A 560,532-nucleotide genomic window follows, 5' to 3' on the forward strand; every position below is an offset into this window, starting at 1 on the left:
AGCCAGGGGAGGCAGTGCTGTTCCAATAATTGCATTTTGAGTGAAGCTGGTGGCTGGGAATCTTTAACTTTCTATTAAAAACGCAGATGAAACAATTTCTGCACAACTCCCACTCTCTATTCTGCTCCACCTCAGCGCTGGCTCCTGGTTTGAGAGCTGAGCCTTTGGACTGGGGTGTGGGAGGGACAGAAAGTGCCCTGTGCCAGGGAAGATGACTGCTGGGGATGCAGGGATGCTCTGCTGGCAGGGAGGAAGGGCTGACTCCTTTTTTCCCCATTATTAGAGTGTGGGATGCCCCGTGCTGACCTTGCTGATCCTCCCTCTGTCTGTGATTCCCACGGCAGGACAGACATTCCCAGGGTGTTCCTGATTCCCCCTCAGCCCATGGCCAGCAAATGTGGAGCCTCAAGGTGATGCCTTGGGAAGGCTGAGCTGTAGCAGAGACTGCACAGAGCTGGAGAATAAAGTAGAGATTTATTGAAAGGCCTTTAGGATCCACCTTGGGCAGGACAAGAGCCTGGCCAGGGTCACACCCAAGGTGGACCCACAATGGTCACAAAATGGACAGACGGTCACCAGGTCTCACACTTTGATAAGTTTTGGTCCATTTGCATCTTGGGGTTTGATTGTCCAATTCCAGCTGCAGGCTGTGAGGTCCCATCCTGCTTGTCCCTCCCTCCAGCCCACCCTTGTTTGTGCTGTTGGGCTGAGAGTTGTCCTTGGTGTGCAGCAGGAGAAGGATTTGTTTTGTGTCCCTGCTGTGTGCAGAGGTGAGTGACACTGACTGTGAGCTCAGAGCTGCAGCCCTGGGCAGCACAGAACCTGAAATACAGGAAAGATAAACCTGAAGGCGTCAAGAGGAGATGAGATGTGGTTTCCATGTAGGAAAGCATTCCGTGAAAGGCCGGGCTGGGAACAGCTGCTGGAGCTGAGGTGGGATCAGGGCAGGGCTTTGCTGGGCATGAGCTCCTGGAGCCTCTCTCCTGCTCTGGCACTTGAAGGAGAATTTGGGTACCCAGGAGTCTGGGGACCCAAGGATGTGGGTGACAACAAAGTCTGATGTGATAACAAAGTGACCAGGATGGCTGGGACTCTCATTCCTACCTGCAAAACTTCTAAGAGATTTTCATGAGGGTTTTTTCCCCCCTAAACTTAACAATTCACAGTCTACTTGCCCCGCTCAGGTGTGGCGTTGCACCAAAATAACCCAGGAATCCGAGGAAAAAAAAATAATATTTCAACCTGCTCTTCAAAGTTCTCTGAAACTTCTGACTTCCCTTGGATTGGATAATTCTGATTTGCACACAAGACGAATTTGGCCCTCGCCAGTTTTTTCTAGGGAAAAACCTCTTCCACAGAGGGGTTTTAGTTTTGGAATGAAACACAGAGGGTTGTGACAACTGTAAAAGGTCCGTGCAGAGAGACAGATGCTTTCAATTCAGCTGCTCTGAATTTTTTATATTCTCCTTGCACTGCTTCAGGTGCCTGGATGGAAGGCACTTTTCCCCCTGGAGTTTTGGTGCCAATGTGATAAGAACACGAGGACTGATCATGTACACTTCCCTCATCATTTATTTATAACCACTTAATTAAGTCATTATGGACTCCTCTTTTTTTCTTACTGGCAGCGAGGATGAAATTAATTTTCTTAGTTTTTCCTTTGTAGCCAGGATCTCTGACTTACCATTTCTCTGCTAAAACTCCTCTTTTTGCAAAGGGCATTGTATTGTCCACAAGAAATTCTGGGGTGACCAATTCAATACCCACCCCAGGTGAAGCTGCCCCAAAGCTGTAACAAAGCTTCTTTTTTTTTAAATTTATATTGACTTCCTCTGGCAATATTCATTTTATATTTCCTTGCTGTTTCTTTTTTATGCATTGCAGGACAAAAGGAAAAAAATAAAAACACAACACATTTTTTGTTTTTTACCTTTTTTTCTTCTTGTGTGTCTCTTACCTGTTCTAAGTCCCCTTTAAGACTTTCTCCCAAGACCTTTTTCCTTTAATTATTCCACTTATGGGTCAAAAAAGCTCAGGGCAAAGACTCTGACAGAAGGTTGGCAACAAAAACTGTCTTGGGAATGACAGAAACCCTTGGATTTGCTTCTCTGGACTCCCCTACCCACCTGGAAAACGTCATCCAGCTGCTAAAGATGATTTTTTTTAAAAAGAGAAACATCTGAGTTCTTAAGAAAAGAAACAGGAGAGTCGACACTCACTACCTACTTTAACGGCTCATTTATTCTCAATATTTATCCCCAGTCGTTGCCAAGAAAGACTCACAGGTTTTAGGGCCGATATTTACAGGTTTTTCTCCTTCCTTTGCACAGTTTTTGTCTGCAAGCAAAGGTTCCCTCTGGGTTTTCCAGATTTCTCCGTCCATTTGCTCTCTGTTACATCATTCCCACCCACCCCGGTGTGGTTCTGTTTTCCTGCCTTGCCCCAGCTGGGCTCAGATTAATCCATCCATCAGTTCATGTTGTGTTTGGCAAAACCACCGAGCCTCTTAAAATATTTTTTCAATACCAGGGCGAGAGGAGGTTCATAATCCTCTGACCTGCCTTGTGAAATATTAATAAGAGAAATCACTTTGTGAGGGGTGAAAGCTTTTTTTATTATTATTATTTTATTTTATTTTTTTTCACTCAGCGAGGTCTCCCAAGAACAGCAGAAAATAGAAAGAAATTTCGTGGCTCCCAACCTGACAAAACCCAGGCACCAGCAGGGGCCTTTTCTCCTGCAAAACATTCAGCATTCATCCACCTACGAGCAAATAAATTAATAACAAGTGTCTTGCAAACAGAGTGTTTAAGCCTTTCAAGTACAGAGGGCACAAAGCCAGCTCCTATTTCCTCATCTGGAAATTCTACCTTGGCTGGAAAGCCACGATAAAAAAAACCCCAGATTATCAAAATACCAGGCACTCCTGTTATTTAGTTCCCTGTAATCTCTGCCTGTGTGCGCTTATTTTTATTTTATTTTATTTTATTTTATTTTATTTTATTTTATTTTTTCCCACAATCTCTTTTTTATTTTCTCCTCAATCTCAGGTTCAGAAATAGATTTTTAGCTCTGCAGGTCTTGTGGATGTTAAATCCCTCAAGGTGATGCCACCCTAACTTTATTTGATTTTAAAAGCAGGATTTTGCTTAAAACTAATCTTGATCACTGTTTTCATTGCAAAGATACAAATATTAATGAAAAACACACTTGATGCAATTACTTAACCCTGTAAAATACTGGGAATGAGATGTTGATTAGACAGCGAATGTCTAAATATTTATTTTTTTTAAAATTCAAATATGTTTGCTGAGTTTCTACAGAATACATTTGTTGTTAATAATTTTCTGAGCACTTCTGGAGTTTTCAAGAAAGCAGTTTAGAATTAGGAATGGTGAGTTTTCGACAACCCTTTTTGGATAAGCTACTTTTGCTTCAGGCTCTCACCCCGGAATTGTGGTGCTTGCCCAAGGGCTGCATAACGTTTGGCATCAGAGAATTATTTGGGTTGGAGAAGAGCTCCAAGGTCACGTTCAGCCAATTGTCCTTGATCTGGAGTGGCACCGGCTTTGGTCTGGGGTGTCCCTGACCCCAAAGCCACCAGCAGGACCCTGGTGCAGGTGAATGTTTGAAGGTTCTTCTCTGGTGTCAACTTCACATCTATCCACAGAGAGAAATCCCATCCAGAGGAGGCACCGAGGCTGGTGAGGGGCTGGGAACACAAACCCTGCGAGGAACGGCTGAGGGAGCTGGGGATGTTTATCCTGGAGAAAAGGAGACTCAGGGGTGACCTGATCACTCTCCACAACTCCCTGAAAGGTGGCCGTGCTCAGGTGGGGCTTGGTCTCTTTCTCCAGGCAGCAACTGCGAGAACGAGAGGACACAGCCTCAAGCTGCACTGAGGGAAATACAGGTTGGGTATCAGGGAAAAGTTTTTTACAGAAAGAGTGATGAAGTACTGGAATGGTCTGCCCGGGGAGGTGGTGGAGTCACCATCCCTGGATGTGTATAAACAAAGACTGGACGTGGCACTCAGTGTCATGGTTTAGTTGAGGTTTGGACTGGGTTGGTCGTGATGATCTTCGAGGTCTCTTCCAACCTGGTGATTCTGATTCTGATTTTCATCCCACATTTCCGTGCTCTGCTTGCCTCCCAGAGCATCCAACCCCTCCTTTTCACATCCTGCCAGCTCTCCAGAACCTGGCAGCATCCTGCTGCTTCCCCTGGGGGCTGCTGGACCATCATTTGGGGAATTACACCCACAAAAAACCCCGAGAATTCCCAGCAGAGAATGAACAAATGGAAAGGTTTCCTCACAGCTCTCTGTGTGCTTTGCAGGCTGATTGCCTTAATGGCACTCTCCTTCAAAAGTTCTTGCTGGGAAATGCTGTTTTCCTCCTCTTTTGGAATTCTCTGCATTAATAATAAGGAAGTCATTCATAGGAAGTGTTGCTCTGGTGTCACCCCATGCCAGACAAGACACAAAGTATGTGCAGAGAAGAGATTTTTTGTTTCTCCTTTACAGAGAGGGAAAACGCAGAGAATTCCCTCCTCCTGCCAGAATTCCAGCACTGAAATGAGTGACACTGGCTGTGCCTGAGGGCAGGGAGGGAAATCTCCTCCCAAGGCTTTCAGGGTTTGCCTGAAGCATGGGGAAAGCTCTCTGAGCTCTCCCCACCCTGCAAAAATCTTTATATTCCAGCACTGTCAGTCTGACCTCTTTCTTTAGGTGCATATGAACATAGAAATTTTAAAAAAATGAGGTTTAGCTCATTAATCTGGTGCCAGGAAAAGCCCATGGAAAGCAAAGAGCAGCGAAATCCCTGAGGAGGGAAGGAAGGAGTGCTGGGAGCAGCCTGGATGGGGCTGCCAGGCAGCGGAGAGGGGAAAGTTTAATTTTAAATAGAGGGAGCACAACGGGGAATCACTTGGGGGAAAAAAGGGAACTGCCAAAGAAAGGGCAAAACGTGGCATCACTTGGGAAAAGAGGGAACTGCCAAAGAATTAAAGCCTGGAGAAACAGCTGCATCAGGCAGGGCTGGTGGTGAGGAGGAGGTTCAAGGTTCAGCTCTCACTGCATCCTCCCTGCTGGGGTCAGCTGAGAACAGGCTCCTTTATACCCTTTAAAAGGCCATCATTTATCCCTGGGAAAGCCAGGCATCAATCCTAAATCCTGATTTCCAGACAGAGCCTAATACATGTGTGTGTATATATATATATATATATAATTGGATAAGGCTTGGGATCATAAACTCATAAACGTAACAAAAAGGCCCCAGTGAAGCTGAGACCCTCCAAATCTTGGTTCCATTTTCCATCCCTCTGCAAGCCTGTCCTGATTATTCCTCTTTCTTTTTCCCCCAGGACACAAATGCTTTTAATTCCATCCTGAAAGAGGCTGAGATGCTTCCAGGGGGAGCAACCTCTGTGCCTCCTCCTAGACACAGTCACACAGAACAAAGAGAAGGAAGAGCTCGATAATAATAAGTAATTATAATTATAATTAGCAGATATTTAGTGCTTTTCATTTCCAAGGCACTGTACAAATATTAGCTAATGAATATTTGGTAAGCAAACATTTTTGAGCTTCTGGAAGGATTATTATGAACCATGAAGAAAACACTTTCCAATAGTTGGCTGCCTTTTTCTCCCCGCTACATTTGCAAGGTTATTATTTGCTACACCTGTAACTTAATCACGGCAAGGCATTTTGTATTTGTTATTTTTATATAGCGTTTAAATATTGGTGCCTTTGATTAGACTTTAAAGATTTGGAGGGTGTAGAAATAAGCCCTTTAGAGCATTTTTACAAGAAAATAGTTTGAGCGGTGTGGACAAACATTGGTTTTGTGGGGGCAAATATTTTGCCCACACTTTTCCCACTTGTTTTAGTGGGAATATGACCAGCTTTGGGCCTGGAGTGTTCCTCCCACGCCGTGCTTGTGCTCCCGTGTGCAATGATCCAATATCACCAATATCCCGATGTTTTGCCTCAGGCCGATGCAAAGCTCTCCAATCAATCCCAAATTTGGCGATTTTGGGGGTGCTGAGCAGCCATTCAGGGCGGCTGCTTTGCTTACAGGACCCGTCCCACGGCTGGATTTCTGGGGTTCCCCCTGGGAGGCTGCAAAAGGAGGAATGGGAACGTTCAAAGCAGATATTTGTAGAGAGACCCCAAATCTTTTTGGGGCAGATACTTCTCTTTTATCACGGGTGGAATTGTTTGTGCTTCGCGGTGTTGGTGATGAGGAGACTCAGTGACTGTACCCAAAGCTCTCAGAAGACCCAATAACTCTCTGAAATTCAACCACCAAGTGTTCTCTAAACCAAAGAAACCCTCTAAGCCAAACCCCTCAAATTTAAATACTCTGCTCTTCTAACGAGCTTTTCTTGATGGCTGTAATTGGTCTTTGCTCGTCTTTCTCCTGGACTTTGAAGTTTGGAGTCATTACCTCGTGCAAATTCTCTTTTCTACCACAATCCCACTCCAGTGATTCCCTCCTCGTTTGTGCCTTTTTGAAGCTCCCACACTCTTATCTCTTGGTAATCCGTTCCCTGCTTCCCCAAAATCCGCACTTTTGGCACCCGCCAGCTTCCCCTCACACTAAGGGATTCCAGTATTCAGCTCTCTTCCCTCCCTCACCTTGTCTGCTCCACTTTGTGGCCACTGGATGTATCCTGCTCCTTAAATTCCGCAGGTCTCCTGTGATCTCGATATTAGTTTCTCTTCCAATCGCTTCGGCCTCGCTCTCCTCGCACAATCTGCACTCAGCAGCTGCTTCTGCCACCGCCTCTGAAGGCAGGAGTGATTTCTCCTGCCAATTTTCCTCTCCTCTCAAGGCTTGTTCTCGTTGTGTGCTTTAGAGTCGGTAATAATACAGCGCGTGTGACATGTTACTGAGCTGGGGATGAAACCAGGGAGGCGGAGAGAGCGGTCCAAATATTGAATATCAAACTGTAACGCGCACCTTGGCAGGCCCAGGGAAATCCACACTGCTGGAAACAACACCCAGCTCTGCCAAGGGGGCAATCCAGGCCCCAGGCAGAAAGGGATTGCATGTAGAACCAAACACAAAACCAGAGCTGGATCTGGTTTTGTGACTTTTCCTTCTCACAATTACTTCTGTCTGGCCAGAAGTTCAGTTATTGGCACTTACCGCTGCACAGAAAAGTCATTTTCCACAATATTTTTAATAGGAAACCTGTTCCAAGTTGCAGGGATGTTTGATATCTTAGAAAATTCAACGTCTTGGATTTCTGCTTCCCATCTCACAGGGGTTTGACACATTTGGAGTGTACAGTCTAAATATTTTAACTCCTGTTTAGAGTGTAAAGCTTTCAGGCCGGGACAGCTTCTACTCCTCATGGGGGAAATCAAGAATTTATGTTATTTGGTAGCAATATGTACATTTAGAGTAGATTTTGAAGAAATTGTTCCCTGTGAGGGTGGGAAGAGCAGCTGTGGCTGCCCCTGGATCCCTGGAAGTGTCCAAGGGCAGGTTGGAGCACCCTGGGATAGTGGCAGGGGTGGAATGGGATGAGTTTTAAGGTCCCTTCCAACCCAAACCATCCCGGAATTTTATTTTGTGTAAAGACAGTAGGATGGAAACTGATTTTCTGTCTGACTTGACTCTACGTAGAAGGTTTACCTCATAGAAAAATTAGTTTATTCAGTGCCTGGCATAGCGAATCGCCAGTTTGATGTAAAAGCTTTCAGGCTCTACATTTTATACAAATAATCTGTCACAAACAACCGAACACTTTATTTTCTGTAGGGATAGAAGGGAATGCAAACAAAAGAAACGTAGCTAACCAAAAAATCAAAGTGAAAAAATCAAACCCTAGTGGCGTCTGTGGCTTTTGTGGCTGTTTTAACACGTAGATTGATATTTCCCAATATTGTCATTTCTCTGGACGTCACCAATGTGCACGGGATGCGAAAAGGTCGACCGGAATTAAGGCAGGGATCATCCTTGCAGGGTCCCCAGTTCATGGGGAATATGAAGCACTGGGAGTGCTTAATCAAAAGCGATTTTTCTGAGTGACTTTTGGAGGTCTTGACGAGCTCTGCTCCTGAAAACTCCTTGTCTGCATCTTCGCTCCCCGCCCACCAGCAGCAGCTCGGGGTGATGACAGTTTGCTGCAGGATCCCGAGGCAAGGCACAGGGAGGATTCGTGCCCCGAGGTTTGGGAGTGGAAATGCAGGCAGAGTCACACACGACAAACAGATTTCATCCCTTCTGCCGGGAGCCCGGGGTCAGGTTCAGCCCGCAGCCTTTCAAAACCTGACCAAAAAAAAAAAAAAAAAAGGCAAACTCGGTTCTTGAACCTGCTGAAAAAGTCCTAAACTGTTTAGATGGTGGGGATCATCAGGCTGCTGCTCAGCAGGGAGCTCTGATTCATCAGCATCAGGGTTTCCCCTCAGCTTTCTGCCTACATCTTCTACTTAGCTTGGCAGGGACATTGTCAGAGAATAAAAGGCTTCTTCCCCGTGTCAAAGGGCTGGCATTCATCAAAATGATAATACTTTTTACCTAGAGCACCTTTTAGATGAGGTTCATGAAGCCTGTAAAGATGATGATAAAGAGAAAAATGTTGCAGGATTTTTTATTGTATTTTTGGCACTAAAACTGCTGCTACATGAAATGGGAGATTTTTCTTTTATAAGTTTCCTTTGGCTTTAACTTTATAAATATTTCTTGGTTAAGTCAGTGGACTGCTTTTCACACAAAGCCTAATCCAAAGCTTGCTAAGGTCAACAGAAAGCTGCTTATTAATTTCAGCAGACTTTTGAATCAAGCTCCAAGTGCAAAACTTGCTCCCTGAATCAAACAAAAACTTTTTGGAACACAAAAGGAAAATCCACACCTTCTAGGATCAGGCACTTCATTATGAGGAGAGTTTAAATTCCGGTAGATCTTCTGGGAATTTTCCTGTTGATTTTGGAAAGGTGGTGTGTCCAGTCTGAAATATTGAGGGTGTTCTCTGACCAGTGCTGGGCACTTCCACCTTCAGGGAAAAATGGGAAACGTGTGATGCCCTAAAAAGGGGAATTCCCAACCCTCCGTGCTGGGGTGATTAATGGTAGGAAGAACAGAGAGTGAAGTGTAAACTCAGTTTAGGCTCAGTTCAGGCAGAGCCGGACTTGCTCCACTGTCTGGAAGCAGCCACCGGAGTGGGCAGAAGAAATTTTGGATGGTGCTGGTGGCAGCAAGACCCAGCAGTGCTTAAACCAAGCTGTTGGCCTGTTCTGGAGTGATCCTGAATTTCCTGACAGGGAGCAGGGAGGGGTTGGTGGGAAGTTGCCCTGGAAGGTGCCAAGGCCAGGAGATGTAGGGTGGGAGGGGCTGGAGCTGCACCCCAGCTCAGGATTTGGGGTCACTTGCATGATTTCCATGCAATGTCCTGGCCAGGTGCATTCCAGGCTGATTTAGGGAAAAATGGAGAGCTTCAGGTTGAGCTCAGTTATTCATTTTTTTTTTCCAGTGGCAAGCATGCAAAGGTTGCTCCGGAAAAGCCCAGTCTAAAAAAACCCATAGATTTGTAGGAAAGTTTTGAGAGAGGAGGGAAGAAAAGATGAATTGTTCCAATATTTCTCACTGGTGGAGGTGCTCATTTCTCAGGGACAAAGCTCACGGAATATCTCTGCCTCTTGGTCAGCACCAAACTGGACAGGGCTGGCTGACTCCTCTCCACTGGCCAAGAGCAGCAGCAGAAAGAGAAATTTGGGGCTTTCAGGGATGCCTTCCCCACCCGTGCTCCCAGATCAGCTGTTCCTGCTGCAATCCAACACATCCCACGCTTCCATCCGCCCTTCCCCCTTGCATGGCCAAGATAATGAGAGCTTGGACCTTCCAAACGAGCCGAGATTTCAGTGAGGGTTTAGAGGGCAGCAAAACCTTTCACGGGCAAATGCCTCATTTGCATTTTCTAAATTCACCTCGGGATATCTGCTCTCCACAGGCCAAAGCCACAAAGGAAAGCAGGGGGGGTGTCACTGGATGCCAAAATGCACAGAACTGTCAATTTTCCACCTGTGACTCACAAGTTTGGTGTCCCCACAAGCCCCTGAATCACTCTGCCTGGATTTACTGTGAAGACAATTCCCCATAAAGCTGGTGGTGAAGTTTGCAAGTCCCAGGGAGGTTGGAATGAGGTGATCTTTAAGGCCTCTTCCAACCCAAACCATCCTCTGATCCTACAATCCCCTCTGTAACTGGGATTTAATCCTGGCCCACTCCATTCTAAATGGTGCCACGTTGCAGGGACAATATTTAGGAAACCTGATTTAAACACCCATTAGCTTAAATTCCCTTAAATATAGAGCTGTTTGCTTTTAATTAGCTCTCTGCATGCCTGCCCACATTTGCAAAGACACGGAGGGCAGTGTGTGCTGAGGTTTTGAAAAATGGCATGAAAATAAAGACTAAAAGACACAATTAGTCCCACTAAAGATGGATCTCTACCCCCAGCTCCTGCCTGTGAGTTCCCCGAGCTCTCCCAGACTGTGGGGAAGGAATGTGCCCTGAAAGTGAGGATTTCCAGGGAATATCTCCTTACCAGCAGAAGGAACAAGTCCATCCTTCCCAAAGACAGGAGTTGCTTCACAGTAGATGATGGGGGATGCTAAAGGAGCACTAAGAAATAACAATTTGAGTGTGCAGAGTTCTCCTCCTTGAGAAACATCTGGGGAACCCAGGAGCTGGTGAGCACAAAGCTGGGCTGAAGTTTATCCTGTAGTTTATCCCCCAAACCTTGTCCTCCGGAGGGAAAAACCTGGGATAGAATTACCTGGATGAGCTCCTTGGTCTTTCTTGGCTTCCTTCAGCACAGCCTGGCAAACCTTGGCTCAGATTGCCAAGGGAACAGCATAAGAGAGGGCTCAGCTCCTCAAAGGGCGTGGATATCTGCGTTTCCCTCACTCCTAAATCACTCAGGCGATCCAAATTATCTGCTCTGTCACAGATCCCCCAGTCTCCACGAGGAGGTATTCACGCAAGAAAATTTTAATATATAATTTTTCAGTCACTTCCTTTAATACGGTTTAGAACTACAAGTATTTATTGCTTCGCTCACTCCACTCAGCGTCTGACATTTCTCCTGCAGTTTTGTTTTTGTGACTTTCCTGCCTCTCCCAGCCCAGCCTGTGAAAATCACGGGATAAAGTGAAATAAAGTGAAATAAAGTGAAATAAAGTGAAATGCAGTGCTGTGCTGCTTGGGGAAGGGAGCCTAAAAGCTTTCCGGACCCAGCAGCAGATGAACGCTGACATTTGGCACTTCGTAATGGGTTAGGAGCCTCGAAATTTATTGTAAACTTAATGCAGCTTTACAGCCCATCTTCAAAACATTTACACAGACAGTAAAAGATGACGGATATTTTCAGAGCGTTCCTCTCCCCCCGCAGCTCCTGTTGCCGTAACCCTGCACGGGCAGCAGCGAGTCGAAATATATTATTGATGTATCTTTGAAGATTTGTTATCTGATCCCTCCTGTTTATTGCTGTTACGCAACCTGCTCCTGAGTGTCCTCTCGTGTGAGGCACGGGTGAGGAGATAGCATCGGGGCGATTGTTATTTGTGTTCTTGGTGCTGTGCTGGAAGAGGCGGCAGCCCCAGCAGGGCTCCATTGATTTAGATCCCAGACAAAGGCTCGGGATAACAGAGGAGCTGCTCTTTGCATTTCACTTTTTAAATAAAGCAGGGGGAGGAAACAAGAGCAGAAAGAAAGCGATACAGGAGATAAACAAGCGGCGGAGAATGAGGTGGGGGAGAGATGGATGCGCGTCTGCACCTGGGCAGACAATGGGAGCCGCGCTTTGCATTTAAGGGCAGCCTCTCAATTGACTCCTCCGTGATGGAGGGTTGGAGAGGTGAATGAAGAGGGACATGATTAGATAGCAGGGCAGAAACCCAGCTTGGGAAGGTGGGCAGAGTTATGGGAAGGTTTTTTTAGTTGTAGGGCAGAGTTATGGGAAGGTCGACTCTTTTATGACTATTGGATCCTGGATGTTTTGGTGCTCCACACCTTCGATCTGATTTCACCCAAATTGTGTTTTATGGATTACGTGGCTCCCTTTGCATGCTCTGGCCTTATTTATTCCCTCTAAAGCCAAGAGCTGGATCAAGCTTCCAGTGCAAAGGTGGATTTGCTGCTGAATGGACCCATTCCCCCTTGTCCCGTCACTCCAGTTCTTGATGAAGACTCTCCTCCAGCTTCCCTGTAGCTCCCTTTCAAACCCTGCAATGCTGCCATTCCTCCTTTGATTACATTTAGTCATCCCTTCTTTTACACATTCACGTCTTTAGAACCAATACCAAACATCCGCAGCCTCTGGGCGTTTTTATTCCATTTACTCTCAATAGATGACATTTGAATTTTGGTTTTAGTTGTGGCTGATTCTCCTCTCAGAGCTGCACAGGACACCATGCTTCAACCGCCAGCACCCCAGAGTTGTCAGGACACACTTGGATTTTCCAGAAAATCACTTTCCAGGCAGAGCAATCACATCCACAAGCTTTGGGATACCTGGAAATTAATTTAGGAAGGGCCACAACCTCGTGCCTAATAAAAATATTTATGCTGGAGCTTACTACCACAAGGGGATACATTAAAATAATCATCCCACAAGAAATGAAAATTCTGTCTGGTTCTATACATTTGCAGGGTGGAATCTACAAGCTTGTCTGCAGATCTGTTTGTGCATAAATTCTGTCCCAAATTAGATCTGGTTTTCAGCTTGTCTTTACCATTCCTGTGCTATTTTTAGCTCTCTGGGTGTTGTAGTAATAGGCATGCATTTAAAATATGTTAAAAACTGAAATTACGCCTTAGCCACCGTCTAAGTTCATAATTTTTTTTTTCTAATTGCTTTGGATTTTAGAAAAAATATTTAATGTTCAGTGGTGGAGCAGATGGAGCTGTGAACACTTTGCTTCACAATAATACACTTTGGTTCTGGCTGATGCTGGTGCTTTGCTTCTCTGTGATCTCATTAAATAAACCTCAGGCTGGAAAACGAAGAACTTTACTATTTCCCAAGAATTTCAGGCTCTGAGGCAGACTAAGCACTATTCAGGGACAGGTGCAGAGAAATTATTGACAATCTGGGATTATTCTGCAGTGCTGTTTTAAGGAATAACACCTGACATGAGCAATGGGCTTGAAATTCAAAGTCACCTAAAAATTAGATTTTCCATTTGGTTCTATTTTTCTTGTCAGTGAGTACAGAGAGTTTTGCTAATTTTGTATTAAATCTGGAAAATTTTACCAACAAAAGACAGTTAAGTTCACCTAACTTGGTTTTTATTTCAAATAACAATGGCTGTGGTGACTTTGATGTGATGACCTGGGCAATTTTTAGCCTCTTTTTCAAGTCTGGTAATTCCTATGGTGTCTACTGGGCCTCTACATGTTCAAATACACGAAATAAAAATTTAAAAATTATTCATAGGATGCCAGGAAGTACACCAGAACACTTCTTGTCATAAGCCAGTGATCTATGGCAGAGAATTGGTGTGTTTATTTAAAATTCCTCAAGAGTTTTGAACTTCTGCCACAAATTCCTGCCAGGAATTCTGTGGAGACATGAGGTAGATGAGTTTCTTCATCCCATCACATGGATTTCAGAAATAAGGGAATCATTTCCAAGTGTGAGGTTCAGTTTTTTAGGGACAAAAGCATTGATTACCCACCAGATGGGCGCTGGTTTGGTTTTATACCGAGAAGGAAAACCTGTGGATAAATTTGCTTTTGCTTCTCCCAGTAGAAACTTTGGGCTGTTTAATTAAAGGCCTCATTGCCCCATCATTAAATTCAAAGAAGCAGATCTAATGCAAGCACTTAAATGTAATGTCACTTATTAGTCTTTAATGACGAGAAACATCCTTTCTCCAAAGAACAGCTGTAGGAATAGTGCCCATGTCACCCACAAAATTATAGATTATGGAGAGCATTAATGTGCATTTAATGGCTGTGAAAATATTCCTTTCTGGAAGGGGCTGTGCTCTTCCTTGTTCAGCTTCACTCGTGAGGGAGGTTAATTAAAGCCAGAACATCACAAATTCTGTAGCACTTCAGGTCATTCATCTGTACCAAAGTGGAACAGAATCCTGCAAAACATCCCTGACAGGGATGACATAAAACTGTCTGCTCCAGTGCCTGGGAGAGATCCCTGGGCTGGGAACTCTGCTCAGGCTGGCAGGATCCAACAGCCACCAAATCTCCCATTAGACACTGAGATTTATCAAACCTTTCACAGATTATTCTTTGTAAATATATCTATATATGTAGATGATACAGATATATAGATATAGATTAGATAGAGATAGAGATAGAGATTATATATATTAGAGAGACATAGATATAGATATAGATGATATAGATATAGATTAGATATAGATATAAAAAGTGTTTCTGTAGGTGCTAGGAGGAAAAAAAAGAACCATGAGATGGCCAAATAACCATAATTTGGAGATTTTGGGGACCCTCCAGGCAGGTGGCAGAACACCCCAAAGGTCAGGGCCCCATGGGAAGAGAGCCAAGGAAAAGCTGGGCTGGCCAAGGGATGGTGGAAGGCAAGGGAAATGCAGCAACTTCCATTTCTGGGTTATTTTTTGAATCAAATATGGCCGCAGATTCAAAGCAATTTTGTCATTCGCGGCGCCTTGTGAAGAGCTTCGAGGTTTATGAATGGAAAATATTAAATAAAGCTAAATAATACATATTTTAATATGGATATATACTTAGACAATATGGAAATGAGGTGGGAGAGTAGAAAATGTGACAGCTGAGTAGATAAACAGGGACTTGTGTTTTCATTTACAAAGACCTCTGGTATAAAAATGCTAATTTTTTGCCTGCATTAAAAGGCTGTGAATTCCAAAGAGAGATTTCAGCAGCCTGATGGATTATCCAAGTGTCTGTTGCTGAAGCCAGCCCTTAACGGGGCTGTGTCAAGTGTTTCCAAAGACAGCTGCACATCCCACAGCTGCCCAGTTCACCTGAGATGCCAAATGGCATCCATCAGGGAATTCCCAGGAATTTTTTTTTAGTAAAGGTACAGCAAATCTGTTTCCTCTACGACATCTCCATCAAAATCCAGGGTTGAAACTATTCTTGTTTTATTTACCTCCATAAAATCTCGCCTGGAGTGGACTTGCAGCCACGCTTTAAAGGCTGAAGTGTTTCCTAAATCAGGTATATCCCACTAAAGGAGCGCATCGGGGTGTTTCCAGCTTCCTGTAGCTCAGTCCTGTTTGCTCTTTTCGTACCTGCAGCTTTTCTTTAAATCACTGCTGGGCCAGAAAGGCCTTGAGAGAAAAGTTTTAGGGAGGGAGGGAGGGAGGGAGGGAGGGAGGGATGGATGGATGGATGGATGGATGGATGGATGGATGGATGGATGGATGGAGAGAGGGAAGGATGGATGGATGGATGGATGGATGGATGGAGGGATGGATGGATGGATGGATGATGGATGGATGGATGATGGATGGAGGTATGGAGGGAGTGATGGATGGATCCATGGATGGAGGGATAAAAGGATGAATGGATGGATAATGGCTGGATGGATGGATCCATGGAGGGATCCGTGGATGGAGGGATGGATCCAGGGATGGAAGGATTGATGGATCCATGGATGGATGGAGAAGGACTGTAAGATTTCCTCTTCTCCCCTGGATTCTGCTGGGATCCTGCTCTCCTCATCCTCACCCTGCTCAGGCACAACCTCTCTCACACAGGGACAGAGTGCAGGGCACTCAGAGGGGACATTTACTCGTCCCATAAGATGTGACAGAAGCATTGCAGTTCTTTGGCAGTGCAAGATCCTCTTTTCCCTTTTCTCCCATTCCTAAATTTCCCCCCTCTCTTTTATTTAAATTCCACTTTATTTACATCTTTGTGTGTCTCGTATCTTAAGCGAACAATGAAAGCACAGAGTTGTCAGGCAGAACAGGAGATACTGAAATAAATGGTTTTCTTAGGGGAAAAAACCCACTGTGCAAAGCCAATCTCCCTGGAATTCCTCCTTCCTTAGGGTGATGGATGAAGAGGAATGGATGCAGATCATTGTTGACCTGTTAAATGCTTCACTAAAGTCAAGGAGGACGAGCAGGAGTTTGCTCCTGAATGAAGGAAATCCCCACTTCTCTGAGTGTTTTATTCCAGTTTGTGCAGCTGCCCCAGCCCGGCAGAACTGATGTGGGAAATGGATTTGTAGAGGACTCTCAAAGCCTGACAGAAGGCTCACACAGTCTTGTACATCTGTGTGTAAACTTTGAGACAAGGTGTGCCGGCTTAGAAATGCCGTGGAGCAGGACAGACACTGCTGAGAGAGAAATGGAGCTGGAAACAAATTTCAAACCGTGGCCTTGCAAACAGACCAGACATTTTGGAGAATTAGAGCTGTGAAAGATGCATTGCACCAAACCCATGTGGGGTAATTTTAGATGATTGGTGTTAGAAGCATTAGCAGCATTGTGTGGCTAAAGCTGATAGGCCAAAAACACTTACAATGGATTGTAATTAGGAAATAGTTAACTTCTGATTGTGATGGCGTGAATTGTGACGTCTGTCCTGTACAGCCCTTCTCATGAGACTGAAAATGGAATAAAAGTCTTTAAAACACCGCTCAGGAGCCCCGTCTCTGGGTCAGAAAAAGCGTTTTCCAACAAACTGGTGCTTGGCTCTTCCCAGGGATCCGTGCCTGGAAATCCCAGGAAATGATGACATCATTGACTGGAACGAATCCAGTTGTTCCAAATGGATTTGGCTGTTCCAAAACCCCTCCCAGTGACCTGTTCAGACCCAAAACCCTCCCTGTGCCCTGCAGGCTCAGCCCTCGGGCTCTGGGAAGAACCTCAGTGGCTGCAATAATGCCACTGATCACCTTTCCCTTTTCAGGGCTTTCAGTTTCCTGCTGTAAAATTAAAAGGAGCTTTTCAAGGTCTGCACATAAAAAGCCCACTGGGTCTGTTCTGGCTTCTGAAGGAGTGTGACTGGGGTTTATTTTTTCCACTCTGTTATATCTCTGCCTCTCTAAAACCTCTTCCCCCCAATTTCTCATTTTTGTCTCATCCTTACTCTGCTTTGCTCATCTTTAAAATTCATTTTGTATAAGCCTTTCTGTCAGTCCCCACTCTGGACTTTTTTTTTTTTTTGCCTTCTGCCTGATCCCTCAATAACTTCTTGGGTTATGAGGGTTTTCTTTGCTCATCTGTTGACTTTTAATTGTGGATTCAGAGGGAGTAATAATGAGGTGCTGCCTCTGAACTACCCAGTGGTGAGTTCATCAGCTGCTTTCCTGATGTCCTGGAGGGTGTTTGCATTCAGCATTTTCCACGTTGTAAAACTCAGCCCTGGTTAATAGGGAAATTGTGTCTTGAGTTGTAGAGCTGCTAATGGAAATGGCACGGCTTGCCACGAGATATTCTAATTTATGACTCTCTTTAAAGAACATACTTGCCAATTAGTGTCTTTATTAGAATACTTACTTTTATCATTTGAAAATACAGCTCTTAATTGGGACCAGCTTTGCCTAAGGGAGGAACAATTGTTAATAAATAAATGAATAAACCCAGCCTCTCCATCAGTACCCAGCTCATCCCATATAGGTGCCCTTATAGATCATATTACTGATTATTCTTAAACTCCTTCAATTACGGAGAAAGACAATTTCATCTAACTTTCTATTGTCTTCCTGGGAAAAATATAGGCAGGATATTGGAATCTGCTTGTTTATTAAAGCAAGTAGCTCATTAGGCATAATTAAGACCGAAGAAACAAGAGCATTAAATTTTTATACCACCCCATCAGCCCAATAGCTCTAGGAAAGGCAAAAGCACCAGAGCTGCTCCGTCAGTAAATTGATCAGGTCAGTGTAATTAAGGTGCCAATTTTATTAGAATCTGAACGGGAGATGAGGACTCTTTAGTTGTTTTCCACTTCAAAAATGTAATAAAGGAACTGTTGGAGGGATAGAATTGAATAGGACTGAAAACTCCCCTGTGAAGGGACAGATCCGCACCAGGACGTGGCTCAGGGTGGGAACGTGGAGACACCACAGTGTCCTGTGCTTGTCACTTCTTGTGATTCCTTCCCCAAGGGATGGTGACAGCCCAGAGCAGGGCAGTTACAGCAGAATAAAGATAATAAAGTGAGCGATTGTTTTGATTTGTGCTGGGACGGCCTCACCTCGAGCCCTGGGAGCAGCTCTGGGCATCACAACAAAAGATCTAAAGCTGAGGGAGAGTGTCCAGAGGAGGGACACGGTGTTTGATCATCAATACCTGTCTGCCTGACACCCAAAGTGTGTCTACCTTGAAATAAATGGATAAATAAAATAAAATCAAATCAGGTTAGCAGTCAAAGCCCTCATATCAGCAGCACTGTGCCTCACAAATTATCTCCCAGTCCCACCTGCTCTCAGATCTTTACAGCCTGGCCATCCTCCCTACCCTGATTGCTCCACAGAAAAGAAACAGATGGGGCTGAGAAGAATCCAAACGAATAAATGGGGTAGAAAGTGCCTCCAGCCTTTCTGAGCAGCATCAGGGCAGCGTTTCTCTTTTCAAGGGTTTTCCTTTTCCCCCCTCGTTGGAGAAATAAACCTGCTGGAAACACGGGATGTGAGCGGGTTTCATTCCCAGCTCCACGAAAACACAGGAACGCACACACACACACAAATATATATATTTTAGATGCTTTTTTTTGGGCAGAGGCTCAGCTCCCTTCCACGGGGCTTTGCTGCTGCTTTTAATCTGCTAATTGCCCGATCAATATTGCTATTTGAAACTCCTATGAAAATGTGGGGAACTTTCTACACGTAGGGAATGTATGGATCCTTTCTGCAGTGCTGCAGGACTCCAGCAGCAGTAATTTCAGTAATTAGGCTGCTTTTCAAATAAAGGCCAGTTCCATGGATACAGGACTAAGATAAATTATGCCCAGGATAAGCTTATGTTTTGCTGCATGCACTTGCCCTTTCTGTGCTCATGGAAGGAAAGCCTGAATAAACATCTTTTCTCCTCCTCCTCCCACCCTATGACACATCTGTGTCCTCTCTAAAGCTCTTCCCTCTCCTTAGCACTCCATACCGTCCATCAGGGCTGACCCTTACTCCTGCCCTTTTAGAAATTATTCTTTTCTTCTCAATGCTTTTTTTTTTTTTTTTTCATTTGTGGATTAGTTCATGGAATGAAATTAGGGGGGAAAAAAAAGGGAAAAAACCATGATTTTCCGGTGAATGTAATCCCCCAAAAGGCAAGATAGGAATAAAAGCAAGCAATATCAAGAAAAGAATGCCCTTGAATTTATTTTAATTTTTTTTAGCCTTTTCAGTTATTTTAGATCATCTTATTAGAGCTTATTCTAATAATTTCTTGCCAATGTCAAGAAAGAGAATGTAGAAAAATGAAGGGTTTATTTATGATATAATTACGTGGCTATCTCAAAAAAGCACCGTCACTGCCAGAGATATGCAGCTCATCAGCAGGAATTTGAGCAGAGAAATTGAATGTTTTTATATTTTTATGTTTTTTCCTGGACTTGGGTGCCAGCAGAGCCCACATCATTGACTTTGGGCTTGCCAGTGCCATGGCTGAACTTGGGCAACAAAATCTGGGTCACTCCAAGCATGGAAGTTTTCCCATTAATTTCAAAATACGCCAAATATTTCCTTTTATTGGAGATCTTTATATCTGAATTTATATAATTTTTTTGTTTTCTATTTTAACCCCGTGACTTTATGGAATGAGTTTGTTCGAAATAGACTCCAGGAAAATGAGTAAAAGCTAAAAGTGACAAATGATGTTGATCCCTTTCAACTTTAAAGCCTTTGAATCAGAAGCTGCCACACAGCTCTGTTCAAGGTCCAGCTGTATTTTTGATAGGAAATGTGTTTTGATTCGGGAATTATTTGCAGGCTTCATTAAAATGCAAATTGCTCCACGAAGAAATCTAGAGGAGATTGAGTCCAAAGATATGTAAATATCCAAATGTAATTGGGGTTCAAGCCCTACATCTCTATTTCTGCCTGAATGGCTCAAACAGAGGAGAAGGTTTTCCATCCTTCTCCTTAAAATCCAACAAAACTTCTCACAGAATCCTTGAATGGTTTGGGTCGGAAGGGACCTTAAAGATCACCCAGTTCCAGCCCTGCTGGGTTTGCCTCCAAAAGCAGTTCTGAGGCATGAAATTCAATAAATACTCATAAATTAGCAGGCTTGGAGGGCTGGAAGGGGAGGGAGAGGAGGAATAGGTTCAGAGAAATTGAGATGTAAATGAAGCTGTACTTTGGACAGCCCCATTCCCCAACTAAAGGAACTTCGGTAAAGTTCATTCTCTTTCTCTGTGCCACCTCCACAGAGCCAGGACTGTCACCTGGGCTGGCCCCAGCACTCCCCTTTCCATCCCTGCAGCTCAGATCCCAGCACAGCAGCAGGGAATGGAGGTTTGGGAAGCAGGATCCCTCCCTGCCTCCCTCCCCATCTGCCAGCTGAACCCTTGCAATATTTCAAATACTTGTATTCAATTTTCAATTCCCCATCTGGAAACTGGGCCGAAATACTCCTTGCAGGGATGGATAAAAAAAAGAGTCTATCCATGGCTGGGGTGTATTTGGACAACTCCATGGCAGCAGAAATGGTTTGGAAGAAGATGAATCTCCTTCTAAATTCCTTCTCTGACTTCAGGGTGTGAAATCCCCTCAACCCCCACCTGCAGGTGCTCACAGGGCCAGCCCAGCATGGATGGACACAACAAAACCCACTGCCATCCCTGGAAATCTGCCCCAGATTCCTGTAACAAAGTGACACATCCTTTGTTTAGTGGTTTCTGAATTTTTTTCGGCTGTTTCCAGTCCTGTGTATCAGTAATTTCCTGTTATTAGCATAGGATGAATCCAGAGCTGTGAGGTGAAATCCACGCAATCCAAACGTGAGCTGCTTCATCCTGCACAGTGCTGTCACTTTTATAACATAGGAAATATCTGAGTAATTATAAAACATACATTAATATAATAAAACAAGTCTTGTTTATAGCCAGGGCACTGTTGAGGAACAGACTTGCAATAATCACTTTTTTAACACAGTGCTTTCCCCAGAAATATTTTATGAGCTTAATCAGGGGCAGGCAGTGAAAAGATCACCTTCAGTTCATTTCAGAAATATGAAAGATCAATAGAGGAGGTTGTTGTTTGAACTCCCCCATCACCTGAGCCTTTCACACCAGCACCACCTCCCCCCGAGGTGCAGGAATGGTCAAATCAACACTTTGGATCTGGAGTTTGGATTTGGATCAACACTTTGGATTTGATTTTGGAGGCTGAGAGAAAGCAGAGACAACAACCTGCCCTCTAAGAGCAGGGAGCTGCTGTTAAAATAATAATAAAAAAGGCAGGGTTGTGGCACTTCTCGCAGTGCCTGGAGGTTGTGCAGGTGACGTGGTGACAGGCGGCTGTCGGGGCCAGGGCTGCGGCTCTGATGGAGCCAGTGCAGGGTCTGTGTGATGCTCCCACCCCCCCAGCCAGCCAAGGTCGCTCAGCCCTTTGGTTATTTGCTGAGGAAGTGCTGGTCAAGCACAAAGAAAAGGAGTTTGGAGCAGATTCACCAGATGCACCCCATTTATCTTGGAGCTGGGCACCTTCCCTCCCTGAGCGCCGCGGTTCTGGGGACACCTTCCAGCAGGAAGAATTCCCAGAGAGGCAGGTGCACTGCAGGGCTGCTTGAGGAGGGGGAGGAAGGACCCTGGGAGAGGAAACAATGAGAGAAAACTGTGTTTGGATAGCTAAAAAAAGGCTGGACACACGCAGGTGGGAGAGGTGGGGCTGCTGTCCCTGAACACCCCAGGGCGGGGAGGGAATTATCTGGGTCTGGATTTGTCAGCAAGGAATTCAGGTTGGGGATTAGAAGGCATCCAAGCATTGTAGGAATGAGGTTCTGGAGCAATCAGGGATGAGATCCAAGTGGTTTCCAGGTGGGGTTGGGCTCACTGAGGAAAAGCACAGCGTGAGGGGGTTCCTGAGGGCGTCAGAGCTGAGGAAGCTGCAGCAGGGACAGTCCCAAGGCTCCCTTCTTCCCCAGAGGAACCACAAGAGGCAGAGCCACACGGGGAAGTCAATGGGAAGCCAAGGCAGTGGCTTTCCCAACAGGTCTGAAATAGAATTTGAGTGTTTGGGGACAGATGGAAAACAGGATTTGGATGGTCCTGCTGGAGAGGAAAAGCAAAGGCTGATGTGGAAAATGGCAACAGGGAAAATTCAAGAGTCCATTTTCCTTCCTGGTACCTGGAGCTGTTGCACAGGGTGCAAAGAGTCCCCGTAAGGTGGAAAAAAGGCAAAATCCCCTCTCAAAGTGCCTTCCCAGAGGCTTGGACCATCCAGGCCGTTTTAAACTCGTCTCTCCGTTTTCCAGAAAGCTCTCCCTGATTCCATTACCAGGTATCCACAGGGGCATTAAAAACAGATATCCCTCCATGGGAAGGAGATTCTTCTTCAAGTGAGGTCTCTGTGTCCCCAAAATCCAGCCTGGAGCGGGTCATTCTTCATCCGAACACCCGCACCACGCCCGGCTTGCCCAGGACAGTGTCAGGCAACAATTCCTGCCCTGGGGGCTGCACGAGGAGAAAATTCAAACGAACAAAAAAGGGTGAAAGTCTGAAACAAAGCGCCGGCAGTTCCTTGTTAATGGCAGCTAATTTTACGGGCATTGTTTGGATGATGATCCGAGGCTGTAACTCTGCTGTTAACTGATGTGTCAGCCCTCCAGAGCTGCACCTTGCCATTATCTTATTAATCACCACCGATAAACCAAACTTCTTGTGGGATTTAATTACCGGAGCCGTTTGTTTTCTTCACTCGTGTTTAGGGGGGCAAGGCTTGCGAGGAGGATGAGAGTTGTTCGTTACTCACAGCATATGTTTTTCTTTAAAAAATCTGAATTGGGCAAATTTCATTAGAGTATTGTTGCAGCATTCGCGTCAATCAAGTTTCCATTTAGACCGAATTAAACTGTCTTTGTGTGGGTCTTTGGGCTTTATAAAGAAATTCACTAATTTGATGGAATTTTTTAAGGAGACAGTGGGGACGGGAGCAAGAAATTCCGCGTCAAATGCAAGGGAGAATCAAAACAAAAGCTCAGCTATGTGTCTTTGATATGTTGACAATTCCCATAGCTCAAGGTAACCTTTCTCTGCAACACTCCAGGGTTTCCCTTTATTACTGCCTTTTTTAATACAAGACCAGTTTTATGCTTCGAGTGCCTTTTCTGGTGAGCAAAAACACAAAGAGCAAAAGAGACGAAGGAATATAATGAGCTGGGGAAAAGACAAGCAGCAAAAAGCAGATTCCCCCATCACGATGGAGACGCAAGAAAGGTGACAGTGGCACTGAAGTCCTGCCTGGGGTCATTCAGGGTGGGATTCCCAGGTGGGTGATGGATAGGAGGGGATCTGCTCTTTCCCAGCGGTTGTGTTCTCTGGCTGTGTCAAGGTTTCTGTGGTGACACTTAGGCTGCCATCTTGATATTTTAGTCTCAGGATTCCCGCTGCCTGGCCTGAAAATCAAATCTAGGTAAAGAGGAAAATCTGGAAAATCAACCCAGGCAAAGAGCATTTTGGAAGTGTTGTTCCCAGAGTGTCTGGGTGTGCCGGCACCCTGTGCCACAGACACAGAGAATCCAAAACTCAACAGTCTCACCTGCACTAATGGCAGAGTTTGCTGTGCTCACTGACCCTCAGCATTTCTTGTTTTACATCCAAAAATGCCCGTGCTAATCCGTTCTTGATGCACCAAACAAATCGGTTGGAAAGCCTAGAGGATTTCATTTGATGGCTGCTCACATCTCAATATAAATACTGTTCAGGTTTGGTTAGGAAGTGTCCAAGGAGAGGCTGGATGGGGCTTGGAGCAGCCTGGGACAGTGGAAGGTGATGGGATTTAAGGTCCCTCCCAACCCAAACCACTCCATGATTCTACAAAGAACAAACAGAACCACCAAGGGGAAGTTCAAAGCCTTGGAGCAATGCCATGAGCCCTCTGTTTTCCAGCTTTCTGGGCTCCTTGCACTCCATGGAGTGCTTGATCCGCCTGATTTTTAGCTGGTTTGTTTTTACAGCCCCAACTTTGCACGTATTTTTAGGAGGCATTTTGCAGCCAGATCCAGGAACCTGTGCGTGCTCTAAGCACAATAAACTGCTCCAGGTCCTCTCAGCACAATCGACTCCTGACAAAGACAGATTGGTTTCTTGGATTTTAGGAGGCAGGGGGATTTTCGTTCCAGTGCAGAGCAAAACCAGGTCTTGAAAGGTTTGCCAGGCAGGAGGGTTGGCAGCTGAACACCAAAAAGAGGTTTTGTTTCAGCTGTGAGGCTTGGCCATACAAACACAGCCACAGGTGATGGGCAGGTGAGCACGGAAACGATGCCTGCCTGACCTTTTTGGTTTTGTGCTGTCTCTGGGTTGTTGCTTTTAAAACAAAAACAACAACAACAACAACAACAACAACAAAAAACAAAACCAAAAACCAACAAAAAAACCCCCCCACACCCCAATAGATGTTACCAATAAAAGCAGCAGCAGCTGACAGGAGAAATATCCTCGCACAAGTTTTGAACTCTGACTTTTTCACAATTCCTGTGCCTGTGCCAACCCAGGCAAAGAGCATTTTGGAAGTGTTGTTCCCAGAGTGTCTGGGTGTGCTGGCACCCCGTGCCACAGACACAGAGAATCCAAAACTCGACAGTCTCACCTGCAGTAATGGCAGAATTTGCTGTGCTCACTGACCCACAGCATTTCTTGTTTGTGGCTGATGGTGTGACAGTGGGAAGTGTGTGTTCAGTGAGCTGAAGTAGAGAAGCTGGGAAGGTACTAATTCAGGACCCTAAAAGGCGTCCTAGAAAATGTAAAATAAACAGAAAATAATTCCCAAAGGAATGCAACCCTCCTGTTTTGCTTATATCTCTTCCCTTTGCTGCTGTATGCTCTGCTCAAAGCATAAAGCAGAGCAAACATCTGTTGAGAGATGCTGCCTATTTATAAAGTAAACACTGACAACAAGCAGAAAACAAAAGATAAATGAAGAGCATGTTGTGCACGCTAATCAAGTTGTCCTAGTGGAGAAATAGGTGGAGTGGAGTGAATAGATGACAGCACAAAGGTTTTAAAGGTCCAGCTGAGGTGTTGAAAGGGGATTCGGCCCCTCTCAGGTGAGACCCCACCTGCAGAGCTGCCCCAGCCCTGGGCCCAGCACAGGGAGCACCTGGAGCTGCTGGAGAGAGCCCAGAGGAGGCGCCAGGATGAGCAGAGGGGTGGAGCAGCTCTGCTGGGAGGAAAGGCTGGCACAGCTGGGATTGCTCACCTGGAGAGGAGAAGCTTTGGGGTCACCTCATTGTGACCTTCCAGGGCCTAAAGGGGATACAGGGAACATGGAGAGAGACAATTGGCAAGGGATGGACTGACAGGACACAGGGAATGGCTTCAGACTGCCAGAGGACAGGGATAGATTGGGAAGAAATTCCTCCATGTGAGGGGGGTGAGGGGCTGGAATGGAGTTCCCAGAGCAGCTGTGGCTGCCCCTGGATCCCTGGCAGTGCCCAAGGCCAGGCTGGACATTGGGGTTTGGAGCGGCCTGGGACAGCGGAAGGTCCCAGCCATGGCAGGGGTGGCACTGGATGGGATTTAACATTCCTTCCAACCCAAACCTCTCTGTGACTCTGTGATTCAATTGTTCCCCACATTTCAAATATCTCTGTGTAATTGTTCCAGACACATCTTGGGAGGGGGCCTGGCACAGTTTTTAGCGTTGGTACCTGAACTGAAAAACGAGACATCACTAGAGGAAAGAAAAGGCATTACCACATTCCCAAAAAAAACTCGTTTAAGCTTGAAATAAGTCTTTAATAAAACCAAGTGAGCAGTGTCCATGCATATTGCTGGGGACACTTTAAGCCAGCCTAGAGATTCAGAGCAGCTTGAGCAAAACACTCATTCGTGGAGGTCACCCCGGGCTCAGCTGACGTGTCAGGGAGGTTAGAGATGAAAAGTTTTCTTCATCTGCTTTCTCCACTCCAATTACAAATATCAGCAGTGCTGGAATTCACCTTTGGCTGCACACCTCCTGCTGCCTCGCCGGCGTGGCAGGAGGGTTCACAGGCAGTGTCACCGCCGTGGATGTGTGCCATCAGAAATGAAAGCCCCTGAAACACAGCCCTGGCTGAGGTGCTTATTTCAGCAAGATATCCCTCTTCAAACACGGCTCTCAATAAAAATATTACAGATAGGAGTTTAAATTCCACTGCTATTTGGAGTGTGTGCCGGGCAAAAATGACAGAAGAGATCCAAGCTGTTCTGATCTGATTGTGAATATCAGGCTGTAAAAGTCGGCAGATATGAGAGAGTGACATCGTTTCCTTATTTTATTTTGCCTTGGATGAGACAGCTTCACTTTCGCTTGTGGGAGGTTATTGTTGAGGCACAGCAGCGGATTCCCACGGGGGGGAAATCAGCCTTTTCCGAGGATTCCTCTTCCTTATGGATTCCCAGGGGATCCATGGGGGGAGTGCGAGTGGAGGTGACCCAGGCCAGCCCTGCTGAGCTCGCAGTGAGCAGAGTTTGGCTCTGGAGCTCTGTGAGAAGCCAGCCCAGCCACCTCTGTGTCACTGCAGGTGGCGCTGGAACAGCTGTGGGGACACAGTCCCCTGGCACACCCCTGTCCCCTCGGCTGGGACAAGCTGGTTCCTGGAGGATGCTGTCACTGCCATGCGGGATACACCTCCCTCTCTGCCGATTGGACCCAAAAAGCCGCTCCGTGCGTTCCTGTCCTGCCTGCAGGGCGTGGATTGTGCCCATCCTGCTGCAGGGCACGGATTGTGCCCCGCTGGGCGCGGGGAGGTGACATCCCACATGGCACAGCCCGGGCCAGCCCTCCCTGCCCCACTTGGGGGAAAAGGATGATCTCCCAGGGCTGTGCAATCTCGGCAGGCTCGAGATGAGGGGGTGGAAGTGAAGATGTACAATATGTTGTCAGCGAGTGGCGTTATTTTTTTTCCTCCCAGCCCCTCCTGTCCTGCTCTGTTTTATAAATCCACGATGCTTAAAAATACCAGAGTGGGTGCCTGTGTGTGCACACACACAGCTGTCCTGCGTTAAGTGGAGCTGAGCTGAGCTGGGACTGCACTGACTACAATTCCATTTAAGAAATAGCTGGTTTGGGTCATTTCAATTCATTTAATTTCATTTTCTTTTTCTACTATTTTCCACCCATAAGTGCTCAGTTGTTTGTAAGTGTTGTATCTCTACAGAATCATAAATGACAAAATAGTTTGGGTTGGGAGGGACCTTAAATCCCAACCAATCCCACTCTTTGCCGTGGCAGGGACACCTTCCACTGTCCCAGATTTCTCCAAGCCCCAATGTCCAGCCTGGCCTTGGACACTTCCAGGGATCCAGGGGCAGCCACAGCTTCTCTGGGAATTTGTGCCAGGGCCTCACCACCCTCCCAGGGTGGAATTTCATCCCAATATCCCACCTAACCCTGCCCTCTGGCACTTTAAAGCCAGCTCAGAGACATTTCACTGATTCAGCTTCACAGCTCAAAGTAGGGCAAAAATAGGACGTGGTCCTTCGTTGGCTTCTGGGCTGGGAATAAATTATTTCCATGGGATGTAATGCATGTTTTTTACTCATTTATGGTCCCTGCCTCTCTCCCTGTGAAACAAAGCCTCTGCGATGTGCTTACAGCAAAGGTACATTATTAAAGTGCCCGTGTAAGTGGTAGTTGGGGAAGAGTGTAAACAGGTTTTGACACTGATTTCCAACAGATTAACATGCAGGAATAAAAAGGGAAAGGGAGAGAGGGAGGAAGGAAAGCCAGGCCGATGTGACAGCCGTAACTGAGCCATAATTGCCTGTAAAATCAGAGGGGAGTTGAGTTTCAAGACGGATGTCATGAATATTACCAAAGCATTAAAAAAATATCCAGCTGCTCGCCTTGTCCGCAGCCTGGCCATGCCCAGGTGTCCACGGGATCCATGGGATGGGGGTCAGGGTAGATGTTCCATGGGGAACAACTTGGGACACATGTGGAAAGCTCAGGAGGATGGGATTGTTCAACATGAGAAAAATGATCCCTGTGTCAAACAGCACTGGACTCTGATTCATGTATAATTTTTATCCCTACGTGATTCTTTTACTGGATGGCTGTCCCCTGGATCCCTGGAAGTGTCCAAGGACGGGGCTTGGAGCAGCCTGGGACAGTGGAAGGTGTCCCTGCCCATGGCAGGGGGTGACACTGGATGAGCTTTAAGGTCCCTTCCAACCCAGGCCATTCTGGGATTCTGTGGCATTAATTATAAATTAATTATTCCTGAATTTATCCCCATCGATATCACAGAGCAGCAAATAATTGTTGAAGAGATCCATAACTGCACTTGGGGCAGGCCCCCAAGAGAGTCACGTTTTTGTGACTCAAGGACTCACATTTTTGTGTGTGAAAACAAAAAATGAAAACCAAAATGAAAGACAAAAATGAAGCCTGGTCAGGCTACCCAAACAAACAACTGCGTCCCAGATCCATGCTGGGTTTGTGGCACAAGCCAGGCCCTGCTGCAGCCACAGCAAGGCAGAAAGAAAACCCGCAAATGCCTGGTAAAGAACAACCCCAGCCAGACACAGCTAATTGATCCCTCAGATCTGAAAACCATCCCGGGAGGAAGATGCCAGGGAGACAAACCTGGCTGAGCTGCACAGAACGCGCGGCAAAGGAACCTGCAGCAGGCATCAAACATTCCTCCACGGCTGAGTCAGCTGGGTGGCCCTGCAGGAGAGGAAACACTGGGATCCTTTGTTCTTGCAGCCTTCTTCTTTCCCCTCTCCTTTCTCTTTATTTATCATATGTAATTTTAGATCAGGACGAGGAGCAGGTACGCCCCGAGGAGTAAAGGACACACGTTGTTCACCCTTGTTGCCTCCTGGACGCAGCACAGGGATCAGCTCCCGCTGTCACATCGAGGCACACGTCAAGGCAGCGATGGTTCAGAAGGGAAAGCTCCTTTCTGAGGAGGGTGGCTGGCATCAGCTCTTTTGTGCCATCTTTTGTCTCCCCGCAGGGGTTCTGCTGAGGCTGGAGAGAACAGCAAACCCTGCTTTGTTCGGGCAGGATTCAAAGGGTGCAAAACCCAGCCAGGACCTTTCTCCTGGGACTGTTTGAGCCCTGAGTCTCACAAGCACCGAATTTCAGAATCAGCAAGCTCCTGATCAGCCCCTTGACGATGTCCTTTGTGCTCCCTGGGCTGAGCTAACCCTGGGTGGCACAGCCGGAGCCCTGGCACACTCCCAGCCACTCCAGGGGGATCCCTCACAGAACGCTGGTGATGTCCCCTGTGCCCTTCCCAAGGAATTGGGCTCTAAAGGCTTTTGAAAGCCTCTCCCTTTGAGCTGCTGCCTCCTTCTCAGTGGGCTCGATGCTCCATAAATCACATTGCTGCAGCACTCTGAGGACAGCTGTGGCAGATGATGGCTCAGAGGGAAAAGCCCTCGGGGTGGCACTCAGGGACGCCGTCTCCTTGGGAAAGAAGAACAAGTGTTCGCGGGGGATGGATGTGCAAATCAGCGCACATTTCACAATTAAACAGCCAGCCTTGGAGGAGAGGTTTCCCCTGGATTATCACATCCTTGCACAGCTCCTCTCTGAGAGGATCAGCCATGCCAGCCCCTGGTAGGGAAAGGGATGGGAGAGGAGTTTCCTTGAGCACCTCAACACAGCGGTTTGGTGATCCCACACTTCCCTCTCTTGGGATGTCTGAGCTGTTTGCCCCCACTGATCACCAGATCCAGGCTTCTTCCCGCACATCAGCAGGAATTGGGATGGCAGATTTCCTGTTTGCTTCAGAAAAACCGGGATTGTGCACAGTGATCGTCGATGGAACCATCCCCACGTTGAGTCTCCACCCCTGTGTCAAACCCAGCAGAACGCTGCCACATCTCTGATATCAGACACAGAATGAGACAATGGTTTGGGTTGGGAAGGGGCCTTAAAGCTCATCTTCTTCCAATCCCATGGCATCCACATTTCCACTGTCCCGGGTTGCTCCGAGCCCCTTCCAAGATGGCCTTGCACTCTTCCAGGGATGGGGCAGCCCCAGCTGCTCTGAGCAGTCTGTGTCAGCTTCTCCCTGCCCTGCAGAGCAGGTCAACGCCTGCTCTTCCCTGCCAGGAGCTTCCTCAAAGCCCCAGCACAGTTGAAGCAGCAGTGCAGGTATTTAAAGGGGCACCTCTGCAGCTCCTCATCCTCACACGGAGCATCCCCTGGTCACTGACTCCCTGCCCTGGGCTGTCACTGGGATTTCTCTGCCTTCTGCTGAGCAGATTCTCTAAATCTGCCGATAAGCAGCACAAAGGGGGCTCACTAATGGTGCAGCTCCTCTGTCTGTCCTGGGCAGCGCTATCCATCCCCCCTCACTCCCGTGCATTAGCTGGCAATCATTGCCACGGGCTGCAGTCCCAACTGGGGCTCTAAAACCTCTCCCTTGAGCTGCTGCCTCCTGCTCAGTGGGCTCAATGCCCCATAAATCACTTTTTTTTTTGGCTGCAGTGGGCTGGGGGCTCGCTCTCCTTGTTCAGCACCGAGCTGTGAGGTGCTTTCCTGTTTTCCACATATTGGTGCGCTTGAATTATTCACTCGGTTTCTCAGAAGCAGGCATTAAGAATGTAATCTTCTGTTCATAAATCCATTGGAAGACTCTTAATAATGTAAGCCTTAGTGGGACCTCCCAGCCCTGCAAAGGGAGGAGAGAGCTTTTCCTCAGGGTTTCCAATGGTTCCCTCTCCTCTCCTGTGGCACAGCGAAATCCCTAGAGAGGAAACAACTCTGAGGCTTTTGAAAGATTACAAATATTTTCTTCTCCTTCTTCTTCTTCCTTGTAAGGAATGATCAGCTGCTCCGTCACTGCAGGAAGGTCCATAAAACTTGCAGAATGCCCAAAAGCCAAATTCAGGACCATTTATGTTCCTCAGTTAACACTAATGCACGGCCTGGTCCCCGTGCAGAGAGGTTTTGCTTCACCAGAGATATTCCAGAACTCTCTGGGCAGCACAGGGGTTAATTTTGGGGAGATGTGTGATTAGAGAGCTACTTATTTTTGCAACAAAAAACATTTATAAAATACTAGAAGTCCAGCAAGTTATTAGTTAAATAATTAACGTTTCAGGCGGTGTCTCTCTGCCATCAGGCAGCAGAAGACATCAATACTCTGCTCTAATTTGGGCTGATACAGCAGCTCCATAACTCCTCCTTTCGTTGTAGTCCCACAAGTGATGATGATTTCCCACAAGTGAAGGAATTGCAGTGTTATTTGCAGGTTTGGAGATGTAGATCAGTAAAATAAACCTTAAATGGACCCATGGAATGTCTCATGGACTCGGTGGTCCAGCACTTTGAACCCTCTACGAGATGTTTACCCTGATGTGAATTTTTCTGGCCTCATCACATATTTAAAACCTCTCCTGTGTTTATATAAATATCATTATTCATAAATCATAAATACCATAAATGTATCATAAATACATTTGGGCCCGAGCTGTTTGGGTTTGTTTTCTCCCCCAGGACGGATCCAATTCAGGATCTTATTCTCAGATAATGACTTAAACGGGAATATTCGTGTTCCTCCACCGCTAACACGACTTCCATAATAACACGATCCCTTTTAGGAAATTATGTATGCACAATCTGTGCCTCGGTGACTGCTGTGTAAAGCTAAAACTCCAAAAGTGACAGTTAATAACTTATCTGTCGACTCTACCCAACTGTCCTCAGGACAAAAAATAATTGTTTCAATTAAAAAAAAAAAAAAAAAAAAAAAAAAAAAAAAAAAAAAAAAAAAAAAAGGAAAAAAAAAGAGTAGTCAGCTTTGTTTTATTCTCCTAACAGCCACGAAAGTATTTGTCTTTATCTTCATTATTGGCAGGCTACTATTCTTCAAATACAAACGTACCCTATCATTACTGGAATAAACTTTATCTGTTATTCATAAGCTGCAGAGAGATGTTTTCCCTCACCCTCTTTTCTTTCGCCCCCCTCTCCTGTTTTTAATGGATTTCTATAGAAATCTTTCAAATAAAAATTTGTATGACTTTCTCCTTCCTCGGCACAAATATATTTCCCCCTGCATTTTCTGTGCTGAAATTAATACAGTTCTATTTTTGGCCTTCCCTTATCTGTACATTAACAATAGGCTGTGTCTTGCTCAGAATTGTCTCCGTGGCTCCCATTCGAGTGGAAATCTTAAAGCCTTTCCTGTTCTCATTACTGGGAAGAGCAGTTCCTATTTTGAAGGGGTTTTTTATGAGCTCCCAGTGGCTTTGATCCCATCCCAACCCCACGGGTGGTGTGTGCAGGGATCACACCCAGGCTCAGCTCTGGAAGGGGCAGCTCTGCTCGTGTGCTTGTGGCAGATGAAAGTACAAAAGTGCCACTGCACTTCCTCAGTTTGGGAGTAGGAATGTAACAGACAGTGCAAAAAGTTTCCTCTGGGCAGTTATTCCCAAAAGTTCTCTCGTTCCTCAGTGTCACCGCGGTGCTTTTAGCAATTGGGTTCATGGGCTGACACAAAAATACCAGATCTCCCACTTCTGGATTTCCACCTTCCCCGTGTCCCACAGGAAGGAGACATTTCTCACTCCTTTCCCTGCAATAAGTCCTGACAACCCTGATTTCAGGCAAGATGTTGGACAAGACAGAGCAGGGTTTGATTTGATAATTCTTGTCTCGAGACATTAACTCCTGAGTGCCTCAAGTTGATTTTCTCTGGATACTCGGAATTTTATCTGGCTTGGAGAGCCTGTCTCCGCAGGCTGCCCTGAGAGGGAGAGCTGTCGCTTTTTCCCAGATCACATCTCATGGAGGATCATGCAGAGGTTTCTTGGAATCTCTGGGGCTGATTGAAGCTAGAGGGGCTTCATTATAAAATCATGGAATCCTGGAGTGGTTTGGGTGGGACAAGACCCTAAAAATTGTCTCATTCCCATCCCCTGCCATGGGCAGGGACATCTTCCACTGTCCCAGGCTGCTCCAACCCTCAATGTCCAGCCTGGCCTTGGACACTTCCAGGGATCCAGGGGCAGCCACAGCTTCTCTGAGCACCCTGTTCCAGGGCCTGCCCTCCCTCACAGGGAACAACTCCTTCCCAATATCCCACACAAACCTACTCCCACTCTTGAAGCTTAAAGTGCAGATTCCTCCCCCAAACCCCAAAGCTTCCAGTGGAATATTTACAACAGAAAATGCCTGGGAGTGCCTGAGAATCCTGGATACCTCCGGAAGAAGAATGAGCCTCAAGGTTGACGAGGCTGAGGTTGAGGCTCCTTCATCCACCCAAAATCCATCGTGGTCTTTAGGAAGATCCTGCCTGAACTCAACCAAAATCATTGTTATAAAGTCCTACCTAAGGGATTTGAGGGAATGTTGGAGTTACCAGCACCAAGTGCCACCTTTTGAAGGACTCCAAAAGGCGACAGGGAGGGCATTTTATTCCATGTTTATCAGCTGATGGATGATTAATAGGTCTGCGCACACAATGAATGTGTATCTCCCTTCACATGCTAATCACATGGCATTTATAAATGTCACCACCTTATCGTGGAGGCACACTCGGAATTCTGGGGGCCTTCAAAGTATTTATTCTTACTGTTTTTAATGTGGGCATTATTAAGGCTGTGTCATTGGAAACGTCCCTTTGGCCGTGCTCGAGGAATATGGGGAGATTTTATTTGGATTTCGGAGGTAATTGAATTATTACATTTTAAATCTACTCTCAAAAAAAAAAAAAAATTCACTGCAGATAATGAAGCTTATCTTGTGTTTCTTTAACTGCTAAAATGTAGCAAGTGCCTGTCACCTTGGAATTTTAATAACCAAAAAAAAATAATTTATAATTATTAGACCGAGAAGCTTCAGGGTTTTCCCATTCTGCTTTTTCTTTGCTTTGCAACCTAAGGCCTTAATTTAGTTATGAATTACGGTTTTACCATTGGAGAATTGCATAATTTTCATTTAAAAAATTCCGAATTCCGCAATTTGGTCGTAAAAAATGTGCATTATTATCGACTGTTATTAGGAAGTTTGAGCCTCAAGGAAATCTTATAAAGGCTCAGGGAGAGTTTGGGTACAGAAAGTCCAACGAAAAACATGGGAAGGTTCTGGGCTCAGTCACTGCTTAAGCTGAGCTTTTTGATCTGTGAAAGACTTTCCCAGCTATAACGTTTAGGTCCTTTGCTGTGCTCCTTGATTCAGACAGAACTGCTGTACTCTTCCAGAGACTTTATAGACCAGAAGAATTTGGAATTAAACTAAAGAAATTAGGACTCCTTTAGGAATCTTTGCCTCGAGAGCTTTTTTTTTTTTTATGCTTGGACAGTGAAATTGTTGAAGGTGCACCTGAAGGCATAAAGTTTGTAGGTTTAGATCTTTGGTTCTCAGCTATTTGTCAGTGCTAAATATCTGTATTTCCAAAATATCCCACTGAAATTGGAAATAGCTGGCATGTTTGGCCAAAGATTGAGGAGCAAACATGGAATGTGGATCTCTGAAACAATCCCTGAGTTATGCTGGCACAACACCGAGGGTTTGCTGCAATTTCTTCCCTGCTCCCAAACAGGACAGCGGCCTCCAGGGCCATTTATCCACCACCTTTCCACTTCAACCTTGTGGAAAGGATTTATTTCCCTACAAATCCCCACCTGTGGTGTCAACAGAGCCGGGGACTCAAGGATATTTACAGATCCCATCCACGAATAATTCTCAACCGGTTGCTGATTACACTTTTCTTACTGCACCACATTAAAAATCATCAATTTGATGCATTGTCCTAAAATGAAACTCACACAATGCAAGGCTGGTGATGATAAAAGAGGGTGGATTTCTCCAGAATTCCTTGTGAGCTGCACTGCTCCCTGTGATCTCACCGAGAAACAAGCAGGACTTGGACAAAACCCTCAGAGGACTTTACAAATAGCCATCACCATGTAAAGGGAGCCCTTGGTATTTTAATTAAAGGTCAGACAAAACTCCAGTGTAAACCTCGGGGATGTTTTGCAGCAGTCATTTAAAAGCAGAATCGCTTAACAAACTCTGCCTGTGTCAGTAAAACCGCGCCCAAACCTCTCCTGAGATTTACACAAACTGCAGCCTAAACACAGGGGCCTCTGCCAAGTGCAGGCTGCGAGTTCAGCACCCATAACTCACAGCCCATGTCTGCTCCATCTCTACTCCTGGTTGTAGCAGCACGGCAGGGCTGTGTTTGCTCCTCCGTGCAGGCACACACCGGGGTCAGCCTGGGTGGTGCCTCTTCAGGATTACCTAAAAACAGACAGAAATAAGGGAATAAAAAGCTGTCCTATTAATTGAAGGGCCTTCAGGTACATTTCGGGCAGATGAAGCGCCCCAGGGGTTACATCCAAAATGGTCTCGGGTTTTCACATTTTTATCAGTTCGGTCCATTTGCATTTTGGGGGTTCATCTTCCAATTACAGCTTCAGGTGATGAAGTCATTCACCCCAAGTTTTCTGCCCCCAACTCACTTTTGTTCCCATCTCTGAGGCCTGAGGCAGTGAGGTGTCCGTGATCCCCAGGCCTGGAGAGGAATTGTTGTGTCTGAGCGAAACGGGGAAGCAGCAGCTCACACTGTGTGTGGAGTTGAGAGTTCTACACTAAAGAACTGCAGGGTTGCAAATATATGGAAAATACAAAAGCTGAAATCCTGAAGCACCATGGGGACCCCTCTGTGACGCTGTCCCAGGGCAGGGCTCGGGGCCAGTTTTGCCTCTGTGTACACACACACACATGTGGCAGCCTCCGCAGCAATTCCGAGTGGTTTGTTTGTAGCTCATTAACACGAGCGTGTTAAATGCTGTGGCAGGGATCTCCCGCTGTCAGTCACGGGCAGGGCAGCGCAGGAGTTTGTGAAGGTCGAGCTCTAAGGCTTGATTCAAAGTGTCAGCTCCACCGTTAAACCCGGCTTAAAAACCCGCCAGGCACTTTTCCTTGCCAGGTTTATGAAGCATTTGAGACTATCTGTTCAAGAGAATATGTCTGAATTTTCAACGGGAGGCGTTGATTGCTGACTCTTCCACCTTTTGGCCTTATTTGTGGATTTGTTGGGGAATAAAAAAAAATTTTAAAAAAAATCAAAAAGCAGGTGACCTGGTTTGCTTGTTCATTCAGGGGTGAGCTAAAGGTGTGCAGGGAAGGTGGCACAAGCAAAAGGCTTTCCAGGGAAGCCATCTGTCTGCTCCCAGCGCCGCCCTGCCTTCACCTTTCAGCTCTCATTTGCTGCTGCTTGCCACCCAGGCGAGGGTGGGAGAGGTTTCTCCCCGCTGCCTGCGAGGATGCTGCACGCTCAGCTGGGTGATGCGGATGATGATGATGATGATGATGATGATGATGATGATGATGATGCATTCAAGGCGTGTTCCCTTTTGAAAAATTGGGAAGCCTTTCCAGCGCTGATTTCCCTCCAGAGCCGTTCCACCCCACGCAGATTGGCAGCCGTGCCACCGTGCCAGGATTTATGGGGTGACCTTGGAGACACAAATTGAAAACACTCGGCGCTCAACTTTATTTTGGATTGCTGAGCAGGCTCCCCTCCTGTATAAATCAGGAGGAGATTACACAAATAATACACAACATTTACACAAGGTTTCATGACACAGGGGGATTCTGCCATGCTCCAGTGCAGCACTCCTGCCTCATCCAAGCTCTGATTCAATCTCGGGCCCAGGCTTAAGCTCTCAGTGGGACTTAGCAAAGGCAGCAGTGCCCCTCCTGCTGTCTCCAGGAGCAGTGACCTGTGTGTAGGGCCATCCTCCATCAACACCTGATGATCTTGGAGGTCCTTCCCAGCCATGATGAAGGAGTTGAGCATTCTCAGGACTCCAGAGGTACTTTAGGACTGCTCAGGATTGGGCCAACCGCAGTTAGTCCATCAGCCTGGAGATGCTCCAGGTGCTGTCGCCGCTCCATGAAGAGCTCACAACCCCCTGGACCCGCAGAGCTGAGGCCTGCATGGGGTCCAGCCACCCTCCTGAGCTGCCCAGGGTGTTTCCCAGCCTTTTGGGTGGATCCTTTGGGAGCAGGGAGCTGTGTCAGTGCATGATGAACCACCCCGAGTGCAGGCACGAGGAGGAGGGACCTGTGAGCAGCAGTAAACGCCAGCCCAACCCGCACTAACGTTAATTGTCATTCACTTTCTATCGACGTGTAGTTTATTAAACCATAAAGCAAGGCAGCAAGCACAGAGAGCAACTCCAGAGATAATTAAACATAATAAGGGTTTCACTTAATCCCTCAAAACCCAGGGGAGGCACAGTTAAGACTGAATATCCTCTTTGCACTCCAAGGCTTTTTTTTGTTTTTGCACAAGCATTTAAGAGCACTTCCCAGGACAGGATTTTGGGACAGGGGGAAAGGTAGGTCCCACATTCACTTCTGAATTTATTTTTCTTTGTGCCTTTACATCACGCTGCTTATTAAGCCTGAACTCATGACTTTCAAAGCAGTTTGTGGCTCCAGATTTGCATTGCAGCAGCAAGCAGAGCCCCTGGTGAGGGATCCTGAGGAAGGTTTGGGAGCATCCCTGGGCACAGAGCCTGGGAGCAGCCGGGCTGGTACCCAGGTGCGCTGTGCTCTCGGGGTCCTCATCTCCCTGCACGACACACGCATTCCTCGGACGAGGAGGAACGGGAAGGGGATGAAAGGAGACGGCGGATGCAGAGGGCTGAGCGAGAGGCTGCCAGAGCGGGCGGGTGAGGAGAGGCTCCCTTTAGAGAGCGAGATAATTACGGCAAATCTGGGATTAAAACCGGAGGGCAACGCGCCGGTGGGGAAAATGAAAAAAAAAAATAAGCCGCGAGCGGTAATTTGGGATTGTGCGGTCTCCCATAGCGGGACCGGGGCTGGTCGGGAATGGGGGAAGAGCGACGGGAACGGGCTCGGAGGTGCCCGGGGCGCGGAAAAAGCCGCACCTGGGCTGCAGCCAAGCCGGCCGGGGGCAGGGCAGGGGATGCTGCCGGCGGGGCCGGGCACCGGGCGCTGCCGCACGGCCGCGGGCGGGCACCGGGCGGGCACCGGCGGGGCAGGAAGGGTTAAAGCGGCCGCCGCCGCTCCGCCGCCCGCCCCCCGCGCACGGCGGGGCCGGGGGTGGGGTCTGCGCGGAGCCCGCCCGGCTCCCGCCGCTGCCGCTCAATGCTGCGGCCGCGGGGCTGCGGGAGCCGCGCTCGCCGCGCACCTCGGGGCTGCGGGAGCCGCGCAGGAGCCGCGCAGGAACCGCGCAGGAACCGCGCCGCGCCGGGCATGTACCCCCATCCCCGCCCAGGTAAGCGCGGCTCGGCACGGCGCGGCGAGGAGGGAGGTAAATATAAAACGGAGGGAAGGGGGGGAAAAAAAATAAGGAAAGAGAATAAAAAGGGAATTGTGAAGCAAAGCTGCGGCGCGGGGGAAGGAGAGCGCGGGCGGCTGCGGGGCCGGCGGAGGGGATGCGGAGCCGGCGGAGGGGATGCGGAGCCGGCGGAGGGGATGCGGAGCCGGCGGAGGGGATGCGCGGCCGGCGGAGGGGATGCGCGGCCGGCGGAGGGGATGCGGAGCCGGCGGAGGGGATGCGCGGCCGGCGGAGGGGATGCGCGGCCGGCGGAGGGGCGCGGTGGGGTCCCCTCGGTGCCGCCCCAGCGCGGAGCTGCCGCGGGGGCGGACCGGGCGGGGGTGGCTGCGGTGCCCGGGGCACGGAGCGGGAGCATCCCTGGGTGAGTGCGGGAGCATCTCTGAGTCAGTGCGAGCTCACCCCGGAGCGGGTGCGGGCTCACCCCGGAGCTGAGTGCGGGAGCATCCTTCAGGAAGTGCGGGCTCATCCCTGAAGGAGCGCGGGCTCACCCTGGAGTGAGTGCGGGCTCACCGCGGAGTGCGGCATCCCGGGATGCTCCCGCCAGGCTGCTCCAGGCGCACGCAGAACTTTTTACCGGCTCCAGCCGCGTTCCCGAGCGTGGAACTCTCTCTCTCTCTCTCGGAGCTCCTTTTTGCTTCCCGGCGGCTGCCGCTGCTCCCGTGTCGTGAGCAACATACCGCAGCGTGTTGTTTTATTTATCCCAGACAGGAACGGCTTGCTCTCCAAACTACAAATTAAAGGATGCTGCTTGCATAACAAGTGGCAGTAGTTTGTATCTTACATACCAATTACCCGTCACCTTTTAGGCTAAGCCAAAGAGGGTTTTATTTTATTTTATTTTTCCCGAGGAGGGCTCGTTCGATAGAGCAGCCTGATGTCTCGGAGCCACGTATTCCTCTCCCCTGGCTGGATTAATGTGGGCAGAAAATTAAGAGGCAGCACGTTGACGAGGCACCCTGAGGTGCGGGGAGGCAGGGGACGTTTGGCTGCGGCGAGAAGTCATTTTTTGTGGTTGTGCTCGCCCATCCATCCTCCGCTTTCCATTGCTCGGCTCAGGACCCGCATCCCAGCGGGGAAATCACCGAGGTGGGAGCACGGACTGGCGGCCGCTCCTCCTGTGATGGTCGCGATACTCCGGAGCTCCTTCCCATCATCCGGCACCCCCTGCCCCGCGGCGGGTGGGTGTGTGGCTGTGCCCCCGTGCTGGCAGGGAGCCCAGGGCTGCCGTGACCATCCCCGGTGACATCGGAGCTTCTTCCCTGATGCCTCCGGCTCCTGCAGCAGCTCCAGCCCAGGTGTGCAGGTGATGCTGCAGCCGGGCTCCACAGCCGGCACCGGGCGTGGGGAGCGGCATGATGGGGGCCTGCACTTAAGGGGGTCCCCCAGAAGCTTTTTTTCTGCTGTTTTCGTGGCCAGGAAACTGATTTTTTTCTTCTTTTCTGGACCTGAGGAGTTGCATTTTTACCCCGCGTTTGTAAGTCCCTGAAAACTGCTTAAATGGCTCTTGAATAATCCTTCAAAGTCGCCTCCCCTCTTTAATCTAATACCAAAAAGGACTTAGTTTACACGGCTAATCCCTCTTTCCTTGCCGTGCAGCCTCATTTAGAGGTGTGCACGCCGCTAATTTCCCCTCGGCAGCCTGCTGGAGACAATGGCTTCCCCTGGCCAGCAGCAACCTCTCCCTCCCGGGCTGAACTCCGGGCACAGCTGAACCCACCTGAAGAGATTTTGGGGCATCTCAGGAAGCGTTCCCTTTTAGCAGGAAGCCACCCCAAACTCTGGGTGTGTTTCCAAACACCTTTTGGGAGGCTCTGAGAGTTTCCTGCCCCAAACACCCACAGCTCCTGGGTGGTGACAGTGGAGGGAAGCAGGGTGTGCCTGCAGGTAGTTGGGATTTGAATGATCCTGGAAAAAACTCTGGAATTGGAAGGGTTTTTCCCATCCTTTACCTTCTGCAGTAGAGCTGAGCTCTCTCCCAGCCCGTCTGGCGCTCCCAGAATTTTAAGCTTGCTCTGCTCTCCACGGTGACAAAAACGTGTGTTGCGAATGTGAATGACAGCAAGAGGAGCTGCTCACCTGTGCAGGGAGCCTGCTGGAAAACGAGCTGAGAGATGCTGCAGCCTCCAAAGCCCGGCTCCGCAGGGGTTAACAGGGATGTGTGGGGCTGTGCAGCCTCCAAAGCCCGGCTCCGCAGGGGTTAACAGGGATGTGTGGGGCTGTGCAGCCTCCAAAGCCCGGCTCCGCAGGGGTTAACAGGGATGTGTGGGGCTGCCGGCCCCTCACCTGAGCTCCCCAGGGAGGGCTGAGGAGGGCAGGTGTGCCCTCAGTGTGGTGGGAAGGGGGGCCCTGTCCCCTCCCCTGGGCTGCAGGGACACCCAGGGTTTTATTCTGCCCGTGGGGTGGGTGTCTCTGAGACCTCCCAGCCTTCCCCAGCGTGTCCTGCGTTGATTTCCCAGCGTTGATCCCCCCAGTGCTTGGTTCTTGAGTGCTGGTTTCCAGCCCTTGGCTGAGGAGCTTGTATTCCAGAGGGAAGGGCAGCAGCTGCTGGGAGCCCACCTTGCTCCCCAAGCTTGGACCTCTCCATGCATCAAAGTCTTTCTTGGTGCCTCTCCAGGTCTTTTATGTACTGCAATGAACATTGCCTTGCTTTCAAACTCCCTCCTGTGTCACCCCATCAGGACCAACTGGGAACCAGGGCTGAGCTCACATAGAATTTCTCCCGGAGATGCAAAACTTCGGAGTAATTTTGTAAATATCCTGGTGCCCACGTGATTTATTTACCTTGGCTTCAGGAGCTGGCTTTGTCTGACGGTGCTGTGGAGTTAACTCGATTTAAAAAAAAAAAGAATATTTAAAACTCGGAGGTAAAGGCGAGGCAGAGAAGGAAAGACCCACGAGATGGACTGATCAGTGCCTTTTGATTTGCTCTCGTGGTCTTGTTTAATTCTGTTTGCTGAGCATTCGGGAGGGGCTGGTTCCCATCAGGGCCGGCTGGACACAGCCCTGGCGCCGAGCAGGCAGCACCGGGATGCAGACAGAGCAGGAGAAACTGCTGCTTAGAAATACTCTGCTGCCTTTGAAAGTTCATAAATCATCACAGGTCTATTTTTAGGCCTGTTAGAATAGAGCAAAGTCTGGGGTTGCTTCCCACACCTCCCCTGTGTGGCCTGGGGTGACCTGGTGAAGTCTCTGCAGAGGCAGAAACTCTCTCCTTTGATGTGGGGCTGACCTGGTGCTCAGCCCCGCTGGCACACAGAGGGCTCAGCTCCCTTTGAAGAGCCTCTTGGTGCAACAGTTGGGAATTTTTCTTCCCCGCTGGGAATTCTGTGCTGCTCGGTCGGGTGAGTGACGTGCAGGTAATCGCAGACACAGCAAAACGCCCTGAATCACCCCAAAAATCCACAGATGTCAGCTGGGAGCTCTGGGCAGGCATGCTGCCAAGGCTGAGGCTTGCACACATCTTGCCCCTTATCTGCCACCGTGCTTGCTCGAGTACAGATATCATGACAGGAGTGATTCATTCTTTCTTTTATTATTATTATTAGCAAAGCAAACATGTAATGATGACACCCGGCTGATTTACTGCTTCACACCAGTGCACAGCTCTTCCCTGCCTCCTCCTCCTCCTCCCAGCAGCCACCAAATCTGGGGACACTCAAAGGAAATGTGTCAAATCTGTGTCAAAGCCTGAACACGAATGAGCTTCACGTTCCTTATGAACCAGGAGAGCGGAGTTTTGTGCGCTAAACAGGGTTCTGAGTGTGGGGATGTTGGGAAGTCACTCCATCCCCAGCTATTCCCTGGGTGTGCGGTCGTTTTATCCCAATCTGCAGGGTAAACACCCATCCCAACCCAGAAAAAGAATGGGGTGGTTTTAATTGCTGGGTTCAATCAAAGTCAAGCCCTCAGAACCATCGGGGTCAAGGCATTTTGAGGACAAACTGGTGGCTGTCAGGGGCAGAAGGTGGAGCAGAAGTCAAGGAAGTTTTGCCTCTGCAGCATAAATTGAGATTTCTGCTTAGGGTCATAATCACAGCACAGATGTACCAGCATGTGGCCTCCAATGAGGTAAGTGATGCACTTAGTGCACTTCAGAAGGACTCAAAAAAAAAATAATCTGCAACCATTTCACTCTCCAAATGGCAGGGATTTATTTTAAAAATTGCGTTAAAGGTTTCAAAGATGAGGTTCTGCCACGTTTGTTGCTGCTATGAATTCTTCCTCAAGCTCCCAGGTGTTCAGCTGTTGATGTTTTAGACCTTGAGGACTTGCTGGAGAGGTCTCAGGTCTGGCCAGACTTCCTTATTCACGTGATGATCTAGGCAGTACCAGGCTCTCCGGAGATAAGTCACAATAAAGATAAAAGAAAAGCACCAGGATGGTTCTTCCCCACCTTTTCTCCTCTTTGGTTTTGGGATTCAGTGAGACTCAACCCTCTCATCACGTGGACTTTCCCCAGTTCTTGTTTGAGAGCAAGATGTGCTCGAAAGACCCGACAGTGAATCTTGGTTTTGTCCGGATTTCCAGGAGACCCTGAGCTGAGCTGCTCCTGACTCCAGACTGATCTGCTCTTCCAGAAGTTCTGTCAGTGTCGTATCTTTGTTGGCCTCGGGCGAAATCGGTGTTTATCATTTATTTATAGAAATGTTCAGCCGGGGAAGAGATGTGGTGTTTAAGGCCAATTTACATAAGGCTTGGCAAGTCATCGCGTTTAATCAGAGCCTAAGAGGGGGAACAAAGGGACGTCCCGGGTGGTTGCGGTGGAAAAACTCTCTCGTGGAGGGCGATTTCACGTGAACGGTGAGCACAGCAACGACCCACCTGTGTGATTTTAACCCGTCTCTAAGTGCATTGTTTATTCATTGTTTATTCAACCCCATTTATTCAGATCACAGGGCGTTATTCGGGAACATTTCCAGACAACAAAACTCATCTGCATCTCTGTGCTGCCCGTGATGGGAGTGCGGAGATCCAAAAAAGCCACCGGGGAGAGCCCCCAGGCTGCTGGGGCTGCTCAGAGCACAGCTTTCCCTGCTCCCTGGCTCCTTTTCACACCTTTCCAGCTCCGGCTGGAAAACCTGGAGCAGAGGGATCTTTGTGTAGTTTGATCCATGGCCGTGGTTTGGGGGATCTCACGGGGGGTTCTTCACCCTCACACAAACAGCAGAGAGGAACTTTCAGCGAATAAGATGGTTTTCATTCGCTGCTGCCTTGCTCAGTGGTCAAAACTCTCTCCTCTTGTCATGAATGAATGGATGAAACTTTTTGGGCTTTCTCTCCCAGTCTTTAAAAAAAAAAAAAAACAAAAACCAAACAAATAAACCCCCTCTGAACAGCACTCAACTCGCAGCTTTTTGAAAGAGTTACTTAGAGCAGAACATTTGCCTAAGAGGGTTTCAGCCCAAGAACGACTTTTCATATTTAATTGATCTGTATTGTTCAATTAGGGAGATGTCTCATGGCCTCTGTTGTGCATGTATAGCTGGAAGCAGAAATGAATGAAATATGAAGCACAGCAGAAGAGTGATTTCAGCCCGGGTCTGCTGTTAGTGATGCACAGAGCAGGATTTCCACCCAGGCCTGGATCTGTGTGAGTAAACAGGGGTTGTGTAAATTCATCAGTTACCTTTGCCTCACAAATGAGCCTGAATTATAACAGCTGTTCTTGTTCTGCTCGGAACTCGGTAACCTCTTTGTTCTAAATCCTGTTTATAAACATCCCCAGCTCCTGGATTCGCTGTCAGGATTATCCCAGTGCATTGTGCTTGTCTGGGAACTGCTGGATCGGGCTTCCCAAGCTCAGGTGTGTGCTGAGCATCAGTGCCAGGCACAGACAGGAGTGACTCGGGTCCCACAGGGTGGCAGCACTCAGCCCACGGCTCTGATCCCACGGAGCATCCCGGAGCACTGGGAACTGCTCCAGGGCCTGGGATCAGGCGGGGAACACCCTGGGATCAGACAGGAGCCAGGAACACTCTGCTCCATCACCTGGGATCAGGCAGGAGCCAGAGCATACCCTGCTCCATGGTCTGGGATCAGGCAGGAGCCAGGGATCACCCTGGAACACCCTGTTCCATCACCTGGGATGAGGCAGGAGCCAGGAACACCCTGCTCCATCTCCTGGGATCAGGCAGGACAAGGCTTTACCTGGGTAGGGCATTTAACCACTCTAACCCCAATTGTTACACTCTGATTTTCTCAGCATCCCTAATTCTGAGGAATTGACACAAAAATGCATCAGATTTCTCCTTGGAGTATCCTGTCACTGTCAGGATTCTGTGCTCGGTGTCCCCTTTGCTTTTCCAGCCACTGTCTTCCCTCTTTCCTTGCCCAGCCGGGTGCGGCAGCTCCTCCCAGGTTTTGGCTGACAGCTCCAGGGTTTGTGGCTGGCTCAGCATCACCCTCTGCCTGCTCCTCCCCAGCTCCTCACAAAGAGATCCAGAGGATTCCTGTGCTGCACCCAGCACATTCCAAGGCCCTGACAGAAGGTGCTGATTATCCCTGAGGGAATGATTTGAAGCCTTGCAGGGATGTGTGATGTGAGCAGTGTGTGCTCAGCCTGGCCAGGGGAAGCTGTCCCGCGAGTTCTTGGCACAAGGGGTCACTTCCCTGTGAATTCTTTGTCCCTCTCCTGCTTGGGGACTTGCAAAAGGCTTCCCAGGGATGTAGAGGTGTCTGCACAAGGAGAGCTTGGTGTTAATCCAGTTCCTAAATCCACTGAATTTTCCTGGGATCAGGCAGGTTTGCTGCGGTGGGCAGGGAGGGTGGAAGGAACTGAGCATCATCCTTCCCTCTCTGCCCCGGGGTGCTCAGCTCAGAAAAGCCAAGGAGCTGCTGGAGCAAATCCAGAGGGGGTCATGGAGCTGCTCCAAGGGCTGGGGACCCTCTGGAGCCAGGCTGGGAGAGCTGGGGGTGCTCCCCTGGAGAGGAGAAGCTCCAGGGAGAGCTCCGAGCCCCTGGCAGGGCCTGAAGGGGCTCCAGGAGAGCTGGAGAGAGACTGGGGACAAGGGATGGAGGGACAGGACACAGGGAATGGCTTCCACTGCCAGAGGGCAGGGCAGGATGGGAGATTGGGAAGGAATTGTTCCCTGGGAGGGTGGGGATGTGCTGGGATGGAATTCCCAGAGCAGCTGTGGCTGCTGGAAGTGTCCAAGGCCAGGTTTGGAGCAGCCTGGGACAGTGGGAATTGTCCCTGCCCATGGCAGGGAGTGGGAATGGGATGAGTTTTAATGGCCCTTCCAACCCCAGAGAATTCCATGATTCTCTGGTGATCTCTGCTGCCAACAACAACATTTTCCTGTTGCTTCCCCACTCTTCCCATGGAATATGAAATTATCACATCACACGTTGTTCCCCCACAGGAAAAGGAACCTCAGGAGTGAGGCTGGGGGCCTCTCCCAGGGAGCACCAGGAACGTGCTGGGCTTCAGCCAGAGAATTCCTCAGGTGAATTCAGTGTTTAATGGGTTTCTCCTAATTGCAGATTTAGGGCAGAAACGCTGGTCAAACACATCTGAGGAGGGAGAGTGCAGAACATGGCTTGACTCAATATTTTCTCTAGTCAAGTGGAAAAAAAGGAAGCCTCGTATGAAAAAGCTGGAAAGGTCAAACTAATTTGTACTTGTGTGATAATGGGTAATACCTCTATTGTTTATGGAGCCCGCAGAACCCTTCCTGCGCTAAGCACTGTCATCTAGCTGATGGTGATTTGGAGAAATTAAAAACGAGGCAGCAATTGTTCCACCCTCGGCGTGCCTTAAGCTGCTTTGGGTGACGATTCCTTTGAAGCTCTCTTATAAATGACTTGACGTGGAATCTGCTCCCTTCTCTTGGCTGCTGTGGCTGAAGGAAGGAGATGGTTTAAAAAAGAAAGAAAAAAAAAGATGAATACTGAGGTTGAGGAGAGCCAGACTGGACCCCTGCCTGTGTCTTGCTGCTTAAGCATTCTACCTGTGTTCCCCTGGTTCTTTATTTTGCTGCAGCCTTTTCTGCTTATTTACTAGGGTAAGTGGGAATTTCATACGCATGTCCAGCTCCTGCTATTAAAACTGGGGCTGGTGAGCTCCTGATGCCCCCACGGCGCTGCCTCACTTAGCCAGGTGGATTTGCAGCCCCTTTTAGCAGCCACTGGAAGTTGTGTGAATTTTCCTGGGATTCCGGGTCCTTTCCAGGCTGCCTCGTTTTCCAGGGAGCAATAGGGAACTGTGCGGGGAGTCCCTCCTGCCTGCTGTTCAGCACCAAGTGTGAGCTCCAGAGGAATTCATTTGCCAGGCTTATCGCTGAGACATTTAATATCTGGAATGATTTAGGGGATGAAATTCGGGAGTTCTGGGCTGGCTGTAGCTGCATCTGTCATTGTTGCAGAACCTTGACAGTGAACAAAAGGTGCTGCAGGGAACCATAACTCACCCAGCAAATTAATGGGTTCCCAGCCTTGCTTGCTCAGCTAAACGGAGCCCGGGAGTTGTGTGGTCTCACTGGCCAAGGGTTTTCCACAGAAATTGTCTGGGTTTGGAGTGGGATGGATCCTCAGAGGGATGGAGAGAGCACAGCCCTCCTGCTGCTGCTCCCCATTCCTGCATATTTTTTTTTAAATAATTTTTTCTTAATTTTTAAAATTTTTTTTTGTTTGGTTTGGTTTTTGTTTGTTTGTTTTGTATTGTTTTAGTGGGGCTCCACAGTGAATAAAAGGGTTTATTGAGAAAGTTTCAGCAGATTTGATGATGTCACAGTGTGAGCACAGGATGGCCAGGGACACTCACAGGTCACCAACCACCACTGGTCACTCTGGCCTCTGGGAAGAAAGGTGCCCTGGCAGGAGGTGCTTGATCACCTTCCAATTAGCAGGAAGTGCTGGAACATCCCTGGAGGGATTTAAAAGCTGTGTGGATGTGGCACTTGGGGACAAGTGAGTGGTGGCCTTGGCAGGGCTGGGGAACAGTTGGATCGGATGATTTTAGAGGGTTTTCCGTGGCAGGTTCTCTCCCCGGCCATGATTTTGCCCTTACTCTTTTTTTCCTGATTCTGCCTCTCCTGCTGATGGACGATCCCAGTCCCTGAGAAGGCTCCAGTCCTCTCTGAGCTGCCAAATTCCTCGGCATGGTGGTGGGCAGGACCCAGCTGAGAAATTCAGGATGAGGAAATTCAGGGAAACTTTCTCAGTCAGTGATGATTGAGCCACTGATGATCTGAGCTCACACTTGGGGTGTGATCTGAGGCAGGGTCCTCGTTGGCAGCCACCAGCAGCTCCTGGAACCCGGATTTTGGGAATTGCCAAGCCCTTCGTGGTGTAGAGCTGCCTGTGCATTTGGTAATTGGCTTAATCACCCTGCAGGGCTTGGGAGTTAATCAGGGAGCAGAGCTGGGGGTGCCCAGGGGGTTGGAACTGTGGGAGTGGCCCCAGAAGGGCCCCAAAAAATGGTGCAGAACCGGGAGAGTGCTCAGCACCAGCCCTGCAGGGTTCTCAGCAGCTCTGTGAGCTCTGAACTCGCATTTCTGGAGTTCGAAATGACTCTGCAGCACTTGGCACATCCAGGCCCCGAGGAGTCAGAGATTTCTGGTGTAAATCCGCAGTTCTGTGGCCCAGCCAGTGCTCCCAGTCATTCCCAGTTTAACCCCAGGCAGCAGGGCCGCTCCCACAGCCAGCACTCACTGCATCTCAGAGCCATTTGATTATTAGGATTATTATTGTGTTTTCAAACCGGTACCTAAAATATGGAACCACTGCCCCTAGAAAAGTGGATTATCCTTTCCTCGATAACTAATTTTATTTCACTCAGGAAAATTTGATTCAGATTTCTGAGGCAGTGCCACTAAGCAGCTTTCTGAGCGGAGTTGCAGTGCGCGACCAAATCAAATCCGTGTAGGGAGAAGGGAAATGTTGTTGCTGCAAGTGTCCAAAGGGGTTGGGAATGAAAATAATCTGATAGATCAAGCTGAAATTGAGTTCAGATATTATGGAGGGAGCTCAGCTCCGTACCTGGAAAATCCCATCTGCCAAAAAATAAATGTTGGGGTCGCATTTTAAGGTGGCATTTCTAGTCCTGGACATCTCTGGGATGTCAGCCCTGTGTGTGGCACAGAGCTTACTAAGGACTTGGAGCTGTGTGAACCTGCTCAGTAAAACAAAAAACAAAACAGAAATTTAAAAAAAGGTGAGGGAAGGCTAGTTGAGGATCTATAAAACCCTTCCCAAGCCGGAGGTGGCAGATCCTGTCTCTGAGTGACTTTTGAGGAAGTTTGGCCTAAATTTTTGTTCAAACCCAGCTTCTCCAGGAGAAATACATTGTGAGTTCTGCAGTCTGAGGCAGCAAACTGGTTTGACTCTTCTTACTGTAGGCTCTGAATGGATTTCAAATTCCAGGGCTTTAATAATCCTTGTGGAATTCTCCTGAGCTGCTTCTGTGCTGTTTTACTGGAGATGAGCAGCTGAGATGCACAAGAGATATTTAAGAACTGGAATTTCTAGAAAGTTCTACCCACATTCTTTTGAATTTTAAGGTACTGAGCAATGGGAAGAAATAAGTTTTATGGCAGAGGAGGAATTTCAGCACTGGCTTCTCCCCTTCTCCCCTGTGGATTGCATCATAACTCTGTCTGATGCTTTAAAGATTTAATTATTTTTGCACCTGTGGTTTTGCTTTAGATCTGTCTTTCACTCAACTCATGGGATTCAGGGTCTCAGTGAATTCTTGCTTGCAAATAACAAATATTTGGGGCTGAAAATATTGGTTTTGTTTTTGGTTTTTTTTTAATGCAATCAGATATGATTTAGCTGGCTAAAACATTATGAATAGAGCCAAGCATTCACACAGAAATACTTGACAATATCCACACGAAGGTAACGTCATCCATTAGCATTGTGTGAAATACAAAATATCACCCAAGATTTAAATCCAACTGCAGTGAATCCTCTGTAACTTTACTGACAGAATCTAAATTTAGGAGCTAATTAAATTCCATGGAACAGAAGAATGCATTTCTCCCCTTCCTGTAAGGACAGAGATTTGGAGTGTTAGCTGTACTTCTATTTTTATATCGTTGAGTAGACTTTTATAGAGATATAACTATATACCTGGGTGGGTTTTTTTTTTAAATTTCTGCATCTGTATTTCAGGATATTTCCTGAGAAATCTCCCAAGTCCAGCTCAGACCCCTCTGTGAGGGGGCTGCTGGTGGAGGTGGTTGAGCTCAGGGAGTGGAGTGGACAATTCCCTGCCCAGCCAGGTCTGGATCCACCCCCACCATCTGCTCAGAGCATCCAAAACAACTCATTTCACCCCAAAAGTCAATTCAGGCATTTTCTTTCCCAGCCATTTCCCCATCCCAGCCTCTGGCTGTGGAACATTCCAGCTTTAAGGACGTGGTGGAATTAAGTGTGGAGCCAGGATCAGGGCCAAACACTTTAAATAATTGATGGACAGCTTGATTTCTTCAGCCTTGCTAAAATAAACCGAGTTTCAGATGAACAGGAGCTGATTTAGGTGTTCAGTTGGGGGGAAAAAAGCCCTTTGAATTCCACTGATTTCCCACGGGATTAACTCAGCTCGAGGAAAAATAACTTGAGAGGATCAGAGAATGGTTTGGGTGGGAAGGGACCTTAAAGATGATCTGATTTTAGGGACAGGGCCATGGGCAGGGACACCTGCCACTGTCCCAGGCTGCTCCAGCCTGGCCTTGGGCACTGCCAGGTATCCAGGGGCAGCCACAGCTGCTCTGGGAATTCCATCCCAGCCCCTCCCCACCCTCCCAGGGAAGGATTTCATCCCAAAATCCCATCTCCTGCTGCCCTCTGGCAGTGGGAAGCCCATTCCCCTTGTCCTGCCAATCCAAGCCCTTTTTATTCTGTTCAGGCTCTTTGGATTCTTTTGCAGGCAAAACGAAAAAGAAGAATCCTTCTTAAATGAAATACTTCATCTGAAAAGGAGAAAGCAGGAAAGTTGTCACTGCTGTTTGTGAGCTGAAGTTGGCCAAGTTATCCCAAGGCTGTTTTGACTTTTGTGTCATTTTGGTAAATTTTTTGGTAAACTTCAATAAATAAATTACAAAAATAGAAAACTTTGGTCAATTTTTATAAATAAGTAACACAGCTGGAACAGCTGCATTTCCCATAACACCTGCCAGGCTGTGCGAGTGTGAGACCATGCAAGGGGCGAAGAATTCAAAGTTCCTGCCCCAAATACTGTGTGAGCCGAGAAGAAAAGGCAAACAGAGAACCAAGCAAGCAGAAACAGCAGGAGGAGAAGCAGCTAATGAGCATCCACGGTTTGATTGCTTAATGGGGCTGTGGTCTTGAGGCTGCTCTGGAGGAAGGATGTCCTCTGGACAGGCAGGATGTGCAGGGAAGTGGAATTAATTCTGCAGAAGGAGCAGGAAATGTTGGAGGGATGCGCTCCTCATGTTCCACCGCTGCAAATGGCTCCATCTATTAGCTGGAAGTGGCAGGCAGGGCAGAGTTAGGCTGGGCTTAGCAGGGAGGAGCCTGAGGAGAGGCAGGGATGTGCTGGAGTTCGGAGGAGCTCTCTGGAGCCTTCCCGGGGAGCAGTTCCTGCTGCTGGGGGGATATCAGTGAAACAGGACACTCCTGAGAATTCCCTGATGGGACTGTTTGTTTTCACTAGTGACACAAGGTACCAAACCCTTAAAAATTCTCAGAGCCGCAGAAGTGGTCAGAGCAGCCAAATGTTTTGATCCCAAATGCCTTTTCCCCCCTTCTACTCTATTTTTTATAATCCTTTTGCTCTTTGGGTCAAATTACAAGTTTAAACACTTCCTTATCCTTTTCTGAATCCGAACTTGTTTAGAAATGATAAAACTGCCTTTGAGGTGGCTTTGGGAGCGATGCTGTGGTGGTGGAGAGCGCGGGCTGGCTCCAGGGGAGCATTCCCAGCTCCCAAACCCGATGTCAGATTGGCACAGCCCCTCGGAATCCTCGCTCGGAGCCGAGTCCATGGTCACCACGCCGCTAACACAAACGCAAAAGCACCGAGAGGGGTTTGTTTTGTTTTGTTTTTTAAAGCCCGATATTCCTGGGAATGAATTCCTGCAGTTGTCACCTCATTCATTATCCTCCGCATGCAGGAAGAGGTGATGCAGCTTTCTGCTGTGAAGGTCCCCGCGTGTGTTCATCACCTCAGCCACTGCCACTCATCCCCTTCATGTCTGAACCTTATCACTCTGTGTTCCAGGTGTTGGATTTGATCCATCCATCATCTGTCAGGGGCTTGTCACAGACCCTGGACACTTCCAGATGCATTTTCCGTGCAGGTCCTGCCGGAGGAGAGGAATATTAAGCAGGGAGGGTTGAGCAAATCACACGCTTGCTCTGTTTTTGCTGTACTTCATCTTAATCTCAGCCTTTTTTCAGCACTTTTTCCCCCCAGAAGAGAAGCTGAGAGTTTGGAGTGGGTAATTTTGGATTTGTGAGGAGTTCGTGGGTTTATTCCTATGGATTGACGAGCGCTCCTGTCTCTCACTTTTGTCAGGGAGAACTCTGCCCCCCATTATCCAGATAAAAGGAGGGTAAAACTTTGCCCATTTTACTTCTTCAGTTGAACTTGATGATCGAGCTCAGAGGGAGGTTTCCGTGGTGCACAGTTTCCTTTTTCCAAGGAAAACTGTTTCCCTTGGTGTGTTTGCTGCTGTTGTGTTTAATGGTCACTGTTCTGCAGGTTTAGCAGTCACTCCCCACACCTTGAAGCTTGTGAATAAATTTGCATAATTTAAGTCAACATTAGCAGGGGAAAATCCATTATTTGCCCGGGGCCGCTTATGATTTTTTAAATTTTTTAATACTGAAGTGCAGGTTGTGCTGCAGGATCTGGTCTATTCCAGCAGCCGGCTGTGTTACTTCATAACTCAGGTATTGATTCCTTACATCACCTGCTCCTTACTCACCTATTATATTTCATTTTTTTTTTTTTTTTTTTTTTGGTAGAAGTACAAAATGAAAACCTGGTAGCACTTTCTGGCTTTATTCATTTTCCTTTTCCCTGGTGGAGCCTCATGGATTACATTCCCTGTCTGTTTACCGAGCGCTTTGCCTTTCTCCTTGCACAGGAAGACTTGGAACCGCTGAACTTTTAGCAGGGATTGTGGTGATAATAAAATAATGGAGGGCTATACTTGGAGCTGAGCTTTGTGCAGAGGATGCTCCATCCCTGCTTGGAGCAGCCTGGATTAGTGGGAGATAGGGGTGGAATGAGACAACCTCTAAGGTCTCATCCAACCCAAGCCATCCCATAATTCCATGATCCTTAACCAGACAGTGTAGAAGAATAACGCGTGGCCGGAGGATGTTGGGACAAACAGCAGCTCTTCAAAATGCTGTTTATTGTATCAAAGATGTGATAGCAGTCCTGGGTGGTGGTGACAGAGCCAAGCCTAAACCTGCCAGCCACACTTAGGCCAGCCTGAAGCCCCTTTAGCTCTGATTGCAATGCATTATATAGTTTTCTTTATTGAGCATCTTAATACATAAAAACCAACCAGCACCATACACAACACCTTTACCATCACCTCCAGCCTATCACAGCTACTGTCATTGCCATATTCTGTTACAGTTTAAGGTTAAAGTTGTTTTTCAGTTTTCTTGCAGTGGAAAATTCTTTAGACTTTTTTTCTACTTGGTAAAATCATGGGTTTTTGTTTGCCTGTGGTATCTTTTCTCTTCTTGAGACCTCTTTCTGCTCGCTAAAAACATCTTTGTTGGTGGTCAACATATCCTTTGCTCCAGCCATAAAACCTCCTTCCAGCTCGACTTAACCTTTGCCTTCCTGGTCATCCCTAACAACTGGCTTCAGCAATCCTTAATTTAGGCATCTTTTATTCTTCTATATCAAAACTTGCTTCCATCTCTATTCTGCTTTCGGGTTCCACATTCAGAGAGCCTTCTGGTAAGCATTCATAGCTGTAAAACTTTCCTGTAAACTTTCATCATTCCCAACAAGCCAGGATGCAGTTGAATTTCCAGAATCACTTTCTACATCTTTTTTTTTTCCCCTTGGCCCCACGAGTGGGACACTCCTGCACAGCCAGGGAGCCCTGGGGCCACATTCCTGGTGGATCCTTCCCTGGCTCTGGGGATGGAGCTTCCAGGACTCATCTCCTCCTCCCAGTTTGGCACCTTCTAATTCTTTCTCAGGAGGGAGAATGTCAGGGTGTCATCCCCAGAGCCTGTTCCTCCTCTGTGACTTCTCCAAGTCATTTTTTGGTTGGTGGTGGGAGGCTGGATCCCAGAGGTCTGCTCCTCCCTGCCCCTTCCCGCTCTCCCATTCCTGCTGCATGGAATGCTGCCAGTTATTGCTTCTTGCATTGTTTCACCTCAGCCCCATGCTGGAATCCTCCTCTTCTCTTCCATCTGAAGTAATTAATTAGTCCAATTTCTATTTTTAAATTTAACTCGAGCTCGGGAAAGAAAAAAAAAAAAAATTGCCAGCCCTGGCGAAGTGCTGACATGTGTTTTTACCAGAGATTGGTTAGGGAAGTCTTTAAAAATAATTCCCAGATAAAAATCAAGTGCAGCGAACAAAATGCTCGAAAAACATCTGAAGTGGCCCTGAATATTTAATATCACAATATCACAATAAAATTGTGTCGATGTATGGTGGAGAATGTGTTCTGGAGGGAAACAGGATGCAAGATGATGATGATGATGATGAGGATTATCATTATTAATAATAATATTTTCCCTTAAACCTCTTGGGTTTGGCCTTGCTGCAGGAGCTGCTTAGCGTCTCCCAAAGCAGCAAGGTCTAGAGGTGAGATTTTGTAGAAAATCATGAAACACCTCAACTCCCGGGTGACCTCACGCCTCTGCTGAGCTGGCACCTCGGGGGATGTCACCTCTGGAGTGGGCACAGGTCACTGACCAGGGATTCAGTGTTAGATCACTGGGTGCTGTGGCTAAACAAGGGAAAAGTGTGAAAAGCCAGGGAGGAAATGATATTCCCAACCTCTGTGCTGAATCTCCAGGTGGTTCCATGCAGAGTTGGCTGCCCCTCGTTAGAGCTGTCCCTTTAAATGACTGTCACCGGCACTTAAACCATTACCTCGTTAAATATTGCCTGCTTAAAACACATCTCGGGGTGGCTTGACAAATGGCTCGCTTCAGTTTAATGTGGAAGAGGAGCTAAATGAGTTAGGAAATGTTAATGTGGCCGTGTTCTTCCCAGATAACCAGTTGCCCTTGGGACAGTATCAATAAGTGGCATTTATCTGATATTATGGATGTGTTAATTATGCGTAGACAAAATAACGAGTAAGCAAAAGGTCAAGGACAAACGCAGTTCCCCCAGAAACACCCATCAAAGAGCTTCTAATATTTCAGTCATTACCATTATTGAATATTCAGTGTCATTTAAATTATGTGCATCTTGTTCATTGCTTATCTTTCGGGCCCCGAACTGAGCAACTTCAAGGGCTGTGCGAATGTTTTCGTGCCAAAAAATCAGCACAGCTCCAGCAGTGGGCTGGGCTGGTTTTCTCCATACCCTGGTGAAGTGCCAGGTGGAATTTGGGGATTGATTTCCTCTCAGAGATGTAACCCTGCGATGCTTTTTTGCTGGAAATTGGAAATGAAGGAAATGAAAGCGTGGCCGGTGCTGGCTGTTGAACTGCTGAACCTGGAAACTCGATGCAAATCAAAACAAAAATGCTCTGGAGGCGCCAAATACCCAACTTTGCCCCAGTTCACTGCTCTGCTCCTTATCAATGTGCTCTGAAAAAGAGCAGGCTGGAGAGTTCAGCCTTTGCCTTTAACTCCCAGCCCTGAGGATAACGCCTTTTTTTTGGCAGGGGATCTTCTGAAATCCAGCGGGTTTTGTGACGTGAGCTTAGCTGATCAATAGGGCCATTAATTAGAATTAAAGGCTCAGCCAAGAGTTTTGCTTCTACATATTGACATCTGGCAAAACAATTAAAAAGCCAATCGGGGTCTGAAAGTTACTCTCAGGTTACTCAGTGAGGAACAGCAGTGAGGCCTCTTCCATCTCCCAGGAGCTCCTCTCTTTTTTCCGGGTGTCCGGGAAAAAAAATCTCCCTCCCAAACAAGCTGCTGCTGTTCACGTATGAAATATTCATGTTCTGACATCAAACCGTGCTGCACATTATTTCGGTGCAGTGGGCCAAAATTAGATCCACATTTTATTTTGCTTATAAATGCCTGTCAGAGTTGCTAAATCAGTTTGTCTGTGCTGTCTTGAAATGGTGTCAGTTTGAATTCCCTTCACGCCGCATATTGTTTTGGGCAAAGGCACGTTCTTCCTTCTCCATCCGAGATGCAGCGCCTTGTGCTCTTGAAACAAAGCTGGAAAAGCCCAATAATTAAGATTCTTTTTAAAAAACCCTCTCTGGGGTGGCAGTTGGGCCTTTTCTAAGGTGATAGGGAAGCTACCAAATGTTGATGCATGCCGATATTTGATTTTGCCCACGTGCAAGTATCACTTGCTGGATTATTTCCTGGTTGTAGGGTATGTAACAAGGTGTCTTGTGCTGATGGAAGTAGAGATGAGCTTCGAGCAGCAGATTCTGAGTTCCTCAGCGCAGCTGAGGAAGAATCAGGTGACTCAGTGGTTGCAACTCCCCTGGGCCAGGGGGGATCTGCATCCCTCAGGCCGGACCAGTGGGGCTGAGGAGGAATTAGGGCAGGAAGGAGGAATTTGGGGTTTGTCTGAGCTCTCTTAAGGCACAAACCCCAAGCTGCAGCCCTCAGCTGGGACCTCATCCTTTAACTTCATTCACTCTTGGCTTTTTTGGTGCTGCGACATCTCCTTCACACATGAATAATTTCATCTTAGTTATCCTAACGCTAAAAAAAAAAAAAAAATTAATAAAAAAGAGTTTCAGTCCCCAGTCTGGGAGATATTTCCATTAGAAATATCCCATCAGAGGAGCTGTGCATGCCTGAAAACATCCTTTTCTTTTCTGCCCTGTCCCCCGGGTTGCTGTCTGCAGCCTGTGCCTGCGGCTCCAGCCCTGCAGGCAGCGCTCCCAGCTGTGCCCCAGCTGCTCCAGCCCCGGGGTGTGCCACGGAGACAGCACACATCTCCTCACCAGCCACTCGGGGGGATGGTTACACGGGTTTTATTATTTAAAACCGGCTTTTGAAACTTTCCCCTTCCTCCTTTTCCGCTCTACCCTAAGTGTCCTGCGGAGGGTTCTCATGCAAAAGCGCCACTCCCTTGTGATTTTTTTTTTTATTATTATTATTTCCCTGGATTTCCCTTGGTCTTTTAGCATAATTCTTTTGAGTTAATAGCAGCAGGTTTTGTGGAGCGGGGGTAAATAGTCTGGGTAAAGTAAAGGCGTGTTGTTTGTGTAAAGCAGGAGGACGTGGTTTGCTGATGTTGCTGCTTTCGTACATTGAATAACATCGCTGTATAATCCACAACAGAGCAGTAAAATTAATTTCATGGCATGTGATCCAAACAAGCGTAGCCACTGGGGTATAAATCCTTGGGACTACCCTCAGCAGAGGCTGGGGGGGTGTCCTGCAGGTCCAGCAAGGAGCAGAGTCTGGATGAGCACAACTCCACAGCGGGAACTGGTGAGGAGCTCCAAGACAGCATCCTCTGTCTCCTCCTTTTGAGATCCCTGGAGTGCCTCCCTGACGTGCCAGTTGTTTTCAAGGATCTGCTTTTAAGGTGAAATCCCCTCTGCCAAGCTCCCCCAGCCCTGGCCAAATCCCCACGTGGCTCTTCCCAGAAAGCGAGGCCCTCGTGATGAGCTCCTGCGTTTTCCATTAGGAGAAACCTTCCAAAAAGACTTCTTTTTCCAAATGATTTCTTGATAGCCGGCAATCTCCTCAGTCATTTCTTATGCAGAAATTGTTCTTGGAGGTGTTTTGCCCTGGTAACAGCAGGTTCGTCACCATTCCTTGTGTTGGATTTCTCGCTCAGGTCACCTCATTTCTTGTGTGGTTCTGTATTTTCCTGCCTGCCTTTGTGGGTTTTTTTGGTCTGTTCCTTTGGGATCTGAGGGTCTTTAAGCTTGAACAATGTGATTGATCTGAGCTGTGTTTTAATCCAATGATAAATACTTAATTTTGGAGGTTTAGGTTGACAGCAGAGCCACCTTGGAGTGTCAGGCTGCGAGACTTTGGTTTCCTGCTCGGAATAGATAAGGAGCAGGTATTTCCTGTAAATCCTCCCCCAGTGCTCCAGTCCTACCATTAGGGCATTAAGTCAGATACACGACACCCAATTTCACAGTAATTCCTGAGGAAAAAAAAAAAAGCACATTATATTTGTTAATGGGCTTCCCAGGCCTTACTTGGTTTCTTCCTGAAGAATATGAATTCCAGCGAGTTTCACCTGAATTCTGACCTTCAGATACACAAATGTCTGGGGGTCCTGAAGCAAGAACACGGTCTTTAAAATTAGTTCTTCTCCACCTGAATGCTGCCTCCTGTTCCCATGAAATCCCCGTGGAGTGCAGGAATAAAACTTCTTTAAGCGCTCCAAAATTCATCAGTGTGTTTTTTCACGAACCACTTACATCTTCTGGAAGCATTCTTTGTGTCAACATGACCCGTGCCAACCTTTCCCTCTCCAAATGGCTTTGTCTGGATCGTGTGCTGCCTGCGGGATCATCGCTTCCCTTCATCTCCTTTTCTTCTGATTGCCAAGGAACGCCAGGCAGATCCCAGAAACTTCTCCTGATGTGCTGTAGCAGGCCCTCTCGAGCAGCCCGGCTGAATAAATACCCACTGAATAACTGGAGAATGCATTCAGATCCTTTTTATTTTGATTTATGTCCTATCCTCCTACCTGTGCATCGCCCAGAGTAATTGCCAGTTTTCGCCTCCTGCGGAGAGATATAATAGAGCCGAAGAATCAGGGAAATGTGCTCTGTTTTCTCCCTCTCTCTGCCTTTTGTAAGGGAGCCTTTGTGTTCTCACACTCACAATTTGCAAACTGAAAATCAGCACCTCGTTCCCAGCTGGCCTGGCTGGAAGGATCTGCTTGGAGCCTTCCTGTGTCCCCCCGTCCTAGTGGCACTGTCTCCTGTGTCCCCTGTCCTTGTGCCACTGCTTCCTATATGTCCCCTCTGTCCTTGTGGCACTGCCTCCTGTGTCCCCTGTCCTTGTGGCACTGCCAGCACGGGGACACCTGCACACGCAGCCTGCTCCCCTGTGTGTGACATCAGGGTGTCCCAAATGATCAGGGAGCTGGGAGCCAGCATGTTCCCTGTCCCTGAGCTGGTGTCCCCTGTCCCAGAACTGGTATCACCTGTCCCTGAGCTGGTGTCCCCTGTCCCTGAGCTCATCCCCTGTCCCAGAGCTCCTGTCCCAGAACTGGTGTCCCATTCCAGAGCTCATCCCCCGTCCCAGAGCTGGTGTCCCCCGAACCGCAGCTGGTGTCCCCTGTCCCGGAGCTCATGTCTCTGTCCCAGAGCTCCTGCTCCCTGTCCCACAGCTGGTGTCCCCTGTCCAAGAGCTGCTGTTGCCCTGCTCTGCCAGCAGCCCCTGTCCCTGCCAGCCCTCAGCTGGCCCCAGTCCCCGTGCTGTGTCCCCGGGAGGGGTGGCAGGGTCCCCTCTGTCACCTGGCAGGGGGTGCAGGGTGGTGACTGCTGTGTGGGACGGACACCTCAGTGTGTGAGATCTGAGAGGCCCCTGCAGGGCCCTTTGCTTCATCCCAGCAATAATAAGGTCAGCAGGGCGCAGCGGGAGCGCTCCATCAATTAGTGCAGTCATGCTTCTAATGAGCCATGGCTAATGACACGTGTTTAACCCCCAGGTGACACAGCCCAGCTAGCTGCGTGACCTGCAGGTCCCAGACACGGCACTGTTGTGTTTTGAAAGCAAAAAAAAAGAAAAAAAAAAAAAAAAAGAAGTGATATTAATAGAGATTTCCAGTTGAGTGGCCCTGTCTTCTGCACGCGGCTTCCTCCCTGGGTTTAACGAACTGCGCTGGAGGTGTGGAATGGTCTGGGTTAAAAAGGACCTTAAAGCCCACCCAGTGCCACCCCTGCCATGGGTAGGGACACCTCCCGCTGTCCCAGGCTGCTCCAAGCCCTGTCCAGCCTTGTCACAGTGAGGGTGGCTGTGACAAACCTTTAGGTCCCCTGACTTCAGGGCAGAGGGTGGTGAGAAAATAATTAGGAGTGGGAACGACGGTTGGCACTAGGAAAAGAACACTTTAATAACGGAAAAAAGGCAATAGGAGCCGTGCCCCAAACCCATGCACAGCACCCAGGAGAATTCCATGGGGGTAACCAACAGAAGACCCAGAAGTGAGGAAAACATGACAATCTTTAGGGCAGCTCTGAGGGTAAGGGTCCAGTCAGAAACTCAAACTGGGAACAAACCCATATTTGTGCGACACAACTGACCAACCATAAACGCATAACCTTATATGGAACAACTTCATTAACATGCAAACTCCCATGAACCTTTACTGCTCACCACAACTAGAAAGGGCGTTCCCATGGGTTGGGGAACTCCCACACAGCCTGGCCCTCGCCTTCCAGCTGATCCCTCGAGGAAATGAAACCTTTTCTTGTGATCCTTGCCTCACGGAGCACAACTCAAGCTGCAGGTAAGCTGATGTGCTGCTCACTGTGGGGCTTTCCCAACTCCCTCCTGAACATGGGCTGGGCACTCTCTCACTCACTGCAGGTGTCTGTGACCCCTCTCCCTCTGCTGGGTTAGGCCAGGCTTAGTTTAGACTTTGAATTTAATCTCCATTCAATTCTCTGCAACACCCAAATCCAGCCTGACCTGTGCACCTTGGATGACCTTTCCAGCTCAGGATATCCTGTGAAGATCCCCCAAGCTTTGGCTGGCAGGAGTGTGGTAGAAAGGTGTGACACAGCTTTAAATAAACATTCACATGCCAGAAAAGATTTTTAAAGCCATTGGAGTTTGGTTTGGATTGATAAATTACTGCCAAAAAAAAAAGTAGAGTAACATGGTTATATGTTTGAAATAACAACTTTTCTCCTACCAAAAATGGCATGTTGTGTGAGCCCACGATAATCCTGCAGCATTGTGGCTCCCAGCAGGAAAAAAAAAATACTCATAAAATTAACATGCTGCTTAGAATTCACTCTCTGAACACCCTGAAACGCCTAAAGAGCTCATGTAGGGATGTGTTCAGTGCTGCTTAAGAGAGAAGATTCCTCCAGATTGTCCAGTCTTTGAACACTTTCCATTGGATCTCAAATCTGTGAAGCATTCATGTGGGGTGTAAAAACCTCAGAAATAATTAAGACCTCCATTTCTAATAACCCTTCTGGCACCATTTTAACCTTATTGAGGATATAATAAAGAATTAGCCATTTAGGCTACCAAATTGGCCGCTTTTTGCACTGTGCAGTTGTAGTTTTAATCAGCACATGCCTTAACAACCCTAGGAGGAATTCATTATTTCTGTAGCCACAGCATGGTGTCCTTTCTCCTTCCACTTGGACTACATTTCTTGCCATTTGCAGGATAAAGTTTGAAAAGTTTTAATTATAAGAATGGAAAAGAAAGGGTCATAAAGCAGATAGAAAGAAAAAAAAATAAATCTCAAGTCTTGCAGATCTGTGTTATAAATGGTTGAGTTTGGCCACGATGTTCTGAGGGATGGTATGAAAGGACAGGTTGGTGTTCTCTTCCTGCGTTATGCTGCCACGTAACTGCCGAATTTGGCATTAATTGTTAAATAATCTGCAGGAATTTTGGCTTTTAGGTCAGGTGCATTTAAGCCGAACATCAGCGGTGGCAGCAGCGCTAAAACCAAGCCTTGAGTCAGGATTAGTGGCCACAAAGCCGAGCCTAGGCACTGCTCTACCTCATCCCAAACCGGCCCCACGCGCGGAACGAGTAACAAAACCCATCCTCAGTGCGAGGAGAAATAAACATCATTACAAGGTCAGCGCTGCTAAATTGCAGCCCTCGCTGTATTATCAGAAAGTAATGAGAAACACCTTCAGCCTCAAAGAGGAGTCGATAGAAAATCAGCAAACAGCCACTGCAGACATCCTTTTCTGGTTGTTGTTGTTTTATTTTTTGTTTTCCCAGCAGCAAGTAGGGATGAGGTCTGGGATAACACAAACACCCCCAGGCACGCACAGCCTTTAAGGAAAAGGACAAACAACATCCCAGCAATCAGCAAAGCCACCCACTGCTGTTATTTTATGAATAGATGGTAGATTTGCCTTCCGCGTGTTGGCGAAATAATGAAAAAAAAAATAAATTAAAAACCGGAATTTGGAAGGCGTAAAATCGCAGACAATTTATGTTCATCGCCGGAGCCGGCCACACAAGTGCCGGGGAATGGAGTGGCGGATGGAGCTAAGAGGAGAGGGAAATCAGAAATGCGAGGGGAGACAAAGGTGTGGAAATTCCTCTCTCCAGAGCTAATCAGAACTCAGTGTCCTATTGCCAGCAGCGGGGGGAGCGCTCCGGGAATGGGAATTACAGGATGATTATGTCGGAAATAACAGCGAAGGGGGCGTGTGCTGACTCGGAATATTGTCACCTCCAGCCTGCCTTTGTCACCCAGTGCCACCTGTAATACATCATTTTACCCATCATTTTACGCCGGAGGGAAAACTCCGGGGTTAACCCTCAGCCCGTGCAGCACTCCAAGTGTAATCACTCTAATTCGCAATTGTAAACCTCCCGTTATCAATTAATTCACATTGTACAAAGAACTATCTGATTATCTTTGCGCGGGGCGCCGTATTTACCCTGCGATTTGATGCTGAGTAATTAGCACGTAATTGCGGAGGGCTATTAATGGCCAAGAAAGGGGTGTATTTATGTGTAGTTAAAATAATTGCAGCCTTTTTGAGAGCGAATCTTTTTTTTTTTTTTTTTTTACTTTTCCCCTCCTTTTGGATGCGTCTAAACAGTTCGTCTGGCCAAAAACATCGCCTGGGCAAAGCTGAGGCTCCTTGGGATGAGTTTGGTTAAAGTTTTACCAAAAAGGAAAGTTCATTTCGCATTTAAAAATGTTTTCTCTGCCTCCCCAGCCTGCCCTGCCCTTGGTGGGAAAGGGGATTTGTGGCAGGGCTGGGCGTGTGGAGGATAAATCCCGGTGACCTCCGTGCCTGGCATGGATGAACGCTCCCCGTGTAGCAGCTCCAGCACAAAAATCTCCTCACCCCATTACAGTAATTCCTGCTCGGGGATGGCTTTATGGACGCCATCAAGGGCAATGGGGGCTTTCATGTCCAGCGCAGGTGATGATGGTTTTATTCCCCTTGCTGCCATCCTCATCCCTCCATCATCGCCCCTCTGGGGCTGCGTTTCGCGGCCTCCACAGCTTGTTTTCTGGGAGTTTTCTGAGCTTTGCCATTGCAGAGGAGCTCGGATTTCCAGCTCAGGGGTTCTGTCCTTGCTGGGAAAGGCTGGAGATGGTGCCTTAGGATTTCGGCTTTTCTATTTTCCATGTATTTGTAATCCTGCAGCTCTTTAGTGTGGAACTCTCAACTCCACACACAGTGGGAGCTGCTGCTTCCCCGTTTTGGGCAGACACAACAATTCCTCTCCAGGCCTGGGGATCAAGGACACCTCACTGCCTCAGGCCTCAGAGATGGGAACAAAAGTGAGTTGGGGGCAGCAAACTGGGGGTGAATGACTTCATTAGCTGAAGCTGAAATTGGAAAATGAACCTCCAAAATGCAAATGGACCAAACTTATCAAAGTGTGAAAACCCGTGACCATTTTGGGTGCAGCCCCTTGGGGCGCTTCATCTGCCCTAAATGTGCCTGAAGGCCCTTCAATAAATATAATAAAGACTGCTTTTTATTCCCCTAATTGTGTCTGGCCTGTGTTTTTAGGTAGCCCCAAAAGGCATCAGACAAGGAGATGCCTCATGGTGCTGCTTGCTCAAGGCCACTTCCATTGGCATTTGGGGTTTCTAATCTGCAGATCTGGGAGAATATTTGGGATTCTGGGGAGCACCAAGGAGCTCTCTGGAACAGTCCCTGTCTCCTGTGGGGCTGGACCTGCCGGGGCCTGGGTTGGGGGAGGCTTTGCTTTGCTTCAGCTGAGTCCCCCGAGTTTAAGAGGATTTTCTCTCTGATCTAACAAGAGCGTCTCTGCGCTGCTCATCGCTGCTTCTGCACTCAGCAGAGCCCCCAGCCACGGCACTGTGGGATTTGTGCAGGAACCAGTGATGTTGTGATGTGGGATCATCTCCTGTGGAGCTGAGGGAGCAGCTCTGGCAGGTGCCACTCCTGTCCCACCGAGCCACCGGTGGTAATCAAAGCCACCTTTCCACTCATTTTCCCCCTCCTGGAGCATCTCCCCATCCCAGCATCCCCAGGCAGGTGCTGTGGCAGGGATGTTGAGTGTTTGAGGTGCAGCTGGGGCAGGGTTGGGTAGGCTGGCACCCACATGGAGCCAGGGGGAGGAGGTGGGGCTGCAGGAGCTCCCTATAAAAGGAAAAGCTGGTGGAAAACCCCAAATTATGCTGGTCTGAGCTCTGGGGCAGAGCAGAAGGGGCTCCCAGGACCTGTCCCAGCTTTGGTGAGTTGGGGGGAAGCTCTCAGGGGGATTTTTGGGTGTTGAGGAAGGTGATGGAGTGAGAATTTTGCTTGAAGGGAGCATCTTTCTTAGGATTAGGGCTGGGTGGTTCTGATCAGGCTCTGTGTTTCTGCGTGCCTCTGGTGAGCTCTGTCTCACAGAACTTTATTTTCCCCACCCTGACACCTCCTGTGCAGGTTCCTGGGTAAAACTGATGTTTTTATGTAGATAACACTTCCGTTTCTTGAAACTGAGGCTCCTGTGGAACATCTCTGTGTGCTGTTGCCCCCCAGACAGGTGTCTCTAATTGGTTTTCTCGTGGTTGGAAATACTGAGGATTATTTTGTATTGAGAACCATCTTGGAGCTGGGTCTGGCTAAGCAGGAACCGCTTTAGGATTTATTTGCATCTTTGGTTGCAAACCAGGAGCAGCCCACAGCGGTCAGCTGAGTTTTAAAGCTGGTCAGAGCCCTGGAGGATATTTTAGTTAACTCCTGACCAAACTGTGCAAAAGCACAATGAGGTCTTTTCCATTGCTGGGCTGTAGAAGCTGTGCATAAAGGAAATTTACCTTATGCCATGCCCCTTCCCAGTGTTTTTAGTGCCGCTTTTGCTTTGTGTGTTGTTCCTGTATCTCCCTTCCGTGGCATTTACTGGGTAATTCCTTCCATTCTATTCCATCTATTAATGTGTTTATATTTATCTTTTTATGTTTCTATTTCCATGCGTTTTATTGAGTCTATGAAAAGAACACTGCAAAGAAAAAAAGGAGCAGTTTATCTTTCTTAAACAGCAACTTTCTTTTAGACACTTGGGCCATTTCCCTGTGCCTTGATCCATTGCTCACAGTTCTGGGGATGATCAGCCATGAGGGTTTGGGTTTTTTTTTCTCCCAAAAAACCTCCCTCTCACTCCTACTTGGAGCTGGCCCAACCTAAATCATGAGCTGCTCTGCCTTTGAGAATTGAGCAACGTGGCACAGAAGTGCTCAAATTCAAGTCATCAGTGCTTTCATCCAGACGTGTCAATGACCTGTGGGGGGAAATCTGGGGTTTGCTCATCAAAACGGGCCCAAAATGTTCAGAAAATCGAGGTGAGCTCCAGGCTGGTGGCTCCCATTCCGAGCAGCCAAGTGTGTGTGGCTGAATCCCCGGGCAGCCTCATCCCGGGGAATGCTGGCTCAGCCTGAGCTTGTGCTGTGTGTTAGGGAGTTTATGACCTGTGTAAAAACCACGTCAAGTCAAACAGCTGCCTGCTAAATAATTCAGCACATTGATGGGATGATGACTTTGGAGATGGGAGATGGTGGGTTTAACTCTTTCAGGAGGGGCAGTGGAGCTGCTGCAGCTGAGTTCTGGCAGGATTCCTGGTGTTCCACGGCGGCTTTGGGCAGGAGGTGCCAGCAGAACTTAAAAATGAGAGATAAAAACAGATTTGGCCCTGATGGGAATTTCAATGAAATGCATTTTTTTAGTAGAACTGGCTAAAAGACCCCAAAATCCTAGGAAAAAATGAGTTTACTTGCTGGATCCTCAAGCTTTTTTAGTTTTGAAAAGGAAACGTGAAAACCAACATATTTTTTTCAGGAAAAGCAAAAAACACTTGTAAAAATCAAAACTTTTATATATCTTCATTCTCCTTAGGTCATTTGTAGAAATATATTGAGCTGCTCTGGTTTTCTTTTCTCTTGAACACTTTCTAACCAGCTTTGTTGCAGTAATAGAGACTTCAGACCTAAAGCCAGTCTGATTTATTTAGATGTAACAAAACTGTTTGATTTTCTGTTTTATCTCTCATCTTCATTTGACCCCAAGCTTATTTAACCTTCACTCCAGGTGAAGTACGTTATTTAAAAGATAAAAGGAACAAAGGGAAAAAAAAAAAAAAACCTTCAATTTTTGAAAGTTTCCAGTGTCTGAGTGTTTGTCTTGATAGAGCTGAATGTCTCAGCTTGTTTCGTGGGGGATATTTATAAAGACACACACGACATATTTATATTTGTGAAATGTAAAAAATAGGTTTATTCCATCTCATTGCTTTATGAAACAACATATTTGCCTAAATGCATTCTTAGATAAGGTTCTAGTTTCTGTAGATCCCTTGAACAGCAAAATTCCTGTTTCTTAGTAAGAAATAAATTGCAACTTTGTGCTAAAGCAGAAGTAGTTTTGCGGTCTGGTTGTTTTAATTTGGATTTTTTTATATCTTTTAATTTGGTTTCCTTTCTTTTGAGATCCCTGAAGTTTTGCCCGTTTTGAGAGCCCTGTAAGGGGATATTTCTGCAGCCAGCTTGGATGCCCTGGACGTCAGTGGGACCAGCCTGGGGCTCAGTGATGTGTCCTGCCCGTGGCAGGGGGTTGGGATGAGCTGAGCCCTGCCAGCCCAGCCCGTTGTGTGTCCCTGTGAGGTTTCTCCTGGAGGGGCTGTTGCCCACACAATGTGCTTGGCTGAGTCTTTTTGTCCTCATTTTTGGCCTCTCAGTTTTGCCAAGCTCCCATTCTGACCTTTGTGAGCAGGATTTTGGCTGCCCTTGAGGGTTGGTTTTTTTTTCTTTTTTTGTGATCCTCAGACAAGTCTGTGTGTGATTCCCAGCCCTCCTCCTTCCCTGTGATCTCAGGGAAGCTTCAGAGAGCATCACCCCAGCGAAACGAGGCTGCTGAGAGCTTTGGAAAAGTCTGGCACCCTTATTGTGTTCTTGCTGCTGAAATTGGTTGAGTTTCAGAATTGGGTACCAAAGGATCAAGGCAGGAGTGCCAGGCACTGGGAACAGAAAAGAGCTGAGCAGCTAAAAATCAAAAACTCCTGGGCTTTTAAAATGGTTTTACATGGCATTGGTACTGAAACAGGGTGAGAACTTGGAATTGTAGAAATCCTGAGGAAGAAGTGATGCCTTGGGAAGGCTGAGCTGGAGCAGAGACTGCACAGAGCTGGAGAATAAAGTAGAGATTTATTGAAAGGCCTTTAGGATCCACCTTGGGCAGGACAGGAGCCTGGCCAGGGCTGCACCCAAGGTGGACCCAAAATGGTCACAAAATGGACAGACGGTCACCAGGTCTCACACTCTGATACGTTTTGGTCCATTTACATCTTGGGGTTGAATTGCCCCATTCCAGCTCCAGGCTGTGAGGTCCCATCCTTGTTCCTCCCTCCAGCCCACCCTTGTTTGTGCTTTTGGGCTGAGAGTTGTCCTTGGTGTGCAGCAGGAGAAGGATTTGTTTTGTGTCCCTGCTGTGTGCAGAGCCCAGTGACACTGACTGTGAGCTCAGAGCTGCACCCCTGGGCACCACAGAACCTGAAATCCAGGATAGATAAACCTGAAGGCATCAGAAAGGACCATAAGGATCATCATGTCCAACTCCTGATCCTGAACATCCCCAGGGATGTCCCAGCTTGATCCACCTGCGGCAGCTTTGGCCCCGTGGAAGGGGCTGATGTGGCCCCTGAGGGTGCAAACACACCTGGGCTCCCTCAGAACCCGAATTGTCTCTGTCCCTTTGGCCAAGCCCAAGGGGAAATTGTTGATCTGATCCCCCTGCAGCTGTGGAACACAATGAAGGGAAAGAAGAGTAATTTATACATATATTAGGAAAAAAAAAAAGAAGGGATTTTGGCAAATCCTATGCTTATTATATTTCCCCCCTTTCTTTTTCTCTAATTTTCCCTGGAAAATAATCCTGCTTATTCATGATGCTGCTGCAATAATTGAACTCCTGGAGGGAGAAAAAGCTCCCCATATAAATTACTACTTGAGACCTGTTGTGTTTTGACAGATGTCAGGGCTGGGGAGCTGAGCTGGGTCTGGAGAGGGCTCAGTATCGCTGGGCTGCAGACTGATGGCTTGCTGTGCCTCTGAATGTGGACAGATTACATTACAACCCACTTTTTTCTGGATTTTTTTTTTTTTTCCCCCTTCTCCTAGTCACAACCTACTGGCTCTGAGGGAATAAATAGAGAAAATCACTCCTGGTACTTTTGCAGGTTGTTGCTTCAGGGGTGGGAATTGAAGGGAGGTGGCTTCCTGGAGGACAAAAAAATACTTGTGGTGTTTCAATGTTAGTGTGGAAATTCAGGAAGACAGAATTAGTTGAATTAGGAGAAATCTGAAAGGAGCAATTTGCTGCTGTCCATGAAGCTCCTCTGATTTTACAGTTAATATTTAGAGTATGCTGGTTGTGGGTGATAAAGACACGTGGCCCTCACTAAAATATCTTGGGTTTAGTGAGTGTTTTGAAAGTATTTCAGACTCATCATTCAGGATTTGTCTATTTTTTGTAAAAATATGTGATTCTTGCATTAAATAGATGGTGCTAAACTAAATAAGTTGATTTTTCATCTGGATGTGCTGCTTGCACTTGTCACACATGAGGGGACAGTCCCATCTTCCACCTTTATGGCTTATTTCAGATGGACTGGTGGAAATAACAGAGAAAAAAAAATCCCTTTCTGGGTTTGTCCCTCCTCATGGGTTTTGGTCTTGAACTCACCTTTAGTTGCTGTCTGTTGCTCCTAAATAACGAGATTTTTGGATGAATCAGTGACTTCATTTAGAAGCCATAACTCAGAAGGAGTGTACTTCAGAAAAGGTGGTATTTTATTCCCAGGTTTTCAATATTTTGGGGTGGTTTATGAATCCTCTGGAAGAAGTGTTTGACTGAGATACAATTTCCTAACACGGATTGCTGATTAGTGATGGAATTGCTGTGCCCAAGAAATCCTGGATGCTTTTTGCAGGGAAGAGATGTTTATTGTACCTCAGTCACTGCTGACATTCTCCTGCTTTCAGGAAGGTTTTTGGGAGGCTTTTGCTGATGCCATGTCAATTCTATTACACTTGCTTGCTTTCCTTTGTGCTCACAGCTTAGAGCAGCTGAATAAGGTAAAATATTGATATTTTTGGTAGCTCATGTATGATTTTCCTGCTCTCCAAATCTTGAATTTTGTCACCTTTTCCAGCTGACTCTTAATGTCATGGTGGCTTTTTTCCAGGTTTCCTTAGTGGCATCCAGGACTTGCTAAATAATTGTCTTAAAAATCAATAATGCAACAGTCCTGTTTAGTTACACTGCAGAGTTTTTCAAAATAAGAGTTTGTTTGTTTGTTTGTTTTTCTCAAGTTGGAGTAGAGGTTTTTTGGATATCCAGTGGGATATTTTTTGGGTTTTTTTCCAGCGGGACATTTCCTCACCTGGCTTTATCCAGGGCTCTTGTTGAGACCCCAAGAGCAGGAGCAGAGTTCATGTGGCTCTGCTGGTTTTCAGAGCATTAACAAATAGGGATACAACGGTGAAACTTCAGCTCCACCCCTTTGCTCCCCAAGATGAGGGGTTAAAAAAATGATAAAATTTAAAAAGAAAAATGCTGCTTGTGCTGGGGCACTGCACCCCAAACACCCCCCAGGTTGTGTTGAGAACCTGTCAATCTTTGGGACTTTCCCTCCAGCGTTTCAAGCTTCGATTTTCTTTTTTTGGGGGGTTTTCATTGTCACATCTCTGCTCATCCAACTTTGACCCATGCTGGTGCAACAGAGCAACAACGAGTTGCATCTCTTGCTCATCCTGTTGCTTTTTCCACCTGAAAGAACGAGGGGTGAGCACCTGGAACTGGCTTTTTTTTTTTGTGGCCACACGAAACTTCCAACCCCTCTGCACTGCCTGACCTACTTGTGCAACTTCTCAGCAATTCTTCAAAAGAAACTAGCTTGGAAGGCAAGAGTAGACCTTGTTTTTTTGGTTGTTTTTTTTTTTTTTGGAGAACATGGTGCCGAGGGAGGATGTAGGCGATCCGAAATGTCTTCGGGTTTGCAAGGACAAGGAACAAATTAAGAAGGAGCAAAACAAACAATTTAATGGTGATGGAGCTGTAGCTCCAGCGAGGAGAGGCTGTGGGCGTGCATCCATTTTATCTCGCTGCGCAAGATGATTCCTCACCACAGAAGGTCATAAAAAAAAAAAATAAAATCTCTCGCTGCTGAGTGCTGGGAGATAATTTTGCTAAAAAGTTGGAAATGTTTTATTAGCAGTAAATATTTAAGGCCTTCGTTTACAGCGCTCAGGGGGCTGTGAGTGCATGCCTTAGCTTGGCAAATAAGCCCTGAATTGTCACCTCAGAGAAAAACCCAATGGCAAAACCTGGGAAATGAACTGTCAGGGCTGCTAATTATTGTATGTTGTTGTGTAGACATTAATTACTCAGAGCCTGATTTGGTTGTTGCTTTTTTTAATTTTTTTTTTATCAGTGACCTTTCCTGTTTGATGCTTTGTAATTGGTCGCAGGTGATCAGAGAGATTTCTGAGCACTCTGCAATTTCTGCTTCTGGCACTGCAATCCCAGCAAGAAAACATTTAATACAATGGAGTGATGGGGACAAGGAATGAAGGGGAGCTGGTGGTGCCCTGGCAGGTGTAGCTGGTTGAGTTCTGCTGGAGCTCTCATGCCAAGATGGGACATGGGACCCTTCTGCTCCCTGCCATCAGCTCAGACAGGCTTTGGGCCCTTGGAAAGTGCAGAAATCCAGAAGTTTTAGAAGATCCCATCAGTTTTTGTGGAGCTGTGGTGGGATTGTCTCCGAGCAGGGGCTTGGGGAGCTCACACAGCCTCAGCTCCCTGGGGACAGGGAGCGAAGTTGGGTCTTGTGCAGCTTTAGAGCTGCTACACTGACACCTCGTTAAAACGAAGGTTATAGACCTGCAGCTTATGGTGATGGTGACTAAAACGTGGTTGTTTCCTTAAGGGGAGCTGGTTCAGCCCATCCCCTGCTGCTGCTTGGAGAGGGAAATGAAGATGTTTTACGTTGGGGGGGAAAAGCCACAAGCCCCAAATGTGACTGTGGCTGTCAGGATTGTCCCTTTGTGTCACCAAAACCTGACAAGTTCAGCTGCAGTGACCTCTGGGAAGTTGATGGGCTCTGTGCAAATGAGAAGAGGATCTCTTGATCAGCAGTTTGGAGAGGCAGAGGCATCGCTCAGACAATGAAACCCAATTTAATTTGTGTCATTACTTTGCATTTCAAGTAGGAAGGTGATGAACACATCATCCTCTCCAGCGCAGCTCCTGGAGTTATCCTGGGCTTTTTTCCTGGTACCTGAATCTCTGTGGGGAAACAGCTTTGGGAGAACATCTTTCAAACTTCTTCTCGGTGCAGTCAGTGAAAGTTTTTTTACAGTCAGCAAAAGTTTTATTTTTGATGGAGCAGGAAAACCCATTTTAAGTAGTAGAGGCAATTTTTAGGGTTATGCACCTTGCAAGTTCACTTTAGGAATCAGCTGGTGAATCCCTTCGACCTGCATGGCTGCATGTTAATAAGAAATAGAGACACCACAATGGTTTGGAGATGTTGTCAGGGAAATCTCAGTGTTCCTTTCATTTGTGAAGCAAATGACAACGAACAAATGGAATTGTAAAGCCTGAAAATCCAATATAAATTTGTAACGCTCATCCCCACTTGATGAGACCAAATAAGAGTTTGAAATATTTATTTTTACACTTTTTTTTGGTTAGAATAAATTACATGAGGTGTCTGTTCTTACAGCATTTTGCTTGGAAGTGAAAGCCCTCAATCCCTGGGAGAGCAGTGCTGGGGATTAGGCTGCTGGAGTTTTTCCTTCAGGAGATAGATGACACTCACAGAATGATTTTGGCTGACTCACCAAACAGTGTTTTAAATGCACAGGAGATGCTTCCGCACATGGGATTGATATCGCAGCTCCAGAAAACTCTGGCTGCTCCTTTGAGCTCCCATGATCAATCCACTGCTGAAACTGGTGAGCAGGAGGAAGGGCCAGGGCCGCTGGGCTGCACCTGGGGGTGATGCTGATCCGGGTGGTGAAAACTCACAGTTCACATCCTCTGCCTTTGCTTTGGAAAGCAGCAGAGCCAGGATTAGGGCAGAGCTGTGGGGTTTGTCCCAGGAATGTCCTCTTGGAGCAGGAATAGGGATGGCAACAGAGCAGCTTTCCTCCTGAGGGCTGCTGGAAATGAAGAGGAGCAAGGTTCAGATGCACTTCATTATTTATTAATGAGCTCTTGGTCCTCATGTTCCTTTAGCATAATTGAAGAGTATTGTATGGAAGGTTTGGAAGTTTATATTAAAAAACAGGAGCAGGAAAAGATCTTTACAGTGTACAGGGGGGTAAAGACAAATCTGCAGTCTGAGGGCTCCTGGAGTGTCTAATTTGAGACTGGGGTGAAGCAGAGATACAACATCTCATAATTTAATCTTGGTTAAAAACTGAATTTGGAAGATAGGACGAGTCTGTGGTTTGGCAGGAGACGGAAAACAGTGCCAGAGGAGGCTGATTCCATAAAGCTTAACTCACAACAGAGCCAGGGACAGTAAAAGGTAAAAAAAAAAATAATCAGCAAATGAGTTGTTGTGTGCTTGAAGTGACCAAGGGAGAATTTTGGGTTGAGGAATCCCAGCCTGATGCTCAGTAATGTCCCTGTCCTGGGCCAGGCTTGGTTTCCATCCCCAGGGAAACATTTCAGCCGCGTCTCCAGATGCTCTGAGGAAAGGTGCTTTAGGAATGGCAGGATCTGCAAATGATGCTAAATTCACTTCCAGCTGGGGAGATGCCCCTCGGATTTCTCTGGGAATGCCGCTTTCAGCTGCACTGGTTTGTGTCAATATAAACTGGGAGTGTAATGTATGGATTTCTGCTGGCAGCAAGTGAGAGATCAGCACTTCTCCAGGCTCTCATCGGTGCTCCCTCCTGCCAGCTCCCAAAGAACTGCCTCCACAAAAAAAAAAAAAAAAAAAAAAAAAAAAAAAAAAAAAAAAAAAAAAAAAAAAAAGTGGAATTTTTCTGTGCAAATACACAGTATTACTGTGAAACGAATCCTCTCTATTTTTATTTTCTCTCCTTAAGCCGTTTTTTTTTTTTTTTCCCTCTCTTGAAGGATGTGCTGTTCCTTTACATGAAATGAGGCTTGCACAAAACTTGAATTTCTTGGGTTTTTTTGGAAGTTACAGCTTCAAGAACGACTGCAGTGGTGACTGGGGAGCTGCACTAAAAGAGTGTTGTTGCCTTTTCCTTTGGAGACAACTCCCTCTCCATGTTCTGAAGGGGGTTTTTTGGTTTTTTTTTGTTTTTTTCCAAAGCCTTCTGTTGACAAGAGATGCAGAAAATACCGAACCTGCTAAATTCAGATTTTAGCGTGCTGTCTTCTGTAGTGTCACCTGGGGGAGGGAGCAGAGTCTGTGCCCCTCAGTACCTGTTCCGGGTTGTTTTTCACTTGAGATGAAGGTGTAGGTTTGAATTCCTGGGAAGCTGTGGCCAAACCCTCCAGGCTAAGGGAGGTTTCTTTATTATTTAGCAAAATTGCTTGGGCGCTGCTGATGTTTTGGGGGGGAATACTATTGAAAAGCTTCGGGTTTTCTAGCAAGGAAGTTCATGTTAAGTGCTGCTGGTGAGGATGATGCACAATTAATTCATTCACCATCTCCAACACAGAATTTTAAAGGTGGGAAAAGCCCTCTGAGAGGGAGCCCAAACATGAACCCAGCACTGCCACGTCACCACCTGAGCACCAAAATCCGCAGGTTTTATCAAGAGTGTCTTGTAGTTCCTGTGGGATGAAATCCTGCGCTGAAAACAGAATCTTCTGAATTTGAGAATATTCTGGTTTGAGTCAGCATCTCTCTGCCAAGGCAAGACATTCTTCTGGAATTTGAAAAATTCGAAAATTTCTTGTTTCAAGAAATGCTCCATAGAAGCGTTCCTGTTGTTGGAACCTGCAATTCCTGAAGGATTTGAGTGGATACGTGCTGCTGACTTGGTCTGTTAAGCGGACAGAACCAGAATTTAGAGGTTTTTCAACCTGTCACCTGTTCCTTCCACCCCAAAACGATGCAGTATCCCGAGTTCTGGCTGGGCATGCGGGGGATGAGGTTTGTGCTGGAGTGAGAGCCCACCCAGCGTGAGCAGCTCCAGCAGGAGAAGGCGGCCACGAGCTTGGTAGTAACTGCGTTTGCTGGGGGTGTGGGGGAGGAGAAAAACCAAGATTTCATCCAGAGTCTCCCACGTGAAGGGCCAAAAAAAGCCACCCTGGCTGGGTTCTGCACACAGGCGTGACAGGCATGGGAAGACAAAAGCCCAGAGCGTGGTGGGTGAGGTGCAGCTCCGGAGGTTGTGTGTGGCAGGTGTTCTGTGAGACACCTCCTGTGCCTTGGGTGCCCGCGGGAGTTCAGGCCTGCTTGGGAGCTGGGTGGGCTCGAAATCTCTCTGTACTCAGGAGATCAGGCTTGGCTAAGTCAGAACTGCATTTTTTGGGTTTTTTTTTCCTTTTTCATTTCAGCAGCCACAGCTTCGTAGGTGTCTAAAAATATGCGGCGACGTTGGTGTTGGAGCGTTGCTTGACTCGTGCGAGTTGTTCTCCCAAACTTTCCCTGAGTGAAGTGATAAGTTGAACAGTTACAGTAAACAGAGTAATATTTTGATTGGTACAAAACCTTTCGTTTCTTCTCGACGTCTAATTAGCGTAGCTGGGAATGTCAAATATTTACCCGCTCTCCCCGGCGCTGTGCTCACTTCGGTGGGCTCCATCTGGCTCTGCCTGCCTCGAGCCTGTTCCTCGTGGAAAAGCTTTCCCAGACCCAGGGCTGGTGCTGGATCCCACCTGTTCCCCTCCAGGTCTCCTGAGCTGGGAGGGGAGCTCTTCCCTCCAGCAAATCCAGGTGGGATATAGAGCTGTGCAAGCCACGGGGAGCTGGATTCCCTCTCCAGGCCTGGGGATCAAGGACACCTCACTGCCTCAGGCCTGAGAGATGGAGACAAAAGTGAGTTGGGAGCAGCAAACTTGGGGTAAATGATTTCGTTAGCTGAAGCTGTAATTGGAAGATGAACCCCCAAAAATGAAAATGGACCAAAGTGTGAAAACCCGTGACCTGTTGTGGTTTTGGGTTCAGCCCCTGGGGGGCTTTTTCTACCCTAAACATACCTGAAGGCCCTTCAATAAATAGAACAGCTTGTTATTCCCTTAATTCTGTCTGGCCTCTGTTTTTAGGTGGCCCCAAAAGGCATCCCTGGCACTGGGAGTGAAGGGGTATTTGAAATGAAAGCTGATGTGGGGAAGCAGTTGGTGAATGTGAGCCATTAAAAGGTGCCCTGGGGGGCGTTGAGGTCTGGAAGTGGCACCACGAGGCAGAATTGGGTTTGTGTGGGGAGTGGGGACAGCAATGTCCCCATGGTCCGCGGGTGGAGCTCTCAGTTTGGGCGATGGGGGTGGTACATCCACGATAAATGAAGGCAAAATATCCCTTTAGACTGCCAGGAGTGCAATTCCTCAGTGCAGAATGTGGTGTGGCGGCTTTTTATATCCGTGCAATCCCAGAAAGGTTTGGGTTGGAGGGGATTTTAAATCCCATCCGGTGCCACCCCTGCCACTTTCCACTATCCAGGCTTCTCCAATCCCTGTCCAAACTAGCCTTGGGCACTTCCCAAATTCCCAGTTCTCTGGGAATTCCATCCCAGCCCCTCACCACCCTCAGAGGGAGGAATTTCTTCTCAATATCTCATTTTCAGGCTCTCAGGAGCAAGCCCATTACAGGAGCAGGGGTGTCCTCTGGTTGTGACTTCCCCATAATAAATTGGAATTCAAGCTACAACCCAGGACATGGGCGCTTATCTTCAGGCAAAATGTCAGAATTCTTTTTTCTGCCTCTCCTATCTGGGATGTGTTGATAGTGCAAAAAGAAAAAAAGCAAGCTTATATTTCCTTCTATCATTTTTTTTTTTTTTTGCTGCATTTCTGGTGCCCGCTGAATTCTAGTTCCATAAACATCATCTCCATTTGCCATATGTTCTCTGTGTGACCCATACCCAGCTACCAAGCATGTGAAGCTTTAGGTTTAAAGCATGTATTGAATGAATTTCCTGGGTTGTTTTTTTTTTTCCTATTTTTTACAAATTTTATTAGCATGTGGTTTGGATGATCTAATGGGGAATGGCTCCGCTTCAGCCTTTTTTGTGGGATTTAGGTTGGTTTGTTGTCAGCTGAGAGCTGTGCTGAGTTATCAGTGGAAGAGTTGCAGCCTTTAGTGAAGTCAGAGGTGGAAAAAATCAAGGTTTGAGTCATCCCAGGGGGAAAGGTTGAAGCCCAGGGTGGAGTCTGGGGGATGGAGCAAGGCTGGGGCTTTTGGGTTCCCCTCATGGATTGGGAGGAACTGAATCAAGCAGTGGAAAAGGATCTGAGCAGGTTACTGCTGTTGTCTCGTGGCACCTGGAAAATAGCAAATAAAAGCAACCCAAGGCAGCCTCTTCCTCTGCAAAACAAATTAACAGCAACAGGAATTAATTTAGTGCCTTAAAATATCAGTATCACCAACGTTCCATTTGAATTTTTTTCTTTCAGGTGTTGGAAATTTGACTGAAGGCTACGTATCATGCACTGGAGAAGGTAACAACTCTTTAATCCTAATTCTGATGGGTTGGTGTTAATTTCCCTTTATTTTTGACATCATCGCATTGAATGTCAGAATCTCCTTTGCGTTGTTTGTGCTTTAAAGAATTTGCCCTGGAGTTTCTCTGTGCCCTGACTGGGGGTTTTGATTTCCCTTTTTAAAAGAATATGTCAATATCTGGGTTTAAGTTCTTAGGGGTGTGTATGTTGCATTTATGCAATTCTGCATTGGAAGGTTTATGGAAAATGTGGAACATAATAATGCCTTCAGCTCTCACTGTAAACAGAAAATTGTAAATGATGTATATTTAACAGGATGTATGGAAGTTACAGAATTAATATTTCTCAAAAGGATATTGATATCTTGGTATCAATAATGTTTCAGGGTTTTGTGGGGTTTTTTTTTCTGGTTAGGCTCTTATTGTTCTTGTCAAGAGATTTTCAGAATTGGTGTTTAATTAATCATTGAATGATTGACTCTGCAATTGAATTTGTCTAAAAAAAACCTGTGGCGTTTCTGAAACTCAAATTTTCTTAATGGGCTCTCAGTTTGAATGTCAAAGGGAATCAATCTTGTTAGTGGAGAGGTGGGTTTTGTTCTATAGAACCTGAAATTATCTTGAGGGGTTTTTTGGGTTGTTTTTTTTTTTTTGCAACATGCTTTTAAGTCTGAATTATGTTGTTTCCAAAGGAGAACAAGATGATGTTTTCAGGGCTTGCAATTATTTGAAAAATAAATGTTGTCTTAGTTTTAGATGTTATTACTGTATCTGTTCAGAGAGACTACAGATGGTTTCTGACAAAAATATTTAATTTCTTAATTCCTGGGAGTTTTTCCTTAGTCCTGGGCAGTGTTCACAATGAAAACTGAAGATGGAGATCGAGTAAATATTCTCATTCAGCCTGGCTCTTCAGGAACGTGCTATCTTGGTGTGAGGTTTTTCAAAGACAGCATGATAAATCCTGTGATAGATCACTTTCTAGTCCTTCTAGTGGTCTGAATGGAACGGCTTATTTCTTAATATAAAAGATAACTTTGAATAATGGACTCCTCATCCCTTTGGACAGTACTCCTAAATTAGCCTCAGAGCTCCTTCTCAGGTGAAATCTCATTTTCAGGTTCCCCACAGGAAAAAGGAGATGCTGATCCCCATTTCATGTGGGAAGTGTTTTCAATCTGCTGATGAAAAGTACTTCTGAAGAGTTAGGCAACCTTGATTAATTGAGCCTGAATAAGAAGTGCAGGATCAAATCTCAGGATATTATTTTTAGGCTGCAGCCTTGTGTTCTGCATTCCAAATCCTTAAATGCCAGTTTGATAGGGAGTGTGGAGGACTGGAGCAGACAGTTCTGGGCACGCTGGTAATGGTTTGCAAATGCTGACACCACCCCAGACAGGAGGATGGAAATTGCTTTCTGTTTACAGAGCCTTTAACTCTTGGGTAAACACAACTTATTGGTGAGGATGTGACTGGAATTTGCGTTAAAAGCCTCCATTCTGGTGATGCCTGAGGATTTTAGTTTTTATCTTTTTCGTACATTTGTAACCCTGCAGTTCTTCAGTGTAGAACTCTCAACTCCACACACAGTGTGAGCTGCTGCTTCCCCATTTTGGGCAGACACAACAATTCCTCTCCAGGCCTGGGGATCAAGGACACCTCACTGCCCCAGGCCTCAGAGATGGAAACAAAAGTGAGTTGGGGGCAGCAAACTTGGGGTGAATGACTTCATCACCTGAAGCTGTAATTGGGAGATGAACCCCCAAAATGCAAATGGACCGAACTGATAAAAGTGTGAAAACCCGTGACCCGGGGTCCATTTTTGGGTTTTGTCTGCCCTAAATGTACCTTAAGGCCCTTCAAGAAACAGAACAGCTTTTCATTCCCTTAATTCTGTCTGGCCTGTGTTCTCAGGTAGCCCCAAAAGACATCCCTGGCACTGGGAGTGAAGGGGTGTTTGAAATAAAAGCTGTTGTGGGGGAGCAGCTGGTGAATGTGAGCCGTTAAAAGGTGCCCTGCGCGGTGTTTAGGTCTGGAAAAGCGGCAGAATTGGGTTTGTGTGGGGAGTGGGGACAGCAATGTCACCCAAGCTGCTGAGATGTCCTGAGCAGTGAATTTGTGTGCCCAAAGTCTGCCCTGCCCCGGTGGCAGCGAGCCCTGGGTTCCAGCGTCGTGCTCTCAAAGAGCAAGCACAGCGTGTTTTGGAGGGAAAAGTCACACACTCTGCTGTACTTGCCAAAATGACACATTTGGGGACTGCAGATTCAGCTTTTATACAGCTCTCATCTCTGGGGGAGGGCAGGAGTTTGTATCCCACTCTTCTCAGCAGCACGTGGGCCTTGCTGAGCCAAAGCCAGGCCCTGAGGAAGCCGAGTTTGGGCTTTTGCTTCTGGTCCCGTGGCTCAGAACTGGCTGTGGCTGACCAAAAGTGACTCCAGAAGCAAGGATTTGAAAAGAAACATTTGTGCTTCGTAGTGGTATAATTACAAAATTCTACTTGATTACCTGTCAAGCTAATTAAAACAGTGACAGGCCAGCAGTCCTCTTAGAGCTTGTAGCATCTGTGCTTTGTATCCCACAACCAGGCTTAGAGTGTAATTCTAATTAAAGAATTATTACCAGCAGACAATGCATGGCTGTGCTGGAGGAATGTCCTAAAACTGAATGTGCTGGCTAAGAGCTCTGGAAAAGGAGATTTTGATGAGCATAGTCTGAAAAGCAGCTGGTTTCAGGGCATGGTTTGACGAGATTGGGACTGGGTTTGTCCACTGGCAGCGTCCCCTTTGCCTGGTGTGTGACTGTGTCTGGCAGCTCTTGGCTCTGCTGCTCATTCCAGGTGGGAACAGGCTCAGCTGGAAGTGCTGGGGGTCAGTGTGTAAGAGGATTACTTGGATGGGCAGTGAACTGCCTCCAACGTGCAGTTTTTAGATCCCTCCTTCAAAGGCAAGGGTTGTTTGTGATCTCCGGGCATCCCTCTGCTCCCCAGGATCCTCAAGTGCCCTCCTTCCCTGGCTCCTCATTGTCACATGTGTCTGACACATCTGCCACTATGTCCTCCTACTCTTTTCCCAATCCTCTGAAAATCTATGTCCTTTCTTTCCCTCTTCCAGCCTGATTACCTTCTCCTGCTCTTCACTTTCTGTGTCTCTCTGCCATCCCTTTCCTCGGCTGCTTCCTTCCCCCCCTAATCCTTGTGCCACCCAGAACCCCTCCAAAATTAAAACAGAGTCAGTTGTTCTAAAGTGATTTGTTCAACTGAATCACCAAAACTGCCACTTTATGGTGGATTAAGTTGTGTTCTTTAGAGGAAGAGCTGGGAGAGAACATCCTGGCTTTGCAGCAGAGTGAAATGGCAACTTTTTGATAGAAGCCTGATTGTAATTGATCATTGCAGAGTCTGAATTTTGCTTGAGATTCGGAGTATTTGGGTTTGTTTGTTTTCTTAAACTTGAGTAATATTCAGGATGGAGTCCTCACGACTTCACTTTTCACCCTAAGATCGTGATAAATACTTGAATGAAACTTGGGACAAAGCTGCGTTCAGTCACAGGTGCCTGGCCAGATCTTCTCCTTGCAAAGAGATTTTGGAAGATCAGGTAATTACCAGGTGATAGCTCAAGGGATGTGCCTCATTCCGGCTTTTCAGAGTGTTTTCTTTCAGAATACGTGTGAGATGTGCTGTCTGTGTTCCCTGAGTGGGAATATGGGGCTGAAATGACACCGAGGAACGTCTGGGAAGGCAGCAAGGCTGTTAATTCTGCAATCTGACACGAGGAATGCTTCGGCACAAAGCGAGTCTGCCCTTCTGCACTTGTTTGATATTGTAAAAGAGATTATTGTGGCCTTACAAGAAGGTTAAGATGTCGTGAAGTTTAATATACTCTGGAAATAGTCCTGTTAAAGCCACTGCTGCTGGTGATTGATGAGGCAGGTTATGATGGGAGCTCTCAATCTTGTGTTTGTGTGTGCAAATTGCCATTTCCCAGCCTTTTCAAGGTTGCTAACTTTATCTCGTGGTGCAGCCCATATTTAAGGATTTCATGTTGAATTAGCCTTTGATTAAGGGCAAAGGAGCTTTGATGATAAAATGCCACCACCAGTGGTTCTGTGGACTGGCTTGGAATAACTTATCAATCACCCTCCATGACTGAGAGCACGTTGTGGACGTGAGGGTCACCCTTTGAGGATTAATTTTTCTGAGATAAACAGCTCATGGCTGTTGGATGATTATGGTCAGAAGCAATTATGGCGTTTTTAAACTGTTCATTACTACAAGAAAGAGTCACTAGACTGAGTTTTAAGCCTCTGCCTAAATAGCTGGGTCAAGATGTGTCAAGCCTGGATTCCAAGGTGGTGTTGGATGATAGGAGTTGCTGGGAGTTCTGCCACAGGTGGGTCCTGGCAGTTTGTTTTCCCTATTTTTTTTTTTCCTCTTCCTTTTAAATGAATTTCTGCACCTCTTAGGTGAGTAACCCAAACAGCCAGCTGGCAGCTCTGCGGAGTCCCCCCATCTATTTTCCAGATATTCTGAAGAGCATTTCACAGCTGGTTTAGGTTCCAGGCGTCACTGCCTGTTTCTGATCCTCTGGGCTCCAGGTTTCCATTTTTCTGTCCCCTTTTTTAATTCCTGCAACGCTGTCATCAGCTGAGCTGGGAGAACGGACCAGCAGAGTGTGATGCTTCTCATGGATGGAAAAGTGGTGGAGCCTGAAAGCCAAAGCGTGTCTGAGATAAATTCCTATTTAATAATAATAAAAAAAGGCCCCAAACACCAGTGATACGGGCAGCTGCTGTCACAAGCACTGCTTGAAAGGGTGTGAGAGAAACTGTCTTATGGAGGGATTAGTGTAGTGAGGGATAAACTGCTGAATCACTGGGAGCAAAGGGAGCAAATACAGAGTGGAGAGGCTCTGGGAAAAAAAAAAAAAAATTAAATGGCTGCTGGGATTCAATTAAAATCACAGTGGGATTTGCAGTTGGAGACGGAACATCCGTCATCCCGGATCTCGTGGTGGCTGCTGCCTCGAGGGGTGCTTAAGTGAGTGTAGAGCTCCTGAAAAATGCTGGAGTGGCAGTGCTGCAGCCAGGAGAGTCCCCGTTTCCTCCCAGACAGATGTGTTTTCCCCAGCACACCTCGGCGTTTGGATTGCTGCTCACTCTTCAGGCACTGACACTTTTTCATGGATTATCTGAGGTGAGACTTGTAGTTTATCCTGCAAGGCTGGAAGAGCAGCACCCTGTGGGAATGCTGCTCGGGCTGTGGGGCTGCAAATCAATTGAGGGAGTTTTTTTGATAGTTTTTTTTCTTTCAATTATTTGGATTGTTTAGTCATTTTAGTTATTTAAGGACGTGCTCGTGAGGGGCTGAGTGGCTTGAACAGCCTCCACTTGTGTCATCAGTGGTGTCCACGGTGCAAATCCAAGAAAAAAAAAGCCCGAAACACCCCTAAAAGCAGCTCTGTCCTCTAGTGAAGGACACAAAATCAGGTTGGAGATGGTTGGATTTTAGTCAGGTTAAATTCCCCCATTTCACTTGGCTTTCAGCGAGCGTTTCTTGCTGCAGGTGGGACAGGAGGAATGGCTGTGGCTGTGACCATTTCTGAAATGGCTTCTTTGCCATCAAATCTGGCGTTAATCATTTGAAACGCCTTCAATGCGCCCTCGGCGATTTGAAATGGCATCAATTAACATTTAGGAAATTAATTTCCGACTCCTGGAATATTAAACATTTACTTTACAGATGGAAATGAGGTGTCCTGACTGTGCAGCTCTCGTGCCCCTTTTAACCCACATCCTCATAAAGAAAAAAAAAAAAAAACAACGTTAAGTTGGCAAACACAAAGGTTTGGTTTGGAGCTGGAATTGTGGCAGGTGGAATTATTGCTGCCAGGTTTGCTGCTGCACCAGTGGCAACAAATTCTTTGCTCAGGTTCAAGGCCAGGTTGGGCAGGGCATGGAACAGCCTGGGAAAGGTGTCAGGGCTGGAACTGGATGAGCTTTAAGGTCCCAAACCAGTCTGGGGTTCTGTGACGCTGAGAAATGTGGCTAAAAATTAGGAAACCCCAAACTAAAGGAATGTCTGGGTGAAACTCCTGATGCTGCCAACCCCCCTCATGGTTCACTGTGGCACACTTGGATTTTACTGCTCCTTTTTAAAATATTTGATACCTCAAAATGAACAACTCAAACAGAACCAAAGGTTCTTCAGGAAATCTAGGATTCAGATTAATCTTTGCTTTGTGGATTAAAATATTTAGTCTAATCTTTGCTAGGACTCATTTTGTCACCCTTTTAATTCTCAATAAAATATTATGGATGTGATTCTGCATAAAGGTGTTGGGGTGAGTCACTCAAGAAATGTTTCCCTGCTTTGTCTGTATTTACGTTGGTCGTGGGTGCAAATTTGCATCCCTTGTCCCCCCTGGAAGTGTTTGACAAATGGATTCATTGCTTCAAGGGATCCATCTGCCAACTGAAGGGAAGAGAAATATTCCTTAGGGTCAGTTTTGAAGTTTTTTTTCTTTGAATTTTGAGTCTCAGTTATTCAGGATCACAGTTGTCCTTATTGAGAAGGAAAATAAGATGGTTTGGGTTTGTTTAATTCATTCCAACTGATCATTGTTCCTGTTTATACCATTTTAAGAACAACATTTTTATGTCCTCACTTGGAAATAGGTATTTTGTTTGGTTTCTCTAAATGTTCTTTTTAAATGATTATTCTCCATGTTGGAAATTCCGGTGGATTTTGTTGCATTTGGAAGGGATCTGTGGAGGTGATGCAGTGCAACTGCCCCGCTCAAAGTTTTCTAGTAAAACGTTATTTTAGGATTTATTGAGTGGCAGCTGTCCTCGATACACCATGTGGCACAGAGAAGGAATTGGAACATGACTCACTTTTTGTCTCCAGTCTGTAACTCCTTCTGCTCTTTTCCCAACACTTTGGCTCCCTCGCCACTTCTAAACCTTTTAGGAGTTATCACTTCAGTCTCACAGCCACTATTTTCATTCCTCTTCACACCAAACAACTCCTGGCCATCAGTTCCTCCCTGTGTCCCTGCTCCTATTAGATCTGTGTTTTCCCCTGTGCTGCTGACTCACTGCCAGCTCTGAGCACGTAGAGTTGTGGTGCGTGTCCCTGCCTGTAATCCGTGTATTTCCAGAGTTTAACTGCCCATTATTGGGATTTCCAGAACATGGAGCCATGCAGGCAGTAAACTGCATTTCATGGGCTGCTGAAGTTAATGGGAATTTGGATCAGCTTTTTTTGGTGCCCTACTTCAAAGCAGTTCAGAGATCTCTTATTTCCTCATTTTCCTCTTAATCTTCGTTCCTCTCATTCCACGAGAATTATCACAATTCTACTGTATCACCTGCTTTGATACAGGAGATCTTATCTCCAGCACAGTCCTTGAAGTCTTTTTTCTTCTACAGGAAGCAGACGGGAGGAAAAAAAAAAAAAAACAAAACGTTTTCATACTGAACAGATGTGTCCTGATTTTCATTGTTTTTATTTAGGTTTTGCCACAGTCTGTTATCCTAGAATTAAAACACCTCGTCAGAGGATGATGATTAGAGCTACCTCTGTGTTTTTTCTCCCCCTTTAAAACGTCACTAGAGCACCTCTTTCACCTTTTCTTGGTGACTTCTCTGGCAGCACTGAAGCTGCCGTGGGTTGTGCTTTGTTGCGCCCCTGGAACTCGAGCCCCCACTACTGAGCATCCCATATTGGTAATTCTTTTTGCTACAGCTACAGGAATGTATTGCTCATAATTTCTTTTGATGCATCAAGATCTTAAACTGTCTGACCTTCAGCTTTCCAGCATTCCAAATGCCTTGGGTGTGCTTGGGGCTGCCTTGCTCTGATGTCAGGAGGTGGAAGATTGGTCAGTTAGGGAGAAATTCTTCTCTGTGAGGATGGTGAGGCCCTGGCATGGAGGAAGGGTGGCTGCTCCTGGCTCCCTGGAAGTGCCCAAGGCCGGGTTGGATGGGGTTTGGAGCAGCCTGGGACAGTGGGAGGTGTCCCTGCCCATGGCAGGAGTGGCACTGGGTGGGATTTAAGGTCCCTCCCAACCCAAACCTTTCTGCAGGTGTTGCACAGATGCTGTTACCTGAGTACATTTCACCTGCTGGTGTTCAATTAATTTAATCTGAACTCTATTTTCAAACCAAGGTGTAAGTGGTTTATTTCAGAGGGTCTCTGCCCATATTTCTGTTCTGAGATGTGAACCTGGGTTCTCCCCAGCAGCCTGGGGCTGTGAGGCAGCATCACCACCAACCTCAGGCAGGAGCTGATCTTTTCTCTCTCACAGAGAGCTCTCAGCTCTGGAAGTTGCTGTGGTTTTGAGCTGGGCTCAGCCTGGCTCCCTGTGCTGGGCTCTGTGTGCAGTCCCAGCTCTTTGTGGCGCTCAGACCCAGCATGGGGCTCGCTGGCTTTGGGCTTTGCACAGGAATCTCCCCACGAGCTCCTCTCCTCTCTGCTGCATTTCCATCTCTGTCTTCACTGCTTCCTTCAGTGCAACTTGCTGCAAATCACAAATTGTCCTTGCTGGTTATCTTGGCCCTGGCCAGGGAGCTGCACTTTGGGTTTGCTTTTGAAACCTTTCCCCCCTCCTCACGCCCTCTGTTTACCATCTGCACTTTAGAGATGGTAACACATTTCATGTATTTTTATAACCCTTTATGCCGTATTTTCAACTCGGTTAATTGCACTAAAGTTGGCTTTCTGCAGTAACACAAAGTGCTTGCAGTCTTTTTTGTTCTGTTCCAGCCTGTAGCAGGGAAAAAATCACCACTTTCCAGATGACTTTCATTTTCCTTCCTAAGCCATTTTCGTGTCATTCCGCATTCCGCTGCGCTCTCGGCACTAAAGCTCTTTATGCTGTGGTGTATTTTTAACTAATGATGTGTCACTGTACCAGCTTGGATTTTCTTGTATCTATTCTGTAAACAACTAAAGTTCCTTTTGAGGGGGAGGAGGAGGAGCAGAAACGGTGCCAGAGAGTTACAAGTCGTGCTCGTCTGCATGCGAGCAAAAAGAGATCAGACTGGCCTAGGACCAAATTAATTAAACGTTCCATTTAGTGGAAGATGTCAGCGAGGAATAGATAATTCTTCCCATCTGAAGGGCTTGGCTGGAGGAGAGGAACATCTCTGTGTGAGCAAGAGGCCTCTGAATGTTACACAAATGTCAGAGAAGGAGGAGAAAAAGTTCTAAAGCTGAGCCTCTGCTGGGGAATTTTATCTCCTGGCTGGGTTTTCAGCTCCCGCTTTGCCATTAAGAGGGACAGCAGCAGCAGCAGCAGCAGGACTGGGGGATTGCAGGAGCCAGAAGGACCAGAGCATCAAAGGATACTCAGAGGAGTTATTCCTGTTAGAGGATGGCAGTGCCAGGTCCAGGAGGGATGGGAGGACACGTGGATTTAAAGGATGAATGGCCAGAGTAGCTGGAATATTTATATTTCATGAATTGCTAATTTGAGGAGAGCAGAGTAAACTCTCTGGGATTAAAGGGATCGGGTCAAAGTGAAACAATGCATTGACAAGAAGATTTTCTTTATTCTTAGCAAAGTGTAGGAGGAAGCTGCAGTGCTCCCCTGTCTATAATTTTCTGTCATAATTGAATATGGCTGCACTTTCTGAAACTTTATATATCCATAAAATCAGTTACCTGGAATATGTCTGGTAAATTGCAGTGCTGTAATCTCACATGCTGCAGAGCAGGTAACTTTAATAACCATTTCCTGATGTAATACTGCCCTCTGCTTAAAGAATGCCAAACTTCATTGCAGAGTTGTGCACTTAGACCAGAACTTACCTGAGCCAAAATATGTGTGGTTTTTATCCAGGATTTTGCATCGTTTAGGGCTGGAAGGGGATTTGTGGGATGCAAAATCTGAGCACTCACTGGAGCAACTCTGTTGCAGGTGGATCGTTTTACATCATTTCTGGTGGTATGGGATTCTCATTAGAGCTATAAAAATAATGTGATTTTTTTTTTTTTTGCTATTTTGCTCTAAAATGTTTATATGAATTTAACTTCTTATCAGAGTCTTGATTAGAGGTTGTTCAGTAAAAGAGTTAAACTAATTTGGGTATCCAGGAAAATCAAAATGGCTCATTTTGGTTCATCTGCTTGAAATAAATGCCTGAAAGGTGAAAAATGATTTGCTTGTCATCTGAAGTGACTTAGTGCACTTTCTCCTGCCACTGCACATCAGAGCTGGCTTTGCCCCCAGCCCCTGTAAGCATCTTCCCTTATGGGAACACACATTTCCCGTGGGACTGCAGGATCTTAAATTATTCCACTCACAGAGCATGCAGGGAAGCAGTTCCCCACTTCACTCGATTTCTTTACCAGTTTCTGATCCACTTCACAGACAAAAGCTGGTTCACGCTGATCTTGGTTATCTACACAGCTCTGCTTCGTGTCAATATTTTGGTGGAGATTTAAACGTGAGCACAGTTAAACCTTCCCAGGGTTTGACCAGCTCGGTGTGGTCCCTGGTGCCCTACGTGATGCTCTTGGCACCTGGGGCAGCCAAAACTTGACAGAATAAATACATGGGAAATGCCTCAAGTAGGTTACAAATGCAGAGAGAGGGGTTGGAGCAGAATCACAACAGCACAGAAGATGTCTGGGAGGGTTTCTCCTTCCCAAGACGAGTGAGAAATATCCGAGGCACAAACGTCATCAGCACTTTTGGGTTGTTTTTTCCCCCCCGTTCCCTTGGTGGAGCTTCAGGTTGTGGGCACTCAGGCATGGCTCAGCCTCCACCAAGGAAAGAAACCAGCTGGGCTGGGAGAGATTAAAATATTAACAAGAGAATAATCAAGATATTGAGTCCCTGACAGCTGTCTGATACCAGGTTATCACCTCCTGCCCAAAGAGGGGCTGCTCTGGGCAGGAGGGGAGGATGAGATCACACAGCCTCAGCATTGGGAGAGATTTAAATTGGATTTTGGGGTGAAATTCCTCCCTGTGATGGTGGTGAGGGGCTGGGATGGAATTCCCAGAGCAACTGTGGCTGGAATCCTGGAAGTGCCCAAGGCCAGGCTGGACAGGGCTTGGAGCACCCTGGGACAGTGGAAGGTGTCCCTGCTGATTCAGAATTCCTTTCTCAAAGCCCGGAGTGGGTGACACAAAGTGACAGAGTTAAAGCTCGGCGTTCTATGTAAATATTAGATGTGATCTGTGCTGCTTTATTAAGGAAATCTGTTTGGCATTCTGCTACAGGGGAACTAATTGGGTCCGTAGTGAGTGCATAAATTAGGGCTGCCTTATGCAGCACCACTAATTTATGCACACGGAGGTTTGAAAATGTTCTAGACATCTTGAGGAGGGCTGTGTGGTTTTGGTAAGTTAAAAAATGGCAAAATAACCGAAGAATGTACAGTTATAGGAATCTTCTTCCCAGAGGATTCCATGCAATTGTGCTGTGAGTAAAATACTGAGGAATACATGAGGTATTTAAGGTCAAGAGTGTTTCAAGCTCTCATCTATCAGATCTGACCGGATAATTCGCAATTTGTAATTATTGGGCTAATTTAGCGCGATTTCCCTGTAATGGAATGTGTGAGGATTAATATCTTGCATTTTCAGAAGGAATTGGTGAACATTTGTCTCCATAAAGACACAAAAGAAAGCAGCGAGACGTGGAGAGGTGCAGGGGCAAGTGTGATGTCCTGTCCTGTGGAATATGGAAAGGATAACATGGAATTTGAGCGTACCAAGTGTATGAGGATGACTGTTAATGGATACTGGGACCAAAAGGCTGTTCCTTTCTTTTATTTCCATTTAATTGATATCAGCCAAGTAAGATGTAAATCTGCCAGCTTTGCAGTCTCGGTGGGATTTATTTGGGGTGCCCCAACTCCTCACGTTTGAAGCATTTTTTCTGTCTGGAAGCAGAGCTGTAGGTGGATTTGGAGCTTCCACACGGAGTTTCAGTGACTGCCTCCAAGGCATGCTGTTCTCTAGACTGATTTTAACTGGGGAATTAATGCTTCCATCATCTGTGTGCTCTGTTTTTTCCCCACAAAGATAGTTTAGGCTTACGGAGGTGTTCTCAATATATAATAATAGCGTGTCTAGAACACACCCTTTAATTAAAACAAAGGAGCTTGAGAAGAACAAAATAAATCCACCTCTAAAATGAGTAAGTGCTCACAAGGCTTCCATTTAATCAATAGCGGTGTCGGCGGTGATTGTGAAAACTCGGTTTTAATCAGGGATGTTTTCCCTGGCACGGGGGCGGAAAAATACACTGATTAATTAATTTCTATTCCTGGAACGAGCCAGCCTCCCAGCAGAGCTAACCTGAGCAGCTTGGTGACAGGGCTGGACGCACTGAAAATGTGAAAATGCAAGAGGTCCCTGAGCTGATGGCGTCAGAACCCGCGGCCGGAGCTGATTAATGAGTCCGAAAGAACAAGCGGCAAAACTTGAGTGCTGGGAGAACCTGGTGCTGCTTTTGATGTAGAGGGTTTATTGAACTTTTTTTTTCTTTTGCCTGGCTGGGAGCTATTTTATGACTTTTCCAAGGAGTGGTTTTGATGTTGGGGCTGTTTTTAGGCTGAGGAGTTTTGCTGTGTTTGATTTCTGGCTCCTCAGCCTGTCCTTGCTCAGCACAGGATCCTGGTTTGCTGTGCCCACAAGAGATGGGAAAGGTAACCAGCTTCCTTCTAGGAGCTATTGATGCACTAGTTGCATATAATTAGGGATGTTAACAAGGGCATTATTGTGCTAATTATTATGCCTAATTACAGGGAAAAAACTAGAAAATTTCATGGCCACTTTCTGCTAGACAGAATTTAGAAGCTTTCCAGAGACTAAATACATTAATTAATCCACTGTGCTTGTTTAAATAGAAGAATGTACTAAAATATTTTCTGTTTCGTGGGGGGGAAAAAATAGAGAAATAGAAATAGGAGTAAGCGACCTTTCTGGAGAAGCAACCTATTTAAATAAATAAAACTAAATAAATATAATCAGAGAAATGTTGTTTTTAATGATCCACTTGATGAAACAGCCCAGCAAAAGCAGCTGCAGGAGAACAGGATGTAAACTGAATTGTGGGGAAGAAGAATGAAGAGGGGGAGAGGAGACAGAAGGGTTTTGTGTTGGCCTGGATGGCAAAACTGGGTGATTGTGGAGCTCTGGGGTGTAGAAGGGTGAGCTTGGAAGGACTCAGAGTCCAGCCTGTGCCACTTGGAATATCCCATGGAGAAGATCCTCTGGCACTTTGTGTTGAGGGGTGGCCAATTCCAGAGTGCCAGCTCTGAAACCACTCAGCAGGAATTGGGATGAGGGGGATGATTCCTGTGTGGGGTTAAAACCTCTGTTAGGAACCTCTGACCCCAATTTTTCCCACTGCTCCAACTCCGCGGGGGTGGATGGGCTGACACAAAGTCCCACTGCTGAAGTGCACGTGTCTGAAAGCTCCAAAAACCCCCCAAAACCAGTTCAGTGTTTTGTTGGACCCAGTAAAAACTGCGCTGACGTTCGGTGCCGTCGCTTTGCGTGCCGAGGATTTTGGGTGATGCTTGAACATAAATGCTGTTATTGGACAGCTGCGGTTTGCCCGTTATTCATCAAAACCCAGGGCTGGATGTTGAGATCCACTGAGAATGGCAGGAACCGTGAAGAACTTCCATTGCGGGATGTGGTTATTACAAACTGGAACTCAACTTCCCTTTAGTGCCGCTCTGGATGTCGCCGGGTTCGTGACTTTATCACGCCGTGAATCCAGGCGGATTTTAAGGGGACAAGAACTCCTTAATTTCTTTTTTTCTCCGAGTTTATTTGCACAAGAGGGTAAGAATTCCAGCCTCTCTGCGTTACTTGAAGGAGTTAGAACAGTTGGATCATTTATTTGATGGGAGCTTTGAGGCGGGTGTCGTTGAAGTAAGAACAATTTGTACTTTAGAGAGCTACTCCCGCGTAGAACTTCGCCCATTTCCACCCTTTTCAGCCCTGCCACAATTGCTGTTTTCCAAGAGATCGGTGCTGTGTATTGCAGGGAAATCATCGAGTCAAGAAGATCTTGTGCACCAACCACCTCCAAAGCTGAGCACTCCAATCAGTTCGCTCAAATATTCATTAGGAGAGCAAACCCCTGCTGATTGTAATGAGGATTTTGTCTGCAAGAAAGCTTTTGTGACTTGCTCTCGAGTGGTGCTTTAGACTTCTGAAGAGTCTTTCAGAATCTTGGCTTTAAGATAATCTTTCCTAAAAATAATGCAAATTGCCCTAAAAAAACTCCTTCCAAATTGGTGGTGTTTTTCCAGCGGGTCAAATGGACTTTGGACAGGAAACTTTATTTTCTAAGGGGTGGTTTGTTGTTTTGGTTTTTTTTTTTTTTTAGGATAAATACATTTTTGTGTGCTTGCAGCTGTACTGCATAAATAGTCTTTGAATCACGCAGGATTAATTAGGATAGCCGTGTTCTGACTAAATTAATTGGATCGTCTAAAAATTTACCCCTTTTTCTTGAAAGCCATTCCAAAAAAAAAAAAAAAAAGGAGAGTTTGCAGAATATTTAATTCAGTCTGGAGGCAAAACGTTGCACAGAGAAAGGGAGGCTGCAGTGAGCACTTTCTTGTTTGACTGCCTCAGAAAAGCTGTCACTTAAAAGGCCCAGAAGCTGCCAAGAAAAGTTTGTGGCATCTCCATTTTCACTTTTTTTTTGTCTCAAAAAGGGCTTTGAATAAACCTTAACTTTTTCTGACAGCGACATTTTGGGGACTGTGACATTTCCTGGGAGTTTTTCTGGAGTGAGTCTCCCCTTCCCTGCTGCCGTCAGCCCCAAGGGATGGGTGAGCACCCAGGGACAAGAACCAAGGGTAATGATGCAAATCATAATTAAGGCTAATTAGAGAGTGAGACTGCAGATGGAGGAAAGGGAAGCTAAAAATTTAGGGGCTGTGTGTAGCTCAAAATCCCAACAAAGTTCCTGGAAAGGGCAGGAGTGACCCCTGGGGCTCCCACCCTCACATGTCTATGGCACTGTGGGGAAATGTTTCTAAAAATAATAATAATTCAAATAATTGTGCTGGTTGTGATAAAAATGTGGGACTGCTGGTCGTTGCCCATCCCAGCAATTTCCATTTTAGATATTTGGCACTGCCAGGATGTTTCTGTGTCTTGCAAGGTTTTGAAAGGAAGTTTCCAGTCCTGAACAGAAATAATAACATTTCTGGAATAATAGGATTTTTACATATGAGATGTGTTTTACCAGGAATAGGGGTGGGCTCCCCTGGACTGGATTTTTCCCCTGACTGATAATTCGGGGTTGTGGAGCCCTGCTGAAAGAAGCAAATTTTCCAACTGGCCTCATTATAATATTTGGTTTATAAGTTAAAATAGGACACTGTGAGTTTTATTTTGGCTTTGGAAAAGCTCAGTGACTGCTAAAACTCATGGCATTGAGGGCCTGAAATGTTTCTTTGCTACTGTCTTTTAATACTAATGCCTGGAAATGTCTGTAATTCCCTGATAAGTTTTAAGGGAAATGAAGGTATTAAAAAAAAAAAAAAAAAAAAAAGAAGGGAAAGCAGAGTCCTTTACTTGTATAATGCAGGAGTGTCAATTAAAAAATGGCAGCCTCAGGAATGAGAACGACATTGCCAAGAATTTTTATAACTTACTGTATTAGTGAAGGCTCAGAAAGCATTTGTCTAAAAATGATGAGCTGTACATGAAAGCTTTCTGGGAAACGTGAGGCTTTTCCATTCTATTAAATACCTTTTAGGAGGGATGAGTGCCTCGAAATGTTTGTCCTCTCAGTGCTTAAAAGGCTCAGCACGTCCCATAAGTTGCTGTGTTTTATGTTATTTGTGTGTGTGTGCGTCCCTCTCTCTGCTTTTCCTGAAACTGTGTCTATTTGTGTCCATAAATCTCTGCTGCACTTGTGCTCTAATGAACAAAAAACTTCCTGCAGTGCTCCCTGAGTTAGAAAATCCCCTTTTTAGTCAATTATCGTAGCAACTGCTTTATGCGGGTTGGTTTTCTTTTTGTTTGTTTCTTTATTAGTTACAGAAATGGATTTGAAATGGCTTGAAAATAAAATATTAATCCATTTTCTTTTAAACCTGTAGCCCTCTAGTCTGGCACAGCCCAACGCTCATTGCAAATAATTTGGATATAAATGGGATTGTACCAGAATTTCAGCTCAGAGCAGTAATTACAAGTAAAAGCTTTGGTTACACTCGATGTTGGAGCAGTTGTTAAAACCAGCCCGTTGCCAATCACCAGCATTAGCAGGGATATTATTAAAGCACATTAAAGTTTATTTCAAGGAAGTTCTGGCTCGGGGTAAGACCGAGGTCTGGAAACAGCAAGGAAAAGGCTGAACTTGTAATATTCAGAATGAAGAGAAGGGAGAGAAAACCGAATATTTGACACGACTTTTTACAGGAGGGTTTGTCAAAAGTGGGGCAAAAAGGACAAAACTTTCTCGAGATGAGTATGGATTTGTAGTTTTTATTTATTTATTTATTTGTGTGGGTTTGTCGCTTTTTCTCTACACATATATATTTATAGGTGTGTATTTTATATTTTTATATTATTTTTATATTCTTTTTTCTCGATATACTTAGAATTTTGCTTGGATAGCAGGGAGTTTTTGTCATCCAGCACGTTAAGAGGTGAGGAAAGGAATTAATCCAGGTTTTTGTGTGTATGTATGTGCACACAGGCTCAACACTGAACCATCCAAAGGAGTTGCTTGACACAGCTGGAAAAAGCCAATAAATAGTTTAAATTTTGTGCCCATTTAGCAAAAAAAAATCTGAGTCACTGACTGGAAATACTTCATAAAAATGTGGAAATAGAGGCTGTCGCTCCCATCAGTGCTTCCAGGCTTGTTCCAGCATGCTTTCATGTGTATTTTTCTTATTTAAAGTTATTTTCTTGAATTCAAAACAGAGCCTCTTTCCCCTGTTTCTCACCATCCCAGGCCAGGCAAATCTTCATCCTGAATTTGGGTATTTATGATCTTTATTTTGGCGAGCAGCAGGGTTGTATTCCCAAAAGAATCTGCTGCTAAGGATCTTTGGAGGAGCCTTTATTCTTCCTTTTTGGTGCACAAAAGTTCACAGTGGAGATAACACTGAGCCTGAACTCTGACTGCAGGGCTGTGTTTTCACAGGGAGGGAAAATCTGGGTAAATAAGCACTAATTACCCCTGTGACAGGCAGCAAACCCCAAATCTGTATCCATTTAGGACGCCAGGCTTTCTCTAAGCTGGTTTTTTTTTTTTCCGAATAATCCATTTTACGCATTTATTAACCTATAAATACATTTTTATAAATCTCGATGACATTTGGGTATTTTATTAACCACAATAAATGCCAGGGCAAATTGAATTAAGAAAGCTTGTAATGTGCTTTACTACCAGTTTTCAGATTTTTGCTGAGCTGTAAATGGTCCTGCTTTATATCCAGGATAAATCTGCTTGAGGACTACAGGAATAATTCTTTTTCCTTCTTGCCAGAGGCCCTGACCTTTGGGTTGATGGGTGGTTTTTAACAGCTTCACCTCTGTCTCATTCTCTCTGATTCGGGAGTAATTTGATTATCTGCCTGGAGCAGCGTCCCAGCAGAGGTGAAAATCCCTTTAGGAGATGGTACAAAATGTCTCCTGGTGTTTGGGGGCTGTTGGGCAAAGCTGGAAGCAGCAGGATCCCACAAACACCTTGCAAGACGCAAGTTCTTCCTTGTATTTGTCCTGCTCTTTCAATCACAATCCCGAAACGGGTTCTGATTGTCCCCAAAATGTGGGGAGGAGACAACAGCTGATCCCAAAAGTTGAATTTCTTCCAGGTGAGAACCTTCCCTCTCATTTCCAGAATAAACTTGGTAATTCCAACAGTTTTCAGTGGATGTACGAACCCAAATTTGTCTGGGTAAATTTCTTCTGGATTACTCTGCGCTTGCTGCTCCACAAGTTCATCCTTTCCTATTTATCCTCCTCTTTTACATCTCCTGCCCAACTCTGAGCTCGTAATGTTTGTTTACATGCCCCCCATGCTCTTGGCTGCTAGGGATGATGTTCCCTTCCTCAAGTGTAATTTTTTCCCCCAAATATTTGTATATCCGAAAGGCAGAGCTGGATTTACCACAGCGTGGCTGTTCTTGTGAACCCAATTAATTTTCTCTCCGCTAATGAAGTACAATAACCTCATTATTTCAGAAAGCCACTTCATTTTCTGGGTAGCAAAACCAGTGCCTGAGTCGTAGTTAAAATTGGTGGAGCATCCCTCTTGGTGAAGACACTGATTTAACTAATCCTGGATTAACTTTCGGTTCCGTGATCACTCCCTGGCCTTAATTGCAGGGCTGAAACACCTCTTTCCTCTGGGTCAGGCTGCTGGAGTTGAGGAGCTGTGTGAAGCGGAGAGCAGAACTGCAATTGTGTGTTCTAGAGGTGTTCCCCAGTGGCTCAGGGGTGGTTTCCTGGTGCTCCTGCTGCTCCCAGGTGCAGCTGGAGGATGCTCAGGCTCTGGGTGCCACTCAGAGAGCAGATCAGCCTCAAGCATCAGCTCAACGGGAAGGGCAATTCAGGTTGTTCAGGTGAATTTGTGATGTGGGGGGCCCAGAATGAGGAGTGGAAAGTGCTTTAAGAGATTATTAGTGAAAATACACTTTTTTTTTTGGTTCTTTTTCGCCCAGATCAGGGCACAGCAGGAGCCTCTGCAGTGACTGGGGCACCACAAGCAGCAGCTCCAGTAAACCAGAGCAACCCCATTGATCTACAAGGATTCATAAATACAAACTGCAGGCAATTAAGGAGGCAGGAGGATGGGAGAGGCAAGGGCTCGGAATAAAGATATTCTGTTTTCATTTATTTATGTATTTCTCTTTGTCTCTGAAGCACAGAAAGGCCACACCATTTGTTTGTGTTGACTTAAAGGTCTCATCTGAGGAGGCACTGGGCACCTCATTCATTTATAAATCCTTCCTGATCTGTTCTTTCCCATGGATGGGAGAGAAATAATGCATTGAACAGCAAGATCAGTGGCACTGAACATCCTGGGAGAGAGAGGGAAGTGTTCAAGGCTCCACTGGATTGTTTTGTTGGTTAGGAATGGTGCAAATGTACTTTATTTGCATTAAATCATCTGTTATTCTGCTGTTTTCTGAGGTGGAAGGTGGGCCAAGGGTTGGGAATTACTTCTTGCTTTTTATTACAGCAGAATTTAACTCTTGCAGGGTTGGCAAGAAATATGAGCTGGTGAGGCCAGGCATGATTTGACCCATAAAATGATCTCGTGTGACATTTTTGATGTGTCTGCAGAGGGGCTGGGTTTGGAGGTTGGCTTGGAAGAAAGACCCTCCTTAGAATGCCCAGAGCTCTCAATCCTGGTGCCTTTCTCCGGGGAATCTTCCCCACTTATTTAGAGTGTTTGCTTGAAAAAAAACACAAAATGCAAAGTCATTTCCTCTCGGCAGCTCCAGGGATAGTTTTAGGGCTCTATTGCTTTTTGAAGAACCTGGGTTCTCTCCTTAAAGATGTGAACAATGAGGGATGACAGCAGCCAGCCCGGGTGTGTTTGCTGTGTGTTTTATTCCTGGCTGAGGGGGAGGCTGGCTGGAGACAGACACATCTGTCATCTCGGTTCTGGTGAGCACACATGAACTTCTTCGCCTAAAACGTGGTTTATCTTGTCTTATTTTATGAGTCTTCTCAGAAGTGTTGTAGGTGTGAGGAGCTTATTTTGGTTTAAGCACTTATGCTGCTCCTCAGAGCAGTTCAGCAAAGAAATCACCTTCGTTCCTGGCAGAACGTGGCACGTCCATCATTCAGCATTGCTGTGAGTAATGTCCTCGATGATTTAAAATGCTTTTATGGGCACATTTATCTCCAGGAAAGAGCAGCCATTGACCACTTGCATACTGCATTGCCCCAGAAACCAAACAACAGCTGAATGTTCTTGTCAGACTCTGCTTTATGGGTTTGGAGTTTTTTTTGGGGGGTTTTTTTGAGAAATGACTGGCAGGCCCTCCCTAACATTTCCCATTCCTTTTTGTCTTTCTCCTGCCTCTGGTGTTGGGAACACTCGCCAGGCTCAATTCTGCTGAGCAGCAGCATCTCTTCAGAGCGTTTTCATATTCCAGGATTCATTCAGAGGGAGAACAGAGCAGAGGCAGTGTGAGTGAAGTTTGCTTTATGGATGCACGTGCTGGTCTTGAAATGAGATTGCTCTGGGGGTTTTCAAAGAGTCCTTTTGGCTCTGAACCAGACACCCCTTGTGGGAGGAATCCCACCACAGCCTTGGACAGAGCCATGCAGGAGGGAAATCCTCTAAATGCTGCTGCAGGCCAGTCTTCAGCACCATGGTATTTTCAACAGAGGATTTAAAGGGCTTAAGGAAAAAGAAAAAAAAAATCTGCTCCAATTGAAGGTCAGAACAACTGAAATGGAAGTACTTTGAGTGTGATAATCTCCGCTGGTATTTTATGAACTGTAGCTTTGTATCCCCGGGTCACTGTTTTCTAACATTGATCACTGTAATCCGAAATCATTTCCCTTCTGGAAAATGTGCTGCCTGTCTGCAGTGCCGATCCTGGGAGAGAGAGCAGAGGGAGAGAGGGATGCAGAGCATCCCTGATGGCAGAGATCCCTCCCTACCTGTGCCCAGGTGTCCCCCCTGCCCTGTCCCACCAGCTGAGCTCACGGAATACTTCAGCTCCCGTCAGACACTCGTAAGACTTCAAAACAAAAATGCTTCTGGGCTAATCCAGCGCACTTTGGTTGGAAATAATTGCTTTCCTGGTAGTTTTTTGTAACGTTCATCATGCTCTTATTCTATCTTCCTTACTCCCCCGGCCTATAATTATGTTTTGAAACAGAAAATTTGTACCAAGACGAGTACAAGTGTACAGCTGTTCCTTTAGTCCTTAAATCTATGGAACACCATTTGTTGAGCTGCACCCTCATTAGCAGAGCTGTTGGCGTGAGTGCTGGGCCCAGTGCAGACTGGTTCAGCTCCATTTCTTTGGTTTGTTTGGAGCACTGAAAGCAGCAGGAAATGGTGACAGATTCCAGCAGCCACTTAAAAGGTTTGCAGAACTCATTGACTGAAGCACGGGAGATCTGTGAATGTTTGCAGCTGACTTTGCTGGATTTCATATCCCTCTTTGAAAGTCACTTGGTGGGTGATGATTTGCCCAGAGAAGTTGTGGCTGGTCTGGAAGTGTCCCAGGCCAGGCTGGACAGGACTTGGAGCAACCTGGGATAGGGGAAGGTATCCCTGCCCATGGCAGGGGTGCAATGAGATGAGCTTTAAGGTCTTTTCCAACCGAATCCATCCTGGGATTCTGTGGTATCCCATTCTGGATTCTTGATGGTGGGGTATGACCAGGTATTTTTTTTTTCCGTAAACAAATCATAAAACCTCTTTATCTCTCCATAAACAAATCATAAAACCCCGTTACCTCTCCATCTCCTGCCTCCCCACCAGAGCCCGCGTGGCCGCTGGAGCAGCCGGCGGGGCACGTTCTGCTGAGCCTGGAAGAATTCCGTGACGAGTTTAAAATGTTTGAGACATCAATTTGTCCTTTTAATGAAGGCGGAGCAAGATAAATAAGGCATGTATGCAGATGTCAGTGGCACTTAGGCATGTGCATGTCAGCGTTGATAAAGCACTGAACTTCCAGAGCTGGGGCTGGATCAGGGCCCGTCTCGGCAGCCGAGTGAGGGGGCTCATTTAGCACTGCATCATCAATTTTTGTTAGGGCCAGATATGTTTTTTTGTGTTTTTTTTTTTTCTTTTTTTTTTTTCTTTTTTTTTGCCTTCTTGAAGCTGGTTGGGTTTGAAAATTCATCAAAATAGAAGTGCCCACGGCCCAGAGAAATTCAAGGCGTTGTGTTTGTTCTGTGTGTGGCACTTGTGCTTTGGGTGAGGAGACAGGAGGGAATCGTGAGCTGCAGGAATGCTGAGGGAAAAAAAAAAATTGCTTTTTTTTTTCCTTTTTTTTTAAAAGTGCATTATAATGAAATGGACTCTTGTAGCATTTGATCACAAAAGCGCTTCTTAACATGATACTCAGGAACATCATTTTCTTCTCTTGGGCAGCCATAGTTCACAGTTGCTTTGGCAGCTACATTCTATTTAATCTGTCAATTTTTCTCACATGGTGTAGCTGCTGTGGGAGAAATTGGAGCTGTTAGAGCCTGTGCTTTGATACAGTCTGGGAAACACAAGGTGGGAGACAGCAAACCAAACACAGCACGCCAGTAATTCCCTGAAAATCGCTGCTGTTCCAGCACGGCGATTTCCCATCCTGGGGAGCTGTCACCATTCCTCCTGCAAGGAGATGCCATTGTTTGGATCCTCCTTTATCATTTGTTTTGGTGCTGCCTGTTAAATACACTCTGCAGAGCCTGGAGCTTTTCCCTGGGTTTTTTTGTTTGTTTGTTTGTTTTAATGATTCTCTGCTGTCTGGTTTTTAATGATTCTTTATGACCTCCACGTTCTGATTTTGAGCATCCCGGTGCGTGGAAGGTGCTCCCTGTCAGGAACTGGATGGGCTTTAAGGTCTTCACCAACCCAAACCATTCTGATTTGGATGAAATCGCAAATCAAACTCTTCTCTGTGTGTACAGCCTCAAATCCAGCTGCCTTCATTGATCTTGGAAATGTTCCTGATGTCTGGATCGAGGCCTTAAAATATTTCTGAGTAACAGCAAATTCTCTGTGGCAAGGAGCTGCCTCGTGCCATGATGCTGAAGGGATTTCATCCTTCAGGAGATGAGAATCTCTCTTTAACAGAATATTTATTTCTTGGTCTCTTTCTCCAAAAAACAACTCAGTGAACCGAAAATGATTCCTCTATGGAAGTGTGAAATGACTTCAGCAGGGAAGTGTGATGGCCACTCTTGGCCATGTGATTTCCAAGAGAAATGGGATTTTCAGATGGTGTTTTGAGGGACTTGCTTATATTTTTAAGAAAATTCAGTGATGGAATAGTAGAGGAATAGGCGTATATAATATAGATAGTGGCTTATATTTTAGGAAACACTTGGTTGCTTTTTAGAAGAATTAACAAACCAGCTTTACCTTAAAAACTATTCAGTATTGTAATTTTTCTTGTGCTTCCAATCCCAAATAAAAGTGACTTTTGCAACAGCTCAGTAAAAACGCAGCAAAACCAAGGCAGCAGCAAGCAGTAAATCCCCGTGCATTTATTCAGTGTACATTTCACAGAACTGGTGCCAGATTCAGCATCTCTGGTGGAGCCTGATGCAATTTCCCTGAAGTTAATGGAATTACCCAGGTCAGGATCTCACTTCTGCTCTCTCTCTCTGTGACCCCTTGCTTGTCTTTGCTCCAGAACTTCCCCACTGCTGTTTTCAGATGGCTTCACGTGTCTGAAACTGCTGTGGATCCAGGGATTTTTTGGGTCTTGCTGCTGACCTTCCCAGTGCACTTCTAGTGATGTCCCAAAGTTTAGTGGTAGGTTAATTTGATGCAAATTCTATTTTTATTCTGCAGTATTATTATCTGCTAGTATCATACTCCTGCAGCACCTACTGGCATAAATCACACCGAAGCAATTACCAGCAGGAACTCAGCTCTGCTCACACCACAGTGTTTTCAAATTGTCAGTGCAGAAATTGGCACTCAATTTGCCCTTTTTGCAGGATATTCTGGGTGTGTTTTTTGTTAAAAAGGCACTAAACATCCCCACTGACTTGATAAGAACGTGATCTACCGACTTGTCCTGAATGACCGGGAGGTTTTTCCCCCGTTAAAATATTACATGGACACAAAGAAAGGTCAGAATAACTTTGAAAGCTTTACAAATCCAGATAAATCAGAGATTTTTTTTTTTCCTGTTTAGGTTGAAGTATATTTTGCCAGCTAATGCAGTCTTTAATTAGGTATTTTCCATGGACTTGTCACTTCGGATATTCCTCCAGTGCAAGCTCTGGTTGTGTCTGTGTTCTTGCAAGGATCAGTCCAGCTGGGCTTGGAGTTTGAGACCTTGCCTTGCTTCATTCTGCTGCTGTCACGTTCCGAGATGTTCGATTTGTACCTGGTTTGGAGCGGGGAGAGCAGAGAGAGGGAAGAAATGCACTGAGGTCAGGAATCAGATCCCAGTGCACCTCACCTCCCATCCCCTCTGTGGCCCAGGCACTGAGCTGCTCCTGCTGGGCAGCTCTTCTGGAAGCTCCCGTGGCTGTCAGGAGAAGCAGCCACGTGCAGGGAAATCAGACTTTCCCTTCTGATCTCACATCAAGCTGTGATTATTCCAGCTGAGGCTCTGGTGAGAGCAGCCCCAGGAGTGTTGGCTGGGCCCCAGGTCCGGGGGGGAAGGGGCACAGTGAGCACAGAAGCAAATTCGGAGTGTCTGAATGAGGCTGCAGTGACGCCTCGGTACCCTGAGGACTTGCTCAGCCTGGCTGAGGAGATGCGAAGGGCTCTGCTGCTGTCCACTGCTCCTTTCAGCATTCCCTCCCAGTCCACGCGGGTTTTTCCATGGGTGGTTGGAGGAGGAGGAGGGCACGAGGCTGCCCCCAGGGACCACTGGATCTGCTGGGACCAAGCAGCTCCAGGTTTCCAAGGACCTCTCTTCCAAGTGGAGCTCTGCTCCTTTGCACAGCGTGGATTAAAGGGATTAAAAGGAACGTTGGGATATGAGCTGCAGCTGTTGAAAGGGAAGTTTAAAGGTCCCCATATGGAAATTTCGTGGTCCCAGTGTGACATGTAATCCTTCTACTCTCACACGAATTAAATTGTCGTCGGGCACGGATTGCTCCCGGCTGCTGGGGGTTTAATCTTGGCATTTACATGGAGTTCTTTATGCTGTTTATGCCATAACGTCCCCAGATCCTCCCAGATTCCTCCATGGAATGCTGCTCATCATCATCTCCTGCCATCGTGGGAGCTTTTTGTGCGTTCTCACTTCTAACATGATATTAAGGTCCATATATTCAGGAAATATTGTCTATTCTTCTTCTCTTAAGCCCTTCTTTCTAATGGAGAGAGGTGATAGGACAGGGCTGCAGGATAAAGGAACTGGTCCTGCTGAAATGAATTTTAATTTGTAGCTCCCTGATAATGATCTTGTGAAGAGCCCCTGATACACTTCTGGTATAATATCTCTGATAAAAGCTCCAAGAAAGAACTCATTTGCTGCACATCCAGGCAGGCCTGTTACAATGCTCCAAGTCCCAGGATGTCCCAGACAAATAAATAAATAAACTCCAAGATGAATCTATTAACTGAAATGAATTCGGCACAGAAGGAGCTGCTGCACATCCTGGGCCTGCTCACTCCGTTACAGCTGTGACATGGCTTCCCAGATGGCACAATTATCTTCCTAAAATATTGTGGAAAACTTCCATTTGTCATTTGGATTAGTGCGGCGAGCTTTTCCCTAAACACAGGCAGAGAGCTGTGCCTCTCTGTGTTCTTCATGGCAGTAATTAGCAATAATTCACTTGGAATCAGAAAAACACTTTGCAGGAACAGGGAACAAGCCAACTTCTTCCATTTCCATTTCTGAAATCGCTGTCCTGCGTGGCTGTGTATCAAATCTTTGACATCAAACCAGACCTTTACATGGTTTTCTTTTTCCTGTGGAGTATTTTACGTTCTCCTAATTGGACTGTCAAGGATTTCAGATGGTGGGCATGTTTTCAACACGAGCTAGGCTGCAATATTTGCGCTAATCTGGGATGATAAAAATGAGGCTGTTTATTCTTTTATCAATCAGGAAGCTGTAGTAGATGATGTACCTTCAGTGCAGCCAGCATCAGGCGCCTTTTGGATCTTATTTATGAAATTATAGAAATGTCTAGTCAAGCCTGAAGTATAAATGATGATCCAGTCCTAAAACGTAAAGCTGTTCACATTTTTTGAAGGGGGAGAAAGAAGTGCTTTAAGTAAAAAGATTCCTTTTAGGAAGAGATTTAAAAATCCATTTATTTGTTGCTTTACCCAATCTCTTTTTTTCTTTTTCTTTTTTTTTTTTTTTTTATTTTTAGGACTTAATCTTTGGAAGCCTGAATTTGAGGAAATAAAAGGAATTTATAAAAACAGTGCACTGAATGATAATCTGCCCAATGGTCCTTAGGAGAAATTTGGGGTTTATTTATATGTGCTTGTTACCTGTTGAAAAAAAATCAAGCTGTCTTTTTGTTACACGATTATTGTTGCTTGATTATCACGTTCCCAATTGAAATATCTCCGTAACTGTGGGAAGTGATGCCTTAACCAGCAGCAGCGTGACACGAGAGTGTGGGAGAAAATAGGAGATGAATTTAAGGACTCTTATTTAGAGAGATTCTGCTGGTGAATGGAATCTGGTTTTGCTTTTCTTCTGTATTTTTTTTTTTTTTAGGGGAAAAAAAAATAAAAATTGTTTCCCTGCAGCTCCAGAAGGGGATGTCTGGATGATGGGTTTACTATTGCAGGAAGTAAATACAAATAAAATAAAGCACTTGTAACTAAAAGCAAAGGCACTTTAGTGCCAATAATGGAGTAAAGGGAGCTCTAGGAAGGGAATGACCTCCTCCAGGAGAGGAGGAGAGAGGGCAGGGCTCCGCAGGGAATTCCTGCCTCGGGAGCACCGAGAGGCAGGAGCCCAAGTGCTTTCAAGTGCTCAGGAGAGGAGATTATGAAGCAGAAGCCTCTTGTCCAGATAGACGCACTTGACATTTTGCTGAGTGAAATAGAGCTGCTAGGACAAAATAGCACCGACTGTGTCGGAGTTATCCAGTCCTTAAATTTGATTTTGAGTCTGGCAAGGAGCTGAAGGCACTGAATTAGGTCGTTTTCTGCCTGTGGTGAGCCTGGAATCACGACGGGGGAGAAAAGGCCTGACTGAACACCTCAAGTTATGCTTGAATGTCTGGGATTGGGAGTTGTTTGGAAGTGGTGTTCATTTAGAAAAATAAATCAATCAAAATGAAATTACTTCCTCCTCTCCCTCACCACACATTTTGGTTTTCATTGGGAAAATATCTTTGAAGGGTATTGAAGAATGGCTGGAGCTGGAGAAGACCCCCAGAGACTTTCCAGTCCACCCCAATCAGAGCTGGGGCAGCAGGGCAGGTTGGCCAGGGTTGTGTCCAGCTGGGATTTGAGCATCTCCAAGGATGGAGAACCACAATCTCTCCGGGCAGCCTGTTCTAGTGTTGTGCCAGCCCTGGGCACGCTCTTTGCTGGGCTTGATCCACTGTTTCCACCCTCCATGCAGAGTTTTTGGGTTAATCAAGAGCAAAAACCGCATGAATGTGGTTTGAAGCGTGTGAGGGAATGGCCATTGTGGAACAGATGACCTTCATTCACAGGCAGGAAGTTTCCTGGAGGACAAGGTTGTCCCAAAGCAGACTGGGTTTATTTTTGGAGCCTGGGGTGTGTTGGCAGGAGTTGGGTTCCCTCTGGAACTGAGGCATTGACAGGACATGAAAACCATTCCACATCCAGACTTATTTATATCCTTATTGTAGGAGGGTTGGGAAGTTACACCCCTGCAAAGACCTCTGGGTCAAATACGGTGATAGAACTTGTGAGGACTTTTGTTTTCCTTATCCACCTATATTCCATCCTATATTCCTATCATTCTTTTTTTACTGAATTTTTTTTTTTTTTTGGATGATCTGATTGCACTTCATTCTCCCTGGAAGTGGTTCCATCTCAATCAACCAGTGGAGCTCATGGGAGGAGGAGGTTAAATGCTGTGCCAGCTCATTTCTCTGTGTCCTGGGCAGTTTTACCTTGAGGAGGGGGGTCACTTCAGTGTCCAGGTGGTCACCTCAAGAACTCGTGTCATGAACTGACCCCTGCGGCTGCCACCCGCCGTTCTCAGCTGCCAGTTCCACATTCAGGAGCAATAAACACAGGTTTCCATCTCCGTAATGAGTTCCCTGCCAGCAGAGTGCAAACTCCGGGGGTTTCTTGTTATCAGCAGATAATCATATTCCGGCAGCGGTTCTTATCTCGCACGATAAATGTCCCGAGGATGTGATTATCTCCTGATACCCCTCCAGCCTGCTCGGCTTTGTTGTTTCCTCACAGAGCACAGCTTGCAGTCCCCGAGGTTGATTTTTATCGTGGCAGCGAAGGGATAAAAGTGACCGTTTCCTTGTTGGTATCAGGCACAGCTGCATTAAAGCCCCCAAACACCTTGAACCAGGTATTGAAGAAAATAAATGTATTTAAAAGCCTTCTCCTTCAGCTTGTATTTCAATAGCTCCCAGGGTGCAGGTGGAATGAGGTAAAGCTGGCAGGAATTCTGGAACCAAACAGGCTTTTTTTTTTTTTTTTTCTTTTTTTTTTCTTTTTTTTTTGTATCTAAATAATCTTTCCTTCCCATTGAAAACTTAGATTGGTTCTTTCAAACCTTTCTGGCACCGCTGGATTTCCTGAAGGTGCCCGGAATTGAAGGTGACAATATAGAGTTTTAACAACGTGAAAAGTTGTGTGCTTGAGTAAGTAATTGCATTTCCAGATTATCTTTGAGAAAATTTGGATCTCACTAAGCAGGCTGTGACTAATGACAGTGTGTTAATTACTCTATGATGAACTTTTTTTTTTTTAAGACTAAAGAATTAAGCTCAGTTTAAGGGTGGATGCACAGTGCTCGGCAAAGCACAAAAATGCTGCGGTCAGCAGCGTGGAAATTTGGGGATGTGCTGGAGTAAGTCAAAGTTATTTCTGAGAGAAAAAGATAGGAAAAAAAGCTGTGAGATTTGTGCAGCAGTTGGTGGTGACAGTAAATGAAATGCAATGTATATTCAAGCATAGAAATGTGTATGGAAACAGAGTAGCACTGATGTGTTGATGCAACAAATTACCAATATTTTGAATAGCCATAGATATGCTAGTGCTGCAGAGGAGTGCATGGGGGGTTAATATGTTCATTTTTAGTGGGGTCAGGGAGGTTTTAGTGCAGGAAGTTTAGGTTTGGGACACTCAAATCTCTGTTTTGTGCACTGTATCAATATAAGGTGGGTAGAGGCCGTGAGGAGTTTAACCTACAGCATGTATGAGATGTATTTGAACCACACAAGAGCTGAAGGGATGAAATTTCAATCACTTTAAGGACTTTCTTTGAAGGAGAAAAGTGCAGCAGATATTTCATTTTCCTCGTCACACTAAACAGAATTTTTATTCATTCCATAAGAAGCGTTCTGTGCCTGATTTCCCTCAAAAAATATCACCTTTAAATTGCTTCGGTTTTTGTTATTTTGTTGGTTTTGGGGTTTTTTTTTCTCAACATGAGGTTTGATGTCCAGATCTGGGGACGTAAGGGCGTAGCAACAGTTTTGGAAAACAGGTTAATATTTCTCTCCAACGTTTTGGGGTTTTTTGTTTTTTTTTTTTTTTTGGCTTCTCAGACCTTTTCGCTGAGGTTCACTGCTGAGTTGAGATCTCTGATAAACGCCTGGCCCTCGGGGCTTCCTTGAAGGTCAGCCCACAGGAGGGATTTGCTGTGCATGGAACCTGCTTAGTTATGGACTAGGAAAAGTCACCTGCTCCCTCCAGGACCTTTCCCAGGCATGGGAATGTTGCTTGGAGCCTAAATAATGTTACTGTGCTGCAGGAGGGGGAAAAGCAGATTTATGGGATGTAGCAGGCAAACCCATGGGTGTGTTGTTTGGAAAGGAGCTCCTCTGCTGGTGTTAGGAGGGGTGGAAGTAAAGCACAACCAGGAAAAGTGAATTTTAGCTTGAAGATCCTGGAAGCCTCAATGCCAAAAATAGCGACTGGTTGTGTGATTGGGGCCAGAAAGATCAAAGTCACCAGGCTTTGTGATCCCTAAAAGAAGTGTCATCACTCTGCATTCCTTAATGAGCCAGGGTGATCAGGGATGGATTTTGGAGATAACGCGGCCCCAGGACCAGCTCAACCCCCTTTCCCTTTTTGAGTTTTGAGAGTGAGATCAGATTCTGTGCACATACCAAACGGGGGGAGAGAGAGCACTATTAAATCTACCCAGGTATTCGGTGTGTAAAAAAAAAAAAAAGAAAATAATGAAAAAGAAATCAATAGTTGGAGTTGTCTCTCCTTTGGCAGACAGGGGTTCTTATTACCAGAGATGCCGTGGATCAGACGTCAGCCGGGGCGGGGAGGGGGATGAAGAAGTTGCTCTGCTGTCACAGAAGACCTTGTGCTTTTAAGCTTCAATTCTATTATTGATTACAACATCTCTGTAATAAATCAGGTACAAGTTTGCATTTAATTTTCAAAGCCCGCGGATTCCGTTTGTTCTACAACTTCTGAGTGACAGAAATCTTTTAATGAATGTTGAAAGAATTGTTTCTTGGGTAGTAACCACTCATTCATAATTGTCCAAGGAATTCACTCGTGTTTAGAACATATCATGTGTTGAATTAATGGAAATTTCTCAGTTGTCAACACTTTTTTCCCCCTGGATTTCTTTTATCCTTTTTTTTTTTTTTTTTTTTTTTAAATAACCAAGGTGTAGAAAAAGTGATTCAAAGTTTTATGAAGTCCTTATTTGTCATAATGGGACAGCTTATCCCAGGGTTGTTTTATAGACCGGGGGGATTTACAGAACAGTCAACCTGGATTTCCAAACTGCCTGGTTGAGGAGACTACTTGCATTTGATAGAAGAAAAAAACGCCTGAATTTCTTCCCCTGTGCATTTTGATGGTTAGGATTGTATCCATCTGTGCATTTTGATTGGAGATACCAAATGATCAGAAGCAATGTGTCCCCCCTGTCCTCTTCCCATAAAAATCTGGGGAGAAATAAATCTTCCGAGGTAGTAAACTCTTGCAGGATACACCCAGCCCATGGATCCTGTGGGATGGGTGACCTGGTATTCGGATCCAGGGAGCTCAGCTGGGATGTGCAGTGACTGTTCCAGTAGTAGAAGACACAATTCCAGTTGTGTGGGTTGGGAAAGGAGCTCCCAGCCACCCTCACCTCTGCTCAGAGCTGTTTGGTGAAGTGGGAACACGTTGGGAACAAAGATCAGTGTTTAAAATGAGATGTGCCCAAACATCTCAAGGGAGCTCTAATTGCTCTTCCAATTATTCCTTACTCTGAGGAGGACTTGTTACCTTTCAGAACTGAAAAAAAGAGACATTTTAATTTTTCACTGCTGCTTTTCTTCTTCATCGGTTTTATCCTCTCTGTGCTAGAGCAGGAACGTATCACAAGGGTCTTCCAAAATACCCCATGACGGATAAACGGTGGAGCTGGAGCTTTAGATTCCCTTTTCCTGTGGAGCTGCTTGGCTCCTGTGAAGTGAAATGTCCATCCTCTTTAATTAATGCCATCTTTCCCCCCCAGTGATTGCTCCAACTGCACCTTGTTTGTCAGGGAGAGAGCCTCGGGCTTGGGAAGTGCCTGATGATGTGATAGCAGAGCCTTTTTAATGAACGCCACTTAACGGGGTGAAGCAGTTTGGGCTAGGCATGATTAAGTTTGTGATCAAGAGCTTGACGAAGAATTTGATAGTTGATGTTGATTAAGAATATTGGATGGTAATTAATGCATAACTCCTGTCTTTTACGTGTCTGGAGAATCAAAGCAGCTGGAGCAGCGCTGGGGATCAGGGCACTGCCAGCTCACAGGGAGCTTTTTTAGCAATTTATCCCACTCCTAAATTGCCTGCGGACAGCAGCAGGAGAGGGGTCCGTTGGTTAAGTCCATCTCTGTTAATTATCACGGGGACCAGAAATCCCAGGAGGGTGAGGCGGCTCAAACGTCTCCAGGATTCAATTTATTTCTTAAATAAATATTATAATGCAACACTTCAACCACCTCTTCGCTCTGTAATTTCTAGTACTGGCAGAGCGAAAGTTTGGGATCACAAATGTGTCTCCTGTCACTTCCAGTCGGCACTTGAGGTCTGCAGTGTAATTAAACTCGAGTTCCTTCAGGGTCTTCATTTAATTTTAGAGAGAGAGGACCTTGCTCCATATGCCTGGGTATGGGTGAAAACAGCCCCTGGAGTTCAGAGGGTTTGGATAAGGCGTCTTTTGGAGTTTATTTTTGTCTAATCTTTTTTTAATTTAAAACATATCCCACTCTTATTTCCACCACAGAAGAAAAGGAGTAACAGGATGAGACCTACAGCAATACTGAACGGGTTTCAAGGGGCTGTTTGCCCAAAGAGTGTAGGTTTAAAATAGTATAAATTAGGTATTATTTGAAAAAGAGGCACATTTCCATTGCAAGAGAAATTCTGGCAGTCCAAATTCTTGTTTTTCAGCTACATGAAAGCGAATCTGAAATTGCTCTTAACAGAGTTCTCCACATGGCTGCAGAACCTTCATATTTTTTCCTCCAGATAAATTAAAAATACAAAGCCTTATTATGTGTTTGCGCTAAAGAGGAATGAAAACAATATTTTATGCAAATGTAAAGCTGACATAATTGAAGTGAAATAACTCCAGACATTAATTTGGCTCTGTTTTAATTTCACAGAAATCCCACTTATCAAAACCATACATTTTGAAACAATGAACCTCTTCTATCAAATTAAAAATGAACAGCTTTTACATAGCACTAAGTCGCTTGATTTGGTTCCAATGAAAGAGCTCATAGCAGAAGAGAGGAGAAAACAACATATTTTTAAAATCAGAAGCTTGCAGGGGTTTTTATGGAGAGGGGAATGAATCCATAGTTGGGGTTTTATGGAGAGGGGAATGAATCCATAGTTGGGGTTTTATGGAGAGGGGAATGAATCCATAGTTGGGGTTTTATGGAGAGGGGGATGAATCTGTAGAGATGTGTTAGAGCACCCTGTGAGCACAGAGCCTGCTGGCTTAGTGCACGCCCAAGTGACAGTTTGGTGAGGTGAGCTGGGGGGCAAATGATCCCAAATCTCCTCTAAAACAACACTGGAATGATGTAATCACTGAACCATGGAACGGTTTGGGTTGGAAGGGACCTAAAGACCATCTTGTTCCACCCCCTGCCACCTTCCACTGTCCCAGGCTGCTCCAAGCCTTGTCCAGCCTGGCCTTGGACACTTCCAGGGATCCAGGAGAAGCCACAGGTTCTCTGGGCACCCTGTGCCGGGGCCTGCCCACCCTCCCAGGGAAAATCCCCTGTTCCTTCCCATTTTGGGTGCAGACACCTTCCACTGGAGCGGGCAACAGGATCATCCGTGGTGTTAGTTCCACACCAAGGAGGATGGTGCTGGTGTGCCAGGCGTGAGGGCAGCTCCATTCCCTGTGCCACACCCGCTCGTTCCCAGCTGGATATCGGGAGGATTGGGAGCTCAGAGAGCTCAGCCTCCCTCTGGGGAGCCCAAATCTGTCACCTCTGCATCCGGCAGGGAAATGATGGGGAGGACAGCGAGGAGCAGTGAAAGGTGAAACTGAAGCCGTGGCCTGGCTGCTCCCAGGAGTCATTCCCAGTTTTTCTGCTTTTCCGAGGCACAGCCCGGCTCTCCTGGCACGCAGCCCCCCACTGCCCTGCCCTGGGTCTGTGCTGCTGCCTTCTCCCTGCTGCTGTTTGCGGGGATCTTACAGCAGAGTGAGAATTGATGTGGCATCTTGAATGTATAAAGAGTTCTTGAGACATCCAAAGATGATTTTCCTGAGCTGCTCTGGGGCTGGCTTTGGCTGTTGGCAGAGCAGACGTCCCTGGCATGACTCGTGTCGTGCTGAGCTCAGTGTGACTCATGTGGAAAGGCAGGGAGGGATGTTTGACAAGGGCCTGCAGTGACAGGACACAGGGAACGGCTTCCCACTGACAGAGGCCAGGGTTACATGGGATTTTGGAAGGAATTGTTCCCTGGGAAGAGTGATGAGGGGTTGGGATTCCCAGAGAAGCTGTGGCTGGATCCCTGGATGTGTCCAAGGCCAGGTTGGACAGGGCTTGGAGCATTCTGGGATAGTGGAAGGTGTCCCTGCCCACAGCGGAGGGTGACACTGGATGGGCTTTAAGGTCCTCCCAACCCAAACCAGTCTGTGAGGAATCTTTTTTTCATTTCAGACACGGTAAAAATCAAAATGAGCTCTCCACTGGTGAGGTTAAGTCCCTCAGGACCCTTGATATAGCAGAGGAAATTTCTCTTAAATCCCTGAGTCTCTAATTCTGTATTTTTTCCCCCCTCTGGGTGGTAAAGATTGTAAAGCCACCCCATAGAGTACATAAAATGTCAGAGGAGTACTAACACCTCACAAGGGCAGCCTTGATGCTGATGGACCGTATGATCCTTGCCCTGATTTTTCTCATATTTGTCCACAACCAGTTCACATACGGAGCCTTTGAAAGAAGATGAGGACCAAAAACATTGTGCAAGTTGATTGAGTTGAAGTTTGGCTTTCTGAGCCTTTCATGTATCCCTGACTACTCTGAAACATCAAGTGTTGGAAGTACAAGATTGGAGCTTTTGTGGCCTAATCAACAGCTGTGTATTCCCCCTCCCCTTATTTTCCTCTCTCCCTTTAGACTTATGAATTAGTTTTCCCCTTCAGCAGATTGTTTTTTCTTTATCTTTCCTACTTAGATACTGTAAAAAGTAATTAAGATAATCTTATCAAAGGAACATGAAACAGAAATTTAACTGATTAAATTTCAGACCAATTAGTCATACAGACGCCTTTGTGTAGACCTTCTGTGGATTTTGCATCGCTTGTACTTTCCATTTCCTATTTTACAACTGCATGAAGTTAGGAAATTGCATTCCATGGAGATGGTAATTAACTTTGGTAATTAAAATACCACCTTCCTAGCAGATAACCAGTCAGCTTCGGGTCAATGACAATTTTTTGATGCGACACATTTCATCTTACGGAAGATTGAGATGTAAGGAATCACAGGAGCAATTTTTTGGGGAGAGGAAGAGGGGGTTGTTGGGCCAGGGGAGGCTCAGTTTGGACTTCAGCAGGAATTTCCCCATGGAAAGGGAGGTCAGGCCTTGGAAGTGCCCAGAGAGGTTTGGATCCCCATCCCTGGAGGTGTCCGAGGAATTCCTGGGGGTGGCACTCAGTGCTCTGGGCTGGGGACAAGGTGAGGAATCAAGCACAGCGTGGACTCGATGGTCCTGGAGATCCTTCTGAACCTAAGAAGTTCTTGTTCCAATACCACAAGTATCACAGGGTGAAAGAAATACTTGTCCCAGTATGGGGAAGTGGTAAAAAAAAATTCTGAGTGAAATAAAATGGCAAAAAAATCTGAAAATCCACGATATAGAGGCTTTTTTGGTCAGTAAGCACAGAGAAATGGTGAGGAGGGCTGAAGGGTCTGCTGAACATTAATATCAGCAGAGATCTGTAGTTATTTGGAAGTCAGACTAAAACTTTTCCTATAAAGAATTGCAATTAAATATTTTCACAGATGTCATTATTTTCTACAGATGTCTTCTCGCTCTCTAACTTTAGAGCCTCCTTTGAAATAAAAGAGAGATTAGTAATGAGATGAAAGTTGGCTTTAACTAAAAAGAAATTAGGCCCTTAAAAGGAGATTATTAATTACAGCTGTCTTCAAATAAGACAGAAACAAGCCTTGAGGAAGCAGATTATCAGTGTTTGTAATAACTGAGCCCAAGGTATGTGCACAAAGTGTTCAAAGCCCTGAAAGCCAAGTGTTGGAAGAGCAGGTGGGGGGATGCAGCTGGGCAATAATCCTCTTAACCTCATCAATACTCACCCAGGGCACAAAGGAGGGCTGGAGAGGGGAGAAAAGCCAGTGTTGGCATTGGAGCAAAAGGAGATCAAAGCCCCTGGCGTTGGAAACTGGCCGTGCCCAGTGCGGGCAGCTCCGCTCCCCAAATTTACTGAGAGATTCACTGGAATCTCTTGATCAGGGCAGAATAAGAAATGAGCGGATTATTAAATATTTTAAGGAACAAAATATTTAGGCTGTGGTTCAAAGCTTTTTTTTTTTTTTTTTTAATCAGTGCTAAATCAGCAGAGACTGGAAGTTTAGAGCGTAATTTGTCATCCAGGGAGTGGCTGAGTGGAATTCTGCCCCTGTTCAGTGCCTGGGATAGACACCCAGGAAAAACGTGGCTTGGGAAGAAACTGGGTTCAGCATTGTGTCATCATCATCAGGACCCTTTGGGGCAGTGTGGGAAGAGCAGCTGGATGATGGACAGCATCCCAGGGATCTGGGCTCTCATCCCAGGCCGGGTCCTGGCTGGATGCACCCCTGGGTCTCTGCAGGCAGCAAATCCTCTCCCCACCCTGGATCTGGCACTGCAGGGCCAGGCCAGCCAAACAAATCCATTTTTAGGCTGATGTCCCTAAATATAGAATGCTGCTGGGCTTGTGCCAGTTTCTTCCCTCCAAGCCCAAATAATTTTTTTTTTCCTAATCTTTACTAACAAATTACTTCACCTCAAGAAAGAAATACCATTTTCCGACTCCACTGGAGGAGAGCTGTCAATGACACTCATTCCCATCCGCTTTTCATCTCCCTTCAAAAGCTTACGGCCTGTTTAAGTGGGACATTTGAATGGGAGAAACTCTTGACTGGATTTTTTTGAACCTTGGGTTCCTGCTGTGAGGAGCCCTCTCTGGAAAAGGGGGGTTACCTGCCCCCAGGTGTTTGGGGAAAGAAGCTGCAGTTTGAAGCTCTGCCCGGTCTGGCAGAAGGAGTCAGACTTCAAAGGCAGCTGCTGCTTGATTTATGTTCAGAGCTGAGCTTTCCCCCTTGCTGATGCCCCAGAGGAGTTCCTGCCCAACCCTAGAAGGAGGAGGGTAAAACCCCAGACTGGGAAAACCTGGAATGTCACGCTCCTAGCTCACCTATCCTACTTTTAAAGAATTTTTTCTTTGGACAGAAGGCGTGGGATTGCATGGACAATGCTTTCATACCGCTTCGCTCCCGAGTTTCTGCTCTGCACTAAAGTTATCTGCCATGAAAAATAGGGAAAGAAATTGCAATTAGTGACAAGATGAATGAGGGATTTGACTCCTGCTTATTACCCAGACAAGGTTCAAGGTAAATGACGTAGCCCAAGACAAGGAGAAAAGTTAGGCTGAATACAAGTCATTGTGACAAAATCAAGAGGTTTTAGAAAATTATTAAACCTTTCTGCAAGTGGAACTTCGGGGCTGTCACGGTGAATATTAATGTCTCCCATAAAAGAGGTTTTTGTTCGTCAAGTCCAAGATCATACAATCAGCAGAAATTCAAAATTAATCTTTACAGTATGATAAAGGACCAAGGGAAGATAAAAGAAAAGATGTGTCTGAAGGGAAAAGTCAGCCAGGGAACTAATGCCATCATATAAAAACACTCGAGTATCTATGGCCCCTCCTGCAATCTGCTCCCGGTGTAAAGTAATGTTTTACTTCCCAGGATTGTGAGGGGGTTTGTGATTTTTATTTGATGAATGGGAGGTGCATGGAATCCTTAATGATGGTTTCCCCTTTTTTTTTCCTTGCACGTGGCCTTCCCCCACAGTAGAGAGTTTGCAAACCTCCAAAGTCACGCAGTGTGATCTGGGGGTGTCATAGAGACAAATGGGGTTAAATAATGAAGGCATTGGGGATGATTTCAGAGTGAACCTGGAAGGTGCAGAGCCCAAATAAAACCCTGAGTAACATCAGGGACCTCACAGTGATGCTGCCCCGGCTTGGTGCTCTCTCAGCTATCACCAAGCCACCCTGGCAGTTTTCTGGGTGCTTTTGTAGTCCTTTGTGGGGGGGTCTCTTCCCTTCCTTTCTAGGTCCGAACCCCTCAGCTGACTTCTAATCTTTCTGGCTTTGTGCCTAGAAATGTCCATCCCGGTGCCATTCTGTGCCATCACAGCTTCCTGCTCCGATGGTCCCTGTTTTGGTGTGGAAATTCCCATATCCCAGAGGAGTTACAGCATCCTCAGCAGACAGCAGCAATGCCTTAATGTCAGAGTTTTGTTTTTCCAAACCTATCCAAGCTCCTGTCCTGATGGGAAGATGCCCGGAACAATTGGCACCAATAAATACCAGCATAGCAGGGTGAGGTAGATCCTGACGAGCAGCAAATATATTTGTTCTTAATTCCGTATTTGAGCTCTCAAGCTGAGTAACACCACAACAGATTAATTATGTGCAGTGCTGGGTGATCATTCCCTTCCAGGCTGGCCTGACAAGGAGGGGAGGGAGTTGGAGCAGTGGAATGGAGCTCCCAGAAACAATCCGTTCTGTACCATTTAATTTGGTAATAACCAGTAATTTACAGCTGGGCTCAATTGCCTTAATAGGAATCCTAATGAAATGGAAGCTCTTCTGGCTAAATTTAGGAAGGTCAGCGATGAGAGTTTTGCTATCAAGTGCCCACTGTGTGTTTTTGGCGGGGATGAGACGATGCCAATAAACTTAGGATGGACTTTTTATTAGTCTGGTCTGAAGTTCAAACTAATGGTGGTTGTACTTCATATATTGCTTACCAAGCTTCTGGACAGACCCTCCTGTAGAGATGTGAAATGTTTTGAATCATGCTGTGATGAAATGAGCCTGGATGAATCCTGGCTGCAGGATTCATGACAATGAAGAACTGAATCTGGCCTTGTGGGTTGTTTTTTTTTTTTTTTCCTACTTGTTTGCACTGGCTGAAAATTCAGCCTGAATTAATGTTTTGATGTAACTGAAGCAGAGATTTGTAGTAAGAAATCTCCTTTCATGCCATAATGTTTTTATGTTTGAACTTCAGCAATTCTTTTTTTTTCGTACTTGGGCGCCTGATCATTTTTTAAATGTAAACAGTTTCGTTTCCCCGAACACCTGAGCTTAAGGCTCTCCCAAAATCTAATGGGGTGTTTTGAGGTTTTCAGGAAACAAATGGAGACACCTTAGAAATACCTACTCACCCCATCACCTGTAGAGCTGAAAACATTAAAATACTAAAAGGAAGGTATTTTCTTGATTTGTAAAAGTTTTAGCTGGTAAAACATAGAAAATCAGGGAAAAACTCCGATTCTGTGGCGCCATAGTTGCGTTTCCAGCCAAAAGCAACTGGGTAACTTAGACTAAAATGACTTTGCTCTCCTCCACCTTACTGTAAAACACGCGTAAGTCTCTGAGGAGTCCCATCTGACTCTGAGAGCACTCTGCATGTGCTTCCAGAAAATCACTCGCGTGAGCGTTCGGTGGCCGCGGCCTCCGCAGGGGCCGGGAGAAGGCCGGGAGTGACGCGGCTGGATCCTTTCCAGCTGCATCCATTGCGCAGCGGGTCCCTGTGGTTGTGCCGAGGGAAGCCTTGGGGAGAGGCTGTTTGGAGGAAGAGGAGCAGTGCAATTATCTCTGCCCGCGGGAGGTGGGGAGAGCGAAGAGCTCAGAGCCGCGCGCGAGGCGCCGAGGAGGATGAGGCCGCGCTTTGTTCTTCTCAGACAATTCCCCGTGTCCAGGTTTTTTGAAGGGAGCAGTAGGTGCAGGAAGGATTATTTACTGGAGCAGTAATAATCCAGCAGGATGTGTGTTCAATGAAGGGCGTTTCTCCCTGTGAAGCTGAGGGCTCGTGTGGCAAAGACCGCGTGTGGTGCTGGAATGAGCCTCACGGTCCCTCGGGATGGGATGTTCAGCCAGGCTTTGCTCTCTCCCTGGAAAAGTCTCTGGAGCAGACACATAATTGAGCTGTGCACACACACACACAGCAGCAAAACCACTTCTAACGCAGCTCTGTCTTCCTGGAGATGAAAATCCCAGTGCCTTCACACAAATTTCCATGCATAGATGAGACCCAAGCCTGCTGCATGGCATTCCTTCTTTGGAGTTTTGTTCAGATCTCTTAAGTCTAACGTTATCCCCTCAACCTTCTTTTGTTAAATACTTGGTGAAAACCTGAGGTGCTGGTGTGTCCAAGCGCCAGAGCTGATGTGGTAATGTGGTTGTTGGTCCTTCCTGAAACAATCCCCATGTGAACATGAGCACTGAAGGGTCAATGAATCAATATGAGAACGATCACGTGGATTTCTTTGCATTTTTTTTTTAGGACCGGGAGATCTCATGCCTCTTGTGTTCTGGCCAGACTTACAGAAAAATGGTGTGCTGTGGGTGTAAGGAGGGAAGAAAAAAAAAGAATGAGTTTGTAGTGAAAATGCCAGGAAGATCTGGGATGTAAGAACTAAGTGCCCACCATGGCAGGACTGTCATGTAGGGCAGAACAGGTCAAGGGTTAGGATGTAACAAATCCAGCGTCGATTTCATGCTGTTTTCCGCAGGAAAAACAACCCAGCTCTTTCTGTTTAGGTTTTGCACCAATTTCAGCCATAAACTTGGCTGAAATCCTTCTAAAAATTAAACACAGCAATAGTCAGTGTGCTGGGAGTGAATGCCTCGTGTAATTGATGTTTATTAGTATGAAACCAGTGCAGTAATGGTGCTTTACAAGCCACACACCTGAGTTAGCTGCAGGGAGGCGTTGGATAATGTGATGTGGGAGAGACTCGTGCATCATCTGGAATGATATGTGTAACTTTTTATTTGGATTTTTATGAATTCCTGAGTGTCTTCTTCACTGATGAGTGCTGAGGGCTGTTGTCACCTCTCAGGTCTGAGTCCTGCGTAGCCATGAGTGAGCTCTTTTCGAGCAGATTAGTGGAAATCTTGCAGCCCTGAATATCACGGGTCAGGGGCACAGCAGATGCTGTGACGTTCAGATATGTTCCAATATAGTCACTTTTAATGACATTTGAAAGAGATAAGTGGTCTGAGGACACGATGGGGTGACATATGGCACAGCAGATATGGGTTTACCTCCCACAGCTTGTCTTCATCTTTGACCTGAGCAGAGGAGAAGGGAACCTGCCTGGGAGGAATATTTGAATCTGGCTTTTTGCATTTTTATTTCATCTGGGGATAGCGCTTTCTTAGAGTGCTGATCCCTGCTGAAAATTAATCATTTCTTTAATGTCATTAGAGCAACAGTGTGGGGAATAAACCTTGGGGTGTGAAAAACTCAGTGTGTGAGTGGCTCAGCACCAGTCCTTATCTGAAGGTTTGAATCCAAACTCTGGCCAGAACATGAGTGGATTTGAAGGCAAGAAACACTGCCAGCGTTTCTGTTGATATTTACCCCTTATACAATAAAAAATTGGAAATTTTATCCAGTATCTTTATTCATATATAGAAGCATAGAATCCCAGAATGGTTTCAGTTGGAAGAATGAGAGAATCCCAGAATGGTTTGGGTTGGAAGGGACCTTAAATCTCATCCAGTTCCAACCCCTGCCATGGGCAGGGACACCTTCCACTATCCCAGGCTGCTCCAATCCCAGTCCAGTTGTGCCTTGGACGCTTCCAGGGATGGAACCTTTAAAGTTCACATAGCCCAACTTCCAATATGAATACCATTGTCTAATTATGAACTCATTTTAATGAAGTAATGGAAATTGGAAACTGGAGGTGGTACCTTAGAGATCCTAATTACACTTGAGTCTCTGTTGAGGAGCGTGTGTTGCTCTGTGTGTAAAAGGGGGGACCACGAGGACTCTGGCTCCTGGCAAAAGAACGGAATCCCAGAGAAAACATAAATTCTGGAGGCTTTTAGTTTCTCAGTGATAACCTGTAAACACGTATGAAAACTGTGCCTGTGTATACATTTCCAAAATTGGCCTTTCCCCCCCTCCCACATCTTTTTCCATTACAAAAAGCTGTAAAGAGCTGATGGAAAAGCCGGATGACAGCAAATAACCAATTCTCAATATCACTTTATGTTGCTGTAACACCCAGACGCCAGAGGAGCTGTATAAACACCTCGGAAAGCACAATCTGTCTTGAACCGCTTACAAGTTTAAGGGGATTTTTTTTTTTCTTTCAAAGACATAAAAGGTAAATTGGTGTTCTGCTCTTGCTGAAAATCACTGAGCTCCTCGATTGTCGAAAATCCCACCCAAAGCCCCTCTCGGTTGGCGTGAAACAACTGAGATGTGCAGTAAAAGATCTGACAGCTCCTTTTTCCCAGCTGTTTTCTTTATAAGTCACTAATCTGCCTTCTTAAAGATTATATGTGATGCTGAGAACATATTAGTGGGTGGGTCACAGACCAGAGGGCTCGTCAAAAAGAAGGGGAAGGGGAAAAGGCCGGCTGGTTTCCATCTCCCTGGCTGAATGAAGAAAGATGTTTTTTTCCCCACTGCTCCTCTATCTCCCTCCTTTCCATTTTCTGCATTATGTTTCCTCCTCCAGACTGTGGCAGTGGAGCTGAATGCTGATGAGACCATCGGCAGCCTGTCCCCAGACAGAACTTTTTAAGGTCATTTCTCCTGGTTCTCAGTTCCTTGACCTGCTCATTTCTCTTCCCCAAGCATGGGAGGCTGCCCAATTACACACTGTTATTTTTATGATACTTGCTTGTCCTTCCCAGCCTTAATCTTCCTTTATTGCCAGGAACACTCACAGTCTCTGTAGTCCAGTTAGAGCTGAAGTTGGTAAGAGAGAGGTTTTAAATTGACAGTTTCAAATGAACAGTGAGGAGCTGGAGGAGGTTTTTTCTGTGGTGAGAGTGAGTGAGGAGCTGCTCCCTGTGCAGGTGAGCACAGCTGGCACAGAGGATTCCTTGGGATCAGAGTGACCTTTGGAAGGGAAGGTAGCACGTACCTGCACGTAGCTGTCAGCCTGGGCAGGGTTGTGTTGGGTTTATAATGCTGGAGCCGTGTGTGTACAAGGAATATTTTTAAGGCTCAGCCTCTTGTTTTCTTGTTCTTCATTGCAGAAAAAAGTCTGGTGTTCGTTACTGTGTGTTGTTCATTTTATTCCAAATTCTGCAGCTCTCATGGGCACAGTCACTTGCTGAGGATCATCAATTATTTATTGTCTGGCTGGTCACAGGGATTGTGCAGTGGTCACTTGGAAGAAGTGGTGGAGGCAGAGATGGCAGCTCTGAGCATTGAAACATGAGCTCTGTTATCCTCTGACGTGGGAGGTCCACACTCTGTGAAACAGCATCATAAACTGCTGAAATAAATTCCCTTAGATCAAATTCACTTCCTTGTTCCAGCAAGGACAAGCTCAGCATCAATAAAAGGAAATTGCTCTGAGAGACAATCTGCAAGTTATCCGTGTGGATGTGTCAGTGTTCTGCAGAGTGAGATTGGATGTGAGGATGAAATTCTTCCCTGTGAGGGTGGGGAGGGGCTGGGATGGAGTTCCCAGAGAAGCTGTGGCTGCCCCTGGAGGTGTCCAAAGCCAGGCTGGATGGGGCTTGGAGCAGCCTGGGACAGTGGGAGGTGTCCCTGCCTTGGCAGGGGTGGCACTGGATGAGCTTTAAGGTCCCTTCCATCCCAAACTATTTTGTCATTCCGTGAATTTCCCCTCTGCCGGTGCAGCGATGCCACTTCAGCCCCATTAGCCATTTGTTCATCTCCTAATTAGCTCTCGCTGCAGCTCCTGCTGGATTTCACAGCCCTCCCAAAGTGCAGCCAAGCTCCAAATCCCCCCCAGGCCTCCGAGGAGGCAGAAGGGATGAAATCCCTCCAAGGCCTGGCTGGCCTGGTCCCAGCAGAGCTGCAGGACCGGTGGAATTGGCCCCAGCTCTGCCTTTCGAAGCTTTCAGCAAACAGGAATGTGAATGAATCAGACTTTAGGTATTTACAATTCTCAAATGCCTGAGAAGCTTTTTAAAGGTCAATCTAATTAAGACAAAGTTTGTTTGTACCAACATAAAGTAGATACTATTATTGGAAATTCATGCCGAGGCAATATATGGCATTTTACTTACAGTTTAATTTTTAGTTTTCTATTCTTAATTTGGAAAGAGCAGAAATGATCTTTTGGTTCCACAATGTCTTACTTAAAATGGCATTTTAATCTATAATGATTTTCTTTTTTTTTTTTTTTGCTACAATTAAAAAGAGATTCTTTCTTCCTGATGCAAAACAATTAATCAAAGTTTTTGCATAAGAAGGATTCTTTTGTATTGGAAATAAAATTGCCCAGACTCATAGCAGCCACATTATTTAGTGGGTCTGGTTTTGATTGCCATCTTATGGGAACAAAAGCCTTTTTTCTGTAATTTAGGGATGCATTTAAATTCAGTTTGAAAGACTGAACTTCATGATGTGTTGCCCTTAAAGGCTATAAAAATTGAGATCTATTTGTGTGTCTCCATAAGAATATCAAAGTGAGAAGTAAATCAGTTTTTTCTTTCTCTCTTCATATTTGAGCAGTTCTGCCCTTGTGTCTCCTTCAGACAATCCTGCTGCCCCAAACTTTGTCCAAGTGAAGGAAACTCGGACCTTACAGTCCTTAGCAGGCTGAACTTCATCATTTTTAGAAGGTATGAAATTAGGGAAGGGGCCAGGGAGGAGATAACCAGTATTATTTCGTGGACTGTTTCCTTTCTCGTGGTTGTCTTGTAATCCAAAAGCTCAGAGCCAAGTGTTCAGAACACGAGTGGGGTTTGTGCTCTGGTTTAGCGGGCAAGGGGGAAATCGGGGCAAAGTATTTACAGTTAAATAAAACAAACCCCAGCCCTCTCCAGTGGAGTGTTGCTGCCAGGATTGTCACATTTCCAGCCTGGGGAAACGCCTCACTCTGCTGTTGTCCTACACAGGAGGAGCTGCTGCCTCTTCATAAATCATAAAAAAAAAATCCTGGAATGGCCCAGGCTTGGATCAAAAGTCCTCCAGTTCCAACCCCCAGCTGCCCATTTTTGTTACGTGCTCGACTCTAAGTACTTTGACGTGTGGGCTGTATAACTTTATTGCTATTTGCGAGCCCGTATTCAGTGATTCCACAGTTTTAGAAACAACAACAATAATAATAACAAAATCTCTTTTAAAATACCCTAAGACTAGGAGGAGACGTCAGTTATTTTCCCGTCAGTGTTTCATCCCTGTGAGCTGCGGGCAGAGCTGAAGTGACTCAAATCGCCCAAGTAGCGGCAGAACTCTCAAATTCCCGATCCGCTCTGCCCCACGGCGTTACAGAGCAGATAAAGATTACACGGAGCAGATAAAGATCCCCCTGATAGCTGCGTTATCTGATAGGCACCAAATGGAGCCGTGCTCCCCTTATCAGAGCATCGGGGACACCAACACCCTTGTGAGGAGCACAAAGGACACTGATGGGATGCTGAGCGTCTGTTCAGAGCCTGCCTGCTGTGTTGGCAGAGGTCCGGGGTGAGGGTTTTGCCCAAAATTCCACTCCAGGATAGCTCGGAGAAGTGGGAATTAAACCCACAGCGCTTCGCTGAATGAACGCGCAGCGTAAGGAGCCCCACGTAAATCTGGCTCCTGTGAATGGTGCATAATCAGGTGCCTAAAACAGGTCATAAATAATCACCGGGGAACTCGGCACGTATTGCCTTTGTTGGTTTCTGCAGCCTCTGAAAGAACATAAGTGCTGTGTGGATCGTAGTGCAAGAGTCAAAGGGGTGTTGAAAGGCTCTTTGTTGTTGGTGACTCGTTTGTTGTTCATTTACTTCATTTCACACAGCCAGACGCGAGGGAGGTTTGTGCAAGGAAATCCAATTTCTGTGTCTGCTGTCCTAGGGGGCTCCTGGGGAGGGACGGGAGTGGGAATAGCCCCACTGTTGGCATTTGCAGCGGCAGTTTTTGGCCACCTGCTGTTACCGAGCTTCCTCCTATTTCAGACTGACCATGGCTCATACCTTGAGATCTCTGTTCGGACATCCCAAATTCCATCTCTTGCAGCGCAGGGAAGTTTGGGGAGCAACAGTGCTCTCTGCAATGGTTCTGGGGAGCAGGAAGGGGCTTGAGAAGACTCTGGGGAGACCTTCAGAGTATTTTCCAGTGCCCAAAGGAGCTCCAGGAGAGCTGGAGAGGGACTGGGGACAAGGGATGGAGGGACAGGACACAGGGAATGGCTCCCCACTGTCCCAGGGCAGGGTTGGATGGGAGATTGGGAAGGAATTGTTCCCTGGGAGGGTGGGAAGGGGCTGGGATGGAATTCCCAGAGCAGCTGTGGCTGCCCCTGGATCCCTGGCAGTGCCCAAGGCCAGGTTGGACATTGGGGCTTGGAGCAGCCCGGGACAGTGAGAGGTGTCCCTGCCTATGGCAGAGGTAAAATGAGGTGAATTTTTAAGGTCCCTCCCAGTCATTCTGTGATTCTGGTTCTGATAAACCTGTCCTGTCTGAAGCATTTCCAGATAACGATGTTAATTACCCAAACAAATTGCACAAGAACATGAGCTGAATACCCTTAATGTTTAAAAGAAGCGTCAGAAGATCTGTACTAATTTCCGTCAGTATCCTGATTTTCTGATCAAGTGCACAGAAAGGAAGGAATTGTTTTCCTGTAGCAGGGCCCTGGTTTCCAAAACATTCTGCATCAGGGACGATGACAGGAATTGCTTTTGAGTTGTTCTGGTAATAATGACTGGAGATCAAATTATAATAAGGTCAATCTCTCAACCGTTTCGCTTTAAAAAAAAAATCAAAATGAAATCCACTTTTCTCTTTGGACATACGTTTCAGCTCCGTGGCGTGGCATTTATGTGGAAAATGATACAAGGTAAGACGTGGAGTGCTGTTTAGAGGAAACATTGGGAGATTATAAATAGATTAAAGATTCATCTGACAGAGGAAATTTTCAGTGTGCATTTCAAACTGGATGTGGCTTTTTGCCAGGCTGCCTAATGCTCTTCTCTGAGCAATAGCAGGGTCAACTGACGGACAGCTCTACCTGGATTTTGAGAGTTTGTACTCAAGATCTTACAGGAGGCTTCTTGGACTCGGAGCAAAGAAAAAACTGGAAGTCAGCAGCGACTTTTAACGGTTGTTACACATGAAAAATATCTGGGCTTAGGAAGAAAAGATACAACAGTGCAGCTGCACCTCTGCCAGACTCTGTAGCTGGCAAAGATGTTCCTCATGCCACGTCCTTGCTCTAAAAGAGATAAATTTTATTAAAACTGCAGATTTGAGGGAGTTTTGAGCACCCTGGCCTCATGGAAGGTGTGTGGAGAAGTTAATGGGCCTTATGGGTTTCCTCCTGTCTTCTTCAGTTCTCTGCACAACGCTGTTTTCTTAGGGAAAAGACAAAAACCACATTTAAATGGTTTGGGGGAGTGTCAGCTGTATTTTAAAATTTACATCTGTGCTTGTTTTTTTTTTTCATTCCATCTTCTGACTTTGATTTCACCTTCTTACTGAAAATGAATATTATTTCCCTGGTTTGCTGTGCTGATTTATTTAGCCAATACCAAAGCAAATACTCAATTGCGTTGGAGCAGGATTTTTATTAAGCTTAAATAATGATTCATTTGATAACGATCAGAAAATTGTCACAACAGTTGCAGAAAGTACAAAACTCCTATTTCCAGAAGTTTCTGATGGTATTTTAAACTGCAGTTGTAATGGTGTGATTGATGGCAACGCCTTTGAGCTACTGAACTTGTTTTAGGGGACTGGTATTTACATACATTGTTATTTAGGATGTGCTTTTTCATGCTGAGAGCCTCGCTCGTTTTTAGTGCTGGCTTTTAGGACTTCGGGATAAATTAAAATAACTGGATGACACCAGAAATGTTCAGAGGTGCTTCAGCACAGCGGAGGATGCTGTCAAGTGATTTCTGGGTTTGCTCAGGTGCTTCTTGGGAGCTCACTGAGGGCCTAACAGCTTTGGGAAGAGTGATTTTGCTATTGAAACATTTGTTTTGAACACCCAGACAAGTGTGTCTGGCCTAGGGAAGCTCAGCTTGACGAGAGGGCTCTTTTATGTGACTGGTGGGTTAAGAAATCCTGCGCAGTGCAAGGCGCAGGGTGTTGGTGCAGGCTGATCAAATCGAGGGCTTGTCAGAGGCTCTTAAACCACACACCTGCATCTTTCCAGGGATCTTTCCTGCATCTTTCATCCCAGGGAGTGGGGATAAGTGCAGTTGCAAAGCTTCTAATCAGGGCTGTGTGCGCAGGGAGCGCCGGGAAACCTGCAGGAAAAACCAGGGCATAAACAAAACTGCCAGCGAAAAAAACCAAGCAGCCTTTGATACAGTTCTGCATGGAAATTCACCTCAGGTCAGAGTGCTGGAGGCTCAGGTGGCTGGAGCTCAGTGAAGGAGCGGTTTCTGTGATGTCTCCGTGTTAAGGAGTGTGGCTGTTCCCCCCGTGCCGTTTGCTCTCTCCCCAGTTAAACTGAGCTTTGAGCCTTTCCAGGAGACACCAAGGAGGTCTCAGATTCCTCAGGAATGAGCTGGTTTTCAAACTGCTTTGTGGCAAATCAGCCCTCACGCAGCAGCTCTCTGGAGTGAGCAGAGCGGTCCCTTACTGGCCAAACGCGATGTGGGGATTCAATTCAACAGCTTGATTTCAGTTCACTGAAGTGCCCCTGGGTGCTCAGTTTTCCCACGTGTTGGATGTTGTTGACTCCTCTTAGTGTCGACAAACAATTTCCGTTTGAAATCTACCTTTTACTGACAAATCAAATGATTTGCTATCAAAATAACAGCTCCAAGAGATAACTCCAGTTCTCTGAATGAAGTGCTCACAGGAAGTCCCACTGGTTTGTTTTTAACCCAGAACACTGTCTGGGTCCATCCACTTCTTGTTCTGCTCATTCCCACTTCCAGACTCTAACATTTGGAGTTTTCACGTCTGTTTTGCTGTTGAAGTCATAAAATAATGTTGCTGGAGGGAATCTGGAGGTCATCTGCTCCATCTTCCTGTTCCAAGCAGGGTAGGTTGCTCAGACATTTTTCCATTTTGAGTTTTGAGCATCTTCAAGGACTCCACGACCTCTGTGGGCAACCCACTGCAGGATTTTACCGTCCACTGTGGAAGACTGATAAATATTTTCACTTTTGGGCTTTTTCAGTCTAGCACAGTAATGAGTCAACCTTGGAGAGGGTTCAGAGGTTGGGATTGTTCAGCCTGGAGAAGAGAAGCTTTGGAGTCAGTTAGTGCAGCTTTCCCAGGACTTTAAGGGAGGTGACAAGAAACATGGAGAGAGACTTTACAAGGGCAGGACAAGGGGTCATGGCAGGTTTAGATGGGATATTGGGAAGAAATTCTTCCTGTGAGGGTTGTGAGGCGCAGGGATGGAATTCCCTGGATCCCTGAAGTGTCCAAGGCCAAGTTGGAGAGGACTTGGAGCACGCTGGAACAGGGGAAGGTGTCCCTGCACATGGCAGGGGTGGCACTGGATGGGATTTAAAGATCCCAACTCATTCCATGACACTCCCAACATCGTTCTCATGCTCTCATCCTCGGTGTAAAGTGGAGTAAATGAACATCAGGGTTAGCACATGGAGATCATTGTGGATCTACCTCTGCCTCTGGTAGATCCTTAGAGTTGTTTTCCAAAAGATCATTTTTGGGGTATTTTGGATCATTTTGTTTTGCAGCAGAACAATCTGCTGCGATACCTTTTAGCTGCTGTTTGCACTGAGGGAAACTTGTGGGTGTAAATATTTCTGTGTAACGTGGCCAACCACGGGCAGCTCCAAAATCCTGCATTATCTGCTTAAATAACTTCCTCTCATGAGATGTTGGAGCTCAAGTAAGATATAATTAGATAGTGGTAATGAAAAAACTGCTAGATTATCATGCGTGATATGGAATGAACAATTTTCAAAGTAACTTAGGCTTTTAGGAAGCTCAACTTCAATTTAAGACCTAATTATTTCCACAGTTATGAAAATTTTGCCCTTACACATTTTCCTGAAAACCAAAGCAATGAGTTCCTTTCTTCTTGGCAGCATTTTTTTTCTCTAATTTGTTGTATCCTTAAAAAAGATTAAACGGTCTAGCTGCATTATTTAAGGTTTTCTGAGGTTTTTATTTGGGTTATGCAATAGCCAGGAATTCCACAGCCCCTCTGAGTATGAGCATCTCCTCAGTTGGTGTCTCAGGATGAAGTGTTCTAAATAAAAAGTCAATTAAAGGCCACATTGGACTAAAACCTTCTGAAAGCCCCTGGATATTCCTGTATCTGTAGATTACTCCTCTATTTGGGTTTTTTTGGGGCTGTGTCCCTATCCTGTAGAACATTTTAAGGCTCTTTTGAAAACGTCAGCTTAGGGTGTGCTTGGTAAATTGAGAAAGAAATCGTTTTCTGAATGTTTTTTTTTTTTTTCCCCTGGAAGAAATAAAATAACAAAATTGGATTCCTTTACTGATCCTTGTCTTTAGGTGGATCTTGTTGTGTGCTTGGATCAATAAAAATGTCTTTAACAATGAGAGGATAAAGCTACAAGGGGCAGAAAAATGAGTCCATTCATCAAGGACAACATGGAAGGAGGGCTGTTGTAAAGATGTTACAAATATTAATGTGTTGTGCTTCACTCCCAGGGCACTCAAGTCCCATTAGTGATAAATATCTCCACTTTTAAATATCTCCAATTTTAGTAGCTGCAAAAGCTATTTTTATATCATAAAATGAATGTATGTTCAGAAACGTTCTCCATGTGCTCGTCTCCCAAGAAGCGTTTTTATATCCTGCTCCATCCATCCTCTCCCAGTACAGAACAGTTTAATTTGCAACCTGAAGTGTTAAGTTTTAATTTTTTTTCCCTTTTGCTCAGTCTCCTACTTAGTCATACATAAATCAGAGGAATTTGAAAGAACTGGTAAAAATGGCTGGATCCTTCTCGAGCTGTAATTTGGCTCCATGAATTATTGATTGGCAGAGCAGGATAGCACCAGCTCTTTCAGAAGTCACTTTAAGTGTACAAGGCTCACCTTATCAGCCAAGATCTAAGCAGTGGCAGTAATGCAATTCTTCCCATTTAGCACTTTGTGGTACGTTGAGAAGGAATTGGATATTAGATCATTTAAACTCTCTGAAATACAACGCAAAGCGAGGAAGTGGATTGGGGTTTTTTACTCCTTTTTTTCTATTTTCTTTTTTTTTTATTTTGTGCCTCTGCAATAATTTCAAAGCAATGAATACACGTGGATTTCTCAGGGGCTTGGGCTGCTGGAGATGTTGAAGCCGCATCACTGGGAGGGAGAGCAGCAGCTCAGAGAGCTTGATAGGGAAAGGTTTTAACAGCTCGTGGTAGAAGAACAGAAGGAATGTGTGGTGGCTCGAAATCAAACCCAAATGGATGCAAGGTAGCATTGGCCAAATACAAAGGAAGCTGGGCTTGTAAGTAAAACTTATTTCCTAAATAACAGAGCTCTCCAGGTAATTATTGCGTAAATTAAACCAGGTTTTAATTTACTTAACCACCCTCATCTTGTGCCCTAATTTAGCTTCTCTCTCCAAATAAAAAGGGTATTTTTGTCTCTTCTCTTAAATGATTTCATGTTTGACGTAGTCCTAAAGGTTCTTTTCACAACTTTGCCCTGCTCTGATTTAATCTGCCTTTGGCAGTTGCAGAGTCGAGGGTGGCAGCTGATTTAATTGAATCCCATCTTGCAAAATTTAAGGGTATGTAATGGAAAGTTGAAATATTTCAAGACTTTGCTAATTCTGAAATTTCACTAGAACGTTTTTAGTACTTCAGCGGTGCTGTTCTCCTTCTCTGAAGATAAGTTATTAAAATAAGGAGTCTCTCTTGCAATACATCATCATCTATTTTTAAAGATATTTTTAGACTTCTAAACAAATGAGGCGAGGGTGTGAAGGAGGTGATTAGATCTCGCTCTGTGTGGAAGTTTTGAGGAACCATTACCCTGCAAAATTGATGTAAAGCAATATTTCAGGGAGAAATCCTAACGACATTCTAATGTGAGCTGTACCTGAGATTGTTTCCCAGAACCGAGATAATCTCGCTGCTGTCACGGGGCTCTGATTTACAGGAGTCATTTTGCTCCCATCTGTTGATGTGCCAGACAAGGCAGGGTTAGGAACGAGCAGTTCAGCGACTCTGCTCGCAGGAAAGTAATTAGTCTTAAAAAAAAAGTCGGATTAAATGTGGCAATTCCCAGTCTGGTTCTTTTTTTTAGTGCCAAAGGCGAGGGGTTTGGTTGGGAACGCTGCAAAACAAAGTTGGAAACCTTCCCTAAATTTTCTTGTTCCTTTTCGTTGTCGTTTCACCTTAATTTTTGGTGCAATATTCATGCCAATCACTGATTTCCATTGGGAAATTATTAATTATCCTATCTCTGCGTGTTTGCATGAAGCCATAAATGCACTTGTGTATGGACAGATTTAACAACTTGCTTTGGGGAAGCGCTTGTGAGGCCGGGGCTGGTGTGGGGAGCTCAGTGCCAGGTGTAAAACATTGAGGGAACAGGAGGAGAGGCTGCCCAGTTGGTTTCATTTGGAATAGGAAATAGGTTTTTCTTCGTTGTTAACTGCATAATCCTGCTCTGGTGATGCTTAAAATGTGAAAATAATCGTGGCACTTCCTTCATCTCTGCCCTGTGGTGAGAGGGAGCGCATGAATTCCTCAGCCCTTCCCAGGGTCCGCGCTCGCACACAGCACGTTGCCCAAGCTAATGTCACAAAACCCACGAAAAATTATATTTCTGATGGACTTAAGCTCATTTCCTTACTCCTGTTTTGGCTGTGCTGTGCTAAATGGGGTTGAGAGCACAGGGAGGTGGAGAGGGGCTGGTCCTGCACGGGTTTGGAGTGGCGGGGCTTGGCAAGAACTGACCCTGGCAGCATCTGGGACAGCCACCACGGCCTGGGCATCACCAGAGCCTCAAAAACTTGGAAAAACCCTTTCAAAGCAAGGAGGGAAGGGAGGAGATTAAAGATCCAGTTCTTTATTGGGAAGCTGTAAAAAATGGTGCTGCAAAACTGGCCCCAAACGTGCCAAAATGCAACGGGAAAGCTGCTCCAGGGGAATCAGGGGAGCACCTTGTGCCACTGAGCCTCCTGCAGAGCCAGACCTGGCAAGGAATAACACCAAAGTCTGTGGGCTCTTAAAAGGATGAAAGCAATTTTGGGTGGCTTTTTTCCCTCTCTGTGCTTTTAGGGGTTCAATTTTTTTTCTCCTTGGAAAGCTGTGAATTGAAGGGGTGTCACACCCTCCTCGCAGCCAGGCGTTGGAGGAGAGGAGAGGAGAGGAGAGGAGAGGAGAGGAGAGGAGAGGAGAGGAGAGGAGAGGAGAGGAGAGGAGAGGAGAGGAGAGGAGAGGAGAGGAGAGGAGAGGAGAGGAGAGGAGAGGAGAGGAGAGGAGAGGAGAGGAGAGGAGAGGAGAGGAGAGGAGAGGAGAGGAGAGGAGAGGAGAGGAGAGGAGAGGAGAGGAGAGGAGAGGAGAGGAGAGGAGAGGAGAGGAGAGGAGAGGAGAGGAGAGGAGAGGAGAGGAGAGGAGAGGAGAGGAGAGGAGAGGAGGCTGCTGAGGGCTGGGCTTGCAGGTGCTGCTGTTCCAAGGCTTTTTTGGGGTGGGCTGGACAGACTCAGCGAGGGGAAACAGCCTCCGGTTGTGCCAGGGGAGGTTCAGGTTGGATACTGGGAAAAAAATTCATCCCAGAAAGAGTGGTCAGACATTGCAACGGGCTGCCCAGGGAAGCGGTGGCATCACCTTCCGTGGAAAAAAAAAATGGAAATGGCACATTCCCAATGTTTAGTGGGCACGGGGGATTCTAAGGATGGATTTTATCATCTTGGAGGTCTTTTCCAACCTTGTTGAGTCGGGTTCTGCACGTGGAGCTCAGCAGTGATGGAGCAAAGCCTCGCTGGAGCAGCATGGGTTGCGTAAAAAGCTGTTTTTGACTTCTGTATCTGAGCTTTATCATATCCAGTGCTTGGCTGAGGAATAGTTTTGAAGCTTTGCTGTAAAATCTGACACCTGAGGGGGTTTATAACCCAATCTGGGAGCTGGGGATGGAGCAGGGAAGCAAGGAGGGAGGAATTGGTGCTTGGGGGGGTCACCAAGTGCACCCCCAAGTGAAAACATGACAAATAATTGTGCTTAGCTGGATGTTAAATCCCACCAAAATCAAACATTTCGGGCAAGTCTTGCTTTAGTCTCGGGGCTGCACAGTCTTACTTTGCATTTGGAGCAAGAAGTTCATATTTCAGGCGGCACAAAACATGACAAAACACTTATTGCTGGGAGTGGAAGTACAACAGGAAATATATGGCCATTATCCAGCTGCAAGTTTCTCCATTTAAATGCAAACAAAACAGGAAAATGAAAAGCAATTTTTAGTTTAATCAACTTTCATGAGTCTGCTGGGAAGCCCAGAAGGATCTGAAAGGAGCCGCTGGGACCTGTTGGCTTTAAATATGAATTTTGAAGGCTGCTCGGTAATAGGGGGGCTCTGCTGGGCTTGGCTTAAAAATTAAGCTTTGCCAGTGACAGCTGGGCCTAACTGGGGGCAAAGCCAGTCACATTAACTCTCATTTCAATGGGGGATTGAGCCATTTTTTTGCTAAAAACGTGTCTGACGTAAGAGCTCTGTTTGACAAAGAGCGAGTTAAAATAACAAATTTATCCACTGTAATTGCATTCGTTCTCTTTTTTTTAGTACAGGAGAGGTGATAAAAATACACAACTGGCTCCAATATTGGAGAGATTCCCCCAGAGGAGACCTTGCAAAAAGTTCAACGCCATGCAAATGCCTCTAGTTATTCTGCCCCTTAAAAATAATTAAGGAGGGATTGATAATTATTTTGTATCACCATATCAAACACCTGATAGAGCTGTTGCGGCTATCAGAAACTACAAAAAAAAGTGTGTGTTACAATAATTAAAAAAAAAATCAATGTCAGAACTGAGGGGTGCAAAAGGCTGAGTGGAATTTATATATTTTTTTCCAGTCACTGGGGCGTTTCTGCATCGATGTCCTCAGTGTTGGGTTTCTCTGGAGACCAATTACAAAGGTTCACAAGGTTGTTTTTTATTTTCCTTGCTCCTGATGTCTTTTTAATGAGGCCTCCTAGTAAACAGCAAGCATTATGCTTTCCTGTTGGATTCCTGTCTGCCGCCTTGAAACGTTTATTACTAATACATGTGGGAAATGAGGTATAAATTAAATATTAGGAAAATGTACTTTTAAAAAAACAGAAGTACTTGGAGGAGGGGGGAGGGATATCTTATAATTGTCATTGGAGGAGTGGGAGAGGAAGTTGTGCCAATATTTTGCTAATGGAAGCAGAGTGAAGGGGACTGTTAAAGCATCCTTGTGGTTTTGTGTAATAAATAGAGCTGATAGATGCACGGAGCTCTCAGTGCTCGTCTCTGGGCTTGCGGGTTGGTGTGAGAGAAGCTGAAGGATGGAAAAAAAAACCTTAAAAGACTGCTCCGCTCTGTTCTGCTCCAGCCCTGCCACATCCTGGTGCCCACGGCATCCCCTCGGATCATTCCTGCCCTGCACCTCCCTCTGCTGCTTCACCTCCTCAGCCACTGCGTCTTCCAGATTCCAGTGATGCTCACAAAATACTCAATAATCACCAACACCGGCTGATCAAGCTTAATAACCAAATTATTGTGAGTGGCAGAGCCCTGTGTGGAGTCCCCAGCACGCTGTTGGGACACTGCCTGCCGCAATACTGCTGCCTTAGAAACACCCCAGTCAAGTCCAGGTTCCATAATCGCTTCAGGATGTTGTGTCTCTGAATTTGAGTTGCTTGCTGGTTGCTTAGTTCATCTGTTGGCAGAGGCTGCCTGCTTTAAATCCTGGTTTGCTGGGAGGCCAGGCTGTTTCCACCGGGGCTTGGAGAACCTGTCCTGCTCTTCCATGCTCTGGTGCCAGCTTGGCAGTGAGGTTTGTGGTGAGCAAATCTGGGTTTGGTTTGGGGGTTTTTTGGTGTTTGATTGGGTTTCTTGAGGGGTATTGGGGTTTTTTTTTTTTTTTTGGGCGGAACTCCTGGCATTTTCTCTTCTCCAGGTGGGCTGTGGGCGATGTCTGATGATACCCAGGGGCTGCATCTCACCCGTCCTCCTTTCACTGCCCTGCAGGCACATCTTTCACACCTCTGGCAGTTTTTGTGGGGGGAAATAGATGAGTACATTGGTAAAGCTCCTCTGTACTCCTGTGTGGATATGTGCATCAACCCAAAATTCGTTGTAGTAACCGATGCATTTCTGGCAGGTTTGTGTTTGGGGCAGGTCTCTCACCATTTCTCTCCGTTTGCCCCTGTTGGGGTGGAAATCTTGGAGAGGTCCTGGCCCTCTCCTTGCTCTGGTGGGAAGTGAGCACGGGGAGGCAGTTGTTCATTTCAATCCTGTATTTGGATTCCTCTGGGTCTGGAAGCTGGCTGTGGCTGCTCCAAGGACAGGGGTGCAGAAAGTGCTTACTCAGCGCGTTTCTCCATGTCTCTGACACAGACTTTTGCTGCATTTCTTGAATTTGCATCTGTGATTACAACCGCTTTTGTGTGCTGCAAAGCAGCTCCTTCCCCCTGTTCCAGCCTTGGGAGTGTGTCTGCTGAATCCTCGTGTGGGTGTGACCTGGCACATCCCTCGGAGGCACACAGGGAATTCAGCTGTGAATTCGCTGTCTCTCAGCTACATCATCCTCTCCAAAAAGCCTTTCCAGGCTTTTTCCTCCATTGGAGGAGAGGCTCACTCCTCCTTTGCTGCTGCACTGAGAGGTGTCAGGCTGGTGGCACTTCTCCAAAACTGAGAATACGAAACAGAACTTTGATGGCTTTCATCTTGGATCTTTTAAGTAGCTGATTTCATTCCGGCATGAAAGCAGTCGGCTCCGAGAGCTAATCAAGCTGCATAATGATGAAAAGGTCAAAATGAAACGGGGAACTACCATGATTCACAGCAAAGGCTGGGTTCAGAGCACAGCAGACCACTGTCGGAGCACAAACTCATCTTGGTTTTTCTAAAGGAAACTTGGTTTCCTGCTTTTTCCTGTCCTTTTCACTGTGCAGTCATGGTGTTACCCAGGGATGCTGTCCAGAGAAACATAAGAAGAGGGAGTAGCTGGTATCTCTTGTGAGGAAAATTTACCCAGAGAACACAGGGGTCCCTGATTTTGCTGAAGTAAAGCTGCAAGGGGAATGCGCTCCAGAGCAGTTTTCCATTCTCCAGGCAAGGCTGGCAAGAGATTTCATCCTGTGAGGGGAGTGTGGTGTCACGTCCGTCTGAGCTCACCGCATCAGGCAGTGAAAATAGAAAATTAATTCAATTAATCCTTGCTGGATGGTTTATTCTCTTCATAGTGACCCTCTTGAGCCACCTTTGGAAGCTCTTCTGTTGCATCTCCTCTGATCTCTGATGAGGATGATGATGATGATGATGGGTGTGGTGTTTCAAGCAGGGGGTTGGAACTTGATGCTCTTTCAGGTCCCTTCCAACCCAAACATTCTGTGATTGTACAAACTCCCATCCAAGGTGCTGAGCTGGTGCTTGGTGAAGTCAAAGCAAGGACTGGGCTGGTGAAGTGGATGCCCCTATAAAAAGTCCAGTCTGGAATGAGCAGCACCTTGGCTGAGCTGGGATCTTCCCAAACTCTTCCGAGATGTGGGGCTGGCATCCCCTCCACAGCCAGGTGCTCACAGGGACTCGTGGTGGCCTTTATCTTTTCCTTCTGCCGCGTGGGATTTATTTTTTTTAGTGTAACTAATCAAGTGAGTGCAGAATGAACCTTTTCGGGAGCAGAAGTAGCTTGATTTATTAAGTGGAATTGTAATCCAACGTGAAGCATTTGATTACTCCTCGCGTGCACTAATCCTTTTTTTATGAGATCAATTTGCCCCAAATATCTGTACATGGTATTTTTTTGGCAGCCTTCTTCCTTAAGACCTCAGAATGGTATAAATGATGAGCTCCAGCTGTTTCTCATTGTGTGGTTTTATTTTCTGACACACAAGGTACTGGATTTTAAGCTTCTCAGATTTTTTTTCCCCAGTAAGTATTATTTAATAGCTCTTGCTGCATGAACATTGATTTTAATTTTACCAGAATAAGTGCATTAAAATGTTTACAAGTTGTTATTTATTACCAGCTGCTTCACGAACGTTGGAGCTGGTGGTTTTATTTATTTCTGGGCACGGCATAATTAATTTCATGTGCTTATCTGGAGACTTTCTTGTCAGTTATTCATAGCTTGACTACTTCGTCTGCAATCTTCAAACCATTCGCTCTGTGATGTGAAATATTTCAGGGTGTTCTTGCTTTTAGATTTAGAATAATGCCTGGTGGTATTTATAGCCGCTGCTGCACCACCTTTTATCCTCAGCCTAGGGAAGGTTGGCTTTATCCACCTCGGGGAATCAGTTTAACTCACCCCCCTGCCATGGTGGTCTTGTAAATACAACAAAAAGTTGCACATCATGAATTATGTGTCTATTGAAATGAATTAAGAGGGAATTCACCCCTCTTTGTGGGTGTATCTGTGTGTGGGTATCTCCTTGGAGCGAGTGAGAACATGCTCCCTCTCCATGCTGAGCTCGGGTTATGAAAATCCCTTCATATTCAGCTCAAAATTAAATAAAAATCATTAAAAGCTAGCAAAAGACTTTTTTTTTTTTCAGCTTGGTTCTTACATGTGATTACAGTCTATAGCTGAGCATGTGGTAATTACAGAGCTTAATCAGCTTCTGCACAGATATCAACCACTTCAAATATTTTGGAGTTTATCAAAAAACATCGTGCATCCATCTTAAAGTATTTCCAACAAAGCGGAAAAAAATTAAAAAAGGAATACCACAGTTCACAGCTGATCTTTTTTTCTTTTTTTTTAATTGTTGCCAGTATTTGTCATGTATCAACCAAATGAAGAGATGAAATGAAACCCAAGGAAATCAGTTTGACTTATTTCAGATAATCCTGTACGGTGTCTGTCCCTGGCAGGATTCATCCCTCCCTCCCTTGCTGGGAGCGTGCAGCACAAGGATGGACAGACGTTTGTCTGTCTCACACATTCCCAAACATCCCCAAGGAGTTGAATTCCCAAGCTCCAAGCGCAGGAGGGTTTGAGCAGCCTGCCATGAGCCCCAGCAGAGCCCACGGGGTTTGTCCGTCTCCAGCGATCACCGTCTGCAGCTGCTGATCGGGGTAATGAGGTGGGAGACAACCCAGGGCATCCCAGGCTCAGCTGGGAGGGAAGGCAAGGCCTTCAAGCCCTGCCTCAAAGGAAACTGGATTAATAAAATGGACAGTCAGACTTCGGAGAGACTGAAAACAACAAATCAAACCTTCTCCCTTCAGCTGTTGCAGAGAGGAGGAGATATTTCCCCCTCCTGTGTCCCCCATGGCAAAACCCACCTGTTAAATTACAGCTGCTTTCCCTCTGCTTGAGGATTCCTTCCCAAATCCCAAATATTGGTCATTTTCTGCGTGTTTATTTGGGTTTTCTCTCTCTTTTTTTTTTTTTTTTTTTTTTTTTTTGCAATTAGACGATGTTTTGGGATGTCACACAGTTTGAGTTGGTTTTTTTCATGTAGGAGGAGTGAGAGGAAACTTGTTGGTGCATGTTTTGATCTGCTTTGCTTCCTCCCTAAAATGAAACTTGGCAATGTGATATTTGGAGCTGATGGGAAGGAAATTCCTTCTGGTTCTTCTAATCCATTGTGCAAACTGTGAGGGATTTCCTGCCAGGGTTTCCTCACGCTTTTGATGTCATAACAGAGAAAAGTGCTCCCTGAGAAAACTCCTCGGCCCAAAATCTACCTCAGGGGTAAATTTTATAAAAATACAGGAAAACTTTCAAGTGGTTCTCTAGAGGAATTCAGCGGCAGGGATCATTCAGGGAAGGAGGCTGAGGGATAGCCTGAAATGCCTTTGGAGAAGGATTTGTCACTCTGGGACCAATCCTAACGCTTGCATTGATCCTGCTCTCGTGGAGAAGGGCATCACAGGCACGAATCTGTACGAATTCAGGGAATCATGTCCTAGAAAGTAAATTCTGTCCTGAATGCTGGGACTTTCTGGGATTTGATGGGATTTTAACAGGGGGTGAGCAGAACCTGGCTTTTCTCTGCTGTTCTAAAACTGGGGGCTGGATCCAGGTGGGCTTCCCGTGGGATGCTCTCCCACCAAAGCAGTGCCTGTCTCTCCATCTGAAGGAAAGACATAAATGTGATTTTTCTACCATATTTCTGAGGAATCTGTGTGGCTAAGCAGTGCTTCCAGCTCACACAAGCCTTCCCACTTGGAAGAAATTCCTGCCTGGCATTTCTTTCATAACTCTGTTTCAAAGCTGCCTTACTGAGAAGGTTGTTCTGGTAATTTTTTTTTCCTTGTTTTGTTTTGTTTTGTTTTGTGCTGCAAATAAGCTATATTTTGAAAAACAGCTCCTTCCTAAGGGCAGCCGAGTGTCAAAGGCAGAGTTATGGATGGTGTCAGCTGCGTGTGGAAACACACGCTCCATTTATTCATTCCAGCTGTGGGAGCTTGGCTGTGCAAACGCCGAGCGCTGCTCGTGTACCTGTCACTCCAGAGCTTTTAATGAACATTGATCATGTTCAGCCAGACGTTGATTTGAATCAAGTGGATGGAAAGTCATTTTTAAAAGCACAGTGGGAAGTTTTTTGGGGTTTTTTGGTTGTTTTGTAGCGGCGTAGAGTGTTTAGGATGAACCTGGGAAAAAAACAAATCATCCCGGCTTTGCAAAGTTATTGCTGGATGAGAGAGGATCTGCACATTCAGTCTGGTCATCTTGGAAGGCTCATTTATAATTTAAAGTAATTTTTCAGCACTCTGTGTGTATTTATATTTTCTTTTACAGAGAGAATTATTAAGGTTGGAAAAGACTTCCAAGATCAAACCCCAAGACTTTTTAATTAGCTTTAAAAACTCCATAGTTTAAAATTGCCTTTAAATATTCCCTTTGGGAAAACAGCTCTGGTTATTTATGCAGAACTGGGTTACGTAATTTGGGGGAAAACAACCTTTACCTCTTTGCTTGGCTGAACAGCCTGGCCCACCAGCCTCCTTCTGCTGTTGGAGGTGATGGAAAATGTGAAATGTGGGAGTGCTGGGCTGCCAAATTCCTCCTGAGAGGGATGGATGTGGAGAGTTGTGCCCTGGAGCACTGGGAGCAGACAGATGGGACCCATTTAATGCCCAGCACGGTTCAATCCCCCCCAGGAGCTGCTCCCTCCTTTGTAGGGCACAGTTGGATCCCATGGGAAGGACGAAGTGACCCCAGGCTGTGACTCAGCAGAGATTTTGGGGAACCCACAGCCAGCAAATGATTTTTTTGGTAATCCCAGGGAGAAGAAAATCCGTTGTGTGGTGTAAAAGTGCCGGGTTTGTTTTGAGTCTCGTTTCATGAAACGTCCGTTTCTGCGTGGGGTGTTTGGGTGGAAGTCCCGAAAATAGAGGTGGTTACAGCGGTTGCTTAAAAACCTGATTTTATTGCAGCTCTAGGGAAGAAAACCCGTAAATAAAATCTTCGTAACCAAATTCAGTGCAAGCTTCCCAACTGAAAGAAACAGCTTCTTGCAGAAGGAGGAAAACACTGAGTATTTTCATGGCAGTAAAAACTGCGCGAAGTTTAGCTTAAAACGAAGACTCCAGTGAAGTCTGCGAGGGAATAAATTGATCTGCAGGCTCTGCATTTGTGGTGAGCAGAGTAAAAAGAAAGAAATCCATAGGTCACTTCTGCAAGAATAAAGCTAATCTGAGCCAAGGAGTCACTTTAAATGTTGTTTACATAACGATCTTGGAAGGTGCTGAGCTTCACAATTTAATTGTGCATTTGAAGGTAGAAACCTGACAAAATAGGTGGTTTCATTCCTTTAGGGACTAAGAGTACAATGTGAGAGACTCTAAGCTTGGATTTTTTTTTCTTTTTTGCCCCTCTTTATTTTCCTTTTTAAATTATTTTAACAATAACCCTTTGACTCTGGGATGTGTGGAAGACAGGGAATATCAAAGAAGAGCAATCGGGTGCTAATCCCACTTAACCAACCTTTGACTTGCAGCATCTGGTGTATTTTTAGTCTGACAGTAGCAGAATTATCATTCCCAGTAATTTGATAAGTGTTGTCATTTTCCTTTGAAGAACTTATTTTAATTTTTTTTTGTTTTTTTGGTGAGCGCACCTGCTCCCTCGAGAGTAAACCAGCAAATAATTTATGCAGTGAAAATCCTTGCCAGCTTTTAAGTGAGAATAAACAGTTCTGAGATCCTCGTGGCTATAAAACTTGATGGTTTGCCCACAGATATTCTCCTCTTCTTTTTTTTTTTTTTTTTTTTTTTTTTCACTGTTGTGCAGTGGTGTCAGTTTGAGATGTGATAGCCGGATCTTTGGGATTCTTCCAAAGAATCCTTAAAAAAATGTTCTTCAAATTGCAGCTCTTCCTTAGTTTTGAGCTGTTGTTGTGTGGGTTTTTCTCGGGCTCCTGCTGCTGATGGAAAAAGCACAGGACAAAGCTGCCCTGGTGCTGGGAGATCGCTGGAGTGGGGAATCTTCCCAGTGGGGCTGGAGATGCCTTGTCAGGGAACGTTGTGGGAATGTGTGGAAATCGTGTCCTGCTTTAAAGCCTTTGCTTTCCACCCAGATAATCAGCACAGCAAATTTCTTATTTCATAATTCCTTAAAGCCTTCAGCACCCCCTCACACAAAGGTGAGGGGCAAAAAGTCCCCATGAAAGTCTCTTCCAGTCGGGATTATTATCCACGTCTGATCCCTGAGGATGATCAACCAAATCTCCAGCTCCTCAATTCTGACATAAAAACTTTATTTTTGTGCTTGTTGGGTTTGCTGCCATGAGGACGAGCTGCTCTTCTCCTTTGGGGAGGGGGGGGTGGATTTATGAAAAGATCTTTTTGACGATTCTCGTAGAATCGGTATCACAAAGGAGAATTTTGGAATCCCTGGCATGTTCTGTGTCTTTGGAAACACAAAGCTGTGCCCACAACTTCCCTGTATTTCCCTGAATTTCCCATTTTCCTGTATTTATTTCCCTGTACTTCTCTGTATTATTTCCCATCCCATCACGGTTTTTCCAAATTCAAATGATCTTTCAGAGCTGTTATTTACCGTGGAATGTGGCCCTGCTTGAGGCAGAGTGGGCAGCCAGGAGAGGAGCAGATGGATGGGTTTTGTCTCCTGCCTTGGTGGAGCTGATTGAGGTTTTTGTCATCCCCCTAAAAAACCCCCCCGGGGCTGGGATTGACAAGGCTTGGGCTGTTTTGTGTTCTGCTCCTCTGCACTGGTGCGTTCCTCCCCTGGTTGTGTCCAGTGAGAGAGAGAGGGGAATATTAAACATCAATAAACGAGCTGGGCCACGTGTGTGGTGTTCAACACGCGGAGATTGTCAGAGGAAGCTTTGTTGTTGTATAAAATGAAAGTAAATATTCTGGCCAGCTCTCCAGGTTCCCCCAGAAGGTCAGAAGGGAGGCAGAGATCAATCGTTGATAAAGTTGGCCTGTGGCAGTGGGTAGGTGAGACTGTCAAAGCAACTGAGAAGCAATAAAACACACAAAACTGCTGAAACGCTGTCATTCTTAGAGATTTCTGCTTAAAAATCTTTGATTTCTGCACCCTGAGGCTCCCAGTTCTTCAGTAGGCCGGAGGGGTCTCGAACCCTGAGTGTATTCTTTTAATGCCTTGTGTAGTCTTTTACAGGAAACAGGTCGGGAAAAGAGACTGCAAAGAGGGAGAACCTTCCCTTTCTTCTTCCTTGACTTTCTGTGCCTGCTGCCAGAGGGGAAAAGGCTTTTAGGCAGATTCCTTTCCTTTCCTGTAAAGGAAATTATCGGTGAAGTACACAACGAAGCCCACTCAAATGTTTGGTATTTGATCCATGAGGATTGAAATCACGTTTTCCTTCCAAAATTCAGCTGTTGTGGCTGGGGTTTGCAGAGTGCAGGCGTGCTCACCTGGCCTGAGCAGCCCCACAGCCAGGGCTTTAAAAAAAAGAGAAATTCCCAAGTTTTCTTTGCCTTGCTGGGAATTTCAGGAGTCTCAGGGAGAGCTGGGGAGCAAATTGCCCAAATGATGTGTCCAGGTGTCAGATATTCCATGTTTCATTTCTTACCTGGCTGACAGAGGGCTGAGAGAGCCCTGAAAAGTAAAGAAGATTTTGGGTGTCCTCCCAGGCCCCCCGATGTTCACAACACAGGGTTTATTTTCTGTTTGATTTTCCTCCTAAATCCCAAAGGAATTAAAAGTTTAGCTGAATGGGGGGACACAAGTGCAGGTGCCACGTGAAATATGATTTTTATTTAATTTTTTTCCTCCAGTGAGCTGCTGGAGCGATTTATTTGCCTAAGTTGTAAAACAGTGGGAATATAAATGACCAACTACTGCTACAGCGCAGAGAAAATGTTATTTTGGAGTCCTCTCCTCTTCCTAGAGTTGATTTATGGGCTCCTTTCTGGCTGCTGGGGTTGACCCATCCTAAAGACAGGAGGAAATGGCGCAAGAAATGGTTGAATTTGTAACAGAAGCCCGAGGTTCCTGTCGGCCTTAGTGATCCCCTGCTCCCAAACCATCCGTCCTCCTCTCCCCTCCACTGAGTTTGTGAAGCAGGGAGGGAATTTGGAGAGACAAAAATTCACAGCCAAATGATGATTTCACAAACTCCCTGCGTGATGCTTAAGCGCTGCTGCTTGTACTTAAAAATGAAATGGTGCAGCGAGGAGTTGGCTTCAAGAGAGACAATAAATCAAAGTAAATAAAAAAAAAAATCGACTTCCTTATGCCTGGCTGTCAAAAGTTTTGAGTGAATAAACCAGTTTTAACGTTGTTAAATGCAGTTCATGGCATCTTTCCTGTGAAGTGCTGCTTAAAACAAACAGTTTTTCACTGACGGCGTAAAAATTGTTTCCCTAACATGCCCAGAGGTGAAATGACTGCCTGGAGGAAATAAAGCTGGCAGATTTTATTTTTTTTTTTTCTCTCTCTCTCTAAGTGCAGAAAGTCTTGGGGCTGTAAAAGCTGTTGTGTGGTTTAACTAATTTCCTTTAAACTGACAGGAACAGCAAAAGCAGAGGATGTATTTTCCCTGGCGAGCTGATATTTGGGGTTGTTTATGAGCTCCTGCAAATTGTCACTTCAGGAAAGCAAAACAGGAGGAGGGATATGCAGGGCAGCAGAGATCAGCTGGGTGTGCAGGCTGCATTTTGTACAAGGCCCTAAAAATAATTGTAAGCCAGTGTGGGAAGTGGCATTTTTGCTAGGGCTGAATGAACTATCCCAGGAAAAAAAAAAAAAAAAAAAAAAAAAAAAAGCCATCCTTGAGCTCTTTCCTGCACTTTGCTCCATCCCTGGAGCGTTTTCCCTGCTCGAGGTGAGGTTCTCGTGGTGAACAAGTGAGGGAGGGATTTTTATTTCCCCAGGTGCCAGCAGGGATCAGAATTGGAAATCAGTGAACAGTAAGAGACCAGATTCTCACCAAGTTTATCCTGGCTAAATCCATTCTTGCCAGAACCCAGTAAATGCCCAAATATCCCCGGAGCTGCCCTGCTCATCCTTCCTCTGTTAGAATGGAGAGTGTCTGATGTTGAACTTGCATCCAGGAGTGTGAACCTGATTAAAAACTAAATGGGAAGGATGAATTCTTGGCAGCAGCACTTGCCTGGGTATCACCCTGCTCCCTGAGCTGGGTTAGGGGAGGAAAAGCAGAGCATTCCCATCCCTCCCATTCCTTAACCTGCGTTTGAAGTCTCTTTTCTCACTTCAGGCATAAGGTCTGAGTGTTTGGAGGTCATTAAGAGAGGTGACACGACCACAGAAGCCACCTTGATCTTTTTCTTGAGCTGCTGGTGAATGCTCTTGGACAGGGGAAAAAAAAAGAACTGAAGGTCTGATGGTCTTTATAGGGATTTAACATGAGGATTGTGCATTTCCAGGGAATATTGAGGAGGTGAAGGCTGGAGCTTCGTGACCCAAACAGAATTTGGGAGGTTGGGAGGTGCGCTGAAATAATCAGTGAGAAGAATTGGAGCAGTGCTCTGCTGAGAGAATATTCCGAGAGAATGTTTAATTTAATCTCAGTAAATGACCACTGAAGGATTTATTCATCTAATTCACAAATATTTTTGTGGGAAACACTTGAGGTTTTAATCAGGCACCCCATAAACAGTGTGTGTGTCTCAGTGATGAGAAGTTTAATGGAAATTTGGGCATTTTGGAATACTTTATTCACAGTTAGGAATTATTCACAGTTATTTCTACTCTTGGGGCCACCTGCACAGCTGTTGGGAAAGGAAAGTGAGGACTCTCCTTCCTGATCCCTTTTTCTTCATGGAGAGCTTGGATTGGATACTTCACCTCATGCAAAATATTCCTTTTCCCCCTTTTATTTAAATCACTGTTCAGATGCCGTGTACTTGTCCATGGCACAATCTTTACAGGGTGTTTTCATGTTACTTTAATTCTTCAAATGCATTTCCATATTTTAAAGGACTTTTAGAAGCAATGCAGGTGATCCTGCCTGAGACTGTCCACTCGCTGCTTTTCCAGCAGTTTTCAGTCTTCCCAAAGAAATCCAAGTTTCAGTGAAGTAAATCCCCAGTTTTCAAGGAACTACCCCAAAATTCTCTTTATCATTTGTTCTGTCACTCCCACCACACCTTGGCAGGTGTTATATAAATGCACAGTAATCTTTGCCAACGCAGGAAAACCAGATCCGCTTGGTGGAATATGTGGAGAAAAAGAATTGGATAGAAATAAAATACTGTCCCCAAGATAATTTTTTCTGGGTTTTTTTTGTTTTTTTTTTTTTCCCCTTCCCATAGCATCCATATTTTTTTCTTTTTCTGGTCTTCCATGCTTGGATTTGAGATGAGTTGTGCTTGTGTTGTTCCATTCTGGATTTTCATTTAGGTGCCTAATAAAATCCCTGTAGGTTGTTCCAGTTTCTTGCCCTTTTCTATGCTAATAACAGGAGGTCTATTGTGGAGGAGGGGAGAAAATAAACAATTAAGACAAATGAATTAATTCCCGTCTCAATACCGTGTATTAGGAGAACAGTTCAGGGGAACAAATGTACATGGATTTGAAATTTTGAATAAATATTAATAATAGTTACAGCCACAATGAAGGAAAAAGTGGGAGTAAGGGAATTAAAGTGACCTTGAATGCAGGTACATTATTACTGTATAGACACTGTTTGACTTTAATTTTTATTAATGTAGATAATGGCTTACATGGGCCTTATGGCTGCATTACCAGTGCTCTAAAATTTAATTAGATTTTTAGAGCAGCTGTTAATGTCTTCTCTAGGATTATATCATTCAGGGGCAGTGTCAGGAAACTTCAGCCATTTCATTAGACTCAGAAGAAGCTGAAATGAGGTATTTTGTCCACAAAACTACCCTGAATTCCTGAGTCTTTCTCATTGAAAGCCATTGAAATTGCATTTATTTTATCCTTGCACTGCAGGGGATGGATAACACAGTAAGCCACGGAGAGAAAAATGCTGGCTGGGAAATATAAAAAGGTTTTTGGGATTTTGGAGGTTTGTTTCTTGCTTTGGTTAGACCCAAGACTTGGAATCAGTGATAATAATTTGGAAGAATCCCATTTTTATGTGAACACAAGGCAGGAATAAATGTCCCCACCACGGTGGAATGTAAATATCTTAAAAACCTGTGCTGGGGAGAAGTGTGGAGGATAAAAAACTGGGATTATCCGATGAGTAGGAAAGAGGTGCCTCATCCAGGGTGAGCTTCATTTGCAAAGCAAACCCCTCTCTGTAAAAGGAGAATTTTTGGAAGGTTTTGCTGCTCTTGCCTATTAACATGCACCCGCTAATGAGGAGAATGAAGAAAGTGATTTTTTTCTGGCATGGTAAATGTTGAGTTTTAGTATTTAGCTCTCAGGGTGGTGATGAGAGTGAGTGTCAATGGTGCAGGGTGGCGATGTGAATGGATCAAGGGATGAGATGTGTTGGGGAAAGAAATTATAATGATGAATGACACTGACCTAATTTATGAAACAATCCTCTGGTATCAAGCAATTCACTAATTTGTAATTAGAGGATGAACTGGCCAAGAACAAAACCAATCCTGTCAGGATCATCAAAAGCCATCAGGAATTCCTGTCAGAAATCAAATGCCGTCGGGGCTTCCTGCCAGAAAGCAAAGGCCACCAGGAATTGCTGCAGGTTTGCAGCTTCTCACACAGGAATGCAGAGCTGGAAATGAAGATCCAAATCCAGTTCCACCCCTTAATGCCAGAGTTAACTAGCAGAGGGGTGAGGGAAGTGTTTCTGGCATGTCAGGAATTCTCTCTGAACCCTGAAGGGGAAAGTTTCCAGGCATGTTTGCCGAAGGGCTTCCTCATGGAGAGGTGCCTGTGGAGCAGGGATGGGGTTTGGAGGGAGGAAACACCTGAGAGCCCCCGGGGCAGGCACTGGTGCTGCTCCTTGGTCTGCTCTCCGTGCCACAGACTCGTAGAAATGAAGATAAAGAAGGAAAAGTGGCCGTTTAAATCATTAGAAACTTCATTCTTGGTGAAATACGGCTCTTAAGGAGCTCACAAAACCTGTAGGGCGTAATTTTGGGCTAATCTGGTGTTGCTGGAATCCTGTAGAGCAGCTGGAGATGACAGGCAGATGGGTTTTGATGGTTTTTATGGATCCTGGGGAGCGGTGGGAGCATCACCCAGGCGAGCTGTGCTCCGGCAGGGACAGCAGCAAAGCTCCCTGAGGGATGGGCTGGAGCCAAGGGCCAGGGTCCAGCCAGGATCTGCAGCAGAACCTCCCCTGGGTGCTGCTGATGCCTTCAGGTTTAGCTCCCATGTATTTGAGGTTCTGTGGTGCCCAGGGGCTGCAGCTCTGAGCTCACAGTCAGTGTCACTCAGCTCTGCACACAGCAGGGACACAAAACAAATCCTTCTCCTGCGGCACACCAAGGACAACTTTCAGCCCAACAGCACAAACAAGGGTGGGCTGGAGGGAGGGACAGGAAGGATGGGACCTCACAGCCTGGAGCTGGAGTTGGACAATTAAACCTCAAGATGCAAATGGACCAAAACTTATCAAAGTGTGAGACCTGGTGACCGTTTGTCCATTTTGTGACCATTGTGGGTCCACCTTGGGTGTGGCCCTGGCCAGGCTCTTGTCCTGCCCAAGGTGGATCCTAAAGGCCTTTCAATAAATCTCTACTTTATTCTCTCTTAGCTCTGTCCACTCTCTGTTCCAGGTCAGCCTTCCCAAGGCATCACTTCAACCCTCCCAGAGCGGGAACAGGCCCTTCCCTTTCATCCTGCTGAGTTCTGGGGCGGGATGGTGGCTCAGGAAATGACAGGAGGAGCAGGGTGGGAATTCCAGGCACAGAAAATTCTCCAAACCTGGTGCATTCAGGGCCCCAACACAGAAATGAACACAGGGGTTTGACTTGAGGCTTTAGAAAAGACCTCTGGATCTGGAGACCATGAGCAAAAATGTGGGTTTGTAGTTTAGATAGAAACACATTAAGCTACAAAAGCTGTATTAAGCTAAGGTAGAGGAAAGTTTTAAGGTTTTAAAGTGTGGATACAGAAACAGGTACAGAAATGGAAAACAGTTTTAAGGTGTAGCAAGTCAATTTGTCTGTCACTGTATGATTGGTTTAAAAGGATTGTGGCAAGAGGTGTGAGAGAATTTAATCAGGGATTGGTGTGAAAGTAGAAACATTCTTTGTGGCCGTAGTTTATTGGCTAATGAACCTTTAAAACTCCTTGTAACCTGTGGGTTTGTGACCTTTGACCACAGGTTTGGGCTTATGTGGTGAAGATGTTTTCACCCTTCATGAGACTGTAGAAGATAAAATTAATAAATCTGTTTCAAGACATCTCCCAGTGGTCCCCAATAGTTCAATGAGGAATGTTCACTAGCCAGGGAAAATCCAGCCACAGCCTTGATTCATGCAGCATTGCTGGTTGAAATGAAGGCCATGCCGCTTGTAGTTCTCACATCATTCCATGCAAAGGCTGGAAATAAATTCCTCTGCCAAGGAATTTATCCTTTTAAAAAAAAAGTTGAATCAACCACCTGAGATACCCAAGGCACTGGGAGAGGTGGGAAACAGAAACGCTGTGTTTATTCACGTTCATGTATTTATGCAGCAATTTGAGCTGCTGCTCCTCACTTAGGGGTCGACAGATTCGTCAAATGGTTCTTCAAAACTAAATCCCAGTGCTTGGAAAATTGGGGATTTCTTGGGTGCCTCTGTCTTCAGGTACTCATGGATTTTGTTTTCTGTGACCACCGCTAGCTGAGCCTCAGGAGGTTTGGTGTAAATGGATTAAGGGGTTTCTGTTGTTTCAGGGTGAGCCCCGTCCATAAACGGATCCAACACCTCTGGAAAGTGTCCCGAGCCCCTGAGGGCCTTTCCTGCATTTCAAATGTTAATAAAAATCATTTTGAAATCAAAGAAATCTTCTCTGTAGCTCGTAGAATTTCTAAAAACACGGTTAATCCTAAAGAGCTTTTCTATGTGATGCTTAATAGAGCTGAGTTAATAATTCATAATTTAATGTATCTGATTAATTTTGCCTCTTTTTCTCAGAATGTCTTCAAAGCCCATAACAATTATCTCAAATGTACTTATTCAAAATGACTCGGTGACCTCTCTTTCTAGATCACTTCTCCCTGATTCAATTTTTCATAGCAGTGCACAATTTCTATTGGTTTTCGTTCATTATTTCCCTGCTAATTGAGTAATCGCAAATCCAGCTAAAAAAAAAAAATAAATAAATAAGGAAAAACCCTCTGGCAAGAAGAGATACTAAAAAGGGATTAAAGATTCCTTTTGTCCAAGGCCTTGCTGCCGTGGAAAAACCTTCCTCCAGCTGAGGAAGACCCAGTGTTCATTTAGGAAAAACAACCGATGAAATCCAGTTGTCCTGGGAATTTGCAGTGCTTTTTTTTTTCTTTTTATCCAAGTGATGATCTAACTCTATAAATTGTATAAAGATAATTAACCTGTGCCGGCAGATGCAGCACTCTTAATATCAAGAAGAAGATTTGCATAATATATTGCCAAGTGGATGTGTTTATTTCAGTAAAGATCAGGAATTACACTGGAATTACACCAGGGCTGAGCTGCCCAGCACTGCCTGTGTCTCACTATGGGCAGATTTCCCCCTCTTATTTCAGCCTGCTCTTTATTTTTAAAATATTAAAAAAAAACCAAACCCCTTAGTAGTCAAATAGAGGCCTTAATGTGCTGGATTCATTAAAATTAAGGATTTTATTTAGCTGTTATCTTTCTTTCCCTCTCCATGCCAGTCTGGGGTGGTCATTTGAGGTGGCCATGCCAGCCCAGCAAAGCAGTTTGTTAATGAATTTTCCACAAATTAATTTTCTCCATTACCGCGGCCTCGATAAACACGAGCAATTATTTTATGTGGACCAGGAATAAAAGAGATAATTACAACTTACTGGGCTTTAGTTTGTGGAATTGAAAGTACTTTTCTTTTGGCCTTTTTTCATTAGGGGCTCTTCTAAATGATTGGAAATAAAGGAGTGGGGGAAAGCAGGAAGTGCTGGATACAGCAATTTTATATTTAGGCTGTTAATTTACCCTGATTTTATTTCCACATATCACTGAATTTTGTTCTATTGATACCTTTAGGTGGCTTTTTTTTTTTTCTGGCTGTTTGTAGTCACATTTGAATAATTTGATCCTAAAAGAAGCTTTTCTTGTCTCCAAGTGAAGCAACTCAAAGGTATCAGCACCAAATCTGATGAATGGATACCCCACGGGTAAGAAAATTGCACTGGCTTAATACCTCGGGCAAGTGAGGTTCAATCTCAGCAATGGAATCCACAAGGAGCAGGATTATCGTTTAAGGAAAAAAGGGGATTAACACTTTCCTTGTAGCTCTGGGGGGAGGGAATTGTCTCCAGTGCCTTTATGGAGGTTCAAAAGCCCGTGTGAGGTGATTTCTAGTGTGTGTGTTTCAGGAATATTTTTATTTATGGAAATGAATGGAGTCAAGTTTTATTAGTTCATGTAGCTTTAAGGGAAAATTTGGATCACAGAATGGTTTGGGTTGGAAGGGAACTTGAAGGTGAGGGACACCTTCCACTGTCCCAGGGTGATCCAAGCCCCAGTGTCCAACCTGACCTGGGACACTGCCAGGGATCCAGGGGCAGCCACAGCTGCTCTGGGAATTCTATCCCAGTCCCTCACCACCCTTAGAGGAAGAATTTCGTCCCAATATCCCATTCAACCCTGTCCTGGAAGTGATGAAACATTGGGAAGAACAGCCCAGGCTGTACTTGCCTGCCTTGTTCCGGTGGTTTGGGTGTGGGGCCTTGTGTTTGGTGTCAAAAATCCACAACATCCCTCACGCTCTGCTGGGATTGGTGGCAGTGATGCCTTGGGAAGGCTGAGCTGGAACAGAGAGTGGACAGAGCTGGAGAATAAAGTTGAGGTTAATAAAAAAGCCTTTAGGGTACACCTTGTGCAGGACAAGAGCCTGGCCAGGGCTACACCCAAGGTGGACCCAAAATGGTCACAAAATGGACAAACGGTCACCAGGTCTCACACTTTGATAAGTTTTGGTCCATTTGCATCTTGAGGTTTAATTGTCCAATCCCAGCTCCAGGCTGTGAGCTCCCATCCTTCTCGTTCCTCCCTCCAGCCCACCCTTGTTTGTGCTGTTGGGGCTGAGAGTTGTCCTTGGTGTGCAGCAGGAGAAGGATTTGTTTTGTGTCCCTGCTGTGTGCAGAGCTGAGTGACACTGACTGTGAGCTCAGAGCTGCACCCCTGGGCACCACAGAACATGAAATACAGGAAAGATAAAACTTAAGGCATCAGCAGCACGTGGAGTGAGGCTCCCTGTGGACCTTGGCCACTGTCCCCACAGCCACCCCGATTTGGCCACCCCAAATCCAAAAAGGATTTTGGGATGTCTTTGCCCAGAGGAGAGAATGCTGAGCCCCAGCCCCGCTGTCCCACCTCCGCTGAACAAAGAATGCCGGTTTTGAACACAGAATTTGGAATATTAACCCTAAAATCAAGACGTGTGGATGTGGAAATAATCCTCTTCCTTCCTCTGTGTGATTTTGGGGAATATAAGAAACCCCACAAGGGATCAGAAAGCTATTTTTACATAAAGCCCGACTGCAACAACTTCAGGTGTAATTGGATCGTCTGCTGAAGGACTTCTTGCTGTTGTTTCTTATTTATTTTAGGCAGCCTTCTTTTAGGAAATGCTGTTCACAAAAGGCAGTGTCACGTAATGTTAAACAGAAAAAGCATTTTCTGCGTTCACCTTGAGGGATTTTGGAAGTTCCAAATTATGAGAGCTGTAATAGCTTCCATTTAGAAGGCTTTTGACAGGAGGGAAATGAAAAACGAGGAGGGAATGCTGCCACAGAAAGTTATCCCAGCTCGCTTTTATAAACAAAACACCCCGACTGTGTAAACCAGAAATAACAACCTTTTTTTTTTTTTTTTACTGCTTTTTCTGAATGCCTGCCTTGAAATACCCTGTCCTAAAGCTAATGAAGGACTCGTGGGGATGATCTGCTCAAAGAAATTCCAGCAGCCCACACAGCTCCCATCTGCTTGGAACAGAAGCGCAGCCTGCATCAGACACTAATAACAATGTTTAGCTGGGAGGGGGGAGGAGTGAGGATATTTTGGGCCAGTTTAGGCTGAAACTGTGGCTTAATTTGGCACTGAGTGTGAATTTGGTTGTTTGGAAAAGCTAAAAATTCTGGCTGGTTGAGAAGTAAATTTTGCTTTGCATGGGATTTTTTTGTTGTTGTTGTTTTTATTTTGTTCTAGGATATTTTGTTGGTGTTTGGTTTTTTTTGGGGGGGGGAGTTTGTGGGGGGTCTTTTTGGTTTGGTTGTTTCGATTTTGTTTTGCGTTTATTTGTTGTTTGGTTTTTGTTTGTTTGGGGATTTTTTTGGGGGTGCATTTAAAGAAATTGTTTGTGACACTTCCCCTCATTTCCAGTAGAGCCAGAGTGAGCGGGATAGAAGGATTTAAAGCAAAGAACGTGGTTTAAGAGGCTAATTACAATAATCCCACTGTAAACTTCCTAATGCTCTTGGGGAGGGAGGAGCTGTGTGACTTTTTGCTGCGAAGTTTTACCATTTGAGAGTGACTCAGTCCAGCAGCTCCGATATTGTTCCGGGCAAGGTCAGGAGCATCAAGTGTTGCAGGTAGTTTGTAATTGGCTGTCTGCAGAAAACAGCAGGGAATTCAATCTTATTCCCTGCACTTGGATGAACTAAACCAACACTCCACGGAGCCACTGGAGCGTGGAAAGGTTGCTAATCTCACTCCAGTAATTATTGCAGGTGTGCCCTGCTCCTATCAGAGGGGACACTCGGCACTTGATGAACTTAAAGTGTTCCTAATGGCTTTTTTCCCCTATTAATAAACCACATTTTGACACTCAGGGACTTTGCGTGGCGCTAGGGGGGAGGATGGTCAGGAAAATCTTGAGAAGTTGTTCTGATAATCAGTGATGTTCTCGGGAGTTGGGGAATAATTCCACCAAAAGTGCCTGAAATGTGTCAGTTTTTGTTCTTACCGTGTCGGTGGGAGCAGGGAAATAAAGACGTGGACAGCTGGAAATCCAGAGTTTGAAGGTGCTTGGAATTCCTGTGGTTTGAAATAAGGAGTCACTTTCACTCTAGGAACAGAAAATGATTGCTCCTGAGAAAGTTAAATGCCAGAGAATTCAGGTTTTGGTGCATGGGGAAGAGAGGGAAGCCAAGGCACAGCATTGTCTCTTTTAATCATAATTTAATCATAATTTCCTGGGCAAAATCTCTTCCCTCAAACCACTGTTTATATTTTTTCAGGGTACTTTGCATTCGATACTCTGGTAATTCCCCTCTTTCCTTCCTAGAGATGACACTCTCAATTCCATCAAGTTCTACTGAATCGTTCTCTCTGTCCCAGGCATGAATTAATGGCTTTATTTCCTTCATGTAATGGATCGTAAAGAGGAAATCGGCTGTAATCTATTTATGCGATGTAACCTGTTCAGAGGTCTTGGTTTTTTATTCTTATTTTCAGATAAACCAGTGGTAGCTGATGAACTGGAATTGCTGTCCTGAGATTCCGTCACGTTCACCAGCTCTTTCACCTGAAAAATATTCATTAACTGAGACTTTGCATCTTTGAATTCTTCTTTTAGATGCAGAACATCAAATTAAGAAACTTTTAAACACTGCAACGAATAGAGACGAGGAGATGTTTGGTGCTTTGTCCTTTGTGTAAGCACAGGGTTGTGTTTGGGTGGGATTTGTGTTTTTCCAGGTTTAAATGTGGTTTCCCGATGTTCCAAGGGCTGGCAGCTCCCTGGCTTTGTGCTCCCTGCCCAGGGCCGGGCAGGTGACAGAGGTGACACAGTTTGACCTGGAATAATCTGGTTTCTCAGTGTTTGACATTCAGACATGTGATTAAACTACTTTAAATGCTTTGCAGTGTAGCATTAGAACATGTTAAGTGTCCTTCATGTAGAACAGCTCTGGTTGCGTTTGTAACTAATGTGTTTGTAATTAATAGACTTGAGTTTGGGTTGGAGAAACTGTGGACAGGGAAGATCTAAACCAGCTTTCACGAAGCTTTCTCAGCCTCTGGGAGGCGTTAATTCTCCTCGTCCCTTGCAGAAGCACAGAGCATTGCTGGCTCTTAGCCACCCACCAAGGTTTTTACCAGAGCTCCTCTGTTTTCCTTGGAGCCTCTGAGGTGTCGCTTGACAACCTGCAAAGTGGAGGGGGAGCTCTGGAGGAGCTGGGAGCGGGCGGTGGCACGGAGTGAGCGTAGCTGGGGGGAAAAACTGTGAAAATTCACAGCAGGAGCAGCCTGGAGGGGCCAGAAATCCACATTTGAGCCGTGCGGTTGTGCAGCCAAAGCTGCTGATCCTGGGGGGGTCAAATCAAGACTCAAGGAGCTCAAAGCCAGGCAGGTGAAGCTTGACCTGAGCCTGTGACATGAATTACCATCATTTCACCCCTAAAGAATGTTTTTAGGATCTGTTCATAGCCTGGTTTTGTGTTATCAGCTTTAAACCACTGATGCTTCCACGGGGAATCAGCTCCAAGGTGGGAATTTCAGCTTTGCCCCAGACCAGCTGTAGGCAAAGTGACCAAAGCTCAAAATCTTTTCTGAGTCTTTGGCTGCAAACAAAGTGTCCAGGCAGGACAAGTGAGGAATGGGCTGTGTTGTCTGGGATATCAAAAGGCACTTCCAGGGAATGTCTGTGAGTGCTGAAATCCAAGTGGGATTTCATGCTTTATTGTTCCTCAATCTGTTCCGTTTCCAGGGAAAAAATGTACTTTTCATCCTCCTGAGCTTTGCCAGTGCTCTGTGGGCTCTGAGGCTCCAGCCGGGAGCTCTCTGGCGTCTCCATTTCCATCAGCAGTAAAGAATCCACAGGACAAACCCCCCCTGATCTCCCAGGAGTTCAGCCCCTCTGGCCTGCAGAAGGACAGGAGGAGAGGAGCTGCAGGCTGGGGAAGGATCCACTTGGCCTGGGACAAGAGAGGAGGAGAACTGAGCAGAAAGGGCAAAAATCATTTTTAAAACATGACAAAGGAGGATTGGTGTTTCACATCTGCCAATCTGACTTATCTCAGGACCTTTAAATATCTCTAATGACTTCTGGGGATGGGAGATTCGTGGATTTTTATGAGTGCTAGGAGAGAGTTGTCTGAATCAGTGACAAAAGCAGCTCCAGCTGCTGTCAGGACTTGCCTCAGGAGCCAAACTCTGTAATTTTTACTCAAAACTTGTTGCCATGCAGGAAAATTTGCAGGTGTGGATGCTGTGCAGGTTGTTGCTTTTCCACACTGCCCTGACTCCAAGCCATCCTTCTGGGACCTTTCCTTCCCAGAGGAGGTGATCAGGGCTCAGGGACACGTCCCTGCAGGAATTCACACACAGGAGGCAGCTTTGCCAGGGATTTCTCCCCAGCAAAGGGGAGCTGTGGATGCAGGAACAGGTGAGGTCTTTGGAAAATGCTGTCACCTCCTTTCATCCTCCTTTGGTCCCTAAGGAACAACCCCAAAACACAGAGGGGCAACTCGTGACGTGGAATTTTGGAGGTTTCCTTAGCTCAGCAGACCTTCAGTTCCCTCCTGCCCCTCCTCATCCCTGGATTTTGGCAACTCGAAGACCTGAGGCAATTAAATTGTCATTAATTATCCACACCACCACGTCAGGCAGCACATTTAGCAGTCACTGACACCTCAAACACCGCACTCAGCAATGACCCGGGCTGCAGAGGTTGAACAATTCCTTACCCGAGCTCTTGATTGCTTGGAAAAGTGAGCAGAAGTGGCTCCACAGGATGTCCCCGTGGAATAGTTCACAGGCCCTACACAGCCCTGGCGGGTGGGAGCAATGCTGGCTGTGATCCCAGGGCTTGAACAGCAGCTTCACCGTGGAAGTGGCTTTTAGGGAGGATGGGAACATCTGACTGTCACAATACTGCAGGAATGGAACGTGGGCACCACCCCTGGGAACGGACAGTTTGGGATTCTTGGATAAAAAGGCACAATGAATAATAGAGAGGGGACAAATCATTCACCTTCACATTTTGAGATCTGCTGACCCGCAGGAGCTGTTCCTGGGCGTGCAGCTTTGCCTTTGCACAGATCATTCTCTGTTCTGAGACATCTGCAGACTGACAGACTGCTCTGTTTGGCTCGGTGGAGTGATGAGCCACTTCCCTCTCAACACTTCAATGTTTTGTGATCATCTCAGGAATGGTTTTTCGGTTGGGGTTTTAATGGCAGAGAAATACAGGCAGCGTTAAGAGGACGAGCTGCACTGAGCATCCCTGCTCTGCCTTTGATGGCTGTGATCCGTTTGGGAAGTCAACAAAGACGGAAGAGAGAATAAATCTACCCTTCCATGGGCCGTCTTTAGACAGTCTAAAATAACACATAGGGTAATTTTCCTTCTTTTTCTGAAGCTAAGTGCTTTTTTGTGGATCTCCAGCTCGAGTTTTTCGCTCCTGCAGTACATACTTGGAGCTGATAGCGCTCATCTTTTATGGCAGAAATTGCTGAAGCTGAGTAATTAAAGTTATTCTTGACTTCTCTTATTTACTGGAAACGGCTGAGCTGAATCATAAAAGACTGAGGATTGTACTTTGAATGGTTTCCTGGATACTTTGCTCCTAGCAAGTAATTCCTTAATGGCATATCAACAACAACAACACAAATGTTCTGGGGTGGAATCTGACACTTGACTTGAGCTCTTTATTCCCTGCAGTGATCCCTGGTGGATGCACGCCAAGGAAGTGCTGCTTTTCCATGTATTTGGCTTTCTAAATATTATTTAAAATCTATTATTGCCGTAAAAATAGGGTTTGGGCTTCTGTAACCACCTCATTCTCTTTATTTTTTTTTTTTTTGGTGCACTCCACAACTTCACCTTCCCATCTGGAGCAGGTGTAGTGTGAGGGCATCACCTAACAGGGAGCACAGTCATTCCCTGGGGTGGCATATCTGAAATGAAAGGAAATTCACAAATACGGGTGGCTAAGTTGAAAAAAAAAAGAGAATAAAAATTATTGCCCTGCAATGAGGTTCCACCAAACTGCCGCCCTCCTTCTGGTAGAGCTTGTGTCCAAGAAGTAAAGGAGCTTGTTACTGAAAAAAAAAAAAAAAAAAAAAAAAAAAAAAAAAAAAAAAAAAGGTATTTTCTCTTGAAACGTGAACTTTTGTGAAAAAACAGTTTTTTATGAGCTCAGACTGCAGGATGTTAAGCCATTAAAAAAAAGCCCTGAGAGGCAGAACCACAGATTGTGATGCTTGCTGTAGTTTATTAACCACAGAAAAGTTTTGTTTTGTTTTGTTTTGTTTCCTCATCTTGTTCCTCAGGTATTTTTCAGACTATTAGAAAGGTCTAGGTTGGAAGGGACCTTAAAGATCATTGAGTTCCAACTGGATACACACCAAGTTCCAAATTGGTGTCATTTATTAATCCCAGGAACAGCTTTTCCTCACCTGGATCCCTTAATTATTTTTGTTTCCATTTTCTCACTCCGAGAGTCTCCGAGAGCCCAGGCTCCTTCAGGCAAGGACAGAAATGTCACTTGAAAGCTGATTTGCTCCCAACAGGAAAATCCACCCTTGATCAGAGAGACCAAAGCTGAAAAACACGAATTCGGAAAAAAACACGGCACTTTCAGCAAAGTTTGCTGGGTGTAAAGTTGCTTTTCGGGGAGAGTTTTACTTTTAGGGAAGGAATTATTTTGCTTTATCCAGGTGGGGTGTGGGAGGGAGCACACCCAGGGTGATGCTGCCCAGAGAAAGCAGCAGCTCCTGGAGAGTTTTTCCCCAATTTCGTTGTGTTTGTGTTAACAGAAATAATTCCTGTCTCCCACTCAGCCTCCCCAGGCGTTGCCACAGTGCTCCGATATTGGGAACATCCATTCCTTTTCCAGCCTTACAAAATAAGGGCTTTAAAACGTTGTTAGATGAGATTGCTGTGGTTTGTTCAGTGGCTTCAGAGCTTCCTTCTGCATCCCTTAATGCAGGGAGTTTTTTTCCTGTTTTTTTCCCTCATCTCACAGTGTTCTCTATCACGGGATCCATCAGTTCCTGTTTTGATGATGGTTCTTATCCATATGGAATGATTTAATGATGGATTCCTGCTCTCTCTCTGCAGTAACATCTCCCTTATTGCACCTTAAAGGAATCATTGAGACATCACAGGATTTAAAGTCCCAAGTTCTCCTGCCTTTGCTGGGCTGGTTCCAAGGGGATCCATCCCACCAGGGACAGGCAGAGCTGGAAGGAATCCTGCTTGCTAATTACTGCCACCATTTAGAAACAAACCCGAGTCACAGGGCACCGCAGTGAGTCCAACCCGAGGAACAATAAAATCTCAGTCTATGTAATTGCTAAGCAAATGAAGACTGAATAGAACTAGAAGGCAATTAAAGCCTTTATTTCCGTTTTATTATGGAATAAATACTCCAGGATATTTTCATTTGCTTCACTTTTTGTTTGCTCACGGGGTCTGCTTGTTAATGTGACTGGGATGTATGAGAACTCCTTAATTAACCTGTTTTTGTGGGCATCTCGTGGTTTCTATGAAATATGTGTGCTGACAGCTCTGGAACAATAGTCCAAATAGAAATGACAGATTTGTAAGCGTTGGCCAACTAAGAACTGCTCAAGAAATGCAGTTTTTGAATTATTGGAGCAGGCTTCTCTGCAAATTGGAATTCAATTCAGTTAATTGAATTCACTGGATCTATGGCAATTTGCATAAAGTTATAATAAGAGCGTGGTTATCTTTGTAAAAGCTGCAGTTTCGGAATTTTACATTAAAAAATGGAATAACACAATTTTTATTTGGTAATGGCCAAATGCATGGGCACAAATATGAAATATGTGTTTTGCTCTCGATTACAAAGAAGTTCAAATGCAACAATGCCAGGCGAGCCCCTGTGGATGCTGTGTGGATTTTATGGAAGTGGGCTGTTGGTCTCTTTGTCCTTTCCTGTATCTTTGCTTTATTCCAGTCTATGTTGCATAAAGTAAATTTGGTTTTGCTAAAAGGCCTGGAATCAATTCCTTAAAGCAGGGGTGGCTCCCATTTCCTCTGTGCTGACTCTGGGATCTGTGTCCTTGGGCATCCTCTGCACTGGGGATGAGTCCTGCAGGAATTTCCTTCAGCAAATCCCCTTCCAGACCTTCCCTTGCCCATTTCTCCCTGTCTGATGCAGCTCTTTGGGTGTAAATTCTGTCCCCACGCTCCCAGCGCTTTGTGGCACTCCTGGGGCGACACCAGGATTCACAAAGACCCCGGGGAAAGAATCTGTTTGCTTAAAGGGAAAAGTGGCCATTAAATATTTGTCACGTTGACCTTAGGAACTGGCGAACTTGATGCTTAAATAAAATAACGTGTAAAGCCATAAGCCTGCAGGTTGAGGAGGAGGAAACATCTGCACAGCTGCCCTCGCTGCAAGAAAATCCTGAGCAAATGTTTCCTGTTGGGGTCTTTGAAGTGGAGACTTCAGGAAGAGTTTAAACAGAGATGAAGTTTAGGTTTAGAAAGGTTTAGAAAGGTTTAGGTGGAGGGGAGCAAGGTTCAGTTCCATCCCCTGCTTCCAGCAGGGCTGCAGAGCCTCGGCACAGGCAGAATCCTGTTAATTACAGGGGTAATTATCCACTCATCTTTTGTGGGGACAGGCTGAGGGGCCGTGAGCAGAGTTCATCCTGCATTGTGCCTTCTCCCCCGGGTGTGTTGGGAATGACGGTGGCTCCTCGAGGCAGGAGGTGCTGTCCCTCCCTCCCTCCAGCACCTGCTGCTCCCCAGGGATGCAGGGCAGGGAGGAGAAGCCTCCTGCACATCCCAGCTGAGGCCACAGCAGCAGGGACAAGGCAGGGACAGCAGCTCCGGCACCCCCTGTGCAGCCAGACGGGTCCTGCCGTCTCCCAGAGCATCCCTGGACCCCCCCAAATCTCCTCCCCTGGCTGCTCCTGGGCTTCTCTCCTGCTCTTGGCTGCACTGAGCTGGTGAGACACAATCCTCTGCTCAGTGCTCAGCTCTCCTTTCGGAGGCACAGCATTGATTCTTTCAGGAATTTGCCCCTCCTCGGGACCAGGCAGTTTCTGCAGGAGTTCAAGATCTCCTGGTGCAGGATGGCGCTGGGTCACCTCCGAGCCCAGCAGCAATAAAACCCCTCAGGAGACAGCAGGAGCAGCTCAGCCAGGTACAGCAGGGACAAAAAGAGGAAAAATTGTTTGGCTTGAGTAGAATTTTTCTGGCTGTTTCATTCTCTGGTGGAATATAGAAATTGTTTGTGGAGGGAGCAGCTGTCCCTGGAGTGGCTGGGACACGGGTGGGGCAGTGCAGTGCCTGATGCTCCCCAACTTCTTGAGCTTTGCGCCTTTAATATTAATTTCTTTCATTTAAATGCTGAGCAGTGACTTAGGAGAAGGATGTGCTTTTTTGCCCAGGAAGACTTTTCACGTTGGTTCCTTGGAGTGTTACGAAAGCAGAAATCAAGAGTTGTGGGGCAAGTGGTTGAAACCTTTAAGTATTTGCTTTTATTCTTAAAAACACTTAAAAATCGATGGCTGAGGGCTGCACCACTCTGTTCTCCCTTGATCCGTGGGCTGATGCTTCCTGCAGCCTCCTGGATCCTGCCTGGCCAAGAGCAGCAGTCGATAGCTCTAAAACCAGCCTCACATTTTGGATCTTGCCCTGGTGTTTTATTTTATTTTATTTTTTTTGCAAGTCCTGGCAGTTCCTGAGTGTTTGTGCTGACGTTGAGGATTGATAAGAACGGTGGTGCTCCGGGGAATGGATTTTTGGGGATGCTGCGTGGCGTCAGGAAATGCCACTCTGCAGTTTCTTGTGCCTGTCCCACGCTGGGTTTAATGCTCCGTCCCTGGATTTTGGGTTCTCCTGGCTAAAGCTCAAAACCTTGGAGCTGGGATTGCCTTGATTTGAGGACCAGGGGGAGCTGCCCAAGTGGCAGGAAATTCTGCAGGTGATGTTTCTGCAGGCAGTTTTTGTCCTGGGCAGGCAGTGGGTGAAAACAGAGAAAAGCACAGCGTGGGAATGTCCCAGGGTGAGGACAGGGAATGTTCTCCTTGGATTTGACTGAAAGGAACAGCATGGAAATGTCCCAGGGTGAGGACAGGGAATGTTCTCCTTGGATTTGACTGAGAAGAACAGCAGGAAAAAATTCCAGGGTGAGGACAGGGAATGTTCTCCTTGGATTTGGTTGGGGAGAACAGCACGGAAATGTCTCAGGGTGAGGACAGGGAATGTTCTCCTTGGATTTGACTGAAAGGAACAGCAGGAAAAAATTCCAGGGTGAGGACAGGGAATGTTCTCCTCGGATTTGGTTGGGGAGAACAGCATGGAAATGTCTCAGGGTGAGGATGGGGAATGTTCTCCTTGGATTTGGTTGGGGAGAACACATGGAAATGTCTCAGGGTGAGGACAGGGAATGTTCTCCTCGGATTTGGTTGGGGAGAACAGCATGGAAATGTCTCAGGGTGAGGACAGGGAATGTTCTCCTTGGATTTGGTTGGGGAGAACAGCACGGAAATGTCTCAGGGTGAGGACAGGGAATGTTCTCCTTGGATTTGGCTGGGGAGAACATCCCAGGAAAAGAACAGCAGTGACCTTTGTGATGTTCTAGGGAGTCTGAGGGGTGGGATAAGGGAGAGATTGAGCAGAGATGGTGGAACATCCATGGAATGCCACACCTGTGCCTCAGGAATGGGCATCCTGCCCTGCCCAGGCACCTGGGGGTGTTTTGGGAAACTCTCAGAGTTAAGTGTGAGCCAGAAGGGGCAGGTTTCTTGTTTCCAGTGCTTTGTTTGTTTGTTTTCCCTCACGGAAAGCAGAACTTGCCCTCATTTCAGAATAAAAGGCATCCCCAGTGAGCGCCAGTGAGAGGGCTGGTAGGAGGATTATGGAAAGAATTACTTTTCTTAGGAATGTCGTCATTTCGGAGTCTCTGTAACGATCAGGGATCAGGCGTAGCACAAATCATGGTCCCAAACCCCAGGCTTCTCAGGAAAGGCTTCTGCAAATATACACATTTTCCTTTCAAATGATAAATACCTGTATATTTAAATACACGTGTATTTTCCCTGAAAATAACAAATAAACCCACACTGGGCACTTGCTTCTACATTAAGAGGTCCAAAGCTTTCAAATTTATCTTTTTGCTGCAACTTGACGCCATTGCCAAACTTTCCTAGCACAACTAAGCAAAACCTGACCACTATAATGTGAATTTCCTAAACAAATATATACTTTTTTTATGCTTGCCACAACCCAGCCTGACCTTGGACATTTCCAGGGGTCCAGGGGCAGCCACAGCTTCTCTGGGCACCCTGTGCCTCATTAACCCCACAGCGAGGAATTTTTTTCTAATATCTGAAACCCAAATAATACTATTATTAATAATAATCTGAACCCATTCCCCCTCTTCCTCTCACTCCAGGCCCTTGTAAATAGTCTCCATCTCTCCTCTTTTTCAATGGAGAAGGGGAGAGGTGGGGACAGGAGCCCCCAGCAGGTGGAATAAAACGGGAGATTATCAGCTTTACGCTCACAGAGCTGTAAAAATCATTAAATGAAAGGTTTCTTTAGCGATTTCATAAAGAAATCCCTGGTATTCTTAAACCCCTGAGGAACGTAGCAGAAAACAGCATTTTTATCCTTTAAATGCTTTATTGTGCATCATTTGAAGCCCTTTATTGCTGAGAGCAACAGACACCATCTCAGATCCTCCCTGCTTTAGTTTTGGGTAACGTCATTTCTGATTAAACTTGGAGGGTGCCGTATATTGAAGCATGAAATAGTTAATTTTTTTTTTATGAGAGCGATGAAAATCCTGTTGCTTTTGGGTTCCAGAGTATCAACAGCCTGAGCTGAACAAGTCAGGCCTCGTTCCCAGGATCTTTCCCTTTTCTGGGCTGGTTTTTCCACCTTGGGGATGTACAATTATTTTGGAGGAAAGCATCTTTTGCTCCTTTCCAGCCACCCGGGCTCTGGGGCCGTGGTGGGACCTTGGATTTCTCGGAGCTGTTCATTCCTGAGCTGCAGTTTTACCTCCTGGCTTCAGCAGGGCTGTGCATTTGGCTTGGAACCAGGAATAAATCAGGAATTTTGGGCTGTTCAGCTCAGCAGGGCTCAGTTCACAGTGGTGCAGCAGAAGTTCTGTGCTACAGGGGGGAGCCCAGCTCTGCAGCTCAGGTAAGATCTGCCTGAATTTATTGCCCTGAAAAGACTTTGTTAGAGCTCTGGCACCACAATTAAAAGCTCCATGTTCTCCAGGAAGCCATAAAGCAGTTTTTCCTCACATGGCAAAGGGACTGCACCGTTATCAGCCTGGATCTGAGCGTGGAAAAAATGGTGATTTAAACCCAGGGAGAAACATCAGGAGGAGCCCAAAGGAGAAAAGAGTGTCTCATGGCGAGATATAAAATGCAGCAGTGCAGGTTGTTTGTTGTTTGTTTTTTTTTTTAAGGGGAGGGCAGAATTTACAGAAGCTGAGTGTCCCAGGCAGTTGGCAAATGGACTAAAGGAGGCAAATTTAAGGCTTTGCCAGAAGGAAAGCCTGCATCAGGGGATGGGAATTCAAGTGCTCTGCAAAAGGAAATGTAAATGAGGCAATGTGGGTCCAAGAGGGCGAATGGAGTGCACAGGAACAGCTTCGTGCTGAGGATGTGGATGTGTGGGGAAATATCAGTGTGAGGCCACCGGGAGGAATTTGGGAACAGCTGCCACGTGCACTGGTGAGTTCCTGTGGAAAGGATTCTGAAACCTCAGGGGTTTGTAGTGAGAAGAGACGTTTAAGAGGAAATTAATTGCCTGTAGCTGCTTTTTGGTGCTTAAATGTGTTTAAAAACATCTGTGTAAGCTTAAAAGAAAAAGAATAAAAAGCAGATCCTGCAGCCTGGTGATGAGTGGAGCCATTCCAGAGGTGTGGGGGGATTTGCCTGTGGAAAAGGCGGAACTTGGCTTTGGTGGATATCAGTGAGAAAGAAACGATGTGCATGGAGTACGCAGTGAAGGCATGTGAGTGTGAGGGATGTGGAGAGTCCGTCAGGAGATGAGGACTCCGTGGTGTGGGGGTGATGCCCTCACAGACTCGGGTAATTGTCCTTAGTGACGAGACTTTGTGCTTCAGTGGAGCCCAAATCATCTTTCTGTATTTAATGCAAGGTTCCTGGGTGGATCTGGTTTTCCAAATTATGGGGCGGGGTTGCTGGGAGATGTTCCTCAAGCTTTTATTGGGATATCAGCCTCAGTACAGGGTGAGACAATTGAGAGACGCCAACAGCAGCCAGAATTCTCAGTTACAACAGAGAATTCTCTGTGTTCCAAGGCCTTTTAAAAGTTTTCTAACCAACAGCAAATTGTTAAGAGCTGACAGGCATCTGCATAAACCAATCATTAAAACTACACCTGTACCTTATATCTATCACTAGGTGCTTGTTTCATATTTCTTATTACTCAGGAACTTTTTACACTCTCTTATAAACAATTAAACTTTTTTAAACTCATCATTAAACATTTCTATTATCTTGCTTAACATATTTTTTCTACTTGCTGAGGCCTAACTCTACACGGCACAAAAACACCATCTTACTATTCTGTGTCCTTATTCTTGTAATTTTTTTTTTTTTTTTAACTTTAGGCTTGCAACCTCACTGCTTTTTCTCTTTCCCACCGCTTCTCCTAAGCCGGGTGCCTAATTAGCTGTAGTGCTGATGAGCCCATCCCCTGGCAGCTCTGCTGGAGCTGCAGCAGATGTGCTGAGGTGCTGTTTGTGTCAGCCCGGGGTGTGTTGCTGGGACAGGGAGCTGGGGATGCTCGGGGGATGCCGGGCAGGCTCCTGCTGGGCTCTCTTCCCTCAGGGAAACGCTGCCTGTTGTTGTTCCGAGCTTTTTTTTTTTTTTCCCAAAGAAAACACCTGCTGTGCCAAGCCCAGGGAGCACCAAACCCTTCAAAACAAACACAGATTACAGGTGAAATCGTGCCAGCGAGGGGAAGAGCAAAGTGGTATCGAAGTAATGAAAAGCCACGCGAGCCGCATCTCAGCAAACAGCTCTGAGTGCTCGTGTCATGTCGCATTTGTGCTAAGAGACGTTCCAAAATTACTCTGCCTTCTCTGCAGCTTTCATCTTTATGGGTTATTGTGGGAGATTTGTGACTAAGCTCGAGTCCCAGCCTGAGGTTTTCCTCAGGAACGCAGACCCGACTACAGATATTGCTGTCCTGGAACTTGTGACAGAGCAGAGCTGGTGTCCTGCCGGATAAAACCCGCAGCTCCCTGAATCCTCTGCCTGGTAAAACCAACAGCTGCACTTCATAAAAAGCTCTGGGCTGTCCCACAGCTGTCTGGGAGCGTTTGTGACACTGGAGGGGACAGGAGCTGAGCTGGGCAGGGTCAGCAGCACCTCCGGCATTGGAGCTGCACCTCTCTGCCTTGGGCAGAGCCACCAAGGGAATTCAGGCCGTAAACCAGGCTGGCTTAGGCTACCCTGGCAATTCTTCACGTGTTGAAGAGCTGAAGTTGCTGTGAACTGCGGGATTCAGGCAGGGTGGGAATTCAAACGATGTTGTGTCACGTGTCTGTTTAAACGCAATTTCGTTTATCTTCATAACTTGGCAGGTGCAGTGATTTGGGCAGAAAGATTCTATTTTCAGCTGAAAAGTCAGGGGATGGGGCTTAGTGAATTGTTATGAGCCTCGTTATGTGTTCCATGCTAATTGTCGTGGTGCTTTTGGATGCTGAGTTTATGTGCCATAGCCCTTAAACCGGGAAGTTCAACAGTTTGTCCAGTCTTCCTGAAAGTGAAGGAATGGTTCCTGAAAGGATTATTTGATTTTTATTTTTTTTTAATTCAAAGCTGAGCTTTGAATAAATTAATCTCTTAAAGAGCAAAAGGCCGCACACAGTGCTGGCCCTCCCAGGGGTTTAGGCTGGGTTCAGGTTCAGTTCCTGGGCACCAGTTTAAAACACAACTTGTTCAGAACGTCCTTCACCTCTCAGGGGTTTCATAAATAATTCTGGAAGGATCTCTGAAGTTTTGCAAGCGGGGCGTGAGGAGCTAATGAGGTTAGGTGGCTGATGAACTTCCCTGCCCATAAATCATGGATTTGAGGGGATTTGATGAAGCTGTGTATCTGTGTGTGTGCTCACTATCTCCTCCCAGGAGAGCGAGGTGGGAGGTCATTAAACCGTGACGGGGTTTAGTGGGGGGGAAGCGGCAGAGGCAGCTCGGTGACCACATCCCGCAGGGGAGGAACAGGAAACAATTCCAGCCCTCTGCAGAGCTGGGAGGGGTGAACACCACGGGGAGCAGCTCCTCATGCAGGGAGCCCCAGAGGAAAACAGAAATGAGGAATATTGGGGTGACACTGTCAAAGTTATTCCTCATTTAACACCTTCCAGCTTCCTTTGGAGGAGCAAGAAAGGCCAGGGAGAAATCCCCAGCTGGGTTATGGATGTTGGGATTCCAGCCTGGACTGTTTAACATGGAAACGCACTGTGTGGTTGGTTCTTAGGAGGTTAAAACCTCCTGTTTATACTGAATATCTCCTTCCCAGTATCAAATGGAGGCAGCATTTTCACGTTCCAGAGCGATGCAAGGGGGTTAACAAGGCTTTTGCATTTTCCAGACACGCTAACACCGCTGCTGCAGCCTTAAATGTCAATTGATTTAGAATATCTTTTAACCTTATGTCAATACTGGGGTTTGGTGTAATTTTCCCACAAGGAATCTCCAGGGGGATCTCTGTGCTTGCTATTAAGAGTTCACTTGGAGCCCGTTTCTGCCTTAAACGCTGGTTTGTGCGCACGCTGCCTGGGTGTTACACGTGTGGGGCTGTGTAAGCACCGGCGCTGGCGGGTTTCATTACGAGCTGCTGTTGTAGCATCACTCTCAGAGCAGCAGCCAGGACGTCAGGAAACATCTTTGAACCCTTTTTTTTTATTATTTTTTTCCCTCTGGCGCTACGACCAAAAACGTGTCTTTCCTACTCCCTTTTTTTTTGTACCAAATTACTCGGATCTGTCCCCAGGCTGAGGTTGGTGGTTGTAACTGGGGATTGTGACAGACTTTGAGTGGGCTGCTCTGGGCCCGTCCTCTGAAAATCAATATTTTGGGGAGTGTGTGGAGGCAGCTCCTCAGAGTGGTTGTATTCTGCTCCTTTCTGTTTGAAAGGTGGGTTTGGGGTCAGCTCTGGGCTGAGCACTGGAGGCACCTCCAGCTCCGGGGTCCCCAAAATATCAAAGAGAGAGTCCAGGGGAGAGCATGGAGCTGCTCCAAGGGCTGGAGCCAGGCTGGGAGAGCTAGGGATGCTCCCCTGGAGAGGAGAAGCTCCAGGGAGAGCTCAGAGCCCCTGGCAGGGCCTGAAGGGGCTCCAGGAGAGCTGGAGAGGGACTGGGGACAAGGGATGGAGGGACAGGACACAGGGAATGGCTTCCACTGCCAGAGGGCAGGGCTGGATGGGAGATTGGGAAGGAATGAGAGAGGTGATGGACTGGGCTGGAATTCCCAGAGCAGCTGTGGCTGCCCCTGGATCCCTGGCAGTGTCCAAGGCCAGGCTGGAGCAGCCTGGGACGGTGGGAGGTGTCCCTGCCCATGGCTGGGGTGACACTGGATGGGCTTTAAGGTCTTTCCCAACCCAACCATTCCATCATTCCGAGGTGATTTCCCAGCACCAGGAATGTTCCAGTTCCCCCAGTGCTGCCTCTCGTGGGGCTGCAGCCACGAGCAGAGACCACCACAGCAACCCTGGGAGCTCCTGAGGCACAGCATCACCTCAGCCCAGACCCTGAGCCAGCTGCTCCCGGGGAAAAGGAAATCTTCCTGATGGAGGTTTTTTTCTTGCAGTAAGTCTCAAATGTAGGTCAGGATTTGTGGAATTTTTAACTGCGTTCAAATTAACCCCTGTGTGGGTTTTTTAAATAGTTTCTCTGAACTTCCTGGTTAGCTGGGTGAATATTTCTGTGGAGGAAAATGTGGAAACGAGGAATGGCCGCGTCTCCAGCGGAATAAAATGGAATCGTTTCACGTCTGGGTTTAAAGGCAGACTGGACTTCCTAAAAGTGATTGATCTCTGTGTAAAGTTTAATCTCTGTACCAACCTGGAAGTCTGAGGGCTGCTGGGCTTGAGAATTTGTGCAGAAGGGAGCAGACAGAGGGAACAGACAGATAAACTAAGGGACATTTAAAAACCAGCAACTCTGTAGGCTGAAATTAAACATCTTTGCATCTCCCAAGTCAAAACGGTTCCGTTTTCAGTGCCTGCTGTGCATTTACTGGGATTTAGTTGTGTAGCGAACTAAAAAGAAAATTAGGAGGAAAAAATAATTCTCTCGATGGAGATACTTAATTTTCCTTTTTTATCTATAACTTCTTGCTTGCTTTGGGTATTTTATGGAGATCCCATTGATAAAGTGAGAGTCATAAAGTGCAGGGCAATGTAATGATCGTGCTTTAATTAAAATAAAATTAAATAAGGGCTTCTGGTTAAATGTTGGCCAAGGTTTATAATGTGTGTAGCTCTTTTTCAGTGGGTGTCCTAAACCCAGAATTGATTCAACTGATAAATTTGATGATGCAGATACTGATCATTTAATTTTTTTTCCTTCCATCTGGTGATATTTCTATTATTTCCAGTATGGTCTTATCCAAAGCCCCTTGGAACTAATAGGGGCCATAAACTGGGTGATTTCTGCTGGCTGGTTTTAGCTCCCAGTCATTGCTTTAACTGCGTGAGCAGGAGATAAATTAACTCTCTACTGCTGTAACTTCAGTCCAACAATTGGGGTTTTACTGCATGCAGTGAATTCTCATCGAGCCAGCCCAAAATTCCCTTTGATTCCGTGGCAGGGGAGAGCTGTGACAGGATGTGGGGCTGTCCCCCTTGTCCCCAGCTGGAACCTCCATCCACCCTCTGGTGCTTTTGGAGTCTCCTGGCAGCTCTTGGGGTGGCTTTGCCTCCCACCCCAAACTTCAAACCCACTGGGGCTTTTTTTTTACTCATCTTTTTCTCAGTCTTAATGTTCTAATTCCATACTCTGTTTCTTGGCTTGGAACTCTTATTTTAGCTTCAATTCAAGATGTTACAATTTTTATTTTTTTTAAAAAAAAAAAAGAAATTGTCCCAGAATCACCCAGACATCACGAAGAAATTTTGCCAAATGTTGGATGTTTTAAACTTGAGCTGACAGCTCCATCTATGCAGAAGGAAAAGTGGAAAATACCGACCGTGGCTGAAAATAAGTTGGCACCTAAAGTTAAGGTGCAGACAGAGTGAAATGTTGGCAATTAGCATTTTAAGAGGTATTAAAGTGGGGTGGAACGGGCTGGTTTGGCACAGCACTGGGACTTGTGGCTTTTATGGGCTCCAGCTGTGCCCCTCTGCAGCCTGGACGGGGACGAATTCCCCAAATCACAGAATGGTTTGAGTTGGAAGGGGCCTTAAAGCTCAGCTCCTTCCAGCTTCCCTTGACCTGGCTGCTCCAAACCCAACCCTGGCCTTGGACACTTGCAGGGATGGAGCATCCAAAGCTTCTCTGGGCACCCTGTGCCAGGGCCTCCCTGCCCCTGGAGTACAGAATTCCTGCTCACCTTTGGAGAACAGGCTGAGTTTGGTGTGAACTCCCCTCTATCCATCCAGATTCAATCCATGCAAGGTGGGAGAAGAATCCGCTGCTCAGGGAGGGGCTTTAAGCAGGGAAAAGCTTTCAAATCTGCAGGTGTCAGAGTCCTTGTCATAATCTAAACCTGGTAGCTGCCTGCTTCTGCTCAGCCAGAAAGCAGCAGCGTTTTCAGGGAGGTGAAATGGAGCAGCTATCGTATGGTGAGCTGTGAGCCCTTGGTGTGGAGTCAGACCCAGTACCAACCGGTAACCTCCGGTTTCCTGGCACAGAAATGCATTCTCTGCACGGAAAGGAGACAGAGAACTGCAGGTGTCTGTGCACAGTGCTCACAGGGGCAGTGTCCCACGTCCTTGCTCTCCTCCTGGGCCTTTTGAGGAGCTCTTGGCAGCTCCTGCAGGGACCTGGGCAGGGAGAGCCCCTTCCCAGAGGCAGCAGGAGCAGGCTCTGCTCATCCCACCCCACCCCAGGGTCTCCTGGGGGACAGGCAGAGCCCGAAGAGAGGGATAACAGGAACAGACATTTCTGTTCGCACCTTTTGGAGCCGTTACACACCGGTCGATGTTTGCAAACCTCGTTTTCCTTTCATCTGCTGCCTATGACAAGCAAACCAAAGGGCTTAATGTGATCTCTCAATAAATCCTGGTGCAGCCATCCAGCCACTCCTGAAATGCAGCGGAGCTCGGCTCGTTATCCCTTGTTTTGTCTGGCCAGGGGCTTGATTCCTTCAATAATTGATATTCCAGATTGAAAACAAAGCTGTGTGCAGCTCCCCTTCCTCGGCTGCCTCTGCCAGCTGCTCAGCACATCCCAGCTTGAGAGCCTCTGGCAGTGAGGGAGCTCGCAGGAGTCTTATTTATTTATTTTTTTCCTACGTTTTAGTGCAAGGATGTCTTAAAAAAAAAAAAACGCTGGTTCTAGAAAAGATGGCAGAGGCAGGAAAAGGCAGTAATTCCATGTAATCTGCATAGTCAGGGTAGGGAAACGCCAGAGTGTTTGCAGCCCTCTAATAGGGGCCGTAAACACTCAGCTCACGGTGCTCTGCTGGAGAGCAGCTCCCATAAATTACACCCCAGAGCAATTTCTTTGTTTTCGTTCCCAAGTTTTATTCCCTTTTACGCTTGGTAATTAAAATCAGAGCGGGAGGGTTGTGTCGTGGGTGCCAGGCAGCAGCAGGGATCGCGGGGAGGTGTCACCGGAGTCGCTTCGTTCTGCTGCAGCCGCAGGTCGCCTTCCCTGGGACAGCCTCACCTGCCCTGCTCTCACCTCACGGGGTTCAGCCACAGCTTTCAAATCGTTTCTCGCAGAGATTTGTTGTCCCAGCGTCCCCAAGGAGCTCCCGGGCGCAAATCCCGCATGGCCATGGCCATGGGTGGCTCTCGGTGGCCGAAGTCGGTGGCCACACCAGGCAGGCTCTGCTGTGCCCCTGGCACTGCCAGCTGCAGTTCTGAGGGTTTGGAGCTGCTAACAAAGGTCCTGTGTGCTGAGACACCAGTTTGTTCTCTGTTGGAGCCTATTTATGGCCTGAATTCCAACCCAGAATAACCCAAACCGCATCACCCACTGCCTGAGCAGCGGAGCCGCTTGTCTTTCCACAGCAAACCCCCAAAAATCTGCTGCTCTGTCTGAGCTGCACTCGAGGGAACAGATGCCTCCACTGCTCTTCTCTTGGCTGCTTGGCTTCGTTTGGGAGGATTTACTCTCCCGGTGGGAGGGAAAACTTGGTGTTCAGGCCACTGCTGAAGACTTGAGCTGTTCAGTGAAGTGATGTCAGGGCTAAATGAATCTGTTCTGGGGGGCCACGGTCAAGGCTAGACCACCACAGCACTGATTCCCTATCAGTGTCCTTGGGGAAAAGCTCCATTCCTAATCAAAATAACAAACTGAAGTGCAAGCCCAGGCTATTCCATAGCAAAACATCACCGACTGCATCTCGCCTCGGCTGTGCCTTTAGTTTAGATTTGCAAGGAAACAGTGACCTCACCATTTCTGCAGGCGGAAAATTCCCAGAGGATGCTCAAGGGCGGTGCTGTGCCTTCACTTGATATCCTGGGAGCGATCCTGGCCTCTGCCGGAGATAATCCCCAGGCAAGGGGAGGAGAAGCAGGCTGGGAGCTGTGAGTTCTGTGTCTGGCTGTGCTGTGTCTCCCTGTGTGTGTTCTGTAGTTTCACAGCTGGGCTGTTGGGCTGTGCAGCAGGAGCTGCTCCAGCTGCGGGTGGAAGGGGTGAGAGGTGAGCACCCAGGGCAGGCTGTGGGCAGGAGACCTGCTGAGAGCAGCGGGGCTGCAGCCAGGGACCTTCCAACACACACAGAAAAGGGATTTGATTGTAAAGGGGATGGCAGGCAAGTGGGAGGAGTGGCTCTGGAGCGGAGCAGGGAATGCTTTCTGCCACCTCCCATCCAGCTTTTTGGCAGGTTTCCTTTGCAGCTCAGCGCTCAGAGCTCCCTGGGGTGGTTTGGTGTCTCTCACAAATCACCTGGCGGCTCCAGTGTGGCTCCAGTGCTCTCACAGAACTTTTGGAGCTCATTCCCTGGGCTGGGCTTGGGCTGGCAGCATCTCCTGCCCAGCCTGGAACGTGGGGCAGAGCCAGCCCAGCTCCAGCTCGGCCCCTCTGGGAAACACATCCCAGCTCCAAGTGGAGCATTTCTTTATTTTATTTATTATTTTCACATAAAATGTGCAAAGTGTAGAGGTGTTTTTTACTTTCTTCTGCACTCAGGTCTGCTCTCCCTGCCCTGAGCTCTCAGATTTCCCCAGACCTTTCTCCTCCTTGCTCAGCATCCCCAACTCCCTCAGTTCCAGGCAATCTTTAAAATGAGGAGGAAACAAAACACTAAAAATTCACACGACAGGGATATCAAAACAATTGGTGAGGGTTATTTCCCTCCCCCCCCCTTCCCTAGGTGATTTTTGGATTTAACAAAACGGTTAAAAACATTTGAGGTCCACGCATCTCAATTATCTGGGTTCTGGCAGGAACAGGTGATGAGGGAGTTGTTGTTTGGGCAGCCTCTGTTCCCAGGAATACACAGAGAGCTGCCTTCTCAGCAGCTTTTCAAAGTTAGGAAACTTGTTTGTGGTTTTTCTTCTCCAAATTCCATTTTGCAGTCTTAAGAAGTTTCCAGTTTGTACCTTTGAAGGAAGGCAGAGCTTGAGTGTGTGTGTGTGTGTGTGTCCAGTGGACTGGAATCTCCCTGAGGAGCTCCTGTGGAGAAAACTCTCCTTTTGTCTTTGAAATCAAAGGGATTATTCTGTAAGCGCCAGAAGTGAAAAGTAAAATGTCATTAAGATGCTGATTCTGGAGATGATATGGAAATATCTTCGATATCTTCACATAATTTTTTTTTTGTCTCCTGAGCAAGATGATTCTGTCTGATAATGTGGATTTTGGGAACTGGACCTATCCAAGAGGGAATGATGACTTTGAATGTCGCTTATCTAAATTTGTTCAGAGTGTGAAACTGCCTTTGATTCCTTATCTTCAAGCAGTGTTTTAGGGACACCAGGAACTTCCTTGGCAGCAGAGTCCTGGGAGCATTGTGGTGCAGCATTCTAACTGAGACAGCACTAAATTAACCCTTATTTCTGTCAGAAATATATGCTCAGAACTCAGCTGGAGTTTAATATTCCAGCCTGACAAGTGATTTTTGCATCGAGGGGTTTGCCAGTGTGGCTTTGCCCTCTGGTGGGATGAGGCTCCTTGGAGACCAGGAGGTCTTTAATTCACTGAGAGCTTTGCTAACAGAAAAAATAGGAGAGAAAAGCAAAACTGGACATGGAAATGGTCCTTACAGGCCGCTTCTGTTGATGATGGACCCGTGGTGTAGTTAGGAGAGAAGGAGCGGACTTAGGGAATACCAACTCAAACATCTCCTGCTCTTTTATTTTACTCTCCCTAACGCTGGCGTCTTTTGAGGTTTATAATTTATTGTTTGGCTGTGTGGCAAAGGATCCCAGAAATTCCTCGCTTTGATCTCCCAAAACACTGCACTGAAAACGTCACTCGGCGTGAAGGTGGAAATTGCCTTTAAATTGGTGAGTTTTCAGGTAACTGATCCGGACAATCTTTAGTAAAAGTCTCTCTAAAAGAGGACAAATTCTAATTTGTAGCAAATGCCAAGCTGGGGAGTTTCACTGCTTGTAGCTTTTTATTGTGATAATGTTACTCTTTCCTGGAATAAAGCACCTCGGAATTTGTGGGCTGTTGGTGCGTGGGGATGTTCTGTGAGAGCTGCACCTCAGGCGAGCATTTCCCGATTCATCCCTTAACGGGAAGGGCAGAACAACTAACAGTGAGCCCTAATTAACACCCGCAGCCTTAATTCAGACTCATCTCCAGCCACCCCCCTCTCCTCCCCTGGGGATGATTTATCCCTGCGTTATCCAGGTTTTCCAGGGCAATTCTTCGTTTCCTGAGGGTGACAGACACAGAGTGAGGGGTGTGATGGTGCAGTTAGTGGCTGATGATTAAAAATTTTAAAATTTAATTTTTTTTAATTTTTACTTTACTCTTTCATTACTCTTTTAATTTTTTTTTTCCTGTGGAAAACTGTGCTGTGATTCAAGGAACTCGTGCCTCAGCCGGGAATATCCGTGTTTAGGGTGGGCTGTTGCTTCCAAGGAGCTTTCAGCGGTGACCCCAGGTGTGCAGGGAATACTGAATTTCAAAGGTACAATCCAGTCCCTCTAAATCTGGTTTTAAACTGTGGTTTTGCATGAAGATAAACCGGGAATGTTGCTCCTAGACCGAGCCAGGAAGGGATGGTGTTGGTGAGAGTGATTTTCCACCTGTAATTCCAGCAGCAGAGAAGCCTCTCCCTGTCTGTCCCACTGCTGGGCTATTGGGAATTAGGAGCAGAAATTAGGGAACGCTTACACCAAAAAACCTCCCACGGAACAAAGAGTATTTAAACTGCAGAGGTTGTAACTGGTGGCAGCGGGCGTTTCCTGAGTGATCCCATCAGGGATCTTTGCTGTGCCGTTGGAATTGTGTTTGTTGTGGGGATGGGATGGATGTGTGCCAGCTCACCACAGGCCTGACAGATACGAACGGCAGGGCTGAGCTGGGAAATTCCATCTGTGGAGCTGCTGTATCTTCCCTGGCCCGGGGAAAAGAAATCTTTATCCAGTGAATGGGAATGAGAGAGCCCAAAGGGGAAATACACAATGTGAGACCTGACGTTGTTTTCTCAGACAATTAATTTTGGGGACAACCCGGACTGGATTTTGCCTGGAATTTAGAATGGGGGAAGGAAAAAAAAAATAAATAACGAGGGACAGGGTGGGATTGTTGGGGCCCTGGTGATCCTTGTGGGTTCCTCCCAGCTCGGGATATTCCGTCATTCCCGTTTATCACAGGCACGTGCTGCCTGCCTGTCGTTGTTTTATCAGGCACAGTGTGCCAGTGTCTATTCCAGAGTGTGGGAATTGTGTGCAAGAACAGCTCCAGAAGGGATAATTCCAGCGAAGAAGCCCGAGCTAGATCAGGATGTGACAGACTGCGCTGTGAGAGTGAGGAGAGCTCAGTGGGAGATGCCTCCAGCCTTCTTTTCAAAATTCCCCCCCCTTTTTTTTTTTCCTTACACAAAAGGGAAAGTTACTATTTATCTAAGAACTTAAAACAACAGAAGAAAAACCCAACTCCCACAGCAAAAAAAAAAAAAAAAATGAAAAGAAAGAAAAGAGAAAAAAAATCACTTTTTTGTTGTTGTGGTTTGTTTTGTTTTGTTTTGTTTTGTTTGAGTGCTGAAAAAAACATCAATGTGTGCATGTCAAAAAAAAGTCTTGCTGTGAAATTTGCACTTTTGGGGACGCTTCTTTCAGGCACCTTCTATTTTTGGCCGTTCAGCTTTGGGGGTCACTGGCTGCAGCTGCTGCAGAGAGCCTGGGACGCTCCTGACACACAGCCTGGATTCAGCAGAGGGTTCAGAGCAGGATCTGGGTTAGAGGGATGAGGTTTTGCAGAATCTGGGCCGTGGCTGCCTGGGAGCTGCCTGTGCCCCGCTGCTGCTCCTCTGGAACGGCTCTGCTCTGTTCCTCTGCTCTGTTCCTCTGCTCAGTTCCTCTGCTCAGTTCCTTCCACAGATAAAGCAATTTTCTGTCGTTTCGGAAGAAGCCTCGTGGCTTTTGCTCCCCGACCAAAGCAGTTCAGCTTTCTTCAACCATCACTGATAGAAGTTGGGGGTTTTTTTGGGCAGAAGAGTGGCATTTGAGCTTCTCTTTCACCTTAGTGCTCAGGTTTTGCTGGCTCTGATATTTCTAGATACCCATCCCAGTGTAGGTGCTGTTGCCTGTGTTTTCTGTCCGCTCTTTCCCTCAAACGCTCCAAGGAGCGACTGGACGTGGCGCTGAGTGTTCTGCTCTGGGTGACGAGGTGGGGATTGCTCACAGGTTGGACTCAGTGGTCTTGGAGGTCTTTTCCCACCCAAATAATTCCCATTTTGTGCCCTCAGCAGCTGCACAGCCCCACGCCTCACAGAGCAGTGGGGTCACCCAAATCTCTGCTCTCCCTCCTGCAGCCGAGCCTGAGGATTATTTTTTTTCTGATGCCTCCACTCCTGTTTCAAAAGCTGGGGTGCCACTGGGGAGGTTTTGGCAGCAGGAATTAATGTCAGCGTGGAGGGGAAGCAGCGAATTCCCCTCCGGGCGCTGCTCCTGCCCTCGGGTCACACCTGTGGCAGCCCCAGGGTCGCATCACCTCCAGTCTAACAAGTCCCCCATTAGTGCCGAGTGTTTTATGCTCACCCTGGGCTCTCCCTCTGCCGAGGTGATTAAAAGCTGCCTGTTGCTGTCTGTCTGTGCGGCACGCTTCATTAGCGGTGATTTATTTGGGAGCTGAGCGGGGCTGGCGCTCTGCGGCACACCAGAAACGTGAGCTCAGGGCTGAGGCTGCTCCTTGCTGCTGCTGCAGCCCTTCAGGGGTCTTCTTGGGGTTACCTAAAAACAGAGGCCAGACAGAATTAAAGCGATATTTATTATATTTATTGAAGGGTCTTTCAGGTTACATTTAGGGCAGATGAAGCCCCACAGGGGCTGCACCTAAAATGGTCGCAGGTTTTCACACTTTGATAAGTTTGGTCCATTTGCATATTGGGGGTTCATCTCCCAATTACAGCTTCAGCTAATGAAGTCATTTACCCCAAATTTTCTCTCCCCAACTCACTTTTGTTTCCACCTCTGAGGCCTGAGGCAGTGAGGTGTCCTTGATCCCCAGGCCTGGAGAGGAATTGTTGTGTCTGAGCGAAACGGGGAAGCAGCAGCTCACACTGTGTGTGGAGTTCAGAGTTCTACACTGAAGAACTGCAGGGTTACAAATGTATAGAAAATAGAAAAGCTGAAATCCTAAGGCATCAGTCTTAGGCGTGTTCTGCAGGTTCTCCTTCGGGATATTCACAAAACCGAGCGGTCACATAGTGCAGATTTATCTCTAAAAGTATTTTTTTCACGTTCCGAATGCATCCACAGATACATTAGCTTCGGGATTTTAATTTTAATTTTGCTTTCACGGGAGTGCTAATCATGAAACAGCCAAACAAAATCACTCACACAGCCGTGCCCGCAAACGCGGAAAAATCCACCACAAATATTTCTACTCCACACATTTATTTTTCCCCCCCCTCCTACCTGCCTGCAGTCAGAGCTCCCAGAGTCAAGTTTCTTTGGCAGAATCCAATTAGGAGCAAAGGTGCCTTTCAAAAGAATTTGCAATGGCTGCATTGCCAGAAGTGAAGTTAAAAAGACATCTTGCACACGTGTGCTGGCACCGGGGTTTCTAATGGGCTGCACTTCCAGGCTGAGGCTCAGCAATCTCATTTTCATCTTGGGAAAAAAAAAAAAAAATAACTTGTGTAGTGCTGAAACTGCCTCTGCTTCCTTCTGGAAATGAAATATTAAACTTTGCGAGTTTTCAGGCCTTCAGCAGCAGCAGCAGCACAAACTCCCCTGGGATTTCATCGTCAGGAAACATTTAGGAATGGGAAGGATCTTTTCAATTATCCACCTTTTGCTCGTGCACAAATGTTGCTTTTCCTGAAGCTGCTGCCATATAAAAAGTCGATGTGTTTGAGCCGCTCTTGCGGAGCTCTGAACAAAGGCCCTGCCGATGTGAGCGGCAGAAATATTTACAGGGAAACACTGGGAGAATTGGACTCATTCACATGTGAAATAGGGAACGATTACCAGAAATGGAATTGCAGCCGTGCCTTGAGAACCACCATCATTTAACCGCAGGAAAATATTTTTAGTGGTAATCATCTCATTTACTTTTCAGCGCTGTTTCTGCCAAGACAGGCATCGTTTCTCTTTGGGGGAACTTTTCTGTCCTGCATTACGCTGTGCTGGACATCAGGGAGCTGGAATTTCGCTTTGAAGCAAAGTTCAACCCTCTGGTGCCTGTTGGTTCAGTGCAGCAACTGCTGAATAACTGAATGACGGAAAACTTTCAGTTTCTTCAGCTTTTTCATTGGACTTAAAATATATTTATTGCCCAGAGCAGCTGTGGCTGCCCCTGGATCCCAGGCAGTGCCCAAGGCCAGGTTTGCAGCAGCCTGGGACAGTGGAAGGTGTCCCTGCCATGGCAGGGTGGGAATGGATGATTTTTTAGGTCCCTTCCAACCTAAACCCTTCTACAATTCTGTATTTTTACCATAACTTTTGTTTTTGGCTGAAATTGAGATCCAGTGATTGTGGCAAAACTCAATGGGAGGAAGGACAGAGCCTGCTACTTTTAATGTCTTTTTATATAAGATATACTTTAATATACTTTTTACATCTTTTTATTGGGAACTATTTCACACCAGTAACTTTGAAATGCGTTGCATTAGTGTTTAAAATGTTGAGAGAAGCATTATTTCCTGAGTAGAAAAAAAATAATAATAAAATTAATTTTTAAACCCTCACAGTAGCCAAAATTTTCCCCAAATGGGTGCTGGGTCTGAGTTTTTCTCCAAAACTTTTCTTAAAAGGGAAGTATTCTCAGAAATGCCTGTCCAGGCATTGTTTCTCCTTTTCTCTCATGCTGATCACAGCACTATCCCAGCAGTTGTTCAGGCCAGAGTGTTCAGAGCACGGCTGTGCAACTCATGGGAGGGAAAAAATGCAATATAGAGTCAAATATGCAATATAGAGTCAAATGGTTTGCCTCCATCGTGAGGTAAACCCCCCATAATTCGTGGGAAAACGAGAACAGGGAAGAATTTCAGCAGCTGCTGAAATCCAAGATTTATCTCAAATTTCACTTAAATTGCTGTAGAAATCTCTTGTGTAGCTGCTGTTACAATCAAGAGAATTTGGTACCGGGAGGAAAAAAAACTGTATTTTTCCATGGGTCAAGAGTATTTAGGGTATAAAAAAAAAAATACATTTCTGGAGTTCACTACAAACAGTGTAACTGCTTCACCGTGTCAATCAATATAGACATTTTCCTTCCGGAATTAATAATTAATACTCTAATCATCGCCTTAAACAGTTGTTAGTCTTCATTGATTGGTCATCCCTGCTCCCCCCAGCACGCCTCGTCGCTCTGTGTGAGAACAGATGGATTTATGCAATTAATCCCTCCCTGCTTCAAAGCTGCATCTTCAGATCAGAGGGTGAAGGTTCCCGACCTTCCCAGTGCCTTGGACCTGACTTTATAAAAGGGATTTCCCCCGATTTTAGCTCACAAAAGCAGGCGGAGACCTCCCTTGTCATTACTCATGCAGTTTGTCTTGTAAGCACGAAGGCCCCTGAACTTCCAGTCTTCAGCGAGATGAATAAATTATAAGGATGTGTGTCTGGCTTGATTTATTTATTTTTAATATTTAAATGCCTGCTCTGGAGTTGGTTCCTCTCGTAAATAAAGGAGGTTTTTTTTCCCCCTTGGGTTGCTCGGAGGGGGATGGTGGAAGTTTGCAGCGATGAGCTGAGAAAGTCTCCAATTGCTCCCCAATTCTGATTATTTACAGGTTGTAATAGGGGGTGAGGAGGGGAAGATCAGGTTTTTTACCCGGAGATGTTTTAAGGTTGATTTTTAAACAGACTTTTAGAGCAGTGAGGATGGAGGTGGGATGGGAAAAACCTCCCTTTCCTGCAGTGCTGCCTTGCAGAGATGCATTGTGTGCTGGGTGATGTTTGCAGAGAAAAGCTGCAGAGTGGAGAATTGCTCTGATTTTCATTTTAAACTGCAGAGTTCACTAATTGCACCGGCTCACCTCAGAGAGGCAAGGGAGTCAACCTCCTGAGGGCAAAATTAAGAGACAGCAGAAATTTCACCAGCCACAGGTTACAATTCTTCACCCTCACCTGCCTCACCCAGACACCTGAAACGGCCACAAATCACTGCTGAGAATGGCTTGAAAGTCAATATTTGCAAAAGTTTGATGCTCAGGCACAACTTTCCTGCAAAGGAAGAACAAACCGTCAGCAGGTAGGAGCAACAACCCTAAATCTCCTTGCGCTCTGTTTTGTTTCACAGATTAAAGCTTGCCTGAGGTTTCCAAGGAGCCCCGAGCTGCTCTGTAATTCCTGGGCTGGTCTCCTGCGCCCCTGGAGCTGAAGATGAGGTTGCTATGGGAGCTGCTGGTGCTGCACTCGCTCACGGTGTGCCTGGCAGGTGAGGTGTCCTCTTTCAATTCCAGGTGAAAACTCTCCTGTGCTTTTCCCACTAACTCCAGAGTGCCCCGTGGTTGGTGTGCCAGGGGTGAGATGCCCAAATAAATCCGTGTTCGTGGCCCTTGTTGCTGAAGGGATCAAGGTGAGGCTCATTCTCCTGTTGGTCTGTATCACCCATCCCAAGCACAGTTTCATTCCTCCGAGGTCTGCTCTGTCCCTTTCCTCTCCAAAGCTGCTGTTGATGGAAGTTGTTTCTCCCTCATTCCGTGTTAAGCGTTTCCCTGCTCAATTAAACCTGCGTGGAGTGCAGCTCTAAATCCCATTAAAGTGGTGTTGTGTTACAGCTGAGCCCTCGCTCCATTTCACAAATAATTAGAATAACATATTCCAGCCATACAAGCAGCTCCTGCCAGTGCCCTTGTTTAACCTTTTCCAGCCCGAGTTGCAAAGTTCAGAGCATTCCCGGGGAAACTCCCAGCGATTTTTTGAGGGATGTGCCTTTTTCCTGGAGCTGGAAGAGTTCTTTGAGGACGTTTTGGGTTTGCAGAATGAGCAAAGCTGGTTCCCAAGCCCTGCTGGCTGTAGGATCACCTGGCCTGAGTCTTCCTCTCTTTGCCGCATCCTTGATGAATTCCTCCTTTCCGCTGCCATCCTTATTCTCTCCCACGTGTTTTGTTCTGAGGGAGGGTGTCAGGCTTTAATTAATGTTTATGTCACCCTGGTGTTAGCCTGGATCGCTCTAATTTACCTGCTGCTCGCTCAGACTCTTTTACTGCTTTATTTATTAACTTTTGATCTCTCCCCTTTTCTTTGTGCTCGCTGTCAGGTTCCTTTCCCAGCATTTTAGATAATAACAAAGCCCTTAGAGCAGTGTTTATTTTTTTTCTGCTTAGCTCCACTGAACACAAAGCGACTTTTCTTCCGGTACTTAGGGGTATACCTACTTTTGAAATTTGGTTCCAAGTCTTTCCTAAATGTGCTTTGACAGTTTCTGAGCTGGCAGAAAATTGGATGCAGAGAGATTCTGCAATGCAGGGCCCCCACGTGTTTGGGGAATTGCAACCCCAGGGAAGTTGGGCTCCGAGGGTGAGCCTTTATTTCGAGCAAATAAAGAAAAGAGTGGGGGAAACAAAAGCGTGGAAAACATTTTTATTGTAATTACTTGAAATGCCTGTTGCAAACTGCTTAAGGTCAGCAAAATAAAGCTCCAGGGGGACGTGTTTGGGAGGGGCTGCCTTTATCAAAAGATCTGTCTTTAATGAAAATACATCTCTCCAGCACTGGCTTTCCCCCCATTACCCTGCAGCAGCGTTTTCCCTCCTCTCTGCAGTGCACTGAATTTCCTCAGGCCCCAGAATCTGTGTCCTGCTGAGGGAGATTTAACAGATGTTACGGGGAGAGGAGCGTCAGAAGTTTTGTGCGAGTTTTAGAACAGGTGCTGAGTGAGGGACTGGCTTCTTTTTGCTGCAGGACGTGCCCTGGGCCGGGTTCTTCGGGCAGGTTTTAAATGTGGAATTTTCTGTGGCTGCCTGCAGCATTGTCTGAGCTGGCTGGAGGCAGGGACGTGGCTGCGCTCTGGGAATTCTGCTGCTGCCATGAGCAGGGCTCCCTCATTGGGGCTCCTTTTGAGGGATGCACTTTCGAGGGAGCTGTGGGAGTGTTTTGTGTCGTGCTCTGGTGTCACAAACACGTGCACAGGTGGCTGGTAAATATTCTGAAGTTAAGGGGGAAACGTGTGTTTTCACGTGGAGCGAACCATTCTAAACCCTTGGAAAAAATATTAATAACTGAGTTATCAAAAAATTAAAAAAAAACAGTCTGCAGAAAGTTGCCTACCAACCCTCCACAGTGCTTTGTGGACCCTTAAATGACTGGGAAAGTTGAGCTCAATTCCTAAACCTGAAAATGGAATGGTTGGGTTTCGTTCTGGTAATCAGAGTCAGACACAGCCCAGGCGTCATCCTGGTCTCTGCTGCAGAGAGCAGCAGGGCTGGTGAAGAGTGAGGTTTCGGGGTGAAGGATGAATTTTTGGGGTGTTGCCCCAGCAAACGCCCAGTTTCTGGAGTTGAGAGGTGCCACCAACCCCAAGCAACAGCACCCCGAGTGCTTCTTTGAGGCTCCAGCCACTGCCACTCCAGCTCCTTGGGCCTTTTTGGATGTGTGTGATTCCTAAATGCCTTTTTTGATGCGCGTGGTTCCTAAATGCACATCTGCTCCCTGGAAATTGCGCCCAAGCTTCCCAAAGTGTCCCGTCTGAGCCGTGGGACAGCTGCCAGCCCCCAGCACTGCAGGATCCTTCAGGTGCCACTTGCCCAGCAGTGCCAGAGCTGCTCCCAGCGCACAGGGTGTCGGAAATATTAAAGGTGAGAAGGTTTTCAGAAAGCAGGCCTCAGAAAGAGCAGGAGAATTCAGAATTAGCTGCAGCTGCAAGGTTTGAAAGTAGGAGGAGATACAATAGCACAGGCAGCAAGGACATGAAACAATAGTTTTGAGTTTTAGGTTTGGCTAGGACAGATCTTAATGGCGCAGAAAAATGTGATCGTGTTTTTCCATAGTAAAAAGCAAGATAGTAAGGATATTATAGCAAGACAGTAAAAAGTTTTCAGCTTAATAATGGAATATTGTTTATTGTTAATAGAAAGCATCCAAGCAGGAATTGTTTGAAGCAGGTGTATGTGTGTGTGTGCTTTCAGTGAATGGTAGAACAATTGTCTGTGAGCTTTAGGAATATGTTATTGGCTGGAAAACTTCTAAAATGCTCTGTAACAACGAGATCCTTGGTTGGTGCTGGCAGACGTGACCTCTTGCCACCAAAACCCTGTTTCATGCCACAGTAAAGGTTCAAGGAACACCTGGCAGTGGTCCTGTCCTGCTCAAAGCCCCAGCACACAGGGGACGCTGCTCTTGGCTCTGTGCTGCCTGGTGAGATATCACAGCTCTTCACAGAAAACATCACACAGGAACCTCCATCAGTCATTTCTAACGCAGCTGCCTCGAGGTGCAGCCCTGCTCACGATTTCAGGAGCTCTCCCACCTCTCTGAAGGTCTTCCAGAGCCACCACCCAGCCTGGGACCTTTGTCTTTCAGGCTGTTTTTCACCGGTTGGTTTGAGGTTGCACTGCTGAGAGCCCACTGATGCTTTTTGGCCTCGATGGTGTGTATCAGCCCGGGGTTTCCGCTTGTGTTCTCAGGAGTCGTCACAGGTGTCGGGAGCTGCAAGGAAACTCTTTGGTGCCAAAGGGCCCTGGCTTGTTCAGGCTCTCAGGTCCCTCAAACAGCAGCTGTGGTGATGGAGACTTTCCAGTGCTGGAGAGGGGGATGAGAGGCAGAATAAGTGTGAAAAGTAGCACAAAGCTCTCCAAGGCCTTGTTAGAAAAGGCTCTCCCCTGGGCAGCCCCAAAAAAGTATCCCAAAAAATCTCTGGTGCCAGTGAACACTGAATCACTGAGGCAGGGCAGGGTGATGGAGGGAAGGGGCGTTGGCTGGGGTGAGGCAGAGCAGGGCGGGGGAGATGTGACATTGTGCTCAGAGCAGCCTGAAAGGGAATTTTCTGTGTTTCCATGACTTCTGCGCCATCCTCTGCCTCATTAACCTCCCGGAGCAGAGAGTTTCTGTGCCGAAGTCGTATTTGCATGTTAATGAGCTGCAGTGGCACAGACACATTAATGTCTGAGTGTACATATGCATATTTTAGAGTGGGGTTTAACCATTCACCTCCTGGCGGGGCTGGGGGTTAAGCCCCACGCAGCCTCTCCTCACCTCCCTCCACCCCAGTGCAGGAGAATCCGAATTAAAACTTGTAGGTCGAGACAGGAACGATTTAATAATTAAAAGAAAGTGAAATATAATGAGAAATATAATCATGTTGTAAGAAATAATATAGGGAATAATAATATAAAGTAAATGGTAGTATTTTAAAAAAACTATTTATAAAATGAATATATTTATTTTATAAATAATGAATATAAATAATTAATATAAATTGTATTTCTTTTATAATTAATATGAAATGTAAATATTTAATAAATATAAATATATAAATAAATGATAGTGCTTTGTAGTAATAATTGGTAAAAAACCAAGTGATGCACAATCAAATTGTTCAGCACCCACTGACCCATGGCAGATCCTGCCCTGAATCCTGACCAGCCCCTTCCAGCCGCAAGCTCCACATAAATACAGGAGCTTTAAGGAAAGAATTCGTCCTGCAGCTCTTGGTATGGTTTAGTTTGGGGTTCTTTGTTGTTTTGCTTTGGTTTTGTTTGGGTTTCTTGTTTGGTTGTTCGTGGGGTTTTTTTGTTTCATTGGTTTTTGGGGGTTTTTTTTAGTGGTGGTTTGGGGGTTTTCCCCAAAAACTTTTTTTAACATGAAAATATTCTCAGAAATGCGTGTCCAGGCATTGTTTCTCCTTTTCTCTCATGCTGATCACAGCACTACCCCAGCAGTTGTTCAGGCCAGAGCGTTGAGAGCACGGCTGTGCAACTCATGGGATGGAAAAAATGCGATATAAGGGTCAATTTTTTCCACTGTGAGGCAAAACCCCCATAATTTATATCAACCCATTCCAGTGAAATCGGGCACCTGTTAAAAACCAAAGCTCAGAATTCACGGAGAGATGAGGAATTTGAATTCATGCTGCTCTCCAGGCAGCTGCAGGTTTCATAGCAGAGAAATTCAGCTAATTTCGTGTCTGAATATAAATAATTAAAGCTGGGAGCCCTGTTGTACATATTAAATTATGGTCTCCTCTAAACGAGGCCGCAGTTCAATTTGTTCAGTGTCTTTTTTTTTTTTTTTTTTTTTTCCTGGTGCTTTGTAGCTCTCTCTGCACTTTGATGTGAGCAGGAAGCTGGGAAATGATTCATCTGCTGCGGCCCCATAATTAATTAATTTATATTTTGGTCAGTTCTGCCGCACTTTGCATTTCTGGAGCCGGCTGCTTAATTAATGTTTGCACAGCAGAGGAGGCAGGGAGCGACTCCTGGTGCTCCTCAAACACCACCCAGCCCTGGGCACCGCTGGAGAAGGGTTTGCAAATCAGGTCTGCCTTGCCTTAATGCTTTGAGTGGAGGTTTTTTCTGATTATTTACAGTTTTTTCAAGTTCATTTCCAATTCCTGTATTTGGAAATCCCTCAGGAAGAGGTGTGGCCCCCCCAGCAGCATCATCCTCTGGGCAGGTCCTGGATCCACCCCTCCTGGCTGGGATAAAAGAATGATTAAACCTCAGCTGGACAAAAACTCCTTTAAACTGAAGCCAGAAGAGTTTTAGCCGCCCAAGTGGGGTCCTGCAGCATCGCTCAGCTGTGCCTAGGTAGAAAGGAGAGCAAAGAAAATGTAATTTATGCTTATTTAGGGATTATGTGGCGAGTTTTTTTCCTGTGATTGCAGAGGATTTGAGTCAGCCCCTGGAGAAGCCTGTACCCATTTCCGCTCCTGATCTGTCAGCAGCAAAGCCCTTGCTGGATGTGACCTGATTGATTTAGGCCATCCTTTCCCAAATTACCAAATCAGAGGCCACCTCAATGCCGTCTTCCTCATCTTTACACACAGGTGATTAGGTAGGTGATGTTTTCCTCTGGTTAACTCTCGAGCCCGTCTGGGTGAGTTTAGTTGCCTCTTTCTCAGAAGTGAAGAAGGTGAGCTGGTGCGCTTTAAATAAACCAGGGAGCACACAGACATTTTTCTAAGCAGATGTTCCAACTCTCTGGCTGTGTAGTGATCCCCCTGTGTGTTTTATACGATGCCCCTTTTCAATTTAGCTCCTTTGCATTTGAATTAGCGTGTAGGTATTGAAATTAAATCTCATTTAGGGGCTTTTGGAAATACCTACTTTCCCACGCATCTCTCAAATTAGGGAGGATATGGAGCCAAACTGATTATTTATTGCCAGGAAAAATGGGGTTTATGGCAGAATTGGAGGTGATTAGTCAGGTGTTTTATAGGTAAAATACTGTGTGATTCTAGGAAAATCTAAATATTATTGGAAAGGGGCTTAAATTTGTAATGCTGGTGTGGTTGTGGAGAGGAACAAGAAGTGAGGGATGTGGTGCTGGGTTGGGCTTGGAGCTTGTCTTTGGTGCTGGGCAAAGCTTGGCTTAGCTAGTCTAAAACCTGTCTGTGTGGGGATTTCCTCCCTGCCTGGGTACAAAATCTCTGCTCCTTTCCTCCCCACTTTGCTGGGGATTTTCAGCATCCAGAACACAGTGGGGAACCAGCAGCTCCCACGGAGCCTTTTGGGGTGAAACCCCTGGGGTTTGGAGCAGCCCTTCCATTCCCTGGAAATGCTGGATCATTTTCCCTTGCTAAAGTTCCCTCGGTGAAGGGGGATGATCCAAAGGGATCAATGGTCAATCCAATTGTCAATCCCATAAAAGTCAATCCAAAAGTCAAGCCAGTCCTGGGTAATGAAGTGCCATAACTGTGGGCAGTCCCAGAATCTCTGACAGCTCCACTGGCCATACAGAAAATGAGGCTCCTCACCACCCCTGCATGTTTTTGTAGGGTCTCTCCCCAAAACTTACTGTCCCCTCCTTCGGCCAGGCCTGGTTGCCACAAGGGCTCCAGTTCTTCCAGGCTTGGGGCCATTAAATAGGACAGATTCTGACGTATTTTTTGCAACTCATGCTCAAAGCCAGTCCGTGGCAAATCAGTGGCTGCTGCACCCGGTGAGTTCTTCCTTTAAGGAATAGAGCACAGGATGCTGCAGTTCAGCCGGGCATTGTTTGGTGCTGCTTTATTGGGGCATTTGTCAAATGCTGTGACAGGCAGTGCTCTGAAATTAGGAACATGCTGCTGCCAGGCTGCACCGACTCATTACTGCAAGTTTTAGGAAAGCTTTCCTGTGTTTTCATTAGCAATGAAATAGCAAAACTTGCCTGTTATCCCTTCAGTGCTTCGGTCTGCTTCTCCTGAAGTGCTTGGATATTTTTATTTTTTTTATTTTGCAGCAAAATACACATGTTCAGCTTCATAAATCAAGCCAGGACACAACTGTTAAATAGTCTATATCATATTAATTACTCTGTAGAGCAAGGCAAGCATTGCAACCATTTATAATCGACTACTGGAGCAGTTGCTAATCAATGAGACAGGTAACTAATTAGCCAGCCAGCAGCCGGCATCTCCAGCTGAAGCTGGTGGCTTTAAACTTCATTAAACTTTCCAGGTGTCGGGGAAAGTATGAAAAATACAGCTCTCCTAATAGGTGGATGTGTCTTAATTCCAATTTTCTGAGTTGAAATGTCTGAAGACTGCGTCTGTTTTAAGGGGCATTGTCGATTATAAACTTCCCGCGGCTGTCTTGCACAGCTGGAAAGGAAATAAGCGGTTTGGTGTGTGAAAGGTTTGAGTTTGTCCAGTGCGTGTTGGGAACAGCAAGAACTTTGATGTGTCTAAAATTCCTCTTATCCCAACTTTTAATTTGTCCCTTCTGCCTTACCCTTAATACTTTGGGAGAGTAGCGGCAACTCACTGGTAAATCATCCGCCTAGAATGTCCCAGTATTTGTTCATACTGACTTTGCTTTATGAAGTGTAACATGAGTTACATTTATTGACCTCTGCTGCATTCCTGAGCAAACTTGGATGCTCTCTTTTCTTTTCTTTTCTTTTTTTTTTTATTTTTTTTTAATTTGTTGGCGTATTAGAGGGGAATATGGAATTTATCCCCTTACGAAAGGCGAGGGAGAGATGCCATCAGTCAGTGGGAGGAGAGACAACCCAGCGCTTTCCCATGTAAATTATGTGAGCTCTGGAAGGGAGCCAGGCATTCATTTTGTTAAAATGGGGTTTGATAATTGAAACTAATTTAACATCGACCCCATTAAGTTGCGCTTTATTGCTCATTTAATACGCCTGTCTCAGGAGCTCCCAGGGCTGGGGAGCAGCTTTGGAATGTGAGTTGCGGATTCATCAGAGCTGCAGCCACTCCTGCAGGTGTGAGCTGAGCCTGCCCTGTGGGGTCAGCGGGGCTGTGGGGTCAGCGGGGCTGTGTCTATTGTCTATTTTAGCTTGCATTAATAACAGAGGATCGCTCAAGGTGAGAATTCCACGTCTCCAGAGCCGCTGGTGACACAGTTCTCTGGTTTAGCAAAGCTGGTTTTCCTTTAAGCCCAGACTTGCTGCCAATACATTTGTACACTCAGAGTGATGCATTTTTCTTTTTGTTTAAACGCTCTGTGGGCAGCTGCACAGCAACTCACGGATTAACACGAGATCTGAAGCTTTCAGGAACAACCTAAAGAGTTTTTAAACTCCTGCTTGCTCAAAAAAAACCCAAAAAAAACAAACAAAAAAAAAACAACAAACAAACAGGATTGGAAGGGACAAATCCTGCAGGGGACATCAGTAGGGTTTTTTGGTGTCCTCTGCTCGTGAGCAGTGCTGTGGGGTGAGCAGTGGTGGGAGGGTTTCAGCTGGACACTTTGGGCAGGTTTGCTGTGGGAAGATGCTTTAGAAAGCAGCTCGTGGATGGTCCCTCATCACCCCTGTGGCCTGTCAGAGCCTTTTTTATTTTCTCTCCCTGCAGGATCCTGCGTCCCCTGGGCTGCTCAGGACAGTTTTATCACACCCGACAAACCATCCCAGTCCTCCAGCAGTGCAGCTCGAAATCCCAGAATGGGTTGGGTTGGAAGGGACCTTAAAAATCATCCATTGCCACCCTTTGCCATGGCAGGGCCTCCTCCCACTGTCCCAGGCTGCTCCAGCCTGGCCCTGGACACTGCCAGGGATGCAGGGGCAGCCACAGCTGCTCTGGGCACCCTGTTTTAGAGCACATTTATGGACTTTTGTCACAAATCTCCATTTCAATCAGCCCAGGAGCTGGATCCATGATTTTTTTATAATTACACGGGATTCCCATCTTCTTCTCCTGCCCCACTTCTGCTTTCCTGCCTCACTGTCATCTCACGCCATCCCTCTCTCTCACCATCGCTGCTGAGGACTCATTAAATAATCTCATAATTGGTTCTCAGCCCCTGGGTGCTAATTGCAGCCAGGCACTGGGTGATGGCTGCACGCACACACACACACAGGGCTGCATTGATCAAAACTCGGGGGGCAGGAGGAGGTGCGAGGACGGGGGAGCCCAGCCGCGAGGGATGTTTGTTCGCACACACCTTCCCCTGGGATGATGAGTTGGTGGAGCTGTGCCCTGGGGAGGAGCTGTAAGAGCCAGCCGGGCTTGCATCAGGAGCCCTGGGGACAGGGAGCTGCTCCTGGGAATGCTGCAGTCCCCACCCCGGGCGCTGGGAAGGGCAGTGCGGTTCAAAAGTGCAGCTTGAGCCCCTGCAGGGATCGCAGAATCACCAGGCTGGGAAAGACCTTTTAGAGGCCAACCCAGCCCTAACACCCCAACTAATCCGTGGCACACCCAGTCTTCCTTTAAACACTTCCAGGGATGGTTTAAAAAAACCACTCCACCACCTCCCCGGGCAGACCATTCCAGGTCTTTTCCAGGAGTCTTGTACAAACCAGGTGGGAATGTGTAGAATCATTGAAAGGTGAATCCATGGCTGAAAAGCTGTAGGAAAATCCAGCAGGAGCTGGAGTTCGGTGGTCCTTGTGGGTTCCTTCCCGTTCAGGATTGGTTCTGCACCGATTTAGCTGCTGATCCAGGGTCCAGATCGCATTTATGCACATTTTAAAATATACACAGGTGAATACGAAGAGGAAGAACAGAAAACGTGTTGTTTCAAATCCCATCCCTCACCCACCGTGAATCAGCAGCATTCCAGGTATTCCTCAACACAGAACCTGCAAATTAAAAGATAAAATTCAAACACTACAGGATGCAGGAAAGGGGAGCACTTGGATTTTATACCGGGGGAGGATTTACAGCTCCTTTGTACAATCAAAAAGCTTTTGGGGCAGGAGCTGACACAGAGAATTGGCTGAATTTTGGTGCTGGATTGCTGAGTCTTCTCACCACCCAATTCCCATCCGCGGGCAGGGAGAAGTTCCCCATGCCCAGGCTGCTCTCGGGGTGTTCAGCCCTGCTTGGACCCTTTGGGAAATTCAGGTTCCAAAACCTGAACCAAAGGTTTTGCCCAAGCAAGCTGAATAAAAGCCCAGGAGATGGGAATCTGAGCTGGGACTTGAGCAAGAGAAATCTCCACCTTAAGCTCTGGATAATTTGGGTTATTCCTGGAATAAGGATGTTCCTGGAACAACCGTGTCACTGCAGTGATGGTCTGATTGCTGTGTTTCTCCTTTCTCTTTTTTTTTTTTTTTTTTAGTAATATTGAATCCAACTTCAAAAACTTCTAACAATTTCCGTTTGTTCCCACACAGAAACTCGTTGTTTTAAGCTCGGCTGTGCTGGTTTGGAAAGTGCTTTGCTGGGTGGAAAATGTGCTTATGGCGTGGGGTTTTTTTTTTCTGGGGGGGATAGGAGCAAAATGTGCCTGTCAGAGCTTTGCAGGATTGATTTGTGCGAGGCTGTTACCCTGTGAGTTCTTACACCCCGGAGTCAGCGCTGCCGTTCTCGCCTCCTGCAAGGTGTTGTGCTCGAAAAACTCTTCTTTATTGTGACTTTCTTTAATGTGACCTCCAATTACCGCTAAAACTTCTGCGCCCCTTCGGAAGTGGGGGCATTCTCTGGCATTTTACTGCTGTCCTTTCAATAGTATTTAAGGGGGTGCATGAAAATGCAGCAGTTAGCCAGGGGGGTTGGCATTTAAGAGATGTCTTAACAGCTTTTTTTTTTTTTAAAGCCCATTTTTGGGGTGAGGGTTTGACACAAGGATAAATTCCAGCTGGAAAAACCCCTTCCCGTGGACTGGTTTGCACACCTGAGAGCTCCCCTGGCAGAGGAAAAGAGGCAAAATTTTGAGAAATTTAGAGAAAACAAGACAAAATATTCCACCAGTTGCTCAGTGATGCTGGAGGACACAAAAAAAAACCCTAAAAAACTCCCCTGCTGATGTCCCCTGCAGGATTTGTCCCTTCCAATCCTTTTGTTTTTTGGGGGTTTTTTTTGAGCAAGCAGGAGTTTAAAAACTCTTTAGGTTGTTCCTGAAGATTTCAGATCTCGTGTTAATCCGTGAGTTGCTGCGCAGCTGCCCACAGAGCGTTTAAACAAAAAGAAAAATGCATCACTCTGAGTGTACAAATGTATTGGCAGCAAGTCTGGGCTTAAAGGAAAACCAGCTTTGCTAAACCAGAGAACTGTGTCACCAGCGGCTCTGGAGACGTGGAATTCTCACCTTGAGCGATCCTCTGTTATTAATGCAAGCTAAAATAGATAATTAAGGCTGCAAACAAATATTCAGAGTTTAAGTGACAAAAATCCTCTGAGTGTTCAGCAAATTTCTGCATTTCTTTTCAGTGTATATTTTAATGTCCATATAGTGCAAGGGCAATGCACCCCTTTCTTTATTAATATAATCTAAAATAGACAGTAAAAGCTGCAAAACCCATTTATACACAGAGTTTAAGTGACAAAAAAACCTCCTCTGTGCTCACCAAATTTCTGCCTCCGGTGCACATTTAAATTTTTAACAACTCCTCAATGTTTTGCAGGGGTGCTTTTTTTCATGTAGGTCAAATTTAATTTTCTGTAATAACAACATCTTGCTTTCCATATGGTGACCTCAATACTTGCTCGCTGTACAGGTGTAAACATTACATTCCTTTTCTTTGGAACATATTTTCCGTGCTTTTTACTCTGGATTGTTTCAGATGCCCAACGGTGAACCAAGGAACCGGGCTGAGATGACAAAATTCAATGTACAGGCAGAGAAAATGAGTGATTGGGATCCTTTATCAGGGATGGCACATGGACACTAATTATGGTCTCAGCTCTTCTGTATTTTCATCAATCCCAGTGATCTTGTTTGTAATTTTTACTCTCCCTGACAAGGAGCTACTCCAAAAAGTAAATTAGCCATCAGTGTAATTTGCTTCCTGGACACAAAAGGCTCCCAAATTAACAGGATTTTTCCCCCTGGAGAGATCTCCCTCCTCCTCTCTCAGGTTCTGTTGATTGTTCCTTTGTCCCTTTTTTGTTTTCTCCGGGCTGGGGATGTGCAGGCAGCGGCTCCCGGTGCCCAGATCCTCTGCTGCCCTGTGCTCAGGCAGGAACATAAATGTGGACAGCTCAAAAACAAACAAAAAAAAACCCACAAAGTCAGGGTTGGTGACCAGAATCACCTCATATCCCCGAGCTCCAGCCTGTTTTGTCTGTTCCTGGGATGAAAGCAGAGCTGGGAATGTGTTTGAGAAGGGATAATGAAATTTGGGAAATGAGGGAACAGAGCAGGGTGCCCGTGGCAAAGGGATCTTGATAAAGATCTTCCAAAGTCCTCGTTTGATTAGAGCTGAAAGGAGCAAAGGAGCACCTTGCAGATACAGCCCTTCCCCTTCGGTGTGCTACAGGTGGTTTGGAAAACAATTTACAAAGAGGCTTTGGTTGGGTTTTTTTGGTGGTTTTTTTTTTTTTTGTCTTTTTCATGCTGTTAAAGCAAATTGGTATGTAATTAGATTTATATAGTGAATAATCTTATTTGCATATCCAATTAATTCTTCCTGTTTTAATTTGCTAGGGCTGGATTCACATTGGTAGTAAAAAAAAAAAAAAAACCCACACTTAAATTCTTAAATTATCAAGCGGTTCAGTTTTTCTTTTTGCTATTAGTTGTTCAAGGTCTTCCATTAAAATTTGGTCCTGGGCATCGTCTTCCTTTTAAAAGCTGTTAAATAACGTGGGAAAAGGCCATTAAAAAAAAAACCAACCCGCGGGGCTTGTGTTGTAAAAACATTAAGGGTCTCTTTCAGCTGCTCAGGGGGAATGCAGTGAGAATTTAGACTTTTCAAGCATCTTTTTAGCACAGAGGAGTTTAAATAGTTTTAAAGATGATCCAGTTCCCTGGGCAGGGACACCTTCCACTGTCCCAGGGTGTTCCAAGTCCTGTCCAGCCTGGCCTGGGACACTGCCAGGGATCCAGGGGCAGCCACAGCTGCTCTGAGAATTCCAGCCCAGTCAGGAATTCCTTCCAAAATCCCATCCATCCCTGCCCTGGGACAGTGGGAAGCCATTCCCTGTGTCCTGTCCCTTCATCCTTGTCCCCAGTCCCTCTCCAGCTCTCCTGGAGCCCCTTCAGGCCCTGGCAGGAGCTCTGAGCTCTCCCTGGAGCTTCTCCTCTCCAGGTGAACATTCCCAGCCTGTCCCAGAGCAGGGGAGGAGCATCTCCAGCCCTTGGAGCAGCTCCTTGGGCACTTTTCCTGCAGCCCCCGTTTGTCACTTCAGCTGTGGTGGCTCCTCCAGCCGTGCTCAGAGGTGCAGGAGACAAAGAAAGATCTGGGAAAAGGGGTCTTGACTGCAGAATTTTCCATTTAGTGCTCCAAGTTCCACCCACCCCAAGGCGACAGGGATGAAGCAGCTCCTCCATCCTCCAGTCGATGTCCGAGGCTTCATTCCCTGCACACAGAGGTTGTGTTTTGCAGCCACAGTCCAAGGAAAGTGTCGTGTTTTCCCTGAGTCAGGAACGGCCTGGCCACAGCCCCTGTTTGTCAAAGCAGCCTCACTCATCCCTGCCAGCAGAGTATCTCCCATCCATCGGTGCCTCTGCTGCTGCTTCACCTCTCCAGGTTCCACCTGGGAGCTGCCTGGGGAGCTCCGGGCCCGTGGCAGTGCTCAGGAGACATCAGCAGCGCTGGAAAGCCAGCAGGATATTTTTATTTATTTAAATGTGCTGGAGCCCAGGCTGTTCCCAGCATGTGTGAGACAGGCAGGTGCCGGCTCCCTTCACATCGCAGCTCGTTTGGAGTTTGGGAGCAGAGATTTGTTATCCGTGGGGTTAAAAACAAAGGGGTGGATGAGTCACTAGAAAAGGGTGGAGCAGGTGGATGGTAACCTGAATTGAAAGTGAGATTTCAGGATAGGGAAAGTGCAGGTTTGTAAAAGAGCCTGGGATGGCTGTGAAGGGTGAGATCTTCTTAACTAGGAAAACTGGAGTGTCAGAACTGTGCCGTTTATTAATAAAATATAATATAATTTATAAATTATTATTTATTTCTATTATTTTTTCTATTTTTTCTATTTATTTTTTTTTCTATTTCTTTTTCTATTTTATCTTCATTCCAAAACGTCCCTTCTATTTTGAAGATGTTTTTTGATGTGGTCCCAAAGCATGGAAGGTTCTTCCTAGTGACTGCAGGAGGATGTCTGTCCATCTGTCTTAACTCATCAGCTGATGTGCAATTCGCTCCCCGTTTTTAATTTTTTTCCACTCCCTGCCCACCTCCGAGTGCCCTTCACCCTTGTCACAATGAGATTGCTGATCTCCTAAAATTAATTAAAAGGGTTTGATTTCACTTCAATACCCAACTGCTCCGTTACCTCTTTGCCAAATGCATCTCTGCTTCTATTTGAGACCAATACTTCGAGCAGTTTGCTTTGCAAAGTGTTAATTGTTACCAGAAAAACACTGGTTTATCCTCTTTTGTTGAGTAAGAAGGCGGCCTTGGAGTTATGAACTTTTGTTGTTACTATTGGGTGATTAATGGAAGCAAAATTTGATTGCAAGGGGAGGGAGGAAAAAGTGATAATAAGTGGTTGGCACACAAAGCCTAAAAATCCTTATGGTTTCCTTCTCTCTGGCATCGGTGGCTGCACATCCTGCATTCACTGAAATCGGGAGAAAAACCAGCGTGTGGTTCCAGGGGGTGGATTTTACAGGGGCTGAGTGGTTAATTCAGGAGTGTTTAGCCAAAAATGGGGTCAGGGAAAGGGAATTTCCCTGGACTGAAAATTGATGTTCTCAGGTAGGTCCGTGGAGCTGCTTCCAAGTGAGCAGAGGACACCGCGGAGCGAGAGGCTAAGAACTGAAAATTAAAACACCAGCGTCTTTAAAAGGTTTAATAAACGAGGCAAATCGTGTTGCAACGATTTGAAATAGGTCCTAAGGATAAAATTGCTTTGAATCTTAATTAGCAGCTAATGGTTATTAGCTAAATCCGGTGCCGGGGAAGATGTAAATAGGTACAAGTGCTTAGAGATTGTTTCCACCTCCAAACAGCGCAGCTGTTGTCCCAATTTTGGGCTGTTTTTACCTGAAATCTGAGGTGACTGCAGCGTGCAGAGAGCACCTGGGCTGCGCTGCTGCCAGCCAGGGTGAAATACAAACGAGGTGACAATTGGTGACAAAACAATTTTTTTATCTCCTGAGGAACAACTTCTGCTCAGTCAGGAGAATGAGCCGTGCTGGGTGCCGCGCCCCGAGGTGTGAATGGTGTGCAGGGAATGCGTTCCCACTCGTTTTTTTCCTCTCGGATTCATCACCCGCCTGCTTTGTAAAGTGTTCTCACCGGGCTCCAAACTGCTTTTAGCATCCCAGGGCAGGAAAAAGACACCGCACGTCCCAGCGTGTCAGAAAACTCGGTGGGGGGAAATGACCTCCAGCTCTCAGGCACTTATTGCAAACCTATTTTAAATTGAATACACAAGCCAAGATAATGCAGGCCGCTTGATAAGAAACATTAGAGAAATCCATAACGCGGGGCTTTTTATTATGGGTTTATTACATCCATCTCTCCAGTGGGTAATGGAACTTGTAAATATACTCTTATGTAGGAGTCTCCTTGCGGGCTTTTTATTCATGCTGAAGTAAGCACAGCAAACTTATTTGCTGTCAGGCTACATTGAATTTAAGATTAGTATTTATTTTGGTTCTAAAGAGGTTCTGCTTTGGTGAATTGGAGGGGAGGAGGTGGGAGCTGCAGCGGGGGGGGGGTGCTTTGGGGAGGGAAATGAGTTTTCCCAGGCAAACGGCTGGTCCCTGTGTGGGATTGCAGGGAACGTGCACATCATGGGTCGTGTGCTCTGAGCTCCTTCAGGAGGGAGAAAAACTCGCTTTGTTTAAGCAGGAGCTTGCTGTGCGCTCATTGACTGAGCCCAGCAAGATGAGAAATCATCCACGGGATTAGAGGAATATTTAAGGGATGTGTTCCCCGCCTTACTGAGCAGTGCAAACACGGGCACTCTGCACTGCAAACATTTGTTCTTTACTGGGAAAATGCTTTTAATTCTCTCCTAGAGGTAAACAAAGTGTGATGCTGCTGCTGCTGCAGGAGCCCAGCAGGCTTCGGCTTACTTTGGAGAAGCCGAGGGGACGTTTGTGCTGAGTAAAGAGTCCAGGAAAAGTTTACAGAAAAGTTCAAAAAGGAGTTCAGATCGCAGCGATGCTAACAAAAACCATGAGCAGCTCACTCATTTTTAAGTAGGATTGTTGGAGGATGCAGCAGTTAATTGGTTGTCTGAGTATAGGGAAAGCATTCCTTAATTACAGCATGTTAATAGGACAGACAGACCAGACACCTGCTGAGGTGTCAGCAAAGCCGGCCTGAACTCAGGATTTTCACAGGATTTTTAGGGTTTCCCATCCCTGAAGTGCCCAAGGCCAGGCTGGACAGCGGGGCTTGGAGCAGCCCGGGATTGTGGAAGGTGTATCCCAAACACGTGCGTTTGTTTTCATGTCTGTATTTGCTTTCACGTCTTCATATATGTTTGTTTTCATGACTTTCTGTATGTGTGTCTCCGTGTCTTTATGTTTGTTTTCGTGTCTTTCTGTATGTTTGTTTCCAAATCTTTGTTTGTTTTCATGACTTCTCATGACTTATGTACGTTTGTTTGCGTGACTTTAGGTTAGTTTTCATCTTTCTGTATGTTTGTTTCCATGTCTTCATGTTTGTTTTCATACTTTCTCTGTTTGCTTTCATACTCTCTGTATGTTTGTTTTCCTGGTTTTATGTTTGCTTTCCTGGTTTTATGGTTGTTTCCGTACTTTCTCTATGTTTTCATGCCTTTGAGCTGCTTTTGGCCATTTGCTCAGTGCTGTTACAACCTCCCCTGCAGCCCCAGGGTGCTGAAACTCTCCCAGCGGTGATGACCTGAGCAGCAAAAGCGTCAAGAGGAACTTTGTGGCTTTGAATTGTTGCTGCTCTCAGAACAGCGCCCTGCCCAGGCAGCAGAGTGATCCATAAAGAGTTGTTACTATTCCCTGGTTAATTACCCTGCCTGCACGTTTCTCATTATGGACTCTGCTGCTCTGCTTACCTGGAGAAAAGTTAAAGCCCAAGCTCTCTGTCCCAGATAAAAGGCTGCTTACAGAAATTCTTATTTGTCTTTGAGGCTTCTGAAAAAAAAAAAATAGGTTTTTCATAGTGCGTTCTCAATCCAGTATAATCCTTAATTTTCAAAACACAGAAAGCCTTTTAATTTTTTTTGCAATTGTAATGAAAAAAATTGCTGAAGCAATGCACGTTATTTCCATTACCCATTAAGCCTTCTGTGCTCTAGAATGAAATTACATGATTTTCATTAAATTTCTTGCTTTAAACTTCTGACTTGTAATTTACCAAAAGAGAAAAACAAACCACCACGGCTCTGCTCGTCTCTCATTACTCCCAAGACGAGTCATGCAAGTCAGTTTGGCATCTTTCTGATATTTTGGGGTTTTAATACTAAAAACCAGGCAGGAATAACGTTTATTTTGCACCACAGCTCTGATCTGTGACTTCTGTAAGGCTTCAGCATTATATCGGCTTGGCATCAATGGACTTTGCACAGTGAGTGATTTATTTCACTTCATTTCATTTCACGTTGATCACGTCACTGAACCATAATTTCTTATTGAACAATGAAATAAATGTATAACCCAAATTATATATTAAAAATATAAGTATATACATCATTATTATATATTGTTACAATGTATAAGTGTATTTATAATTATTATTATACTGTATATTGTATACAATTCTAAATAATATATAAATTACATCTATAATTTTTATACAAATTATAAATAAATGCAGTTTATTTATATTAACAAATATTAAATTATATATTTAATCACCTATATAACTAAAGTACATAATTATACTTTAATTATAGAATAATAGGCCTTGATCAGATGAAGAAAATAAATGTGATCCCCCTCAGTTTAACTCTTGCCTGGCTCTCCTCATCAATGTTAAATTTGAATTTTGCATAATGTTGCATCTCAGAGCTCTCTAGATGAGGAACCAAAGTCTTCATAAGTAAAGAAAAATTCAATTTTACCCTTGGGAAAGACTCTGTTTCCAGGAGGAGCTTTCCTCTACTATTGAATAATATATATATTATAATAGATATAATTTTTTTTAGTGAAAAAGTCCCTGTAAAAATCCCAAAAAGGAGTTTCTCTTCCCAAAGCTGAGCTGGGCGTGTGGCAGTTTGAAGTGGACCACAGGAGGTGAATTCTGTCCCCGGGGCATCCCCGTGGTGCTGCTCTTTGGAGGTGAGCGAGGAGGGTTTGAAGTGTTCCCCTGCTCGGGTGACACCCGAGGGAAGAGAGGCTCTCCTCACAAATGCCGTCCCTCTGAGCAGGCCTGGGGAGTGCTAAACTGCAGGGTAAGAAGTCAGAAGTCAGGGGTTTGACAGCTGCTACTGATATCTTCTCCCCTCTGTCCTGCTTGAAAGTTCATAACATTTAAAAAAAAAAATTAAAGGGATGCGTGTTCTCCGTAGGCAGATTGTACAAATTGTACTCCGGGCTGCCCCTTTGGTGTTTTGCTGATTGAACTCGGAGAACTTTCTTTAAACCTTCCCTCAGTTTGGCATTTTGGTGGTGTTAGTTTTAAGGCTGGGTTTGGTTAATTTTAAGGCTGGGTTTGGTTAATTTTAAGGCTGGGTTTGGTTAATTTTAAGGCTGGGTTTGGTTAGTTTTAAGGCTGGGTTTGGTTAATTTTAAGGCTGGGTTTGGTTAATTTTAGGGCTGGGTTTGGTTAGTTTTAAGGCTGGGTTTGGTTAATTTTAAGGCTGGGTTTGGTTAGTTTTAAGGCTGGGTTTGGTTAATTTTAGGGCTGGGTTTGGTTAATTTTAAGGCTGGGTTTGGTTAATTTTAGGGCTGGGTTTGGCTAGTTTTAAGGCTGGGTTTGGTTAATTTTAAGGCTGGGTTTGGTTAATTTTAAGGCTGGGTTTGGTTAATTTTAAGGCTGGGTTTGGTTAATTTTAAGGCTGGGTTTGGTTAGTTTTAAGGCTGGGTTTGGTTAATTTTAGGGCTGGGTTTGGTTAGTTTTAAGGCTGGGTTTGGTTAGTTTTAAGGCTGCATTTGGTTAGTTTTAAGGCTGGGTTGGTGTGGGGTCTGGTGTTTGTGTGTCTGTGTTTGCAGGGAGGGTCTGGTCGTTCTGCAGGGATGACCCAGCAGAAAAATGGGGATAAACTGGTGAATTTTAGGCTTGGGGTGGCCAGTGCTGGTGTGCCCCAGCTCCCAGAGCCACTGCAGGAACCCTCTGTGTTCTCTGAGTTCCCACTGGATACTGGGATTTGTCCCTGCTCTGCTGAGGCCCGCAGAAACGTTTTGAAAAAAAAACCAAACAAACAAACAACAACAATGAAAAAGACTTGAAGGGCACCTCCTCGAATGTGCCCTGAATTGGAGCAATTCCAGCCACTCCAACGAAGTTACAGAGAGTTAAGAGCAGCTGAGCTGCCAGCCCCGTGTCCTGAGAGCAGACTTCAAATGCCTTAAATCCATTTATGGAACAGAACCACCTGCAGATTCCAGCCCGGGATCCTGTTTACAGGATTAAACACTTTCTTGCTTTTGCAGCAGTGAAAAGCCAGGGAGGTTTTCCTGCCCAGCATCGGGGTGTGCAGTGCCAGGGAAGGGCTTGGATTCACCTCTCTGTGTCACTCCAAGGCAGAGTCCTGCTCTTCTCCTAAATATCTCGATTCTTTTTTAAACTTCAGGATGCCGGCAGTCTTGCATCAGACCATTGGAGGCTGATGCTGAAAATTTTGCCCCAAAAATATAAATTTATAACACTATAAACATGAGGTTTCCCTTTCTCACCATTCTTTCAGTTATCTTTTAATTTCTTATATCGAAATGTTCTCCTTTCTTCTTAAGGCAAGGGTTGGCCAGTTTAAAAATAGGGAGAAAATCAGAGAGGGTAATATTTGTAATGGGGCAGATGCTGAAAACTTGCCTGTGCCAGAGCTCTGTGATAAAAAGGAATGTGTTTAACAGTTTAATTCTCCTTGGGTTTTTTTGTTTTGGTTTGGGTTTTTTCGGTTGTTATTTTGGGTTTTTTGGGGGGGAGGTTGTTGTTTTTTGGGGGGGATTGGGGATTTTTGGGGGTTTTTTTGTTTGTTTTGTTGTTGTTGATATTGTTTTGTTGTTTTGGGTTGTTTGGGTTTTTTTCCAAATATAGGGAGAAAACAAACCTCCATCAGGTGGAAATGATGAATTTTTGTCACACGTGTCCTGTTGCAGCGTTGTCTCAGGGACGTGGGCATGTCCCAAAATTGCCCAAAAAACCAAAGAGCCGAGGAGAAATGTCTCTGCTGTGGACTAACTCAACAAATAGTTAACAAATGTTTTATTCTCTGCTTTGTGGTTTGAAAGTTCTGTGCCTGTTGGTTGGAATCCCTGACTGGATTCCCCTGTACCCAGCTTGTGGTTCCTTGCTGGAAAATTTAGATACAGGAAGAAAATCGCAGAGGGTAACATTTGTAGGACAAAAATATTTTGTCGTGCAAAAATTCATCGTCTCTACCTGATGGAGGTTTGTTTTCTCCCCATTTTGGAAAAAAAAAAAAAAAAAAAAAAAAAAAAAAAAAAAAAAACAAGTAGAATTAAGCTGTAAACACATTCCTTTCTATCACAGAGCCTGGCACGGGCAAGTTTTCAGCATCTGCCCCATTACAAATATTACCCTCTGCAATTTCCTTCCTATGTCTAAATTGGTCAGCTAATTGCAGACTGTGAGCGGGCAGATTTCCAGTGCCCCTTCCACAGGCTGAACCACCCCATGAGCATTTCCTGCCTGGTCCCACGGTGCAAATCAACTTTTGGGTGTTTTTTGGGACTCTGGGCGCACCAGGCTGATCATTCCTTCCTCTGCCCGGCCCCGGTAATTCCATCTGCTTATTCACAAATATTTGAGAAGGGAATCAGAGTGGCCTAAGCTTCTCTGTAAACAGCTGGATGAAAAGCTGGCAGGGATCAGCTTTCCCTCTGACAGTGGCTAATGTACTTAAACCTGAGGAGAGAAAAGAGGCTTCACCTTGAAGCCAAACACCAGAGAGCTCCTTTTCACCTTGAAGCTTTCTGCAGGGTTTGGCTCCTCAATCAATTGAGAGCCCGGACACATTGCCAGAGTTGTCTTTGTTTTTTCCAGCAATAGATGAGACAGAGATTATAGGTTATTGCCCCCGGGGCTTGTCTTTTCTAAAGCTTCGGGATTTTTAAAGGAAAGAGGTTTTTTCACTTAAAAAAAAAAAAAAAAAAAAAAAAAAAGGGTTCATAACTTTGCCTGTCTGCTGCTGGGGTGGGGAGGATGGCATTTGTTAACCCGGCTCTCACACACCTTCCTGATTACATCAAAGGTTGAAATCAATTGGATTTCAGGGAGGTATTGTGGGAAGGAAATACGTGGCTTTGAAATATGCACATGTAACCGACTACTCCTGCCTTTTCAACATATCCACTTTACAGTCCCTGTCATAGTCAAGACAGCTGAAAGTTTTACAGCAATGATGTGCGTTCTTGGCAGACAGCAATTATATCAGCACCTTCCATTCCGCGAAGAAGTCAATAGATAATTAGCACAGGCCTTGGAAACGTTTCTATTCCCCAACAGCTCTATGCGAGAACACCCAGCACTGGTGGGAGCACCATTAGCGCGGTATTAATCTGGTTTTTACTGGTGTTTTATAGTGACTCCCAGCTCTGTCGTGGGCTGACATTGTCCTCAACAGAGCGCTGTGGGCTCCTCTGTTTGTTTTCCTGCTCTTGGCTGTGGTGACTCAGGAGGAGAGAGGGGAAAGCAGCAGAAAAGGGGACTGCAGTGTTAGGAAAATTAATCCACAAACGCCAGAGGTTTATGTCCAAAAAGGAGAGAGAGGAGTCCTTTGACTTTATTCCAATGAAGGGAGAGGCCGGGGGGCATTTCCCCTGGGCTCTCTCCAATTTTGGAAGACACAGCCTCCTATTTACCCAAATTTCCTGGCCCCATTTCCCTCTCTCTTTCCCCATTGGCTGAGGCACTTGAGAGTTACAAACTTCCAGGAGCGCCTAATACCTAAAATTCCCCTTTAATGTAAAATTCCCCCTTTCAATTTTTAATTCTTATGGAATTTATGGGGTTTTACCCCCGTTGTTTCTTTCATCTTTCAATATCCAATTTCATTTCTCAGCAAACCTACAGTTTGTTCGTAAAGGCAAACGTCCTCTTTTCCATTCATCCATCAGTGGAATCCTTCCCATTGTTTCTTTTATCTCTCCGTGCTGGTTTTATCTACCAGAAGACCCATGGTGTGTCTGTGAAGACAAGTCTGTCATTTCTGTCAGCAGGAGGAGAGAGGGGACAGCAGAAGGCTCACAGTACTTCTGGAGACCTGTAGGTGCCACAAAAGAAGCCCAGTTTTTTATCCAGGGGCTGCCCCCAAAGGTGCAGAGCTACGAGGCCCCTCCCTGAGAAACACCACTTCAAAAACTTTTAAATATCTGGGGTTTATCTTTTTTTTTCTTTTTTTTTTTTTTTTTCCTTTGAACAGGAAGCACCTTCGGTGGGTCTTGTTCATTGAGAAGCCTACGGAATTAGTCATGGCAGGGATGTAAGGTGTGAAATAGTCTTTGTTTTCCAAGCCACGTGCAGCTGATGTTAACAGAAGCGATGGGCAGGAATGAAGGGGTGAGGCAGGCAGTGGAGCCCTTTCCTGCTCGGGAGGATGGAGTGCAGCCGCTCACCTTGAGGAGCAGGCTGCTGTGTTCATCAGCCGTGCCCTTGAGCTGTCCTATCCATTCCACTTCCCACTCTGCTGAAGAGCTGCTCTTCCCAAGGTGCAGCTTTGTCTCGAAGAAATACCTGCTTGTAGCGCTCGTGTGAAAACAGCCCAGCACACAGAGCAGGCAGCAATTCCCTCAGCAGCAAACAAGGAGAGGATTTTTCTCTTTTATCCTGGATGGACTCCAAGAATCCTCCGTTCAGTTTAGTTATTATCTTTCCCCACGGTGTGGAATATTCAATTAAACTTTCTCTCAAATTGGCCGTAACTTTCGATGGAAATTAAAGCAGTTCTATTTAGGTACCAGGATCTGTCACCAGGCTTAATGTTCACAGAGAATAGGAATGGGTTCCACCTGTTTGGTGTGAATTAACCTCGGCTGACATTCCCCATGTTTCGATTCCTCAAAAGCAGGGGAAGATGACAGCATTTAGCATCCAACTGCATGTGCTGGCTCTCAGCTTTGGGGTACTGGAGGGACACAGCAAAATATACTCTTCATTTGGAATGTATTCCAATTAATCTGGCTCTTTTAAAAAAATTTTAATAGGTTTTGTGATTCACTAGGGGGAAAAAAATATATATCGAGCAGAATGTTCTTCTAAATGATCTATCACTTTCCATCCAGCACCATATGGACACACACCTCCTTCTGTGGTGAAAATGCTGCTTTTATTGTGAAGTCGACTGAGATTTCCTAGATCCTGCCTCTCACTGAAAGAAACACACTTCTGTCAGAGGAGGCAGACCCAGAGCAGGAGTACATTTGTTTTATCTGACAGGGAGGGGGAAAAAAATGCTCTTTGGAACCCAAATCTTGTTTGCAGGTTGTCTCAAGCCGAGGGCGGCTCGTGTTCGTTCTGGGTTAACTCATTTTGGGCTCTTCAGAAGAAATGGAACTGAGAAAAATAAAATCTGCCCCTGGGAGTGTCTCAGCAGTTAGTTTGGCTGGGAGGGTTATTTATTTTACTGTCCTGGGACAGTGGGAAATGTGTGAGGAGTGGCAGCAGCTGTTGAACGGTGTAAAGGGGAAAGTGGGCTGAAATAACTGGGCACTTTCAGGTGTGTGCACACAGATATGCACTGCTTCTTGATCTTTTTTTTTGATGAAATGACCAAAAAAAAAAGAGTCTGTGAGACACAATCTGATGAGAAGGGTGAGGAAAAAAGCCTCTAAGCACAGCAAAGCTTCCTCCTGGCCTCGGTGGTTTCTGTGGATTGAGCTGCTCGCAGTGTTCGCCAGTGATAAACCAAAAAATATGTTATCACTCTTGGAGTGCAAGTCCCTGGGCATTACTGTGACAGAATTAAAGTTACCACTTTGAGTTTATTAAAAAAAAAAAAAGTGTGGAATTTGTATTTCAGAGTTATCCAAATAGCAAAAAGTTGCTCCCACAAAAGCAGACACTTCAGTAGAGCAAAAACCTTTGGCTGTGCCGACAACAAACATCAGAGTAACACAACTTAGTCAAAAAAATGGGCTTTTTTTTTTTTTCTTTTCTGGTGCAGGCACTTGTAGTTCCTTGTCTGCAAGAATCTCGATGGCAGCTCGTTCTGTTTATTAGTGACTCTTCAGTGCTCTGTGAACCAAATCCTCCTCCTGTGGCAGGTTCTGTGGCTCAGCCCTTATCACCCCGTGGTGGGATCGGGGCTGCACTGATTTCAATCGCACATTAAGGCCGGAGCAAAGCAGCTCCACGGGCTGGAGATTAAACACCTTGGACTTGCTTATCTTGGTTATACACAGGCAGCAAGAAGAGGGAGAAAAAAGGCACTCAGAATAATTTTATCTGGCCGGTGGTGCGAGGTTTTTGCAGCTCCTCTGTTCCCCTGATGGGCTGCAGCTGCTCTCAGAGCTTCTCCCTGCCTTGCCCAGCTCCCTCTGCTTGAAAATCCCACCAGGATTCTTCCTCTTGCTGTCCAACAGGAGGGGCAGGCGCTTTTTTGCTTTTTTTTTCGCCATATAAAAGCTAAATGTTGAACTGTGTCAGCAGCAGGTGGGATATTTGGAAGTGTTTTCATTTGATCTTACACGAGTTTCTACTTCAGCTCGGGTAAATTGAGTTATTTAATAGATAAACTCGGTGTTTTCGCCTGTTTGTGGCTATTTCTCCATCTCAAGTGCGTGTTTTTTTAGATTGTGAATTAATGACTAATTAATGACACAAACAGGATGCGGTGGCTCTTACACCTGTAACTCCCGCTGCTTGGTGTGTTTCATTAACCAGTTTCATTAACCCTTGAAGCCCAGGATGCTGCAGGTTCACCTCTGCTCCTGCAGCCAGAGGATGTCCTGGACGTGTGGGGACACTTCTGGACCTTTAGATTTGTTCCCTGTTTCCCACCTCAAGTAGATGAACTGTTCGCTTCTAATGCAAGCTGCGTTCTCCAGTGATGGGAGGGGGACCAAGGTCTGACCTTTGGTGTGATGTGATACAAATTGACGCTCTCTAATTGAGGTAACAGCAGCTGACAGCCCAGGGAGGGGGGTGAGGCAGCGACACATCCCTGAGTCAGCAGGTCCCTAACCGCATTATCTGGGATGATCTGGCTCCTGCCGCCATCACACTCTCTGTTTCTGGGATTTGGAACAACTCTTACACAGCACCCGAGCACTTTTGTGTTTTCCAATGAGAAAACTGGATGCATTCAAGTGTATTTTAAATCTCTGGCTTTCAAACCCACTCAGACAGTTCTCAGAGCTATAATATTTTTAATATTTCTATTTCTATGGCCTGGGCCAGGCCCTAATGTTCTTTCTTTAGGCTGAGACTGCTCAGGGAGTGCAGCAGCCCTGGGTCTCAGGGACAAGGCTGGATGCCATAATCCAGTCCCTTCTGCTTTATGGCTGTTATTATCTTTTCCCACCAGCAACACGAGTTGCACACAGGTGGAATTTAAAGCCGGGGACGATGTGAAGTGTGTTTTGAATAATAGATGGGTTTCAGTCAGGTCTCCTTAACGTGTAATTAAAAATGAAGATAAATACAAGGCCTGTGGCTGTGAACTCGGTGCATCCTCTGTTGTGGTGGGCCTGGGGGAGAGGTGGTTCCTTTCTAATCTTCCTGGCTGGGTCTCTGTGAAATCCTTCCGTGGAGATGACACAGTTTGCTCTCCCTGGAGTGAAGGGCTGCTGTTCTGTCCTTAGGAAATCCAGCTGATTTCCCGGAGTCAGGGAATATGAGGGTTATTCCCGTTCATTCTCACCTTCCTTCCATTTGAAAGATCCATCATCTTCTTTATTTTTCCACATTTTTTGTACGTCACATCATCTCTCTATTTTATTATTATTATTATTATTACAATTATTATATTTATTATTATTTATTTATTCATTTTCCCCTGACCTCCTACACCCACAAATTTCCTGTATCCCCATCCAGGTGGGCCTCCAGCAGCCAGCCTGAAGTGAATTCCGTGTTCAAGTCCCTGCACACAGAAAGAACAGGGTCTGCCGTAAAGACAGGGCAGCAAAAGATTGGGAAACGATCTAAAAAATGTTCAATCAAGGTTCCTTCCAGTCAGCTGAAAGACTTTGTGGCTGTGAGCACTTCCACCATGTCGTCACTTGCACGGAACTTGGAGGAGCAGCCAGACATTGACACTGATGAGAGGAAAAGTCTCGGGGAAATCAAGCTAGCAGATCTTTTCAGGGGAGGAAAAGTTGGTTTCTTTTGTGTTCTGAGCAGCCACTGTGCAGATAAAACTGTCTGATACTAAGAGGATGGAGAGCAGTGAATTTAGTCAGAGCTTGCTGTGGGTGTTTTGAGCAGTGTCAGTGAAATCTCCTGAAATTCTGCGCTGGCTGCGAAGCGTCGGGCAGGGAAGAGCTGCACCTCAGGGATGAGCCTGTGAGCAGCTCCCACCCTCAGCTTCAGGTCTGGGAGAGGAGAAATTGATAAGGTGAGAGCAGAAGGTGGTTGAGGAGAGAGGGAAGGAGATGGGAAGGAGTTAACAGCTCAAAAAATCAAAGTGGACTTCCCAAATGAAGAAGGAAAGTCAGCACAAGGGAGGCTCCCATTGGTGATCTCCAAGCTCAGAGCGCTGGATTGCTGGGAAATGACTCCTGAGCTCCTTGGAGGTCGTGTCAGGTTGTTTTGCCAAAACATTTTCCCTCTTCTGCCTGTGTTTAGTGTGCGTTTTCAATGCTCTGAAGGGCACAGGTGCAGGATGTCCTTGTCAGGGACTCTCGTTCCCAGGGAGGTGTGGGGCTGGTGCCAGGGGCTCCTGAGAGCAGGAGAGCAGGACAGGGCAGGGGTGGAAAAGGGTTTCCATCCCCTCAGAGGGGCTGGTGCTCACTTTCACCCCACGAGTGCAAAAAGGTTTCAGTCAGGGGTGGCAGAACCCCTTGCACTGGGGGCCCTGGGGCTCATTTCATTACTGTGTAACCGTGTTTAACAATGTGGGGGCTTCATTTGCAAGGAGAACATCTCCATTTTTTAAAGGAGATGTGATTTTTAAGGACTGTGATTTGAGTTGAGCTTTGCTGTGACAACAGCGCCTGTTCCCACTGTTTGAACTTTGGGTGAGGTTTCATTCCGTGCTCAGCTTACTGCAGGACATTTTCATGATTCCATGTGAGGTTCTGTGGCTTTAAAAAAAAAATAAATCTGCTGTTATAAACAAAATAAAACGTCATCAGATCCTTCTCCAAGGTGAATGACACACGGCCTCTCGCTGCTGGGACTCTATTTTATGTTTTAAGCCTGGAGCATGGGGATTCCGTGAGTGACCTGTCCCATTTTCCATTGCAGATGACAACACCCTGCACGGGCCCGTGTTCCTCCAGGAGCCCGACAGCCTCATCTTCCCCTTGGACTCAGAGGAGAAGAAAGTGAAGCTGAGCTGTGAAGTGAAAGGAAATCCCAGACCAACCATTGGGTTTGTTCAGTGTTTTAACTCCTCTTGGGACCATCACCCATGAGCCTTTCTCCTGTGTGGGTTGGTGATGTCCCTGGAGGGTACCACAGTGCTGATCCCCAAAAAATCCCGAGGGCAGCTCTGATCTTTGCTCCGTGACAGGGACAGAACCCAGGGAGTGGCTGGAGCTGGGCCGGGGGTGGTTTAGGTTGGATTTTAGGGAAAGGTTCTTTTCCCAGGGAATGGGCACAGCCCCGAGGCTGCCAGAGCTCCAGGAGCATTTGGACAGACACCACTCCCAGGGTGGGATTTGGGGTGTCCTGGCCAGGTTTTGGATGGTCCTTGTGGGTCCCTTCCAGCTCAGGATGTTCTGTCATCCTGGAGCCTTAGGAACAGAGGGAATGGACACCAGGAAATCTCCAGGTGCTGCAACTCAATCGCAAAATTCAGACAGCAGTTCTGAAAGGTTGCAAAAGGATTATAAATAGTCCTGGCTCTCAGATTAACCGTCCTTTCCCATAAACATGGACAAATCTCCTGATTCTTTTCAGCTTTAGTAGCTGCTTTGGGATCCTTGGAGGAAGGTGCTGTCCTCCTGCAGAGCTGTTGCTGCTGTAAATCGCTGGTGCTGCTCTTCTCTTTCCTCTGGTGCCTCTCTCTCTCTGCTCAGCACTAAATGCCACTCTGGAACCAATTAGAGTCACCAGGCCTCTGCCTCTGTGCTGGCTCCTCACACCCAGCTGGTTAATGCCACGAAATCCATGGATTCGTGGTGCAAACACATCTCCAGAGTGGTGGGAAGGACTGTGTCCTCCTCCCTGCTCCATCCAGGCCTGCTCTGGCTGGGGCTGGAATTCCTCAGTGCTGCCCCAATTTGTGACAACATCTGCCAGGAGGGAATTTTCCTAAATTTATAAACAACCAGCCAGCAAGTCAGGAGAGAGGGGAAAAAAAAAATAAAATATCCTCAGCGGACTTGAATGGGTTCGAGATCCTGTCTCAGGGACTCCCCCTTGCCAAGTGATTAATTCCAAAGAGCAGCAGCACCAGCAACTCCAGCAGCATTAATCATTTCAGAGACTGAAATATCTGTCAGGGCTATTGCTCTTTCAGTTAAACACCGGAATATTTCAGTACCGCTCAGGAAATTTGCATTTTTGTGCCGTCTTTGTTTGTTTGTTTGTTCTCTAATTTTTAATAAGCAGCCAGAGCCATTCTAAATCTTCCTTTACTTCAAGTGCCCAAGAGCATCAGCAGAGTTTAACTTTGGCATTCCGTGCTGCAGGTGGAAGTTAAATGGGAGCAGCATCGACGTGGGCATGGATTACCGCTACAGGCTGCTGGAAGGGAACCTGCTGATCAATAATCCCAATAAAAGCCAGGATGCTGGAACGTACCAGTGTGTAGCAACAAACCCCTTCGGAACCATCGTCAGCAGAGAGGCACAGCTGCAGTTTGCTTGTGAGTAAAGGAGGCAGCCTCTGTTCCCACAGCGGGCTGGAAAAAGAAAATAAAATAAAATGGGAGCTGGGTGTCTTTTCCCAGCTTTTCCCGGTGTGGTCTCTTGAATTCATGGAGTGGGAAAGAGGGGAGGTGTGAATGAGGAATACAGAGCTTGAATTATCATTGTTTTGCTGAAATGGTATGGATTTTTTCAGGATAAAATGTCTGATTTCTTGAGGAAGAGGTTACCTCAAGGATCTGGCAAATGGGATCTCACTGTTGGGAATTTTTTTTTGCCTTTCCTTGGAGATTTAAATCTTCAAAATGTTCAAAAGGAGCATATAGGGTAAAACATCTTATTTCTTGAGGAAGAGGTTACCTAGGGAAGGATCTGGCAAATGGGATCATCTCACCACTGGATTTTTTACCTTTCCTTGGAGATTTAAACCTTCAAAATGTTCAAAAGGAGCACAGAGGGTAAAAAGTCCTGTTTCCTGAGGAGGAGGTTACCTAGGAAAGGACCTGGCAAATGGGATCTCCCCATCGTTTTTTTTTTTTTTAACCTTTCCTTGGAGATTTAAAGCTTCTAAATGTTCCAAAGGAGCAAAATCTCCACAAGGGATGGATCCACAGAGATAGATTTCACAAGTCCTGGGTTTCAGTGGTACATCAGGCGTGGGCGCTCTGAGGGCAAAAGGGGAAGAATGGGCAGCTCTGTGTTTATTTGGGGTTAAAGCAGAGTTGCAGCTTCTTACCAAAAGCTGAGGGTCAGAAAATGCAGCGTCTTGCTGTTAATTCACATTTAACTCACTCCTTTTAAGAGTTAAATTGTGAATCTTGGGACATCAGTAATGTGTGTTGTTCTTCAAGGGCTGTGTTATTCTTCTGTAGCCTTTTCAGGGAAGATTAAACTGTGATTGAGCCGTTCAGCCTCCTGTGGAGGGCAGACAGGGTCAGCAATTTCATCCTTGAAATATGTATTTGGGTTACAAACTCATTATGATAAAAGTGCTAATATTTCCCCCGAATACTTGGGTTTTTTTTTTTTATATATGTCATTTTCATTTCAGGTTTTTTCTTTTTTCTTCCTCTCTCTTTTTCCCTTTCTCTTCCCTCCTTTTTCCTTTTTTTTTTTCCTTTTTTTCCTTTTTTTTTTCCTTTTTTTCCTTTTTTTTTTTTTTTTTTTGTTCCACGGTAGTTGTCTCTGAAATTGAACATATTTTCACTGAGTGAGGAATCTGCTGTGCCACGGTAACAGAATATGGATTAATGACACCCTGAGCCCTGTTCTTACAGCAACACAGGCTTTCAGAAAATAAAAAAGCTATAAACTCTTGAGTACGGATCTAATAATGGCTTCCCCACAAAGATCTATGAAAACACAGCTGAACTAGATTAAACGAGGCACTTTGGATTTTCAGGGCTGGGGCTTAGCTCGACGGTTTTATTCTCCGTGCTGTGGTTTGTGTTGGGAAATAACCCTGGGATCAGCCAGGAGCTGTGGCTGGGAGGAGGCACTTTGGGGCTGAGCCCACCCCGTCAGACATGGGATTCAAATCGTTTGGATCCTGCTCCTGTTGAGGATGGAGAGAAAGCTCCCATTGATTTTCGGTGGCTCCAGGGTTGGCCCACACCCCTCCCAAAGTGATGAATTTGCAGCTTGTTCTGCCTGCTCAGCTCCCGTCCCTTTGGCAGGGCAGGGAGGATGAGCTCCCAGGGTGTCCTTGCCAAATTATTCCTGCTGACCATGGAATAATGATGCTTTGGGAAGGCTGAGCTGGAACAGAGAGTGGACAGAGCTGGAGAATAAAGTAGAGATTTATTGAAAGGCCTCCAGGATCCACCTTGGGCAGGACAAGAGCCTGGCCAGGGCTGCACCCAAGGTGGACCCAAAATGGACAAACGGTCACCGGGTCTCACACTTTTATGAGTTTTGGTCCATTTGCATCTTGGGGTTTAATTGTCCAATTCCAGCTCCAGGCTGTGAGGTCCCATCCTTCTTGTCCCTCCCTCCAGCCCACCCTTGTTTGTGCTTTTGGGCTGAGTGTTGTCCTTGGTGTGCAGCAGGAGAAGGATTTGTTTTGTGTCCCTGCTGTGTGCAGAGCTGAGTGACACTGACTGTGAGCTCAGAGCTGCACCCCTGGGCACCACAGAACCTGAAATACATGGGAGATAAAACTTCAGGCATCAGTACAAAATGGAACATTTCACAGGTGCTGGAAGTTGTTCAGTCGCTCTCTGAAATTCCCTGGAAGGAGGTGGTGGCAAGGTGAGGGTCGGTCTCTCCTCTGAGGGAACAAGTGACAGGACAAGAGGAAGTGGCCTCAAGTTGTGACAGGGGAGGAGAGCAATAGAAATTTATTTATTAAGGTTTGGTTAAGCACTGGAAAAGGCTGCCCAGGGCAGTGGTGGAGTCACCATCCCTGGAATTGCTCAGACAATGAGCAGATGTGGCACTTTGTGATGTGCTTTAGTGGCCCTGGTGTTTGCTCAGAGGCTGGACTTGGCCTTGGGGTCGAGGACTTGGCCTTGACCTTGACCTTAATGTCTGATTTACACCCAGACCTCCGTAGTCATCAGGTCACCGTGGGAAGTTCTTCCCCAAATCAGCCCTGGAGGAGCTCCAGCTCTGCCCAGCCCTTGCAGACCCTGCTCAGGGCTGTGCATTTGGAGATCTGTGCATTCAGGTTTAGTTCCATTTGGTGACCTCTGGTGGTGCTGATCTTCCAACCTGTCCCAAACGGGCAGCACTGCTGGAAATGTGTTCAGAGGAATTGGGACAGCTCAAGGTTTCCCTCCCGTTCTAATTCTCTGCTGAGGGATGTCCAAGTTGTTTATGATCCCAGTGGGATGAGCGGGGCAGGACAATTCCTGCTGATTTACGAGCTCCTATAGGGGAGCATCTCTAATTAGAGATAACTCTGAATTTATTTTACCTTGCTGAGGCTGCAGTTTGTGTTTTACTGCCAGAAACCAGACAGTTCTGCACATCTCCAGTCCCCCCCCCACCCCAGGGGTCTCCTTGCTCCATCTCCACCTCCACCAGCGGCAGCTGAATCATCCCAAGCACATCCCAACCATCCCAAGCACAGGCCCAAGCCTCTCCCAGCAGATAACCCCTCTCTTTCCCCTTGGAGCCACCCCCAGTGCTCACAGATGAAATATTCTCTCCCTTCTGTCTTAACTTGACTCAATTTGGGCCTAAACTCCTCAGCAGGCTTTTTGGTTTAACCTGAAAATTCATCCTGCCAGCTGCAGGGTGCTGGTTTGGAAATGAACCCTCTGGGAGCGGGTGAGGAGCTGGGCAGGAGCTGTTGGCTTTCTCATCGGCAAACTGATGCTTGTCACATGCTGTCCATGTGGAAATGGGTATCCTCAGAGGAAAATCGAGTCTGAATCAGAGCTGGGTTTCAGTCACATAGTTGTTTCACCCCCTGTTGTTACAACAACTGCCTGAAAGCGATGTCTGCGGAACAGGAGCTGTTAGAGAAATGGGATCTGCTTTTCGGGGGGGTTTATCTGTGGGGCCCCATGAGGGGGGCATGGCTGATGCCCTTCCCTCTGCTCTGTGCTCAGAGGCCTCTCTGAAATCCCCTTCCCAACCCGTGGCCATTTCCCAGGAAGGAGCTTCCCCTGACTCTCTAATTTAGCAGATCCATGCTGACGTCGTGGGTGTTTTCTGCACTTGGCCAAAATGATATTGAGACGTCCAGGGGGCTGAGGGACCGATTTCATAACTGGGGAACGAGCCCATTGATTTGCATTTTCCCCCATGTTCCCACATCCCAGCGTTTCCCTTGGCTGAAATCCTGCCTGAGCCGTGCTCAGGGCAGCCACCAGTGTTAGGGATGAGCTCCCAAGCTCTGCTCCTTCCCCACAGGCTCTGACGGGTGGAAAACTAGGCTAAGCCTCACGTAAGCTCCTCGTTTTTTCCCTTTCTTTTCCTTTTTCTCTTTTTTTTTTTTTTTTTTTTTGATGAATACGACCAAGAGGGAGTTTGCAGCAGAGGATGGATCTATAACCTACTTTACTTTCATCTGGGATAGAAGGACCCTGAAGTCAGAGCAGAAATGGAGGATTTTTTTTTTTTTACCTGCTTTGTTTCCCCCCCAGGGTTATCAATAAGCTGAATACATTATTACTTACAGCAGTGGCACCTGGAAATTATCTTTACACGTCGTCCTAAAGCTGGGAATCTCCTAAGCCTGCAGTGATTTTTGGGGAGTTATTCTGGTTTCTGTCTGGAAGGAGCTCTGGAGAGGGCAGGGAGTGTTGGAGCCAGCTGAGGATCACAGGACACTCACAGCACCACAGTTCCTCTCCTGCTTTTAGGAATTCAGGGAAAAGCAAGGCACAGGCTTGACATTTTTCCTCATCTCTCTTCATATTTATTCCTTTTGCCTTTAATTTGAAAAAAAAATGAAAAAGCAGATATTTCTTATATATATATATATATATATATATAGGGGCTTTATTCTTTAAAACTAAATGGTGATGTAGGTGTTTTGTTTTTTTTAAATGAACCTCCAAACATCTTGTAAAAACCGATTTTAGAGTAGTAAACGTCTGCAGAGCTGTAGGGTGATGTTTTCGTGGCATATTCCAATCACTTTTCATGGTTTGTGTGGCTGGAGAACAGGACAGGGAATCAGGAGGTTTTGTTATTTGCTCTTTTATTAGGAAACTTTCTTGTGCCACGTCCCCTTTTGCCTCCGGACCTCCTGGTCTGTGAATGAAATAATGCTCTTGACCTGGCTGAGGAAATAATTACCATCCTTAGATGATCCTTCCAGGTTCTGTGTCAATGCAAACCAGTATTTTCTCTAAATGTGTGGAAATAGCAGTTGCAGGAGCCAAGCCCAGGCTTGGCAAAGGCCACAGGTGGATTCTGCAGGAAAATTTCTGTTTCTGTTCATGGGATGCAAGGGCAGTGCAGAACAACTTTATCCCAGTGGCCGCTTTGTCTTTATTTTGCTTTTTTCTTTCCCGTTTTCCCTCTAGAAAGCAAAGCCAGGAGTCAGCATTGGCATGTGGAGAATGGAGGAGCTTTAAATGTGTTTGTGGCAAGTTGTCCCGTGTTGGTTTCCCTGTCTGCAGCAAACACGAGTGGCATTTCAGCATCCATCGGGCCCGAGAGAGGAACAGAACGGAAAAACAGCAGCACTCTGAGATGCTGCTGAGCCCCAAAACGTGAATTTCCACAGGGAGGCTGCACCACCAGAGCTGAGGATCTCTGAGGGCTGGGGTTTGGTTGGGTTTTTTATCGAGTAAAGAAAAATTTTCCTTTGAAACTTCCTGCTGAGTGAGCTTGAGTCATATTATCCAGAAAATCTGTGGCTGCCCCTGGATCCCTGGCAGTGCCCAAGGCCAGGTTGGACACTGGGGCTTGGAGCAGCCTGGGACAGTGGGAGGTGTCCCTGCCCTCTGTCATGGACTCGAATGAATTCTGGGACTCAGTGATGGTATTTTACATTATTTGGGGTCAGAATTTGCATTCCTGTCACTGACCAGGGAGTGGGAAGGTGCAGAAGAGCCCGGGGGGGGACACAAGAGGGGTACAACACCTCTTGTGTCCATGGGAATTGTGCTCTCTGCCCACTGCAAAGTCATCTGTGCTGCAAGAAAGTGCAAACAGAGCTTTTTTTTTTTTTTTCTCCTTTTTTTTTAGTCTAGGAAAAGATAAAAAACTTCAGAGAGCGAAATAACCCCATTCGAGTCAACCCAAGGGGAAACGTCTGCCCAGATTTTCTAGATTAAAGTAATAAAATTTTCAGAGTCCTCAGCATTTTTTGTCTCGAGCAGAGGAGCTGCTTCAAAATAAATGTTTGAAATATTTCCTGTCGAAGGAAGGCAAACAGGCAGTTTTTATGAAGTGGAACATGAAGACAAGGAGGAATTTTTTTTTCATAATATCAGAGAAGAGTGGTTTGATTTTGGAAAAGAAAAACGGGTGCCTTGCAGGAATTTCTAAGAGCTCCCGTTTCCCTGGGAGATCAGTGGTGGAAGGAAGGCAGAAAAGCCCTGGGGCTGGTTGGGAGCAAGGATCAAACCCCATTGAGGTGGAATTTGAGCCATGAGGGTCCAGAAATCACTTTGGCTTTAACAGAAAGACTCGGGAAAATCCAAACAAGAGAACCCAGATAGAGATGTCCAAGTCTGAGATGACAGAGAGGTCAGAGGTGTGAGTGCTAAAGTTGCCCAGGCAGGGCCTTGTTAATGTCCACAGCAATAAAGTCCAAGGAAAAATATTTTCCAGCAGGGAGAGGGCTGGGGGAAATGCCAGGATATTTACCTCTAAAACTTCTTTTTCCTTTCTTTTCTCCTCGGCGAAGTAGAAATCCCGGTGAAATTTCTGCTCTAAAGGTCAAATTAGAAAGCTTTCATCCCCAGCCTTGTAAACTATTTCTCAAATCAGTGACTCTCGAAATTATTCATTAGAACACCAGCTCTTAAACTAAAATTCTATTAAACTCTGTATCAAAGGGGTTTTATTCCAACCCACGCAGCTCTCTGGGTAGTCCTGACACACCAGCAAGGACACAGGCTGGAGAACTTCATCTCTCTCTTGGTGGAAGGGATGGCAGGAAATCCAGCTAAACGTCAGGTGCAGTTTTACAGAGACAGTGTTCGGGGCTGGTGGGATTACCAGCAGGCAAATCCTGTCTGTTGTGGGTGCCAGTGAAGAGCTTCCAGCCTTCTTTCCTGGGAGTTCTTCCAACCTGTGCCCCCTCATATCCAAAGTGGGTTGAGGTGCACTGGGATCCCCTCTCTGAGACTGGTTTTATATTTATATATTTATATATTCTTTTTTTTTTTTAATTTATTTTATTTTATATATATATATATTTTAATTCCCACAGTTTGTAGCCAACAACCACTGGAGATGGGTGATCATGCCAGTGCCTCCACCTGGTTGTGAGTTTTGTCCAGGACATGACCCTGGGATCTGTTGTGTGTGGAGAGTTGTGCAAAGGTGATGAGAATAATTTGGGAGAGGGCATCCAAATATCCCTGAGAAGGAGGTTCTTTGCTCAGGCTGAACCAGGAGGGTTTGGCCAATCCTTCTGTCAGGTTTTTTTGGTGCAGATGTCATTGCTGGCCTAATGAGATTCCCTTGGGATGAGTCCTGTGCTCTTTAATAAAAGGAATAATCTCATGGCCTTCAATTCAAGGGCTGGATGTGACCTTAAACATCACCCTAAATTTTAGATTGCTGGGATTATCTTAAAATTATAGAAGGGGTTTGAGAAGGCAGAGCCCATTATGATCTGTAAATCTCTTTAAGTCATGCTTAAAAATTGCCTTTGGGTGTCTTGGCTGTGTCTGGGTACCCAAGGGGATTGGGCATTTCACATATTAAAAAGGAAATTCCACCTTTCCTATACCATCATTTCCTATTGTGTGGGTGCTTTAAAGTTCACCTAATATTAGTAAAGGTGGTTTCGTCCAGTCCAGAATACCCAAAATCACCGGTGAACGTGTGTTGGCTCTCTAATTCATCACATCCTGGATAATCAGGTTCATTTTTAACCATTCTGTTCTCCTGTGCTCAAAGTACAACCCAGTCTCCAGGGTGAAACACCAACCACAACTGCCCATAAAATACAAGCAGGTTAAAAGAGCTCCTGACGTGCTGATCCAAGGGTTTGTTGCTCATCTAAGTGAAGCAGGAGGTTCCTAACCCAACACTTATTTGTAGTACGGTAGGAATGGCACAAAGGCTGTGCTAATTCCCAGCAATTCCCAGCTGGATGCACAGATGTGTGGGGATCACCCACCCTTCTCCCTCCCTGTGCTGCTCCTGGGCACAAACTCCGTGTTCCCTCTGCCCAGGCTCACTGGAAGTCTCATTTTGTCAGGGTAATGATGCCCAGGGATGCAACTCCTGTGCTTTGAGGGTTCCTTGCTGTTAACACCAACTCAGTTGAGTGACATCAACGATGTGTTATCAAATTTGCTTTCCAGAGCTCTCTAGAGAGGCGACTTTTAAGTGAAATCCACTAACATTTTTATTTTTCTAGGCCTGTTAGCCGTGTTTTTCTCTGGCAATTAAAACCCAGTGAAGTGTAAAGCAGTGATTGATGTGGGTACATTTTTTGTTGGAATACAGCGAAAGCAGAAATCCTTTCATAGCAGTTAAACAGGAATAATAGGTGAAAATAGCACTGACACTGCTTTTTCTAATCGTTAGGATTAAAAAAATAAAAAACAAAACCCTGAACTGTAATGACAAAGGGCTCGCTAATGGTGAGTTTTTGACAGAGTGTCATTCAAGGCACTGCACGGCAGAGCTGCCTCCCTCATGATACAGTCACAGAAATTGGCTTTCTAAAGGACATGCAGACACCTGCCACCACCAATTTGCATCATTGACTCCTCATCTCATTTGCTGCAATATTTTTTTGGGGTGGTTTTTAATAGCTCTTGCACGGAGGGGTCTCTTCCTAATTGCAGCAGCGGCGTAATTACGAAGCATTTTGTGTTCTAAAAATAGGCACGTGGGGGGGGAAATAAAAAATAAAAATCAAAGCAAAGCGTGGAAAAACTCCTCAGGCAAACAAAGCCAGCAAAACAGAGCTCAGCTTTCACAAAAAATAGGGATCTCTGTCACGGCCCCAGTGCCCTGAGACTGGCAGGCTCCTGAGGGAAGTCTTGGTGTTCCAGTCGGGTTCCCAGGGCACGCTGAGTTCAGGGAATCTGTTATTTCCATTATTTCTGTTGTTTCCATTATATCTATGGTTGTTGTTGTTGCAGCCACTGATGGGGAACCAAGGGGGGATGTGTAGCTGCTCTGCTGGGGTAGGAGTCTCACCACTGGGACAATCAGTGGAGCTGGAAATGATGAGGGATGTAAATACAGAAATCTGAGGCCAAATTTTACCCTGACCGCCCCAGCAGGAGCTGATGTGACCTTGTTTGTTTGCCCATCCTTCGATGCCATCGGGGAAATATTCCTTTAAAACTTTGCTTGCCTAGGAGTCACTTAGAAAAAGAATTACCACATTTCATAAAGCTCAAACCCAAGCAGGTCCTAAGAAAAGGAGAAAAGGCTGCAGCTCCTTTTCTTTTGCTTATAATTGAATCTTCTTTGCTATAAGGACTGATTTTTTGCAGGCAAAATTTGGGGAAATTTTTCACTACTGTGGACAGCTTGGGTAATTGTTACTGAGCAAAGCCACATGGATTTGATGAAAGTTTCCAAATGCCATTTCCTGAGACAAACTACCCAGTCTGGAGGGGCCGGGGATCATTTCAGATTGCTTAAGCTTTTATTAAACCCCATAACACGTCATTCCATCCAATAATACCCTGCCCAAAGTGAGGAGCTGGTGGGCTGACAGCTGCTGCTGGCACCTCCTGGGCTTTGGAGCATTTTTTGGGGGCGCAGGGATCTGTGTCGGCCTGGCATCACCTCCCGGGACCTGCCCGAGTTGTGGCCCTGAACATCAAGGCGGAGTTTTAATGGAAGCTACGGAAAAACCTCATTATGCCAGCAAAGCCATTCAAGTCCCCATTAAGGGCTGGGTGTTGGTGTGTGCATTGCACTCCAGTGCATTTCAGAAGCAGATGTCAAGGTTCTGTGCAAATATTAGCTAATTAAACCTCTTCTGAGAGACACAGCTGAAGTGCTTGTCCTTAGGGACGGGCAAACTTTGTCACCGAGAGCTGCAGTGACTTTCCCAAAGTCAGGCGGCTGCCTTTAAATACATCCAGCTGAAAAGAAATAATAATACATGCAACTTTCTGCTTCTGCGGGTCTGTTCAGCTTGATTTAGGGTTGATACCATCCAGAAAGCGTTTAAAAGGCACCTTAACTCATTCATTAACTAAAGTGTGAGTAGCTGTTGCTCACAATAACCTCCCTGCATTCCTGTGACACCCCCCTGTTGTATTCTCCTCTTGAAATCATTACTAATTGCTAATTAGCAATCCTTCTCTAGTGCTGGGGTTACTGGAGCTCACACAATATTCTTTCTGTGCTCACTGGAGTCCTTGGTTTGGTATTGTGAGAATTGTTGGCAGCACGCTGATCTCCGGAATTGCAGGTGTTAATATTTTCTTCCTCAGTTTTTCCTTTTAATCTCATGGGTCTGTGGGTTTGTTTGGTGGGTTTGGGTTTTTCTATAAAAATAAAAATCCTTCTCTGCTGCCCAGGGCTTTTAGGTTTGAGGACAAAGGGAAGTGGAACTTGGTGGTGCTGTCACCATGAAGCTGAACCATCCACTCTGCAATTCCAAGATTGCGAGGCAGATCCTAAATCATGCTCCTCACGGTTAAAATCTTCATGATATTATTGTTCATCCCAAGTTAGGTGTCGGAAAACCAAACCTGTGGCCTTCAGAAAGCACGGGCACAATCAGCCTGATGGCTTGGATGAGGCATTAGCCTTTCTTATAATTACCTTAATCTTGTTCTTTTGCTCAGAGCCAGATTTGAAGGAAGCTTTTCAGAGCTGACTCCCAAAGCCTGATGCTTTGCACTGCAAGCACTAGTGATGAATGCTCTGCTTTATTTGCTGATTTTGACCATCCTTGCAGCATTTCCTAGATGTTCATCCAAGCAGAGGCTGCTTTTCCTGGTAGCAATCCTTTTCTTGTCAATATTGATGTAAAAAACAGCCCATTTCTTCCTGCAGGCATTATTTGGGCTTGAGGCTGTTACTCCTCCTGCAGCTGTCTTGAGAGAGGATGGGATCCAGCCTTGTGCCCATGTGCAGTCAAAATATATAAAAATCTGTGCACTGGCAGGTGACCAGGGGAGTGTTACAGTGGTTCCTGTAAAATTTAAAAAAAAAAAAACAAAAAAACAAAAACCAAACTTGTAAATTTTATAGAATTTAAGAATGAAAAATTATATCTAATTGATTTTTTTTTCTGTTTTCCATATGTCCTAAGCCAGAAAAGAAAGACAAAAAGGCCTCATAAAGATTTCTTTCCTAAAAAGGGAGATGAAGCAGTAACAACTCTGGATTTTATTTATTTAAATTTTTTTAAGGATGTGTGCAGAAAATGGGTTTTTTTTAAAAGAGGATAAAAATCAAGGCTCCGTTTTCCATCCTTGTAACCTTATAATGATGATCCCACCAGTTCCTGCTGATAAATATTTATCACCTCTGTGTTTTCTCTGGTTCCCAACTGCACTGACAACAGGCCTGTAATTGCCAAACCAAGGCTCAGCTACGCTGCAAACCAGGGGGGAGAAAAAAAAAACCAAAATTGAAATGCAGGGAATTGTTAAAGATCAGAGGCTGCCAAAGCGACTCCATGTCTTGGTGCTCCCACCGAGCAGCTGCCGGTGACAATCCTGGTGCCGCTGCTCAGCGCAGAGTCACCTCCTCCCTTCACTGCAGGTCTCTGGAGTTCAGCGTGCAAGGAGAGCAGAGGGAGCTGTGGTTTTGGGGCCTTGAGGAGAGGAAGAAGAGAGAGGTGGAAGGAGGAATTGAATCTGTGATGAAAGCACTGTGTGTTTTAACACGCGGCTGGTGCAAGAGGCTTCCTTGTGGGGGAGGGAGGGTCTCCACACGTGGGCTGGGGGGGCATCAGCAGTGAGGGAAACAGGCTGCCTTGGCACGGAATCCCTTCCTTAAGGCACTTAATTCTTCCTAAATCCATACAACAAACCTCCCCCGGCGTTCCAGGTGCTGGGCTTTCCTCCAGCCGTGGGGTAAAAATGATTTGCGCCGTTTTCTGTGGGTAAATCAGCACCTCCTGCCCTCTCCAGCCTGGGAAAGGCATTTCCTGATCCTTTTGTTGATGCTCCTCAGCCTCCTGCCGCCTCACGTTCCACCCAGATCCCACCAGCCCACCCTCCCAGCTGACATTTCCTTCATTTCATCATTTTCCATCCGTGCTCCTCGTGAGGAGAAGCCTTCGATGAGCCTTTAACCGAGTTCTTTCTCTCCTGGCAGACCTGGAGAACTTCAAGACCAGGACGAGGAGCACGGTGTCGGTGCGGCAGGGCCAGGGCATGGTGCTGCTCTGTGGGCCCCCACCCCATTCCGGAGGTAAGGAGCTTTCCTTCTCCTCATTTCGGTGCCTGGCAGCGGACTGTGAGGTTTCCACCCGCAGGGAAGAGGATTCTCTGGGTTTTCAGGACGTTTGAAGCAGTCACCTGCCAGGGGAGGTGGTGGCAGGGCCGCCCTGGCTGAGGGCTGCTGGGTGGGCCTGGAGAAGCTCCAGTGGGGGATAAACGCAGAGAAAGAGCTCGTTATTAATCAGAATATCGTGCGAAACGGGTCTGTAGAGGATTCTCGAAGCCTGACTGAGAGCTCCCACAGTCTTGTACATCTGTGTGTAAACTCTGAGATAAGAAATGCCGGCTTAGAAAGGCCGTGGCATAGGGAAGACATTGTTGAGAGAGAAATGGAACTGGAAACAAGTTTCAAACCGTGGCCTCGCAAACAGACCAGATACTTTGGAGATTTAGAGCTGTGAAAGATGCATTGCACCAAACCCATGTGGGGTATTTTTAGATGATTGGCTTTAAGGCATTTACAGCGTTGTGTGGCAAAAGCTGATAGATCAAGAAAGGCTTATAATGGATTGTAATTAGGAAACAGTTTGGCTCCTGATTGTGATGGTGTGAATTGTAACATCTGCACCGTCTCACCCTTCTCATGAGACTGAGAATGGAATAAAAGTCCTTAAAATGCCCCACAGGAGCCCCATCTCTGGGTCAGAAAAAGGGGTTTTTTCTGACAAATTATAAACTTCAGAGACTGATGGAAACTAAAGCAATGTGTTCCTGTCCTGAAGATGTGACCAAGATCTTAGTGTGCAGCCTTTCTGTTTGGTGGCCTGGGTGTGTCTCCTGCTAAAAATTCGAAGTTTGCTGACAGAGCCACTTTTGTGCATCATCTTTTCATTATTTGCCCTTTTTCAAACCCTACTGGCACTGTTTTTGTGTCCTGGGTACTCAGGATGTGTCCCAGATCTCACAGAGTGCTGTTTGCTTTAAAGAGGGTGGTAGGAATGTTTAGAAAATACCAAACAATTCTTTCAGTTGTGCCAGTTTGTGGCCTCCTGAGCACGTATCTTGCACTGTCCTGTTTAAAAATGTGTTGGAGAGGGGGTGGACGTGTCAGAATTCCTGCTGGATGCCCTCCGTGTGCCCAAGCAGCTCCACGTGTGTGTCCCTCCCCACCAGGGCCCCACACCAGCCACTGCAGCTGCTCGCCCCATCAGACCATCAGAACATCTTCCACAGACCTGCGTCCCTTTTAAAGAAATTTGCAGTCCTGCTTTGAGGTCTGTCCAGCCTCATCAGCTGGACGGGGATTGCCCCGTGGACCATGTGCTGTTAGGCTGAGCTCATTGCTCAGACAGGAGGAGACAGAGGCTTGAGGAGCTGCTGGGCTCGTGTCTGACCAGCTGGCAGAGCTGCCCACGGCCTTTGTCCCACTAGGACCTTTCCCAGCCAGCAGGAATCACCCCACAGCACTGAGAATTGCAGGAATTGTGCACACTTGTCTCCTCAGCAAAGCCCTGCTCTGCAGTGGCTCAGAGCTCCCTGCTCAATCAGAAATCCTTGCAGGGTGAGCAGAGTGTGCGTGGTGGTGCTGCAGCTGCTGTCAGCAGCGAGAAGGGGCTGTTCAGGTGGCTCAGGAGAAGGTTTGGTCTGAAGTTATTTACTGGTGATACAAAAAACTGAATTTCCAGGAGGTGCTGGTGTTATTTCCAGCTTCGGTTCAATAAGAGGGACAGAGCCTGGTGTGCTGATCAGGAGGTGAGAACGTTGCTGGTAATAATTTCCCTGAATCGTTTGGGTGAGAGATGACTTCCCCCATGACCTGCTCTACTGCAGCCACAAAATTATCCTAATTGTAGCCAGAGCCACAATTAGTCTGAAGTGACCCTCTCACAGCTCTGTTACCCAGCTGGGCTGGTCTTACTGAGCTGCCTGTTTCCTGGCTTGCACAGAAAGTGTTTCCAGGAATCTCAGAACAGGTTAATCCAGAGCACTTGTTCTGCAGGAATTAATCTGCCCTGCGGCAACATTTTATTTTACCTTTCCTCCCTCCCAAGGTTAGAAATAAGATGAGTTTTGGAAGCCACAACTGCAAATTAATGCTTTTTGGTGATCATCGTGCCAGCTGTGCTGGAAGCCCTTGGGTCTGTAGCAGCCACTGCACAACCCCAGAGGCTTCTCCTGCTCAGAGGGAGGTTCAGGAGGAATTTCAGGTGTCAGGGGAAGCTGCTGCTCGTGGGCAGCCACATCCCCAGGGTCCTGGGGTTTTGGGAAAGCAGAGCTGTAGGGATCAGCTCCTTCCAGCCCAACAGTGCAAGTGTTTGTGGTGCAACAGGAAAAAAACTCTCCAGTTTAGAGGTGAAAAATAATCCAACTCTCTGGAAGCTCCAGTGGTAACAAGAGGAGAAAACACAATTACTTATTTTAGAATCTGATTAAGGCAGTGAAACCAACTTCATCATCCTGGCAAAAAGTGCTCGATGGCATTAATGGCCAGTGCTGAAATACAGGACTAACTGTGGGATTCTGGTTTTTCACTTCGGTTTCATATGTGCATTGAAAATGAAATCTGAAAAAAATAATTTAAAAAAGCAAAACTCTTCAGTCTGAGAGCTGCTGTTGCTTTGCTGATGAGGGAATTCACTGGAGTAGTAGAAGCCTGAAGAAAACATCCTGGCCAGATGCTGAGATTCGGGAGCAGAAAAATTAGGAGTAAATTAGATTAAATTCTAGTAAATTAGAAGGGATTTTTTTTTTCCTGTCACCCATTGTGTCACTGGTTGTCTTGGGCTCAAAAATAGTGACTTTATGAAAAAGATGCTGATCAGCATCCAGACCATTAACCTTTCAGCTGTGGTTCACTCTAATACTTTGCCACTTGGAAATATCCATTTTTGAGGAGCTGTCAGCTAGAAGTGAAGTTTCGTTGGCCTACATGCATTAGTTGTTGAGGCTTTCTTTTTATTTTTCCTTGTTAATGATGCCCAATAAGGAGCTTCCTGCTGTTTGAACGTTACAAAATTCATCCCAGAAAATGAGTCCAAATGATGAACAAGTCCTTTCAGCGTCAACAAATGGGCTGTGTACAGCTCACACGGAACAATCTGGGCATTGCCCTGCGTTGTCCCAATTTTGGGTTTGAAATGAGCTGGAAATTCAAGCACATGGATCTCAGCTGCCCCCCCAAGACCCCAAATGGAGATGGAATGCGTGCTCCGTGCGGCGGGGAGCCGCTGTTTGTCAGGTCACTGCCTTGTGCTGGTACATTCTGTTAAGCAGCATAATGATGTGATGGCCTCCTCTGATGAAGTGCATGCTGAGTGCTGGAGATTTGGAAAATAAATGTTCATCTGTGGCTCGGGAAGCGGCTGGGCCGGAGAGTGGAATAAATGCAAATCAAACATTTGCTTCTGTCGCATTTTCAGCGCTTGCAGCAGTGGATTCCCAGCCCCCCGAGGCCGGTCCTGCCATATTGATGACCCCTTTGTCTGTCAGAAGTTCCGGTTCTTTTCCTCTCCTTTATTTCTTTTTTTTTTTGCCTTCTCCATTTGTTCCTAACGGGCTGCTAGAAACCTGCCTTTGTTGTCAGGATTTTTCTGAGATAATTACCCTGCGTGTGAAGGGTGTTCCCTCCTTATTCCTTCGGCTTGTTTTATCAGAAGCCCAACAGTGGTCTTGTGTCCACCATTCCACCCTGAAACTCCACAGAAGAAATCACTGAAGAGTAAATATTGCTGTGGGAACGTGGCACTGGGGCCTGGGTGACAGCACGATGAGCTGTTGGTGTTTAAGTGGACAAGAGGAAAGAGTGAAAAACCCTTAAAGTCTGTGTGTAGCTCAAGTTCGGCTTTGGTTTTAGTGCAGAGCACCAGGGGCCTCACCACGGCCACAGCATGAACTGGGCAGTCCCCAGTGATGGGGTCACAGACATGGGTTTGGACACTGGAGGGGCACCAGAGAGTTTCTGTGACCTCTTTGTTGAGACTCATTCAGGCACCTCAGCCTGTCCTAGGATGAGTTCTAGAATCTGGATACCAGGAGACAAAGCTCTCCTGCTTTATCTTTTCAGAGCCCTTTGAATCACAGAATGGTTTGGGTGGGAATGGACTATCCCATGGGCAGGGACACCTTCTACTGTCCCCAGGCCCCAGTGTCCAGCCTGGCCTTGGGCACTGCCAGGGATCCAGGGGCAGCCACGGCTGCTCTGGGCACCCTGTGCCAGGGCCTGCCCACCCTCCCAGGGACAATTCCTGCCCAATCTCCCATCCATTACCTTTGGGCCATCCTCCTGGTGAACTGGCACAAGAGCAGAGCAGAGGAGAAGAATCCCCTTCCTTGACCACCTGGAGCATTTCCAGCCCGAACAGGAAAAATGTCACCAAAGCAGGCTTTGTTTTTTTCATTCGGTTGCATTTTTAAGCCTTTTAGAAACCATAAACCGTTTCAAAGTGTACAATAGTGTTCAAGATAAGCTCTTAGTGGAAATGTTTTCTTTCTGAGGAGCTCTGAGGGGGAAACACCTTTCCTTGTTTGCTTTTTTCGGTGCTGTTAATCAAATTTGGCAAGTTACATTTCTTGTTGAGATAAACTTAATTCAAGCGAACCAACAAAAAGCTCCAAAACCCAAAGCAAACACTCGCTTGTGTTTCTCAGGGCTCTGAATCTAAGTTGTGTTCTAAAGGGGAGATGCCTGGGAAGTATTTGGAGGTCGCTGTCCTTTTAACTTTATCTCCAAATGTTAAGATAAAATCTTCTTTTGCGCCAAATAGCTCTTTTCATTTGGCTTGGTGGGAGCTGAGTCGTTCCGCTGCCGCTTTTATTAGATTTATTTGATAGTCAGGGCAGGGTTAGTTAATATTTTAACAACTACAGTTTTCAAATTCCTTCTAGCATCCCTGGCATTTCGTTGTGAGTCCAGAGGCTAAAAAAATACAGCCCTGGAAAGGAATTTTCTACTTGACAGGCTGGTAGCACACCCTTCCTCAGGCAGAACAAACAGGCCTGGAAATCCGTCCCCTCCCTTCTCTGGGAAGATAAATGAACTTGTCTTTAGGATTTCTCTCGCCCCCCTCCCTGCGAGTTTCTTGTGGTTCATCTTTGGAAAGATCTATAACCATGTTCTCATGACATTTGCCTTGGAGCCCTCGTGGGAAAAGCCTGTGGAGATGGAGCTCTCCGAGTGCTGTGAGAAATGCTGAGTGTACACAGAGGGCTGGAGCAAATGATCTCTCAATTACTCGATAATGTGAATTCCGTGTTCTCGTTGCGTTCCCTGGTGGCGTGTCCGGTTCTGAGACCTCTCTGTGCTTCGCTCGTTCCACCCCTCACCACAGCTGGAGCACATTTATCCTCACTCCCAATCTGCCTCAGTAATCTGGGCAGGAAATAAACCAGCTGGTGGCTTTTCTAGATAACCAAGTGCTCTGCTGGGCAGCTGGGAACCCGCTGGTGATCCTAAAGGATGTGTCTTCTCCTGCCGCTTGCTGAGGGCCTCAAAGTTCCTGCTGACCCTGGAACTGAATCTCCCCAAAAATTTCTCCCTCTGAACCTCAGCTCCTCTGCTCCTTTCTGACCTCCCTGGACATCTGGGAGCTGTGTCCCCTTGAGGCAACAAAGGCAGGATTTCAAGGGAGATCAGCTTTGTGTCTCTGCATTGCCCACGTTCTCAATGCACTTGGAAAATTCCATCTTCCCGAAGGGGAGGAGATTCATTAAAGCTCAGTTGTTCCCATAATTCTTTCCTATCTGATGCCATCAATCCTGATGGAAGCACAGCCATGGATGGAAACACATCTGAGATGTTGACAGAGAATTATTCACAAGTCTTTTCACAGGTTGGATGCATTCAGGTTTTCTCATTCTCTCTTGCCTCTTTTTTCCCTCCTGGCATCCAGGAGAACTTTTACTTCTGTTGCACAGCTTAATCAAGTAGAACTAACTAAATTTTAGCAATTGACAGAGGAGATGGCAATTCTGATTCCATCTCAATCTCAGCCTTTCATGCTGCACGGGCAGTAGTGAAGTGTGGACACCAGAGGAGTTTGCAGAAAGCACTTTACTGACTCCAGTGCTGCTGAAACCACTCCTGAGCACAGAAATCATTAGCGGCTGCTCACTTTTGCTCTCCTTTTATTACTATTTTTTTTTTAAGGGGTGATGGACACTTCATGGGCTGGGACCAGTGAGGATCTTTTGGTTTTCAGAGTGGGTGATGGCCTCTCGTGGGCTGAAAGGTTTGAGGGGTTTGTGTTGTAAATAATCCACCTGACGAACCATGTCTCATGTTCCCTCATGTTTGTAGAGCCCCCACCACGCAGCGCAAGGGGGAAGGGGAGCAAACCTGGGCAAAATCAGAACAGGACAGGAGGAAAAAGGCAACTATCAGGCATTATTATACCATGATCATTGAATGGAGCATTACAGGAATCCTGGAGCATTTAATGTCCTCACTCCACTCACAACCTTAATATTCAACCTTTATTTTCCTGTTTCTTTCATTGTGGGATGCCCAGAGCTTTTGAGAAATGTGAATTTTACAGAAGCTGTATTCCCAGTTCCCCCTTGCCAAGGCAGGTTGTCAAAGGGCTGAGCTTCCTCTGTTACTCCCTATTAAGGGATTGATAGTTTCTCCTCCTTCTCTCCTGTCTTAATGTCTTGGGAAGCCTTTGCTGCTTGGTCAGATTTGGTTCCAATTAGTGAGGAGCTAATTTAGAGGGGAGCCTGGCACACATGGGTGGGCAGCGTGGCTGTAAAAGTTCCATTTCTCCAGGAAACCAAGCAAAAAATCTGCTAGGCTGGTTGGAAGTTGGTTGAGCCATTTGTCAGAACGCTGCAGGGTTACTGAGCAGCCTGTCATGGATCACTCCCAAGGCTGGAGGGAAAATACAAGCAGGTAAACTCTCCCTTGGGGCTGGGAAAAGCAAAGGAAAAAAGGGCAGGGAAATATTTTTCCATTAGAGCCAGTCAGTGATGGATTTGATGGATTTGACTGTGGTGTTGGGGTGGTGTTGGCAGACCTGGAGCACCAGGAGGTGTTGCAAACCTCCCCGGGCTGTGGGGCAGGTGTTAAACCTTGTTTTGCGTGGATATTTCTGCTTGGTGGATGCAGGGAAGGACAGAGGGGAGGCTCAGGGCCCAAACAAAAAGGAAAATGCTCCAGCAGGGTCGTGTTCCCATGAGCTGGGGCTCCACAGCTCAGAGCTGACTTTCCTGGAATGGGAACACGTGAAATTCCAGCAGGAATTCCCAGGAGCTGGACGCAGGTTGAGTGCTGGAGGTGTGTGGGAGATGGAAGGGACCATGAGGGGAGCAAAGGATGCAGCATCAAAAATACCTGAACCTGTTAACAGTTTTCCCTCTTAATAGTGACTGTCACTGTCATGTCCCCAAACAGCAGGAAAATTCCCATGCCCAAAGTGTCAGCACCCCAAAAGTGTTTCCCAGAGTATGAACTGTGTGGCTCAGAAATCCTCTTAGTGATTAGTGATTGATCTCAGGCCAAGATCCAGAAAACAACTTCCCAAAGCTTCCAACTCCTGCAGTTTGTCTCCTGCTCCTGGGAGCTGGATCTGAGCAGCCTTGGCAGCTTTTCTGCCAAAAAAATCCCCTCAAATTTCATCCCAAATTTCCCTCCAGGTGTCTCTTTCCACCACAGGGAGTAGGTGAGTCACACTCTGGGTTTCTGTAATTCGTCCGTGTCTGGCTCCATGTGATGGAGATTATTACAGTTCAGCAAAAAGGGGGTTCATTAAACTTAAAAACCAGGCATATGAAACTCTCATTTAAATAAAAAGTGATTGAGAATGGTGACTTCCATTTAAAGTGCATCTCCCATCATTTATTTTTTATGCTCTGCCACAGTCACCGTTTAAATTATTAAGAGCAAGAAGTAAAAAGCTTCTCAGGAGATAGAAATGGATTAGATTAAAATTAATCTGACATAATCCTTTCTCTCAAACTGCTGATTCAGTTTGTGCACAAGTTTATCAACATATTTGAGGATGAGGGATAAGGATAAATTCTCCTCTAATTTGGGGGAGCTTTGGCTTGATATTTCTGACAGCGCAGGGAACAGGCGGCGCTCTCTTAATTGAGAGATTTATGAAATTACAAATATTTCTAACAGCACAAATGCCAAGCTCATCATAGATTTACACTCATTGAAGCACCTGAGGTGCCTCATTTCAGCTGGGATGGATTTTGAGGTGCTAAAAAACAGGGGCTCGGTCAAGAACAGATATTGACCACGGGAGTTTAGACCCAGATTTTCAGCTGGCACGTGTCACTTGTCACCTGCAGAGTCAGCACCCCCCAACAGTCCATTTTTTTGTGCCCCAGGTGGGTGGCATGGCCACAACAGGAGGTCTGGGGTCTGTAGCTGGGAGGGAAGAGGCTCAGCCCTCCGCCAAAGACCTTGGAAACAGAGAAATAATAAGGGACGTGACATTAATGGAGTTTTTATTTATCAGTGACAGCTCGTGACATCTTTAGAAAGAAATCATCTGCGAGCCAGTGGTGTGGTTTATTCCCTGTTTGGTTGCAGTCAGCACTAAATGAAGATTGAAATGGGATTGAGAGGGGGTAGGGCTGGCGGGCTTTGGCTGAAGATGAGTGAAATCTGTCGTCTGACAGAACCCGGTCAATAGCATTTATGGGGAGTTGTAACGCCTTGTGATGTCTTTATGAACTTAAATTAGAGATCAGAGTGACGCTCCCAGGCTCTGCTAACCCTTTCCCTCCAAATCCAGCTCTGCTGGCCTCTGCAAAGCCCCCAGGAGCAGCCGGGGATGCAGAACGTGTGCAGTGACACTGCTGTATCAAATTTGGGGTTCCACATCCCCGGGTGCACGTTCTGCCTTGTTTAAGTCGGCAGTCCTGGCTGTGGGAACCTCCATGCTATGGGGCTGATGTGTTTTTGTTGAAAAATCAATGGGGGCATTGGTTTGGGCATTTTCTGTTAGCTCATGCATGTAAAGTGCCCAAAAATGCAACCACGATGTGTTTAAGTACAATAAATGTGCCACCACGATGTTTTCAGCTGGTAGATATCAAAGCACTTTATCTAAACACTGATTATCTGTCAGCTAAATGAAGAGAATGGGTTTTTTTCCTGTGTGCTACAGGCAAGTGCCCCACAGGCCATACCCCCCTCAGGCTGTTCGGGCAGATATTTCAGCCTTGGAATTGATCATAATTTTAATTCATTTAATTCAGTTAGAAAATTCCTCTGCAACCAGCTTTTTTTTTTTTTTTTTTTTTTGGAGGTTTGATCTAATCTCTTACAACTACAGATCAAAGGTAGTGAAAGCTGGTATTAAAGGATTAGCTAGGTCACATTGAAATATGTTTTAAAACAAGCCCAGGGACCTTTAGCTTTTCTGAAGCAAGTGCACACACAAAAAAGGATTTTTAGGCTAACTCCCTGTGACTTTAAACAGAAAACAAACCGCTGGATTAAATCTGTGAGTCATTCCTTCAGGTGATGTGTGGAGCACTTTATGTAACACAAGCCTGGAGAACATCAGCAGTGACTGAATCTCTCCCAGCACAAACCCAGAGCAGAATTTAAATTCAGTGCGGGCATCACTTGTGCACTTGCCCAGCTTCCCGTGTTTTTATTCTCTTTTGATGATTGCTTGTAAGTAATTAGCAGCTTCAGCCCAGCCTCCTTTTTGTCTTTTTCTCTGGCTGCTCTCTCCTGTTTCCCTGTGTCACAGGGGTGCTTTACCTCTGCCTGTCAGGTGAAGATGAGTAGTCTTTCTCTGCAAAGATGTTGATGTCACTCTCTGGGCCGTATCAAGCCATTATTCCCATTTTTATCACCAGAATTTGCTCATTAATGAAATGAACTTAGAGAGTGTCACCCAGCTGATCCCAGCTGGGGTGAGCCTGACTCCAAAAACTTCAGTTTAAACGAGAAGGGCTTGAAAGTGGCATCAAACCCAATCCTGGTTCAGCATTTCCAGCGAACACCGAACCTGCTTCAGGAGGTACCAGAATGATAAACGCAGCTTGGGTTGCCGGGTGGGTTTTCTTTCCAGGCAAGGCTGGCTGGAAATGTCTGTAAGACGAGTTTTAAAAGGTTTTCAGATGAAAAACGTCAAGTTTCTCCCCAAAGCAACCAGGCTGTGCTTGATGGGAGGATGTCTGTGCCCAGCAGATGTTGTTGAAATAGTTTTGGTGTTTACCTGGAGTAAATGCCCCAGGGCAGGGCCTCATCTCAGAACGTTTTTCTTTCACAGATAAAGATTTTTTTTCTTTTCACAGATAAAGATCTGTGTTGATTTTGGTCCTTTTGGGTTCAGACTGCCCGATAGCACAGTGCAATCATGGCCAGTGTTCACAGCCATCCACTGGGGCTGGAGCCTGTCTGCGAGAGATAAGCCAAGCCAGCCAGCAAATATTTAACTGGTTTAGAAATCCACAAGCTGGAGATGCAGAAGATACAGGGGTTATTGATTAGGCTTCAGGTAATGAACACCTCTTGCCCTTTTAATTACCCAGACCTGGGCAGTCGAGGGGCTGGGAGGCAAACTCAGCGCTGAAAATTGCTGTGAGAATGAATCTTAACGCAGAAATTGGGTAATTTTGTGCATTTTTCTCCTCCTTATAAACTTCTGACAGCACTTCTCTCTCTTGCCTGGCTGCTGAGTAACTGTGCCCTCAGATCCGGCGTAGCTGAGGGTTCATCCAAACGTGTTTTATTAACTTGAGATTAATCTTGTTCATTATTTATCATTCTCTTTATTAAAAACCTGAATTTGAGGCCCAGAGCTGCGGTGTGATGGAGCTGGGCAGCAGAGCTCAGACTCAAACGGAGAATTACCAGGTGATACTTTTGTCCAGGCTGATTTCCTTAAATTGTTCTGCAATTATTTAAGACTGGGAGATAAAAAATTGATCCAGTGGTGCTGGCAAGGCAATAGGGTCTGTAGGCCCACAAAAAAGGGAGCAGTGCATAATTTATATAGCTTTAACATTAAAATAAAACTGTGAAAGAGAAAAATGGTGAAAACTCCAGGAATTGCAGAGGGCTGGTGTGTGTGGAGAGGAGCCTGGGAGGGTTGGGTAGGGCCATGGCCATGGGGTGTTGTGCCAGGGGTTTGTCTTTCCCAAATAATTCCCTTTTTCCCCTTTCCTCTGCCAGGGTCTTGCGGCACTTGGAGCTTTCTTTCCTGCTCACATTTTGTGATTTATGGGGCTATGAGTGTTGATTGCTCAATCAAATCCCAGTAAATTTGGAATGATGACATTTGAATTATGAACATCCCCCTAACAAGCAGTTGGCAGATTTTAATAAGCAAGTTGAGAATACAGCTCAGGTCCACAAGACCTGCTTGAATCTGCTTTAAAGGGGAAGTGAAAAGTGTGGGAAATTGGGCAAAAATCACATGAAAAGGGCTCCAAATTAGCCAGGAGAGGTTTGTAATAAATTCCTCAAGGAATTAGAGCCCGATGTGTGATTAGAAAACCTCGGCTTGCCTGTTGCTGCTGATTCCTGGTGCTCCAGGTCTCCATGTTGGTGAGTTTGGGAAACGTTTCCATCACCAGGAGCCACCTCGGGCTGTGTTTGAAGTGTCTGTTTGCACAGGAGTTACAAATTGCCTGTGGGATGTGAGCTGCCTGTCACTTCCAGAGCAATTAGAGAGGGAGACCTTATCAAAAGGAGCCCGTCAAGTTGGAGGAGCCATAAATATTGCACCAGGATCTCTCAGGAAAATCAAAGGCGGTTTGGAGGGAGTGTTTATTTACATGTTGCTACACAAGCAGATGCACTTAGAGATGCTCCAGCCTGTGCTGCTCCCTGGGCTGGATATTCCATGAGTCCCATGGGGTTTGAGAGAGGGAGACAGAAAGAATTAGCCGGTTTTAAATGTTACAGAGCAATAATGGAATGCTGTTAATTTCCAGTTCTGTGTCATTTGGGCAGCTGCATCTCTCTGGCATTGACAGCAAGGCAGAGCTGCATCCTCAGATCTTTACTGTGATCCTCAGTTTTATGCAGCCAAATTAACAGAGCTTGAAGGTGGCTTTGGCGGGAGGAGGTTTTGATGTTTTGCCCTCTAGAAATGGGGCAAAATTTATTCCTTCCACCATTTTGGAGGGTTCCAGCTCATCAGTTTGTTTCTGTCTTTGATCAGATCCTCCTGCTCTTGCACAGTCTCCTGTGCCCAGGGCTTCCAGCCTGGCCCTCAGCTCCAATGACAGAATTATCCCAGACTTTTAAACTGAGGCAGAGCCTGGGAAAAGCTCCTACAGCAATTACAGGGTTGGAAAGTCTGGAAAATGCCAGCACGAGGGCTCTCGATGGCTCTCACCAGCAAAGAGATGAGAACTCCTTAAGCAAAGGGGTCATTAGCCCACAAGCACAGGACCATGGACTATAAAGAAAATATTTAACTTAGAAATTAGAGGGGTTTCAGCAATTAAAGTGCTACTGGCTGGCAGAGAAAAGCAGGAGACTATTCTGGGGTGTGATTATACCCACGAGACCTCCTGGGAGAGGATGGCAGGGACAGGGATTGATGCAGAAATTCCCTCCCCACTGTTTTCCTGTGGTCACTTCCCCATTTCCACAGAATTGCAGAGCTCGGGGGGGGGCTCATGGTGGACACCACGTGTGTGAAGAGTCACTCCAATTTCAACACCTCTGTGCATCCCAGGGCAGGGAAGTTTATTTGCCTGGTGCTGGCTGCTTCTGGAGGAGCAAGATAATTGTTCACTGAGAGTAAATTAAAAACAAAAAGCCAAAAACCAAACCAGCAAACTTAACTACTTGCAGAAAATAACAAGCTGGCTGAGAAGTGGTACCTTGTTTTGCTCTGAGTATCCTCTTGACATCAGCATGAGGTTCCTTCTAATGAGATGCACATGTGTAACTATGATGATTAGATATTCCCTCATAAAGAGAATTACCGTATCCTCCTAAAAGTCTAAGCGGGCATTTTCCAGTCCTGTTGTTACCAATGAATAAATAAAGGCCAAAAGGCTGCATTCAGCCTCTCCTGGCTGGGAGCAAGGGGATGCGAGGGCAGAATTTGTTTTCCAAAGTACCTAATGGTAGCTGAAGTCAATTAGAGCCGCAACTCATTAGAGTATTCAAATAAGAATATGATTTTTGGTATAATTAGTGTTCCCTTAGAAAACTGCAGCGGTCTTGTATCCACTTCAGGCTCTTTGAGTGTGTTTGGGCACTTGGCTCAGGCAGATCTAACAGGGTTAGACTGCATTAACCTCACTCACAGCCTCTGCAACATCTCTCCCTCCTTCTTTACAGCTCAAATAACTTCCAGAGACGCCTTATAAAACACAGAGCCCTGTCTAATTAGTCACAGAGAAGATTACAGCTGCTTAATTTAGTGTTGGGTTTTCTGCTGATTCAGAAATTCCCGAGGAATAAAGCATCCAGTGGGTGATAACACGACTCAGCAGATCCTCCTCACAACTGGCTTTAAGGGGCGGGGGTGGAAAAATTAATTAGGGAGGATGAAAGCAAAGCCATGGGCAGGCTGCAATGTTCATGAGAGAAAGGTGAGATTCCTGTGAAATGCATTTTATTCTGGATGGAGCTGAAGGAGTAGCAGGAATATCAGATCCGTGTGCGGGCTCGGAAGCGTCACAGCTGGAAATTTGCATTTGTAGTGACGCCTTTCTTCTCCGGTCCTAAAAACATGAGCCAGACACAGTTAGGGTGATGAAAGGGGCAGCTTTGTGTAAGGATCCTTAGGTGCACAAATCCATCAGGTGGAAAGCGCTGAGGATGCGCCCTGCTCATGATTTATGTACAATTTTTGTAGATTCTGCAGATTAGCATATCTGACAAGAACGCCCCAATTAGGAACCTGCCTGCTGAATTAATCCCCCCAGTTCTGGAACCTTCTAAATTCTCCCCCCTCAGACAAGATCCAGGCCCTGTTAACAAAATTATGTCTCGAAAAAGCAGTTTTCAGCCTTGGTTTCTAAGGAGAACCAAGACAGCATAGGGATGATCCTGGAATTAGTTTTGTCTCTCTGCCTAGGAAAATGTTGAAGCTAAACTATGATAAAAAGCTACAAATATATGTGTAGAGAATACAGAGAAGAATAAAAGGTAAAAACCAAAATGGCATCAGAGACTACAGAGAAAGTAAAAAGGTAAAAACCAAATGGGCATCAGAGAATATAGAGAAGAAAAAAAGGTAAAAACCAAATGGGTATCCAAGAATATAGAGAAGAAAAAAAGGTAAGAACCGAAAGCGCCCCACAGCCATTCCCTGGGCTGTGCTCTCTCCCATTTTCCCTGCTGACAGCGGGTCCCTTGTGCTTGCAGAGCTGACCTACGCCTGGATCTTCAACGAGTACCCCACCTTTGTGCACCAGGACAACCGGCGCTTCGTGTCCCAGGAGACCGGGAACTTGTACATTGCCAAGGTGGAGGCCTCGGACGTGGGCAACTACACCTGTGTGGTGACCAACACCGTGACCAACAGCAAGGTCCTGGGGCCACCAACACCCCTCGTCCTCAGGAACGACGGTAGGACCCTCCCAAGCTGCCCTCGGGGGCTTTGTCGTGCTTTTCGTGGCTGGGTGTCACCCAGAAACTCAAAAGTGGCCTGAAATGTTTGTTTGGAGTTAAGGGTTTTTCCCCCTCTCATGGCTTTTTCCCCTCACAGTGGTGCTGGAGCTGCGGTTCAAACTCATAGACGGCTAAAGTTGCTCTTCCCACCACTGGAGCAACTCTCAGAGTCAGGCAGTAATTGCAAAGAAAATAATTACAAAAGAAAAACCCTCGTGGGAGTTGGCCAAAGACAGGAAACGAAATGGATTTTAGAGTCTGGAGATACCAGGTTTTTTCTCGTTTTATGCAGCCCAAAAGTGAACAAAGGCACTTTGTTGTTTCGGTAACTGTTAGCTCAGCCTGTGTTTCCCAGCAGAATTAGTGCTATTTTTAGTGGTCTGTGGAATAATACAAAAAAAGGGGAGAAGAAAGCAAAATAGGATTTCTAAATTTATACAGACAATTGATCAGTATGGTCGTCGTTTTGGAGCAGATAAGAAAAAAATACATTTGCATGTTAATTTCCAATTAAAATTAATTAAAACGTCTCTGTTTAAAGGCTAACAGTTGGGACGTTTGTTCCAGGAATAGAAATGCAATGTTAGCAACTTCTCCTGGAAGAAGATCCACAAAAATTCCTTGCTTGGAAAATGCAGGCTCCTTGCTGCACCTCCTGCCCATCAGGTTGACACAATCCCTGCGGCTGGAGTGGGCAATGCTGTTGGTGATGAGGAACTGTCACAGCTGGACTGGGAGGTGCTGCTTTTCCAGCTGTGCTCCATATCTGCCCTCCCTCACAGGGAATTCTCTGTTCCTACAAACACTCTGAGTCCACACAGTGAGTCATGGCGTGGATGACAAAGAGCAATGTTTAAATTTGCCTCATGCTAACAACCGCGGGGCTGAAATAATACTATTAAATATTCCGATATTAGGATTTTTTTGTTTGTTTTTTGCAAATCCTACTGGAAGAGCTGGGAGAGGGACTTGGTTCAAGGGTGTGCAGTGACAGAACAAGGGGAAATGCCTTTAAACTGATGAGCAGGGATAAATTAAGAAGGAATTGTTCCCTCTGAGGGTGGGGAGGCCCTGGCACAGCTGTGGCTGCCCCATCCCGCTCCAAAGCCTGCTGGGAGCATCCAGGTGTTGAGAGCTGCTGCTCCTGCAGTACTTCCCTTATTTCTCTTTAAAATGTGGGATTTTCCACATCAGGTTTGGACCAGAAACAGTAGGAAAGGAGCGAAATAGTCCTGGAATAAAATTGCCATCAGCAGCAGCTGGATGGGCCAGTTGAACTGTAACGTTTCACAGGTGTTAGGAAATGCAGATCTGATCCTCAGACAAATTAGCCTCCCCCTGAATTCCTGGGATTTTCATCCCAAAGAACGTTTTTAAGCCTTGAAATTGGAAGAAAGATACAAAAAGCCTCTGAACTGCCAACAGATGGAGCATCTGATGTGCCGTGACACGGGGAGTGTTCTCCAGGCCACAAGCCCAGGGTCTGCTCTTGTCCTTTATTTCCTCCTCCATCCCTGCCACCTGCACAGCTAAGTCAGATGTTAAATCACCCAGGAACAGCAGGAAAAATGAGGATTTTCTGCCTGGAAATGATCTTGGATTCAGGATGGAGATGTCTCAACTGCTCTGCTGCTGCTCCTATAAAGAGGAGACAGCAGGACTCACTCCATACCCTGTATTTATTCATGGAGATAGGCAGGGTGTCATTGCAGCAGGAGCCTTGTGATTTTTCCAGGTACAAATCCTGATTTTTCCAGGTACAAAGCCTGATTCTTCCAGGTACAAAGCCTGATTTTTCCAGGTACAAATCCTGATTTTTCCAGGTACAAAGCCTGATTTTTCAGTGGCTGGAGTTCACAGTGAGGCTTGTGAGAGGCCAGAGCTGCAGGGCTGAGGGAGGTGGTGGCTGTAGCTAATGCCCCACAGCCCCAGGAAAACATTCCCACCCCACTGGAGGGGTTTATCCCATTGGAATTTCACCTCTCCAGGCCCATCCCAAGGCAAAGAAATGGGAATAAATAAAAACTGAGTGAAGAGAAGGGGGAAAAGATCTCCACAAGTTCAATCAGCTGCTGCTTTGGAGACCACAGGGCAGTTCTTGGCTTGATTGAAGCTCACCCAGCAAATATTCAGCACAGATTTTGGAGAAATTGAGGCAAGATTGCAAAGACTTGGCAGGTCCCACTTGGGAAAACAGGATTTTGTGCTTTTGGAGGGTACAGAGGGTTAATGAGTGATGTACCACATAATTCTTGTTTTATGGTTTGTAAATGCTGGAATGTCACCATGGAATCATAGATTTCCTGTTTCATACGTGGGGCAGGACATGAATGTGGGGAGAGCATCCATATTTTTAATAAATATATTGAATTTTGACAACTGAGTCTGTGCAGCAGCTACTTTATTGAATATTTAATTGCAATTAATGTGTTGGAAGAAAGATGACAGAACCTGCTGCTGCCATCAGAACAAGGGGATACTGAGGTCAGCAAGCAGAGGCAGACTTGATGTAAGCCTCACACGGAGCACTTCCAGCCTTATCACTGGGAAATTAGAGGAAAAAAAACAGGATTTTCTTGCATCCAATGTGAAAAGCAAGAGCAGTGAGCAATCACAGGCCAACATCAGCAGCTCTGCTGTGCCCCAGTGTCACTGCTGGCTCATTTCTGTATTTTTGGGATTCTTCAGGGCTGACCCAGCTCCTCTCCTCCCTTGGCCCCCGTCAAGGATGTGCTGCACTGTTGAGATTTGAACTGCAATCATCAATTAGCTGATAATCACTATTGGTGGAATTATATGTGCCGGGGTTTAAGGCAGTGCAGTGGCTGGAAATGGAGCCATTTGTCAGGGCTATAATGGCCTTTTTATGTGCACAAATTTTTAAACACAATTTCATAAAGAGGCTGCCACGCTCCGTGATTTACTGGGGCGGTAAAAAAAAATAAAGGAATTACCCGAGGAGTAGATGATCTCTGTGCACTGAAATCCTGGAAGTTAATAGAAATATCTCTGTTAACTCCAGGGATTTTAAAACTTTTTTCCTAATGGCTGGTTGCTCTGCCTTTCATTTCTAGAAGATGCTGAACCTCCCTGATTATTGCTGCCCTTATCTCACAGGTTACCTGCAAAAAAACCCTGCATATTCAAAAAGCAAAAAGTAACAGAGCCATGAAGAGATTTTAATCTTTGGCAGATGGCGTGGAGAGTTGGTTCAGCTTCTCCTCTGGCAGTAAATGGGAAAAGGGCCCATGCTCCATGGTTGTTAGGAACAGGCCATGTTTAAAATGAATGGATTAATTGGGCAAGTAATGATGTATAGAACCGCTCTGTGCTAGCACGGGAACACTTGTGAATTTACTGCTGAAACCCAACCAAGCCTCAGCATCTCCTTTGTGTTCCCAGGGGTGATGGGAGAGTATGAGCCCAAAATAGAAGTGCAGTTCCCAGAAACGGTCCCATCTGCCAAAGGAACCACGGTGAAACTGGAGTGCTTTGCCTTGGGCAAGTAAGTTTGGATCCGTTATTATTATTATTATTAATAATTATTATCCCTGCAGCTTCTCACGCTCGTGGTGCTGGATTGGTGGAGTTTGCTGCAGTTCCTAATGATGCACTTCCCTCAGCAGGAGCTACTTGTGGACAGTTTTTGTAGCAGCCACAGGGTTTGGGGGGATCTTCCTTCTGGAGTAAACACTGGCAACCCTTCCAAGATGTTGGGACTGGTAGGAAAATCTTCACAAAACGGATGGTTTGGGTTGGAAGGGACCTTCAGTCCCAACCAGTGCCACGCTTGCTGTGGCAGGGACACCTTCCACTATCCCAGGGTGCTCCAAGCCCCATCCAACCTGGCCTTGGACACTTTTAGAGCAGCCACAGCTTCTCAGGGCCTCCCCACCCTAAAATGGACGTGTTTTCAGAGCAGACCCCCAAATTCAGCTGGGTCAAACCAGCATTTTAATAACAAAATATCTCCTGCTCCCACACCCTGATAAACATATTTATATTTACATCTCCCCTAACCCACCCACAATAAAACCCCTCTGCATCCTGTGCCAGGCTCCTCACGCTGACCAGCCCCACGGCTTCCTCTGCTTTATCTCCCTCCTTGGCTTTCTTTTCCTCCCGCAGCCCAGTGCCCACCATCAGCTGGAGGAGGGCGGATGGGAAGCAGATCCCCAGGAAAGCGCGGAGACACCGATCCAGCGGGCTCCTGGAAATCCCCAATTTCCAGCAGGAAGATGCTGGGCTCTACGAGTGCGTGGCTGAAAATGTGAGGGGGAAGAACGTGGCGCGAGGACAGCTGACATTTTATGGTAAGCACAGGCTGCCTTTACTGCAGCCAGTGCAATCTGCAGTAAATGTTTTGTGAGGACGTAATTTCGCCAGGGTGTTTTTGGAATGACTTTCTTTTCACATGTAAGGGTGTAATTCGAAATAAAACCTGGCTGAGTGGTGCATATTAATGGAGAATCGGAGCAGCTGGAACAAAAAACACATCCCCAGGAAGGACACTGGCATGGAAACGTGCTGGAAATGCTTGGACAGGGCTCTTTTGCCTTCTCGTGGCAGGGAAATCTGGGGGAGCATCCTCGTGTTAGAGATGGGGACTTATGATTTCTATGGTATGGGCTACCCCAGCTTTCATGGATAAATGTTAATTGCTGATAAGCAATTAAGAGGTGCTTTCAAGTGGATCAGTGATGAAACAATGGGGACAGTTGGGTTTCACACTGTCAGGGCAGAGCCCTCTCCCCTCAAAGCCTTTCTGCACCTGCTCTTCCCTCTCTGAAATCAGAGTCCTTGCGCCAGGCACTGTGAAATGTCAGATTTCAGCCTCCTAGGCCTGCTCTGTTAAATGGAAGGTGCATTAATCCCTCTGATCCTGGTGCTCATCCCCCTATTTCTGCTGGGAACAGCCCCACAAACTAAAAGTGTGGCTTTAGCTGTGTAGAGGTGAGTGAGAGTTGCAGGGAGGGGATTTTGGGGCACAGGGGGCTGGGTTTGGTACCGAGGTTCTGCTTGAGATGTTCTGGAGAGGAGAAGCTGCAGGTTCCACACCCTCCACAGGTGTGCAGAGACTTCCACGGCATCAAAACAAAAAAAATCCTGGTTTTGTTGCTGCCCTGTTTCCATCCCATATTGTTCTTTTGAGAAAATGTGGACAAAAATTCAGAGTTTTCTCCTCCAAATGCTCCTGTCAGAAGGGAAGACTGGGTTGAACTCCAGACATGAGGAGAATGGGTTTTGATTTATACTAATTTTTCCATGGAGAAAGAGTTTGGGAACCAACCCTTCTGGCAAAACTGAAATGAACTTGGTGGGTAATGTAACTTTTTTAAAAAAAAGTAGGGATGTTTTCAAATTGGAAATCAGAACTTTGGGGGCTTCCATTTCAAATTAATGTTTCTGCTTTTAAAACGGAGGGAAATAGAAAATGAGAAAACATTAAAAAAGGATGGAAAGAGCAAGAACAAAGTGAAGTCTTTCATGTTAAGGAAAGAATCCGGGGTTGATTTGAACAGGGTTTAGTTTTTTAATTAGATGATTTAAAGATTTCCTTTTTCTGTGCTGTTTCTCCTGATTTTTCCCATGTGGGGAGTAAATTAAAAGCCTCATCAGTTGTACAGTTTTGCTCTACCCACGGCCAAAGCTGCTTTCCTTGGAAAGCAGTAAATGGAGCCTTTGGAACAGTCCCACCATAGCATACATTGAGTTATAATCTCATTACTGTAATGAATTTACTGCTCTGGATCCTACACAAAAGCTGCCACTGTGGCTCGTGCTGCTTTTCACACCCCGAGTGGCATTTCAGCAGAGAAGCTCGAGGGTTTTTGGGAGTTGGAGTGGCCTCCTCCCAGTCTGTCATGCTGGGAATTCCTTCCATCTCTTCCCTGGGGGTGGAGGAATTCCCAGTGGAGAGGTGGCAGGTGCCTCCCCTGTCGCAGGTTTTAAAGATAATTCACTAAAATATCCTCCTTGCTGTCTTGAGGAAGGTGATTTTCCAGGGAACTGGTTGGTTTTTTAAGGATAACTTGTGTTTGGCAGCCAGTGCTGAAAATAGATCTCTTAAAAAAAAAACTAAACCCAACTTGCATTCTGTGCTCTGGGCTCCGGAGTTTTGCATGGCAGCAAATTTTTTTAGGGGAAGGTAACTTAGTGTAAACTTTTATACAAAGAGTTGGGAAAAAGAGCATAATTTTCCTTAATAATTGGGTTTTTGTTGTTTTTTGTTTTGTTTTGTTTTTTTTGAAGCTGAGAAGTGTTATTTCATTATTGAAATACAACTGTAACAGTGGCAGGGCTTTCAAGTTACTTTTGGAAGGTCGGGGCTGGTGCCTGGAGAGGGAAACGCTCTGGAGGTGCCGAAAGCTTCTGGTTTGAAAGGATTTGAGGAAGAAATTTTTTCTCATGAGGGAGGTTAGACCCTGGCACAGATTTCCCAGAGGAACTGTGGCTGCCCCTGGATCCCTGGAAGTGTCCAAGGCCGGGTTTGATGGGGCTTGGGGCAGCCTGGGACAGTAGGAGATGTGGCAGCGGATGGGATTGAAGGGAAAGGGGTGGCACTGGATGGGATTTTAGGAGCAGGGGTGGCACTGGATGGGATTTTAGGAGCAGGGGTGGCACTGGATGGGATTTTAGGAGCAGGGGTGGCACTGGATGGGATTTGAGGTCCCTGCAGCCCAGAGCAGGGGGGGTTCAGTGGGATCTGGGTTATCAGAGGTGCTGCCCATGTGCACTGATGTGCTCTGCAGGTCACAGCCGGGCTCCAACAGCACCCCTCCTTTAAACCCAGTGTTTATTGTCATGCTATCAGCCTCTGTGCGTGGCACAAAATAAGAAAAGAGAAGGAAAGTTCAAATTTGCCTGCTCACTGCAGATAACCCAGCGTTGTCAGCTTCTCTCTGTGCTGCTGGAGGTTGTCAGCGAAGGTTGACTTCTGCTGTGTTTCACTCTTGTATCAGTGTTTGTTTTCTCCTCCGTTAGCATATCAGTGGCACTGAAGTTGTTTGACATCCTTGTTGCAGCAGAAAAAGGTTAATTAAACGTGCAAGATCCTTTCTTGCTGCATTTTCAGTGCTCCGAGCCCCTGCACCAGGCTGTGTTTCACTGCTCTCCACAAACATTTGTTCCAGGGCCGAGTCCCCCCTTGATGGATCGACCTTCCCATGGAAACACGTTCCTGTTAATGCAATTACAGCCCCTTGCTCGTGTTTGCTGGACTGATGGAACTCTCAGAGACACATTTCCTTGCTGGGTCTCTTGTTCTGCCTGCTGTCCCTGCCTCAGGTTAATTCCTGGCAAAGGCACCGGGGGGGATTCTTGGGGCTGTCCCGTGCAGGGCCAACAGTTGCATTTGATCCTTGTGGGTTTCTCCCAACTCAGAATATTCCTTGATCCTGAATTATCAAATTAGACTGCACAGCCTCTTCTCTGCCACCTTTTAGCAGCTCTGACTGCTGCTGCTGCCTTCCTGAGCTGGCAGCTTGTCCCCTGTGCCAGCTGAGTCCAGTGTCTGAGGCAGGTGAGGTCCCTAGTGGGACACAGGGTTCTCTCCTCCCAGTTCCTCCCAGTTCCTCCCAGTTCCTCCCAGTTTCTCCCAGTTTCTCCCTGCAGTGAGGGCCCTCCGTACCCTCAGCTGTGTGTTTTGGGATGCACTCCCATTGACCTGATTGTATTTTTAATCTGGCTGCTCATAAATTTTACATTTGCTAACCCTCCGCAGGGCTAAGATTTATATCCTGAGCAAACAGCAATGCCAACAATTATTTTCTTCCTGGCAGAAGTACAGTAAACAGATTACCTTAACCAGCTAATTTAAAAAGAAATTGCCTTTTTGTTCACAAAACCGGCATCAAGGAGATGCTTATTTATTATTGATGTTTAATTCTTGGTAAGTTTAGATGCTGTTTCAACCTAATCTTCTCTTATCGATATTTGTGACCCCAAGGCTGCTCATCCCTGGGTTTGAGCTCCTTGGGCTCTGCTTCCCTGTACTGACTCTGGTGAGTCAATGCAACATCTTGAGATCCCCCTCCCCAACAAAATATTTAGCCTGAATAACAGAAAATACGAAAAAGAGCTGCTGGTTGGGGTGATCCAAATATAAATGTGTTCATTTATACGAGTGTGACAGCACTGGGGAGGGCTGAGGAGCTGCACCAGCACTGAGAACGTTTGTTTGCCAGGATTTTGACCCAAAACAGGGGATTTGTCCCTGGCTTTCCAGGCAGATCCACGCTGGGAAATATCCCAGCTCCAAACCAGCTCAGTTGGAGGCAGTACAGATGCAGGTGCTGACTCGGCATCACCTGTGGTGCTCCAGCATCTCCCATCCTCTCCTGCTCTGGCAAGCCAAGGAGAGGAGGGAAAAATTGCAGCTCAGATGTTTTCCAAAAGTGTCATCACAGCAGCATCTGCATTGACAGACAGACAGACAGACAGACAGACATTCTCTGTCACTAATTACAGTTCTTTGCAGCGCTTTCTGAGATATTCAGCATTGGTTTAATTGGCTGGGCCCCTTTTCAGATTAAATCCTTCCCAAATCCAAGTCCCACGAGGAATTTGTGAGGCTCCCTAATTTTGCAGTGAGAAGAGTCCCCCTTTCATCAGTGGGCCTGTGTTTTATTTGGGCAGAAGCCACTTTATGCCACTCTGCAAAACAGGCGTAAATCAGATTATGCTCTTCATTATGGCCAGAGGTCTAGAAAGGAAATTGGCACAAGTGACATTCGGGCAGCTTTATGCTCAGTTTAGGTCCCAAAACACAAATAATCTGCTGAGAATTTGAATAAAGTGAGTTTCTGGACTGATAAAAATACAAGAAAATTCCTGTAAATAGGGCAAGTGTATTATTGTATTATTGCTATATTGTCATTATTAATTATTATTAATTTAATTAATTATTAAGTGTTTTTATCAGCTGGGTTATCTCCAGATTTTCCTCTGCTTCTTTTCCTCTGAGGTTCAGTATTTTAGTGCCAAGCAGAGCTCCCAGGCTGGGTTGGTAGGGTCAGTCCTGTAGAGTTTCCAAAGACTCAGCCAAAGGGAGATTCCTTAGGTACAACATCCAGCAGATTGGTTTGGTGCAGGATTTTCACACTTTTGAGCTGCACGGATTTCAAACAGTCCTTCACTGGCAGCAGAGGTCAGGAGGAAGGAAGGAAAACTCGAGGTCTGGTTTCCCATCCCTGTGACCTTTGGGAAGGAAACAAATCAGGATCGGAGGGGTTTGCGCACAGGAGCTGTGTCCTCGTTTGGGGCAGGATGAGGTGAGCATTTATCTGCACCAGCCTTACACGTTGGCTGCACTCTTTATTTCCAGTTACTCATCTATTTCTCCCATCTGATTGGGTTTTTGTTTTTTTTTTTATTTCACTGCTTACACTTGGCTTTCTGGTCTTTAGACTGCTCTGATCCTGGGCTCAGTCTCAATCTCCTTAGAATGGAGATGGTAATGGACAAGTCATTCAGCCTTTCATCTGCCATTAATGATGAATTACACAGCCTGCACCAGGTCATCAGCTGCTAGAAATTGGCTTAGGAACACTGAAATCAATACACAGCAGCCGAGAATTGGATTCTGGATATGTATTAGCACCTCATTTGCTTGAGTCTTTTTTGGTTGTTTTGAACTCACAGAGTCCTACAGGTTTATTTCTCATATTTCTCCCTGACTTCTGGGGGTTTGTTACTCATCTCTGGGGTGATGCATCATCATCACCTGCCACAGCACCTCATTTTCAAATATCTTTTAGGACATGATTTCCCGTTCCTACTTTTGGCTTTTAATTTCTTACAGTGAAGGACAGACTGCCTCTGGACTTTTTTTGTCTCCGACAAGTAAGAATATATTTGGGGATATTTTCCTATTCACCTGGTTTTAACTGTCCCACTTTGTGTTGGTGAAGACTGAAAGGTGATCAAAGGTAAACAGGGTTTTTTTCTCACTATTTTCATCACTTTTCTTCTGTCCCCCTGAGTCCAAACTCCAGACAGCTCTAGGAGGGGGAGATTTTTCTTTAAAGCAATCCTTATGTAAGAGTCGTGGTTATATCTCAAAGCTTTTTCTTTCACTTTATAGATTTAGCATATGAATTTTGCTTGCAACTGAGATGAATTCTTAATCAGCTTCCAGATTTTTCCTCCAGGATCTTTCCAAGGCCAGCACTATCTTAGGCACTCCAAGCAGGGCCAAAATATATCCTGTAAAATAATTTCTCACGGCTGACATGATCCAAAGGACTTTTTTGTAGACCAGTCACAAATTAAACCTTGTCATTACCTCCGAGAACATCACTACACCAGAAAGCCTTGTAGAGAGGAGCTGGTTCCATCCCCTTATTTGAATTGTTTTAATTATCACGCCCGAAATCTCGTGTCGTGTTACCTCGGTCTGATCCCCAGTGGGCGCCTGTCAAATTCCATTAGGTCGTGGCCACTCTCCTTTGGTGGCTCACACAGATTTGCAGCGTGAGCCAACCCCTGAGTGTTCCCCAGGATGAAGCCAAGAGCTTCTCTCTGCACTGAACTGTTGAGAGGAGAGCTTGACCTAATTAGAAAAGGCTCCCAAAGAGCAGCAGAGAAGGAACTCCTGGCAAACAAACCACTCAGAGCTTCTCACCGAGATGATTTTTTTGACCTGTTCTGCTCGTTCCAGGAGTTGTCTGCACCGTAAATGGCTTTGGGATTGAAAATTTAACCAGTTCCAATAACTGCGGGGGGATAAGGGTGGGGTGGGGTGGAGGCTGCGGCTGTGACAGCTTCCAGCCCTGCACATTTCAATCTCAGCACTCAGGGCAGCGGTTGGCATGAACAACCCACAAACTACCTCAAAAAATGCCTTTTGGAGAGGATGTCCCTTACCTGGGGAAAGTTTTGATTTCCCTTATTTCTGCATGAAACGAGGATGAATTCTGAATTTTCTCTCCTCTCCACAGGAGTTATCTTTTTTTTTTCCACAGCACACACTTACTACAGAGCACCGCTCACCATTCCTCCCTCTTCTTGATTTGCAGATTAATTCCAGTTGTTTTGTCTGGGTTTGGTTGGGTTTGGTTTTTTTTTTTTTTTTAAGCTTTGTTTTCATATGGGAAATCCATAAAAACAGCACAGCCAAAATAAAAAAGGCAAATGGATGTGTGTGGGTTTTATAGAGCTCCTTTCATGGGATCATAAAATTCCCTTCAAAACGATGAGTTAGATGCTGTTAGAATAGTAAATATGTAAATTCCTGAGTAATTTGCAAATGTCCTTGAGCCACTGAACCCGTTGCAATTGCTCGGCTGGATGGAATTGTTCGAGTTCTTACTCCAGATGACAGAACTGACTTTCATCTTCCTACATTTAAAGGCTTTCCCTTTCCCATCTCTTTAGATACAGACAATAAACAAGCTTAAAGTATTACAGGGGCAGGAGGGGCAGCCAGAGAAATAAACAGCACTCACGTCTCCTTTTACTTCTGCTTTGCCAGCATGCTCAGTTCACCTTTTTTTTTTTTGGTTTTGTTTGGAAGTCCCTTGGAGTTGAGGTGCTGCGGAAAACTCTCCCCTTCATCTCTGCTTTGTAGGCACGTTCAGGGTGCCAAGGGTGGGGTTAAGCCAACCTGAGCTCTCTGAATTTATGTATTCAGCATCCCATCGTCACAGACATACCCCCTATTTTGGGAATAATCATACCAGTTGGCCATTTTGACATGATATTTTAAAATTTATCCTTTTAAGCCCGTCTCTACCCCCCTGTCCTTATCGAAAGGAGATGTGTGAAGTTGTTACCTGGCTTTGAGGAATCTTATTTTTTTTTCTTTAATCTGATTACACAGGCAAAAGTATTAATCAGGCTCTTGGAGACCTCTGCTGGTAATACCATCCTGCTAAGTCAGATGCTCTTATGTCAAAATAGGGCAAATGCCGATTAAAAAAAAAAAAACAACAGAATTCTGTGTTTTAATAGGACTTTCTGAAAAGTATTCTAGATATAATATATTAATATACTGCTAATAGTAAGATCTTAGATTGATAGTATTGTATATTGTAGATATATCTGGACAAAATGTAATTCTTAGGAAAGTCTGAGGTTTTGTATGTTCTATTAATTGAAGGGCTTTCAGGTACATTTTGGGCAGACAAAGCCCCACAGGGGCTGCACCTAAAATGGTCACAGGTTTTCACACTTTGATAAGTTTGGTCCATTTGCATTTTGGAGGTTCATCTTCCAATTACAGCTTCAGCTAATGAAGTCATTCACCCCAAGTTTTCTGCCCCCAACTCACTTTTGTTCCCATCTCTCAGGCCTGAGACAGTGAGGTGTCCTTGATCCCCAGGCCTGGAGAGGAATTGTTGTGTCTGCCCAAAATGGGGAAGCAGCAGCTCACACTGTGTGTGGAGTTGAGAGTTCTACACTGAAGAACTGCAGGGTTACAAATACATGGAAAATATAAAATCTGAAATCCTGACCTTATCAAATCCAACTTTTAAACGTTCTGCTGAGGGAAGCAGGGGCCGTTTGGCAGCACAGAGCTGCAGCTCCCAGGCACGAGGCTTCCCTTCCCTTCCCTCCCTGCTTGCCTTGCAGCCCAGCCCAGCTGGACGCAGCGCATCAGCGACGTGCACGCGGCCATCGAGGAGCGCGTGTCCTGGGAGTGCCGCGCCAGCGGCCGCCCCAAGCCCTCCTACCGCTGGCTCAAGGACGGGGAGCCCCTGCTGCCACAGGTAGGCACTGCTGGGAGCCCCTGGGGCTGGGAGCTCTGGGGGCTGTGAGCACGGAATTCACAGAATCACCCCGTTGGGAGAGACCTCCAAGATCATGGAGTCCAACCCAGCCCTGACACCTCAACTAAACCACGGCACTGAGTGCCACATCCAGGCTTTTCATAAACACATCCATGGATGGTGACTCCACCACCTCCCCGGGCAAACAATTCCAGTACTTTATCACTCTTTCCATAAAAAACTTTTCCCTAATGTCCAACCTATATTTCCCTTGGCACAGCTTGAGGCTGTGTCCTCTCGTTCTCGCAGTTGCTGCCTGGAGAAAGAGACCAAGCCCCACCTGAGCACGGCCACCTTTCAGGGAGTTGTGGAGAGTGATCAGGTCACCCCTGAGTGTCCTTTTCTCCAGGATAAACATCCCCAGCTCCCTCAGCCGTTCCTCGCAGGGTTTGTGTTCCCAGCCCCTCACCAGCCTCGGTGCCTCCTCTGGATGTGCTCAAGGGTCTCAACGTCCTTCCTAAACTGAGGGGCTCTGCCAGCTCCCTGATCTCTGGGTGTTTTGTTTATTTTGGGATGGGGAGGGTGGAGGTGCTCTGGGACCGTGGAATCGCAGAATGGTTCGGGTTGGAAGGGACCTTCAAGGTCATCCTGTTCTACCCCCTGCCACCTTCCACTGTCCCAGGCTGCTCCAAGCCTTGTCCAGCCTGGCCTTGGACACTTTCAGGGATCATGGGGCAGCCACAGCTTCTCTGGGCACCCTGTGCCAGAGCCTCCCACCCTCACAGAAAATCAATCCCCTGTTCCTACCCATACCTGGTGGCACCTCCCTACAGCTCCAGGAGCTGCTGCCAGGGACAAGCAGGACCCACAACAGCTCTACATTCAGAGCTCCTCCCCAAAATCAAGGATCCATGATGCAAACCTGAGGCTGGGAAGAAGAAGAATGAATGGCTGAATGGGGTTTTGGAATCTGTCACCAGAGAATGATCACCCCAAATTAATTATTTTAATTTATGATGTTTAGGTGAACTTCAAGTGATAATGAAACCTCGGGGCTCCTGCTGGTGTTTAATGCTGTTCCCACTCCTGCTGCTGAGCTGTGTCCCTGTGCAGGAGCTGTGGAATTACAGCCCTCCCACCAGCACATCTGCCCAGCCTCTCCTGCAGGGTCATCACCCAGTCCATGATCCCACCTTGTCACCCCAAACTCAGCCAAGTCACCAAAGCTTTGCTTTCACAGGCACCAGCGCTTTTTCCCCTTCACTTACTGTGAAAGAACATGGCAGCCCCGATTTGATCAAACCCGGATCAAAACTGCACAAACATTAAATTTCTGCCCTAAGGCCAAGTACAAAGCCAATAGCTCTTTATTTTAGAATTATTTTTTTAAAATGTCAGACTCCTGGGGAGGGAGGGAACACTTTGCTGTACTTATTAGAATTGATAACTCGAGCTCCATGTCCTCAGGCTGACAAATGAGAGCCTGGTCTTTCACTCCACACACTAATTCTGGTCGCTTCACGCTGGTCACTGGCAGATGGTGTTGTCCTTAAATCACATTAGTGGCTGATATGAAGTAAAGGATCATTAAATTATTAGCATTTACATTGTTGTCAGTAAACTGCAGAAGATTTTGAGTGTTTCTGCCTGTGCTGGCTGAGATGGCAGCCAGCCTTACCAGCCTGCATTGCCATCTACACTCAAAATGGCCTCAAGCTGTGCCAGGGAAGGGTCATGTTGGACATCAGGAGGAATTTCTCCACGGAAAGGGTGAATTTCTCCATTGGAACTGCCCGGGGAGGTTTGGAGGCCCCATCCCTGGAGGTGTCCAAGGAACACCTGTATGTGCTATAGTTCAGTTGCTGTGGTGGTGTCTGGTCAAAGGCTGGTAATCCTGGAGATCTTTTCCAACCCTAATGACTCTGTGATTCCATGGAAATGCCATTGTTTTAAATGTTTCTGAGGATGGGGTTGGCTGTGATGTGCCACTGTGGAACAGAAGTGCATTTCTTGCTCCAGGCTTATCTCCTTGAAAGGGATATTAATCTAAATGCTTTGGGTATTAAATCAATGAGGGGGTCAAGGGAAAGTCTTCCAATTTAAATTGCATTTACCAGCTCCTATATTGGTTTTACCATTTAGTCTCTAGCCTGACATAAATTTGGCTGGCAGACAAATAAATTGGAGCATGCAAATTCTTCCCGTTACCTCTACTTCGTTTCATCCACCTCTCTATAAAACACAGCACCACAACCTGTGGGTGTCTGCTCTGAGGAGGTTTTGGGGTTTTGCTCATTTTGGGGTTTGTTTTGCTGTTCCCCCAGGGCAGAGTGCAGCTGGAGCAGGGCTCCCTCACCATCCCCAACGTGAGCCTGTCGGACGCGGGGATGTACCAGTGCGTGGCGGAGAACAGGCATGGCGTCATCTTCGCCAGCGCAGAGCTCAGTGTCATCGGTGAGTTCACCTGCCCCAGCCCTGCAAACCTCCCAAAACCACGGCCAGCCTCTGCCCACGCTGCTCCTGCCAGGCTGCAGCATCTTCAGCAGAAGGGGATTGTCGCAGTAAAAGCGGACGGGACTCTTCTTTCTTCGTGCAGAAAAGCCAAATCTTTCTTGCACAGCCCATATTTTTATAGGATTATCAGAAGGCACCGTGTTAGGTCTGACTGGTTAACAGCACACCAGCACTCAGTTCATTGGTGGGCAAATGGCATTTTGCATGTCCATCAAATTTCCCTATTATTGACATATTCTCTTCACTGATTCTCATGGGACAGATTTCTTGTTTTTGCAGGTGTGAATGGCTCTGTTACAAGGGTAGATTGTTGTGCTAACTGATTCTCATTTCTTTGATACTTTCACACGGGAGCTTTGCCAAAGTAGCAGGGCCTAAACCATATTTTTGCAAGGCCTTTCTTTTGTAAGGTATTACCTCCATGCAACGAGGGATCTTTGACGATTTGTTTTTAAGGAAGGCGTGAAATGAAAACTTGAGGCAGCGGAGAGCAGAGGACAGATGTTTTTTACCTCATCCCATATTCCTCCAGGAGCTGGCAGGTGCATTCATTCTCCTGCTGGTTAAAGCTCTTTCTGGAGAAACCTGAGCATTGCCACTCAGAACATCCAGGATCATAAAGGTCCAGACTCTGCTCAGGACATGGTGACCAACTTCCAACCAAAATGCTGCTGACAGGTCTCTTCAGACAGAAGAGACCTTTCCCAAAAAAAAAGGTCCCATTTCCATCCCAAAGAAAAGCATCTTCTCCCCCACAGTTCTGTGCTCAGCTGCTCTGCTCTGACCAGATAAAACCAGGAGAAGCTCACCTGAATCCAAGTGGGGAAATACCTGAGGGGAGGGAGCAGAGATTTCAGAGCCTGGATCTTCCCAGAGGTGCCAGTGCCAGGACAGGAGGCAATGGCCACAAACTGAAACCCTGGAAATGAAGCTTAAAAGAAAAATAACCTTTCTTTTGAGGTTGGTTGGACAAATTGCCCAGAGATAGTGTGGCATCCCTGTCCTTGGAGATTCTCAACCTTCTGCAGCTGCTCCTGCTTGAGCAGGGGTGGGGTGGGACCATCCCAGAGGCTCCTGCCAGGCTGCAGCTCAATCCCAAACCATGTTCTTGTATGAGTGGCAGCCCTGATCAGCATAGAGATGGAGTTTCAAAGGGTTAACCACAATTCCTGATCACACAATAAAGGTTTAGTTGCTCTCAAACCAGGTGTTCAGTAGCAGCATTCTTTGATTTGCCCTGAAGAACAAAGCACAGGGTTTTTTCCAGCTATGGGATTTTCAATTATTGGTCATTTTTTATCATCAGTGATAGATGCCTGCATAGGAAAAAAATTCATTTGAAGGATTGTCTGTGTTGCTGTTGGAGAAAGGTAGGATAATGCTCAATAAATCAGACTTCACAATTTATTGGACATGAAAGAAATCGAAATAAACCCACTGATGCTTTTCTTGTCTATTTAAAACCTGATCAGAATGGACCTTTGGGAAGAAGGGAGATGTTTTCAGAGGAGAGAGTTTTAATTCTTGTTGGTGGGGACTCCCAGGGTGTCCCTGTGCCCAGCAACTCCTCCTGTCCACACACACAAAAAAAACCCAAAACGAAACAAACAGATTTTGGAGAGTCTGGTCTGAGGAACCTGTCATTTATTTGGCCAACTTCTCACTTGGGTTCTGCAGCTCTGTTTCTGTCTGTGACAGGAAAAGCACCCAAATGGTGTCCTGCAGACAAATCCCTGCGCATCTGCGATTTAACTTGGCACATTTTGAAAGGAAAGCAGCAGGTTTGCCTTTTCACTGGAGTTTCAAAGCAGGGCAACATTCCGAGCCCTCCCTGGGAAATTTGAGCTTTTAACCGGATCTGAGTGTTCAAATGGTTGTTTTAAAAGGTCCTGAAGTTAAACACTTGCTACTAGTGGTGTTTAATCATCTCGAGTGAGACTTACAGCAAAATTAAGTGAAAGAGAGAAATGGAAAATTACAGACCGAGCTTTTTCTCAGAGTGATTCTCCTCAATTATTTTTGCCAATTATCTTGCCTGGAGTCTTTAAATAAAAGCAGAATCCAGTGGTGCTGGACATTGTAAATTACGTATTTCGAGATGCAGTCTTGTCTTACAGAATTGTCAGGCCAAATGTTTAAAAAAATAAATGTGAAAAAATGAAATGTGGGTCTAGAGGGGGGAAAAAGGTCATTAAAATCCCCGCTAGACAAACAAAAGGTGTCAATAAATTAAATTCATTACTCCTGAAGTGGCAAAGGGAAGTTGTGGCAGTGCTGAGAGATGAGCTCAGAGTGTCTAAATGTCAAATGACGACGTTTTGAACGTCACAGAATAAAACCCACAGCGGGCAACTCCTGTGTCTCACACAGGAGGAGGAAAATGCAGCAAATGACTCACAAAAAACCAGTCTAAACTGTTTATTACAGGGATGGGAGTAACAGGATTATTCAAAAAATCTCTTTTGCTTATAAATTTGGGACAATCATCTGAGAAATTCATTTCAGAAGTGATAATATATTAATAATGATAGATGATATAAATAATAATGCATTTGGTTCTGAGTGCATTGGTGGGAAGCGTCCTCAGGACATCTCCTTTAATTCTGGAGTGTTTTTACAAAGCCAGTGCTTTGGTTTCAGGGGGTTTTTTATAGTATAGTCTTACATAGTCTTCACAGTTACTGGTTTCTTTTAGCTGGACACACATTTTAAAGCAAATCCAGTATTTTTTGCAGGGAAAGAAGCACTCAGGTGTCTTTTTGCCCCATCCAGACATCCCCGTAGTCTCATAAAGTCCAATCATTTAGGAATTGTCAGTGAGAAACAACCCTGGAATTTCATAACGTTCAAATAAATCTGACTTTGTTTTTTCCCGAGGGAATTCTGATCTGGTTTGTGTCGATTTTGCTTTCAGCCATCGGTCCAGACTTTTCCAAAACTCTGCTGAAGAAGTTAACTCTCGTCAAAGTGGGTGGTGAAGTCATCATTGAGTGCAAGCCCAAAGCCTCCCCCAGACCTACTTACTCTTGGAAGAAAGGAAGAGACATCCTAAGAGAAAATGAGAGGTAATGTCTCCAAGTAACCATTCCTTTCATTAACTAACCCAGGGGCTTCCAGCAATCAAAGCTAAATTTGTCATTAATAGCTTGGCAAAATTGACTTGCAAATACACGAGGAAGCAGCCTGTGTTCAATCCCAAGGAGCTGGGGGTGAGATTCCCATTCCCATGGTGCCCATCCCATCTCTGTCTGTTATCAAAACAGCCCTGCCAAGAAGCTGATAAAGATGCACTCCGGAAAAAAAAACAAGTATTTTGCCTCTGCAGTGCTCTAAAAAACCATTTTTTTAAAAAAAAAAAATAGATTCTCAGGAGATAAAAGCCTCCACTGCAAATTGCACAGCTCTGGTGCATTACTCAGTGTCCTGCAAACAGGAATCATTTGGGGGCAATAATTAATTTGACAGTTCTAATGCCTGACTTGAAGTTGGCTTTCTCAGGGTGTAGTGCTTTTTAAAGCTGAAACAACCTGTTCTCCTGGTGAGGGTGATGCCTTGGGAAGGCTGAGCTGGAGCAGAGACTGCACAGAGCTGGAGAATAAAGTAGAGATTTATTGAAAGGCCTTTAGGATCCACCTTGGGCAGGACAAGAGCCTGGCCAGGGCTACACCCAAGGTGGACCCACAATGGTCACAAAATGGACAAACGGTCACCAGGTCTCACACTTTGATAAGTTTTGGTCCATTTGCATCTTGAGGTTTAATTGTCCAACTCCAGCTCCAGGCTGTGAGCTCCCATCCTTCTTGTCCCTCCCTCCAGCCCACCCTTGTTTGTGCTGTTGGGGCTGAAAGTTGTCCTTGGTGTGCAGCAGGAGAAGGATTTGTTTTGTGTCCCTGCTGTGTGCAGAGCTGAGTGACACTGACTGTGAGCTCAGAGCTGCAGCCCTGGGCACCACAGAACCTGAAATCCAGGAAAGATAAAACTTAAGGCATCAAGGGTGGTGCCGAGGGTTGGGAGTGTTTGGCGCTGGAAGCTTTGTAGTGCCAGCCCCAGGAGGTCCCGTCCGTGTCCCTGTGCTCGCTGGCACAGCCCGTGGCTGGATGTGCTGCTGGCTCTGAGGCTGCTCCCCGTGGCACTGCACAGTTCCTGCTCCTCATTTTCATTTGGGAGTGGGGCAGTGGTGGGAGGAGGGTGGCGGGCACACCCTGGGCTCAGGGGCAAACCCAGCCGGGTGCACTGCAGGTTCCTGTGGCTGTGCCACGCTCTCCTCCTGCTCCTGCTGAGCCACAGCCAGGAGCCTCCCACCTGGGCACCCAGCCCTGGATGGCAAACCAGACGTGAAATGTGCCCAAGCAGGTGTGAAATCTTGAGCTCCTCCAGCCCAGGGGTTTTCCAGCCAGCGGGATCATCCAGCAGGGATTACCTGGCAGTGTCAGAACGTGCCTTGGCACGGGGACATGCTCTGCTCTGCTCTGTCACACCCTGGGCTGTGTCTCCGGTAGGGATGAGGGTGCTGAATCCTCACCACTGCCTTCCTTCACCAGCCAGCCCTGCAGTCTGCGCCTGGAGACGGTGTGAAATCCACAGTTAGGGAATGGCATTGTCTGCTCTGTGAAATCCACAGTTAGGGAATGGCATTGTCTGCTCTGTGAAATCCACAGTTAGGGAATGGCATTGTCTGCTCTGTGAAATCCATAATTAGGGAATGGCATTGTCTGCTCTGTGAAATCCACAGTTAGGGAATGGCATTGTCTGCTCTGTGAAATCCACAGTTAGGGAATGGCATTGTCTGCTCTGTGAAATCCACAGTTAGGGAATGGCATTGTCTGCTCTGTGAAATCCACAGTTAGGGAATGGCATTGTCTGCTCTGTGAAATCCACAGTTAGGGAATGGCATGGTCTGCTGTGGCCGTGGCACTGCTCATCAGCTCCGTCTGCCTTCACTAGCGGGAGGGGCCAAGTGCCTGAGCTCTGCTGAATTCTGCTGAATTCTGCTGAATTCTGCTGTGTTTCTGCTTTCTGTGCTGGCTGAAATGTCATCTCCTCCCAGTGCCTGGAGCCCAGCTCCAGTATCTCCCCACACACCCAGTTTGTGGACTTCGAACGAGAACTTTCTTGGCTGCTGGAAATATTAAAAAAAAAAAAAAAAAATCTGTTGAAATCTGGGAAGAAAGATGCCAGGAAAAGCTGCCGCTGCAATCTCTTCATCCAGGACAGGAAACAGAACTTTCAGACAGCCGTGGGAGAAGAAACTTCAATGAAATCTCCACTTGAATTGACATTAAAGGGTCCTGCGAGTACCAGGGAGGCACCTGAACATCTGGATCCTTCTGCAGCCTGCAGGCTGATCACGTGGAGGTTAATCAATATAGATGATCCTTCCAATTCCAGGTGGGGCTGAAAGCAGCGTTCCTGTGTCAGTGCTTGCCTTGAATGCTGATGCTCAGCCTGATGGCTGCCATGGCAATCACTTCAGAGTTTCTCCTGGGGCTTTTGTGGCTTTTCAGCTGGTGCGGGATGTTAAATTCCTTGCTGGAGACATTGTGAGTGGTTTTTGCTGCTGAGACTCCGGCTCTGGAGGCTCCTGCTGTCCAGGAGGCAAAACAAAGTGTGCTGTTCAATGTTTGCCCAGAGAGCAGAGACTACCACGGTGGAAAAAAAAAAAAAAAAAAAAAAAAAAAAAAAAAAAGAGCTTTATCGGTTTAGGTTTCATGTTCTTCTCTGGGGGCTGAGGTAGTGTGTGCTGCACCTCTAATGAATCACATGGCCTGAGGGCATCTCTTACTGGTGGTTGAGAACTGTGCAATTGTGTTATTAGGAATTCTGCCCTGGGGTACAATTATATTATTGCAGTCATTAAAGGCACTTCATCTCCATAATAATGGAAATCCTGCCTCGGAGGCCTAACTGGAGTCAAAATGATGTTGGGGGCCTGACTCCAGAAGGTAAATTTTATATAGGAACAGCTCTAGCACAGATATAGACGTATTGCAAATGCTGTTTGGGAACAAAGACTATTTCTGCGTGGGGAAAGTACAGGGATCGTTTCCCATCCTTGATCTTCCCTTCACATTCCTGTGCAAAGCCAGCGTTACACTCTGTGGGAAAGGTCTTTAATCGTGGTGATGCTGCTCCTCACAGGGCCATGGGACAGCAGGAGCAGGTGAGACAGGATTAAAATCCACCTATTCCCAGGAAAGCCTCGCTCAGGACCACAGGATCCCTTTCTGGTGGGAACAACCCCTGAGTTTTCCACAGCCCACCAATAAATAGGGTCGGTGTCCCAACAATCCCACAGGTGCTGGAACAGGAGGGTTTCACATCAGGGCTGACATGCCCCTGTGGCAACAAACTGGGGCTTTTTGTCCCTCCACTGCACAGACGAAATGGCTTTTAATAACTTGGCCCCAGAGGCTGTTCAGTCAGGGCATCTTAAGGAAATCCCTCATGGAATTGGTCAAGGGATGTGTATTACTTGAATGGAGCAGGCTGGACAGAATCCTGGATCAGGAACTGTAGGGGGACCTGCCTGAGCAGGGAGGTTGGATGTGATGACCTCCAGTGATCCTTTCCACCTGAACCATTCTGGGAGCAGTGCTGGAAGGGGTTGCTCAGCCCTGCAGGATCTGCATGGCTTTCCCTGCAAACCTTCCCTCTTTTCTCAGGTCTTGTTTTGGACGTAGGCAAAAGGGTTTTCATTTTTCACGCCATAATGGCAATAATTCCATTTATTTTTTCCTCACAGAGCGAGACACGGGGACATTTCCCAGGGGTGAAGCTGTAGCATCGCGCAGTTCAAGAGCAGATTCACATTTCTCCTCCTTCTCCACAGCTTCCCACTTTTCCCTTCTCCTTGGCTCCCCAAGAGCAGAAAGAGTGCAGGAAAACCAGGACAACTTTTATTTAAAATATGTACACAACAGTCTTAATTCCTAATCTTCTCCTCGAGCTATTGGAAGTCATATTTACCCTGCCACCAGACACGTACTCAGGCTGGGACAGAAAAATAATTGTACTTTTAAGCCCCTAAACAAATTGCTCTTCTCTCATTCTTCTTCATGTAAAGCCCCTACATCATTAGAGCTGTTTCTTTTTCCACGAATATACAGTGCCTGCATTGTTTATACAGTTTAATTGCTAGGAAAGAAATGCATAAAAAAAAAAAAAACAAACAAACGATGTTCTGTGCTGGTAGCAAAGAATATGAAAGTGTCCAATTAAACAACCATTCCCTGTGACTTGTTAATAGCAACATCTGTTACCTTAATTAAACAAGTTTCTGTCTAAAGGGACCCTCTTGGTGCCCTTTGTTGGAGCAGGATCTGACCCAGCTACTCCAGGCACGCTCCCCATCCTCGTGGAAATTCTCCCAGTTGGTGCCATTATCTCGCAGCCCTGACAAGCTCTGTGATGGGTGAGCTCTGTACACAGAGACACAACACTTACAGCAGGAGCATTGGGGGTTTTTTTTGTAGCTGAAATGCAACAAAAGCACAGGAAAGCAGCGCACGGTGGCATTTTCCAGCCAGGGAAGCGCTTGGAAGTGTGAGGAGTGCCCAGCTCACTCAGTCCTTGTCAAACAGCACTGGGGAGAGAGAACTGCACTGCCAGACAGCTGCTGTGGTTTGTTAGCCCATCTTGGCTGGTCTGCTCCAAGATTTCAGTCATTTGGGTCTGGATTTTCCCAGGTATTTCACTGTTCTCTCCACCACAACTGGAGTCAGGACAGTCTAGGAGGGTAATTTGGTTTGATTTCGTGAAACCCAGAATGGTTTGGGTTGGAAGAGACCTTAAAATTCATCCTGGTGTATATGCCATGGACAGGGACACCTTCCACTATCCCAGGCTGCTCCAAGCCCCATCCCGCCTGGCCTTGGACATTTCCAGGAATCCAGGGGCAGCCACAACTGGTGTCCCGGTAACTTCTGGGAAGAAGGTGAAGGCTTGAGACTGGGAAGGAGCAGTGGCAGTCTGAGGGAACTCAGGGCTGCTCATCCTTCCCTCAACAAAATCCCAACCAGAGCTCCCCGAAATCCCAGCCTCCTGAGGAGGAAGGACACCAGGCAGGAGCTGGAAAGCCTCTTGGATATGTTCATACACAGCTATGCCTCCAGGCTAATTAATTTGGCAGGGCATGGTAATTTGTTGGTAAAGAAGAACATCATCCAACACAGGCACTGCAGCTGCTGCAGAGAGGAGCTGAGGTCCTGCCCTGGGGACACCGAGCTGTCCCCTCCTGTCCTTGGTCCCCTGGCTGGCACCAGGTAAAGCTGAAGCAGCTGAATCCCTTCTCCAGGAGCTGGAGTGATTGTGGCCAAGGAAATGCAGAAAGCTCTCATCTGATTGTTTTTGCTGTCCTCTGCACTTCAAAACTGTCCAGTACGTCTTGTCTCCCTGAAAGAGTTTTGTCATGGTTTTCTCAAGAGTTCACATCCTCAGGACTTCCTCCCTTCCTCCTATGGAACCCCTCATTTAGATATTATTTTACAACAGGAATTTTAACCTATCCATGTTGATGCTACGTCATTTTGAAGAGGAAAAAAATCATAAAATTGAACGAGAAAAGCTTCTCTCCCATTCTTCCAGCATGTCTTGAGTACAGAAAGCTGGATAAATTCCAGTTTTATATTTGTTGCCTCAAACTTTGTAATTAGTGCTTAATTACTTTAAACAGCCAGAAAGAAAATGGCAAGAGGACAGACAGCACATCTTTCCCAGGCTGGTGCCAGGGTACAAACCATGGTGATATTTTTATCCTGATTACTTGAGAGATGAATCGCCAGCAGTGTCTTTTGGACACACAGCCTGGTGACACTTCAGCAGAAAAGAAAACCTCAGAGGACGCTTCCCATCATTGCCTTGCATTAATTGTGTTGACTCTTTGTATTTTTTTATTTATTTTTTTTTTTTACATAAACCACCTGTGCAATTTCTTGAAGGCAGACAGGTAACCAAACCATCAATAAGCTGTCGGGTTTTCATTACATCCTGCCCCGGTGAAATGAAAAATGACACCCTGCAAATGGCTTCCTGAAGTTTGAACCGACAGCGCAGCATTCGTCTTACTTTGCAAAGACCGTGGCACGAGACGGCTCAGCTTCATTGCAACATCAGAAATAACTGACTTGTCCACTTACTTTAACCAATTTTCTGCAGAAGGAGAATAAAACGAACAGGGAAGCCACTGGATTTGGTGGTCAGAAGCCTTGGAAAGCCGTTGTCCTTGATGGCCTCCCGTTCATAGGCTGTTTGCCAGCAGAAGCTGCCTTTAGCTCTGTGTTGGTCTGGAAGACCAAGGCCAGGCTGGGTTGGGATTTGTGGCAGCCTGGTCCATGGAAGGTGTCCCTGCCCACGGCAGGGGTGGCACTGGATGAGCTTTAGGATCCCTCCCAACTCAAACCATCCCATGATTCTATGATCACCTTTTAGCACTGAAAGGGCTGTCCAGCCCAGGGCAGTGGTGGAGTCCCCATCCCTTAAAAGGATTAAGAGGATTAAAAGGATTAAAAAGATGTGACACTTGTGGACAGCGGTCAGTGGTGGCCTTGGCAGTGCTGGGTTAACAGTTGGACTCAGTGTTCTCAGAGGGCTTTACCTAAAAATGATTTGATGATTCCGTAAATGTTTCCAACTAAAGGTTACCTGAGAAGGGTTAGAGATTTATGTAGAATCCGGGTTCAGTGCTGGTCTATTTTGTATGCATCAATAATTAGGCTGATCCCTAAAATTTCCATTTCTTCCATCTGCTGCTGTAGAAGCAGGAGACGATTTCCTGTTTCCAGCCACAAACTGTTGCCGAATGCTCTGACAAGCGCAGCCCCGGCCTCTGCCAAGTTTCAGCTGGTGCTCCTGGAACGAGCCTCTCCCTCATGCCGTGACACAGCCTCCTGTAACATCAGCAATCTGTTCCTGTTTCCCCAGCAGATTATTTTGCGGCGTGGTGCTGTTGTAGTGCTCAGTGGAACACGTGTAGGACATCGCTGCTGCCTGTGCTGCTGCTGGAGCCGGCTCAGAACCGTGCTGTGACCAAACCCAGGGGCTGCTGTGCCCCCAGGGGTCAAGAGGAGTCAAAAGGCTCTTCCCTTGGTGCTTGTGTGCTAATTTTAAAAGCAGAGCTCTGCTTGCAGAGGTGGAGAGGGTGAAGGATCCAGAGGTCTGTTCCATCTGACCTCCAGAGCACAGCGAGATGTGTCCTGTTAAAGGTAGGATGAAGAGATCCCTAAGAGAAATGTGTCACAGGGGGTCAAGAGAAACCATCAGGCTTTCACCTTGGTGCTTGTGTATTAATTTTAAAAGCAGAGCTCTGCTTGCAGAGGTGGAGGGGGTGAATGATCCAGAGCTCTGTCCCTGAGGCATCCAACCTCCAGATCGCAGCCAGACGTGTCCCGTGCTGACATCCTTAAAAGAAATGTGTCACTTGCTGCTGTTCCTGCTTCGGGTCTCTCATGGTTTTATGATTATTAAATTCATCTCTGGGTGCTGAACACGCAGCTACAGATTGTTCCTCCGTCTGTGTAAAGCTGCTCCAGGGAGAAGCCTGTCCCTCCCCACGGTGCCACTGGGGTTTGCTCCGTGGTGAGCACACCCTGCAGCCACTGCTTCCCGAAGAAATGCCTGAATGCAGTTTGGGACTGATGTGTAACTCCTTGCTTTGTCCTCCAGCTGAAGAAAGCAGTGATAATGACTTTAGTATGTCTGTAGTATTTTGAAGGAAAAAAACATCATCAAATGTTGCTTCTCGGGGGTGTTTTTATGGTGAAGAGCAGGCAGGTAATGATTTTACAGTTAGGGCCATACTCTGAGATGCACTTTTAGAATCCAAGGAAATCATTACATGTCTAAAGGGGAAGATGGATTCCTAAGGAACATTTCAGACTCGGTGATATTTTTGATGGCTATTCAAACATCATTTTGAAGTGATGTAAACGTGTCCTTGGATCTCACAAACCTGTTAATGTCCATTACGAGCCGAGTGTGTAATTTCTCTTTGTACTTTGGGCATGTTTTGCTGGAACCAGAGGGAAAGATGTGTTATCTTTGAAAGACTGTGCCTTTGGGCTTGAATTCGGGTGGTATCAGCTGGAACAAATGAGCTGAGAATGCATTTGCTGCCTCTGCTCGGATCTCACAAACGCTCCCAGAAACACTTTGTGTCAGCAGCTGATGCGCTGAAAATCTTGCATGGATTTTTTTTTTCTCATAAGAGAATAATTTTTACAAGCTCCAGTGGAGTTCCCTTTGATTGTTCTGTTCTACAAACCTCCACAGTGTTTGCCACTGTGGGTAGAGGGTGACGGCTTGTCCTTTTCAGGAAGGAGTAATTGATGTAAGTGGCTGGATGCTGCACTCCAAACACAATTCCTTGGATTTCCACTGTCCCTCTCCATGGACTAGAAGTCATTTAATTTCCATGCCTTGGGCTACAGTCAGTGCCCTGGAAGAATGAGCACAGCGAATATTTCACTGAGCGTTAGCTAGAGTGAAAGCAGGAGTGGCTTTGCAGCACCTGCTGCTGCCTAGACAGGATTTTCCTCGCTCGCGAGCGCAGAGGACGCGTGTGGAGAGCTGTGTCTCTGCTGGCTAATTGCGCAGAAAGGGAGGGTTTAGCCTTTCCTGAGGTGCTTTTCTGTGTGCTTTGCCCCTCTACTGCCATCAGCAAGGGCTGGTGCAGGTCCTGAGCCTTTTGTTTGGAGTGTGGGCATGCTGTCCCTCCTGGTGCCATCACAGCGTTCATGATTTATAGTTTAAAGTAAACTGCCAGCTGGAGGGGCTGTGCCACTTCCCATGCGGGCTGGTCTTCATTTCCCACCAAAATCAATGGAAAATTGGCTCTTTGCACCGTCAGACCTTTCTAGACTTGCAGAATCTTCCCGTATCAAATTGTCACTGCCTCACGTCTCAGGAATGAAAGCTGTTGTAAAAACAAAGCTTTCCTTTGCTTCACTCAAATCTGCTTGCTCAAATATTTGTTTTGATGGCATGGGCTTTCTGACTGTATTTATTTGAATTTTGTGTGTAGTGAAAAAAAGAGTGGTTGGGGAGAGAAGGCAAAAAGGTTTCTATTATTTGAATTTCTCCATTGCCCCCTCGCTCCCTTCAGGGTCCCTCGCAGTTCTTGTGTTTGGTTTTCATTTGTTTCCTCCCGTTATCAGCATCCCTTAAGAGAGATATTTGCCAGAGAACGGTTCTTCTTAGATAACCTTGGGATATTTTTGTATTTGAATTATAACTCCAGGCATCTCTGAACAACCTGCATGAAGTCTCTAATAGCTGTAAATGTTCCCTTCCTTTTCTGCCTGCCTCCCTGCTCCATCAGGACGAGGCTCTTGTCACTTCCAGACTTGTCTTAAAAACGCACAGACCAAAGGGAAGATGATGACAAACCACAGCTTTTGTGTTTATAGGTATTAATAATGGCTGGATGCAGCATTATTGCTTTGGACTGCTCCGTCACTGCAGATAAACAATTGGTGGAAGAAGAAAATTGTGGGAAAGCTTTGGATGCCAGATGGATGACTGCTTTAAGCTGATGCTGAATTCAGTGGTGGTGTGCTCTTTGTTCCAAAGGGGCCACTACCGTAAGATCAAAAATAGCTCTCTGAGCAAAATATCTTCTATTTCTTCTTTCTCTTTAGAATATTATTTACAGGTTGTTTTATGATAAGTCAGTACTAAAAGACTTTTTCCATGGGCAGACAAGTCCATGGACAAAGGGGGAACGGCTTTCCCATATTGGGAAGTGGGAGGTGTTCTACTGAACTCGATGCAACAGGATTTTACCTCAGTTCATTTACAGCAAATATAGTTCTTACCTGAAAATTAATTACAGGGGGTGTGCTGTTAAGAGGCCTGTCAGTTGTCATGGATAAGGCAGGACTTATCTGCTGCTGCCTTCACTGAGAGAGAGACGTGCACTAAATTAAATGGGCTCTGACGGAGCCTCTAAATTATCTCAGGCTCTCCTGTGAACCGTGAAAAGACAGGTCCTTACAGACAAATAACCACGGGAGCAGCTCTGGGGGGTTGTGTGAGCCACAGCTACCAGGGCAAGGAGGTGCAGCTGTGCAGGAGGCTGCGTGCACAGCAGCAGAGTTCCCAGCTCAGTTGGGAGTTTGGATGGACCATCAAATGGAAAACTCCAGCTCCAGCACACGGGGGGCATCCTGCCTTTCCTTTGGATTTATCCTGACAGCTGTAGAATGGCCCCAGCTGGTCCTCTCCTTGCTCAGGTTGGTGTTCTGAGCCCTCAGGCTGTGTTGATGTCCCACACTGCTGGTGGTGGTGGGGACACCATCCCTTTCTCCTCCGCTTTTCCTCCAGAAAAAACCTCCAGGTTTTCCTGCAGAAACACTTGGGAGTACCAGGACGAGGATGAAGCCCCAGCCTGGAAAGGGGGATGCTGAGGGTTTGGGCTGGTGTTGATGAAGGGTGGGAAGTCCCAGTGACATGGCAGGGTGCTGGGTGGGGTTTAGGGTCAGGGCTCTCTCCCCCTGTGCACCATCAGGGTTGTGGGGTGGAGCCCCAGGACCTCGGCCTTGACCCTGGGGTGTTTTGATGGAGGTGAACATTACAAAGCAGAAAGCTCTGACCAGGCTGTTGGTTATTTATGCAGCACAAAGGTTGGAGTCACACCTGGGGACAGCAGCCAGGCCCACAGAGGTCCCGCCTGTGGACTATTCCCTGAATCTGCCCATTCTTCAAGTCATGAGCTGTGTCCCTGAGTCTGGGGCCCTGTGCTCTGAGCAGCAAAACCTGTGAGGATTTATAAACTTCACTGTTTACCCGAAATAGCCTAATGGCCGGTACCACATCCATGAGATCATTTTAATAACCCTCACCGCATGGCAAGCATTATTTAAAAGGTAATAAACGGCTACAAAGACGTGCGATAGAAATAGAAATAGTTTGATAAATAATGCAATTGCCCGGAGTTGTGGCACGAGGCAAAGTTGCTGTTAGGCTAAAAATTGCTCTAGATATTCCTGCCTAGGAACTCTGGGAAAAGAGGGAACAAATCCACTGCTGAGACTGCAGTCAGGGCTGCCTGGTGCTTCTGCTTTCTGCTCTGCTTCCAGCCCCCCAGCCCAGGCACGGCAGCGAGGAGGAACAATGGGCCATTCATCATGTCAGCTGAAATACACTGTTTTCCACAGGTACATTTAACCTAAATCCTCTCTCAGAAGACGGATTATCTCTTAGAAGAACTCTGGCACCAGTGTCTCTTTTCAATAGCCACGTCACCACTGCCACAAAGGCTGTACGTGAAGGGATCAATGGTAGTTTTATCTCAAATTGCACTCAGTGTGTGTTTCTTCCAGCTGACATTCATTTAAATGCTTGCTCTAAGACATCTTTTCTCCCTGTAATAGAAAAAGGATCGGACATCCTAAGCATTGTTTCGTGGGGAGGAAAAAAATATTTAAAATATTCACTTGGCTAAGCATGAAATATCTCAGCTGCGTGTGTTTAATCAAGAGTGAAAGCAAGGGTAGTTATGCTTGTATTTCATAAATTAAAATGCTAAAATGATTAGATAAGAAAACAAAATACTTCGTTCCGTTGCAGCAGTGCTAATGAAACCATTTGAGGAGGGGAGGGGAAAAAGTCACTTTGTAATTCTGAGCACTTTTCCTCCAAAGAGGCAGCGAGCTGCAGTCTGCAGTGCCGGAGTTGTGCCGTGTCCCTCGGGAAGAGGCTGCCATGTGCACCGCATTTGTACTCCATTCATATCCCATTCATACCCCACATGTTCCCACCTGCTGAACACGAAAAGAGAGGCCAAGAAGCTGAGGGGGATTTACTGAGGGATACCTGCCGTGCCACCTGGCTGGGCAGCTCCCCGTGGGAATTGGGGAATCATTCCCACTGCTGCCTGGCCCTGCTCCTCACCCTGCACAGGCTGCAAGGTGCAGGTGAGCTCCAGCCACCCCTGGCTCTGCAGTGCTGCTGCTTTGCCTCCTGGAGCCTCGAAGATTTTCTTAACTAAACTCCAGAGCAAGATGGAGAATGAATATCCCGGTGGATACTGCAAATCTGGGATTTTAAGGGAATATTCTGTCAAAGCAGGAGGCCCAAGCTGAGCGGCAGGCAGGTTTTGGTGAGGCAGCCCAGCAGCCAGAGGTCAGATTTCCATGGAGGTGGTTACTGACACTCAGGTTTATGATGTGCTCCAGGACTTGGCCAGATTTCTGCAGTCGTTCGTATTCCAGGTAAGGGCTCGATCTCGTTTTCACAAAGTCGGTGATAAAACTCTTCCTGAGCTCAACAGGACAATTTCTATCTCTAAATGCATATGTTAGTGCCTGAAGGATATTTATCTGCTCCTGGGAATGCTGCCCAGCAGTGGGGAGTGCTGCAGTGGGCTCCATGAATCAGCCCTGATCCCATCCGGGCTGGAGGGAACACAGTTGCCGCTGGGAGATTTACGGATCTGCCAGGTGGATCATGAGCTGGGGATAAGCACCAAGAGATCAGAGCCCGGGGATTCTGCACTGCTCTTCCTCCTGACACTGCTCCAGCTCTGCCTGAGCTCTCCCCATCCATCTCCAGCTGCTCCTGGAGACTGGTGGTGAGTGCTGCTGTGATCCCTCCGGGATGGAGATCCCAGCCATCCCCGCCCTCTGGCACTGGGAGCTGTTCCCCTTGTCCTGTCACCGCCTGTCCTTGTCACAGGAGCTGCTCTGGGAGCTCTGGGCCTGTCTGCTCCTTTAGGGTGCTGCAAAGGGTTCAGCAATTCCTTCCGTTTGCTGCTGCAGTGGCAGAATGGAAGTGGCTGAGCAAGGCTGGGGAGGGATGTTTGCAGCAGTTTTTAAAGGTCCTTTGTCCCCAGAAGAGTTTTGAGCAAAACACTGACAAGGTCAGCTCTTGCTTCGGTAGAACCCAATGCTTCAGTTTAGGAAACAAGCAATGCTTTTATCTCCTAATTTCAGACCTGTCTGTGCTCTCTGTGGACCTGAAATCTCCAGCTGGCAACACAGACCCCCAGATTCTCTCTCACAAATTCTGTGTTTAAAATAGATGACCTTTCTTCCTAACAGGATGCTGAACTATCTTAAGCTGTCTTTTTTTCTTTAATGGATATTTTATTTTCTTTGATTTTTCTCTGATTAGCAGTGTCCATGAGGCAGGTTAGCAGCAGAACAGTCCATTAACCTGTGCAAGAAGGGATTTATGTTTTTATTTATTGTTACCACTGCTGTTAGTAGAGTCAGGGAACCCAGAACATTTAATAGCAAGTCAGTAGCTCCCTTTTGGAGTTTGCAGTGGTTTGAAGAGGTGCACACTCAGCAGCCAACACTTTGTTCTGATGTGTGTGTTTATGGGAAGTGTGGTTTATTTTTATGTCTTCCCAGGCGTCTGGTTAGAAAACATTCCGAGGGTGTATTTCAGAGAGCACACTGAGCAGTGCTTCATTCACTTTGAGCTTTGTGTCTTGGAAGAACTTTCTCACCCAAAGTGCTGAAAGTTGTGGCTGAAGGGTTGTTTGCTTTTAAACCAATTAGCAGTTTGAGAACCTCAGTGGCCTGCAATGAGCCTCTCGTCTCATTTAGTGCAGAAAAGTCTGCAAAGAAAATTTGGGAATTAGCAATATCAGGGAGAGGCCTTCCTGCTTTCTCAACTAACTGTAACGAATTTCCAAGTGTTCAAATAATTATTTGTTAACGTTTAACACGTTGGATTCAGATTGGAGGACGAAACATTCGCTGTAGAAAAGCAGCTTCAGCAAAAAGAGCCACATAACCATAAGGCCTCCTCATCCACGAGTCACAGAGAGGTTTTAATGGTCTGAGTTATCTGGCAAAAATCACTTCACTTGTGCAGTTATCTGTCACTTTGAATGCTGCTCGTTTCCAGGAGTGTGGAGGGAGTTGCTGAGAGACCAGAGGAGAATTAAACTTTGCTGGGGGCTCTCTGGGGAAGGGGGTTTGGAGAGCTCAGGGCAGCTCCCTCCTGAGCTCTTTGCCAGTTCCTGGGGTTATGGGATGTCCTTTAAAGTCTGGGAGCGCACAGTCCCAGCTTAGGAAGGGAAGGAAATAAAGACTGCACAAACTCCCTGACATGCGCCAAAGCTGGATTGTCTATCCTGATCCAAAGGGCAATCCAGCCCACATCAACTCAAAACCAGCCTGACACTGGGAACAAAGACAGCTGAGAAGGAAACCAATAGCAGGAGAAAGACAGAGACAGAAAAAGGCATTAGAATTTGAAATTAAATCTGGCCTCATCAACAGACACAATTAAAATGATCTATGGAAGAGATTAGCCAGTAAATAGCTTTCAGCCATATGGCTGAAAATAAAGCGTAAATAACTAAAAATAAAACCTCAACTGTACAGAAATCATCTAAAACTCCACTTTTTCTGGGTTTCCTGGCATGGCAGAAGTGTGGAGGGAGGGAGGGAAGGAGGGCAGAGCCCGGTGGGGCGGTGCTGGAGCACCCTGGTCCTCCCTGAGCTGGAGCACAACGCTGAGCTTGCCCTGGCTCACATTGACTGGAATTTTAGTGCTTGCCAAGGGCACCTTCAGCTTTCAGAAAGGCCCTGTTGTTCCTGAAGACCTGGAATTGGTAAGAGCAGCAAATCTGGGGAGCTGCTGGTGCTGCCCAGCTCCTGCTGGAGGCCACTGCAGCCCAGGTTTGGGGCAGCAGGAGCACTGATCCGTGCCCAGGGAGTGCTGAGGATGAGGCAAGCAGCTCTCCACCTCTCCTTTCCAATTACTGAGCTGCAGCAACTGCCACAGGAGCAAACCCGTGGCACTGGAGTCCCTCCGAAATAAATGACAGCAGCCAGCGTTACTGACTGCAACGATTCGGAGACCACGAGCCAGCTGAGCAGCTGCTGTTAATATCCCTGCTGCCGATGGGTGAAATATCACCTCTGTCCCTGCCCTCTGCCAGCTGCCCTGTGCCTTTTGGGCAGCTCAGGCAGAGGCGAGCCAGGCCAGAGATGGGTGATTGCTCGCAGAGCATCCTGAGCCATCTTCCTCCTCCTCCTCCCTTGGCACAGTCACCCAAACTGTGCCCTTTGTGGAAGCAGGTCAGGGAATGGGGGCTCTGCAGCTCCTGTGTGCCCACCAAGAGCCTGTGGGGTGGCCAAGGGCTCCCTCAGCAGCTCCCTGGCTGAGCTGAGGGCTCCTGAGCTCACTGGAGACCTTGCCCAGCCCTGTGGCAGGAGCCAGAGAGCCCCGAGGTGACCTTGGTGCTGAGTTTGTGCCTTGCCTCAGGCCGGGCCTTTATTCAGCTGTCTCCAGGTGATTCCCTAAAGCCTCCTCAGGAGGGAAGTGCCCCCTGAGCCCTCCTGCAGCCCTGCCAGTGCTGCTGCCGAGGTTCTTTCCTCTCCATCTCTCAGTCCACTTGTGCAGAGCTTTGTGTTGGCATTAAAGATGCAGGAAAGCTTCTCCATTTCAGTGAAGTTGGGGGATAATTGGCAGGAATTAACACAAGATTTTCCATGCAGGTCTGCAAGCAGGCTGAAGGCAAGAAAGCAGATTGTGCTGCAGGAGGTGATTTCTGAGGAGGCAAAAATGTTGTGAAAAGAGGTGATTTTAGGGTGGTGATTTTAGGGTGGGAGGAAGGGTTTTTTCTGGAGTGTCCTTAGGTGATGCCTCCACAGGGCACAAGTCATTCATGTTCCAACGGGATTTACTGGGCAGAATCAGGTTTTCTGTGTTCACTGACTCAGAGCAGAAAAAAAACCCAACAACAACAACAACAACAAAACCCCCACCATAACAGGAGGCAAAGCTCATTGAGAGAACAGGGGGAGCCTGAAGTGCTCTTGTGCAGAAGGAAGAGGTGGGGATCACCCAGGAGTCAACATTCCATCCTCACCTGCCTGCTGCCCTGGAGAGACTGCAGAAACCCCCGTGCTCAGGTGGGGAGTGTGCTCAGGTGAGCAGAGCACGGCAGTGAAACAGGACATTGAAACCTGCAAGTGCCACTGCAGATAAACCCTGCAGGCGGAGTGACACACCGGCAGAGAGGTGGGGAGCGAGCTGGGCAGCGTGGAAAGCCTTCATCCTGCTGGAAAAGCCTCATCCTGCTGGAAAAGCCCTCATCCTGTGGGAAGAAGCCCTGATCCTGCTGGAAAAGCCCTGATCCTGCTGGAAAAGCCTTCATCCTGCTGGAAAAGCCTTCATCCTGCTGGAAAAGCCCTGATCCTGCTGGAAAAGCCTTCATCCTGCTGGAAAAGCCTTCATCCTGCTGGAAAAGTCCTCATCCTGTGGGAAGAAGCCCTGATCCTGCTGGAAAAGCCCTGATCCTGCTGGAAAAGCCTTCATCCTGCTGGAAAAGCCTTCATCCTGCTGGAAAAGCCCTGATCCTGCTGGAAAAGCCTTCATCCTGCTGGAAAAGCCTTCATCCTGCTGGAAAAGCCTTCATCCTGCTGGAAAAGTCCTCATCCTGTGGGAAGAAGCCCTGATCCTGCTGGAAAAGCCCTGATCCTGCTGGAAAAGCCTTCATCCTGCTGGAAAAGCCCTGATCCTCCTGGAGAAACCTGAGGAATGGAACACCTGCTCCAGCACTTGTGCCCTGCAGCAGCTCCTGCGCTGCCTCGCCAGGGCACCACGTGCTGCAGGGGCTGTCACGGAGAGAGGGCTGAATATCAAAAGCACAAAACCCACACGGGCTGCTGATGTGTAAATGAAAGCCGCCCTGGAGTAGAGGCACGGAAAACTCATGTAAATGACACGTTCAGTATTTACGGAGCGCGTCCGGAGAGACACGGCTGCCTGCTCAGGGCAGGGCTGGCTGCTGCTCACGCCAGCCACAATTAGTGCACACCCAAAAAAGGGTTTTTATGTTGGTTTAAAGGAAAGGGGAATACAGCTCCTGTGTCTGCTGTCTTTGCAGGATCACTGTTCTGGACGACGGGAGCCTGCGGATCGTCAACGTCACCAAATCGGACGCGGGAAGTTACACGTGCGTGGCCACCAACCACTTCGGGACAGCCAGCAGCACGGGCAGCCTGGTGGTGAAAGGTGACTAAATCCGTTGTTCTCGGGGCTCTCTGGGGCACTACCACCCATTTCATATTCATTATTCCTCCTCCAGGGCTGAATTTCGGCCTTGCAGGAATTCCGAGTGTTCGTTCGCGTCCCGTCAAATGTTGTTTCCGAAAGTAAAAGCTGCAATTTGGCCGAGGTATTTAAAGGAATAATTGGACGGTGATATTTAAAGGAATAATTTGATAAACACTGAGAGGCACTGACAAATGGGCTGGATTAATTTTTGCCCTGCTGCTGGGTAGTCTAGTGTCTGATGAATTATTATAGGCCATGAACGTACAGGTTATTACCCTCACACTCACTCTCCATCTCCTTCATATTTGGGGAAAAACCTATATTGGATAGCAAATCAAGGAACATTGATTACAATGGGATAAATTAATCAAAAAGCTCTAATTAATTCTCCCCCACATTGGCAGTGATGGATCATACTCAATTAGAGGCTCTCCTTGTCAGCTGTTTCTGTGGTATCTAGAAAATACTTAAAATGTTCCAATGAGGGTTTTAATCCATGTTTTTTATGGCTGGAACATATCCAGGGGTCCCTTCCAACCCCAACCAGTCTGGGATTTTCTGAACCTTGTAGGGAAGCATGTGGACCCCAAGAATTCTTCAAGTTTGACCCAGGGACAGCAGCAGGGTGGAGTTCCAGCCCCAATCCCCTTTTCCATGGACAGCAGCAGGGTGGGGTTCCAACTGTCCAGCTCCAGCTTGGCACATTTGGGGCTGTCCTGGTTTTCCATGTGCTGAAAGACCCTAAGGGGGAGAATCAGGAGCTGCAGGGACTTCAGGGACTTCAGGAACTGCTTCTCCCACCATAAAAACCCCAATTGTTGGAAGCAGGAATAGTGACTGGGTTCTTTCGTTCCAGAATCATGGTTTTGTAGCTCCTGGCTCATCCCTCCTCCCTCCCAGTGCCCAAGGAACATCCTGTAACTCCCAGGAAAACCTCGGCAGTTGTTGTACCTGCTCTCTGCCTTCCCCTGCTCCACAAATCACTTCTCTGCACGCTGAGGTTATAAAGGATTAGTGAGGGGCTTTTTTTCCCCCTCAGTGCTCTGCTTTGACTCCATTCCATTTGCATTAATGGCAGCGACACATGTGCATGAAGCAGAGAATAAACTCTTAAGCCCGAGATGTGGATATTAACAGCAAACTGAGAAATGCAATTTCCAAGTCTGGCCCATAAAAAGTATAAAAGAGCAGAAACCATTCTGAACTCCAAATGAACTGTGTAAAATATTGTATTATAGAGGGAAATGCTTGAGTTTCTCTGCCCTAAGTAAAACAGGTGTGGGTTTGAACAGAAATACGAGTGAATTCCTTATTTTATCTCAGGTTTGTGGTGTACAAAAAGGCTAATTTAACAGCTGATGTGGTTTTTGACCTTAAGGTATGCTTGCATTCTTTTCTAACTTCTCTTATGTCATTGAGTAAAGAACTGTGAAGGTCAAGACATTTTTCCTAACCTTCCTGTGTTCTTCCATTAATATTGCAGGCTATCTTTATTTCTTTTTTTAATTTCCTTTCTCGGGGAGAGATGCCGACAGTGTCAGAGACAGTGCAGGCAAGGATGGCAGCAGGAGGAGGGGAATATGTTACACCAGAAGCAAAGAGCTTAAAATAACTCTCTGGCAAACAACCAGAGAGGGGATGAATAAATATTCATTTTATGCATGAGCAGACAGTTTAAAAAATATCAAATCCTGACAGGTGCCCATAGGGCTGGGTATTAACATTCTGTTGTCAGGCTGGGTGAACCCCAGCGGTTTTCTCAACCAGTGCAGTTGTGCTTTGGGTTTGTTCTGTTGGCTGCTGCTAAATGAGAACCTCTTGGCCTCCAAGACCTGAAGTCTTAGAAACTTGCTTGTACAGTTTGACCTTTAAATTAAAAAGCAGGATTGAGTTTGTAAGGCTGGAGAAGCAGCTCCTTCTGAAGCAGTGTTCAGAGCTCTGTAAAACACCGTGTGTGTTTCCATGTAGGATATAAATATTAATTTTCCATCTTGTTCCCTCAATTTTTCCTGCACTTGAGGCTAAATGTTCAATTCTTCCAACACACAGAAAGATTAGAGGCTCTCTGAGCACCGGGGGATTAAATGACAAATAGAGTAAACAGGCACAGCCTGTACAATATGAGTTTATTTGTGTTTAATGCAGTGATAGCAACTGGCTGATACAGCAGCAGCCTGAGAGAGGAAACTGATCCCAATGAAATAAAATAAATAAAAGCTGTGGATGTGGGAAGCTCCAGGAGAGGCTCCTGTGCTGAGATCCCAGCTGCAGCAGCAGGGGGACCCACGGGAGGTGGCGTGGAAGCTGGGGAGGGGATGGAGCTGATCTTTGTGTCAGCGCTGCTGCTCTCGTGGGATGAGGGAGTCCTAGGCAGGCAGGACCTGTCCCCAGCAGGGACATTAAACAGCTTTTCTTGAAGCTGTGGTCAGCTTTGCTTTGGAGACACAGGGGGTGAATGGATCATGGTCCCGCCATTGACACCCGCGGCTGCTTCCCAAACATCTCCTTTGGGCTGTGGCCTCAGCTGTAAACCCATCTCTATATCTAAATACATCGATTAAAATACATTTTAATTGAAATTTGTCTCTGAATGCTTTCGCTGGAGCTGGTTCTTGCCTGCTCCCCTTGGGGAGTGCAGCAATTCCAGTCACGTTGGTGCATCCCTGACAAGGGCAACCTCCAATGGCTTTATTTGCCTCTTTAATTATGATGCACCTTTAACATTTTCCTGCTGCTGTGAGCTCTTCTCATTTGGGCTGTCACGGGAGGGCTCAAGGCAGCAAAAGCAGGAGAACTTTTGCTGGCTGGAATCTGTATCACTTCAGCAGGAAAAGAACACAAAGATAATGTCAGGGGGTTATTTTTTTTTTTCCTCATGCTCGAATAGACTGATAGTCTTGATTTTGTCCAGCACAGTGATTCAAATTATTTCCTATAAAACAGCACATTTTTCATTCCCAGCCTATTCCTCTGTGTGAACGTTGAAGTGCTGCATTGCAGTTAAAATTGATTAAATACTGTAAATTCTGGCCCGTTATCGAGTAGCTTTTCAGAGACTTCAGACGTTGCTGCCTTTAAACCTGGAATCCTTGCTGTGTTCGTTCCAGTCCTTGAGGACTTTTGCCTTCTGCAAAAGGTGGCAGTGGGATGTGATGGTCCCCTCTTGCCACCCAGGGTTGTCCCTGTTTCAATTTCACTTGATCAGAATTGAAACATCACTGCTTGGGATTTGTGTTGTGCTTGCCTCGTGTCCGTGGGGTTTGGTTTAGGTTTTGGGGTTTTTTTCAATCAGTGAATTCCAGTAACTGTGAATTTCACCAGCTGTTCTCAGCTCTGTTGAGTTTGAAGTGACTTTGGAGTGACTGGGATATCAATTCCTCGGAGCTGGAGCTTTAACTTTTCCCCCAAGAGGAAGAATAAACCACACATTAGGATGTTGAGGGGTTTTTTTTTAAACATGAAACAAGGGAAAATCACAGCAGCCACTGAAATCTATTGACCTATTTCAGCACTGTCCACATGCCCAGGAGCCCTCCAGACCTCCCTGATTCAACATAATCCTAAATTCATGTTGGTCATGCCTCAACCCTTAAAAAAAGGGACCTGGTCAAGTGACACCTGCTGTGGAAAGCACAAAATATAATTTAAAAAAGAGAGGCAGAGTTTAAAGGAATAATCCCAGGGCAGCACTGGAGGGTCGTCCGCATTTTCTGGGCTTTTTCTAATTTTCCTGGATAGCGCACCAGGTTTGTGTTCAGCTGGTGCCAAAACCAAAATAAAGACTCAACTCTGAAACCATCCAAAGAAGTTTCCTTATTCTTAATTTTTGTTTTAGCACTTGCTGAACACAATTTTTATGTGTAGTCCATGAATGAATACTCCTTGTCAGGTCTAATATGTTTTTATTTTAAATTTCATGGAGGAAAAGTCAAATTAGAGTATGAACTTGTACTCCAGAATCTCTAAATCAGGGATTTGTAGGCAAAAAAAGCTCAGAGAGCACCACGGAGTTATGCAGGCTCTGATTTATTCATGAGAACATGTTATGTATTCTCATGTTTATGAAATAAAACTTATTTCTGAGTTAGGAACAACCTTTCCTGACTTTTGAGTCACAAGCAGCAGCAAAGGCTTGATTTTCACAGTTGACAAGGAAAGCCATAATCTTTGGCCGTGAAATTGCAAAGGAAAACATTCCCCCTCTAATTGGACCATTTCCACTGACACCAATTATTTCTAGGACACAATTAAGGCTCTTTTGCTGGGTTTAAGTAAAATGATGACCCAGAGCACTCTGTGAAAGGCAGGATTATAAATGAGAGAGCTGTGCATCCAGCACATCTGCCCCTCCCTCCCTCAACCCTGGCAGCTCGAGCTGCACCTCCTGAGCCACCCCTGGCTGGGAAATCCTGAAGCAGAAACTGATGATGGGGCTGGAATCCAGCAGCTGCCTCAGGGTCCTTGCAGCCTGCAAGAGCTCTTCTCCAGTTTTCTACTTGGAACGCAAAGTTTAATCAAGGGTTTTAGAGTTTCCAGGCAGCTTCCCTGTTCATTCCAGCTGCCCAGGTTGCTGTGTGATGCTGATCCTCATCGCCTTGTGCAGGTGTGAGGGGCTCAGGTGGAGTTTCAGCACTGGCAGGTGCATCCTCCCCAGGCTGCTGAAGTCTGGTTTCCTTCTCAGCTCTGTTCAGGTGAGGGCCTGAGGTCATCAGAAAAACCAGGTCAGCCCCAGAGCCCCCCAAGGAAGATGAAATCGCTGTGGATCCTGTCAGCATCCCTGGTTTTCTGACAGTTAATTGAGGCAGAAAGGTTGTGATTATTCCGAGGTGACAGGGGTGGCAGAATGAGCAGCAGATGTCTCCTGTGCTGATGAGCTTTCCCCAAAGCCTCCCCTCCCTGGGCTGCTCAGAGGCACCTTTGGCTTCTGGTTTTCTGCACGTGAACTTGTCAAAGACTGCTGAGCCCTGCTCTGGGACAGGGACAGGACAGAGGGAACAGCTGGAGCTGTGCCAGGGCAGGTTCGGGTTGGATTTCAGGGAAAGATCCTTCCCCCAGACGGTGCTGGGCACTGCCCAGGCTCCCCAGGGAATGGGAACATTCCAGAGCTCCAGGAGGGTTTGGGCACCACTCCAGGGGTGCCCAGGGTGGGATTTGGGGTGTCTGTGCAGGGACAGGAGCTGCACTGGGTGATCCTGTGGGTCCCTCCCAGCTCAGGATGTTCCACTGCTCTGTGACTCCATGACTGCTGTGATCTGTGAGCAGGGAAAGGCCGGTGACACCCCGAGGATGAGGATGATGCTGAGGGTCAGAGTGAGCAGCTGTGGCCCCTTTGGGGACTTGTCCTAGCACAGCTTTGTGGCCAAACGCTTGAGCAAAGCTCAAATCCCAGAACAGTGAATGAGCAGCACGGTGAGAGCTCTCAGCTTCTTACTGGGGAAAGAAAAGAACCCAGTCAGCTGCTACGGACAAAACCAGTGAATGGCAGAGAGAGAGAGAGAGAGAGATGTAAATGAAATCAAGTCCCGGTAATAAAATCAAACAGCAGCGCCTTGCTCTTAGGGCTGGCTGAATGAAGTAAGTTCAGAGTTTCTTTTTCTCTTGTAAGCACTTAGTGCTCATAACAAATAAAACTTGTAAACATAACACAAGTGTTAAGCTTCATTAAATTTGCAGCAGACAATTAATTTTTTTTTCCAGGCAATTCAGAGGTTCTTCTGTAGTACTGATTTAGTTTAATTGAACATATTACCACAAGCAGACAATAAGAAATATATTGAAGATATCCATCTGGCTCCCACTGCAAACCTCGCGTGTCGTTTGCTGGGGCTGTCACAGCCCTTACTAATTGCCTCATTTTGGCTCTTGCACAATCAGTGTGATTTGGCCATTAACATGATAAAAGTCATCTTGGTGAAGAGCTTGATATTAAAAAGCATAGATCTCCTGCCTTGCTCTGGTGCCAGTTTTTGGACTAATCCCCAGCACTATTGGAGTGATGGTTTTCAAAGCAGGAATAGGAAGAGCCGGACTCCCGGGGAGCAGCTTCTGCAGGTACCCGTGTGCTTGTGATGGAGGGGGTGAAATGTTGCCTCTGGGTTTGGGAATTGCCACAGATTCTCCCCTCCCACCTTCTCCTTTCTCCTCACTGTCCTTCCAAGCCCCCAACCAACCTTCAGGCACATCAAGGGGCTTAAAAGTGATAATTGCTCGGGTAAATAATGGCATCAACACTACAGCAAGTGCTGACGCTTGTAGATACACCTGATTCAGCACGTAAAGTGGAAAAAAATTATATTTTTAGAAAAGTTCAACCATTGTGTCTCAATAACCTGTAGAGGGGAAAAAAAACCCCAGTATTTTTGTTCTGTATTTTTACCTTAAACCCACCACGTATTGCAGGGTCAGCATTACTGCAACCACAGGATAAAAAACCAACATGTAGAATTAGTGCTTTTAAAAGCTCAGCTTTAAAAGCTTTTAAATTCCTTTTGTTTTAGGAATTTTTCTGAGCTCTCCCAAAACAAGCAGGAGGTTCAGGAGTTCTCCGTCATCAATAAGAGACTGGCTTGTTTAGCTCATCGCTGAAGATCATACATCAGCTGGAAGAGGAGGTGACCTCCAGGTTAAACACAGACTCTTAACGAGACAAAAGCAGGTTAATTAACAGTTTTCATCAACTCGCTCCAATTTATTTTAACACGCTGCATTTCAGAAAGGTGAAAATATTTGTCAGTTTTTTGAATGCAAATGAAAGCCCAGCGCGGTTAAAACAAAGGCACAGGTCACATTTAAACCCAGGTGAATGCAGTGTGTGTGATTGGCCATAAATCATAATTAACAGATTACTTTGCAGTGAGGCCCTGGCACAGGGCGCCCAGAGGAGCTGCTCCATCCCTGGAAGTGTCCCAGGCCAGGTTGGGCAGGGCTTGGAGCAAACTGGGCCAGTGGAAGGTGATCCCTTCCAGCTCAGGATATTCTCTCTCATGCCCAGCCCTGGCATTTGAGAGTTCCTGCTGCTGTTCCAGCCCTGGGCTCGGAGATCCGGGGCCACATCTCAGTTCCTGCAGCTTTGTGTGCCTCTCCAGTAGAGCCTCCGGGGATTCCAGGCAGTGGGAGGTCTGTCTCCTTGAGCTTTTAGTTCTGTGGAGCTCCCCTGGCTGGCAGAAAATGCAACATGACGGTTGCATTGAACATTTTAAGTTGTGCTCAGCATTACGGGGGATGCAGTCCCGCCTCTCCTCCTGGCTGAAGGAGATCCTGGGCTCCGGGCCTGCATTTGTGCACTCAGGGATGAATTGGGTCTTTATCCCAAAGGAGGGTGCACAGAGCTTGTCCTTCTCTCCAAGCATGCAGTGGGATGAACTTCCAGGCAGGAATTCCATGGGAATAATTCCCCAAATCCTGGGTGAATGAGGGTGATACCCAAAGGAAAAGCAGTAAAACAGAAAACCGAGGTGGTTGTAGCCCGTGGTGCTGCAGTGGCACTGGGGGAAGGTGTCCCTAGAGCCACTTCTCCCCAATTCTCCAGGAATTCAGTGTGACTGGGGGTGGGGCAGATGCTGATCTAACCATGAGCTGCGCTGGGGAGTGACTGGAGGTCTCTGCTTCAGGTGAGGATGAAGGAAGCAGTGTGGGAGAATAAAGAAAGTGAACTTTATACCCTTGAAATCAGTGACTCAGAGCAGACTGGCCTGAGGGTGACGTTTTTAACATCAAAGAGACAGAGGAAGTGTTTAGAGAGCACATTTTGTGTCCTAGGAGGGGGAAGTGTGTTGCAGACACGAATCTGGGGCAGTGGCTGGGGAAATCCCAGTGCTGGCGTGCATTTTCTCGGGAGCACTTTTGGAAGCAGCTTAGCAGAGCCCGACACCCGAGGATTTGAGCTGCTGGGAGTTTTCCTCCCTGAGCCTGGATTGCCAGCAGGGTACCCAGAGCTCCTTATCAGATGATAAAAGGCGGGTGGCACCCAGATAAGACCTGGGACTGACAGATCAGGGAGTATCCACAGCCCTGCTGCACAAGGGCAAGGAGGTACATCACTATTAGGGACTCCTGTCCCCTGATTTTCCCCTTTTTTTAGTGCAAGATTATGAGCAATCCCATCAGAGATCCCATGGCGACAGGAGTCTCTTGTCTTTATCCCAAAATACAAATGTTCCTCGCTCAGAAGCAGGTGAACCCTGAAATCCATGGAATTCTGTCACTGAACTGACTTGCCATGCCTTGGGTTGGTTGTGTCTGTCTCTGTCACTCACACCACAGACTTGGAATATGAATTTTGCTTTCATTTGAAGTTTGTAAGTGGGCCATGAAGAACCAATCCAATCTGTAGAGTTGAGCACTGTGTTTTCTTTCCAGGTTCGTTGTGAATATATCTGAATATAGAGTTTATTTAGGAAATGAGCAGTATTTCAGCAGTGAAAATTTCGGTTCCCATCCTAGGGGCACAGTAAAAAAGTCTCTGCAAAAATCCATCGGTGCTGGGAGCTAAACTGAGCAGCTGGCAAGGAAATCATTCCCTGCAGGAGGGAGCCATGAGTGGAAGTGTCTGGGAGAAAACTCCAGAGCGTGAGTGACCCCAGCCCTGAAACCAGGCTGGAAGGAGGGGTGGAGCTGCTGCCTCTCCGCTCCCCTGTGTGTGTTTTTGCAAGCTGGATCTCGATCCTGGCCTTGGAATTATTTACATAAGGAAAAAACTCGTGGCTAATTTGAGGCAAAATGCCATGGAACAGCAGAAATGTCAGGGACACTTTTTAATGATGCTCTGCGGGGAAGATTTATTCAGGCGCCGAGGATTTTGAGCAAGTTCTAATGAGGGACGGTGTTGGGGGTTGTTATTTTCATTTCACCTGTGATCCTGCCTCCACCCTGGCCCTGACATCAGCACCAGGCAGCAAAGCAGGAGCACGGCCCTCGGAACGGGAGGTTTGGTCTTCTCTGTGTGCCACTAATTAGACTGAGTCGCTTCCTTAGGAGGGAGCACAGGGCATGGTGAGCCGATCTCCTCTTCACCAGGAGACAAACGAGACCTTTTCGGGCCGGGGAAATTTGGTTCCAGTGTTTGTTTGGCTGGTTCTGGTCTCCCTGTCACAGGGTTTGTTCAGTAATAGGCGTTTGGGCGTCAGACTTGCTCACGCTGCTCTGGAGGTCTCAGTGGGGATGCAAGAAAAAGTTCATCTGAAATAAAAATGTCTGCTGTGCACGGCGGCACAGGGAGACAAAACAGTTTCTAATGAAGGCCTGATCCATTTTAGAGGCTGGGCAAATCAGGCAGCAGAGACTTTTAATGACTTGCTCAAGGTCAGACAGAAAGTGAGGAGGAGAACTCATTATTATTCCCAATTACTCCAAGTCTGTGCCCACACCGGAGCAACCTTCCTCTTCATTTGGCACTCTTCCTCCTCTTTTGCTTATCTGATTCTCTTTCTGATGGAACTGTTGAGCTCAATTGTTCCCATTTGGCTGTGACTCAAAGTCTCAATGTTCAGGCTGGTGTTGGAGGGGCTGGGTCCCTGCTGTGCTCCCCGTGGGCAGCTGGGACACATTCCCTGTGGGAACAGAGCTAAAATCATCCCCTGCTTTTGCTTTCCATGTCTCCCTGGTGCCTGCCTCGGTTCTTTGGATACCTGGAAAATCCTGAGGTTTGCTGTGCTTTCTTTGACTTAAACTTGCAGGTGCTTTCCTATGATGTGTATTTGCCACAATTTAAAAGGGAATAGTTAAAAAAAAAATAGTAAGAAAATAGTAAAAGCTTGTCCTGTTTTTAGAGATATCCGTGTGGTAGGAGGTATTTTTAGAGGTGTTTTTAGGTGCTCCTCTCCAGCTCCCTTTCCACAATGGCACGTGGGAAGATGAACGTCTTGGGCTTGATCGATGTCCTGGACACCGAGCCTGGCTTATCCCAAGGCAGGGCTGCCACAGCCAAGCCTTGATCTGCGTGACATTAAGGATGGTTAAGCTGTGGATCATTCACCGGGAAGCTGCAAAAGTCCAGCCAGGGATTTTCTGGCTCTTCCCTAAGTTTGACAGCTCAAGAGGCATCTGCTCCTAATGACTCTTAATTTGGGATTTATTCTGGCACAGGCAGCTAATTCCAAACATCTTGGTGCTGATGAGGAGGGGGGGTAACAGGCAGAGAATTCACGTGGGATTTGCCTAAAATACACACCTGTGCCTTAAAAATGCAAAGGCTGTGGCAGTCACTCCACGATCTTGCAGTTTGAGTGCCTGGATGTTGTATTTTTTTGCTGCTCTGCTGCTTCCTGAAATTTTTGACGGATGATCATCGCTATTTAAAACATGTAAAAGCACCATAAACTCCAGAGGGTGAACTGTTCCAAGGGGCAAAACGTCCATGGGCTCCGTGGAATTACACGTGCACAATCCCCCTGGTTTGTGGTACAAGGGGAGCGGTGATTGATCCCTGAGCGACTGGCAATTTATCTCAGATTAGCCATGATTTCTGCTGTATCTGATTAACCTTCTCTGGGAGATGGCCATCATTTCTGCAATGACAGTAGATTATTCCATACTCCAGAAGACGGATATCAGCTCGTGGCAATCAATAGCCCACAGAAGGTGACACCTTGAATTCCCCGGGTTATCCACAAAGATTGTCACCAACGCCTGCATCGTTTGTCACATGCAGAGATCTCACTTGAGGCAGCTCTGGAGTGAAGCGGGGTTTATTTTAGTCTGCGCTGCAGAGCTGGAGGAGGATGTTTGAGGTTCCTGGTGTAATCAGGTGCCGTTGCATCCTGCTGCAAAGAGCAAGAACAAATTTCCCCGAGTGACAGATTTGATTGCCATCTCCAGAGCCCATTACATGTGATTTGCTTTGTGCCAGTGGTACGGAGAGAGCTTGATTTGATCAGATTGCCTTGCACTGGGTAAAACGGAGGGTAAAATGGAGTATTGGGTCCTCTCCTCGCTCCCTGCACTCCCACTGGAGTGGATGTATTTTCAGGCGTTTTGCCTTTGAATTTGCTCTGATGGCACACCCCTGCCCAGCGTCCTCCCGTGCAGTTCCGCTCTTCACGTGTTTTCAGATTTAAATGAACCTTCATTCATTATTCAGCCCCCCAGAGACTGCAGATTGGGGCGTGCAGAATGCAATCCCCTGGCTGACTGCCCGCTCCCTTCTGGGCAGTGGGGAGCATCCATTCCTGGCAGGGAGACTCTGCCATCCCCTTTGGAGAGTTTTTCCAGCTGTGGGGAAGCTCTTTAGTGGAGCTGAGGAGGAGACTGCTGCTCTTGGAAGGGACAGATCATCACAGGGAGCGACAGCCAAAGTCTCCTGGTGGGGATTGAAAAAGCAGAGGACTTTCACAGCGTTGCAATAAGCTTACACAGAGGTTCGAAACAGAGCTGGATTTTGAAATATTTGGAGCATAGAAAGTTTCTGAGCTGCAGAAAATACAGAACAAGCAACTCTTGTGTGCTGTAAGGTGCAGGTGTAGTGTTGAGTGATTGGCTTAAGTAGATGTTTGTAAGCTTTTAGCGTCAGCCTGTTAGTTAAAAAAACTTTTAAAAGGCCTTGTAACAAAGAGAACTTTGGCATCTGTTGCTGTGGCATGAGTTTTACCATCTTTGATGTCTCTGCCTTCACTGAGACTGATAATGAAAGAAAAAACTCGTGGAGCACCTTTCAGTCACCCTGTCTCATGTTATTGGTGATTAGATCCAACAGAATCATCTGTGGTATCACTTCTACTCCCCCCTTCTCCTGGTCTAAAATGCCTTTTAGAGTGTGATGTGTTCTTTTAATAGTTCTTTGACTTGTGGAAGAGTGGGGGATTCTAGAAGCGTGGCTAACACCCTAGTCTACTAAAAATGTGACCATTTTTTGGGCTGTGTATGCAGAGCTATTGTCTGGTTTTACTTCTTGTGGCACCCTTGGTGAAGCGAATGCTTGTAGAAAAGGTTGACAGGCATGATTGGTTGTTTCCTTTGTGTAGACAGAGGCAAAACCTGCACCTGAAGAGGATATTTTTGAATTTCTCAAAAGATGGGGACTTGGTGATATCTGTTTGCCATAATTGTAGACTTTGTGAAGCCCAGCTCTTGTAGGGACAGGAGGTTGCACAAGCTGACCGGCAGGGCAAGTATTAATGATAGCTTTAGCTTGACTTTTGGAAATGTGAAACAGTGGCACGAATGTTTGTGTATTTTGGTGAAAAAAGGCGTGACTTGGTGCTTGTGCAAAAATGTTCGGCAAAGTGTTTGAAACAACTGTTGTTGTTAGTTTATCTGCTCTAACATTTAAGGTCCAACATCTCCTCTTACAACCACCTTGCCCACCCTCACAGAGAATTCCTGACAAAGGGGCTCAGCTAAAAGCAATCCCGTGTCCCCACAGTGCCGTGGGGAGATTTGAGCCAAACAAGTGGCAAGATAAAGATCCTCCTTCAGCCAAGCAATTTTAGCACGTCCTAAAAGCCCAGCTCAGCGCTGTGTGTGTCACTGAATTGAGTGTGTGCTCTCCCAGGAAAGGTCAGATGCTCCATCCCTCCCTTCCCTGATCCCTGCTGAGTACAAGGCCGTGTCTCGCTGCAGAGATCAGCGCTGCCTGATGGCATGGAGAGCTCTAATCACTAATCACAAATATTTCTAAAATCAGAGCTAAGTGACTTTAGTCCCAGGCCTGAAGTCCCTTTTCAAACCTGATAGTGTCTCCTTTTAATAGGATTATATTTTATTAAGCTGAACTGCCACAGTACACACCAGAGGGTGGAAATGCTGCAGAATCTTCTGTTAAGAATGTGTGTAATAGCTGATTGGAGGGGGAAAAAAAGGGATATATTGGCATGAAAGCCAAGTGCCTGTTCCTGAAAGCATCTGTGTCACTCATCACAGCTCACAGGTGGGATATTTTAAAGGCCAAATACTGTAAATACTTAACCTTTCCCCCGTTTCTTTTTCATCTCGATTTTGGCCATGCCCCATGAAGTGCTCAATCTATTCAGCTGTAATTTGCTCTGCTAATTCCTCTATGTGTTCAGTCATTCGCTGGGTTTTAATCTCTTTAATTCAGAGTTGTACTTCCCTCTCTCCTGCACATCTCAGTGTCTGATGACAGAGCATTCAGAGCTCCCAGAAGTTTCACTTTTTGAGGCTTTTGACTTTATGGTCCTGGATAAATATTTCATTCACAAACAGAAAAGAAAAAAATAAATAGAGCACATTTGGGTATTTTTATGTATGGGACTTTGATTCTATGGTTGCTCATAGAAACCAGATCCTCCAGGATTGATTTTTATTATCTCCAGACATGATTTGCCTTGGAATCGATACAATAATGTAAAATGTCATTGCAAATAGAGGACATTGATCTGAGATGCATTTATTAACTCCTGCAGATAAAAGCCAAAATGGAATTGGTAAATGTGCTGGTATTCCAAAAAAAAAAGAAAGAGGAAAAAAAGAGTCCCCAGTGCCCGAGTTAAGAGTTCATCTACAAGAAAAACACATCTTAAAATCTTGTACAGGAAATGGTTTATGCAGATAAGGAAAAATGTATCTGGATCTTTACCAGTGTAACACTAATCTGAGAGAATTAGGTAATTAGCTGGTTAATCAAACTGGAAATTGCTGCTTATCTGCCCAGGTCCTCATAAGGAAAATCAGCAGTCAGGAGAATTTCCAACTGACCTTCCCTACTCAGGCACAAGAGGGAATGGGAGAGGGACATGTACTGCAGACCTCGAAGTAGGCTAAAGTTAGGAATTAATGATCTTGGAGTCTTTTCCAACCTTAATTATTCCACAGTTCTGTAGGATCTTGTACACCATTCCCATTCTCTTCCCAGCAGCATGGAGGTGCAAACTTGAATGAAGGCAAGGCTGGAAGAAGAAAGGAAGGAAGAATAACAATAATTTGGATAATTTCCTTTAGAAGGGGGACAGTCTGAAGGAACTGGTAATTTGGGGGCTGTGGAGGAGAGTTTTGATTTTCTTCAGGGTTTGTGTGCTGGATAAATATATCCAAACCTGAGTATTCCCTTCCACCTCCTCCTGTGTGCTGGGATTGGTGTCTAAATAAGCACTGAGGTATTAGCTGCAGCCAGCCTTGGAAACGCCGACATTATCCCTCCTTCCCTTTTTAATCTGCCTCTGAATGCTCAATTGCACCCATCGGAGGCCAACAACAGGAGCTGCATCTCCCGAGCGTGTTCCAGCTCAGTTTTTTCTTGGAGTCAGACCCTCAGTGCTCCTCCAGCAGCCAGGGCTGGCACCGCAGACCTGCAGACATTTAGACATCCTCACCCCGCCGAATCCATCCCCCGGAGTGGCTCACACATCCCGGGGCTGAGCCAAACTGGGAATTGAGTCCACCCAGCCTGGAAAAGCCCCTCTGGTCAGTGGGAATTCTCCCGCCGGGCACAGCATCCGTGACACCCCCGCGTCATTCCAAGGCTGCTCTGCGCTGACCTAGTTTTTAAAGGAAAAAAAAAAAAAAAAGAAGGCGTTTTCTGCCAGTGTCAGCCTGTGCCGAGGTTTGTGTCACTTGTGTCACATCCCGCCGATGGATGTGACAGGAGCAGCCCCGCCGGTGCGACAAGCGGAGCTGTTTGCCCGGAACAAATCCTCCCTCCCCATGGACACCCCATCCATGGCAGGGCTGCCCCGGCTGCTTCCCTCGCAGATGGGAATTTGGGATGCATTTTGGGATGCATTTCCGATTGCAACCCCCTGGTCCTGTACCCTCGGTCCTGCAGCCTGGGGGGTTGCAATTGGAAACGCGTCCCAAAATGCATCCCAAAAGATGCGCTCTCTGCTGATGATGGGCAACTGATAAAGGAGAGAAGGGAGGTAATCAGCCTTCCCACAGAGGGCAGGTGCTGCTCAGATCCCTCTCTTCCACGGGAGAAAGAAAACTTCGTTAAAATCTCTTGTAGGATAAACCAAATCTATTTACTGAGCCAGAAGGATCCCGAGCTCCGGGCACTGCAGCTGCACCGAGGGAGGTGAGGGAGGAAAATCGGGATTTCAGGCAGGACTGAAGGAGGCGAGAGGAGCCGGGCTGAGCTCAGGGCAGCCCGGCAGGGAGGATGGTGAGGGCTGAGCATCCAGAGCATCCCTCAGGAGCTCTCGGGCTGCTCGGCTCCAGCAGGACTGGAAAAACCATGGGAATCTGGGAAGCGCCGCCTCTGTCACACAAAAAACGTCCTCCTGAGAGTGCTGGAGTGGAAGGAAGGCAGGGAAGGAATTCTGCTGTTCCCCGAGCCTTCAGTGACACCTACAGACATCCCTGCCGGTGTCACATCAGCCCCTGTCACCGCAGGGATGCTCCCAGGCTGGGCAGGGACAGCAGGAGAAATTCCCCATGGAAGGGTTCCTCCAGGCTGGGCAGGGACAGCAGGAGAAATTCCCCATGGAAGGGTTCCTCCAGGCTGGGCAGGGACAGCAGGAGAAATTCCCCATGGAAGGGTTCCTCCAGGCTGGGCAGGGACAGCAGGAGAAATTCCCCATGGAAGGGTTCCTCCAGGCTGGGCAGGGACAGCAGGAGAAATTCCCCATGGAAGGGTTCCTCCAGGCTGGGCAGGGACAGCAGGAGAAATTCCCCATGGAAGGGTTCCTCCAGGCTGGGCAGGGACAGCAGGAGAAATTCCCCTGGGAAAGGTTCCTGCAGCCCTGGCACAGCTGCCCGCAGGGATTTTACAGATGTGTACATGTGGCACTTGGGGACAGGGGACAGTGGCGAGGACTGGGTGGACTCGGTGACCTCAAAGGATATTTTTCCAGCCTAATGATTCCATGGAGCCTGCAGGCATTTTTGGAAGCACCAGGTACTCACAGTTCCTACAGCGCCTGCAGGAGTTGTGCTGAGCTGCTCTGGCCTGCAGCAAACAGCCATTGCTTGATTTATATAAATTTTATATGAATTTTATTTCAATTTTATACGAATTTTATATCAATTTTTATATATTATGAAATGGGTGTTCATATAAAATTTTTATATATTTAATACATATTTTTAAATTATATATATGTGTTTTATATAAATCCTAGAATTCTATTATATTTCATGTTCTCTACTTTTACATAAATCTATAATATCCTAACTATATAAACCTATAATATTCTAACTATGTTCTGGAATATAAATATTCTATACAGAATATTTAATATGCATTATATATCTAATATATTTTACAATGTAATTGTATAGAACTCTAGAATACAAATTACATACCAGAATTCCATGTTCTAGAATCTATCCTAGATTCCAAAATTCTCTACAATTACCTATTCTGTGTATTTATAGTCTGTATATTCTTCATTCTTTTCATGTTTGCAAACACCTGGGAAATATTTAATGTATTCATTAATTTATTAATTGAATAAATTAATAACAGTTGTTTTAAGAGTTCCTCTGTTTGGAACACAAAACACGGACGAATTAAATTTGTCCAGGAGAACACAGCCAAGTCCCTGAGGACTTGATCTGAAATCTCTACGGACAGCAGCACAATCTTCCTCAGCACCTCCTGCAGACTTTTGATAAGGCTGAAAATCCAGGAGCAGCTTTGCATCCCCTGGATTTCCGTGAGTAGCTCTGCCCAGCCCTTATCTGTGTTGCTGTATCTTTATTATTTTAGCAGAGAATCAAGCAGTTGGGCAATAGGCTCAGGAAGGAGAAGTGAAGATTTTGGTGTCATGTACCAGAGATTGAATAATGCTGGTATTATTTTAGCCTGACAGCTCAGCAGAGTAGATTTTTGGAATAAGCAAAAATATCTATCTCCGTATGATTTTTCAGACTTTTGCTCTCGTTGTTAAACAATATTTTTTCTCCTTTTCATTTCCTCTGAGGCCCTGTAGAAAAAAAAAAAAATTGCTGCATTTTTTTGTCAACAGAAATGGAAGAGAAATGTTAACTTTAGAGGCAGAGGGAATTCACAGGCACAGACGAGGAGCTGGAGTCTGCATAATGTGTCGTGGCTCATCTTTCCCTGCCACCACTCTGCTCACACTGAAGTGAAAAATAGACAATTAAACCAGTGGGAAAGGAGCTGTGGGGCTCCAGCTGTGAGAAAGGGATTAGTCCTGAGTGAGGGTGGAGCTGCTGCCTGTGTTGGACACAGAACCTGCCGCGTCACAGATCCAGGTTTGGGGCTTCCCTTTGGATTTGTCCTGGTTAGGAGCCTCCCTTCTGCTTCAGCTCCCTGAAATGCCCACCTGGCATCACACCCAGGGTTTGGGTTCCATGCTCTGGAAGGGTCTGTGGGTATCACCCATCATTTATATTTATTCTTTGTGGGGGCTCTCCTTGCCCAAGGGAAGGGCTTGAGATGTGAAACCATCACAAATCAGAGAGCGTGGCCAGTCCTCCGTGAATATAATAACAATAATCTCAGCCTCATCTTTGCCTTTCCAGGTATGGCCAGATCAGAAACTCCTGGGTTTAACACACCCTTTTTATTCCAGTTTTGGGGATTTTACATTTAATTTAGGAACAAATTATTTTTTAATTTTTTTAGTTTCTAGAGTAGTTTTTTGATAACCACAGTGAGCATTGCACGAGTGTGAAACAACTCTTGGAAGCGAGAAGACTCAAATAAGAGAATCTCTGATAAAAAGTTTTACTTCAGCCTTTCAGATCTGCTGCACTCTTTTCCAGCCTTTTCTTTCCTCCTTCTTCATCAGGATGGTGGCTGGAAGAGGATCCCGGAGGGTTTATTAAGTGTTTTCATCCAACAGCTAGAGAAAGGATAAACCCAAAGATGGAATAATTCACTTGTTGATTTAAGGACCTTCCTAAGTGGGGATCTGTTCCTCAGGAGAACAAGAAAAATCCTTTTTTTTTTTTTTTTTTTTTCCCCTCCTCCTTTCTTTGTTGTTTGTAGATCCAACCCGGGTGATGGTGTCCCCTTTCAGCATGGATGTCACCGTTGGGGAAAGCATCGTCCTGCCCTGTCAGGTGTCCCACGACCACTCCCTGGACATCGTGTTCACCTGGTCATTCAATGGGCACCTGATAGACTTTGAGAAAGATGGGGATCACTTTGAAAGGGTTGGAGGGGTAAGTATTGAATCTGACAAAGTGGGTGATGTGGAAAAGGTTGTGACAAAAGGGATCTCATGGAGGCAGCAAGAAAAAGGAGGGAAGAAATGGAAAATTTTCAGCAGAGGTCAAAAAGTGGGAAGGGTTTTGCGTGGTGCTCTGAGGGAGGTTTTAGAGAGCAGCAGGTCCCAGGCATAGCGACAGTTCATGTTTACATTTGTCGGGAAAGAAAAGGAATGCTGAAAGGAAAAGGACATACAATTTCCAAGCCTTGTTCTTATCCTTTAATAAAAACCATGAAAAGGTGAACTCACAGATTGATGCCCAGGGCTCACAGCAGCAGCTGTGGCTTGTCAGGAGGACTGCTCCTGCTTTGGGCCCACAGAGCTAAAATTACAAACTTTATTAATATCCCTCAGTCCAAAGGCCACAACCACGAGGTTCCCCTGAGGTTTCCAACGTATCAAATGCTTTGTGTCTGGAGAGAAATTGAGAGAGGTTCTCAGCATCCAATACATCCAGAAACCTAATTAGTTCTATTCAACAGTTAATCAGACGTGCACTTGGCATTTGGAAAACAAATTACTGCTGGTGTGTGATGCAAGATCTCCTCAGAGAGTGCTGTTCTCATGTTCTTTAGCACAAAAATGCTGGGCAATCAGGATGCTGGCTGGGACACAAAGCCATGAAACTACTGCTGACAATCTCCAAATTTGGGCTGGGCTTCCCTTGCAGGAGGGATGGAGACACAACCTGGGCCTCTGGATGCCAGAGAGGGTAAAAATCGGATATCCAGAGAGAAAAAGGAGGAATCAGAGTGAACCTGTCCTACACTGTCACGTGGTTTTAATGGAGAAAGTGCTTAACAGCCGCCAACCCTGCTCCTTGGAGGAGCCAGGATTTTAGGGATGCTCCCTCTCTCACCTTCCAAGCACACTCCCATCATTTTAACACTGCTGATGTTTCCATCAGCCAGCGCAAAGTAAATCCATTAGTCACAGTGTCCTTCATGCGATAATGACGTTTAGGGCTCATTAAAACGTCATTGTAACCACTTTTCCCTTACTTTTATCAGCAGGATTCAGCTGGTGATTTGATGATCAGGAGCATCCAGCTGAAGCACGCAGGGAAATACGTCTGCATGGTGCAAACAAGTGTGGACAAGCTCTCAGCTGCTGCAGACCTCATTGTAAGAGGTATTTGAATTTTGCTGCTGTTGTTGGTGTTGTTGTAGAGTTTTATTTTTTTTTCCTCTGCCTTCTGCAATCCCTGGGCTCAGAGACAGCCCAGCATCTTGTAATTAATCTGAGAAAAAAAAGCCCTGAGCACACGCTGGGGTTCACAGCATCAACCAGAGCAGGTGAAGAGTTTCAGGTGCTCCCAGAACAGCCCCAGCCCACACAGCCCTGGTACCTGTCCTGAGTGCCAGCCCTGCCCCCACTGAGCTCATTTGTGCCCTGAACTGTGCAGCAGGAGCAGCGTCCAGCTACAGGCAGCATTTCTGCCAAGAAATGTTATTGTTTGTTGGAATAAACATGATTTAGTGACTTCGCTGATATATATCAGGATCTCTTCATTACCGTGCACAGGTGATGTGTTAAGTTTGACTTTAACAGGGCTGTAATTAATTAGCCTGAGCCTGTGTCCTTATGAGAAATCTGATCTGTATTTTCCTGCTTGTCAATTCTGGGGGAGGCAAACTTGGGTGCTGCTCTGTCCCTGCTACCCTTGGGTCTCATAAACAGGAGGAATATTAAATTCTCCCAGGGAAATGACCCTTGATGATGATGAAAGTACAGATCTTGTCACTCCCTAAAAACACCAGGAGTGGTAAAACACTGGTCAGAGCAGCTGTGGCTGTCCCTGGATCCCTGGCAGTGTCCAAGGCCAGGCTGGGTGGGGTTTGTAGCACCCTGGGACAGTGGGAGGTGTCCCTGCCATGGCAGGGGTGGCACTGGGTGGGATTTAAGGTCCCTTCCATCCTAAACCATGCTGGGACTCTCTGAGATGGGAGCAGACTGGGCACCGCTGGGGCAGCAATGGCCACGGGATGGAGCAGAGGGGTCTCTCCCTGCCTGCTGCTCCCTGCAGAGCTTCACTGGTTAAATCCCCCCGGAGAACATCCTGCTCCCTCCCACCACGGTGCTCCCAGCCCCGGGCAGGCACAGAGAGCTGGAGCTGCCCTGCAGGGACCCCTCACCCCTGTCCCCAGGAGGGGAAGATGAACCCAGAGCTTCTCCCTCGAGTCACTGGGATTGTTCTCCATCCCCCCGCAGGTCCCCCAGGTCCCCCCGAGGCTGTGACCGTCGACGAGGTGACAGACACCACGGCCCAGCTGTCCTGGAGGCCGGGGGCAGACAACCACAGCCCCATCACCATGTACGTGGTGCAGGCACGCACGCCCTTCTCGGTGGGCTGGCAGGCAGTGAGCACAGGTAAGGCCCTGCCCTGGCCCCCAGGGAGCTCCAGGGCTGCCAAACCCCCCCCTCCGCACACACACAGCGCTGCCTGGGCCAGCTCTGAGGTGAAAAGCAATTTCCCTGGCTGCAGAGCGCTGCTCTTATTAACTAGTTTCAGGTTTGGCAAGCCGAAGATTTAAGGGTGCAGTCAGCGCCATTACTCACCCATTTTTCTCATGAATGTTTAAGGGGAAACAGAATGAATCCTTATCTCTTGTTGCTGTGCTGGAGATATACAACAGTAATTGTGGTCTATAAAGACATCCCTCAGGGACAGACCGTGTCATCCGGCCTATCTTTAAGGAGAATTATTTTCCTGATAGAGGGAAAAATCCCATGATGTGATTGCTCATTCCGTCAGAGGTTAATTTGGTTCCAGTAACCGTTAAACAGAGACAACAGTGTGTTTTAAAAAGAGAAAAAAATAAAGACCCTCCAAGCCTCTTGTCTTGACATTTTGTTTCCAAAGTGTGGAGATTTTGGAGAAACTCTTAGAGGGCAGGAATTCCTGGGCTAAAAGCACAGGGGTTTAATGCTGCCTCTTTGGCAAAACGTTAGAAAGATGAGAGAAAGTTTATCAACCCTCCTTGGTATTGATGTTAAGCCCTCACCTTTAAGGAAATGAGATTTCCCTGTGCCTTTTTCCCAGCAGTTTTTAATATCCCAGAGGGTTTCCTTGCACCCCTAGTTCCAGAGCTCATCGATGGCAGGCAGGACATTCACAGCCAAAGTGGTGGGGGGTGAGATTTCTCTGTGCCTTTTTCCCAGCAGTATTTTAACATCCCGGTGGGTTTCCTTGCACCCCCAGTCCCAGAGCTCATCGATGGCAGGACGTTCACAGCCACGGTGGTGGGGCTGAACCCGTGGGTGGAGTACGAGTTCCGAGTGGTGGCCGCCAACCTGATCGGGATCGGGGAGCCCAGCAGGCCCTCGGAGAAGAGGAGAACTGAGGAGGCTCGTAAGTGGTGCTGGGCACAGCGGCTGAGGGTGAAATCCTGGTGCAATAAATGCCAAGAGATATCTCAGCTGTGGGGAAGTATCATCACAATTCAGGACAGCTCATGTAATGACGCGTAGAACTCTGATTTCTTCAGAGGGCTTGTAGCAGAGTTTATTGAGAGACGGATTCTTTTATCCAGTGTTTGGGTACAACGAACAGGATTGGTCCTTTAGGGCACCGCCTTTTTGTTAACATCTCTACCAGTAAACAAAACAGCAGGTGTCAGGAGGAGATCTACAGGGGTTGTTTATAGGGATTGTTTTGGGTTCCTCCTCACCATTTCCCAGGCCAGATTGAGAGTTTTGTCCCTGGCTTTCCCGACAGGCTTCAAGGCACTGCCTGGAGCCTGAGAATCCATGTTCTGCCCACACTCAGTTCCCACAGGGAAGCCCTGGCAGGTGGCTCCTCTGTTCTGTTGGAGCCCGTAGAGGAACCGAATATGAAACAGGAAAATAAGTAAAAGACCTCTTTTAATGGGGGACAAATGTTTAAACTAAACAATTAGAGACTGAATACACGAGTTAATTGACACACTTTTAATGTACTATTATTGACATACTTTCAATGTGCTGTTTGCCATGGCAAATTAAGTCATGTTAACAGTTCCTGGCACCAGCAGGGGAAGCCCAGCAGTGTCCTGTTGCTGCACAGCTCTGTTCCATCTCCATGTGGGTTTCAAAGCTGTCACATCCATCTTCCGCATTTGTTTTTTTCTGCAGTCCCTGAGGTGACACCAGCTAATGTCAGTGGAGGTGGAGGCAGCAAGTCTGAGCTGGTCATTACCTGGGAGGTGAGTCTCGCTCCAGCCTTGTGTGCATTTCAAAGGGTCGGCAGTAAAAAAAGCCCAGATTGCGTGATGAGAGCAGCCCAGCTGAGCAGATGGAGCAAAGGGATGGGCCCACCCCCTCCCCAAGGAAATGGGGAGCAGGGACCATGGGGAGCAGGATTTGCCACCAACTCAGCTCTCCCTGACTCCCAGCACATCCCCATGGCAAAATGCGGATGGCCAGGAGCCACCCGAGGGATAAAACAGGTCTGGAACATCCTGACCTGGTGGAGAATTGCTGGGCTGGCTCCCAGCTTCCTCCCTCCTCCTCCTCCTCCTCCCTGGGATACAAGGCAGCAAACAGTTCAGAGCCAGCACAAGGCAGGCTGGCTTTCATTGCTGCTGATGGCAGCCAGCGAGAGGAGATGCAGAGACAAGAAATGTTTAATATTCCTTGAGGCAGACGGGGTTAGAACTTTAGTCATTTGTCTGCTCATATTTTCGTGTTGTGATGCGATGCAGCTGGCATATTTCTCCTAATAATGAACTCCACTAGACATGCTAACAGTTCCATTTAGCACTACTTCTGACCAAGCTGGCAGGATGAATCGCCAGAGATATTTCTGAGGTTATTAAAAACCTATAAATGGGGTTTTGTCCTCACCACACAGCTCAATGTGCTAAATTTCCTCCTCTGCTGGACTAATTAGTTACGCCGTGTCTCCTAAAGATGCTGCATGATGTTTCAAAAACACACATGGCCAGAACATCAGCCATTGGTTCCAGATGTAATTTGCACAAAATGTAATTCGTACTTTGATAGAAGAGTGACTTTTACTCTTCTTTATGTGATCCTTACAATACAGAGCAGGATGCAGTCAGCAGCAGCAGCAACCCTTGCTGAAGCTCCAAGGACATCTCAGGGAGGGTGGCCCATAATTATGGATTGTTTTAATACTGGAACATTTGGGTTTAGTGCAGCTTTTTAGGGGCTGCAAGCCTCAGAGTAGGAAACGTCAGTGTGTCCAGGGTGTGTTCTCTGGGGCTTCAGGTGTGATCCCAAAGGTGTGAGAGCAGCTGCACGTGTGTTGGGAAAGCAGGAGCTGTGTCCTTGCCTCACCCCAGCAAACCTGAATTCCAGAAATTCCAAAAACCTTCACAAAGTCTAAAATTGCATCAGCAATGGAGGCGCCATCCAGTCAGGGAGGGAAGGGAAATAAGCTTTAGGAGAAATGTCTCCTGGAGGTGCTGATTCCTGTCTCATGGAGCAGAGAGGGTCCGGTGCAGGCAGGAGGGGATGAATTCAGGTTGGACGTGGCACAGGACCCCCTGCACCTCTGTCTGCAGTGCTGTGTTCACAGAATCTCAGAATCGTCACAGAATTACAGAATCTCAGAATCACAGAGTTCCAAAATTACAGAATCACTGAATCACAAAGTCACAGTTTCACAGAATCATCACAGAATCACAGAATCTCAGAATCACAGAATCATAGAACCACATAGTCACAAAATCACAGAATCATCACAGAATCATCACAGAATCATCACAGAATTACAGAATCTCAGAGGATCACAGTATTCCAAAATCACAGAATCACAGAATCTCAGAATCACAGAATCATAGAATCACAAAATCACAGAATCATCACAGAATTACAGAATCTCAGAATCATCACAGAATCACCACAAAATCACAGAATCACTAAATCACAGAATCACGGAATCATCTCAGAACCACAGAATCTCAGAACCACAGAATCTCAGAATCACACAATCTCAGAATCACAGCGTCACAGAATCATCACAGAATCAACCACAGAATCGATCACAGAATCACAGCATCAACTAGGTAGGAAAAGACCTCCGAGATCATCAAGTCCTCTGAGCAAAGAGGACTCCCCGGGGTGCAGCCGGGGCGATCAGCACCCGCTGAAACCTCTGTTTGTCCCTGCCCACAGACGGTGCCCGAGGAGCTGCAGAACGGGGGTGGCTTTGGCTACGTGGTGGCCTTCCGTCCCCTGGGCACGGTGAGCTGGATGCAGACCGTGGTGGCCTCCCCGGACGCCGCCCGCTACGTGTTCCGCAACGAGAGCCTGCCGCCCTTCTCGCCCTACGAGGTCAAAGTGGGCGTCTACAACAACAAGGGCGAGGGCTCCTTCAGCCCCGTCACCGTGGTCTACTCGGCAGAGGAAGGTAGAGATGAGCCCCCCGAGCCTCCTCTGCCCCCCTCCCCTGCTGCAGGGTCTCCAAGGGCTCGGTCTCCCCACCTTGACACGTCCTCTGATAGCTCAGCCCTTCGCTCTGATTTGTAACAAACGGGCGGCCGTGATTAATTCTTCTGGCGGTCGTTAAAATGGCCTCAATCGTAATGAAATCTTTTGATATTAATGGGAAAGTAATGTGTAATGTGGGGAGAAATCCGCCGAGGTTTAGTGGGAATTAATGGCCGCTGATTAGAAAATGTTCCCACTTGTCCTAATTACGGTATGTGGTATCCTGGGCTGAGTTTAGTCGTGACATCTTATTATTTCTGAGGGAGAGGCCCGGCCCAGCCTGACAGGCCATCGGTTTGAAACGTGGACATGTGTTTGCTTCCTGCCTTGTGCAGTGAGGAAAATAAATCCCCTGATATTCAGGACTAATTGAACATAGAACTGAAAAGTCTCACTTCTGGTTTTAACTGCCCAGAGCCGACGAGAGCCCCAACCACTGTTTTGGCCAGAAGCCTTTCTGCCTCAGACGTCGAAGTTTCTTGGGCTCCCCCGTGGGAGAACCAGCACAAAGGAAGGATACAGGGATATGAGGTATGGGAAACAGAGTGCAGGGTCCTTTCAGCAGCAAGCCTCGAGGGGACACAGAGACGTCCTCGTGCTGCTCCTCCTGCCACGGGTGTGTTCCTCAAGTGGATTTGCTCCTCTTTGCCTCTTTAGTGCACAGAGATTTCTCACATGTGGTTAAAAATTCCACCTTTTTCTCACAGGGTTAAAGATTCCACCTTTCTCTCCCAAGGCTAAAAATTCCACCTTTCTGTGTGGGATCTGGCTGGGAATGGAGCCCTCCACGAAGGTGCTGCCATGGCCAGGCTTGGGGAGGGGGCGCTGGAGCTGGGCTGGTCCCCAGCAGGACCGGGGATGGTGGCACGGAGCAGGAGCTGTCCCCAGGGGCAGATCTGGGTCGGTGACAGGAACAAAGGGGTGCTGCCATCCCCTCTGGGGCCGGGCACTGCCGCCAGCCCTGCTCTGCCTCTCCCAGGTGCGCTGCTGGCGGCACGACGAGAAGGAGGAGAACGCCCGAAGGGTGCGGACGGTGGGGAACCAGACCTCCACCAGAGTGACCAACCTGAGGGGCAATGCCCTCTACCACCTGGCAGTCAGGGCCTACAACACGGCGGGCACCGGCCCCTCCAGCGCCGCCGTCAACGTCACCACCAAAAAGCCACGTGAGTGTTGGCAGGGACGCCCTGGCAGGCCCAGCCGCTGCTCCCCTCTCTCGTTTCCCAGCTCTCCTGAGTCTGAAGGAGCTGTCAGACTCCTCCTCGCCAGGTTTTTGTGCAGATTTACCAGGCTCAGCCTTTTTATTTGATTTTTTTTTTTTTCCGTGAGGTTCTTTCCCGGTGTTAAGTAAGCAGAGCATGCAAAACCGAAATCACAGCTGTGCAGGCAAATTAAATATTTATCTCAGTGTTCAAGAGGGCTTTTTCTCCTCTGGTCTCAGGCATGTTGAGCAACTGACTGAATCCTTTTTTCCATTTCAAGCCCCGTGTCGTGTCACACCTCCCGTGACCTTGAGGACACAGATCAGTGAAGCAGCTCGTTAGTTTTCCTGAGGGACAGGGCTCTGGGCAGGCTCAGCTGTGCTGCTGGAAGCCCCCCTGGCACTGGAGGGGATCCAGCTGGGAGTTGATTCTCCTCAGTAACGTGGTGCTGTCTGTTTTTTGGTGTAGCACCGAGTCAGCCCCCCGGGAACATCGTGTGGAATTCATCCGACTCCAAGATCATCCTGAACTGGGACCAGGTGAAAGCCTTGGACAACGAGTCAGAAGTGAGAGGCTACAAAGTGAGTATTTCCATGGTCCGTGCAGGATGTCCCAAGTCTGATCTGGGGCATTCCTCCAAAGCCAGAGCCATGCCTGTGGACGTGAGCATGTTTTTCCTGCAGCTCCCACCTGCAGGACCTCACTCCTGCCTTCCCTGGAAACTTCCCCAAGGCTGTAGTTGGCTCCTTAATTGCAGATAAATAAAACGCTTTTTTAAATAGCTCCCGTTTCCTTCAGAAAGCCAAGCCAAGAGGAAAAGAAAGAGAATCCTCATTAGAAGCAGTTTTAATAGGACATAATTTAACTAGAGAGAAACCTTGGGAAGAGTTCAGCTCCATCACCTTCCACAAGGGTTTCATTTAGCCCAAAAAGACATTGCCCAGGGGTTGGAGCTGTGCAAACATTTTCCACCAGAGCCTGAGCCAGTGAAGGTCCTGGCCTTGCTCCATGGTTTATTCCCAGCCTGGAATGCCAGCAGCTTGGCGAGCCTGTGCCAGCTCCCCTCAATTCCTGCACCAAGTTTTAAGTGTCTTTGGTGCTCTGTATGGGCTCATCAAAAATAAGCGATTCCTCAGGGTTTCTAGTCCAAACCTCGGATGAACCTCAGCAATCTGGACCGGCTTTTCACTACATATTTTAGGTTTGAAATGTAAATTAGGGAGTCAGTGGAAAGAGGGAGAGAGAGCCTCATCACCCTGGAGAAGCATCTAGAGGGTTTCTAAAACATTCTCCTTTAACATACTGTAAGGATAGCACAGCCACATGGACTTATTTCCTGAATCACAGCAAAACATTGCCTGGTTTTCTTCTTTTCGCACAGAAATCTTGTGTTTTATGCACAATTTATGATATAAATCAGTGCAACTCCCACAGCTCAGAAGGTCATTCACAAAAGTCATTTATTCTGGGAAACCATTGGTGGCACTGCATCAAATATCCCAACTCAGAAGAAGCATAATAAGGAGTTTCTGACCTCTGTAAAGAGGTTTTTACTTTTATAAGGGTTTATTTTAGCTTGACCAAGGTAAAGGTTTCTCTGAGGGGCCCCAGCACGTGTTGGGTGCTGGTGATCAGCATCATCCTCCTGCCCGTGTCACTGCCCTGCCCAGGCACTGCCACCTCTGTGCTGGTGTCCCCAGCAAATCCCACGTGTCCCCTGTGTCACCAGACCCCGCCTGAGCATCAGGGGCAGGAAAAGAGCAGCAGCAGCACCTCTGAACACCCTGGGGTGGACAGCCCTGAGGACAAGGGGCAGCTCTGCCCTTTCTGCCTCCTGCTCTCTCTCCCTCGGCCGCAGGTTTTGTACAGGTGGAACCGGCAGAGCAGCACGTCTGTGATAGAGACAAATAAAACCTCCGTGGAGCTGTCCCTGCCCTTTGAGGAGGATTACATCATCGAGATCAAACCCTTCAGCGACGGCGGCGACGGCAGCAGCAGCGAGCAGATCCGAATCCCAAAGATTTCCAGTAAGGATGGGGAGGGATTGGGCTCAGTGCCACCAGCAGATACTCCAGCCCCCAGATCTGATCTCGTCCCAAAAGCAACATTCAGGCACAAGAAACGCCCTCCTAAGTAGTTCTGTTTGTATTCAAGGTCTCCAGACACTTTTCCCTCTCCGTTCCCTGCACTGAATGTATTGTTTCACTGCAATCCACTGTAACAGAATACAGGATCCACAGGCTTCTAAATCCATAAGGTTACTGCACAGCCATCTCCCAGTGTGTGCTGGATGCATAAATATTTATTTAGGGAAATGAGGTGGTGTACAAGAGCAAACACAAAGAGTATTTTATTACACAACATGGCTTTTGCAAAATCTCCATGTCCCATCTTCCGTTAATAATGTCCCAGTTTATAAGCGGCGTTAAATCAGGAGCCTCTGCAATGCAGGAATATGGCATTAAAATTACAGCAATGTAGAAAAAAAAAAAAATCCTGGGTGAGAGCAGAGTTCTCCCCGCCGTGGCTGTGTAAACCATGCAGAGGAATTTAATCAGCAGCACGGGAGAGGGAAGGGGAGCTGGAGCACGCCAGCAGGCACACGGCTCCTCCGGGATGGGAGTCACAAGGAACAGCTGGGATGTGGTGCGATTGTCGAAAAATACCAAATGATGATAAGCAGGCAGCGTGTGAAGTGATAGAACGGTGAGAGGAGGAGCCTCGACACAACGGGGGCAGGAATTGAGAGCAAAAATTCAGTTGGAGAGGTGACCCTGAAGAGGAGGAGGGGTTGTGCCTTACCTGAGGAAAGGGGATTTAACCCTCGGGGGAGGTGGGTTAAGGAAGAGCTCAGGGATTGTTCTCTGCTCACCTCCGGCTCCTTTTCCCCCTCTCCCCTGTCAGATGCCTACGCCAGAGGCTCGGGCTCGTCCACCTCCAGCGCCTGCACCCTGTCAGCCCTCAGCACAATCATGATCTCCCTCACAGCCCGCTCCAGTTTATGACAACAATGACACCGAGGACTTCTTCTTTATAATATAAGCAACATTTAGCTAGTTGTTTCGGAGACACCCAGTACTAAGTAATATTGTGGTTTGAGTACATCTTACTACTGGAAAAAAAAAAAATAAAAAAAAATGTTTATGCTTCTTTAGGAATGGCATTATACAGTACTTCCTCAAAGCAAATATAGCTTTGTCTGAAGTTTCCTTGGAAACTCTGCAATGCACTGAAAACATCTGTAATACGATGTTACCAAAGCAGTTTACATATGTCCTTATATGCATATTTTTTATTATATATTTAGTGTTTTATAGAATTTTTTAAAGTTAACATACGATGTAGATATTAATTTTTTTCCTCTGCTATTAAAAAAAAATGCTACGGACGACATTATCACGGAAATATTGTTTGGGATTTTTTCCTTTTGCGACGGAGAGTTCCAAGTTGTTCTCGGCAAAATTGGCTGGAGCTGACCGTACAGTTTTACAGACCCGGATTGTAACAGGCTGAGTTGCACTGGCAGTTCCGGCCGCTGAACCCCAGTGCTCCTGACACACGTTCTATCCAGAGCTCTGCGCAGGACGAACCCAAAACCCTCGGAAGAGCAGGATTTTGGAAAAACCCACGTGCGTTTTTTGGTTGGTTGTGGACTACAGGACACGTAGCCGATATCCCAGCAGGGTGCAGCGAGGAGGGGGCTGCGAAATTGCTTTGTCTTGATCACAGTGAGCATCAGATTGGGTGGGAAAACGAAGATCCTGCAAAGCTGTGACCTTTGCCTGCGGTGACACAACGGGACGTCACGTTGGGCGCACGGCCAGCTCAACCCTCTGGAGATCTCATTCCAAGGAAACCCCTCACGTTTTGGGGATTCATTCCAAGGAAATCAGAACACTCTGAGACAGAAAGCTGCTCTGGGCTCGTTCTTTGGGACACAACTCCTCATCCTTGGCAACTCCACTCTCCAGAGAACACTTGGGAATCTGAGCGGGAGCGGCGCTGCCCCGGCTCCAGGTTATCCGTGGAAAAGTGGGAATCTCCTGGAGATCCCTGCTGGAAGTTTGCCTTTCCTAAGAAACTCTTCCCTGACGCCTGGAGGCAGAAGAGAGTCACACCAGAAATATCCACACGGGAATAATTCTTCTCAAGAGAAGGACTGTTTGTTACTACGGGGAATTTTGTAAGTTCAGATGGGATAACGCTGGAAAAGGCAACGGAATTTTCTATACAATTTTCAACTTTCAATGCGCTGCAGTGGTATTTCTTTCTTTTTTTTTTTTCTTCTTCTTCTCTCCTGATAGCTTGAATTTGCCTGTAACTTGTCTTTTTTGCTTACAAAATACTACAGTTAACTTTTAGACCTTCTAAATATATTTATTCAGTAACTCATAATCAGGATTCCACTTGTGTAAAAGTCAGGGGTGTTGACCAGAGAAATATTGTCAGTATTTCAAGCTGTGTTCCTTTCTTAGTTTGATATGGTTACTTCTATGTAAAAAAATAATAAAATAAAAAAAGAAAAACCTTCAAAAAAATCCACAAAACCAAGAAAAATGAAATAATAAAAAAAAGCTTCTGTAGTTTTCTCCCCGGTGTAAATGATATTTATCAGTGATCTAGCAGATGTAATCTTTTTTTAAAGGTATTGGTAATAAATATTCTGTCATTTGTAAAGATACCTGTCTTCCAGGAGCCTTTTTCCTCCACTCTTTGCTCTGCCCAGTGAGAAATTTCCCCTGAGAACCTGCTGAGACCGTCACTGATGTGAAGATACAAGAGTTGGTTTAAATCAAAACTTTGTGAAGGTACAAAAAAAAATAAATCTATTTATACACCTCTGGTGTAATTCTGCTCCCAAAACTGACCAAAAAATGTGAGCAGGTGAATTTTGGGGTTGTTTTGTAGAGCTGTGAGCTGCCCAGGCTCATGGAGATGGTGCTGCTGGAGCATCTCTGACCCTGTGGTGGAGCAAAACCCTTCCAGGCGCTGCCTCTGCTCATCCTGGGGAATCCTGAGGATTTTGGGAGCCCTGAAACCTCTAAGCCAAGCCACATTTCTAATCCTTTCAGGGGCAGGAGTTGAACGGCGCTCTCTGCGTTTCAAAGGAGCAGTGCTGCACTTGGCAATCAATGGAGCAGAAAAATAACCCGGGCCAGTGGCACAATTCCATTTTTAAAAAGAGAAGTGAAATTGCCATTTCCAGAGGCAGGTGAGAGGAGCAGCTCCTGGGGCTGCTCTCCTGGAGGCAGCAGGGAAGGGCTGGGCAGGAGGAGTGAGGGGGTTGGGAGCTGGGTTTGAAGGGAAAAAAGAAAAATGAATAATTCTGTGCTGTGGGAGTTAGGGGCTGGAGAGCTGGTGTGGTGATGACACAGCCTGGGCATGGACTGGGATCCTGGGATCCTTTTTCCCTGGTTCTGCCTGGAATGAAGATTTTGCTCCAGGGATCATGACCATGAGGAGGAGCTCGGCCAGGAATTGTCCTCATCCTGCACCCTTGGTTCTCCAGGATGTGAGATCCCAGCACAGCCTTGCCACCAAAGGTGAGTGGCTTGAACCTGCAGCCTGCCTGGGGAAATGCAGCTACTCCTGCTTTACACCGGGTTGGATTTATTTACTAGCATGAGTAGAAGTGTGGCTGCTGGCTCTCCAAAGCCATCCAGCCCTGCCTGTCCCCAAGAGGACCCATCCTGGGATTACCAAGGATATGCAAAATTAAATATTTAAATATATTGCATTCATCTCTGCAATAGCTTGCCATTAATGTGAATGAAGTTATGTGTAGAAACCTTATTTATTTATTTCTTAGGCCACTTGAAGGCATGACATAAAATACATTCCAATGAGTGAATTCTCTTTGGTCACATTTTTAGGATTTTTACCAATGAAATTCTGATTTTAAAGTTGTGCCCCTCAAACCCATTAAAAGCACACGCAGGAGAGACATTGGAGGCACAAATGTTATATTAATGAGCTACATTAATTTTGATGGAGCAATGCCACTTCACCCACATGAGAACTGGCTCATTTATTGTAATTATTTTTAGTCTGTAGGACCTGAGAACTCCATTTCTTTAGGCACCTCCCAAAGAACTTATTGGCTGGATGAAACCTTCATTTTTATTCTTTGTTAACATGTTTAACCCAGCTCCATGGACAGGAGGTTTCTTGGAATGAGAAGGAATTCTGCAAGACCAGGAGGACTTCATGGCCCAAGCCAGGGAGGTGAAAGCCCGAGGTCTGAAGGTTTATTTGGGAACTCCCTCAGTGGATCACAGAACACAGGGAAATAAATCAGAAGCTGAGGCTGTCTCAAACCCAGGTCATTTAAGATGGAACAAAAGAGAGGAAAGAAAACCAGGCTGCCCTACTGGGCTTGGATGTTCAGAATTTCTGGAGCTGCACACCCAGGAGGAGCCCAGCTCGTTGCAGCTCAGATTCCAAAGAGCACCAGGCTGTCCTTGGCACATTTCCTCAATGATTTCACATTTGCAAACTCTCTGTTCCCAGGCTGGTTTGTTTTGTTTTGTTGCTGCAATTGAGGAAGTTTATCTGTTTATGCCACTTTTCTCTCTCTTTTTTTTTCCCTTTCTTCCCCCTCTTAAGCTTTAATCTCTCGCGGCAGGAAGAACAAACACTCGCTTGTCCTCCTGCTGATGCTGCCTGAAAAAGAGCCTTGGATGGGAAAGGAGCCTCCAGTGAGTGCTGAGGTCCTGGGGAGCAGGGGATCCCAGCCATCCCAGCAGATTCCTCCTCTCAGGAGTGTGAGAATCACGGGTGAAGTTCTGTTTTACACTGAAATGTGGTGCCTGAGTGCACAGAAGGAGCAGGCACAGCACAGCTTTGCTCACAGGTTCTAACTGTACATCAGCTGCCCAAGCAAACTAACTTTTGTCTTAAATAACCTGCAAAATCCAGAAGTTTTTGGTGTTTTATAAAGTCCTGAGCCAGATCAGAGAATCACAGAATATTCTGAGTTGGGACAGGACCCACCAGGATCGAGTCCAATGGTCCCTGCAGGGATCAAACCACAACCCTGGTGTGATCAGCACCGTGCTCTGGCCAGCTGAGCTGATCCCAGGTGTTTCCCTCCATCCCAAAATGGTTCAGTGTCGCTTCCAAAGGAAAATGAGGTGCCTTGGAGGAGTGCAGAGGACATTGGCCATGCAGAGCCCCCACACAGGCTGCTCTGGCTGCACAGTCACACCTGCCTTGACCCAGGAACTGCGATCCCATGGATGTTTTTCGGGTGGAAATTCACCTTTTCATTACAAAGTGTAGCAGCAAAGGCCAGGTGAGTGTCCCTGCCCTCGCGGTGGCCTTGCTGTGCAGCACTGGGGGTGACAGCACTGGCTGATTCCCAACTTTTTTCTTCTTTTCCCAGTGTTTGACCCCTCTTGGTCTGCCAGGACCACCTTGCTGCATCCACAGGGCTGTGCCAAAGCCAGTTTGCATCTCCAGTTGTCACAGCAAGGTAAAACAAACATCCAAAAGATTAAGCTGCCAACCAGAACAAAATGAATCCATTTCCCAAGCTTTTCCAAGCTTCCAAAAAGCTTTTCCAAGCTTTTTTTTTTTTTTTCCCCCCTACACAGCCCTTGTGCCACGAACTCAAATCCTGTTTGAGCTGGCGCTTCCTGCTCGGTAACAAGGCACCTGGTGGAGGTAAATTCTGCTCCCCAGTGGGAACAGGGACACAGAGAGGTGACACTGCCTTGGTGGGTGGCACTGGAGCCTCTCAGAACACGGAGTCATCGAGGACGCTGCAGGAGAAGCCGTCAGCCAGGCTGCCCACCTCGGTCTCCGTGGAGCTGGTGCAGGTCCGTGCTCTCTGCAAAGCAAACACCCCTTGGAGCTGGGAGCTTGGGCTGGGGGAGAGCGGAGTGTTCAAATTGGTGTATTTGGAGAGGGATGAACCCCAAGTGGTTCGTGGTTTAGGAGCTCAGAAGCATTGGGTTCAACAGGAGGGCTTTCACCCTCCGGCTGAAGCTCTCACAGAGCTGCTCATCCTCTGTCCCTGGAGACCTGCACCCCCAAATCCCCCATTTGCCACCTTTTACCACAGGACAAAGAGCCCAGGAGGAGCTGGAGGGCACAGAATCATGGAATCATTAAGGCTGGAAAAGACCTCCAAGATCATCAAGAGCAGCCTTCAATGAGATCCCACCACAGCCACTAAATCCCATCACAAAGGGCCACATCCAAAAGCCAGGTGGGTTCTGAACTCTTCCAGGGCTGGTGACTCCAGCACTTCCCTGGGGCGCCTTTCCCAGGGCCTGACCACCCTTCCCGTGAGGGATCATGGTTTGGGGCACGGGAATGTTTCTGAATCCACGGCAGCAAAGCCCACGGATGGGGGCCCATCCTGACAGAGCTGCACAAACCAGTGTGCAGGGCTGCTGAGCTGCAGGAGGGAGCAGAAGCAGTGGCTGAGCTGCTGGGGAGCCCTGCAGGGTGGCAGGTGACAGAGCAGGGCCCAGCAGCTTCCCACGGGCCACCACCGTGCAGGGCTTTCGTCACCTCACCCCTGTTTACACCAAATTTAGGAACTGAGTGACCCCAGCAAACATCTTCCCTCTCCCTGTGACCTCAGCAGGGACCTGGGGGATGTGCTCACCTCTCCCTGCCAGTGCCACCGGCCTCGTGGCTGTGGTGCCAGCAGAAAGCCTCTGGCTGGTGTCACCTGCCGGGGCCAGCTCACTTTGAGCAAAGAGGCTGAAAACCAGGCAGTGCTGCTGCTCAGAATGTGAACCTGCCTTTGCAAGCTCACATTTTCCAGCTGCAGCATTATCATTTGCCTTTTCTCATGTTCTTAGTTGGGATGCCCCAAGTCATGGTGTTTTACACCATTTAATTCAAAACAAACATTACATGATAATCTTTTAAGCTTGTTTCCTTGAGCAGATCATGGAGTAAGAACAGTATGCAAAAAAAAAATCAACCCCCTTGTTCCAAGGGGCCAAAGGAAAATCAAGTTGTTGAGCAGCCCTTCCCCTGAGCAGACAATGAGGGGTTTTATCTTATCTGTAAGGTAAAGGTATTTATCAGAAGGAACAGCAAAGGCAGAAAGGCTTAGGTCCAGCTTAAAAGCAGGAGCAAACCATTTTGAATTGTTAGGCTGAACCAAATCAGCTCTCCAGGAGTCAGCCTGCAGCCCTCTGCCTGGATGGGGAGAAACTGCATTTCCCTACAAGAGGCAGAGCCACAGGTGTGCCTGAAATTCAGTGTACAGAGCACTGGACAATAGCACTTCATCCCTCTGTTCATTTTGAACCCTTCCCAAAACACAACATCTGCTAACACAGCCAGATCCTCAGCTGCGGCAACTGGGACCTGTCCTGGGCAAAGGGAGCAACCACAGAGCGAGGTGAGAACCTGCCCCAGCAGTGAGGGTGGCAAAAACAGCCTCAGGAATTGCAGATTCGCTGGGTTTGGTGGCCATGGGGTTGGACTTCATGGTCTTGGAGATCTTTTCGAGATTTAACGATTCTATGACCCTCTTTGCTCTCAGCATTACAGGGGAAAAGCAGCACACAGACAAAAACATTCATTTTGGTTTAAAAAACAAACAAACAAACCAAAAAAAGTTATTTTACCTCGTAGTCAACTGGGAAAGGGTCTCGGAATTTGTTGCTGGGCGTTGGGATTGGTGGGAACAGTTTACTCCAGACGTGGTTTCTGTAAGAAACAGCAGTGCAGGGATGTGAGAGAGTGTTCCTGGAGGATGAGGGACACGGGGAAATAAATCAAACAGCAGCACGGGCTCAGCCCCAGGAGCACCTCCAGTCAGGGATAATGGTCCCCACTGGGGCCGAGCCAGCTGTGCCACCCTCCCAGGACACCTCTGGGCCCTGGGGACAGGCAGGTGACAAGGAGGAGGTGTGTGAGGCTGTCCCCAGCCTCTCCCATCCAGTGCCAGAGCTTTCAGGGCTGTCTGGGGAGAAATGAATGGCTCTGAGCTGGCTGTTGACGCTGCTGCTCCTCCCGAGGGCTCTGCTGTCATGTACCTCGTTTGGACAGCCCAGACAAGCTGCCTCGTGCTCAGGCTTTGCTCTCTGGACACGAACCGCCAGTGCCTGGCGCCAGGAGAGCAGCCACGAATAACTGTGTGCCGAGGGAGCCGGGAGCAGGCAGGGGAGGGCACCGGGCAGGGCTGAGAGCAAACGGCTCTGCCCAGGGCTGAGATAACTCATCCTGCTGCCACCCTCTGAGAGCCCCTTCCCTGCCTGGCGCTCCCTGGCCTGGCCGGGCTGGCAGCACGGGGGGTTTGTGATGGCAGGTGCTGCAGGGGGAACTCTTCCTTGTCTTTGATATGTGCCAGAGCTCAGATCTCACATTCCAGGTGCTGAAACACCTGGCTGGCTCCACGGGTGGCACCATGTCCGAAAGGGGCAGGTTTTAATGGGAACTTACTGCTCAGGCCAGAGCTGGTATCCAGGGTCTGTTCTGGAGGAGGCAGAGATGTGATCATGCTGTGGGGCTGCTGGGGCCAAGGGCAGATCTGCTCCTCTGGCCCGTTTATTTTGGGACTGTCCCCCTGGCTGATTGTCATAGACAGGTAGAAGAATTACAAAAGAAAGGCCTTATGAAATCAGGCCTGGCTCTGCTAAAATTGCCAAAGCTGGCCTGGCAGTTCTTCTAGGTGCAGCTAAAGAGCAATTTGCAAGTTCCCATGTGAGGCTGTTTTGAGAATGAGAAGTTCATTTAACACAACAATAGATTCTGAGGGTGAGAAAACAAATGCATCTGTGTAAGCAATAAGATTTGTCCCGTGAGAACCCACAAAGGAAAAATGTAAACCTGTCTAGAGAGAGAAGATTTGATAGACAAACACAAGAGCCCTCACTGACCAATGGACTGAGTTTCACTGTATTGGGTTTAACACAGTGCCTGCTGAAATTTCCTACAGACAGGAGCTTTGTGAGTAAAGAATTGCCTTTCTGCAGGAAGAAAATGGAGGATTGGCTGATTTATTCCAACAGCTGATGTCTGCTCAGTTCAGTGCTTATGTTCTTAGGACTATTCTTCTTCCCGAAGCTTTCTGAGTTCTGTCAAGTTTACCTTTATCCTATTACTATTCTCCTGGTGAGGAGGAACACTATTTTCTGTCTATCAGCTTGGAGCTAAAGCTTCGTGGCTGAGCTGCTGCTGCATTGAAGGTGACATTGATGCTTCACTAATTATCAGGTGAAGGGAAGGGCCACACCACACTGCTCACCCCACAGACACGAGCTGTGGGAGCTCTCCCCTCTGCTGCAGGGGATGAGGCTTTGGGAGGGAATTGTCCAGCCACAAATGGGAATATGGGGAGGAAAAACAGGCTGTGAGGTGTTTGGGGGGGAAACATTTGCATTTTTGTTGTTGTTGAAATGCTGGACCACAGCAGAGCCAGTGCTGGGTGCAAAGGAGCAGCCAGGCTAATTCCTACCCACCACTGGGGTGGGACAGGGAAGTGCTGCTGCTGCTGGAGCTCAGGGGTGGGGCAGGATGAGTGCCAATGTTATTACTGCAATAACATCTGGCATCATCTCCATCATCTCCATCCTCTCCACTCCTCCTAAGGGCCAGGCCTTTGTGCCCTTACCCAGGGTAGCTTTGCCCTCTCGTCTTCACCAGCTCTCACAAACTTATCAAAAGGCCACACCGTTTCCCCTGCAGCTCATCTCAGCTCTGGTTTATCCCACTGCTGCGCAAAGGACCCAACAAGAGTTGGTTCCACCTGGAGCTGGCGTGTTCCTCGTCGTGCCGTTTGCCAGCGAAAGATTTTGATGGAGCCGTATCAAAATCATTTATTGAGGCAGCGAGAAGCAAAAATGACACGTCACTTCTGGGAGGGGAACACTTAAGGAAGGGTGCCCAATGAGAAATTTCAGGAGAAATGAGGCAGAAGAGTGTCCATGGGGGCTGCTTTGCAGGGAGGAGTTGCTGGGGTGGTGCCCTCAGAGTGGTTCTGTTCTTTTTTGGAGGTTACTGCAAAGTTGGAGTTATGTCATTAAAAATCTCAAAAAGTCACAAAAAGCATCCCAGGCATCTCTGTGTGCACAGGTGAAGGCACAGCCTTTCCATGATCACTGCTGGGACCTTCAGGCCTTGGACACACCCCACGGGACCCCCGTGCCTTAAATCAGCATTTCAGGGTCCCTGGGTTTTTGTGCTGTGTCTGTCTTTCTGAAATTCCCACTCTTCCCACAGGCTGTGGCATGAGAGCGGCAGAGAGAAACCAAGAGATGCAAGCAGGAGAACAAGCTCTCCTTGCTCTGTGGTGAGACTGAGGAAGGATTTGTTTGTGTCAGAGTGGCTCCCCTGAGATTCCCCCTGGAGTTTTCCCGAAGCTGGCAGGTGAGTGCTGCTCGTGGGGTGCAGAACAAGGGGTCCCTGGGTGACCACACTGATTTTGGGGTGAGGAGGGCACTGAGTGCCCTCGTGCCAGAGCAGGTTACTGACTCCATCCTCCTGTGGGCTCACTTCCAGGAGAAAATGTTATTCCTAGGGAAGCACAGAAGCCGCTCACTGCTAAAGGCAGAGGGCAAACCAGGAAAACATTCAATTGTGAGTTTTATCAGGACTCTAACCCCGTCATGAGTGAAGGGAAAAGCCTGCCCAAACAGTCCCAGAGGGCCCCTTTGCCTTGCAGCACTCCTCCCAAATGGTGGGCTTTATCCCTGCTGCCTGCAAGCGCACAGAAAAATTTATAGACCTCTTGGCTGTAATGAAATTCCTTCTAATGGCTGCAAATCGCACGAAATCTGCAACGATTCCGTGGCCAGAATTGCAGAGTGCACTCCATGAATTTTCAAGAGCAGTAAAAACAGAGAGTACTAATGAAACTGTGATCTAGGAAACCTGCTCGATTTTTCTTTTTTTAATATCTGCAGGTACAAGCCCTGTGTTTCATCTTCTGACGCTTCCCCATCCTCCCAGGGTGGGTTGGGGGTTAGAGGAGGACAAGGAGCAGCAGGGAAGGGTGGAATAAGGTGAGCAGCTCCATGAAATTCGGTGTAGCAGGGAGGTAAAATTTTCATCACGTTAGCAAAGAGAGAAGGTAATGAGCCTTTGGGTGTTGGGGAATTTTATACTGGAGAGAAACTCCTGCAAGCAACCAAGGTAGCAGCAAGCAGCTGAGCCTGGAAAAGCTCCCTGAAATTTGGATTAAAATCATAAAGTGCATTAGTACAGCATCTCCAAGCTGAGTAGAATTGTCCCCTGGATTTATTTCTCACCCTGTATGTGCTCCAGGATCTCCAGAGGGGGTAAATGCGATATTCAAATGCTTGCAGAGCTCCACAGGAGAACGTGGAGCAGTGGGAGTGCTGCTAGTGGTGTTGGTTCTGCTGTCCCAAAGAGAGAGGAGAGGAGAGAACTGGAGAGGAACCTCCAGCAGCTCCAGGTCAATCCATGAAAGAACCATGTAAGTAAGACAAACTTGGGGATTTTCAGCAAGACATCAAGGCTGCAGAGCTGGGGACAGGTGTGTGACACAGGAATAAACTCCCTGCGGAGTTAAACATATTATTTTTATTTATTACATCTGTGTTACTGCCAGAATCCTTCCTGAGCAGAGCTCTGCTAATTCAGGGCACACAGATTCAGAGTTAACACCAGTTATCCCCTCAGAACATCTCTGCACACGCGATATTGGATAAAGGAAGCACAGCACGGAGAGGAAAACAGCCAAGGATGCACCAGGATGGCCAAGAAATGACAAGGCACTAAAGAAATTAATAAGGAATTAGCAATTCCTTTAAAGGGAGCTGTTTATTGTGGAAATAACAATTCCAGTTGCTGCTTGCTGCACGTTTCAGGGAGGAACTTCTAATTTAATCCATCACTTATGATTTGACTGTCACAGACACAAATCCAAAGTGTAGCTGGGCTCTTCCTCACTGCACATTTGGGGAGTTTTGGCCTTTACTCTATAGCATCCAGAGCCTCTGTATAATTAAAAATAAATTCAATGTTTCAAATACTCAAAGCAAACACCAGAGGTCTGGGTATTTTGAAATCTCTGAGCAGTTTTCAGCAGGGATAAATGAAGATTTCGGAGGAAATCACTGACCCAACCAGGTGCTTTTAAAGTGAAGGAATGAGATAAGGACAAACAGATTTTTAACAAATTTTAACAAATTCACCTCACTCAATAGATGGGTTTGTGATATAAGGTTACGTTGGATAACTCTCTGACCACACCAATTCTGCTGAATGTTATTACTGATAATTAATGAGGCTGATTATTTTTGCTTTGGATATTTAGGTAAACTCAGCTTTTTCTCAGAATCAGGCAAAGCTTGTGACATCCCCCCACATTTGTTGAATGCCTGGTCTTTGGTTATATTGTAATTTTTTTAAAAAAAGCTAACTACTTACATTTTGCATATCATAGCAACAAGCAGGAACGTGCAGGACGTGGACACGCAAAGCAGAGTGAGTATCCAGGCTGTGGAATTCTCCAGTTTATTTTGCCCTGAATTTGAAGGAAAAAAAAAAAAAAAGAAAAAAAGAAAAAAGAAATTAAATGTATTATTTTAGTACAGATTATTTGAAATGTGTTTAGAATTTAAATCTTAGGGGCAACAAGCCTCTAAAAACCCCTTTCCATGGGAAAAAAATTGAATTAAGTGGTCCTGTCCTTGGCCATTGCTGAGATTTAAGTAAAATCTTAGGGAAGACCAACTTTGTTTTGCCATCAGAATGAATTTTCCACGTTTGCTGTGTGAGCCAGGTGGGGAGAGCCAGGGGGATGTGTTGGAGAAAGGAGGCAAAACACTGAAAATTTAAATTTGTGATACAAGAGGGGAAATGCAGTAAACAGGAGAGTGTAACAGAGTGTTTTTTAAGAGAAAACAAGGAAGTGAAGAAACTCCAAAGATAAGAGCAGAGGAGGATGTCTAAGAACAAACAGTTGATAACGTGCAGTGATAAAGGAACTGTTATTTCCAGAACAACTTGCTCAGCAAGCAGGAAACACAAAACAGAGTGGGGCAAATGATCAGGCTCCAAAGATGCTAGAATCATGTTCTTTTTTCCTCCAACATTTCAGGAGTGAGATAATATTAGTAAATTAAATTCAAAGCCCTGTTTCCCTGTTTCCTGTTAAAATTCTGTGATGTTGGGCGCGCTCCTGATGAGGCAGCATTTGCTCCCCAGCAATGGGGATGTTAAAAGACGCTAAAAGATGTTAAAATTTTGCTCTTCTTTCCCTCAGCGTTGAAGGGGTGAGAGAATTTCAGTGAATTAATGGTTGACATGGTCTCTCACATTTATTTCCAGCATGAACATCACAATGAGGGCAGGGAACCACCTGAAAAAAACTGAAGTGATGCAAGAAAAGGCCTTGAGTTTAAAGCAATCTCTGGAAATATTCACAAAGCATTGCCTAAAACCAATCCTCTCACAAAGAATTTATTTTTAATGGAACAGATTTAAATCTCTTTGGCATTAACAAGGGTTTTTTTTTCCCTTCAAATCCCTGTTTTCCTGTTTCCTGTTGGAATTCCAGGATGTTGCACATGCTCCTGATAATGGGAATAATGGCAATAATAATGGGAATAAAGAGGCAATAATGGGAAATATTCCATTGCTGCCCAGGAATGGAATAATGGGAATTCTTACCAACATAAATGATTTCACTCCAGTCACTCCAGAGTCCTGGGGCACGGCAGATGTGGTTGTGGTTGGCCCTGATCCTGACAGAATACCTGCTGCTGACATCAACCTGCACCTGGAAACTGTTGGAGGGGATCCTCAGGATCTGTCAGGAAAAGGATTTGTGCTGTTAGAGATTAATTGTGACTCAGAATTAATTAATTAAGACTTATTCAGAAAACAAATTTAAGCTACGTTTATATTTTCATTGTTTTTATTCACTGCGAGCAGCTGGCCTTGCGTTGGAGGCTCCACTTTTAAAGGTGGGACTTCTCCTAACACACCAATATTCCAGGGAAAATTCCTGAAAAAAATGCCTCGTTTTCCCCTTTGTCCTCCAGATTCTCAATGCAGCATTTTCAAGATGGGTGAAAAACTGTTCTAAATCCAGATACACAAACTGAATAAATCAAATTTTGTCCCGCTTCCCCAAGTTCCTTGGGGATGGTTTGTTGCAGATATAAAAGGCATTGAGGAAAAGAGGAAGGCAAATTCCAGCTGGAGAGGACAGGGATGTTGGATAATCTTGGATGCTGGAGGAGCAATTACCTGCTTGTTACCTGACTTCAGGTTGATGAGGTAAAATTCATATTCAAAACATTCCTCGTGGAAAGGAGAAATTGGCTTCTCCCACGTGGCCAGGAGATCATTCTGCTGCAGGGATATGCTGATATTTCTGGGAATATTCACTTTCTCTGCAAAAAGAAAACAGTACTGGTGAGTTATTTACAGAGTTTAAATATTAAAATACAAGTTTAAATAGTAAAAACTGGAGCATTTTATAACCTGATAGTGTTTCCAAGTAGGACCTATAATTATTGAATTTATTTCCCTTTCTGGACTGAAAAGATAAGGATTTAGGAGGAATAACTACATTGCTGGTAATAGTCATAGGAAAACAGTTTGGAAAATCCACTTAAAAGTTTTGGAAAATTAGATTACTGGGGAAAGAGGAATTTATTAAATTAACTTCCACGGAAGTATTAAATTAATGACAGAACAGTTAGAAAAACTTCACTTCCAGGAAAAAGAAAATGCAGATGTAGTCAGGAAAATTATTGAAAAATAGGAAAAAAATTGAAGGAATTCAGCTGCTGTCATGGGGATGATTTCTAAGACGAAAATATGTGATTTTTTTTCTCTTAGTGAAGAAAAAGAGAACTGTTATCTGTTTACCAAAAAAGAAAAAGGCATGGAACTAATGAGGGAAAGTAAATTATTTGTGTTGATGAAGGAAGGTAGACAATCACGGCTGATATTCCCTTTATTCCACACTCTAATGCCTTCCTTTACAGGACAGGGTTAACTTAAACACCACGTGTCTTATTCCTTTTAAAGAAAGGCTGTAAAATGGAAGGTAATAAAAAGTGTGTTTTGAGGTATATTGACTAAATCAACTGAAAAGTAATATTGGGAATAATGCTTTGGCAAACAAACAGAATAACTAATTGCCTTTACTAGCTTTTAGTTATGCCATTCTATAATTGAAAAGAGATGATTAAAATCAAATTGAGCTAAAACAATCCAGTTATTGCTTCCAATTTCCTTAAGATGACTATACAAAATCAACACATCCTTTCACCTGCATCAAGGACCACTCAACCCAAGAGAATTTCCTCACATTTTGACAATCCTGCTAGACATTTTTGATTATTGTTTTTTAAATGTATCCCTACTCACCGATGGCATTCTGGTTAAATAACTGCTGAAAAGGCTTGATTGCAGCACGTGGGCTGGAGCCATTAATGTGAATGACAATGAGCTTGTCAATCTCTCCAGGTTTCATCTGAGTCCCTGAAAATCTGCACTCAGTATTCCTGTTCCACTTGTCTTTGGTGTAAGTGGGACATTCCTCAGTGTGGGTCTCGTACCTAAATGAAAATGCTGGTGAGACAGGGTGCTGCTCTTAAAAGAAATTCACTCTGCTGCCTGGGAAAGGAGCAAAGACCAACCTGTAAAACAGAAAGTATTTGGTGTCTTCTGGTGCCCCTTGGCCAGGGAGCCACGCGCAGCGGAGAGAGACATTGCCAGGGATGGTGACACGAGTGACACAGGACAAGTTGGTGACAGAGGTCCCTGCAGCACCTGGGGAGGCAAGGAATTACAGAGCAGAAAGAAAACCTCACTGCAAAAATCATAACAAGTTCCTGTTGCTAAAACACTTGGATTCCAGTTTGGAATCAATCAATCAATCAAATTTCCAGATACTTCCAGATTTCCAAATTTCCAAATTATTGCTGTGTCTGTTGCATCCAACTCTCCTCCTTATCATGCAGGTCTGTGGGTTGGGAAGGATGCAGATTCCCATGCAGGAATAAAGGAAAGCTGTGGCACACAGCACGGTGTATTTCACATGTAACAGGGCAAAATATCCTCAGGTGCACCACTCTAGGTTAACTCAGCCTCAGCATGGCATTGTCAGAAAATTTTATAGGTGTTATTGACATTTTGCACCTCCAGATTGTTCTCCAGGCTCCACTGCAGCACAGAAAGCTCTGGACTAAATCCTTTTGTAGCAGGCAGAGCGGAAAACGCTGTATATTTTTAATTTGAAAGGACTAAACCTGTCACCTTTTAATGTTCAGTCCACAGAATGGGGCAGAGCACAAAATCCAACCCTTCCCTGGGTTTCCTGACCTGGCAGGGGTGGGAGCTTTGCCTCCACCCAGTCACTGCTGATCTCAAGGTCCTCCTGGAGGAGCAGGGTCCGCACACACGCGGAGAAGCCGTCGTGCAGCGCCGCCGTTCGCACGCTGTGAGTCCTCCTGGTGTCATACTTGGAATAAAAAAACATCAAATAAACACCACAGGGGCTGGCAGGCAAAATAAGGGACCTGCAGAGACCGAGCCAGACATTGGGGTGAGTTCAGTGAGTTGAGCTGAATGGGGGAGCCTGTTAAATCAGGATCCATCCTCCCCTCAAGGTGAAAACTGCAATTCCCAAGGCTCATCCCAGCAGAGCTGTGCCCAGAGGGATGGCTGAGAGGGAATCCCTGCAGCTCCCAAAGCAGTGTTTAGATAAAAGAGAACAGCAGGGATTTAGCCTTCCTAGGACCCTTGGCTGATGTTTTGTCTCTTACCTCCTCTGGCACAGGGCTCAGGATTTTCACGTCGTATCTAATGGTGGAGTTGTTGTGTTCCTGAGCAGGGTTTGGTTCCCAGTGTAACAACACTTGTGCTAAAGCAGAGACTCTGAGGGTGAAGTTAACAGGAGGCAAAACCTGAACTGGAAAGGAGGAAACAGAAATATCCATGGATGTCCAATCCAGTGAATTGTTTAGAGAAATATCTGTTTGCAAGCAGTGAGCAGTAAGAGCAAATCATTTCATGTCAGTATTATATTCTCTCAACAGCTCCTTGTAAAATATTTCTAACCTGTAACAAAAAAAAAACCTTTAAATAACCAAAACCCCATCAAATAAGAGTTTGTTAAAACTTAGCTCCAAAACTGAAATTTTTACAACACTTTCAACTTGAAAATTACTATGGTACACTACATTTGGCCTGTTAATTAGGTTCAGAGCTTTCATCTTGGTCCTCATTGTCACAGAGACACGGGGCTGATGGAGTGATCAACTGCATGAACAATTCTCACCCACATCAGCTGGCAGGAGAGGACAACCTGGGGGGCTTCCAAAGAAAAGGCTGCCAGCCAAAGAAGCTGCATGTGAGAGCAGAACCAAAATGATGAACAGAGGAATTAAGCACAAATGGAAGAAAACATAGAAGGATGGGAACAATAATTTGAAATGACAGGGCAAGAAGGATTCCTGGAGCTCCCATGGAAATGAGGAGGATCTCATGCTGGGGGAAATGTTAGCATATAAATAGCAAGGCAGTGAAATAATCAATCTGCTCCCTTCCAGTTCTTCAGAGCCTGCCCTCCTTTATTTGCCAAATCCAAGGCAGTTGAAGGCCATCAGCACCCCTGGGAGTGTCCAAGGAAGGCTGGATGTGACTCTGAGCACCCTGGTCTGGTGGAAAGTGTCCCTGCCCATGGCAGGGGGTGGAACTGGGTGGGCTTGAAGGTCCCTTCCAACCCAACCCATTCTGGGATTATTCCATCATCAGCCCCCACTTCTCCTCTCCTGTGATTGCAGCCTTTGGTGCCCAGGAGATCAGTTTTCATGCACAGACACAGCAGTAGGAAGACTGCCCCATAAAGGCTCAGAAAACCCCAACACAAGTTGTGTCTCCACAGATTTGAGATTCTTTCCTCCCGGAGCAAACCAGGCACCAACTGGGAACAATCTGGGACAGGGGACAGTCCCAGGAAGCAGGACAGCAATGGCCTGGTCCTGTGCCTATGGCATGCCAGGAACTGCTTTATCCACGTGTAGAACACCAAGAAGGACCCTGGGCACCCACCAAAGCACAGCCCTGGCAGCTGGAAGCTCCTCACCTCCTGCACCTTGAGGTGTGTCTGTTGTCCAAAGGAGGAGCAGGAAAACTCTCACCCCGGTGGCCATCATCTCTGGGTCAGCACACGTGCCTTGTCACCATTTTACAGGAGCTAAAAAGGAACACAAGGCAGGGCTTAAACACCCAAACCACGGGCCATGATCTATCCCGTGACCAAAGGAGTGAAACTGCTGCCTTGCAGGGACAGACTCTTCTTTTCTTGCAGGAAAATGCTTCTTGTGGGAGCTAAATTTAATACAGGTACCACCGAGCGCGTTTCATCTTGCTCCCTCTGCCAGCCCTCTCTGAAAAGCTGCTGGTTCCAAACCTTCGTGTGGGGATGTTCAGAGCATCCATGGAATGAGAGCATTGCTCCACGGAAAGTGAGTCAGGTTGGCGTGGACTGGCTTTGGGAAGAGCCCCATTTCCTCCAAGAACAGAAATAACAGTATTTTTAGCTCCCACTCCATATGAAATAGCTGCTTACTGGGATTTACTTTCTAGTTACTCCTCCAATAAAGCTCTCCAAAGACACAGACACTGCTCACCTCAAGGCTAATTCTCCACCGTTAATTATTGGGTGTAAGAGAAACCGCTTTGTTTGTTTCTAATTTAAATGAACATCAATTTTTAATGCTTAAACCCGGCATTTTCCTATGGATTGTTTTGTGAATTACTGGGAGGGGGAAAAAAAAAATCTCTGCGTAATCATTCATGCATAACCTCACATAAATATGGGTATTCAGAACAGCAGCTTTCCAAAATGTTCTTACTGAAGAGAAATGCACCCTCCCAGCCCAATCTCACCACCTCCCTGGGGCACTACAGCAATTGCTCACACTGAAAACATAATATTTTCCAATGGTAATGAGCAGGAATAACCCAGGGACTGGAAGCACTCCCACTGATCACAGTTGGAATAATTCTGCTGTACAGTAACTATTTCTCAAAATGCAGTCTGAGCGCTGAGTTCATTAAAATGACACATCATCTACAGTAAGAGTGTGTTTTTAATGTCCAACTCCCCTCATTATCTGTATTCACATTTTGTGCCTCTCTGCTTCCCTGACAGCCCAAATGTGCACAAAGGCAGCTGAAACTCGGGAGTTTGTTAATGGATTATTCCTGGGGAGCCAGGGTTTGATTTCGTGTGCATTGGGTTATGGAATGACATCTTGGCCAGGCTTTTTGGTTCTCCAAAAAATATAGCAAATCACAGACAATGGGACAAATATTCTTTACAGCACACATTTATGCCTGCACAAATTGCTGGCATAGACTCTAATATCTTTTCTCTCTGTTTAGAAGTAAAAAATCATTATCCTCACACCCTTGAAAATAAAAAAAGCAACTTTGGGAAAGAAGCTTCATTAGCTTCACTGCCGAGAGCATTCACTCTTTCTTTTTTCCTTAAAAAAACAATGACTTCAGTCCATTATTTTTTAAAAAATCTTTTAAAAGCCTCATGTTTTGCAAGTGCTTAGCATTCACATCCACCTGAATAATGTCAGTGTGTTGGTTTCAGGCATTATCATAACTACAACAGCTGATTCTCCCTTGGGTTTATTTAAAGTGAGTTTGGGTAGCTGAGGATTTTTCTTTTTTATTTGTTCACAAAAAGTTGAGGGCTCTGATTTTTCTTTTCCCTATACTTTCTAAAAGATTGCAAAGTTGTTTTTTGGGGGTTTTTTGGGTTTTTTGCTGCCTAAAAGCTTGCATGTGTTAGATCTTACATTTTCTGTGCAGCACCTCACCGACCTGAAACTGGATGTAAAACGTTACTGTAATTCAGATGAGTCCCAAATTATCATCCTGTTCTTTTCAGTTTATTTCTTCTTGCTTCGTTTTCCAAAATGCCATTTTTCTTTTTCTTGCTGCCAGACTAAGACTGAAAGCCCAGCTTTTGGAAGCTGTATTTCTGCAGCTGTGCAAGACCGCAACCCCTGAGAACAAACTGCAGCCTGTGACACCCCGTTTCATGGGAGAAATTGCTGAAAAGAGAATCAAAACAAGTGTATGCAAGTAAAGAGGGCAGCTAGAAGGCTACAAGAGGATTATGCTTCTCACAAAAATGGACATGGTAAATTTTCAGGATAAAGTTTTGATTATGTTTTGGTTTTATCAGTAATAAGCAGAGAGGAAAGGGGATATTTCCTTTGTGCAAGGAATATATTCCTTTTAGAAGCACAGCAGAAACCCAAAGCACAAAAACCTCCTAAAAGCAATGATTTTCTCCCTTAGAGCTGATGTGTCCCAACACCTCCCAAGCGAGGAAGAAGCAGCAGATTCCAGGTGCTTTCCCCAGTGTCAAGAGACTTTAAAAAGCAGAACGTCTGCAGCCTTCAAAGCAAGGACAAGGCAGAGCCAAGGCACAGCAGACACCCCGGGGGTTACCTGGGGATCCCAGAGTCCTGTGAAGAGCCGGCTCTGTCTGTTCCCCATCCTCTGGGTGCCCTCCCTGTGGCTTTCTCTTACAACTGCTGCCTTTCAAGAACCGCTGGGGTTGGCACCTCAGCAGAGATGGCCGAGGACAAGCGAGATAAGCACGTCTTGAAAAAGGGAACTGTGGATGTAACCACGGGGTGAAAGGCTCCATACAAGCATGTTCCAGGCCAGAAATGGGTTTATTTTATTTAATGAGCGTTAATTATATACAGCGGTCTGAGAGCTCTCTGATGATTTTACAGGAGCAGGAATGCGACGACTGACTGCAAAGAAAGAACCTACAGCCACACTGCTGATATCCCCTTTTATTCCTCCCCTAGAAAACCAAACCCAGGCATTGCTGGAAAACTGTGCATGTTTTGGCCAGGTTTTTTAATGCCATCTTTTCCAAAGCTCTGGATATACAGCTAAGGAGACACCAGTAGCATTTTGGGAAGTACCAGAGCAAAACCAGCTTCCTAGTATTGTGCTGAGAGCTTTGAGCTGTGATCCCTAGGGTTGGATAACTTCTGCACTGCCCAGAGAAGCTGTGGCTGCCCCATCCCTGGAAGTGTTCGGGGTTGGACGGGGCCATGGAAGGTTTTTAAGGATTTTAAGATTTTTAAGGATCTTTAAGATGATCTTTGAGGTTCCTTCCAGCCCAACCCATGCCATGACTCTGTGATGGTAATGCAGGCTCACAAACAGGACAGGGAACAGAATCCAAGCCAAGGGAGGACCGTGCAGAAAGCGGGGCTGTATGTGACGGTGTTTTAGGAAGGATGAGAAGAAGGCTGAAGACTCACCCTCATGAACAACCCGGAATCCAAGTTATTAATGCGCAGGTGACGCCAGCTTGGAGGGGCTCAGAATACAATTAAAGGCCCTGCCAAATTGGTGAAAAATGGGTGTCATTCAATGTGGTTAAGATCTCAGCTGCACTTAGACATTATCAACTGCACATTAATAGCTGTAAGTAATCAATTATCACTCGTAACACTGATAGCATCCCTGGATGCGGTTAAGAAAAGACTGAACGAGGCACTCAGTGCCATGGTTTAGTTGGGGTGTTGGGGCTGGGTTGGACTCGATGATCTTGAAGCTCTTTTCCAACCTAATCGTTCTGCAACCTTTTTTATGAATCACACCGGGCTAAGAGCGGGCGGGGCGGCCCCGCTGAGGGGGAGGGGGCGGGGCGAGGGGCGTGGCGAGGGCTGGGCGGGGCGGAGCGAGGGGCGGAGCGAGGGCGGACCGAGGGTTGGGCGGGGGCGGAGCGAGGGCGGAGCGGGGGCGGAGCGGGGGCGGAGCGAGGGCGGAGCGAGGGCGGAGCGGAAGCGAAGCCGGGCGGAGCGGGGGCGGAGCGGGACCCGGCCCGGCCCAAAGTCGGGGCGGCCTCGTCCCCAAGCCGGGTCTAAAGGCGGTGCCGCCTCCTCCCCGCGGTCGGCTCGGCCCAAAGGCGGAGCCGCCTCCAGAGCCCGGCCCATTCCCTGGGCGGTGCGAGCTGCCGGAACCCGGCGCCGCTCTGAGCTCATCGCCCGGCGCCGCCGATCCGGGATCTGGGCCCCGGTGGGTGGGTGGGTGAGCGCGGGGCGGCGGGGCCGGGGCGGCGGAGCGGCCGTGGCCCGCGGATGTGGGCTGAGCTCTCGGCCGTGGCCCGCGGATGTGGGCTGAGCTCTCGGCCGTGCCCCGCAGGGCCGGGCTGCGGCTGCTGCGGCGGCTGCACGGCGGGAGCGGCGCCATGAGGCTGCAGGCGCCGCAGTTCCAGGCGCTCTTCACGCCGGGGCTGCGCAGCGTGGCCGGTGAGTGCGGGCAGGGCAGGGCCCCAGAATGGCCCCGAGCGGGAGGGTCGGGTTGGGAGGGACCTTAAATCCCATCCAGTGCCACGGCAGGGACACCTTCCACTGTCGCAGGCTGCTCCAGGCTCCAATGTCCAGCCTGGCCTTGGGCACTGCCAGGGATCCAGGGGCAGCCACGGCTGCCCTGGGAATTCCAGCCCACTCCTGAAGCTCCCCTCCCTCCCTTCCTGCCGTTCCCTCTTGCCCTGTCGCTCCATGCCCTGCATTTTTCTGCTCCCAGAACCCAACGCTCTCGGCCAGTCTCCAGGAACATGTCAGAGCTCGTTTCCCCCTTTGCAGGCCGATTTCAGGATGCTCTGTGGCTCCTGGAGAAATCTGGGTTCGTGGCTCACTGTTCTCTGCCGTAAACAATCTAAATTCTTTTCCCTTGTCAGCCCCTGACTGTTCCAAATGCTGCCCAGCCCAGAGTCCCCAGGACCGACTAGAGACCTGCCAATAGTTAGATTTTCAGCAAAATAAATCACAGTGACAGGGAGCATACCTGTGGGCGCTCACCTGTGCCACGAATTAGTGCATTTTGCTTGAAGCTGTCAGTTATTTGCTGCTTCCTGCATATTTGATATTATTCCTCCCCCTATGATCTTAATTTCGTGAGAAGGCAGGTTGTGCCATGGGTTTATTGCTGACCGGTTTCCCTTCCCTTCCCAGAAATGTTTGAGAAGAAGAACTATGAGCTGAGGATAGCAGGAGGGGCCGTGAGGGATTTGCTGAGCGGGGTGACACCGCAGGACATCGATTTTGCCACCACAGCCACACCAGCAGAGATGAAGGAGATGTTCACGGCAGCTGGGGTTCGGCTCATCAACAACAAAGGGGAAAAACACGGAACCATCACTGCCAGGGTTGGTTTGGCATTTGTTTGGGTCTTTTCTGCCTGTCTGTGGATGTCCAGTAGAAGTTTTGCTCCTTATTTGTTAAAGTGTCACAGCAAGAGTTTAAATGAGACCCTGCTTTAAAGCCTGGAGTGGGTTTTTTTAATTATTCATTGTAGAATTCAAGTAATTATCATATTTTTTATAATTATCATGTTTTATTGCGTGTTACCCATTCATGCTGCTGTGTCATCACCAGAAAAGACAATGTTGGGTGCCCACACATGATCTTAATGTTTCCTGCTCCTGATTTCCCCTCAAGTCCTGTTTCCTCTGCCTTGCTCTCAGTCCGTCTCCTGCAGGAAGATTTCTGCAGGCCATGTGGGAAATAAATAATGCCAAGATCATTTTCAGAAGTTCTGTTTCTCAACTCTGTACGAAAGCACTGCACCAGTTGTGCACGTGCCCACCCACTGTACACAGACACAGGGCTGAAAAAATGAGCAGCTTTTGCATTTCATTTCATTTCATTTCGTGGCTGTGTTGAAGTAACAGTTGATGTCTGTGGGATTTGCAGCTCCATGAACAGAATTTTGAAATTACCACTCTCCGCATAGATGTTGTCACCGATGGACGGCACGCGGAGGTGGAGTTCACCACGGACTGGCACAAGGATGCTGAGAGGAGGGATCTCACTGTCAACTCCATGTTTTTAGGTACATTTCAAAAACAGCTCTGGAGGTGAAGCAGTGAATTTGAGTTTGGACCACTGAGTTCTGTCTCTGTGTGAATCCCTGAGATGACCTGACAGACCAGGTCAAATCACACAGCGTCTCATTTCCAGATGAGAGTGTTTCATTGTGCCAGCCACATTTGTAAGTTCACGTTCTGGTTTTTTCATGTTTTCTAGGTTTGGATGGGACACTTTATGATTTCTTTAATGGCTATGAAGACTTGAAAAACAAAAAAATCAGATTTGTGGGGAAGGCTACTGAGAGAATACAGGAAGATTATTTAAGAATCTTGAGATACTTCAGGTAAGAGCTTTTGCCTTTCCTTGATAAATGAACTGTAAAGAGTTTCAAAAACATGCAAAAAGATGGCAGTGATGTAAAAAGAGTTGTAGCTGTCATATTTCCTTTCCAACCTAAATGATTTTATGATGGTAAGTGGAATAGTTTTCTAATCTAACATCCGGGGCTTTTATTTGGCAGATTTTATGGAAGAATTGCAGAGAAATCCGGAGATCATGAATCTAACACACTGCAAGCGATTAAAGAAAATGCCAAAGGCTTGGCTGGAATATCAGGAGAAAGGATTTGGGTGGAACTGAAAAAGATTCTCCTTGGAAACCATGTCAATCATTTGGTTCAACTCATGTATGAGCTGGATATTGCCCAGTACATAGGTAAAGGGAAATGAAGTTTGATTTCCTGCTCCTGTATCTTCTACAGACAGAATTTTGTGGCAAATTGAGATTAAACTTGGGTTTACACAGAAATTAGATTTTATTTTGATCCTCTGCTAACACTTTTCCTATTAACACTTCTTTGCACTTCTTGTGTGTTTTTAGGGCTGCCACTTGATGGGAATTTAGAGGAGTTTGCCAGAGTCACTAAAAACATCCAGAATTTGTCTCCCAAACCCATGACTGTCCTGACATCCTTGTTCAAATTGAAGGATGATGTCACAAACCTGGACCTGAGGCTGAAAATCTCCAAGGAGGAAAAAAACCTTGGCCTTTTCTTGGTGAAGCACAGGCAGGAGTTAACCAAAGCCCAGGGGCCCGAACCACTGAGACCATACCAGGACTTCCTGATGGATGTGAGTGGAGTTCATTTTTAGACGTTTCTAAAAAGCAAACCTCCTGTATTTTAGCAGTTCTGTGGAATTGTGGCAATTTTAGCCATTGCTCTGGAGCAATTTTTGGACTGATTTAAAAGTCAGTCAGGCTGAAAAATGATGTCACATCCAGTTTCTTGTGACCTTTCCTGGGACTGGCAGTTTGCTGTGCGGTCCTGCTGGAATATAAAACAGCAGCTGGACTTCAGGGAGAATCTGGGGGGTTTTTCTGTGAAATTCAGCTGGATGGAAACCCACTGCAATTCCTGGTGTTCTTCCCAAGGCCCACTGCTCCTTAGGCAGCCTGGGATGTTCTTCCACAGCACAGTGAGGTCATTTCCAGGTGAATTCTGCACTCCAGAGCAGCACCTGATGCTGAGGGCAGGATCTCCCCCAGGAAAGGTGATGGATGAGGATTCCAGCGGTTTCCTGGGATTCGGGGTGTCCCTGAGGATCTCCCAGAGCCTGCAAGGCTCAGTTTTACACCCGTGAGGCAGGAGAGCTCCTCACTCCCGTAGTCCCAGCTTGTCCAAGACCTTGCCTACGCAAAGTACTGGGAACAGCACAATGCTGAGCACACTTGGAGCTGGTTCTGCTGTTTCATACTGAACCCTCTCTCTCTCTTTTTTTCCCCCTTTTTTCTCCTAGTCTAGGGAAGCCAACACCAATTCCAAGATCTTGGAGCTGCTCAAGTACCAAGGAGAGGAGGAGCTGCTGAAAGCAATGCAGGAGTGGGCTGTGCCCTCGTTCCCCGTCAGCGGCCACGACCTCCGCAGGATGGGCGTGTCCTCGGGGAAGGAAATCGGGACGGCCCTGCAGCAGCTCAGGGAGGAGTGGAAAAAGAGTGGCTACCACATGGATAAAGAGGAGCTGCTGAGCTGCCTGAAGAAGTTGTGAAGTGGATAAACGCCAGGGCTGTCTGTGCCCTGATCCCAGTGGAACTGAGCTCCCAGGAAACTGAGCCGCTCACATTCAACATTCTCATTACTAATTATTAACTTCTGCCAGGAGAGGTTTCATTCTGTAATAGTGTAAAACATCGGTTGCCAAATTCCACCTTCTCTCTGCTGGTTTTAGTGATAAATATTTACTGGTTTGTTATGACTTAGGGCATGAGAGGTGACGGCAAGATTTTTCTCCTTCTGACTTTCTATATCCAAGAAAAACCCAGAAAGGTTTTTTGCATCCTCTAGATAAAATCATGGAGGGGTTTTTATGTGCCTGGGAGAATGTCTGGAAATAATGGGCTCTACCTTAACTCTTTTTGTCCTTGAAGCTGGAAATACTCACTCCAGCAGTTCCCAGCAGCCTTGCCATGGAAAACCAGGCTGTTCTCTAGGACTGGTTTTATTTTCCAGAATTCCAGAACCAGTTTTGGGTTAAAAGGATGACTTGGCTGAGTAAGTATCGGGAATTTTCAGTAGTTTTTCAGTCACTTATCACTGAGTAACTAAATCCACAGCAAGTTGGTGAAGGTTTTACATTTTATTATCAACTGCAGGTGTGAGACAAACTATTAATGTTAATTAACATTAACAAGGGGAGCTCCAGCTCCTCGTCTTGGGAATTTGGGCATTTGGAGCAGAGCTATTCCTGGACTTTATCAATGTCTTTCTATCCCTGGTGGGTTTTTGGTGTGCTGTTAAAAAGTCTCTGGGAGCAGCTCTTGCGTGTATAAACCTTGTTGCAGGTTGGAATTCTCCTACAGAACCATGGTAACGAAATAAACTCCTTTGGATTTCATTTTCCTTGGATATCCTTTTGCAGCACTAGATGGCAACACTGGAGCAGTGCTGGGGAAAAAAAAAAATCAGCTTTTTTGGGCTTTGATTTTCCTGGTCCTTGAAATAAATTCTCCTGCAGGTGCCTGGGAATTTGTGGGAGCCAACAAGGGAAGAGGGGAAGTGCTGTTTGTTGTTAAGGCAAATCTCACGGGAACAGGACGGTGCTTTATTTAATGAGGTGATTAAACTGCAGCCTTCCCTGTGTCATTTCTGGAGCTACTGAAATCCTGGGAGAAGTGACAGAATTCAGGGTTGTAGAGTCCTTTAAAGATTTCACCCAAGTGCAGCTTCAGGGCAGGGGCTGTGGAGGTGATAAAATATTAACACTTTTACCCAAATTTGCTGTCAGGGTGCAACTCCCCTTGGAGAGAGGATTTTTAAGGACAAAAGCTTGAAATTTATGATCTTGGCATGGACCAGATGGATATTTTGGACAAAGTTTAGCAGGGAGACCTTCCCATGAGTGCTGAGCTTCAATTCCCAAAATTTCCTTGTCCCACCTTGACAATCAGCAAAACCAGGTGAGTTTTGAAACAAAATGAATTTTATTCTTTGTAAATATTTGCAAGCCACAAGCTCTGTCTGGAAAAGGCAGAGAGAAGGAAGAGTTAAAGCAGAGACTGGGCTACCCCTGGAGCAGTTAAAGGTGACAAAGAGAGAAGATATGAACTGCAACACAGTCAAAATGAGGTTCATTGGGGTGAAAGAGAAGTGAATCTGGGTGAAAACCCCGAAAGGAAAAATGTAACTAACCACCTTCTGACCAAAAAATGAAGAAGTAACAAAACTGCGGGCAATAGGTGTTGCACACGAGGTGTGTGAACACGGTATAAAACAATGTGAATAAAGAATCGGCTTTTCCCGCATGAAGAAAAAGGAGTCTCGGCTGAGTTGTTCCAGCACCCGATGAGCCGAGGGGAGCGCGGGAGGCGCCGGCCGAGCCTGGCCCGGGAAAGGCGGGACCCGGAGACGGAACACACACAGCTGGAACGAGCAGCCCGCAGCGAAAGGAAAATAAAGCGGCGAATACACAAATGCTGCGCCCGCAGCCGGCCCCGGGACGGCACAAACCACACAAAATACAGAGACAAGAACCGGGCGCGGAACGGGAGCCGAGCGGAGAGAGCGCGGGGAGACAAACAAACACAGAAATAAACAGAGAACCAAACACAGAAACACGCTCAGCTCCCGGGAAGGCGCCGCCAGGACGGGGAGGGAACACGAAGCGGAAAAACCATCGCGGGCACTGAGCCGGGCCGGAGGGAGAGCGGAAAAGCCGCGCAGCCGTGCGGGATAGGGAAACACGCTCCGCGTAATCTAAACCCCTGAAAACGCGCGCCGCGGAGGATAAAGACACGCGCCGCGGGAAATGAATTTACGTGAGAGGTTTAAAAGCGGTAAAACCCGGGCGATCTGAGCAGGGAATTCCCTTTGCCAAAAAGCCGCTTTGGAGCCCGAGCCCTGAGGGGACTGAGCACAGCGCCCGGAGACGGAAGTGTGCGCCACCGCAAAATGCTTCCGGCGGGAAACAGTGTCCGCGGGCGGCGCGGGGGTTCCGCTGCCGCTCCCCGGGAAGCCGCGGTGGCGGGCGGGGGCCGCGGTGGCGGGCGATAGCCGTGACGGCTCCGTGCGGGTTTTATCCTGCAGAAAACCCCCGCGGCCCGCTCGGTTCGCAGCTCCGTGCGGGAGGCGCGGGCTCCGCAGGCGGCGGGAGGCCGGAGCGCGTTTCGTGCAGCACGGCTGAGGGCGGCAATGGCGGCGCCTCGCTCCCTCAGGGCTTCCCACAGAGCCGCGGGAGCCGCAACCGCCGTGCGCCTCTTTAGGCCTTTAGTTGTCCTCGGGGTTTGCCCCTCTGTTGCTACATGCGGCGTTTAGAGGGCTTTTGTGTCGCTTTTTGCCCGGCCGGGTTTGTCCCGCGGGTGGTTGGGGCACGGCGGAGTTGAGGATCTCACCCGCAGGGGTTTGTTCTGTTCTTCCCTTTCCCGCAGCAGCTGCAGGATGGCAGCGCCCGGAGTTTTCTCTTTTTCTCTTCCCCCTCCTCTCGTTTTTCCTTTTCCCCCCGCTCCAGTGGGTTCTGGCCACCTCTCTTTATTAAAATAAAATTCTACACATTGTGTTTATATGCCTTCAAAACCTGCTGCTACAGGTTTCTTCAAGTCGGTTTTGTTTTCTGACTGAATTCTAATTTTTTACAGTGTTACGGTTGCCGGAGAGATGGGAAGCGGTAAATGACCTTATTACCTGTCAAGGATTTCAACACAGTCTGATTTCCTTTAACAAGAATGTTGACAAATTTGCCAGATGAAATTACACGAAATACAATCACGAGAGGCTGCTGTTCCGCACTCTGCTAAATTACAAGTTATTTTTTTCAGTAACCCTGCACTTTAAATAAATTCTTACTAAATTTTTCTGTGAAATTTGCAGTTGCCATGGGGTTTTTCCTCATTATAAATTACTTACAAGTTTAATATGCATTATAATTAACATAATGCTGTCACCTTCTGTTAAGCTGAGCAAAGCTAAGTTCTGTGAAGTTAATTTTGTAAATTCCATGTCTGCTAAGTTTCAGGAAGTTCAATGTTTTATTCCAGTTTTATATCGTAAGAAGTTTATATATCTGTATAAAAAACCCACCAATAGGTGCTGCACAAGGTCTGTGAAAACTGCAGAAAATAAATTACGTGAATAAAGAATTAGCTTTCCTCACATGAAGAAAATGGAGTCTCGGCTAATTTATTACAAAATGTGCCATAAATCCTGCGATCCCTCAGTCCTGCCTGTTGGATTAATTAATTCCTGCATGAAGCTACTCATGCAGGGGAAACACAGTAAATTTATTTATTACTCCCTAATCAATGGGGTAAATGCAGTAAATACTCATAAAATCTGGTTTCCTTTCATTAGCTCTTCTAAGCAGTTGCTGTCTACATTTTTCCATACTGATGTTCCAAATTTTCCCTAATTCCCACCAACAGTTTTCTCTTCAGAACAGAGAAAATCATGGAAAATCGGGAAATCTGGAAAATGTGAACCAAAGTAAGGAACCATCCCCAACTCCACACCCTGAGGTGCTGGATGCTCTGATTCCTCCCAGTAAGAACAGAATTCACCCCAGGATTCACCCTGGAATTCCATGGACTCCAAAACAACAAACACCACACAGGTGAAGCACATGGAACAGCATCATCACCAATAAAATTTAATTAGCATTAATTTACTCCTGACTTACCTCACTTACATTAGTTTACATTTGACTCTAGACAGGAAACATCAAAAATACGCTTATTCTGGGTTCAAACGTTGCCATTTTTAACTGAGAATCCCAAAGAACTGAACCTGCAGGAGTTCAGTGACAGCTGAGAAAATCCTTTTGGAATTCCCTTTCCCAGCCCCCAGCGAGTGCAGCCACCTGCCAGCCCCACTGAGGGTGCCAGGGACAGACAGGAGGGGGTTTTGAGGGGAAAAGGAACAAAATAACCCAAATGTAGAGCCCAGGTGTGTGTGGAGGGCTGGGGAAAGCCAGGCCTGGTTCCAGTGGATTCACAAACAGAGCATTCAGAGTCTTTTGAATTTTGATCGTTCAAAACTACTAAAAATTGGATATTTTCCAATTGCAGATACTAAAACTATCCAGAGTTTCTAAGGTGAGTAACATCATTTAAACCTTAAGCACATCTACCTCTTTTTTTTTCTTTTCTTTTTTTTTTTGAGACATTTTTAAGTAATATAAATTAATTTTTCCACACAAGCCAAAAAATACTCTGCATATAAAAGAAAATCTCCAAGCTGTAGGAAAAGGATGCAAAACTTCTGGAAAGCCACACAGCTTTTCCAAGCTTCAAATGAATCATTACCAACACCCCAGAATGTTTTCTGGATGAAGATGAGCCGTCATCACCCTCAGTTTGCTCAGAGCCACATCCCCAATATTGCTTTTCACAGCTCACTGCCAAGTCAGGGCACTGCACAGGGAACTGAGCAGGGAATTAAAGGTGTCTAAAGAAGAACAGAAGCAGCACAGAGGTAGAAAGTTTCAAAGAACTAAACCTGAGTTTGCACAATTAATCTCTACGTACCTGGCACGACAAAGAGTCAGCAGCAATCCACGGTTTGGGGTTTGGATGCGTCCCTGCTGCAGCTGCCTGGAGCCTGGCAGAGAACAGCCAACCAGTGCCTCATGTCCTAAATTTAACTAGTTTTACATCACTGTGAAGAAATTAGGGGGGGAATGATAAAAGCTTCACCAGAAAAACCAGTGTTTGTGTGCACAAGTGTTGGAGAAAATCTCCACTGCCACCACCAAAGTGCATTCTGAGAGGGGAAAAAAGCCAATAAATCAGTGGTAAAAGCTGCCCCGGTGAACACAGAGAAAATAAAAACCAAACCAAAGCAAGAATCTACCAAGGAGCCTCCCCACAGAAAAGCACCGCCTTTATTTCTGGTTTATTTGGAGACTTTTTGCTCTTTGTAAGGTGATCATGTGAAATTGGACTTTATGATCTGAAAGGTAAAACAAAATCATTAAGAGATTTTTCCTTCCCTTTGTCGCAACAAGGACTACTAAAAAATCACCTCGGCGAGGTGTTTTAGAGTCCTTCCCAAGCCCCTGGACACCTCCACCGGTGAATTAACCAGGAATAATTTGGGGAAGTCACTGAAGCACACTGAAGAGAACATGACAATGCTGTTTACCCTCTGGGCCTGACCTGGGCACTTCTTACCAACAGTTTTAGGTTCGAGACTTCTAAAGTCAAGTGGACTAAACAGATGAGACAACTTGTAAGGAACAGACACTTCCCCAAGGGCTCCACCCCGGGAGGCAGCTGCAGTTCCAGCTTTTGCACATTCCAGCACTCAGAAACTCTCAGGCTGCTTCTCTCTTCCGCGGTTATCCAGCAAAAAGCCGAGGAGCAGCACAAGCAGCAAACCTGGAGGACTTCGCGGAGTTAGCAACAGGGATTCTCAGCAAACCACGTGTCAGTGTGTTACGGCAAACACTCCACAGCAGGTGACTGCTATCTACCATCCCAGGAATATTGCATCAATCAGCCTCTGCTCGTTGGGGATTTCAGCTGGATTTTAGTTTCCATCCCCCTTCCTTCACCGCAAAGTGGGAATTACACAAGTCCGGCGTGAAACGCGTCCCCGCGGATCGGAGATTTCCTGCCGTCCCACGGGGACCTTCCTCATTCCTGGTGTCTCCTGGCACCCCCTTCTCCAGGACCAGCCCAGGGGGAGCTGGTTCCCCGGGGCTGCAGGGCTGAGGAGGCCGGGGGGCAGAGCCCTGAGCAGGCCCTGGGCTGTCACAGGCACAGCAGGGGCGAGCGGCCGCGCCCCGAGTCCTCGCCGTCGCCCTCGGGGATGCGCGGCAGCAGCGCCGAGCGCGTCAGGCCCCAGAAGCGCGGCGGGGACAGCTCCTTCCTGGCGGCCGTGAACTTCCAGCCCATGTGGCTGCCGCAGACCCGGCACTGCGCGATGGTCCACGCGTACCTGAGGGCACAGCAGAGTCCTGGTCAGGGGAAAGGGGCTGGGGAATGCTGCAGGGCGTGAAAATCCTGAGATGGGCTGGGTGACAATCCCAAAGTGAATTTGAGTAACAATCCCAAACTGGGTTTGGGTGACAACCCCAAACTGGGTTTGGGTGACAATCCCCAAATTGGGTTTGGTGACAACCCCCAAATTGGGTTTGGGTGACAACCCCGAAGTGAGTTTGGTGACAACCCCCAAATTGGGTTTGGGTGACAATCCCAAAGTGAATTTGAGTAACAATCCCAAAGTGGGTTTGGGTGACAACCCCAAAGTGGGTTTGGGTAATAATCTTCCAACTGATTGTACACGCAAACAATCCCTAAACTGGGTTTGGGTGACAATCCCCAAACTAGATTTGGGTAACAACCCCTAAATTGGGTTTGGGTGACAACCCCCAAACTGGGTTTGGTGACAACCCCCAAATTGGACTTTGATAACAATCCCAAACTGCATTTGAGTACCAATCTCCAGCTCGATTTGCAAAGAATTTTGGGGTTTTTTTTTTCAAATTTTTTAGGATTTTTTTTTTTTTTGAGGGATTACAATCAAAAATCATTTTAATGATTTTGCAGGGCTGAGGAGGCTCAGGGAGCAGCCCTGAGCAGTGCCAATCCCCAAACTTGGTTTGGGTAACAATCCCAAACTGGACTTTGATAACAATCTTAAACTGGACTTGGGTAACAATCCCAAACTGCATTTGGGTACCAATCCCCAGCTGGATTTGCACAGAATCCTCAGGAATCCAGTGCCCAGCTCCCATCTAAAACCCTTCAGAGCTCAAAAAAATAAAGACAAAAACCCCCCAAACATCCCGCCCCCAAAGCCATCTCCTGCCTCTTCAGAGAGAGGGAGCAACCAAAGCTTTTTGTTGTCCCAGGTTCCAGCAGTGAGAACTGCTGAGAGCCCCAAAGAGGGCTCACAAAACTTCTCAGAGTAAATTATTTCATGGGAAGGAAAGTGATTTTTGCCCTGCTCCCCAAATAACAGGCACTGCTGCACTTCCCACAGCAGCAGAGCTTTTCTCTAACACTTTTATGAGGCAGAACATGAATATTTCAAAGCCATCATAAAAGAGCTGAGAAAACACAAAAGGATGAGCAATATTAACTCCAGATATTAAAAGTCTCCAATTTCCTTTAGGGAATGTTAAAATGTGTGACAGAAATGCCAGACATCCTCCAAGTCATTGCTCAGTTCTGTGTGATATTCCAGGAAAACAAAAATCCTGGATGCAAGACCTGTTATTATCAGGCAAACTTTTACATTTAAACACTTAAATCTGTTGCTGCCTCAGAGAGGCAGACTTCTTAATTCTTAATTATTAATTATTAAAATCAAAGATAATCAGATCAGTAAAAATATCAGTGATTTTAAATTTCATGTAACATTTATTCCATTTTTCGGATAGAAAAATGTATTTTAGTTGACTAAATGCATTTCTATATTCTGGTTTTCATGTGCACTAAAGCTGTGTGAAAACAATTCTGGGAACAGTTGTACTTTAAACAAAACTACACACAAAGAAATTTCCAGACAATTTGGTTTAAACAGTTCAAATTCTATGTTTTAAAATCTTAGTATTACCCCATTAAAAAATACCAAATTCTGTAGTATTTTATGTGATTTTTCCATTTTATTCAGTATTTTGAATGTCTAAATTTACCTCTTTATTTTTCACATGAGCGAAATGATGACATGTGCCTAAAAACCTCAATATTTAGTATATATACCTCCCAGAAATGGCCAATTTGGGTAATTTTTTTAATTAAAATGTTGCTGTTCTTACCCAGGGAACCAGCTGTGCTCTGTGGAGGGCCTTCCACTGAGACTCAGGTTGGAGGCTTTATATACAGTGAGGGTTTCATGGATGTATCCATGGGGATTCACATAGGCTGCCATGGGCCCACACAGGGATAAGCTACAACACACAAGGAATTTGATTAGACTGCAAGGAAAAATAAAATAAAAATAAAAATAAAATAAAAATTAATAATAACAATAATAAAAACCAGCCCCAAAAGGTGGCAAATGGAAACAGAGGAAAAACTGCCAGCTAAGTGTAAAATATTACAACAGAACAAAAAAAAAACAAACCACTTTTTGTAGGAGAAAAAAAAAGTACCTTGAATTATTGTATTAAAATCTGAAAGAAAATAGATGCTAATTCAAAATATCATTGCTCAAATTTGCTTAAAATTGCAGGAAAGTACACGACAGACTCACCCTGTGTATTCAACAGTAAGTTCCGAGAAAAGCAAGGGAAATGTAACTTTAAAACTAAGCAAAAATATTCATTTACTGCACCAACTTCTCAGCACCTTCTGTTCAAAGTTCATCATATTGACACAGCAGGAATTGTGGTGGCTGCAATCCATTATTTGATTAGAAGATAAGAAATGGCTTTTAATTACCCCATCAGCTCCTTATCACGCCGATAAAGAAAAACTGTGGGGAGTCTTTGTGAACCAAAACCATCTTTTAACCTTCCCATTGTCAGAGGGGATGGGCTGAGGGGAGTTAATCAAGATTGAGAGCAGTGACAAGGCCGACAGCAGCAGCAATTATTTGGGAAATGTAATCGTTGTTAAACACGGGAGATATTGTACAGGGCAAACAGAGAACGGGGCCAGTTATCAGGAAGAACTTTAAATTCTTCAAAGAAAAAAAGGGATCACAGCATTTCAGGGTTTAAATAGGAACCTGGGAGGTTGTTTATATCCCCTCATTAGTGCATTTTAATTTGCTCTTGTGGCCTGTGGACACAGAAATGAGGTGCTGAGAAGTAAAATTTGGGATATCAAAAGCTTTATTCAGAAACGCCAGGATGAAAAAGTGACACATTCACATTTCAAATTGTTCAGAGCAGGCTGCTGGGGGTGTGGCACAACACCAACTTCAGTTCCAACGTACCTGGAAATGCTGAGATTCCCTAACTTTTTATTAAAAAAAAAAAAAAAGCTCAAATATAAACTCTCTATAAATATTTACTTAAATTTTATTGGAGCTGTGGCACAGCCAGCAGTTTTAAGATTTAAACCCAGCTTAATCTGCTCTGCTGCGCCCGTGTTTGTGACCAAGGAGCTGCCCAAGATGAAGAGTAATAAACTCACCTGAATATTTCATTCTTGGTAGTTATTTCTGTGTCTTGGCATTGCTTACAACACAGAGATGTGCACTGGGAAAGAGAAACAAAGGATAATTTCATTCACTTCCAGATGCTTGTCAGCAGTGGGAAATAATAATAATAATACAAGTCTCTCCCTTTCCAACACAACAAACTTGGGACAAATTGTTTTATTCTTCTGAGCAGCAGTCACTGATGTGGAGTATTTTTTATGTGGGATATTTTTTCTATGCATTTTACTTATTTAAACATTCATTATTATCTAAAAGACAGAACAATTTTCCTATCATCCCCTCACAAAAAGCTCCACGCACAGAGAATTGGATCTGACTCCACAAAGATAATAAATGAGCCAACCTTTTAAGGTCTCTAAAGGCTAATTTGGAAAAAAACAACCTTTGCTCTTCTGCAATACAGCACAGAAAAGGCAGATGAGACAAATGCAATCATTAAGTCTTTCTTAAATTTGAGGGTCCTGTAGATCAATGGATTTAATTTCCTCACAAAAATAGGTAAAACATATTGATCTCTCTCCCGGAGATTATAACACATTAATCCATCTTCTGCAATTTCTACAAAGCAGAACTGAACAATTCATCACTGACACTGCCCAGAGAAGCAGCATTTAAATCAGCCCAGCAGAACACTCCCATTCATTTGCAGGATGGGCATTACTTGTACTTCTTTTTCAGGGTAATGCCTGTGAAATTCCCCCTAACATGTGCCACAGGATTTTGGAACAAAATCCTGCACCCGGGGACAGGAACAGCTCTCTTAAAACCTGGAGTGTGTGTTTCTGAGACCCCTTAGCTGTGACTGCTGCACTCTGCTGTGACACCACACACTCAAATCACTCTTTCCTCTGCTCCCTCCAGAGGTTTTGGTTGGATTTCAGCTGCTCCAGCTCCTTTCCTGGAGGTGCCACTGGTCCTGCCCCCCTCTGCTCACTGGAGATGAGGAAGGACAAGAGCTCCAGCACCCAGATCCTCTTTACTCCCTCCTGAAGCTCCCCTGGCCTCTCTCTCCTGCCAGGGACGTTTCTTTTTAAACCCCTCACTCACAGATGGCAGCCCAATGCTCACACAGCACTGAGAGGCCAATTCATCCCCTATTTGATCCCACGGCTCCACTTCCAAACCTCTCTAATGACTCTAATTAGCACTCCCAAATTGAATTCCCAGTGTTACACCTGCGAGTCAGGAACAGTTCTTAAAATCAGCATTGGTAACAACAGGGAGAACTGCTAAAAGTACAATATCACTCACTGGTATCAGAGACAAAGCAAAAAAGATCAGCTCTCAGGATCAATTTTATTGTTGGAAATGACATCCTGAACAAGCCAGGGCATCCTAAAGAACTCTGGCTAAAACAACTGGATTGTGGATTGGACCAAAAGGCTGCTAAATCAACTGTAAAAAGCCCTAATGCACTTAAACACATTCACAGACCAAAATGTCACATGATGATGAGGAAAACACCTTTTGGGTACAGGCTAAAAAGCAACTTTAACTTGAATTTATGAGGGTAATTTTAAGTTTTCTTGTCTCTTTGGGATTTATGAAAAATATATAACTACTGAACATGAACAGTTCTCAGCAGCACTTGAGTATCAGTGTGTTTTCAGAGTTTCAACTCAGAAAAGACAAGTGAAATTTAGTCTGATAACAGCCTCAGGCAAAAACCTGCCCATTCTGTCTCGGAATTTGGAAGAGATGTTTTCTGTCTCCTTTCTTTAAATTTCTGTTGCACGAGCTTTGGGAAGAGGATCACTATTAAAATTTTCCCCAGAAACAGGCAAGGATTTAATGACAGTACTTTTTAGGCAAAGAGGCAAATTCCCACTGCTCCGTATCCATTAGACAAACACAGTACTGTTATTTAGAAAATATAAATTATTACAAAGAACTGTACTACACAAAAATAGAGCATCACAAGGCCATGGCAATGGAAAGAAAGGAAGGGAAACATTTTTTTTTAACATCTTAACAAGGAACTGCCCATGAAATAAATGTGTCTTTCACAAAAAAGTCTGTTTAATCCAATCTTTAGATTTGCGCTCAATACTAGGAAGATTTTGTGCCACAAAATCCACAAGTTTCCACGGCAAAATGATACTTGATCGTGGTATCAGTGTGGGGCTGTGATGGTGGTTGAGAACACTGGACTGCTAGCACCACCTCTTGGCTAAAAAAGTGCCACTCTGACATACTTCTAACAAAACCAAAAATTATACTGTATTATATTATATTACTATATTAGAATATATAATCTTATATTAGAATATATATAATAATAATAATGTATTATTATTATATATTACAATTATATATTATAACATATTTCTTGCTGGCTGCCAAACATAATCCACCACTGAGGCATCATTTTCCTTCTGAGCAAACTTTTGAAGAACTAACGGAACACCCAAATTCATCCTCTGGAAGGATCAGCTGGAAACCCCTTAACTTCTGGAAGGGATTGTGACAGTCACTCGTGTTTTTTTGGCAATTTGATGGCAGATGAAGAAGCACTACTCACTCTGTTCATGATGTCCAACTCACAGCGCAGCCTCTGCACAGCGCTGCCTATTTTGAGCAACTGGATACGTAAAGCATCATCGATGGGCAGGCAGGCAGCAACTCTGTAAGAAAAATCTAGAAATGAGAAAAAAGCAGCAGGCCTGTTAGAATTAACAGAGAAAAGAAATCCAGCTGTTGTTGCTTATCACAGGTAATTATCTAAGCTGTGGTCTCATAAGAAATTTTAAAAAAATAAAATTTTAAAATGTGGGTTCCTAAAAGCTCGTACCTATTGGGTTTGAGGGAAGAGATTCATCTTTGAGGTTTTCATCCCACTCGTGGAGCTGCCTCTTGACTCTTTCCATCAAGGTTTCCTTTTGTTAGAAGAAAAGCCTAATTTAAATACACAGGTATTGCTGTTTTCTTCTTAGGGAAAAAAAACAAAACAAAACAAAACAAAAGGGAAGCAAAATGTAGAGTAAGCTCTTTTCCCTAAGGGGACAGTAGCTTTTAATTAAAGAATAATTAAAGAATCACTTTGTACCTACATAATTGAACTGGCTTTGCTCTGAGACAACACAGAAGGAACCAGAATGTCTGCTATCCCTCCCAGACATTTGCTCTAGGAAGGAGGGAACAACCACAGAGGGGGGAAGCCCTTCCTGATCTTTTCACACTACTCTAAATAGAAAATGCTTTAAAATGGAAATCATGAGCCAACAAAATTAAAGCTTTTCTACTATCTCATACTTAGATATTACAGCTCTAAAGCTCACTGCAGGTTATTTGATTGAAGGGTGAACTTACAGCATCATAAAGAGAGTAGAGCCAGGGGGGCCAAGATGTCAAACTTGCACAGTGGAACTTCCTCTGAAACCAAACCCACAGAAATATTCATTCTTTAACAAAAGCAGATTTTAGGAACAGGGTTTTTAAAAACAAATAAAACAGGAGAGATAGACCTGATTATTTAAAGATACAAGAAATTATCCCCATCAGGACCAGCACTTCACTGTGAACCTTCCAAACCCATTTTCAGATGCACTGAGGGCTAAGCCTTCTGAACAGGACAATAACATGGATTTTGTCACCAAACCTGTCTCTGCATCAGAGGTATTTCTGGTGTTTAGTAATAAAAAATTATGTCTTTCAAAAGGGTATCTATCTGAAATGGAGTCAGTTCAAAATTTAAGTGCTATTAACAGTGCATCTGTTCCTCCGTCCCCACCAGCTGTCCCTGGAACCACCAAATTTGCACCACTGTAATGTCATTTGCTTAATTAACCAATTGTTTCCAGTGATTTTTGAACACAGAAATGCAGAGCTGGAGTTAATAAAAGCCTAAAAAGCAGCACACAACATAACTACATTGCTTTTCAAAAGAGGAGCTCACAGTGCACTGCAAATATGTACAAATTCAATTTTAATCTCCCCCTTGAGGGCAACTCTCCTCATTTACAGATTACACCAGTAGAGAGGTGGAGGTCAACGGGACAATTATCCTGCTTTGGATCTGCAGCCCAGGTTTTTCCTACAGTGGGTTCACTTCATTTCAGCTTCACCTGACAGAATGAGCCTTGGAAAAGGCATTTCCAGCCCACAGCCCAGAGTTTCTGGGCTCATTAACTCACAGGAACTTGGTCAGCAACTCTGAGAATCAAGAGCTCTTTGTTAGCAATGGGGTTTTGGATTTGATTTTGAGGGTACAAGAGTTCAAAACCACTGAAGAAAAAAGCAAATCTGAACATGAGCCGATTTACCAGGATTCTGTGTTAATTTCTGGAGGTACTTTCAAAGATCTCTACAACAGATTTCAAGGTAACTTCTCTGTGTCAATGACCAAAACAATGGAATAAATAATAAAGACAGATAAAAACTGGCACAGGTTTCCCGGAGAGGCTGCGGATTCCCTGAAGTGTCCAATGCCAGGATGGATGAGGCTTGGAGCACCCTGGGATAGTGGAAGGTGTCCCTGCCCATGGGAGGGAGAGGCTTTAAGGACTTTTCCTTGTGTGATTCCATGAAAATACAAAACCAGAATAACCAAACAGAACTAACTAGAGATAGAAATAACTCCTCACCTTTTGGTACTTCTGCCACCACTGCCTGATGGCTCTGTCCTGCCAGGAGGTGGGTTTGGAAGAGGGAAGCACGTGGCACCTGCTGAGGGACTGCAGCTGCACTGCTGCCATGGTGGGAGGCAGCACTCGCTCAGGCAGGATTTGCACTTTAGCCTGCTGGATTCTGAGAAAGGAAACAAAAAGATGAGGTGTGCGAGTATTTTTAAATGTTTTTATTTTTTTCAAATACATGCATTAAAAGATGGATTTTACTGCTTATGGGAAGACAGGCTGGTACAGTGGATTAATCCTCCACAGTACTACAGCATTTAAACAACAACCCATTCCATCAGAATTTCTTTTTATTTTAGAGCACTACAGATCTGTCGGGATTGTGGCGGACAGAATTACAGACAGACTGGCAGTGGCAACACAGCTGAATGTTCCATAGTCTCAGCACTACAGATTTAGATTTTTGTCTCCTCCAGTTACTTTTGGTATAAATAATCATCTCTTCCATCTCAAGGCCTCAGTTTAGCTGAAAGGCACTTTGCTATCGTCCAACCACAAGAGGTCCTGTGCTCAGCTCTAGGTCAGAATCAGCAGAAATAGGATACACACTCTGAGCAGGTTTTAATATCCCAGCATCAAAGGTCACCTCTTCCACAAAGACCTCAGCATATGTTATGTGGCTACTAAGAATCCTGTCCAGCAGGAAAGACTTCATGTTTCATTAGGATTATGCAGCAGAAATCCTGAAATTTTGAGGGGTGTGTCATTGTAAATTCCTCATTTTCTCACAGGGACGGCACTGAACTGGTGACTTACACTAAATTACAAGATTAGGTTGTGCTAAAAGCACTCAGGAATCAGAAATGCCAACAATTATGGAAATGTTCTTCTTGCTAAGGAGCTCTGGCCAGTGAATTCCCAGTGACAAAGCTGCTGCTGCAGGTGTCCAAGCACTGCCACCGTGTGTCCAAGCTGGGCTTGTCCTAAGCTGCAACATTCAGAGTCTGTTGTTTGGAGCCAAGTGTTAGAGAGCAAACAGCACAGGGATTCTTCATTTCTTCAGCTGCAGGTCACAAACCCACAGAAATGCTGCTCTCCCAGGCCTCTTTCTAAAGCAATGCTGAATTGCAGGATACAGGTGAGCAGCTCTAGATTAACAGATTTGGAGTAATACCTCACAAGCCTGGCCGAAAAATATTACAGAAGCTCCAGCAACTGTGCTAAGAATTGTCACATGCTCCCAGATCAATGCTGGAGCCTGGACCTGTGGCCAGTGACACTGCCATGGTGCAGGGCACGTTGCCAAGGAGTTGAAAATGAGGAAGGACTCAGCATATTCTTACTGCATGTTCAGGATCTTGAGCACTTTTAGAAATGGAAAAAGGCATTAAATACATAATATGATGAAACTAGTCAGAAGAGCCTCTAAAGATCCCAGCTATCAGACTGGAATATAGGAAGTAAGAGAATACTCCAACCAAAGTTGACTTGAGTATAGAATTAGCTGCATCATTTTCTTACCCATCCGACTGTGTTCGTATTTCCAGCACCTTGAACCTCTGTCTTCCTATTGCTTTCACCTTGACTGTTTCAACTCCGTATTCCTGCTCTTCTCTGTAGGCATAGATTTCTGCAGTCGTTCCAAAATGTGCTTCCCTCTCATGTGCATTACTGAAAGTAACAGAATTAAAGATTAATTAAATTTAATAACCCCCCCCCTCCAAACAGCACTGCTCATTCAGACTCCACTCTGCCTGCACTGACTGTACACGACTGGTCTGATCAAAAAAGCAATTTTTGGTGAAATACCTTTAACGAAACACAAGAATAATTTTTCCATTATAAAGCAACTTCTATTGTTTTGGTTGGTTGGGTTTTTTTGCCAGGTGACTTGGGTTTTACTTTAGGGTCTCGATGAGACACTCTGGGAGCACAGGGATCACCAGTGTGTCAGCATTTCAAATGCAGACACTGAAAGCACCAACATTCTTCGGATTGACTTTATAAGAGGAACTGTTCCCACCTCCCACACAATTAATCCACAGTAAATTGCAGGGGCAAGAGGGAGGAACATTCCCAACTTATCCTGGCACTGATCAGCTTTTCTCTTTTCCACTTTTCCATCACCTCCTCTCTCTCAACTCTACCGTGAAACATGTGCCAGCGCTTGTTAATTCACACACAAAACAAGCGACAATACAGCTCTCCAAACAAGAATGTGACTTTTACATTGCAGGTCAAGGCTGATTCTTTAACAAGCTGGAACAAACAGTTACTGAAACAGAGAGGATGCTCAGACAAGGACGCAGATCAGCACTTGCTGTTTCCCCCACACAAACACGTGTGAAGACAACTTTTTGTTAAGCAATCTCAGCTTGCTATGGAGCACACAACCATCTGCTTTAGCACCCACAGAAAAAAAAAAACCCACGCTGCATCCACCAGCGCCCCCGCCCGCGGCTTTTTTACCTGTAAGCAAGGACAGCAAAGGTCCTGTCCTTCTGGATTAAATTCCGCACCATGCTGACCTCTTGGGGGCGGAAGAGCTGCAGCGGCAGCGTCTGCCCGGGGATCAGCATCACCATGACCCGCGGCAGCACCGGGATCAGCTGGCAGCTGTCGTCGTCGTGCACCGTCCTGCCGTGGAACTCCTCCATGTCCGAGCCCAGGTACTGCCAAGGGCAGGGAGGGACAGTCAGCCCGCGCTGGGGGTGGCCCTGTTGTTTTCTTTCTCAAGGGGAACTTTTCAACAGTTTTTCCCAAAACAACCTTGTGTAAACAATATTCCTTTCTCACGACAACAGGTGTTGTTTGCTATTTCTGTTGCTGAGCCAATGGGAGAGGTCTCAGCCCTACAGATCAATAATGCGTCTTCTTAGCATGTTATAAAAGGGCTGGATGAATTGTAAATACAACCTTCTGACTTCTACTGCCTCCTGACTGGAGTTAAACATCTTTGTTTCATGTCCTATTGTGACAGGTGGGTGCTCAGGGACACCACAGGGATGGAGCTGCTCTGCTGGGAGGAAAGGCTGGGACAGCTGGGCTTGTTCAGCCTGGAGAAGGCTCCAGGGTGAGCTAATTCCAGTGTCTGAAGGAGCTACAGGAGAGATGGACAGAGATTCTTTCCCAAGGCGTGGAGTGGCAGGACACAGGGAATGGCTTCCCACTGCTAAAGGGCAGGGATGGATGGGACACAGGGAAGGAATTCCTCCCTGGGAGGGTGGGCAGGCCCGGGCACAGATTCCCAGAGCAGCTGTGGCTGCCCCTGCATCCCTGGAGGTATCCCAGGCCAGGCTGGACACTGGGGCTTGGAGCAGCCTGGGATAATGGAACAAGTCGCTGCCATGGCAGGGGTGGGATTGGATGAGTTTTAAAGTCTCTTCCAACCCAAACCATTCTATGATCTCATGATTCTGTGAAAATACAAAAAAAATTAAGTTTGTGGCTTGTAAGAGCATTAGAATAAAACTACACAAGCCCAAATCAAATCCCTTCAGGATGTATTTAAATGGGCAACACATAAAAACATACCACGTGTGATGTGGGCAAACTGGTATCAAAATTAATGATGTTTGGCTTCTCAGCTTCTTTACTGTCCTGGTCTTCCACTTCCATTTCGTTGTCATCCTCCTCCTCGCTCTCTACTGAGAAGCACATACAGAATATTGTGTAGAAATCAACCAGCAAAGACTGTGAGATACTGACAAAAACCTGAGAATCAGGGAAATGCATTCAATATTCCCAGGGTACAGCCTTGCACAGGGAAATAAACCAGAGGAAAAGAATTTTCTTGCTGCTACAGCAAAATCATCATTCTACAGAAAGGGTCAAAAGCTGGTAATTTACTTCTGAAAGGCTAAAGAACAACTTTCCTTGGAAGCAAATAATAAAACAAAGGCTGTCAGTTCAGCTTTTCACCACAGTGGTGCTTCCCCATCTCAGCTTTAAAGGTTTTCTGTCAGCACTCCAGGATGCCAGACAACTTCAATCCTTGTGGGATGTGAGTGAAGTGTCTGAGGCTGCACAAACCCCAACAATCAAACAGCAAAGGGAAACTCCGTGTTCATGCAGAGACTCCTGCTGGTGTTTTAGACAATTTAATTGCTGTGTGTACACCAAACACAAAACCCAGCGAAGGCAACTCCTGAGCAAGCAAATCACAAGGCTCCAAGGGATTTCAGGTATAAAATAGTATTTGAAAACTACTGCTTCCTTCTAAAGTAGTTTTCAGGCAAGAGGACGACTAAATTATCAGTCACTGCACTAATTGACCCTATTTCTTTGAACACAAACATTATTTATACACCATGTTATGTCTAAACTGCATGTTAGCACAAACCAATCTCCAGGATTCTTACACCAAGAGCTGCTGGGTAATGGATAACCCCAGTGAAAAACATCATTTAGACCTTGAAAGGCATTACAAGACGGGAAAAAATATTTTTACAGTAGCCTGTCTAGTTGCCTGCCTTTGCAATTAGTATCTGCCTAAAAATAATCCAGAGTTGAAAATGTAAAAGGTGGAGAGATCCTCTCATCCTGAAGGATTCTGCAGGGAAATCTCAGAAAAGAAAGATGCTGCAGAAGCAAAAAATTTTCCTTCAGAAATAGAAGTACCACTAATTTCACTATTTCTGAGAGTTGGAGGACAAAGAGAACAGTGAAGATATTAAAAGCTGATTTTAGAGAACCTTTTTTCCTCTTCTTGGCCTCCAGACACATTTGTTAAATGCTCCCACAAAATGTTTAGTCACTGGTCTTATTTCTGCTTCACCTCACTTATGTTTTTTTAAATAGTTCATCGTTTACAGAACCTGCCCTTACAGAGATCGATCCTACATTGAATTTATCTCAGCAAGAAATGATCCAGCACGACAGGAAAGGAGGTTACAGACTCTCTTTGGTATTGTACCTAATTACAGCCCTCTCAGCAACGAGACACCATCTGCCTAATGACTGGTAAAAATACTCCACATCTATATCAAATTCCTTATTTTCAGTTAGCAACCCTAACCACGAACAACTACAAAACGCTGAAGGTGTCCAAAACAGCCATTATTTTGCTTAGCTTGATGGAGGAGAAGAGCAGGAAATCTTTATTTGGTTCTGGGGCATCACTGCAGGATGAAGGAGGGGGGGGAAAAAAAAATCTGATTTTTCCCTGCGCTCCCATCCATCATTAGCAGTTTTAACAGGCAGAGGCTGCCCCACTTGGGTTTGTTTTTTTTTCTTTTTTTTCTGAGAGCAGAAGGCATTAGCAGCAGCTGATTGGGAAGAATTGCGTGCCCTGCAAACTTTTGCCGGCTGGTGCCAAGAGCGCGCAGCGGAGGGACGATGACTCATTTCACTGCAGCACCAGCAGCCAGCCCGAAACACAGAAACAACCCCCCTCCTCCCTCCCAGCTGAAGCTTTTACACCCCCGAATACTGGGGCTGATTTCGCCTTAAATTCCAGGATTAGCAGCAGGCGGGGAGGAGGGAAAAGCGAGCGCTGAAGGCTCCTCTGTGTCTTAAAAAAATCCCATTTCCCTCACGTCGGTTCACTGGCACAACCCAATCCACCCTCAGTGCCTTCGTGCAGAAACGAGGAAATATGAACCTCGTCTGAGGAAAGGGGACAAGGTTCTACACAGGTCATAATGAGGTTATATTAAGGCTGTATTTCCTAAAATATTTGGGAAATAGCTTATATTAAGGCTGTATTTCCTCAAATATTGAGGGAAACTCTTATGGTGATATTAAAGCTGTATTTCCTCAAATATTCAGGGAAATTGCTTATATTATGGTGATATTAAGGCTGTATTTCCTATGAAATTCAGGAAATATTTTCTTATTATTTAAGACATCCAGGCCTAAAGAGCTCACAGAATCTCCTGCCATGGGAAATGACATTGGTTCCTGGCAGGATTTCCTGCTCCCTTCTCTCCTGCATGCTTATTCTCAAACAATGCATCTTTCCCGCTATGCACAAGCTGCTTCCCAAACCATCGGATCTCCTGTCAGTGCAGAGGCACCATGAAAACCCCACATTATTCTGCAATAATTACACGCAATTCCCTGGCTGAGGAACCGCACCGGTGTGTGTGACAGATAAGCCGGGCAGCACACGGGATCCAGCACCGCTCTCCATCCAGCCCCCGGCACCTCTGCTTCCCTGCTTATTTCCACCGCAAAACAGAGCAGACACTTCCTAAAACAAGCCAGGCTTTGCTCAGATTTCGGGTTTCACGGAGGTTTCCATGCTCCGAGAAGCGCCTGCTTTGCCCACTGTGGTGGAAACCCCCGGGCGCGTTTCACCCCGCCGGCTGCCCCCAACACCCGGGACCGCGTGTTCCCTCCTGTGTCCCTTCCTGCCCCGCACATCCACGGCCTCGATGGAACATCCACGGCCTCCATGGAACATCCACGGCCTCCATGGATTTGTCGGAAGGCGCCCCGGAGCAGAGGCCGCAGGAGCCCACGGGCCAAGGCTCGCCCTTGCCCGGCCCGGGAGCGCCCGCAGCTCCGCGGCACCGCGGGCCCTCAGCGGCCCCCACACCGCCCGGGGGCTCTCCCCGCCTTCCCTTCGCTTCGCTTTCCCCTTCCTCTTCTCCTCTCCGCCTCCGCTTCCTTCTTTTCCCTTCCTTCCCTTTTCCTTTCCCTCCTTCCCGTCCCCTCCCCTCCCCGGCCCGCCCGCCGAGCCCCGGCCCAGCGCTTCCCCCGCGGGTGCCCCCGGCCCGGCCCGGCCCTCACCGGGCACCAGCTGGAGGTGGTTCCCCATGTTATCTCGGGGCTCTCCGCCTCGGTCCTCGGCGGCCATCGCTGTTTACCCGGAGAGCAGCCTGGGAAGGCGCCGGGGCGGGGGCAGGAGGCGGGCGGAGGAGGAGCCCGAGGCGGCCGGAGCGGCGCCGGGAGCTGAGGGCTCCGTGTCCGCCACCGGGGCTCGCACCCACCCTGTGCCCGGGGCCGGACAGCCCTTGGCGGCCTGGAGGGCTCCGTGTCCGCCACCGGGGCTCGCACCCACCCTGTGCCCGGGGCCGGACAGCCCTTGGCGGCCTGGAGGGCTCCGTGCTCAGCCCCGGGCATCACACCCACCCTGTGCCCGGGGACGGACAGCCCTTGGCGGCCTGGAGGGCTCCGTGCTCAGCCGGGGCATCACACCCACCCTGTGCCCGGGGACGGACAGCCCTTGGCGGCCTGGAGGGCTCCGTGTCCGCCACCGGGGCTCGCACCCACCCTGTGCCCGGGGACGGACAGCCCTTGGCGGCCTGGAGGGCTCCGTGTCCGCCACCGGGGCTCGCACCCACCCTGTGCCCGGGGCCGGACAGCCCTTGGCGGCCTGGAGGGCTCCGTGCTCAGCCCGGGCATCACACCCACCCTGTGCCCGGGGCCGGACAGCCCTTGGCGGCCTGGAGGGCTCCGTGCTCAGCCCGGGCATCACACCCACCCTGTGCCCGGGGACGGACAGCCCTTGGCGGCCTGGAGGGCTCCGTGCTCAGCCGGGGCATCACACCCACCCTGTGCCCGGGGACGGACAGCCCTGGGCGGCCTGGAGGGCTCCGTGCTCAGCCCGGGGCTCGCACCCACCCTGTGCCCGGGGACGGACAGCCCTGGGCGGCCTGGAGGGCTCCGTGCTCATCCCCGGGGCATCACACCCACCCTGTGCCCGGGGACGGACAGCCCTTGGCGGCCTGGAGGGCTCCGTGCTCAGCCCCGGGCATCACACCCACCCTGTGCCCGGGGACGGACAGCCCTTGGCGGCCTGGAGGGCTCCGTGCTCATCCCGGGCATCACACCCACCCTGTGCCCGGGGACGGACAGCCCTTGGCGGCCTGGAGGGCTCCGGGGTGCCGGGGGACGGCGGTTCCTCCTCTGCCGACAGGGCACGGCCGCCCCCGCAGTGGCCCCGAAGCGCTTCGTGCCCGGCTGTGGGCACGGGAGAGGGGCTGGGTGTGAATAAAACCCGCCGTGGGTTAAGCCTGGCAGGGTAAATGGCTTGAAAAGAAACTGAACGCAGTATGAGATAAAAATCTATCAGCAGAAGAGAGGCTCGGCGAGGGTGCAGCGAAAGGCCAGGGAGGTGCCGAGGGCACTGGAGCATCTCTGCCGTGAGAAAAGGCTGAGCTGGGGTTCTTCACCCCCGAGAAGGGATGGCTGGAAGGGGATTTTATCCGTGCACACAAATGTTAGTAACTTAATTATTAAATGTATTCATTACAGTGCCAAGAGGACAGCTAGTCTCCACCTGATGGTGCCCAGCAATGGCACAAGAGGAACGGGCAGAAACCGATGCCCAGAAGTTCCACCTGGACATGAGGAAAAACTCGCCTGTGCAGTGAGTGAGCGCTGGAACGGATGCTCAGGGATGGTGTGGACTGTCCTCCCTGGGGATATTCCACACCTGTCTGCACACAATCCTGTGCCCTGCGCTCTTGAAACTCCTCAGCAGAGTCCTGTCCTGGTGTGAGGTTGGTGGCATCACCAGAAACGGTTCACGGGATGCAAACCCACCTGATACTCCCTAAAAAGTTGGATGCAGCTGCCTCTGCACTGCCCACCACTCACACAAACGCTCTGTCTCATCATTTATTTTCATTTCCTTCCCCTTCAAACATCCTCAAAAAGGCCAAATCATGGCCCTGGATTTGTCTCTATTAAAACGTTATATATATGTATTTTTTTTATTGCATTCTTTGTTAAAGAGCACTAAACCCATACGGTGCTCCTGAACATTTCACAATTCCTCCATCTCAGCCCTGTTTGCTGTTTTCTCACCAAAAAAGCTTTTTTTTTTTTTCCAGGGAAAAATTCTGCACCTTTTGCTTTTCTCTTCAATATCTCCCATTTCAGCTCAGCAATAATATTCTCCCTGCATCAGTGACAGAGAAAACCAACGATTAGCCAGCAAACAAAACACTGATTTTTATATATTTTTTTTTTAAATCAGAGTTAAAGTGGTTTAGAGAACCACATTTAAAAGACAAATAGCACTGTAAATTCCTTATCATCATGGGTGGAAAATTCCCAAACAAACAGTATCTGTCCTGCCCTGAATGGGCCTTTAGAGCAACAATCAATACCACATTTGCCAAACGAGCCCCAACACTCCCGTGATGATACATTAGGCATTTGTAAAATACAATAATCACTTAAATGATTAAGCCACGATTCCATTACTTTTTTTTTTTTTCCTGCATTGTCTCAGTGTAACACACATAAATTGCAGGGTATTGTATCTGATAATTTACCATAATAATAATAAATATTTTTGTTGTCAGGCTGGCCAATTGAAGAATTAAAAAATTATGAGCCTCTTCTCCAAACCCTGGGATTTTATTAAGAAATATTATGTTAAATATTTTTTTGAATCTTTTGATACGCTAAAATATTTTGATTTCTGTTGGTTTTTTTTAAACTTAATTGCTGGGGGTACATTTGAGTCACACTTTTAAGCTTGTTTCTGCACTCTTGAGGGATAGATCTTATTTTTTAGAGGCTCCTGGGATTCTCCAAAAATTCCCGAGATTGCTGGGAGAAGAGGCACTAGATGGTGCTGTAACATCCCCTTTTGCAGTTTTCTCTGGTAGAATTATCCAGCTGGGCTGCTCTGCGAGCTTTGGGGCTTCTGTGTTTAGGGGATTCACTGCAAACAATGGAAAAGTTCGATCTACAACGTGATCCTTTTAAATGAGAGGGTTTGTGTTTCTGCAACTTGCTGGTTTGACCGGGCTGTTTAAAAAGGGGTCTCGATAAGTCTTAATTAAACTGATAAAAGTTCTGTGTACTTGTGCCAATAAATTGCCTCATTATCCACCCAAACCTGCCAATAAATTGATTTTTGCCCTGCCAATAAATTGGCTCATTATCCACCCAAACCTGCTATTCCAGGGAGAACCCAAGCAGTCTCTGCAAGTATTCCCAAATAAAAAGTGACTCCCCCCACCTTCAGACAATTAATTGAACACTGACAGTAGACAGCAGCTATGCGACAAAAAGAAAATCTATACTTCAGGCATGAAAAAAAAGTTAGAAAAAATACATGAAGCCACTTTCTTCCCAATAGCCGAGCAGCCCCAACACTGAAAACAATTATGTCCACATGGTCATGGAAATTGCTGGCTTTTCAAGCGACCAGTTGGACTCCCCTTGTCACCACTTTGTTGCACAAATCAGGGAGGTGTGTTACCTGCCAGCCCCCAGCAAACAGGGAAAAATTCCTTCTTTGTAAGCTCTGCACACACCACGTTCCCAGCTGTGCCATCCCAAAACCACAGCCTCAAAGCTGCCCCGTGCCCATATTAAATGTGCTCTAAGAGGACACAAACCACAGGGAAAGGTGACCCCAAAAGCTTAAAAATCAGCGATGGGCAGAACTGTTCTAGAGTAAGAGAGCCTGGAAAACTGCTGGGAAGTTCAAGAGCAGCAGAGGAGGAGTTTATCCCGGGAAGCTGATTCTTCCTTCAGCGGCATCCCAGTGAGAACAGGGCATATTTACAATTCCTTTTAATATTTGCTGCCTGGGTCAGGCTGGTGACAAAGGAGCAGCTCTGAATATGCAAGAGGCTCGGGACAAAGGGCCCATTAGCCAAACATGCCCATTGCTATGCCGAGAGGCAAATTCTCCTGCCAGAGAACCCTCAGCCAAGCAACAAAACTATTTGGCAAGTCTGCAAAACCCATATTCCACACAAGTGACAGGCAGCATGGCAGGGAAAGCAAATGGGGCTGTAAACACAAATCTGGTTCAATAAAGGGAATGAAAAGTGAGGGGGAAAACTCTGTAACACTTTCTTGAAGGGGACACCAAGGCAAAGGGACCCTTGAGGAATATTTCTGTAAATCCAGAGCTGCCAGCCCCTGCTCCCAGATCACCTGGGATGTGTCTGTAGCTTTGAGGTGCGGGTTAGCACAGACCTCATGTATCCACTGCAAAGAAGATTTGTCAGAGATAAGGGTTTGCTATTTCCTTTAATTTTTCTATCGCAAAATTTTGGGTCGTGTTTCTGTTAACGGGGTCCCAAAATTTTAACCAGCGTAAACACGAGTGATTCCAGTGAGTCTTCCAAGCTATAACACTGATTTTTCCTTCTCCATTTTTCCTCCTGGGTCTGTCAGCAAGTTCAATGTATTTATAGCTCAATGTATATCTAATTCTGGACATTATTTCCCAAGAAGATCCAAGTAGCCCTGTCTGAACAGGAGTTAATGCAGAGCTCACTGCAGTGATCCCTGCTTACAGGGCAAACAGTGTTGCCTTTATCCCTGTGTTTATTACCCAACAAACTGTGCCCATATATTATGTAAAATCACGTAAATGGGCGTATATACATTTAGATAGAGGGAGCTTGCTCATAAATCTCACTTCAGGTTAAAATACAGAGCACTGAGTAGGAGTTAAATGTACTGTTTATCTTTCACTGTGGATTTAGAGCAGGCTCCTTCCATTATCCAGGCAGGAAAACCACTCGGAACTCAGGGAGCTCAAGAGAAGTTAATACAGCCACATTTACAACAATATTGTCCTTAATCTTGGGAATTTATCCTGGTAATCTTGGGAATTTATCCTGCAGTTTGTCGTGGGGAGGAAGTCCAGTAACCTCTGCAGATGGTGGCAGTGAAAACCCATCACTGAGTCAGGGAGGGAAAGAACACAGAAAGGCTCAGAAATCAAGACTTTTTGGGGTTTTTTCACATCGTAACTTACTGAAATTCAGTAGAGACTGAGCACACTGCCTTCACAGTCTGCTTCGTTAGGGTTTCTCCATTTCTTGGGCTGAAAATTATTGTTAACATCATTCCCCAGCTCTTTTTAGTAGTGGCACTGAGTGTTGCATCACTCTGATCCAAAGGTGGGTGCACTGCAAAGATGGGGGAAAAATACATGCTACAATGTAATGGACATAAACTGCATGTAATAATGCCAAAGTCTGCTGGATTCCTGCCTCAGGCAGCAGAGGAATGCACTCTCTAGATGTGCTCTTGAGCTTTCGCAGTTCTCATTTTCATAGAAGCATAAAATGGTTGGGTTGGAAGAAACCTTAAAAATCCTCTCATTCCACCCCCTGCCGTGGGCAGGGACCCCTTCCACCAGCCCAGGTTTCTCCATGTCACACCCATTCCAGCCATGCAGATCCATCACCTTCCCAGCCCTCTCTGTGGCTGAGCCACCATCCCCTTGGAACAGCCCTTGGAATCCCTTTGGGAGCTCAAGAAAGCCTTGGAGGTGTTCGGGTTCCTCAGCTTCCCCACGTTTCAAATCCTCCCAGCTGCCAGTTTTGTCTCTGCTGGAAGGAAAAAAAAAGGATCTTGCTGCGAGGGAACCTCTCTCGGATCGCCTCTCTCAGGTACAAAACCACTCACAGGGTTGTATTTTCTCTTTACCAGCATAACCCAGCACATCAAGAGGATTCCCCTACCTGAGAGAACATCCCAGTGAAACTCTGAACTCACTAACAGCTTGAAAGGGCTTTGGAAAAAGCAACAGTGAGAACCTCCGCCGGGAATGGCAGGGAAAGACACGTTCAGAAACATGGAAATTCTCACTCTGCACAAGATGTTTCGGGTATTTGATTTCCAGTGCCTTCAGAGATACCTGAATATTTAACTGGCATCAAATCAGCTCTCAGCGGAGAGTCTGCCTGTGCCTGTGCATTCTGAGAGGTAAAAAATAACTCAGTAATCAGATTTTAAGCTGTTATCTAATTGCTGAGAAGGTAGCGCTGCAAAAAAAAAAAAAAAAAAAACAGCAACTCCGTCCTTACGAGTTCTCACACCAAATTTTCACTTTGTTTAAGGGCAGATGTGCACGGATTCCAGAAGGAAACAGATGTTTTCATCCCATCTCAGCTCCTTCATGGGGGTAATTGCCTGTAAATAGTGAGGTTATTAAGCTGTTAGTTGAATATCACTGCCCACCAAGCATGACAAGTTCATCAAAGCAGAAGTTCTACTACAGAAGCCCCACTTAAAGTTCATTTCCTCCAATGGCTGAGTGTTTAAGGAGATTTTCAGCAATAGATCATATTTTGTGGGCCATTCACCCAACAGGTGATTTCCTGCAATGTTCTGAATCACTGGAAGCTCTCCATTTTACAACACTAATACTGCCCTAAAATTTGTCACTGATTTCACGCCTCACAAGTTTTAAGATCCTGAAGAAGCCAACAAACTCTTCCACAAGGAGCTGACCTTCATTTAATGACCTGTCATGATCAGTGGGAATAAGAACAGTAACAACCAAACTGAGATACAGATTTTATCCCCTTTTCATTCATTCTATCTCATATAATTCCAATATTGTAGGTTCTTACAGAGTTTAAATATACAGATTGTCTAAATATGTATTATACATCTAGGCATGTTTTCTTCAGAGTGTTTTTTAAACACTGTATTTTGTAATGTTTTTGGCATTTAGTTACACTAGAATGGAGGCCAATTCACTTGGCCTTTGCCTAAATTTCTGAAAATTCAATCAGTCGATTAAGTTTTTATTACTAATGTAGACACACAAACAATTTACTGATGGTTCTAGAAGATCGTGGCTGGCTGGAAAATTGGATGTATTCTCTCATTTTACATCTCCTATTGTTTTGTTACAGAATCTCACCACCCATTCCGTGTTAGGGAAGGCAAATCCGAGGCACAAAAGGCATGAGACTGCTGGGAATTAATTTCCAAAGTCAGGTAAAATGTCATTTCATTGTTCTTTTGTAAATCATCCCCCCAGCACCTGTAGCAGAAGGAAATGAAAAATGGGCCAGACTGTTAAGCTAAATGGCCTTTTGGAAAGCTGGAGTGAAAGCTTTACAAATGATGTATTGTGGGAGGGCAGCTCAATGTTTTCTGTGGTTTCTTTATGGTTTGTTCTTCCCCCGATAAGCTGGGATTGAAATGAAAAGAGGCCTGACCAGACATGATTCCACTGACTCCATCATCAGGGCCTGACACTCCGCTGGAAGTAGACCAGCCATTTTTCTCCAATGCAAAACGCAGTAATTCCCTTTTAATGCCCTAATTTTGGGGAGCTGGAGAAGGCTGCGTTGAGAGAAGGAGCCTGGTGTGCCCTGAGTGACTCCCATTGTGCTCAGCTCCAGCAGGCAGAGGGACCAGGATGGATAACACAGCCCCATCCCAGAGCCCTGCACAGCTCCCCTGGAAAAGGCACTTTGTGCAGACCATGGCATTTTAACCCTGGTATCCAGGATGTTGGGGATAACTCACAGGTTTCCCTGCTGGAAACTCTCTGAGTGTTCTCTGGCTAATTTACTCCATATCCAGTGCTCTGTGCCCTAAGAGCCACTGGGGCAACTGGTTTGAGCAGAAATGGTTCCGTGGTTTCCTACTGCATCCACCCTCTTGCTCTTTCCAGCCATTTTTGGGAACAGCTTTGCAACATCTCTCAGTAAAGCTTCTAAATGCAGTGGATTCAGGGATATTTTTAAAAATGAGTTTCTTGCACTTTCAAACCTGAGAGAACTCCTTCCATCTTCTTAGAATGGGTCAGAAAGGGACAAATTGTATGTGGAACAGCCTTGCTGATCTCTTCAGGCATCTGGGAGCTAATTTCCAAGGGAAATTCCAGCTGGCAACTGCTCTAAGAGTCTGTGTTCAGACATACAAGTGGATTGAAAACAAGATGAAAATGGTAGTTATTTAAATTTAGCCAGAAGAATGCAGTTCTGGGTGCCATAATTAATTCAATGTATCCTCTCTTCACCCCCTGGCCCTTACTGAGCAAACACCACATGGAACAAACTGGCACTTCCCTGGGAGTGGCAAAAATCAGGTTCAGACTGGGAAAAATCAGGGAAAACTGCCCCATCCAGCAGCCCGGCTGGAACTGTGATATCCCTGACAACCCCTGGCTGTCAGGAACACGCAGGGAACACTGCAGAGCTCCCTCCTGACCGAGGTGGAGGCGATGTTTATGGTTTGGTTAATTACAAAAGAGCTAAAGGCTGCTGCCATTCAATGCAGCGTTAATTCAGACCATTGCAGAGCTTTCCCAGAGAGCTGCAGGGAAAATCCTTCCCCTCCCAGTGCAGCCCTGTCCCTGTCCCAGCTCCAGCAGCAGCCTGGAGCAGGCACTGGGGTCAGGGGGGCAGAGGGCATCACACTGGGAGGACTCCTCAGTGTGCTTTTTGTCCAGAGATCATTTTATTTCTTTAATTCGAATGCTAATTGAGTTTTAATCCTTTACTGTGAGGGTGGGGAGGCTCCAGAGAAGCTGTGGTTGCCCCATCCCTGGAAGTGTCCAAGGCCAGGCTGGACAGGGCTTGGAGCAGCCTGGGATCCCAATCCCAGGGAGTTGGACTGGGATAATCTCTAAGCTCCCTTCCAACCCAAACCATTCCATGGTTCTGTGAGATCCCTGCCCAGCCTGAAGGCACAGTGGATTTAACAAACATTCCACATGCAAAGCCCAGTCCTTGGGAAGGAATAATCCCTTTCAGACCTCTGGGGCTGACCAGGGGGAAAAAATCCCTGCCTGAGGATGCCCTGGGCAAAATTTTATCAGTTGGACCAACCGAGTATTCCTGGATCACCTGAATAAAAAGGATTCAGCCTAAGGACTGTCTGGATCTCCTGAAGCAGAATCAAAAGCAAAGAATCTATTCCATTGACAAAATAATTAAACCGTTAATAACTGCACGCATATAACTTTGGGGACTGAATGATATCAATTAAATTCAATTAACATCTCCACAAATGCTTTGAGGACATAAAATGTCATGTAATTCCAAAGAAATTTTAGAATTAATCCTATTTTTTAGGATTTATTAATCCTAAAATAGTTTCCGCTGCACTAGCACACTGCTAAATGTGAAAAATCACTAGGAGCAAAGGCAGGGGCACTCCAAAGATTTAGGGAGGTTGGTAATCCCTTTGTATGGAAAAGTGAGAGGTTTTTTTTTACCTGAAATCAAGTTCCAGTTGAAACTGGCAGTTACGGGTGAATCAATATCGATGCCATTTAAAAATAACCATATTCTTGGTATAACTATTGATTTCAACAGGAGTGGCTGAAGGAAGGATATACATAAATATATCCAAAAAAAAAGAGAAAAGCAGGATGTTAATGTCATCTTTTATCATCCTAGGCACTAACATGGCTGGAAAGTATTGATTACCTTAAAAGCCCCTAATAACTAAAGAACTATTGACTTAATATTTTCTCTAATCCTCCATGAAATTTTACAGTAAGTCCTGATGTATTTTCTGTTGGGAGTTTTAGGGCTCAACTATATCATGTACTTATCTGGAGTGTCAGCTCTGGAGCTTACACTGCAGCTGATGAGAGCTCTGCTAAAGGTGAGGAATAACTCCCAAGATTTAAGTCTGGTTTCAGGGATTTTGGAAATAGATACATCTGCTAACGTCTATTATTCTATAGCTTTTGTCTTTTAAATTATCTTTATCATTAGAGAATCATCTAATATACATTTTTTTTTCAGCTGAAACAAGGGTTCTGCTCATAATTACTCAACCACAGCTGTTCTAAGAAATCCCTCAGCGTTGGGTAAGTGTCTCAACAGCCTTTTTTATTGCTTCCTATTTTCCTAGCACACTCACAGCCTGGCTCACTAAAACTCCAGTGGGTGATGCTTCTCCAAGTTAAATAAGGGAACAATGAATGGAGACTTACCCAAACACCTGAATTCTTTAATGCCTGAATGTGAGTGGATCCTCCACTTCCACCCTGCCATGGCAGGGACATCTTCCACTATCCCAGATGGCTCCAAGCCCTGTCCAGCCTGATCTGGGACACTTCCAGGGATCCAGGGGCAGCCACAGCTGCTCTGGGCACCCTGTGCCAGGGCTGCCCACCCTCACAGGGAAGGATTTCCTCCATATAGCCAAAGAAATTCCACCCTCCCTCAACTCAAAGCCATTCCCCTGGTCCTGCCTGGATCCTGGCCCTGCAGATCCTGCATTGCCCTGGAGCAAACAGAGGTTTTCACTTCGATTCACATTTGGTTTGAGCTCAGACCGAACAGCTGACAGGTTTCCAGCCCCTGTGGATGCTCCTGAAGCCCCTTTGCATCGTGTTCTACTGCCCGGGCTCTAATACCCCATTCCTACCCATCCCAAACTGTCCAGCCCTCCACCCCTACACACCTCACCTGCCCAAGCTGCCAATGCACAGAAAAGCTTTGCTCGCCCTCAGCAATTCTCCTGAGCCAAATTCTGTCCATTTCAAGCCCGTTTACAGAATGCCTTCCCGATCTTGCTACCAAACACCAGAACTCCAGGAATATCTCTGCTTTTTCCAAAAAGATTGAAGACTTTTAGATAAGAACTGGTTGCAGAAACAACAGTTGAAAGAGAAGTGCAGTTCTGGAGCTCCCTGTGCCTGACATGGTCCCCATCCCCTGAGCAGCATCACTGGGTTAACTCCTATTTTCCAAGCCCTCTTTATAGAGTGAAGGCGGGACGTAATGGGATCCAGCAAAGAACAGAATTTTCTCCCTTGCCTCCAGGAAAACCAAGGACTTTTCTCGATCCCACGAGTCACATCTAATTCTTGGTGATTGCTTTTGGCTCAGCCCTGTAATCACTTACTTATCACTCTCTCCATCACAGGAGCAGAGTTTTTCATGTGCTCTCTCAGGGCCAGGGCCCCTCAAAGCCATTTAAGCCAAGTCCTGCTTTAAGCTGGGCTTTCCCCTGGGTCCTCCCAGGGCAGGTTCAGCATCATCCCCATCACAGGGTGAGGAGGGAGCTCAGCCCCTCACTCCCACCCAGGGCAGCTGGCCCTCCAGCTCTGTCCTCAGAGGAGGCAGAGCACAGCACTAATTATTTTAATGACTGGAAATGAACTGCGAGTTCCTTAAGAGCCATTGAAGCAAAACGCTTGGAGTCGATCTCCCCACATTAATAGCAGAGTGCTGGAGATTGCTCCTATCTTGGAGATGATGAAGTACATCTGCTAGATTTCCCCAGCTGATAGCAGGCCAAGTGTTAAAACATCCAACTCTCCCTCACGTCCTTCTGATGAAATAAAGGGAAAGGGCAAGAAAAGGAACCCCACACAGCCCCTGGTGCCTGAGCTGTGCCGAGCTGGAGTGTTTGTGGCCAGCAGAGCATCCCCAGGGACACCTGGCAGGGAATGGGAATGGGCAGGGCCAGCCTGCTCCTCTGGCAGCACCCGAGGGGCACTGAGATTCCCCAGGTGGCTCGGGATGCTCTGAGGGATATGGGATGCCCCAGGGGATGTGGGATGCAGGATGCTGTGTTGGGATACCCTGAGGGATGCTGTGTGGGATGCAGGATGCTCTGTGGGATGATCTGGGGGATGTGGGATGCCCTGAGGGATGCCCTGAGGGATGCAGGGGTGCCCTGTGGGATTTATCACACCCACAGTGTGGGATGTGGGATGCTGTGTTGGGATGCAGGATGCTCTGTGGAATGATCCGGGGGATATGGGATGCAGGAATGCCCTGAGGGATGCAGGAATGCTCCGTGGGATGTGGGATGCCCTGTGGGATGCTCTCTGGGATGCAGGAATGCTCCATGGGATGCTCCGTGGGATGCTCTCAGGGATGCAGAAATGCTCTCTGGGATGCAGGAATGCTCTGCTGCACAGGGCCTGCATGCGTGGCTGGCTCTGCAGCGTGGCATTTCCAGACCAGCAGTTACTGCTCTATCCCTGTTTGCTTATTCCTGCTCTATCGCTGCTCTTCATTGCTGATTTGCTTTTCCTTTGTATATCCAAGGAAATGCAAATACGGGATTTAATCAGGAGGATGAGCCACGACAGCCAGTGTTTGCCAAACAGTTTAGCGAGCGTGAGCACCTCCATTAGAGCCAGAAGTTGCAGCAGCTTGAACAGACAATATTCAGGCAGCCCTGAGCATCCAAGCTGAAAGAAATCACCTAAAATCATGATTCATTTTTTAAAACGCTGCCTGAGCTGGAGTCCCTTAAAAATAAAAACGCCATTACTATTTCAGGGGAGTTTTCATTCAGTCCCAAGTGCTGGCGTGCAAGTGTGGCACACACAGCCACGGAACAGCCTCAGCCCTGGGCTCGGGGTCACAGCTGTCTCCAGAGTGCGCTGGAAGAGCAGCCCCGGACGCGGAGAGCTCATCCAGCCTCTCCTGGAGGGGCAGAGCCATCCAGTGCCATTAACTGCTCCTGCTCTGTGTGGAGGCAGCATAATGTGCATCAGCTTGCAAATGGAGCTGAGATTAAACACAGCTCTTAATGGCTCTGCAAACGCATCTGGGGAAAAAAAAAAAAAAAAACAAAAACAAAAACCAGAGCGTTCACCACTAAATTAACTCCCTATTTTTGCCAATATGGCCCTGTTTGCCTTCCACTGCAGCCTGGCCTCTGCAGATGCCTTCCCCCAGCTCAGGGAAGGCTGGAATTCCTTACTTCAGCAGTAAATGCTCCTTTTTGCTAAAATGGAGCAGAAGGATTTCCACAGTGCCCAGCCCAATGCTCCTGATTGTGGGTGATGCCAACCAGAACCTTCCACCTCAGAGCTCGGGGGGCACACACCACGGCCCAGCTCCAGGCCTGTAATTAGCAAAGAGCTCAAGGGATCCAGTTCTTTTTCCTTCCCTGCTCCAGGAATCCTTTGAGGAGATCATCTTCCTCAAAGTCTCTCATTATTGGAATGGATTTAGCCCATTTATTTTCAAATGATCAGCTGGAAAAGGCCACAGAGGCTGAAATCCCAGACTCAAGAGCCACCAGTTTGAGAACAGGGTTGGAACAGGTGCCCAGAGCAGCTGTGGCTGCCCCTGGATCCCTGGAAGTGTCCAAGGCCAGGCTGGACATTGAGGCTTGGAGCAGCCTGGGACAGTGGGAGCTGTCCCTGGGATGATGGATGAGTTTGAATGTCCCTCTCAATGCAAATCACTCTCTGATTCTGTGATAAGTGACACCACAGTCTTTCTCCTCCCTGATCCCACATCTGCTCAAACTCTCCTGGAGACAATATCCTTAAGGAAAAATGAGGCACAGTGACATTTCCTCACTGTTAATATTCCCTTTCCAGGTCATCCACCAGCACTCAGCCCTGTCCCACAGTGAGCACAAGAGCCCTCTGCAGTGACAGAACAAAATAATTCACTTTTTACAAGGTGTTGCCCCTCTTGTAACCAAGGCCAGTTGTATAAACCTGTCCCTCTCAGCAGGACCCTCAGTGGGGTCACTGTCCTTGTGCTGCAGCCTCTGCTGGGACACCAGGGGCCACATTCTCAGTTTTTGAACACTGAATAATTTAACAGCCGGGTTCTGTGACTGCAGCATTGTTCAGCACACATCACTCTGATGGCTCCTATTCCTTACATTTAGCTGGGCCCTCTGCCCGTGCCCGTGGCTGATCCCAGAACACAGAGTCCTCCAACCCCTGTCCCAGCATCCCAACATCCCCACCTTGTCTCTTCGATGGGAATAATCATATTTCACAGTCACTGCCACATCCCTGCCCCCTCTGCGCTGCTGAGCCTCCACTGACCCCTGCAGTGCCTTGGCTTAGGCAGCCAAAAATCCCCGGGCTTGGAACAGGAGTGCAATGCTTTCTCCATGGAAATACTGCTGGGAAAGCAGCTCATTCCCTGGCCTTGCCCATCACTCCCAGGGCGAGCTGAGAAACCAAACCCAAGATGAATTCTCTCCAGTAATTTTCCTTTTGCCCGTTACCTCGTGCTCATTTGTGCACATTTCTGCGTGGCTCAGAGATAAAGAATTGTTTAGATGTTTATTAAACAACGGAGTTGAATGAAATCAGTCTCATTATGTCGTCTGGAGGATGGGAGTTAATTGGAAGACAACAATGATTTACTCCAGTTGGAAATACCAAGTGGGGTTTGGAGTAAGTTAATGACAACGAGGATCAGAATGAGAGTGCGGAAAATGGAAATTTTATTGTAATTCCTACTGAAGTACTTTTGTAAATGAGTGTGCTCTCGCCTCACTGTGAGAGGCTCCTCCCAGCTTTGCTTTGTTCTTCCACGTTTAAATGTTATCTGAGGGCTGGTTAAACACCATCACTGGACACTGTACAGCAACTCAATTCTCTAAATAAAACACCAGAGACGAGCCAGAGGAGCTGGGGGGAATCTCCTGGACACAGAAGATCCACAAAAACAAGTGCTGGGACACCCCATCCCTCGCTGTGCTCCCACAACGGTTTGGATCCTGTCAATCCAAAATGTCACCACTGTCATTCGTGGCCTTTTCAGAGTGTTTCTACCTCTGCCTGTGCTAATTTCTGATGCTGAGGGGGATTTTTTTTGGTAGGAGAGGCACATCTGCAGCAAATGCCGAGCATTTGTTCCCTTAGAATAAAGACAAATAATAGGAAGGGCTCCAAATGCTCCCAGCAGCAGTGGAATGACTGCACAATAGCCCACAGAGCCCAGGGAAGATCTCACAGAGCTAAAGTGGGATTTATACTGGCAGAGATGGGAATGGGGCCATTAACAGGAGAGCTGCAGTCAGGGAAGGGAAGGGAAATGGGGCTTTTCCCACCGAAATGCTTCGGGGAGGGATTGCCAAGAGCCTGGAATGCTAAAGCCAGGCACCAGCAGAGGCTGTGGGGGCACCTCCAGGGCCTCATTCCTGCAAGGGGAGAGGCTCCCAGAAATTGGAGGCACTGTTGGGAAATGGCAGGGAAAGAGATGCTGTTTGTTTTCAGTGTCCTCAGAGCATTTCCTGCAGTGGGAATGGAGGGCAGTGAAGAGAGGAGGAGAGCAATTCCAGGGAGCTGTGCCTGTGTTGTCCCTCCTGTGGCACTGCCACACCTCACCGGGGCAGATGCAGAGCAGGGATGCTCTGCTCACCTTGTCTTGCCTCCAGGGACCCTGAAGGCCACTCTTGTGTTATTCCCATCCCTCTCTGGGGGCACAGAACTCCCTCAGCTCCCCTGACTTAGTCAGGGCCAGGATTAAATGGAATTTTTTGCAAAGACGTTTTTGTTGCTATCGAGGGGTGGTCAAATTGCCCCATCAGATCACGCCAGGAAACCCAATGGTTTCCTCAGCAACTTTCCATCCTCCTCCTCTCCCGTGGGAGAATCAACCTCCTCCCTCCCTCCTTTTTCTCCTCCTCCTCCTCTTCCATGAAAGACAAGGCGCCAGCTGGCATTAAGAAAAAAAAAAAAAAAACAACCATTTTCTTCTCTCCTCGTCCCCACCAAAACATTCATGAGTTTCAATTTTACTTGTGTTTTCCACCACCAGTTTGGAGCAGCTTCTTGCTTGCCCTGAGCGTGTCACCTGCCCTATGAGCCACTGATCCCCGATGGCACAGAAATTAATCCCGCTGGCACAGGCTGAGCACATCCTCTCAGCGTTTCATTACAACCTTTTTTCACCCCCTTTCATTTCTTTTTACATCCCTCTCCCACTGATCTCTTAATCCCTGCCTTCAGCAGTTGTTTCTTGTTTGTCTAAACATCTCCTGCCATTGTCTGACATTCCCTTCCAACCCTCCTCAAACATTTGTTTCCTTCTGCCCTTCCTTAGCGTCAACCAGCCCACGACCAAATCCCACTGCAGTCCTTTCAGTTTAACATCTGCTTTGGTTACTCCACTTGCTCTTCCATAAAGTATTTCCAAACAATCTTGTAGCTCCAGTATTTTGCTCCACTAACAAACCTGGAGCTCCCACAGAGCTCTTCTGGAGGCATCTGAGTTTAGCACAGGTTTAAAGATCACCTTTCCAGAAGCACCAGCTCTTACACCGCTGGAAATTAAAACTATTAACATGGTTTGGATTATTTTGTCTGCAGGCAAAAGCAGATTGCTGTTGCAGGGGAATTATTCCAGAGATATTGCTCTCTGCTTGTTCCTCCACAAGGACAGAGTTATAAAAAGTTATGCAACGCTATAAGCTTAAAATATGTGGAAAAGGGAAAAATAACAAGTCTGCAACATTTGCAAGTGAAAAAATACCATGCAATTCAAATTCCTCTGGAATTTACAAAACAGGGGAGTTGTCAAGTGTCAGTCCAAGTTTCTCCTTACAGTGCATGTTTGTCACCCTCCCCAAAGCCTCCCCCAAAGTCCCAGCTCACAGAGCAGTGGGAGCTCAGTGAGAATCCCTCTCCAGCAAAGCCAGCTCCCTCCTGGAGTGTCCTTGTGGAGACGGCCACGACACTCAGAGCGCTTTGGTCAAAATTCTGGAGGCTCCAACCATGAGCACCTTGTTATCCAAAAGTCTCTTTTACCTTTTCTCTGTAGCCTCCCATGGGCAGCTCCACACAGCTCTGGCTCTTTTCCTTCTTCTCTCTTCTTTCTGCAGTTCCAGCTCCTTCCTGTCCCTGGCACGGCCACCTCACCCTGTCTGTCCCTTGTGTGACATCTGACCCTGTCTGTCCCTCACACACCCTCCTGTCCCTTCCACCTCACAGCAGGGCCAGCAGACCCCAACTGAACCCCCTCCCAGCAAACTCACTCTTTATCACACCCAGAGCTGTGAGGGTAAGGCTGTTCCCACTCTTTGGTAATTAACATTCTTTGGGAATTAGCTGCAATGTGGGGGCCAGATTGCCTTCTGCACTATCTCTATGCATCTCCCCACACTGGAGTGTCCAAAAGTGGGGAAGTCCTCTCCACCTAAAGCTCCTCCAGTCCCACCCCCTGACACCTTCCACCATCCCAGGTTGTTCCAAGTCTCATCCAGCCAGGCCCTGGACAACCCAGGGATGGGGCAGCCACAGCCTCTGTGGGCACCCTACTTTAGAGTTCCTTTTGTACATCAAATATCTCCTTTTCCCTGTTTTTCCGAACTGTCCAACACCAACCAGCAAAGACGCCCAGCACTAAAACACCTTGGCCATCACCTTTGGAATCCTCTGCCCCTCTGCAGACACCATCTTCTGCTTCAGCAGAGAGGAGCAGGGGGTGGTTGGGGCCGAGCTGGGTGACAGTGGCAGAGGACAGAGAGCTGGAGACACCCGAGGCGCTGAGGGAGATCTTCAGGCAGAGTCTGGTTGGCACTGCAGGGCACAGAGAGCTGGGTGCTCCAGGAGAGCCCCGTGGAAGGGTGGAGATGCTGGGAAATGTCTGGTGGAGGCGTGGGGCTTGAGGGGAAATTGCAGTTCCTTGTTTCCTGCATCAATTCCTGTCAACTCCCGGATTTATCCCTAGGAAAAGATATTTTGTACTGCCTTTTCAGAACGCACGCTGGAGAAAAGGTGCTTTACATGTCAAGCAGGCCCCCTTCCAATTAGAGCCCCGTGAATACAGTTTAGCAGCAGATATATGAAATAAACAGTGAGGCAGCCACAAAGCTCATCCATCCACTCCTGATTAGTTCCACAGTGCCTCCTCATCCGTGCATCACTTCAGGTGGAACGTTCTGCCTTGCCCTGCCTCCTAAATTCTGTCTCTTTGAGGAAATATCGAGTGAGGCAGCAGGATGCAGCAGGATATTTGTCAGCACATCGATCGGGATTTGCATGGCAGGGCTGTTTGTGCTCAGCCTGTTCCTCCCCAGTGTTAACCACGCCGTGAATTCCTGGGAAATTGATGGCCCTGCGCCTTCCAAACCTGCTCTGTTCAGTCCCTCAGCTCCTGACAGGTCTCAATTCCAAACACGGGGGTTGTTCAGCACTAAACAAAAGGGCAGCGCTGCCCTGATCAATACGGACTCGTGGGAAGCTGCCAAGGGATATCCATCTCCCAGCCTGGGAATCACAGCCCAGCTCCTGCCTCTGGAGAGGCTGTGGAATGCCTGAGGGCAGCAGGGCACCCATCCCTGCACCCATCCTGCCTGTGAGGGTTTGAATCCACGAAATCTCCCTCAGAATTCCAGTCCCAGTTCCTGTTATATCAAAGGAGACAGATCCGTGATCCACATCCACCTGAGTCACCCAGAAGAGAGAGGGATATGCAAATATCTTCTTCACGTGCTGCATTTTACAGTCATTTTTTTCTCTCATTACTCCCCTCCTTTTACCTGTCATTAAGAGGCAAAAACCCTTAAGTTTTTGTTTTCCCAGTCCCTGATTTTCTGACAAGGAGAATGAGATTCCCAAGATGGGAGCAGAGCGACTGCCAAGAGCCCCTTGACCAGTTCCCATCATCCTGCTCAGGCATTTTTATGGGAACGGAAGCAGAATTCCAGCTGTAGATGAGGGAATTCCAGCACAGCACAGCACAGGCTGGGTCTTGGATTACCAGGAATGGGCTTGGTACAGGCAGCACTTGAAGCCCCCAAAGCTTCCAGCAGCTGGGGGGCACTGGGAGAAGCAGGTCCCAAAATCCGTGCCACGAGTGCCAGGACCACGTCATTAATAGGAACAGTCATTAATTACAGAGGACTTGACTTTCCAAAGGGTCCTGGAGGTAACAGAGCCCTGGTTTGTGTGAATCCTCATCCTCATCCTCATATGGTGCCATAAAAATCTCGTGGTTTTGACACAGCCATCCTTGGGATGAAGCAAAACCATCTTAGGAACAGATGGAGCAGGGCAGCTCCTGACCGAAAATAGACATTCCTTTAAAAATAGATGAAAGCAACATTTAATTTAGCTGAAAGGTGGAAATGAACCATTAAGAAATCCGGGCTCGTCTAAATACCTGCTTGTCATGTATATTTAATTGTTTTCATTTCCATTTGGATTGTGCTCTGCACTTACACAATGGCCACAGCTTGTCCTCAAGTGTCTGAGCATGAGAGGGATTCGAGAGGATTCTGACAGGGAGAAGGATGAGGAGATTTCTGGGCAAAAAGAGATGCCAAAAACACCCAAAAAGGCTGTTGTGAAGAATTATTAATCAGTCCTTGATAAAGAGATGCAAAAGCAGGGGTAAGTAGCAGGACAAACCCACATTTCAAATACATCAGCCAGAAAAAAACCTGCAGCTTGAAGACGGTCTGGTAGAACAAATCACCATTTTCCTCCTTTTTCTTCAAACCAGGACAAAGCAGTGGGAAGTGTTGCTCCAAACCACTTCATTAATATCAGATCAGCTGCAAAAGACATTTTAGAAGCGGCTAATTACCAAACCTCTGATCAATGTGCAGTGGGCTGAAGGTTGCGGCTTCTGCAGGTTCCAGACCTCAGGTCCAAAGATGTTCTTCAGAGTCCCTGAAAAATTCATTTTCTTCACAACTCCCCTCATTATTTATTAATTCTGGATCACCATCATTTCCTCAAGCAGGAGCATCATTTTTCCTTCTCTTATCAAAACAGAGTCAGGAACTCAAGTGCCTTCCCCCAGGGTTTGAGTGTTCCCCCTTTTCTCCAAGCCAGGAACCCTCACATCCAGACCTTACATGGATCCAGCAGGAATTTACGTGAGATCCTCAAAGTCTTCAATGTTTTCTCTTTAGAAATTCCTGCCAAAGGCATTGGGTTTCAGCTGAGATAATGAAATTCAAAGAGATCACGACCTGGCAGTAGCTGGCCATGTAGAGAAGGTGTTTTGTCAGTACAAGTGGCACTTTAACCACCAGGACATTTCTTTCTGCACGTCCCCAATTCCAGAGGGATTCTGCACCTGTGGTGCCAGGGCTGGTCAAGCATCTCCCTGATCTCCCCAGCAGCTGTGGCCAGAGCTCCTCTGGCAGCTTTGTGTCAATTAGGGCCATGGAAATTCATCCCACTGGGTGCCTTCCTTATGGAAACGAGTCATTACACGGAGTCTTCGACTAATGCGAGCACAAAAAAATGATCTCTTTCCTCAGAGAGAGGACAGATGGTTCTCCCTCCTTGTGAAGGGTTGGTTTTTCAACACAAGCTGCCTCTCCAGTGGAGTGGAGGGTGGGGGGAGAATAATCTCTTAATTACTGCTCCACTGGCTGAAAGCACATTCTGGGAGCAGAAGGTATTAGATGGAGTTTTCTTACACCAAAGTCAGACATAAAAAAGAAACCACAGAACTGTTTGGGTTAACGGGAGGAAAAAATTATATTTAAAAAATCCCCGCTAGAACTGGGTGATCCTTCCCCACTTTACGCAGAACAACCTGAATCAAAGCCAGAGCGTCTTTTCTTAGGAGGTGAAACACAGACACCCAAAGAATTAAGTGACAATTCCTTCGTGTTCCTGAGTTATGGATTAGAAAAATCGTCTCAGCAGCACTGATCAATGGGAACTTCAAAGAGAAACACGGCCCATCCATTACAGTTCCTCCCAATTACATCCTTCTGCTGAGAACTGCATTTTATGTTCCTTCCAGGCTTCCAAAAACGAGGGAGCAGGATTTTAAAAAAACAGCTTCTACGCGATTTTTACCTTTTTATTGAATTCAAACACCACAGGACTGGTTATATTGGGAGTCAATTCCGAACTGCTGGTGCTACCTCTGAAATGGAAGCATCATTTTCAAACAAAAATCAGAAGCATCTCAAAGCTGTTGGTTTTTCTGATCATTTTCTTGCCTTTTTGTTGAGCTTCAACAAATTTTGTCTAAAATCCACGAATCATTTTGAGTGAGCTGAAAATCATTTACCTGACTTGGTTGGGTTTGCTGTGGGTTGCTCTCAGCTCTCTGAGTTTTGGAGAGGAGTCTGGGATTGTTCCCTCCTTTTCCGCTGGAAACCACAGAGAAATGTGACTCCATCCTTCTCCTTCCATCAGCCAAAGGCTTCCTTAACGTGGAGAATCCCACCTGAAGCCAGGAAAACACTGGAAAAAAAGGAAAAACAGCAGCAGCAGCATCTCCTGAGTGTTGGTACTTTTGTTTTGTGGAGTTTTTTTTACCTCCAGCCCACTGAGTGCCCAGCAGCTCCCGTCATTCCCAAATGTCCTGTTGGAGATGAGCCTGTTCTGGATGGTAATTCCCACCAGCTCCAAACCTGCCACACATTCCCTGTTCAGGGAGGAGCTCTCTGAGCCCTTCAGAGAGTTGAGGAGTAAGTTCTCTGTTGGAATTCTGGAAAGTTGGATTTTGGGATTTTAGTATACAGTAATACATGTGAGTCAAGATGGAGGATTTTGGACGTTGTCTGAGTCCTTCTTGTTCACCTCCTTCTTCCTTCTTCTCCATGGGTTTGGGTGGTTTTCTGTAATTGGGTGATAAAAGTCTGGACTGCGGGCCTTGGGTGGTCATTATTGGGTCAGAAACATAAATAATACAGGTGTCACCTCGTTATTGGGTAATTATAACTTAAATAACCTTGGCAAGAGTGAGGGGTGCTCCATTTTACCTCATTTCTCTAACTGGCTAGCTGGAGCTCACAGCTGGTGAGTCTGTAAATAATAAGAAATAATAAACATCCAAGTCCGAACACGAAATCTGCATTTCCTGTGTATTATTCATCCTGACCTTGGCAGAGAGAAAGAAGCCAGAACCTTCACAGTTCTGCACACAGGGCAGTGAATTATCCCCTGCTTTTCCTTCAGCGCTGGCTGATCCTGGCGCACCGAGGTGTGACCAGCAGCATTTCCTTTCTCCCAGCCTTTGGAATTCCCCAGGGCTGCTCAGCACCCCCCTTGGTGACCAGTCTGCTTTAAGTACCAGCAGCTCCCAATTAACTGATGTGTTCTTTAAAGATCATTAACCAGTCCTCACTCTCATTGCAGTGGAGCTATGGAATCACCCCCTGGCCATCCAGAATTAGCCAGGGCTTTGTTTGGTTTGCAGGGCGCAGATAACAATGGATTCTATTCAGGAAATTATGTACCAATTATCTCTGAAATTAGGCTGCACGCAGGGGACTGCTGAGCTGCCCTGGGAAAATTACAAGTTTTTCTCCCCCCTCTCCCACCTCCTTTTCCCAGCCCACCTCGATACTTCCCGCATCATCATTTATTTCTGCTGTAATTTGTTCTTACACAGCCCCAGCACCCAAAGAGCTCAACCCCCCCAGAGAAGGTAATTCTGGAGGTGTTCAGGTGTCTGCTCTGGGGTTTGTCCATCACCTGGGGGCTTGGGGGAAAGGCAGAGGGGTTCAGCTGCAACCACACAGTCACAGAATCCTTCAGGCTGGAAAAGCCCTCCAAGATCACCAAATCCAACCTTCACCCAGCAAACCACATCAAAAACTGCCTCATGACTCTTTTTTTTGAGCACAAAACCCCCAAGTGGACTCAGTTTGTCCTGGGTATCCTCCACTTCATGCCCAATTCCTCAACCTCTTACAAACTTCTAAGCACAAACCTTTGAGCAAAATTTCAGTAAAAACTCTTTGCAGAGGCAAAAAAGAGGAGATTCCTTTAGGCAGCAGCAGAAAGAACAGCTGAATGTTGTTCAGCAGTGGCTGATTAATCCTTTTCATTCAAAAATCATTTAATTTAAAGGAATAAAACTTGTTCTTGAAGCTCCTGCAAGGCAGAATGTTTAGCCCAGTTGAAAAAGCTGCATCTCATCAATGGTGGCTCCGTTTGGCCAGCAATAAAGTCACTTCCTTCCCTTCTATTATAATTATTTCCATGAGAAAAGTCAGAGCAGCAAATGTGAGCATTCCACATAATTAAATGACTATTATAATTATTAATTTTAAAATCATAGATATATTTTAACAGAATAAATTAGGTGCCAACAACAGAGCTGCCTCCTTGTGACCTAGACTGGATTTTCATGAAAACAGAAGTGAAGGTTTGCACTTGCAGCCCCTGACAAGAACCACAGCTCATCCACCCTGGCCCAAACATTCCCAGAAGACAGAGGGGATGCTCTGGGCCCATCTAAGTGACAATAATCTCATTTCTCCACAGCTTCCCAAACCTCCCAATCCCACACACCATCCCGTTAATGAGGGTTCCTCTTGGAAATCCCAGCTGGTTTGGATGGCTGCCCGTGTGGAAAAGCTGCTCTGCATCCCGGGGTTCATGGGCTGCTTTGTGGAAATGAGGAAAAATGCCTTTCCTACTTCATCCTGCAGGGAGGGAGGTTGTTTGAGGGGTTTTCTTAACAGGAAAAGCTGCAGCCTGAGCCCTCCCTGGAGGGTGTGCAGCATCAGCAGCTCCCAGGGGCTGAGCTGGACCAGCACTGGACACAGCGACCTCCCAGGAAAACTTCCAAGTGCTGCTTTCCCTGACTCAGCCACTCCTCAGCCCTGAGCGAAGGGCCATTTCCCTTCAAAAGACCATTTTCTGGGTGAATCAAGCATGGCACTGCGGTGTCAGGGCAGAGCAGGAGGTCCAGGCAGCAGAGGAAGGACAGGACAGAGCCACTCAAAACACAAAACACCCACCAGCAGCTGAGTTATGGGTCTCTCCCAAAGAGACAAAGTTGATTTTGGGCACTTCCTTATTTACATCCCACCAGCCCAAGCCCTTTTGGGGATTTTTATTTGCACAAAGAGTTTTTTTCTGCCCCTTCCAAAACGCTGTTTGTGTGGAAAGAGCTGATGGAGCACCAGAGAGGAGTTTGTGTTCCAGCAGGGCTGGAGCAGCCCTGCGCCCCTCCAGTCCCTGTGTCTGCTGCTCCTGAGCTGCTGCCAGCCCACGGGGAGGGGGGCAGAGCCTGCCAGACCCCTCCTGCCTGCTCTGACGGCACAGGAGCCTCGGGGATGGCTGTGAGTGAAGCTCCAGCTGCAGGTTGCGGCTGCAGCAGAGACCCTCAGCACCCAGTGTCTGCTGAATTAGCTTAATTCGGTTTTCTTAGCTGAATTTAGAATAGGAAAAATCGTAGCTGGGACAATTTTAATCTAGCCTGGCCGAAGCCATCGTGGCTGCATCCGGTGCCCTTTTCCTGCAGCAGTGAACTGCCCAAAGTTGTCTTGGGACCATCCCTAATCTGATCCAGAGGAAGGTGGCAATGAGGCTCAAGCAGGGTATTAACAAAACGAGGCAAAGCTCTGCTCTAACAACTCCTGGGGCAGCCTTTGGTGGGGTGTTCAGGGTGGCAGCAGACAGCCCTGCTCCCCCCGGCACCTGCCGCGCCGCTTCACAGCCTTTCCTCGGGATCTGCCTGGGAAATGAAGATGCTCTTGCCAAACCCCCTCCTGCCCAGCTCCTGCCTGCTCCTCACACCAAAGGAGCCCCGTGCTCAGGTGGATCTTTGCGATGTCTCTCTTCAGCCTGGCAGGTAAACCTGGATCCAAAAAAATAAAAAAAATGTGTTCAAAAATTCACCTTTAGGGGGGTAATTAGTGTGCAAGGATCATCGCTCGGAGTCCTTGGCACTGAGAAACATCTCAGAGAGTTTAATCCCGGCCTTGTTAAGGCTGAGTGTGGCACAGGGCTGGGGGGGACCTGCCCTGCCTGTGCCCTGGGGGCTCCCGGGATGTGCTGAGGTGGCTCTGGGTTCCTTCCCACTGCTCAGGCATTCCAACCACAGATCCTGCACAGAGCCACGCTGAGGTTTTTTCACCTGTCACTTGCCAGAACAGCTCCCAGCTTTGGGCATTTTTCTACCAGCAAACGGGCTTGTCGAAGAAATAAATGTTTATACAGCACGTTGGATTTATCGCTGGAGTAAATCAGGTGATGCTGGGGAAAAATAGGAGTGGAAATCATCTACAGGCATGGCGGTTTGAGAGATCCTTCTTCCCACAGCACCTGAGCCAGGGAACCTCTCAGGAAGCTCAGCACACTCGGCCCAGAGCCCAGGCTGGTTCCATAGCAGTGCCTTGGGTCTTTAATCACTCCACAGACACAACTCCCACTGATACCAGCACAGCTTTTGCATTCTTGCAAAATCAGCATCTTTTTTCGGTTGGTTCTTTTATATATATATATAAATATATACAGCAAAATCACATGCTCAGCTTCAGGGGGAACTGGGTGGCAAAACCCGAGTGAAAATGTCAGGCAAGTCTCCTTTTTGACCTGACTCAAAATTAAAAATGTAATAAATAGCACTTAGCAGAGAGCTGAGGAAACGCTCTGAGAGCAGTGAGTGGGATCCTTGCTTTGGGCACAATGTGTAGGAAAATAGGTGCATATAAATACACTTCTAAAGCATCAAGATTCGTGTATGAACTGAAAACAAAGACTTCCTACATACCCACACTGCAATCCTACACACAGACACCAGGCTTCTGAATTTGGGTTAGAAGCACCGAAGAGGAAATGTTTACATTCCTGCATCTTCTGTGAAACTGAAATGAAAATTGGTTTGAAATGAAACAAGAAGGATGGAGAGGATCTTTTTACAAGGGATGGAGTGACAGGACAACGGGAATGGCTTTAAACTCTCAGAGGGCAGGGCTGGGTGGGATACTGGGCAGGAATTGTTCCCTGTGAGCGTGAAGAGGGGCTGGGATGGAGTTCCCAGAGCAGCTGTGGCTGCCCCTGGATCCCTGGCAGTGCCCAAGGCCAGGCTGGACACTGGGGCTGGAGCAGCCTGGGACACTGAAGGTCTCCCTGCCATGGCAGGGGTGGCTCTGGATGGGATTTAAGGTGCCTCCCAACCCAAACCACTCTGGGATTCTGGGATTTAAATGCCTGTGTAAACTCTGGAGGTCAAAGCAGTTCATGGTCCAGTGGGGCAGGATCTGTGTGTGGCCCTGGATAAACCCAGGTTATCTGAGGCAGCAGCACTCCCCTGCCCTCCCCGGCTCCGCACACACACAAGGAGCAGCTCGTTAATTAAGGTGATCATTAAATTAAAGTTCCCTTGCACGGCTCCCAGTGCAGAGGAGACGAGGCTCTCCCAGCTCCGCTGATTTATGGGACCCTCAGGGCACTTGGCTCATGTGTCCACAGCCCAAATTCTCCTGGATTTCAGCAATCCCAAAGCGTGGCCTGTGCTGGCCTCAGCCTTGTCCTGGCACTGCCCTGTGGCTGCAGCTCCTGTCAGACAGAGCCAGGAGGGGATGCTCCGCTGCACTGCTGTCCTCTGGAAGCCGCAGGGATATTGCTCTGCTGCACTGCTGCCCTCTGGAAGCCGCAGGGATATTGCCCCGCTGCACTGCTGCCCTCTGGAAGCCCCAGGGATATTGCCCCGCTGCACTGCTGCCCTCTGGAAGCCGCAGGGATATTGCCCCGCTGCACTGCTGCCCTCTGGAAGCCGCAGGGATATTGCCCCGCTGCACTGCTGCCCTCTGGAAGCCGCGGGGATATTGCTCCGCTGCACTGCTGCCCTCTGGAAGCCGCAGGGATATTGCCCCGCTGCACTGCTGCCCTCTGGAAGCCGCAGGGATATTGCCCCGCTGCACTGCTGCCCTCTGGAAGCCGCAGGGATATTGCCCCGCTGCACTGCTGCCCTCTGGAAGCCGCAGGGATATTGCCCCGCTGCACTGCTGCCCTCTGGAAGCCGCAGGGATATTGCCCCGCTGCACTGCTGCCCTCTGGAAGCCAAAGGGATATTGCCCCGCTGCACTGCTGCCCTCTGGAAGCCGCAGGGATATTGCTCTGCTGCACTGCTGCCCTCTGGAAGCCGCAGGGATATTGCTCTGCTGCACTGCTGCCCTCTGGAAGCCGCAGGGATATTGCTCTGCTGCACTGCTGCCCTCTGGAAGCCGCAGGGATATTGCTCTGCTGCACTGCTGCCCTCTGGAAGCCGCAGGGATATTGCTCCGCTGCACTGCTGCCCTCTGGAAGCCAAAGGGATGTTGCCCTGCTGCACTGCTGCCCTCTGGAAGCCGCAGGGATATTGCTCCGCTGCACTGCTGCCCTCTGGAAGCCAAAGGGATATTGCCCCGCTGCACTGCTGCCCTCTGGAAGCCAAAGGGATGTTGCCATCCCCTTCCAGTGCCACCCTTGGGTCCTCTGGAATGCCAGGTCACAGAGCTGCCAGCTTCCCAGGACAGCAGAGAATCATTTTCCCCTTCTATATTTTTGTACTTACTCAGATATAAACTTATTCTTGGGGAAAAAAAAAAAAATCTCTTGGTCCATGAGTTACACCTCTGGGTAGAAACAAAACCCTTTTTTTCCTAAAAATAAACCAGCCTGACAGAAACCCGGGAGTTTATCAAATTTTTGAGGGACTGAAAAACTCTTAAACTTCACTTAGGATCCAGTTTTCCTGCAGCAGTTTCTCAGGCCTGGTAGAAGCTGGAGATACTGGAGTGCGGAACAGAGATATTCCCAGATTTATTGTCAGCCTGACAATGATTATGTAGCCCATTGAGATGGAGTGGGGTGATTTAGTGGTTTTGGAGGCATTTGTCAGGGTTGATGAATGCATCTGGTGATGCAGGCAGTGAAAATGTGAGATTTCCAGCCCGTGGCAGATAAAGGATGCTGCTTGATACGCGGGGTTGTGGCAGGGGTTAGAGAAGGGCATAAAATTTTTATTTGTTTCTCATTTAGAGTTTTAGAGGCAGATGGGAAGGAAGATAACACTTCCTTCAGCTGAAGAGGCTGTGGGGAGGGTGTTTCCAAACTGATATTTGGCTTTCTTGTGCCCCTGGTTTCTCACCTGTCACCTGCGCTGGGCATCCAGGTGGGTGCACTCAGGGACACCTCGAGGGATCTCCAGGCTCCCCCAGCGTCCCCAGCTCTGCAGAAAGACGAGCAAATACTGATTTTCTCATTTGCCTGCTACAGAGCACGCTAAGGTTTGATACAAAGCCAGCTGGAAATGAGAAATTGCCTTCAGACAGGTCCAAAATATGGGCATTTTCTTAGACAAAATGAGTTAAACAAGCTTTTGAAATTCCAGCCATATCCAGACAATCTACAGCTCATTTTGGTTTCAAGTTCACGGATAGAAACAGGTTCTTAGGAAAGCAAGGTGTTTTGAGGTGTGCTTTATACTGAATTTGTACACAAATGCCAGAATGGTTTGGGTTGGAAGACACTTTAAAACTCATCCAATAACACCCCTGCCATGGCAGGGACACCTCCCACTGTCCCAGGCTGCTCCAAGCCCCAATGTCCAACCTGGCCTTGGACAATTCCAGGGATTCAAGGGCAGCCACAGCTGCAGGGCCTCAGGGAAAAAAAAAAAAAATATTTCCCATAATTGAATGAAACACCAGGGAAAGAAAACCCAGGTCAGAGGCTGTTTAAGGCAAAAAAAGAAAGGAAATTGAGGATCCTGTTGCTTCGAGAGCAGTGAAGAACAAGCCTTGCTGCACTAATGGATATTTCTGAGTCAATTACGTGCCAGCGCTGGTCCATTTTCCTGGAATGTTCTATTCTTTAGCTTTCAGATGGAAATACTCTATTTTAACTAAGAGATATATAACTATTATCTATTTTACCTTATATTATTCAGGGTTTCCAGGGCAAATACATTCCATTCATACCGAGCAGAAGCAAACCCATGCTCTGCTTCAGCTCAATCCCAAGCTCAGCTCTCACTTAACAAAACCAGCCCGAGCTGTGCTGGAGCATCAATCCATAGAGAAGTACTTAGGAGGAATAAATTGATTTTCTCATTGCTCTATGTTGGCTAAAAATTATTCGATTATGTATTTAGCTGCTAATGGAAACTCATTAGTAGATTTTCATTTCATGCTTGTTTGCACCTGCAATCCATTTCTCCCTGTCCAAAGCAGTGTTTCACTTCGGTTCCGTGCTATAAATTTCCTTGCATGTGAACTGATAAGCGTCAGCCAAAATTCAGTGTACGTGGTGTGGAATAGCTCGGGGGCACGGCTTTGACAGCAGCAGATCCCCGGTGATTCAGGGGTGCTGTTACTGTGTGTATTGATGGCCTAACTCGCCTCCTTGTTCCCTCATTTACTTCGTTATCCTCGTTAGTGTCGGCTCCTTGGCAGTGTCCTGTTGGCTCCGTGCTGGCTCCTGGGCATCTTTGTAACCCACAGATGGGACATTCCCACCTTCGGGAGGGCTCCCTCCTTCCCACTCCCTGTTTTTTTCTGTGGGATGTGAATCCAGTGGTGTTCAATCAAAGCTCAGCTCGGCGGCCTCTGGCTCTGGTTGGGGGGAGATGATGATGTCTGTGGGAACAGCGCCCAAATCCAGCCACAGGAGAAACCAGGCTGAATTTCTCCTCCCCATCCTTCGCCAGCTCCCTGACGGGTTTGTGCCTTGGGATGTGCAGCGGAAGGAATCAGGCCCTGCTTCCCTGGGATCTGCTTCCACCTCCCAGTCACAAGCCCTGCCCAGTTTGGGCTTAGCTCTGCCTCCCCTTCTGCCCTCTCCTCCCCCAGCAGAACCCAGGCAGACCCCACACGGGTGGAAAGCAGAGCTGTCACCCCGAGTCACCCACCCAAAATCCCTTCAAGCATTCCCCGCTCAGTCCTGGACCACCCTGAGCCGCAGAAATGGATGTGGTTGGAAAGGCTCCTGCTGGGAGCAACTGGGAACGAGGAGAGCGGAGATCAGAGGTGCAGCAGTGGTAGATGACCAGAACCTGCTCAGCTCATAAAATGTTGTTTTGGAGTGACCCACACCCAGGTTAGTGAAGCAGAACCTGATCATAATAATTATGTCATTTTTTGTTTCCACAGGAGGAAATGAATAAGTTGTTCAGCTTCAGCAGAATTGCTCTGAATTGATCCAAATATGAGAACTGACTCTCGGTGTTGCGTACTGGGGCGGCTCCCACAGAGAAAAAGGCATTTGCTGTAAAAATATCTATTTTATCAGGTAGCTCAAGCCTCTGGGGTCTGCCTGCATTCCCCACCCGGGTAACTGAGAGCAGGAACAGCTCTGAATGTGCTTGTTAAGTGGGCCTGATCAATACAAATCTATTTCTCAATTAAGTAGAAGATCCTGGTGTATGTGTATTGCCTGCAGGCCAGAAGAGTTCAGAGGAAAAACTGGATTCCAGAATACAAAGTTGTGTTGGTTTTGCTCTGTGTTTTAAATGAGCTTTACCAGCATGCAACTGCAATCCTTGTGAACTCTGCAGATTAAATTTCCTTGCAGTAATGACCACTAGGAATTAGTGAAATGTTAATCTTCCCACCTGCTGTGTATGATTATACACGAGTCTAATCAACCTGATTACAAAAGAAAGTAATTTCTGCTTTTACGGGGTGGGTTTTTTTTGTTGTTTTTGTTGTCTGCTTTAGTTCTTCCCGAGGAACTGTGAAATTCCTTACCCCTTACCCCGTATTTTAAAGCAAAAAAATAATGATTAAATTAAAATGTGTAAAGGGGAGCAACGGAGGCTGATAGTAATTGCTTTACAAGAGATAGAGTAATTGATGCTCTGAGGATTTATTGCAAAGCGTGGAAGTGAATTAGGAACCTGCTTTATCTGGATTTGCGTCGCTCTGATGAAGTCACTGCGTCTCTGTGTCTTGGTTTCCAGCTAAACTCTCCTTAACGAGAATGCTAATAATCACAGTGGCACTCAAATTGTTTTAGGGGCACAGGAGGATGAGGGGCACATTCTGCTGTCATTTAAAGCCCCAGTCACCTTTCTGCTGCCAGCCCTGAGACGATGGGAGAAGGAGGAAATGCGCCTGAATCCATCAGAGATTGGATCCATCCAACTCCTTGAAAATTCCAGCCGTGTCCAGACAAGTGGGTGATTGTAAAGACAAGCTAAAAACCTACATCTGATTGTATTTCTTGGCTTAAAGCCTTGTTAAAGCCGGGCCCACATACCTTGGGAGCAGGTACTGCAGTGCAGAGAGGCTTTTCCGAGTCAGAAATGCAGGAAAAGGAGGGTACAGAGACCTGAAAACACAAGGAATGTAGGGTAAGCCACAGCACACGTTGTCCTGCTTCATCCAGCAGTCAAACCGAGTTTCCTGAGCAGCCACAAACCCCAGAACATCTGAACTCCACCCCCTGCTTGCCCACTGCACATGGAAACACCTGGGATAATCCCTGGATTCAGAATCATCACATCCAGCCGTGTGATCAATGGATGGCTGCCAGTTATCCAGAACCACTCCAGGCCTGAGGGGCATCACTGCACAGGCAGGGTCAGCATTCCCAGGGCAAGGAGAGGCCAAATGTGCCCCCAGTGCTCCCAGCAGGAAGAGCTGCTGGGGGATCTCCATGGTGACAGCGTGTGGCACATCCCTGAGTGATCATTTCCGTCCTTTCATCTCATCCTCACTTTTCATCTTTGCCTCGCTCCTAATGGAGAGGAATGGACAAACATCCTCATGTTCCTTAGGGGAAAAGCAATTTTTTTTTTCCCCATCTACACTCCTGCAAACTTAATTCAAGTAATTCAGCTTTGGCAGGAAGAGCTGCTCATGGAAGTCAGGAATTTGCCTTTGATACACACAGAGAGCCAGCCGTGAATTGGGCTGGAGAATGGCGAAAAACACCTTGCAAAATACATCCCCAAAAACCTCTCAAAAAGCCCCTTCCTCCAAACCTGTTCCTGGGGAAGTCCCAGCTCTCCCAAAACCCCAAATTCTTCCCAGCCCTGCTTCTCCCAGTGCAGAAATCCCACAGGGAACTCCTCTGCTCTTCCTCATTTCTGGTTATGGCACAGAAAATGAACGTGGCTGAATCCAGGCCTTTCAGGAGTTGCCATCTGGAGAAAAAAAGTCCTTCTGAGCTTCTGTCACCCTGTGGCAGGAGCTGTGCCTGTTGATTTTGGGGGGTGCCACAGCCACAGCAAAGCCACAATTCCCTGGACTGGGCCGTGCTTCCTCCCTCTCCCTCCTCCTCCTCGTGCTCTCTAACTCTGCTTCTTAGGAAAGCTGAACATTTTCCAGCCTGGCTCGTTAAAATCCTCCATACCTGAAACAATCTGGGTTTTCTCACACTTTGGGTGGTGCAGGAATATCCCTGGGAGATGAAGCTCAAGGCTGTGAAGGGAATCTTGGAGGTGGGAGACCAATAACCCAGCCGGGGCATGCAGCAAATGTGAGACACTGGGGTGTGAGACAGAGAAAGAGACAATTAAAATGGGGTTTTCAGCTATAAAACTGCCCCTGAGACTCTCTCCAAGCCTGTCCCGAGGGGAGAGGGAGGCCAGCCTCGGTGAGTGTGACATTAGGGGGAGCAGGGACTGATTGCTGTGCACCCACCACCCCCGATGCCTGCATTTTGGGGTTTAATCTGCTTCTAATTGGAGAAATAAATCCAATAGATGGTTCAAGTGCTGTTCCCAGCACTCTGCAGTCCCCTGCTCCCCCCCCCCCCCCCCGGCGCAGTCCCTGTTATCTAACGCCTGGTGGGGGATTTAAAAGGAAACTCTTCATCTCATTTCATACATTAGTGCTAAGTTTAGCTTCTGCAGGTAACAGTTTCTGTTTGAACTAATAAAGGGGTGCGTTGGGAATCTCAGGGGCACACTCTCGGCTCGTTTGAAACAAATGAGGATTATATAAGGAGGAACAGGAGCTACAAATAGGATTCATAAAATTAATTGGCTGGAAGCTGCAGCGGAGTGGAGCCATTAGAGGTGACGAGTGGCCACGGCGTGTCCTTCCCCTGCAGAGCCCCGGGGACACAGGGCTGGGCTCCTGCAGAGCCCTGGCACCTCTGCCACGCTCCCCGGGGCTCCCCAAGAGCTCCACCTTGGCCCCGTTTGTGCGGCCCCACAGGAGCTCTGTCCCCCCAAAAACGGGCAGGGATGCTGCAGCCGAAGCCTGGAGAAAACAAGAAGGATGAGACCTCACAACCTGCAGCTGGAATTGGACAATTCAACCCCAAGATGCAAATGGACCAAAACTTATCAAAGTGTGAGACCTGGTGACCGTTTGTCCATTTTGTGACCATTGTGGGTCCACCTTGGGTGTAGCCCTGGCCAGGCTCTTGTCCTGCCCAAGGTGGATCCTAAAGGCCTTTCAATAAATCTCTACTTTATTCTCCAGCTCTGCCCAGTCCCTGTTCCAGCTCAGCCTTCCCAAGGCATCAAGGGGACTGGGCTCTTTGGGATCCTGTCACCAACAGGGGACAGGAGGAGAGGAAACGGCCTCATGTGGTGCCAGGGGAGGTTTGGATTGGGTTTTAGGGGAAATTTCTTCCTGGCAAGGCTTGTCAGGCCCTGGGACAGGGCAGTGGTGGAGCCACCATCCTTGGGAATGTGTTTAAAAACCTGAATATGGAAGCAGGGAGCACACTGTGGTCTGAGTTGTTCAAATCCATTGCTACCTCAGCCAGCAATTCAAATACCTGGAAGTAAAGCTTCTCTTGCACCTAATTAACACCAGTAATTACTACCGGTAATTAATCCCAGTAGTATCGGGAACTCCTGGTGTTTCTGAGGGCTGTCCCTGCGTCCCCACACCCTGCGCGGTGCTTCACGCTGCTTGAGGAGAGCCACCCACTCTGCCTGGGCTCTCTGGGGTTGCTCACACCCACATTTAGGAGCAGGAGTGATCACTCCATGCATTTTTCGAAAGAACTGGGCCGTGCATGTGATTTTAAGATTAGCACGAGCTAAGATTAAAATCCCCCTCTAGATTTCACGGTGTCTGGGAGTCTTGCAGCTCTCCAGACACGGCTTCTATTTAAAGCAAACCCTCTCCCTGTGGATTATGTTCTGTTCTCAGGTGTCACCTGCTCCTCAGAGCCACCCCCACACGGACTGAGTGGGGAGGGATCACGACACCAGGGGAAGGGGAGCCGGAGTGTCCCAACCCAAAAGTGTCACTTCTCTAAGTGCGGCACCCACTGCTGCTGCTGGGAGTCACTGGCACTCCCACCTCGTGCAGCTTGGGCCGGGGTTGTCAAAACTGCCATTTGTTCACATCCCTGCTGTCATAAAATCAGCCAAAATCACTTCTTCCCTTGCAGTAAAAATATTTTCGTATCGAAGTTTTTTGGGTTTTTTTCCCCCCCGTTTTTTCAAGGTTATTTTTGGCAGACGTTACAAAAGAAGGGAATGATGTTGGGATACTTTATACAGTGCCGTATCTGGGGGGAAAAAATCCCCTGCCTGAATGTGTGTCAGAGAAAACACACAGCATTTAACACCGAATTTACAAAAATCTTGCAAAACACCCAGTCTTTTCCTCGAGAGGTCGGAATCTTGTCACACATCTCACCAACGACCAACACACGGAGTATTAGATCACTTGATGGGCCTGAGGCTTCAAGGAAAATAAATTTAGAAGCAAATTTTTGGGAAGAAAACAGTGGGAGAGCATTAGATCACTTGATGGGCCTGAGGCTTCAAGGAAAATAAATTTAGAAGCAAATTTTTTGGGGAAGAAAACAGTGGGAGAGTCTTCAAGACGTCACTGGACTGTGGCCATCCTTGAGGGACGTTAACAGGAATCACAGTCCATCAAGCCTGAGCCTAAGTGACATGGGTGACTCACTCCCATGACAACTTTTGAGGTGCTCTACAGATGGAAAGGGAAAAAACAGGGATATTTTGCATTCGTGGTGGAAAGACAAGGAAATATCCAAGGAAAAACCCATTGCAGTTGGGGAAGGTGGGTCCTACTGGAAACAACCAAAGATCTCAACGTTTCTCACCTCAGGAGATGCAGCCTGTGTTTGCCAGCTGGCCAAAGCAAGAGCAGGGGCAGCACATTCCTTAGGGCTGCGAGGAGCCTTGGAGGCAGCTCTGTGTCCCACCTCCCTGTGTGGGGTTGGGTCCCAGGGACACCTCTGGTGTCACCACAGAGTCACCCAGGCTGGAAAAGACCCCTGAGCTCATCAGGTCAGCCCAGCAGCACCACGCTCACCACCAAACAACTTCCTCAAGTCCCACACTGAGGTTTTTTAAAACACTCCCAAGGATGGTGGCTCCACTACTGCCCTGTCCCAGCGCCTGACAAGCCTTGCCAGGAAGAAATTTCCCCTAAAACCCAATCCAAACCTCCCCTGGCACCACATGAGGCCGTTTCCTCTCCTCCTGTCCCCTGTTGGTGACAGGATCCCAAAGAGCCCAGTCCCCTTGATGCCTTGGGAAGGCTGAGCTGGAACAGGGACTGGGCAGAGCTGGGGAATAAAGTAGAGATTTATTGAAAGGCCTTTAGGATCCACCTTGGGCAGGACAGGAGCCTGGCCAGGGCTGCACCCAAGGTGGACCCAAAATGGGCACAAAATGGACAAACGGTCACCAGGTCTCACACTTTGATAAGTTTTGGTCCATTTGCATCTTGGGGTTTCATTGTCCAATTCCAGCTCCAGGCTGTGAGCTCCCATCCTTCTTGTTCCTCCCTCCAGCCCACCCTTGTTTGTGCTTTTGGCCCTGAAGACTTCTAACAGCTGTCCTTGGTCTTTATCTGGGAAAGGATTTGTTTTGTCTCCCAGCTCTGTGAACTTACACTGAATGTGAAGCTCAGAGCTGCACCCCTGGGCAGCACAGAATCTGAAAAACAGGAAAGCTCAAACTTAAGGCATCACCCCGACTGCCCCCACACCAGGGGTCTGATTTAGCCAGCCTGAATTCCTGAATTCCCACGGGGCACCCTCCCAGCTGTGGAGCCGTGCCCAAACTGACCCACAGCAGCACCTTAAGTTCAGCTGAACGCCCCGTGCACTTCCTCACACAGTGACCCCTTTTCTCCTGTCTTGTTGGAGCATTTCATTCCCCCGCCCTTCCTCCTGGAGGGCACAGCCACAGTTTTCCTACAGAAATGGGTTTGTTCTGCAGCCAGGTGCAGCAGAGCCATGGAACCTCTCATCCCGCCCCCTCTTCAGCTCCTGGCACCATCCCGGAGCGTTTGGAGAGTCCGGCATCAGGGTTCTGCCGCGCACACACAGCCCTGTTCGAACACATTCACGGGTTTGGAACGTGTGTCTTCAGCTGGGACCTCAGAGCCAAGCGCGGGGGGTTTGTCTGGGGGTAACAAAAGCCCCGTGGCATTTCCTAGAGAGAGTGAGCCCCGAGTTCATAGCCTTACACACACACATCCTTGCAGACAGCCCAGCTGACTTGGCAGACTGGAGCTAATTGGGTTTACAGTAGAATGAAGCTTTGATTGAAGTGCCTCGCTTAAAAAAACCAAAAATATTCCACATCCCTCCCCACACCCCTGCTGGCATTACTCTGGAGCGTGTAAAACAACCACCCCACATTTTAGCAAAAGGAGAAATGCAGGGATTTTTGTTGCTTTACCAAGCAAAGACCCACAAGTGAATAATCCCGGGTGTTTGATGTGCTGAATTCTGATCCATAATTCAGCGGCGGCACCGGGGCTGCCTGTGCCTGACATTTCAGGCTGCTTTTGAAGTTCACCAAACCCCTGCAGTCACCAAGGGGAGGGATCCTGCTCAGGGAGCCAAGGTGGGCCCTGAACAAAAGGTGAGAAGAAAAAGCCTCCAAAGCTAATGCACAAAAACCTTGGAGAATGTAAATGAACGTCGCCTCGAGTTTAGCGAGTAAATAATTCAAATTCCACCGTGGTGATTTATGAAAATAAAAAGACATATTTAATGAGCCCAGCAGGCAGCAGGTGCTTCTATTTTAACATGTTAAAGGCAAAAAATCAGAAGGCAGAAGCTTTTTGCTGTTTGATGGTCACAGTTTAAAATAAAAGCTCTTCCCTGCGCTTCAGGGATGTGCTGTGCTCAGCAGTTCGGCTGCTCCAAGGAGGGTCCTTTGAGTGCTCCCATCACCATTTGGGCACACAGGCACCTGCAGAATCCTGCCAGACCTCGTGGGCAGGGACACCTCCCACTGTCCCAGGCTGCTCCAAGCCCTGTCCAGCCTGGCCTTGGCCACTGCCAGGGATCCAGGGGCAGCCACAGCTGCTCTGGGCACCCTGTGCCAGGGCCTGCCCACCCTCCCAGGGAACAATTCCTTCCTTCTAACTGCTCCAAATCTGCCCTTTTTAAGTTCAAAACATCCCTCTTGGTGAACTTTTGTGCTGTTCTTCGTCCCCTTTCTGTCTGGAGGGGTTTGTGCACAAGCAGCACCTGGAGATGAGTGGCCTGGCTCTGAGTTCATGCTGGGCACGATTTCATCCGCTCAGGGACAGCCCCTTACATTCAGCCAGGTTTAGGGCAGGGGGAAGATGGCATTTATTAAAATAGGCTTAAAAGGAATCACAGAGAAGGGAACGTGGAGGTGGAAACCCCACTGACCTGAGCAAGGCGGGGAAGGAGCTGTGCCACACATCCTGCCTGCCTTCAGGTTTTTTTCCCCTCTCCTATTTATTCCATCTTTCAGAAGGAAAATCCAGAGTTCAGTTATCTCGTGAGGTTATTTAGTGCAAGGACAAGAGAGTGACGTGGCCTGTGTGGTTTCTCCCTGGAATGAGAGGACAGGGAGAGCCTTCCCCCAGCTGTGGGAGCGGCAAATCCCACAGAACACTCCACAAGCTCCAGGGAAAGGCAGCGAGCTGTTCCCACCAGCTGCAAATTCCCACTCCCCACATCCATCTCCAGCAGAGGAAATCAGCCCTGCAGCCCTTCCACAGGTACATCACATCCTCAGTGAGCTCCCTGCCCGAATCTGCTGCTGCACAGGGAGGTGACACCAGGCAGGAGCTCCCTGGGCAGGGGACAGGGACATCCGTCACCCTGGTCCCACCTCCAGGGGACTCACAGCCACCCCCCTGTGTCACCCACAGCTGTTGCCGTGGCAATTGGAAATGATTAAAAAGAAATAAACTCCTCTTTCTGACACAACTCACAGAACGCCTGGCTACTGCCAGGAGGTTAAATTTGGCCTGTTTGGTTAGTTTTGATGGGATGCCACGAGTGAGGGCCTGATTTGAAACCACAAGTCATTTTTCTCCTTGGAAGAGTGGATAACTGAGTCTATTAATCCAACAATACATTTAAGCTGAGTTATTGTGACGAGGGACTTCCATTATCCATTTCATCGAGTTGCAAACTGTCAGAATCAATCTCAGGGGGTTCAGGAAGAAAGCTGCCTGCCTTTGTTGGCTGTTTTTATTTGCCACAACAGTTTGATTTGGTTCACTTTAACTCCTGATACTGTACAACTGTACAGGGGGAAGCTCACGGGGAACCTGCTACAGAAAATGGCAACTTTATGGTCACCAAAGTTGGTTTTTTAAAAAAAAAAGCTGCCAGGACAGTAAAGTTTGACCACCTGGCAGTGCCTTGACATGGACTTCAATGACCCTTTTCCTTACACACTTCAGGTTTTAACTACAAATGGTTCTCCCTTCGGAATGAACGTTTGCAAATCAAAAAGTGCTTTCCTAAAGCCCTGGTTCTAGCTTGCAAAACAAACTGACTGAACCAATTAAAACTCATATAACTGGAAATTAATCAACATCAATCGTAAAATGGAAGCAAGGGTATCCAACTTAAGATGTCAAACTTAGAAGGTGGGATTCAATTTTAGGGCCACACCAGTGACTTAATGCGAGGCAACCCATTCTCCCACCTGTTCTGCAGAGGATGGTAATTCTGAATTATCCTTTACTTGCCTGGTGTTGTAATTAAAGCTCTTCCAGAAGAAAATTATTAATAGATGTAACGGGGAACTGGCCATGACTTTGGGAGGGCAGAAAGGTTGAAGCTGCAATGGACGAGAAGGAAAGAAGGAGAGAGAAGGAAAGAAGGAAGGAGGGAGAAGGAAGGAGCCAGTGTCACTCAGGGCCTGAAAAGCAGAGATGGAAGATTCCCAGTGAATTCCAAGCCCCGTGTGCTCACAGCCAGCGATGAAGGAGGAGGTGACACCACGCCAAGAGCTGCCTGCGGAGTTTGTTTTTCATCTGTCCCCACAGCTGCAGCCCTGGCCAGTCCCCCGGGGAGTGGGACCTCAGAGGTTTCTCCCGCAGCACTGACACTTTAACCCCAGTGCAGCGCTTGGCTGTCAATTATTGCCCTCAAGTTTCATTTCAAAGCTCCTGTGAGCTGCAGGAGGCCCGGAGAGAGGCAGGTCCGTGCACAGCAACATCCCCCCACACACTCTCATTACGGCCTTGACAGATAAATATTAGTTCTGAGAAGGGAATTTGAAAGGTTTTTTAAGTGGTGCTCAACGGTGGCTGTGCTCCCATGAACAAGGAGAAGTTCAGCTCCCTGGAGGGGAGAAAAGAAGAAAACCAAACTCCGGAGTTTGTGGAGGGCAGAAGAAAGCCCTGGCTGGGAGGCAGCAGAGTCCCAGCTGTGGGTCTGGGGTGCAGGTGGCATTTATGGCACTGGGGAGGCTCTGCCAGGGCAGCTGGGCCAGGGCTGGGGATTTCCTCGGATTTTCAGCTCCCTGAGCCCCAGCCTGGATGGACACACAGACCTGTGGCCTGCAGGCTTGCAAAGGAAAAGGGGCTGTGCTCTGTGTTGGGCTGAAATCAATATTTTGGCCGGTCCCATAAAATATCTCAATTCACGCACCCAGGGGCAAGGACAAAGGGCAAAAAAAAAAACCAAAACTCTCATAAAGTCCTTTACATCTTGGACTGATTTCTTAAAAAAGAAAAGATTTGGTAAGAAATAAACATTGTGACTTCGAGTGCTTTTAATTCCACCCTCTCAGCACTATTGCTGTGAAACAATGAGAACTCTAATTCCTGCTCTTCCCCAAAGTCATCGTTTGGTCTCAGGAGGGGGTCGGCAGCTCAGTACAAAATGTCAGTGTCACAACTTCACAGCTCCAGCCCGCTTTTGATCAGATCTGGGGAGTGAGAAGAGCTGCAATATGCTCCTTCCTTTACTGTCACTGCAGAGTATTCATTAGCTTTAATTATTTTTTTTAGGTTCTAGGGGGAACCATTAAAAAAATTAATCACAAATGGAAGGAGCAGCAGCTGTATGTGGCCGTAAAAAGACAATAAAGCATTTTAGGAGCCACACTTGTTATGATTTACGCTCCAAACAGGACCAGAGGTAGCATATGGTGACTGCCACAAAGTACCATTTATTATAAAAACACAGAGATTTATCTCCCAGCTTGGTTGGATGCGAGAAGTTACATTCACTTTAACTGATATTCCAATTGTTGCAATACCAGAACTGGAGGGGGGAATATTTGTACCAAGCCAAACCTCAGCTTGTTTCTCCTATAAATCCCAGCTCATTTTTGCCTATAAATCCATCCTTTAGCAGACTGTTTTTCCAGTGATTCCAGCTGAGCTGGTCACATCCCTGGATGCAGGAAGGGTTTGGGCACAGGTCAGCTCCTGCTCTGGGGCACCAGCTCTGGGCCCATCTGTGGCTAACAGAAGGTGCCACCTCTGACTCCTCTGACATCCCCAAAAGGACCCTCCCATCAGTTCAAGGTAGAAGCCTTAGGTTTCTTTAATTTCAGGTTTTAATTAGTTAAAGGTTTGCTTTAATTTCAGCGTCTCAAGCCTAGTAAATATCTAATTAATAACTATGAACGGGGTGTTGTTTTTACTGTAAATAGGAGAAGTGACATGTAAAATGATTACCTCAGTTTATTCTTGCTGGCTGAGCACAGGGAGGAACATCAGGAAAAGCAGGAATTTTCAGCAGAGACACACCTCCGAGGAACTGGCACAGTATTATGGGGTGTTCCTATGAAAATGTGGGAATCACGACATTTTAGCACCTTGAGGAACAGGACAGGACACAGCCATGAGGGGAGGGGGTGGCTGGACCTGGCTGAACACCATGGACATCACCAACCCCTGGTGCAGCCCAGAACCCAGCTGGATTTCAATCCTGACACCCGCCAGGGGAGAGGCTCTCGGGGCACAGCCAAGTTCTGCTTCCAGGGCCTGTGAAGTGAATTTTGAATTCAGCACTAACGGACTCCAGTGGAACTGCCTCAATAAATAACCAGAAGTAAAGGAGAGCTGGATGGCAATGACCTCTCCTCCTTTATTTACTGTCCAGTTCAATATTTTTAATTCCCCCAATCCCATCCAGAGCAACCTACACCAATATCCTCACATGTCGGCACAGCCACAATCCCTGGGGCTGCGGAGGGGCTGGATTTAGGGAGGCAAAGCCCAGGCTGAGAGCAGGGCCAAGGAGGGATTCCAACCCCGTGGCTCAGCATTAAACCATCACATCTTCTGGTCTGAAAAGCAAAGTTCCAGTGCTGAGGGTTCCCCTGACAGCCCCTCTGCTGTTCCTCCTGGCTCTGCAGCCTCCTCCCTTCCCCCTCCAGTCCGATCGTGTTTGAAGCCTGGGAGACGAAAAGGTCAAAGTTGTAAAATAACTGCGGTCTCCTCCGCCCTCCCTCCCCTCCCTGCAGCTCAAGGGAAACGCAAGGAGTGGGTTTCCAGTTCCTCTAAAGGACAGGTAATTGTTGTGCCTCACCCTCTCCGGAGAGGCAGGAGCCACATCCCCATCCCCAGAGCCACCCCACGGAGCTCCTCATGCCCAGCTCTGCTGACACTCAGCTGCAGACAGGAATAATGGACAGAACTTTAGAAAAAAATCACTTATAGCCTCTCCTCAAAAAAAAAAAACAACCCTTCACAGACAGCCAAACCAACAAAAACTTCCGTAAAATGGTCAAAATTGACACCAGGAAGAGCTGAGGATGGTCAGCACTCCCTTCAGACCACACCACGATGCTCCTGTGAGCCCTGGGAAGCTCCTGCTCGCTGCCAGCACGGATCCAACACTGGCACACGCAGGGCAGATCCCAGGCTGACAGGAATCCCTGTCTCCAGTGGAATTCCAGTGGCCAAGGAGAGCAGGGAGTGACAGGACTGGGGTATTTATTTCAATTAAGCAGTATAAAGCATCAGATCTAAAGAGAGCTGAGGGCAAGGGAATTTATTTTATTTTTTTTTTTTTTTAGAATTATCCTGCCTTAGAATTACACTGGCTCTATAGTTCTATATTGTACTCAGACATTATATGGAATTAGTCACAACAGGGAGAAAGAATCAATCAGTGCTGGCTAAGGAATTGAGATAATAATGACTCATTTGGCGAGATTGCTCTGGAAAATTAATAATGACGGCGGTAATTACTAACCTGGGATGGCTGCAGTGCTCATTATTCTCCTTTTGCTCCAGTGAATGTTAAGTGTTGTGAAGACATTTGTTGGGGGGGTTTTGTCTGCAGCTTTTCATCCCAGCAGGGGCTCCGAGGTGTGTCCTGCTCTTACACTCCCTGGGACAGCACCCCAGACCCACTGGGGCATTTATCCTACGGCCCAGACAGCAGCACAGAAACTATTGGTTATTGAAGGGTTAATTGAGTATTACATTAACCCTTAAATTAATTTAATCATAAAATAAATATAAAATAATTAAACTATATATTATAATGAATAATTTAAGTTGTATATCAATATATTATTTAATTAACTTATTTATTTATTTATTATAAGAAATATGGAAATAATTAAATTAATTATTATTGAGGTCTGACTGTGGCACCTCTGCAGCCTTTGCTCAGCTCCATCCAGGACCTGCCCTGCTCCTTTGGGAAGTGCTGATGCATCACAAAGATCTCCCTGTTCCACGAACGGTGCCAGAGATCCACCGTGGTGCTGAGAGCAGCCAAAATCGGCCCCTCTCCCAGCCCTCCAAACCCCTCTTCCATCAGGGACACTCCTCAGAGTCCCCGGGCAGCAGCTCCCCCCCAGGACCCCAGTGCTGCTGAGGGCAGGAGACATCCCCAGCTCACCCAGGGCACCTCGGGGATGGGAAATGTTCTTTGATGGAGCCACCGAGAGAGATTGGCTCTAAAAAGGCAGGAGAGAGTAACGATGAGGCTGCTGAGCAGCTGTGCTCTCCAACAGCTGCTCCACACCCCCGGAGTGCCTGGCAGGACTTTTTTGTGTTTGAAGAGGCTCTGCAGAGGGTTTCACCTTCTGCTGAGCAGCAAGGGAAGGTCCTGGAACAGGCAGGAGGAGGAAAAGAAGTTCTTATTAATGTTGAAGGGAAATATATCTCTTAATTTTCAGAACAAGGCTGAGGTTTCTCACAGCAGCATCTCTCCTCCTGGACTGAGGAATTTTGAGCCCTTCTTCAGCTTTTACAATTATTCCCATTTCTCTGCCAAATTCGTTTTCCCCAAATCGCTTTTGGCCTGGAACAGCCTGGATGACAAAAATCCAGCCACACAATCTGAGCAATTCTACCTTAAAAATCCCAGTTTTGATCATGATCCTCTTTGTCCCCATTACCAGAACAGATCCAGGCCCCTGAATGATACTGGAATCCATACCCCAGGGATGGATTTGGGATCCCAAATCCCAGGGATTTGGGTCGTGGCTCCCCAGGATTGGTGCCACTGGTTGATCCAGTGGTTTTGTTAATTTATTTAATTATTAAATTTATTATTATAGATTGACTTATTTAATAATTTAATTAATTCAGGAGTGAAACGGGCTCCATTTGCTGTGTTAGCTCTGGCCACTGCCTGAATATTTAAAAAAAATAACCACAAGCAGAGCTCACCTTCAGCATTTCTCAGCAGATTTCACAGTGTTTAAGAGATAAGGTCAATGAAATTAAACGAGATGCGCCGACTCAACAGGAACTCAAGAATTACAAAGGAGATTTTACAGCATTTACCCCGGCAGCACAAGGTGAGCAGAGCCCCGTTCCCAGAGCCAGCAGGTCCATCCCGCTGCCCGTGTGCCCTGATTCCAGCCCCGCAGCAAACCACTGCATTTCCTGAAGGATTCACAGCTTTCCCGAAGAATTTGGGACACCATCCTGCTGCACGTGGAGCTCTTTGGAGCGTCGGGATGGAGCTGCCTCTTACCAAACACTCCTCACCACCAGTGCTCCCAACAGGAAGGGATTTATTTGGGAGTCTGACTTGGGCTCCAAGCTCTGAATGCTGGAAAGAACCGGCCCGAGGAGATGGGAAACGAATCTCTCTGAGCCCAGGGATGCAGAGGCTGTTGTGCAGCACAGGTGCCTCTCCCAGCAGCACAATAAATCTCGGCTGCGCTCAGCCAGGACTAAAATAGTCACTGACAGAGTCCCCTCCACTTGGGGATGTCACCTGTGAGCACAGCTCAAGAGCCAGCCCGAATTTAGTGCCCTCGCCATCCTGCCTGGCTCCAGCACTCCAAATGATCCACGGCTGCTCCGGTTGCCTTCTCCGGAGTCAACAGAAGCACCAAATTTCTGTTCGCAAGTGCAGGCAAAGCTCCGAGAGTTAATTATTGTAATTACCCATTGAACAGGCTCCGAATGCTAATCTTTTATAAAGTGGCCCGTTAATTGGAGTTAAACTGCCTTTAACCTGCCATTTCCCGTGTTCTCAGGCTGACCTGGAGCACAGCACCGTGGAAAACCCAATCCGTTCCTCATTCCTGGCAATCACCGAGTGCCGAGATTTGGGGCAGAATTCGAGAGAAAAAAAAAAATCTACATACCTGGAATTGGAATGATTGTAACAAAGAGGAAACGTCATTCTGCTGCTTTGAACTGCAGTCTTTGGTAGTGTAGGAGTCCAGTTGTCCGTGGTTTTCCATGGAATGCTTTGTGTTCCCTCTGCGGGGTCTGTGGGCAGTGCCAGGCTGGACTGGAAATTGCCATCAGGGCACTGACTGATCCTGAGCTGCCAATCTGCAGGTGGAGCAGATTCCCTCTGGAGCCAAGGCCTTCTCCACCTGGGATTCTCCCTGTCCCAGCCCACGGAGCTCAGCCCTGGTGCCAGTTTTATCTTCCATGTATTTCAGGCTCTGTGGTGCCCAGGGGTGCAGCTCTGAGCTCACAGTCAGTGTCACTCAGCTCTGCACACAGCAGGGGCACAAAACAAATCCTTCTCCTGCTGCACACCAAGGACAACTTTCAGGCCCAAAAGCACAAACAAGGGTGGGCTGGAGGGAGGGACAAGCAGGATGGGAGCTCACAGCCTGGAGCTGGAATTGGACAGTTAAACCCCAAGATGCAAATGGACCAAAACTCATAAAAATGCGAGACCTGGTGACCGTTTGTCCATTTTGTGACCATTTTGGGTCCACCTTGGGTGTAGCCCTGGCCAGGCTCTTGTCCTGCCCAAGGTGGATCCTAAAGGCCTTTCAATAAATCTCTACTTTATTCTCCAGCTCTGTGCAGTCCCTGTTCCAGCTCATCCTTCCCAAGGCATCACCAGGGCAGCTCCAGACCTGGTCCTGCAGAGCATCAACACCCAAACCCAGCGGGAACAGTCCAACACCCCCTCATCAGACCCCGGAACCACCTCAGAACCATCCAGAGCTGCCCCTGAGGAGATCCTGGAAAACAGGGGCGGGCGTCAGGCTGTGTTTTGCACTCCTGCCTTCAGCCACTCCGGCCGACCTGTCCCCGCCTGGGCTTTAATTTATAGGAGTGGAGACAAAAGGTTGGCTCAGGTACTTTTCAGAGGTCAGTTATAAAATCCAGGTTCCCACCAGGGCACTGAACTTCCACTTAAATCTGCTGCAAGGAGGAGAGCTGGAATTTCCATTTCAGACACCCATCAGGGGAGGCAGCTCTGCTGACTGGTCTCTTCCCAAAAACTGTCACTGAAGTGGCTTGACCTGCCAGAGCCTTTGTCAGGTTATCTCACCCGACTGACAGTTATCCAGACTAAAAGTTCTCTCTTTTCATTTTATATAACCAACTCTAAAAGTTCAGGGGAACTTTAAGTGACCTTTAAAAAGTCCCCAAATTACTCATTTCCTGAAAAAAATTCCCCATTACTCAGCAGCACATTGCCTCCCTCCTCGTGCGAGATCCCACTGCACCCACTGCTGCAGCCCTCACCAGAGGATACAGCACAGCATTTCCCAATTAAAAAAAGACGTGCAAGAGTTTGCAAAGAGTTTGAAGAGGGGAGCAGTGAATTTTTTATGTGCTAATCCAAACCTCTTGGTGTTCAGTTACCTTTAAAACCAGGTCTGGGATATTAGAGAAGGGAGAAAAAGGGTCAGTTAACCAGAAATCCCATGGAAACAGAGATTTACCCTGTCCTGAGACTCCTTCCACGATGTTTTAGTGGTGACTAGGAAGACAAAGCCTTTGTCATTTAGGATTACCTCCAGTTCCTTGTACTCCTTGCCAGAGCAGGGCTCTTGTTGCAGCTCATTTATGTCATTTTTCCACTTTCCTTCCAGAATCCTTCCATCACCTGCCTTTGGCATGTTGAATTCCTAACCAGATTGTACTGAAAAGTACAAAAAAAAGCAAAGAAATAAAACCTGCAGTGCCATCAATAATAAACACAGGAAGCTTCTGGAGGTGAGAATCCATCTCATTCAATGTCTTCTGCTGTTGACGGTTATTATTCCTCCATTCAGGCTTTTCCAAGACATCGATTTATCACTTTCCTTCCTGGCACTGGCAGCTTGCCTAAGTCCACCTGCGTTGAGCCTCCTGTCTCCTCTTCCTCAAAAAAATGTGCAGATCTTCCCTTTGATACCATTTCCTGCCACTCAGATGCTCACCCACAGGAAATTCTCATTTATTTCTCTCCACAGAGGCCCTGTTACACTGATAAACTGATCCCTGTGGCAACCAGCCATTCCTTTTCCTTGGGAGCGGATGGGCTGAGGCCAACATCACCTCGGGGCAGAACACATGACCCCAAAAACTGCCCATCAGCAGCGTCAGCGCTTCCCCCTGAGCTGGGAGTGAAGTCAGTTCTCAGCCCTGACGCCGATCCCGGCTCTGGGTGTCAGTTCCCATCCTGGGAATGCTGCTCCTGGAGCAGGTGCTGCACAAAGCCCCGGGTACCTGTGTGTGCTGCCCACCTCCCCGCTGACCCTGTGCAGGGGAGCCGGTGACCAGGGATTCTGGCAGGAGATTAGAGAGCTGGCAGTCCCCAGCTCACTCACCCGGCCCTATCACACACAGAATTTATTGTTGCTGGGATACTGGCAGCCCTGGACGTTTGGCTTTGCTTAGCTTGTACTCTTCAGTGTTATATATTCCCAGGGTTGTTTTTTTTCTCTAACTCCCTCATTACTATTCCATCCACTCCTCACACCTGCACAGTCCCTCCACTTTCCCTCACGTGCTCTCGCTGCCTTATTTTCTGCCAGTGACTTCACATTCTGCTCGAGTGCACGTTCCTCTTGCGGCAAGAAAGGAAAAGAAACCCGTCCAGGTGGGAAGCTGCCTCTTCTGCTCAGGAAAATGAACTCTACAAGCTTTGCGCCACAGGAATTACCTGGCTGGGCTCAGGGAGGATGGACAAGCACGATCCTAAAAATCCCCGAGTGGTTTGGGCTGGAAGAGGCCTTAAAGTGAGTGGATCCTCCACTTCCACCCCCTGCCATGGGCAGGGACACCTTCCACTGTCCCACGTTGCTCCAAGCCCTGTCCAGCCTGGCCTGGGACATTCCAGGGATCCAGGGGCAGCCACAGCTGCTCTGGGCACCCTGTGCCAGGGTCTGCCCACCCTCACAGGAAGAATTCCTGCCCAGTATCCCATCTAACTCTGCCCTCTGGCAGGTTAAAGGCGTTCCCCTTCTCCATGATGATGTCCAGGACAGCTGTCAAAATCCAAAACAATAGAGCTTTTATTTTATTATTGCTTTTATTTCACCAGCTTTTATTTATCGGTGAAATAAAAGCGATCCCACTTGCTTTTATTTCACCAGTGTGGTCCAAAATGGGTGTAGAGACTGAGCAAAGGACTTGCTCATCACACTTGTTCAAGAGAGTGGCTCCTCAGACACCCTTCTTCTGGAGAAGCAAAAGGAAAAGCTCACTGCATCAACCTGGAATAGTTCCTTAATTACTTCAGGGTTGAAATCCAAATGCAAAGAGTTCCATAATATCCCTAAGAAATTGGTTTAGTACAATGAAAGGAATTAAAAACTGTCCTTCGTATCTTGGTTCTCAGTGGCCTCACTGCTAATGACTTTTCCTAAGCTGCCAGTGCTATTTGCAGCAAGAAGGGAGGCTGGAGAACGCCACGAAATGGCATTTCAGCATTGTTTCTGTGTTGTGAATCCACCGAGGATGCGGAGCCCCAACAGGAGGGGTCTCTCCTGGCTGGGTGCTCAGACTGTCTCCTGCTGAGGATGAACATCCTTCCCCCCACTGTGCTGCCAGCCCCGGGGGCCCCGGGGAGCCCAGGCGCTCCCAAACTCACCCTTTGCCTCCTTTGCTCCTCCCTTTGCTTTGGCAAAGGGCTGGGTGCTCATTTAAACCCAAGCTTGGCTTTTTTCCGGGGTGTGTGGGCCCGGAGCCTTTCAGCTCACGGAGGCACACGGGGCTGCAGCGAGGATTTCTCCTCTTTCAAATAAACCCCAAAGGCCCACTGGTCATTTTCATCCACGCAAACACTGCAGAGAGGACCCCAAATAATTGTTCCCTCAGCCCCCGCTGAGGGTGATGGCAACAACGCTCCTAAAGGCACCTTGGTTTGTGACTTACGTACCAAACCACATCTCAGGGCACCATCATTGCCTCAGACGCCCCCAGGCCACTGGAACTGCCCCAGCAGTGGCACTTGGCAGATAATTAATTATTTCTGACTGCAGTTAATTATTTCCCGCCCTGCTTCGCTTCATTACAGGGGGTGCCGTGGCTTTTCTGCCACACGTGAAAGGATGATCGAAATGATGCATTTTGTGTGTCCGAAGGATCTGCAAGAGCCACGGCAGGGGGCTGGAATGAGCTGATCTTTAAGGCCCCTTCCAACCCAAACCATTCCACGATTTTAATGCATTCCTCTCTGGCCTGGCTGTTCCTGTTGTGATGCTGGGTTTAGTACTCCAAACCAGTATCAGACTGAGTTCCTTCGGAGAGTCAGGGAATATCCTGAGCTGGGAGGGACCCACAAGGAGCATCGAGTCCAACTCCTGCACAGACACCCCAAATCCCACCCTGGGCATCCCTGGAGTGGTGCCCAAAGGCTCCTGGAGCTCTGGCAGCCTCGGGAATCTTCCCATTCCCCGGGAAGCCTGAGCAGTGCCCAGCACCCTCCTTTTGCTGACCTTTTCCTGATCTCCAGCCTGAGCGTGCCCTGACACAGCTCCATACCTGGGGCTGGCTAACTCCTCAGTGACCTTCTCCGGGTTTGTTTGTGCGCGTGGAGAGCAAACAACAGCCTGCATTTGCAGAGCGCCGCTGCTCAGCGGGAATTCCCTTCATGGATTCTCCCAGGACACCCCATGGACATCAAGGTCCTTCAGCCAGGTTCGTGCCCTGCTCCTATCAGCCGGAATCCCTTTCCCTGCCGCCTGCAAAGACGACAAAACCAATCTGGGCCTTGGGGGCTGCAGGAAATCACTTTCTGAAGGCCTTCCTTCTCTATTTCTGCTCCGTTTGCTCTCCACAGGCACCAGCCCCTCATCAAAGGCTTGCTCAGCCCCTGCACCTCCTCCTGAGGAGCAGAGGTGGTGGCAGGACCTCCCAGGCTGAGCCCTGTGCCCGGCGCTGGGGAGACAAGGGCGGCCCCGAGGCAGGGGGCGAGGAGCTGGCCATGGCCGGGAGTCAATCAGCAGCTCCACTAATTGCCAAATCCACTCATTTTCCCACAACACCAGGAGGAAGGAACCCGAGCAAATCGCTGGGGCGGGTTGTGCGTAACCCTTGGCTCAGGGCAGGTCATGAATCTGCAGGCTGGCTTTTCCCAACTCTCCGACCTCCCCGTTTAGATTTTCTTTCAAGCGCTAATTTCCTAATTAACAATTCCTCCCCTTTGAAGCCTTGCGCTGCGTTTTCTCCTTTTCTGACGGCAGCAAAATTGTTTGTCCCATTTCCTCACGTGGATTTTCATCTTCTGTCCCCCCCCCCCCGCCCCGAACAATGGTAAGAACAGAACAATACAGGGAAATACTCAGAGTTACCCCCTGCCCAGATCAGAGAGGAATTTCTTATCTTTGGCACCTGCTGGCAATTAATCCTCTGCATGCTTGAATTTACAATTAGGAGCCCTCCTGTAACAGGATTCACCCCTGGATCCCAGCTGCCCTCTGCCTCCCCAGGGGCCGCAAGGGGCCAAATCCTGCCCTTATTTTAGGAGGAATTTCTTTCTGGACCATCTCAGGAGGAATTTCTTTCCCTCCAATACTCGCTAAGGGGAAACTTGGGCACTCTCCAGGCTGGAACCTCTGATTTTGCACCCCTTGGGCTTGACATGAAGATGCTTTTTGCCCATGGAAAGACATGAATTTTCCTACCAAAAATTGGGGCTGTGTCAGTCCCCGTGTGCCTCTGCAGCAGCCCCACAGCAGACATCCCTCGGAACAGCAACATCCCTTTCCAACTGACTGTTCTTTGAGTTTGTCCTGGAACCTGGAAGGCCGAGGGACGTTGTGCACCGTCAAGTTAACTCCTGCCCTACCAAGCCCTCAGCGCAGCTTCTCAGCCCAGGCTTTTGTGGGGATAGAACAAGACCTTGATTTTGCCCATTTGAAAATATTTCCGTGCCCTGTACAGTGAGTCAGCTTTGCAGAGTGCAGGCAGCCGAACAGAAATACTGCAGAGAATGCTGCTCTTTGAAGTGCTAGTGGCATTAGGAAGCCATTTAGCGCTTTAAAGAACACCATTTTATTATGTCTTTCAAAGCAACTTCGGAGCTATTATTTCATATTTTGCTGTTTAAACCTGTAAGTTTGAAAATTAATCGTTATAGGACCTTTGATGCAAAAGCCTATGAATAAAATAAATTCTGAGAGCAACTTTCACACTAAGTTATGTTAAAACACTCCTTCATCCCCCTTATTAATTTAATGCACATCTCAGAAAGTATCTTAAATATTAGCAGTAACATTCCACTAAATAACAAAAAAACTTCCTGTGGCTTCTTGACTTTTCTTCTTTTCACATCTAAGATATTTCTTTTGGCTTTCCAGTGACCTTGAAATAAACCTGTGGGGTTACTAATTGGCATGATAAACAATAGATTCCCGTTTCACGGGCAATGTCATGGTCAAGCAGCCCAGCAGAGCCAGGCTGTGCTCTCTGCTACAGAGACACCTTCCCTGAGCAGGAACAGGGACAGCTGAATTCCTGACAGAATTAAATCCCCTGAATTCCCGAGGGCTGAGCTGAGTTCTGTCACTGCCATGGGTGAGATCTTGGAGGAAGGGTCTCACCCAGGAGGGGAAAGACACATTTGAAAGGTTCACCAGAACAGCAACATCTGCCCTGTCCTTGTAGAGACAACCACAACACTCAGAGCGCTTCAGTAAAACTTCTGGAGGCTCCAACCATCAGCACCCTGTTATCCCAAAGTCTCTTTTACCTTTTCTCTGTAGCCTCCCACGGGCAGCTCCACACAGCTCTCCTACTCTCTTCTTTCTGCAGTTCCAGCTCCTTCCTGTCCCTGGCACGGCCACCTCACCCTGTCTGTCCCTTGTGTGACATCTGACCCTGTCTGTCCCTCACACACCCTCCTGTCCCTTCCTCCTCACAGCAGGGCCAGCAGACCCCAACTGAACTCCAACCCCATGGCAGGGGTGGCACTGGATGGGATTGAAGGTCCCTCCCAACTCAAACCATTCTGAGATTTGAAGAGAGAGGTTGTGTCCCCGCAGGGCTGGGAGGAGCAGGGGATGGAAAAGGAGCAGGAAGAGGAGGGCAGAGGGGATCAGGGCAAGAAACACTTGCTGTTAGTCCAGGAGAGCATTGCTCAGTTGTGCCCTGATCTCAGGGGAGGACTTAACTTAGAGACCACAGGAAATATTCCAACAGCAACAACGCAAAAAAAAAAAAAAAAAAAAAAAAAAAAAAAAAAAAAAAAAAAAAAGAGAAATCATGAAAGAAGGGTCTATTTGGCAAAAAAAAAAAAAAAAAAAAAAAAAAAAACAACTAGGTAAAAGCTGGGGGCACAGGGCAGGTCCCCCCCATCCCTGGCTTTACCAACCAGTTGCCATAGAAACCCATCACTGCAGAGCCCCGGGGCCCCAAACACTGCAGCATGCAGCGATGCCAAGGAAACCCAGCCCTCCGTGCTCAGGAAGGGCTGCCCTTCCCACTCCAGCTCGGGAACAGAGCAGGGCTGGCTCAGAGTGCAGCTGCCTGGATGGCGCTGCCATTCCTGATTTTCAGCGATTTACAGCCCAGCTTTCGTTTGATATCCATGTGCTCGCATTGGAGATAACATAATGTGCATCATTTTCTGGGAATATACTTACACCACGGCGCGCCGCATAAAGCAAATAGTGTATTGATGGGAAAGAAATAACAGAATATTAGAGCAAAATCAATAAATGCCTTCAAATCTCATCTTTCAGCCTTGCTTAACTTTGTTTGGGGAGGCAGGGGAGCTCCTAGGAGCACTGGAGCTGGCCAAGCTCCCGGCTGGAATGAGGAGCAGGAAACCTTGGAGAGACAGCAGCACCTACCTTGTGCATGGGGGGGAAAAAAAAAAAACAAAAAAAAAAAAAAAAACAAACCTAAAGAGAGAAACTGGGGTTTATAACTCAGGGTTATATTAATCACCAGTCAGCATTCAGCTGAGCACCTCCACACCGACCAGCTGCTCCCAGCTGTGACAGGGCTCAGGCTGGAGGGCAGGCAAAGCCACCACCAACACTGTCCTAATTGTTCAGATTAAAAAAAAACCCCTCAGCTTGTTTCACCTTTTATCAAGGGGAATATTCAGTGTCATCCCTGTCTTGCAGTGGTAGGGGAGTGCTGGGCTGGGGGCACCCCAGGTTCCTGCCGTGGATCCCCTCGTTTGAGGTGCAGGAGAAGGTGCTGATGTGGAATATTTTTATATAGGCCAATCCCCTGCCAAAAGTGGGTCCAGAATTAGGTTAGTAAGTCGGTTTTTCCCACACAAGATGATGTGCCCTGCTTTTCCAAAGTGCTGAGTACCCAGCCCAGAAGTTCCCTCGTGGGGCTTGAAACTTTATTTTTGGCACCTGGCTTTATAGAGAGACCATCTGTGACAGCCAGCGCTCGCTGCCACATAATTAATGCCGAGTTACATAAGCCATTCATGAATAAGCATCATTTTCCACATATTAAGCTTGCAGAGACAGGCTTCAGAACCGAACTGGTGTTTAGCAAGGTAGGCCTCTGAAATTGTCAATTAATGCTCCTTGACATTTTCTAAGTATGTTAATTTATATTAAACCACTGCAGCCAACTCTGCATAAGACATCTCGGAGCCTCAGCCATAAACTAAGAAGAAATATGCAGTTGAGGAGCATTATGGCTGCTCTTTGTCATCTCCCTGACATAATGCACATTGTGTATGCAATGCAGGGAAGATAAACACATATATAAGGCAGGCAATTACCTCAGCTCACACAGACTATCATATTTATGACCATTTGCAGGCTTGGATGTAATTCATTGACTTTAGGTGCTGGAGTAAATACATCACTCGAACCCCACGGGCCAGGCTGTGAAATGCAGGTATCAAGATTTGCTGCCATCTGCCAAGCCACAAAAAAACCAAAATCTCCATTCTCCTTCCAAAGTGGTGGTCAGGGAGAGGAGTGATGGGAAAAGCCGGGAGCAGAGCTGCTCGCTGCCAAGGCTTGGCAGGGAACGCAGGCGGGGCACAGCAGCGAGAGGGTTAAACTTGATAAATCCACGGATTAAAAGTCTTGTTCCTTTGGAAGGCAGGTTCCCCCTGCTGAGTGGCACTTGGAGAGGAGAATGGCAGGGTCACAGTCTGATCAGCCCTGGGGAGCAGCACAGTTGTGACAGTTCTGCTTCCTGGTGGGACTCAATGATTTAGAGATCTTTTCCAACATAAAGCATTCCATGATTCCATGTTTTTGCCTGGACTGAGTGCTTGGCTCAGGATCAGGTGCCCACCAGGGGCTTAAGAGGACAGAGAGCCAGACTCCACATGAATGTGGACCCAGAGTGCAGCAAGAACGAGGTGGTTCAGCCTGGAGAAGAGAAGGATCCAGGGAGAGCTCAGAGCTCCTTCCAGTGCCTATAGAGGCTCCAGGGGAGCTGGAGAGGGACTGGGGACAAGCAGCGGAGTGCCAGGGCAGGGATGGATGTGATATTGGGCAGGAATTGTTCCCGATGAGGGCAGTGAGGCCCTGGCACAGGGTGCCCAGAGCAGCTGTGGCTGCCCCTGGATCCCTGGCAGTGTCCAAGGCCAGCTTGGACATTGGGCTTGGAGCAGCCTGGGACAGTGGGAGGTGTCCCTGCCATGGCAGGGGTGGGATTGGATGAGCTTTGAGCTCCCTCCAAATTCAGACAATTCTGGGATCCTCTGACCATGCTCATCCACCCTCCCTGAGCCCGGCCAAGGGGCAGAGCTTGCAGGGTCCGTTTCCCCAAGCAGCTGCTTGGCCACAGACCTGGCAGGACCCGGGCACTTCGCTGCCCTGACTCAGAGCCACTTCCAGCCCCACAGCCAGCCTGGGACAACGACGGGGGCTGGATTTCCCCGACACTTTGCCCACTGGAATCGCCGCTCCTATGGCACACAGCACATGACTAACGAAGGGCAATGAACGCCCGATTCCTCTTTCCCCGTGCCGGCTGCAGTCACTCAGCCAGCCGAGGGCGGGCACGCGAATGTGCCACTTGGATTCGCTGTCATTTCACAGCCGGTTTCATCTGATGCGAAATGGGGAAGGCAGTAAAGAATCAAATCAGAAAAACCATTTAACCTCCCGGATTATGAGAGGATATATCACTCAAAATGCGGCGCTTCCCAGATCCTCAGTTAAACTGGAATCAGCCTGGCTGACTTGAATCCCAAAGAATTCAGGCTGTAGAGACACGGAGCAGGGACCTGACAGCACAGGGAGCTGGAGATGGATGTTTAGTAAAAGTAGTTTTCAACAGATATTCCCAGAAATTGGAAACATTTTGCAGTTACGTCTCCAACAATCACAGTCTATTCCATTCCATAACCAATATGAGCGATTACTTGAGGAGATATGACAAATGCAAAATGTTTTTTAAAAAAATATATTTTGAGAGTGATAAAAGATGAATTACACAAACACAGCAAGAAAACCGAAAAGAGAAGGGCTGCTCTACAGGAAGCACAGCTGATCCCTTCCTGTTGAATTGATTTGGGAAAGGAAAAAGGGGGGATAAATTAAGCACTTTGTTCTGTAAGTAAGTTTTAAGGTAATCTGATTACAACAGCTCCCACTAGCACCATTCCAGAGCAGCAAAGGATAAAATCAATAATGAACATCAACATTTCCATTTTGTTTAGTGGCTCTGTAATTCAGCCAGAGGATCTGCCTTTCACTTAGGGCTTGGCCAAGGGAGGGCCAGGACTACCCCAAGTGGGATTTCTCCAGGAACTGCTCATTCATTGCTGAACAGAGAACAACAAGGCTCTAGAGGTGATAGTCTGGTGTAATTTGGGGGGGAAAAGTGTAAAGTTTTTAGGATTTAGGGCTTGATTTGATGCTGCTGGAGGTTTTGATAGCATTTGGTATTTAATGGTTATCTAACATCAGGCTGCCGTTGTCTTAATCAATCCTTGAATACTAAAATCTCAAACCGGACACCAATCCTTGCTCCCAGTTTAAACAGAGAAAACAGAAAGGAAGTGGAACTCAAACTCATGGTCCTACTCATCAGTGGCATAGGGAATGGACACCAGGTTCCAGGGACATCATCTACACCTTTTCCCACCTAAATTTTCAGTCTCTGCCATAAAATGGTTTCATCCCACTGAAATCACAGTGGTGCAAAACTTGTCTCAAGTCCACACCCAGCACTGCCGCTGTCTACAGAGAGAAATCCTGCCCACAGTAACCCATGGCTCCAACATCCATCAATTTCCGTGCCCACACCTGGGCAATGCCTTCCTGCTCTCCTCACCCAGCTGGTGGGGCCGGAGGTGCCTCACTGTAACGACACCGTTTCCACATTTCTGAATATCCATTCCACCCTGGTACAACAAAATCCTACCAGGAGAGAGTAAGTGAAAATCTGAAATTTGGCCCTGTTGGGCCAGAGCAGCCTGGCCTTGTTTGCCTCGGAACCTCACTCATGGCGGTGCTGCAAGTGAGAACAACAAAAAAGAAAAAAGGATGAATATTTTTCTTAAAACGTTTGCAGATTTCCCTAACCCCACAAGGTGCTCTGTGTCTGCCAGGGTAAAGCAGGCAGGTTCCATCCCGCGGAGAAGCCCAAGCTGTCCCACAGTGCAGGAGCAGTGAGACCTTTCTGCACCGCTGAGGAGCAAATCATTCACTTCCAACTGCAGAGAGAGAGAGTCTGGTGTGAATTCCCAGAGTAATCCCACGCTGTGCACCAGCCAAGAGCTGCTAAAGCTCCACACCCTGTCCTGACAACAAAGCTCGTGTTCAGGGGCAGCTCCAGCAGCCTGGTTAGCTCGAGCATCCCTCCAAAGCTCTGGATTCCGCTCCAGGAAAGCCCTGGCACCGTGGCTGGGAAATGACGTGGCAGTTTTTACACTCAGGGCAAGCCTGGAGTCGTCTCCTCCTGTGCCAGCGCAGGCTGGGACTCTGCAGCTGCAGAGATCGATCCAAGCACAGCTCCAGCAGCGCTCCAACCCAGGAGAGCAGATCCCATCAGGATCCCATCAGTTCCTGATGAATTCCCAGCGCGAGAGGGAGCAGACACACTGATAACATCAGGAGGGGGCTGAGCCTCAGCAAATCCTCAGCCCTGGGGCAGAACACGGGTGAGCCTCAGGCCAGGGCTGCCATTTGTTCCTCAAACACTGACAATTCTCCACACGCAGGTGCAGGATGGATTTTACAGCTCCTCTCAAGGGCATTTTCGAGGAAGCCTCCTCTGTAATCCCAGGAATGAAGAGAGACATCCCCGTGTGCCACACCATGAATCACCTCAGTGTCCTTGGGCTTTGCCACATCTCTGTTTTCTGAGGGAAGAACAGAAGGCTGAACACAACCCTTCTGGGTTGGGTGGTTTTTTTGTTTGTTTGTTTTTCCCCAAGGAGAAAATAACAACTGCTATGTTCACAATAAATGGAGATTTGTATAGAAAGCCATTTTCTTGAAGGTGAAATATGTCCGGGTGATAGAAAAAGCCCATTTTTCCACATTCCATGTCTGTATTCCACGGTTCCCACTCTCCCTTTTCACTGTCATTTCCCCCATTGAGAAAAACTGAGGGAGAAAACCAGCACAAAGACATTCTGCCCAGATTTAAAATCACAATGCATTCAGAAAAGCACTCATGTTTTGAAAGGCAACTTTTCCCAGCCAATTTTCCGACAGGAAAGACAGGAATATCTGCAGAAGGTTAAACACTGTTGGTGTTCCCAAGCTCTGCTTTATCACTGGTTTCGTGCTTGCTTCACCTAAGGCAATTTGGATTCAAACTCAGACAACTGGGAAATCTGGAAACCAAGGGCTCTTGGGCTCCTTTTGGAGCAAGGACACCTTGGAGAGCTGGATGTCTGAGACCTGCTGGGCCACCCAAATCCCAGGAAATCCCACGGGGGGGGAGCCCAGAAGGCTGGGGGAGGAATGGGGGATGTGTGACAGCTGTGTGGGCACCCAGCACGCTCAGATGTGCAGAGCCCTGGTGGTGCTTTGGCTCCTGGCCATGTCCAACCCTGCAGGAATGAGGATTTCCATGGGATCCTGCAGGAATGAGGATTTCCATGGGATCCTGCAGGAATGAGGATTTCCATGGGATCCTGCCTGTCCATGTCCAGCCCTCCAGGAATGAGGATTTCCACGGGATCCTGCCCTGGCCATGTCCAGCCCTCCAGGAATGAGGATTTCCACAGGATCCTGCCCTGGCCATGTCCAACCCTCCAGGAATGAGGATTTCCACGGGATCCTGCCCTGGCCATGTCCAACCCTCCAGGAATGAGGATTTCCATGGGATCCTGCCTGTCCATGTCCAGCCCTCCAGGAATGAGGATTTCCACAGGATCCTGCCCTGGCCATGTCCAACCCTCCAGGAATGAGGATTTCCACGGGATCCTGCCCTGGCCATGTCCAACCCTCCAGGAATGAGGATTTCCACGGGATCCTGCCCTGGCCATGTCCAACCCTCCAGGAATGAGGATTTCCATGGGATCCTGCCCTGGCCATGTCCAACCCTCCAGGAATGAGGATTTCCATGGGATCCTGCAGGAATGAGGATTTCCACGGGATCCTGCCTGTCCATGTCCAGCCCTCCAGGAATGAGGATTTCCACGGGATCCTGCCCTGGCCACGTCCAAGCCTCCAGGAATGAGGATTTCCATGGGGTCCTGCCCCTGGGAGGGGAAGGGAAGGGCTGTGTGACAGGGGAGCTGTCAGGAGGGACGGATCACACCAGGCAGCAATCTGGAGGCTGTAAAAATGAATGGGTTGTGTTTCACTGGGTTTGATGTGGTCGTATCATCTGTAAATTATCTACCCAGCCATTTTTCCAGTTAGCCATTATTCTGTCAGGCCCAGGGCTGCCAATTCCAGCCCTCCCAACCATATGCACGGCTGTAAACCTTGAAAGCAGCTGTCTCCAAAGCAAGCCAGTTCGGGAAGAATAGGAAAACAAATTACATAAAAGCAGATTAACTTCTCTTTAACTTCCTTTAAAATATTTCTTCCCCACGGCCTCTGTAATCCCATTTTTTAAGGGAATTTGGTCTCTTTATTTGTTATTCTTATCGGTGTGACTTGAATTTAAAGCTCTATGCTTCATGTTTCTGCCCAGGGACGTGTTGTGATGATAATCCTCAGGCTTTTCCACGGTGGGAATGGCTCTTTGAGCAGTTTTCAGCCCCTCGCACTGATATTTCCCGTGAGACAAAGACAGCCAGGGAATGCTTGGTGCCTTCAGCTGAAGCTCCTCGGTGGACAGCAGCAATTTTTGGACGTTCTTGGGGGTTTTATTGTTTTCTCTTTCGGCTTTGGACTGCTTGGATATGTGGCACTCACCTGCCCAGAGAAGGTGCGGCTGTTCCTGGATGCCTGGCAGTGCCCAAGGCCAGGTTAGACATTGGGGTTTGGAGCAGCCTGGGACAGTGGGAGGTGTCCCTGCCACGGCAGAGGGTGGGACAGGATGAGCTTTAAGGTCCTTCCAACTAAAATCAGTGTGGGATCCTGTGACCCCCGGTTCACAGATGGGCACCAGGGGCCTGAAGGAGCAGGCTCAGCCCTGTGTGGTGCCCAAGGGCAGCTTGTGGTGCTCGCTGGGCAGCTGTGGCTGCTGTTCCACTGCCAGAATCCCAGTGGGAAGGGCTCTGCGCAGCACAGGAGCCCTGAGCAAGGAGGCAGGAACCCGCCGCGGGAAAATCGCGTGCGGCGCGGGAGCGGAGGCAGATTGGTCCCTTGGGGACAGCAGGAGATCAGAGAATTAAAACTGAACGAGCTCCCTGTGCCCTCTGCAATTAAAGGGGACTTGAAAGAGTTTCAGTTTGGTGATATCATTAATTTCCCCGTTCTCCTCCTCGCTCCCGCTGCAGTTCAGAAGAGCCCTCCACTGTTTATTGACTGAGTGATGAAAGACTGAGCTGAAGAGACCCAAGAAAAGGAAAGTTTGAAAAGTTTTAGGCCCTTTCATCAGTTCTTTAAACAATGTTCAGAAAAACATGAGAGACAGGCTGTGCTTGAGAGAAATATTGTAATGAAAGCTGTGTGCAGTGGGCTTTGCTGTCCAAATGTGACTCGAATACTCGCAGCCCGATGTCGTGTGAAGATTTACTTGGCAATTCTGTCACAAACAAGGCTGTTAAGAGGCACATTTATACTTACCCAGCTCTTTCTCTTATTTGCTAAGGAAAAAAAATAAAACCAAAACTCCTTTGGTGCACCAGCCAGGTAGGAAATGCTGTGTGTAAGAGTTTAAAAATAAATGTGTGTGCACATATGTGTGGCAGGAATGCAGGGACCTCAGGGTGCATGGATTGTATTGTCCAGCTCCTCCAAAATGAAACCTGCTGCAGAGCACCCCACGCTCAGAAATTTCCACAGATTTCTGCCCTGTGTTTCTTCTCCTGTAATTCCTTGCACTCTTGTCCTGTAGCTGGAAGGAAACTGAGCCTTGATCACCCCCAGGATGGTTCTGTAGGTGATGGGAGCAGCAGAGGGATGAGGTTCCACACCAACAGCCCAGCTGGTGTAAAATGTCCTTGCCAAGTCTCATTTTCCACAGAATCCCAGAATGGTTTGAGTAGGGAGGGACCTTAAAGACCATCCAGTTCCAACCCCCTGCCAGGAGCTTAAAGGATGATTGGGAGATGTGGTGCAGGAAGGGTTAACATGGGAATCCAATTAGAAAGAAATCCTAATTATTTCAGCAATCAAAAGCAGTGACTCACCTTATGAGGGAGCCAACAGATGCCATCAGCACAGACATTTTCCTTGTTTATTTTCTTGTCTTCTCAGACTGGGAGGAGAACGTGGGGGATCCCATTCCTGGCCATCTGGCATTAGTGTGAAAAATACAGTGTGAGATACTCCACAGTTGTCTCAGCAACTCCCTTCTGGATGACAAATTCCCATGTTCTCATGACAGCTTTGGTTTTTTCCAGGCTCTGCCCACCCAGGATACAACCCCAGCAGATCTGTCCATTTACAACCCCAGCCTCAATCAGCCCATGCTCAGGAGCCTTATGAAAACTGAGCGTCCAGTGAATAATTTTGGGTCAGAACTGAGAATCTGAAACGCTGGGGCCACAGGTGGCGAGGCTGGTGCTGACCATGGGCTCCCTGAGGGCTGCCCTGGTGGGACTCAAGTGCTAGCAGGTGACGGTGTGTCTGCCCTGACCATCAGGGACAAGCCCAAACTTGGCTGGCAGTGCTGCATTTTTGCACCACAAATTTGTCCAGGATGTGGCGTAGCCACATCTCTCTGCACAGAGCAGGCCATGAGAGCTGAGTGACCAAGATCAGCTTGAGGTGACACTTCAGGCACCTGCAGCTGCCTCCACTCCACTCTGCATTGGTCTCAGAAGGACTAAAAAAATGCCAAGAAGCTCCCATCCCAATTTCCTTCTCCCCGTCTCTCTCCCTGAAAGCTGCTCCGTGAACCGCCCTGGACGCCGCGGCACCACGGAGGCAGCTGTGGGAGCCTGAGGAGCTCTGCGTGCCCAGGAACTGTCTCCTAGCAATAGGCGAGATGTGAAAGCCTCAAAATAACTCCTCCTTCCATTTCTTGTCAGTGACTCACGCTGCACAACACGGGCTTTGGGGTTTTGTTGGGGTTTTTGCCCTCCCTTTCTTACAGCAAGCCCTGCACGTGTGGGGTGGAACGAGGCTCGGCAAAGGGCTCAGGTGCTGCCTGAATTTGAGAACCCGGGAGCATCCCAGGTGTTCACACAAGCTGGGTGCAGCTCACAGCCTGCTGACACATGAGAAGAAGCTGTGGCAGATGTGAGGATTTGCACTTACGAGGTGTTTTTGCACAGCCTGAGCAGGGAAACCACCAGCTCCGCTGGCTGTGTCCCACCAACACTCCGTGGATGCTTTGCAAAACAGAGGGGAAATGGTTTTGGACGTGCTGAGTGTTTGGAAATTGGGAATGAGCACGTTCACGGTGATAGTGATACAGTCTGAGATGAGGTGAGGTGGTGTCTGGCCTGACAGGGGTTTTAGCAGCAGTGTTGGATAAAAAAGGAGCATGTTTCCTGTTCTGCTGTTGGATTTACACCATCCCACTGCCAAGCTGTCAGGGAGGACTGTGGAACTGTCCAGGACAGAAATAATTATTTGAAAACCAAACACACACAGCTAAATGGCCAGATCTCAGTCCCACAAGTACCTAGACATCTTTCTAAGTTCCCCCATTGTTTTCTTTTTTTCTTTTCCTGAATAATCCTCACCCTCTACTTCAGATTGAAAAAAATGCCTAAAAATAGTTGTGGAGAAGAACTCTAATGAATTATGCAATGGACATATGCTCTCACATCAGATCTTGATGTTTACTGTATCTGATGTCATGCAGAAGATTGAAGGCTGGGACTGTGCTGGGAATGATCCCAGCTCTGCAGTGGGATTCTGGGTCACATCCCTCCATCTCTGCTCAGGCGTGGGAGCACCTGGGAGAGCAGATGGCTGGACAATGGAGCTATGGCTGGTGGTTTAATTTTCCTGGATTAAGGAGCAAGTACTGTGCAAGGGGTTTGATTTGCTGAAGATGCAGCAGCAACCGTGGCACAGGAAAACCTTCCCCAGCTCCGAGGCTGAGCCGCCTTCTCACAGAGCTCCTGGTAGAGCTGCAAATCTCCAGGCAACTCATCCACCAGTCACTTCCCAGTTATTGCCATTTTTATTGCTTATCTCTAAGAAATATCCGGCCAAAAAAAGAGGCAATTTAAAATCTACCTTCCAGCCACGCAAAGCGTGAAGCGCCTCATCCCGAGGTGACCCTAAAAAACGGGGAGAACAAAGACCTTTCTCTCGGTTTGTAATTATTTCTGACTGCTCCTCCTCGCGTAGTGAATGGGCAGATTCCAGACCTGCTGGCTCCAAACCAAGGCTGCTCCCAGAACGTCTTCATCCAGCACGGCCTGATCCAGGGAATGCAGCGCAAACCCGCGGCTCCCTCCTGCTGCTGTGGCCCAGGTGAGCTGGCTGCCAGCCACCCCAGCAGCTCCTGGCTCCCACACTCACTCCGCTCACAAATGCAGCTGCAGCTCCTCAGGAAGTCACAGCTGGCAGCACCGAGCCCTAAGAACTCTTAATCATAACTACCATCTCCCACCAGGAGTTTTTTGAGGTTGAACTTGGACAAATCTTGTCCTGAGCAGTAAATAAAGAATGAGGTGTCGTCCTGGAAAAAGAATCGCTAACATTAACAGCCTCAAGCTGACAGGAATTAATTAGCCAACAGCAAAAAAAAAAACCCCAACTATTTCAGAGATGGATACATGGAGGTAAATTGATTCCAAGGATAACTCCCCTGCCTTCCACTGAAATCCATTAGGAGTGGATTTAGCCCAGCGTGGGTGCACAACATATCACTACAAACTCGTCCCTGAACCACATGGACAGATGTGGAGATTACCACGAGGGGTCTGAGATTTAGAATTCATAAATGAATTTCTTGTTCCTCTGTAGAGGGGCATAGCAGGATTATGTGGAGAAAATTACACATTCCTGTATTGAATTTTAGTTCGGAGCAGCTTCGAGATAAAATTACCCAGAGTAGTGAACGGATTATAATAAAACAACACTGATACCAAAATAAAAAGGGAATTACTCTCTTACTTTCACACCTATCAAATTTAGAGGAAGAAAAAAACCCGACAGTAGCACTGTGTGTATTATCAGGACAGTCAATGAGACATGAAACAAGGACGAACTCCATTTGCCTGGGCAAAAAGCCCAGTTTGGAAGTAATTGCTGTAGTGGTGTAGCAGCTGCAGATATAGCCAGATCAAATCCAAAGATCAAACGCTTATTTCATTTTGATAAAAGTCATTAAACCACAAATCAACTTACTCTGGAGCACAGTCAGGAAATAACTCTGTATATACCATCTGCGCATAACTCTCCCCTAATAAATTAAAGCAGTGGCAGCAGATTTCTTTTGTGAAATCCTCAAAGTTATATTTCATTAAGTATCAGCGTTTCTCATTCGGGTTTTATTTAGCAGATAAGCCCCTGCCCCGTGTTTGAGAGCAGGGCAGAGGATTTCTGGGCTGGGTGGGGGTGCTGGGGCTGCCCTGGCAGCTCAGGGACAGGCTCAGAGCACCACTCAGCCCTCTGGGCCTCCAGGTGACACAGGAAGGCACAGATCTGAAATATTCTTCTGAAAACTAATACAAGAGCACAACTGTTGGATTTTTCTCCTGACAAAACCCCATCAATTTGAATTCCTAGCTACCAATGGATTCCCTGTCTGTGCTAAGCCCGGGGATGTTCTTACTCCCAGCCAAACTTTTCAAGCATGAAGCAGGAAGGAAAGGGAGTCAGTCCCTCATCAGGAGACTGAGGCAAAGTCAGGCTACCACAGGTGATGATATGAATAATGACATTTATGCTGCAGGAATTTAATTAGACTGAGAAAGAATTTGTAGTAAAGATGTCACAATAACTCAAGACAAGATGAAAATCAGTCCAAAGACATTCAGTCCCTAATTAGTTTGGGAATAATAGATTAAAGATAAACTTAGAAAAATTGGTGGAGTGACTGGCTATTAGGGGCCACGAGAACAGAGGATGTCACCTTAGATTTTTCATTTTTTGGGTGCTTTTTGAGAAGACCAAGTGCAGAAAAGAAAATCTAAAATCCAGGAGCTGATTTCTTTTCTTTCCTCAAGAGATCAAACGTTTTTGCTTTTAATAAACCCAACGACAACCACAAGACTTGGTTGTTGACGCTGGATTTTTTTTTTCCTGAAATAATGAGCTGCGTGACACCTTGGTTATATATGGAAAACAGCAACCCTGTGTACAGACAACATTCAATTTCTGTGTACTGCTGTTTGAAAAGCAAGAGAAAAAAGGTCTTTCTGATCATCCACAATAAGTTATTTTCTCGGTGCTGGCTTGTTCTGTGCGAGACAAATGAAAGGAATAACAAAGCCGGATGTTAACAAAAGAACCAGGAAGATTCTCGAGCTTGGGTGATTGATCTGGATGTGTTCACATTTAGGCAGGAAGAAAAGAACTTTATGCAAAATGTTTTGCAGTCGCCACTAAATTGATTTTAAAGCTTTGTGATTCTGGTGGAGTTTCTCCAGCCAAGCCCTCATGTCCTACCTGGCTTTGGGGTGCTGATGTCCTTCATGTCAGGGGTATCTGGCTGCCTCCACCTCCTCCAGTGCCAACAGCAAATTCCTGCTGCCTTCCAGCTCCCAACGTGGCCCTGGAATCATGGAATGCTTTGGGTTGGAAGGGTCCTTAAAGGTCACGTCATGCCAAGCCCCTGCCACCTCCCACTACCCCAGGCTGCTCCAAGCCCCATCCAACCTGGCCTTGAGCACTTCCAATACACTGGCCAAGCAAGAATAAAAGTCACAGGGCTTGGGTCATTCAAAACCACTCGTTTTTTGTTCCTATTAAGGGAAGAGAGCTGAAGAAGGAAGCGGGTTCACCAGACTGAAATCCTGGGAAGAGGCCGTCCTGACCAGGAGATTGATTATCTGTCCAGTATCTCCATGGCTTTCTGAGTTCTCCCTAATTCCCGAGAATTCTCTCCCTGACTTAGGCAGAAATGCAAGTCAGGGAAATGACCCATCCTTCATCCGCCAGAGGAATTCAATTGAAACAAAAAGAAAACAAAACACAGAAAAGACAGTCGTGTCCTGTCTGCCTGGCTTGGAGAAGGGATGTCACCCCTGCATCCCAGAGGATGTTAAATCTATCACACAATACATCTTCTTCTGTTTCATCCCAAGTGGAACAGACCCAGCCAATCAGGGAAACTCAAAATTAGGAAGAAAATACATTTAGTAGGGAAAAAAAGTAGCATTACAAAGCTTGTAAACATGGTAACAGCATTAACAGAGGCAGGTTTGTGTTGTCATTCAAGTGCGTCCCTGCTTGAAATAATTCCTTCAACCGCCACCTAAAACATGAACAGAGAGAACAAAGGAAAACAGCCATCCAAAATCCGCATCCCAAGTGCTTAATTCGCTGGGTTTCTTTTTACCGTAAATTTCCTGCAACCCTATCAATCCTCATTTCTCCCCTAAATAATTCCCATGGCTGTGCCAGAGCCCTCCGCGCACACGGTGTCCCTGAGAACACCCTCAGCTCCTCCTCACCACAAACCCACCGTGCTTTAAAATAAAATCCTGCACTCTGGAGCTGCCCGTCTTCAAAAACTCCTCTCTCTGACCTTCCTCAAGGGCAGGGCTCGTTTCCCCCATCTGCAGGGCACTGTGGAAACGCTGCTCTCAGCCTTGCAGTGCATATGGCGCTCCCTGTGCCGTGCCCAGCGCCGTCCCTGTGCCCCGGCCCTGGCTGGCCTCGGGCTGTCTGTGCAGGTGCAGCGCAGGCTGCTGCTCTGCTGCTGATTCCTGCTCGTTAGTCACTCTCCCCACTCCTCAGCTCCAGTCATGCTGTTCTCTTCTTTGCTGGATTGCTAAAACCCAAGTAGGGAAAGCATCCTTCAAAATACTCAATCTGTCAGGCTTTTCTTTCGACCTTCTGCAGGGTCATAGAATAGTTTGGGTTGGAAGGGACTTTTGAAGTTAGCTAACCAACCCTCAGAATAGGTAAAAACGGGTTTTTTTCACCTTTATCTAAACGTTTTTTCATCAAGGAAGAGAAATAAATTACATTACACACATTAGCAGCCTGAAAGTCTGCTTGAATTGTTCACAGCCGGGGAGAAGGGGGAGTTTTGTCTCACCAGCACATGAGACTGATGACACTTCCTTTAAATCTCACTTGCTTTGGTTTCTTTATTAGAACAAGAGAGATTTCGGAGTGAGGAGTGGGAGGCTAACCTGTGGGAGGTTACACCCACCTTCCCCCAGGTCAGGGCTCCTCAGCAGCCTCCTGACGCTGCCCCAGCAGCAGCACCAGGGGATGGGATGTGCAGGAAGCTCAGCAGGATGGAGGAAAACACAACTCCTGCATGGGGAGCAGGCAGGGAAGAGGGCAACCACGGCAGATGGCAGAGCTGAAGCAGCACCCAGTGGCTCGTGCTGCATGACAAGCTGTCAGCGTCTCCGGGAACAACAAGCCTATAATTACACACATCCCTCACTCCCTGCGTGGAGAATCCCTCTCCACACCCCCCCAGAGGATCAGAGGCACAAAGAGAAGGGTGTCACACTGATGCCGTGATGGGCTTACCTAGAAACAGAGGCCAGACAGAATTCAGGGAATAAAAAGCTGTGATATTTTTTTTGACGGACATTCAGGCACATTTCGGGCAGATGAAGCCCCCCAGGGGTTACATCCAAAATGGTCTCGGGTTTTCACACTTTGATAAGTTTGGTCCATTTGCATATTGGGGGTTCATCTTCCAATTACAGCTTCAGCTAATGAAGTCATTCACCCCAAGTTTGCTGCCCCCAACTCACTTTTGTTTCCATCTCTCAGGCCTGAGGCAGTGAGGTGTCCGTGATCCCCAGGCCTGGAGAGGAATTGTTGTGTCTGCCCAAAACGGGGAAGCAGCAGCTCCCACTGTGTGTGGAGTTCAGAGTTCTACACTAAAGAACTGCAGGGTTACAAATACATGGAAAATAGAAAAGGTGCAATCCTAAGGCATCAACACCAGCAAGGTGCACTGGGCAAGGCTCTGACAGGGGAGAGGGTTGTGCTGTGCTGGGCCAGAGCAGCCCTGGCCCCGTCCCTGCCGGGATCAAACCCGGGGCTCTGCCCTGCCCTGACACCTCCCTGACCACATCACATCGCTGAGCCAGCACTGAGAGCATCTCTGAAAGCCCAGCACACACCAATCTTCTATTTTGATGTCAAGGTCCGAGTCCGAGCAGAGAGTTTAGAGTTTACCCTCTTTAAGATCTATAAAATTAATTACTGACCAACTTGACAAAATAAATAGAGCCTCTAATAAGGTTTCTAAAAATGCAATTGGTGTACTTTGTTGAATTACATTTGTACACAGCAGCAAGTTCTTCCCTGCCTTACACCTCCCCTAATGCTCTCCTCAGTGAGCATCAGGCTGGCAGAATTTAACCTCTAATATAAAAGTGGCATGCACTTATTTCCCTGGGGAGCTGACCCAATCCAGAGCATTGCCTATTTATAGCGCTTTCAAAAATAAATCGTAAGGCGAGAGGGGAGAAAGGCTGTTAGGAAAGGCTATATTTGTTGATAAAACTATGAAAAAAGTAATATAGCTGTGTGTTCCCATCCAAAGTTACTTTCAGTGGGTGTTGTAAATTTTAAATTGTTACTAAAACTGTGTAACTCAGAAATAAAGTGGGACCTGAAATCCCAGAATTGTTTCGGTGGAAAGTGACCTGAAAAATCATCCAGTTCCATCCCTGCCAGAGCTAGGGACCTTCCACTATCCCAAGTTGCTCCAAGCCCCGATTTCCAGCCTGGCCTTGGACACTTCCAGGGATCCAGGGGCAGGCACATCTTCCCTGCAAAGCCCATTCCAATGCCTGACCACCCCTGTGAGCATCTCCAAATCTAACCTATTTCCAGAGTCATGGAATAGTTTGGGTTGGAAATGACCTTAAAGATCCATCCAGAGCCACCCCTGCCATGGCAGGGACACCTCCCACTGTCCCAGGCTGCTCCAGCCTGGCCTCGGGCACTGCCAGGGATCCAGGGGCAGCCACAGCTGCTCTGGGAACCTGTGCCAGGGCCTGCCCACCCTCACAGGGAAGGATTTCCTCCATATATCCAATGGAATTCCACCCTCCCTCAGCTCAAAGCCATTCCCCTGGTCCTGCCTGGATCCTGGCCCCTCAGGTCCTGCATTGCCCTGGAGCAAACAGAGGTTTTCGCGTTTGGTTTGAGCTCAGACCAAACAGCTGACAGGAGAAGGATGGGGACACACTCTGCATCTGTGACAGCAGCCCTGGAGAAGTCCCTGTTGGAGGGAAGGAGCTGGCTCACTCCAAACCAGCACGGACAGGCTGACGGCAACGACCCACAGCAAACAACGGAGTGAAGTTATTTGGCAACACAGATGGGCCCTGAGTCATTTCTTGGGTCTGTCTCCAAACACAGTGTGACAGCCAGAGCTACAGTCAGCTTTAGGAAGCGCTTGGCAAGGAGCAGACAGTGATAAATGTGCCAAATATCCTCTGACCTTCCAACTGTCCCGTTTTCCCATGGCTTTGTCCCGCCTGTGGCTGCAGTTGCCATCAGCCGAGCACAGAGCGCAGCACTGCAGCCCCACACACCACTTCAGTTACTGCTCTGGAGAGGTTTTATTCCAAAAAGAAATCCAGGATACTTGAGGAAAGCTCACTTTGAGCTGAATAATCGTTCAGAATCACATCCACATTGCGGCCTGGAGGAGAGGAAAGATTAGAAATTCCCCATCTCTGATTCTCGTGAATACACATTTCCATGCATTCATTCATTCTTCACGAGCCCAGAGCATCACCTGCCCAGGGCACTGCTCTGCCCCTGCCACGCTGCAGCTGGAGAGGGAAGCAGGAGAAGCTGATCACAGGGAATGTTTGCCCGTGGGGAACATCCCAGTGTCGGGAGATGCTCACGGGGGACACGTGACGGGGGCAGCCGGGAGGGGAGAGACGTCCTTTCAAAAAGAACCACGATCCTTTCATTCTCCTCCGTGTTCTTCTGGAGAGCCGTGAGCGTTTGTCCCCTTTGGTTCTCCCTGCTGACTTTTATCAGCAGAGAAAACCAGGCAAGAGTGACACTGGAGCAGAGCGGCTTCCCTTGCCAGCAAAGCGGGACTCAAAGCCACGGCGCCGACTTCCTGTGATGAAATATTGATCCGAAAACTCTGTCACACAAGAAGAAGTTTGAAATCACCCTGGTTTTATGTACAAATCTGCTTTTCTCGTCTGCAGCCTAGCGCTGCCAGAGCGCTTCTCTAAGTTACATGTGAAGAAAACTGGTTTAAAAAAAAAAAAAGGCAAATATACCTTGTGAGGAATTTCAAAATGAATTGTTGTTTTCAGCTTGAAGTTTTTAAAATTCATTGTCATTTTCTGCAGTCGTGAAACAAAAGGAGTATATTTTTCTTATTCGGTAGGCATTATAACTTATCAATCCTTTCTTCTTTGTCCTTTGGCAAAAAAAGGACATAACATAAATTGGAAGAAGAATTTCCTTGCAGCACAGTTACCCAAAACCATGATCAATGTTCTCCAAGCAGGAGAATCTGAAGGAATCAAAGGCTTCATGAAACATTCATGGGAACAATATGCTGACAAATAGTTTCTCAGTCAAAACCTTTCCCTGGCTCTACTTAGCCTGGCCTGTGTGAGTTCAAGAACTCGTTTCTGGAGCACCAGAAGGCCAGAGGGGTTTAGCTCATCTAGCTGGGTTTTTTTTTTTCCAAACTCCACAAATCCCTGGAGGTCACTCGATGGAGCTAAATAAACTCTCTGCTTCTCTTGGATGTGCTGACTCAACTCCCATCCCAGCCTTGGTCCATGGAAGTTCCTCAGCTGAAGGACAAGGGGCAGGAGCTGCTCCAGGGATCCGTGAGAAATCCCTCCATGACCAGAGATCCCATTTGGAGCCAGCCCAGTACCCCCAGCCAAGGCTCCAGCCCCATCCTCCTCTGCTGCACGGGCCTTCCAAAGCTGGGCTTTGCTCCGCATCTACGGGATTGATGAATTGTGAAACGATTGCGTGCTGATCATTAGTAAAAACTCGCTGTAACAAGGTAAAAATTGGGATGAAAGAAATCAGGTGGCGTCCCAGGAGCCATCAGTAATTATTTGGTACCTAATGAATGACACAATTCGCTTGTTGACCTTGTCAATCTATGCAGAGTTCTAACTAATTAATAAAAAAACTGAAGCTGCCAAGGGTCTGAGGTGTTTTTGGTCGACTTTGACCCAGAGTGGCACCTACACTGACCCTGGCACGTTGTCAGAGCTCAGTGACACAGGGCCAGAGGCACCACAACACAAAATGCTGCTCGGATGAACTTGGCAAGATTCTGGGAATAAAATATCACGGCCTGAAGCTGTGCCACCTTGCTGGGATAACATCCAATGTCTCCTGTCAAGCTCCATAAAGCAGGGTAATAAGTGAGGAGCTGGCCCAGGCAGGGCTCTGCTGTCACCTGGGCAGGGCCACACCGAGTCCTGGCCAGGAAGGGACAAGTGGCCTTTGCAGGAGCGGCAAAACCCAAGCGGCAGCTGAAATAGGACAGCTAAAATCGGTCCTGGTGCTGCTGTGGGAGGTTTTCAGTCATGGCTCTTCATGGTGTGAGGATTGCTCAGAGACTCAAGAGCCCTTTGGGGCTCTTCAGGAATAAGTGAGAACCTGTGAAAGCTTCCAAGGTGTTTCAAGTGAACAGAATTGGGTGTGCAACTACACCCTTGAGCCTGGAATCAAGTGGAGACAAAGGGTGGCCAGAGGGGAAGACAACTTCCACAGAGAACGTACTCACTTCTTTCCCTGGAGCTCTCTCTTTCTCAATCCCACCTTTTATTGACAGATGCAAAGTAAGACTAATGAACTATTGATAACCCTGGCACAAAGGATTATTAGACAAAGCAATTTCATTTGGGGGGCATTGATTTATATGTCACAACCAGAGTACAAATGAAAATGGTCGTTAGGAAGGATGAAGTTGAATGCTAAACAGGTGGGCATCCTGTTTATTCCTAAAGCCTGCCTTAAATGCACTTAAACACATTCACCAGTACCTCTGGATGTCCTAGATAATTAAAGATATGGTCACAGATTTTCTGGTAATTAATGGTATTTGGAGAGAAACCTGAAGCAACCCAAATATTTAAACAGGGCTGATGTTTTGAAGGGCCTGAACCTTGACAGAACATCAGACTGATCAGCTGAGTTTGAACAGGGATTCCCAAAGACACACAGAAGAGATGTCCAGGCACAGAGGGAATCCGCAGGTAAAAACAGGTGAAGAGAAGGGGTTTGTCCTAAAACAGCTCAAGCGAAGTCTGAAACGTGCCTGAGGTGGAGAGGCTGGAGCAGAAGGATGGGTTTTAGCAGGGCACACTCCCCATCAGCCCACGGCTCTCGGAGAGCTGGAGCCCAGCCAGAGCCATGGAGCTGCTGATCAGCATCTGCCAGGAAATAACTCTGGTCCCGAGGAGCAGGCAGACACTGCTGCCAGATTTTCATTCTCGCTGTCTGTGGCATTCACCTGGCATTTAATGTGATGCCAGCTGCTGCGTTGTTGTGAAACCGGGAGCGAGACTTGTCCTCTTTTGGTGAGACCAAGGGGAAATGTCAAAGTCTAAGACATAGACACCTGATTTCGTGGGCTACAGAGGGGCAGCCAGCCCCCATTTCTGTCTTTTGGAGCTCTCTCCAGCTCTCCTGGTGTGTAATCAATCTCCTCTTAAAAGGCACTTCGTGGCCTCTCCCCCAGCACAAGGGATCCCTCCAGATGCCAAGCTCAGATTAAACAATAGAAAGGCAGCGCCCAGGTGATCTGACAGTGCTGAGGCAAAACCAATCCCCAGGATTTCCAGAAGGCTGCTCCACTTGTGTTTTCAGTGTGGAAAACTGTAAAATAAAATGGAACTTTAATGAACTTTCACAGGAAAAAGGTTTCTTTGTTTTAATAAAAGCCACAACGAGGACATTGCCCTACCTTAGGCTCTGACACTCAAAACCCATCTCCAGTACTCCAGGGATTAAATTATTTTCTGAAAGCCAACTCGTTCCCGCTATTATTACTGCCATAAAGCTGTGAGGTTTTTTGCTGCCCCCTCTTCTATTTTTTTCCAAGGCTAGAAACAGATTGAACTGGCACTTCAGGATGCTGAGCTGCAGTTTCAGTTGAGCTCTGTGCTTCACAGAGATTTATCAAAAATGACAAGATTCAACATCTAGGAGATGTCTTGTAGTGCCCAGGAGCTCAGAGAAGATGCAGCAGTTACAACAGTAACCAGAGAGAAATAAGAAAAGTGGTAGAAAAAGAAACTCGTGGTGCTTGAGAAGCAAAGCTCCGGCAGGAATGGGAACTTGTGCTGATCAGCACTGGCCATTAGTGAGCAAAGAATCACTGCCTGCCTCCTCCAAATGAAAAAACCAGGGAAATCAGCCCTTCATTCCAGTTATAAACGTCCCGGCAGGTACCGGTCAGAGCCCACAGGCTGCAGAGGTTCTCCCCTGCTCCATTTGCAAGCAGCGTGGAATTGGGTGGAAGTGAAGGGTGTGTGTCTGTGATCACTTCCTCTGAGCTGAGCCATCCCCGGAATAAAACATAACATTCCATAAGTGCATGTAAAGCAAGTTATCTGTGAAAAAAAGGCTGAGGAAAAATAGGAATATCTGGGCAGTGAACGTATATGAACCATAAAATCATCTCCCGGGCATGAGCAGCCTTTGCCTGGATAACTCGGCAAACCTGAGCAAACTGAGAACCGCCTTGCACCCAGACCCCTTCATTCCCACTACAGTGGAATTCAGGTGGATGGAGGCACCGATGGAGACTGATCCCACCATGCAGAGGCAGCAGCATCCTTTAGTGTTCAGAGCAGGACCAGGAGATGAAACAGAGAGATAAAATACCTGGGGCTGTTTCCAAGCCGTGCAGTGAGTCAGGCAGGTCTTTGCAGGGAGGGATTAGAGCTGGAGACAAGGGCAGTGAGGGAAACCTCAGGAGGAAATGAGCACACCCAGGTTTCTTCTCACAAATAATGATCCTAACAAACACCCAACAATAAATTTGCAATACAGAAAGGGATCTGATAAAGAAAGGTCCACAGTGAAAGGGTCAGGGAGGAGGTTGTAGGTCTCCTAATTCCTTTACAGAGCTCAAAGGCAAATTCCTCCACGAAGAACCAACACACCAGCCATGCTCCCCTCCCCTCCATGAGCCGGGACCTTCTCCTGTAGAGATGTGGAAAGAGCCTGAAGGGGCTAGGCTAATCCAGGCAGGAGCAAAATGGAAACAACTCCCACAAGACCACTGGGAAAACTTAATCCAATCTTCTCTTGTGAAGCAGATATTATTCCCCTTTTGCTTGCCTTCAGTGGTGATAAAGTGCAGACAAAGGAGATAAGGGACTCGCACACCTCACATTTCACCACTCACAGTAAATACACTCCTCGCTTTCACTTATCTTCCAGCCTGGTATGGATTTCCTTTTAGCAACCTCCTGAATTACAATCAAATTATACTTTCAGGGCCATTGAATTGCATGGCTTGCAATACCTTAATGGGTTCTGTTCTGGCTGCTCAGGAAGGACTTGGAATCCCGGTCTTCTTCTGTATTTCAGGGAGCCTTAAGGACGTGTTTCAGTGCCAGGCAGACCAGCCCAGGCCTTCCCTCACCAGAGCAAGTACCACACAAGCAGTGCCTGGGCAAGTGAACCTGGAGGAAAAATGTTAACAGTGAATGTTTCTTCCTGTGCCTTGCAGTGGCAGCCAGGGTTTGGGTGGCACAGTAATTCCAAAACTGTCTCAGACACGAGTTCAGTGTGATTTAATGGCACGGTCGGTACACCTGGTGCTGGCTGCTCTGCAAAATATTTGAAAATGAATGGAAGTTTTAATGCCCAGAAATGGTGCAGAGCGCCACATTCCTCCTGACAGCTTCTCTCTTAGACAGGCTTTTATCCTGCAATAGAGAAGTTGTTGCTTTGTTAGTTATGGGCTCTGCAGCAAACAAAACTCAGAGTGTGGTCGGGAGCTTTGCTGGGCTCAAAATCAATTTTTGAATTATGCAAACATTTAGGTAATTGAAACAGAGAGGGAGAATAAACACAGTCTGAAAGTCTAGAGAGATCTCTTGTTCCGGAGAGGATCTGGAAGGATCTCAGGGATGCAAAATTCCAAAATGCTGCACCAAACCATCCCCGGGGACTCCCTGTGGATCAGCCAGTCCATAAATGCACAGAGGAGATGTGGGGACACTCTGGGGGAAGAACATTTGCACCTTCAAGGAGGAAAGAATACAAAAACCATGGAAGACAACAAAGCGTGAGGTGTGGGGCTGTGCCACACACAGGGGACAGTGGGGACCTTCCAGTGCCAGCACCGTGACCTTGTGAAGCCACCAGCCCGTGACACTCGATGCTTTCCAGCTAAATCAGCAGGTTCACTGAGAAAAACTGCACACTGGAGATAATCAGAACAGGAACTGCCTCCGTCTGCAGCTGATGGGAGGGAGATAAAAAAATCTCCCTCTTCCCTTTATTCATCCTGCTGTTTGTAAAACCTTATCGTGCTTTTTTTTCCCCCCTAGCTGTATTCCCAATAAGCCACCAGGTAAGAAATAGTGTTTGCCAGCCCTGAAGAGAAGCAATCTTTGTTGGCAACATTTCTCAGGGAAGAAAACTGTTCAAATGAGATGTGGGAGGAAATTTTCCCCCCCCCAGACAATTTGAGGAGCTGTCGACAGGCAGCAGATGAAAGGCGAGGGGCGCTGGATGCCGCGGGCCGCGCAGGGAACACGGGCAATGGCTTCAGCAGCTCCGGGTTCAAATGGAAAATTAATTTCTTTCTGAGGGGATCCAGAGTGCTTTTCACGCTGTCCTGTCTTTAACCACGTGGCGATTTAACTTTGCTGAGCGCAGGGAGGGATGAGAAGCGGGTGACTAAAGGAGGGAGCTCTCCAAACGCAGCCCCAGCTCCTGGGGCAGCTCTGGGGTCACCGTGACCCTTCCAACATCCAAAATTCCCTGGTTTTGCCCTTCTCTTGGGGCAGGAATCCACCTCCACCGATCAGGAGTTTATAAAGGCAGGCAGCAGGATTTCTGCTGGCAAGCTCAGGGTGGAACGAGATGATCTCTAAGATCCCTTCCAAGCCAACCCATTCGGTCATCCCGTGATAAACCTTGTCCTGGTTTTCCCCAGCACTGGTATCTCTGGTGACAAAACAAACCGTGACAGACGTGCTCCACCTTAAAACAGACACGCTGCCTTAACAGGAGGAGAAAAAAGGGATGAATATGGAAATAGGCGTCATGAATATTCAGGTTCATTTGCAAATTAAGAGACTTCAACTGTGTCCTTGTCCTTTGTGCGTTTTCCACAAATATTGAAAGGGGAACTCTCCCGGGAGAAGCGTTCATCAGCACAGCAAGTTTTGAAGAAGGAACCCAGTCAATCTACAGCAAATATGCACAACATGAATATTGTGTGTATTCACAGGAGAAAGATGATTCTGGGAACCTCCAATTAAGGCAGCGGCAGCTTTTCCTACGGTCTCAGGAAAGAACTAAGGAAAAAGGCTTTTTCTGATAAATTTTTCAGCACGGATTTTTGAAATGGGGAATACAAACATGAGAAAAAGACAAACTTCGCCCATGAATTATTCCCTCAGAATTGTGAGGGGGTGAATGCCCCCTCGAGCCAGGCTGGGAGCAGCAGCTACCCTAAGTCAAGTGTGTTGTTAACTCTGTGCAGGCAGCAGCTGAACCTCCGTGTGTGCTGACCTGCCTGAAAGCCCTGACCTGGGGCCCCCAGCTCAGGAATCTGCCGAATTAATTTTTAATAACCCAACTTTCATGTCTGTGTGCAGCTTGACCTGCTCTTGGGGTGTGCTCAGTCCTCACCGCCGCCTCCAGCCACCCCGGTGCCACCTCTGGCTGAGGGAGCTGCATCCTTGTCCTAAAAACCCACAAGCATCCCCTTTTCCCTTCCATAAGCGCTGCAGAGGATGCTGTTGTTGTGTCAGTGTCTCTGAAAAGACACCCCAAACCCCGACAGGCCCCAAAGCATCAGCAACATCCCGTATTTACCCTTTCAGTTTCATCACCGCAATGAAAGGACGTGAAAACCTCTCGGTGCAATTCCACCTGGAGCCTTTCTCCCACACTGAAACATTGCACCGTCGTCCAGTTTCGTTAGATTTCCCTCAGAGGTGCCCAATAACCTTCAAACAAACCCAATTCATCCCACCACCAGATGTGCTCATTGTGCTTTTCACGGCGATGTGCTGTGAGAGCCCTCTGGGTGGGAGGTAACAACCCAAACAAGCACGATTTCTGTTTTGCTGGTTTGAAAGTGGAGCTTTCAATATCCTGTCTCTGAGTTTTTATTTAACTTGGGGAAATTTTTCAGTTTACAAAATGGCCCGACAAGGATAATTAGGGTAGAAACATGCCTGACAATTCCAAACGCTCCCTGTCAAGCGTATGGGCTAACACCTATTTTTTATTAATTCCCTGGGTTTTTTTTAAAGGGTGATACAGTTGTATTAGAAGCAGTGTGTAGGTGGCTCATTTTTCCCTCCTCACATTCCCTTTGACAGCAGTTTGAAATAACATTCATCAAACAGTACAAAAGAAGTCGAAAGAAATTAATTAAGCAACCTAGAAGAAAAAATAAGATGTCTTTCCAACAGGACTTGCATTATTCAGGTTTATAGTGCTGCACAGTGCAATTCTCTGGGAAGAAAAGGTGGAATAATGGTGTAACCCTGCTCAGCTATCAAACAGCACGTTTGGAGCATCACTGGTGATGAGGAAGTTCTGAAACAGAAGTAGCTGGGAGTTTCCTATTGAAGATTTGCTCTGAATATCATGCAATATATACATATATAAATACATATTTGCTCCTGTATCATTGCTGGCACCTCCCCCAGAAGGAATTGGAGATTTCTGATCCTCTTCCTGCCTTTCGGCGTTCAGGGTTGGGGGCAGAGGTGGCAATGCCGTGTTTAATTTAATCTTATCAAGCGAACAAAATCCTGCCTTTTAAAAGGCGCTGTTGTTCAAGGGTGTTCGAACAAAACATTGTCCAGGTTTTGCCCAGCAGCCACACGTGGCACTGCAGGGCTGGATTCCAGCTCTGCAGCTGTAATGAGGATTATCCGTGGGCTGCACGCTTCATGGCACACACGGCCATCCCACTCCGTGTGCTTCCACGGGCCCCTTTCTGCCTTTCCAGCTATCCCAGCCTCACTATTTAGCTCTCCCCCTATCCCAAATTGTGATTGAAGCAGTAACACCACAGGGAATTGATCTGTGGCCTCTCCAGGCACAGCCCTGGTGAGGAGCTGTGGAGCCATTCTACTCCACTGAAGTGTTGCCAGCTCTCACCTGGCCGCACAGGGGACACGGAATTCCAGCTGCCCTGCTCTGCTCCCCAGGGACGGCCACAGCCAAAATAACCAGAGTGCACCTGACACCCCACCAGTCCCCCAGTCCTAAAGGAATCCTGATTTAACAGGAGAGCACTCACCAAAATAATTTCCAGGTATCTAAACCGGGTAAATTGAAATTCAAAAAACTGGTCATGAAAACGTGGATGCGAAGAGCTCGGGATCTCTTTGTGACTGCTGGCAGCCTCCCAGCTGCTTCATTAAACACGATCCTCGGGTGATTCTTTACTTCGTGTTCATGTTATCAGCTGCCCAGGGTAATACCACAGGAAAGGCCGTGGGTGTAACAGCACCAGGTTCTGTCACTCCCAACAAATCTGCTGGGTACGAGGGAGCCACAAGGAGGGGATTAACTGCGGTTCATCCGAGAAACTTCCCAGCACATCCTGCCTAAATCTTTCTCATCAGGTGCTGGTTTTACCTGAGCAATGACTCGAGCATCTCTTTGTCCTTCCACCTGCCTGGCTTAAACCCAGCAGCCAGAACTGACACAGAGCTCTCAGCAGCAGGGCCCCAGCCCAAATAAATCCAACTTCTGAAAACCTGGATTCTCCTTTAGTGCCTAAATCCCCTCGGGCAAGTCTGCTAAGGCTGGATTAGCAGTGGAGCCCCCTGTGCACTTCCCAGGGCTGGGGCTGCTCCCACCAGGACTGATCCTCCCCTGCTCTGCTTCCCTCTGGACAGCACCATGGGAAAGGCTCCTTCCAGGAGGCTCGGGAAGGCTTAGGCTGTAATTGCTTGTAAACCACTTAGGCAGTAAGTGATACAGAAATCCAAGTGGTAATTGTAGCAGAGGCTTGAGATTAATCTATTTTTGGCTTGTCAGACCGTTCTTATGGACCTGATTCAAGGCAGTCACCGAAAGCTGTAAAGTGTCCAAAAAGTGACAGGAAAAAAGAGTTTGACTAAAACCATTCCAGAGGCAAATCCAATCTCCAAGACACTCTCTGAAACCTATTGGTGCAGCCTGCAGATGAGGCACTCCTGAGCATCGTCTGGCCAGAGGCCTGGGGAGAGCCACAGAAACTTTTATGTCAAAAACAAAAAAAAAAAACAAAAAAAAAAACAAAAAAAAAAAAAAAAACAAACAAACAAAAAAAAAAAAAAGGTGCTCTAATTTTGGATTCCCAAAGCAGAACAGTGCGGGGAGAGTCAGTGAGAAAAGGTAACAGGTTGTGCCAAGAGGGGAAAAGGAGCTTGTCCTGATCCAGGAATGAGGGCTCTGACGACTGAAGAACACCCCACAGGTTCTGTTTTGCTCACCTGCCCTCAGGTGACACCATGAGATGGTTGGACACCTGGATTTGGTGGCTTAAAGATGTTTTCCGACTGTAATGATCCCAGGATTCCCTGACTGCCAGGTGCACTGTTTGGGATGACTGAAGAACCCCAAAACTTTTGGTTTATCTCCTTATCTCCCAGATATTATTAGGAACTGGAAACTTCTTTCCCCACAGAGCTGCAACATCTCCAAACTTTCCACCAACTTCCATTTTCCATAGCCTCAAGGTCAAGATTACCCTTCATTTTTTTTTCCATCATTTCCTTCCCATTTACTTTGGATTAGTGGATGTTCTGTCAATAAGGACTAATGAAATTCCAGGCCAGTATAAACTCTGTCTGCTCTGAACAAATGGTTCTTTTTTTCATACAGACTTCCTATGAAATAAAAAGTGACTGATGTCACAATATGCTTTAATTATTTTCTTCATAAACTATCAAATTAAATTTTAAGAAGCTGGAGATGTTATCTCTTATTAAATTGGGACTGAACTCAGAGATGGAACTCTTAATGAAACTTCCCACACCAGAAAGCGTTTTTTGTAATGTTAATAATTTTCAGCAGCCTGCCATGTACAATATCTCACCAGAGCTTATGATTTTCACATCCCACCCCCTGCCATGGGCAGGGAAACCTTTCCGTATCCCAGGTTGCTCCAAGCTCCATCCAGCCTGGCCTTGACACTTCCAGGCCTTTCTAAGCCACACAGAACCTCCAATACTTAAGCTGGGATTTTCTACTCACTGTGTCAGGAAGTTTGTCCAAAAAGCAGCCCTGAATATCCCAGTGAACATCCCACAGCAGCACCAGGTCAGTCACAGCACACCTGGAAAACACAGACTTTAATCAACACCAGCTTCATGGGGAAAGTATTTTCACTAATTTCAGCAGCAGGAAAAATCTCAAATTATCAAAGAGAAAACGGACAAAAGCTGGTGGGTGAGTAGACTCATGGAATCATTAAGGTTGGAAAAAGCCCTCCAAGATCACTGAGTCCAACCATTGCCCAAGGCCACCATTAAACCGTGCCCCAAAGAACCACATCTTCACGTTTTGCGAACACCTCCAGGGATGGACATTCCACCACCTCCCCAGGCAGCCTGTTCCATCCCCTGACCACCCTTTCAGGGAAGGAATTTTCCCTGATATCCAATCCAAATCTCCCCTGGTGCAACTTGAGGCCGTTTCCTCTTGTCCTGTCGCTTGTTTCCTGGGAGCAGAGACCAATCCCTGCCTGGCCTACAACGTCCAATTTGCTTTGGGAAACACAGTGATCAAAACGTGGCACATTCCGGGGCCAACCAGCAAAACACAAAACCTGCAGAAGTCACTGGATCATATTTTTGGATCCTGCCTTAAGGGATGAAGAGCAGAGTGAGAGATGAAAACGCGGCAGCTGGTAAAAAGTCATTAAAAAGAATAAGGCAGAGATGAGGAAATACTGAAACTGCCGGGAGAAAAAAAAAGAAAAGGAACAAAGACATGGAAAAAAGGTTCTCAGCCTGCCAAGGTTTACACAGTTTCATAAAATGTACAAATGGAGCGGAGAGAAAGGGAAAAGAGCAAACAAACCAGCTCGTGGCTGGGCTGGGGGTGCAGCACACAGGTGATTTCCAGCCTCATTCCCAGCTCCGGGGGTCGGTGTGCTCAGCACGGTGTGTCCTGCCCTCCCTCCCTCCCTCCCAGTGCAACTCATTCCAGTTCAATTCCTCCTGGTCACACAGTGGCAGTCCCAAGGGTTTAACATCCATGTCCCCCTTTTGGCCAAGAACACCTGAATCCCTCCATGAACAAACCATCACTCATCCACTCATGGACAGAAATGAGCAGTCGTGGACAGAAACACCGATTTTTCCAAACGGAAATTTCTCTGTTGTTGATGATAAAACACTGCTGTGCTTTTGTTTTTTGTTTTTGTTTTTTTTTTTTTTTCTGTTTAATTTTATTCATGAGCTGAAGTGACTTTGGGCAGTCACAAACCGATTTTTCACTGTGTTCTGAACAGATGGTTGTTCCAAGAATACCAGCATCCTGGCAGTGTCAAACAGCCTTGACCTTCCCAAGCAGCGCTGCAGACTTTTTGTTAGAAGGAAGGAAATAAAGAACTGCTCACATAGCCCCAGTCTTTTTTCCTGGATTATTAAACACAGTGGACAACGCAGGCACGAACTGCGCTCAAGGAAAACCTGAGATTCAGCCGCAGAGAAGCAGGAATGGCTTCTGGAATCGCTGGTGGCGCACAGCCAACTCCAAGGTCACATCAGACCCCCCCTTGCAGCAGCAGAAGAGTGAAGAGATGTGGTGGGAGCCCCCCTCCCCATCATCCCCAGCTCATCCTGCCCTGAGGAGCTGCTGTGATGGGCTGTGCAAAGCCCAAAGAAAAACCACAAAGTATCCCAGTCCTCAAATTCAGGCTTTATCCAGCAAGGGTCCAGTTACAATTTCCCAGTTATAAATAGCTGGAGTTCGCTGTGAGCCTTCAGCCACCGTGGGCTGGCACAGCTTTGGGGACCTTTGCCGACAGAGCCTTCAGAGGGAAGGCAGCTCATTTTGTTCTGCTTTTGAATTTTTTTTTAGAGATATAATCCTATTTTTAAGATCATTTAAATATCATCTGTGCTTAGTTCTCCAGAAACCACATTAAAAAAAAAAAAAAAAATCCAAGTCAATTTTACTGCAGTTAAATCCCCATGTCCTTAATCTCCAGGAAGAGAGAGGCCGGGTTCCTTCCTGGAGACAATCCTGCTTTTTCAGCACACGTGAGTTATTTTGTACCTGATTGGTGTCTGTCAAGATTTAAAACTTCGGGGGCAGCGCCCAGGGAGCAGCTCCTGTCACGAGATCAATACCTCATTATGGATTAAACATAAAAGTTAAGCCGTCCTTAGTTCCCAGTTGACAAAGAGTGGCATAAATTCCGCGCTGGCGTTTGGGGGATTTTGTGCAAATTACTCCAATGACCTCCGGCTAAGAGCAGGTGAGGAGCTGTCACCATTCCAGCCAGCACTGCCTCGGAGCTCTGAAGCCTCTGAAGGGATTTGGGAAGGAGTCCAGGGTTAGCCAGAGAGAAGGAGCCCCATAATCCCAGCTGGCATCCCTCGGGTGGCAGGAGAGGATTCCAAGGCCGACGCTCCGCTGCGCTTTGGAGACGACCACGTGTGAGGAGCGGTTGGGTTAAACCAGCTGGCAGCTGAAGCACTGCTCTGGAGCAGGAGGCAATTACAGATGGATAAAGTGTGAGCACTTCTGAGCGAAATCCCTTCCATTTTGAGGCGTCTGAAGTGACGGAACATCTCGGGAAAAGGCAAATCCAGCTCTTTAGAGCAAAGCGTGCTCCTTGATGCCGGCTGCCCTGCGTACTCTCTGCCTTTTAATGCTGTTGAGAACCACTCATTACTCCTCTGACTCAGAGGTTTAACTAATTCCCAGCAAGGCTTTGTACCCGGGGAGAAGAAAGCTCCGCTCAGAGGGTCAGCACTGAGCCTCCAGCAGAGCGTGGGCAGGGGAACCACTTGGCTCCTCTTTTACACAAGGAACAAAATGGAAAAACCAAAGGCTGAGAGGCTCTGGGAGCACAGGGGGAAAAAAAACACCCCAGAATTTCGATTCAGAAATGTTTAGGACACCAAACAGGGGAAGATTCTTGCTCTAAAAACAATGGGTGTGGGCAGGGGGCACATGTGCCCCTAACCATGACAGAATATGGGGCGCCCTGGTTCATGCAACTGATCACAAGGGACAGGGCCTCCAGCTGTGCCAGGGAAGGTTCAGGTTGGATATGGGGAAAAATTATTCACTCCAAGAGTGGTTCAACATTGGGATGGGCTCCCCAGAGAAGTGGAGGAGTCACCATCCCTGGAAGTGTTCAAAAAACCAAGCAGAGGTGGCACTTGGTGACGTGGCTCAGGTGACACGGTGGTCAAGGTTGGAATTGATCTCGGAGCTCTTTTCCAGCCCTACTGATTCTATGATTTTGTGTGTCCAGCTTGGAGAGAGAGATCCAAGACCGTAAAAATGCAGCCCAGCACTTGCAGCGCCAATATTCCACACTCTGCCTAAAACCCAGGGATTTTCCTGCACCGGTATCCCCAGTTTCCCATCATTTCCCTCTGCTAATTCCACCTCTTAATTGTTTAATGATCCATGGAAAATTGGAGGAATGATGAACCTCTCTTCCCTCTTGGCACGGGAGAAAATGAAACCATCCAAGCAACGATCCAAACTCCACTAAGTGGAAATTTGGCCCTGGAAAAATTCATCCTGGGGTTTTGTTTTTTTTCTGCCTTTCACCGTTTTCCTTCAGCTGTCAGAGCAGCGAGATGAAATAACATCCTATATTCGTAGTGCCATCTGCATCCCAAAATCTCCTACTGATCAATGCAAGTGTCCAAAGAACACTTCCAATTTGTCACAATAACCTTCAAAACTTGACAGGAAATCATGCAAGTCGGATTTCTCTCGGATCTCTCTGCATCTTGTGATTATTTTTACTTCGCCAATACAATTCTAAACATCTCCCTTTGCATTTCCCATATTTCTCAGAAGAACTCAGAGGTTAAAGCCTGCAATGGGTTTATTTTGCTTCCTGTGCTCCTGTTTTGTATTTCTGGACATTGAAGAAACACTGGGATGACTGCACTTGGAGCAGGACCAAAAATGTGTTTGAAAAGGCTTCAAACTGACACATCTCAGAATATCAATAATCAGGCTGCTTTGCTCAATTCCACTGGTTCTTTTTTTCTCTTTTATAACGAATTTTAGATTTTAGTGGGAACAATTGCACTAAAAAAAAAAAAAGTGGGGCTTAAGCATCAAGCAGAAGAATCCTGCTTTCAAACTTTCGTTTTATCCGTTAAAAAAAGCCCAAAAAAATATGAAATGCCAGAGCTCTGAGTTCCCTGAGCGAGGTGCAGTGAGGGGAGACTCTCCACAGGTGCTCCCCGTGGGTGTTGTTGCTGGCACTGGGTGAAGCTCACCCTGTGTGGTGCCACCTCTCCTCCTCGTGCACATCTGGCCAGCTGTGGGCACCTGCTGGGGCAGCCCAGGGCTCGGGCAGATGCTGCTGTGGCCACTTCCATCCCTTCGGTGAACCCCATTGGGGTTAGGAGGCATCCAAGCTTAGGGGAGGAATATATCCACAGCTGTGGGCAGCCTCTGCACTGGATCCGGCAGGAATCCAGGGAAGAGCCTGATCTGCTGAGATCCCTTGGGAACAGGGCCCACAGAGCTTTGTGAGGCCTCAGGGAGCAGCTCCCCGAGCTTCCAGACCGAGGCAATTTGCCTGACACTGAGCATGTTTGAAATGCACTCAGCATTGGGAAATGCAGATTGCAAGTCTATAAAAAGCTCCGTTTAAATAACAACTCCAGAGCTTTAACCAGGGACAGTTTTCTAGGGCACTGGGCAGAGCCCTGGGATGAGCTTGTAAAGGTCGAGCCATAAGCAACTGTCTGTGCAAATTTGATGACTGGGAGGTAATAAACAACCAAAAAAAAAAAAGTGGAGGAAGTAGTCAATAGCCATTACCAGCCACAAAAACAGATCCTGCGAAAGGAACTCAACAAACCGGTGCTGGTGGCTGTGCTAAGAAACCCGTCAGAGAATTCACGGCACTTGGGAGAGCAAATCCACTGGCTGCTGCCTTAAATGGTGCACTTGCATTAAAAATTCATCAGAGTATTTATAGGCAAGTTAAAATAAAATAAACCATTAAAACACAGCCCTGTTTGCGCTCACAACCTGTTGCAGTGGGGAAGGGAAGGGAAGGGAAGGGAAGGGAAGGGAAGGGAAGGGAAGGGAAGGGAAGGGAAGGGAAGGGAAGGGAAGGGAAGGGAAGGGAAGGGAAGGGAAGGGAAGGGAAGGGAAGGGAAGGGAAGGGAAGGGAAGGGAAGGGAAGGGAAGGGAAGGGAAGGGAAGGGAAGGGAAGGGAAGGGAAGGGAAGGGAAGGGAAGGGAAGGGAAGGGAAGGGAAGGGAAGGGAAGGGAAGGGAAGGGAAGGGAAGGGAAGGGAAGGGAAGGGAAGGGAAGGGAAGGGAAGGGAAGGGAAGGGAAGGGAAGGGAAGGGAAGGGAAGGGAAGGGAAGGGAAGGGAAGGGAAGGGAAGGGAAGGGAAGGGAAGGGAAGGGAAGGGAAGGATCCCAGCCATTCCCTGGACATTCCCATTAAATGGAGATGCTCCTGGGGATGAACAGGGCTGGATGTGCAGGAGGACTCGGTGATGTGCCCACAGTGGAGCAGCTGCTGCCATTTGGCCTCTTGATGCTCGAACACTAAAAAAAAAAAACCCAATACCACCAGGAAAATAAAGGTCCTGAGGAGTGACACCTGCTCAGGGCTGGGCCCCACGTCGCTGGTGCCATGGGGGAAGGCTTTTGGGATGAGGGTGGGGAGGTCCTGGCACAGGGTGCCCAGAGCAGCCGTGGCTGGATCCCTGGCAGTGCCCAAGGCCAGGTTTGTAGCACCCTGGGACAGTGGGAGGTGTCCCTGCCATGGCAGGGGTGGCTCTGGGTGGGCTTTAAGGTCCCTCCCAACCCAAACCATTCTGGGATTCTCTGACCCACAGCTCCCACCCCCAGAGAACCTCTGGGAAGTAGAAAGTGGAAATGTCAAACGAAGAGAAATCGGCCATTTATTCAAAGAGAACACACCAAGAAAGGAAGGTGGCACCCAGGCAGTCTGGGGGCCAAAAAATGACTGGGAGTGAAAGGTGACCTTTGCTGTGACTGCCTGTTTTCTCATCGGTCTTCTCATCTATTTACCTAGAGGATTAAAACCCCCAGAGAAGGGCAGAGCTCTGTGAACCAGCAGGGCCCCACCTCCTGAATTTCAGAGTTCTCTTCATTCTGGTTGACTCCTCCCAGAGCATCCCCTACACTTATTCCTTTAATTGCTGTTATAACTAAATGCTATTGACAACAGGTGGTAGGAAAAAGTTAAAGCTCACCTAAACACTGGGGGACAAAAAAAAAAAAATCCATTCCCAGCTCTGCCCATTGCACAGCAATGCTGTCCTTTGACTGCCAGGACTGTGAGACTGAAATTCAGCTTCTCTAGAGCAAAGAAACTGCACAAAATTACTCCAGACAGAAGAACCCACACATCTTCCTTGCCCATGCAGACCTGCAGCACAGAAATGCAGCAGAGCAGCTCAATTACCAACAGTTAAAGCACAGCAGGATGTACAGTTCCCTAATTGAATACACTCCGTTACAAGCAATAAATAAAATAAAGAGAACATTTCGAATGAATAAAAACATACCTTTGAATAAAATATATTCTCATTAGGAGAAATGATGACTGCTACAAAAAAAAAAAAAATCTCTGAGCTACTTCTGTGACAGGCAATTTTTAATCAAAGACAGTTCTATGCAAATGAAGGAAAGCAAATCTCTAAAGGAATAACAGTCTGCCTTAACAGTCCTCTCCTTTTTCCTGCATAGCTCCTATGGATGCTGTGTCATAATTGGTGCTACAGGCTGCCCTTCAAAGCTTGTGGCATATTTTCCTAAGCAGGAATGTAAAATTAAAAAAAAAAAAAATTAAAAATTAAAAAATTTAGGTTTTGAGGCAGTCCACAGAATGACATTCAAAAAATAAAATATATATATATATATATATATATATGTACACACACATATATATACATATATACACACACACACATATATATATAAATTCTAATTAATGATCAGTGTGGAACACTGTTAGGGGATTAAAGCTGCAGGCTCCTACCACTGTACATCAAATTTTAGGGGCTCTGTTGGTCACAAGGATCTGCGTTCAGAGCCTGTGCTGATCTCACAATTCCTGCAATCGATTTCAGCTCTTGGGCAAGCTCCACCCCACCTTTTACCACCCCTCACTCAGGCTGGGCAGGACAAGAATTTCTGCCATGGGACATCTCCCCGTGAGTACAGAGATTTTTGTGTCCCAGGACGAGCTGAACACAAATTTCTGCTGTCCCACAGCTCCACACAGCCTCTAATGTAGAAAACCAACATGGAAATTAATTCTCCAGCTGCCACCGAGCACTAAGGAATTTAGGAACCGCCTGGAAATGAAGTGTGGAGTTCCAGGGCAAGTTCTTGTCGTGGGGAAGGATTAATCTTTATTTCACAGCTCACCAGGCTCATTGCAGTGATGGTGGCAATTTACTGCTGCCTGTGGGACGTGGGGGGAGCAAGGAAAATATCTGCAATGGGTTGTGTTTGTTGGGTTTTTTTCAAGTTCACCTTCAAATTTTAGAAAATTCCTGTTTTTTCCTCACTGGGAAAGAACTTAGAATTTTAGGGGAAACATTCCACAGTGCAGCTCATAAAAAGTTTAGGTTGGAAAAGACCTTGAAGATCATCGAGCCCAATCATTAACTTGCTAAGATTGAGACGTTGTTGGGAGCAGGGGGTGTACAACCTGCTCAATAAAAATTAATTTTAATAATTAATAAAGGCTGAGGAGTTCAAAAAGGGGTGGTTTTTTTTCTGTTCTAAACAAAGTTTTGCCTGATTAATGGTGTTACCCGGGAGGAGATGACAAGCTTTATTTATTTTATTCTTCAGCTCCACAGTGGAGTCATAGCTTATCTATTAAACAGCAATCAGCCGCTCCATTATTGCCACAGATGGGTGCTCATCAACATATCCTTATCAGAACAATTCAACTTGAAAAATGCTGAAAAGAGATCCAGTAAAACACTTGAGAAAACCCTCAGTGCACGTCGGGACAGGGAGTTTAAACACCTTCCTTGGATTTGCCCTCCAATTTCCTGTAAAGTTTATTTTAAAGTTAGCAGTCTATTTGGAGTTATGATTAATGGGCTTGAAAAGGCTTTTTTTTTTTTTTCTTCCAGCTGCTCCTCCCAACAAAGGATTTAGAATTAATTCACATCATCCAACTTCTTCCTTAATGGATTTTTAAGGTCCACTGCAAAGAATCAATCAATAGGAGGCTGAAAGCTCTGGCGTGTAATGCATCCAGCCCCACCAGAGCGGGGCAATGATCTTCATCTGCATTAATTGGAGTTATTTGCAGTGATTAAGAAAAGCAAAATAATCATTTGCATTCACTCAGTTCAGGATGCAAAGATAACGACTTGAAAAGTACCAAAAGTTGAATCTTTTTTTGGCGTTTTAAGAGGGTTTTGTGGCTCTTCCCTCAGAAATGTAAACGCTGCTGCACTGAATGTGTTCCTGTCAGGGAACGTCTCATTTCCAGGGCACTATTTTCAGGACAAAGTGACATTTGCAGGTTAATTTTGTACCTGGAATGACTGCACACAGCACTCCTGGAACTGGCAAGTAGAACAAAGAAATTCAAGTCTTTCCATGTATTTTCTCCCCCCCTTTTTTTCCCCTGCTATTGATTGGTGGTTTTTATTGATAACAATCAAAGAAATTTAACATTTTTTAAAACTCAGTTTCACTTTTTTTTTTTTTTTTTTCATAAACCAAATGAAAAATTTACCAAATCCCCCAGCCCTGTGTGCACAGAGAAGCTGCCACTGAGTGAGCTGGAATGGGGTCAGGGCAGGGATGGGGATTTTTGGGGAATGACACCAGAGGGATCTGGACAAGCTGGAAAAGCCTTTTTACAACACCAATCCTTTGGAAACGGGGCCTTTTAAAATTTTCAGTTACCAAAAGAAATAACAAGAATTTGTCACTTCAATGGCCCCTAAACAACAAGTTCGCTGAGCAGAATAAAACCATCAATCTTTAAAATTCTATAAAATAATCAGGTTCTAAAGTAACAACAATGTGGAGAACTCTTGAGATTAAAAAAAAAAAACAAAAATTAATTTCTCCTTTCATTTTGATTTCCAAAGGCTGCTTTCCATTGATTGCATTGCTCCAGGAAAACACAACATCAAGGTGCAAAATCACACATTCAAATTTGGACCACAAAAATCAAAAAAAAGGTTTTTTTTTTTCTTCTCTGATTCTCCAAAGAGGTGACAAGAACTCCACGCTTTTTGGTGCCAAAACCTTTTGTGGGGAAAATTCCTCTTAAAAAATAGCTGTGCCCCGAAAGATACATTGAATTCCTGATCTTGAAAGTCCTAGAGAGGGCAAAGAACAGCTGTGCCGTGTCCAAGGCGTCAAAAAATAGCATCAGATATTTCATGTGAGCAATATCCAAAATTTATCTCCTGCAGCAACAATAAAAGAGGGTGAGATGTGGATGGCATCGAGCTAAAGGTCTGAGCTGAAAAATACAAAACCTTTAGGGGACAGCAGGGAAAAAAATGGAATTATTGCAAGAATTAGCTCCTTCTGGAAACAGAGTCAGCGTGTGCAAAGATGAGGTTTCGCTGTAACATCCTGGAGTTTGTTCCTGCTGTTGCTCAAGGACTTTAAGGTGAAATTCAATCAATGGACAGGCAAATATCCTCTCCCTGCTCGGGAACACACAACTCCTGCTCTGAGCTCTGGAAGCCACCAGCGTTTGTTTCCTTCCTGCTCAGGCAACAGCTTGAGAAAGAGGATTTTTGGCCGAAGTCGCTGCATCTGCAAAGATCTACAGAACAGCCACTGCTCTCCAAATATTTACAGCGTCTAAATATCCTTTAATTGGCTCCTTTTCTCTGCTGACCCGCGTGGCTGCTCACTTGTTACCGTTAATTATCTGTGGAGCACAATTAGGTTTTTTGAGGGGAACGACACGAAGAAAGGGCAGTTCCCTGGTTCTCTGCGTTTGCCCTCTGCCCATCCTCTGCCCTCCCTCTCCTTGGTCCGTAAGACAGAAAAATCTGCAGGTCGGGAGGCTGCTCAGCAGAATATAGGTGGGTAATCTATCAGGAGCACAATAAACTCTGAAACCCAAAAGATGCTTATCCAGCAGGGCTAATCCTGACACTGGAGCTCCGTTTTCCAGCCAGAGCTCCCTCATGGATGCTGCAGCGTTGCCCTGAAAGATTTTGTGGTAAATCACAGAACATTTCACGGGGGGAAGAGACGAGACAAATAATCCTGCAATAAAAATGCAGCAGGTTTTGCTACCTGGGCTATTCCTCTTTCTCCGACACCGCTTTCACCCCAGCAAATGGAAATCCACGCATGAGCTTTCACTGGAAAAAGGATCATAAGGCTTAAAATTCCACTTGAAGTAAGGAATGGCCCATTTTCCTGCTGTTTGTACTTATCTCTGTTACAGATCATCATTGGGACAGCCTGGGGTGGGCTGTCCCACAGGGAGCTGCCCCTGGGCACTCTGCAATGAGTCTGTGCATTTTAGCCACCGCCACCCTGGATCCTTTGCAGGAGATTAATTGGTTCTGGTGTTTATGTAAATAGGGAAGGCAAGATTCCTGTGCATCCCTCTCCATAAATTAAAAACAATGCTTTCCTGCAGTTATGGCTGTAAAGGGGAAATAGACCTTGACTGGATGTAATGAGGCATTTGTGTTTGCAGTAACCAGAATTTACTGTTACTGCTCCAAGAGCCATCACTCCTTGTTTAGGCTCTTAAGTGACAATAAGTGTGGCTAAAATAAATTCTAATGAACACTCCTGGGTCACCTTACTGAATTTATGGGGCATAATCCGGCGTTGTTTGAAATAACTGTGCTCTTTGGGGCCGTGGGGAGCAGTTCCAGCCGCTGATTCCCTCTCTCAGGTCAGGTACAGGTTCAGGCACAGCAGTTCCTGAGGGGCCTGGGTTTGGAAAGGTGACCTCCAGCTGAGCTCTGGCTCTCTGGGAAGGCCACAAAAGGTCGTTTGAGTGATGGCAAATGGAGCATGAGGCTGCTGCTGTGTTTGTCTCAGGGCAGGATGTTGGACAGCGCTGGAGCTGAGCGGGTGCTGCTTGTCAGGAGAGGGAGGGAGGGAGGGAGGATGGAGGATCCCAACGCCACTCTCCCCAGGGAGGCTCCTTTACCCTCCCAGCAAAGCAGGATTTTGGTAGATCTTCAGTTCAAGGAGTTACTGAGCTGCAATTCCTCTCCCAAACGGGTGCTGAGCAGTGAAGGAGTGCGCAGGGTCGGGGATGGGCAGGGAAGGAACAGAAACCCCCCTCAGATCCCAAAGCTGAGCAGCGAAACCCAAAGTTTCAGTTAAATAAGTCAAGAAATCCTGCTGGCTGCGAGCAGGCACGATAATCTCTGCAAGCCCTCAGTTTTCCCTTCCCCTCACAACCCATGGCAGAAGCAGCTCCCAAAAAAAAAAAAAAAAAAAAAAAAAAAGGTGAGGACAGTTTTTCCTTTTCAATTAAAATAATGCGCTTACATAACATTCCTGCTTTTCACTCCATTGTGCCCGGTCTTCACTTCGGGAGGGGAGCTTATCTGTGTGATCCAGATTTCTTTATCCACCTTTGTATCTCTGTTCCATGGGAGCTGGCCAGAATTTCAATTCAGGACCAGAGTGGTTTTTAGAAAAGCTTCCCAGCCCCATTATGTGTCTGAGCAGTGGGTGTGAGGTGCAGACCATTGTCATGCTGCCCTCCTTCATCTCCCCGAAGTGAAAAATAGAAAAAAAAATGCTTGGATTTCTAACCTATTTTTTGAGGAAAATAAAAGCCTGACCTCCATACAATGCCTGAAGCCTAAGCTTGGAATAATGAGTTATTATTTAATTCTTCTGTAGTTAAGGGCCACGGGATATTACACAAAGGAATGTACTCATCACACGAGCCTTCATTATGGAACGTGCTCTTCTATTTATTAAAAATAATATTAACCCCGCTGCCTGTTTATTTAACGCTTTTCCTCTTCAGAGCGCTTTTTAGGCATTAGCTAATTAACGTAATGACTTGGGCTATTTCAGCTGGGTCTGTCCTCGGCAGAGCTGAGGCAGGGCTCTGTTCAAGGCAAGGAAAAGGGATGTTATTTGAGCACTGTGGTCTCTCACAGGCAGCTCCACACCTCCAGCTCCTCTAACTTCTTTAAAAAATCCAGGTGAGGCCAGGGCTGGGGGTTTGGCCTGGCTGCTGCAGCAGAGGGAAGGCAGCGTGGAAAATCTGGTTCATGTGGGGAAGCTGGATGAAAATTCCCAAACTCAGTGCTCGGCACATGATGCTGCCCAGCCCAGACAGTGCAATCAATCCCTCTGAAAACAAAGCCCCCTTCACCTGTGCTGCTAAAAACAAGGTGTCATTTACGAAACTCATCACCTGGTCACTCATTGTGCTTCCCTGCGATTCCTCAAGCATCAGCTCTGTGATTTATTCACTCACCAGAACCTCCAGGTCCATCAGTCACACCAGGTCTGAGGACAATTTAAAATTTTGGGTGCAATGAAAAGGTTTATTCCAACTTGCCTTATACGTTAGAAAAGGGGAAGCTTTGCTTTAAACTACACCCCAGTGAATCAAGCAAGGACCGGGTGTGTTTTAGGAACTGGATTCAAGTGCCCAGTTTGTTGAATATAAAGATTTCTCCTAGGAGAGCCCTTGGAATGGAAATTAGAATTGTCATGAGCTTGGCCTAACCCTGTCCTCGTGCTCTCTGGTGGCTCACAGAGCGTGTCCCACGCAGACCTCTGCGGGGACTCTGATTTAAATCCTCTATTGATGATCAAGTCACCAGGTCCCACCACCCAGGACTTCCTGTACGTCCCCCGTGCAGGGGTCACAGAGCCTCTGCAGCCCTGGGGGTTTCTGTCACTCCCACCCCCCACTCCAAACCCCCTCTGGGCTTCTCCCTCTTCACCCCGACCAGGCTCCGGTTGCAAAATCAATCTGCGGCAGAAGCGTTTCCAGCTCCCTTCACACAGATCTGCTGGAAGGGGACGCTGGCAGTGCAGCTGGGATTTCAGCGTGCTCATCCTTCCCCCACGGTGACAGTGACAGCAGCAGCACCTGAGGGAACCTTGCTGCTCCCACCCCTCCGAGTCAACCAAATGGAAAGATTCCAGCTGGCTTCTGTCCAGGAGGATTTGACTCCTAAACAGACTTACTCCCCTAAAAATACTTTTTTTTTTTCTTTTTTTTTTTTTTTTCTGAAGGGAAATAAAATCAAATGAGGCACTTCTGGCACATAACTGCTGAAGATCATCTATTTCCCTTATTGTTCCTGGCTGGCAGCAGCAACCCGAGGGAAAGAGCTGCCTTTCCAAACAGCATCCTGCAATTCTGAAGTGCCCAGAGCTTTCCCCCTCTCCCCAGCTGCCCTGAGAGCAGGTGGGGCAAACCCCCGAGGATTTTCTGCTCAAAAAGTGGGTTTGTGGGTTACTTCCAGTCTCCATATTTTAAAAAGGAACATTTTGATTGCTTCAAAATTTCTGGCTATTGCAATTTGTTTAGGGAACATTTGGATTTGTTCGTTTGTTGTTTTTTTTTTTTTTAATTCTTTCTTCCAGTCTCTTTATTTTTGCCTTCACTAAAACTTCGCTTGCAGAGCAGGAGGACAGAGACCAGTGCAGTAAATTTGCATTAAATGTACAAATGTTTTCACTTACATCTGCATAATTAACAAAAATTAATAAAATGCAGGACTAGAGCTCTGCAAAATGCACCTACAGAGCACCTTCTGATGTCACTTTTCACAGAATTATTTTTTCCCCAAACCTGACTTGGTGCCTTGAAACAAAACAAGAGAATTACAGCCCTTCAGAGCAGCCCTGACACCACCAGCCCCATTTCCTTGGAAACTTCTGGTACCTGCACACTTTTCATCCCACATCTCTTCATCTGGACTAATCAGACCTTCCAGCAGGATCCTGGAAGATTCCCCAAATCATGACAACATAATCACTACATGATCAAAAGCCTAAAACACGAGCCATAGCCTCCAGCTATGAGGAAGACAGCTACAAAAAAAAACCAAACAAACCCATCAGACTCGGAGCCATCCTGCAATTAATCCCTGGTGGCCCTGGCTCTGTAGTCAGTAACGGGGAGCGAGATCCCACTGAACGTGAAAGAGATTATTTGGGATTAGCAGGAGAGGCTGCGGTGCCCCTTGGCCCCGGGGAATATTCTACACGAGAGCTGCAATGCAGATGAGAAGGTTCATTTGGAGCAGCCTGCTTCAGGGCCTGCTGGGATGTGGGTCTCTTACTCTCCCTGCTCTGGGTTCTTCCTGGTTAGCAATTGTTCTTTTCCATTCCGGAAACTCCATCAGCTGAAGATCCAAGTTGTCTGTGTTTTGTTGGGGTTTTTGTTTGTTTGTTTGTTTTAACCTTCTTTAAACCAATGTGGTTTTGCTTCAGGGTTTTACCAGTGTAATTCCTGGACTCTGATTATTTTTGGCGCGTCCACAATGTCCGTAACACGGAAATCATCATTTTCAGGCCTCTGCCATAAGGAACAACCACTGGTCTGGAATGAAGAACACACTCAGCTCGTCAGGGATGTTCTGATGCCTCTTGGTGCCATTTCCAACGAAAATGAAACAAAGCCAGGCTTCAGCAATCCAGGGAAAATACCAACCAGGTAAGGAATTAGATCACGAGGCAAAATAATTTCACTTCACGAGTAACTAACGAGATTCTGTGTCCTCAGTACAACAGTGGGAGAGGGACGCTCAGCTGAGATCTCTGTCCTCATTTCCTAAATTTCAACCTTTGAAACCTTTCAAAACCTTTCAAACCTTTGAGGTTTGAACCTTTGATTCCCTGATTCCATGGAGATGGAAGCCTGCTGGGGAGCTGCTGGGATCCCACGGCCCAGGGAAGGGTTAAGGAAGCCCCCAACCGTGTCCTAGCCCAGGTGAGGGTCTGATCATCCCCCTGCAGCCTCAGCCACGCAGAGGGAGCAGTTTTTGGGCACAAAGCCCCCCGAGGGGTGAACAGCTGGAACAGCTGGAGCAGCAGATGTTCTGCAGCTCCTGGGATGGCGTCCTCTCCCGAAATCCCGAGGGCCGTGCTCTCCTTGGGAAGTTTCAAAGCAGAGAGCCTGTCCTTGGGAAGTTTCAAAGCAGAAAGTGCTGAAGAAAGGCTGCAGCATCCCCCCGGGGGCTCGGCACTCGCCCTTCTCCCAGAAAGTGCTGAGCTGACTAATTGCTAATTGCTCCCTGCTCCTTACTGAGGATAGATGAAAACTTCGGACGCACAAAGCCCAACGTTAAAGCCAGAGGCTGTGGCCACACAAATCCTGGTTTAGCACCACGTCTTTGAGAATCCAGGACGGTATTTGCATCCAAAAAGTTTGTCCCCACTTGTAACGAGTGTGTGGGAAGTTTGTTTAATGGGTTGTAATGGATAATCCCTCGTGCCCCAGAAATATCTTCAGTTCTCGGTCACCAGAGCGATGGGCTCACCCAAACTCTTCGGGAATGCTTTGCTCTGGTTACAAAGCAAAAAAGATACGGAAAGAAAACCTCCAAAGTGCCTCCCAAGCAGAGAAAAAGAGCAATTCTCTCCGAAGGAAGCAGCGAGGCAAGATGCAGCTCGTGGACATCCTCCCCAGGAGCAGGCTGTGGGGAAGGCAGCCCCAACAGCTGGAGGAACATCTGGAGCCATCCCCTCATCCCAAAGCTTGTGGGAAGGGCCAAGCTGCAAAGGAGGTGCTGGAAGTGAGGAAGGCTCCAGCTGCCGACCCTGCTCCAGAGATTCCCTCCAGAGATTCCCTCCTTCATCACCTCCAGGTCTTCCATCAAGCCCATGAGTCAGTCTTTTCCTCTGGAACTCAGCAGAGGAATGCTCAGCTCCACTCCAAACCCATGTGGAACTCCCCTCCCCAGTGTTGATACTGATCTAAAAAGATTTAAATTGAAAAAATAATGTAATTATGCTCCTTTCTTGTTCTCCGTGGTTGTATTCGGAGGTTTTTAGAGGAAATTTTTAGATCTATCAAAGTATCTGGAAATGCACTAATTATTGCAATGATGATACGATCCCAAGTGGCAAAGTAAACATAATTACCCATATTAATAGGAAACAAAATCAGCAACACTTCAAGGCTCTGTGGGTTTCAGCTGGCAAATATTGTCACAGTCGATCATTCACCACGAAAGGACGTTTAGTGTGATTTTTAGTGAAACTCCACCAATTTAACCAGGGATAGAAACGACCTTGTCTCTCAGGATCTCCACTGGTGGGAAAACCTCGGGGCGAATGCAAAGCTCCCCAGATTTTAGAGTCAGATTATTTTGACTTGGTTGTGCCCTGCTTTGAAACCCTGCAGCTGTGTTTTCTTAACTTTTCAAGCAAGTTCTGGGTGTCAGAAACCTCGGGTATGGTTGTTAAAAAGCGAAGAAAGAAAGTGAAAGGATTTCACCGATTTCACTTTCTGCTGAAAATCCTCCTTTTCAGGGAACTGAAGGGATATCACTGGATCTTTTGTCACTTTTTGTGAGCCTGGAAAGGTTCACTTAAAGAAACAAAACAAAAAGAAAATAGAAAAGGAATACCAAAATACATAGACCGATGCTTAAACTAAGATTTCTCCCTCTCTCCTCTCTCCAGGGGCTGTCCCGTGTTTCAGGGCTGTATTTACCTCTGGCTTTGAAGCACGGGGAGATTTCCCTTCCATTCAGGGAGCACCTCCTGGGGCTGGGGCAGCTTTTGTTTCCCCTCAGGAATGTCACAGGGATGGATGGGGGAGCTGCTCCAGGCAGGGGACAATCCCAAACCCTGCCCTGGTGACAGGAGGGGACAGAAGGATGTCACCACGCTGGTGGTGGCTCCTAAGGATACAGAACTGCCCCCCAAAAAAATCAGGAATTTGCTCTTTTTCTGCTAATCTCATCTCTTTCCCACAGTTCTTCCCCTTTTGGCTATGGGAAGGGTTGGGTGGCCATCGGAGTCAGGAGACATCACACACCACCTTTAACCACTCTGTGCCTCCCAAGGGCCAGATTCCAGTGCTGGAATCGGCATCTCACCACCTGGCAGCATCACCTCTCTACCTCATTCCTGAAGGCAAAGTGCAATTAGACATTTAAATGATAATTAAATGAAAACCTTTTAGATCTTCATTTGAGTATTCCCGATTTTCGCCTTCCTTCCCTGCTAAGCTGTCTCTGCCGCAGCCTCCCCTTGCAGTCTACTTTGGTTTTAACATTAGGTGATGAAGCATAAAATGCTATTTAAATACTATAATTTCAAGAGCAAGCAAAGAACATCACATTTATCTTCACTAACCTTGAATATGCCTGTCCCATCTAATGAAGAAAAGTGATTGAAGGGACTTATTTCAGCTTACCATCCCAAGGCCCCCATAAAAGCTGAATGGTAATTTAATTAGTTTCCTTTCTGGTGATTAACTAGGAATTTCTGATCATTTAATCTGAGTGCACTTTGATTCATTAACTATCTGTTTCCATTCTTTTATGAGGTGATTAAATAGCCCAGCCCAGCTACTGCTGTCGTTGGTATTCAGGGCTGCTCAGGGCTTCGAGAGACCCAGGTGGGAAATGTGCAGGGTGGGAGCTGAATTTCCAAACCTTTTTGGGACCCAGCTGATAAATCAGCAATTAATTCAGCCTGACAGAACCCTCAAACCACAAGGCAGAGCCCTGATGGGGGAAGTTGGTGCAGATCTTTGCCTGCTGTGATGCTGCCTCCACTTTGAGCCCCATCCCAGGGAGGCAGAGGAGGAAAAACATCTGCACCAAAGCACCGATGTCAAATTGGGGTCATTCAGTGGGGGATTTCCCCGCTGCCCTCCTGGCAGTGACATTCCTGCTGGCCATTCTCACCATTGTGCCAGAACGGTAAGATGGGACTTGATTCCTTGTATGAAGAGAAAAAAAATTAAAAACCCAGCAAATGAACGGTGCCGCAGTTCCGTTTTCATTTGTTTTGACTCCTGGATCAGATGGATATAAAGATGGATATAAAGATGGATATAAAGGGTGATATAAGGTGTGATGCTGCCTCCACTTTGAGCCCCATCCCAGGGAGGCAGAGGAGGAAAAACATCTGCACCAAAGCACCGATGTCAAATTGGGGTCATTCAGTGGGGGATTCCCCCGCTGCCCTCCTGACAGTGACATTTCTCCTGACCACCGCCAGTCACTCACTCTGCTGATCAATCCCCCCCTCGGCACCAGTGAGGCTCTAACTGCTGGCCTGCCTCATAAAGGATGATTAAATAAATCTATTCCAGTGCTCTGAAGACTGAGAGTGCTATATACTTAACTTTTTATTTAGATTTAAAGCTTATTATAAAGGCTCTACATGCTCTCCAGACACCCATACCAAAAAGGAAACTCACAATCCGTTAAAATGTTGCTTAGCACCATAATGGAATAAGGGAAGGGAAATTATCAGGCAGCTGATAGTGCAGCAAAATATACTTCATCAACTCCACCCTAAGAGAAAACGTGAGTGTGTGTACCGGGCAAAAGATACCAGAGTGGGTTTCTGAGCACAAATAAGCTGTGGCTTATTTTAATCCGTTGTGCCAGAATGGTAAGATGGGATTTGATTCCTTGTATGAAGAGAAGAAAACTAAAGAAACCCAGCAGATGAACGGTGCCTCAATTCTGCTTTCATTTGTTTGGATTCCCAGATCACGTGGATATAAAGATGGGTATGAAGGTGGATATAAAGGTGGGAATAAGGACACCTGATCACCCTGAATGGATTCCAGGGACATTCCAATAAGGACACCTGATCACCCTGAATGGATTCCAGGGACATTCCAATAAGGACACCTGATCACCCTGAATGGATTCCAGGGACATTCCAATAAGGACACCTGATCACCCTGAATGGATTCCAGGGACATTCCAAACACCCCCGCAGCCTGGCACGTGCAACCCCTCCACACCCAAACAGCAGCACCCCAGAGAGGAACAGAACCATTAAATCCACCCTTCAAACGCTCCCTACAAAACCCACAAGTGCCTGGCGCAGCTTTCCTCCACGGCCTGGAGGTCAGCAGCGCCCAGCTCCTCGCCTGAGCTCTTTGTCTGCCCCCGAGGCTGCAGCAGGAACGGGTCAGGGCTGACCTGCACCCCAGGACCCTCCTGCGCTGCCCCGGGAGCTGCTCTCCACCACAGCCTTGGGGGAAGTTTCAGGGGCTCCCCCGAGCTCAGATGTTGATGTTTGGTGAGCCTGTGCCTTGTAGGAAGTGTCAGGCAGGTCAGCGGGAGCACACCACTGTTGAGAATGCTGTCTGGCATTGTGGCGAGGACTCGTCGCAGTTTAGAGAGCGGAGAAAGGTTTGTGAGGGGTGTAAAAGCTGGCTAGAAATAGGAAAATCCCAATTAGTGTGGAACCACTTATAGATGTTCACTGTAAAGACTTTCTGGACTTAAAGTTGGAATAAAAATTCTTTCCGGTAAGATTAGATGTACAGAGGGAAGCAGAAAACAGCACCCAAGGCATTGCCCAGCATCAGCCCTGGAACCAGGCACAAAGCTGCTCTCCTCCCAGCCCTCACAAATCCTAAGATTGCCTTAATCACAGCCATTTTTATTGTTTTTTAATTAGTTATATTGTCTTTAGCTGTCTTTGGAGTTGTGAGCCGACATTTCTTCCTCCCTCAACAACTCCAGGGAGCAGATACTTGATTTTTATCTTTAAGTGGAAGCTGGAACACGTGTATGGCATCACATTTTACAGGCCCACAACCTCATCTTTCAACTCAGGCAGGTCAGGAATTAAGCTGGGCTTTGGGAGCTGGCTGGTTTCATTTATCCCACCCCAGCAGGAGCCACCTCCCTCCACAGGGCAGTGTGGGATCCCGTGTGTCCCCCTTCCCAACAGTTAATCCATTTCCCTGCCTGCAGTCCTAGCAAAGGCAGTGGGGTAACTCGAGGAGAAAGGTGACGGCCCCAGCAGATCATGAGGTGGTGCCATTTTGTTGAAACACAATTTCCTAAATCATGGTTTCCCTCTCCAGTGCTGGAATCAGACAAATCTGCATTAAGCACAAAGGGAAAATGACAACAAATAAAGAATGTGCCCTACTTCTCCAGCCTGATGTACCCAACCAGCACAATCTGCCTTCAAAATAATTCATCTGTGCCACCTCACTTGCCAGAATATTGTTATTTCAGAGGAAGTCTGGCTTTTTAATTATATAGAATGCTGTAAAGGGTGTTCTAATTCTAACTGTGCATTAAGAAAGTGTCGTGACAGCGAAGATGTATCAGGTGATATTCAGGACAACAATGCCAAGATGGGAGCAGGGAGGAAAGGCTGCAATTATTCCATGTAAGCTGGGATAGTTAATCATCGTGTTGGACTGGAGAAAGTTCCCTGGTTTGCATTTTTAAACAGGTCCTTGTCTTTCCTTTTGGCAAAGCGTCAGAGAGAGCCACAAGTTGTTCTCAGGGGCTCTGCAAAGGAAGTTAAAAACAAGGACAAACCCAAGCCCAGTGGCACAGCAGGAGCTGGCAGGGCACAGCCAGGTCGCCAAGGACAGGCACTCGGGGCTCACACTGCTGCTGGGAGGGCTCAGCAATGGGGCAGCTTTTAGGTCTGGGAAGTTTTAGGAAGTAAAACTTCATAAAACTGAGGTTTAGCAAGTAAATCCTTCTATCCACTGAGTTCAGTGCAGAACGAGTTGTTCTTGCTGACTGACCCAAAAAACAACAACAAAAAAAACCCCAGACAAACTCAACCTAAAGAGCTGAGAGGCAGCAGCCTAAACCAACTCAGCCTAAAGCAACCCCCCGTGAGAGGCAGCAGCCTCAGCCCCTGTGAACAGGCAGCCTGAGCACAGCCTTTGAGGAGACAGGCTCTGGAGGAGAACAAGAAACCAAACACTGCAGGATTAGGTCCAGGCAGGCTCCAGTCCTGAGGCTCGGGTGGGTTCTGACCCTGCCTGCAGGGAGGAATAACCCCCCCGCCACGTTCCGTAATGCAACATTCAATTCATCTTCTCAGCGCACACGCCTGCACAAAGGTGGCTCAGAAATGGTGCCCGCAGGACAAAACGACACAGAGGTGAAATTGGTACCACTGGGGGGGAAAAAAACAAACAAACTGTTGAGGAATTGAATGTAGAGTGAGAACTGAACGAGTGACAGAGGGAAGTGGGAAGTGACTGCCTGGCACACAGTGGCCAAGGCCACAACGCAAACCCAGCCCTGTGGTGGCAGAGGAGCCCTGGGCAGTGCCACCTCAGCAGGGCACTGGGGACAGCTCAGGAGCTGCTCAGCATCACCACGGGGACACTCGGCCCTCACAAGAACAAGCCCTTTGCCTGGAGCAGCGCTCCTTGGGGTTTGGGGTTCTGCTGGCACCGGGACCGTGGGGAGCAGGTTAGAGGAACGCAGGTTTGTCCTCACAGGGGCCCTTTGGCTGCTCTGCTCTGTGCAACAGGAACCCAAATTAAATCCCAGCGTTCCACCAAACCTCCCCTTCCCAAATTAAATCCCAGTGTTCCACCAAACCTCCCCTTCCCAAATTAAATCCCAGCGTTCCACCAAAGCCTCCCCTTCCCAAATTAAATCCCAGCGTTCCACCAAACCTCCCCTTCCCAGCAGGGATTTCTCCCGAGCAGCTGAAGCCCAACTGGCTCCACGAAATTCCCCATTTGGGAGCAGAGTTTGAAGCGTGGCTGGGAAGGGAACACTGCGTTGGTCCTTCTGCACTCAGGCACGGTTCCCTCATTCCTCTGCATCCAAACGCACCCAGCACCACCCACTCTTCACCCTGAGGGCAGGATTTACTCTGGCAGTGCCTCTCCTGAAGCTCCTGCGGAAGCCCAGGGCTGGGGCTGGAGCCTCCAGGAACAGAGCTGCTGGAAATGCTGCATGGAGTTACATGAGGATACAGCAGGAGAAGATGAGGATGAGAAAGAAATTACAGCAGGGACTCCTTGTTGCACAGCCCCGAATCCCTTCTGGGTCATAGTCCACTTGCCGCTACCGGATGCACATTGCTGGAATCCACGTGAGGAAATGCAGGAAAGAGATTAAAATGTTCAATCATTTGCAAGGGCTCCCCAGACGAACAGCAGTGAGGGCTGGAAGAGCAGCTCCAGCACAAAACGCTTGCTGGGAACACAAAATGAATTACGGGGATGGCTGCAGGCTGGGTTTGTCCGGCTAAGGCAGGGAGAACATTCCTGGAGTCACCTCCTGTGGGCACCACCAGCAGCATCTGCAGCACCAGCGGGATCCAGGTGTCACAGGTGGCCTTGGAGGAACAGCCAAACCACACCTGGACCACCTGATCCCTCAGGAACAGCCAAACCACACCTGAGCACACCTGATCCCTCAGGAACAGCCAAACCACACCTGAGCACACCTGATCCCTCAGGAACAGCCAAACCACACCTGAGCACACCTGATCCCTCAGGAACAGCCAAACCACACCTGGACCACCTGATCCCTCAGGAACAGCCAAACCACACCTGGACCACCTGATCCCTCAGGAACAGCCAAACCACACCTGAGCACACCTGATCCCTCAGGAACAGCCAAACCACACCTGAGCACACCTGATCCCTCAGGAGCAGCCAAACCACACCTGAGCACACCTGATCCCTCAGGAACAGCCAAACCACACCTGAGCACACCTGATCCCTCAGGAACAGCCAAACCACACCTGAGCACACCTGATCCCTCAGGAGCAGCCAAACCACACCTGAGCACACCTGATCCCTCAGGAACAGCCAAACCACACCTGGACCACCTGATCCCTCAGGAACAGCCAAACCACACCTGGACCACCTGATCCCTCAGGAACAGCCAAACCACACCTGAGCACACCTGATCCCTCAGGAACAGCCAAACCACACCTGAGCACACCTGATCCCTCAGGAGCCACCCCTGCCGACAGCCTGGGCTGGGCAGGGCGCACGTGGCCACAGCACATCAGAGATGGCACAGGCAGAACCAAGAGCTACATCAATACAACGAGGAAAAAACCACCCTCAGCCTCAGGCTGAAAGTTTCTCTGGGAGATTCTGCCCCGAAACCCTTTGGCAGTGGCCAGAGGGAAGAAACTTCCACCTGTATTAACTCATTTCACGTCCGCTGATTTTTGGTTCAGCAGCTGGAATGTGACCACCCCACACGGTTCCTGCCCACCTTCCAGAGGAGCTGAGGGCTGGACACATCCCAGGAGAGGTTTCTGTTTGCTTTGTTTGTGCTTTTATGAAGCATTGCTGCTTTTCCCTGGGATTTTATTGCCCTGTAAATGAGGATGCAATGCAGAAAGCTGCTTTTATTTTTGTTGGGACAGAGCTGAGTGGGAATAAAGTCAAGAGGAATGCACTCCCCTTTCTCATTTTCCATGGAGAGACACTTGAGGGCATCTCTTTAAAAGCTTTCCTTACTGAAGACTTAATTTAACGGATGATTTTATTTGCTGGGATGCGATGTGGGATGTCTGGAGAGGCCATTCCCTCAAAGGATGCAGAAATCACAGCCAGGCAGAACCTCCCAGTCCAGGGACCAAGAAACTGGTGAAATCTTCCTTAAGAGCTGTGGGAGCTGCAAATTTGGAGGCGCCAAACAGGAAAATCAAAGAAAACTGTGGCCTCCAGAACCCTTTTCCCTTACAAGAGGTGTCAGCATAACACTCTGGCAATCCAGAAATTATCAAGAGTGCACAAAACCTCTTCCAAATCAATTCCCCCTCATGCAACAGGTCCCTGCCCTCCCTGTGCTTTTCCTTTTTATCCCCAGAGACGGGAGTGGGAGTGGTAAACCCAAAAAAAAAAAAAAAACCAACCCAACCCTAAATTTAAAACTGTTTAAATGTATAAAGAAGAACTTTTTGCTGGTGGCTGCCAGCACACATCAATCATTGCTTGTCAGCCCAACCCAACAGCACAGCCACAGCCACAGCCCTCCATCCTCCTGGGCCCCTTCCCATTCCAGGCATTCCACGATCCACCAAACCAAAGAGTCGCCTCCCAGCAACTTCCAGAAAATTCACGGCACTTCCCGATTTTCTGCGGTGAGGGATGCAGTAAAATTGCAATCATTTCACCCACATCTGTTTGATCAGAGAGCCGGCTCCTGAAAGCTTCGTTAACTTGAAATGCCATTGCAGCTTTTGGCTGGTTTTTTCCCACTCTCCCACTCACAGTATGCCAGGGAGAACAACATCCTCCCACACCGGGGAGGGACAGGACCTGCCACACGCTCCTTCCACGCACGGGGAAGGCTTCGGCAGACAGCTTCGGGCTGGGGCTGTTTGCTGCAAATCTGGGCTGGAGATCCCAGAAAACGGGCTGATCACCCACGGCCTTGGGGGTTTTATGGAACACCCCCAGATCTAGGGATGCTGCTTTGAGAAATGCGGTGGATACGCAGGGAACAACTTTCCTCAGCTCCTCCATGGAGCTGCTTGGTTTTTACCCGTGAAATCACTTTCTCGTTAAGGCAACTTCTGTGGATTTAAAAATAGGAGACTGGAGAAATGTGGCTCCCTTCGAAAGGAGCCACACGGATTAGGATTAGGAAAAACAGAGGCCCTGCAGAGCTTCACCACAGAGGAGGAAGCTGAATCCCTGGAACCCTCAGCCTGTATTTTCCATCCCTGTTTTGCAGAGCTCTGTAATTTCCCCCCACAATTCTCCTTGTTGCAGTTGTTGTTGTTATTATCAGAGAATGGTTTGGGCTGGAAAGGACCTTAAACCCCACCCAGAGCCATGGGCAGGGACACTTTCCACAGCCCCAGGCTGCTCCAAGCCCTGTCCAGCCTGGCCTTGAGCACTTCCAGGTCTGGGACACACCCAGAACACTAAATCCAGATTTCAGCATCAATAAAACGTAAAAAGGTTTTTTTTAATTTCCAGTGCTTTCCACGTGTAGGTGTTTCAGGCCACTGGAGGTTTTCCTCGGTCTCCCTCCTTCCCATTAATGCTCCCAGGGAGGCACTTAGAGCCCTGAAATGTCATTTCTAACAAGTTTCTTTTGTGTGGGAATCCTGCACGACCTTGATCGGGCGCCTGCCTGATCCCAACCTGCTCAAGAGCTCTCCTGGCACGAGCTGCAGGTTATTCATCTTTTATCCAGGTGCATGCACACAGCCCTGAGTCACGCACCACGAACAGATGGGATGGATCTCATATTTATGAGCTGCCATCTTTTCTTTTCTTTTCTTTTTTTTTTTTCCTAGAAATTAATTTTTCATTAAATCGCTTTGAAAAACCCTTTGAATTAACGGAGTAACTTCATTCAAGGAGATAACCTCGAAAGTGCAGGTTTTAACAGAACTACTTGTGCTTAATCAATTAAGCAAATTGACCCTCCGGATTTTGGACAAAACGCTCAGGGCAGGTGTGGCATCATCCCTTCTGGTTAAATCCAATTTTCCTTGTCTCTGGGAATTCCTATGGATATAATGACCACGAGTGTTAATTAAAACCAGGTAGAGGTGTCAGAGGGAAGGTGTGACAGCAAAAAAAAAGGGGACAACGCCAGGAGCGGCACCTGTGCCTCCGCACCCCGAGAGATTTGCAGACTGTAGGCGATGCACAAAGAACGACTTCGTGGCGGGTGTTTTGTCAAAAGATTCACAGGTTTGGAGTGGCTGGGGTGTTTAATTGCAGGGAAAGTGCACTTGATGGGAACTTCAATTGCCTGGGAAGAGCTGGGAGCACAGCAGGAGCCCCAGAGGTTCAGGGAGAAACCTCTTGTGTTATATTATCCTGTGTATAATAATTAATATAGAATATAAAAATATATAAATAAGTGCCACTTGATGCTAACTTCAATTGCCTGGGAATATCTGGGAGCAGAGTCCCCAGCTGGTCACAACAGGCTGCTGGGAGAAATCCTCCTGCATTGTTTTATCATCCACATAATATTCCATTTACTAATCAATATAGACACGTGTAACTAATGGATAACCAGAGAGGAAATATTTTTGCTTGGCCTATTGTTCCGTCTCATATATGACTAAAACAAGTCTGGAAAGAACCAGCTGAAATGGGTGTTTCCGAAACTCCCAGGAATTCCTTCAACGGAGGTGAGCTTGGCCCCGCCCCACCCTGGCACTTGTGGGAATACAGAGTGGTTGGTGACATCATCATGGGGGTGACACTATCAGGGGGTGACACCATCATGGCGGTGACATCATCATGGGGGTGACACTATCAGGGGGTGACACCATCATGGGGATGACACCATCATGGGGGTGACACCATCATGGGGATGACAGCATCATGGGGGTGACACCATCATGGGGGTGACACCATCATGGGGTGACACCATCATGGGGGTGACATCATCATGGGGATGACACCATCAGGGGGGTGACACCATCATGGGGGTGACACCATCAGGGGGTGACACCATCAGGGGGTGACACCGTCAGGGGGTGACACCATCATGGGGTGACACCATCATGGGGTGACACTATCAGGGGGTGACACCATCATGGGGGTGACACCATCATGGGGTGACACTATCAGGGGGTGACACCATCATGGGGGTGACACCATCATGGGGTGACACCATCAGGGGGTGACACCATCATGGGGGTGACACCATCAGGGGGATGACAGCATCATGGGGTGACACCATCAGGGGGTGACTCCATCAGGGGGTGACACCATCATGGGGGTGACACTATCAGGGGGTGACACCATCAGGGGGTGACACCATCATGGGGTGACACCATCATGGGGTGACACCATCATGGAGGTGACACTATCAGGGGGTGACACCATCAGGGGGTGACTCTGTCAGGGGGTGACACCATCAGGGGGTGACTCCATCAGGGGGTGACACCATCATGGGGGTGACACTATCAGGGGGTGACACCATCATGGGGGTGACACCATCATGGGGTGACACCATCATGGAGGTGACACTATCAGGGGGTGACACCATCAGGGAGTGACTCCGTCAGGGGGTGACACCATCAGGGGGTAACACCATCATGGGGGTGACACCATCATGGGAGTGACACCATCAGGGGGTGACACCATCATGGAGGTGACACCATCATGGGGGTGACACCATCATGGGGTCACACCACCAGGGGGTGACACCATCAGGGGGTGACACCATCAGGGGGTGACACCGTCAGGGGGTGACATCATCATGGGGATGACACCATCATGGGAGTGACACCATCATGGGGGTGACACCATCATGGGGTGACACCATCATGGGGATGACACCATCAGGGGGGTGACACCATCAGGGGATGACACCGTCAGGGGGTGACACCATCAGGGGGTGACACCATCATGGGGTGACACCATCATGGGGATGACACCATCATGGGAGTGACACCATCATGGGGGTGACACCATCATGGGGTGACACCATCATGGGGATGACACCATCAGGGGGGTGACACCATCAGGGGATGACACCGTCAGGGGGTGACACCATCAGGGGGTGACACCATCATGGGGTGACACCATCAGGGGGTGACACCATCAGGGGGTGACACCGCCAGGGCTGGTCTGGAAGCAGCAGCGGCACTCCCAGCCCCAGCCCCTGCTCCCATCCCACCCGCAGGGGATGAGCCCAGCCCATTCCTGCCGTTCCTAACGCTAAGCCGAGCTTTTCCAAGCCTTGTGAAGAAAAACCACGCACGGCAGAGGCGCTGCCGGAGCCCGTTATTTATACAGCACAGCCAGGGAAATTAAGAGATGCCCAAATTGAAGTAGCTGGGACATTTTAATTGCAGGGCCACAGCAGCTCTCCTTCCGTGAGGGGGATGAAAGGGGGAATCAGGGACGCGCAGACAACCTGAATCCTGACGTTTCCAGAGGCGCTGAACTTCTCACACCCCATGCACAAGTGGGGTGGATAAAACAGGCACAAATGACACCCGGGGACAGCTGACAGCACATCTGGATATCCCGGACACAGAAAAACCCCAAACTGAGCCTGTGACAAACCGTCTCCGGTGTTTTAACTCCACAGATACGGGCAGAAGGGAAAGAATCCAGCCCGAAATATTTTTCCCTGTTGCCTTCCCACCCTCGTGGGAGCCCAGTTATTTATATGCATGAATGATTTATTCCTCTATTACCAGTTACCTCCTTTGATTAAATATATTAGTGCCTTTTAAGTTATTTCAAGGCTACGATCGTTTTAAAATTAAATGATCCTTTGAGTACCCTTTGGGAGCCGAATGCTAAAACTGACAGTTCCATAATGCAACAAAAAAAAAAGGTGGTTGTGCTCGTTTTATTTAATTAAACTATACTCTTGATCAAGCAAACCAAGTGGGAGAATATGAACACTTTTTTTTTTTTTTTTTCACTTCTAGAAAAAGAGTAAAATAAAAACCTGGACATTCTGTCGTCACGGTCAAATGTTGTTTTCATTCAGCTGACACCTAAAATGTTGTGTCACGCAGCTGTAATTCCATTCATCAAAGGTCCCCAAAAGAACATTCCTGGATTTTATCCTGCCACTGATCGATTATGTTTCCGAACAGGAAACACTTTTAAAACTTTTCTCCCTTCAAGCTTTGCAAAAGATCTGAATTTAAATGGCACTTTTAAGGCTCTTTGGAGCCCAAGTACAACAACAGCCCGGCTTTTGAAGAGCACACAAAAATACTTCTGGCCCGAAAGAAAGGAACGAAGCGACAAAAAAGAGGAAGATAAAAGCAATTCCAAGTCCCAAACCTACAGAATCCCCTCAGCCTTGGCCTATTCTTTAGAACTAAACCTCATTTTGCAAATCAAAGGACCAGCTGCTAAAGTTGCCTTTAAAAGAAGAGGTAAGTCCTGAATGCAGGGCTGGAGGAGTCCCGGAGCTGCCATCAATCAGTCCCTCAGGTCCTCCTGCTCCCACCGGGACTCTCCCCATCCCTGGACCCCCAAATCCAGGGATCCAAAGCCCAGGGATGTTCTCCCATCACTGAATCAGTGCTTGGAAAAGAAACTTTTCTGTGAGGAACCTCGTGGGCTTCAGCCTCAGCTCCAGCCAGGGCTGCACAAATGTTGCACCAAAAGAAGCCAAATGTCACGATCTGGAGAGAGCAGTGTGTATCCTCACACACGGAATTAGGTGTTACTGGGAAAGGGACAAAAATAAACGGGGAAAAGATCATCTCTTTGGACAAAACTTTTAAAAACCCCGAATTTCACAGAGAAGCCTTCGAAGTCAATTAAAAACCATTCTCAGAACATTCTCAGCTTTGGCGAGTGCTTAACAACGTGTTTCCCTCTGTGAAAAGGCGCTTCAAATTGGATTTGCAGCTCTGTCTGGATGTTTCATTTCCCTTTGTGATCTAAGTGATCGCTGCTCTGTAAGATTTATCCGGGGCAATTAATATATCAAGCGGATAATCGCACGAGGGATTTCCCCAAAGAGATTTTTGGCAGCTCGGGGTTCACTGGGGAGCTCCTGCCCGTGGGTCTCAGTCCTCTGGAAGTGATTAAACAGCACAAGGATGTCACAAAATCAAAGTCACTCGGTTAAAACCGACGTGGCACTTTATGCACCCGAAGCCAACGTGTGTCCCACCTGATAAAAATCTCAGCTTTGCGGGCCCCAAACAACAGGTGCAGGGTGATAAAAGTCAAGACAAAAGTGCTAAAGGCTCTCGCATACTTTCCCCAATTTCTACAGCAACAGAGCTGTGACAGAGGGCTCCTGGCTGCTCAATTCAATGGCCAGGCAGACTTATAAAAGCTGAGTTTCCTAGGGGAAGGCATAATGAAATCAATGCACTCATGAATATGGATGGCGGGCCGGGGCCATCTGTTCGCCACCAACATCTTTTCTTGAAACAAGTTTCGAATATTTCGCCAGAGACGTCTGGTATCTTTATTTCCACGGATAAAATTAGACCTTGGATTTTCACCATCTCCGGTCATTAAGTGTTATTGTTATGGAAATGTGGGGTTGGTTTTTATGTTGGTTTTTTGGGGGGGGTTTTTCCCCCTCCGCTGGTAATCAAAAGATTGAGTGATAAAAACAGTTTGACAAAGTTCAGGTGGAGATTTCATCAGGCTGCGGAGGAGCTTCACAATATTGACAGCCAGGGCACGCCGCGTGTAATGTAAATATAACTTCTCCGTCCTCCCCCCGGGGAACGAGAGCCTGGGATGTCCTGCCCTCATTTGTACCCTACATCCATCTGATTTCCTCTCGTTTCCAGAGAAAACATCAGAAGGCATTTTGATTCCGCATTCATGAGGCTGGCGCTGATTTGCATGCGGGGAGCGGGGCACGGCTGGAGGAGCTGGAGCTCCGGGGATGGGAGAGACCCAGGAATTCCGGGAATGGGAGGGATCCAGGAGCTCCGGGGGTGGGAGAGATCCAGGAACTCCGGGAATGGGAGAGATCCAGGAACTCCGGGAATGGGAGGGATCCAGGAGCTCCGGGAATGGGGATGGGAGAGATCCAGGAGCTCTGGGGATAGGGATGGGAGAGATCCAGGAGCTCTGGGGATGGGAGAGATCCAGGAGCTCCGGGGATGGGAGAGATCCAGGAACTCCGGGAATGGGAGGGATCCAGGAGCTCCGGGGATGGGGATGGGAGAGATCCAGGAGCTCTGGGGATGGGAGAGATCCAGGAGCTCCGGGGATGGGGATGGGGATGGGAGAGATCCAGGAGCTTTGGGGACGGGAGAGATCCAGGAACTCCGGGGATGGGGATGGGAGAGATCCAGGAATTCCCGGGATGGGGATGGGAGAGATCCAGAAGCTCCAGGGATGGAGATGGGAGAGATCCAGGAGCTCCGGGGATGGGAGAGATCCAGGAGTTCCGGGGATGGGAGAGATCCAGGAGCTCCGGGGATGGGAGCAATCCAGGAGCTCCCAGGATTTGCCAGGAAAGGCAGGTGGATGCTAGGCTATGTCTGCTGCATTCCCAACTCCTGAAGTGAGGGGAAGCTCAGCCTGAACCTGGCTGATCCAGCCTCAGGTGGGAATCAAAGAGCTCCTGATGGCAAAGCCAAGGTGTGGGAACAGAAACCCCAAACCTCTGTGGGAATAGAACCCCCAAACCCTGGAGAAGAGATGGCTGAGAGGTGATTTTAGCACCACACAAATATTTTGAGGGTCTGGCCAAGAGGAGGGAGGGCAGTGGTGCCCAGTGACAGCACAAGTGGCAAGGGGCAGGATCTGGGACACGGAAAGTTCCAGCTGAACATGTGGAAAAAAAATCACATTTTGTGGATGGCAGAGCCCTGGAGCAGATGCCCAGAGTGTGGAGTGTCCCTGAGATATCCAAACCCACCTGGACTGATGCTCTGTGACCTGCTCTGGGTGGAGCAGGGGTTGGACTTGGTGTTCTCCAAGCCCAGCCTGGGATTCTGAGAGTCCCAAACCCTGGGGCAGCAGGAGCAGAGCTGAAATCTCTCACAGGAACAATCTGTCCGAAGCAGGTTGCTAACAATTACCGTGTTCAGTGTTAATTAATAATCAGCTCCTGGTTACTCAGAGCAACCATGAACAGCCCAGATGAACAGAATTCCAACTGCTCCCGAAGAAATGAGTCTAAGAACACACTCACAGGGAAGGGAATTGGCTCAGAGTTCTCCTCCTGGGGTCCCACCAGCCTGGCCAACCTCAGCACCTGCTCCAGCCCCACGGGCTCCAGCAGTCCCACATTTGATGGCACACTTGGTTCCAAACCAGAGCAGTTCCTGTGGTGAACTCTGGAAAAAAAAAAAAAAAAAATTAATGAATTTTGAATGTTTCAGTCTTACAATATTCCTCTCCATTTCAGCCCATTGATAGTATTTATGTGGCTGTTTAAAAAAAAATAAAAATCAAAATAAACCTAAATGAAAAGATATGGGAGTAAAAGCATTCAAATCAAATATTATCGAGAGATAGTCTGAATTTTCTAAATAAACCTCAAAAGATCAATGCTTGCCCAAACCTTTTGATTTCATTGAAGTGAGGTTTTGGTCAAAAAAAGTGCCCAAAAAAGCGCCTGCTGGGATCACCCAGGGATGCTCAGCCCAGCCAGGCTCCCGCCTGGGGATGGAGAACAGCTCAGGGCTGGGGCTCATTTCCCCAATTAATTCCTGCAGCTGATCCTAAGCATGGACAACCTGGGCAGGTTATGCCATAACAGCTTTTCCATTTGCATCCAAATTTGGGGCATTATTCTCAACCTGCTCATCCCCTTCCACTCAAAGGTGCAGCTTGCTCGATTTGCATAATAACTATCTGCAGCTAATTATCCCCATTTGTTCATGGAAGCAGCCACTTTCTGTAGGGCTCGAAATTACCATAAACTGTGCATAAGATCAAGGCAACAGCCATTTATCTTATTAACAGTGAAGGAGTTTGTGTGTTAATTAGCAGGGGATTACTTCGGAAACGCGTTCGGATGTTCTCAGGACCGGTTCACCTGACAAAGCCCTGAGGATCTGCAGCTCTGGGCTGATGCAGAAGAGAACCAGAAGCTCCGAGAGCAATGGGTGAGGCCAAGGAAGCACCCAGGGAGTCACAATCCTGGGAATTCCTGTTTGGAAAACAGCCTCACCCGCCCGTGTGGGCACTGCAGAGGTGCAGAAACCTCTGGGAAGTCATTTAAATTCAGGAGAGCTGGAGAGAAGTGAGATAAAAGCGCTTGCAGCAGCGTGTAGGTAAGCTCAGCAAGCTCCTGAGCACAGTGAAATTTGTTTTCTGCAATTTTTTGGGACGGCGTTTTGGACAAATTTTTTAACAAAGGTGCAAAACTGAGGTCCTGTCTCCTCGAGAGCTCCCGTGCCTCGCTGATATTCTCCCTCCTCTGCTTAGGGAGCAGCTGCTCCAGCCTCCCCCTTGCAGCAGCTGTCAGAGCACTTCCCATAATATTCATGGATGCTCCATGTTTTCCAGCAGCAGGTGGTACAATTTCTGTATCTGCAAGCGCTCGGCATTCAAATCCAGATTTTTCTCCTTAATAGCTACTACACAGCTACAAAGCGTTATCTCCCCTACACGCACTTTTAATACCCCCAGTAAAAGCTAAAGTAAGGACTTGTATTTAAGGGAAAGCTGTTCCCATGAAACTTTAAGTGCGAATTTCACACTGGGAAAAGATTAGAATAATACAGGCTTCTCAAGGATAGAGCCGTTTACTCTCCATTTTTCCTGTGCCCCAGAAATAGCCTCCTTAATTTTCACTCTGGGGTTCCCACAGGCACCCATGTGGATGCTGGGAATTGGACAAACTCCTCGCACAGCCTGGAAACTTCCAGCCCAAAGGGACTCAGGGGATGCAAGGAAAAAAAAGAAAAGCAGATTGCACTCAACAGTTTTCCTTTTAAAGACCCCAAACCCTTTAAAAGAACTGAAATGCAAATCTCTAAGCAAAATATTTCTTTGCTGCTCTTCCATCAAAGCCAATGTTGACATTTAATGGAAATGGGCAGTTTTCAAGCCAACACTCGTGTTCTGCACTGAACTTCCACAGAAAACAAGTCCTCTATCTGTCTCCTTAAAAATCCACGGAATTTGAACACAACCCCTTCCCTAATAAAGCCACGAGACGCAGAATGTGGTTCCCATAAACTGCATGGCCATAAATCTTTATTTCCTGGTGGCGTGATGGATTTCATAAGACAATGGGTTTAACAATTCCTTTTCACCAACCAGTTCCCTGATTTCTTAGGAAACCCTTTCTGGCTTTAAGGCCCCTCTTAAGGAACTAATTTTCCACAGCGATCCTGGAAAGAGCTGCAGTGTAATTGCCAGGGAGTTAATGGAGTCATTGTGCATGTTTTTGTTCTTCATTCTCCTAAGAACAATCTGAACCTTCCAGAGAGACAACAAAGAATATCAAAGGCATCTTTTACATCAGCTGAGGCTCTCATCACACACCAACCCCACGCAGCTAAGAATTCAGTGGCAAGACCTGCATCAGCTGCTCTCCAAAATTGTTTTCCACTTCAATGAAGGGGCAAGTCAGAAATAAATAATAACACAGTGGCCAGAGGTGTTGCTGCTTTTCAGCAATCTGCTGGAATCACTGTGCTGTGAGGGCACAAAACTGAGAATTATTCCTTCCCTGTCCACGGCAGGGGGTTGGAACCAGAATTCCACAATCATTTAGGTTGGAAAACATCTCCAGGATCATCGAGGCCAAGCTGTGCCCGATGCCCACCTTGTCCGCAGCTCAGAGCACTGAGTGCCACCTCCAGGAATTCCTTGGACACCTCCAGGGATGGGGATCCAAACCTCCCTGGGCGGTTCCAAGGCCTGAGCACCCTTTCCATGGGGAAATTCCTGCTGATGTCCAACCTGAGCTTCCCTTGGCCCAGCCTGAGGCCGTTTTCTCTTATCCTGAGAGATCTGATGATTTTTGATTGATGATTTTTGAGGTCCCTTCCAACGAGAACCATTCTGTGTTTCTGAACACCTCCCACCTCCCTCTCCTTTCATCCCCAGCTTCCTGGAAATGGTGCCCACTCATTTCATCCCTGTCCTGCCCAGGCACAGACACTGCCACCACCACCACCATCATCATCAGGCATGATTTTCTGCTGAGGGCTCCCAAGAACACACCCCTGACACCAACACACCCCTGCTCAGGCTGTGTTCTCTTCACTACAGTCCAGCCCAAACACCAACGAGCCAAGGGCAGCACCAGCTCTTTGGTTTTCATGCCAAAAAAAAAAGGATTTTTAAAATTGCCATCCCATCCTCCTTGGGCTGAGTGTGGCACGGGGAGAGGTGCTCACCCAGCTTGCTTTGGGGGTGGCACATCAGGGGATGCAGATCAGAAAACCCACCTAATTCCCACAAACGGCCCAGCACTTCCTGCAGAGAATGTTTTAGGCACAAGGCTGATTTTTGATCTTAAAGACTAAAGAAACATCAAAGGGAAATACCTGTGGGTATGCAGCAGTGCTCCTGGAACAAGCAGGGGCCTCATGAATACCAACTGATAAATGTTCTGTATCAACACTGAACCTCTGTGTGCAGAGCTCACCTGAGCCCTGCCCTGCTGCCCCTGCAGCCCCAGGGACACCTGTGACCACCTGTCCTTGGCTGCTCCTGAGCTTCGGCATCCAGCTCCTGTCCCGTCCCAGGGCTTCTCCCCGTGCCCACCTGGGATTTTGCTCCTGGCTTCAGGCCGGGCTGGGCTGCAGATGGGATTTTAGGTGGTGATGGTTTGGTAAAAGCAGCACTGGGGGTGTGGGACTGTGAGCAAAAGCAAGATACAGCAAAGATGAGCGCGAACCCAGGCTGAAACCAAAAGGGCAACCATCAAAAATGGCCAAATTTCACCTGATTTCTCAGCAAAACGTGCAGCAAAAAGCGAAGCTGAAAAGCTCTAGAGCACAAGGCCTTACACAGCTTCCCAGCAAGGATTTCCCACAGCCCACAAAATTCATGTTGATTTATCTCCTGCACTGTTGTTTTCAGATGCATCAGAAGAGCAGAGGGGGGTGCATGATTTCATTTAAAACTCTGCTGTTCCAGGCCAGCACTCACCAGCCCTGAACAGCTTTTTGCAGTTCCCTTCACAGACCAGCCTCGTTTCTCATCTCCCCCTGAGCGAACACTTGTAAATCTCCTAAATGACTCAAATTTGCACTCTTCTCCCTCTCAGCTTGCTGGATCGCCCTCTCCAACAGTTTTCTCTGCCCAGTCAGGTTTTTTCAAAGCGAGTTTATAAAACGAGCATCTGTTGATAATCTAATAAGTCTGGAAAGGAAATATTTCTCTTTTCCACACAATGCTGGGAAAAACCTTGAACCTTGTAAGCAAGCAGGGGATGTGACAGCAGCAATTGGTTTCTGTTAACGGCAGAATACAAAAGGAAGGAAAATATGAGCGGAAAAAGTGTATCCGCGTATTCCATATCGTTTTTGCAGCCAGGCACTTTCATGAAGTTTGACTCAGTGTTGTAATTAAAATGTTCTGTAACGGTGGTAATTACCCCATCAGGTAAGGCACAATGGATGGCAGCACAAACCTACAATATAATCATTATTTCCATGCTGCATCTCAATTTTTGTGCATTTTAAGCACCTTCCTCGTGCCTGGGAAGGGGGATCTTCAACAGGGTCCAGCATGTGACAGCGCAGCCCCAGCCTGGAACAGTTATTTCAGGGATAAACAGGGATTTTTTGTCTTCTTTGCTCTTCCTTCTTGATAAACTGCAGCCTCTTGAAGAGAACTAATTCTAACAGATCAAGTGATGAAATTTAATCCAATTAAAGCCCACCTGAGCACTCCTTGATGGTGCAGAGCGAGGTGAGAGACAGAGAGTTCTCCCAGTTCTCCCCACCACAGGGCTCTGCCTTCAGGAGCACAAAAACTCTGGAAACTTCTGGAAACCACCCCGGAACATCCCAAATGTCACAGAAATGACAAAGCCCTTTCACTTTGCAAACGGTGTTGAGGCAAATTGACCATGAGGTGCTAAAATTCCCTTTTTCTGGGGGGAGGAGTGGGGCGTTCAGACCTATATTAAAACCAAAGTAACATAAAGCATCAGAGTATCGCAGCAATTCAGGGAGTTCTGGTGTTTGGAGCCTTTGCAAAGCATTTGGAGTGCTGCAGGAAGATGAATTATCTCCCATTTCTTGTATCAAACCCTGATGTCATGTCTGGAAAAACACTAAACCCTGTCAGTTATTTCCACCTTCCCAGGTTCCATCAGTCCTTTGCGAGCTCGTCCAGCAAAGAAAATAACCCCTTTCACTTTGGAAAGGGGCAATAAAGATGATGGATGCTTTTTGGAGTTTATTTTTGCTGTGTCCATAAACATTCCCCTAATAGCTCATCACAGCTGACGAGGAGCTTGGCGGAGCCAACTGCTGTTGACTGAAAATATCTGACAATTTTTATTTTTTTTTTTCTCCCAAGCTTGCTGTACAGAAGGAATTATTTATATTTGAATAGCATTCTCCTGTGATCAGGAAATATATGTATATATATATGTTTGTCATAATTAACACAGGGCCCCTCCACTCAGGCACTGTTAATGAGCTTTTATTAAGAAATCCTATTTCAGTCCCTTTCACTCCAGGGGGACCAGGAGAAGCCCGAGATGTTTCTCTGGCACACTTCATTTTCCCCTACACTGAGATTATTAAATCGCTGAACCAAACTCAAGGCAAGAGCCGAGGAATCATCCCCTTGGTTTTCTTTTTTTTCACCCCCAGGATGCTCCCAAAGGCAAAGGAGAATCCCAGAATGGTTTGGCTGGGAAAGGACTTGAAGCTTCATCCAGTTCCAGGCAGGGACACCTTCCACTAGCCCAGGTTGCTCAGCCCTGAATTCCAGCTCTCCTTGCCAAACGGTTTTAACAAAGCTGCTTTGGGATCACTATTTTTTCATCATTATTGTATTTTTAAACGTCTGTTGTTGTCTTTCTACCCTTAAAGAAAATCACACTGAAGAAAACGAGACACGCCCAGATGTTGATGTTTGAGAGAGACTCTGGAGGGAGGAATAAGTGCAGCAAAAACACCAACATTTATAGCAACGCCTGTCTGGTTTCTAGGAGTGAGGAAAAGGTGAGAAACAGCACAGCAAGACATTGAAAAAAAAATCTTTGAGCAAGTCCCACCGCGACCTGCACACTAAGAGGGAACGGACAAGAGCATGGCCTGAGAAAAATGGGATCTCCCAAGGTCTGCCCTCTGGAATATGGAAAAGGACAAGGTCAGGGACCCACCACCCCTCCTGCCCAGCTCCCTCGGTGCTCCCCGCCCTTGATTTGGGACAAAATGTGCATTCCTTGGCCATCAATAAATAATAATAATGTATCTAATACCTGGCACTCTCAGTTCCATCCTGCTTTAACCATCCCTTGCCTTGCTCTGGCAGCAGGCTGAGGTAAGCAATGTGCAAGGCAAGCACACTGCTGTCACTTAGCAACCCGAAACGGGGCTTGGAAGAAAGATCTTGATTTCTGGAGCCATTTAACAGCTGTGCCTGAGCAGGGCTGAGGTTTGGGGCACGGCACCAGCCCAGCCCCTCTTGCTGCTGCTCCTCTCCAGGGCTGTCACTGTCCCTGCAGCTTTTCACCCTCGCCTAAACCTCCTAAACTCCATGGCAAAGAGCAGCAAGAAAATCAATGAAAGGAGTATGAGTGCCATTATTTTGTGACTGTTTCAGCCACTTGATTCCAGGGGGCCCAAAGCGGAGTGCTAAGGCAGGGAACAGCTCACTTGGTGCCCAGACAGATCCCAGCAGCTGCTCTGCCTTCCTTTACGGGGGATTTGGGAATCTTCTCCTCCCCCTGCTCTCGTGGCAGTGGCCCAGGGCAGGGCAGCAGGTCCTGCTGAGCACTGGGAGTGGAGGAGATGGAGCCCAGCTGAGCTCCGGGCAGCCCTGGCAGAGCTGGTGCAGGTCCCCCCTGTCCCATCAGGATGTCCCTCCTGCCCCATCAGATGTCCCCCCTGTCCCATCAGGATGTCCCTCCTGCCCCATCAGATGTCCCCCCTGTCCCATCAGGATGTCCCCCCTGTCCCATCAGGATGTCCCTCCTGCCCCATCAGAAGTCCCCCCTGTCCCATCAGGATGTCCCCCCTGTCCCATCAGGATGTCCCTCCTGTCCCCTCAGCCACAAGCAAAGCCCTGGATGGCACCTGGGAATGCTCAGCACCAACCCACTGAGGGCTGGGAGCGCCCTGGAGGCCAGGGGCAGTTCCATGGCCCTGCAGGAACACCTTCCTCACCAGCTGAGAGAGCCAGGAGAGACTGCGCTGCATCTTCCTCTTGCCTGAGCCAGGACATGCTTCATTACTGCCAGCTTTAATTACTGTCCCAGCCTCCCAAAGGGCTTTAATTCTCTCAGAATTCACATCTCATCCCTGCAGCAGCTCCAGGACACCTCTGGGCTGGAGCAAACTGAGAATTCACGTAAAGAGAATGAACCTGGTTCAACTGGAAATTTGGGGGTGAAACCTGCTTTAAGGGGAATTTAGAACCAAGCATCCACCAGAAATTTGTCACTTCTCATGTGCTAGGAGCAAATGCTGCTGCCCGCTGCTCACCCCTCTCTATTTGAATCCTCCCCATATACAGGAGGGGAACTAAGATATATCCCTGGTCGACCAAAGTGCCTCGGTAAAAAATGAACATAGGCAGGAGAGTATAAAATACAGAGAGAAAAGTGGAAAAGGGAAGTAAAGAATCCACAGCCATTGTAATGCCTAAAAAGCCAGGTTTGCTTTCTGAATATTCCTCTTCAAGGGAACACTCAGGATGATTTTCACCTCTTAAATCCCATTAACCAAATTGAACAACTCAAAAACCAACGAGAGAATGTAAAATAAATGCTGCAATGTGGCAGAGCAACCCTGTGAGCCCTAACTAACAAAGCACTGCCTCTAATCAAAGCCTAATATTCTAATTCAAACTAATATTATTATTATTATTATTATTACTATTATTATTGCTATTTTCTGTCTTGGCAAAAAAAAACCCAGATTTCTTCCTCTGTATTTTTAACAATTTCTGTTAAGGACAGTCAAAAATGCCATATGTGATCAACAATTTATAACAATTGAGCCTGAGTTTGTATTTAAAATCATGTCACTGGGAAGCATCAGCTCACTGCTTTTTACCAAGTCACAATAAAGATGAATTTTAAGGTGAAGTTTTCCCCACACAAATATCCAGATCCGCTTCATGGGGAATGCAAAAAAATTTATTGTTGGCCTCATTTTTTAATGAAGCAAAGTCAGACGCGAGCTACCCAAAACACAGAGCTCTGACAGCAATTTACAGGCTTTACATGCAAGTGGAGTTAATCCTCTAAGCAGACTTCCAGTTCCTGCAGGAGACGGGAATTAGGTGGCATTTGAGTTCATACGAGAAATCTGGAAGTGTCTGGCTTCGCTGTGAATAAAGGCAGGGAGTTTTAGGGTGAGACAGCAGAAATGCATTAAAAAACCTCGCTGCTAAATCCCACGGAGACACGAGGCCAGCAGCTTCGGTGGTGGCCAACTCCTGCCAGTGCTGGCCTGGAAACATGCAGGATTTCAGGAGGCAGGATGGTAAAACCTGCCTGATTTCACCTGCACAGGAGCAGTTCCCTGGCCATTGGGGATCTCCTGAAGCCATGAACCAGCCCATTCTCGGACGATTTCCACCAGGGAAACCTGTCAAGGTTTTAGCTTTGCTGGAAACTGCGCCTGTTAAATCTGGTATTCACAAAGTTTCAATTTAAAAGCCAAATGGAAGAGGGGAAGATGAGGCCACAGCGCCCTTCAGGCCTGGGAGAAGATGCTGCAAGGTGCAGCAATCGATGAAATGCTGAAGGAAGACCGCAATAATCACAACTGCAGGTCCTGAGTGAAGTGCTTGGAGCAGAACCTGGAAAGAGGCACCGGAGCAGGACAACACAACCACAAACCAAACCTGGAGCGCAGCACAAACGAGCAAGGTCACTGACAGAAACGATACCGAGCCATGCCCAAACGCTCTTTTCCTTCTGCAATCACAATTCATTGGTGAGTTTCTCCCATCAGATGGGCAGAGGGTTGTGCCACCCTCGGAGGTGTCACACATCCCGGTGGCTGAGTGCAAGGACAGCTTTCCTTGGAATCAGCATTCATCACGCAAAGGAGCCGGCTTTAAACACACAGCAGGAAGAACTTTCCCTTACGACAACATTAGTCAGGCCACGTGCAAGTTGTCTTCAGTGAAATTTTCATTAAATGAGATTCAGGCCCTTTGGAAATCGATAGGAGGAGCCCTTCCATGGACTTTGGTGGGTGTGGGATGAGGCTGGTGCTGCTGCCACACCCAGACTCTCATCGAGCCCAAAATTGCTTAAATTAATTTGCCACACCTTAACTATGAAGATCTGAATAGAACTCTACTCCTTCCTGTCCTCCTTAAACCCTGTACACATTTTCCCCCGGCTAAAATGTGTGAACTTGGCTCAGCCAAATCCCAATCTGACAACACCCTACAGGTTCTCCCGTGGTGTCCTGGCACCACTGTTCAAAATCTCCCTAAACATAATGTCTGGGAAAAAAGAAATCACAGGTCAAAAATTAGACAGCTTACAATTTATCCTTACCTCCTCTTCACTTTTGCCCTTCAAAAGAACTCGGCCCTGGGGAGCTGACAAATAAAGATAAATTACCCCTCTGCAGCGTTCTCTCTAACTAAGCCATTGTGGTGATTAAATGAACCTTAGAAGCCAAATTCAGCTTTGATAGCTGATATTGGGGGAGAATTTTTTGCCTCTTTACAAATACAAAGCTCGCAGCTCCCTGGGAGGAAGGGCTGAATTCAAGAAATTTCCTGGGTTAGCATTTTGGGGCAGTTAACCATTCACCTTAATGATTTCAGCCACGTGTGGTAGGTGCTGTGGTAATTCACGGATGCATCTCTAAATGTGGAATAATATCTGGAAGTGTTCGAGGCCAGGCTGGACAGGGCTTGGAGCAACCCGGGATAGGGGGAGATGTCCCATAGGAAAGGGTGGAATGGGATGGGGTTTTGGGTCCCTTTCAACCCAAACCACTTTGGGATCCTTTGATCTATAAAAGCCCCTTGAGGCCTCCCCCTCTCCAAGGCCAACCCTCTTCCAGGGATGGGACCTGTCACAGCTTTAAGGACACCCCCACAGCATGGCATTGATTCCCCTTCCTCACTGCTTAAAAGGAAACCCTGAAGAACAACTGAAAATACCAAAAGGAGTTCAGAGAAAAACTGAAAAACGCTCAAGCTGGTTTAGCAGGAAGACTGAGAGATGGTTTGATTATATGGGCTTGATTATTTTTAGGGAGGAAAAAAAAAAAATCAGTACTGCAGGGTTCTCCAGTCTCACACTGGAAGTTGCAAGGGGAATGAATGGCTGGATGCTGGAAAAACTCAAATGAGAACGTCCAAGTGAACTCAATCAGCACAGCCAGCACCAAGCTGAGGAGCAGTGCCTCCACCATCACCGGGTGTGTTGGAATCAAGCCTGGCTGCCTCTAAGTTTGGACCTGTCATTTCTCTACAAGAAATGCATTTCCACGCGCAGGTATTTAAAATGAAAGCAAGAGAAGAAAGGATGCCGTCATGCACACCTAACATATGTATTATATATGTATATTATATTCTATATATATAGTATTACATAAATATATATATATATAATACAGGAAGGAGAATAAAAAAATTGTACACCCGTGTGCTTCACTTAGAAGGAGCTGCATTGAGATTAATTAAACAAGGGGGGGTTCTTGTCCTCCAGCAAACCAGAATTTTATCCAAGCAGAGCAAAATAGATGCTGCACTTGCAGTCTGAGGTTTGATACAAGACAAGTCTCATTATCCTCCTTTTTAGCCCGCATTCTGTTGTGCTCAAGAGATCAAGGTGCATAGAGAAAATACACCTTAAAAAAGAGGATATTAACCCACACACATTTTTGCCCCTTCCAATAACTCCAAGAACTCATTAGGGAAGCTCTGCTGCACTGGTAATTAGGTTCAGAGTTGGTGTCAGTGTTGTAATGGGTTATTGATCACTGAAGTTCTTAAAGAACTTCATGGTTCTGGGAGTTTGGGAAAAAAAAACCAAAAAACCCAAACCCCATGAAATGACTGCTAGCCTTGCTAAATTTGATTTTCATTACTTATTACAAGTCTTGTTACACTTCCCAACCCCAAGCTTTCGTTTCTCCCCAGCAACAGTTTTATTTTAAGCTTCCCTTCCCCAGACGTCTCTGTTGGCCATTTGGGCCGGGGATTAGATCGTTTCACCTGTCCCAGGATTATTGGGAAGAGCTATTTTTTATTTTCTTGGAGTTTTTTAAGAGACAGCGCATGCCTGGGGATGCAAAAATAGGCTGTGGGATGGTGTCAGCTGCCAGACCACGGTGGTGGGCTGCACTGAGACCACCCTGTTTATGCCATGTATGTAGAAGTGATCTAGAAATGTGTCCATATATATCCGTCTGGATATATATATATATAAAAATATGTCACCAAAAGCCACATCCATATGGCTTTAAAATCCCTCCAGGGATGTGGATTCCACCCCTGTCCTGGGCAGCTCCTTCCAATCCCCTTTTAGTGGAGGAATTTTCCCCAGTGTCCACCCTGAGCCTCTCCTGGCCCAGCCTGAGGCCATTCCTTGTCCTGTCCCTGTTCTCTGGGAGCAGAGCCCGACCTGGGGCTCTTCCCTTCCTGTCAGGGAATTCTAGAGAGGAAAAAGATCCCTCTGGATCCTCCTTTTCTCCAGCTGAGCCCCTTTTCCAGCTGCCTCAGGAGTTCTCCAGCCCCTTCCCAGCTCTGTTCCCTTCCCTGGACTCCTCCAGCACCTCCAGGTCCTTCCCATGAGAAGCCCAAACCCAATCCCAGGATTAGGGATGCCCAGCACAGGGGGAATCTCCCAAATTCCCACCAACCCAAACCTCATCATTGCTCTGGAAGGCAAAAGCCCATCCCAGGCCCCTCCTGCAGCCCGTGGATCCCTGCCCACCACACGGGCTTTATCCGGGATTGTGCCGCTGCCAAGTGATCACTACGTTTAATTAACGTGTTACAAATTGCCAGGTAATTGTTCTGTGCAATTTTCAACTCACAGCCCTGTCGCTGTTGAAACCCCGCGAGGGTTTGATCCATGGAAGAGGGGAAGATGGAGCCACGGTGCCCTTCAGGCCCGGGAGAAGATGCTGCGAGATGCAGTAATCAATTAAATGCTGAAGGAAGGCTGGAATAATCACAATTGCAGGCAACAGAATCCCCAACAAAATTTCAGAGCTGCTTCAGCAGGCTCCTGCCTGTAGGTCTCAACCCTCTGGAAATTACGAAACAGCACAAGGATGTCACAAAATCAAAGTCACTCGGTTAAAACAGACATGGCACTTTATGCACCCAAAGTCAACGTGTGTCCCGCCTGAAAAAAATCTCAGGTGTTCAGCCCCAAACAACCGGTGCTGGGTGACAAAAGTCAAGACGAAAGTGCTAAAGCCTCTCACACACCGAGAGAGATGAATCCAGGATGGCGACAGGAGCACTTGGGAAGGGAGAGGTTCCTTCCTGAGAGAAGGGGTTTGAGTTCCCACTGCAACAATCCCAAACTGCTTTATTCTAACTGCATTCCAAGAGCGATGCCAAAGCTGCTGCCAAGGCAGTAACAAGAGAAAGGCAGAGCAAGTTTGGTACCAGAACCCGGTACCAGGAAGTGCCAGCCCCGGGCAGGGCCAAGCAACTGTGCATTAAGCAAATTGCAATTTGTTGTTCTGTTGTTTTTGTTGTCAGCTCAATGGAAAAGCCAAAGGGCTCTTTGCTCTTGAACACTGCCGTGGCCACTGCTGTGTTTTAAATGCTGTGTAATTGTATCAGCAAGCACATTTGATCTCCCAGTTTGAGCTGGGCCCAAGCTGGTGGGACGCAGGCAGGGAATGGTGTCCCAGCCACGCCAGTGCCTCATTCCCTTCTCCCAGCAGGAACCAGCAGGGCAGCACTGGAATCCCGCTGAGGCCTGAGCTGGGTGAAGGTTGAAGCCTGAAATCAGATTTTCTGTTTCTTTCTGTGACAGGGAGAAGCAGCTCGATGTGTCCACAGGCACAGGCAGCTCCTGGCCACTGCCACCCCTGCCCCTGCTGAGGAGGGGACATGGGGGGATCCCTCATCCCAAGGTTTATCCCAGCAGATCTGCATGATCACAAACCCAGAATATCCTTTTCAGAGCACAAGGTGATAACGACCATAAATACCAGGTTGTGTTTTCATAGCCAGGCCAGAAACAGGGCAATAAATCTTTTTCCTAGTTTGTTCTCTGTATTTTAAACTAAAAGAGGACAGTGTTAGGTTGGATATTGGAGGAAACCCTTCCCTGGATCTTAAAGATCATTTCCGACCCAAACCATTCCATGAATCTACAAATATTTTATTCCCAAGAAAAGGTTTTGTACGTTTCCTGCAATGCTAAAAAGATCCTCAAGTTGTGGATCTTCCCTAGAAACATCTCCTTGCAAGAAGTCAGAACTCTCTTCTCTGAAGTTATCTAGGCAAGCATTTAAGAACTAAGATTTCAAACGCTCATTTACATTTGTTAATTCAGGGTTGTTCAAACTATTATGAAAATTTCAAAGAGGAGTAAGAATTGAACAGCTTAAGAGCATCCTTTGAAAACAGAGATATTCCTTGCCTGCAGAATTTTCTTCTCCTAATCAGCCCACATAGAAGAGTTGTCATTTCTATCTAGTTCACTAGCAGATATGCCTTCGTTATTAAATATTAAATCAGAGAGAACAGAGATTCAATTCAGAAAAATACAGTTCAATCTGCCAAATTGCTACTTCCATGAATTATATTGTGCACATATTTTGATAAAAAGGAGGTTATTTAAAGATGCAACCAAGTCTGGTGATAAATGAGACCCTGTTTCAGGTCGTGTCTGCAAGTTTTAACTCAATAAATATAAATCTACACGCAGTGCATTTTCCTTTTCTTTTTAAACTCCTTTTTGGTTTTTTTTTTTATTTTTGCCTTCTAGATAAATGCTTGCAATAAGAAAGAGCGTTTATTGTACTTGGAAATTTTAATATAAAAACCACAGAGGAAGCAGCTATCTGGATCAACAGAGCAACAGAGAAAAATCAGAAATTATTGGAAATCTGTTACTAACGAGGGCTGAGCAAATAACTCCTTGTGAATAACTCACTCAAGAAACGGAGCCTCTTTCTGTGCTCACAATCTAATTACAAACAATTTACAAACAAGCCGTGATTTCCTTGTTTCCCTGTCAGTTATTTGACTTAGTTCAGTAACTTCATTCTTGTAAAAGCAACAGCTCCAGCGACGGACTGGGAGAGCCCTCCAAGGAATGCAGCGTTCCATGGTTTAATCTGAGCAGAAAACCTCAGTGTCACTGCTTCAAATCCCACCTGTCCTGCTCAGATTGGGGCTTGGAGCAGCCTGGGACAGGGGAAGGTGTCCCTGTCCCTGGCAGGGGTGGCACTGGATGGCCTGTAAGGTCCCTTCCACCCCAAACCAGTCTGCGATTCTGGGATTCCAACACAAACCATCCAGTCCTTATGCACAGGGCACCTTCCTGGGCAAAAAATAGGGAATATGGGGGAGCCAGAGCCCAACAATCCCATGGGATTGGTGCTGGCAGGGCTGGGCACCCACAGGGAACCCACAGGGCCTGGCTGGAGGGAAGCTGCACCTGCTCTTCTGCAGGATTTTTACAGTTCTCTCCACAAAACTAATAGCCCTCACCCCAATAAAAGGGCATTTAACTTTTGGTTTTACGGGGGCTTTTTATGTGCATTATTGCAATCCAATTTAATTCACTCCCTGCTAGTTGAACTGGCACTCATTTCGGGCTGAAGTGATAACACATAATAGCCCCTTTCAACTGAATTGCTGAATAAAAGTCCAAATCAGGCCCTGTTAGAGCAGCTTTCCCTCTGGATGCTGCTCCATGGCCAAAGGAGAACATCCCCACCCAGCCCTGGGCAACGTCCTTAAACTTCTGATTGGGGCGTTCATTTCACAAGTTCATCACCAGCATGAAAATGTCCATTTCTCATCATATTTCACTACCATCAGCACCCCGTGACCTCCAGCTGCACTGAATAGGGAAACTGAAGCTGCGAATGTCTTCTCTTAACTGGCCAATGAACTGATCGTTTAATTTTAATTCCAGCACACAGAAATTAAAAGAGGCATCTCTAACGATCCCAGTTTATGGCAATAAACTGTATCAAAACAGCCTTCCCAGGAAAGCCATCAATCTCTACTAGGAGTCCATTTGCTATCATATATAAATATGTGAAATGTTAACATAACGTTTAAGGGAAAAGGAATTAATTCTGCTTTAATTCCACATTTACCAGGATTCCTGCTTTCCAAAGCTCCAATTCGAGATTACAGAAGCATTTCTATTCTGCTTGGCAGAAAGGAAAGGAATAGGGAAAGCCCTGCAAGAATAAATCCAGTGGGGATGGAAGATGAGAAGCGATCAGGAGCTGGCAGAGACAGACACAGATCCTGGGAACATGAAGATGAGGTGCTGACAGAGCTCGTGCTCCCAGTGCACAGGAGGTGAGCTCTGCTCTCTGCCCTGCTGCCCCTTTGCTCCTTGGCAATCACCAAATTACCACTGTCTGAAAACCAGAACTTTTATTTCAAAACCTAACCCCGAAATTGTCATAATTAGTAATTATAAATCCTGTCGCAATGCAATAAGCAGCAATAACATTTTTCAGGGTCCTTCTGCCTCTGTGCCCTGGCCCCTCTCTCCTTCCTCTCCAGCCCTGGCAGAGCCCTGACCTGCAGCTGCCTCTGCCCCGCTTTGGAAAAGGAAAGAATTCCTTGTGGGAATGCTCCAGTCTGAAATACTCCCTGAGTGAAGACTCCAGTTCCAGGGCAGCACCTCCGACAGATGTGGATCCATTAACAATCCCTGGAATCACACTCAAAATTCCTGTGACAAGTCTCAATAATCCACAGCTGGGGTTGCCTGGGCAGCTGGATAAAGGCACATTAAGCACTCCAGGCCCTTCCCCTGCCTGGGCTATCATAATCCCCATTGCCCCGTGCTCATTTCCATGGAGCAGCCGATCCTTATCCTCACGCACAGCTTCATCCTCCTTAAGGAGCTCAGAGTCTGTCCTCACTCCCTGTCCAGGGAGCACAGGGCAGTGAGGGCTGGGATTGTTCAGCCTGGAGAGGAGAAGGCTCCAGGGAGAGCCCAGAGCTCCTTCCAGAGCCTAAAGGGGCTCCAGGAGAGCTGGAGAGGGACAAGGGATGCGATCAGGACAAGGGGGAATGGCTTCCCACGAATGGGACACTGGGATGCAAATATCCTGCATTTTTGTCCTGCACCTGGCTTCCCAACGGAGGTGCAAACACCTCTGGAGGAAAAGGGAATGCACACATCCAGACACCAGGTAACGAGGGGAAAAAACACCCCACAAGCCCACTGAGAGCAGCAGCTGCACTTGCTCTGCCCACCCATGGGCTGGATCCTGCTCCGGGTGATCCCGGGCTGCAGCTCAGCTGCGGCAGGACACAAAGGAGAGGCTGAATCTCCTGCCTGAGAGTCCTTCAGCTGCTTCCCTGACAGACCCGAAGGGATGGAAACGTATCAGCTGCAGAGCTGCTGAAAAAAACCCGCCACGAGAGCGGGAAGAGCTGGAAAACTCTTGACTTAACCACGGCCACAGGGTCAGAAACAAGCACTGTTTAACGGGCCTGCTTTGAGACCATTTCTCAGTAAAGCATTAACTTATCCCATAAAACCCACGAGCAAAGAGGATTTGCAAAGGTCATAAAATGGAATATTTCTGACCCGAGCCATTATTCGATTTTCTGTGTTAGCAAGGAGAGCCCCTGAGTGTGCAGCTACCGAAAAAAAAAAAAAAAAAAAGGAAAAAAAAAGAGTGGAAGTCAGCAAACGGCCGAGAACTGCGGAGGAAAAAAAATAAAAACAGTCAATAAAAAAAACATTCACTGGGGTCACAGGGATGGTGGGAAAAAAGCTTCAGAGGGAGCTCCGTGCACCTGCGAGCAGCTCCTTGAGGCTGGGGCTGCGGAGGAAACGCCATATGGTGGGAATTCAGCCGGGAAAAGCCGGGTAAACACGGTCAGATGCCGGGAGTTCAGCTGAGGTAAGGCAGGCTCAGAGGTCAACCTGCAGGGCACAAATTGGGGCTTGGAAATGATGCTGGCATGGGGAGATTTAGAGGAGCCTGTGGGAGTTAATCTGCTGCAGATGGCTCGGGTGCTCCGGAGCTCAACACTGGGGTGGGATCCCGGTGGGAATCTCACCTGGGACAGGGCAGGACAACCCCACAGTCCTGTGAGAATTGGGAAAATCATCCGGAGTGCAGGGAAAAACCCACTCAAAGCAGCAGCAGACCCGCCAGGGCACTGCTGCTCGCTCCACACTCCTCTGGCTCTGTGCAAATTACCCAGACTGGGCTCATTCGCAGCAGATTAAATTTGATTTGCTGTTTTCCTTGCAGATTAAATTTGGTTTGCTCTTCTCCTCGCCCTCCCTGCAGGGCCTGTGGTTTTTGCAGCATTGGGGTGGGAAAATCAGCACGCAGATCTCAAAGGGATGCAACACCAGAGACACATCCCAGAGCCTCCCCTTGCACAGACCGAAGAATTCCCATTTTTCCCAGTCACAGCTGAAAACTGTGTGCACATCCAGAAATCTCTAAACATTTATCCTGAGCCTCCAGTATTCCACCATACAAACATTGCCCAGAGCTGCACTGGGCAGCCAAAGGTAAACAGCCAGGCTAAGTACTGGGAAGAAGAGGGGGTTTTATTTCAATTTCTTCACTTCAAGTATTTCAGCTGCATTCCCAGTGCCCAAGATGTAGATTTCCATGAGTTCTGACACGAGCTCTTGTTTGGAGAGCTGCTATCAAAGGGCAGCAGATCTGCTCTGGAAGCGCTGGGAGCAGCTCACAGGATCTGAGCAGTTCCAAGGCAGCAGAAAATAGGAAAAAAAAAAGATGTTGAAAACATGATTGAGATATTGGGAATTCAAACAAGTCAGCACAGTCTGGGAAAGAGTGAAAAGATTTTTAAAAAAAAATCTTAATGGGAGAAAAATTAAGTAATGGTCAGTTAATTTCTTAACATCAACATTTCCAGCTTTAATTAGGATCCAGGGAAATCAAATGTTAGAAGCCCATCTGCTTCCAGGCTCCAGAAAGATGAAAACCTTCAGAAATGCCATAAATAATAAATTCCCAGGCTGGCAGCGTTTTATTGAGTTCCTCCCCATAGATTTCAGCATATGCCACGATTGCAGGACTAAAATGCTTTTGAAAACACACTTTGCGGGAAGTTGGGTTAAACTCATTTAACAATTTAACACATCAGGGAAGTGGGATTATTTATTAGGAGCAGCATCCCTGCTCTCCATAAACACCGCACTGGAATGATGGAGGTGCCACAGGGACACTGCTGGGAGCAGGAGCTGTTTCATCCCAGAATTATCCTGAAATAAGCATTTCCATCCCTGGAAGTGTTCAAAGCCAGGCTGGAGCATCCTGGGACAGTGGAAGGTGTCCCTGCCCATGGCAGGGGGTGGAACTGGATGGGCTTTAAAGGTCTTTTCCAATCCAGTTCTGTGAGAAACACACATTTAAAGCTTTTTACAGTGGAAGAAGGAAGTTTTGAAGCACTACCTGGCTAGGCCCCAGAGGCTGATCCCTACCTTTTCCCAAAACCAAATTTAATTAAATTCGAAAAGACTGAGGCTGAAGTTAATCCTGTGTTTTGTTAAATCCCAAGATATGATTTTCAAAGGATGCAGCGCTGGGAATACATTTCTTCCTCTTTTTTATTAATTCTATTTTAATTCATTTCTCTCACTTTTAGAGAAGAATAAGGAAGAGGAAGCACCCACTTTCATTCAACATTATACATTATTCCATATTCCACTGTTTAAACACTGCCAGCAACGTGTTGCGGTCGAAAAGGAAGTGAAATGTCAGTTTGAGCCAGTCCTGTGCTCAATCCACCACACAAAGCCCGGCCTTGTTTGTGTGAGATGGAAGCTCAGCCTGGAATTCCAGGCGTTTATCCCGGGAATTTCACAGCTGCCCTTTGTCCCTCATCAACCCGGAATCCCTGGAGCAGCCGCTGGAAAACAGGAATGTCACACCTCGGCTCGGTGGGAATCACCCGAGAAGTGAAATCCAGAGTGGTTCGGGTCGGAAGAGATCCCAAAGATCCTCACATTCCACCCCTGGGATGACCATCCCAGCATCCCACCTCTGCTCCCTGTGGAATGCAGGCTGCCTCTGCTGGGGATAATCATCTGCACAGGTTAAATCTGCTGCAAATATTCACAGTTGGGCTCCAAGGATGGGGCTCTCGGTTTCTCTCCTCCAAGGAAAACCCTGGGAAGCAGGCAGATCCAGGAACGGTGTCCTCAGGATCCCTGGCAAACACCCACAGGCCAAGGAGAGGGTGGCAGCAGTGCCAAACCTCCCAGCAGAGTGCAGGTCCAGGTCACTTTTCTCCCAAGGTGCTGCACTTGCTGAACATTTATTGCAATTGTACATTTTTCTCCAGACCAGCCATTCTTTAACCAGCATTCCAGAAAAGAAAGAATTACAGGAAAATTTAAGGTGACTTAGAGCTCCAGCATGTGTCATGCTTTCCTATTTCCCTTCAAACACCAGAAAAATCTCCTTTCCCAAGCGCTGGAAGACTCCAGCAACCATCCTGAGAGAGGCTGGAATTCCCAGGGAATTCCCAGAGGCAGGAATGGATCATCCCAGGGCCGAGGAGAACTTGCCATCAGAGCAAGGCTTGTTCAGTTAAACACCACACCTCGATTTGCTCTAGGGAGGATTTGTTAAAAATCAGATTCTTCGCTCCCACTTCCTAAATATCGATGCGTTCCCAACTCTGTTCCCTAAGAGCTGAGTTAGCCACGCTCCACGGAGCATCCTGCAGGAAACTGCCAACTTTGAACTTCCTCCTTCCTCATATATCACAGGGAGTTTTACTCTGTTCTCTGTTTTGGTGGGTTTTTTCGTTTGTTTTTTTTTTAAACTGGATTTAATTAAATATTGAGTAAAGTGCCACAGCCATCCATCGTGTGCTTTCGAAGGAGAAATTCGGGGACGCACAATGATTTTTGTTGGATGAGGCAAGGAAGAGTCAATATTTAATGTGCCATGAAGGATTTATAAGGAATATATCTTGCAGGAGAAATAAATACGAGGAGACATCTTTATCTCTCTGGGTTGATTCAGTGTCCATCTTTGCAGATTTCAACTCCTTTTAATTATGTAGAGAGAACAGGAAGAGCTGAAGGAACGTCAAGGCTCTGGATGGAAATGTTGTGCCAGGACAAATTCCGAGAGGGAGTTTGTCCCAGGGAAGGAAGTGAAGGAGTTAAGGCAGAGGAATTGTGCCAGATTTGGTGTGGCGGTTAAATGATCACATCACAGGAGGATGGGGAATGGGAAAGGAAGGGTTGGATTTCTCAGTGCAAGGGAAATTTGATCCCCTCAGAACCCCGACCAGAATGGAGGTCAAGAAGTGCTCTTTAATTATTCATAGGTACTAAAAGTGGTTTTTATAATAAAACAGAATGGGCTACTGGAAATTAGGAAATTAGAGGGAATTATCTGTAACCTGCTTGAGGGGCTCTAAATACATCCCAAGCTGGGAGAGGACAAGTCAAGAGATTCACCGCAAAGGGAGTTTTGCTGCAGGTTCCTCAGCCACCCCTTGTGATTACGCAATGAACTCCAATATTAACCAGCAATTCCATGGGTGCTAAGGAAATGTGCTCGCTTTCAGGTTTCTCCTGCTCTTCCCTCCCTTTGAACACACAGAAATAAAGGAGTAGGAATACCCTTAACCCTTTTTAGCCCATTTCTCAGGGCTAAAAAGAAATCTCTCTGGGAATCAGATCCTGACCAGAATGGTTTTGTCCATCAAAAAATTCCTCATGTCCAGGTGAGTGGATCTGCTGTGGATGGAGAGCAAACGGTTTTCCTCTGATGGGAGAGCTGAATCAGCACCATTAAACTGTCAGGAGAAATCCTCTGTGCTAATAAATACATTGCAATGGCAAAGCTCTGAGGTGCAAATTGAGAGGTCCCTGATGCCCAGAGGGACACGTGGCAGTGGGACAGACTCAAGGTCAAAAAGCTGCTTTTTCCAGGTGACCCCGTGCTGGAATAAACCTGCAGTGTCCAGGAAGACAGCACACATGGAAAACCACGGAGTGGTTTGGGATGGGAGGGACTTAAAGCTCATTTGATTCCAGCCCTGCCATGGGCAGGGACACTTCCCACTGTCCCAGGCTGCTCCAACCTGCCCTTGGGCATTCCAGGGATCCAGGGGCAGCCACAGCTGCTCTGGGCACCCTGTGCCAGGGCCTGCCCGCCCTGCCAGCCAGGAATTATTTTCTAATGTCTCACCTAAACCTGAAGCCATTCCCTGTGCCCTGTCCCTCCACCTCTTATCCAAAGTCCCTCTCCAGCTCTCCTGGAGCCCCTTTAAGCACTGGAAAGGACTCTAAGGTCTCCCCAGAGCCTTCTCTTTTTGAAAATTATTATTAATGTGAGAAAAAAAATCAGCCCCGCTCTGAGCCTTGGCATGGAAAGGAATTTATCTGCAGGGCATTACCCAGAGCGGCATCCTCACGGAGGCAGGAGGGCTGATGGGGCTGCATCCTGCTCTCCATGCTCATTGCCTATTAAAAAAATGGATTTTTTTTTGGATTTTTTTTTTTTCGGCTAAGCCTAGAAACACAGAACCTCCAGCATGGAACAATAATAGCTTTGACTCTGTCTTTATATAGGTCACGTTGGGAGGCAGGCACGCTCCGCTCCGTATGCCAGGGGGGAAAAAAAATAGCACTTTTTGACACGCTGCAACAACTTCTGAGGGGAAGAACAGCAGAGCAGCCCCCCCTCCCCTCTCCCCTCAGCCTGAGGCACCGATCCCGGAGCAGCTGTCAGAGGGAAACCCCATTTCTGGAGAGCAACACTTCTCCCTTGTGCTATTTCTGGAGGTAACCACCTCCGAAAGGCAGCTCTGGAAAAGCGTCACCAGGCCCACCAGCTGAGCACAGGAGCCACTCAGCAGCCCACAGGACAGGCTTGGGCTGCCTTTGGTTCCTGCTCCTTCCCCTCAGCCACTCAAAATCATCCCAGTTCTCTGCTGCCCGTGGGGACAGGGGCAGGAGGGATGTTGCAGGAGGTGTGTGATGCTCTGGGAGTGGGAACCCCACGTTTTCCCAGGAGAACCCAGGAGCATCCCCACTAACTAATCCCCACAGGCAGGGCTGGGCACACTCCCACACCCCCAGTGCCCTGCTGGATGCAGGATCCCACTTCTCCACAGTCCACTGCGTTTTTTAAATGTCCTTTTTCCTGCCAGGTAGTTTAAATTCCTTTAAAGGGACCTTCTGATAAGTGCAGAAACCAACCCCGATCTGCTCAGCTTCCAGCCACACCAGGGGAAAGCTCTTTCAGGTGACACTCAGACATGCCTTGAGTTTAGATGAGCACAACCTTACCCTTCCCTTGGTAAAGCCTGCATGAGCTAATGAAACCAAGGCTCAGAACTGAATCAAATTCCCCCCAAAATGTTCCAAAGCCCAGCACAGCAGGCACGTGTGCTCACAGCACAGAGCTGCAGTCACCAGAATTACACTTCCATGTGTATTAAAAATTAATGTAACACCTACAGATCAGCCCAGCCTCTGCCGCCTCAGACATTTCAAATCATTTCACGGGATTTCCTGCAGGCAGCTCGTGGTTTTGGGGAGGGAAAAGTGGGAAAAGAGGGCACTCCCAGGGATGGGGCAGCCGCAGCTTCTCTGGGAAGCTGTTCCAATCCCCTGGGCTTCTGTTCCAGCCACCCTGAGCTCCAACGACATCCTGAGAGCAGCACAGCACCACGGTGATTTATTGCCCAGGACTTCACTGATGGTTAAACTCCTCACAAGCCACGATCTGGCAGGTCCCAGGCCCCAGTGAAACGATCAGCTCCAAAAGCAACGACCAAGCCGCTGAATAATTTAGGCAAGGGGAAAAATCCATCAATCCTGCCCCAGGTAATCACGCCCAGACCTCAGCTGGCAGCACCAGGCCCTGCTCACTGCTGCTCCAAGTCACCCACTGCTGCAGCCCCAGCAACCAGGAGCAGTTCCTTCGTTTTCCTGGCATCTACTGGATGCTTTCCAAAGCACACCTGGAGCACGGGCACACGGAGAACACTCGTGGGCCTCCCAAAAACCACACAGAGTTGGGTTTTGAATGAACCCCGGCCTTGCATTTGCTGTCAGCCTGGCTGCAGGCTCCAGGATTCCACTCGAAGAGGGGAGGGAGCCCCGCCACAGCCCCCGAGGAGTGCTCAGCCTGGAAGATTTTCACCTTCCCTGTGGTTTTGCAGCGCCCAGCTGAGCCAGGAGCATTTCTATCTGGGTTTTCATTGCTTTCCATGGTGTTCAGCAGGTGATCCCCGAGGCCTCACACGCAGGGAAGAGCTTTTATTCTGTAAATAAAAAGGGTTTCTGTCCCACTGGACTCCTGCCTGGCATGAGAGACTCGCGCATGAAGGGAAAGTTGGGAAAAGGAAGCACAGGGAGCCTCAGCAGCTCACTCAGAGTCTCACTGGGAGACTGGAGAGGAGCTGCAAGCCAAGCCCAGCTCAGCAGCCCCTGCTCTGCTCCTCCTGGCGCTGGGAACAGCCTTGGGCCATCCAAGACATCTGTCTCCAGTGAACATCCCAGGGATGGGAGCTCACATTGCCCAGACCAAACCGCGTCTCCTGCTGGGCACAGGCAAGAACACAAAACTCACCAAAAATGCAGCTTTGGGGGCTGGAGCTGTAACATCTGAGCATTCCCTGAGTGCTCCCTGGGAAAAGCAGAGCTGTCTGAACTGCACAGGGCTCTCGGTTGGAGATCCCTCAGCTCCCAGCCCGCGTCTCAGCACTGCTGATGAGGGGATCTATTTCCACATCTTGGGAGAATATCAATATCTGTCCTTCACCAAAAAAAAAAAAATAGAAAGAAAAGAGTGAGTGATAACTCTCTGCCTGATGCCTGCATGATGAATTTGTGACCCAAAAGCCCTTCCAGAAGAAGGATTGCCCTCAAGTGGGTCATTAATAGCTGGATCAGATGGTACAATATTTAAATGAATAGAATATCACTTCTTCTACTTAACCCAAGTGATTCTGTACACACAGAGCGTGGATGGGGCTGCACAGAGATTCTACATTTAGGGACAGCCCAGCCAGGGGACACGACCCCTCTGCTCCCCAGGGCAGGGGGGACACACAGAGCACGGAGCAGGCACCTGCAACACAGGCCTCGCATCTAAAACTCCACTTGGGATCTTAAAGCCCCTTCAAGGAGTCATTAAAGCAGAAAATTGTAATGATCTGACAGCGTTACAGCGCAATAACCCTTCATTTGCATGAAATCCTTGGTAATGATGGACTTGCTCCCGGCATATCAATGCCCGGGTCCCTCTAAAGTTCCGCATGGCAGCACAAGTTTGATAACACTGGGTTATCTACGGCTCCTTGACATCCACTGGAGGGAGGGGTGGCAGCTCCGTGCGTGTCTGGAGCACGATATTAATAGCACAACAATTCTGGAGCTGTTTTTAATGTCTTTCTAGGCATCCCCCCTCAGCGCCAGCAAAAAAAAAGACAAACTTGTTTTACTTCTGATGGGCGAGATCACGCAGGGAAATCGCAGTGACCTTCAGTGCTCCGAGCCTTTCCTGAAGTGGAGAGGCAGCACTCAGCACCCCCCAGGAGGGACAAAGAGCCTCTCAAATGTACCAGCATTGCCAGAGCCTGAAAACTGTAAAACCAAGCGCCCTCCAACAGGCAGCTGAAGCTGAGGGCGAAGAAATGATTTCTGGGGTTGTACACCCAGCTGGGTGTCTGCCCTGGGCAGGGCTGGCCCTGAGGCTCAGCCTGGGCAGCTCTAAGCTTGGCTTAATCCCAGCCCAGGAGAGAGAAAGAAAGAATCCACTCAGCCCTCAGATCTTTTGGGCTAAAAAAGAAACCCCGGACGGCAGCCAGAGCCCCTGGGAGGAACCTGACAGACAGCGCCAAAGCAGCAGCCAGCAGGAGCACGTTTACAAACTGCGTTCAAACACACCTAGGCGCATCATAACCTAGAGATCTGCTGGGAACAGTCGGGAAGAAGTTAATTTTCACAGACACGCAGCCACTGAAAGCCCCTGAGGATGCTGCACGTCTGACTCACTCGGGGATGCTCCCAGGCAGTCCCTGCCACGTCCTTGCTGCTCCCGAGCTGTTCCCACATCCCAGGGAGAGGCAGGGTCAGGGAGGTGATGCCAACAGCTCAGCTGGGGGATTCTCACCCTGCACAGCAGCTCACAGAGGATCAGACACATTCCAGAGCCAAATCCAGGATCCGCAGTGCCAGGTGGGACATTGCCTGCAGTGTCTGGGGACAAAAATGGGCAACGTGCAGAGTCACTGACCGCCACGGGGACATGTCCCCTGCCCAGTGCAGAGGGTGGCTCAGTCTGGGGACTCTGGGGGCAGGGGGTGGGTCTGGTTCTCCAGGAACAGGGGCTCTGCCTGGGCTGAGGAGCACGAGCTGGGCCAGGCTTCCAACAAACAGCTGGGCTGTCATTCCATGAAATCATGAATTCCATGAAATCCTGCATCCCAGGGCATGACACACAACTGCTCCAGTCAGCAGCACCTTTCCCCCTGGCCGGGGATGTGTGCAGGGCTGGCAGAGTGTCCCTGGGGACTGCAGGGAGCTCCTGGGTGATGTGCACATGGATGGTGCTCTCAGTCCTGATGGAGACGTGCTCAGTGACACAGAACCACTGCCGGGGAAACTCTGAAACCCCAAATCTCCCGCTCTGAACTGCACAGCAGGAGCTGAGAGCCTTCATTTATTCTCTGCAAAGGAGGGCGGCGTTCCTAATAGGGCCTGGTAATCTTTAAATCCTTTTGTTTAAAGGACAGAGTCTCAGAGATACTTTGCTGCTCTCCAATAACCACGGTTATTAACCGCCACATAAAGGCCAGGGATATAAAACACACGATTTCCCATCCAAAGGGTGTTTTTCCTTTGGAGCAGAACTCAGGATGTGAACTCAGCTCTGCTCCAGCGCTGCCAGTGGAGTGCAGATTTTAATTAAGTGCATCACTTGCTGAAAGGCAGGATGCGAAACAACCTTGAGCAAATGTCGTGGTCCTTGGGCAGGCTGGGACACCCTGGTGGGGCGGAGGCCAAAGCACTGCTTGAGGAGTTTTAAAATGCAAGTTTTAGATGCTAAAATAAGAATGTATGAAAAGTTCTTCTGGATCAACCCAGCAGCCTGTCCTGCCTCGGGCAGTGGCAACAGGAGGGGTTGTTTAAGGGTATCATGACAGCCAGACCCATTGGAGAGAGTCACAGAATCATTCAGGTTCAGAAATCCATCCACAACCAGCGAGCCCAACCATCCCCCAGCACAGCCAAGGCCACCCCTCACCCATGTCCCCAAGTGCCACATCCACACAGCTTTAAATCCCTCCAGGAACGGGGACTCTGCCACCTCCTGACACAGAACCCAAATCTCAGGATCATTACGACATCAATTCACACCCCCCACCAAAAAAATTCACCAAAAAATGGTGAGAGTATTTTGCTTTGAATCAAGCCAGACTGGCTTGGGATAAAACAAATGAACGAAAGTTAGAGCTTGCTGAGTAAAAAATCCCATTTACTTTAAAAGATGTTTTCAAAGCGTGACCCCCACAGCCCCCTGCCTGTGGCACTGTCCCCCCCACGGCTTTTCATGGCTGGTTCCACGTGAAAGGGAGTGGAAATGCCACGTTTGATATTCCTGAAGACACAGATGTTCAAGGGAAAACTGTAAAAACGGATCATAACTCAGCAAAGAGACCCGGGGTCAAGGAAGCAACACAAGAATGCAATAAAATAGAGCGAGAATTAAATTACTGCGAGCAATTTCTACGTCTCAAGAACTGATGTAATGACCAAATCATAGGCATGCACCAGTGTTACACAGAAGTTAAGATTGATAATACATCTTCGTCTTTAATTTCTCTTAGATTTACTCATCTAAATGAGCAAACCCTTGGAATTTGGCCCAGATCGGGATTTCAAGCCAAGAAGACCTCAGGCTGTGGAGATCAGTGGCTCTCAGCTGTGCATTTTGCATCCTGCAGGAGACCTGAAGGTTGACAAAGATGAGAAACCCTCCCCCAAAATTCCTTCCAGCCTTCTTCCATTTCCTCCTTCTTTGTTCTCCTCTTCCTCATTTCCCACCCCCAAGTGCCTCTCCTCAAACCAACACCAAGCCTGGAATGGGTGAGGCCCTGAGGATGAGGAGGTGGCAGAGGGATGTTCCTGCTGGGGATTTGGGGCTTGGTTTGGGGGCAAAAGGGGCAGGGTTATCACCCAGCCAGCCAGGCCTCCTGGGCTTGGGATCCCTTCCAGGAGGAGAAAAGTTACCGGGAGAACTCTGCAGAGAAAACAGACTTGAAATTCAGTTTGGGGTTTCAAGAAGAAGGAGTGGATGAGCTTGTTTTATTGGGTAATATCCGAGAGCCTGCAGGGCTGGAGGGCTAAAATATGTGCTGCTCCTTTCCTTGACAAATGGTTCATATTTCCTTCAGAGTTGAGTTTCCGCCAGCAGTTCCTGTACCACAGGGTTAAACGTCAAAACACAGAGCAGGAAAAAATGGGTTTCTGGTGGTTCCTTGAAGACCTATAAAACACAGGCCAAAATCCACCCATGAATCAAGTTCTTGAGCACTTTGTTCCTCTGAAAATTCCTCTAATATCTGCACAAACCTGGGCCTGAACACAGCCCAGGGAGCCATTGCTATCATTTGATAACTAATGATAAGCCTTTTATCCCCAGCAGGGATGGAGAGGATCAAGAGTGAAATGGGTTCCTGAGGAGGCTGGTTTGAACCCTGACCTGATCCCTGACCCCAGGCCCGAGGAGAGCCTGGTGATTTACAGCTCACAACACTCAGGATAAGCCTTTTGTCTTTGGAGAGATGGGGTTTAATCTTAACTAAAGGGTTTCGTGGTCAGGCCTGAAAGCAGCTCCCAAGCCTGGAGCTGTGATGGTCATTTTGTCCCCTGGAGTCACCCCAGGGGACTGACACAGCCCCGGGGCCATCAGCCCTGTCCTGCATCACTGAGCCTACAGCCAGCCCCTGCCAGCTGCAGCTCCCTGCCAGCAGAGGTGGCTCTGGTCCTTGGGGTGTCCCACAGCCCTGCCACGGATCCCTGGGAGCTCAAAGTCCATCCCTTCATCTCCTCCTGGTACCTCCCCTGTCCCCTGCCCAGTGAGCCCCATGCGTCACTCACTGACCCAAACCCTTCCTCCTCTGGACTCCGCAGGCTCCCTCAGCCCAGCTCTGAGGTCCCCCAGGTCCTCATTTTCAACCCAAAGCTGTGATTCCCTGGCCCACAGCCACGTCGGAACCAGCTGCCAGCAACTGCTCCCTCTGCAGCCATTCCCAAATGAATCCCTGTGGCCCCAACCCCAAACATCACCCACCGGTGTGGGACTGTTCCCAAATGAAGTGCACCCAAATCCACAGAGCACTCCTCAGGAAATGCCTTCCCTGCCTTGCTGGTATTTTTATAACCTGCATCTCAAGTGCCTTTCTAGTGCATCATCCCATATATAACGAAGAAATACCAGACGCGGATATAACACTGGAACAGATGCTCCTACCACCCAAATGAATAATTTCAACATTAATTCAGAAATCTTTAGAGCAGCCAGGATGCCAGCATGCGGAGGATTATCAGCCAAGGGAAGAGAAATTTCATGTGTGCAGGTGAAGGCAAATTTGTTTTTCATCAGCACCACTAACTGAACTGAGTTCCTACAGGTCAAGTCTACAGCAGGTGTTTGTTTCGAGAAAAAAGGTGGAGCTTTTATCTCAGACTTACATTTTTGACATCCAAAGCCAATTCCTGTAAATGCCATTAGTTTTGGTGCCCTAACCAAATTAAACCCCGCTCACATTCGGCAATCAAAGCTTTTCAATCAGATGCTGGGAGCTAAATAGGTAATCAAGTGCCATAACTGAGTGACTCGGGGTTTGGAAGCAAGGAGGAGGGAGCCCTCCTGGAGCCAGCCTGGTGCCTGGGCGAGGAGCTCCCCTGGCTGTTCCCGAAATCCCTCAGCCAACACGTCTGGGAAGCCCAGGACTGATCTCGCTCCAGCAGCTGCTTCTGCCTCGCTCAGGCTTCCCAGAAGATTGTCACAGTCGCATTTCTCTGAACTCATCTCCTTTCCGTTCTCCAGATCAGATAAAAAGCCCAGACGAGAATCCAGGGAAGGGATGTGCTGCTTCCAAAGGATGCAGATTTTCCTCTCCTTATCACCCTTCCCCAGCCAAGTACAAAACTATCATTTAACTGCCCATTAGCCCAACAGAAAGGCAGAGGAGGAATTCCTGCCAGGAGCTTCAATGGGCTCATGTTAGATCCAGGGGAGAAAGGATTTCATGAACCCAAAGGGATGGATTTGGGTTTTATCCGTGGTGTTTCCGTTGCCATCCCAGCTGCTTCCCCTCCATTCCAGACAAGTCGCTTCATCCCAGTAATCCGTGGAATGACCCAGGTTCCAGGGGAGAGCGTGAGGCACAAGGGCACTCCCTGCCCTTGGTGTTTGATGGGGATCGCAATTGCAAAAGTGTTTTTGGTTATTGGCCGCTGTCAGTCAACGACAGCCCCAATTACGACGACAGCAAAGGGAGCACGTGGCCGCCAATACATTTACAGGGATTGATTTTCACCTACCAGCACAGCAATGATACAGACTCCCATTCAAGGAGACCTGATTAACCAGCCAGGCTATGCAGCAGTAAAACACGAAATTGCACTGAACAGGAATGTAATCCCCACGGACCTCCTCCTTCCCCACAAAACTTTGGTTCAACATCGATTCTTTTATGTTGGACAAACACATCATGGGGCTGAAATGAGAGAGGCGGATTCATCCTGAGCCTTTTCCTGCTGGAAAAATAAAAAAAAAAAAGTCTGGTAACAAGGTGAGAGAGGCCTGTAATTACTGCTCCAGGATTCATTTCATTCATTTGCAATGCAGCTCCCTCCTGACCTTCCTCCAACGCCGGAATTCACAGACACACCACAGTGTCAGCTTGGGTTACTCCACCTCCACTGGGGCAGCAAGTTTCAGGATACTGGAATGAACTGGAACTTGAGAACCTGCACTTTTTATTCCTGGAGTTACCTGGTTTTAGCTCAGCAGCTCTCGCCTCTCATCTTTCCTCACAGCATCACCCCAGGAAACAGCTCTTGGTACAGGGCGAGAGGGAGCTGGAGGAGGAAAAGGGCCCTGCTTTCCACCCACAAAATCCTGGGCAAAAGCTGTTACACCACATTTGTCAGCAGTTTTGCATCGTTCTGCTGCAGCACTGAGCTGGGACCTCACAGGTCCTGTCAGGGCAGGGAGGATGAGCCACCTTGCTCGTTCTCAGTGACAACAAAATGCACTCGGGTCCCACTTCCTGCTCAGCTCCTGTTTGGCTTTAAAACGGCCCCAAAAATCAGTGGTTACTGAGGAGGAAGAGGGGGAGAGTGAGGCCCAAGGAGTCCCATCCTCCCAGCATTGCTGCACATCTTCCAGCACAGACTGATTGCACCGAGACAGGTCCCCAGGCTTTTGTTATGATGTTTTATACTCCAGACAGTAAATTCCTCAGGAAAAAGAAAACCCTAGAAAGCACCAGAGTGACAAACTGTGAGCACTGTGAGGACTGGAACACAACCAGTGACAACAGGGACAAAACACGGACTTGCTGGTGTCCCTGGAGCAGCCTCAGTGTCCCTGAAGGGTCATCTTGCCGCATCTGAAATTGGACGGGTTTCAAACCCTGTTTCCCTCTTTCTGCAGTTCCAATTACTGCAAATTCTAGAGCAGGCAAAGCCTTGTTATTACTGCTGCCCAAACACACCCCCAGCTCACTGAGACTCTGCGCTGCCAGTTGAACCAACAAACCCAGCTGGGGAGGAAACCCTGCCAGGACGTGGCTCCTGCTCTCCCAGCACATCCCCACCACTGCCCAAGGCAGGGATGATCCCATCCTGCCCAGAGCTGCAGGCTCTGGGGGTGTCTGTGAGCACAATCAGGGTTTTTTCCCCCTCTCAAGGACCTGCAGAGTTGAGCCAGGCCAGGGATCCATCAGCCCTCACCAGCACAGCATCCCTCTGTACCAGAGGGAACTTATTTTAAGTAGAGCAATCCTTTCTTTTGTCACTGAAGTGGAGTTTTAAAATGTCTCTCTTGTAAATGTGCCAAAAATAAGGGCATAATTTATTCATTTCCTCTCTGTGCATTTTGTTCCTGGTTATCTTTCCAACTCCTTGACTGCTGTGAAAAGTCAAAAAAAGGGAAGAAAAGGAAAAAAAAGCACCTCTAAAGGTTAAAACTTTGAGCCAATTTCAACTTCAACATACATTAGAGCAGTGTGTTTTTCATTCATTCCTCCTGGTGACATTTCAAGCTTTGTTACAAATCAATCAGCATTTCCAAAAGCATTTGGAGAAGCAGGAAACTACAGTGGCTACAAATCCTACAACAGCTATTATTCTTGCTATTTCGCTCGTTTGGATGAAAAACATTTCAAAGGTTATTTTAAAAGGAGCAAAGCTTTGTCTGAAGTTTCAGGACAGACAAAAGATTTCTGTGCAATGTTTCAGCAGCAGAATAAACTTCGGCAACATACACAGAATTTATTTCATCATGAATTTGGTCAAGCATACAAAGGGATGGAGCCTGGAAGAGAGGGGAGAGATACAAATAACACAACTCTGTAGGGTGGGGAAATACTGGGGAATAGGGTAAGTATCTAAAAGTCATAAAAGACGGATTTAAGGTTCTGGAAGCTTCCTTCAGTGTGGTATTTCTCACCCAAAGCCACAGACTCATTAAGGATGAAAAAGACCTCCAAGATCATCAAATCCAACCTTCAAACCACATCTCAAAGTGCTGCATCTACTTTTTGAACACTTCCACTGAGGTGACTCCAGCCCTGCCCCGGGCAGCCCATTCCAGTGCTCAGCTCCTCTTTCAGTGAAGAATTTTTTTCCTGATATCCAACCTGAACCTCTTGTAGTGCAACTTCAAACCCAATTTATTTCAGTGCCCGAGCAAGGAGCACCTCAGCTCCTGACAGCACTGTTGTGCCAGGGGTGTCCCCTGGAAATCAGACACGGCTGTTTCACCTTCCCAGAGCCACCAGGAACACTGTTTGGGAAACTTGTGGGGATCAACCATCAGTCAGAATCAGAGAGGAAACTGTGCCTGGGAGAGGACAAGGAGGAGAAAGAAACCCTCAAACCTGCGCCCTGCCAGCCTGGCAAAGCCCGTGCTGCCATTTACCCACTTTGTCCCCACTCTGTACCCACCCAGGCAGAGCAAACCCAGCAGCCGTGGAGAAGGGGCAAAGCCCTCCCCAAACGACACAGCTCCTGATTTTCCCCACCTCAAGGCAAGCAGCTGGAGTCACACTGTGCCCAGCCTGGCCGGCAGTGCACGGGGAGGAGGACAGAGGTGCCACACGATGGATCAGCTCCATCTCCTGTCACTCCTGGTTACCATCATGCCAAAGGAGGAGGAAAATCTGGGCCTCAGAGTGACATGATTGTCCGTCTGGAGCCTGGGGAGCACCACGGGTGAGTCTGAGAAGATCCTTTGCCATCAGTGACGAGCAGCTCCTCCTCCTTTCCCGTTTGCTGCCGCTCTTCCCCGGCCAGGCTGGGATCCAGCTGCCCTCAGCCCTCAAATGGAGATGGATAAAGAAGCTTAAAGTGACAAGAGGTGACACCCAGCAGTGCACGGAGCTGGAAAATGGGAATTCTGGGCATGATGGTAGCAGGGCCCCCCGGCCCTGTGGCAGCTCCTTCAGCCACTGCCCTGGCATGGTTTCCGAACCCTACCTGAGGGGGGAATGCAGGCAGGTATTGCTGTGGAAACCAAAACCAGCCAGTTCTGCTTCCAGCGTTCTGGAACCTGTGCAAATGGATGCTCTCGTGTCCCAGGCTGTCCTTGCCTCTTATCCAAATTCAAATGAGAAAGAAATCCCCCTCTGCACCTCATGGCTCAACAGGAGGGTCTCCCCGACGCTTTTGGCTCTTTAGTGTCTGTGTAAATCACTTTAAATCAATTCTAACTCCATTTTCCTTTGCAGAACTCATCCACGCAGTCATGAATAGAGTAAAACCTGCCATCAAACTTTGCTCAATCACACACTGACACATTTAAATTAAATCCCCTTTTGCTGATGCCTTTGCCTGTGATCCTTTAGGTGACATAAGTCGCTCATCTGTGACACAAGGTATGGGCACAGCTGAAGCAGCTGCACCACCAGCAATAGATAAAATAATAATAATAATTCATGGTTAGGACATAAATTAGAAATGAATCCCCATTTAAAAACTCTGCACAGATGCCTCTAGCAGGTTCCTGCTTGTCTTTATGGTTTCATCAGAGCTATTTCTGTTCCAGGGTGTTATATTTGTAATTTTTTTTTTTATTATGTAGGAAACAGCTTATTTGATCAATTTGCCCTGTTTTTTCTGTCCATGAATTTAGTGGGAGGTTAATCATTTCCCTGGGTTTACTAGAAATTACCTGCCAGATATAATTGCAGTAAATAAAACTTGCTCTGGAGCTCGGGCTTGTGTGGTTCAAAACAAATGCCTGCAATTACTGCGTTTGTGGAGCATGAGCTCAGGAGAGCAGCAACACGGGGAAGGAAATTAGTCTGGGGTCTTAAAAGGCACCTCAGGACTGCGAGTGCGTGTTCCCTGGCAGCTGGTCAGCAAATCCTCCCGGATATTCTGCTAAATGCTGCCTGGCTGCCCTGGAGAGGCAGCGGTGGCTGTGCTGTGCAGAGGGCAGCGCCCTGCGCCCGCTCCCTGCACATCCCAGGCTGCTGGGGGAGCAGGGATGTGACTCCCAGGCCTCCAGAAAGTGCTCAGTGCCCCTTGATCCTTCCCACACGCAGCGAAGTTCTGCTATTTCCCTTAAATTTGCTGTTTTCTGTCACAGCTCGAGCTGCCTCGGACACGTTGTTAAATCAGGTGCCCTCTCCTGCAGCTGCAGTGCCTTTGCCACCTGTTGACAGCTCTGTCTCCCACAGACACCCTGAAAAACGCTCCGGTTATGCACAAATCTTGTGTGTGACCTGCAGGGAGGGGCTCAGGGCACCCCCTGGCACCCAGAAATCCGAGGGAAAAGCTGCATTTGTGCCTCCAGCCTTTGCTGTCCCTCAGGACCCTGAGGCCAGCTCTGATGTGTGGGGGCAGGAATGGATAATGAGGAATTTTTTGCTTATTAAGAAAAAGATTTATTTTGGAAACGTGCCCCTGCATTTCTCTCAACACTGCACGGTAAAACCCACACACGAGGGGGGCGATTTCCTACAGGTCCCAATCTGCAATTAAAAAAAAAAATGCCCTTGATTGTTATTGCTAATAAACACTGCTTTTAGATGCTGAGCAGAATGGCTGGGAAATACTCTGTGCTCTTTATTGGCTTCCTAAAGCAAAAGCCTCAAAATGTATGCCCCCAGCAAGAGGCATCTCTGAGGTTACACATCCCTGCACTCCCATTGCAATAATCCCTTTCACATTAAAAAATAATGAGCTTCATCTCATTTGCAGATCCTTAAAAGCACTGAATCCTGTGGTCACTTGGCAATAGGAAGGCACAGCTCATAAATAGTAAATGAAAACAGAGCTCTCTTACCTTCCCCCAGAAGCAGGGCTGAAAGCTGGGCAGTCCCACAGGGAAACAGATTCCTTCCAGGAGGATTTCATTCCAGAATGGCTGAAAATTCCTGCCCAGGGGAGGCTTGTTTGGGGGAAGACAGAGGATTCCGCTGGACGTTTAAAGTGTTTGTTTCGCCATTCCCATCCTGATGAACCTCTCTATAAATGGAATTCTTTCTCGTAGTGGAGAAGTGCCAGAGCTCCTGGTAAAACCCAAATCAGTCATTTTTATGGGGAACCTGCACAAATGCCTGTTTCACCAAAGAGGAAATTTGGGAAGCATCTACAGCTGAGCAGAACAGAGCAGCTCGCTGAAATGGGTGCCTAAAGGCAGCTGCAACCAGAGAAATGAGATCTATAATACAAGGCTTTGCCAAAAAAAATTGACTTCTCTGTTTTCCCCCTTTCTTCCTAATATACTTGTGCACTTTCTTTTGTAATAAAACCTCCCTAGAACAGGCAGTCCCCTCATTATGGATGAGTGTGTTGTGCCAGAGCTGTGGTCCAGCAGTGAGGTTACTGCAATAATGTGCTCAAGACATCAAGAATAAACCTCTTTTTTTTTTTTTTAATAAATCCATAAGACTAAAAGGCCTTTAAAATTTAGTATATATGAAACCAATTCAATTTTATAGGAGCAGGGTGTATAGGAGCTGCTCCTGCAGCCATCTTATCATTCCTCAGCAAGGGATAATGCTCTGTTAAATTCTAGTAAATGCTTTAAAATACACAGGAAACTCACTGATATTTTCTGTTGGGTTTCACCTTGGCCTGTGCTCTGGTTACGGTCATAACAGGTAAAAGAATTACAAAAGAAAGGCCTCATAAAAACAGGCCTGCTCTGCTGCATTGCCAAAGTTGGCCTGTCACTTCTTGTAAGTAATTTGTAAGTTCCCAAGCAAAAACAATCTTGGTATGAAAACTCGTTAGCACAACAACCTATTCCTGGGTTGAAAAACAAATGCACGTGCAATAACAAGGGATTCGTCCCATGAGAATCAGTAAAGAAAATATGTCAACAATCCAAGAATAGAGAGATTTGATGGACAAGTAGAATACCTCTTGCTAACCAATAAAGCAATTGGCAAGAAAGCAAATTAACCAATTAGAGTTGCACACGAGGTCTGTAAAAACTGCATGAAATGAGTTGTGATAATTAAGAATTGGCTTTTCCTACACAATGATAATGGAGTCTTGGTTAACTAATTGCAATAATGTCCAACCAGGGCTCCTGCTGGTTTCTTTGTGTGGATTTCCAGGTCAGAAGTAGGGTGTGGTGTAGGATTTTGAGCAGTAGCTGATGTGTGTGTACTCAGTGACCTTGCTGGGATGATAGGCGGTCACCCCCAAGGCCCAGATCCTAAAGACAGAGGCTCCTTGGCCAGCAGCCTCCTCTGGCCTTGGGGTTTCCATGTGGAAGCCAGGCCAGGGGGATCAGCTCTGCTCAGCCACCCCCACAGCACGTGGCCACAGTTCCCTCCTGCACATAAAAAACCTTCAAATGTCTTTGGATGACTCCCAGGGCTGGGTGATCAACCAGCCTTGGCTTGGTAACTCAAACCCCTCGGGTTCAGCTCTCAGCCCTGCCACAAATTTCTGAAGTCGACAAAATGCATTTTCTGCTCTGGAGGTGTTAGTTCTCCACAGACCCGGTGCCCAGAGAAGCAGCTCCATCCCTGGAAGTGCCACGGCCAGGTTGGACGGGGCTTGGAGCCACCTGGGCTAGTGGCAGGTGTCCCTGCCCATGGCAGGGGATGGAATGAAATGGTTTTTAAGGTCCCTCCCAACCCAAACCATTCCACAATCCAACATCAGCCTCTGGAATGGGGATGGTGGGATGCTGAAGCAGCCACTGATGGGCTGTAAAAGTGTCCCTATCCCTTTGAATAAAAAAGTAAAACCTTCAGTAAAAGCTGGAGCAGTGCAGGAGCCCAGGGGCTGCAGGAAGCTGTGGGTAGCCAGGGGCAGAGGGGGACCTGGGGCTGTGGGAGCAGCCAGGGGCTCCAAGGGCTCCTCTGCTCCAGGATTCAGCATCACAGCTCTGCTCTCTGCACTCGTTCCTGGAGCATTATCTGAAAGCAGCACATTCCCTTTGATTGGCTTTACCTCATGGAAAAACACCTTCTGAAAGAGTCGCAGCTGCTTTGACAGAGTACTTGTGTTTATTTAGTAAAATCATTGGAAATCTGCTTGTTGGTTGGGCACAAAGACATTTCCTAAGGCCCGTGTTTGTAAAGTGGGATGAGAACAGCCCCAGAACCTGTCAGTCTCTCCCAGTTTCCACTGTACGTCAGGAGCAGCACAAAAATGAACCATTGTTTTAAATCATTATGGCTGAAAGAACCCATATTTTTGTTGTCAAAATCTTAAATTGACTCTGCCACAACGCTCCATATGTTCTCTTGCCCTAGATTAAAAGATCAGATAGATTCTAATTTATCCAGTTGGGGTTGTGTCCCTCCAGCTGCCCTTTTGGAAGAGCTGTGCTCCAGCCCGGGAGCTGCTCTGGCAGAGCTGCCAGGAAATCACACAGCAGGGCAAGAGAGGAAGAGGCAGCTCAAAGGCTTTGTCCTCCATGGTCAATAACATGGCAGAGAGGTTGTGCACATGTTAATCAGCTCCAATTTGCAGCCTGAGCTCTATAAACAGCAGTGTAATAACCTTGGCTGGTCAGACAGGAGTGGTGGGAGCAGGGGGTGGATGCAGGGAATGCTGGGGTGGGTGTGCAAGGACCAGCCTGTCCTGCTCCAGGTGGGTGCCACGTGAGCAAAGCACGGACATTAAAACCTTTGATTCCAGCAGGAACTGAGCTGTGCTCAGCTTGTCAGAAGGTCCCATCGAGCCAATCTCCTCCTGGGAGAGCAGGAGAATCACAGAATCATAAAATCCCAGAACGCTTGGGTTGGAAGGACCTTAAAGCTCATCCATGGGCAGGGACACCTTCCACTGTCCCAGGCTGCTCCAAGCTGCCCTTGGGCACTTCCAGGGATGGAGCAGCCACGGCTTCTCTGGGCAACAAGAGAGAAACACACAATGTCCGATCTCTGTGGTTCAACACTCGTTAATCCAAAGGCTTGGGGTGCCCCCAGTGCCACCCTGAGGCAGTGAAGAGCAGCTGGGTGTTGTGCTGGGCCCTGTCCCAGCCAGGTGGGATGAGCTGGAATTGCTATAATTCCCTTTGGGAGGAAAGTGTTGCTGCTGCTCACACAAATCTCTCACACAGAGCACTGAACTCACTGCCGAGTGCATCTTCAAACATTCCCTCTCGAAATCCACATGAAAGGAAGAGGAAATTCCCACAAATGGTGGTTTTCTCCAAAGGCGAGGAGCATCCCAGTGTCTCACTGCTGCTGCCCGGAGCCCTCCTGGAGCTCCTCCACTCCATCCATCCCCACCCCTGTGGTCCAAACGTCCACCAGTGCCCTGTCCAGCCAACCTCCAGGGCTCCCTCTCCCCCAGCCAGAGAGGATGCAGCTCAGCTGATTAAATTTGTGCTCCAGCCAGGAGGAGGCTTTCATGCGGAGCTCACGGAAGCAATCACACACCTGAACATTTCCAGATGCCCTCGGCACATTCTGGCTCCATGCTACTGTCTAAGCAGCTTTTCAGTGTTCATGCAGAGGAAAAACAGTGCAAGGGAAATTTTAAAAAAAAAAAAAAAAATGAAAGGTGTGAGATGAGGTGTTGCACACCGCGAGTACACGATTCAGTTTGGTACCACCACTCGTGTGGTACCTGCTCTTCAGAGAAACAATCCAGGTCAACTTCTCTGGGTGATTTTAATCATCGTGGAGAATGGTTTGGGATGGACCTTTCAGATCTTCTCCTTCCAACCCCCTGCCACGAGCAGGGACATTTTCCACTGGCTAATTAGAAGATTACTCGTTGGTGTCAAGGCACCACAGCCAACAAGGCTTGCAATACTCAGCTGAGTATTGATAATTTATTTGTGTTTATGTAGGACACCCAGCAGTAACATTGACATTTCTAATGTGTTTGGAGCATTAGACAAACAGAGGGATTTTTGCCTGCTTAGCATTACATATTATGCATCTGTCCTACACTGTGCCAGCTTTCCCTGCCGCTGGATTTTCACAGTGGTAGGAAATAACAGGGATAAAGGGATTAAAAAGCAGTGATTTTCAGTAAAGCCTTATAGGACATGTCTGCTATGATCTCAGCTTACTTGTCTTCTCTACACCAGTAAAACACTCTCATAGTAGACAGATTTATGGCTTAAATGCAGACAAGTGTGTAAAATAAATATTTCGCTTATAGCTTCCACACACTTTCAAGCATTGCCTGTGATTATAATGGCTTGTGAAGTCTCTTTCCAAAGGGGTGATTTGCAGTTCAGAAGTTAAAAATCAGGGCCCTCCTCTGGCCTCGGTGCCAGCTAAAGGTCATGATTGAAGTGTGGTGTTTAGCAATTCCAAATAATTGTATCCGGACTTCAAACACGCCACGCTTTGTCACAGCTGCCACAGAAGGTCAAACTGAATTTAAATTCTGTTTATCTTGTATTAATAGAGCTCCAGTTCAGGCTATGCCATGTGAAATACACTTCTCAGAGCAGGGGCTGTGCTTCCTCCCAGGGAGAGAGACCACGGGGACCGTGGGCACTGAGAGATTCCATCCACAGCAGGCAAGAGAGGGAAATTCAAAACCTCTGAGCCCTCATTTCACAGAGGAGGAGCAGTTTCACAGCTCAGCCAGGGCCGGGCCCATGTGTGTGACAGACCCAACAACTCAATCAACGCCTCCTGAATCCAAACTCCAGGGGGAAAACTCCAGGTGCCTCCTGTGGCAGCTCCCTCGGTGTTCATCCCAGCCCAGGGCTCCTGTGAGCTCCAGGAACTGCCACCCACCCATACACACAGGGGACAAGCTTGCAATTCAAATGATATCTTTTAAAAGAGATTTATCACTGTACCTGCTGCAAAAGAGTCCTGCCCAGCCCCCCAACACACACACACAATATATTCATTAATACATAGAAGTCTCCAAATTCCCATTGTACCCACTGACCGTGAGCACAAGATTTTGGTTGCACATCGCTGATTCCTTGAGTAAAATGGATTTACAGCAGCCTCTGGTCCTTCCACACTTGTGGGAAGGACAAAGCAGCTGCTTCACCTGCTTCACCCTCACGCTGCTCTTTGCTGAGCACAGACCTTTGTCTCAGAGGTAGATGGAAGGCAATAAAGGATGGGGTCGGTGTGTTTGGGTTTTTAAACGTGTCACTATGCAGCAAACACACGGTCAAGATATTAAATATGTTAAGTTTACGCACTGCAGAGGAATTTCATTTATTTCACACCAAATCAGGAAGCAGTCCTCAAACCACAATCACCGAGATGCGAAATCCAATGTTAATGCACAGAAATACTGAGCTGAAAAGATCTTAGTTTGCCCAAGGAACACCCAGTGAGGGATTTCTCTTTACAGAGCAGTTCTGTAGAGCTACAGATGTCAGCTCAATTCCTCATCAGGTCCAGGAATTCCCAAGTTAATTTCACACTAAGAAGGTTTCAACAAACCAGACACAGGAAAAAAGTACTTAAAAAGAAATACTGAATTCTTTGATATGGTCAAAATAAAATGGAGAGCTAAGGGTGAGAAAAGGGGGGCAGGAGCTGGGTTTTGAGCTGGGCATATGGGCAGCAGCAGCTGAGGGGGTGGGAAGAAAGAGCTCTCTGGTGCCCAGAGAAGCTCCTTCAATTCCTTGTCATAAGGAATGGCAAATCCAGCTCTTAAACCCGAGTTAAGCCTCCACCTGTGAGAGCTGCCCTGTCTGTGCAGCACCTCTGCTCCAGGATGGCTGGGAACGGACAGGGCATCACTTCTGCTATCAGTAGATGCAAAGAAATGTTCCCATGGCTGTTCATGCATTAGCACATGACCGGGCTGGAGTGGACAGGAGTTTCATGCTCCGTGTGTTAGCACATTTCCTCCTGCAATAAACACAAGTGATGCGCTCACTGTGAAACTCCTCAACTGTCTTTAAGGAGCTTTGGCTTTCTAAGAAGCTTTGGGGGGTTCCTCGCAAAGTGATGAAATGAGATTAGAGTCCTTCCTAATGAAACATTCACAAGACAGACCATTTGGGGAAAGATACATCAGCCACGAGGAGAAGCTTCCCAATTAATAATACATGAGAGAAGTGAGATGGAATAGCGTGTGAAATGTCTGACCTGCTTTAGAGACACTGCTGGCTGTCATTTTAGCTCCTTATTACAGAATTCCCGACATAAAACCATCCAGATGTTCCCACCTGCCTCCAGATTGTCACTGACGGGAAGGGTGGACCCTGACAACCTTTGCTGCTGGAGAGCTGGTGCATTTCTCCTGGAACACACATGAAATTCCAGGGAGAGATCCACGGGATCCAGGACAAAACAAAGCCCGAAATCGCTGGCTCTGTGGTGCTGCTGTGATGCTGCCCACACCCAGATGTTTGTGCAGCCCATGGACACGTGAGCACGGCCTCACTGCTGCACCTGCAGTCGCTCCCAGCAGTTGTGCATGCAATTATTACACCCGCATGCATAATGGGGAATGCATTATGCAAATAGCCGGTTACTGAGGTAATTGCTCATCGGCTTTCCACAGTTACTCGTGGGTAATTTGTGCTGTGCTGGTGTCTTTTTGTGTAAACCCAGCACATTCAGGCGATTCTGAAAATTAGTGTCCACATCCAAAACCGGAGTGAGGAGAAACCGGCTTCACCCGGCTGACCAAAAGTGTCAAGTGCACCAAGAAACTGCTGGCACAACACACAAACTGCAATACCTCTTTCTCTGCCTTCTGCAAGAGTCATACTTCTCCTCCAAAAATTCTGACCGCTCCAAACTGAGTCCACAGATTTATTCCAATCTCCCAACCATCAGGACCTGCTGCTCTCTGGACAGAGTAAGATTTTTATCTCTCCAGCAGCAAATCTCTTATATTTCCAATGGCTGCCCCTTCTACCTGTCATTCCCACTCGCTACCACTTCCCAGGTTGTGTTTCTGGATGGAATGGCTCACCAGGATCCCGTGGCACAGCTCGGGGAAATGGATTATGCACACACTCAGGATGTTAAGCAGCTTAATGGCAGGATGTCTGCTCCAGAGAGAAAAGGCAGGGACGTGTGTGACAGGTCACCCAGGGCTCCATTGTTTCAATATTTAAGTTATTTGGACCCTGATAAAGGTTTCAAGGCCTGCTCCCCAAAATGCCAGGACTCTGTCGCAGAGGTGCAAACAGGTCCAGGGCAGGAACAGGAATGGGCACGGGAACAGCAGCAAATGTCCTTTCACAGCACTTCTGGGACAGAGGTGAACCAGGAAAGCAGTTGAATGCCAAGACAATGCAGGAATGAGGGGATGAAGCCAGAGGGCACAGGAGGAGTGGAGATGAGAACAAAGAGGCAGTCAAACAGCCCAAACAGTGGGAAATCTCCTGTTTTCCTGGGACCTTCTCTTTTACGGCTGCTTGAGCTGGAATGTTTCGGAGTTCTGCCTGACGGGGAAAGTATTGGCAGAGGTTATTCCCCAACTCAAGCAGTTCGTGAAAGATGACACAGAGAGGAAAATCCACCACCCTTCTGCCTCAGTGCAAACCTTCCCTACCACCCGCAGGTCCTGCAGCAGCTCCTCCTGAGCCTGGGGGAGGAACCCCGGCCAAGCCATCAACTCACCGGGCTCCTTCCTGCGCTAAAACACTCATTTGTAGCCCGCGGGAATGAAAGACGTTTTAACTTCCATCTCAACATTATTCTCATTCCTGGTGTTTTGATGATGTGAAAACTGCCTAGAAATGAAGACACCAGCTTAAGGCTGTAAAGTTTTACTGCTCGCTGTATTTCTCCTCCTTTTTTGTTTGCAGGGAGGTTTTAGGTCCATCAGGTTTATGCCTTCCAAGGATGGATCTACTCTGCTAAGAAAGTGAAAATAAATTCCCTGGCCTGAAACAAAGACCTGAAGCTGTTCAAAACACTGGGTCGTCCAAGATGCATCTGCTGCTGCATTATTTCCTCATCAGGAATAAGTGATAGATGGGAAAGGAACATCCAGATGGATGAGAACAGCCCCTGCGAAAGGAAAAGTGTCATTTTGGACAACATTGATGAGCTCCTTCTGAAAATTCAATTTCCTTATGTATGAAAAACTTCACTTTTACTGTTACCCAAGTGACCTTCTGGGCTCTCAGAAAAAAATTCATCGCCCCAGGAGGAAATCTGAAGCATTAACTGCAAACCGTATTTGCTACATATTTAACTTATTGTTAACTCATATTTAAAAGAGTCAAACCAATCTTTAAAATAATTTCCCGAGAAGGTGGCACTTCAGGACATGCCTGGAGGAGGTGCTGAGCTCTGCCTGTCACGGACAGCAGGGCCTTTTCACCCACGTCCTGCTCAGCAAACTCTGCCCACAGGATTGCAAGGCTTTGTGCAGAGCAGGAGGGTGAAGAACATCCCGTGTGCTTTTGGGGTGTCTGTCAATAAAAGCACTGCAGGTGCCTGTTGAGAACACAATTTCCACGACCTTAGTAAAGGGTACAGGGATGAGGCAGCACAGCCCTGTCCTGCCACAGGTTTCCTTGCTGTTGGTTGAGTGAATGATAAAATATCAGGAAATAAAGATTTACGGTATGAAGAAATGCTGACTTTTATATCACTGCCACGGCTTCAGCCACAAACTCCTCGCCTAGCACAGACTAAAATTGTGCCTAAGATCCAAGGTGAGGATTCAGCCAGGGCAGCCTGGGAACTCGGCCAGAGAAGTGGCTGAAGACCAAGGTCAGGAGATGAAAATGTGGGAGTTGTTCACCCTGAAGCTGAATGATGGAAGGAGCTGTTAACCCTGGATCCAAAGGATGGGAGGAAGGGATGTTCTTCCTGGATCCAAAGGAGAGATGTTAACCCTGGATGGATGGATGGATGGAAGGAAGGGAGGGAAGAGGGATGTTCTCCAGGATCCAAATGAAGGAAGGATGCATGGAAGGAAGGGAGGGATGGTCTCCTGGATCCAAAGGAAGGAGGGATGGAAGGAAGGAAGGGAGGGATGCTCACCCCGGACCGAGCGAGGCTCGCCGGGCTCACACCGCGGCCGGGGGCGGGGCGCTCGGGGGCGGGGCATGAGGCGGGGCTACCTATGGCCCCGCCCCCTATGCCGGTGCCGCGCGGGGCGCAGCCAATGGGAGCGCGGCCCGTCAGCTGACCCGCGGCGCCTTCCCAGGTGCGCGCCGGCGGCGCCTCAGAGCGGGCGGCACGGCGCACCGGCACCGTTCCTGCCGTCCTGGGGGCGGGCAGCGGGCACGGGGAGACCGCTCCGTCCATCCCTCCGTCCATCCATCTGTCCGTCCGTCCGTCCATCCATCGCTGCCCGCATCCCGGCGCGGTGGGACCGCGGCGGCAGCAGCGGATGTGCAGCCCCGGGGGACAACGGCGGCAGCGCCCGGCCGGCGGTGAGTGCGTCCGCCGGGCTCGGGGGAGGGAGCGGAGGCTGCGGGTGCAAGGGCTCCGCTCCGGGCTGCGGGGATGTGCGGTGCGGCCCGGGCACAGAGCAAAGTTTGCGGTGGCGGACGCGCCCCCGGTGCCCCCCGGGGGCAGTCCCCGCGGGCTGCGGGGTTTCGGTGGCTCCGCACCGCGCCGGGACCGCCCCGGGGCTGCGGCCGCCTCGCACCTCCGGGGCTGCGGGGTTTCGGCTGCAGCATCGCTCTCCTCCTCCTCCTCCTCCTCCTCCTCCTCCCGCTCCTCCTCTGTGTCGGGTGCTCCGCTGCTCCCCGGGCCGGTTTGCGGTAAATCGGGGATTCTGGAGGGGGAATCCGCCGGTCCCGGGTGCCGGCGGTGGGCGCGGGGCCGGCGGTGCGGCAGCGCTGCCCGCGTCCCCCATTTGCATGCGAATGGGAGCGGATCCCGGCAGATGTCCTGCCTCATCCATTCACCCGGAGGAATGCGAGAAGACAAGGAGCCTTCAGTGTGACAATGGCCCTTCAGAAAGCGGCATAAAGGCGCAGTGTGAGCGGGGCCGCGGCTCCGCCGCCCTCCTCCCGCGGCCGCGGCTTTGTGCGCGGGGCGCTGCGGGACCGGCACCGGGAGAGCGCAGGGCGGCCCGGGGATGCTCCGCCGGGTCCCCGCTGCACCGCACCCGCCCTTCGGGGGGCTCTTTTGGAAGTCCGCTGCCCGAAGGGTGCGGGGACAAGCGCGGGGCATGGCAGCGCTTTACCCCGGGCTGGGGGTCCCCGGCTCCGGCGGCCGCGGGCGGACAAAGGGACCGGCCCCGCTGCCGCCCCTTTGTCGCCGCTGTCAAAGGGCCCTTTGAGCGCGGGGCCGGCCCCCGGTCCCTGCGACAGGAGGGACAGGAGCGAGGCGCATTGTGCCGGCGGCTCAGCCCTGCCGGGGCCGCACAACAGATGTTCGCCGGCGATTCTCGCTCTCCCCCAAGTTATTCTCTCCCCCGAGTTATTCTCTCCCCCAGCGCTGGCTCGGCGCGCATTTCCCACCGGGCGATGGAAGGGGAAGTAGCGCAATTAAACTCAAAGTAGACAATAGTGTTGTCCGAAGGTGAGAGATCACACACAGGGTGCTTCTCTTCTCGTCCTGGAGCTGTGCGAGAGCTCCCAAGTAATGAGTCCCTCCAATAAAAACTAGTTTGGAAACCTTTAAGTCTTTTTAGGACTTAAAGGATGCCGATAAAAGGAACCCCCTATTTCTGAAGAAGATCATAAACCTGTCCTAGCCCAGATGTAGCCGCAGGGACATCACAGAGCTTTGAATGACCGAAGGCACACCCAGCATCAGTCCCGCTGCTGTCCAAAGGATCCGGCCAAACTGTGTCCCAAAGTCTTGCAAGTCGGAATTTAAATTAATTTAAGAGACGGACGCGCTGAGAGGGGCAAAGCAGTGCACGGAGCTTCCCAAATGGGAGTAGTGAAGAGAACCAGGATGGTTCTGCCTGGTCAGGCTCTCACCCCTGGGCCAGGACACAGCCCCTGGTGTCCCTGTCCCTCTGCTCCGCAGCCTCTGTTGTGCCCCTGCTCTGGGACGAGAGCTCCAGTTTAACTTTTATCTCAGCAGTTAAAAGTTACCTGCACAACATTGTATGTAGTCCATATAAAATTATCTCTCCCAGTGGGCATTTTGGACTTTAATAGACCAGTTACTGTGATGACCATAAAGCCTTTTCCATTTACCTCGAACAGACACGAGAACACTGCTACTGATCATTGAAGGAAATGGGATTATGCATTAAGCTGGACAATTATAGAAGGATAACAACTTTTCACGTGAACTGTGAAGGACCTTTTTTTTCCTGCCATAAGTAATGCTGAGCCCGTCCAAATTCAGGCTGAAAAAAGAAACTTGTGTTCGGTGTGACCTCACAGGGAACAGAGCCCTGGCACAGGGTGCCCGGAGCAGCTGTGGCTGCCCCTGGATCCCTGGCAGTGCCCAAGGCCAGGTTGGACATTGGGCTTGGAGCAGCCTGGGACAGTGGGAGGTGTCCCTGCCATGGCAGGGGTGGCTCTGGGTGGGATTGAAGGTCCCTCCCAACCCAAACCAGTCTGTGACCCCATAATTCTCCGAGTGTATTTAGTTCCAGCTCGTGGAGCAAATGGGATAATTACAACAAGCAGTGGTTAAAGCTCTCATCATCATCATCATCACCATCATCCTCCTCCCTAAATGCCCCGGTTCCCGTGCTGGGAGCCCAGCTGGTAGCCGCGGGCGGAGGAGGGGATGCTGCAGCCTTTGTTTCACTCCGATACAGTAGCGTGGCACTGCAGAAAGGCAGAGGGAAAAACTTTTCCTCATCGCCGTGCTGGATTCCTGCTGCAGCCTCTGCTGCCTGGCTGCTGCTGCTGCCGAGGAGGGCGGCAGATCCCCGCTCGTTCCTCGGCTTTTTTGCTTTTTTTTGCCTTTTTTTTTTTTTTTTTTTTTTTGTAGGGACACTTAAAACACCTTGGATGAATCATAACAGCGGTCAAGCATTGCTGCTGCTGCAGCCTGCATAGCCTAACATTCACTGGAAACGAGGTTTATTTGCATCGTTGGGTCTCTGCAGGTTTCTTTTTGTTGTTGTTAGGGGTGATAGAGGCTCACCGGCATTTTAAACAGTATTTTAAAATCTTTTTTTAGTTTTCTCGTATGAATTTTTCGAGGCTCTTGTTTCTGTTGACGATATCAATGAGTGAAAACAGGGGCTTTGTTCACAAAGCTCTGAGTCACATTATTTCTGTCTCTTTCGGAGCTGCTCCTCCCCCAGGTGAGTGACTTGCCTAGTCCCAGGTCTGGCTTTGTGTCAGGCTCAGACCAGGATTAAACATCAGGAAAAAAAACCCAAAAACAACCCCAAACAAACAAAACCCAAGGAAAAGAGTTAAGTGACGTTTGTAGACCAGCTCTGGTTGAACAGTATTTATTTCAGTGTCTTTTTCAACCAGCAAAGTAGCAAGACGCTGCAAATATTTACAGAGGAGCCAAAATTCTCCAAAAATAAAAATCCCTCCGGTCTTCCCTGTGCACTTTGTCGCCACGGAGGTGCCTGTTCTTTGAAGCCCTGATTAATATAGATGAGTTGCAATTTTCTGACCAAGCCATCCTAGTTCACATGTATTATTCCCTTGGCAGACATGTGGTCCCCACAGCTGTCCCCTCATTTGTGTATGAAATGGAAACACTGGTGGCATTTGTAGGTTACCATAGCTACACGAACAATACACGTGTGAGGCTTCATCCTGCCAAGCTCCAGATTTTTTTTTTCCTGGCAGACATTTTGTAGACACAGAACTGAAGAAAAATCTATGTAAAGTTTTTTTTTTTTTTGGAAGCACATAAATCCAGCCCTCCTCCTCCTCTGTTTGTATAAGGCTCATGGACAGGGAGCCTGAGCTCCAGCCTCACCACGGCTGATCCCTGCATCCCCTTCCAGCTGGAACTGCCAGCCTGGAGACCCCTGGATGCTCCCAGGAACTGAGAATCCCAGGCTGTGGCTCCAGAGCAGTTCAGTCATTAACAAGGTCAGGCCTTAAACACATCTTTCCCAAAAAATAAAATGTGAGTTCTACACAAAAGGGGACTTTGGAGCTGACATGGTTTTTCTGTGTTGGGGCTCCTGGGAGAGTGGAGAGGTGGGGAGCAGCCAGAGCCCCATGCCAGAACAGAAATCCAAGGAAACCCACCACAAATATTCCCACACTCTGTTTTGTCCCTGCCATTAACACGTGGGAAGATGAGCAAGAGTCAAGAAAACCACAGAGCTGGTTTTGTTGGTTTGTACTTAATTATTAAATAATGGAGTTAATTGTTAAATAATGGAGTTTCTCTGAGATTTGGAGGGCCTGAGTTCTGCACAGGGGACTCACGGGCCCACTGTGATAAGAAACAATCGCTGCAGATGTGCCTGAGTTACTCAAAGACTTTGCCAGTCTCGTTCTTTTCCTGCAGCTGAGTAATTAAACCCTTCATTAAATGGACTCCATTAAGGTGGGAGCTGAACATGCTCCATGGAGGGCTGAGAGCTCCCCAGCTGAAAATTCTTCTGAACCCCCCTCCCTTATTCTTTGCTGCTTCAAACCCTGCCACTTCATTCAAATTTTGTTTTGCTTTTTAGCCTGTCGTCTTTTGCTTTTTTCTACGTGTGGCACAGAAATAAAAATGCTGGATTGGCCTATTTTGGATTGGCCTAATTCTCCCCTGGTGAAGGCAGGACAAGTCTGTGGTATCAGTGAGACAAGAATTCGTCTCTGCTCTTAACTTCTCCGGCAAAATATTTTTATAACTTCACCTTCTATTCCTCACAAGACCTTAATTTAGTGTCACAAGCCAGCGTTTCCTTGGTGTTCCATCTGGCTGAATTATTAAAGGAACAGCACCTGGTTTTTACCTGGAGCACAGTTTCCAAAGATTGAGTATTTGCAGCGCAGTGTTGCCTTTTTCTTCCCTTTTTAACTAACAGAACAATGAGGCGAAAAAGCAAGTTGAAGTAACGGGCCTGAAATATTTACCAGGGTGCTGTAGTGAGAATGCACTGAAGTTATAAAAGTGCCACGGAGAAACAGCTCTTTTCCCTTATTTTATTGGGCACAGCAGCCTTACCACATAATTTTCCCCCCTGAGGTGCTGCCCTTTAGTCCTCAGTGGTCACACAGGGCAGTATTTTCCCTGAGCAATTCCCAACCCAAAACACGGAGGCAAAACCTTTCTTGGGGGCGGGGGGTTTAGTTAGAAATTTCAGAGGTTGTCAGCCAGCATCTCATTGGCAGGTATTTAATGTAAACTAACTCTGGCCATTCCAGCAATTTGGGCATCTGTCAGCTCGGATTAGAGCAGGAGAACCGAGGGCTTTTTGGAAGCCAAGCCCCCCGCTGGAGGTACCTGGCAGGGTTTTTCCTGGCTGGTTGAGGCAGCACTGGGGTGGCTGCTCCCACCAGGGCTGGGGCAGGGCAGCCCACACCCTGCTCCTGTGGGAGGGCTCTGCTGGGCCTGGAAGGGAGCAGAACCCCAGGCAGGTGTTGGGTGGGCTCTCTCCTCACTCCAGAGGCACCCAGAGCTCGTTCCCACCGCTGGGAGCTGTCCCAGTGCAGCCCAGTTCTCAGTTCTGGAGTAGGTGCAGGGATGTGTCTGCACCTCTGAGCCTGCTCCTGCGTGGGGTGGGGATCACCTGCCAGAAACCCCCAGCTCTGCCTCCACACGTTTCTGTACCACACACCTTACAGGCTGAGACCAAAACCAGGTTCCTCCGCGCTCAACAAACACTTCCCCAAGCTGGAAGAAGCAGCTCCACCTGTGGCAATGCCAGAGCTCCAGCCCTGCCACTGGAGAATTTCACCTGAGGTCACTGCTCCTTATTTTACCCTGCTTTAAAGAGAGCACTGATGGTCTGGAGAAGCCTTCTGGCTGCTAAAGTTCATGGGAGATGTTCCCTGGGTTCCTCCTCCACCCTGAAATCTGACAGATCCTAAGGAACTTCTACAAAACCCCTAAAACTTACTCAGAGAGAATCCCTGAGCTTGTCCAAAGCTTGGTAGAATAACATTTTACCTTGTTTTAATAAAACATCAATCAAAGCTTGGATTGTTCTCTTCGTAATTTGAAAATGTTTATCTTTTATGTAATGAATCCTTCATTTTCTGTTATTTCATGCATCGTATCATTCATTTGATTAAGCAAGTCCAAAACTCTCTAATAAATTCATACCTTGCTAATGTGCTGCATACAATTACTGCCGTGCAGATGAGCCGCTGATTGGCCTCGTTAAATTTTTAAATTACAAATGATCCATCGTTCTAACAGAAATAGAGTAAATATTGATAGTGCCAGAGAGCCACCAGTGACTTTTAAACGCATTGAGAGATAACTTCTCTTTGCCATAGGTGAGCGAGCAGTTGCAAAAATGAAGTTCTGTAATTGCCGCTTGAAAACTGGTCTTTAAAATGGGTTCACTGTAGTAAAAGGCACCAAGTCAAAACCAGGTCAGTGTTTTTTCTAAGTTCACTGACGAATCTGGTTTCCTTTCTCTTTCTTCTCCCTTTTAAGTGCCACAATCTGGCTTTATACAAATTAGGCATTACTGGGCCCAGATGAATCGCTGTAATTAGGTAAAGATTTTTTTATCTAGAAAGCATCAGTGACTTAAAATTTGGAGAGGAAAAAAACTTCCTTTCTGCAAGAGGCAGAAATTTTAGCACCCCTGTGTTTCGCAAGCACTGATGGAAGAAACAATCCATGGAAAACCTGGGATGTGGCCAGGACCAGTCTGAGGACTAAAGCTCAAGGAGCAGTGTAAGGGCCTGTTTTTAAACCCACAAAACATTCCACTGGATGTATTTTCTCTCTTTCTTAACCTCATGAACATCTCAAAGCAAGAGTGCTTTCTGCATGGAACAAAGAATCAGGATTCAGGTGGTACCTGAGATGAAGAGCAATGGTTGAATGCAGGCTGTGAGGGTTTCCACCACTGTTTGACTGAGCTTTCCTGCCCTGATCACGTGGCAATGCTGCCCAAATGATTTTGGAATGAAACAGTGATGGGGAACAAATATTTCACCTAGCAGAAGTGCAGAAAAACTCATGGAGAGGGGAAGGGTCATGGGATACAGCAGCAGAACTGGAAAGAAAAGAGCCTTTCTCTCAGGTCAGAGTAAAGCCTTGGTTCAGAGCAGCTCCAAACCCAAATCTGTGGCCACTTAATGGAATTAGTTCCATCCCTGCCCGGCTTGGTTGAGTTCCAGATCTTTGTCTTGGTGCTAACAGCCTCTCTATTAGATCTCAGCACCTCCCATGCTAAATCCATTTATTTTGTTAGTGCTATGCTCACAATCTTTTCCTATCAGATCTTCCCACATCAGCCAACTCAATACATGGGTCTATTAACATTTAAATACATATAGCTCAGAAACAGAGAATTGGATTTGGTAAGCATAAAACTCAGGGAAAAAAAAAATCAATAAAAGTCTGTTTTATTCTAAGGGCTGAAGTCTGTGTCAGCACATTACATGTACAAACTATGTAGATATGGATCTGGGCTAATAGTAAAATACAGTTTAATACTTAATCACTAATAATTGAAAAGCTACCACACATCACAGCCACAGGAAACAGAACTATCAAAACAGAGTGTAACAAGGACCAGAAAAAAGAACTTTTCTTTCCTTGATTGAAGCTAAGCAATTGAAGCTCCATGCAGATACAATTTTTAATAACAAGCCTTATGCATTCCCTACAGCCAGCACCATTGTGTTGATTTATAAATACCTCCAGAGCTCCTGACTCATTGTGGTTGGGATTTATCAGGCACAGGGTTTGGTTTTTTGGGTTTTTATTTCCAGCACAGGGTTTTTTGGCATCCTCTGTGGTAGTAACAACCACGTACACGCCGGGGTCTTTCCCAACTGTGGGGGATCCTGAGTGACTCACAGAACTGGAGTTTGATCTAGAACTGTGTAGGAGGCAAAATAATCACACTGCCAGAAGCCAGTCAGCAAAAAGGGAGGAAAAGGATTTTCTGGGACTTCAGGAAAAAATGCTCTGGAGTTCTGGCATCCCTGTCTCTCCTGGTTAAAAATATTCCTTGTGTGCTCCTTGTGCTATTAGGAACACTTTGCTTCCCCTGGCCAAGCTCCCTGGCTCTCAGAGTGGTCAAAAAACAAAAAGGGAATTCTTCTCCAAAATCCAGCCCAATCTCTTCATGCCCTTTGTCCTCTTCCATTTCTTTTTTTTTTTTAGCCTTTTGTTTGAATTGTGCTGATTTTGATAGATAATAAGAAGCAGAGATTTTTTTCTGAGCTGCTCTATATGAAATCCTCGAGAGGGAGGTGCCCCTGTGGGTTACAAGGTGCTCAGATCCTTCCACCTGGTTCCAGGATCCCAAATATGCCAGGACTCAGTCCATTTCAACTCTTTAAATATGGCAAGAAACCAAAGCAGAATTTCTCTACCTTTGATCCTCTTTCATTCATCAGCCAGCAGATACACGACGTGCAAGAAATAGTTGGAAGAGGTCTTCCCAAATGAGTTATGCTCTGGAAAGTGTAGATACTGTACTAAAACCAAGTAGGTTTCGATTCTCCCTTGCATTTAAAACAGAGAGAGGGCTGGGGATGGGGAGGAACGTGCAGGAGGAAAGGAGAGCACACCCCAGAGGTTCGCAGAGCAGGCAGAGGGGAAGAGCTGCAAGGAAGGTCTCGGGGAACTGGATCTTAACCCGGCAGTGGGATGGGGTGACTCTCAGAAATGCTGATCTAATCCGGTCACAGATGGGATTCTCTTCCATCAAGTGGGATCAAAGCTTTGCCTTCACATTGAACCCTTGCAGCAGGACATGAAAACAAGTCCTGGACAAGAGAACAGCCCACACTGCCCCAAGATGAAACTCATTCATGGAGAGAAACGTAGTAAGAAAGCTGATAATAATTTGTGTTCCTAACAAAAGAATATTCCTGCTGCACAAACACATCTCACACCCTGCAGGTTTCGAGGCTGTGAAGTGGTTCGTGAGGTTTGGTTTTTTTTTTCTCTCCTAAAGCAAACAGCCTCTATAATTTGACAACCCACTCTTTGGCAAGTCCGTGTTATTCCTGATGTTTCTAATATGACTGGTTAATGGTGATCTGTGAGAGATTTTCCATCACTTGCAGAAGCTGGGTTTGCAATTCTGTGGTGGGTTTGATGGGCCCTGCAGGGGATCCAGCCCCTTGCACTCCAGAGCAGTCTGTGAATGAAAACCCATTTTTCCCTCTCCTGCAAATTTACTTCAATATTTTAATGAAAAAATGCTGTATCAGATGCGAGTCTTAAGAATAAGCCCGAATAAATTACAAATTTCCAGGCGGCAATGTGCTGTGTCTGCAGCGCAGACGTTATGAATAGGAGGCTCTTTGCAGTTCTTTGGTGGAGATAAGAGTAGTATTTTTCAAAAGAACACAGATAAAGCATGCTAAGGTTGTCTCGAGGTACAGCAAATTGCCTTCTCACCAGAGCTTTCCCCAAAATTAAACACAGACTTTATTTTGATGAAATGTATGTACAGATGAGAAGAAAAAGTAAGCATGATTTGCAGGGAAAAAAAAAAAAACAACCCAAACCTCAAATATTATAAATCCCTGAGGACGTGTTTTGAGGCTTTATACCATTATTACATGTCCTACAGGCCCTTGTTTCTGTATTTCCCTTTAATACCCAGCTCCCACGTTCAGATTTTTTCAAGCTCTTTCAACTGTCATCGTTTTCAGCTTGAATTTTTCTGTATTTTCCACAATTCAGACCAGTAAATAGCTTATTTCCTGATGACACCGGAGACTTTAAACACCTCACTATAAAAGGCTTATTATCAAGCATGATTCCTCAATATTTCTCTAAGTACGCAGGATTGCACTTGTAAATTTAATTCCTGGGAAAGGAGCCCATTCTGCGGGTTGGCTGGAAATGTCCTGGTTATTAAACTCCAAGCCCTCTTTCTCTAGGATGTACAAGGTCATTGATGCTCTTGACTGGAGCAAGCCTGGCTTTAGTAACCCGGTTTTAGGCTGGATTTCGTGCTGTGATTTAGAGGGGGCTCCTATTCAGTGCCTCTCCCTCCTAAAGCCTGGCCAGAGGCTCTGGCTCACCTGAGCCTGGCACAAATCCCTGTTTTATCCATGGAAAAGGGGGGATGCAGAGCTGCAAAGGCCTTGCTGAAGGTCAGAGCAGGGCAGGGCAGGTTTTACCTCCAACACACACCCCACAAACCCTTTCCTTAAACTTGCCCAGCTGCCTTAACCAGCCTGCAGTGCTCCCAGCCTGAGCTCCCTGTGGGCCCCCCTCAGCTCCAGGGGGGCTTCAGCATCCACAGATCTTTTCCAGCCCAACCTCCAGAGTTCCCTCTCCCAACCAGGCTCTTCCACAGTCACAGGATGGGCCAGGCTGGAAGGGACCAGCAGGGCCATCCCAGAGCTCAGGTCTGGAATATCCCCAGGGAGGAGACTCCAGCCCCTCTCTGGACAATCTGTTCAGGGCTGGGCACTGCACAGGGAAGGTTCTGCCTCGTGCTCAGCTGGAACTTCCTGGGCATCAGTTCCTGCCCTTTCCTCTTGTCCCACCACAGAGGGACACAGCAGAGCCTGGATCTGTGCCGATCCCAGCCTGAATTCCACGTTCCAGTTCTCCCAGTTGGGCACTAAGCCTGCTCCAGGTCCCCGGGCAGGGCTGCTGGGCTGCCCCACCTACGTCCATCCCCGTGCTGCAGCCAGGACAGCTTTTCCTGAGGGATGGCAAGGCTTTCCCACGGGATGGTGGTGGGGATGCAGGAGTCATTAGCAGGACATCAGCACAACAGACAAATTCCCAACACCCGGTGCCTGGTAAGGTGTTTCTGCAGCGAGAGGGGAGGAACGGGGGAACAGCGTGTTTCTGGCTCACAGCTACTGCAGAATAAATTGCTTGTCTTAGCCTGAGGTAATTCCTTCGTGTGTCTGATCCCTCCAGCTTTTACCTGGGCACACTCAGCGCAGGTGGCCGCCGACCAAAATCTGGGCTGATGCTACTGCAACCGAAGAGGAATTCTGCCAGAATGAGGCACGGGACTGTGCAGAGGGAGGATTTGCTGTGGCAGCATCACTGTTTCAAAATGCACCCAGATCTCTGTGTGCAAACAAGATTGTTGCTCCTTTCAGCGAATTTTAATAGTGACCATTAATACAGTTGTCAGGGAAGTGACAACACTTTGTTTTCCTATTACCAAGCAAAAATGTTTTAATATCTCTTCTTTTTAGTTGGCAGGTTAACTGTGAACGCTTTTAATGAACAGCTTATTTCATGCTTGTCCCTTCGTATTCTCCTCTTCCTGCACTGGAGGTTTAAATGTACTTTTTCTTCCAGTCACCCAACCAACCAAACTCTGCAAGGGCCACGAGTAAGGCCATGGCTGCCAGGGCACCCCTCTTTCCAAGGAAAACTGAAAATAAAGGATCTACTCCACAACCAAACACCCACCCCTCATTATTTTACCCAAACAAACTCTCAGTATTAACTATTTTTCAGAATTTAGGTGGAAAGGGAAGAGTTAGACCTCCCTCCCCCATGGCATTTCCAGGATGGGAGATAAGGATTGATGCTCCTGTTTCTGCCCTCAGGGAACAGGAACAAGCCAGCAACCCTGGGCAGCTGCTGTGGATTTGCTGGTGATGGAAATGTGGCTTCTCACCGCTCTGGGTACTGAGCAGTGCCACGGAAAATGCATTTAATTAGCTCGGAGTAAAATAATTCCCTCCATATCTCTCACATAAAATTAGCCATTATTTCTGCTGATATCGAGTTACCAGCTGTTACAACTGCTGTTGTGGGTTGGAACAGCAGAAAATATGAATCTAACAAATGAGAGGGAAGGCAGGGAATGCTGAAAGCTTTCCTTAACACCCTCAGCATCTGCGACACTGAATACTGCAGAGGTGTCTGGGATCAGTCCTGGAAAAACTGGGAATCCTGGAAGGCAAAGGGATGGCTTTTGGTGGCTCTGCTGCCTCTGCAGCTTTGATCAGGGCTGTGGATGGGGTTTTACACACAAGTTGCTAAAAACAAAGGCCATGACTTGGGTTGTCCCTGGGCTGCCACTCACACCAGCACAGCACTGGTATGGACTGGGGCACGTGGGGCTGCTCAGAATTCACTCTGATTACCCTGGAATTCCATTTCCAGCTTCATCCAAGCTGTCCTGAGCCAGAACAGACTGAGGAAAGCGATGTGCAGGTTGTTTCTAAAGAACATTTGCAGTTAAAGAAAATTAAATCCGTTTGCAGTAGGAAATAGCTACGGAAGAGAACGAGCCACGAGGAACTTGTAAAATCATGTATTTACAGTGATCATAAACCCAGAACTCTGGTCAATAAACCCACAAATGCCTTCTTAGCAAGGATGAACAATAACTGGAACGTGCAAGTAAGAGGATATAAATATTCAACAAAGAAAGATGGAATTTGATTTTTTTTTCTTCTTTTTGCAACATCTAGACATGCTTCTACATATTTTAGAAGAACCTTTGAAGTCTTTTTTCAGGCAGTTTGGTTTTTAAAGCATTACATGATTCCTACAGCTCCATCAGGGCTAAGGCAGTAGTAAAACATCATTAGGGCCCTCGTAAGGCTCCAAGTCCCTTCTCTTCATGCTCTGAGAAGTTGCAGGAGAGATTCCAGAGGCAGGAATGTCGGGAGCAATGCACCTGGCCCAGGGACATGTCGCTGTGTGAGGACACATCAGCTCAGGGCACCTGCTCTACCTGCCTGGGATTGTGGCTGGGGGGGAAGCACTGCCTGCATTATTCACTGCACAACGCTGCCGTTTGAAAATCTGCAATTAAATCAATTAAACCTCGGACGCCATCAATTTCCCTAGAATTGGCTGGTTTGGGTCTGCTACAAATGTGTTGCCTTGGAGGGAAGCATCCATCAGAGTCAGCACAGCTCAGGCTGTGCCAGCCTCCTCATCACTCTGTGCTAACATATTCCCCACTATTGCACTGCCTTGAGGATTTGTATTTTAATACAGTCTTAGTGCCATCCATTGGAAGTTATTTGGGAAGGAATGTTGGTCCTACAGTTGGTTTTCCCCCCTCCAGCAGAGGCTGCTCAGCTCTCATTCAAGTCTCAGCTACCAGAGAGAAAATCTCACTCGGTAGGGTCAAATGGGTCCTAGGTTCCATTCCTCTTCCCCTTCCTCCAAAGCACAACCACAGAATAACATTATAAAAATAAATAATAAAAATGCTGTTTGGTTTGTTCTACCTACAGCACTACATTGTAATCTAAAATAAAACACGGTAATTTCACTATTTAATATGATCAGATTTACAAGTAAGTGTTGTACAAATGGGATTCCTGGCACCACTATCCAGAGGAGTATTTTAAACCTATTTCAGAAGCTGTGTTTAATTTTATTATTTTATACAGTACCATCTTTTGTGGGCTGTGACTTGGTTGAAGCTTTGCTACATTTGAAAAAGATGGAATTTCATCACTGTGTTCTGTGATATCACAGAGTGTTTTGGGTTGGGAGGGACCTTAAAGCCTATCCAGTTTCACCCCCTGCCACCTTCCACTATCCCAGATTGCTCCAAGTCCCATCCAACCTGGCCTTGGACACTTCTAAGGGATGGGGAGTCCATCCAGCACAACCTGATTATTTTAGTTACATAAAACCCCAAACTTTTTGTTTGAGAAGTCTCAACTGCGCTCACCAGAGCAATTTTCTGATGAAGGGAGGAGGAGGAAGATTTCACCATGAGATTTTCTTGGAATATGTGTTCAAAGCCTCACGATGCACCAGATGTTCTGAGGTGCCTGGACACAGCTGGGTTAATTTAAATGCACTCTTGCATGAACAACTTCAGGCTAAGCAGATACAAACGTGGGGCTTACACATCAATTTGGAATTGTGGTGAGCAGTTCATACACTCACAATGCAGTACAAACAGCTGAAATAAGGGCACTACATTCATTTAATCAAATTTACTGTTATTGTTTGGTGCTGAGCTGGATTAAATCTAAGCCGTTATCTGGAACTGATTTGATTAACTGGGATAAATTTTGGCAAAGTTCATTTCACTTCAGACTTCTAAACCAGCGGCTTCCTGAGCCTTAATTCCACCCTGAAATCCGAGCCTTGGGGACAGGGGTGTTATACTCCTCTGAGAGCCCACTGTGCTCACCAGCACATCCTCCTCTCTCAGCATTCCCAAACCATTCAAACAACTCCTGCTGGGTAAAACTGAAAGGTATTCATCCCAAAAGTTTTAAGATAATTCACTCAGAGAGATTTCTCATGTAAGCCCCAAGAAGGAGAGAGTTCCAAACCCCACGTAATTTACCTACGCCAGATTGGGATTTTTGTTGGAGATTACTGTTAAAATAATGATTGTTTTCAGGTATTTTCTTTCGAAGGTTGAAGAAATTAAATAATAGATGAACTACATATGAGCTGAGCATAACATATACCCTAATCTGCTTTCAGGACCATCTTCGCGCACTGATTTGCAGAAGATTCGAAAACACTGAGGAGCAGCTGAGAGTCTTCAGAGCATAACATCACTAAACTCAGAAAATCATCTTTCACCTTGCTGGATGTCCAAGCCTTTCACCTTAAATATCAAGCTTTACATTTTCTGCCTGACAGGGGATCACCCTCTTCTTCCGTGGGGATTTTAGGGGGCCGGGGAGCTGAACCCCCTCGCTGGCCAGCATGGCAAAGGTTAGAGTTGTTTTAACTGTGTGCCAGTTGGTGCTAGAATTGTTAATGAATTCATTAACTGAGTCTTCCATACAGAGCAACGAATGTCCACAGCTTTGTGTCTGTGAAATCAGGCCCTGGTTTACACCACAGTCAACGTACAGGGAAGCCACCACAGTTGACTGCAACGACCTCCGGTTAACAAAAATCCCCAGCAACCTCTCCAGTGACACCCAAGTCCTTCTGCTACAAAGCAACAACATTGCAAAGACCACAGACGAACTCCAGCAGCTCTTTAACTTAACAGAATTGGATTTTTCACAAAATAACTTCACAAGTATCAGAGATGTGGGGCTCTCCAATCTCACTCAGCTTACGACTTTGCACCTGGAGGAGAACCAGATCACGGAGATGACTGACTACTGCCTGCAAGACCTCTGCAATCTGCAGGAGCTCTACATAAATCACAACCAGATCAGCAGCATTTCTGCAAACGCGTTCTCCGGCCTGAAAAACCTTCTGAGGTTACACCTCAACTCCAACAAATTAAAGGTTATTGACAGCCGTTGGTTTGATTCTACTCCCAACTTAGAGATTCTCATGATTGGAGAAAACCCAGTGATTGGAATACTTGACATGAATTTCAAACCACTCTCAAACTTAAGGAGTCTAGTTCTGGCAGGTATGTACCTCACAGACATTCCCGGCAACGCCTTGGTAGGCTTGGATAGTCTCGAAAGCCTTTCTTTTTACGACAACAAATTGGTAAAAGTCCCTCAGCTTGCCCTTGAGAAAGTTCCCAATTTAAAATTCCTGGATCTCAACAAAAACCCAATCCATAAAATCCAAGAAGGGGATTTTAAAAACATGCTCAGATTGAAAGAGCTTGGTATCAACAACATGGGGGAGCTGGTGTCTGTCGATAGGTACGCGCTGGACAACCTGCCCGAGCTCACAAAGCTGGAAGCCACCAACAACCCAAAGCTGTCCTACATCCACCGCCTGGCGTTCCGCAACGTCCCTGCCCTGGAGAGCCTGATGCTCAACAACAACGCCTTGAATGCAGTCTACCAAAAGACAGTGGAGTCCCTCCCAAACCTGCGTGAGATCAGCATCCACAGCAACCCGCTCCGGTGCGACTGCGTCATCCACTGGATCAACTCCAACAAGACCAACATCCGCTTCATGGAGCCCCTCTCCATGTTCTGTGCCATGCCTCCGGAATACCGGGGGCAGCAGGTGAAGGAAGTGCTGATACAGGATTCCAATGAGCAATGTCTTCCAATGATCTCTCACGAGACCTTTCCCAACCACCTAAACCTGGACATCGGCATGACAGTGTTCTTAGATTGCCGGGCCATGGCGGAACCCGAACCAGAAATCTACTGGGTTACTCCTCTGGGCAATAAAGTCACCGTGGAAAGCCTCTCTGACAAATACAAGCTGAGCAGTGAGGGCACCTTGGAAATCTCCAACATCCAGGTTGAGGACTCCGGGAGATACACCTGTGTCGCTCAGAACATAGAGGGGGCTGACACGAGGGTGGCCACCATCCGGGTGAACGGGACCCTCCTGGATGGCACCCAGGTGCTGAAGATCTACGTCAAACAAGCCGAATCCCACTCCATCCTGGTTTCCTGGAAGGTCAATTCCAACGTCATGACGTCCAACCTAAAATGGTCGTCGGCCACGATGAAGATCGACAACCCCCACATCACCTACACCGCCAGGGTCCCTGTGGATGTCCACGAATACAACCTCACGCATTTACAACCCTCTACGGATTACGAAGTGTGTCTGACAGTGTCCAACATCCACCAGCAAACGCAGAGATCCTGCGTCAACGTCACGACCAAAAACGCGGCGTTTGCGCTGGATATCTCTGACCAGGAAACCAGCACGGCCCTGGCAGCGGTGATGGGATCCATGTTTGCCGTCATCAGCCTCGCCTCCGTCTCCGTTTATATTGCAAAAAGGTTTAAGAGAAAAAACTACCACCACTCGTTGAAAAAATATATGCAAAAGACCTCTTCAATCCCCCTGAACGAGCTCTACCCTCCTCTTATTAATCTCTGGGAAGGTGACAGTGAAAAAGACAAGGATGGCTCTGCAGAGACCAAGCCGACCCAAGTCGACACATCCAGAAGCTATTACATGTGGTAACTCAGAGGATATTTTGCTTCTGGTAGTAAGGAGCACAAAGACTTTTTTGCTTTATTCTGCAAAAACGACGAGTTGAAGACTTTTGTATTTTTGACTTTGCTAGTCCGTGGCAGAGCGGTGAGGACAGGTGGATATTTCAGGATTTTTTAGTATAGCGTATCGCAATGGGTTGACACAAATGGCAGCTTCACCTAGCTTCCACTTCTCTGTTTATTTTATATCTTTTTTTTTCCTTTTTTTTCTCTCTTTTTTTTTTTTAGTTATTGTGCTAAACTTAACACTGTCCTAACTCCAGTGCTGAATAAAAAAGGAGAGGCTGGGTGAGCCTGAGGTTCTGACCCCGTTCTCCCAGAGCCATCGTGGGGCAGGATCGCACCGAGCTAACCCTCAGTTTTGGACCTGCAGTGAACTAGGTTTGTCACCCTGGTCTGAGGACTCTACCCCGAGAAAAGGAGACCCTGAATGATGTTAGTTGACTGTACCGTAATGTTGTATCAACTGATTTGAATGTTTTTGACTTTCAACAATGAGTTTTCCTTTTTTTTTTAATTATTATTATTATTATTATTATTTTTGTAGTAGCTGAAGGCTTAGGTAAAGCTAACAGGCAATAGGAGTATGTACATCCAATTTTTTAATGTAACAGACTAAATGTTAATTGTTCTCTCATTCTTTTTATTCTATTTAGTAGACACTTTTGAAGAACTACTAGAGTTTTGTTGTGTTTAAATCACCAACACACGGTGTTTAATGAAGGCAGAGCTATAATAAATTTAGTTTTGTTCTGATTTTTTTTTTATTTTAGAAGTCACAATAATGTATTGGGTTTAGATGTCACTGGTTTGACTGGTGATCATGTTTTGACATAAAATATATCCAAAATGTTATATAAAAAATATCGTGGGGGGTTTTTCTTGATGAAATGAAGTTCCAGGTTCAGGTTTTTTACGCATTTATGTTAATAGCAGTGTTTTCTCTGCACTAGAGGCAAAATATGGGAAATAATTTATTGAGAAAAATGTCTCAGCATGGCTTTTGGACTGAGAGTCACATGCAGAATCAAAACTGTTCGGCATAGGGTACACAGCAAGAAGAATTCACAGAGTATGTAACAGGACATTTTCCTTTTTTGTATACTTTTCTGTTTATATTATGAGCTAAGACAGAAATGAAGCTGACATTTAGCTGTCATTACCATCAGTTAGGACAAAAAAAAAACCAACTCAGTGCTACCAAACTGAAATAAACCACTTGAATCTTGGAATATACTTGAAAAAAAAAAATATTTGGATTGATGTTCCTCCAAAAGCAGAAATTGAGATTAAAACTACCAAGACAGTTACGCTTGGTCCAATACTGAACTGTTATTTTTTACAGACTTAAAATTAATCCGTATTCTGAGTATTTTCCTGAATTACTGTGGCAAAAAGAGAGCAGCAGTGTTCTGTGTGCACTGGGTACAATATAAAGGCATCATTTACAGTCGAACCTACGGAAGCGTTGTCCGTTGTCTTTTCTGAATCCCTGGAAGTTCTGCATGAGCAGGGTGGGCTCTGGTGAACACGTGGTCACATCACACCACACCCCTCAGCAGCAAGCACAGCATTTTCTACACTTGATGACCACTTTCAGTGTGCAATTTTTTACACGCCAAATGAGTTCTTGGTAAGTAAAAGTTAATCGTTCAAATAACGAACGTGCCTGGGGCTGTGTGAAGTTTTTTGACTCATTGGCTTCTCAGATATATCCAAGACCCCTCAAAACTTACAGATAAGCTTCAAACTTCTTTTCTCTTGTCTAAAAGTGAGAAGTTACCTGCGTTGTTTCACTAATCAGCTGCCTTGGTACTAAAACTTGAGGTTGTCCCTTGGACAACCTGCCCTGTTGGTCTTGTGTTTCCACATGAGGCTGAGAGAAGGTATTAATTATGCATTTCAGGCAAGTGTTTGTGCTTCTACGCACAATCTTTTCCATGTTCAGGAGATCTCATGCATTTTTAATCATGTGACAATTAGATTCTGGGGTTAGGCAAGTGTCTTTTGATCATGGAGAAGTAACAAGGTGAAAGCATTTCTTCAGCACCTTCTCCTGGATTTGTTTTTAGTGTTAATGGAATGTTGCCTTCTCCAGGAGAGCTTCAGAGCAATAATTATCATCTTGTCTATATTCTCACCTTAAAGCTGCAGGCACAATGAATTAAACCAAGACCTCTTCTGCAGCAAAGATTCACTACTGTAGCCAGAGGAAAGGACACTGAGGACAAGGTTGGCCACAGAACGTTGGCTTCCAGCATGCATGACATAAAATTGTCTTTGGAAAAAAAATTAATTGAGCAGGTGTCAGCAGGTGCAAAGCAAGGCCCCTTTTCCATCATCTCCTCAGTTTCCTGCAGCATTTTCCCAGGATCACACAGCTCTCCCTGACCCTCCCACCAAGCTGGTGGAAGAAGACATCACACACCACTTTGGGTCCAAGGTGTTGGTTCCTCAGTGACCATAAGCTGACCTGTGCATGGGGCTGCCCTCCAAAGCAGCCATCCTGCTCTTCCCCCCTCTGTCCCCACCTCCCATCCTGGATTCCAGACAATCTGGGCTCTGTTTGCCTTCTGAGCAAGCTTGTGCTGGCCCCTCTGTGCTGGTGGACACAGACCACAGCAGCTGCTCTGCGTGCGTGTGGTCAGATCTGTTCTCGCCTGGCTGTCTTTGCAATTCTGGGCAGCTGCAGAAGCACAGCCACTGGTGAAAGTGAAGGTGACAGGGACACATGGCCACGGAGGAGGACAGAGCCACATTCCACGGCGAGCTCAGCACTCCCCAAGGGAAGAAAAGTGATGTTTAACACGTTCCTTTCCGCTGGGGAATAACAGGCCCTGTGTGTTCCCTTCTCTTTTCTGTCATTTATCATCTTTTTAGAGCAATGCTGTTAGAGGACTGCAGGGGGAAAATGGCTTGATAACAGCCACACACTTCTTGGGGATGTGCTGATCTGCAGGATTGCAGGGAAGCTGCTGCTGCTGGCAATCCTGGAGGGAGATGCAGGTCACCCGAGAGCAGCAAGAAGCACCTTGTTAAGGCAGCGTATTTTGCACACACAGCCACCTGCGCTAAGGATTTTCAGCCTTTTAAATGTGACCCTGCAGAATTCTGTAGAGAAGCCCTGGACATTTAAAATCTTGCTAATAAAAGGATAGCAAGTGGGGGAAGAGATTAATCACATGTGGCATATAATCGTAGTAAATAACCTTCAACCTTGTGCTAGCAATTTTATTGTGCTTGCAGTTTATTGTGAGCAAGAACAAAAACACTCTAATTGCCTTCAAAATGTATTTGCATCTGCTCTTCACTGAAGACAAAAAGCAGCCCAGTTCGCCCAGAATCAGGGATTGAGACTGGCCCACTTGGAAAGCAGGAGAGGAAGGAAGACCACTGTTAGCTTTCGTTTGGCTAACGCTTCAGAGAGGCTGTGTAAGAGCAGATATTCCATACCCAACTAAACTGCACTGTTACTTCCCCGTGGTCACCCAATAGTAAAAAATATTTCAGTCCCCTGAAGAGCAAATAACTCGCTCAAGTGTGGGATGCAGAATTTTAGCTAAACCCACTTTTCATCTCCCCACCTAAATCATATTTTATTGGACTGAGAGGGTGTTTTCACCCACAACCCGAGCCTGACCCAGGACATGGTGTTGGAATGAAGAGCACAAACTCAGCAATATTTCACACAACCTGTCCTCCAGCCCAGGACTACTCCCTGAGTCACTAAAAGGTGGCAATGAGAAGAGCAGCAGTTTGGGTTCCATACAGGGGTAAACTGGAAATAGGTCAGGGGGTCTGAGATCCAGAGAGAAGGGCATAAACTTGCCCCACTGCCCCTGACGATGCGGGACGTCAGTGATAAAGAAAAATTTGAGTTCAAATCAGGCAACTCCTTTTGCTTTGTGCTGGCAACCTTGAAAATAAGGCTGAGGACAAACCCCTGCGATGGAATTCCTGAAACTACTGGGATAAACAACTGAGGGCTATTCTGGCAAGCCTCTACACCACAGCTGTGCCCTGCATGGGAACAGGACAGGTCCCTTGGGCACACTTGTGTCCATCTCACCATCCTACAAAGCCTCATGGTGGGAAAAGCACACAGGAACGTGGGGCTGGAGCAGGGAGGAGCCTCACAACCCACCCAGTGAACCAGGAGCGGCTGTTTTTGCTGCACAGTGATCCATGATTCCATGGCCCCACACCACAAGGAATGCCGTGAACTCCTGCTGCAGCTGGAATTTGCCTTCTCCTGCTCCCTGTGCTGAGGGCACAGCACCCACAGCCACAGAACCCCACGGAATGTGCTGCCATGGGATTTCTCGCCTCAGGAGAAGCCGGAGTGCCTGAGCTGGAGATGCCAACGCTGTCACACACAGCCCATGCTCGACCAGGGGCACCGAATCCCTGCAGGAAAAGTCATTCCACTACCCCAGCCCAGCCCACCTTTCCTTGCTGTCACACGGAGGGAGTGTTTGCTGTTTCCCCTGAGCTGTCGTCCTGCAATCAGCCCCAGCTGCTGCAAGGGTTTGTGTCTGAGAGCTTCTGTCCACCTCTCAGCCGCGCTCATCACGAGCCCTGCAGAGCTCACGCTGAAGGACTGGAGTTGTATTTCCCTTCCCTGCTGCCTGCCTGCTCCAGCAGCCTTTTCCCCTTCACCTAACTGTTCCCATTTTTTCCCTCTGGAGCCCTTGGTTGCTGCTGGCTGTCAGTGAGAGTCACATCACTTCCCCACGCTCCCTTCCACTTCCCAAACCCCTTCCCCTCTGCTCCAGTTCTCCACCTCCCCTTATTCCTCAACATATTATGTCCCTCTGATATGTTTCCTATTGATGTGAAAGCAACAGAAGACTAATTTTCCTTTTTAGGGAGATACAGGAGATTTACCGTTAAATTTGTACTGCTCTAGAGTCATGTCAAGTAGACCAAAGGAATGCTGAAGCATAATAAAAGCATCATAACACTTTTTGGAAATACGTGAAAATAAATGCTTTGGAAAATCTGGGATTGATCATTAAGTAAAACACTCAAAAGTGACTAAATGACTTAAGAGCTTACGTCTCATTAGCTTCAGTGGTGTGACAGGTTCAAAATCGGGTAAATGAGATTTTTTTTCTTGGGCGCATCTGGAAGCATTAACTATCCTTAAATTCTCAGCAGCTGTGAAACATTTTATGTGGAATTTTATAACATGGAATATCTTTTTTTTTTTTTCAAAAGCCACTTGAAACCGTAATTTTTATCCCCATTATGGGAGTAGGGGGATGGAATCCAAATCATGTCCTCCTCAGCGGAGTCACTGATTTGTAGTGATTAAAGATTAAAAAGAAAAAGAACTTTTAAAACTGCAACTCCAGCTTTCTGCTCACAACTGGAGTAAAAGTTCTTGGCAAGTTTCTTTAAACAGGAGTTTTTTCCAAGGACCTTGCTGTGGCATTCAGTATTCCTGGATATTCGTGCTGCATCCATGCACAGTCCTTGGCTGCTGCTTTCCAGAGGGTCCCAGCCCGTGCTGGGGAGCCCCAGGTCACCCCAGGAGCCCCATTCCTCGGTTCTGGGTTCTCTCCTCCCTCAGGGAGCCCTAAACCCCTCATGGTGCTCCTCCCTGCACACTCTGAACACTCAGGTGAGTTCAGCCTCCAAAACACTGCAGGGAAGGGAGAGCTACAGAGTGATGAAGAGGTTTGGTGCCTAATTCCATTTCTCTGGCCCCCAGTTTTCCAGTGTTTCCCATTCAAACACGGATGCCATGACACCTCTACATATCCACTGAATTGCACTTCAGTGACCTTTGTGGGGCCCCTCCAACTCAGGATATTCTATGATTCTATAATTGGTATTTTTCGTAATGACCAAGTTTTTCTGATTTCCCTCTGGTTGGTTGGAGCTCAGGATGCATTTCTAGAGAGCTGCATCCACTCACCTCTGATTTCACAACAGGAAACCCAAGGAGCGAGTGGGGGTCCAGCTCTGTTCCCACTGTGCCTCATCTGGTTTTTTCTCCCCAGAATTATTGCACACAGTAGATCAAAACAGAATCACTTTTCCCAGAGAAGCTGTGGCTGCTCTGGAAGTGTCCAAGGCCAGGTTGGACAGGGCTTGGAGCAGCCTGGGACAGTGGAAGGTGTCCCCCTGTCATGTCAGGGGTGACACTGGGTGGGTTTTAAGGTCCCTCCCAACCCAAACCATTCCATGACTCCAAAATAAACAATTTTACTGCTTCTCTCTCCTTTGCTGAAACAAAACCAGGGCTGTTTTGACGTGGGGTTTGTAAAAAAGCCATGAATAAATCTGGTACTGACAGCACCATCTCCCTGGCTGGACTCGTATCAGATGTTGAAACAAAACCTCTGCCAGTTTTTATAGGAAACAGAGCTGAACCCCAGTGCTCCATTCCACGATCCACGCAAACTGCAGACCAAAGCACAGCCTAACATTCTGCTGCTCAAAACACACAGGGAAGGAGGGGGATCACAGGGGCAGCATCTGCAGAGCCTCGCCTTGGGGTTGGGTGTGAGAGAGAGCTGTTCCTGGCTGTGCCTGCCCCGCTCCTCCTCTGCCCAGGAGGAGTTCAAACATCACACAGCTCCTCAGACTGGCCCCAACCAAGCTCAAACATCACACAGCTCCTCAGACTGGCCCCAACCAAGCTCAAACATCACACAGCTCCTCAGACTGGCCCCAACCAAGCTCAAACATCACACAGCTCCTCAGACTGGCCCCAACCAAGCTCAAACGTCACACAGCTCCTCAGACTGGCCCCAGCCAAGCTCAAACATCACACAGCTCCTCAGACTGGCCCCAACTAAGCTCAAACATCACACAGCTCCTCAGACTGGCCCCAACCAAGCTCAAAACATCACACAGCTCCTCAGACTGGCCCCAGCCTGCCTTGGAGAACGATTAAAAGCAGGCGCAGATGTTTAAGTGCAGCGCTCCCGAGGAGATCCTGCAATGGCAACAGCTCCTTAAGGCCATTTGTGAGTCCCTGAGCAGCAGCTTCGAGCAGGTTTTGTGGGAAATGGTGCCGTTAGCAGTTATTGAAGTGCTCCCTGTCCTCCCCCAGTGGGAAGCTTTGCTGCCACACATCCCTCGGGACTCATGCCAGAGAAGTGGATCCTGTGCCTTCCACGTTTCTTTCATGTCAAGGCTGATGCTGATAGCAAAGCTACAAACCCTCAAGGTTATCAACCACAGTGAACTTCCTTTTTTTTCCTGAGCTGTTTTTATCAGAGGAGACTGGGAGAGTTACGCTCCAGCTTCAGTTATATTTTAATGGAATCTGGACACCTAATTTCCTTTCGCCCCAATTTGAAAATCCCATCTTGAGAGAGTTCTCAGTGAGTTTGCTTTCCCCGGTGATTCATTCTCCTCCACGTAATTGGATGAATTGAACTTACACAGGGGCCCTGATCCTTATCTTCCCAAAGTCAATGAGAGCTGCACTGCTGCTAGAGGTACCAGCTCATTTCCACAGCCCTCCTGAACTGCCTCTGAGTTTATTGAGGAGACTGCCTTGAGAGACTGAGCCCAGGAAAAAGGCAACGAAAAGATGGACCAAAAGAGATGCCACAAACCATGAACAAGGAAGGGCATATTCTTTTTTCCTAGGCCTTTCCTGTTGATTTCTCCCATTTTCACATTTTTGACCAAAACTTTATTTACTTTACTTTTCCTGGGACGAACCCCTGCCAAATTTCTGATCTGTCAAAATCTCTCCTGACCATTGGCTACCAAGCAGAAACAAAAAGCCAAACCCAAACGTCACCTGTAACCCATTCATGCCTATAGCCCACTTTTTAAACGCAGTTACAATAAAAACCCATCCTCTGAGCAAAGAAATTCTACACACAGCTCTGCCCTTCCTCCCTCTGCTGAGGTAAGAAGGATGGCACCTGCTTCTATCAAAGATCCACAGCAGCACAAACACTCCCGTTACCCCAGCATAAAGAACAGCACCTGTGTCAATACTGGATTCTCCCCTCACATTTATCCAGTCAGCAGACACGGGCCTAATAGCACAAGCTCAAACAATCAGCACAGATAAAATAGATACTTCCACTACTTTGCCCGCAGCAAATAATTTAAAAGCCATTTAATAATTCAGATCATATGCAAAACAAGATACTGTAGTATTTAATATCGAGTTTTCTTATCTCTATGGGGAAGTCAGCATGGAAACCATCAGTGCTGGGTGGCAGAAGCCACTGAATAAATGGAATTAAAGGGTTAATAACATTTCAGGTCCCTTCATCTAAAGAACTCAAATATTCTCCAACACTTCTAAGCCAGAAGTTCCTTCTGCTGCATGTTCCTTGCCATGACCCCAAGGACCTTGTCCTTGTGAAGTTCCTAAAGCCCAACCATTTACAGCTCTGCTTCTGGAAGCCCCCCCCACTCCTCTTCTGAAGAGACAGGACCTTCAAGATCTCATCTCAAAGACAAGAGCTTCTTCATTTTCTCAGCCCTCAACGTTCTGAGTGGGGAGAAACGGTTTACACATAAAATCATTAATCTTAATGCTTTTCCAATAGTCTGTGTGATTGTTCTAACCTCTGCCATGAGTGAAAGCAAAGCTGTCAAGGAATGAAAGGGCAAATAAATCCTCACCAATTCATCGTGCAGATGAAGTCTGGGAAACCTCCAGCCTCTCAATCAGCACGCCCCGTGTCCCTGATTTACTCCAACTACTCGGAGCTAAACAGATTTCTTATCATTTCATTTGAAGAGGTAAGTGATTGATGGCTGGGGGCAGGAGTGGTGTCAGGAATGATCCCAACCCTGCCGGTGAGGAGCCACGGATTTGTTGGATTTGTTGGAACCACAGCTCCTCTCCCTTCAGCAGGGATAGAGGCTCCCAAAAAACATCTGTGGGGATGACAGAGAGGGGAAAAACTGCTGTTTGAGCAAAGCTGCATCATCTTAGGCAAAGCCAAGGACAATTTCCAGGCTGATAAACCTTGAAAATACCACAGCATTTGAGAGAAGCAGCCAAGGAATGTGGAGGATTTGAGGCAAGGAAAGTGAAGCAGCTCCAGTCGCTGTGGTTTGTATTTAATGTCCACGAGTAATAAGTCTCTTTTATAATTTGAATGTTCCTAAGTCTACCCACTGTTCAGACTCTTATTAACGCTGGATTTGCCGTGATGAACTCCTGGTGGAGTGGGCTGCACACCTGGATGTGCAGAATCCCAAAGTGTTCGCTGCATATTAACCAAACACTCACCAAAACCTAAATTCCTGCTGATTCCAGGCCTCCTGTGACAGCTTCTACCCTAACATGGCTCCTCCTTGGAATTAGCAGCTGTGCAATTAACTCCTTGCTCAAACACAATTTGCGCTGTGACAAAGGAGAGTTTTGCTCAAATAAAGATTTCAGCGTTTGACTTGCAAGTTGTTCGTGTCACGGAAACATGGCTGGGTGACTGATGAGATTCTTGCTGCTTCAATTGTAATTCTACCCAGGAAAATGGTGTCCTTCCACGGAAAAGGGCAATAAATCACATATACATATTCCTGTCGTGTGAGGCGGGTGGAAAAGTGCCCTCAGTCCAATAATTCTGGTTTGACTTTGCATTTATTTCTTTATCTCCTCTCTTTTAGCGCCATTTACGCCATGACAGAGCTGAAGAGAAAAACTGAGGAAGTTTGGATGGTGGAAAATCATCAGCTGGAAGGGATCCACAAGGATCATCCAGCCCAGCTCCTGTTCCTGCACAGACACCCCAAATCCCACTCTGGGCATCCCTGGGAATGGTGTCCAAAGGCTCCTGGAGCTCAGGAATGTTCCTGTTCCCTGGGGAGTGCCCAGCACCCTCTGGGGGAAGAACCTTTCCCTGCTCTCCAACCTAACAAAAAGAATTAAACTTTGTACATAGAGTTGCCACTTTAAAAGAAAAAAAAAAAGATCTAGAATGTGTAAATATCATCAAGCTTCAGTGCCCCAGGTATAAAATGACTTTTTGCGGGGAAAAAAAAAATAAAAATCCATTACAATTACACGGAAAAATAGGGAATAAAAATGAGCCAACACTGGAACTGGGACACAGGGACAGGATCTCACTTGAGTGAAAATTCCATCAGTAATTAACAGCTCCTGGGGACAAGGAGCAGTAAACCCCCGGCTGGAGTGAGAAAGCTTCGTTACACCACTACAAGACATTTAACTACACGTAAATAGAAAATATTTGCATCCTCCTAAATGTGTAAGTAAAAAAAACCTGAGAGAAAAATAAAAAAATGTACAAAGAATCCTGCTGGAACCAGTATTGGGGGTGCCACACTTCCACACCAGGACTGGCAGAGCTGCACCGCTCTGCAAACAGCCAAAATTGGGATTTACACACAAGAACTGCCTGCGAGATTTTTCAGCTGCCTGAGGTACGACAGCAGGACATTGTGACTGTGATGGATCTGCGAGGAAAATCTCCCTGACAGATTTGCAATCTGCTGGAATTCTCAGATTTATGGAAGTCAGGCAGGAGCCCAGGCTCCGTCAGGCCCCAGCGCTGCCCGCTCCCAAAATGCCGACGTGATCCAAGGGCACCCCGTGCCCAGAGAGCCTGAGCTGGGATGTGGAGCTGCCCCAGATCCTGCACAATTCAGCCCCTGAGAAGGAAATGTCATTCTGGAGAGACACAAAAAGCATTCCCTGGAGGCTGGGGAATGCCAGAGCAGCCACTGCCCAGAATGACATTCCCTGGAATCACGGAACGGCAGCACAGTTCGGGTTCTGTGGACCTCGAGGAACACCCAGCTCCAACCCTCTGACCCCGGAAGGTTCCACTTCCACCTGTGCAAAAATCTGCAGACAGAGCAAAGAACTGTATCCAGTGTGCTGGAGCAGATCCACTGGGATCTCCTGCACTCCCGTTTCCTCAGCATCCCCTTCTCCTTCCCTTCCCACTGACAAAAGAAAAATCATTCTGCTTTAGGCTGCTAAAAATAATAACAATGGTACAAGAAAGTGGATTGAAAAGGATGGAAACGACTCCTGATCAGTAACTGCAACCACAACAGAGGAGAAGGAGCAACCAGGGGATGGAGCTGGATGGGCTCTGAGGACCCTTCCAACCCAAAATATTCTGGAATTCTCTATCTCATGTGAACACAGCTGGGAGAAGGGGGCTGACTGATTGCCCAATACAATCCAGTGACAGCCAGGATATTCCTCACTGTCCCATTGCCCACAGAGAGTGAGGCTTGCGGTGATCTCTCTTGAGCCGCTCCAGGTCCCAACTTTTTAAAATCTTTAATTTTTTAATTCCATTTTTTTGATGAAATGCAGTGCTGCTGTTCAGCTGTGAAGCATAAGCCTTCATTCTGCATGCGAGCCAGGCTGTCACAGGCACTAATACCCAGAATTAGTATGCAGCTAGGAGCACATTTAAATTTATCCCAAATTGATGTGGAATCCTCTGACAAATGTCTGTCAGGAGGCGGACAGGACCCAACTTCCACGTGCCTTGGCACATTGCCTTTCCACAGGTTTTAGGTCACTTCAAGACAGAAATGGTCATTATCTTTTCAATACAAAATGATATAAAAGTTTCTAGGTGGTTCCAGCACGTCCAATTATCCATCCCCTGGCGTCCCCTCCTGGGAAGTGTCAGCGAACAAGGATCTGTCATCAGAACCATCGCTGCACCAGAGCAGTCGCTGTCAGCAGCAGCTCAACAAAACACTTGATGCTTTTCCGTCACGAACCACCTCCAATTTTCCGTATCAATTAGATAAAAAGCACAAAAGAAGCGAGGCGTTAATTAGCAGAACGCAGTTGCTGCGTGCCCCGGTGCAGGAGGGGAGAGAGCTGGGGAGGAAAGCAAACACCACTTGCTGTAAAAAGCTCCTGGGGAGGATTTTCACCCTTTTTCTTATTTCCTACAGCACCGGGGTCAGCCCAGCCGACAGCAGGTTGTCATTCCTGCTCCACGGAAGGGGAGATAAAAGCTTTCAGAGAGCAGGTACCAACAGGGCACAAACAGCTCGGGTGCTGCCTTACAGCTCCAGGAGTCTCGGGGTGCAGTTCAGTGCAAAAGCAGCAGGGATTTGGGGGTTTGCGCCAGAAACATCAATGCCCAGAGCTGCACGCAGTGCCCCGAGCCGGGGGAGCTGCTCGCCCCAGGAGGGGAGGCACAGCTGGGACAGAGGATGGAACCAGGCCGCTGTGCGAGCTCTGGCTGCCTCTGCTCCGGAGACAACCCCGCAATAAACCCTGGCGGTGTAAGGGCCTGGGTGAGAGATCCGGGGCTGCAGGCAGCTCTTTAAAGGGGCTGCGCATTCCACAGATGGAAGCCACAGCAGCCCTGGGGCGTGGGGAACACAACCAAGCCTAAAGCCGTCAGCATCAGCTTATAGGTGACCCCTGAAGCCCCTCTAGCTCTGGTAACGATGCATTATATATTTTTCTTTACTAACCATCTTCATAACCAACCAGCACCATACACAATACCTTTACATTTACTTCTAACCTATTACAACTACTGTCATTACCATACTCTGTTACAGTTTAAGCTTAAAGTTGTTTTCCAGTTTTCTTGCAGTGGAAAATTCTTTAGACCTTTTTTCTACTTGGTAAAAACATGGCTTTTTGTTTGCCTGTGGTATCTTTTGCTCTTTTTGAGACTCCTTTCTGCTTGCTGAAAACATCTCCTTTGTTTGTGGTCAACATATCCTTTGATACATAAAACTTTTTTCCCAACTCGACTTAACCTTTGCCTTCTCAGTTGTCCAGTAACAACGGGCTCAGCAATTCTGGCTTTACACATCCTTTATTCTTCTCTAGCAAAACTTGCTTCCGTCTCTATTCCACTTTCAGGTTCCAGACTCAGAGAGCCTTCTGCAAAGCGCTCATATCTGTAAAACTTTCATCTTTTCCAACACCCTGGGATGCTTTGGGATGGGAAGGGACCTTAAATCCCATCCAGTGCCACCTCCAGCATCCCAGGCTGCTCCCAGCCCCGTCCAAGCTGGCCTGGAACATTCCAGGGATAACCAGAGCTGATGGAAGTGCCACAGTGTGTGCAAAGCTGTGTCAGCTCAGGGAGCGCTGCATGCAGCACCTCTGCTGACAGCACAGCCACAGCCAAGGCCACTCAGACCACTATTCCCGTGATAAAAAACTCATTTCCAGCCTCTTTTAATGCTCCTGAGCTTTCAAACAGAAAAGAAGGGAGCAAAGAATGTTCCGCTTGCATCCAGCACCCAGCCCTGGTTTGGGGAGCCACGGGGATCCCACCTCTGCTGTAATTGCTAAATGCTAAAAATATAAATTCTCCCATCTTTTCCCTGGGTTACAGAATGTCAGCCTGGATCTCTTCATCCTCAGAGGGGAGGATGAAGGTCCCCTGGCTCCCCATGGAGCAGGAATGGTGTTCCCATGGAAGGTGGGACCCTGCAGCCCTCAGGGTAATTAACAAGGGGAAATTATTTCCTTCTGGAGACAGGAACCACCAGGGTTTGGGGGGATTTTTTTTTTTTTTTTTAAATGCAGAGAAAGAAAAAACCAAGGTGCAGTTTCCAGCTCTTTCCCTGAGCTGCTTTTGGGAAAGCACAACACAACGCTGCTGTCTCTGCAGTCACGCTGCCACACCTTCAATCTGCCCTGAATCATATTTGAACATCTAAATTAAACTTTCTGTTGAATAGAAATGGGAAATAGCACTTGCTTGGCTCAAATGCATATTTAATCTTGGGGGTTTGGCTGGTGCGGGAAAATATTTTTTGGACAACATGAACGGATGGAGTGGAAACCTGAAAACTGAGTTGTTCCAAACCATCTCCAGACTTCAAACTAATCAAATTATTAATTAGCTTGAAATTATTCATTAGCTTTGAATAAACCTAGATAAGAAAATGGCACAGAGCTCCCCTATTCGTTGTAAATAAGCAGGTAAGAGGCAGGAATTCAGATGCTGGGATTAAGAACAGGAGGGCAGAAAGCACAAACACAGAGGCACCTTCACCAGTATCATCTGTTCCTTTTTCACCTATTAAATATATTTAATATATTGTAGCTTGTGGATAAGATAAAACACACGCTGTGTTCAGCACCACCAAGGCAATATTGCTTTTGGGGTGTGTGTGTGTGTGTAAATGGTAATTTATTTGGCTTTTTTTTTTCTTTTTTTTATTTTCGGATTTTTTTAAACGTATTTTTTGGAAAGCACTTGTCTGAATGAGAGCCAGGCCAAGGGAATTGCTCTCCCCTCAGGCAGTAATTAGCAGAGTCTCCACTGTTCTCCTCCACTCTTTCCATCTCCTCCCTTGATTGGGAGCAACCAGCCTACAAAGAGATTTCTTTTTTAGCAGTAATTGGGAATAAAAGTGACTAGCATGGATTGTGATCATTTGGGAAATTTACCTTCCAGCTGGGTAACTGTGCAGTTTTTGGATGCCTGAGAGACTCCCTTGCTGCCTCTAAAGGTTATTGTGCATTTCATGAGTCTTTGTAGGTTTAAGGTAAGTGAAAATAAAAAAAAATAAACTTTTCGCAACAGAGTAGCAAGACTTTGCCCAAGATTTGCTGATTTATGGGACAGAATTCTGGAATTTTGTGAGAGTTCTAAAGAGATGATCCAAGTGTTATGGGACAATCCACAAATTCTATCATTTAAGGTCCTTATTTTAATTCATATTAATTAATTGTATTAATTTTAATACCATTAAAGTATTGTTGTCTTGGGGCTGGAACCTTTCCAAGCCCTGTTTTAAAAGGAATTATTCTTTGAAATTGTAAATACAACAGCAAAATCTATCAGGATTTCAGTATTTCACCTCCTCCTTTCTCCCCCATCTGCAGCCCAGTTATTCTCTACATTGCTCTTCACGAAAGCAAAGGATTTATTGATATTATTTCCATAGTCCAGTGAAGCAGTAATCCACACAGGAAAAATAATGCAAATCCCATCGTTTGTTGGCCTCGATTTTTTTCCAGACGTTTGGAAAGTCAGGAATAATATTGTAACAATCATCCAGAGCCACCCCAGCAGAAGATCATCTGCATAAGAAAAACAGCCCTTTAGAAGGGAGGGCTTCATCTATATATTCATAAATACACAATATTACATTTTTATTGTTTCAATGTGCAAGCTTCGCTTCTGTAGCAGATTCCTGCAACATTTAACATCCAAATTAATAACAAATTCTGACAATTCATCAATTCCGTGCAGCCAAACTGAGACATGGTATTTCTGCCAGCCTGTATTTTGTGAAGAAAAAAAAAAAAAAAAACAAAAAACCCACCTTTTTTCTAAACATTATTCTTTTGAATAATTAGTTCATTGACATTCTTGTGCTAAAGAAAAATATCATTAGTAATTTACAGAAGTTGCCTGAAGAATAATAAGAGTTCAGAAACCCAGTGTGAGATAAATGAAGCCCACAGGTCCCTGAAAAATCATTCAAAGGCAGCTCTGATGATATGCACAAGCATTATCCTCCAGCCAGGCTGAGCAGGAGCCCTGCCCCATGACAGACCGCCCTTAGCTCAAATATCTGATCCTGTCCCCGTGGATAAAACCTCTGCTTCGGTTTCGGAGAGATGCTGGGACTGGTTTAGAGACCAGAATAAAACATCTCCACATTTCGGATCCTTCTTACTCTTTTCTCTCCCTGTGCTCCCAGTGTGCCCATTAACAAGGGCTGACGTTTCCGCTCTCCTCCAGCCTCCCAACTCCTTTTGTATTCCAGATCTCTTCCCCATTATCTCACACCTCGGAGACACAACCTTGCACCGCCGTGCTGTCATTGACTTCATCTGTTTGCTTTCATCACTCCATTTGCACATCCTTATCATATTATTATTACTCCTCACCGAGCTGCAGCCGGGAAATGTGAGAGTTCGGGAACACGCATGGAAAATTGTTCGGAAATAACATTCCTGGGTCCTGTAAGGAGAGGCTGAGGGAGCTGGGAAGGAGCTCAGCCTGGAGGAAAGGAGCTCAGGGGGGACCTGGTGGCTCCGCACAAGTCCCTGCCAGGAGGGGACAGCCGGGGGGATTTGGGATCTGCTCCCAGGGAACAGGAGGAGAGGAAATGGTGCCAATTCAGGAGGAATTCCTCCACGGAAAGTGTGTTCGAGCCTTGGAATTGCTCAAGGAGGTTTGGATCCCCATCCCTGGAGGCGTCCAAGGAATTCCTGGAGGTGGCACTCAGTGCTCTGGGCTGGGGACAAGGTGGGGACCAGGCACAGCTGGGACTGGCTGGGCTGAGAGGGCTTTGCCAGCCTGAATAATCCTATGATTTTATTCCTGGGAATTTATAATTCCCGGGAAGAGCTGGGAGTGAGTGGGTGGACACCAGCGAGTGCTGATCCAGCTCTCAGAGCCAGGGACACCTCTGGGATGTGCTGCCGTGGAAGACGTGGCACAGTTTGGGTATTTTTTAATGACGGATTTATCAACTTCTCTTTACCTCCCGACCTGACAGGATCAGGAACACTGAGACATGCGTTTTCAGATCAAATGAGATTAAGGGAGAGTTCTGCTCCAATCAGGCCTAGAAGGGAACAAGACACAGAACTTGGTGTTCACTCACTGACCGGCGGAGTTCGGGCCACGGGAAATGAAGGCAAAGCTTCATTAAACAAGTGGCTTCCTAAAGGAGGAGCAACAGCCTTTTGTTTGTCCACTGGATCCCTGCCTTAATAAACCAGCAGATTGGAAAGCTGCGGAAAACACTCGAAAATTCCCACAGGGAATTCTTGCTAGCCTGAACAGTTCTATAAATAATTCAGCATCATCGACAAGAAGCCCATTTAAAAAAAAACAGTTGAAGCCATCTCAGACTTTTAGCTGGAATTGAAGGCAAAAAATTTCACCCGAGCCGATGCGGTCGATACCAAAGTCACTCCCAATCCACGGCAAGCGCAGAACAAAAGGGAGAGGCAGATGAAAACGAGCAGCTGGTGCCTGGGATCGGCGGAGTGTGAAACGAAGCAGTTAAATGTTCACCACGGCGCCGGGCTCTGCTCCCCGGCTGGGGCAGTGTGTACATGAGCTCCAGAGACGGCTCCAAGTCCATCCCCAAACCCAGGCACAGCGTTCCCAGCCAAGCTCCCGGCGGCTCCTCCGCCTCCGCTGCTCCTAAGGAAGCTCCCGACGCCGGGAACATCTGGCCGTGCTCAAAATGAAAGCCCTGTGTAAATTTAATCCTTCTCATTACCACGGGCCACGCGACGGCTCCGTTCTCCTGTTCAGAGCTGCTTCGTGATTGTTTCATCTTTTGGGGTGTTTTGGTTTTGTTTTTTATTTGAAAGAAACAGCTGACTCTAACCCTGGGAAATAAACAGCCCTCGATGCCCCGAGCTCACAAACAGCTCCGTGTCCTTGGGGGAAGGAGAGCAGCTAATGACTCCCCACTCCTGGGGTGCAGAGCGCTTAATTAACCCAACGCAATGTTTTTAGAGCAGTCGTTCCTCTGCTCGAGTTAATGGTGCACAGGCAGAGCCGCGCACCAGCCCCTGGCCAAGCCCCGCTCGGAATTCCCGGCTGCTCCCTCCCCAGCTCAGCACAGCAACCAGTTCCTCTGGTAAAATGCAGCCCCTTCCACCTTTTAGCTCTTGGTTGCTCTTCCATAAAACCATTCCTCCGCTGGGTGGAACAGCAGCATTTTTATCTTTGAATAACCTTGCATATTTATAACAAGACCTATTAATGTGTTTTATAATACTCAAAAGTATTTACACACACAGAAAGCGAACCAGGAAACACCACCCATAACTCTCATTATAACGTTGTGAGACCCACCACAAACCTCTGCTCCATTTTATCTCTTTAAGTTGCTTTGTTTGTTGATGCAGAAATACATTTAACACAGCCCACATCTCCAGCCAGTGAAATCCTGTGGCACACATGAATCATTTCAATGGAAAAATTAGAGAAAGTTAATTAAAGGTCATTGGTTTTTCCTCTTCACCCTCCTCCCTTTTTTAAAAATAATTTGAAGGACCTGCACTGTCTAGCAGCATGGGGGGAATAAGACAATTTTGTTAAAGCTGACAAGAATTAGCAAGAGATAAGTAAAGGTCAAATGTCAGGATGAGGACTGGAAGCTTAATCTTCCTCCACTACACAGCAGAGCAGCAAAAAGAAGGGGGGAAAGGTATATTTAATCAAAAAGGAGACAAAACCGAAATTTGCATCAAAAATATCCCTGCAAATCAAAAGAGATTGAGATCTTGATCAAAGACTACAAGGCTTCCAGTTCAGTGAGATTTATTCAGAGATCACACAATGGGTTAAACCAATGGAACGGAGCAAAATCAGTAATTCTGGAAAGAGCCGAGTTGTGCTCATGGTGCGGAGGGAGCAGACAGCTGGAGCTGGGCTCCAGGAAGGGAAACAAAGCCCAAACCAGCCTGGAAATCACAGGAACCCAGACTGGGTTGGGCTGGGAGGACCCTAAAACTCCTCTTGTCCCACCCCTGCCATGGGCAGGGGCACCTCCCACTATCCCATCCAGCCTGGAATTTAACTTCAGATCATCCTCATAAAAAAAACAGCTGAAACAAGCTGGAAATACAGTTATTGGAAGAGCCTCTTCCACATGGAGCAATCTGCAAATATTTTAGATTACAACAAGTTACAGCTCATTTCAATTATAAAGAAATCATGGGAGAATCTGAAATATAAAGCAAGAGAATTCTTTCTCTTAATAAGATTCTATGTGAAATGCAGTTAATGAAGCTGAGAAATTGCTGGTTACTCCAGACCAGAGAAGAAGAGCTGGTGAATGAGCAGACAGAAAATATTAGAAGAAAAGGATGAAACAATCTGCCATTCCTAAATAAACACAAGCGGAATCCAAGTTCTACGACTGCCTCTCCTTTGTGACAACCAAAATTGGGTTGTGGAGAAGCTGAACAGGCTCAGCATTGTACTGGCTGCTTTTATCTCAGAGAAGGCACCAAGATCTTATCACGTGCATTTCCATAATTCCATAATTTCAGTATTATCTGCATGAGCAGCCGCTTATCCTCTCCCTGGGGGCACCTGGAATAATTTCCCATCTCATGGAGCTGAGCACTCCTTGTCTGTGCAACAGCACCACAGCTCAGGCCAGCTGATGGCATCTGCCTGGGACTTCTCTCAATTTAACTATTAAATAATAACTATTAACCATTTAGTTATTTCTTAGTTACAAAACGTCAGGGGCTGAACATCAGCAGCACCTACAGCAAAAATGTCTTCACAGAACTGAGTAAGGCAAGAGCCTGTGGATTCCCTTTTCATACTTCCCACAATGCTGAGGTGGAGAACAATTCAAAGTTCACTAAGAATGATTAGAAACATAAATATGGGCAAAATTTAATGTGTGATTATAAACTGACTAAAAAAAATTTCGGTTCCAGTGTTTTCATTCCACCAATGCACCTTTTTTGTGCTAGTGCAGATCAGCAGTGAGATATGACAATATCCGACCAATCCATACTTTTCTACTCAATAAGTCGTTCACATGCATAAATTATATATAAAAATAGCCAAAGGAATTCCTGTGTCACCAATTTGTATTTTATATTCCTCCAAAAGGAGAGGGCTTTATAGAACTTCCAGCCCAGAGAAGTGTTAGAATCCCAGGACAGCTGTCTGTCCTCTCTGTTTCACACCACCCGTAAACGGGATTTTATTTGGATACCATATGCTTCAACCTCTCTTGTCTGCCACCTTCAGATTTCCCTTTCTGAGCTGCAGAAAATAATATGCTAAACAGCAAGAAGAGTGGTGGTAAAGCCATGGTAGAATCATCTCCCTGGAGTGGAGGGATGTGGATTAAAAGCACACCTGAAAGAGCCTTCGTTTTACAGCCGATAAACCCAACCCTTCCCTCACAGGGGGAACACATCAAGCCTCATTACACTCATGTCCTTCAAAGCAAAAAAAAAAAAAAGGTTTAAATGCAGCCTGAGAAATACACACTCATTACTGAGCCTCAGATTTTCCTGCTGCCAAACAGAGGGCTGGGGGTGTTATGGACAGCTTTATCATCTGGGAATTCGCCGTGCCAAGGATGGGATAATGGAATAAGGCTGGATTTGTCCAAGGTGTGGAGCTCTAAAAGAGAAGGAAACGCCCTGGCTTTGCTCCATGAACGTGCTGTGGACAGGCAGCACACCAGGGGCAGAGCAGCCAAACTGGGCTTTGGGCAAGGGGAAACTGGGAGGCACTGGTCTCCCAGTGCCAGAGGGCAGGGAGGGATGGGCTATTGGGAAGGAATTGTTCCCCAGGACGGTGATGAGGCTGCGGCTGCCCCTGGATCCTGGTTTTTCCCTGACCCAAAGACCCCACATTGCTCCCCACTGCTACCAGAGTTCAGACACGGAACGGGACAATTCCCAAGCGCTGGAATGGCAGCAGTGATGCAGCCCTGCCTCCAGCACAGGGAGCACCTCTCCATTCCCAGGGTCCCACAGCAAGCGGAGATCAAGCAGATGAAATTTCTGTGTAAGCAGGAAAACACGATTATAACCCAGCACTGCCTCTTCCTCAGCAGCAGAGGATAAATCTCTCCACTAAGAGATAACTTCTTTTCAAAAGCTTTATCAGAAGGAAAAGGAGTTACCTCGTGTCCAGCTCTCTTACAACTTATCTGCCTCTGGGAAGCTCAGATTAGGGGGAGGCAGGTCCTACATCACATCCAGCTCCAGTGCAGCTGTGCTTTGGCAGGATCCCCTGCACTGACACCACACTGCACCACCCCAGTGTAACCCTTGAGCCTTCACCTACCCCTCAGCAGAGTCAAACCCTGCCCCAGCCGCTTTCCCAGCCCTGCAGCCACCACCAGTGCCTGTCACAGGCTGGGACACAGCCAGGAATCCTCCACTCGTGGCATTATGGCTGCACCATCCCCCGTCACAAATGCACCAGGGCCAGCAGAAGGCTTTTGACTTCATCATTACAGCTGGCACACCGAGTTTGGGGCCAGGTTTCACCTCCAGAAATAGCTCAGGCAGTTCATTTGCTTCCCAGGCTGTCTGGCAGGGGATCAGCTCCTGCTGCCATGAGGAGCAGGGACTGGTGATGGATGAGCCAGGAGCTGGTTAATTGGACAGGGAAACAGTTTAAGCCTGGTTTGTCAGGTCCTGGAAATCTGCAGCTCCCTCTGTGACATTACAGGATGAGCTCAGCCCAGCTCCAAGGCACCCCAGGGTGAGGGGTTCCCTCTCCCATCCCTCCAGGACACTCCTGGGGCCCTCTGCACTGACACTTTTGTTCTGTAAATACAGAGAGAACCTCAGCCTTCGGAGCTCTCTGCAATCTGTCATCCCCACAGTGGATCCCTGCATTTCCTCAGGAGCCTGGGATATGAATAACTTCTCCTTCATGTTCCCTGCAAATGAGAAAGACTCTCTTTTTTAAATTATTCATGACATTATTATTATTAAAAGTCAAAGCGCCATTTAATGAAATAACATTTTTAAAGTCTGATTGCACTAAAGCCAGAACGCCACGGTTTGTAAAACATCGGTGTCCTTTAGCCTGTGCTGAATTACAAGAGAAATGAATCTGAAATCACACTTGCAGCTCGGGAGAAAACCCTTCTCCGATACACAAATCAATACGTGATTTAATTGTGTTTTATTGCTGCTCTTGCTTCAGTCTGGGGTCAGAGCAGGGCCTGAGAACATCCTATTTGCTACTTTCCCAAGCTGCATTCCCTCAACGTGCACCTGGTTTTTAATTCCAAAAACTCAAGCTCCCTCCAGCTGCAGGGCAACAGGGAGAGTGATGGGAGTGAGTGGGCAATGAGAGCAAGCTCCGTGTTCCCCTCTGGACCGCAGCTCATGGAAAGGTTTTCCTCGGAGATCAATCACAGAATCTGTAGGTTGGAAAAGACCTTCAAGATCGAGTCCAACCCAGCCCGGACACCTCAGTTAAACCCTAGCACCCAGTGCCACATCCAGTGTTTTCTTAAACACATCCAGGGATGGTGACTCCACCGCCTGAAGGGGCCAAGGAAAGCAGGATGGGAAAGGCTGAGCTGAAATCTTTACTGAGCACAGGCGTCTGTGCCACTGAGGGGGCTCTGGGGCCAAGCCATGGGGGTCCCCAAGGTCGTCCTGCACAAAGCAGGGCTCTGGAGCAGCTCAGGAGAACAAAGGCATGGAGCTCCTGGAGCAGAGATCCTCCAGAAGGACCTGGAGCATCCCCATGCCCAGGAAAGGCTGAGGGAGCTGGGGCTGCTCAGCCTGGAGAGGACGCCCTGGGTGTCCCTGTCTGCAGGGATCCATCCGGGGATTTTGTGTTTATTTTAAGGGGAAAAAACAGACCCAACTGTTTTGTCCCTACTAAACTAATAATATATCCCTTTCCTTTTTAGATCTTCCTTGCTCAACATCCAAAGTTCCATCAAACTTTGTTTCAAGGTTCAGCAAATCATTTTTCTCGTGGACCAGTAACAGACCCACAGGATCCTGGCTGATGTCCAGAGCTCTGTGTCCTAATCCCAGTGGATAAATCCTCGTGCAGTATGGATGGAGCCTTTTCATCCCACAGACTTGTCTAACAGTGGAAAAATTCATCAAAATTCCTAGGCATGAGATAGAAATCCAGATTCATGTTCTCCCCAGTTAATCCCTGTCTTCTACTCTATCTTTTTTGCCTCTCTCTAATATCAACACAACAGAGCTGATTGCTGTTTTGACTCGTGCTCTGGAAAATAGCAATAATTCAATTAAAATCACCAAGAATTTGAACCCTGGATCCAACTGAACTCCCGATTTTTGCTCTCCACAAGTCTCTAAGGAGATGCCCAATTTTTAGAGCGCTTACTTGAAGTTCTTTTTTTAAAAAAAAAAAGATGAAATGGATTTTTATCTTGGAGGATGGAAATGTACTTTAAAGCTTGACTGAAGGAAATAACAGAAACCCATGTTTTAGCTTGGGGCTATGCATTTATCCAGCCATCTTTTCCCCAAATCTTGTAGGCACAAAGCTGCAAACAGACCCTCACCTCACCACATCCATCTCTGCACTGACAGATTTCAGGTCTTCCAAGGAAAATCTGTCCAAGAAGCACCCAGCCCCTCCTCCTGAGTCTGGAAAAACAACCCCTGAGATTTGCCCTTTCTTCCCACTTCTCGCTGCTGGTGATGCAACCCATTGCAGACATCTGTTTTCAGGATGCATAAAGGGAAATACTCCAGAAATTCGGTAACGATCTCACAAGATCCCAAACATCTGAAAACAAGGGCACCTGCAGAATTGTGTGGCGAGATAAATCTACCCAGGAGTGTTTGTTATTCCTCAGTAAACAGACAGCTGGAAGCAAAATTACTGCTCTGTGCAAACAACAGAGGGTTTGTTTAGTAAGCTCCAAGCAAAACAGACAAACTGGGGTTTCTGTGGAAGTTTTACCTGAGTCCCTTGTGGATCCCACACCCTTTCCCTGCACAGCCAGGAGAACAGGGGCTCCTGGCAATGGCCTGAGCTCCTGCAAGCCCCAACTCCTTGAGCAGAACTGAAGATCCATCCCCAAAACACAAAAAACCCCTGCATTTTGCACTTCCTTTTCTTGTTTAATGGCCATAAAAAAAAATCCTGCATTTCAAGAAGCATTTTCCTCCATGATGCGCTTAGAAAAGCATTACTTAAAGATCAGTTTTACAGCTGGAACTGAAAAACAGGATGAAGAACAATCACTCTATTCATTGCTGCAGAACGAGGAGCTGGATTTGGCAAAGCCCAGAATTCCAAAGATGAGGATCCGGCCAGGGAAACTCCCCATTCTCTACATCCCAAGGAATCCTACACGGAACTACATGGACTGGAATGCCCAGTCCTTGCTCACAGCTCATCCCCCTGAAAGGCTCAGCTGCACAAATGCACCAAATAAACCCCACCACGGGCTCCTGGGACCCCATGGAAAGGCAGGCAAGGAGCCCAGAGACAGAGCTGCTTTCTGAGATGGGTTTTCCTTCTGCTGCCACCTGCCTTGCTCCAATTACCTCCCAATCCCTCATTTTCTGCGGAAATCTGGAGCTAGAATTTCACTTTGCACCTTCTTCTGTGCTCATCAACCACTCCAGGTAAATCTAATCTACCCCCTTTTCCCAGCAATGTGACAAGCCAAATCCATCTGGAATCTAATTATTGTTCCAATGCCTATTGTTCCAAAATAAATCATCGAGAACTGCAGCACAAAAAGGAATAATCTGTGGTGCTGCTAATACTTGCCTTGCTCCGTTTCCAACTCTCTTTGTGAGTGAGTCAAGGGGATGATAAATCTCCCCAGTGATGCTCCTGAATTTATAACCCAGATGGATCGATAGGTTCCCTCTGACAGGCACCCCTGGAGGGATTCTCTACAGGATTGCTGGCGTGAGGGGAAGAGCACAGTGACATCCACAGGAGGGTTTTCCTGGGATCCAGCTCCCCACAAACAAGCTTCCAGCCCTCCTTGTCCTCCTGCTGACTCCAGGGAAGCTCCTGCTGGATGCCTGGGTGCCGCATCCTGCTTCTCCAGCAGCTTCCCTGGGCTCCTGGCACACCCCAGAGCAGAGCAGGGGATAAATGAAACTCTTCTAACAAAGCACTGCCAGGCTGGTGACAAATTCCAGGGTGGGAAGCATTAGGAGAGTCCCACAGAGCTGGAGGCTACACAGCAACAGAGCAGAGAGACAGGAAAGCAGAGGGTGAAGGGAAAAGATGGAATGAGAGAAACACATCCAGGGAGCTCCAGGCATCCATCAGGGAATATCAGCAATCCCTCCTGTTCTGTACGAGAGGAAACACCAACACAGCAGGAAGTTCTTGAGCCACACACCCCTGGTCCTGGATTCCCTCTTGGGCACTTCCTGAGCCCAGGAGCCCAGGTCTGGGACAGCAGCACCCCACACAAGCCCCAGACCTCCCAGGGAAAGCATTTTCCTGCTGCTTTCTTTCAGGGCACCTGAACAAGTTCCCAGCCCAGGTGCTGCCTGCACCTACAAACCACAGCAGTGACTTTTCCAGGCTGTTCCCTGTGTGGAAACTCATTCTGGAGCTCACTGATTCTGACACCTGAAGTTTTATCTTTCCTGGATTTCAGGTTCTGTGCTGCCCAGGGCTGCAGCTCTGAGCTCACAGTCAGTGTCACTCAGCTCTGCACACAGCAGGGACACAAAACAAATCCTTCTCCTGCTGCACACCAAGGACAACTTTCAGCCCCAAAAGCACAAACAAGGGTGGGCTGGAGGGAGGAACAAGAAGGATGGGAGCTCACAGCCTGGAGCTGGAATTGGACAATTAAACCCCAAGATGCAAATGGACCAAAACTTATCAAAGTGTGAGACCTGGTGACAGTCTGTCCATTTTGTGCCCATTTTGGGTCCACCTTGGGTGTAGCCCTGGCCAGGCTCTTGTCCTGCCCAAGGTGGATCCTAAAGGCCTTTCAATAAATCTCTACTTTATTCTCCAGCTCTGTGCAGTCTCTGCTCCAGCTCAGCCTTCCCAAGGCATCAGTTTCACCCTAAAGGTTCCAGCCCCCACCTCTCTTAGCCCAACTAACTGAAGAGAAACTCAAGTGACACAGAGACACCCAAACTGTGCTTGGGAGAGTCTAAAGTATCTCAAACTCCCTTTGGCCACTCCTTCATGCCCAGCACTGCACAAAAAGCTGATTTCCAGTGAACAGAAGGTGTCCGTGCTGCACTCCACAGCCACAAAGAGTGTTTTAATAGTTACTGAGCTCTTCAGTTGTGGTTACAATCTGCTGCCACATTAATCTCACCCCATAATTAGCTGCCTGGGGAAAACGTGTTATTATTCAGAGGAGCCAGGTGAACAGGAAAACAGCTCCAGAGGTCTGAACCTCATGATTTATTTCCCTTTCAAAACACAAAGGTGAAGCAAGGCATATCCCTTGCTCCATTATACGCACTGGACAATTTCGCTGTGCACTTGGCAAGGGGCAGAAGTGAAAGACGACCAAAAATAGTCCTGCAGAAAATCAAAACTATTTATTCCTGATACAAGAGAACAGCAGGAAAGCCCTGCACTTAAAGATCTCCACCAGAGAGCTCTAAAGAGGCTACAAGGTACTCTACAATATTTATGAGTGCAAGAGATATCCTATAGATTAATTCATAATTTCTCCATGCATAATTTATAGTCTATTTACAGGGTAAAACAGTCATCACACAGCAACCACCACAAATGCATTCGCTTAAACTTAAGGGCATCTGTAATGCCTGCTCAGAAATCAGAGCCCACAAGAAACCAGACACAGGCAATGAAAAGCTGACTGAAACGCCCAGGAAAAGAAAGGAAATGCATTTCGGAGGCAGCTGATGTGCTATAAATATTTAATGCTCTATAAAACCTTTCATTTAGTTATATTTATATAGTATTAAGGACATTGTTCCAGTTCAGAGTGAGAAATTAGTCTTAACTCGAGTTTTAGAGAGAACTTAGTTTTTCTTGTCTACAGTTTAACCTCATGCTAAAAGCTACAAATCATGGCTCAATGAATTTGCACTAAAGCAGCATAACTCCTTCATTTCCTCAAAAATCCTCCCTGAACAAAACTTTTTTTTTTTTTTCTATTTAACAATGCAAAGCAATTGTGCACTCACGGAATCCCAGAACGGTTGGGGTTGAAAAGGACTTTAAATCCCATTCCACTGTCCCGGGCTGCTCCAAGCCCCAATGTCCAACCTGGCCTTGGACATTCCAGGGGCAGCCCCAGCTGCTCTGGGAATCTGTGCCAGGGTCTCCCCACCCTCCCAGGGAGGAATTCCTTCCCAATATCCCACCTTACCCTGCCCTCTCTTTTACAAAGGCAATAAATGCAGTAACTGAACACAGGCACTGATGATGCTTCCAGATATAAAATACGACCCCCTGTAAGTAACACACCCGGGTGTGTGTTTGCCACCTCGAAATAAAAGCAGAATTTGCTGCTCTAAGAGCCAGGGAGAAGCTCACTGTGACTCCTGAAGTTCTCACACACTGGATGGAGACACAATTCCCTGGCATCACTGCTGCAGTGCAATTAAAACAGTCAGCCCTTTAGTTACACCTCGTTCCACTGTTTCCCCATAAATTAGCTGTGAGATCACAGCCTTTAAATGCTATTCTGTTTATTTACTGAATATATTCTAAATTTCCATCACAGGACTAGAGAACATCTCTTAAACAATGTGCATTATGAGGTCCCTCCTTCCATGGTTAGTTTAAAAAAAATGTTGAAGGATGTTGTTAGGAGACAGCTTGTTCCCCTTTAGGGAAAAAAAAAAAAAAAAAGGAGGTTAAAAAGCAGTGGTGTTAGCCTGAATCACAAGGCCCAAGATGCACTTTTTGGGTTTGCAGTTGAATTTCTGCAGCAGAATGTGCTGCCTGCCTTGGCCCCAAGCCAGCAGATCCCACTCCTTAACCGAGCACTATTCTCTTCTGGATGGCATTTTTTGTTCCTTAAATGTCTTCACGGTGTTCCTCTGCATCCATATAAAGATTTTTAATTGCTGTTTAATATTAATGCAGTCTTCAGAATCAGTGAAAAAGCTAGGGTTTAATTTTTTTTTTTTTTTTTAAGTCCACATCAGCTTCAAAGTTGCAGCTATAAATAGGAGTGTTGGAGACAGACGTAGCCAGGAGCTATAGCAGGGTGCAGTTTATCCTCCGCACAAGACTGGAAATTACAGAACATCTGAGATGCCCCAATTTCAGCAGAGGCTCCTCAGAAATGTGTCCTGACCCCACAAACCCTGGAGCACCTCCCTGGGTGAGCTCCAGCATTCAGAGTTTGTGTGGAGGAGTCACAGTGAAGGGAGAGGTTAAAACTTATTTCACTCAGCCGTACTTCAATATCTCACCTGTCACTTGGGCCGTGTTTGATAGCAGATCAACTGCCTGTGTTTAACACAGGATTTGTTGGGGTAATAAATCTTCCACAGCCAGGCATTTTCCTTTGTCCTGGTGATGTTTTAATTGACTTCTAAGGACAAAGCTGATTTTATGTATTTCAGCTTTAATTGCCGCTCACTTTCCATGGATTTCTTTCACACAATCACATTAAGCATTGGGTTGTTTAAGGAGATTAGCGAGTCCTACCATTGAGAACCACACTCCCAGTTACAATGGAAATACACTCAGTGGTAGAAATTGGTTGAGCAAGAACTTTGAAACTCGTTTAGAACAAATTCCCCGGGTCTGTTTCACACAGTTCCATAGAAGGGAGCCTAAGGATTATGTGAAGGAGTAAATCTGACACTGCTTAATGTCTCTAAAGGACTCGCCTCCACCTCCAAAATCTGTAATTATGTGCGATTTGCATTAATCCTCAGAAAGAAAGAGAAATCCCTACACAAAACAGAAAAAGCAGATTAGGAGCAATATTCTGTTGACAGTCCCGCAAATGATTTGCGTCAATTAAGATAATTCCCGTGCTCTCATGAAAACCACCTCTCACTCCATCAACTTCAGAAGAAGGGGACACTAACCCAGAGCCACGCAGCTCCATTGCCAACAAGGAACAACCCCATCTGAAGTTCCCTCAGTGAAAAGTGCATTACATCCAACGCTGCTTCAAAAAGAAAAAAAAAAAAGCAAAGCTCCAAAGCTGTGGAGCAGCAACGAGAGAAAAGTCGTTTTTCATCAGAGCCTGGAGATGTGCAGAGATGAAGCCCTGGAAGTGCAGGTGTGATGGGTGTGATGTGTGCTCGGGGCTGAGCTGCCCCCCACATCCCCCTGCTCTGCTCCTGCACCCACCAAAGGTCGGGGATGACGACGACGGGAGGCACAAACCGCGCTGCTTTCTGCCGAGAGGGATGCTGAGACTTCCTCCATCTAACGGGCACCTCTTCAGGAATATTTCTGGCAACTGATGAATCATTTTGCAAGTGAAGGCAGAAAAGCCATCATTAAGAGCACCTTGTTGTTCCTGCTACAGGCGCCTCGTTAAGAAACCCGCTGCAGCTCTCATCTCCCAATTCTTCGTTAGTGCCTCCGCAGGTAAAAACTTCCCAACCTCTCAGAGGCTTTAATTTGCCCCCAGATAGCAGCAAAGGCTAATGCTGATCTGCAAAACACGTCTGAGGAGGAACTGCTGTGCCCTGTGACAACATCCTGTGCCTACGTAGGTGAGGAGTTGGGACAACTTCTCCCAAAGCAAGAACAGGCTCACCAAGGCTCTCTGGCCAAGCCACAGCGGGTGAACCAAAGGCAGCCGTGGCAGCACTGATGGCAGGCGGGTCATTTACATACATGCAAATTAACACGCAGGGTGATGTCTTGGGCCGTTTGCAGTTTCCTCTGGGAATTGTCAGGATTCACCTTCCAAAGATTGTTTCCAGCAGTCACAGAACCCCAGACTGGGCTGGGCCTTAAATTCCATCTAGTGCCACCCCTGCCATGGCAGGGACACCTTCCACCGTCCCAGAGTGCTCCAAACTCTGTCCCCAGCCTGGCCTTGGACATTCCAGGGATCCAAATTCTGTCCCCAACCTGGCCTTGGACATTCCAGGGATCCAAACTCTGTCCCCAGCCTGGCCTTGGACATTCCAGGGATCCAAACTCTGTCCCCAGCCTGGCCTTGGACATTCCAGGGATCCAAACTCTGTCCCCAACCTGGCCTTGGACATTCCAGGGATCCAGGGGCAGCCTCATCCCAGGAAACAAAGCAGTACCGGCCATAAATGAACCTGGCCAGGGTTACCTGGGTACGTGTGAAATGCTCTGTAATGTTTATCTCCAGGCAAACCGACTCAGAGAAATCGCTGATGAAATGCAAGGATGCTTAATTGGCACATTGTTAGGAGAGCATTAATTGGCAACTCTAATACACTGAATAAATTAGCATCGTCAACAAGCTGAGGACTTACATGCATTATCACGTACCTCACAATGCCTTTTTAATTATTCAGAAAGCAAATAAATTATTTCCAAACTTGCCTTTTCCTCTGTTTCACGTTGTCCTTGCGGCTTTCAAATACATATTAACATTTTTTTTTTTTTTTGCTTTCTCAACTCAAGTCTGCCAAGCCCTGGTAATTCAGCTTGGTTTCCTCCTTCTATGGAAGGATGGGATGGGAACAGAAATCGCTGTGTCACTTTTAAGAGCTGCAAGGTTTTAGTCATACTTGTAAAACCTAAACCCCTCAGGCTTCAGTGGCACAAACAACGCCTTTGCAGAGGAGGAAGAAGAACCTGCTGATGTCAGTTTTAGGCGCGGTGATGGGTTTAAATATGATGTTTTTAAAGCCACACAAACAAGGTGTTAACCACATTTCAATCTAACTACGACATGGCTTGGATCAGTTTAAAATGTCTTTTTTTTTTTTTTTTTTTTTTTTTGGATAATGACACTTTGGACTAATCAGAACAGGCGGCTTTGTTCCGCCACAGGTGTCTCCCCACTTCCCCTTCCCAATAATTCCCAAGCTCATAAATCTCTCCTCCAGTTCCCCCTTTCAGTCCCAATTACAAACACTATTTTTTGCCAAAGCAAATGTCAGTGTACAAATAAAATTAAATCCGCAATTAACATTACCAAATATAATGAGATGCTTAATTACCCTTGAAACTGGGCCTTGTGAAGAGCCAATAAACTTTAAAGTGCTTTTGTTACCAATCCAATTATCCATCATACAGAACAGCAGACTGTTTGCATTGCCCTCAAACAAAGGTCCAAGAGTTGGGACAGCAGAGCAAGGAAACGATTTTGACATTAATAGTGGAGAACGTTACAGAAGCCTCTGCTGTAAAAGCTCAGTCCAAACCCCAAGAGGAGACAAGAAAACCTCGATAAACTGTAGAATATCTGAAATACTTCCCTAGGGTCTCATGTGGCAAAGCACTGAACAAAAGATTCTTCATGTGGACCCTAAAACTCTGAAGTGCAGCACAGCAGTGATGCCACCAGATCCACCAGCCTCCAGAGCCAAAATTCCAGCTCCCAGCACAAAGCTCTGGTGCCAGCTGACAGTGGGGAGGAAAATAATCTGCATTTAAAACACCCCTGGGGCTGTAGAGTATTAGCTTCAATAAAATCCAAGATCTCTGCAATAGTGCAAAGCGTTTAAACAGTGGGACCTGCAGGTGCCAAATCCACCAAGAGATTTGATGAATTTCATGCACATTTGGAAAAAGAAGATGATTCAGGAGGGGCTGGAGTCCAAATTGTCCTTAAGAAATAACAAAACCGCCCACAAAAAACCCCAAACCCCACAAAAACCCAGCGCCAAAAAAGCCCCAAACAACTGTTTGCCCGAATTCACTGGATGATTTCCCATGCATAAGAAGTTATTTATGTCATTATGACTTTTTTTTTTTTCTGGACAAAATCAACTCCTAGAAAAATGTTGATTAATTTGCAGCTTGATGCATAAAAAGTGAGCTTGTGAAATTACCAGAAGAGGTAAATAAATGATTAATGCGGGTTGGTTTTGCATGAATAAATTATTTGTTCCTTCCCCGTGTTTCATCTGATAGAAGAATGCAAAATTAATGCTATTCTATGCAAATGGAAAGCCTTTTATAAAATTCTGACCTAATTATAGGTGTTTGCTAAAGAAACTCACACTTGAGTTTTCAGGGAAAAAAATTCCTTGGTGCCACTTTAGTGTCACGGAAGGAAAGATTCAAACAATAAAACACGTCACTCAGAGATTATTAATAGAAATAGATATTATTAATATTTTTGTCCTCGTCTTTAACCATTTCCATCCTGTTGGAGAGGCGTACAACTAGCACCCAAAATGCTCCATATCCCTCCAGCTAACGTTGAACACAGCACCCGATTCCAAATATATCACTGGAGATCATGCAAAGCTGTGGATCCCAGCAGATTTTCATTAACGCCAATAAAAGAGATGGCATTTCAATGACGTGGTAGCCAAGGAAACAGAGAAGCACCTGACAGATGTTATCCCCCAGCCTTCTCCAGAGGCAGCGCACACGAACACTTTGGGCCAATCCTGCAAACAGCTGATGACCAAAGGAATCATGAAATCATCCTGACTTCCAACACCACGGTGCTGATGGACAAGGAGCTTTTAGTAAGAACTGTTCATTTTTAAAAAGTGATGTAAAAAGCCAAATTGTTTCTTTTCAGCCACCATCCGATAGAACACAAAATATCTTGACCAGAGCAGCCGTGGCTGCCCCTGGATCCCTGGAAGTGCCCACGGCCAGGTTGGACACTGGGGCTTGGAGCAGCCAGGGACAGTGGGAGGTGTCCCTGCCATGGCAGGGGTGGCTCTGGATGGGATTTAAAATCCCTCCCATCCCAGACTATTCTGGGATCCTCTGGTCTCCTTTTGGAGCTTGTATCTGGCAGAGCTTTTTTTTTCTTTTTTTTTTTTTTTAAGATTTTACAGTTTTCCCTCTTTAACTGCTCACCCTTAAGAAATTCCACTAACAGGATTTCATCACAGTAACTGTCCAACGCTTCTGGAAAAACATAGCCACAAAACATCTCAAGGATTTGGACAGAAGTAAAAATCACCAAACTAAAGCCTATTCATCTGTAAATATGAAGATTAAAAAAAAAAAATCCAAATCTAAAGATTACCTTTAATCTTTTATACCTTTAAGGTGAGAGGAACCCACACCGTAAAGCTGACAAGATGACAACCAGGAACCAGAATAGGTAAAGAAAATTTGTGCTATCAACCACAATATTTCCTATGCAGTTTCAACATACAAAGCCCTTCAAGAATTCACCTAAAGTCTTATTTTATGTAAACCAGAAGAAGTGAAATGAATCCTTCCTGTCTGACCAGTGCTGCATTATTTTAGGGACACTCATGCAGTTGCTTTGGCCTGCTGGCAGGTATTTTCCCCAAGGCCATTCCACTGCTCTCTCACTAACTCCAACGAGCTCTGTTTGTGTCTATAATAGACAGAGAGAGTGACTGAGTGATTGATTCAATCAGCCTGAGGGCTCTAAGTGGGGTTTTGCAGCAGAATCACACAAGAAGTTCCCATGCACTGACCTGGCTGCTCCTACCTGGTTCTTCTGGCTCTGAACTCAGTGAGGGCTTCACTCCCTGCTGATAACACACAGCGCTGGTGAACTCTCCATAATTAACATACATGCAATAATTCCTCCATCAGTCTCTCTGTGGATGGTAAATTTGCCAGAAATAAATAGCTCAGCTCAACAGCAGGCAACTGAACCCCAACCAGACACCATTCCCAGCAGAGAACCCTCATGGACAGCAGCCTCTGGGCACCTACACTGAAAGCTGGAATTCCTTCTTAAATGGATATTTAAGTCAAATTAATGGGAAATACTCTTTGGAAAGGTCCACTGAGCGATGAGACGCTTCTCAAGCTCAAGCCGTTGTTTCTCCCCAGAGATGCTGCCCTTGGGAGCATCCTCAGAGCAGGATGTCCCAGACATTCCATCCCCTAGGAGCAACCAGTTAGGGCAGAGCTGACTTGGATGGAGATGAACCTGGCAGATTTTCCAAGTGCTGTGGGTAATTAGTGGCTAGAGGTTAAAGAGCCACAGAACTCCGGGACTCGATTCCAAGCTTGAATGCCCCTGATGGAAGTCAGCGAGGTGTCGATTCCAAACATTTCTGTTTCTGTACACAAAGTGGCTGCTCCGATTCAAAACAGACAATTTAGTGGGTGGATCTGTAATTAAATTATTATGGCTCATATCTAATTAAAACAGATTTCAAGGCGCATTTCAAGCTGTGGTTGGATGTCGGTTTGAAGCTGCCTCGCGCGGCTTGGCAAGCAACCGCGATGAAGGAGGGCAGGAACAGCATCCAAGAGTAAAAAAAAAAAGGAGGATCTAAAAATAAAAATGTTCTGGAATGGCTGCCTTTCCTTTTGAACCCAGCAGTTCACTACTGCTGGCATGGTACCACCCCACGGATATCTCAAAGGGCCCTGACACTCGGAGAAAGGAGGAGAAACAATCGGGAATGCAGAGCCCGCGGTTGTTCCCGGGTTCTGCACAGAACTTAACAAAATCCAGAGGAATAAAAACCTTCCTGATGTATGGGAAAACAGGCTCGGTGGGAATATGTAATTACAAGCTGGCCCAGGCAGAAAGGTACAGCCCAGTGAGACACACTACACAGTTTGTTAAGCTGAACATACACCTCGGGCTTAGCACTGACTTCTGAGAATTCGCTGATGGAACAGGAGCAGCAGTTCAGGGATCACGCTTCAGAAACCAACAGAAGGGTTTGAAAAGCCAAAGTTTTAAAATGTTGTGACTTCATTTTGCTCTTTAATTTCCCCTCTATTCACCCAGTGGGAGTCTATTTCTATATCGCCTTTGATTTAAATAAGTGGATGTGTTTCCAGAAGACCTCAAGGTGCTGAAGCCACCACGGGACTGAAACCATGAGAGGAACGAGCAGGAGCTGAAACCCCAGCTCTGGGCTCCTTTGGGATCTCCCCCCAGCACACCCATCCTGCTCACTAATTACTTCCCCTCCCCTCGTCTTTCCTCTACTTTTCCTTATGTACTTAAACACATTTCAAACATAATTGCATAAAAGATTGCCTGGTTCACACAGGAACTAATAAGTCCAAGTAACTGTTATTACAAAACTCAAATCAAAGGCACTGAACATTGCCATTGCAAAGTAATTAAGGCAGTAAAACCATCGGCGACTTGAAGGGCTCTTTCATTAGTAAAGAGAATGCAATTATTTTCCTGCCATGTCTCCTGATTCTATTAGGCCGATGTGCAGGAACAGTAAGCAGGCTGATTCCTCTCCCAGCACACTGACACCCTGGAAATCCTCCTTCACGCACAGCTGAGCCACTGATGGCCACCACAATCCCTGTGCTGTCAGGGCTTAGCCTGGCTACTGAGCTTAAACGTGAGCTGAGCAGGGCCTAAAACCCTTCAGCTCTCACTGAAGAGCAAACAAAAGTCCAGTTGGTTCAAAGGGAGCACACAGCATCAGGCATGGAAGGCGTCCTTGTTCACGGCAGGGGGTTGGAATGAGATGATCTTTAAGGTCCCTTCCAACCCAAACCGTTCTGGGATTTGAGGGAAAACTCAGATGTCCCAGGGAACAAGGGACAGCACAAGAGGAAACAGCCTCAGGGTGTGTCAGGGGAGGGTCAGGTTGGACATCAGCAGGAATTTCTCCAAGAAAGAGTGGTCAGGCTTTGGAAAGGGCTGCCCAGGGAGGTTTGGAATCCCCATCCTTGGAGATGCCCAAGGATGTGGCAGTCAGCGCTCTGGGCTGGGGATAGAGCTTGGACTCCAAGGTCTGGGAGGCCTTTTCCAACCTCAGTGATCCTGGGATTCTGTAACCTGAGATTCAAAGCAAACTCCTGGAAACTTTTTCAAAAACTTTAGCTTTTAAAGGACAAGCATCAAGCGGGGTTTTCCTCTAGCAAATTCCAGCCATGGTTTGCATTCTGTGTGTTACAACAGCTGCCCTCAGCTCGATTGTTCCAACTGTTTGAAATCAGGTTAAACAGCGAGGAGAACAGAGTTACATTTGAATCTGAGCAGGTTAAAGAACAGAAAACAAATATGCTCAGCAAGTAGCGACCCTCGCTGTGCACGCCGGGGCTCCTGAGCACAGATTTATAACGAGGAGTCACTGCCAAACTCCCAGAGCATCTTAATACCACCAAAATTCAGGCTGAATACTGAAAGGGACACAGACCGCTTGAAATTCAGCTCGAGAACGCTCCTACCTGACACACCAAAGGAAAAAGGGCTTCGTTTCAGTGGGTGGTACAGTTTTATGACAGAGGGAAATAAATTTGCCTCGGGTATGATTGGCACTTGCGGAAACTGAGTTAGCTTTGTTTCCAATCATCACATCAAAACAGATTTGGGTGTTTCTATTCAGATCAGCACCGTAATCAAAAGACAAAACACTTCCTTCCCACTACACCATTTGAAATCGTCTCTTCATTTTGCATTAGGGCTTCTCCCGATCTTGAATCCCACGACATCCAATAAGATTTCTTCCAAAAGCCAGGCCCCTGGTTTCTTCATCACCTTTAGAGGATTTCAGAGAATCATAACTGGCTTGGGTTATGAGGAACCTTAAAGCTCATGTTGTTCCAACTCCCTTCCCAACACCTTCCACTGAAAGGTCCCACATTATTCCAGAGGTGACAAAACAACTTCTCTCTTGAAATACTGTATTATCTTGCAACTGTTTGTTGTTAAAGAACTCTGTGCTCTCTCAAAAGAACATGCAATGGTCGAACTGATTACTTGCAGGAAGTTATTTCCAACCCTCACAGGCTGTGGGAGCACTGCTGGTTATACCCACACTGAACTCTGGAGAGGGAGGGTGCACCAAGGTCACCAGGAGGATTTGGCACTAATCCCATGGACTCACAGGCTGTCAAATCCATCAGGAAAACCCCCGGGGGAGTTTCACAGACAGGTACAAGCAGCCACGTTCTCTCCTCTCACAAGCACCGGGAAAAGAGCCCTTCTTACACCCTGCCTGAAACCACAATATCTGAGACATCAATAACACACCGGTTTCTCCTTTTACTGTCAGCAAACAGAGCCCTGCTCAGAGCTGCTGCCACAGCACAAAGCAGATTTGGGAGTGAAGCAGGGAGGCCCCGAGCTGTGCCTGGGAAAGGCTGAGCCCAGGAGGAGGAAGGGCAGCAGCAGGAGGAAAATATTTGATCCAGAAAAGGAATCTGCACCTGCCAGGCGCGGGCTGGAACCTCGTGCCTTGGGGATGATTTGATGTGAGCACACACAGCTCAGGAGCTGCTCACAAGTTTCACCTCCCAGCTCCAAGGCTTTTGATGTTTATGGTTTATCCAGCTGGCCATTGATCAGTATTGATGTAACCCAGCCCCCCTGGTTCAAAGGTTTCATTATCAGCACCAGATTTATGGCTTCTCCCAAGCATCTTCAACGACCTGTCATCTGAACTACAATAGGAAATTAATTTTTTTCCCAATCATTTTCCCGGGGTTTAATTAAGCATTCTGAAGATGGCTGCAGTGATTCAGCAGTGAGGGTGGATCAGCCGGGCTGGCCATCCTCCTGCGTGCCCCTGCCCACTGACACTACCAAGACCACAATAAACACATTTTCCTGCCCGAGAGCCATTTGTTAGAAGAAACTTTCTTCCAAGAGCAACGGCATAAGGTCAGCAGACAGAAGGTGAGTGAGCGCTCGTTCACTTTAAGTGGGATTGGTGCTAAACACACCTGACTAGCTCACCCAATTAGTGGTTAATTCCAAGTATTAAGGATGCTTCAATTAAATGTAATTTAATCTGCAAGGAATGAAAGCAAGGTGAGATTGAGGAAGAAACAGTTGGGTTCACATGGATGCAGCCTCCACTGGCACAGAGCCACTGATGTGAGGGATATTCCTCAGGTGCCAGGAGCTCTGTTCCCCAGGCAGAGCCTTCACACTCCCACATCCAGATTTATTTTGCCAAGGATCATCTGATGGAACTGTGTGGGCTCAAATCCCTCACCTGCCAATCCAATTTATTGCCTGGGTCTGAAAACCAGGTGCACCAGTGCTGGAATGACACCCGTTCCCATCCTGTCTGTCACCATAAGGGAGCTGCTCCAGTGTCACGGCCAGGGCAGGACAGTTCCTCTGCTCACAGCATTTGGGAGCTGCTGGGACACTCCCAGTGTCCTGACGCTGCAGTGACACAGCCACATTAATGTTCTGTTACATCATTTACAGAGGAAACGGCCAAGGCCAAGGCCAGGGAAGGTGTTGGGGAGATAACAGGCAGTCCCGGAGAAACCTGCTGGATTTATCCAGTCCCACGGCACAGCCTCACTCCATCAGAGGGGCTGAGGATTTATCAGCAGAGCACGAGAGCAGCCAGGTCAAGCAGCCCTTCCTGGGCGAGAGATTTTACCGGGCAGCGTTTGCTCTCCAGGAGAGCAGTAAAGCAGTTCCTGGAGAGCAGAGATATACAGGCAGCACCAGCTCCTCGAGCTGTGAGTAACCGGCAGGTTGTGGCTGTGCTTTCACCGGACCAGCTGCTCAGAGCAAAACCCTCAGCTCCTGTCTGCAAGAATTAAGTCAAAAACTGGGTTTAAAATTGAGCCAGTGTGTGCATTTCATCAGCTGGCCAGCGAAGGCAAAGAGAAAACCAGGCTGAGAGACGTGAAAAAACACTCACAGGAACAGATTTGATGGTGATAACATATGATGAACAAAACAGAAATAAGTGTTTCCTTCAGCCAATTACCACTCAATCCTCACCAGTCAAACAGAAACGTTAAATAAATATTATCTGGCATTTCCACATGGTTTCTTTAATCCATCTCACAAGCGCAAAGAAATTTGAACCACACCATCGCTGTCTCCATATGTATAACAAGATGGTCAATGGAAAGCATCTGATACATCCTCCAGCCACCGGAATGTTGGGAAAAGTCTCCAAAGCTGCTCTCCACGGTCCTGGGATTTGCTCTGAGTTACAAATTCTTAAGGAATAAACACTTTTTTTCCTTAAGAAGCTGAGGACACAGTGGGATTTCTGAAGACATCAAATGATGTGCAACTGCAGCAGAATAATTTGGATCATATCAAGATTTAGGGTGTGTTTAACAAGAAGGGATAACAGAGTAAAAGACAACATTGCCTACGCTTAATTGATCTGCTCTAAACAGCTAAATAAGGAATAAAGCCAAAAATCAGTACAAATGCAGAAAATTAAAATTTTTTAACAACATGGAACAACTTATTCTCATCTGAGTGAGAGCAGATGAGGTCATCAGCCTCCTTTTTGCAGTGGCAAACTGGAAGTGGCCTGAATATCAAAGATGTAATTGCAATCAAAGAGAGCAGAGCTTGGAACAGTGCAAGAGAGCTGCTCCTGTTGTGCTGCATTCTGGAGCACAGGAGCTCCTATCAGCACAGGTTGGCACTAAAATCAGCCATCTCTCTCTGCTTGCTGTGAAAAATAATGATCTGTTGATCTTGGTTTGTCATTCAAACCGTGTAACCCACTAAGGCAGCATCTGTCTCTTTATTGGATCTTCTTCTGTGGTGTTTGCTAACTGTCAGAACCGAACAAAAATACCGCAACAAAACTTTCAGGAGCACTTTGAAAGTGAGATTTGCAAAAGGGCCTGATAATAACAATGGGAGGTAAAAAAACCTCATTTACAATGCGTTTATGACCATGTTCTACACTGTGACCCAAGTACTGTGACCATGTTCTACACAGAAAAGTGTGAATCCATCCCCTTCCCAAACACCAAAGTTTTCCAAGTAATTCCCTGCCAGTGAATCTTCTGCCTTACCTGACCTAAAAACCTCTCCATGAACACAGTGAACAGCACATCTAAATGGTGAAGATGAGAGCCTGAGATTTCAAAGCCAAGCAAACCACTCTAAGATGCATTTTAAGTGGGAAGACCCAAGTTTCCACAGGCAAAGCTGGGGAAGATGAGGCAAAGAACAAGGCTGGGCAAGGCAAGAGCTTTGAGCATTTAACCTGAGTTGTGTGCTTAAATTATTGAACAGCTCCCTGAAGAGAGGGCCTGAATAGACTTGACTTATTTCTGGGATTTCAGTTCTCCTGACTGGGAGAAGAGGAATCTGCCAAGTGCCTTTGCACCTCCCAGACCTGGGAAGCCCAGGAGATCTTGGCTGAAACTGGTGGCAGCTTCTTGACTGGATGTATAAGCAGACAGTCAATACCTGCACACTTCAGGTGTTGCAGATTAATTAGCGTATTTTACGGGAATGCTGATGAGAGTGTCAAAGAGCTTCAGACAGATCTTTAAAAGCAATTCAGTATCCTCAAACAAGAGTTCAGGCCGCTGGCTTATCAATTACTAAATAACCCTAACCACCGCTCTGATTGTCCAGAACTGCTCTTTGAAGAACCCACTTTATTCCTCTCTCAGTCTACTGCAGAGATGTGCTTGATGGGCTCCGGCTCTCCTGATCAATTTTATTCCACCTGACCACGGATGCTCAGATGGTTTCAGCAGCGAGCCCACTTGTTAATGCCAGGAAAAAATGATCATCAACCACTTGGAAATCGTCCCCTTTTGTTTGGAGAGGGAAACAGGAGTCAGCAGCGCCAGAGCAGTGGAAGGGGAGAAGCACAAGGCTCTGACTTCATCCCTGCCACAAGCTCTGGCTTGCCAGCAGCCGGATCATAGAGCAGTGGTGCAGATGAACACCTGTAAGCACTCCAGAAGGGCACATCAATCATCTCACTACTTGTACTCCATCCAGAGTTCACAAAGAAAAGGACCAACCCTTTTGGTGGTGTTCTCCACATTTAGAGAATGAAGTTCAGACCTCAGCGTTTTTAAAAAGCAGCTACAAATATTACAGCACTGAAAGAGATGAGAGCTCAAAAACTCTGAAGGACACTGCAAAAAAAAAAAAAAAAAGAAAAAGAAAAGCCGAGTAAATATGATTATTGCTGTCAAGACTCAGTAATTCACTAAAAGCTGCTGAAAAAAGCTTATGTATTAATAATGCAAAACAAATACATGTACAAACACTCATACGAGCAACATCTCCAAGCACTGCTGTGTTTGTTAGGAGATGAATTGCCGTGTTCCAATCACATAATGCCAGTAACAAAAGACTGTACATCCTTCTCAGGAGCAGAGAATTAGCTACCACCGACTGCAGTGGTCACTGATCCCACAGACCGTGATTACCTTGAGCAGTATTTGCATACAGAAACAATCCCTCCAACGCTGCTGCAGCCCAAATGTTGGGAAGCAGACAGCCAGAATTCCAGCTGCTCAAACCACAGACTCTCCACCATCCTGCTCATCCACAGGCAGGAGCCTCTTCTCTTTTTTCCTGCTAAAACGCTGCTCCCTTTCTCTTCTCCCTACAGAGAACAAAGGTTCCGGAGAAGGTAAAAAAAGGGGGGAGAAAAAATCCACCCTCTCTCCTGTGGCAGGCAGAACATCACGTAAGGAAAAACTTATTTTATTGTGTTATTGGTGCAGCCTGTGAGATAGACACCTACGAGAGAGGCACAGGTGGGTTATTGGGAGTGAAGGCAGGGGACAGGCAGGGTGTCCAGCAAGCTTTTTGGCCTGAGTGAGAACTGATTTTGACATCCTTACACCTTTGCTCCTGCCAGACCTCTGCTCCCATTCCACTAAACACACTCTGCAGCATTTGCAAACAATCCAGCAGCCTCCTGGAAGCCTGAAGGCCTGGCAGACAGCTCCTGCTGCTTTCCTGCTCTTATTTCAAGGGTGCTGAAACTGCTTGTACCTCGTAAAAATAGCTAAACTTTCCTTAGGCGAACCCACAATCAAATTGCTCAGAACACACTGGCTCCATCGGGAATATGTTCATTATTGAGCTTTTAGGTGGATCAGGCACCCACTGCTCCCTGCTGCTTGTGAGCACTGTACACCCACCCTCTCCTAAATCCACCCCAAGAACCCCAAACCACATCCCTGGCATCACCACCTACACAGGGATTTTGCTGGTAATGAGAAACAGAGCTCAGACTGTGTATCCTAAATGTAGAACACTCGGATTTACCGGAAAAACCAGCTTGAGCACGGTTTGTACGCCAGGAATTCTGTATCAGCACCTGTCCCAAACATCAGGGGAATTTCTCACCAACTTAGTTTGTCTATAACTGCCTGACCGGATCAGGTCTAAACTTTCCTCACTGAACAGACAGTAAAACATACGTGCAGCAGACTGGCCCTGAACCCAAAAGTTTCAGTTCCTTGAACACTCAAAGCAAGTTTATTTTTTACGTAACACATTGTTCCTTCAATGCACAGCACTTGGTGGAACGGGGTGCTGGCCCCCCTCAGGATTCTGAGGCGCTACAGTTCTAATTAAGTTAAACGGATTAAAACAAAAATCCCCAACGATAACAAAAATCATACTGAAGAGGAAATAAAATAAGGTCTATTAAAGCCATGGCTACAATAGCAAAGAAGTTAACAAGGCTGCCAATAAAAGTGGCAACCACACAGAACCTCAAATCTGCTATTCATTAATTGAACAGAAAATAGCGCCTTTTCTATGGCGTTTTAGAAGCCCGACAGCAGTCTCTGATACAGTTACATATTTGCTCCGTAATTAGGTTGGGAAGGCCTGGAGGAAGGGCTCCCTTTTGTGCCGTATTCTATTATGTCCTTACAATGCTCTGCTATCGATTTGTCAGCCCCGGTTACCTCTCTCGGACTTTTACAAAAGGTTATTCACAAACAGCTGCTCCCATGTGCACAAGAACAGGGAGCAGCGACCCTGATCAGTGTGTGCGCAAGTCATGGAATGGTTTGGGGTTGGCAGGAAGCCTAAATCCCATCCAGTGCCACCCCTGCCATGGGCAGGGACGATTTCCATTGTTCCAGGATGCTCCAATCCCTGTCCAACCTGGCCTTGGGCGCTTCCAGGGATCCAGCTTCCCTGGGAATTCCATCCCAGCCCCTCACCACCCTGACAGGGAATAATTCCTTCCCCCAAAATCAGCTCTGACAGCTCCTGCTCCGCGCTCTGCTTTTCACAGAGGCAAAGCACAGCAGCTAAATTACGTTCACCACAAACCCCACGCCTCCAAACAAGGAGTCAGGTTTTGTCACCGGCTTTTATTCCACACTGAACTTCCAATTTGTTCAAGTGTCAGTCTGGTGGCTTTGTTGGGAATCAGTGAGCTGAGATTATTTGAGCAATTAAGAACCAGGATGAATTACTGTGTTTGTAGAAACGTGCAAGCAAAAAAAAATAAACAACAAGGTATAACCCTTTCCATTGCTCAGCAAAAACGCTGGTTGCAAGTTTTAAACAGCAGTAACAGGTTATCCTTGAGACTTGCAGGAAATGCATGCAGGGCTTGGCTTAGAATATTTTAAATAGAGTAAAAAAGCCTAAGAATACCCCAAACAAAGATGTTCGGGGTATTCTCTTCATTTTATTCTGCTGACGTTTTCCTTGCCCCATCAGATTCGCCATGTTTATGCTTTAATGTTCAGAAAACATGAAAAATTTGCATAGAACTCCTTTAGAGTTTAGAACGTGCAGAGGATCTAATGAGTTACTGGCAAACCTTTGTTTATACAGCACAGAAACTGAAACAAGTTGATGTGGATTAAAACCAGACAAACCTCACTTATTTCAAGGATTTTTTCCTGTATTTTCACATCTAGTCTTGAGGGAAGATGGAGGAGACGTTGTGTCTAGTGATGGTTGCAATTGTCCTTACTGGGAATGGATATTTCCATGGAATACAAACCTGGGGAGTCGATTTAACAAAGAGGAGGGTGTGTTGGCCTGGATCCAGCACGGGATGTCCATAAATCCAGATTAACCCCCTGCATTAAGGACAGATGACCAGACTGTGCCCTCGGCTGCTGCTGCAAGAATCCAATGGCCTGCTCCTGGACTGCCCAACTCTGCAACAGCCCCAGATATTCCTGGGATTAACAAAGTCGCACCCACCACGCTCCCTTAAGCTCCAGGAAGTTCCTTCACCTCACTGAAACAAAGCAGAATTTCTGTGCAGATTTGCTGGACAGATCTGCCAGGTTCCTATGGACAAATCCTGCATCTCTGCGGTGGCCACGTGGTTTGAACCAAGTGAGACCACGCTGTGGCTCTACCTTTCCTTCCAAAGAAACCAAACACTGGCAAGTTCAGCTCAAACCCTTGTTCAGCTGAACATTCCCCCCAAAATTTCTTGACCAACACAGAGTGTGGGCTAGTGTTTGTGATTCCTGTGGCTTTCCTCTTTGGTTACTCTGGGAATTCTGCTCTCATGTGGCCCTGAGCTCCTCTGGGAGCAGGATCACCTGCTGGGAAGGTGTGAGGGTGAGGAAAGAAAACCAGGAGGCGTGGGACACCAAGAAACCTTGGGGAGGAGCACCCTACAAGCCCCCCTCAGAGCCATTCCCACCAGCCCTGGAGCTCCTGGAGGTGTTCCCACTGCTCTGCCAGCCCCTGTGGGAGCCCTGGGATGGGCAGGAGTTCATCTGCTGGAATTTCTATCCGTGCTTCTTGCCCAGTGAGTGGCCAAGGTCAGCCAGAGTTCCTTTCCTCACGAGCTCCTGGCTCTCCCCTGGCAGGCACAGGGCCCGAGCAATGTGTTTTTTCCAGCGTCCTGATTCAAGTCCCCGCAAGGCACTGAATAAAATTCCTCTAATTAGAGGCGACCATTCCAAAAGTGCAGCCCTTGCACTGCCTTGCTCAAGGTCATGTGCTAAGTGGCTGGTGAACAAACAGATCTGCTCACTTTCAGCAGAGTGAGGACTTAAAATCCGATTTAACTTCAGCACCAGCCCCGGTATTTGACACTGTCAAAACAATTTTCTGTTCGAAAGCAACGGCAGACTGTGAGTGAGGCAGCAAAGGAAAGCTGGCAGTGAAATTTAAAGTCATTTTGTTCTGAAAATTAGATGATTTTGGAAGAAAAATGTTTATCAAGAATATTAATTAAGCAGAACAAAGTTCCAAATCCGGTTTTCACTGTTCTGCTGGACTGCTAGTTGGATTCTAAATTCAAATTAATAATTGAACAATGGTTTTCCTTAGGCATATTCTTCGTATTAAACATACAGTGCCCAAAATGCCTTAAACACACTCTAATTTTCCCCTCCTCGTCGAGCTTGATCCATAACAAAGCGCACAGGCTGTGAACAGATCAAACAGTATCAGTATTTCTGTAATTTCATACTTTGCAGCTACTGCTCAATAAACATTATCACCTGTAACCAGCATCTTGTCCTCGAGATAATTAGGAAATTGGAGGAGGAAATTATTTTTCACGTTAAATTATAATTGCTGATGTGGGAAAGGCTGATTATTCCCAGGATTTGGGCTGGAGCAGAACCCAAAGGTGCAGGAGCTGTGCAGCATCAGTGCCTTGCCAAGCGTGGGGCAGGCACAGCCACATCCCCACTGCTCCTTCAGCCTCATCTGCCAAAGGGGCAGCTCTAAGGAGCACGGGAGGAAGAAAGGATTCCGAATTTCAGCGAGATGAAAAGGAGATGAAAGGCATTTCCTCAGCTGCTGCCCTTGCAGGGACACGCCTGAGCCTCAGCAGCAGCTCCCAGCCCAGAGCTGGGACATCCCAGCCTCTGCTGCACCGCCTGGAATTCAAATTATTCCGGTTAGCACATCCAAAACTCCTGTTCCGGTAACTTTCTGTGACAGATAAAGATCGGGCACACTGTAACGAGGTGTGTGAGCCATTCCAGGTGGCACCTGAGATAACAGGAACCCTCGTCCCGGGATACACCCCACTCCCATCAGCAGCGTGGGGGAAATTCAACATCCAGACGGGAGAGTGACACAGCCCCGCTCCCCGGGGACAAAGATCCCATTTATTGATCCTGCTTAAGGCTTGGGGGATGGCAGGAGGGCAGCGGCAGCGTTTCCCTCCCGAGTGAATTCCAGAGGAGCCACACAAAGCCCCTGCTCTCGTTTTCTGGCTGTCACATCTTCCCACGAGCCTCGCGCATTCTGACACGGCCTGAGCCAAAAAATGGTAATTTTTGTGTGCCATTTCCTCTCAGAGAGCCACTTTATTTCCTGTGCCATCCCCCTCAGCCTGGGCTTTGTTGCAGAGAAGGTCATCCCACCCTCAGCACCAGGCACAAAAGCTTTTGCTGGATGCTCAAATGCAGATAAATGAAGAGGGAAAGAACACGAGTCCAGAAAAAAAAAAAAAAAAAAGTGGAGGAAAGAAGCACATCCCAAAACCTGGAAATGGTAATTATATATAGCTTAAACCTTTCCTTTTGGAGGCCAAGCACAAATATTAGAAGAGGTTTGACAATTCCTTTCTCTTTTCCATTAACACCAATCCCTGACCTTTATTCAGTGAAGTTATGAGAGAATCTTCCTTCTCTGCAGTGAGACAACTTTCTCCACTAAATCATTTACAGCAGGAATATTAAAAAGAACCGCTGTCAAAAAACAAAAAAAATGACAAGAGATTTTCTCATTTTTAGTGAGCTGCCAAGGAAAAAAAAAATATTAAAACCAAAGGTATGAAGATGAGTCAAAATTGCTCATATTCCCATGAAACCGTTCCGAACCATCTGCTTTATAGTCGCCTTAAACCTTACAGGGTCCCCTTTCAGGTTGGGAAAGTTAAACCAGGTGAAGAAAATATGACATTTGACAATTTTTATATGCACCTTTGAGTTCCTTAAGTTATCCAGGTATTTCCATGGAACACACTGAGCAATTGCATGAGCAATTGTTTCAACACGGGAAACAGAAAAAGAAAAGTGTTTATTCCTAGGCAGAAGATTTTCAAGAGGAATTGCACTTCCTTCTGACAAACTCCACATCCCAAATGGACAATCCTATCCCTCCCTCCCATGCAGACTCTGGGATGTTCTCTGTGTGCCCAGCACACCAAAAAAACCACAGCCAGAAAGTCTGATATCATCTGATGAGAGATAAAGTAAGGCTGCAGTGGTGACAGCCCTCTCAGGGAGCTGAAGGATTGCATTTTAAAGCAATAACACACTCTTCTCCGTGCTGTTCAACACAGAATTGCACCACAGAAGGATCTCCACGTCTTCAGAACCACGTCAGGGAGATTACTGGGTAATGTCTGGTTGTTGGGTTATTCCGCATTGGGTTATGGGGTTGTGTTTTCCTTGGAGGAGCAAACGTGTGAGGTGTTCTGT

At 47.0% G+C, this 560,532-nt stretch overlaps 5 protein-coding genes across 13 annotated transcripts; 3 read left to right on the forward strand and 2 right to left on the reverse strand.

Moving 5' to 3' along the window:
* Positions 1-38,228: 38,228 nt before the first annotated feature.
* Positions 38,229-298,742, forward strand: LOC136296589 (contactin-4). Of its 4 annotated transcripts, none has more exons than XM_066195773.1 (24): positions 38,229-38,356; positions 76,225-76,269; positions 177,381-177,518; positions 205,046-205,172; positions 206,437-206,612; positions 218,503-218,598; positions 232,870-233,073; positions 236,518-236,620; positions 237,244-237,428; positions 245,689-245,825; positions 248,150-248,279; positions 251,254-251,404; positions 268,186-268,313; positions 286,204-286,379; positions 287,437-287,557; positions 288,638-288,796; positions 289,629-289,778; positions 290,540-290,610; positions 292,547-292,781; positions 293,277-293,392; positions 293,841-294,027; positions 294,532-294,644; positions 295,922-296,090; positions 296,968-298,742. In XM_066195773.1, exons 3-24 carry the CDS (start codon positions 177,464-177,466, stop codon positions 297,066-297,068), a joined length of 3,090 nt encoding a protein of 1,029 aa, XP_066051870.1. In that variant the 5' UTR covers positions 38,229-38,356; positions 76,225-76,269; positions 177,381-177,463; the 3' UTR covers positions 297,069-298,742. The 4 variants fall into 4 exon arrangements, with proteins under 4 accessions (XP_066051870.1, XP_066051871.1, XP_066051873.1 ...); XM_066195774.1 differs by having other exon boundaries at positions 287,440-287,557; XM_066195776.1 differs by lacking the exons at positions 38,229-38,356; positions 76,225-76,269; positions 177,381-177,518; ... (1 more) ...; positions 206,437-206,612; positions 218,503-218,598 and adding an exon at positions 228,507-228,550.
* Positions 298,743-301,428: 2,686 nt separating this feature from the next.
* IL5RA (interleukin 5 receptor subunit alpha) lies at positions 301,429-316,592 on the reverse strand. Of its 3 annotated transcripts, XM_066195657.1 has the most exons (11): positions 316,501-316,592; positions 314,108-314,218; positions 312,786-312,931; positions 312,343-312,481; positions 311,658-311,790; positions 311,386-311,576; positions 310,255-310,400; positions 309,673-309,811; positions 308,428-308,524; positions 303,660-303,741; positions 301,429-301,894 (listed from the first exon to the last, which is right to left on the reverse strand). In XM_066195657.1, exons 2-11 carry the CDS (start codon positions 314,175-314,177, stop codon positions 301,802-301,804), a joined length of 1,236 nt encoding a protein of 411 aa, XP_066051754.1. In that variant the 5' UTR covers positions 314,178-314,218; positions 316,501-316,592; the 3' UTR covers positions 301,429-301,801. The 3 variants fall into 3 exon arrangements, with proteins under 3 accessions (XP_066051754.1, XP_066051756.1, XP_066051755.1); XM_066195659.1 differs by lacking the exons at positions 301,429-301,894; positions 303,660-303,741 and adding an exon at positions 305,943-306,033; XM_066195658.1 differs by lacking the exons at positions 301,429-301,894; positions 303,660-303,741 and adding an exon at positions 307,904-307,994.
* A 1,403-nt stretch (positions 316,593-317,995) lies between these two features.
* Positions 317,996-322,783, forward strand: TRNT1 (tRNA nucleotidyl transferase 1). Its single transcript, XM_066195656.1, has 7 exons — positions 317,996-318,329; positions 319,035-319,228; positions 319,776-319,914; positions 320,109-320,235; positions 320,413-320,606; positions 320,772-321,022; positions 321,689-322,783. Exons 1-7 carry the CDS (start codon positions 318,191-318,193, stop codon positions 321,935-321,937), a joined length of 1,293 nt encoding a protein of 430 aa, XP_066051753.1. The 5' UTR covers positions 317,996-318,190; the 3' UTR covers positions 321,938-322,783.
* Positions 322,784-326,002: 3,219 nt separating this feature from the next.
* Positions 326,003-373,432, reverse strand: CRBN (cereblon). 4 transcript variants are annotated; one of them, XM_066195654.1, is made up of 13 exons: positions 373,384-373,432; positions 348,812-348,917; positions 347,755-347,908; positions 339,603-339,715; positions 338,538-338,740; positions 337,590-337,739; positions 336,078-336,240; positions 334,804-334,866; positions 334,286-334,370; positions 334,016-334,131; positions 331,467-331,531; positions 330,143-330,274; positions 326,003-328,317 (listed from the first exon to the last, which is right to left on the reverse strand). In XM_066195654.1, exons 4-13 carry the CDS (start codon positions 339,684-339,686, stop codon positions 328,131-328,133), a joined length of 1,248 nt encoding a protein of 415 aa, XP_066051751.1. In that variant the 5' UTR covers positions 339,687-339,715; positions 347,755-347,908; positions 348,812-348,917; positions 373,384-373,432; the 3' UTR covers positions 326,003-328,130. The 4 variants fall into 4 exon arrangements, with proteins under 4 accessions (XP_066051751.1, XP_066051749.1, XP_066051750.1 ...); XM_066195652.1 differs by lacking the exons at positions 347,755-347,908; positions 348,812-348,917; positions 373,384-373,432 and adding an exon at positions 342,804-342,887; XM_066195653.1 differs by lacking the exons at positions 347,755-347,908; positions 348,812-348,917; positions 373,384-373,432 and adding an exon at positions 342,804-342,885 and having other exon boundaries at positions 339,603-339,712.
* Positions 373,433-497,432: 124,000 nt separating this feature from the next.
* Positions 497,433-514,768, forward strand: LRRN1 (leucine rich repeat neuronal 1). Its single transcript, XM_066195429.1, has 2 exons — positions 497,433-497,590; positions 511,602-514,768. The coding sequence occupies exon 2, from the start codon at positions 511,830-511,832 to the stop codon at positions 513,978-513,980; it is 2,151 nt and encodes a 716-aa protein (XP_066051526.1). The 5' UTR covers positions 497,433-497,590; positions 511,602-511,829; the 3' UTR covers positions 513,981-514,768.
* The last annotated feature ends 45,764 nt before the right edge of the window (positions 514,769-560,532 follow it).

Source organism: Chamaea fasciata, unplaced genomic scaffold (genome assembly GCF_029207755.1).
Source record: "Chamaea fasciata isolate MVZ Bird 193981 ecotype frontalis unplaced genomic scaffold, bChaFas1.0.hap1 SCAF_13, whole genome shotgun sequence".
Classification (NCBI taxonomy): domain Eukaryota; kingdom Metazoa; phylum Chordata; class Aves; order Passeriformes; family Sylviidae; genus Chamaea; species Chamaea fasciata.

Coding starts and splice junctions, on each gene's coding strand:
- LOC136296589 (XM_066195773.1), top strand. CDS start 177,464: ATGAGGTTGCTATGGGAGCTGCTGGTGCTGCACTCGCTCACGGTGTGC. Junction 177,519..205,045: donor GCTCACGGTGTGCCTGGCAG/GTGAGGTGTCCT, acceptor TTTCCATTGCAG/ATGACAACACCCTGCACGGG. Junction 286,380..287,436: donor ACTTTGAAAGGGTTGGAGGG/GTAAGTATTGAA, acceptor TACTTTTATCAG/CAGGATTCAGCTGGTGATTT.
- IL5RA (XM_066195657.1), bottom strand. CDS start 314,177: ATGATGGCCACCGGGGTGAGAGTTTTCCTGCTCCTCCTTTGGACAACA. Junction 311,791..312,342: donor AAAGCTCCCACCCCTGCCAG/GTCAGGAAACCC, acceptor TTGCCTCCCCAG/GTGCTGCAGGGACCTCTGTC. Junction 309,812..310,254: donor TGAAGTCAGGTAACAAGCAG/GTAATTGCTCCT, acceptor TTTTCCTGACAG/ATCCTGAGGATCCCCTCCAA.
- TRNT1 (XM_066195656.1), top strand. CDS start 318,191: ATGTGGGCTGAGCTCTCGGCCGTGCCCCGCAGGGCCGGGCTGCGGCTG. Junction 318,330..319,034: donor GGGGCTGCGCAGCGTGGCCG/GTGAGTGCGGGC, acceptor TTCCCTTCCCAG/AAATGTTTGAGAAGAAGAAC. Junction 321,023..321,688: donor ACCAGGACTTCCTGATGGAT/GTGAGTGGAGTT, acceptor TTTTTCTCCTAG/TCTAGGGAAGCCAACACCAA.
- LRRN1 (XM_066195429.1), top strand. CDS start 511,830: ATGGCAAAGGTTAGAGTTGTTTTAACTGTGTGCCAGTTGGTGCTAGAA.
- CRBN (XM_066195651.1), bottom strand. CDS start 339,803: ATGCATTTCCCTGATTCTCAGGTTTTTGTCAGTATCTCACAGTCTTTG. Junction 338,741..339,602: donor GTTTGCCCACATCACACGTG/GTATGTTTTTAT, acceptor TGCCCTTGGCAG/TACCTGGGCTCGGACATGGA. Junction 334,867..336,077: donor GGTGGCAGAAGTACCAAAAG/GTGAGGAGTTAT, acceptor GTTTGGTTTCAG/AGGAAGTTCCACTGTGCAAG.